The sequence below is a fragment of the Pelobates fuscus genome, chromosome 2, assembly GCF_036172605.1.
Source record: "Pelobates fuscus isolate aPelFus1 chromosome 2, aPelFus1.pri, whole genome shotgun sequence".
Taxonomy (NCBI): Eukaryota; Metazoa; Chordata; class Amphibia; order Anura; family Pelobatidae; genus Pelobates; species Pelobates fuscus.
In genome coordinates, this window is record NC_086318.1 from 303831738 (window position 1) to 304280211 (window position 448474).

At 44.3% G+C, this 448474-nt stretch overlaps 1 protein-coding gene across 1 annotated transcript; it reads left to right on the plus strand.

Annotated features, from left to right (window-relative positions):
* Positions 1 to 115682: 115682 nt before the first annotated feature.
* Positions 115683 to 411482, plus strand: ROS1 (ROS proto-oncogene 1, receptor tyrosine kinase). Its single transcript, XM_063441784.1, has 41 exons — positions 115683 to 115800; positions 118880 to 118940; positions 125384 to 125532; positions 131824 to 131959; positions 141515 to 141722; positions 145282 to 145358; positions 151439 to 151555; positions 160406 to 160590; positions 162390 to 162487; positions 162732 to 163255; positions 167571 to 167780; positions 168777 to 168887; positions 170473 to 170654; positions 176184 to 176375; positions 181205 to 181305; positions 182363 to 182580; positions 184014 to 184177; positions 201958 to 202123; positions 229577 to 229833; positions 230977 to 231040; positions 235524 to 235726; positions 236907 to 237118; positions 237565 to 237851; positions 267588 to 267767; positions 271516 to 271727; positions 275362 to 275506; positions 288581 to 288813; positions 289209 to 289382; positions 291344 to 291515; positions 293539 to 293656; positions 314313 to 314500; positions 325174 to 325257; positions 325625 to 325760; positions 329865 to 330027; positions 332027 to 332091; positions 333430 to 333562; positions 346981 to 347078; positions 362693 to 362896; positions 379769 to 379903; positions 388055 to 388218; positions 411210 to 411482. Exons 1-41 carry the CDS (start codon positions 115702 to 115704, stop codon positions 411317 to 411319), a joined length of 6735 nt encoding a protein of 2244 aa, XP_063297854.1. The 5' UTR covers positions 115683 to 115701; the 3' UTR covers positions 411320 to 411482.
* The last annotated feature ends 36992 nt before the right edge of the window (positions 411483 to 448474 follow it).

The following is a 448474-nucleotide window of genomic DNA, read 5'->3' on the forward strand; positions in this document are numbered from 1 at the left end:
GAGGGATGTGACCTAGCTTTCTGTAAAAGCCTGCAAAAATCTCAAGGCGCTGCCACCTTACAGTGCTGTCTACTCCCTTATCTGCAGTGTCACCTCATATTAAAACTAACTGAGAAAAATACAGCCACCAACTTTAGTGCATTTGCATTGGCCACATTAATATCATGTATTTCGTTCATGCTCAAGTGTTTGTAGTTTTTGCAGAAAACAAAACTGTTTTGCAGAATTAATGCCTGCCTCCTTAGTCACCCCTCCCTAGTCCAGAAAAAATACTTCCTTATCGGTGTACGTACACAGCACCCAATGAACTGACCTGCTATAGGCCAAGGAGCCTGCTTTAGAAGAAGAGTGTGATGTAATTCCAGTAAAATACAAGTTTAGCAGGCTAAGATTGCCACAAGGCATATGTATGTATATGTGTTTGTAGTATCAGTTGGTTAATTACACGTAGCTAAGATACTGTCATCACTGTACTGACCAGGTGCAGGAATGTAAGAACTGGAATTACGCGTCCCTCTCCTTTGTATCAGATGAGCCACGTGGTTAGACCGGATGGATGAGTTTAGACTCTATTCATTAAATAGGTTAAGGGTATGTGTGGGTGTAGTTAATTGTGGGAGGAGCTACAGTGCTATATAAGGAATGTACTCTATGTATTCAGTACTCAGACTTTGCTGTATTTTGGTGACGCTAGTCCCTCTGAGTCCCGATCGGTGATCCAATAAAGAATCTCTTCCTTCCTGAAGAAACCTGTGTCCATCTCTCTGTGCTTGGCTTCCGTCAGTTTCTCCGGTATCATTTGGTGCATTGGCCGGGAAGCTCATCGTTCAACGGTAGCTGAGAGGCAGAGGCGTGAGACGGTCTATCTTTGCCCACGTTCTCTACGGCTGCACCCCTGAACTTCTGCGTGGACCTCCCTTCGTCTCGGCGCCACTGGTCTGTTGTCCAGGAGATCATCGGCCTCTACGTGAGAAGTGCTGGGGTGTCCCCGTCGATGAGTGTGAACTCAGGTTCAGGAACGAGGAGGTAAGATAACTGCTGTTTTAGACGGCAGGACCCGCTAGGGGTATACCGATTGTGCGGTAGGCCCAAAGGGGTTTTTGAATCTGTATCTGCCCCCTCTGTCGGAGGGAAGGAGCGAAGGCGCACCGCTCGATCGAACGCTCTTTAGTCAGACCGTTTGATTTGGTTAGTCAGGCGGGGTCCTGGTGTAAATAGCCCTAGCCGGACACCGGTGTCTTGTCTAGACTAGCGTTCTAGGGTGTATATTACGTTCGCTAGGTCGGAGGGACCGGGAGACTAAGCGGCGCCTGTGTAAATTCGGTTCGCTAGTTCTCATCCTATCTGGGCTAAGTGGGAAGGCGTGTAAATTTGGAACCCACTAGACTTTTGATAGTACGACTAAGAGGCGCCTGTGTAAATTCGGTTCTCTAGCTCGTTGTATAGTGCGACTAAGAGGCGTCTGTGTAAATTCGGTTCTCTAGCTCGCTATATATATGTGGTGATTGGGCAGTGTGGCTAACCAAAACGGGTGTATATAGTTTTAGGTAGTCCATTCAAGGTACTGGCCAATAGTTTAGTTGGGAATTGTAAATGTGTTAACGATTGTTTTAGTAAAGTGTATATCTTGTTAGATAGCGCGAGCTCAGCCGTCTAGCGAGAGTGTTAATAGTGTGTTGCTGTATTATAGTGCACGGTACCATAACCCTGTATATTTACTGACATTATATAATAAGTACTAATCATTGTCGTCCATTGCATGTTTAACACCATAACCACTAATAATTGTATTGTGACCTTAACTTGTGCTTTGACCTATGCTAACCGTACTGTAACCGCTATTTGTAAAAGACGATGTTACTGGGGTGTGTTATAGACGGGTAATTCGTATATAGAGAATTATAGCGTGGGTGACTGTGTAGTTACGCCAAAGGGCATAATATTGATTATATAGTGACTGGTGTAGCAGCTGTGTGTGTATGGGAATTCCCTGAGTGTTTATTGTTATTGTGTACGTTTCACTTGGTAACCATACCACGTGGTGCTGTTGCCAGAGGAAACGGGTGTGACTGTTGAATAGTACGCGTGTATAGTAATCGTTGTCGACGACGTTCCACTGTTAAATATGGGTGCGTCGCAGTCAACGATTCCGGATCCCTTAGGATGTATGGTTAAGAATTTTAAAAAGGGATTCAAAGTTTGTGATTTTGGGGTTAAGATGTCCCCTGTACGTTTGGTCACTTTGTGCACTAGGGAGTGGCCTACTTTGGTTGCGGCATGGCCGCCACGTGGCAGTTTGGATCCAACTCTGGTACAGCGCTTACACGTGGCTGTATCAGGTAGGCCTGAACTTTACGGCCAGTTTCCTTATATTGATTGTTGGAGACAGGCCGTAAATGACTCGCCAAAATGGCTCCGGACATGCCACGAGGAGCAGTGTCGCCTCATGGTAGCTAGGACTTGTTCGTCCACTAGGACTGGTGTTAGGCCCATTTTGGACACGCCCCCTGAGTCCGAGATCCCTTTGCCGCCCCCTTACTTTCCGGTAAGAGGAAGTGACGCAAATACAGGAAGTCCTGTAACCCTTCCCTCATTACCCTCATCCACTTCCGCTTCCTCCTCCAGTACAGGATCCACCCCCCCTCATACTAAATCTCCCCTTCCGGAACCAGAACCCACCCCCATTAGAAACGAATATCCTGATTTGGCGCCACTTCAGACTTCCGGTCAAGCTTCATCTAGCTCGGCCCGAAGTGTTCTATTCACTACCTTTTCCCAAAACCAACCTCCCACATCCCCATACCCTATATCTCCCCGACCGGAACCCATGACTGACGCTTCCCTACGTAGCCCCATCCAAACCCGACAGTTGACTGGTGCCCAACAATTAAAGCACTATCAGATGCCTCTTCGCTTAAATCCCGGGTCAGCTTATATCGATGCCGCAGGTCAAATGGCACACGCTGACCCTGTCTTCGTATATGTCCCTTTCACCACTACCGACCTTTTAAACTGGAAGACCCATAATTCCTCGTATACTGAGAAACCACAAGCCATGACTGATCTGTTCACCTCAATAGTACAGACACATAATCCGACATGGGCTGATTGCCAGCAGTTATTAATGACTTTATTTAACAATGAGGAAAGGACAAGAATAAATCAAGCAGCCATTAAAGCATTAGAGGATAGAGCCCGTGCTTTGAACCAAGCTAATCCAGCAGCATGGGCCGCAACACATTATCCCAACACTGATCCCGATTGGAACGTAAATGGTGCTGATATGGTTCAACTCAGAGCCTATAGAGACGCTATAATTGCTGGCATGAAAGCCGGAGGAAAGAAAGCCATTAACATGTCGAAGACAGTTGAGGTGATCCAGAAAAGCGATGAAGCGCCCAGTGTCTTTTATGACCGATTATTGGAGGCGTACCGCTTGTACACCCCCTTTAATCCGGAAGACGCAGACAATTCCCGAATGGTTAACTCCGCCTTTGTCAGCCAAGCTTACGGAGATATTAAGCGCAAGCTACAAAAGTTAGAAGGGTTTGCAGGTATGTCAATCTCCCAACTAATGGAGGTAGCTAATAAGGTCTATATGAATAGGGAAACAGAAAGCAAGAAAGAGGAGGAGCGCAAGATGCGTAAAAAGGCTGATATGCTAGCGGTAGCGATCGCAGGCGTAGATAAACGGGGCCCAGATAGAGGCAATAATAGATGGAGTAGGGAGCCTTTGAGTAGGGATCAGTGTGCGTATTGCAAGGAAGAAGGGCATTGGAGGAACGAATGTCCGCAAAGAGAGCAGTACGAGAGAGACCAACCCAGGGCAGGCTACGGAAACTTTAGAGGCAGAGCGAGAGGTAGAGGAGGTCCCGGAGGGAGTAATGGTTATAGAGGGAGTAATGGGAACAGAGGAAGTGTTAGGGAAGACAGGTATATTCCAGCAGCGCAAAGGTCTCGCGATAGAGAAGGTAGGGACTTTGTAGGATTGGCTGACACGGTCATGGAGGACTATTGATACCGACCGGGCTCCATCCCCCTTGGTCGAGCGGAGCCTATGGTCGATGTATCAATAGGGGGGAAAAGGAGTGCGTTCATGATCGACACTGGTGCTGAACATTCAGTGGTGACTAATCTAGTTGCTCCTCCATCTGGAAGGACTATTACTGTGATAGGAGCAACTGGAAGAAGTGCTGAAAAACCGGTTCTTAAAAGTCGACTCTGTACATTGGGAGGCCACGTAGTAAAACACCAATTCCTTTATATGCCTGAATGTCCAGTCCAATTGCTGGGACGTGATATGCTATCCAAATTACAAGCGCAGATTACGTTCCTACCAGATGGAACAACATCTTTAAAGTTTAATGGACCTTCAGGTATTATGACTTTATCCGTACCAAAGGAAGAAGAGTGGCGACTTTATACAGTGTTGACTAGCCAAAACCCTAGGAGTGATGAGACATTGTTTAACATACCAGGAGTTTGGGCAGAGAACAACCCACCAGGACTGGCCCGCAATATTCCACCAATAAAAATTGAACTGAAACATGGGGTTTATCCAGTGAGCCTAAGACAATATCACATTCCGCAGAAGGCTAAGAAGAACATCCAATCCTATCTGGATAAGTTCATACGGTATGGTATCCTAAAATTCTGTACTTCCCCCTGGAACACCCCATTGCTGCCTGTTCAAAAGCCCGGCACAGATGAGTATCGACCTGTGCAGGACTTAAGAGCAGTCAATGATGCGGTTGTTAGCATACATCCAGTTGTACCCAATCCATATAACCTGCTTGCTTTAATTCCGGGCGGGGCTACTTACTTCACAGTTTTAGACCTCAAAGATGCCTTCTTTTGCCTCCGAATTGCCGCAGAAAGTCAATGTATTTTCGCTTTCCAATGGGAGAACGCTGTAACGGGCTCAAAACGCCAAATGACTTGGACAAGACTGCCCCAAGGGTTTAAAAAATTCACCTACCCTATTTGGTTCAGCCCTAAGTCAAGATCTATTGGATTTCGAGTCCATCCCAGGAGAGTGTGTATTGTTACAATATGTAGATGACTTGTTGATAGCAGCAGTTACAAAAGAAATCTGTCAGCAAGCAACGCACGATCTACTACACATTCTCTGGAAGGCAGGATACAAGGTGTCTAGAAAGAAGGCTCAGTTGTGTTTGCCAACTGTCAAGTATCTAGGATTCCATATCTCTGAAGGTCAAAGAATTATGGGGCCAGAGAGAAAAGAAGCTGTCTGCCAAATACCAATACCCAAGAATAGAAGACAAGTGCGAGAATTCTTGGGGGCAGCAGGCTTCTGTAGGATATGGATTCCCAGTTATGCGATACTAGCAAAACCTCTGTACGCAGCTATCAAAGGTACAGAGCACGACCCCTTCTTATGGACCCAAGAACAGCAAACGGCATTTGAAGATGTGAAGAAGGCTTTGATGAGTGCCCCAGCATTAGGTCTACCTGATCACACACGACCATTCTACTTATATGTACACGAGCAAAGAAGAATGGCTGTGGGAGTATTGACACAGTACTTGGGATCATGGCAAAGACCTGTTGCCTACATGTCTAAGCAACTGGATGCAGTGGCCAGCGGACTTCCACCTTGTCTAAGAGCCGTAGCTGCAGCCGCCCTGCTAGTAGCTGAAGCCGATAAACTCACTCTGGGTCAAGAACTTTATGTACGAGTCCCACATGCAGTACAGACGTTGTTGGATTACAAAGGAAATCATTGGTTTAGTAATAGCCGTATGACCAAGTATCAAGCAATGTTGTGTGAAAACCCAAGAGTGCATTTAGAGACTGTAAACACCTTAAATCCAGCTACCCTTTTGCCACAACCTACTGAAAGTCAACATGATTGTTTGGAAGTAATGGATGAAGTATTCTCAAGTAGACCAGATCTTCGTGATTTTCCCATCCAGAACCCCGATGTTCAATATTACACCGACGGCAGTAGTTATGTGAAAGAAGGGATCCGCTATGCAGGATATGCAGTGACAACAATAGACAAGGTGATAGAAGCTCGGCCACTGGCGAAAGGAACATCAGCACAAAAGGCAGAATTAATAGCACTAACACGAGCGTTACAATTGGCTGAAGGTTTAAGAGTAAATATCTATACGGACTCTAAGTATGCGTTTTTAACCACTCATGCCCACGGAGCTTTGTATAAAGAAAGAGGACTACTGAATTCAGAAGGCAAAGAAATCAAGTACGCAGCTGAAATCCTACAACTATTGGAAGCAGTGTGGGAGCCGAAAGAAGTCGGTATCATACATTGTCGAGCGCATCTGAGAGGAGATGGTGATGTAACCAAGGGAAATCGGATGGCAGATAGTGCAGCTAAGCGTGCTGCTGAATCAGGAAGACAGGAGTATGTGGGGCATATAGCTGCTCTTATACCAACTCCACTGTCCCAATGGACTCCAGTTTATACAGCTCAAGAAGAGGAGTGGTTAAAGACTGAACCGGGAAAGTATCTGGAGAACAAGTGGTATCAGCTAGAAGATGGAAGAATAGTTATACCAGCATCGCTAGCGGTAGAAATTGTCCAAAATTATCACAACGGGACACATTCTGGGAGAGACAGTACTGAAGAATCTCTTAGAAAACATTTCTACATACCAAGATTGTCCAACTTGACTCAGGCCATTGTACGCAGATGTGTAACGTGTGCTAAGAATAATGCAAGACAAGGACCAGTAAAGCCACCAGGAGTTCAGTTTATGGGGGGACTCCCCATGTCCGATCTACAAATAGACTTTACAGTGATGCCTAAATCGGGTGGACATCGTTACCTGCTGGTAATTGTGTGCACCTATTCAGGCTGGGTAGAAGCATGTCCTACTCGTACAGAGAAAGCAGGAGAAGTTGTGAGATTCCTGCTACGAGAAATAATACCCCGATATGGACTACCCTGTTCTATAGGATCGGACAATGGTCCAGCTTTTGTTCACCAGTGCCTACAACAACTGACTCATATGCTTGGTATAAAGTGGAGGCTTCATACTGCATATAGACCCCAGAGTTCTGGTAAGGTAGAGAGAATGAATAGAACTATAAAGAACCAGTTGGCTAAAATGTGTCAGGAAACCCAACTTAAGTGGAACGTTCTCTTACCCATAGCTTTATTGCGAATCCGCAGTACCCCTACCAGAAGGATGGGCCTCTCTCCTTTTGAAATCATGTATGGGCGACCACCTCCCGTACTTGGTAACTTAAGGGGGGACTTGAGTCAGTTGGGAGAAGGAATTACCCGGCAGCAGGTTGTAGAGTTGGGTAAGACTATGGAGGAGGTACAGAAATGGGTACAAGATAGATTACCTGTGAATATTTATCCCCCTGTTCATAGTTATCATCCAGGAGATCAAGTGTGGATTAAAGAGTGGAATAATGTACCGTTAGGGCCCAAGTGGAGAGGTCCTTATGTTGTTCTTTTGTCTACCCCTACAGCAATAAAAGTAGCAGAAGTGACTCCGTGGATACATCACTCCAGGGTTAAACCAGCAGCAGTCGATTCTTGGCAAGTTACAGCAGATCCAGAGAATCCCTGCAAGATCCGGTTAAAACGTACTACTCAGTCGGAGTAACGAGGAATTATTGTGGATTACAAATTTTATTGTTACAGGTGTGAGTGAGAAGGCCATAATAAAGCCTGTCCGCTTACCATCACATAGTGTATAAGCCAGGAAAGTCTCGAAGGGACACCTGTGAAGATGAGCAGAACTCCATTCCCTGCAGCCCCTCACATCCTGGAAGCTGAGGCGCCATCGCACGGACGAAGACTGAGGATGACGGCGAAAGATGTGCTTTTGATAGTGTTTATTTATATGTGTTTTTATATTCAGGAAGGTAGAGGTACCGACACTCCTAGCTGTGAGGTATGCATTAAGACTACGAGAACAGGTAACCATATATCCCAAACCCTAATTTGGCATTCACAATACGAGTGTAAAGGAGATGTATCGAGATGTAGATACTTAAATATAGACTATAGTGTGTGCCATTTAGGAGTAGGAGAACCTAAGTGCTTCAGTCCGGAGTATCAACCTCGTACAATTTGGTTGACTCTCAGGAATGGAGATCCTCAGGGGACCCTAATTAATAAAACGGTGTTAGAATCCGTACATTCTTCGGGTGTTCTGCTATTTGATGCGTGTAAAGCGATATCGAGTGGTAGAAAGCCGTGGAATGTATGTGGGGATCTTAGATGGGAGAGGACGTATGGGTCTAACGATAAATATATTTGTCCCAGTAGCAAAAATAAATATGTAAGTCCTAGATGCCCAAATAGAGATTATAACTTTTGCCCATATTGGTCTTGTGTGGGGTGGGCAACTTGGGGACAGACAGTAGACAAAGACATGATAGTGACTAAGTTGCCTACCAATCCATACTGTAAGTCTATGGAATGCAACCCAGTCCATATACTCATTAATAACCCCGACAAGTTCTTAGATAAGTATGGAAATTTATTTGGGTTTCAAATATACGGGACGGGTTTAGACCCTGGGACAATATTATTTATAGGGATAGAGACTGATACGGTATCCTCCCAGACTCATCAAGTATACCATTCCTTTTACGAAGAGATGAGTATAGATAATAAGATCCCCCATAATGCTAAAAACCTGTTCATCGATTTAGCTGAAAGTATTGCCGGTAGTCTTAATGTTACCAACTGCTATGTGTGTGGAGGTACTAACATGGGAGACCAATGGCCTTGGGAAGCAAAGGAGGTAATGTCCGGTTCTGAGGCAGTTGACCAATTAATATCTACACAAGCCGATTATCATATGAGTGTTAGAGGTAAATCTGAGTGGAGATTAAAGACCTCCATCATAGGTTATGTTTGCATAGCAAGGAAAGGAATAATGTATAATACTTCTGTAGGAGAATTAACTTGTCTAGGGCAAAAAGCTTATGATGATGATACAAAGAATACAACTTGGTGGTCGGCTTCAAATGTCTCAGAACCATCTAACCCGTTTGCTAGATATGCCAATTTAAAGGATGTGTGGTTTGATCTATCCATCACATCTATTTGGAGAGCCCCAGCAAATTTGTACTGGATCTGTGGTAAGAAAGCCTATTCGGAGCTGCCACAGGACTGGGAAGGGGCATGTGTGTTGGGTATGCTCAAACCATCCTTCTTCTTGTTACCGATTGAAACAGGTGAGACTTTAGGTGTTAAAGTGTATGATGTGAATCATAGGAAGAAAAGGGGACCCATAGAGATAGGCGCCTGGGAAGATGATGAATGGCCTCCCCAGCGTATTATAGATTACTATGGGCCAGCCACGTGGGCTGAGGATGGTACCTTTGGTTATAGAACCCCTATTTATATGCTCAACCGTATTATAAGATTACAGGCGGTGGTTGAGATTATCACAAATGAGACATCACAAGCGCTCAATCTTCTAGCGAAGCATAACACCAGGATGAGGACAGCAGTCTACCAAAATAGATTAGCCTTGGATTACCTTTTGGCAGTAGAGGGAGGTGTATGTGGGAAGTTTAACCTAAGTAATTGCTGTCTTCAAATAGATGACGAAGGGCAAGCAATAGCTGAGCTTACTAGCCATATTTGTAAACTAGCGCATGTGCCTACTCAGGTATGGAAAGGGTACAATCCAAGTAGTTGGTTTGGTAGCTGGTATGAGTGGTTTGGAGGGCTTAAGGCAGTGGTAGGTGGAGTCCTACTGATTTTACTGTTGTGTCTACTCCTACCGTGTCTTATACCCTTAGTAGTTAGGTCTGTGCAAAGCCTGATAGGAAGTATAGCAGAGAGGAAGGCTGCTGCACAGATAATGGCGATATATAAGTATAAGGCTCTAGATCAGGGAGAACCAATGCAAGAAGATGAATGTTGAAGATTCACATCATAAGATAAGTCTGGTCTGGTTCATGGTAACCTGAGGTATATGCAAACCAAGGTTAAGTGATGCCTCAAGTAATTGTGAAATATCAGAGGCATCAAAGGGGGGAATGTGATGTAATTCCAGTAAAATACAAGTTTAGCAGGCTAAGATTGCCACAAGGCATATGTATGTATATGTGTTTGTAGTATCAGTTGGTTAATTACACGTAGCTAAGATACTGTCATCACTGTACTGACCAGGTGCAGGAATGTAAGAACTGGAATTACGCGTCCCTCTCCTTTGTATCAGATGAGCCACGTGGTTAGACCGGATGGATGAGTTTAGACTCTATTCATTAAATAGGTTAAGGGTATGTGTGGGTGTAGTTAATTGTGGGAGGAGCTACAGTGCTATATAAGGAATGTACTCTATGTATTCAGTACTCAGACTTTGCTGTATTTTGGTGACGCTAGTCCCTCTGAGTCCCGATCGGTGATCCAATAAAGAATCTCTTCCTTCCTGAAGAAACCTGTGTCCATCTCTCTGTGCTTGGCTTCCGTCAGTTTCTCCGGTATCAAGAGTACAAACAGACACATAGTAAGGATAGGCACTCTGGCATCCAGAAGCTGGTAGGGAGATGAAGATCATATTTTGCTGGGCTGGCTTTGTGCCCCCACAACGGTAATTTGTGGTCTGCACCTCCGACTGGTGCAGATCTCTCTAAGTAACTCCTTTATGCTTTGATGAGAGTGAGTCAGAGTGCTCAACTAGGTCTCACAGTCCTAGGGAAACTCTAAATCAGGAGTGCTGACAGTGGTCTGCACCTACTAGAGGTATAGATCACCAGTTCCCCCAACTAAATCACCAATCTGGGGTGTTTTAGATGGCTAATGAAATGTTTGGTGATGCTGTAGTGTAAATACAAACACACAAAGAGCCCTCAGACAGCCTCCACACATATCACACCACATTTATTATGATTACATCTTATGACAAGGACTTATATCAGGGCACAGAAATGTAACTCCTGTATGTCTCCTCTTGCATATTAGAGAACTGGGGTTCTCGCTTGCCTCCTGTGATATTTAATTCTTGAGGTACCTTTATGTACCAACCATTCTTGTTGATGCTGATACATTTTTGAAAAAAAAACAAAAATTAAAACCCATTCCAATAAAAAGATATTGACAACAGAAATGTAACTCTGTTTAACCCTGTGACTCTCCATGTGCACTGCACTCTAAAAGCAAGGCCTACATGTGTGCGATTTTGAGGCCTAGTGGAAGAAAAAGCCTGGTGTTTGCTTGGAACATCAAAAAGAAGATGGTTACAACATCTGGATATGATGTGAAGGTAAATGTGATAGTGGAGAAAGTGCCCCCACTGTGCTCAAAAGGGAAAGTGGAACTGTCTTTTTCAAAAAAGTGTCAAATAACCCATTTACCTGAAATGCTAAAAAAATACAGTTGATTAACCGGTCTGTCTTTTGTGTAAAGAGAAAGAAGATAGACAGTCATGTAGCATAATGTGATAATATGTCAATCAGAAAATAAACTCACAATATACAGAGCTCTTGCAAAGAGACCAGGGTTGGGTAATGCTCACCCGCGGATATAAGTATATCTCTATTTCTCAGAACGTTGTGAGGTTCACAATATGTAATAATAAACAAATAAATGGTTAATATGAATAAGTAATAGAAGCAGTATATGAAGATATTTAGATATAAAAGAGCACTTTCATATTTAAATGAGCAAGACATCATAGGTTACCTGTAAAGATTACTGCCTCATCCACCAGACCCACGTCTTTTCAATTAAGGCTTGGAAGCAAGCATAATGAAAATATACAAGACAATACTGGAAAAGATGTGTGGCTTCTTGTGTGTATAAACTTAAAATGCAACCTTCTAATTTCCTGGGGAAAATTGTATAAGTGTTATCTTCTAAAAGTTGTCCAAAAGTACTTAAAAGGACATTGTAGTCATCCAAACCAGTTTATCTCAATGAAGTGGTCTGGTTGCAGTGTCCCTGTCCTTTGAACCCTGCAATGTAAAACATTGCAGTTTTTTAGGGTTAAATTCACCTTAGAGGCTCTTCCGCTGCAGTGTCTAAGTGAAACTGGGTCACGTGACGTGGAAGCCCCCGTAGAAATACATTGACTCAATGCTTTCCTATTGGGACTTTTGCGTGCTATGCTCGTCATGTATTTGTATTACATCCCCAATGCTCTTCTGTGAGGACCATTGGATTGGATGATCAGCGGGAGACGGCTTGTATTCCTAACACTATAGTGCTCTTTTAAAGCTGGGCAGTCAATGTGGAGCAAGCAGGCACATTTTTTGACTCATCCCCTTTTACATTTTTGCACCACTTTTTAGAACAGAATATACTGATACATTTCCACCACTGAGTTGAAGCATAAAATCTCTTAATCTTGACAATATGTTGCTATATTTAAAATTGTCCTATCTTTCTTTACAGAGCTCTTAGACAAATGGTCTGTAACCACATTCATTTTAGACCAAAACAGAACAGCTTCATAGAACTTATTAGACATACATTTGAAAAGGGATCTCAATTAAATAAAGAAGGCATGAGTTTCCATATATTGTTACTACCTGTCTGAATGATAATTGTGTGCTGCCATGCTAATCTGTGTGGGTAGCACATAATTGTCCAATATAGGTCCACAATCTGGAGACCTTACGTCCATCCAATATACCATTACCTCCTCTATATGAAAACTCTACTTTATCCAATGTTCATTCTACTACCTTTCATTTGAATAAGAAAAAAAATAAAGAATGGTTGAGTAGATTACCCTTTTTAGAGAAAAATAACAAACAAAAAAATCAGAAAATCAGAAACGGGACATTTAAGGTAAACTTTGCTGGCAGATTCCCATCTACCTACATGCTATGTCTTGCTTGATCTACCCCAATCCTTGCTGCACTTGTTGTTACTCCATGTCTGAAAGAATGGGATGAATGAGTTTCTCTGTCTAAACCCAAACTCATTCTCCTACAACAATGTGTCAATGGATCACCTAACGTATGAAACAGCATACCACTGTGATTGTGAGACTTGATTGACATGGCTGGTCCCCCCTGCTGTGACACAAGTGACATTCAATGGATGAGTGACACTCCCTCTCCAGCCTACTCTCCTCCCTGAGTCACATTCATGCTAAAAGGTTTGATAAAATCAAATTGGAAGTTCAATTTGTTTGATGCCACACCTGTATCCGGGAACCTACTACCCAACTCCTGTACTCAAACTGTACTAAAACCCAGGGGACCTGTATAACCATGTCTTATAGGAACACTATGGTCACCAAAACAACTTCAGCTTAATTAAGCAGTTTTGGTATATAGATCATGACCTTGAAGTCTCACTGCTCTTTTTTTTGTTGATGCAGTCCTTGCCACACCTCTCCTGGCTTTTGACTAATCAGCCTGTGTGAAAATAAACTGGTTTCATTTTCAATCAAATGTTAACTTACTGTAAAAGTTTTTATCTCCTGCTGTGTAAATTGAACTTTAAGGTCTTTCAAGCTATTAACAGAGCAAGAGATAGGAAATTCTAAATTAAACATAATGTGCAACAAAGGAAGTTAAAAAAATTAGTTTAAACATTAGATCACTCTTTACAGGAAGTGTTTGGGAAGGCTGTGTAAGTCACATGCAGGGATTTGGCTGCATAAACAAAGTGATCTAACGCCTAAATGGCAGAGGATTGAGCAGTGAGACTACAGGAGTATGATCTATACACCAAAACTGCTTGAGGCTAAAGTTGTTTTGGTGACTTTAGTGACCCTTTAAGGTCTTCCTTTATTACACACTAATGTGAAAATTCTCAGACTTACCGATTCAGCTATATGGTATGAAATACTCTACCTGTTGGCATAACTTTTGTCGTTGAAACTAAGAGTCCTAAAGAGATTAAAATAGTTATGTTCTTCCTCTGGCTGTCTAAGCTCAGTGATGTGACACTGCAGTTTGTTGCCATTTGTTCTGAATCTCTCTCATTAGTAACTTGCCAGGTAAAATGATGCTTCTGAATGCCTTGCATACTCATTGCTGTACTTTTGAGAGTAAATGTTTTGTAGTCTCCCATCTAGAACAGGAAAACATCTTGGTGCTCTTCAATGCTTCCTAATGTGATTTACAGCTTTCAATAGCAAACATGCTCATTTTAAAGATGTGCAAAGTCATCCCACTTCCTTAGAATATTGGGGTACACAGGCATTCTACACACCGGAGATGCTGTAACTCCTTACATTCGAAATAACATGAGTTACAGCACACAACATTTTAAACCTGAACGTATATTAATGTATAATACAACTGTAAGCACACCATCACAGAAGACCTAACTGCTGCTGAGAAATCGAATAAAACAGGTCTGTCTTTTATAGTTTAAGTTTCCATGCAGTAATAGTAGGTGGAGGGTTTATTCACTCACAGTAGGAAGTCAGTTTCATTTCACCAGTTAGCTTAATAGAATAAGGGTAAATGTTATATGTTCTTTGTTATTATACTTTGATGTTTCACACTGAGTCCTACAAAATAAAGCAAGACGAGCAATGCTTGGTTTCTAGAGAAACTGGTGGTTAATTGCCTCAACAATAAAATTACAATATCAATCACTACATAACTAATCCGAACAACATATATGCTAACGAATGAATTGAAAAGACCTTTAAAAAGGACTGTCAATATACATATTTATTAAATAACAGACTCCACATAGGCACAATTAGCCCCCCACTCCCAGACAAAAATATTTTGGGTGCTAGTGACAAACACACATATTCTGCGGTGTCATTTGTTCTAGTGGAATGTTGTCTGAATGTTTTTGCAGGCTGGGTACACCATGTTTCTGTACATATTTAAACATTCCAAGTTGGGTGGGTGGTATGGTGATGATCCTATTTTTACATCCTCTATCAGCTATGACTTCAGTACTACAACCCCAAAAGCTTTGTATTGTATTATTTATTAATATACATATATATTTTTGGAGCTTGTACAAATGCTCCTATTTTATCTGTTTAGATCTATGCCCTGAGAATTAACTACGTATTTTTTTTCTTCACATTTTCCAAATATGTGTTTGGACAATAAACCACGTTGTGTATTTATATTTATTTAAATCTAAAATAATAAAATAGTAAATTAACCGGAAAGATCCAGGTAAATCACCAACGGACATAATTGACAATGCAACAACTCAGACTTTGGTTAAATCATATACTGTACATTGTATTCTATTTTTTGCCCGGTGTGTCACTTTCCCTGATGGAAATCATGAAATGTTAGAGTTTCAGGATACTACAGATTACATACCAGTGAATGCACCAAGCAGTGAAATTATTGAATATTGTTGGATAATCTTTTGAAATGATTTCATATTTTTGGATAAACTTTTAAAAATATTTCTTTTCAAAATATTAAAATAAAAAATAACATGTCATATATAAAATATATATCCACATATTATAAAGTACCAACATATTAATATAATAATTTATATATTTTTTTCAATATTAGGTAATTTAAAAATGTTATCCAAAAATATTAAATAATATATTAAATCAATGCACAGTCTAGGCCAAAATCCCAAAATCAGTTTAGTGCACAAAAGAAAAACTACATAGGAATGTGATTTCTTATCCTCAGATGATTATGAAAACTACTATAAGGTCATTGACTCTGAAAGTCTTTACAGGAATTACTTAGTATTATAGAAATCTGCCAAAATTGTGGTTCTAATAGCTCATGTTTTGGTCACTATTTATTAATGTAGAATGACAATACATTTTTAAGATGATATACCATTGATTTCATATTTATGATGCGAGCTGGAAGCATGTCAGCTTACCTTGATGTATAAGATCAAATGTTACACTTTGCTGTCATTAAATGCAGCCCCTTAAGATCTTATGTCAGCACTGATTGCCCTATAGACCTGCAGTCATTAAAGAAGAGCCATAGCTTTCTATGGAATTACACCAGTGAATAATATGTTGAAAATCACCTACAGGTAATTTGTGTATTTTTTTTTTTTTTGTACATGCTTCTTTCTTTATAAATGTATATTAAATAATTTGACATCACAATCCGCTTCAGGCCAGGCACTGTCAGAACACATATAATGTTAAAGAAGGAGCTACATTTCTGTTCAGCCCCGTCTCACTATACTTTCTATGAAAGAAAATAGCTAATATCATAAACTGACAGAGAGCCAAGATAGATAAGCTAAGCTCCAGCAAAGAGAGGCTGTTTATTTCTATATTTAATTAAATTTCTTATACTTTACAAGCATATGGCTGTTAAATACAAGGGATAAGTAAACATAATATTAACCCCTTAAGGACACATGACATGTGTGACATGTCATGATTCCCTTTTATTCCAGAAGTTTGGCCCTTAAGGGGTTAATGGGAAGCTGTACTGCTTACCTGACCCTCTGCCGCAATCTTATTAACCCCTTAAGGACCAAACTTCTGGAATAAAAGGGAATCATGACATGTCACACACGTCATGTGTCCTTAAGGGGTTAAAGAGGTGGGTGTTGCCAGTGGCACAGTGAGGGTGGGTGCAAATTTACAGAAAAAAAAAATATTTGCATTTTTTTTCTCCTAAGAATTTATCGTAAGTGCTGCCAGTCGTTCACTAGATATGAATATATAAATTGTCCCTAGATTGTATTATTATGTAATAGTGCAGTGTAAGGGCTCATGATAGTGTAGTATTGGAGTTAATGTTTAGTGATCGTGTTGTGTAATGTAGTGGTTAATGTTTAGTGTAGTGTGTTAGGTTAGTGTAGAGGTTAAGAGGAGGACTTTACAGCAAGAGCAGTGTTGGGACATGCATGACTCAATGTTGCCTGAGCTTTGTGGGACTTACAATCCAAGAGAGCAACTATTTCAGCTGCTGTCATTTAAATGTATGTCCAGGTCAGCTCAAGATTAGGACCCCCAATCTGTAAATCCATAAATCTTTACCTATTCAGTGCACGAATGACATCACCATCTATGCACTATTGCTTTCTAAAACATGACATTTGTAATCATTTGATCATTGTGGGCTGATCATGTAAAACATACATATATGTATATGCAGGTGAATTGTTTTTGTAGGCATTAGTGTTAGATAGACATTAGTGCTAATATAGGTATAGGAGAGGCATTATATGTGTGCAGAGTCTAACTGTGCATAGGTGCATTAAAGGGAAACTCTAGTCACCAGAACAACTACAGCTTACTGCAGGCATTTTGCTGCAATCACTATATTTAAGGAGGTAAGGGGGGCAGTGGGGCTATATAGTGTTTTAACACTAAAGGGTCCGGAATACATGTTTGTATTCCTGACTCTATAGTGTTTCTTTAAGAAATGTTTATACATGTTCCTTTTCAATGTGCAAATGGAATATAAATGGATTAATGGATTTAGATAACTTATTTTATGCCTGCAATATCCAAATGTCCTCCATGTTACTGGATTATCCATAAAGTGACATACGTGGCCGCCTATGGTCCAGTCTCAGACAGGGACTCAGAGCTCTGGCTCTGAGAAAAAACTCCTTGAGCTGGCTGGGTGACCAAACATATTCCTGTGCCCCTTCACCTGCTGGAGGAGCGTTATGGTCTGCACCAACACTCCTACACCAGAGCATCAGGAAAGGCTCTCCACTGGACCACTATGGAAAGATAAGCAGGATCAGGGCATACACACACTCACACACTACTCACACAACACACACAGAGACACACTTAATCCCCCCACATAGAACTCTCAGTCTCCTCCACATATCACTCAGCAACTTGACACACATACGACACACATACGACTCTCAGCCATTTCACACACAGAAAAAAAGTTTAGAGCTCTAGGAGGGGGCTCTAGCACCCTGCCTATTGCTCTGGGCAGCCTTAATCTGGATCAGACATGGTTTTAGGAGTATTTTTTAAAGGTAGAGGGTAGGCATGATCTTTTTGTAATGAAGGATCTGCAGCTAATCTCTTGGTGCCAGATACCTCAGGACATGTTCAGAGGTCTTGTGCAGTCCATACATCAACACACTGAGCTGTTTTGGAAGCATCTATACAATATAAGGCACGTAGTTTTAATGTTGTGACCAGTGTATGTGTGGCTATGTGTAAACGTGTGTTACTGTTTGTGGCTATATTTAAATGTGTATTTTTGTGTGTGGCTGTATGCATCTGTGTATGTGTACAATGTACAATGATTAGCCACAACATTAAAACCACCTGCCTTTTGTGTAAGTCCATCTCGTGCTGCTAAAACAGCTCTGATACATTAAGGACTCCGCAAGACCTGTGTATATGTGTGTATGGATGTGTGTACGTGCATTAGTGTGTAGGTCAACAATGCCTTTCAATCTACTGTAACCAAACAATTATTTCCCATTGATTTACTTGTCGTGATACAAAGTTGGTCATTTATTTGTTAACTTGTATTGAGTGTAATCTAATGATTAGAAAAACTAAGGTCAAGAACATACACATCTAAATATTGTAAAATAGAAACTAGTATAGCCATACTTCTACAGTTGTTAAGCATTTTTGTAAGATGCTTCAAAGGGGTGGTGATATATTTTAAATATATTTTATATTTTGTCCAAGAGAGAGACGTTCTGGATCTTTATTTTGAAAACCAGATCTCCCCTTGGACTCAATGTGGAGTGGTATATTTCCTATTTTTATTAGTATAACACATTGCAGCTCTTGTCAAACATAGCAATGATGTGTATGTTTCCATTTATCGCCAAAAAAAGTTCAACAACGTCCCAATACTTGTTTTTTTCATACAATATGCAATATGTTTTTATTATACATTATGTATAGTGTGTTTTGCTGTGTTGTGTTTTTTTGGTATGATTTTGGAATACTGTCCTTTTAGCTAATTCTAAGTGTTGCCCTGATTATGTGTTGTGGCTATTTGCAATTTTATAGCACTGCCCTATTATGTTTTAGTCATAATGTTTGTCTCCTTTTATTTGATCCTTTTTGGAGATCAATTTTAGAGTCTGACTACTATGGGTTCATCCAAGTTTACATTTTCAGTGATAACGCCCCATTGATGGAAGAGTGATCTCTATTTATTCATGGTGCTTGGGTTAAGTAGTTTGATCTTGACTAAGTATAAAATACAAAATAAATTAATATTTAGCTGCAATATAAAGCACGCTCAGTTTGGGGATCACACCTTTCTTCTCAAAAGTATCAAAGAATGGAGTCTTGTCCTATGTACAGCCCTGTTATTTATCAGGTTACCAGAGAAGCTAAAACAAACAAAGGGATCTTTTGTAGCTGTTCTTTGTAACAAAACTTTTCCATTACCCTTATTATTTTATTTTCTATTCCCCTTATTATTATTTAACCACATTACACTTTTCTAATTCCTTGTTATATTTTCTTAAATCTTACCATGGTTTTATAAATGGGGCAAAAGGATACTTGAATTTGTGCCATTTGTATGCACGGCAGTACCATACTGGCTTTTGCCTCTGCTGAATGACACTACACATTACTACTTGTGCTATTGTGTAGCTAATTTTATATGACTGTATTGCTAATTTGTTGTGTGAGTGGCTAGTCACTGTTGACTGTGACAGGCCTTGAAGTTCCATCTGTAAGAAGGAGCCCATCAGGGATGGAAAGTGCAAGCATTACAGCAGGGTTACTTTACATGCAAATAAAAAAGCTCACTTACTGCACCCTGCACAAAGTTCAGCACTGTCTCCACTTCTTCAGTCCTGCTGATTATACACTTTATCTATTATATCCTCTCCCTCTCTCCCCTGGTGCTCAGTTGATGAGTCAGAGCACAGCTATGGAGATTCCCAACCTGTGCTCTGACTCAACTCAGAGAGAAGGTGTTTCTATGTGTGTCAGTGGATGTATATGTGTGTTAGTGTTTGTGTGTGTCAGTGTATGTGTACCAGTATTTATGTGTTTCAGTGTATATATCTGTGCATGTGTGTCAGTGTTTGTCTGTGTCAGTATTTGTGTATGTCAGTGTATCTGTTTATGTCAGTGTTTTTGTGTATCAGTGTATGCATCTGTGTTTGTGAATCTGTGTATGTGTAATGACATGAAGGGGCGCTGCCCTGGAACAGCACTGTCACTTTAAATGTGGGAACCCATCCAGCAGAGAAATAAATGTCAAGACACAAATAAATAGGATAAATCAAGATATATATATATATATATATATTTACAGGAAACCAAAGGAAAACGCAAAACAATATATATATACACACACACAGACAAGGCCACAAAATATATACAGTAAATCAAAATTAGCACTAATCTTGCAGGCAACAAATACTGTAACAGTCCTTGGGTATAAGGGTAGGATTGTGCAGCTACCACGAGTATCAGGTAGGGCACAGGTCCAGAGTCACAAGACTAATATAGTGACATCATGATCCAAAGGAGAATCAATGAACAAGTCTGCAGGGACAGGATCACTGGTAGTAAAGCCGGGACCACGGAACCAGAACACAGGATCGGAGGACACAACAACGAAGGACCAGGAGGACACAACAACGAAGGACCAGGAGGACACAATAACGCAGGATCAGGAGGACACAGGACGAAGACCAGGAGACGCAGGACACAGGACCAAGTCACAGTATGCAGGAGCCAGGGGCCAGGAACACAGGAAACCAGGGAAACAGGAAACAAAAGACATTGATCTGGCAAGGGGTGAGGGGAGAACCCAAACTAAATAGGTGCTAAACAAGGACCAGGTGAAGTGCTTAATGAAAAGAAATCAGGAACAGTGCCAAACAGAAACAGTGGTGAGTATGAGTACTGCACGAGGACAAATCAACTAAGGAGTGTCGTGACAGTATGTGAATCTGTAATCTGTGGATGTATGTTAGTATGTGTCAATGTAACTGTGTATATGTTTCAATCTGTGTGTTTATTTCTTTGGGTGTATCTGTGTGTCTATGTGACTGTAGGCATCTGTGTGTGTCAGTGTATGTGCGTTTCTGTGTATGGCAATCCACACACCAACATTACAGACAAACATGCTCCTGCATTCATACACTAACACTACATAAAGCAAGCTAAAAAAACAGCACTACACACACCACCTTGCGTTTAAATGCCAACTCTATGTCAGGATTCGATGATGTGTCAGAATTCCTGCAATGTCTCAAAAACAAACCACTATTCTTGTGGTTTTACTAAAATGTCTAATTTTATTCCAATTTCAAAAATTCCTACTTCTCTCGAACTATCCAAATTGTTTCTCTACTAATATAGTACGACTTTTGGTTTACCTGACTAAATTATCTCATATCCAGGATCACAGTTCACATCTAAGTTCTGGAAAGAATTATGTAAGAGTCTAGGATTTCTAAATAAATTCTTCTCTCCATATCACCCTCAGAAAAATGGGCAAACTGAGAGAGTGAATCAATGTCTGGAACAGTATCTTGGATGTTTCTGTACCCATCTTCAAGATGATTGGTCATCATGGTTACCTTTGGCTGAGTTCTCTTATAATAATTCTTTAGATTCAAGCACATAGATGACACCCTTTTACTCCAATTATGGGTTTCATCCAACTTATTTTCCTACAGAAATCATTTGTAGTTCCAATCCTTCAGGTAATTTTCAAATAGAAGAAATTATGAATTTGTTCAAAACACTAAAAAGCAATCTGGAATCTTCCTCTTCAAGCCAAAAGATATTTTCTGACAAAAAGTCAAGTCCTCCTCCTGAATATAAGGTTGGAGATAAAGTTTGGCTCTCCACAAAAAATATCAAAACTAACAGACCTTCTAAAAAACTTAGTCCTTTACTCATTGGGCTTTTTACTATAGAGAAAATTATTGATGAAGTTGTTGTCAAATTAATTTTGCCTTCCATGGGGGAAACTCCATCCTGTTTTCGACGAGTCTCTTCTAAAACCCTACGTTCCAGATCCTTTTCCAAGAGATAAACAACAGCTTCCAGACCCTGTTCTGATTGATGGAGGAATTGAATATGAAGTCCATAGAGTCTTGGATTCTGATCTTCATCATGGAAAAGTCCAATACTTAATCCATAGGAAAGGAAATGGCTGTGAAGATGACTCATGGGAAGACAAGGAAAAGATTCATGCCTCTCGACTAATTGCATCATTTCATAAAAAATATCCTGATAAACCACATTAATAGCCCTCAGAGCGTGCTCCTTAAGAAGGGAGTGATGTCAGGTTTTCCCTATGTTGTTTCGGAATTCCTCCATATTGGTTTGAGACCAATCGCCATTTCCCGTGTGACTTCCGGGTTTCGGCAATCCGTCTCCGCCCATGCGTCTGATGTCACGCGCTTCCCTTCAAAAGGAAGCCGCGACCGCATCTAAATTGCTTAATCAACGTTTGTTCATCTTTGATGTGCTCTCGCTACTTGTTACATTGTTGTCGCTTCCCGACGGAGCTCTGCTAACTGATTTCCTGTGTACCGAACCGCTCTGGCTTTGATCGTGGCTACGCTCTACTCTCAACTCCTTGACAAGGAACAGACTTCACTTCAGATTCGAGCCTCTCTCCACTTACTTCCACTCTTTTCTGGAAAGGACTACAATGCTCATCATCCAAGAATGGCAAGATAAATCTCCAGTTATTGGGATTACTAATTGGTTCTTACCTAAAGTTATTTTGGAAGGAAAGGAATACTAAAGTCTGCCCTCTGGGATTCCACTTTATTAAAAATCTAATTTGCTAAATTGCTCATTTATGTTAATTATTATTATTATTGAAGTCTGAAAGACTATAACCACTTCTCATACCAGGATATAAATATCATTGCCAATATTTACTGGTTCAAGTTAAAAGATTGTGCTACTTTCCAACAACAGGAATCATCTGTTCTGTCAACTCTATATTGAAGTCTAACGGACTATACTGCATATTTCTAATTAAGCATTCCTTATTTTCATTAATTACTATATTCTTGTGAGGCAATTCTAATTCTCATTATTTATGCATTATTATTTCAAATCTTAATTGATGCAGAAATCTGCCAAAGTTAAATTACTTTATTTGAATAAATTATATTTTCTTAAAGTGACAGTATCAAATCTCTTCATTCACATGTGGTTGAGTTCCAAATAACTTTTCCCTGAGAGTATTACACGCTACACACAAACAGATGCCCTGTATCCAAACATCAGCATTATATACACATGCATAAACATTCACGCAAATATACTCCATCCAAAAGCATGCATACTTTCACAGATACTGCATACATACGTGTTCAAAATAGAAGAGGATAATCAGAATTTCTATCCAGGCACAATTAATTTTATATTATTCTTGTTACCACCTACCTTCCCCATAATCTGCCAGTTGCCCCTTTTTTGTGAATACCAGTTAAAGTGAATTAATTGACTCTATCTTTAAACAGATGGTGTTGCCCTAACACCTGCTGTCCAGTTTACTTCTAGTACATTGTCATTGTCTACTCTGCAGTCATTGTCAATGTGAGAAGAGACATCAAGGTGAATTGTTAGTGTAGGACTCACCTAAGAGGTTTTGCCTTGATATGGCAGGGGAGCTTACACTTAAACAACCATTGGAGTAATGCTAAAAAAACCTCCAGTTATTTAACCCCTTAAGGACCAAACTTCTGGAATAAAAGGGAATCATGATATGTCACACATGTCATGTGTCCTTAAGGGGTTAATGTGATACCGGAGAAACTGACGGAAGCCAAGCACAGAGAGATGGACACAGGTTTCTTCAGGAAGGAAGAGATTCTTTATTGGATCACCGATCGGGACTCAGAGGGACTAGCGTCACCAAAATACAGCAAAGTCTGAGTACTGAATACATAGAGTACATTCCTTATATAGCACTGTAGCTCCTCCCACAATTAACTACACCCACACATACCCTTAACCTATTTAATGAATAGAGTCTAAACTCATCCATCCGGTCTAACCACGTGGCTCATCTGATACAAAGGAGAGGGACGCGTAATTCCAGTTCTTACATTCCTGCACCTGGTCAGTACAGTGATGACAGTATCTTAGCTACGTGTTATTAACTAACTGATACTACAAACACATATACATACATATGCCTTGTGGCAATCTTAGCCTGCTAAACTTGTATTTTACTGGAATTACATCACATTCCCCCCTTTGATGCCTCTGATATTTCACAATTACTTGAGGCATCACTTAACCTTGGTTTGCATATACCTCAGGTTACCATGAACCAGACCAGACTTATCTTATGATGTGAATCTTCAACATTCATCTTCTTGCATTGGTTCTCCCTGATCTAGAGCCTTATACTTATATATCGCCATTATCTGTGCAGCAGCCTTCCTCTCTGCTATACTTCCTATCAGGCTTTGCACAGACCTAACTACTAAGGGTATAAGACACGGTAGGAGTAGACACAACAGTAAAATCAGTAGGACTCCACCTACCACTGCCTTAAGCCCTCCAAACCACTCATACCAGCTACCAAACCAACTACTTGGATTGTACCCTTTCCATACCTGAGTAGGCACATGCGCTAGTTTAACCATATGGCTAGTAAGCTCAGCTATTGCTTGCCCTTCGTCATCTATTTGAAGACAGCAATTACTTAGGTTAAACTTCCCACATACACCTCCCTCTACTGCCAAAAGGTAATCCAAGGCTAATCTATTTTGGTAGACTGCTGTCCTCATCCTGGTGTTATGCTTCGCTAGAAGATTGAGCGCTTGTGATGTCTCATTTGTGATAATCTCAACCACCGCCTGTAATCTTATAATACGGTTGAGCATATAAATAGGGGTTCTATAACCAAAGGTACCATCCTCAGCCCACGTGGCTGGCCCATAGTAATCTATAATACGCTGGGGAGGCCATTCATCATCTTCCCAGGCGCCTATCTCTATGGGTCCCCTTTTCTTCCTATGATTCACATCATACACTTTAACACCTAAAGTCTCACCTGTTTCAATCGGTAACAAGAAGAAGGATGGTTTGAGCATACCCAACACACATGCCCCTTCCCAGTCCTGTGGCAGCTCCGAATAGGCTTTCTTACCACAGATCCAGTACAAATTTGCTGGGGCTCTCCAAGTAGATGTGATGGATAGATCAAACCACACATCCTTTAAATTGGCATGTCTAGCAAACGGGTTAGATGGTTCTGAGACATTTGAAGCCGACCACCAAGTTGTATTCTTTGTATCATCATCATAAGCTTTTTGCCCTAGACAAGTTAATTCTCCTACAGAAGTATTATACATTATTCCTTTCCTTGCTATGCAAACATAACCTATGATGGAGGTCTTTAATCTCCACTCAGATTTACCTCTAACACTCATATGATAATCGGCTTGTGTAGATATTAATTGGTCAACTGCCTCAGAACCGGACATTACCTCCTTTGCTTCCCAAGGCCATTGGTCTCCCATGTTAGTACCTCCACACACATAGCAGTTGGTAACATTAAGACTACCGGCAATACTTTCAGCTAAATCGATGAACAGGTTTTTAGCATTATGGGGGATCTTATTATCTATACTCATCTCTTCGTAAAAGGAATGGTATACTTGATGAGTCTGGGAGGATACCGTATCAGTCTCTATTCCTATAAACAATAATGTCCCAGGATCTAAACCCGTCCCGTATATTTGAAACCCAAATAAATTTCCATACTTATCTAGGAACTTGTCGGGGTTATTAATAAGTATATGGACTGGGTTGCATTCCATAGACTTACAATAAGGGCTAGTCGGCAACTTAGTCACTATCATGTCTTTGTCTACTGTCTGTCCCCAAGTTGCCCACCCCACACAAGACCAATATGGACAAAAGTTATAGTCTTTATTTGGGCATCTAGGACTCACATATTTATTTTTGCTACTGGGACAAATATATTTATCGTTAGACCCATACGTCCTCTCCCATCTAAGATCCCCACATACATTCCACGGCTTTCTACCACTCGATATCGCTTTACACGCATCAAATAGCAGAACACCCGAAGAATGTACGGATTCTAACACCGTTTTATTAATTAGGGTCCCCTGAGGATCTCCATTCCTGAGAGTCAACCAAATTGTACGAGGTTGATACTCTGGACTGAAGCACTTAGGTTCTCCTACTCCTAAATGGCACACACTATAGTCTATATTTAGGTATCTACATCTTGATACCTCTCCTTTACATTCGTATTGTGAATGCCAAATTAGGGTTTGGGAAATATGGTTACCTGTTCTCGTAGTCTTAATGCATACCTCACAGCTAGGAGTGTCGGTACCTCTACCTTCCTGAATATAAAAACACATATAAATAAACACAATCAAAAGCACATCTTTCGCCGTCATCCTCAGTCTTCGTCCGTGCGATGGAACCTCAGCTTCCAGGATGTGAGGGCTGCAGGGAATGGAGTTCTGCTCATCTTCACAGGTGTCCCTTCGAGACTTTCCTGGCTTATACACTATGTGATGGTAAGCGGACAGGCTTTATTATGGCCTTCTCACTCACACCTGTAACAATAAAATTTGTAATCCACAATAATTCCTCGTTACTCCGACTGAGTAGTGCGTTTCAACCGGATCTTGCAGGGATTCTCTGGATCTACTGTAACTTGCCAAGAATCGACTGCTGCTGGTTTAACCCTGGAGTGATGTATCCACGGAGTTACTTCGGCTACTTTTATCGCTGTAGGGGTAGACAAAAGAACAACATAAGGACCTCTCCACTTGGGCCCTAACGGTACATTATTCCACTCTTTAATCCACACTTGATCTCCTGGATGATAACTATGAACAGGGGGATAAATATTCACAGGTAATCTATCTTGTACCCATTTCTGTACCTCCTCCATAGTCTTACCCAACTCTACAACCTGCTGCCGGGTAATTCCTTCTCCCAACTGACTCAAGTCCCCCCTTAAGTTACCAAGTACGGGAGGTGGTCGCCCATACATGATTTCAAAAGGAGAGAGGCCCATCCTTCTGGTAGGGGTACTGCGGATTCGCAATAAAGCTATGGGTAAGAGAACGTTCCACTTAAGTTGGGTTTCCTGACACATTTTAGCCAACTGGTTCTTTATAGTTCTATTCATTCTCTCTACCTTACCAGAACTCTGGGGTCTATATGCAGTATGAAGCCTCCACTTTATACCAAGCATATGAGTCAGTTGTTGTAGGCACTGATGAACAAAAGCTGGACCATTGTCCGATCCTATAGAACAGGGTAGTCCATATCGGGGTATTATTTCTCGTAGCAGGAATCTTACAACTTCTCCTGCTTTCTCTGTACGAGTAGGACATGCTTCTACCCAGCCTGAATAGGTGCACACAATTACCAGCAGGTAACGATGTCCACCCGATTTAGGCATCACTGTAAAGTCTATTTGTAGATCGGACATGGGGAGTCCCCCCATAAACTGGACTCCTGGTGGCTTTACTGGTCCTTGTCTTGCATTATTCTTAGCACACGTTACACATCTGCGTACAATGGCCTGAGTCAAGTTGGACAATCTTGGTATGTAGAAATGTTTTCTAAGAGATTCTTCAGTACTGTCTCTCCCAGAATGTGTCCCGTTGTGATAATTTTGGACAATTTCTACCGCTAGCGATGCTGGTATAACTATTCTTCCATCTTCTAGCTGATACCACTTGTTCTCCAGATACTTTCCCGGTTCAGTCTTTAACCACTCCTCTTCTTGAGCTGTATAAACTGGAGTCCATTGGGACAGTGGAGTTGGTATAAGAGCAGCTATATGCCCCACATACTCCTGTCTTCCTGATTCAGCAGCACGCTTAGCTGCACTATCTGCCATCCGATTTCCTTTGGTTACATCACCATCTCCTCTCAGATGCGCTCGACAATGTATGATACCGACTTCTTTCGGCTCCCACACTGCTTCCAATAGTTGTAGGATTTCGGCTGCGTACTTGATTTCTTTGCCTTCTGAATTCAGTAGTCCTCTTTCTTTATACAAAGCTCCGTGGGCATGAGTGGTTAAAAACGCATACTTAGAGTCCGTATAGATATTTACTCTTAAACCTTCAGCCAATTGTAACGCTCGTGTTAGTGCTATTAATTCTGCCTTTTGTGCTGATGTTCCTTTCGCCAGTGGCCGAGCTTCTATCACCTTGTCTATGGTTGTTACTGCATATCCTGCATAGCGGATCCCTTCTTTCACATAACTACTGCCGTCGGTGTAATATTGAACATCGGGGTTCTGGATGGGAAAATCACGAAGATCTGGTCTACTTGAGAATACTTCATCCATTACTTCCAAACAATCATGTTGACTTTCAGTAGGTTGTGGCAAAAGGGTAGCTGGATTTAAGGTGTTTACAGTCTCTAAATGCACTCTTGGGTTTTCACACAACATTGCTTGATACTTGGTCATACGGCTGTTACTAAACCAATGATTTCCTTTGTAATCCAACAACGTCTGTACTGCATGTGGGACTCGTACATAAAGTTCTTGACCCAGAGTGAGTTTATCGGCTTCAGCTACTAGCAGGGCGGCTGCAGCTACGGCTCTTAGACAAGGTGGAAGTCCGCTGGCCACTGCATCCAGTTGCTTAGACATGTAGGCAACAGGTCTTTGCCATGATCCCAAGTACTGTGTCAATACTCCCACAGCCATTCTTCTTTGCTCGTGTACATATAAGTAGAATGGTCGTGTGTGATCAGGTAGACCTAATGCTGGGGCACTCATCAAAGCCTTCTTCACATCTTCAAATGCCGTTTGCTGTTCTTGGGTCCATAAGAAGGGGTCGTGCTCTGTACCTTTGATAGCTGCGTACAGAGGTTTTGCTAGTATCGCATAGCTGGGAATCCATATCCTACAGAAGCCTGCTGCCCCCAAGAATTCTCGCACTTGTCTTCTATTCTTGGGTATTGGTATTTGGCAGACAGCTTCTTTTCTCTCTGGCCCCATAATTCTTTGACCTTCAGAGATATGGAATCCTAGATACTTGACAGTTGGCAAACACAACTGAGCCTTCTTTCTAGACACCTTGTATCCTGCCTTCCAGAGAATGTGTAGTAGATCGTGCGTTGCTTGCTGACAGATTTCTTTTGTAACTGCTGCTATCAACAAGTCATCTACATATTGTAACAATACACACTCTCCTGGGATGGACTCGAAATCCAATAGATCTTGACTTAGGGCTGAACCAAATAGGGTAGGTGAATTTTTAAACCCTTGGGGCAGTCTTGTCCAAGTCATTTGGCGTTTTGAGCCCGTTACAGCGTTCTCCCACTGGAAAGCGAAAATACATTGGCTTTCTGCGGCAATTCGGAGGCAAAAGAAGGCATCTTTGAGATCTAAGACTGTGAAGTAAGTAGCCCCGCCCGGAATTAAAGCAAGCAGGTTATATGGATTGGGTACAACTGGATGTATGCCAACAACCGCATCATTGACTGCTCTTAAGTCCTGTACAGGTCGATACTCATCTGTACCGGGCTTTTGAACAGGCAGCAATGGGGTGTTCCAGGGGGAAGTACAGAATTTTAGGATACCATACCGTATGAACTTATCCAGATAGGATTGGATGTTCTTCTTAGCCTTCTGCGGAATGTGATATTGTCTTAGGCTCACTGGATAAACCCCATGTTTCAGTTCAATTTTTATTGGTGGAATATTGCGGGCCAGTCCTGGTGGGTTGTTCTCTGCCCAAACTCCTGGTATGTTAAACAATGTCTCATCACTCCTAGGGTTTTGGCTAGTCAACACTGTATAAAGTCGCCACTCTTCTTCCTTTGGTACGGATAAAGTCATAATACCTGAAGGTCCATTAAACTTTAAAGATGTTGTTCCATCTGGTAGGAACGTAATCTGCGCTTGTAATTTGGATAGCATATCACGTCCCAGCAATTGGACTGGACATTCAGGCATATAAAGGAATTGGTGTTTTACTACGTGGCCTCCCAATGTACAGAGTCGACTTTTAAGAACCGGTCTTTCAGCACTTCTTCCAGTTGCTCCTATCACAGTAATAGTCCTTCCAGATGGAGGAGCAACTAGATTAGTCACCACTGAATGTTCAGCACCAGTGTCGATCATGAACGCACTCCTCTTTCCCCCTATTGATACATCGACCATAGGCTCCGCTCGACCAAGGGGGATGGAGCCCGGTCGGTATCAATAGTCCTCCATGACCGTGTCAGCCAATCCTACGAAGTCCCTACCTTCTCTATCGCGGGACCTTTGCGCTGCTGGAATATACCTATCTTCCCTAACACTTCCTCTGTTCCCATTACTCCCTCTATACCCATTACTCCCTCCGGGGCCTCCTCTACCTCTCGCTCTGCCTCTAAAGTTTCCGTAGCCTGCCCTGGGTTGGTCTCTCTCGTACTGCTCTCTTTGCGGACATTCGTTCCTCCAATGCCCTTCTTCCTTGCAATACGCACACTGATCCCTACTCAAAGGCTCCCTACTCCATCTATTATTGCCTCTATCTGGGCCCCGTTTATCTACGCCTGCGATCGCTACCGCTAGCATATCAGCCTTTTTACGCATCTTGCGCTCCTCCTCTTTCTTGCTTTCTGTTTCCCTATTCATATAGACCTTATTAGCTACCTCCATTAGTTGGGAGATTGACATACCTGCAAACCCTTCTAACTTTTGTAGCTTGCGCTTAATATCTCCGTATGCTTGGCTGACAAAGGCGGAGTTAACCATTCGGGAATTGTCTGCGTCTTCCGGATTAAAGGGGGTATACAAGCGGTATGCCTCCAATAATCGGTCATAAAAGACACTGGGCGCTTCATCGCTTTTCTGGATCACCTCAACTGTCTTCGACATGTTAATGGCTTTCTTTCCTCCGGCTTTCATGCCAGCAATTATAGCGTCTCTATAGGCTCTGAGTTGAACCATATCAGCACCATTTACGTTCCAATCGGGATCGGTGTTGGGATAGTGTGTCGCGGCCCATGCTGCTGGATTGGCTTGGTTCAAAGCACGGGCTCTATCCTCTAATGCTTTAATGGCTGCTTGATTTATTCTTGTCCTTTCCTCATTGTTAAATAAAGTCATTAGTAACTGCTGGCAATCAGCCCATGTCGGATTATGCGTCTGTACTATTGAGGTGAACAGATCAGTCATAGCTTGTGGTTTCTCAGTATACGAGGAATTATGGGTCTTCCAGTTTAAAAGATCGGTTGTGGTAAATGGGACATATACGAAGACTGGGTCAGCGTGTGCCATTTGACCTGCGGCATCGATATAAGCTGACCCGGGATTTAAGCGAAGAGGCATCTGATAGTGCTTTAATTGTTGGGCACCAGTCAACTGTCGGGTTTGGATGGGGCTACGTAGAGAGGCGTCAGTCATGGGTTCCGGTCGGGGAGAGATAGGGTATGGGGATGTGGGAGGTTGGTTTTGGGAAAAGGTAGTGAATAGAACACTTCGGGCCGAGCTAGATGAAGCTTGACCGGAAGTCTGAAGTGGCGCCAAATCAGGATATTCATTTTTAATGGAGGTTGGTCTATCTGGTTCCGGAAGGGGGGATTTAGTACGAGGGGGGGTGGATCCTGCACTGGAGGAGGAAGCGGAAGTGGATGAGGGTAATGAGGGAAGGGTTACAGGACTTCCTGTATTTGCGTCACTTCCTCTTACCGGAAAGTAAGGGGGCGGCAAAGGGATCTCGGACTCAGGGGGCGTGTCCAAAATGGGCCTAACACCAGCCCTAGTGGACGAACAAGTCCTAGCTACCATGAGGCGACACTGTTCCTCGTGGCATGTCCGGAGCCATTTTGGCGAGTCATTTACGGCCTGTCTCCAACAATCAATATAAGGAAACTGGCCGTAAAGTTCAGGCCTACCTGATACAGCCACGTGTAAGCGCTGTACCAGAGTTGGATCCAAACTGCCACGTGGCGGCCATGCCGCAACCAAAGTAGGCCACTCCCTAGTGCACAAAGTGACCAAACGTACAGGAGACATCTTTACCCCAAAATCACAAACTTTGAATCCCTTTTTAAAATTCTTAACCATACATCCTAAGGGATCCGGAATCGTTGACTGCGACGCACCCATACTTAACAGTGGAACGTTGTCGACAACGATTACTATACACGCGTACTATTCAACAGTCACACCCGTTTCCTCTGGCAACAGCACCACGTGGTACGGTTACCAAGTGAAACGTACACAATAACAATAAACACTCAGGGAATTCCCGTACACACACAGCTGTTACACCAGTCACTATATAATCAATATTATGCCCTTTGGCGTAACTATACAGTCACCCACGCTATAATTCTCTATATACGAATTACCCGTCTATAACACACCCCAGTAACATCGTCTTTTACAAATAGCGGTTACAGTACGGTTAGCATAGGTCAAAGCACAAGTTAAGGTCACAATACAATTATTAGTGGTTATGGTGTTAAAACATGCAATGGACGACAATGATTAGTACTTATTATACAATGTCAGTAAATATACAGGGTTATGGTACCGTGCACTATAATACAGCAACACACTATTAACACTCTCGCTAGACGGCTGAGCTCGCGCTATCTAACAAGATATACACTTTACTAAAACAATCGTTAACACATTTACAATTCCCAACTAAACTATTGGCCAGTACCTTGAATGGACTACCTAAAACTATATACACCCGTTTTGGTTAGCCACACTGCCCAATCACCACATATACATAGCGAGCTAGAGATCCGAATTTACACAGGCGCCTCTTAGTCGCACTATACAACGAGCTAGAGATCCGAATTTACACAGGCGCCTCTTAGTCGTACTATCAAAAGTCTAGTGGGTTCCAAATTTACACGCCTTCCCACTTAGCCCAGATAGGATGAGAACTAGCGAACCGAATTTACACAGGCGCCGCTTAGTCTCCCGGTCCCTCCGACCTAGCGAACGTAATATACACCCTAGAACGCTAGTCTAGACAAGACACCGGTGTCCGGCTAGGGCTATCTTACACCAGGACCCCGCCTGACTAACCAAATCAAACGGTCTGACTAAAGAGCGTTCGATCGAGCGGTGCGCCTTCGCTCCTTCCCTCCGACAGAGGGGGCAGATACAGATTCAAAAACCCCTTTGGGCCTACCGCACAATCGGTATACCCCTAGCGGGTCCTGCCGTCTAAAACAGCAGTTATCTTACCTCCTCGTTCCTGAACCTGAGTTCACACTCATCGACGGGGACACCCCAGCACTTCTCACGTAGAGGCCGATGATCTCCTGGACAACAGACCAGTGGCGCCGAGACGAAGGGAGGTCCACGCAGAAGTTCAGGGGTGCAGCCGTAGAGAACGTGGGCAAAGATAGACCGTCTCACGCCTCTGCCTCTCAGCTACCGTTGAACGATGAGCTTCCCGGCCAATGCACCAAATGATACCGGAGAAACTGACGGAAGCCAAGCACAGAGAGATGGACACAGGTTTCTTCAGGAAGGAAGAGATTCTTTATTGGATCACCGATCGGGACTCAGAGGGACTAGCGTCACCAAAATACAGCAAAGTCTGAGTACTGAATACATAGAGTACATTCCTTATATAGCACTGTAGCTCCTCCCACAATTAACTACACCCACACATACCCTTAACCTATTTAATGAATAGAGTCTAAACTCATCCATCCGGTCTAACCACGTGGCTCATCTGATACAAAGGAGAGGGACGCGTAATTCCAGTTCTTACATTCCTGCACCTGGTCAGTACAGTGATGACAGTATCTTAGCTACGTGTTATTAACTAACTGATACTACAAACACATATACATACATATGCCTTGTGGCAATCTTAGCCTGCTAAACTTGTATTTTACTGGAATTACATCACAAATGTACATAGGGATATGGGATCGTGCACATGTAACTTTTTTACTTTGCTTTTTCTTGTATGTATTGGGGCTGATGTGTACTATATTCATTGCTATCACCCAAGAGTAGTGGGAGTTTGAGCACAGGGCTTAATTTTGCATGTTAGTGTGAGAATTCTGCCTGAAATTGTCCATGTTACTTGCCCCTTTTACAGTCTGGAGGCTTTGAATACATAATTATTTTATGTTACTTGCATCTGCCAGACAACCACTGAAAACATTGTTAGCTGAAGATCAATGCTATCCTGAATATTCTAAAATAGGTGTCCCTCACTAATTTCTGAGTATTTGTGCATGGACTGCCACTAACTTACAGCTTATTACATATCAGAGCTTGTTGTGATCTGAAGAATTTTGAGAATTTGTGACTGGGAGTGAAGGCCCTGTGAGTTTGACGCATGCACATACTGCAAACCTGTTAACCAGCATTCCAAATCAATCTATCTGATAACAGTGGGGTGTTTTTAGACCATGTTATTGTAAAAGCTATAATTCACTGGAATTTTTTTTAAATGAATTTCTTTATGTGTTGCACAAATATAGCACTTGTGAAAAACTTACAAAACAACATGTTTAGTATATAAAGTGAAGAATTTGCTGGACATTATATGAGACATTCACAGATCAGTAACGACATTAAAGCAACTCACCTAATATCGGGTACAATCCCCCCTGTGCTGCCAAAACAGCTCTGATGTGTTGAGGCATGGGCTGTAAAAGACCTCTGAACGTGTCCTGTTGTATCTGGCACCAAACACATTAGGAGCAGATCCTTTAAGTTCTTCAAGTTGCAAGGTGCACATCCCACATATGCTCAATAGGATTGAGATCTTGGGAATTTGGAGGCCAATGCAACACCTTGAACTCTCAGTCATGTTCCTTTAACCATTCCTGAACAATTTATGCAGTGTGGCAGGGTGGATTATCCTGCTCAAAGTGGCCCCTGTCATCATGGAACACCATTGCCATGAAGAGGAGTATGTGGTCTGCAACCATCTCTAGGTAGGTGGTACATGTCAAAGTAAAATCCACATAAATGCCAGGACCCAAGGTTTCCCAGCAGAACACAGGGGTCATCATGAGCACTCTGACTGGTCTGCGGCTTCAAAGTCCAATATGCAGCAAATTGTGATGCACTGTGTGTTCTGACACCTTTCTATCATGGCCAGCATTATTATTTTTTGCAATTTGAGCTACAGTAACTCTCCTGTGTGATTGAATGAGTCGGGCTAGTTTTTGCTCCCCACATGAATCAATGAGCCTTGAGCACCCATGACCCTGACGCCGGTTCACCAGTTTAAAAGAAAAAATCTCAAGCGCTCACTGTGATAAGTTAAGCAAGCTTGATAAAGACCTGGGTACAGGTTGAAATGTTGCGGTGTCCAATAAACCTGCTGAACTTATCACAGTAAGTACCTCCGATTTTTTCTTTTATACTTGCTCTTATGGGATAAGCTGACCCATGGTCAGTTAGCACCCTGTGATTTTTTATGATTGAGTGCAACCCCCTTTTCTCTTTTGGTGCCAGTTCACCAGTTGTCCTTCTTTGCACTACTTTTAGTAGGTACTGACCACCACTGCATACCATGAACACACCACAAGACTTGCCGTTTTGGAGGTGCTCTGATTCAGTTGTCTAGCCAGCACTATTTGGTCCTTGTCAAAGTCACTCAGGCCTTTTCGCTTTCCCATTTTTCCTGCATCAAACACAGGAAATCAAGAACGACTGATCATAAGCTGCCTGATATATCCTACCCCTTGACAGGCGTCATTGTAATGATATAAGCAATGTTCATCACTTCAACTATAAGTGGTTTTAATGCTGTGACTGTTCAGTGTATATACACAGCCATACACACGCACATAAATATACATGAATAAACACAAATACACAGGCATATACACACTGCCACACAAAGATGCACAATGACCACCTCATAATTAATGACAAACACACTGTCAAACACATGTAAAGTGTGACGCATACACACATAAATCAAGCTCTATTTTAGTCACCCTCATGGGCGTAGGAACCAGGGGGGATGGGGGGGACGCATCCCCCCCAGCAAATCATGCGGGGGGGACAGGTAATGGGGAAATCCCCCCCAGCTCCGCCAGCCCCCCTTTTGCTGCAGCTGCCCGAGCGCTCTGCAGAGAGCCTCAGGCGGCTGCAGCTCTGCCCGGGCTGGTGCGTCCATGAGGGCACACCGCCCGGGCGCAGCCAGAGGAGAGGGACTGACAGGAGGGAAGCGCTCAGCGCTCCCTCCTGTCACTCCCTCAATGTAGCGTGGCCGAGCCCTGTATAGTCCGCCGGTACAGGGAGAATCTGTCTCCTGTACCCGGCCGGACTAACAGGAAGTGAACACTGAGTGTGCACTTCCTGTTAGTCCGCCGGATACAGGAAACAAAAGCTCCCTGTACCCGTGGACAGTACACAGCTCGGCCACGCTACAACACAGGTAGGGGAGGGGGGAAGAAAGAAACAGGGAGGGGGGGGGATAAAGAAACAGGGAGGGGGGGATAAAGAAACAGGGAGGGAGGGGGGATAAAGAAACAGGGAGGGAGGGGGGATAAAGAAACAGGGAGGGGGATAAAGAAACAGGGAGGGGGATAAAGAAACAGGGAGGGAGGGGGGATAAAGAAACAGGGAGGGAGGGAGGGGGGATAAAGAAACAGGGAGGGAGGGAGGGGGGATAAAGAAACGGAGGGAGGGAGGGCGGATAAAGAAACAGGGAGGGAGGGAGGGGGGATAAAGAAACAGGGAGGGAGGGGGGGATAAAGAAACAGGGAGGGAGGGGGGGATAAAGAAACAGGGAGGGAGGGGGGATAAAGAAACAGGGAGGGGGGATAAAGAAACAGGGAGGGGATAAAGAAACAGGGAGGGAGGGGGGATAAAGAAACAGGGAGGGGGATAAAGAAACAGGGAGGGGGATAAAGAAACAGGGAGGGAGGGAGGGGGGATAAAGAAACAGGGAGGGAGGGAGGGGGATAAAGAAACAGGGAGGGAGGGAGGGAGGGGGGATAAAGAAACAGGGAGGGAGGGAGGGGGGATAAAGAAACAGGGAGGGAGGGGGGGATAAAGAAACAGGGAGGGAGGGAGGGGGGATAAAGAAACAGGGAGGGGGGATAAAGAAACAGGGAGGGAGGGGGGATAAAGAAACAGGGAGGGAGGGGGGATAAAGTAACAGGGAGGGAGGGGGGATAAAGTAACAGGGAGGGAGGGGGGATAAAGAAACAGGGAGGGAGGGGGGATAAAGAGACGGAGGGGGGAGAAAGAAACAGGCGGGGGGGAGAAAGAAACAGGGAGGGAGGGGGGGAGAAAGAAACAGGGAGGGAGGGGGGAGAAAGAAACAGGGAGGGAGGGGGGGAGAAAGAAACAGGGAGGGAGGGGGGAGAAAGAAAGAGGGAGGGGGGGAGAAAGAAAGAGGGAGGGAGGGGGGAGAAAGAGGGAGGGAGGGGGGGAGAAAGAAAGAAACAGGGGGGGAGAAAGTGAGTGACAGGGGGGGACGGAGGGAGAGAGGGGGAGAAAGAGTGACAAGGGAGGGGGAGAGAGAGAGTGACAAGGGAGGGGGAGAGAGAGAGTGACAAGGGAGGGGGAGAGAGAGAGTGACAAGGGAGGGAGAGAGATTGACATTCATCACACACACACACAATCACACAATCATGCCACCCTTACACACACAGAAACACACAATTCACCCTTACACACACTCAATGCACCCGTGCACACACACACAAACACACAATCATGCAATCCTTACACACACAGAAACACACAATGCATTCCTTACACACACTCAATGCACCCCGTACACACACTCAATGCACCCCTTACAGACGCACACACTGCATCCCGTACATACACAGAATCACACCTTGCAGCCCTTACACATACAAACACAGATTCACACAATGCATTCTTTACACACATATCAGGACATCCCCTACACACTCCACCCCCTGTGAACAAACTCATTGGTGGAACGTGAAGGTGGACCCTGGAACCCAGACCTTGAGCTGTGTAAAGGGCCCCCAAAAAATGGAGCTGATTCCCGTTCTCACAGAACATTGATTTTTGGGACCACAGTTACAAACAGCCTCCAGAGAGCCTGTTCTACACCAGACCAGTGGAGCCAGACTGCAGCTAGAGCCCATCATCATCCTCATCTGGTTGTAAGTAGGAAATCTAGCATATTATTTGTGGCACTAATCTCTAATTTACCTCACATTAAAGAAACACTATAGTCCCCAGAAGCACTGCAGCTTAATGTAGTGGTTCTGGTGTCTATAGCCTGTCCCTGCAGGCCTTTTAATGTAAACACGGCGGCACTCCAGCACTGGCGTTAGTTAACATGGCAGAAAAATAACTGAAAAGGGTTAGGGGGGCTACTAGTAAGGATAGGGGAGAGGGGTAGGTAGAAAAATAATTGGAAGGGTTTAGGGGGGCTACTAATATGGATGGGAGGAGGGGGGAGGTAGAAAAATTATTGGAAGGGGTTAGGGGAGTACTAATATGAATGGAAGAGGTAGGGTGGGTTATAATATGCATGGAAGGGGTTAGGGGGTACTAATATGCATGGAAGTGGTTAGGGGGGTACTAATATGCATGGAAGGGGTAGGGGGCTAAAATGCGTGGGAGGGGTAGGTGGGGTTCTTTTGTGCATGGAAGGGGTATGGGTGGTTCTAATATTCATGGGAAGGGTAGGGGTGGTTCTAATCAGGAGGATCCCGGCGCTGTATACGGGTAAGTAAAACCCCTTCCTTGTAGTGACCCTTTAATGTTATTATTTAATCATTTATATAGCGACTGCAAATTCCGTAGCGCTGTACAATGGGATAAACAACTCCTAGTTTACGGAATAAGAATATACCCGGCGAGTAAAAATGCTATCCCCCCCAGATTTTTTTGGGTTCCTACGCCCATGGTCACCCTCCTCATTGCCTACCTTGGTGCTGGTTGAAAGAGGCTTCCCTGGGGTCCAGTGAGACTGCAGGCACTGCTTGTCTGTTTTTACCCTCCTGCACGGCTTCCTTCATACTCTGGGAGGAAGTGAGCTGATATGACTTCCTCCCAGTGCTGCTATGCTGGAGAATAACAGGGGCTGTCAACACAGCTCCTAAAGTGGCCTGCTCCACCTCAAATTCGGAATCCAGTCTGGCTAGGGTATATACTATATGGATATACAGACTACTTAGCACTAGTAACAGCTCTGTAATGGAGTACCAGCCCCTGATGTTGGAACTGCGCACTGTGCATATATTACTGCCTTTATATTGCAACAATGGCTGATCCCTGATAAACAGGGATAATAATATTAATATTAGCAGCAAATTTCAATTTAGTCATAGTTTTTTGACATTTTAGTTTTTTTTTTTGTCAATCTTTATTTTATTGAGGCATATATGAAGGGTACAGAAGAGAGAAAGGGAAATGCAAGGGTATTCCGCACAAGAGAAGGGTTATTACAGCTGTAACAGTGATATTTACATTTCCGAAATAAAACGTGCCTCATTTTTTATTTTTATAGGTCTTTTAACCCCTTAACGACGAGTGACGGACGAGGTCCGTCACTCAGGGGAATGCGTTAATGACGAGTGACGGACCTCGTCCGTCACGCGTTAAAATTAACGCCGCGATCGCGCAGTGCCGGCGATCGCGGGGTTAATGCTGTTGCTGGGTCCCTCCGAGTCAGGGGCAGACCAGCAGCAGCAAATCCGGATATCCCAGCCCATGTGATCGCTGTGACAGCCAGTCACAGCGGTCACAATGCTGCTGGGATATCTGATCCGCCTCCCTCCACCTCGTGTGGGTTTGTGAAGTGGAGAGAGACGGATCGGTGCTACATTGTGTCCCTGATTTATTGCAAAGTTATACTTAAGTATAAAATTCATTTTTCTGGAGTTAAAAAAAAAATTAACCCTTTCCCTGCTGCTTGATCACTGTTTTTTTTTTTTACTTTCAAGGGTTAATTGTTAGTGTTTTTGTAACCCTAAGGGGTTAAATTTTATTATTTGATTTTATTAATTTGTGATTTAGTTATTTTGGTATGTGGAATTTAGTGGGAATTAGGGAATAAAAAAAAAATAAAAATTTTTTTTTGTTAGAGTTTTGTTAGCTGTGTTAGCTGTATTAACAATGTTTAGAAAGTATAGCGCGGAGGAGGCTTATGCCCTGTTAGCGGCAGACTCAGAGGCGACTGACACTGCCTCAGAGAGTGAAGCAGGGAGTGGCGCAGGGGATGCAGGGGACATGGACTATGTGCCAGATACTGCAGGACCATCAGGAGAAATCGACGATTCCCCTAATGCTGACCATGGCGCAGATGACTGGGTACCCCCTAATAATTTTTCCCCAGACATCCCAGTGTTTACAGGCAATCCTGGCATACAGGCGGACCTGTCTGCCTATAGTGCGCTGGATGTTATGCAGCTGTTCTTGGGGGATGAGATTTTTGGGGAGATAGTCACCCAGACTAATCTCTATGCGGAGCAATATCTGGAACGCAATCCAGACTCTCTTATCTCTAGGAAAGAGAGATGGTACCCAACCAGTGTGCCAGAATTTAAACAATTCTGGGCACTGACCATGTTAATGGGGCTAATTAAAAAGCCCACAATTAGGATGTATTGGGCTAAACATCCTATTTGCAATACTCCTATTTTTGCCGAGACAATGACAAGGGAAAGATATGAAGACATACTAAGATTTATGCACTTTAGTGATAACAACAAGTGCCTCCCAAAAGGTGATCCGCAGTATGATCTTCTTTACAAACTACGCCCTTTAATTGCCCACTTTAACAGTAAATTTGCCGCTATATATACCCCCAATAAAAACATTTCCATTGACGAGTTCCTAATGAAGTTTAAGGGAAGACTGGGGTTTAGACAATATATCCCATCCAAAAGATCCCGATATGGGATCAAATTTTATAAACTATGTGAAAGTGGCAGTGGCTACGTATACACCTTCCGTGTATACGAAGGAAGGGATAGCCACCTTGATCCCCCAGGTTGCCCAGATACAGTAGGGACAAGTGGAAAAATTGTCTGGGACTTAATAATGCCACTACTTAATAAAGGTTATCATCTATACATCGATAACTTTTATAATAGCATCCCACTGTTACAAATGTTGTATTGCTTCGAGACCGTGGCCTGTGGCACTATTCGGAAGAGTCGCACAGGTTTCCCAAAGGCTCTAGCGAACAAAAAAATGAAAAGGGGGGAAACAGCAGCTCTCTGCCAGAATGAACTGCTGGCACTCAAGTACAGGGATAAAAAGGATGTTTTCATCTTAACCACCATCCATGGTGAAAACACTCGGAGGGTCGCAGTTCGTGGCAGAGACGAATATAAACGGGTGCCAGTCTGCATACGGCAATATAATCGGCATATGGGGGGCGTTGACCTGTCCGATCAACTGATGCAGCCATATTTGATCATGAGAAAGACCAGGGCATGGTATAAAAAAGTGGGCATATACCTTTTGCAGATGGCAATCCACAATGCCTTTGTTATTTTTAAAAAGGCAAATGCTGGGCTGAAAAGCACTTTTCTTTCTTTCCAGTTTGAGCTAATTTCTAAGCTGCTAGAATGCCACACAAGGAGACCATCAGTGGAGCCTAGCAGAAGAATGGAGGCAGGTCACTTCTGCTTTAAGATTCCACCAACCCCTAAAAAACAAAACCCCCAGAAAAGGTGCAGGGTGTGTTACAAGAGGGGCGTAAGAGTTGAGACCAGCTATTACTGCTCTGATTGCCCCTCTCAGCCCGGCCTATGTATTGGCCATTGTTTTAAAAATTTTCACACCCAGGCCGAATAAGTAGACCAGTTTTGGGGTGTGATTTTTAGTCATCTGTCTGATTGGTTACCGAATCTTGGCTTTGTCTACCGTTTATCCTGTCTTCTCTGATCCTTGACCTCGGCTTGTCCTATCGTTGTTCCGTTTCTCTTTACTCCTTTGACCTCGGCTTGTACCTTGACAATTCTCTGCTTGTATAGCCCGGCCATTCTAAGGACCGGTATTACAAGTTTCTCTCTCTGTGTTCTCTCTCTTTGTGGTCTGTCTGTGTTTTGGTTTCGGAATCCATGACAGCTTTGCCCGGGACGCAGATGACTGTGTACTACCCCCGGATAAGTTTACCCCAACTATTCTGTATATGGGGGTATCATTGCACTAAGATGACATAGCTGAGCAACATATTAGGTGTTATACTGCCGTAGCACACATAAGGATAGCAAAATATACAGTAACATCTCCAAGTGTGTGTCAAAAAGGCAGAAAAAATGCTAATTGCAACTAGACTTGGTACAAACTAACAAAAAAATGATCCTACACTAAGGTTTAGAATATACCTTTTGAAATACCCTGGGGTGTCTACTTTAAGAAATGGTAGGCCTTTGTGGGGTAGTTTGAATTTAATACCTGCTAAGATGCTTGGAAATTGCACATAGGCCCAGCGTCAAAATTCAAAGTTTGGTAAAAACTCATATGACATGGTCTCCAATGTGCCCCTTCAACATCCACATAACCATGAAAAAGGTACACATGTGGGTATCGTTGCACTAAGATGACATAGCTGAGCAACATATTGGGTGTTATACTGCCATAGCACACATAAGGATAGCAAAATATACAGTAACATCTCCAAGTGTGTGTCAAAAAGGCAGACAAAAATGCTAATTGCAACGAGACTTGGTACAAACTAACAAAAAAATGATCCTACACTAAGGTTTAGAATATACCTTTTGAAATACCCTGGGGTGTCTACTTTAAGAAATGGTAGGCCTTTGTGGGGTAGTTTGAATTTAAAACCTGCTAAGATGCTTGGAAATTGCACATAGGCCCAGCGTCAAAATTCAAAGTTCGGTAAAAACTGATATGGCTTGGTCTCCTATATGGCACTGTAGCTTCACAAAATAGTGCCAAAGACATACAATAGGGGTGTCATTTTACTCAGAAGACTTAGCTGAACATAATTTGGGGGGTATGAACTTAGTGGCACATGTGAAATATACAAAATGCCCAGCACAAATGCAATCCATATGTAAAAAACGCACAAAATAATTTTATACCACATACTTTGGCATCTATTGGTGAAAAAATGGGGGCATGTTAAGGCACAATATGCACCTTATGAGATACCCTGGAGTGTCTACTTTTACAAATGGTAGGCCTTTGTGGGGTTTTTTTGAACAGTCAAACTGTTATAATACCCCAAATGGAAGCATAGGCTCATTAAATCCGTCTCTCAAAATTCTACTGAGTACTGAAAAGGACAGGTCTCCTATATGGCACTGTAGCTTCACGAACTAGTGCCAAAGACATACAATGGGGGTGTCATTTTACTCAGAAGACTTAGCTGAACATAATTTGGGGGGGTTGAACTTAGTGGCACATGTGAAATATACAAAATGCCCAGCACAAATGGAATCCATATGTAAAAAACGCACAAAATTATTTTTTACCACATACTTTGGCATCTATTGGTGAAAAAATGGGGGCATGTTAAGGCACAATATGCACCTTATGAGATACCCTGGAGTGTCTACTTTTACAAATGGTAGGCCTTTGTGGGTTTTTTTTGAACAGTCAAACTGTTATAATACCCCAAATGGAAGCATAGGCTCATTAAATCCGTCTCTCAAAATTCTACTGTGAGTACTGAAAAGGACAGGTCTCCTATATGGCACTGTAGCTTCACAAACTAGTGCCAAAGACATACAATGGGGGTGTCATTTTACTCAGAAGACTTAGCTGAACATAATTTGGGGGGTTTGAACTTAGTGGCACATGTGAAATATACAAAATGCCCAGCAAAAATGCAATCCGTATGTAAAAAATGCACAAAATTATTTTTTACCACATATTTTGGCATGTAATGGTAAAAAAATGGGGGCATGTTAAGGCACAATATGCACCTTATGAGATACCCTGGAGTGTCTACTTTTTTTTTTTTTCCATTTAGATGAGTAGTTTTTTTTTTTTTTTTAATTCTTTATTTTTGCAGTGCTTTAAATTCACAGACATGCTTGTTTTTCACGACAGCAGATACATGCCAGTGTAATAATACAAATTATACATTGTCGCGGTAATTGTTGACAGCACTTTTTTTTTTTTTGTAAGCGTAATAAACAAGAAGGTGACGTTAGTTAAGTAGTGTTACAAATCACGAGTAATAGCATGCATAACATTGTAGACATAGATGTGTTAAACAGGCTATAGAAGGTTTAACAGCTAACTCTGCTTCATGACTGTAGGTAATTTCGTCGATACATCTAGGCTGCTGATTTTGAGCGTCAAACACACATAGAGATTGCTTAGACTGAAATAACAAGCTGTACTCGCTTTGGACATGTTAAGTAAAGAGCATTAGGTTACATGGTAGGCAAGCAGGTTGTATGTAAGCATACATTGACTATTGTAGAAGTAAATTGTGCTAACAAATTATATCTCAAGAACCTCTGAGTAACAACAAATACATTAAAACAGAGTAATGCTATGACGGTTATTGCTGTGTGGTGTACAGGTTTGAGTGACAAAATTGAGTATCTAGGTGCACGATGATAGTGAAAAAAACATTTAAGCTGGGGTAAGTTATACCGCTTCAAGAGTGTTGGCACCCTGTTTGATGCCTGCGCTGCTCTGGTGGAAATGAGCCGCCGAGACCTCACCGACAGGGGGGAGTCCCATATCTATCCGATACCTGCTCTGCTATTTCTGGGTAGCAGAGGGCGAGCGTCCATCAGAGCAGGTATCAAGTCCTTCCATGGTGTATGCTGGGGTCCTTTAGGCTGCTGTTGTGCCTCTGGAGGTCGGTATTCGCCTTATAAGGGAGCTTGGTGTCGTCCAGCCGGTTTCGCAGCCTCTTGGGTCGGCTTGGTGCAGGCTGGATAGGGGGTGAATGTGAGGTCCGTCGTCCCGCAGGAATACCTTGCGTGATGGCTGGCTTGGTTGTAGCTGGCGGTAGCGGTTTTTGCACAGCTTTCCGTCCCTCCAGTGCCGCCGTCTTTGTCCGCTTGCGTAGGCAGCCTGCATAGCTCGCCGTTGGCTTGGTTTGCCGCGGGTGCAGGTGAAGGTTGTTCCACCTCTCTGTGTGGTCGGGTCGGAGGACTGGAGCCGCATTGTGGTCTGGAAGCGCAGGGAGGGAGCAGGCCACATCCTGGCCCCCCATGCACATGGCGTCCGCCATCTTGGGTGCAGTGCTCGGGCCCCCCGGCCTCGCTTGCGATATCTCGGTCCAGGCCACAGGGTGAGGACCGGGATCACCCCCCCGGTCCATAGGGGGGGGGAACGGAGCCGGGACCGTCCGGGTTTGCGTTTCTGGTCGGGGTCTGTGAAGCAGGATAGTGGGGCAGCGGCCGTCCGCCCCACTCACCGCCGGAGAAGGCCTCAGTCAGGGCCGCGAGAGTCTCTCCGCCAGGGGACTGAAGCTCGATGAGCCAGCCTCTCCCTGGATCCAACAGTCCACTTGCTATAATCATCCTCGCTGTCTGTCTGCTTTTGGGTAATAAAAGGCTTTGTTTTAGCAGTTTATTCCTTGAGTTGGAGCAGGAGCTGCTCTTGCCTGCGACCGTCCAGCTCGACGGCCCGGCCCCGCCCCCCTGGAGTGTCTACTTTTACAAATGGTAGGCCTTTGGGGTTTTTTTTCGAACAGACAGACTGTTATAATACCCCAAATGGAAGCATAGGCTCATTAAATCCGTCTCTCAAAATTCTACTGTGAATACTGAAAAGGACAGGTCTCCTATATGGCACTGTAGCTTCACGAAATAGTGCCAAAGACATACAATGGGGGTACCGTTGTACTCAGCAGAAGTAACTGAACACATAATAAAACTTTGTACAGGAATAGCACACACCAACTTTACAAAATACACATGAGAAGTTCTTTGTTATAAGTTTGTGTGCGAAAAACCCCCAAAAACACAATTTTACTCCAATATTTAGCAGAGGTTGGCGGTAAAATGGCTACGTAGAAAGTGTCAAAACAACCTTAGGTAAATAGCCTGTGGTGTCTACTTTATATAAATATATACTTTTGTGTGGCAATTTTGTTTTCTTTTATGGCTATTAGGCTTACAAGACAAACATACCAAATTCTAAAATCGCTCCACATAAAAAGTTTATTTTACTCCTTGTGCTTTGTGACCTGTAACTACCAAAAAAAACTTAAAATCCCAGACACATTATATATTCTGTAATTCAGAACAACTAAATGAATTTATTTTTAATTACTTTCCTTAACCTGCACTAATTATGTACACATTATTATTGCAAAAACTGTAAAAAAAACACACAAAAATTCATTTTTTTGCATATTTCTGTAATTTTTTAATAATAAATAAGCATTTATATATATATGTGTTACATCAAATTAAAGCCCTTTCTGTCCTTTAAAAAACGGTATATAATATGTGTCGGTGCAATGAATTAGTAAAAAGCAAATTGCAGTTGAACGCAAATAGCAAAAAATGCAAAAAATGCCGTTGTCATTAAGTGAAAGACAAGCTTCTGAAGCTCTGTCCTTAAGGGGTTAACATAAGCGTATATCAAGCAGATTGTGTTAAAATGATTACGTGAATACAAGCTTGGTTAAGAAAATAAGATTAAAATAATAATAAAGGCATGTTGTGCGACATGTATGTCTCAACGTAAGATATTGTTAGCTCGCACAAGATAGGTAATTACAGGAAATTCAAGCATATTTATAGGTTCAACAAGCTTACTTAGATAATTATGCTCCAGAGTACTAGTGAGTATACAATTGAGTAAAACCAATGCTCAACAAGTGTAGTTTCTAGGAGATTTAGCTTATCATAAGAGGTATGGTACAAGTCTAGATATAGTAAAACAGTGTAAGATTAGGCATTGCGCATTGTTTTAGATAAACAGGTTTAAGATTCTATGATTATTACGAGATTGCCACTTGGGGCTGTGAGAAATGAGTCCCAAAAGTTAGGTCTGGAGAACAGTATGCCACGTCCACATAGGGAGACCTGTATATGTCGGGGAGTCCCCAGAGTATTGCAGTCCTGCAGAGCCATCTGTACTCACGCCGGGAGACAGTCCAGGGTCTTTAGCCTATTCAGCCGATGCCCAGCCTGTCATGTGGTCGTTGGTCGCCCTGCGTTAAGTTGGTGTTCAGCTGATATGTACCGTTGGCAGGGTTGTGAGGTGGTATAGCTCCTGGGTGCCTCGAGGCGCTTCCGAGCGCAGGTCTGTTATCTTGTGGGATTGCGCTCGTCTGAGTCCCGGTGGCTTTGCTTTTGCTTCTGTGGGTGGTCTGACTCGCGGAGTCCGGCGCCGCCCGGTGGTCTTCTGGCTGGCTTTGTTTTGCGGCCCTCTCCCTGGCTTAGGTGGGAGCGAGTGCCGGTGTCCAAGGGACTTGACTCCGGTTCCTGCTTCATGAGGTGTTGGCGTTTCCCCCCCGGCGCCCCTCTGGAGGCCCGAGGAGGGAACCAGCTTATGCGTCGTCTGGTCGTCGGGCGGATCCAAGCTGCTGCCTCACTCCTCGCCCGCCTAAAGGCCTGTCCCCGGGTGTGAAACTGCGTGCAAAGGTAAGCCATGAGTCTACCGCAGAACACTGTAATATTTCCTGGGGGCTTGTGTAGTGTGCGCTTTGTCGTCGCCATCTTGTTCGGGCCTTTTAGGTCCTGTTTGGTCGTCGCTTGGGTTTCTCAGGGGATGTTGTCCCCAGATTGGACCGGGATAACCCCCGCCGGTCCGAAGGGGGGGGTAGCAGGGCATTGCTTATCTCTCGCTTGTGCGCGGGCCCCGAGCCGGGGGATCGGCCGCCTCCCCCATGCTTTAGTCCCCGCTCTGTGTTAGGCCGCATGGCCGGTTCAGGCTTTCCCGTGGCGGTTCGGTACCGGAGTGGTACCATTCTGCTCCGCTTGGGGTCCCGGATCGATATCCAGATAGCTTGTGTAGTTGGCTTTGGTAGATTAGGCAATTTGGATGTTTGTGTGCCCACTGGTGCAAGAGCCCTCAGAGGACACGTCCGGCCATCTTGGCAGTCAGGCCCCGCCCCGACATTTTAGTTTTAGCGGTATTTTAGTCATCTGAATTGTTTTAGTCGACTAAATCTCCAGTAGATTTTAGTCGACACAACTAAAATAGAATGGGTTTAATTAAAGCCTTTATATGTTTTTTTTTACCCTTCCCCAGACCCTCTGTGTCTCTTTGTGCCCCAGCACCTCAGGGTGTCTCTGTCTGTCTTTTTTGCCCCTTCCACAGCCCCTTTATGTCTCTTTGTGTCCCCCCAGCTCCTTTTGGTGTCTCCCCACCCACATTCTTGTCTGTCTCTCTTGCCCCTTCCCTAGCCCCTCTGTAGTTCTTTGACCTCCCAGCCCCTCATGTGTCTTATTCTTCCATTTCCCTCATTTGTCTTATTATCCCAGCCATGTGTCTCATTTCCCCAGCATCTCGTGTGTCTCAAACCTCCAGTCCCCCATGTTTTTTAAATCTCCCACCCCCCATGTGTCTCGATCCCCCAGCCCCCAAATGTTTCAAACCCCTGACCCACCTTGTGTCTCATTCCTTCAGCCCCCTATTTGTCTCATTTCCTCTCCACCATACCCTATGCGTCTTGGTGGCACATTTCAAATTAGTCATAGTCTTTTGAATAAAAAGCCATTTTAGTTTTAGTCATATTTTAGTCATCTGACTTAAGTTCTAGTCTAGTTTTAGTCAAGTAAATCTCAAACATTTTAGTTGATAAAATTAACACTGATTCTCATTTGCCCACTCATAAAACAATAAACTTGGGGAATGCTTGCTTAGCCAATTGTGAAGCTTTCTTCACTACCACTTTAACTCCAGTTTTGACCACCAGAAAAATCTGTTTATCACCGTACAAAATGGGTAGATTATGATAAATTATGGATCTAATTACACTAAACTGATTATCAAAAGGTGTGCTGTAAATAATTTTTTGTCTCCCAGACTATGACTATTAACTTTTTTCCAGCTCATTGGATGATTTTGCGCCCTATCTAAACATTCACTCATTCTTTTATTTTCAGCAATTTTAAAAACCTGTTCTATAACCCAATCAAGGTGACCTCTACCCCGAATCTATTTCTCATATAATCAGCAAGAATCAAAAATGGTCTCGCTAAAGAACAGTTCCAATTCAACCTGAGGATATGTCCCACAGGGATAGCTTTAATCATATGAAGTGGATCATTAACTGAGGCACGCAAAACAGCATTTCCATCAGTGAGTTTCTGATTGATGTCTCCAAACATCCCATATTATCATTTGTTATGGTTACTTCCAGAGAAAGGATTTTTTACTTACTGTACTCCACTGTAAATTTGAATCATTATAATAAACAAAACCAAAAATATCCCCCAACCTAGAAGAAGTACTGCCCTCCCACCCCAAGACATCATATATAAAATGGTAAAAAAAAAAATATCACCTCTATAGGGGTTCACTATTCAAAAAAATTGCACTACTTCCAATGACCAACATACAGTTAGGTTCTCATCTATTTGTACACTGACATAAGTTTTGTTATTTCAGCTGTTTGCTAAAATAAATTTGTTACAGTTAAACAAAGAATATGGACTAAAAGTGCAGTCTGCTTTAATTTGAGGGTATTCACATCCAAACTGCAGAAAGGGTTTAGGCCATGGGTCGTCAACCTGGTCCCTACCGCCCACTAGTGGGCGTTTTAGGATTTCAGGTGGGCGGTAGGGATTTCCAGGTTTTGACGACCGGGCGGACGGGCGGGCGGGTGCGAGCCGGCGGTACCGCTGCGACTGGGTACCGCCGTGACAATTTGCGGCCCCGGCCCGCGCGGCAAACCGCCGGGGCCGCATATGGAGGGGTCCATCGGGTGGCCCATGCTGTCAGGGCCACCCGATGGATGTGGATTGTGAGGGGGCCCGGTCAGCGCTGGGCGCTTTAACACCGCGACCGGGCCCCCTGTGATGACATCGCAGAGCTGGGAGGAAGTGACTGCACGTCACTCCTCCCAGCTAACCCTGAGAGCCGCGCGGGAGGAAGACCAGGGAGTCAGAGTGGGAACTCTGACTCCCATCCACCTGAGCCACCACTAGACCCCAGGGAAAGTCACCCTCCTGAATCTAAAAGGTAGGAAACAGGAGGGTGACTTAAATATAATGTGTGTGTGTGTGTGTGTGTCTTTGTATGTATGTCTTGTGTGTGACTGTCTGTTGGTATGTGTGTCTTGTGTGTGTGTGTGTGTATGTATGTGTGACTGTCTGTTGGTATGTGTGTCTTGTGTGTGTGTATGTATGTGTGACTGTCTGTTGGTATGTGTGTCTTGTGTGTGTGTATGTATGTGTGACTGTATGTTGGTATGTGTGTCTTGTGTGTGTCTGTATGTATGTGTCTTGTGTGTATGTGTGTGTGTGTATGTATGTGTCGTGTTTGTGTTTGTATGTATGTGTCGTGTGTGTGTGTATGTATGTGTCGTGTGTGTGTGTGTGTGTATATATGTGTCGTGTGTGTGTGTGTATGTATGTGTCGTGTGTGTGTGTGTGTGTATGTATGTGTCGTGTGTGTGTGTGTGTGTATGTGTCGTGTGTGTGTGTGTATGTATGTGTCGTGTGTGTGTGTATGTATGTGTCATGTGTGTGTGTGTATGTATGTGTCGTGTGTGTGTGTGTATGTATGTGTCGTGTGTGTGTGTGTATGTATGTGTCGTGTGTGTGTGTGAGTATGTGTCGTGTGTGTGTGTGTATGTATGTGTCGTGTGTGTGTGTGTCGTGTGTGTGTATGTCGTGTGTGTGTATGTGTGTCGTGTGTATGTGTGTCGTGTGTATGTGTGTCTTGTGTATGTGTGTCTTGTGTATGTGTGTCTTGTATGTGTGTCTTGTATGTGTGTCTGTCTGTTATAGTGGACTATATAGTAAGTGGGCTACCTAGCTCAGCCTTCCTACTGGGCATTGCTACAAGGAAGGTTAAAAAATAGAAAAAAGGGAAAAAAAAAGGTGTGGAGGGGAATTGAGGAGGGAGAGGAGAGGAGCTGACGCACAAATGAGAAATCATATTATGCGCAAACAGAGAAGTCGTCTGAATATCACTGAAAGAGACCTTCGTTTGTTCCTTACGAAAATCGAACCAGATATCAAATATTTAATCTCGCAGCATCAACCTCAAGGATCTCATTAATCACTAGTAAAGGTAATTTCAATTTACTTTATTGTTTTCTCATTAAACTTTATAAAGTTAAAAACCTTATAAACCTGCATTAAGTAGAAATAAAAAGATAAATGTACGTACATTTATTTTTTGTAAAACACCCTCCTTTCTAAAAAAAATCTGCATTTGCCAAAAAGATGCATTAGTGGGCGGTAGGTAAAAAAAGGTTGACTACCACTGGTTTAGGCAAAGAAGTGGAATATTCTGCAATCACCTGATCTCAACCCGATCAAGCATGCATTTTACTTGCTGAAGAAATAACTTCAGAAAGATACAAGAACAAACAACGACTGAAGGCAGCTACAGTAAAGGCCTAGCATCGTAAAGGAGGAAACCCAGTGTTTGGTGATGTCCATTAGTTACAGACTTTAAGCAGTCATTACCTGCAAAGGATGTCCAATTACATATAAGCCCCTAAAAAAGGGTACTGTGTCTGAAAATGATTGCAATTCCTAAACTTCTAATACTATAATTTTGTTCAACCTCTTAAATTAAAAGTTTACAGTTCGATTAAACTGAAAGTTTACAGTTCGATTGCATCTCGGTTGTTTCATTTCAAATCCATTCTGGTGCCCAAATGACACATGTCAGTGTCCAAATATTTCCAGACCTTTCTGTATATAGGTTGACATACAATGGGACACATTTAGCACCCACTCCTGCATCTCTGTAGTCCTTTTTGAAAAGCTCACTGACCCAACTCTATTGAAGCCCATGGAACAGTGAAACAGGGGAGTGGGCCTTGACAAGGCCAGGAAGTGGGCAGGTGAAAAATTATGGGATGGGTTTAGGGCAGGGCTAAGAAGGGGAGGAGATAGGTAGTTTAAATAAGCGGCCATCTTAAGAGAGGGGCCACTTAATCTGAATTTCACTGACCTGTTACTTGTGGCGGGTCAGCGAGGTTCTTTTCTTCTTTCTCCCTCTGCCGGTCATGGCGTCGCTGGAGGAGATCCTGGCCGGAGTCCGGGCGGCGGTTCGAGACAGGGGACTGGCGTGGCTCCATGAACAGCTCGTTGCAGCTGCCACCCATGCGGAGGGACCGGAGAGGAGGTCGGCGCGGAGGACCAGGCTGCCACAGAGGTTGAGCCCGGGTGAGGCTCCTGCTGCCCGGCGGCGGAGGAGCCCTTCTGCGGTCGGCGGGTCGGCTGCCAGACCGGGTACTGCGGCGGAGGATGGAGTGCGGCAGGTGCCGTCAGGCAGACCTGCCGGGCAGGCGACGACGGTCGCAAAGCGGAGGCCGCGAGGTCTGAAGGTGCCCCGCGTAATGGCGGCCGGCGGGACAGCAGGAAGGGGAGGAGCTGCCACACCAGCAGAGCATGCGGCCGCGGATGGCATCAACCACGCGGCCAGTGGGCAACAAGAAAAGCGTCCCGGTGAGTCAACCTCCAGGGGTGCCACTGAGGGACTGGGGGGGAACACTAGCGAGGCCCCCACCGCGCAGGCGGTCCCCCAGGCAGTAGAGGGGGACCAGGTCACCAAGGGACCCGATGAGGCTGCCGGGAGGAGGGCCAGGGCAGAGCGCAGTGGAATGCTAGGAGAGGGCAGCAGGGTGGGTCAGACAGCTCAGAGGGTATCTGGAGCTAGGAATGCAACAGGCTGCCTGGCCCCAGAGGTTGTGGCAGGGTCAGACAGGGCGGCCGGAGGGAGGCCAGGCGCTGCGGCTATCAGAGAGCCACTGGGATCGGCGCGGTCCAGGGAAGCAAGGGGTGGCAGTGTGGAGCGGGGGGGCCCATCTGGCTGCTCCCAGGTGCGGCCAATCGGCAAGGAAGCGGCCTTGGGGGAACATGGTGGTGAGCGGCGCCAGGTACAGCAGTGACAGGAGCTGGTCGGGAGGACATGAGAGCAGGGACAGGAGCCATTCACGGCTGGGTCGCAGCGAGTCAAGGTTCAGTGGCAGGGAGAGGAGGAGGAGGTCCGGTTCAGAGGAGGGGAGGAGGAGGAGCAGGAGGCGCAGCGCATCGGGATCATCCGAAAGGAGCTTCAGGGAACGGCGTCAGGGAGCGCACAGCAAGGGAAGTCGGATGGCTCAGAGGAGCGGAACCCGGGCAGCCGGAGAAGAGTGTAGGGAGGAAGGGCGGGTAGGGAGCTACTCGAGCAGACTACCCAGGTTGTCTTCTCCTTACAGGTCCCGGAGTAACACACCGGCGCTCCCGAGGCTGGACTAGGCGGGCAGGAGTCGGCGGCTATTGGAAGCTCCAGTGCCTGGCAAGGCGGATGGAGGGACAGCAACCCCGCGGCCTGCGGCGGCCAGGGGCATCAGCGGTGAGTCTTCCTCTACACCACACCCTGGGACATTCATACATTGTTTAAAATCATTCATTGATTCATGGTCAGGAACCTTACTTAGGTTCGATAGGGTCTGGTCATCTAGGGACGACGACGGGCCAGGGGTAGAGAGGGTGGCCTATGGAGTGACAGGTGTTAGTGGGGAGGAGGCAAGGAGCGTAGCTAAGCCCGATGGGTCGTCAGCAGGGGACGGTGTACTTGACGTAGCATGCGGGGACATTACGGAAACCGCGCGTCAAAATGTACATGTGTCGTTCGCGGGGCCGTTGGGTTGCCATTTGAAAGGGGAGGTTAAGGAAAAGATTGCAAAGGGGGAATTTGTGGAAATATTTTCCCTTCTTCCCATAGAGGAATTTTTGGATTTAAAGGAGGAAGATAAGAAGGATGCCAAAAAAGAGGAGGAGGAGAAAAGGTGGAGGTATCGGAAGATACCGAAGACCTTTGGCAATTGGCTGCGGGCCTTTTGTATATTAGCTAGTGTTATTGGTGAGAAGCGCCCGGAGTGCTGCTCACAGTTGTTTTGCTACCTCGACGGCATAGGGGATGCGTACCGCACGTATGGGGGGTTGGCGTGGTGGAAGTATGATGAGCAGTTCCGTCAGCGGCTGGCGGCCAATCCATCCATGCGCTGGGACCAAATGGACCTGCCTTTGTGGATGCGGCTAATGATGGCACAGAAGAATGCGCCCTTTCCAGGGACTGCCGGCACCGCTACAGGCGGGGCGGTGGTGGCAGGACAAAGAAAAGGAAGCTGTTGGGCTTACAACGAGGGACAGTGTAAGTGGGGAACCGCATGTAGATTCCGGCATGAATGCTCAGGGTGTGGCGGGAACCACGGGGTCAACAGGTGTTTCAAGAAAGGTAAGCCTAACGCGGGGGGGGGGGGACAACAGGGGCAATTGCCCCCTCAGCTCCCGCTGGGGGCGTCACCGGTGAGGGTAGGCGCGATGTTGCCATGGCTAAGGCAATACGCTGATCAAGCAGTCGCTGAATTCCTTTGGGCGGGCTTTACGGGGGGTTTTAAAATCCCCTTCAAAGCTACGGGGCCGGGTACGCATTGTGATAACCTTAGATCGGTCAGGGAACACCCGGGGATAGTGCGGGAAAAATTGGCCAAGGAGGTCCAATTGGGGAGGATTGCGGGGCCGTTTCCAGTCCCGCCCTTGGCGAACTTGCAGTTGTCACCGTTGGGGGTGGTCCCTAAGAAGGAGGCGGGCAAGTTCCGCTTGATTCATCATTTATCGCACCTGAAAGGGTCTTCGGTGAATGATGACATCGATGCCGACCTGTGCTCGGTCTCCTACACATCATTCGACAAAGCCGTCGAGCTGGTTAGGAGATCGGGGCGCGGGGCGTTGATGGCCAAGGTGGACGTGGAGGCGGCTTTTCGGCTGCTGCCCATACACCCGGAATGTCACCACCTGCTGGGGTGTCACTTTGAGGGCAAAATTTTCGTGGACCTGTGTCTGCCTATGGGTTGTTCCATCTCTTGTGCCTACTTCGAGAGGTTTAGTACCTTCTTGGAATGGGTGGTGCGCATGGAGTCGGCAGGGGGTGCCATAGTGCATTACTTTTTTACGATTTTCTGTGTGTCGGCCCACGGGACTCTGAGCGGTGCGCTCAGGTACTGAGGGTGTTCCAGCGGGTGGCACATGCCTTCGGGGTGCCGCTGGCGGAGGATAAGACTGTGGGCCCCACCACGTGCCTTAGCTTCTTGGGACTTGAGATCGATTCGGAACGCGGGGAGAGCAGGCTGCCTAGTGACAAGCTGCGGCATCTGCGGCAGTTGGTAGAATCGGTCAAAGGGGCAAGGAAAGTGACTTTGCGGGGGCTCCAGTCTCTCGTGGGGAGCCTTAACTTTGCGTGCAGGGTGATCCACATGGGGAGGGTTTTTTGTCGGAGGCTGGCCCAAGCGACCAGTGGTGTGCGGCGGCCATCTCACTACATTCGACTGTCTGCCGAGATGAAGGAAGATTTGGGGGTTTGGGAGCAGTTCTTGGTCAACTTTAACGGGAAAGTGTTCTTTTGGGAACCGACGGTGTCGTCGGCCGCGATGGAGTTGTTTACAGACACGTCCGGCAGCATTGGTTTTGGAGCTTACTTGGTGGGTATATGGTGCGCAGAGGCGTGGCCGGAGCCATGGAAGGCGAGTTCTCTGATGAGGAATTTAGCATTTTTGGAGTTGTTTCCCATCGTTGTCGCGGTGGTATTATGGGGTTCGGAGCTCGCTAACAAGAAGGTGGTATTTCACTCCGATAACATGGTGGTGGTACAGGCGATCAATAGTTTGACCGCATCGTCACCTCCGGTAGTACGCTTGCTGCGACAGTTAGTGCTTTGTTGTATGTCGTTCAACATAATGTTCAGGGCTAGGCCATCCCGGGGCTCCAGAATGTAGTGGCTGACGCGCTGTCTCGTTTTCAGTGGGAACGCTTCCGGGAGGCAGCGCCGGACGCGCAGACCCAGGGGCAGGAGTGCCCGGGTGTGATGTGGCAACTCGGGACGGCTTGCTTGGGGAATGCATAAGGAAGTCACTGGCGCCGAGCACATGGTCCTCTTACGTGAAGGTGTGGAAGCTGTGGGACGAGACGGTGGCGCAGGTTGGTAGCAGTCTTTCGGAGGGGCAGCGCTTGGATGTGCTATTGTGGTTGCTTTGCCGTTTGTTTGCAGCTCAGGCGTCACCTGCCATGGTTGATAGACACTTGTCCGCCTTGGCTTTCCTGTTTAAGTTTAATGGTTGGGTGGATATCACGAAGCACTTCCTGGTCCGGCAAGCGGTAAAAGGTTTTAAGAGAGGGAAGAAATCGGTGGATACAAGAAGGCCGGTATCCTTTGATTTATTGCGGAGGCTGGTGGGTGAGCTTTCGGGAATTTGCAACTCCCCGTTCAAGGTAACGTTGTTTACGGTGGCATTTGTGTGGGCTTTTTTCGGAGCATTTTGGATCGGGGAGTTGGTTAGCGCAAACAAGATGGGTGTCAGGGGATTACAGCGAGCAGACGTAGAGGTCCGCGGGGACAGGGTGCAGATCAGGTTGCGCCTCTCGAAGACGGACATTTTTGGTAAAGGTTGTTCAGTCGTATTGTTTGGGTTGCCAGGATCAGGGGTGTGCCCGGTGGAGAGAGGGGCGGAGTACCTGGCATTGCGCCCGGGGGGTGACGGTTGCTTCTTGCTGCACGAGGACGGCTCGGCACTGTCGCGTTTCCAGTTCGCAAGGGTGTTCCGAATGGGGGTAAAGAAGCTCGGCTTGGAGCCAGGGCAATTCGGGACACACTCCTTTCGGATTTGGGTAGCGACAGAGGCCGCGCGGTTGGGTCTGGTGGATGAGAGGATCAAACGGATTGGGAAGTGGGAATCCTTGCGTTTCCGATCATACGTTAGACCGGATAGGTTGGTGTAATAGGGCCAGTGGGTATGTGGTAGAGTCCGGGAAGCCCGGTTATTTTGGCATTAACGTATCTTTCTTTGCAGGATGGAAGGTGTGGATCTGGGGGCACTCGTATGTCTATTGGGCTCAGAAGAGGTCTGCTGTTCGGAGAAGTGGAGCACAGCTGGGCTTTCTTCAGGGAGAAGTAGCGATTTCATGGTTTGGCTTTCGGGGGTTTAGCTGGCAAAGCCTTAGCAGCGTTTTGTTTCGCAAGGTGGCCGAAGGGTCCACGCCAGACGTAGTTTTAGTGCACGGGGGAGGGAATGACTTGGGCCTGATTCCACAACGGGAACTGGTCAGGCGGATGAAGAGAGATGTTGATCGGCTGCTGGATCTGGTCCCTGGCGTGGTGGTGGTCTGGTCAGAAATGGTCCCCCGTTTCACGTGGCTTCACGCCAGGGATCCAGCTGCAGTGGCTCGATGTAGGGGCAAGGTTAACAGGGCAATGGCAAGCTTTATTCGGCGAGTGGGGGGCATTGTGGTACGGCATTGGGAACTGGAAGATATGTTACCGGGCTATTTTAGGAGAGACGGGGTACACTTGTCCGATGTAGGTTGTGACTTACTCAATCTGGGTTTTCAGGAAGTGATTAGCCTGGCCCTGTTTCAGGGTGGTGGGGGGCGCACATGTCCTTAAGGGATCAAGTCATGTGCTCTGGTGGAACAGGGCGTGTTAAAGGCAGGATTTAGCTGGAATTGGGAATGGACAGGCCAAGGCCTAGGCTGGAGTAGGCCAGATGGATTAGAGTGTTGGTAGGTTCAAGCTCTTCGGTGGCTACGAACCTAGGGGGTAGGGGTGTCTGGGTACACCCCTACAGTTAACAGTATGGTTTTGGGGCCTCTCTGGTAGGCCGTGTGTTACTAGTTAAATGTTAAGTGAATGTCAATTATTGTTCAAAAATAGGGTGATTGTCAGGGGTATTGTGCGGGGGGATAGTAAAATAATGTTAGTTGGACAATGACCCTAAATGTTAATTTATTTATATATTTAATAATTAATAAAGCTGTGGACGTTATAATCCAACAGACAAATTCGGTGTCAGTGTTTTATTTAAGGTAAAACTAAAGTAGCACCTGCCGAATAACGACGGTGCATATGTCAAAGAAATAGATGAAGAAATATTATTAGCAGTGCCATCTAGTGGTAAGTGGAGACATTTTCTGAAACAGATGCATAGACAATTTATGTAAGTGATACAGATGCCGCACATTTTGAAACATGCTTCCGTATATAAATCAGTCCTTTATGTGTGTGATTTTTGTGGTACGGTTTGAAAAAACACAACTATGTTCACTAATTTATCAACAAAATTTTTTTAATTCCTTGTGCACTCAATGGGAAAATGGCTTCATGACCAGACAGCGAATGCAAACAAACAAACAAACAAACAAACAAATAGCATGCATTGTACAAAAAACTAACATTTTATTCCAGATATACCTGGCCAACACATATGGCTATGAAGCATAACTAGGGACTGACCATGAGATGCTAATCCAGCAATCATTAATATCCAAATAACATTCATGGGAAAGGTGTCTAAAATAAGCAATATCTACTAGTAACAGCTACAATGAGGGAAAAAAGTATATGATTCCCTGCTAGTTTTGAATGTTTGCCCACTGATCAGTCTATAATTTTAATGGTAGGTGTATTTTAACAGTGAGAAAAAAACGCATGACAAAAAAAAGTTATAAAATGATTTTCATGTTAATGAGTGAAATAAGTATTTGACCCCTTTGACTTAGTACTTGGTGGCAAAACCCTTGTTGGCAATCACAGAGGTCAGACGTTTCTTGTAGTTGGCCACCAGGTTTGCACTCATCTCAGGAGGGATTTTGTCCTACTACTCTTTGCAGATCCTCTCCAAATCATTAAGGTTTCGAGGCTGACGTTTGGCAACTTGAACCTTCAGCTCCCTCCACAGATTATCTATGGCACTAAGGTCTGGAGACTAGCTAGGCCAGGGATAGGCAACCTTCGGCTCTCCAGATGTTGTTGACTACATCCCCCAAAATGCTCTTACACACATAATGCTGGCAAAGCATCATGGGAGGTGTAGTCCAAAACATCTGGAGAGCCGAAGGTTCCCCACCCCTGAGCTAGGCCATTCCAGCACCTTAAGAGAAGAGAGCAAACCGACCTCCCATGAGAAGCAGCATGCACCCTTCAGAGCCTCCTTCCATTTTAGACGGGCAGCACGTGCGGTGTGTGGAGGAGTAGTGGAGACATGCTGTCTGAATAGTGAAGCTCCGCTGAGCTGTGACAGGGAGAAAAGCTGCAGTCTGTGTGTTTTTGTTTTGAACTCTGCAGAGTGGGTGAGTGATTTAAATTTAACATGTGAATGTCTTTTTTATTTTATTTTAACAGCAATAAATCCCCCATACAGGGCCGGACTGGGAAAAAAATGCAGCCCGGGAATTTTTTGTTCACAGCGGCCCACTGAAAAGGGGGCGGGGCCAGATAGGGTGTGTTTTGTCATCCCCAATGACAAGCACACCCCATCTCAAAGTGAGCATGTTGGTTCAATGCTCTTCCAGGGCATGAGAAAAAGGCCCTGTATTTGTTCTGCACAGTGCAAGCAAATTTAATAACATGCTTGCATTGTTTGCTTGAAACTTGTCTCAGGGGTTTCCATAATTGGGATACTCACTGTATCCCATTTATGGAGACGCTATGTGTTTGCTTACATGGAATCTAGTGTGTGCATAGGGGATCCAGAGTGTGTGTGTAGGTGGTGCAGCGTCTGTGTGTAGGGGATCTAGTGTGTGTTTGAAGGACTCAGGAGTGTGTATAGGAGATCTAGTGAGTGTGTGTGTGCGTGTATAGAGGATTCAGAGTGTATATAGAGATTTAGTGTGTGTATATCTGTAGATATCCAGAGTTGGGTAGGAATCTATTGTTTGGCTGGAATTTAATGTGTTTAGGGGTGCAGTATGTGTGTGAGGGGTTCTGTAGTATATATACATATATGTTTGGTGTGTAGTATTGTGTGTGTGTGTGAGTGGTGCAGCGTGTTTGGGGGCTGCTGTGTGTGTGAGGTGTGCAGTGTGTGTGTGTGTGCTAGGATGCTGTGTGAGGGTGATGTGTGTGTGTGTGTTAGGGTGCTGTGCGAGGGTGATGTGTGTGTGTCTGTTTTAGGGTGCTGTGTGAAGGTTCTGTGTGTGTGAGTGAGGGTGCTGTGTGTTGGAGCGCTGTGTTAGGGTGGTGTGTGTGTGTGTTAGGGTGCTGAGTGTGTTAGGGCGCTGAGTGTGTTAGGGCGCTGAGTGTGTTAGGGCGCTGAGTGTGTTAGGGCGCTGAGTGTGTTAGGGCGCTGAGTGTGTTAGGGCGCTGAGTGTGTTAGCGTGATTTGTGAGGGCGCTGTGTGTGTGTTAGGGTGCTGTATGAGGGTGATGTGTGTTAGGGTGCTGTATGAGGGTGATGTGTGTTAGGGTGCTGTATGAGGGTGAAGTGTGTTAGGGTGCTGTATGAGGGTGAAGTGTGTTAGGGTGATGTGATGTGTGTTAGGATCCTGTATGAGGGTGATGTGTGTTAGGGTGATGTATGAGAGTGATGTGTGTTAGGATGCTGTATGAGGGTGATGTGTGTTAGGATGCTGTATGAGGGTGGTGTGTGTTAGGATGCTGTATGAGGGTGGTGTGTGTTAGGGTGATGTATGAGGGTGATGTGTGTTAGGATGCTGTATGAGGGTGGTGTGTGTTAGGATGCTGTATGAGGGTGGTGTGTGTTAGGATGCTGTATGATGGTGATGTGTGTTAGGGTGATGTATGATGGTGATGTGTGTTAGGATGCTGTATGATGGTGATGTGTGTTAGGGTGATGTATGAGGGTGATGTGTGTTAGGGCGCTGAGTGTGTTAGGGCGCTGAGTGTGTTAGGGCGCTGAGTGTGTTAGCGTGCTGCAGGCCCGGACTGGCCATCGGGCACACCGGGCAAATGCCCGGTGGGCTGCGGTGGCCATGGGCCGAGGCCGGCAGGGGAAGTCCCAGGATCTCCCCTGCCGGTCTATGCAGGGCCGGCACTATCTGAGCGCCGGCCCCGCTGTTTACAATGAAGGGCCGGTGAGGAGATCAAAGATCTCCCTCACCGGCCCACTTGGAAAGACATGCGGCTGGGGAGGGAGGGAGAGGACCCGGCGGAGCTCTATCTTGCAGCTCCGCCGGGTTCCTCTCGCGAGATCCGGCGTGTTGCCATGGCAACGACCGGATCTCGCGAGAGTGAACTCTAGCCTCGCAGGCTAGAGTTCACTCACCCACTGGACCGCCAGGGAAGATACCAGCGTGCCGGTCCCCCCCCCTCACTCACCACCGTGCCGGTCCCCCCCCCTACCTCCCAGGCTACAGGTAAGAAGGGGGGGGCATAATGCTACATTTTATTTTACCCCCCCAACACTCAATCCCTTCTAACATTCACACACAGCACTATCACTCCCATCACACACAGCACTATCACTCTCACTCCCATCACACACAGCACTCTCACTCCCATCACACACAGCACTCTCACTCCCATCACTCTCACTCCCATCACACACAGCACTATCACTCCCATCACTCTCACTCCCATCACACACAGCACTATCACTCCCATCACTCTCACTCCCATCACACACAGCACTATCACTCTCACTCCCATCACACACAGCACTCTCACTCCCATCACACACAGCACTCTCACTCCCATCACTCTCACTCCCATCACACACAGCACTCTCACTCCCATCACTCTCACTCCCATCACACACAGCACTCACTCCCATCATTCTCACTCCCATCACACACAGCACTCTCACACACATCATCCACAGCACTATCACACTCAGCACTCTCACACTCAGGACTCACACCCACATCACACTCAGCACTATCACAAAACACATCACACTCAGCACTATCACAAAACACATCATACACAGCACTATCACACACATCACACTCAGCACTCACGCACATCACACTCAGCACTCTCACACACATCACACTCAGGACTCACACACACACATCACACTCAGCACTATCACAAAACACATCACACTCAGCACTATCACAAAACACATCATACACAGCACTCTCACACACATCACACTCAGCACTCACGCACATCATCCACAGCACTATCACACTCAGCACTCTCACACACAGCACTCTCACACACAGCACTCTCACACACAGCACTCTCACACACAGCACTCATCACACACAGCACTCATCACACACAGCACTCATCACAAAACACATCACACACATCACACATCACACTCAGCACTATCACAAAACACATCACACACAGCACTCTCACACATCATCCACAGCACTATCACACTCGGCACTCTCACACGCATTACCCTCAGCACTCACACACATCATCCACAGCACTATCACACTCAGGACTCACACACATCACACTCAGCACTATCACAAAACACATCATACACAGCACTATCACAAAACACATCATACACAGCACTCTCACAGAGCACCCTCACACACATCATACACAGCATCCATCATACACACATACTGCACCCCTCACATACACACAGAACCTCCCCAACACACTGCACCACACACATACACAATACTTCCAAACACACACACACACACATATATATATATATATATATATATATATATATATACACGCACACACACACTACATTCCTGACATACACACTCTGGATCCCCTATACACACACTAGATTCCTTGTAAGCAAACGCATACTACACCCCTAAACACACACTCTCTACAAACACTACATCACATATATACACACACCCACACACACACACTATAGCCTGTATGCACACACTTGCTACATCCCCTATACACACATTCTCTACAGCCCCTAGCCACATATGCATTACATTACACCACAAACACAACACGACTAAAACCGACCTTATTACACAATACCACACCACAATCAGCTCACTCTATACACACACACACACACACAATCCCACAAGCAGGCTCCAAACACAGCACAATACTCTTTCCTGGCATTTTTGTCTCCTGGTATCCTTTTATAGAGACACCAGAGACAAGTTGCAAGGAAACACAGTGCAAGCATGTTATTAAATTTGCTTGCACTGTGCAGAACAAATACAGGGCCTTTTTTCTCATGCTAGAGATCTTTAGCAGAGCTCTGCGCATGGTGTGCCCTGGCCTGCACTTTGAGAAGGGGGCGTGTTTGTCGTTAGTGACGACAAAACACACCCTCTCTGCCCCGCCCCTTCTTAGTGGGCCGCTCTGATAAAAAAATGCCCAGGCCGAATTTTTATCCCAGTCCGGCCCTGGCGTGCTGTGTGTGTTAGCGTGATTTGTGAGGGCGCTGTGTGTGTGTTAGGGTGCTGTATGAGGGTGATGTGTGTTAGGGTGCTGTATGAGGGTGATGTGTGTTAGGGTGCTGTATGAGGGTGAAGTGTGTTAGGGTGATGTATGAGGGTGATGTGTGTTAGGATGCTGTATGAGCGTGATGTGTGTTAGGGTGATGTATGAGGGTGATGTGTGCTAGGATGATGTATGAGGGTGATGTGTGTTAGGGTGATGTATGAGGGTGATGTGTGTTAGGGTGATGTATGAGGGTGATGTGTGTTAGGATGCTGTATGAGGGTGGTGTGTGTTAGGATGCTGTATGAGGGTGGTGTGTGTTAGGATGCTGTATGAGGGTGGTGTGTGTTAGGGTGATGTATGATGGTGATGTGTGTTAGGGTGATGTATGAGGGTGATGTATGAGGGTGATGTGTGTTAGGATGCTGTATGAGGGTGGTGTGTGTTAGGATGCTGTATGAGGGTGGTAATAAATAATAAACATATATTTTAACCCCTCCAGTAGTAAGGGGAGGCAGGTAAATGCCAATATTAATGTGTTTTTTTTAATAATACTTTTTTTTTTTTTAAATGGACGTTATACCCCCCCCCCTCTTAATTTCTTACCTATAGCCTGGAGGGGAGGGGGGGCTGCTGACATCCATCCCTGGTGGTCCTCGTGGTAAGTGAACTCTAGCCCTTTGGGGCTAGAGTTCACTCTCGCGAGACCGGGCCGGTTGCCATGGCAACGGACCGGATCTCGCGAGAGAAACCCGGCGGAGCTGCAAGTTAGAGCTCCGCCGGGTCCTCCTCCAGGCAGGCTGGCTCCCTCCCTCTCTCCCCCGCCGGCGGCCGCGTTTGATTGCATGTGGGCCGGTGAGGGAGATCTTTGATCTCCCCACCGGCCCTTAATGCAACACAGCGGGGCCGGCGCTCGGATAGCGCCGGCCCTGCATAGACCGGCTGGATCTCCCCGGCCCGTGGCCATCGCGGCCCACCGGGCATTTGCCCGGTTTGCCCGATGGCCAGTCCGGGCCTGCCCCCATATATTTTTTTTGCCACTGTTTAAAGAACAAACCCCTTATTCCAAGTCTTTTGTAGTAATGCATTTTTTTCTTTCTTTTTTAATTATTATTAATTTTATTATTATGTAATTATAATACAATTGAATTTATAATTATTATATAATTAATTTTATTATAATTTTTTTATAATTACTACTTTTTTTTTTTTAAGGGTAAATTGACTGTCCTCAAAAGTCACAATAGGTTCTCCCCTGATTGCCCCCATAAGCACCCCCCTGCCGTGCACATATTTAGTCAGGACATCTAGACATGCTATATCTGTTGATTTTCACTGTTGCTATGTCTGTTGATTTTCACTGACGCTACGTCTGTTGATTTTTATTGATGCTACGCCTGTTGATTTTCACTGACGCTATGTCTGTTGGTTGATTTTCACTGACGCTACGTCTGTTGATTTTTATTGACGCTACGCCTGTTGATTTTCATTGACGCTACGTCTGTTTATTTTCACTGACGCTACGTCTGTTGATTTTTACTGATTAGGGGGGTGCCCGAGTTTAGTCTCTCCTAGGGCAGCACAAAACCAAGATACACCACTGGGTCATTGTCATGCTGGAATACCCATCCACGACCCATTTTCAATGCCCTGGCTGAAGGAAGGAGGTTCTCACCCAAGATTTGATGGTACATGACCCCGTCCATAGTGCAGTGCAGTTGTCCTGTCCCCTTAGCAGAAAATACCCCCAAAGCATAATGTTTATACCTCCATGTTTGACGGTGGGGATGGTGCTCCTGGGGTCAAAGACAGCATTCCTCCTCCTCCAAACACGGCGAGTTGAGTTGATGCCAAAGAGCTCAATTTTGGTCTCATCTGACCACAACACCTTCACCCATTTCTCCTCTGAGTCATTCAGATGTTTATTGGCAAATTTCAGACGGGCATGTACATGTACTTTCTTGAGCAGGGGGACCTTGCGGGCGCTGCAGGATTTCATTACTTCACAGTGTAGTGTGTTACCAATTGTTTTCTTGGTGACTATGGTCCCAGCTGCCTTGAAATCATTAACAAGATCCTCCCGTGTAGTTCTTGGCGGATTCCTCACCATTCTCATGATCACTGAAACTCCACAAGGTGAGATCTTGCATTGAGCACGAGACCCAGGGAGACTGACAGTTATTTTGTGTTTCTTCCACTTGCAAATATTCGCACCAATATTCACCTTCTCACCAAGCTGCTCGACGATGGTCTTGTAGCCCATTCCAGCCTTGTGTAGGTCCACAATCTTGTCCCTGACATCCTTGGACAGCTCTTTGGTCTTGGCCATGGTGGAGAGTTTGGAATCTGATTGATTGCTTCTGTGGACAGGTGTCTTTTATACAGGTAATGAGCTGAGATTAGGAGCACTCCCTTTAAGAAAGTGCTCCTAATGTCAGCTCGTTACCTATATAAAAGTCACCTGAGAGACAGAAATCTTGCTGATTGATAGGGGATCAAATTATTTCACTCATTGACCTGCAAATAAAGTGATAACATTTTTGAAATGCGTTTTTCTGGATTTTTTTTGTTTTGCTATTCTGTCTCTCACTGATAAAATACACCTAGCATTAAAATTATATACTGATCGTTTCTTTGTCAGTGAGCAAAAGTTCAAAATCAGCAGGGGATCAAATACATTTTTCCCTCTCTGTATGTGCATAATGGATTTGTTAATACAATAGTGCAAGAATGATAACCACTACAGCATGCTCTCCACTGTAATAAAGGCAGAAAGCAATGTCCGTTGACCACATGTAAGACGTCAAACTGTTCAAAAACATTTTGACCACTTGCAATGGGTGAAGGGGGGGCACCGGGGCATTGTACAGGAGCAAGCTGTGTGAGGTTGTGTTGCTTTGAATATGCTTAAATATATTGGGAATGCAGAATTTTTTTCCTGTAGACAAAAGAAAGGGATGGTCCAGGCACTAAAGGTTAGGTAAGAAGCATAATTATTGGAGAAACACACCAGCATTCCGACCCCTAACAAAGCTTGACAAAGACCTCAGTTGGGGTCGAAACGTTGCTGTGTTTCTCCAATAAATTTACTTGTTATCTAACCTTGAGTGCCTGGAACATCTCATTCCTTTGCCTATAGCTTAACTGAGGATATGCCCAGATCAGGTCCAGTTGAGCCAGTTAAAGGAGAGTGCGGCTTTACTATTCTGTTTTCAACTAATATGACGTTGTATTCCCTTAACTGTTTTTTTCTTGCTTAGTGATGATATTTTATTGTGTCTTATTAACATAAATAACTATGTCAGCAAACTTATATTTTTTATTGCGGAACAGTTCATTGGAGACTAGCTACTTTTAGTGCCTTTTTTACAATTATAGACAAAGGCTAGCTTGCCTCTCTTTGACTAGCATTAACGTGAATGCTGTTTGACTTTAACCATGATGATAGATACTATTGAATGATTCCCTTTGACATTGTAATGCATTGTATTATACCACATGAAAGCATTTGTCTTTGTAAGGCTCATGTCAGGTTCAACTGTTCTTTTTGAAAAGTCAAACAATAGAATGTTGATGTGGAATAAGTGCTGACAGATTTAGTTTGTTTTTAGAAGGTTAAACGACATGAAATGTGTGTCGCTAGTTTTCTAACATATGACATTGCTCCATGACACTCAGATAGCTTTGAAAATAATTCTATTAACAATTTATTATCAGATAATTTATTTGTCAGCCACATATTTTTGTGTGAATTTTTAAAATTGTTTAATAATTGCATCACAGAATACAACGCTCTTTCTATGTGGGGGGTTTGGGTACTTCCTTGCCCACCCATGGCTTACTATCCTCAAACTGCAACCCCATGGGATGTGATAGGAGTATTAATGTTTTCATAAAGTACTGATTTTGGTTAGTGTAACCCTTTCCGAAAAAAATATAAAATAGCGTAAACGCTAAAACTCACCCTCTAAAAAGCACCATGACCACTTCAAATCACTGATTGTGCACACAGCAAAGAGCATTCTGTTACATTACCTGTGACTCCATATTGAGTTATCCTCCATTGCAGGTACCCTGACACCGTGCATAATTTTAGTGACGTGTCTGCCACATGACACCGCTCTAACAAGTCATTCTGTACTCACTGGACCACATTCATGTTCTAGGTCCCCAGGAATAACCTATCCTGACTTACCTGTGACTATTACACCCTTCAGTTATATTGCATTCTGATTATGTAAGTATGACCTGGCTTTCCTCATTTATTTTGTCTTCTGGTTCCCTGACATGGCGTAGTTTTTCCGTTCTATGATTTTTATACTTCTTTGTCCTTTTCTTTTTTGCTAACCCACCTGACCCCAAATATGCTAGTTTGCCTTATTCCAGATGTGGCACACCACAACTAAATCGGGAGCAGCGGGAGAAGACCCTGAAGTCTGGACTGTCCTGCCCGGAACGGAACTGTTGGGAGGCCTGCTCTATGGTAGCTATGGTGCTGGGAAGGAAGTGTTTTGTCTTCATGTCTTGCCTCACTTCCTCTTTCTCTCTCTTGCTTTGCAGCCATTTAACCTTTGAGATGAGAATCAAAGTTTTGTTTTTTATTTTATTAAATCACTCTCATACCACCCAACATTTCAAATGGACAAAGAGGGACACTTTAATTTTGGGGGTTGGAGGACACGGGGGGCTGTGAGGGGGCCTGGGGCTGTTTTCAACAGTTTTAGGTGATATACTAATAACAATTTATGCCACTAAAATGTAATTAAGAACAAGAACAACATATCTTACGTACACAGACTGATTTCTTAACTCTGTTCTTGTAGTTTAAAGGACACATTGCTGTGAGTTTTGCTGCTGTGGAGCTTTATAATACAGTCATACACACCAACAAAAGAAAAAAAGGGACATTAGAATCGAAAAAAAGAGGGACAGATGTATTTGGACCCAAAATAGGGACTGTCCATCCTAAATAGGGACACGTGGGATATATGCTGTTTAAACAAACCACTGACTGGCCATTCTTAATATTCAGCAACCCTTTGTTGTTTTAGGCTTCAAGTCAACAAAATGAGATTCAAGAAACATTTGCTTCAGTTTGCATTACCAAACCATACGGCACTAGCGCTAAACAATGCCTATTGTTCAGCAATGTGATTCACAGGGGAGTATGAGAGAGGTAAAAATTGATTATGGAGCATTTAAACAGGCAATGAATCAAACAGAAAATTGACATTGGACAGGAGGAGGCTGCGAGGAAAATCTGAACTGTGGGAACCTGGAGATGAGCAAATGAGTGCAGGGACGAAAACATGAATTATTGATTAAATCTACTCTCATTTCCCAAGTTCACATACATTTATAATAAACAGGTATAGCTATTTGCATTCAAATTTCATTTCAAATTAAAGTGATTGCAGATGGGCAGATAACATTCCATAATTGCTATTATGTTTAATATATGTATCTTTTGGGCATATACTAAAGGAAGAGACATTTGTTGAAATATTCATTAATCAATGCTTGATTAACAATTGTGTTGCTAGCAGGCTGGGAGATATACCCATAGCATTCTTGAAAATGAGAGAAATCTCAATGTATCTTTCCTGGTAAAATATTTTATATATAAAATATTTTATAAATAAATAAATATATTGGGTTTATTCACTAAACAAATAATGTTAAGTTTTAAAGGGACACTATAGTCACCATAACAACTACAGCTTAATATTGTTCTGGTGAGTATAGTCAGTCCTTGAAGGCATTTTCATGTAAACACTGCCTTTTCAGAGTTGTCTAGGGACACATATGGGTCAGTCACTCAGACAACCCCTAGAGGTGCTTCCTGGGATAGTGCTGTGCACTGCATGGGAAAACATTTTATTGGCTGAGATCATCAATTCTGATGATGTCAACCAAAGAGGCAGGTTGGGGGCAAAATCAGCTCCAGCAGACCTGTACAGCACTGAAATAAAGGTGAATTTTAACCATTTTTAAGGGGGGCTAAACTGCATTTCTAACACTATAGGGTCAGGAATACACATTTGTATTCCTGACCCTACAGTGTTCCTTTAACAATTAATAAGAGAAATGAAAATCCTAGGCCAAGCTAAAGAAGCTGGAAAATCCAATCCCTTTTATATGTTTGCAGCTTTGTCTGTAGGCGATGAATTATGCCCTGCAGTGACAAAACACTCTAATAATAAAGTCATACCACTTGCTAATGCAAAAATTATAAAACAATGGGTACAACAGCAACAGGAGGGGCTAGAGGAGGCCTTTGATCCTGCGGTTGGAGGTGAGCAGTATGGACCAACAATGTCTGAAAGGCCTGGGCGAATTGATCCACACGGTGGTCATTGTCAACATTGACAACATGTGTGTCAGGGTTCTCACCTGTGAGACAGACGGCCAGACGTGGTCGCTCCTGGAATTCCCAACAGGGGACTTGAACCGGGGAACTTAGCAATCCTAGTCCTGCTTTCTGCCTCTGAGCCACAGCAGCTTTACACAGAGACTACTGATTCCGGTCTTGTTCATCCTGGCATGGCTACTACACCGGGGGCTGCACCTTGACTTGTCTGTGTCTCACCTGACTCTGATCGATCATCAGCAGGGTATTTAAACCCAGCCTTGCCCTGTGCTCAGTGTCAAGTCTTTGATCTAGTGTTCCTGTGTCGTACCAGTGTTCCAGTTTATCTGCTTCGTATATTTGACCTCGGCTTCTGACTACGTTTATTCTGACCTCTGGCATCCTTTGACCTCGGCTATCCCTCGACTATCCTGCTGGTTCTGTCCTTGCCTGTCCTGCGTATTTGGTACTGCATCCTGCACAGCCCCCGTGCACAGACCCACAGGCCAGGTGAATTCTTACCTGACCACCTCGGCCTGTGGCTATCTGCAAGGGTGAGCAACATATCTGCGCTACAGACTCCCAACTCAGGTAAGACCCTGACAATGTGTTAACTTAACTCTGCAGGGTCCATGACCCTGTCGTAATGTCAGGACGAACCAGTGGCCCAACACGCAGAATTAAGTCAAACACGTAACAAATAACAGACAGTAACAACGTATAACCGGGCCTTAGATTGGCTGGATTTAACGTAAAGAATAACCAGACACGACCCAAGGTCAGGAATACAGAAAGGAACAAATACGATAAGAACAAAGCCAAAGGGTCAGGGATACCAGAAAAGCCAAGATCAAAAACCAATTAACAGAATCAGGAACGCGCTCTCGGATAACTAACAGGATGGAAACCACGACAGGGCACTGAAGAACTGAAGGTTTGGGTTTAAATAACCCAGTAAACCCTGCTTATGGCTGATTTGGGTCCCATGACCCCAGAACGTGCGTGCATGGCGAAAATGTGACGCTGCATGCACGTTCACGTCACTAGTGACGTCATTTTGGGTGGCGTTATTATATAGTGCCGCCTTGCAGCGGCCGGCATCCTTCCTAACACTAGACCCGGCTGTTGTATTAAGAGCTGCACAAAGAGAGAGGCGCTGGAGGTAAGGTGAGTAAACTCTCCCTCCTTTAGTGTGACCGCATCAATCAGATGCGGTCATATCGCTGTGCCGATCGGGCACTGTGATGGTGTGACCGCACTGATTAGATGCAGTCACATTGCGGTAGATGTGTCTGACCTCACTGATCAAGTGAGATGCCGATCGGGCACCGTGACACAGTTCCTAAGAAATCCAACACGTGGGATGTAATAGAAGAACGTATACCGGGCCTCAGAATGGCCAGACTTTACGTTAGACAGATAAAGAATAGTCGGGGACAAGCCAAGTATTAGGGAGCCAGAAATCACAGTAGCGAGGTACAAAAGCTGAGTCAGGAATATAGAAAGGATAATTGTCAGATAGCTGAGATCAATACACAAGAATACATAAAATACAGAGCACTATTGCGAACCATAGTTAGAACCACAACAGGGAAATGTGCTATGGGTGAACCGGCCTTTTATAGCCTGGTTCTTTAAATTTGAAGCCACAAACCCCAAACCGTTCGAATGTGTGCGTTTTGGCAGGCAGTGACTTAATTTGTGCGTGCCACATCATAAAAGGGGGCAGAGCCACAGCGGCCGGCTTTGGAACTGCTGGAGGGAAGCCTGGCACTGTGGAGAGGTTCCGTCTCCTTCTGCAACAGTCCCCAACTTGGGTAAGCATGACACCACCGCAGGGGGTACAAGATCACCACTGCCTTCTGTATCTCCAGAAAGGAGAAGGACTGGTACACTCAGAGCCTCCCTGTCTGCGGCTTGAAGATGCCGACCTCCATTAGGGCCTGGGAATGGAAGGAGGGTCCTGCTCGCACCCATTATGCCTTTACCCATGTGGACACCCTCCTGCTGTCCGTGCACTTCCCAAGCACCGGAATCGGCTGAATGCTGCCTAGCTATCTCCTACAGCTCCATAATTGCTATTAAGAGTCACCCTATTAGTTGTAGACCCTGTTTCACTCATGCCGAGTTTATATGACCTTTTTGTTTTAATTTCATGCATTTTAAGTTTATCACACTATTATATTATATTATATTATATTGTGAAACACAGGGCCTCATTAAAGGGACGATGTGGGATACCCTAGTTGAGTCTACATATATACCTAGTTGTGTGGCACTACCAAGCAAGCCTAAGGGCTGTACTGACTAGACTGGCCTTACTTACTAGACTTACTAGACTGTACTTAACTAGCCTTAGCTAATAATACACTTGTTTTTACATGAGACTAGTCTAGTGCCTAGCTTGATAATTATACTGTATTTATGCTTTTAAGCGTGCACCACTCTTGATTCCCCCCCCCCCCAAAAAAAGTCTACCTATATACCTACATTGCTATGCTTAAAGGACCACCATCTAGCCCCCCTGGGCCCCTCATGCCTCCATAAATATAGTACAAATATTACTGTATTCAAGCTTGAAGCTGTAACTTTGCATGCTGTAAGACTCAGAAAAAAGTGTGCTGACATCATCAGAAGTGGTAGCTTGATCCAATCACAGTTCTTCCCCATAGGATTGACTGAGACTGACAAGGAGGCAGATCAGGGGCAGAGCCAGCATGATTCACACAGCCCTGGCCAATCAGCATCTCCTCATAGAGATGAATTGAATCAATGAATCTCTGAGGAAAGTTCAGTGTCTGCATGCAGAGGGAGGAGACACTGAATGTTGGGATGCATTTTAGGCAGCCATGACCCAGGAAGGATCTCTAACAGCCATCTAAGGAGTGGCCAGTGAAGTTATCACTAGGCTGTAATGTAAACACTGCATCCTCTCTGAAAAGACTGTAGCCCATGGAACAGCGCAGTCAGGGGAGTGGGCCTTGACAGAGCCAGGAGTAGGCAGGGGAGTAACCAGTTAAAGGGGTGTGGTTATTGGTAAATGGGGGTTGGACTATAGGAGTATATTAAGCGGCCATTTTATGACTAAGGGACATTTTAACTAAACTGACACTTACCTGGTAATTGTTTTTGGCAGGTCTGTGTTGGTTTTTTCTTTTGTCTTGCAGATCATGGCATCAATGGAAGAAATCCTGGAGGGAGTGAGAGCTGCTGTGCGGGATAGAGGATTGGCCTGGCTTCACGAGCAACTGGGGGCTCAGGGTCCCCCCCCTACAACCCCTGCGGCGGCTGCACGGCGTTCCATGAGGAGGGCGAGACCGCCCCAGCGGCTGAGCCCGGGCATGGAGCCCGAAGTCGGCAGACGGAGGAGCCCGTCAGCGGAGTCTGTTGGGGCCCTGGATGAGGTAGCGGGCCCCAGCGGAGTGGATGTACCGCGGCCGGCACCGTCGGTCCGACGCGGTGCTGGCCGGGCGCGGGCAGCAGCTAGGCCGAGGCCTACCACGCGGTGTGCGCCCCGCCGGGAGGCGGCAGGCGGGACGGTTGCGGCTGGAGCCAGGACCCAGAGCAGATCGGATGGTGGAAGCAGTGAGCGGTTGCGGCCCGGTGAGTCAGGGAATGGCGCTGGGGCTGGGCAGCGGGCGGGGGGCAGAGCGGAGGCCTCTAGTGATCAGGCGGTCCCCCTGATGGCAGGGGGAGCCCCTGGGCAAGGGGACACATCGGGGGCGGCCTCTAGTGGGGCCAGGTTCAGCACAAGGGACGCAGACGGCGGGTCCGCTCAGCCAGGTACATTGGGGCCGGCAGGGCCCGCGGCTTTAGCAGACAGGAAACGCCAGGATAGACAGGCGGAATCCCCAGTTCGCAAGGCGGCCCAAAAGGGGCCAGGTTCAGCAAGTCGGGATAGCTCCCAGGACTCAGCTCAGGGCATGGAGGCAGGACGGGCTGGGAGAGAGCGGGAGGGCCGCAGGGGCGGCTCCCGGGGACCGAGGGGTCTCTCGCGGAGCCCTAGGCCGCATCGCAGCAGGGAGCAGCACGGCGTCAGTGCCAGGCATGACAGGAGGCAGGCTGACGGGTGGAGGGGTAGAGAGAGGAGCAGGTCTGCAAGCAGGTGTAGCAGAAGGAGATCGGCCTCAAGGGACCGGAGGTGGAGGCAGCGGCGCAGTGCGTCTGGGTCATCAGGCAGGAGCTCGCCAGGTCAGCGGCGCAGTGCTTACGGCCGGGAGGGCCAGGCAGGGAGACGGGATATGGTGCGGAACTACAGGCAGGAACATAAGGAGGTTGGGCGGGTATGTGATCATGTGGACACACTACCCAGGTGTCGTTCTCCTTGCAGGTCTCGCAGCAATACACCCGCGGTCCTGAGGCAGGGCCAGGCTGACAGGAGTCGGCGCCAATTGGATGCTCCGGAGCCAAGCATGGCGGACGGACGGGAAACGAACCCACAGCCTTCTGCGGCTTCGGGCTCAGGCGGTGAGTCTACTGTTACACCACACGCAGGAACACTATTGAATTGCTTAAAATCTTTCTTAGATTCATGGGCGGGTGGGGAAATGGCTTCACCTCAGTTTGGGAGAGTGTGGACGTGTGAGAAAGGCCAGGGGTTACAAGGTAGGGCCGTGGGCCCAACGCTGGATAGCGAAGTGGGGTTATCTGTGTCTGAAACTAGTAAGGAGTCGGGGGACAAGGGAGGTATTGGGGGCGAAATTACCGACGCTGCGCGGCAAAACGTGCACGTGTCTTTTTCGGGCCCATTAGGTTGTCATCTGAAAATGGACATCAAGGAGAAAATTTGGAAGGGTGAGTTTGTGGAGGTTTTTTCCTTACTCCCGCTGGAGGAGTTCTTAGACATGAAGGAGGAGGACAAGAAGGACGCAAAGAAGGAGGAGGAGGAGAAAAAGCGTAGGTATCGGAAGATTCCTAAAACGTTTGGGAACTGGCTGCGGGCCTTCTGTATCCTGGCCAGCGTGATAGGGGAAAAGTCGCCGGATAAATGCTCCCAATTGTTTTGCTACCTAGATGGGATTGGGGAAGCGTACCGGACCTATGGCGGGGTCGCCTGGTGGCGGTACGATGAGCAGTTTCGCCAGAGGTTAGCGGCGAATCCCAGCATGCGGTGGGATCAAATGGACCTTCCCCTCTGGATGCGGCTCATGATGGCGCAAAAGGCTGCGCCCTTTCAAGGGACGGCCGGTGCGCCCCCTGGGGGACCTGCATCGGCCGGGCAAAAGAAAGGCTTCTGTTGGCTCTTTAACGAGGGCCAATGTAAGTGGGGTGCGTCGTGCCGGTTTAAGCACGAGTGCTCAGGTTGTGGGGGTGCACACGGAGCCAGCCGGTGTTTTAAGCGAGGTAAGTCTGCACCAGGAGCGGGAGCCGTTGGAGCGTCGGCCCCCTCCGCTGCCGCGGGGGGCAACCCCGGTGAAAGTAGGCGAGATGCTGCCGTGGCTAAAACAGTACGGTAACCGTCAGGACCCTGAATTCTTATGGCACGGCTTTACGGAGGGTTTTTCAATACCGTTTCAGATTAGGGATGTGGGGAGGTTATGCAGTAACCTCAAGTCGGTGGGTGAACACCCGGGAGTTGTGAGGGACAAGTTGCTGAAGGAGGTGCAACTGGGTAGGATGGCTGGGCCGTTCGAGGCTCCGCCGCTGCCTGACTTGAGGGTATCCCCGCTGGGGGTAGTCCCCAAGAAGGAGGCGGGTAAGTTTAGGTTGATTCATCATTTATCATTCCCAAAAGGGGCGTCAGTAAATGATGATATCGATGAGGCCCTGTGCTCCGTATCGTATGCATCATTCGACCATGCTGTCGAGTTGGTTCGGAGAACAGGGCGAGGGGCTTTGATGGCGAAGGTGGATGTGGAGGCAGCATTCAGGCTCCTTCCTATCCACCCAGATTGTCACCATTTGTTAGGGTGCCTCTTTGAGGGTAAGTTTTTCGTGGACCTGTGCCTACCCATGGGTTGCTCCATTTCATGTGCGTATTTTGAAAAGTTTAGCACGTTCCTGGAGTGGGTAGTGCGCAGGGAATCGGGCGGGGGTACGGTGGTCCATTACTTGGACGACTTTCTGTGTGTGGGCCCGGCTGGGTCCGACAGATGTGCCCAAATACTGCGGGTGTTCCAGAGGTTAGCCCAACAGTTTGGGATTCCTCTGGCCGAGGACAAGACAGTGGGCCCGACCGAGTGTCTGAGTTTTTTGGGGCTGGAAATCGACTCGGTTGTGGGGGAATGTAGGCTGCCGGAGGAGAAGTTGAGGGTGCTCCGCCAGCAGGTGCACGCGATAAAGGGCGCTAGGAAAGTTACGCTGCGGGGACTGCAGTCCTTGCTCGGCAGCCTTAATTTCGCTTGTAAGGTGATCCCTATGGGAAGAGTTTTTTGTAGATTACTGGCTAGGGCTACCTGTGGGGTCCGTCTGCCGAGTCATTACATCAGGGTGTCGGTGGGTATGAGAGAGGACTTGGACATATGGGACCGCTTCCTCACTGAGTTTAACGGACGGGTGTTTTTCAGGGATGTGATGAAGGCATCTGGCGAAGCCGGGCTGTTTACGGACGCCTCGGGGAGCGTTGGCTTTGGGGCTTACCTTGGGGGCAAGTGGTGTGCCGAGGTTTGGCCTGAGGCTTGGTCCGAGAGCCCCTTGATTCGGAACCTCGCCTTTTTGGAGCTTTTTCCAGTTGTGGTAGCGGTGTCACTATGGGGCGAGGAGCTCAGGGACAAGAAAGTTATCTTCCACTCTGATAATATGGCAGTGGTACAGGTAATTAACAGTCTATCGGCTTCGTCCCTGCCAGTGGTTAGGTTGTTGCGGCAGCTAGTGCTCTTGTGTATGTCTTGGAACAGTGTCTTCCGGGCACGGCACGTGCCGGGCCTGCTGAATGTGGTCGCTGACGCTCTGTCTCGTTCACAGTGGGTGCGGTTCCGGGAAGCAGCGCCGGACGCACAAGCGACAGGGCAGGCATGCCCGGAGGAGATGTGGCGGCTCGGGACGTTGTGCTTGGGCGATACATAAGGAGCTCACTGGCGCCGGGGACTTGGACCGCTTATACTAAGGTTTGGTGTGAATGGGAGGAAATGTTGTCCCAGGCGGGAGCAGGCGATTCTGCAGCTGGTAGGTTGGACACGCTGTTGTGGCTTCTTTGCAGGTTGGTGGCAGGTGGGTCATCCCCTTCTAGGGTGGAGCGCTACATGTCTGCGTTAGCCTTCCTGTTCAAGTTTAACGGGTGGGAAGACCTGACCAAACATTTCTTGGTAAAGCAAACTTTGAAGGGTTTCAAGAAGGGCAGGAGGTCTGTGGATACGAGGAGGCCTGTGTCCTTTGCCACCCTTCAAGGGTTGGTGGGGTTGTTGAACGAAGTGTGTAGTTCGGCATTTGAAGTAACTGTGTTCTCTGTGGCTTTCGTGTGGGCTTTCTTTGGGGCTTTTCGTATTGGCGAATTGGTGAGCGCCAATAGGTCGGGGGCATCGGGCCTCCAGTATGAGGATGTGGCTATAGAACAGGACAAGGTCGTGATTTGGCTCCGGCGCTCGAAGACGGATGTCTTCGGAAAAGGTAAGAATGTTGTCCTGTCCTCACTACCAGGGTCCCCGGTGTGCCCGGTTGCGTGTGGGGACGAGTTTTTACGGGTTCGCCCGCAGGTTGGTGGTTGCTTCCTGATTCACGAGGATGGGAAGGCGCTGTCGCGCTTTCAGTTCTTGCGAGTCTTCCGCATGGGGTTGACGAGATGGGGCTTGCAGCCCGGACAATTTGGTACGCACTCCTTCCGTATCGGGGCTGCGACTGAGGCGGCGCGGCTCGGGCTGGGGGAGGAGCGGATCAAGCAGATTGGGAGATGGGAATCCATCAGGTTCCGTGCATATGTAAGGCCGGAAAGGTTGGTGTGAATGGAATGTTGTGGATGTGGGAAAAGGGTGCTCTGCCGGTTAACTGAATTTGTTTCCTTTCAGGCTTGGTCGCTTGGCTGGTGGGTCACTCGTTTGTCTACTGGGCGGAGAAGAGGGCCGCAGTTCGGAGACAAGGCACACAACTGGGTTTTCTTCTGGACACAGTGGACCTTCGGTGGTTTGGTTTTAGGGGTTTCAGCTGGCAGAGTATAAGTGGTGAAATTTTTGGGATGTTGTCCAAGGGGTTTGCCCCGGATATACTGTTGATTCACGGTGGGGGCAATGACTTAGGTTTGGTCCCCCAGAAGGTGTTGGTCAGGAGAATGAAGAGGGACCTGGATAGGGTGAGGGCTCTGGTCCCAGGAGTTACAATAGTTTGGTCTGAAATGGTGCCGCGGTTGAACTGGAGGCATGCCAGGGACCCGGCGGCTGTGGCACGTTGCCGTGGTAAAGTAAATAAGGCCATGTCTGTCTTTATTAGGAGACTAGGGGGGGTCCCAGTGAGGCACTTTGAATTGGAGGGCGGGTTGCCCGGTTATTTTAGGCGGGATGGTGTGCACCTGTCTGATGTGGGGTGTGATCTACTAAACTTAGGATTCCAGGAGGGTATTTCCAAAGCCCTATTTATGTGTGGTGGGGGTCGCTCGAGACATTAAGGGGTCAAGTCTCTTGCTATGGCGGGATAGGGCTTGGGTAATTGGAAGGTAGGAGGAGTATAAATTGGTTAGGCTGGATTAAACTGGAGTGTGAAATGGTTTGTGGGTTCGAGCTCATCGGTGGCTCCGAACCAGGTGGTGTAGGGGGGTCTCGGTACACCCCTACAGTTTAAAAAGTTATGGATATGGGGCCTCTTTGGTAGGCCATATGTTATGTGTTATTGGTTATTTATAATGTTATTTATTGTTATTGGCGGGGTCATTGCCGGGGGTAATTTATGTACGGTGGGGGGTGGAGGTATATTTACTTTTGTGGCAATGACCCCAATTTGTTACCTTGTTTATAATAATAAATAAAGCTGTGGACTTTTTTATTCCAACAGAAATACGGTGTCTGTAAGTTATTGGGGGGTTTGGGGTAAACAGCGCACCTGCCGAATAATCGACTGTGCGCATGTCATGTAGCCCATGGAACAGCGCAGTCAGGGGAGTGGGCCTTGACAGAGCCAGGAGTAGGCAGGGGAGTAACCAGTTAAAGGGGTGTGGTTATTGGTAAATGGGGGTTGGACTATAGGAGTATATTAAGCGGCCATTTTATGACTAAGGGACATTTTAACTAAACTGACACTTACCTGGTAATTGTCCCTCCCACCCTCCCTGTTGTTTTGGAGTTCCCGTTTGGTCACAGCGGCGGGATAGGGCTTGGGTAATTGGAAGGTAGGAGGAGTATAAATTGGTTAGGCTGGATTAAACTGGAGTGTGAAATGGTTTGTGGGTTCGAGCTCATCGGTGGCTCCGAACCAGGTGGTGTAGGGGGGTCTCGGTACACCCCTACAGTTTAAAAAGTTATGGATATGGGGCCTCTTTGGTAGGCCATATGTTATGTGTTATTGGTTATTTATAATGTTATTTATTGTTATTGGCGGGGTCATTGCCGGGGGTAATTTATGTACGGTGGGGGGTGGAGGTATATTTACTTTTGTGGCAATGACCCCAATTTGTTACCTTGTTTATAATAATAAATAAAGCTGTGGACTTTTTTATTCCAACAGAAATACGGTGTCTGTAAGTTATTGGGGGGTTTGGGGTAAACAGCGCACCTGCCGAATAATCGACTGTGCGCATGTCAAGTGTTACAGCAAAAAGCCTGAAGGTAATGATTCTACTCACCAGAACAAATTCAATAAGCTGTAGTTGTTATGGTGACTATAGTGTCCCTTTAATGTTATTATGTGTCTTGCTTCTACTGTTGTGGCATAGCGAGAATGCCTGTTACTTGTATGCACGTCAAAAACAAAGAATTCAAATAATAAAAAAAACCTATCAAAATGTATTATTCAAAGGTATTAAATATGAAATAGTTAATTCTTTCTTTTTTCAATGCCCCTTTTCAATAACCCATCTAGAATTTTAAACCGTTTGTAAAGTCATTTTTTTTTCTTGTTCTTTTCTTTTTGCTTTTTATTGTCTGATGATTGTTATTTTTGCTTTCCACTCTGATCTTTTGAAGTCAAGAAGCTTACCTAGGGAAGCCGAAATGAAATCAGTGTTTGAGAAACGGTTTTCTACCAAATTACACAACATATGTATCATATTGAATCGATTTTCTGTCCTGCGCCAAATAACTCACACAGATAAGCCAGTGTTGGAAGCTCATGTACATTAGTTATTATTAATGACATGAAACTTGAACCAAGTACAACTGGGAAGGTCACTGTAAATCAGTTTAATCTAGCTGCCACAAATCAGTGAACATCATCATTAGGTGCTCACCCTTGTGTTTAACCCAGTCTGTGCTACAAACCTTATGTAATACAGATAAAGGAACAACACACACATAAAAAAAACACAGTGTTACATTTTATAAGGCTATATTACATACCTAAAATAACCTATTTCAACAAATAAAGGGATTAAATAGTGCTAAATAAACTAATGTGTATTTGAATAATTATTAAATTATATAGTATTAAAATACACTTTTGCTTATTTAGCACTAGCACTAGTTAAAATATCTCCCACGTTGGAATTAGTGTAGCACCCACCGATATTGGGGTACCGTGAAGTAGTGATGGGCTTAACACAATATGGCCACATGGTGGAACTGAATCCCCATATTGTTTGCTGAGATAATTGATTTAACCCCTTAAGGACCAAACCTCTGGAATAAAAGGGAATCATGACATGTTACACATGTCATGTGTCCTTAAGGGGTTAAAGTAGCCTTATAAAATTATACAATTTTAAACTGTGTTTTTATGTGTGCTCTGTTCCCTAATCTGTATTATGTATACATTTTGGTTAATACGGCAGCACCATTCCTGCGAAATACATGTTCTGGATGTGTCCCTAATTCCCTCTTTGTCTTTACTATATAAGTTTGGAATCCAGATCAGATTCTTTTTGGGTTGAGCACCTCACCCAACACCCAGTTTCGGAGGCCTCTTTGGAAGTGACTACAGGAAAGTATACGTTTGAGGAGGTTTTTTTTATTTATTTTTTGTCAATCTTTCTTTTATTGAGGCATTTGTTGAATGGGGTACAGAATAAAGAAGGGGGAAAATACATTATCCATACAGGTTGGGATCATAGAACACAAAGCAACATCCCCTGTTAGAGGCAACCTCATTTTATAGTAATAGTAATAAAGAACTGCACAGGCAATTGGGGGATGCTCAGATGGCAATGCACTTGCATACCTTGCAACTGATTGAGCATACTGTATATTAACATCTCTGGGTCTGTCTTAGTGCTTACAAGCCTGGATTTTTCAGCTCGCAGCATAACAGGGTAACTGCTTAAAGTAGAGTAACGTGAAGCTGCCACGATATCACAGTAGTCAAACATTTTTACACAGGCAAAACTTAACTGTAGGTTGCTATAGGGGAAGATTATCCGGACTGCTCATATCCTAATGCTGGCATGGGGAGGGGGGGAGGGGGGGGGGGGCAATCTTAATGCATCATGTGCAGAGCGTGTCATAAGCAACCCCCCATGGCTGTTCGATATTTTAAACAAAGCTGTGATATATTGCTTACGGTGATGATCACGTGTACCGTGTCACAGATTAGGTATGCTGTACAGTCAATTTCTCAGGTTCTATTTTAGTGCTTGTGAGCTTTGCATTTTAGGCTAACTGCAAAAGATGCTAACTACTCGGATCAGAGTGTCGAGATGCCGTCATGGTTTCACGTTAGTCAAACATGTTTACCCAGGCTAAGCTCGACTGTAGTGTGCCGTAGGGGGTGATTACTCTGGCTGCTCTTATCCCAAAGCAAGTATGTGGGGAGGCAGTCATAGCGCATTATGTGCTGAGCGTGTCATAATTAACCCTATATGGCTAACCGGTAGTGATGTCGCGAACATAAAATTTTCGGTTCGCGAACGCGAACTTCCGCCATAGACTTCAATGGGCAGGCAAATTTTAAAACCCACAGAGACTCTTTCTGGCCACAATAGTGATGGGAAAGTTGTTTCAAGGGGACTAACACCTGGACTGTGGCATGTCGGAGGGGGATCCATGGCAAAACTCCCATGGAAAATTACATAGTTGATACAGAATCTGGTTTTAATCCATAAAGGGCATAAATCACCTAACATTCCTAAATTGTTTGGAATAACGTGCTTTAAAACATCAGGTATGATGTTGTATCGATCAGGTAGTGTAAGGGTTACGCTTGCTTCACAGTGACAGACCAAACTCCCCGATTAACGCACCGGAAACAACCGCAAACAGTCCATTTGCACAACCGCAAACTCCCCATTTGCACAAGGTTGGATACCAAGCTAGCCATGTCCTGTTCCTTGTCCTCACTGATGTCATTGAAGGTCTCTCTTCCTCCACCCAGGAAGCGGGAGATGGAAAAAGATGCTTGGTCGGTCCTCCTACTTAAAATTTGGGGCACTGCGTGTGCAATCTAATGTGCCACCAGATAGGAGTGGTGTGTTAGGTAGTACTATTCCTTTCAGTTTATTCCCTGTTAGGTCCCCTATCAGGGGACGTGTATATAAGGCATCGATTTTAGGAAGCGGGAGATGGAAAAAGATGCTTGGTCGGTCCTCCTTCTTCAAATTTGGGGCACTGCGCGTGCAATCTAATGTGCCACCAGATAGGAGTGATGTGTTAAGTAGTACTATTCTTATCAGTTTAATCCCTGTTACGTCCCCTATCAGGGGACGTGTATATAAGGCATCGATTTTAGGAAGCGGGAGATGGAAAAAGATGCTTGGTCGGTCCTCCTACTTCAAATTTGGGGCACTGCGCGTGCAATCTAATGTGCCACCAGATAGGAGTAGTGTGTTAAGTAGTACTATTCTTATCAGTTTAATCCCTGTTACGTCCCCTATCAGGGGACGTGCATATAAGGCATCGATTTTTTTTTTATTTTTTTTATTACATTTTTTTTTAATTGTTTAATTTTTTCTTTTTATATATATATATATTTTTTTAGTTTGTTTTTGTTACATTTAATATGTCAGTGTAGTCTCGCTTATTTGCGCTGTTGAAGAGTATATCAGAGTCGTGTGGGTGGCCCCTTTTTTTCCTTTTTTTTTTTTTTTTTTAGTTTATTTTTTTATTTTTTTATTTTTATTTATTTTTTTTCATTCATTTTTTTTAATATTATATAAGTCTTGCTGGGCGGGTATGTTGTGTTGATCTGGCTCTCCTCAGTGAGCTAGGAGGGGAGAACAGGAGCCGGTTTCTGTGCTACTCTCTTATCCCTTGCGCTCCCTGTGTCCATCCCTCCCTCATCCCCTCACTCTAAAAGGGGTGTATGTGTTGTAAGGTGTGTGCATTGCAGTTTCGTACTTTACCCAGCCTTGCAGCTGATACGTCCATGCATTAGGTCACCATAGGGCGCCCACACTGACAGTCATTGTCCTTTATCTTTTTTTCGCCTTTTTTCAGTCCTGTGACACTTTGGTTCTGTCTCCTTCTTGGGCCTTCTTTGGCGCAACTGCGATATACTCTCTCAGGATTTTCTGGCCTTCCTCTGGGGAACCGATGGCGGTAGTCTTCCCTTCTTTCATTACCAAGAGTTTGGTGGGATATCCCCATCGGTATGGCAGATGGTTCTCTCTGAGTCGGATGGTTACCTCTCTGAAGTCCCGTCTCCTCTTGAGTGTGTACGAGGAAATGTCCGCATAGATGGCTATACCTTTGTAAGCCGGTGGCTTCTCCCTCCGCTTTCTGCAGGCAGTGAGGATCGCCTCCTTAGCATGGTAATAATGCATCCTGAGCAGGATATCTCTCGGAGTGGATGGAGGTAGAAATGTGGGTTTGGCTGTCCTGTGGATTCTGTCTAGCAGGAATAAATCTTGCGGCAGGTCAGGGGCTAATTCTCGTAGTAGGCCCGTGATGTGGGCAGAGAGATCCTCCGTTTTCACCGTTTCTGCTACTGCCCTTATCCGCAGGTTGTTGCGGCGCGCCCGATCTTCCATGTCGGCTATCTTTACCTCTACCGTGTCTGCTAACGAGTTGTGGGCCTCCGCCAGGACAGTGAGTTGATCCTCGGCGTGCGACGTGCGCTGGCCTATTTCTTTTTGCCGGTCTTTAATAGCAGTGTCCAGCTTACCCACTATCCTGTCTGACATCTCCTAGAGCAGTTATTTCAAGGAGTTGTGTGTCAGTGGGCTTTCCTGGTCGCCTGTGTCTGCTTCTGATTCTCCTTCGGCGCCATCTTGGAAATGTTCTGCCTGGCTTGGGGCCTTCCCCTGCGCCGTCCGTGTGGCGAAGAAATTTGCTTTCTCCCCCTTCTCACCTGCCCGTTTGCTTTTGGGCTGAGACATTGTAGTTAAAGGGTGATTTTTGCGGTGTTTCGTAGCGTGATGGGCTTTGTATTCCGCCTTTAATAGCCGCCGCGGCCGGAGCTCTGCTTACATGCGGCTGCTCCGGTCTGCGTCCAGGACCGAGATCGGATTTTAGGAAGCGGGAGATGGAAAAAGATGCTTGGTCGGTCCTCCTACTTCAAATTTGGGGCACTGCGCGTGCAATATAATGTGCCACCAGATAGGAGTGGTGTGTTAAGTAGTCCCCCTCATCAGGCCTTTTTTAGTCGAATGTATCGCCCACTGTCAGTCCCTTCGGGATCCATCCCTCATTCATCTTAATAAAGGTGAGGTAATCTAGACTTTTTTGACCTAGGCGACTTCTCTTCTCAGTGACAATACCTCCTGCTGCACTGAAGGTCCTTTCTGACAGGACACTTGAAGCGGGGCAGGCCAGAAGTTCTATCGCAAATTGGGATAGCTCAGGCCACAGGTCAAGCCTGCACACCCAGTAGTCAAGGGGTTCATCGCTCCTCAGAGTGTCGATATCTGCAGTTAAGGCGAGGTAGTCGGTCGAGTCGTTCTCTGAGGGTGGATCCCAAAGGGCTGTGGCGATGCGTAGGACTTAAAAAGCTCTGCATGTCCTCCATCAACAACACGTCTGTAAAGCATCCTGTCCTTGGATGGATGGAGTAGGAGGAGTAGAGGAGGTGGCAGCAGGCCTGCCTGCAAGTCGTGGTGGTGTCACCAACTCCTCTGCAGAGCCACGCATTCCATGCTTGGCAGCCGTCAGCAGGTTTACCCAATGCGCAGTGTAGGTGATATACCTGCCCTGACCATGCTTTGCATACCAGGTATCAGTGGTCAGATGGACCCTTGCCCCAACACTGTGTGCCAGACATGCCATTACTTCCTTTTGCACAATCGAGTACAGGTTGGGGATTGCCTTTTGTGCAAAGAAATTTCGGCCGGGTACCTTCCACTGCGGTGTCCCAATAGCTACAAATTTTTTGAACGCCTCAGACTCCACCAGCTTGTATGGTAAAAGCTGGCGGGCTAAGAGTTCAGTCAAGCCAGCTGTTAGACGCCGGGCAAGGGGGTGACTTTGTGACATTGGCTTCTTACGCTCAAACATGTCCTTGACAGACACCTGACTGTGGGCAGATGAGCAGGAACTGCTCAAGGCGAGAGACGGAGGGGCGGATGGTTGAGAGGGGGCAAGGAGGACAGCAGTGGTTAACGTGGCTGAAGATGCTGGACCAGGAAGAGGATGGCGGCTTTGAGTTTGTGTGCTGCTTGTACTCATGTGTTGATCCCATAGGCGTTTGTGATGTGCGATCATGTGCCTTCGCAAAGCAGTTGTACCTAGGTGGGTGTTGGACTTCCCACGACTCAGTTTCTTTTGGCACAGGTCGCATATGGCATCGCTGTTGTCAGAGGCAGACACACAAAAAAAATGCCACACTGCTGAGCTCTGCAATGACGGCATTCTGGTGGTGGCAACAGCATGCGTTGATTGGCGTGCTGTCTGGCTGACCCCGGGTGCCGATGCATGCTGTCTGACTGTGCCACTAGCTCCTTGCGACGACCTCCCCCTGCTTCCAACTCGTCTCCTCCTCTGTCTCCCCATCTGAACTTTCCCCCTGTTCTTCTTCTCTTCTAGCGGGCACCCACGTGACATCCACGGTCGCATCGTCATCATCAACCGCTTCACTTGTATCTGACAACTCAGCAAAGGAAGCAGCAGCGGGTACAACATCATCATCATCACACCGTACGTGTGTAATGCTGCCTGACTGAGACATATCCCTGTTATCTACATCCTCTGGCAATAATGGTTGCGCATCACTCATTTCTTCCAACTGATGTGTAAATAACTCCTCTGACAGATCAAGTGAAGCGGCTGTGGTGCTAGTGTTGGTGGTGGCGGCAGGCGGGCAGGTGGTAACTTGAGAGGTGCCCGAAGCTAAGCTGGAGGAGGATGGTGCGTCAAGGTTCCGAGCGAAAGCTTAAGAAGATTGGGTGTCCTGTGTTAGCCAGTCAACTATGTCCTCAGAACTTTTCAAGTTCAGGGTACGTGGCCTCTGAACACTGGGCATTATTCTAGGGCCAAAGGGAATCACAGCACCACCACCACGACGGCCCCTGCGGGGTGGCCTGCCTCTGCCTGTTATTTTCTTTTCGATTAGTGGTACTTTGCGTGCAAGCTACGGTGACAACAGATATGAGTAGCACTGGTGTGACACTGTGCCCTGGCAGGCCCTGAAATGCACACTCGTGAAGGAAACTGACTGCTATTATATTACAGTCCAAAAAGTTTTTTTTTTGTTAAATGCAAGCTATTGTGACACCAGATATGAGTGGTGGCACTGGGCAAGTGGGCACAGTATATGCTGTGAGCCTGACACACACGCTTGCAGACAACTAACTGCTATTCAATCTATTACAGTCAAAATTGTATTTTTTTAAAAAAAAGAAAATTTACACTACTGTTACACCAGATATGAGTTGCACTGGTGTGACACTGTGCCCTGGCAGGCCCTGAAACGCACACTCGTGAAGGAAACTGACTGCTATTATATTACAGTCCAAAAATTATTTTTTTTTGTTAAATGCAAGCTATTGTGACACCAGATATGAGTGGTGGCACTGGGCAAGTGGGCACAGTATATGCTGTGAGCCTGACACACACGCTGGCAGACAACTAACTGCTATTCAATCTATTACAGTCAAAATTGTATTTTTAAAAAAAAGAAAATTTACACTACTGTTACACCAGATATGAGTTGCACTGGTGTGACACTGTGCCCTGGCAGGCCCTGAAACGCACACTCGTGAAGGAAACTGACTGCTATTATATTACAGTCCAAAAATTATTTTTTTTTAAATGCAAGCTATTGTGACATCAGTGAGTGAGTGGTGGCACTGGGCTAGTCTGCACAGTATATGCTGTGATCCTGACACACAGGCTGGCAGGCAGGCAACTGCAATTACATTACACAAAAAAAAAAAAAAGCAGACTGATGTTCAAAATTGTATTTTTTAAAAAAAAAGAAAATTTACACTACTGTTACACCAGATATGAGTTGCACTGGTGTGACACTGTGCCCTGGCAGGCCCTGAAACGCACACTCGTGAAGGAAACTGACTGCTATTATATTACAGTCCAAAAATTATTTTTTTTTGTTAAATGCAAGCTATTGTGACACCAGATATGAGTGGTGGCACTGGGCAAGTGGGCACAGTATATGCTGTGAGCCTGACACACACGCTGGCAGACAACTAACTGCTATTCAATCTATTACAGTCAAAATTGTATTTTTAAAAAAAAGAAAATTTACACTACTGTTACACCAGATATGAGTTGCACTGGTGTGACACTGTGCCCTGGCAGGCCCTGAAACGCACACTCGTGAAGGAAACTGACTGCTATTATATTACAGTCCAAAAATTATTTTTTTTTAAATGCAAGCTATTGTGACATCAGTGAGTGAGTGGTGGCACTGGGCTAGTCTGCACAGTATATGCTGTGATCCTGACACACAGGCTGGCAGGCAGGCAACTGCAATTACATTACACAAAAAAAAAAAAAAGCAGACTGATGTTCTAGCCCTAAAAAGGGCTTTTTGGGGTGCTGTCCTTACAGCAGAGATCAGATGAGTCCTTCAGGACTGTAGTGGACACTGAATACACTAGCCTAGCTATCAATTTCCCTATCAAATCAGCAGCAGCTACACTGTCCCTACTCTCACTAAGAATGCAGCTTCACAATGAATGTAAAATGGATGCTGTCCAGGAGGAGGGAGGGTCTGCTGCTGATTGGCTGGAATGTGTCTGCTGACTGTGAGGTACAGGCAGGGTCAAAGTTTGCTCAATGATGACGAATAGGGGGCGGACCGAACAGCGGATGTGTTCGCCATCCGTGGCGAACGCGAACAAGCGATGTTCGCCAGGAACTATTCGCCAGCGAACAGTTCGGGACATCAATACTAACCGGTATTGTAGACAATGTAGGTCTATAGTACTTATATGTCAAGAAACCTATTGGGGTCGGGGAGGGGGGGTGGGCTACTGGGGTTGGGGTTAGTGGAGTGGGGGATGGGATAGGGAGGGGTGGGGGTGGGTAGCCCAGGTGGGCCCCCTTTGGTCCCCGCGGCAATGCCATCACCTCTCAGATTCTGCTTTCTTCCAAGGGTACCATTTGAGGGTGCATTTGTCCGAGCGTTCTTGCAGGGAGGCGGTCATGATTTCCATGTCGTAGATGTTTTCCACTTTTTCCACCCATTGTCTAAATGTGGGAACCGTTGTGCATTTCCAGTGCTGGGGTATGAGGGCTTTGGCTGCGTGTAGCGAAAGCCACTTCGCCACTGTGTTTTGGAGGGGGCTGCTTGCCCGCCTCTTACCCTGTGACTACGGTCCCTGGGCGATTTGGCCCTTTATGCACGGTATTTGGGCATACTGTGGGTTATTGGGCTGCCCCAGGATTATGGGCCCTCTCATCAGCCCATACGAAACTTAAACCCCATGGCGTTTGAACTGTGCTTGTGGCATCTGAGCGCTGTTTGGATATGTTGAGCGCTCAGATCCAAGCCATCTGGGGATGGGTTGAATGTGGGGGTTCTGTTTAGTATAACAGGAGTTATGTATTTTTATGTCTTTTGGTGGTTGCTGGTAACATGTGCTTAATGGAGGCTGTGTTTGGGAGTTATGAATGTTGTGTAAAAACTGTATTTTCCCTACCTATGATAATTGTATTTTCCTGTGTGTACAGATAATTAGTTTACAGGTAGAGGGGAGGGCTATGTGTGGGATGTAACTATTGTGTGATTGGTTAATGTACGTTACTGTGTGTGTCCCTCCCCTTCATGGGAGCACCTAATAAAAAGGGCTGCAAGCTAGCAGCCAGAGAGTTCTATTTTTACCCTCCACTTGAGTCCTGTCTCTTATTGGGGGAATCTGCTACAAGGGATTGCTATGCTAGGCATATTCCCTTGCTATAATCACTGAGCTCTTGTAAGAGCTTGTTCCTGCTTCGTTCTGAAGGGAGATAGCTGCATCCTGCGGTGCTTATGGTGTCTGGTGGAGTGCTTGGAGTCCTCTGGAAGCGCTAGGAGCATCTTTCAACGGAGGTACCCAGTCGGGGTGCCAGTGGATCCGTTACATTGGTGGCAAGCGGTGGGATGGCATCCTAGTGCGAGGAGAAGCAGCTCAGAGACACCGGTAACGTGTGGAGTTGTGCAGCGTCCCTATCTTCAGCAACATAATGGAACCAGCAGTGGCTACAGCAAGCATGGCGTATAGCTACAATTTATCCAGGAGCTTTTACAATAAAAAGAAGAGAATGCCTTATAGTTACACAATAAAATTCTAATTTCTAAAAATGAGGAAATTCTTAAAATGCAAATGTGTGTACTCAGGCAGACAAAGTTATACTCAGTATAAAATCACAGCATTATGTTTCATAGCAGCAAATAGTCCAAGTATAAATATAAAAGTCCCAAATTGGATGAATAATATATACCAGTCTTTTAGAGTGTGTATCATAAACCACCTTTGATCTGCTGGATGAAATAGCAAGATCAACTGGGGTATTTATGAATTTATATACTTTCAATACAAGAAAGATCGAGTGCAAAAGTAGAAAATTAGTGATAATTCAAAAAAATAGATCCAAAATGTCAGTAAATAAACCAAAACATAAAAATGGAAATGGAAATAAAATAAGGGCTAATTAGTATTGCTGACTAACAGCCAAAATGCTTAGTCTCTCACCGAAAAAAATCTGGGCTGACAGCCTGAGAGTGATAATTGTGGCTGTAGCAATCAAAGATAAAAAATATATTGTGTTAAAGTCGTGACAGGATCTGTGTATAATCCGTGTAATGCCAATAAAAGATAAAAACTTGTAGGTGAAAAATAGAGTGTTATTTTATTTGATTAAAAAAGGTAAATCATCTAAATATAGGTGAATAAAATATTATAGAACTGCTCCAAAAAAGAAGAAAGCAAAATTGGCTAAATAACCTGACCGATGATACTGGATGGCTGTGGATGATATTCGTCTTCTACCAAGTGGGTGTTGCAGCAACCGGTGAGGACGGCGTCCGCAGTCTTGGTTAGTCCACCTCCGACCTCACATCGATAGGTGAGCCATCTCGGGGATGTCAGGCAGAAACAGTAGATAGCCAACAGATGCTTTCTCCAAACAGGCCTTAATTCGCAAAACTTTCCAATGTGGATTGTAGCCTACAATCCACATTGGAAAGTTTTGAGAATTAAGGCCTGTTTGGAGAAAGCATCTGTTGGCTATCTACTGTTTCTGCCTGACATCCCCGAGATGGCTCACCTATCGATGTGAGGTCGGAGGTGGACTAACCAAGACTGCGGACGCCGTCCTCACCGGTTGCTGCAACACCCACTTGGTAGAAGACGAATATCATCCACAGCCATCCAGTATCATCGGTCAGGTTATTTAGCCAATTTTGCTTTCTTCTTTTTTGGAGCAGTTCTATAATATTTTATTCACCTATATTTAGATGATTTACCTTTTTTAATCAAATAAAATAACACTCTATTTTTCACCTACAAGTTTTTATCTTTTATTGGCATTACACGGATTATACACAGATCCTGTCACGACTTTAACACAATATATTTTTTATCTTTGATTGCTACAGCCACAATTATCACTCTCAGGCTGTCAGCCCAGATTTTTTTCGGTGAGAGACTAAGCATTTTGGCTGTTAGTCAGCAATACTAATTAGCCCTTATTTTATTTCCATTTCCATTTTTATGTTTTGGTTTATTTACTGACATTTTGGATCTATTTTTTTGAATTATCACTAATTTTCTACTTTTGCACTCGATCTTTCTTGTATTGAAAGTATATAAATTCATAAATACCCCAGTTGATCTTGCTATTTCATCCAGCAGATCAAAGGTGGTTTATGATACACACTCTAAAAGACTGGTATATATTATTCATCCAATTTGGGACTTTTATATTTATACTTGGACTATTTGCTGCTATGAAACATAATGCTGTGATTTTATACTGAGTATAACTTTGTCTGCCTGAGTACACACATTTGCATTTTAAGAATTTCCTCATTTTTAGAAATTAGAATTTTATTGTGTAACTATAAGGCATTCTCTTCTTTTTATTGTAAAAGCTCCTGGATAAATTGTATCTTTTCTACGTTAATCCTTGGGATTTGGTGAAACCCCACTCACTCCAGTTTTCGAGCTTCCACGTATTACTCTGTCTTGTTCCCTCTTATTTTCTGATAGCCATTACTTTTGTCTTTCAGTTTTGTTTATTTATGGCGTATAGCTACTCCGTTCTAGAGTTTGGCACGATGGTAGGGTTGCACCTGAAGTTTTACGGACCCAATCCAGAGGAGAAATACGTGCGGTTCGTGTGGGACATGGTGACCCGGAACCTACAACACAGGGCGTTGAGGGAAGGCCAGTGGGCACGTAGGGAGAAACTCCAGCCACAGGTAGAGTGGGACGAGGAAGAAACCGAGGTGGCCGGTGGAGATGGGACCGAGGTCTCTCTACCGGCCCTACAGGGATGCTGGGCACCCGGCCCAGATCCCCAGCGGCAGTATGTTTTACAGGGAGGGGAGACAGTCGGTCTCACTCCCCAGCGGCAGAATGTGTTATTGGAGGAAGAGACAACCGGTCTCCCGCCCCAACAGCAACCAGAGGTACCCGAGGTAGAGGACCTCATAGACTGGTCCTGGGAGGACCCCCTGCAGGCAGGTGGAGATGGGACCGAGATCTCTCCACCGGCCCTACAGGGATGCTGGGCAACCGGACCAGATCCCCAACTAGAGCTGGAGTTACAGAAAGTGGAGAGCATCGACCTCCCCCCCCAGCAGCAGCCGGAGTACCAGGGGGAGGTAAGTGATATTTCTCCTCCCCAGTCAACTCCTTTGTTCCCTGACCCCCCAGCAGAAGAGCTGGCAACTGGGCAGAGCGCCGCTGGCCTCTGTCCTCCCTTGTTTCCTTCCCCCGAGCCTGACTTTCTACAGGCTGCCCCAGCGGAAGAGCTGGCAACTGGGCAGAGCGCCGCTGGCCTCTGTCCTTCCTTTTTTCCTTACCCTGAGACTACCCCAGCTCTGACCCCGGAGCAGAGCACATCGGGCATCTGGCCCCCCAAGTACTCACAGCCATTTGCCCAGCAAGGCCGAGGGTGCCACACTTTCACCCCACAACTTGGGACCTACAGGCCAGTATGACTTATTGTGGGGGGGCTATTCTGTGAATTCTTTATTGTGGGGGGGCTACACTGCTAAATTTGTTTTGTGGGTGGGCTACTCTGCTAATTTTGTTTTATGGGTGGGCTGCCCGACTAATCTAGATACTGACCGGCAGAAGGTCAGGTACCTGGTTAGTCTACCCCCGAATGGGAAGATATGTAGCGAAAGCCACTTCGCCACTGTGTTTTGGAGGGGGCTGCTTGCCCGCCTCTTACCCTGTGACTACGGTCCCTGGGCGATTTGGCCCTTTATGCATGGTATTTGGGCATACTGTGGGTTATTGGGCTGCCCCAGGATTATGGGCCCTCTCATCAGCCCATACGAAACTTAAACCCCATGGCGTTTGAACTGTGTTTGTGGCATCTGAGTGCTGTTTGGATATGTTGAGCGCTCAGATCCAAGCCATCTGGGGATGGGTTGAATGTGGGGGTTCTGTTTAGTATAACAGGAGTTATGTATTTTTATGTCTTTTGGTGGTTGCTGGTAACATGTGCTTAATGGAGGCTGTGTTTGTCCCTGGATATAATTAAATCAGCTTCTCCATTGTCTCCAGGATAGAGGATTCTGTGGAACTAGTTTGAGCTGGAAAAACCATGCTTCCAGAAGGTCAAATGCAGATTTGTACTAACTTTTGAACCCCTGGTCCAATTCGTATGATTTTTGAGTATGTTGTTCCCCCGAATGGATTGATTGTGAATATGTATTTTGTCTTTGACCTGGGAGATAATTGGATTACTTCTCCAATTATCTCCAGGGCAGTAGGGAGGAAACCAGGATGCATTGTGGGGATGTTTTTTCTGCCAGCCAGGGGGAACAAAAGATACTTTTACTAACTTTTGAACCCCTGGTCCAATTCGTATGATTTTTGAGTATGTTGTTCCCCCGAATGGATTGATTGTGAATATGTATTTTTATGCGAATGTGATGTATATTTTGGGAGTTATGAATGTTGTGTAAAAACTGTATTTTCCCTACCTATGATAATTGTATTTTCCTGTGTGTACAGATAATTAGTTTACAGGTAGAGGGGAGGGCTATGTGTGGGATGTAACTATTGTGGGATTGGTTAATGTACGTTACTGTGTGTGTCCCTCCCCTTCATGGGAGCACCTAATAAAAAGGTCTGCAAGCTAGCAGCCAGAGAGTTCTATTTTTACCCTCAACTTGAGTCCTGTCTCTTATTGGGGGAATCTGCTACAAGGGATTGCTATGCTAGGCATATTCCCTTGCTATAATCACTGAGCTCTTGTAAGAGCTTGTTCCTGCTTCGTTCTGAAGGGAGATAGCTGCAGCCTGCGGTGCTTATGGTGTCTGGTGGAGTGCTTGGAGTCCTCTGGAAGCGCTAGGAGCATCTTTCAACTGAGGTACCCAGTCGGGGTGCCAGTGGATCCGTTACACTGCGGTAAGCAGGTGTATAGTGAGGGAGTTGTTGTATGTGCGTGTGGGCGTGGGCGTGTGGTGTAAAAGCATCGTCAGGGGCTGGAGAGGGAGTCCTGATCCTGTAATCTCCCTGATCTTTGTATTGATCATCTGCCAGTATGGCGTTATGTGTTGGCATGACCACCAGATGTGTATGTTAGTACCGGGTTCAGCGCCACATCTAAAGCATTCGCCTGTGGTAGCAACTTGCATGTGTCTGAGGGCGTCTGGTGTCTGGTACCAATGTGTCAGGAGTTTATAACTAGTTTCTTGGAACTTTGAGCTAATGGAACATTTGTGTGTGAGGAGGAATATTCTATCCCAGTCTTGGTCTGTCAATTGGGTTCCGGTCTCTCTTTCCCATTTACTTGTGAAGCCTAGCGGGCCACTGTCCACCGACATCAGGAGAGTAACGTACATGCGGGAGATGCCATGTTCTATATGCCTCCTATTTGTACACAGTTGTTCAAAGTCTGTGAGCTGCCGGTGCAGGTGGGCTCTTCCTGGTAATTGTGCGTGGTACGACTTTACCTGGTGGTAGTGGAAGGTGTCTAGCTGTGTGGGTGGCTGGTCCTTCAGTAGATCCGCCAGCTGCCTGAGATCGCTCCCCCTGCTCCATTGTTGTAGGTAGATCCAGTCTGTTGTGTGGAAGCATTTGAGTGCCGCCGGGGGGAGGCCCCATGCCAGGTCTGGATTGTAGGTGATAGGAGTTCGGAGGTTCGGGGAGGTTGTCAGTCGACGGGCATAGCGCAGGTTGCACCAGACCTTCAGTGTAGCGTCTATTATGGGGTTGCCCGTTTGCAGTTCCGTGAAGGTGGTTCTTCCTAGCCAAAGTCTGGATGGGATGTGCCCTGGGATTGCTTCGTCTCCATCTTCACCCATCGTTTGGGGTTAGGGTGGGTGTGCCAGTCCACTATTCTGTGTAGGTGCGTGGCCTGGTAGTAGGCGAGTAGGGACGGCAGTCCTACTCCACCTGCAGTCTTGGGGCATTCCAGGGTCGTCCTGCGGATGCGGGTTGGTCGCTGGTTCCACACAAACTTTCGAATGGCTGTCGCTGCCATGCCTGTGGGATCCTCGTGGGCAGTCTCACGAACAGATAAAGCAGTCTTGGTAAGATGTTCATCTTAACCGCACTGATACGGCCGAACAAGGTGATGTATTGCTCCAACCACCGTGCCAGGTCTTGTTGTATGGTCGAGAGGATGGGGAGGAAGTTCAGCTGGTATAGCTGGGAGAGGTCTTTCGGCAACCAGGTGCTCAGGTAGCGGAGTTTCGTTGTGCACCAGGAGAAGGTGAATTGGGAGCTGAGGTGATTGGTGAGTTCGTAATTTTGTGTTATTGACATGGCTTCGGACTTATAGAGTAGGAAGTAGTTATCCACTACTATTAGAGCGCTACACCGGATATCCCTTCCACATGGCTTCGGACTTGTCTAGATTTAATTTCAGGTTGGATACTCGTCCGTAGGTCTCGAATGCCCGTAGTAGGTTAGGAACAGAGATCATTGGTTGTTCCAGGAAGAATAGCATGTCGTCCGCGTACGCCGTTACCCGGTGCTCCTCACCGCCCACACGGACCCCCGTGATGCCACCGTCCCGTCTGACCGCCTCCAGGAATGGTTCCAGGGTGAGGGCAAACAGGAGGGGGGACAGGGGGCAGCCCTGTCGGGTCCCATTGCATATGGGGAAGGCGTTCGTCAGGGCTCCATTGATTCGGATCCTCGCTGCCGGCGTGGTCGTTTGAGGAGGTTTTGGATAGTTAGGTCACTTTAATTGTCATTTTCATCGAGCAGATATATAATTTGCATTGTGAGTATATACAACAAAGCACTATCACTTTGTTTTGTTTTGATACTGCATTTTTTTTTAAATTGTGTTTATCATATTAATTTTGCCTTGTATATATTCACAATATACTTACAACAGATTATTAAAATATACTATATCTTATTTATCACTGGCACTATTAATTTGTCTCCCACTTTGAAATTTGTGAGTTGAAACTCTGGTTAGTGTTAGTGTTTGAGATAGAGTTAGTGTTAGTACTGGGGATCGTTAGTTAAAGGGAATCTATAGTCCTGAAAATAGAAATAATTATTTCAGGACTATAGGATCCATACTATCTACCACCCTTTGGCATTAGAAAATTAAAGTTAACAAATGATTACTCATTGTCAGGTCTCCCAGCTAACTTACCTGGGGCTTGTTTTACCTGTCATGGCACAATTAGACCTTCTGGCCAATGACAATTCTTTCCCTTCCACAGCCATCCCAACTCCTGAAAGCTTTCCATACCAAACACCCATATCATCTAGCACCAATATGCCTCTGATAGTGACATTGTAGAGGGGGTAATAATGTGAGGTCACCCGGGGCTTCGTCGCCCTGCCTCCCTCAATGTCTGCCACAGAGTCAATGTGGTATGGCTGGTCCACTTGCAGCCCTGGATGGACTAACGGTATCTTCCCTCACAGTTGAAGAGGTGCTGTAGCTTTCTCCTCCTTGCATTAGCCTGTGTTTCACTTAGTGTATCAGGCAGCATTGCCTAGGGGTGGGGGCAGGACCGGTACAAAGATTTTTAGCTACACAGGCAAAGTAGCATTTTGCTGCTCCCCCCCCCCCCAAAAAAAAAAAAACACAGGGGTTGAGACCACCTCATTCCTGGTGGAAATGGGCTGTAGATAGGGACACAGGGGCTCCAGAAGGGGGTCAAAGGCTGTGGTGGGGTATAGGGTATGTACAAGGTGGGACAAGGCCTATGGGGGGGCAGGGGCTGTCAAGGGACACACACACATGGGTTGTAGAGGGGGGAGGACACAGGGACTGTAGATAGGGGGACACAGGGGCTGTAGAGGGTTGGGACACAGGGGCTGTAGAGGGGGGGATACAGGTGCTGTATCACTAAGTTCAAACGGTTTGCTACTGATACTTGTTGAAATGAGATTGGACTTATAAATCAGTATCTTTTTGGGTTGTCTGAACCTTTAAAAGACCACTTCACCCATTTCAGAATTCCTGATACCCTTAATCTGCTATTACTGTGGACATCTTCATCATACCTTAAGAACTTGTCCTGAGAAGACAAAAAACACCAGGGGTAAGTGGATTGACCATACCAATATGTTTTCTTGCAGTGGAATAAGAATACCTACAAATGTCAACCTTTGTTAGCCAGCGAATGCTTTATAGACACCAATCTTGCTGATTCTGTATCCATCCCTATACACAATAAAACAAATCCTTTGCAAATACAACTCGTAAATGGGTCCTTTTGAATCAGTCCTTCTTACCAAACACACCAAAACTATTTAGGAAATCACTAGATACATGGCCAGATTAAGAGCCCAGAGGGCCTGGAGCTGACAATTATGATGGGCCTAATTACGGAATCTTATCGACCAAAAACACTAAAACATACCTCCCAAGCGTCATGTATCTGATGGAGATGGCGTTGGAGGGAAACTCAAAGGATGCAGCTATATGAAAACACATACTCTATGCTATGACCAGACCTGCCAAAAGGGGTGAACATGCCCAAAAAGGGGGCATGTCTGTCCAAAGAATTGGAAGGCCAGCCTGACATGAATGCTTTCCAACTAAGGGCATACTATGCAGGCAGCACCCAGAGCTTGACATAAATGCATCAAATGATGCGCCTACCCCACGCTTTCTAAGGACTGTCCCCTAGCTCTCACATGTCCACTTGTCTCCTTATCATCTTACTAGCAGGCAGACGTTCCTGGTATATAGTCTGGGACAGAGTAAAGGTGTATATAGTGAGTGTAGAAGAAAGAGGACATGTCACAGTGTTAGAGAAACTAAAGTCTGCATTACCTAATTACCTAATTTTATTGTCAGCCAGTCCACACAAGTTTTGTTGCCATACATCCCTCTTAAACAAATTTAAAGGGACACTATAGTCAACACAACAACTACAGATTATTGTATTTGTTCTGGTAAGTAGAATCATTCCCTTTAGGCTTTTTGCAGTAAACAATGTATTTTCAGAGAAAATAACTCCACTGGCCACTCCTTAGATGGCAGCTAGAGGTGCTTCCTGGGGCAGTACTGCCTAGTGTGCAGCACTGCCATTCAGTGTCTCCACCCTCTGCATGCAGACACTGAACTTTCCTCATAGAGATGCATTGATTCAATTTATCTTTATGAGGAGATGCTGATTGGCCAGGGCTATGTTTGACTTGTGCTGGCTCTGCCCCTGATTTGCCTAGTTGACAGTCTCAGCCAATCCTACAGGGAAGCATTGCAATTTGCTCAGACCACCACTTCTGATGATTCTGATGAGTCAGTTCAGAGGCAGAGCCAGCAGCTGTAGACTACAGAATACAAGTAAGATTTTACTATATTTAGGGAGGCAAGAAGGGGCCAGGGGGGCTAGATGGTGTTTTTTATATTATAGGGTCAGGAATACATGATTGTGTTCCTGACCCTATGGTGTTCCTTTAAGCAAGAGTATGTGAAGAGTAGTTAGGGTTTCCACCTTTCTTGGAAAAAAAAATACCAGCCTTAATCATTTGTATAATTAATTAGTTATGCGTGACATCACATGATGTAAATCACAAGGAGTGACATAAGAAAGAAATTCTGTAAAATCACCAACAAACTACTCACAGTTTGATTCTGCTGTATAGAGGAATTGCTCCCAGTGTCTCCCTGTCTCCCAGTCTCGCAAGTCACCCAGTGTCTCAGTGTCCCTATGTATTACAGTGTCAGTGTCCCCATGTAGCCCAGTCCCCTAGTCTCCCAGTGTCTGTGTCCCCATTTCTCCCATTGTCCCCATGTCTCAGTGTGGCACTAGGATACTAGGGGACACAGTCAGACATGGGGACAGAGACATGGGGACACAGACATGGGGACACTGAAACATTTGGGGAAATTAAGACACTAGGGACACTGAGAGACATGGGAACACAGACAGTGGGAGACTAGGGGACACTGGGAGACTAGGGGATACTGAGACACTATGGACACTGGCTGGGAGACAGGCACTTGGGGACACTAGGAGACATGGGGACACTTGTGGACATAGACATGGGAGACATGGGGACACAGACACTGGGAGACTTGTGGACACTGGGAGACTTGGGGACACAGACACTGGGAGACTTGTGGACACTGGGAGACTTGTGGACACTGGGAGACTTGTGGACACTGGGAGACTTGTGGACACTGGGAGACTTGTGGACACTGGGAGACATGGGGACACTGAGGACACTGGCTGGGAGACATGGGGACACTGGGAGACATAGGGACTCTGAGTCAATATGGACACAGAGATATGGGGACACAGACACTGGGAGACTAGGGGAAACGTAGAGCCATGGGGACACTGGCTGGGGGACATGGGGACACTGTGTCCCTAGAATCTCTGTGTCCCAATGTCTCAGCTTCTCCCAATGTCCCTATGTCTCACACTGTCCCCATGTGTCTCAGCGTCCCCATGTCTCACAGTGCCCCCTAGTGTCTCAGTGTCACCATGTTTTCCAGTGTCCTCAAGTATCTCAGTGTCCCCAGGTCTCCCAGTGTCCCCTAGTGTATGTGTCCCCATGTGTCCTCTAGTGTCTCAGTGTCCCCATGTCTCCCTGCAGCCTTTCACCCTATCCCTCACTTACCTGAGCTGTAGAGCTGCTGTCTGGACTCTCTGTGCTGTGTAGCTGCTCCCCCACGGATCAGTGAGTAGTAGAGAGAGGCAGTAACTTCCTATCCCTGCCTCTCTCCACACACAGTGACCCCTACTGGCCGGTGCTGGTATTGCAGAGTAATGTCCGTTTATACTAAGAAAATGACCTGCATTTGTATTGCCGGTATTACTGCAATACCGGCTGTGCCAGGCAGTCTCAAATAGCGGCTGTGCAATTAAAATACCAGCCAGGTGGCAAACCTAAGAGTAGTGTGTTAAAAAAAAAAAAAAAAAAAAAAAAAAATTTTTTTTTAAATGGGCCTATTCCATGGGCCTGGAGCTGCAGCTCCATCAGCCCCTATGTTAATCCGGCCCTGACTAGATAGGAAATCATTCAGCGACTTTGTCATTTCATCTGGTTCCCTCTCCCTTTTTCACTGTCAACCATGTGTCCCATTCCCTCCTTCCCCCAGCTCATTCATGTGTATCATTTCCTCCCCCCAGCCCCTCCGTGTGTCTCATTCACTCCTCCCCCCAACCCTTTAATGTGTCTCTCCACCCTCCTCTCCTGTACCTGTTCACCCGGATCGCGGTACCCCTCTGACAGGAAGTGCTCTCTGAGTGAGCACTTCCGGTCAGATTTGGTCTGCTCGGTCATACTACGAACAGTGGCAGAAGAGGAGCAGCACCACAACCGGCAACCCCGGGTAAGCACCGACTCTGAAATGATTGTGGCCCACGTTCGCAGGTGTCGGAGGTGCGGCCTGGCCCCCTGGAGTGACAGGTAGTTATGTCACTGTCTCTACCTGATCTAATAACTGTGTCTGAAAAACCTAAATATGAAATACAAGACATAATGTACTCTTAGAGATGAAGATGGACTCTTGAATACTTAATTCATTGGAAAGGATATGACCCAGAAGAGAGATCCTGGGAACCTGCAAAAAATGTTCATGCACTCCGTCTCCATCACCAACATCCAGATCATCCAGCAGGATGTACGGTCAGGTCTCCCAGCTCCCTTACCTGAGGCTCCATCACTGTGCCTCCCTCCTCGTCTGCAGCAGCACAACAAAAAAAGTTCACCAAACCAGGATTTTAAGTGAGAAAATTGTATTTAAATTTACATTTTAATACATTGCATGCATATGAATTGTATATGGATTTTAAAAAGTTAAATATTTTAGACTAAAGATGCTTAGCATTGTACTTATTTTATTATTTTCTCAAATATATTTAATAGTTATATGGACGTGGTTTATGATGAACTGAATGATAATACAATAAATACTTTGAACTGAATTATGTATTTGGGAATAGTGATGATTAGTTACCAGGCTCCTGGCACCCATGTAGGGATTTGCCTGAGGACAACTCCTCTACCCAGGTGTTCGGTGATTCTTAAAGGACCACTATAGTGCCAGGAAAACAAACTTGTTTTCCTAGCACTATAGTGTTATTAGGTCCCCCCCCCACCCTCAGGGTCCAACTCCCGCCGGGCTCTAGGGGTAGGAAGGGGTTAAACGCTTACTTTTCTCCAGCGCCGGGCTCCCTCGGTGCTGGGGACTCTCCTCCTTCTTCCGACATCATTTGCTGAATGCGCATCCGCGGCGAGAGCCTCGTGCGCATTCAGTCAGTCCATAGGAAAGCATTTCTCAATGCTTTCCTATGGACGGCAGTGTCTTCTCACTGTGAAAACCACAGTGAGAAGAGCGGAAGCGCCTCTAGCGGCTGTCAATGAGACAGCCACTAGAGGCTGGATTAACCCTAATGTAAACATAGCAGTTTCTCTGAAACTGCTATGTTTACAGCAGGCAGGGTTAACCCTAGATGGACCTGACACCCAGACCACTTCATTAAGCTCAAGTGGTCTGGGTGCCTATAGTGGTCCTTTAAGCTAGATTATTCAGCCCCGCCTCTTTATATGATGTGAAACATGCACATCAACGTCATTGTGCAAATGATACAAATTTACATAATTTCCATTTCCCTCTAATGTTTTGGGGCATGGTTTTAAAGCATAAGTACTCACCTATAAATAGAGCACTTTATGCCTTAGTCATTGCCCTGTTGTGGTTCCTCTTTGGTTCCTAGCGCTTCCTCTGTGTAATATTTGGTTTCTGACTAGGCTTGTTTACTGACTATTCTGTCTTCTGTTACTCCTCAACTCTGCTATTTGTCTGACGTTCTTCTGGCTCTCTTGACATTTGATCAGTCACATTAAGCACGACCACGCTAAGGTTTGCTGATACATTCTATATTTATTCAAAAAGGGTTACACATTGCATGTTGGGGTTTATTACTGTGACAGGAATTTAACTGGCACTTAATGGCTGGTATAAAGCATACATGGCGAGACTTGACATATTAATCGGTTCTTAACGTGAAGGTATATACATGAGACAGGTTGCAAAGAAGGTGGCTAGTATACATGAATAAAACAACACCTGTAACTTTTATACCAAGAATCGAGGGTACATAACACAAAATATTGACTTGTGAATAACTTGACACATTTGGAGCAACTGGGAATTGTCACAAAAAGGCATAGTATAAAACATGTGGACGTGTGGAGTGACTGAAATTAACATTTAACATTATATGAAAGAGTGAATGACATGCCAATAAAAGAAACCTGGCATGTTGATGAAGTAGTGAGGTGTCCATACTTCATACCCCATAGCAATCGAGATTGCTACTTACAGTTATTGCCAATAGATGTAATAAATCGAACAGTGAGAAGCTTAAGTGTAAATGTTACTGTGAACATGTTTTTTTTGTTGTTGTTCGTTATGAACAAGGTCCCCATAACCCCTTGCTTTTGAAAAATCAGTAATCGTATGTCCAACTAAAAGCAAATTGAGCCCTTGCAGTACTATAAAGTGCCATGTACCGCTAAGGTGACATGGAACCATTTAACAAAAAACTATATACTATTGTTTGTGACAGTTTATAAAAGTCCTTGAGAGATTTTGCTGGGGAACAAGAGGAGGGATTGCAAATACTGCAGACAGCAGGTTGGTAGCCTTTTCTTTGCATTTTTTTTCATATATGTTTTCTTAGTTAAAATAAATAAAATGAACAGTGTTATTTCAACATGTACATTTGTGGTTTTAGGGATATGTACATTATTGTATCATTAATGTGTCCTTCTATACAGAGAAATTACTTTGTCTTACTATTAATTCATTAGTGTGCCTTACCCTTTTAGATTTGACTTGGTGACTTGTTGCCAATTGACAGTAAGGTGCTTTCTTCCATTGAGCACAGTTTTTTTTTCTTTTTTCTTTTCTTTTTTTTTAAAGAGGGAAGGATACAGAAGGCAAAAAAAAAAAAAAAAAAGGGGGGGGGAGGGGGTGTCATACCAGTTGTAACTCATGCAACATTGAGTTATACTAATCTTGTGTTGACATTCTAGTACTGTAGTCAGTGTTTCCACTGAACAGAATTGTATTCACATTCAGTGTTACAGCAGTCTAAGACATTTTGGCTTGTAACATGCACGGTGTCAGACCTATTCCAAAGTCTTCTCTTCCCCTTTCTTTTAACCTTGTATAGGCCTGTTTGGTCTTACATGTATCACCCGGGTGGGTGGGGAGTGGGGGGAAGGGGAGCAAACTATATATACATATGGGCATTGTGTACAGTAGTTGAGGCTTATATGTAGTGTTACTGTGTCTCAGGGAATCCACGACCTCCCAGCTTTGCTCGAGCGTGACTCACATTAGTCTTGTTTCTAGTTCCCCATCTCTCTCTCGCTCGTTCCCCCCCCCCTCGTCCTCATCTTCAGTCTCCTGTTCTCTCACTGTGTGCCTGTATCATTCCCATATGCGTCCAGCCTCTACTGTTGCCCCTGTCCTACCAAACTATTTAGCTGTCATGAGTTCGTATTCCCAATTTGTCTGGATTTGTTGCCTTAGACTGTGCTTTGTAGGGGCAGACGTGGATTTCCATGCTCTGGCTATCAGGGTGCACGCCGCTATCAGTGTGTGGAATAGCAGTCTAGCATGGACTTTTGCCATATGTACAGGAGGCATATCTCGGGTGTTAGCTCCATTGGCATGGGTAGGAGGTGGGTGATGATGTCTCTCACCATAGCCAGTAGGGCCGGGTGAGTTTACATGTCCACCATATGTGGTAAAACGAACCCGTTTCAGTGTGGCACCGCCAGCATTGTGTGGTTGTACCAGGGAATATGTGTGCCAGTCTCGTTGGTACTAGGTACCATATATATTGTAGTTTTCGTATTTGTTCAAGGTGGCATATGCAAGCCGAGTTACCTTTGTGTATCATATATGCTCTGTTCCACTGGTTGTCAGTAAAGGTACGGCCTAGTTCCTCATGCCACTTTTGGATGTATTTTTCAGTGTGGGTTAACGTGTTTTCTAATAGTATTGCATCGATCATTGAGAAGATTTTTTTGTGCGGTGTTCCTTGGAGGCACCACAAGTCAAATTTGGATAGGGTGGGCACCCTAAGGAGGTTTGTGGTTGGTTGCAGTAATGACTTGAGTTGGAGATAGGAAAAAAATGCTCTGCCTGGGAGATTTAACTGAGTCTGCAGGTCTGGGAATGTTTTCAGTACAGTCTCTGCGTAAAGGTGGTGTACATGTGTACAGCCGGATTGCGTCCATGTTTTATGGTCAAAGGTCTGGTTTCTTAAGTATATGCTATATAGTGGCGTGGCTAATGACGTGGTCTAAGGGCCACTGAGGTGTTCTCGGTATTTGTCCCATGTGTTTAGCAGCAGTGTGGTTGTTGCTAAGATGTGTGGCATTGTTGGCCTCTGTGTCTTAGGTATCCAGAAGAGATAGTATAATGAGCACAGTTCTTTTGTTATATATATATATATATATATATATATATATATATGAATCCACTAGAGAAAATATATTCTTGATAAATCATAAATGCAGATATGTAAAGTAATAAAAAAGCAATGGAATAAGTACATGTTTTTTAATTTTTCTTGCTTTGTAGAAATCATACTATTATAGTGCCATCTTGTGGTAAGAAGAGGTAATAGATTATTGTCAGTGATAGTTCTTGAAAACTGGATGTTTATTGAAGTTCAGTGCCTATTTAGATGTTTATAAAAGTGAATTTTGTCTTTTATCAGTTTTTTGGAACTGGTAACATAAATATAATTTAATATATACACAATTTAAAATATATATATATTTTTAAACCACCTGACTTGGGCAAAAATAATGGGGTTTAGTTACAGTATATGATCAATACATTGAATAAGCCTGTCACAAAGACAATGTCACCCATTTGGTGTTTTTAATAAAAGCTTTTACATTTTGTGAGCTTTGAAGTTGGTGTTTAGTGAGTTAGTACGCTGGACCCTAGGTTATAATAATTAGCCCCAGCAACTCCATTATCACGTATGCATGTTCAGGTGAGTGCAGCCCTCTTTTTTAATATGTATATATATTTGGAAGTCCAGGTCAACTCCCTGGTTTTGCAACCCTCACTGTCACAGGAATCTCATTCCAGTACACTATTTAACCTGCAGAGAGTCCCAGGAGGAAGGATTTCCCAAGTATCTGAGTTCATCTTATAAAAGCAGGCATTAGATTGATAGAATAGGACACTTTGACGCTGTGACCAGCATATGCCATGAAAGAGGCAAGTTGAATTGTTAGTGTAGGACTCCCCTAAGAGGTTTTTTTTTTTTTTAGACAATCTTTATTTATTAGGTTTTTCCATTTTTATCCAATACGTCAAATAAAGGAAGGGTTTACAAAGGGAGTAGAGGGAGGGAAGTCAAACTGTTCCGTGTACAGAAGCGGTAGGAAACTTTACAGTCACATAACATTGCGTATTTTCATGTGTACATATCTCGTCTAAAATCAACAAATAAAATCCTGCTTAGAACACGGGGGATGTCTGATAGGCCCTAGTGGCCTCCTAACTCAGCTTCGTTTACATAAATTCCAACTGAAGTCAGTGTTTATTGTTCCCCTAGGTTGTCTAATCGCGCCTGTCAGTGCTGGGACTCTCACCTTTCTGAATCTCGTATGTAGGATGTACTGATCGGGCGCAACTGCGCAGCTAGATTGTGTGTAACCCGTCTTCGTCTGTCCCTCTAAGGGGGGGGGGGGGGGGTCAGGTCGGGTGGGTGAGTCCGAGCATTCAATGCCCCCTGTCCGAACTTGTCCATGTCGATGTGATGCCCAGTGGTGAGGGTAGAAACCTCGACCCCGATTACTCGAGCGTGGCCGTGTAAGTCCATCGTCTCGTCTCATTATATTATGTCCATGACCGTAGCTCAGTCTATGGGCCTTGAGGCGGAGGGACTGTCGTATGGACGGGGTGAGTATAGGGCCGAGGAGGAGGGCTAGGGGGGGGGGGTGGGAGAGTCGGCAACAGCGGGGAGGTAACCGGCGATGGGTCCGCCCGCGCCAGCCCGACACAAAGCCCAACAATTCGTGTCTTCACAAACTCTATTCGTCTATTCGGTCCCCCGGCCCCGGGTACCCGCCGGTACACGAGCCGTGTACGCAATCCAGGGGGCCCAGAGTCTGGCGCACTTTTCCGCCGTCCCCCTGAGGTCAGCTGTGAGGCTCTCCATACTGTATATCTCTTCTACCGCTTCCATCCAGTTAGCTATGGTTGGGGCTATTGTGGTTTTCCAGCGAGTGGGGATTAGGCTCTTGGCTGCGGTTAGGAAGTGTCGCGTAAGAGATCTCTTGTATGCTCCCAGGGGCATCGCGGAGTGGTGTAGTAGCATCGGCAGGGGTTGCAATGGTATGTCCGAATCCAGTATCTCCCGGAGTTTCTCGTGGACTTGTCGCCAGAATGCCTCAATGGGAGGGCAGGACCACCAGATGTGTAGGTCCGTACCTTCGTCCGTCCCGCACCTCCAGCATGTAGCCGATGGTAGCAACCCCATCTGGTACAGCCTATGGGGGGTCCGATACCAGTTCGTCATGAGCTTGTAGTTGGTCTCTTGGAGTTTCGCACTGGACGTACCTTGATGTGAGAGGACGTGTATCTTCTCCCAATCCGCCTCCGAGAGGACTGTGCCCGTGCTTTGTTCCCATTTGGATTGGTATCGCGCAGGGGGGAGTCTGGCAGCCTGTATTATCATAGAGTACAGCGTGGAAATTCCTCGTGGTAGGTGTCGTTCCTCCGTACAGAGGGTCTCAAAGCCCGTCTTTTTCCTGAGTAGTAGTTGCTTACCCGGGAGGGAGCTGTGGTAGTGCCGGATCTGTATGTAACGAAACCGGGTGAGCCCCGTTGGGGGGGCTGAGGTGGTTAGCGTCTCTAGCGGTTTTAGGCGAGTTCCCGCGCACCATTCGCCCAGATATGGAGTGTTCAGGTCGGTCAAGTCGGCGATGTCCCTGGGGGCCAGTCCGCCTCCAATCTCCGGATTATGGATCACTGGGGTCAACGGGCTTGGGTTAGTGGTGAGGTCGAGTTTGTACCGTAAAGACACCCAGGTCTGTAGGGTAGCTCCAATGAGTGGGTGTGAGCGAATCTCAGTTGCCTGCGCGGGCCTCGGCAGCCAGGTTGCCCAGGGTAGACGTTCCCCGGAGGCAGCTCGCTCCAACCCTACCCATTGCTTATCCGTGTCTGGTACGTGCCAGTCTATCATCCTGAGGAGATGCGCCGCCTGGTAGTAGGCTTGAATCGAGGGTAGTGCTACCCCCCCTGGCGCTTTGGCCTGATCAAGTGCGTGTATCTAAGTCTGGCGACTCCTGAAGCCCACACGAAGCGACTGATTGCCGTGGATACCTCGGTGAAGAAGGTTTTGGGGATATAGATGGGGATCGTCTGAAATAGGTACAGGAGGCGCGGCAGGAGGTTCATCTTGACCGCGTTTATTCTCCCGAACCAGGATATACAAGACCCTCCCCACCTTTTCATGTCCGTGGTCAGTGTCCGCAGGAGGGGGAGGAAGTTTTCAGCGTATAGCTTTGTCATGTCCCTTGTCAGCCAGATGCCAAGGTATTTAATGCGTTGCGTGCACCATCGGAAAGGGAAGTTAGCTTTCAGTTGGGTTGTTAGGTCGGGGGGGAGCACCAGGGGTAGTGCCTCGGATTTCTCTGTGTTCAGGCGCAGGTTGGAGAGCGCTCCATACGTATGAAAGGCCCGCAGCAGATTGGGGAGCGTTATTATCGGGTTACCAATAAAGAAAAGCAGGTCATCTGCATAGGCGGCTACTTTGTGTTCCGTGTTAGCTACTTTAATTCCCGTAATGCCCCCATCCCGTCTGACCGCCGCTAGAAAGGGCTCCAGCGTGAGGGCAAACAGGAGGGGGGACAGGGGGCACCCTTGTCGCGTGCCATTGTTGATGGAGAAGGCAGGGGATAGCGCTCCGTTTATCCTCAGGCGGGCCTTCGGGGTCGTATACAGGGCCGCTATCCAGGAGCGAATGTTTGGGCCGAAACCCATATTCCGGAGGGTTTCTTCCATGAACTGCCAGTCGACTCTATCAAAAGCCTTCTCAGCGTCAGTGGAGAGTAGGAGGCCCCCCCGGGAAGAGGACGTAGCGGAATGAATTATGTTGAGGGCTCGGGTCGTATTGTCCTTCGCCTCCCGTCCCGGAATGAAACCCGTTTGGTCCGGGTGAACCAGGTCCGGTGCTACCCCCCCCACGCGGCGGGCCAGAATCTTTGTGAAGAGCTTGAGGTCCGCGTTGAGGAGGGAGATAGGCCTATAACTGGCGCAGGACGTGGGGTCCTTACCCTCTTTCGGGATCACCGCTACTGTTGCCATCAAGGTGTCCTCCGGGAACCTCCCACCCTCCAGCACCGAGTTAAGGCTCGTCAGCAGTTCAGGCAGGAGCTGTTCCTCAAATGTCCGCAGGTATGCCACCGGGAAGCCGTCCGGGCCCGGGGCTTTGTTCGTCTTTGCTGCCTTAAGGGCGCCTTTGAGCTCTTCCAGGGTTATTGGGGCGTCTAGGTCCTCGGTTTGTGTCTGCGTAAGCCTCCGGGTGAGGTGTTGTTCCAAGTATTCCTGGATGTCGGCCCGTCTCCGTTGGACCGTCTCCGCATCGTTCCCTTTCGGTAAGTTGTACAGTTTTGAGTAGAATTCCCTGAATTCGTTCATGATGGCTTCTGGCTTCCGCTCGGGGGGTGAATTAGTCTTTTGCAGGACTGTAATGCTGGACTGTCTCCTTTTTTTGCGAAGCATGCGGGCCAGTAGGCGTCCGCATTTGTTCGAGTTTTCGTAAAAGAATCTCCGGGACCTGCGGAGTGTGTGCGTCAAGTTTCGTGACAGAAGGGCACGAAGGTTCCTCCTCGCCTCCAGCAAGGGGCGGAGATTATCCGCCGTCGGATCGGCTCTGTGTGTTTTTTCAAGCTGCGCTGCGAGTTCGTGTAGGTCCTTCAGTGCAAGGTTTTGTTCTCGTTTGCGTCTCGTGCAGGTCTTTATAAAGTGGCCGCGTAGGACACATTTGTGGGCTTCCCATCTCACTTGAGGGGAGGTATCTGAAGCTGGGTTCTCCAGGAAGTAGCGCCGAATGACCTCCTTCGTATCCGTACATACTACTGGGTCCCCGAGCACCTGTTCATTCAACCTCCATTGTCTGTTTCTGGGTTTAAACAGGGGAGAGCGTAGCGAGGCTAGAACTGGGGCATGGTCCGACCATATCGTCGTCTGGATGTCGCAAGACATAAGGAGGTGTAAGTATTCCTGGGAGATCAGGATATAATCCAGGCGGCTAAGGCCAAGGTGGACCTGTGAGTAGAACGAGAAGTCCTTATCTTCAGGGTGGAGAACTCTCCAGGCGTCGGCCAGTCCCGCGTCTCGTAAAGCCTTCCCGACCGTCCGGATACAGAGCCCGGAGTGTGAGCTGCAGCCTCTAGAGGTGTCGAGTCTGGGGTCTAACGGAACATTTATGTCACCGGCAACGATGAGCAGGCCCTCTCGGAACTGTTCTAGTAGTTGGAGGGTCTTTGAGAGGAATCGGTGTTGTCCCGTATTCGGGGCGTAGAGTGAGGCCAACGTGTATTTCTTATCGGCAATCGTACCCTTAAGAAATAAGTAGCGCCCGTTAGGATCGATTTTCGATTCCGTGCAACAGAACGGAATGTGTTGGGCGAAAAGGATTGCCACTCCTGCCCTTTTTGCCGACTGGTGGTTTGCGAAATACCCAGTTGGGAACCTCGAGTCCCCCAGGGAGGGGGGGGCAGTACCCTTAAAGTGGGTCTCCTGGAGGAATGCTATAGAGGCCCGAGCCGTCCACAGGGACCGAAGCAGGTGGGACCTCCTTTCCGGGGTGTTCAGACCTCTCACATTGTTGGTCCAGAGCCGCAGGGGGGCCGGGTCAAAACCACCACCCGAACGCCCCGCCATAGCCGACTGGGGAGGGGGTGAGTTCTGTGGGCCGGGGGGGGGGGGAGGGGGGCAGGTAGTCAGTGGGGAGGGCGGGGGTGTAGGGGAAACTCGTCAAGGGGGGGGGGAAGGGGGAGTCCGTAGGGTCGGGAGGTAGGTCAGGAAGTAGCGGATATCCCGCTATCAGAATTAATTGGACTTGACTGTGTGGGAGGCGTCCGACAGGTCTGAGTCCCCAATCCCTTTAAATAACTCAGTCACCCGCGGTCCTCCCGTCCGTTACCCTCAGTCTGTCCGCGGGGTCGTACGCGTGATCCGTACAGGTAGAGTCAGAGCACTCTGTGTAAGGCGCGGTGAGACAACTAGTATGTGTAAGACACAACGTCCGGCCCTCGGCCGTTCTAATATGAGCAAAACAAGCATAAGTAAAACTAAAACTATCTCTAAAACTAAGGTCTAGGTATGCATCTGGTTTCAACTGGTCTTTAACATGGTAGGGGGTCTAACTCTCGTCTAACTGACCAATACTCAAAGCCCAACTCCCCGGGCATCGAGGCCCAACGTGCTTAGCGGAACCCAGTGGAACACATTATACACCCCCCTCCCCCCCCCACCCCAGCCACCCCCCCGAAAGCAGCCAAGCCAGGAAGTTTAGTCTGTTCTCTCGAGTCCAATCAGGCCCATGCCCTCCAAAGACCCGTCCCCCACCCAAATCCCGGGAAGGTCTAACGTTTAATCTGTTCGCTTACCCTGATAATTCACGGGGGGGGGGTACAGTTCCTTGAGGGCGTCCCAAAGTTCGTTTAAATGCATTTCTGCACGGGGGGGGGGGGAGCGGTAGCAGAGTCACCTGTGGCCAGCGTCCGAGGTTTATTCCCACCTCCCAACCTACAAACTATTGCCCGCTATGGTCAACCATGATGCCCACCCCAGGTACCTCATTAGTAGGCCGTGTCTATGCTCCGGTAGGGTGTCACTCTTCAGATCCTGCCGGGCCACCGAGCATCCGGGCTGGGGATTCTCTTATTCTCCGTGCGTCCGGCGGTGGGCTGCCCGTTTCCCGTCTCCGGTTGGGAGCCAGCGGTGTTTCCAGCAGCCAGTTACGGGTGCGCACGTGGGGTAGTCGCAGCGCTCGCAGTGTGGGGGCCACATCATCAGGCCATCGGATGTGCAGCCAGGTGTTGCCCTGTCGTATCTGCAGGCTGAAAGGGAAGCCCCAGCGGTAGGGCACATTCTTCTCTCGCAGCATGGCCGTTATGGGTCGTAGTGCTCTCCTCGCGTCTAAGGTCAGGCTAGAGAGGTCCTGGAACAGTGCCACGTTTGCTCCCTGGAACATTATATTATCGGAGCCCCTAGTAGCCGCCATTAGTGCGTCTTTCAGGCTATAGGCGTGGAGGCAGCATAGCACATCTCTGGGTTTCCCATCTTGCCTTGGGGGGCCCAGGGCTCTGTGAATCCGGTCAAATTGGATTGTCTCAGGGCAATTGCGGCCTAATATCTGCCTGAATAGGGCCTGTACTTTTTCTGGCAGTGGGGTTGAGTCCGGCTCCGGTAGGCCGCGGATGCGTATGTTTTGGCGGCGGCTCCGGTTTTCTAAATCCTCTACCTGTCGCCTCAGTGTTAATAGAAGGTTCCCTTGTCTAGTGGTGGCTATCTCGGCCGACCTGTGTTGGGATCGGTTGGCCTCAGCTTCCGTCTCCAGTGCCTCCACCCGTACCTCCACTGCTGTCAGCTCGGAGCGCATGGCGGTTATCTCCTCACGCATGGCTGCTCGGAATTCTTTCAGCATTGCAGTGGAGTCCGTCTTCGTGAGCATGCTGGACGAGATCCGGGTAAGTTCTTGCCGAATCATAGTTAATGCGTCCATCTGGTCTCCATCTTCGGAGGGGACTCCCGCGTTTTCCACCTCGGGGGAGGCCGACGCCATCTTAGCGGTCGGCCCGGCGGAGCGAGAATCAGACGGCGTGGAGACGAAGTCGTCCAGGGTACCTCTACTGCTCCTCGGGGAACCGGTGTTGGGGGTCCCCAGAAGCAGGTGTGGCTTAGTTCTCACCATTTAGGGCTCGTTTGCAGGCTTAGATAGCTGTGAATATAGGCCGAGGGCACGGAGCTCACCGTCTACACGTCTGCTCCCATGCACGGTCCGGCCACGCCCCCTATATCTGTGCCTCCTCTAAGAGGTTTTGCGTTGACATGGCAGATGAGCTTACACTCAAGTGGCCACAGGAGTGGTACTAAAAACCTCAAGTTATTTAAATTTGCATAGTGATTTGGGATGGTGCACAAGTAATTATTTTCTTTGTTTTATATTGTATGTATTGATGCTGATAGTCGTTGCTGCCGCCCAGGAGTAGTGGGAGTTTGAGTGCAGGACTGAATTTTGCGTATTGGTGGTCAGGGGAAGACCCAGAACCAAATCTCAGGAGGGGCACTGGTGGTGGGCTGTAATAGGGTGATACAGGCTGTGGGGGGATAAGGGGCTGTAGCAGGGTGATAGGGGCTGTAGCGGGGGGATAGGGGTCTATAGTGTAGCAGACAGGGGACTTTAGTGTAGGGATTTAGGGGCTGTAGTGGGGCTATAATTAGCCTATTAGAGGGGTTTGGAATCAGGATAGGGGTTGACGTAGAGGCTTAGGGGCTATAGTGGAGCATAGAGGGCTATATTGTAGGGGACAGGGGACTGTAGTGCAGGCGTTAAGGGGCTGTAGTGGGAGGTTTGGGGCTGTAATTAGTGAGGTAGGGGGCTGTAGTATCAGGATAGGGTTTGAAATAGAGGCTTATGGGGCTGTAGTAGAGCGTAGGGGTTATAATGGAGAGATGGGGCTCTAATTAGATGAAATGCCATTCACAGACACATACACTGGCATACACACACTGGCACACACAGATACAAAAATATACCTACACAGACACACACACAGATACACATCACATACCGACACATACGCACAATGGTATACACATACACACACTGTCACACAAACACAGATTTACAATACACACACTGACACACTTACCTATACATGTAGACACACACACACTTACACTCACACTCTCTCACACACACACACACTGGCACACAGATACACAAATCTACACACACGCACACTTCAGACCATGAATCTCGCAAGACCCGTCAGAATATAATGTCAATGCTAGACATATTAAACAGATATTGACTAAAACAGTCATTGTAATGTGCACTTTTATACATATACAGGTGATACTCGAAAAATTTGAATATTGTGTAAAAGTTCATTTATTTCAGTAATGCAACGTAAAAGGGCTAACTAATATATGAGATAGATGCATTACATGCAAAGCAAGTGATGTTCAAGCCGTGATTTGTCATAAGTGCGATGATTATGGCTTACAGCTCATGAAAATCCCAAATCCACAATCTCAGTAAATTAGAATATTACATGCAATCAATAAAACAAGGAGTGTACATAGAACAATATCGGACCTCTGAAAAGTATAAGCATGCATATGGACTCAGTACTTGGTTTGGGCCCCTTTTGCAGCAATTACTGCCTCAATGCGGCGTGGTATGGAAGCTATCAGCCTGTGGCACTGCTGAGGTGTTATGGAAGACCAGGAAGCTTCAATAGCGGCCTTCAGCTCTAATGCATTGTTCGATCTCATGTCTCTCATCTTTCTCTTGGCAATGCCCCATAGATTCTCTATGGGATTCAGGTCAGGCGAGTTTGCTGGCCACAGTAATCCCACTGTCATTGAACCAGGCTTTGGTGCTTTTGGCAGTGTGGGCAGGTGCCAAGTCCTGCTAGAAAATGAAGTCAGCATCCCCATAAAGCTCGTCTGCGGAAGGAAGCATGAAGTGCTCCAGAATCTCCTGGTAGACGGCTGCATTGACCCAGGACTTAATGAAGCACAGTGGACCAACACCAGATGATGACATGGCTCCCCAAATCAACACAGACTGTGGAAACTTCACACTGGATTTCAAGCATCTTGCAGTGTGTGCCTCTCCATTCTTCCTCCAGACTCTGGGTCCTTGGTTTCCAAATGAGATGCAAACGTTGCTCTCATCAGAAAAGAGGACTTTGGACCACTGAACAACCAGGTCTGTTTTTCTTCTGACGTGGTTTGTTGTTCAGGAATGGCTTGACAAGAGGAATACGACATCTGAAGCCCATGTCCAGGATCCGTCTGTGTGTGGTGGCTCTTGATGCACTGACTCTGGCCTCAGTCCACTCCTTGTGAAAGTCCCCAACACATTTGAATGGCCTTTTCCTGACAATCCTCTCCAGGCTGTGGTCATCCCTGCTGCTTGTGCACATTTTTCTTCCACACTTTCCCCTTCCACATAACTTTCTATTATTGTGCTTTGATACAGCACTTTGGGAACATCCAATTTCCTTTGCAATTAACTTTTGAGACTTTCCCTCCTTATGGAGGGTGTCAATTATGGTTTTCTGCACAACTGTCAGGTCAGCAGTCTTCCCCATGATTGTGATTCCTTCTGAACCAGACTGAGACAATTTAAAGACTCAGAAACCCTTTGCATGTGTTATGGCTTACTTAGCTGATTATAGTGGGACACTGTGAGCCTAGAATATTGCACCTTTTCACAATATTCTAATTTACTGAGATTGTGGATTTGGGGTTTTCATGAGCTGTAAACCATAATCATCGCACTTATGACAAATCACGGCTTGAACTATCTTGCTTTGCATGTAATGCGTCTATCTCATATATTAGTTTCCCCTTTCACGTTGCATTACTGAAATAAATGAACTTTTTCACGATATTCTAATTTTTCGAGAATCACCTGTATTAACTTTAGGTTGACAGGAATTTTTTTGGAGTAGACCCAACTCTATAACATGATAAAAGTTTGCAACTCAATGTTATAACTACATTCACCTGCTTGGGCCTGACAAAGTCGCTATATTCAAATGTTGCAAATTTATCTAAAAGTTGATAAAACTTTTGAAAAAGCTATTTTTTTTTATACTGTTTATAGGTGGATGTACACTATAGAAATAACTGAATGCAAAGCCATTAGTGGCAAAAAGCATTAGTGATTTTACCTTCATTTTATTTGTGTTTTTTCATTGTACATTTTAGTAGTACCATGGTTAGAGCATTATTTTGAGTATCAAATTCTATCTGATCGTGCTGATCTTGTGACCAGATTATTAGGATATTTATCTCGTGGTGGGAATAATTGCACCAGAAACTGTCCTACTTGGAGTACAGTATAATGCTTAGTATCCTGAAAGTAATCAATCACAAGTGATTGGTACAACACCATTGGAGTTCCTGATCAATATGTCTCCACATACCAACACCACTGATAGACACCATTGAAATTCACTTGCAATCCCGGGTGGGGGGGAGTTTGTTCACACTGCCGACATTGACTATCTTCAAGCTATTAGCACTCATAAATGTATGTGTTATATTAGGAATTGAATGCTTTTTCAACAGAACTAATATTGCAGATTTAGGCTATATACCTATTCTCTCTTTTTTGGGTACTCTGCCACTACTAGCAAATATGACACATTATGCTTAACCGCAACTGTTATTTTGTATCTCTATACATTTGTATATAATGGCTCCAACCACTGAACACACTGACCAATGAATAGATTAATGCTATATTGCTACTGGTTGCAATTTTATTCTGGTAAATGATTGATAGCGTAGGTTATATGTTGCAATGGCGCCTATTGCTATGTCTGACTATGTAATAAGTTAAGTTCTAATGAACACAGCTACTTACCCCGGTGTTATAATGAGGTTCATGCTTTGAAACTCTCTATACTCCAAAATGATCCATAATATTTAAATACTGTTTTTAATACCAGAACTATCAGTATTGTAACTTGTATTTTAAGACAAGTGATATTATTGTTCAAGGCATTCTTACAATAGTTGGTTTTATAACTGTGCAAAGATTAATACATTATTACATTACCAGAGCAGGAAATAAATGGCACCTGCTGGTTTTATGAGTAACTAGAAAAGGTGCTTACGTAATATTGAAACAGACAACCTATGGAACCTGAGCAATAAAAGGAGTGACTGTGTTCAAGAAGATTATAAGATTACAGAAACAAATCAGACGTGACACAAACTATTTTCCTGTCTTCCTGGACTTTTCAATTATACGCTGAGATTTGTATATTTCCTTTTATATAGGACGACTAAGAAAATGGACCCTTCTTTATAACAATTCAGCATGCAAGTTTTACAGTTTACTTCTACTGTTTTTTGATGGATGTACAAAATACACAGTGATGACCATGCAAAGATTCGATGCAATCCTTAAACGAGTGTATACACATCAGCAGTGCTGGGGTCTTTAAATGTATAATTTACATATTAAGGCTCATCATAAATATGTAAGAGAACATAAATGGATTTTTCTGGATTTGGATTTTTGAATTCTACAAATGATTTACAACTTGAAAACCAATAACTGGCGAGCAGTAGAACTCTAATTATGTATTATATTACTCTCTGCTTTACCCGAAATATAACATTTTTTTGGATTGCATTCTTGTCACTAGGAATTTGTCTAGGATTATGTGCCACCACTCAGGTAAGTTCCTCATATTCTCATGGTTTTGTTCTCTATAATATTAATTGAAAGGAATATAAAATGGAATTGCAAATTTTGGGGCAAAATGAAATGAAAAATCTTTCCTCTGAAAAGGCCTGTTAGTCTGTAAAGTATAGGTTACTAAGTCTTTCTTATCAAGTAACATCTTTAGAACAAATAATTGTTTTCTTTTTGCTGAAGCTCCGACCATGCGATCTGATGCCGTGCCAACCATGATTGATTTGAAAGTGTATCTATATACGTATGTGTATGTGTGTTTTAGCACTTACCAAATGCTAAATGGTATTGTAGTAACGATTAATGCACTAGCCGGCTTTAGTTACAAAATGTTGTTCGCTATATAAGTAACACAATTTTTGAGGTTAATTGTCTACATTTTTGTCATATTGCCTGTTTTATGATTTATTTATGCATATATTCCCAAACTATTAAGCTTGTAGCCTCCTTCAGGCTAAAGGTATGCTGAAATCCATGAATTGTGCCCTCTGTTCTACAGGATTTATACATAATTTGTGACACAATGTACAATAGTATATATTTATATTCACAGAAATACAAATTCATTAAAATCAATTGCTAATTATGTGACACAATATTCCATCTTCAGTTCTGATTGTAGTGTATGGCTCCAAATGGTTATATAGCTTCATAGTTACCTAGCTAAAAAGAGACATGCGTCCATCAAATTCACCCTCTCTCATATATGTTTTTGCTTTTGATCTAAAAGAAGACAAATAACCCAGTCTGCCCCAAATGGCAGTCAGATATCTCCTTGGATTAAAAAGCTATTACTCCCCCTAATTAAACTTTTCATCCCTTTATATTATGTTTTTATGTTCTTGGTTCTAAATCATAATCCTTCTAGAAGTATCGAATCTTTTGCACAAAATACATTCAGCAGAACATCTTTAATAGACTCTTCCCAATAGATGCATCTATGCTATACAGTGCCCATTCTATGTTCAAACCCAGTGGTTATGGGGTTAAGTAACTGGTTTCAAGTAAATAGTGGATTGTAGAGATTGTACAAAAAATGCATTCATAGTTTGTCTTCTAATATAACAACTCTTTTCCATTTTCCTTTGGAAAATTTCTACTTCCTTGACGTTTGCTTAGTTTTTACAATTTATGCTTCCCTGTATATTATCCAGGAATGGTACATGTAAGCAAGCAGGTTCAGGTATTGAAATATTAATTTAAGCGTGTGCCTTTTTCTACATGGAATGGTCCTTACATATAGTATAGTGATTTAAGACAACAAAGATTATAACAAATCCAAAAATCACTATGCATGATTTACTAGGGGGAAACCTTTTCTACTTAGTACATGCTTGATGACAGATTTATCAAGGCACAAACAGGTGCTATTCTGGGCAAAGAGTTAAACAATGTGCAATCACCATGGAAACCAGAGAATTTCTCTCACCATATAGCAAGTTGCACCCAAAATAGCACCTGTTTCACCTGCTTGATAAATCAGAAATGTCAATGCCAACCTTACCACAAAATAATCTCTTAACTCACTGCCATTAATATACACATCCAAATAAATAGTGGAGTCTATCATTACATTTCATTATGTCAAATGAAAATTATAGTTAAGTAAAGAATAGATTTGTTAAACGCTTGATATGCGGATAATACGTTTGATTCTCACTAACTGTAGAGTTTCAGTTTACTTGATGAAGATGTTCTACTGTATCTTTGCTATATAAATAACTGTACCAGCAGCCTTGAATTGCTGATGAATTACTTGATTCATTGGGAACTGGCTATTTGAATGTTTTGCTATTTTTTTTTAAATTAAAGACAAAGATCCACCTGAGATTAACTTCTTTTCACTCTCACTAAAACAAACACTCTGACTCAATCTGTGATTAAACATTCTATAAAATGATTACATTTCTTTTGCTTTGGATTGTACTATCTCACATTACAATAGCTGTCCTTGTAAGGCTTGTGCCAAGTTGTCTACACTCAGACAACAGAACATTGATTAGAAGAAATGCCCTGGTTATTGCTAAAGAGCTTTACTATTTTCTTTGTATATTTGTTGAGTATATAACAATACGAAATACATATTCAGTGTAGTTTTCCAACATATGCCTCTCCTCAATGATGTATTAATAGTTTTAAAAACAGTCTCCTTGGCAATTTTTGTCAAGCTACAAACATTGATATTGACTCATTTTGTTGTAGTAAAATTTTTTTTCTTTTGCTAAAAAAATGTGGAGCTCATCATGCCAGGGACATATTTAATAATCATTATGTGAGGAGTACCATGGTGCCAATCCTCGGTAATGGGGCAAAGCAGTTTGCAGATTTTTACCTAAATCTCGACAGACACCAAGGGTCCTATAATGTTGGCTGATTGCTCTCTGCTAATAAATTACATGCTGTGCGTGGTCATATGAACTTTAGAGCTTCCTGTATATGTTTATCTGTCTGCAATTCTATTTCACTAAAATGACCAATAAACAAACAGCAGCAGTCAAACGTCCACAGTTTTGTTGGATCAACCTTTCTAGTTATGTGGATATAGTATGTTTTAAATTGCTTACCCACGTCTGTGTAAGCCAAACCTTTTTCCTGTGTAATTTTGTTTAATCATTTACTAAAATTGTTCTTCCTTCCTATGATTAGAAAATGAAGAACATACCCACTACTTCAAACAGTCTAATAAAACTATTTATTTTTTTAATATGAATAGTTGTAATTGAGAAATCAACAAAATAATGATCAGTAATAACAAAAAATAGCTTAGTCATAAAAATGTAGCAGAATTAGTAACAAGTACAAAAGTAAAGTAATGAAAAAGATCATGGGAAGAGCAAGGAGACATAGAAAACAAAAAGGGGGAAGAGATAAAAAAATAGAGGGAATGATATAAAAAAAATGACATGAATTTACCTTGTTTTGCTGATGCCCAAGGCACAAAACTACTTGTGGATGTCTTTAAAGAAGCTACTTAAAGTCAACACACCATAGTGTCCCTTTAAATATTTGAAACTGTGAAGCAAAAATGTAAAATATTGTGCAAATGTTTTATTCATTACAGATAACATCCACTGACTTCCATTGTATACCCCGAGATAATGCTTCTTACAGTGACACACAAGGTATGTGCCTCCAGATTTCTTCTATTTGCTGAGATGAGCTTAATTAATACTAATCATATTGATAGCTCCTGTATGCATGTAATTCCACCCTCTACTTTGATTTCTAAGTTATCTATCACTGTTGACGGCGTCCTATCACGACAAGTCCCTTGCCTCGGACAGGGCCAGTGAAGGATTTGCGCCCCCATATGTTCTGCCCACCATGTGACATCACAATGCCCCACCCATATGATATGCCACCATGTGACATCAAAATGCCCCACCCGTATGATCTGCCATATGGGCCAATGCCAGTTCTGCACACAGTGTCTTTTATCTGAAAAGGCAGTGTGTTTACATTAAAAAGCCTGCAGGCTGGAGACACCAGAACCACTACATTAAGCTCATAGACGTGCGCACGGGGTGTACCAGGGATTACAGCAGCATGGATCCCCACCTCCACTGGACCACCAGGGAAGGCAGCATCAGCAAAAGGTAAGAAGGGAGGGGGGATATTTATTAACTAATCTGCCCCCAACTCCACAACCACAAATCACCTAAACATACAGCACCCACACACAGACAGCACCCACACACACAGCACCCTCACACACACAACACCCCCCCCCCCCCCCCACACACACACACACACACACACACAGCACCCTCACACACAGCACACCCACACACAGACAGCACACAGACAGCAGCCACACACACACAGCACCCTCACACACAGCACACCCACACACATACAGCACACATACAGCACCCACACACATACAGCACCCTCACACACGGCACACTAACAGCACCCTCACAAACACAAGACACCCACAAACGGCGCCCTAACAAACACACACAGCACAATACCAGTACCCTCACACAGAGCACACACACAGCACCCTCACACAAAGTACACTAACAGCACCCTCACAAACACACACACATAAACACCCTCACCCACATAGCACACTACCAGCACCCTCACACACACAGCACACTAACAGCACCCTCACAAGCACACGACACACACAGCACCCTCACACAGCACACTAACAGAACCCTAACAAACACACACACAGCACACTACCAGTACCCTCGCACACACACAGCACCCTCACACACAGTACACTAACAGCACCCTCACAAACACACACACATAAACACCCCCACCCACATAGCACACTACCAGCACCCTCACACACACATAACACTAACAGCACCCTGACACAGCACACACACACACAGCAGTGTGTGTGTGTGTGTGTGTGTGTGTATATATATGTATATATATATACATACATATACACGCAGCGTGTTTGTGCTTTAGGGTGCACACCCTAATCATAGGCGTGCGCACGGGGTGTGCCGGGTGTGCCTGGGCACACCCTAATCCCCGCGGCACGCCTATGGATTAAGTCCTGCAGGAACGGAGTTCCTGCGCTTTTTATGAGCAGGAACACCGTTCCTGCAGGCACTCAGCGCGCCCAAATGCCCCCCTTCCTCCCCCTGTCATGGGGGGGCAAGAGGTGATGGACCCCAAACCCCCCCCGGTCGGGCGCCTGTCTTTATCTCAGCCGCGGCGAGGGAGCTGTGTGCTGTCTGCTCCCTCTCACCGCGCGCCGTTTGCTGATGCCGGAGCCGGAATCATGGCGTGTCCACGCCAGCACTCCAGGTACGGAGACTGGGTGGACATTTTTTTTATTAAAAAATAATAATTTGTGTGTCTGTGAATGTGTGTGTATATGTGTCAGTGTATGTGTCTGTATGTGTGTGTCTGAATGTGTGTGTATATGTGTGTCTGTGAATGTATGTATGGGTGTCTGTGAATGTATGAGTGTGTGTCAGTGTATGTGTCTGTGAATGTGTGTGTGTGTGTATATGAATGTGTGTGTGTATGTGTATCTGTGAATGTATGAGTGTGAGTCAGTGTATGTGAATGTGTGTGTGTGTGTGTATGTTTGTCTGTGAATGTATGAGTGAGTGTGTCTGAGTATGCGTGTCAGTGTGTGTGTGTGCATATATATATATATACACACACACACACACATTGGAGTGTATATTATTTTTTTTTGGGGGGGGGGGGGGAAATCTTGGGAGAGTTCTCACACTTTATTCCCCAGGACTTTATTCTCCCCTGTCGGCTCACACAGAACCGGCGCTATCTGAGTGCCGGCTCTGCTCTACGCCTCCATGGGCCGGCGGGGAGATCAAAGATCTACCTCACCGGCCCACAGCAGCATGGAGGGAGGCAGGAGAGGACCCGGGGAACTCCAGACAGCAGCTCCACCAGGTTCCTCTCGCGATATCTTAGCGTTGCCGTGGCAATGCTCAGATCTCGCAAGAGTTAACTCTAGCCCCGTAGGCTAGAGTTAACTCTCCACTGGACCACCAGGGATGGCACATGGCAGCAAGGATCCCCCCTCCCTACATAAGGTACGAAGGGAGGGGGGATATTTACTAATCTGCCCCCACCTCCACAATCCCTCCAAACATACAGAACACACACACATACAGCACCCACACACACACAGCACCCACACACACACAGTACACTAACCACACTCTCACAAACACACAACACCCTCACACACAGCACACTAACAGCACCCTCACAAATACACAACACCCACACACATCACACAAACAGCACCATCACACACACATCACACAAACAGCACCCTCACACACACAGCACACTAACAGGACCCTAACAAACACACACACCCTCACACCCAAACAGCACCCTCACAAACACACACACACAAACACCCTCACCCACATAGCACACTACCAGCGCCCTCACACATACACACACAGCAGCACCCTTACACACAGCACACTAACAGCACACACACAGCAGTGTGTGTGTGTATATATATATATATATATATATATATATATATATACACACACATACACATGCGGCGTGTGTTTGTGCTTTAGGGTGCACACCCTAATGCAATAGGCTGCGCACACCTATGACCCTAATGCTATAGGCTGCGCACGCCTATGATTAAGCTGTAGTGGTTCTGGTAACTATAGTGGCCCTTTAATGTGAGGTAAATTAGAGATTAGTGCCACTAATAATATATGGGAATGCCTACTTACCACAAGATCAGGACAAGATGATGATGATGGGCTCAGGCTGCAGTCTGGCTCCACTGATCTGTTGTAGAAGAGGCTCTCTGGAGACTGTTTGTAACAGTGCTCACAAAAATCAACAAACAGGAAGCAGCTCCATTTTTGGGGCCCCTTACACAGCTCAAGGGCCTGGGCCTCCAGGGCCTGACCGTGAGTATATAAGTCCATCTACATGGCCCACCCATGAGTTCACTTACAGGGAGTGAAGTGTATGTGTGTAGGGGATGTGTTATTGTAAAATATTTAATGTGTGTGTGTTCTTATAGAATGTATAGGGATACCAATTTGTGTAAGGGATGTAGTGTGTGTATAGGGGATGCAGTGTGTGTTTGTGTGTAAGGAATGCATTGTGTGTTTCTAAATGTGTAAGGGATGTATTGTGTGAATCTGTGTTTCTTTGTGTAAGGAATGCAAGGTGTGTTTCTGTGTATGTAATGTAATGCAGTGTGTGTGTCTGTAAGGGGTGCATTGAGTGTGTGTAAGAGATAATTACCTGAGCACACAAACATATAATTACATTTTCTCTCAGGTACAAAAACATACAATATACCAAAAACTCCAAAATACATGAAAACTCCACAAAAGTCACATCTCCTGATAGCCCCGATCTGGGACGCCAGCATATCCAAAAATCACCCAGATCGGTTCAGGGGTTCAGGAATTTTATGGAAGTCACATTTTTGACCGACCGTGCACATGGTCCTATGCCCAAAACAGTTCCATGAAATCAGGGCTAACGGTCGATCTAATTCGGTAGTTTTTAATACTGAATGGGAGGCAAGTAAAACACAAAGTTTCTAAGAGGTTCCTGGACTGGGGATGAGCACAGCACAAGGAAGGAAAAATAGGGGTTTTGTCACACCTGGTGGTCCGGTAGGCTGTCTCTCCAGTCTGCCCAGCTCTGCCGGGTGTGAGCTGGAGACTGTGCAGTGTCTCGCGATATTCAGAAGTCAGAGCGTTGCTGTGGTAACCTGTGTAAACGCTCTGATTGGCCAGAGATCGCGAGACACTGCACAGTTTGCAGCTCACGCACGGCGGAGCTGCAGACTGTGCTGGCTCTCTGCCTCTCAGGGCAGACTGGAGGGGTCACACACCCGGCAGCATACAGGGCAAGCCACCGGCCCACTAATGGTGTTGGATCCTCGGTCAGGGACCAAGGACCTAACACAGTCTGCCTGCCCTACGGCGAGTTAGGCAGGCGCCTAACTCACCTAATTAGAGAGCCGCTGGCCCACCACTGTCAGAAGGCCGCCTGGAGCCATGGCTCCACCGTGGGCTATGGACGGCCCAGCCCTGCCCTGCCCTTTTAATGTAGACTCAGAAGTTACTTAAAATTTCTAAAATAATATTAATTTCAATTGCCCTTTTTTGGATTATTGTTTGGTACAGTGTTTATAAGTCTCTGCAAGAAAACAGTAAAGAGATTTTTTGTTGTAACCTCCTTTTGTTCTGTCAGTGATATATTAAATGTAATTGCCAGTTTTATATGGGTCTGAGATCCCAATTCCTAAGGACCCCTCTGACTCATACATTAGCCGATACATGCTCATCCAACCAAGAACATCATGCTTGCTATCCTATACAAATTGTAAACACAACACCTTGTCTTGGCTCCTTGTTTTTCTGTCCTGACATTTACAGTAGTATTTGAACACGTGTCTTCAATGGATTAAAAGGTTATTCTGTTTCAATACAAATATGTATTTACAGTCGTTTTATCGTGTTCCTGCAATCAGTCTTGCATAACAATATCTTGATCTAGCAGACTAGGTAAAGTATTCGTTTTAATAAACACTAAAAAAGCAACTATATAGTTATTAATTGCACTAAAAAATTTAAACCGTAAAAAAATTTATGGAATTTGTAATGCGGATATTACAACAAACAAACAAAGAATAGTTCACAGAGACTGTCCCTTTAAAATAATGTAACTGTAATTTCAGGAGTAAAGTAATGTCACTAACTCATGCTTTTTATAGACTTATAAGAACATGAATTGGGTGTATGGTTGGAGAGTGGTTAGAAGTGCTTCAATTGACATTCACATTGAAAGCTTTTTTGAATTTGTTCTGGCGAGTAGAATTACCTTCAGACTTTTTAGCTGTAAACAGTGTATTTTCAGAGAAAACGCAGTGTTTACATTACAGCCTTGTGATAACTTCACTGGCCACTCCTCAGAGGGCTGTTAGAGATCCTTCCTGGGTCATGGCTGCCTAAAATGCATCCCAACATTCAGTGTCTCCTCCCTCTGCATGCATAAACTGAACTTTCCTCATAGAGATTAATTGATTCAATTCATCTCTATGAGGAGATGCTGATTGGCCAGGGCTGTGTTTGAATCATGCTGGCTCTGCCCCTGATCTGCCTCATTGTCAGTCTCAGCCAATCCTATGGGGAAGCATTGTGATTGGATCAGGCTACCACTTCTGCTGATGTCAGCAGGCAGTGGGCAGGTCTAAAGGAAACAGGGACAGGGCCAGCAGCTCCAGACTTGAATACAAGTAAAATTTTACTATATTTAGGGAGGCATGAGTGGACGGAGATGGATAGATGGTGGTTTTAACCCTATCGGATCAGGAATACATGTTTGTGTTCCTGACACTATAGTGCTCCTTTAATAAAATAAAATGAGAAAAGCTCATAGTGAAAATATAGGAAGGCAGTGCTCAGTTTAGTTAAAATGGGTACTAAAGAATAGCTGTTCTAATGTTGGAAAATAAAAAAATATAGCAAAACAATAAACTTTTAAAACTAATTAAACTAATAGTTAAACTATTCTAAAAACAAACAAACAAAATCAGCTGCTTATCCTTGAAAGAAAATCTCAAAGGAGAAGAAAAAACAAAACAAAACATAACTGTAGTTGTAATTGTAGAAACAATGGCTACTTAAAAAGGAAACTTCTCTATGGATCTGTCCGCAACGATTTGCCTTTTTAAATTGACTTTTTTGTTAAATATTTGTCTGGAAAAGTTATTTAAGGTCAGTGTTAATTGGCTACCTCAAAATAGCCAATAATTATGATATTCTCTATTGTTCAGTTTGGGGGTATTTAGCAATTTAAGTTAACATAAGAAAGAGCAAACACGTTTTGAAACATGAAGATTTTAGAATTTGAATATATTAAAATGTTTTGGAACATTTTATAATTGTTGTGCCCATTTTCTATACTTAAAATATACATATTGAAAGTTTTCTACAAACAGCATATTTTTTAAATGTACCAAGTTTGGCATGACCATCAATAGGACAGAAAGCACACCACAAGACAAAATGCTGACTTTCTATGCTTTTCTTTTGGTCATTTTATTTTACAGATGGATTGGTTGAGCCCACACCACCCTACGCATCCTTTATTCGGTCACACAATGTTACATTGGGATGGAAAGCAGCCAATATCTCAGATGCAGCATATATCATTCAGTGGAAATATGTGCACATTGCAAGCGACTGGCATTATACCCAGGTAAGAGGTACTGAAACTCATAATGAGTTCGCTGACAAATTACAAATACATCATGAGTTGTCATTGACGTTTTCTAGAATGGTTGGATTGTTTCCAGGGTCAGAGTGGTCTCGGTTGTGCTTAGGAAAGCAGGGCTGCTACTGTAAACAATGTATTGTAGGAAGTTGCCTTGGGCTTAATAAATTTAAAATGTCTGTACTAGCCATTGAAGACCCACTGAAGAGCACAGGGACCAATATATAGGTCATGACACAGAGGATAAAAAACATTGCTCTAGAAGTAGTAGTAATCTAACAGATGTTGATGATGATATTAAAATCAGTAGTTTTTTTTTACAATTGGAATGTTAACTTAAACAAATCAGGAAAAATGAAAGTGATTAACCCCTTAAGGACCAAACTTCTGGAATAAAAGGGAATCATGACATGTCACACACGTCATGTGTCCTTAAGGGGTTAAAGGAACACAAATATGTATTCCTAAGGCCATAGTGCCCTAGACACCATTTAGGTATTATGCCGCGCTGCTCTCTCCATGACTGGCCCCACCTCCTTGACTGAGATATTTAATCTTGATGACAGGGGCGGACTGAGAACCCTCAGGGCCCCCGGGCAAAATAAATCAAGGGCCCCCTTACAGGCCCCACCCATACTCTGCAGCAAGCGCCACCCATGTCCCGCCTCCATGCACCGCCTCCAGCCACACCCTACACAATCTTTAGACACAAGGAACAAAAGTGCAATAATCCCTTCGAGGCCCCAGTAGAGACTACAATTGAGGGCTAATGGGCCATGGAGGGGGGTCTTTCGAGCAGAGGCTATCTCAGTGTCCTTTAGAGAGTGTATTAGAAAGAATCCCCTCCAGGCCCTATTAGAGACTACAATGGGGTCTAATAGGCTTGGAAGGGGGTCTTTCTAACAGAGGCAATCTCAGTGTCCCTGCTGGAAACAGTCGCCTCCAGGCCCCAGTAGAGACTACAATTGAGGGCTAATGGGCCATGGAGGGGGGGAGCATTCTAGTGAGAGTGTGTTCGAAAGAATTTCCTCCAGGACCCATTAGAGACTACAATGGAGTCTAATGGGGCCTGGAGGGGGGTCTCTCCAACACTCTGGTTCCTATTCACAATATAGCAACACAACATAGCTCGCTGATACCTAGGCCAAGTTGGCTCCTCTTACCTTAATTACTGTTGCTGGCTGGCAGTCTGTGGGCTTGCTGGAAGGCTGTGGGCTTACTGGCTGCGGCTGGCAGGCTGTGGCTTGCTGTGGCTTGCTGGCTGCGGTTGGCAGGCTGTGGGCTTGCTGGCTGTAAGCCTAACTGGTGGCCTGTGGGCTGGCTGGCTACTGGCCAGCCTGTGGGCTGGCTGGCCGGCCTGTGGGCTGGCTGGCCGGCCTGTGGGCTGGCTGGCTTGCTGGCTATTGGGGCACTTGTAGATTATTTAAAGAAATAATCCATGCACAATAACCACTACTGCTCTGTGTAGTCGTTATGGTGCCAGGAGGGCCGGGCCCCCCTTTCAGAGTAAGTAGTCAAACCGTTTAAGAACAGTTTGACAACTTACCTGGGGTCTGCTGGGATATGAGGCTGTAGTAGGGTATAGGAGCAGTGGTGCAATGTGTAAGGGGTGCAGTGTGTGTGAGGGGGTGTAGTGTTTGAATGTGTAGGGTGTGTGGGGCAATGTGTGTATGAGGGGGCTGTGTATGTGTGTGGCAATGTTAGTATGGGGGGCTGTGTGTGTATGGGTGGGCAGTGTATGTGTGTGTGTGTGTGAGGCAATGTGTGTAAATGTGTATGGTGTGTGTGGGTGTATGGGGGGCAGTATGTGAATGTGTATGGTGTGTGGGGGCAGTGTGTTTATGGGGCTAGAGTTCACTCTCACCACTGCGACCACCAGGAATCCCTGGTGGTCACAGTGTTGAGAGTGAACTCTAGCCCGTAGCTCCAGGGCTAGAGTTTACTCTCGCAAGAGCCATAACGTTGCCGTGGTAACCGCGGCAACGATCTGTGCTCGCGCAAGAAGGAGCCAGAGGAGCTGCAGGCTGAGCTCCCGGGTCCTCTCTTCCTCCCTCCCCTGCCGGCTGCCCGCACGATGCCTGCGGACAGGGGAGGGGGCAATTGCCCTCCTCTTACCCCCCCTCCCCCTGTTCTTACCCCCCTCCCCCTCTTCTTACCCCCTTCTTACTCCCCCTCCCCCTCTTCTTACTTCCCCCTCCCCCTTTGCTTACTCCCCCCTCTTCTTACTCCCCTCCCCCCTCTTCTTACCCCCCTCCCCCTCTTCTTACCCCCCACCCCCTCTTCTTACTCCCCCTTCCTCTTTTTACGCCCCCTCCCCCTCTTCTTACTCCCCCCCTCTTCTTACCCCCTTCTTACTCCCCCCTCTTCTTACCCCCCTCTTCTTACTCCCCCCTCTTCTTACCCCCTCCCCCTCTTCTTACCCCCCTCCCCCCTCCACTCAGACCACTTCATTGAGATAAAGTAGATTGGGTGCCAATACTGTTTCTTTAAAATATTTTATTTAATGTAATTAATCAGATGCAGTATCAGGGCAGTATCCAGAAAGCAGATCAGGAATCAGTAAGTGATCGCTACTTGTCCAAAACTACGAGAACAGAAAACAGGAAGTCAATCAAATAGAATATCAAGTAAAATACTCAATGTTTGAGCACTTGAGTGAAACAGCAGACAGTGTTTATAGAACATTGCAACTCTAATCAGAGGCGGCTCTCTAATTAGGCGGTTTAGGCGGCCGCCTAAGGCCTCGCGCTGGCGGGGGCCTCGCGGCCGCCTAAACCGCCTGTTGGCAGAGTGTGTCAGGTCCTCGGTCACTGACCGAGGACCTGACACCAGGAGGGGGCCCGGCGGCTTGCCCGGTATGCCGCCGGGTGCGAGGCCCCTCCTGGCTGCCCGGCCACCATCGCAGACACTGGTCTGCAGCTCCGCAGTGTGCAAAGCTGCAGACCGTGTGACTCGCGAGAATTGGCCAATCAGAGCGTTGCCGCGGGTTACCACGGCAACGCTCTGAAATCTCGCGAGACTACACGGTCTGCAGCTCTGCGGAGCTGCAGACCGGGAGCAGTGGCCACCGGACCACCAGGGAGCCCACTGGACCACCAGGGAAAGGTAGGCTCTCCCTCCCCATCACCCCCCACCACCCTCACCATCACCCCCACCAATCTCACCATCACTACCCTCAGCCTCACCATCACCTCCCACCACCATCACCCCCCACCACCCTCACCATCACCCACCACCGCCCTCACCATCACCCCCCACCCCCTCAGCCTCATCCCCCCACCACCCTCACCATCACCCCCCCACCCTCACCCCCCACCGTCCTCAGCCTCACCCCCCACCGTCCTCAGCCTCACCCCCCCACCCTCACCATCACCCCCCACCACCCTCACCATCACCCCCACCACCCTCACCATCACCCCCCACCCCTCTCAGCCTCACCCCCCACAACCCTCAGCCTCACCCCCCACCATCACCATCACCCCCCCACCACCCTCAGCCTCACCCCCCCACCCTCACTATCACTATCACCCCCCACCCCCCTCAGCCTCACCATCACCCCCCCACCACCACCATCACCCCACCACCCTCAGCCTCACCCCCCACCACCCTCACCATCACCCCCCACCACCCTCAGCCTCACCCCCCACCATCACGCCTCACCCCCCACCCTCACCATCACCATCACCCCCCTCAGCCTCACCATCACCCCCCCACCACCCCCAGCCTCACCATCACCCCCACCACCCTCAGCCTCACCCCCCACCACCCTCACCATCACCCCCCCACCACCCTCAGCCTCACCATCACCCCCCCACCACCCTCACCATCACCCTCAGCCTCACCATCACACTCCACCACCCTCAGCCTCACCCCCCACCACCCTTACCCTCACCCCCCACCACCCTCAGCATCACCCCCACCACCCTCAGCATCACCCCCACCACCCTCAGCATCACCCCCCCACCACCTTCAGCATCACCCTCAGCATCACCCCCTCACCACCCTCCGCATAACCCTCCGTCACCACCCTCAGCCTCACCCCACTCACCATCACCCCCTCCTTCTCACATCACCCCCTCTCACTCTCACATTACCCCCTCTCACTCTCACATTACCCCCTCTCACATTACCCCCTCTCACATTAGCCCCTCTCACTCTCACATTACCCCCTCTCACTCTCACATTACCCCCTCACTCTCAAATTACCCCCCTCACTCTCACATTACCCCCTTCACATATTACCCTGACTCTCACATTACCCTGACTCTCACATTACCCTGACTCTCACATTACCCTCACTCCCACATTACCCCCTCTCACATTACCCCCTCTCACTCTCACATTACTCACTTTCACTCTCACATTAACCTCACTCTCACATTACCCTCACTCTCACATTAACCCCCTCTCACTCTCACATTATCCCTCTCACATTACCCCCTCTCACTCTCACATTACCCCCTCTCACATTACCCCCCTCTCCCTCTCACATTACCATCACCCCTCCCTCTCACATTACCATCACCCCCTCCCTCTCACATTACCATCACCCCTCCCTCTCACATTACCATCACCCCTCCCTCTCACATTACCATCACCCCCTCCCTCTCACATTACCATCACCCCCTCCCTCTCACATTACCATCACCCCCTCCCTCTCACATTACCATCACCCCACTCCCTCTCACATTACCATCACCCCACTCCCTCTCACATTACCATCACCCCTCCCTCTCACATTACCATCACCCCCTCCCTCTCACATTACCATCACCCCCTCCCTCTCACATTACCATCACCCCCTCTCTCTCACATTACCATCACCCCCCTCCCTCTCACATTACCATCACCCCCCGCTCCCTCTCACATTACCATCGCACCCCCTCTCCCTCTCACCATCGCTCTCCCTCTCCCTCCCTCTCACCATTACCCTCCCCTCTCCCTCTCACCATTACCCTCCCCTCTCCCTCTCACCATTACCCTCCCTTCTCCCTCTCACCATCACCCCCCTCTCACCATCACCCCCCCTATACACACAACACACTTCAAGCAGCTACCCCATACACATAGGGTCTCAGACAAAAACGCAAACATGCTCACAGAGACATACATTCATACACACAAGTATACTCTCTGTCAGACACACTCTCAGGCACATACACATGTAGACAGTGCATCAATGTGTATATGCGACGGTTTTTTGTTAGTGGGGCCTCATGTTTGCATTTCGCCTAAGGCCTCATAAAGTCTAGAGCCGCCTCTGACTCTAATATATAGCAAAGATCTTGTCAGTGCAAGAGCACTGTAATTCAAGCATGAGCAAAGTCAGTATTACAAGGTGGCCATACACATTGCATAGAAGGCTTCACTCAATTATCTCTTAAAACAGTATAAATTACTTTATATTCTATTTTTAAAGCATCTGTGGGAATTCATTATGTCATTATTAACTTTATTTTTTGCAAAAGTAGGATCTTAAAGGGGAACTATAGGCACCCAAACAACTTTAGCTTAATGAAGCAGGTTTAATGTATAAATCATGACCTTACAGTCTCTCTCCTCTGCGGTTTAGACGTTAAATCACAGATTTAGTCCCTATTTTCCTGGAACTGTTTTGGGCTAGCGCCTCGTGTCTGGCTGGTCAAAACTTTACCTCGATGGCATTCCCGTTCCTCCGAACCGATCTAAAGTAATTTTTGGATATGTTATATCCTCAGATCGGGGCTATCAGGGGATGTATGTTTTGTGGGGTCCGTGAGTATAGTGGGTACACTTTTGGGGTACTGTAATTTTGTATGGATTTCCTGTACCTGAGAGATAATTAGGAATTATATATTTTTTTCCTCACGCAATTATCTCAGGCACAGAGGATCTTGGGATTGAAACCCCTGTTTTAATGTATTGGAGACCCCATGTAGGGGTCAGTGCATAAAAGCCGTGTGTGGCCTCAATAAAATCAATTGACTCCCAGAACTGTGTGTCATCCAGTTACCGGGAAATGGGCTATATCTACTAAACAAGGTAGTAGATATTCAGTCTCAGAATTGCAGCTTTGCTACATTGTGCTTTTTGAGTTGACCTTGATCTAGTAACAGGAATTAGAATTTCAGATACTCAACACTAAAATTGAGCCATCTTCACACACTTTACTGTTACTCTTGATATTAGACATATTTCACCATTATTTTGTTTGATAATATTGGAAAAATAATCAACAAATGGTTTGGAATGTGACGGATTATTTACTTATATTAACTCATTATACTGTTAATACAGATAGTTACAGAAACGTCTTACACAGTGAGTAATCTGCAACCGTACACGGAGTATTGGTTCAGAGTTATCTGGATTATTTGCCAGCTCCATTTCCCTTCTTCATCCAGTCTTGCCTACAGGACGCTTGCTTTTGGAGGTAGGAATACATTTTCAACTTGCATTTAACATGTAGCGTGTGAGTAACATAGAACAATGTATGAATAAATTAAAGCACATCTGCAACCGTACATGGTAATTGTATACAAGGAACATCTATTTTCATTTTGATAAATCGTACATATGCAAAATGTCAATAGATCTATCTACCTAATCTATCTATCTATCTAGCCATCTATCTATTTAGCCATCTATCTATCTATCTTGCATCTATCTATCTAGCCATCTATCTATCTAGCCATCTATCTATCTAGCCATCTATCTATCTAGCCATCTATCTATCTAGCCATCTATCTATTTAGCCATCTATCTATCTTGCCATCTATCTATCTAGCCATCTATTTATCATGGTGTGATATCTCTCATCTTGCTATATATCAGACAGAAACAGGAGCAAAGATACATTAGTTTTACTCTAACCAGATTCTATATGTGAACAGACAGCAATAAGGGACTTGAGAAGCAGGATACAGCTAAAAAAAATATCTATCTAAATGAGAAACAAAGAACAAATTAGCGGTTTCACTTTAAATTCTAATATTTCCTTACACAGTGACTATACAATTTTTTGTAGATAATATATTTTTACATACACGGTCTGCGCATGTTAAACTAAAAAAAACAAAAAACAAACATCCTCCTCTCCTTCCTAGGCTGTTGCTATGCTCTTGACTCTGATTCCATTAACATCAGAACAGAGTGAATTGTGTCACTGCACTCCTATAGCGTAATATCACATGAACAATATAGAGCATATTCTGTAGTTGCTGTTATGTAAAGCAAAAGGTTGTTCTGTAGGACGATTCTCCTGCTCTTCCCTGGCTAAGAATTGGTTGAAAGGCGAAGGAAGGAAATATATATTTTTATAGTTAAGGTGAAACCAATACATTTGCTAGCAATTCTGCAAGCAAAACAGGTAGATGGAATTGAATGTACTTTCATCCTATACAAATGTATTACAACTTTTTTTTTTTAATTATTTCTATATTTCCATTTTTAATTATTTGTTTGTACCATGATAAGTATGCATTATTTCCAAGCTGTACTACAGTACACAGCTTGGAAATAATATTATATAATTCAGTGAGTCTTTATTTAATGTTATAAAAATTCTACATTACTGTTTACAAAGTCATTATATACCATTTTGCCCCCCCCCCCCAAAAATGACAAGCCAATTCTGTGAATTAATTACATCACTGGGAGGGTAATTTTTCTATGCTTTATTTTAACGCTTTAGTTTAATCCGCAGCAGGTCACAGCAATGCAGAAGACAGTATTTCCTTGGAAAGACAGTTACGTTATTATTCTATAAAAATAATAATCTGCATTAGATATTCATACTGGAGTAGAGTCAGTTATATAAAATCCATGGTTAACTTGGATAGAAATATTAAAATTAAATCAACATACTAAACAATATTATACAGATTTACTTTCCAGATATGAAGGAAAACAAATATACAATGACCTGTTCACAATATATGTCGTAGTTCCATCTGCCCTACTATAGTGAATAAAATAGATTAAAACCTCTTATAGCATCATGTGTCACATAAGAGATTATCTTGAAGCACCAAGTTCTTCACAATAATAATAACATTTATTAAAAAAAGCAACAACATATATAAAAACATAGATAGTAAGCCCCATAATTCCACATGTAATGGAGAATTCACAAAGACCCCCTACGGTGAAATCAGCCATTACTGATGACGACTGTGGAGATTGATACTTCTACACAGTGGTAGCTCCCCCCAGTGTCTAGAAGTGTCAGGCAGAGGAAATATACACTAGCATGTAAGCTCATTGAGAAGGGCCCTTAATCCCTCTGTTCCTGTGCGTCAAACGTATCTGGTTACAATTACATGTTTGTTAGTCCACCCATTGTAAAGCACTACGGAACTTGTTGGCGTTATATAAATATAATAGTAATGTGACAAAACGCCTTTTGTCACTGGATTGTTAGGTGACAAGCTGCCCTTTTCCCCTGGCTGTTGGAGAAGCCTGATTGCCAGCCTCCTTCCGCATGACTATGGCCCTGGGAGATTTGGCCCTTTAAAAAACATTATTCAGCCATATCGGAGTGTATTTCACTACTTCTGGCCCTTTACATATACTATGGGGAAGGATTGGTACTTTTTATATGGCACTTCGGATGCAGCCGAAGTCCCGAAGTAGTCGAAGTGGCCGCCATTCGACAAACGAACACGTGGCGGTGGCCATTTTAACTTAGTCGAACGCGGTCAGCGGTGTGTGCCAGTAAATCCCTGGAACTAAAATTGGCTACACAAGTGCACGAACGCCGCTGACCCTTACCTTCTCCTCCACTTCGACGCTTCGGCTAAAGTCGAAGTGCGTTCAACAATTCGAATCCCATGTTACACTGTGCTATTTGCACGAACGGGGCCCGTTTGTGCATTCGAATGGGACTTAGTAGTTTTTCTAAGGGAACTGCCTTTACATAGAAACATAGAATGTGACGACAGATAAGAACCATCCGGCCCATCTAGTCTGCCCAATTTTCTAAATACTTTCATTAGTCCCTGGCCTTATCTTATAGTTAGGATAGCCTTATGTCTATCCCACGCATGCTTAAACTCCTTTACTTTAACATTGTAAATTGACCGTCCGCACAGCCCAAATCTATGGAACTGTTTTGGGCAGGGAAATGTGCTTGTGGTCGGTCATGAAGGACTTCCGGCTAACTTTTTATGTACTGGAGGGATTTGTATGAGGAGGGATTTGGTTATGTGTATATTTAAAGTATGCTGATTCTGAATATGTATGTTTTATGTGAATATGATACATATTTTTAAAGTTACAGTGTATGTATAAAAAGTGTATTTTTCCTGCCTGTGATAAATTACATTAACCCATTGTTTTCAGTAATTATATCACAGGCAGAGGGGAGGGATTGTATGATTGTGCTGGGTGTGTTTTACGGTTTTCCTGTAAATTATTGGTTGTACTGTGTCCCACCCTGTGGAATGTCCCCTTGCATGGGGACTTGCATAAAAGCCAGTGTATGGTCATTAAGTTTCGGCTCATGTTTGGGGGATTGGAGAACTACACTCTGGGGATTGCTATAATCACTATACTCCCCAGGGTATAATCACTAAGCTCTGCTAAGAGCTTGGTCCTGTTCCTGCTCTCTGGAATTCTGAGAGGTTGACCTACTGGAAGCTGGACCCTGGTCTTGGGTCCAGAGTGGGTGGAGACGGTGAGACCCCAAACAAGCTGCGGCGGTTCATGGGAGTCTACAGTGGTTATGGTGTCTGGCGGAGTGCTTGAAGTCCTCTGAAAGCACTAGGAGCATCCATCAACGGAAGGTACCCGGTCGGGGTGCCAGCGGTTCCGTTACAAAAAATAATTATTGTGGCGAAACCAGCTTCGCCACTGTGAACTGGAGAGGCCTGGTTGCTAGCCTCCTGCCCAGCGATTATGGCCCTGGGAGATTGGGCCCTTTAAGAACAGTGTTCGCCCATTTAATGACTATGGGAGAAGGATTGGCACTTACTAGAGGGCACTTCGGATGCAGCCGAAGTTGCCGAAGCGCCGAAGTTACCGAAGGTGTCGAAGTCGTCGAAGTGACCGGCATCGGACAAAGGACCACGTGGCGGCGGCCATTTTAACTCGAACACCGCCGACCCGTACCATCGACAGCACTTCGACACTTCGACTAAAGTCGAAGTACCGAACACACTTCGAACGGGACTTAGTCGTTTTTATACCAGGAAGGGACCGACCGCACAGCCCAAATCCATGGAACTATTTTGGGCAAGAAAAGGTGCTTGCGGTCGGTCATAAAAGGACTTCCGTGTAACTTCTTATTTACTGAAGGGATTGGTATGATTTTTGAGAGTGTTTATGTTTAAAGTATGCTGAGTCTGAATATGTGGTTTTTATGTGGATGCGATGTAGGGTTTCAAAGTTATGAAAGTTGTGTAAAAGTATATTTTAAACTGTATGCATAATGGGATTATGTGTCACACTAAGGGGAGGGGATGTGTGGGATGTAACATCTATGTCATTGGTTCTTTTATGCCTCCCCCTGGGTGTGGCCTGTATGTGTGAGTTGGAAATAAAAGCCAGGCTGGATGAGCCAGTCCAGAGTTCCTGTTTAACCCTCAAAATGAAGTGTCGTCTCGTTCTTGGGGGGAATTGAATTGTAAGCTGACTGCCAGGAGTGTAAGCGGATTGTATGCTTTTCTTGTTCAGCTGTTCCAGTTCGGAGTGTTATCTTGTATCCAGTTCGGGAGTTTGGTGTTCTGCAGTAGCTGTGCCTGTCTCTCAAAAAGGGGATTATCGCCTAAACGGCTTTTATTCCCTTTTATGCTGAAACGGTCCGTTACAATTGGTGGCAAGCGGCGGGATCGTTCCTACAACCAGAGGGACAGCTACAGACAACACCATTCCTGGATTACAAAGTGAGGGCAACGCCAGTACCCGTACAGCGCCCCTATCTACGAAGGATTTTGGGAAAATGGGCAACACGCACACCTGGGCAACACACACACCTGAGGAAGAGAGTGAATTAGAATGGAGAGATAATGCCCGGATAAGATTATGGTATGATGCCCGGGAAGAAGTCCAGTATCAACGGCAGCAGTGCTTTCCTGGTGTCGCATACCTGTTGGAGGAACAAATGGCCTGGCGGATGCCGCTTCTGGGGGACCAACCCGGAGGGGAGCGGGTAAGACAACTTGAGTACCTCGTGGAAAGGGAACTGAGCCTGGACGTCTCATACCGGGCACTGTGGTGGTGCACTGTCCAGCCAGAGACGTGGAGGGCAGAGGGCATCCAGCCGGAGGGGGATCACTACACTAGCCCTGGCCTGTTGTGGAAGGCCCTAACAGAAGACGTCGACTTCGGTAGTCCAGCAGAGTCAAGGTACTGGGCTATCGTGCATTACCGGAGTGAGATGTTACAGGGCCCGAGATCTATTGGACTGGGACAAGACCTCCGCCGTTTCGCTGCCATGGAACAAGGGCTGGAGATGGACTATGTAGAACTATTAAATTCCGGCCCAGATCCCCAACGGCAGTGTGTGTCCCAGGGAGCTGATGGTGTCGTCCATCCTCCCCAGCGGCAGTGTGTACCCCAGGGAGCTGATGGTGTCGTCCATCCTCCCCAGCGGCAGTGTGTACCCCAGGGAGCTGATGGTGTCGTCCATCCTCCCCAGCGGCAGTGTGTGCCCCAGGGAGCAGAAGGTGCCGTCCTTCCTCCCCAGCGGCAGTGTGTATCCCAGGGAGCTGATGGTGTCGTCCATCCTCCCCAGCGGCAGGCTGAGTTACAGGGGGCAGAGGTTGTTGTTCCTGCCCCCCAGCAGCAAAGTGATATGCCAGGAAGGCAGTGTGAAGTGAAGGGAGAGGAGAGCAGCGTCCTCCCTCCCCAGTGGCAGTGGGTGTCCCAGGGAGCAGAAGGTGCCGTCCTTCCTCCCCAGCGGCAGTGTGTACCCCAGGGAGCTGATGGTGTCGTCCATCCTCCCCAGCGGCAGGCTGAGGTACAGGGGGCAGAGGTAGTTGTTCCTGCCCCCCAGCAGCAAAGTGAGATGCCAAGAAGGCAGTGTGAAGTGAAGGGAGCGGAGAGCAGCGTCCTCCCTCCCCAGCGGCAGTGTGTGTCCCAGGGAGCAGAAGGTATCGTCCTTCCTCCCCAGCGGCAGTGTGTACCCCAGGGAGCAGAAGGTATCGCCCTTCCTCCCCAGCGACAGTGTGTAACCCGGGGAGCAGAGACAGTCGGTCTCGCACCCCAGCAGCAGGACAAGAGAATGAAAGGGGAGACAGCTGGTCTCCCTTTCCAGCAGCAGAGAGAGTGGCAGGGAGAGGAGCCTGCTAACCCCTCTCCCCAGCGGCAGTTTACCATCCAGAGAGAGGAGCTTGTGACACCCTCTCTCCAGCGGCAGCCTAACCCACCAAGGGGAGATGTTAAGCCCCACATCTGTGCAGATGGGACCGTAGTCTCTGCACTTACAGCACCAGGGGTAGGGACGGTCGGTCCTGTCCCCCAGCCACAGAGCCATATATCCAAAGGGGAGACAATCGGTCTCCAGCAACCAGGCTCCAACCGGACTAACCCCGTGGTAGTACTGGCAACAGGACAGAGTACCGCTGGTCTCTGACCCCTCAGCAACCCACCAAGGCAGCCTATCAGCTCCCCACACAGCCGTGGTGAGGCACCTGAACCTGGACAAGATTCTCCCTCACCCAGGTGTAGTAACCGTTTATTGTGGGTGGGCTGCTCTGTTGGTTCTGTTGTATGGGTGGGTTGCTGGACTAACCAGGGCACTGACCGGCAGAAGGTCAGGTACCCTGTTAGTCTAATGGGTAAAGGGGAGAAGTGTGGCGAAACCAGCTTCGCCACTGTGAACTGGAGAGGCCTGGTTGCTAGCCTCCTGCCCAGCGATTATGGCCCTGGGAGATTGGGCCCTTTAAGAACAGTGTTCGCCCATTTAATGACTATTGGAGAAGGATTGGCACTTACTAGAGGGCACTTCGGATGCAGCCGAAGTTGCCGAAGTTACCGAAGGTGTCGAAGCCGTCGAAGTGACCGGCATTGGACAAAGGACCACGTGGCGGCGGCCACTTTAACTCGAACACCGCCGACCCGTACCATCGACTGCACTTCGACACTTCGACTAAAGTCGAAGTACCGAACACACTTCGAACGGGACTTAGTCGTTTTTATACCAGGAAGGGACCGACCGCACAGCCCAAATCCATGGAACTATTTTGGGCAAGAAAAGGTGCTTGCGGTCGGTCATAAAAGGACTTCCGTGTAACTTTTTATTTACTGAAGGGATTGGTATGATTTTTGAGAGTGTTTATGTTTAAAGTATGCTGAGTCTGAATATGTGGTTTTTATGTGGATGCGATGTAGGGTTTCAAAGTTATGAAAGTTGTGTAAAAGTATATTTTAAACTGTATGCATAATGGGATTATGTGTCACACTAAGGGGAGGGGATGTGTGGGATGTAACATCTATGTCATTGGTTCTTTTATGCCTCCCCCTGGGTGTGGCCTGTATGTGTGAGTTGGAAATAAAAGCCAGGCTGGATGAGCCAGTCCAGAGTTCCTGTTTAACCCTCAAAATGAAGTGTCGTCTCGTTCTTGGGGGGAATTGGATTGTAAGCTGACTGCCAGGAGTGTAAGCGGATTGTATGCTTTTCTTGTTCAGCTGTTCCAGTTCGGAGTGTTATCTTGTATCCAGTTCGGGAGTTTGGTGTTCTGCAGTAGCTGTGCCTGTCTCTCAAAAAGGGGATTATCGCCTAAACGGACTTTATTCCCTTTTATGCTGAAACGGTCCGTTACAATTATATCTCTCACTGAATTGGAATGTCAGTGAAATTCCAATACAGTTGAAATTCTCATTTTTCAGGGAGAGCGTGTGTGTGTGGAGGGCAAGGGGGGACCAGAGGGGGGACAGTGTCGCTTTAATTTAATCTCGCCACTAACAGGTCATCTCAAAGTTCATGCTTTGTTAGCCTTTATCACGTATAGTGGCTTAAAATGCACATTTCTTATTAAAAGCCTTATCTCTGCTTTGGCATGAAAGTCATATTTTCAGTAAATATGTATTAAGGTCAGAATAGGCAAAATACAAAAACTCTCAGCTATGCTTCCAGTTCTTACTTTAAATATAAAGTTCACATTCACTCTCTCTGCTTATGTTCCCAGCATCAAAGCTCTATCTTTACTAACAGTTTAAATGCATGCCAAACAATGCTAAACAACAGTCTTCTATCTCTAAAGGTTACAGGCTACTTTTAGCAAGTTTCTGGCCAAATATGTAATGATTTTCAAGATAAATTTCAAACTCCTAGGTCTTTTATCACCATAGCAGTAACTGTAAAATAACAAAAATTATGAAAAATGTACTTAAGAAATCTGAAGAAAATGTAAAAACAAAACAACAAAAAAATAAACTATGCTAAACAGTGTTCTATCACTAAAATTTACAGGCTACAGGCTACAGGCTAAGACAGTTATGGTATTCCTTTATATATGTGTTTGGCACTGCACCCAATTGAACACTGTACATCTGATTTGGGAACACATAATCACATTTTTTATGTACCTTATCAGGGGGGCAGCTAGTCTCTCTGGATATAGTTTGAAAATGTAACTATTAATTTGGTATTTTTTATTTTTTTCCCTTTAAAGGATAAATATAATTCTGCCCCGATATAGAATACTTGTGTAGCGGATTGGTACCGGGCTGTCCTACAACATGTATGGGGATAATTGTATTTGGTCATATTGCTAGTTTAATGTGTGTGAACATGCATAGAAATCATTGTATCCGGGTATATTGGCAGTTGAATGTGTGTAAAGTACTGTATTCCTCTGGTTGTTCGGTAGAATCATTCGAATGAAACAAGGGAATGAAACTACCGAACAACCAGACCACCCTGTGTAAAGTGTGCCTTCAATTACCGTTTGCAACAATGTTACAAACGGGTAATTACCTATTCGTGCAGTGTGGTCTTTGTCCTCTGGGTGGCCGCCATTCGGGATACGAACACGTGGCGGCGGCCATCTTAAACTACCGAACAGCGGTGTTTTGCCGTCGAGTGTCTGGAACTAAAATCGGACACTTGACTAGGCAAACACCGCTGAGACCTCCATACGTCCAGAAATTTGTATAGAAACTACCGAATGACCCGCCGTTCGGTAGAAAGAAACTCACGAACTAGGGGATTCATGCGAATTCCCCTTAGTCTCTATAACCCAGGCAATTCGTCTGTTTCATTCCCTTTTCTGTGACCGACCGCAGGGCCAAAATGCATGGAACTGTTTTCGGATACTTTACCCATGCGGTCGGTCAAATCTTTGGAACCCCATATCTCACGAACCGTTTATCCGAATGGGCTGATTTTAAAATATGTTGTTCCTCCAGACTAGGGCTATCTGGAGATATTGGATTTGTGGATGTACCCCAAGTATTTAGGGTACATCCAAAACTTGGGTAAAACTATGTACATGATAAGGGGATTATGATGCTAGAGGAGGGGAGGAGATGTGTGGGAGGTTACTGTTCACAGATTGGATAATGTCTTAAGTGATAGAACCTCCTCCCTTGCATGGGAGAGGGCTTTATAAGGAACTGTGGAATAAAGCTTGTCAGTTCTACTCCTGAAACTGTGTGTCGTCCAGTTATTGGGATTGCGATGGGGATATTGCTGTATTACTCTAACTGCTAGAAACCTTGCCTGTGGACTTATCATCACCTTGTTCCTGAGCCTCACTGGGATCTCTAGTGGAGAATAGCTGTGAAAGATCGGCTCTCCGCTACAACTTGTATGTATGCAGTACATTTATGTAATGTTTGTCATTATGTGTCTTGTTTTTATGATTGTTATAGTACGATGATGTGATCTTGAATTTCGCATGTAAATTTGTATTTGTTAAAATCAAATAAAGAAATATAATAAAAAAAAGAAAAAGAAAATGTAACTATTATAGAAGTAATACATCACCAATAAAATCCATATATTATAATTATATTATTATTATTATCGTTATTACAATTATAGAGCCTTCAGGACCTCCAATCATTGAAGATCCTATTAATACTAATCCAGACTCAATTGAAGTGAGCTGGTTTCCTCCAATGTTTCCAAGTGGACCTATTATAGGTTACAATCTGAAGCTTTCTGCTGACAAGGAAAATCCAAGATACTATTCAGTCACTGGAAAACAGAATTTTCAATTTTATGCCACCAAACCAGGGACCACGTACAGGTAAGAGATAGGTAGGCCACATTACTTTGTGACATCATTATGTATCTTACACAAACATTCATGCACATAAAATGAAAGATAAATATCACCAGGGTATTATCAAGAATTTTATTTAACAATGTTGAGAATCTAGTTAATATTTACATTTGCTTGTAATTTTGGCTCTCATACAAGGCGTCAGACATTGCCAGCTATTCAGTGTGCTCTGATTTGATCACATTTGTGTAATCACAGTGCTATTTTGATGATTGTGATGAGATTATAACATCTGTGGGAATTATCTTATCGCTGCTTGTTTGTTCCACCTTAGTCTCTGCTCTTAGTGGCCTCAATGTTTAACTGTGATATATTTCAAAGCATACCAATACTGATGACAAACTCTTGGAGACCCCTTAACTACACAAATGAACTTGTATATGGAGTGCAAAGTAGTGATCTGTTTTATTTGTAAATACAATATATATATATATATATATATATATTTATTGCATTACATTTTTATCATTATTACATTAAGAAAATATAAAAATCAGCCAATGTAAAAAATGTATATACTTTATAAATATTGTTACACTACACTTTATTAAAGGAGTACACTGAAGACCATAATCTCTACAGTGCAACTAAACTTCCCGTGACCATTATTTTTACATATTATTCAGACAATGGGGGATATTTATCAATTTGCTCTATTCTAAAAATGTATGCAAAAATGTAAAGAGGGGAGGAATCACAGTCTGTTTGCTCGTTCCACAGGTTTCCATAGCATTTGCCCCACTTAATAGTTTAGACCAGGGTTCCGCGTGAACAAAATTGGGGTTCCGTTGCGCAGGGAGAGGGAACGCAGCGGGGAGTGAGCAGCTGCAGGCTGCTGACTGAGAAGTGGCACACCACCCTCAGCCAGCAGCCTGCAGCACTGAAGGAAGAACAAAAGTAAGTGAATGTGCCAGTTTGTGTATCTGTGTGCCAATGTGTGTGTATCTGTTAGTGTGTGTATGTGTGTATGTGCAGTGTGTGTGTATATGTGCCTGTGTGTGTATCTGTGTGCCAACATGTGCATGTGTGTGTGTGTGTGTGTATTTGTGTGTCAGTTACATACACACACACACACACACACATTCACACTGACACACAGATACACACACTGGCACATACAAACACAGATACACACACCCTGACACACAGACACACACCGGCACATACAAACACAGATACACACTGGCACATACACACAGATATACACAACTTGACACACAGATACATACACTGGCAGATACTTACACTGGCAGATGCACACACTGACACACAGATACACACACCTTGACACACAGATTCATGCCGGCACATACACACAGATATAAACAACTTGACAAACACATACACACAGATACAGACAGGCACACAGATACACACTGTGTGTCAAGGTGTGTGTATCTGTGTGTCAAGGTGTGTGTATCTGTGTGTCAGTGTGTGTATCTGTTTACCAGTGTGTGTATCTGTGTGTGTATGCTAGTGTTTATCTGTGTGTCAAGTTTTGTATGTCTGTGTATATGTGCCGGTGTTTATCTGTGTTTGTATGTGCTGGTTTGTGTCTATGTGTTAAGGTGTGTGTATCTGTGTTTGTATGTGTGTATGTGTATGTGATTGTGTGTATATGACTATGTACGTGTCAGTGTGTTTCTGTTTGTTAATGTGTAAGTGTCACGATACTGGGGAACCCAACACGCTAACACACACACAGACACACAGACAGAAAGTGTGCAGTACCGGTCCTTAGAGTGGCCGGGCTAAGCACACACAGAATAGTCAGGAGACAAGCCGAGTAAGGGGAACCAGAAAACAGAATAACGAGAAACAAGCCGAGGTCAAAGGGTAGGAGAAAGTCACAAAGTCAGTATAACAAGCCAGAGAGTACGTAACCAGAAAGCACACGTTCAGAATCAATACTATAAAGCAAAGACCACAACAGGGCACAGATAGACAGGAAAGGTAAGTATTTAAATCCTAGCCTGAATCCTGATTGGCTAACCACCAATCAGTATTAACAAACACACGTGGGGGATATCTATACCCCCCACTGTGTTTGTTGCACTGTAGCTTTAACGCCGGGTCACGTGAGTGACCCCGGCGCTTAGATAATAGTGCCGGCTCCCAGCGTGCAGCGTTAGACATGCTGCCGCTGGGAGGAGGAGAGGAGGACGCGAGCGGCGTGTCAAGAGGAGAGGACGCCGCTCGCTTATCGGTAAGGGGAGAGGGGACCGCGGGCGGCGACGGACCGAGGGTGAGTGCTGCGAGAGGATTGCAGCCACCCCTCACCGCTGCCCGCGGAGCCCTGACAGTAAGTATGTATGTGGCAGTACATGTACAGACATCCCAGCGATCAAACACCAACACAACACACACTCCTGCAAACACAAACATGGCATAAAAAGACATCCCTGAACTCTAACTCCAAAATGATATACAAACACTCAAACACCAATACCACATATAAATGTACATCTGCATTTAAAATCCAACACTACATCCAAATACACCTCTGCACGCAAATGCAAACATTACATACAAACACATCCCTGTATTAAAATGGTAAAATTATATACAAACACTAATGCTACACACAGAAGCACACCTGCTCCTAAGTACTACAATATGTTTACTATCTGTAGAAATGAGTGTGTATATATAATGATAAAAAAAAATGCCAAAAAGAAGACATTATGCTCTGCTAGTTGAAAGGGAGGGGGGAGAAACAGGGGGATGGAGGGGTTCCACGATGTTGATACCCTTTGTCAAAGGATTCCACAGGAGAAATGAATTGGGACCCCTGGTTTAGACCATTTAAAAAAAAAACAAAAAACATAACACATTGAAAAATCTCCCCCAGTGTTTTTACTTAATAGTCTTTATTTAGCAGATTTCTGATGAACTTCAAGCAAACGGGTCACATACGGGGCCTCTGCATTTTTGTGCAGAGATTCCTCAAGGTGACATGTCTGCCTAATTGGGGCATCTAGGGAAGCAAGGACGAGATATCTTTACCTGAATGTCTCTATCCCTATTGGTGCTACCTTCTTGGGCACAGTCTTCAGCTCCGGCCAGCTTCTTCTGTTAGGAGTCATGTCTCTGCTGTCTACCTGAAAGGAACGTTCCAAAAGGTCATGTAGTGTTGCAAAGATAATCTTTGCAAGGTTTTTATTTAGTATCATCTGAAAAGGTACCTCTTCCCATTAACTTTGATAGGATCATCTATAAAAAATATGGGACAACAGAAACTGCCTCTGCCAGATTTTGCTCAACATTTTGCGTCTTCACATAATGGTGTGATTCCAATTTGTCTTGCTCATATCTTCTGCTTACTTTTGGATTTCAATGGAATTTAAATATTTTCCTAGTTTTCATGAAGATGTTATGATTATGAAAAAAAAAAAAAAGTATCAATACTACTTTATTGGAAGGAATTTCTAAACGCGGATAATCTATTTGTAATTAGTTAACGGCATTATGCAAAGTTGTATTTTATCACACTGTAAAGGGCTCTCTTCTGTTTTCTAAAAAGATTTTCCATCAGCGCAGTAAATGAAAGAGGTGAAGGACCTGCTGCAGAAGCCAATATTACCACGCTGAATTCAACAGGTAGAGTATACTGCACACATCTTTAACCCCTTGAGCACCAAACGTCTGGAATAAAAGGGAGTCATGACATGTCACACATGTCATGTGTCCTTAAGGGGTTAAAGGGGACATCCATCTTTGCTGGGTCAAAATTCTTATGTATCACCGCATTTTGAGGCATTAACAACACTTACATATATTTGTTGTTTTTCCAGTCCCTTTAGTAAGCTGCTTCGTTTTTGTCCTTGAGGAACAAAAGTATTTGGAACATTTCTAAACAACACAATAAAACAATAAATGTATTGTATTAACCCCTTATTGACACAGCTTCAGTTTGCTTGTTTTGCACCGAAGGACACATAAGCAATGTTGGCATTTTTGATTTGGATATATTCAACTGCAATTTGAACCTTTCTCAATGATTGCATGATACCATTTTAAATGTATTAGATATACATATGTAAAATCTCATTTATAATAAAAGAAATTAAAGATAAAAATAAAAATAAAAACAAAAAGATACAAAAACCTTTCCCCCCCCCAGTTTTGGTAATTATAATATGCACATAATTAGTGCATCATAAAAAAGTAAGTAAAAATAAAACAATATATTTGTTCTGATTTGCGGAGTACATCATTGGTAGTTATAGGTCACAAAATAAAAAGGAGTAAAATACGATTTCAATGAAGAATGATTTTAGAATGTGTCATGCTAATGTTTACATTAAAGGAACACCATATCATTGGGAATACAAATGAGTATTCCTAACACTACAGTGTCCTCTAGTCGTTTAGTTTACCTTCCCTCGAGTGAATAAAAAGGTAGTTTCCTCACATTTTCTCTCACTGCTCTCTCTATGTTTGGTTCCACCTCCATGGCAACGACATCAAGTGACATAGGAAGACTTTTTAGCCTATCATAGCGTCCATCGTTTTTTTAAATTGGTATGGCTAGAACAAAGGGTATAAACTATGCCTTAGTCATACCTCCAATAAAGCCCAGTTGTGGGTAGACAGGAATCCTAATTTAGTGTTAAAATGCTCAAAATGGTTTAACACTGAATGGAGGGACAGTGTCAGGGGACTCCAGGCACTATAAACATGCCAGTGAGATTAATTGTGTTATTGCATGCTGTATTCCTTTAAAGAGTGTCATGCAACAACGTCATCCCAGACTGATAAGTCATTAAGGACTACTAGGTATTTAATGTTAAAGAGTAGTCTCAAAGATTAAGTCTGATTGTAGATATATCCATCTTTAACATGTCGCAACTGCACTTGGGCCAGTTTGACAGCATATGTGTAACTTTGAATATGAGAGGAAAATCTTTTAAAATGTGAGGTAGACCCAGCCCCTCCAAACTTATAGTAGAACATTTAGAAATCATTGTCTTCTATATGAAATTGTATCTAACCTTTTGCATTCCTTTTGATGCTAACATGCAAATTGCATTTGGTAAAGTCTGTGAATCGTATAACAACTAAGTGTCCTTTGGACACAATGGATTGTTTCAATCTACAAAATTGGTTACCATATTTCAAGATGAATTGGCAGGGTGAAGTGCGGACGGAGTATCGTTAATATCATATGGCAGGGGTTCTGTTGAAACTTTGATTCCTATGTATTTCAAGGTAGTCTTTTCAATCTGATTTGCTTTTGAAACTTAAACTTTCAAAAGTTCAAACAAATGAGGGAGTGAATGAAGAGGGGAACGCAAACAGACCAGAACACTGTCTGCATTTGCCACCACCAATGTAAATGGACAGATACACCTCAATCTTCTATATCCCACTTTGTGTTAAATCTAAATGATACAGTAGGATAATGTGGTGGACCAAAGTGAGCTTAGTACAATCTGGATATAACGTCCAGACTCTACTAATCAAATGAGTGGAGCGCTAAAAGGTATAAACTTACCCTAAAATAGGGTTAAATCTCAGATGTATATCAGTACATATAAAGGAAACAAAAAATAGAACCCAATATAGTGTAAATCCACAGGTGATAATGTATTTTAATGATAATTCAAGTAGTCAAACTCACATTGATCAGAGCCTCAAAGGGACAGGCTCAAATCACTTGCACAGTAGTGTCGTATGGAGACACTGCACCCTTTTGCCTGGAATGGATTTCCTCAAAGGAGAGAGAAAGGGAGACTTCCTAGTGTATTAAGTTTCAACAAAAATAAAAAACACAGTGGTTCTGGTTGTGCTCACCTTTTCCTGAGCCAATGAGAACCTGGCTCTGGATGATAGACCTGGGTACCTCTAGAGGGGAGCACTTGGTACCCTGACTGGGTACCTCCGCCAATTCACACTTCATGGTAATAATGAAGCACACTGCACTGGGACACACCGCACTGGGACACCATAAGCACTTCCAGCCCCTAGCTGCCGAAGCTTGGCTGGGGTCTCGCCGTCTCCGCTCACCCTGGTCCCAAGTCCTGGAACCAGCTCCCAGTGGGTAGACATCTCCTCCAGAGAGTATAGCAGGCATAGCAAGTATATCTGTTCCCCCCCACACATGAGCCAAGAATTAATGCTGGGAGTAGACTGTTTAATGCAGGCACAAACTCCCAATGTATACACACATTTTAACCCCTAACAGCCTCATTTACATACAATAGGGTACATAGAGCACTATAGTACAAGGAAGGGTGGGGTCAGACTATAGCAGGGGCTGATGGGAGATTGAGAAGGGACAAAGCAGCTAGTTTAAAGGATCACTATAGTGTCAGGAAAACAAAGCAGTTTTCCTGACACTATAGTACCCTGAGGGTGCCCCCGCCCTCAGGGTCCCCCTCCCGTAACCCCTTCAGCAGCTTACCTTTATCCAGCGCCAGGCTCCATCAGCTCTGGTGACCTCTCCTCCCCCGCCGACGTCAGCTCCTCCGTTCCAAAGTCAGCGGAGCCGAATGCGCATGCGCGGCAAGTGCCGCGCGAGCATTCAAAGTGTACATAGAAAAGCATTTCTCAATGCTTTCCTATGGACGCTCTGCGCGATGGAGGCGAAATGTGCCTCCAGCATCGCAGATGCGCCTCTAGTAGCTGTCCGAAAGACAGCCACTAGAGGCTGGATTAACCCCAAATGTAAACATGGCAGTTTCTCTGAAACTGCTTTGTTTGCATCTGAAGGGTTAAAACCTGAGGGACCTGGCACCCAGACCACTTCATTGAGCTGAAGTGGTCTGGGTGACTATAGTATCCCTTTAACCCCTTGAGCACCAAACTTCTGGAATAAAAGGGAATCATGACACGTCACACATGTCATGTGTCCTTAAGGGGTTAAACTGGTCTGGCAGTGTCCCTGGGTCAACGCCCTGCTGGGGAAACAATAGGACAGGAAAGAGGGGGAGGGGGAGAGGCACATACAAGCAATACATTCAACATACTCCTCCTCTGTGCCTGAGAGATAATTGAGTCAGGAACAGTACAAACTCTATCTCCAGGTACAGAAAAACACATAATTTCACAACACTCCAAATGTACCCCAGAAATCCATGGAAATGCCTTACAACCCCGGATAGTCCTGATCTGAGTGTCCATCATATCCAAAAATTGCTCAGATCAGTTCAGTGGTTAGGATTTTCCACGGAAGTCAAATTTTAACATGTCTTTTTCATGGCCCATAGTCTTTGGGTAGCAGGCTAGCCAGCAGGCCCCTCCAGGAACACGTGGCAGAGGCATCTTAGCCAAAGATAATATAGCGCAATTACCTAATCAATGATACAACTACCAAACTCAGAAATGGAAATTTGCGGCCTTCGTAAGGCATATAGGGCCAATTCAAACTTAAATATTGGTAGGGGAATTCTAGGTCTTACAAAATATGGAAAAAATTAGGCCATTCTACTCACCACACTATCTCATCATGTATAAAAACAATGTACACCAGAACTACTACAGTACTAAATGCTAGCAATCAGTGTTCTTTGGGGTGCAGATGGGAGGGAATAATGTCTCAGGTATCATCATAGGATGTTAAGATTAGGCAGAAAGAGGCTAAGCAAGTTATAAGAGCTTCCAAATCACACACAGAAGAGAAAATAGCACAGTCAGTAAAAAAGGGGGACAAAACTTTTTTTAGATACATAAATGAGAAAAGAAAAGTAAAACAAGGATTAGATTAAAAACAAAAGAAGGAAGGTATGTAGAAGAGGATAAAGGTCTAGCTGACTGCATCAATGAATATTTTTGTTCAGTATTTACAGATGAAAATTAAGGAAAGGGACCTCAGTTAAGAAAAAGGATAAATGAGTAATTTATTACACGTGAGTTTACAGAGGAAGAGGTTCTATTTCAACTGTCAAAAGTAAAGACAAATAAGTCAATGGGACCTGATGGAATACACCCAAATCTATTAAAAGAGCTTAGTGGTGTACTAGCAAAACCATTAACAGATTTATTTAACCAATCATTGATAACATGAGTAGTCCCAGAAGATTGGAAGTTGGCGAATGTTGTGCCCATTCACAAGAAAGGTAATAGGGAGGAGTTGGGCAACTATAGGCCAGTAAGCCTTACTTCAGTAGTGGGGAAAGTGATGGAAACCATGTTAAAGGATAGGATTGTTGAACATCTAAAAACACATGGATTTCAAGATCAGAGACAACATGGGATTACTTCAGGGAGATCATGCCAAACTAATCTTATTGATTTTTTTGATTGGGTAACTAAAATTATGGATCAGGGTGGTGCAGTAGACATTGCTTACCTAGATTTCAGTAAGGCTTTTGACACTGTTGCACATAGAAGGCTTATCAATAAACTGCAATCTTTAAGTTTGGATTCCAATATTGTTGAATGGGTAAGGCAGTGGCTGAGTGACAGGCAACAGAGGGTTGTAGTCAATGGAGTATATTCGAAGCTTGGGCTTGTCACCAGTGGGGTACCTCAGGGATCTGTACTTGGACCCATTCTCTTTAATATTTTTATTAGTGGTATTGCAGAAGGTCTTGATGGTAAGGTATGTCTTTTTGCTGTTAATACTAAGATATGTAACAGGGTTGATGTTCCAGGAGGGATAAGCCAAATGGCTAATGATTTAGGTAAACTAGAAAAATGGTCAGAGTTGTGGCAACTGACATTTAATGTGGATAAGTGCAAGATAATGCATCTTGGACGTAAAAACCCAAGGGCAGAGTACAGAATATTTGATAGACTCCTAACCTCAACATCTGAGGAAAGGGATTTAGGGGTGATTATTTCTGATGACTTAAAGGTAGGCAGACAATGTAATAGAGCAGCAGGAAATGCTAGCAGAATTCTTAGTTGTATAGGGAGAGGTATTAGCAGTAGAAAGAGGGAAGTGCTCATGCCATTGTACAGAACACTGGTGAGACCTCACTTGGAGTATTGTACGCAGTACTGGAGACCATATCTTCAGAAGGATATTGATACCTTAGAGAGAGTTCAGAGAAGGGCTACTAAACTGGTTCATGGATTGCAGGATAAAACTTACCAGGGAAGGTTAAAGGATCTTAACATGTATAGCTTGGAGGAAAGACGAGACAGGGGCGTTATGATAGAAACATTTAAATACATAAAGGGAATCAACACAGTAAAGGAGGAGACTATATTTAAAAGAAGAAAATCTACCACAACAAGAGGACATAGTCTTAAATTAGAGGGACAAAGGTTTAAAAATAATATCAGGAAGTACTTTACTGAGAGGGTAGTGGATGCATGGAATAGCCTTCCAGCTGAAGTGGTAGAGGTTAACACAGTAAAGGAGTTTAAGCATGCGTGGGATAGGCATAAGGCAATCCTAACTATAGGATAAGGCCAGGGACTAATGAAAGTATTTAGAAAAATGGGCAGACTAGATGGGCCTAATGGTTCTTATCTATGTTTCTATGTTTCTATGTTATATTGCAATAGCAAGTATTGTGATTGACCGGCAGGTATAAGTAAGTGGAACTTTATGACACTTTTTTCTCATGTCATTTTTGGACTGTTACATTTAAAGGAAGTGAAACATCTGCACCGCCAGCCCCTTGTCTCTGGCTTTGTAAATGTTACCAACATGCTTCCTCTTGAGTGCTTAATCAAAATTATTTTGGCTAGACTAAACTCTGTTTTTCTAATCACTCTTTCAATAGTTCAACATAAACATCAGTGGCTGTTTCTATCAAGAAATAATACTTTGAAAAAGAGAGAGAACTTGAAAGATACTTTCTATGAATCTAAATGTCTAACTGTGCAAAGCAGAATTAGTGGTGAGTATAAGTAATGGTGGCTTTAGTGATTACTTTTTAACTGTTATATATGTTTTTGCCATCGTATTTTTTTTTTTTGTAAATATGATTTTTATTATTTTCAAATAATTTTTCAACATATGGTAAGTTACATGTCGAGACTCGCAGGTCTCCATTAAAACTTTCAATAGGTAGTATCATCGGTTGCATAAATTCACAGTATTTCAAGGGCACATGCGCCTCTGTGTAGTAGGGACTCGCAGGACCCTTGTGAAATACATATAAACTGTTGCCTTTTGATTTTTATAACATTTGGTTCACTTTAGAACTTTAGAATGTGTAGGCTCTGAATTCTCAACCCTGATTTGTCCCAGTTTCTTAAATCGGTTAACGCATTTACCCTCATTAGTAGATGTATCTCATGTCCTATGTATTATGTCTGTGTGTGTGTGTGTGTGTGTGTGTCTGTGTTGTTTGGCCCTCATCTTAAATGTAGCGTGTGGCGGGTCCTGAGACTGCCGGTGTCCGAGCTTCCTCCGTTCCGAGGCCCTGTCTTTTGGTGTTCGTTTCTTACGTGTTTCGTTTCTCTTCCTAGGTATGAGTTGTGTCTCCTGTTCTCTGCTATGGTAGAGGTCTGAGTTACCTGTTGGATGTGTGTCCTATCCCCTCCCTACCTTGTCTGTCCGGGGTTGTGTGTCCCATCTGTCTTGAGGACGTCCCAGGTTTAACCCTTTCTTTGGTAGTATGTGTGGGGTCAGTATGTGTGTGGATTCTCACCCTTCTATCTAGGTGGGGGTCGGGGTCCCGGTCCCAGCATTTTGGAGTAGTGGTGGGGTATCCCTGTGTTGGGGATTCTTTCCCTCCTGCGGTCTGTGCTCGTAAGGCCGTTGCATATTAAGAGTCTGGTAGAGATATAATCATCTCTTGGAAACCTGATGTGGTAGAATTTAGTATCCAGTGTGTCCATGTATTGAGGTATTTTTGGAAGGTGTCATTTGCTGTGTTATGGAGTTCCTCAAGGGATCTGAGTTCCTCCATTCGTGTGAGCCATATCTTGAGGGGAGGAGTGACTGGTTGCTTCCAGAATTGGGGTATCAGTGCCTTGGCTACATTTAGAATGCGGATAGTGAGCGATCTTTTGTATGCGTTCTTAGTGATCTGAGTGTGGTGTAGCAGCATTGCTGCCGGGGTGAAAGGTGGTGGGTCGTCTGTGTATTGGCAAATGATTTGGTGTATGGTTTTCCAGTATGAGGTAATCTTGTTGCATTCCCACCATATATGTAGGAGAGTGCCCTGTTCCTTTTCGCATCTCCAGCATAGTGGGGAATGTGTCGGGATTCGTGTGTGTAGTGTTGCGGGAGTGTAGTACCAGTGGGTCAATAGCTTGTACGCCGTTTCCTGTGTTTTACTAAAGCTTGAACAGTGGTGTGTGAGGTAGCAAATTTTTTCCCATTCATCTTTATCTATTGTGTGGCCTAGTGTTGCCTCCCATTTCCCCATAAATCGTGGTTGTTCTACTGGCGTAAGTGTTAGTAGTAGGGTGTATAGGACGGATATTCCATGTGTCAGTGGGTGGGGGTCCATGCAGAGATTCTCGAAAGTGGTGGTTGCCCTTGTAAGTATGGGACCCTGAGGGAGGGAGGTTATGTAGCTCCTTATTTGCCTGTATTTGAGGTGTGTTAAGAAGGTGTGTTCCGATTGTCCCCGTAAGTCGTCTATGGTCTTGGGGCCTCTAGGTGTGAGTACGTGTGTGAGTCTGGGTAGAGGATCTTGGATTAGGTCCTTGAATGCTCTCGGGTCCGTTCCGGGGGGGAAGTCGGGGTTATAAGTGAGAGGTAGTAGGGGGGTGGGATAGGTGGTGAGACCGTGCTTCCCTTTGGCATGGTTCCATTCCCATAGAGTCGCTTTTGTGTATGGGGAGTGTGTTGCGTGCCCTGTCGATATGTCAGGTGGCAGCCACGGCAGCACTGCGACCGGGATTCCCGCCTCATGTTCCTCCACCTGTTTCCATAGTTTTTGTGTGCCTGTTTTGGTCCATTCTACTATCCGTAGTAAGTGGCATGCCCTGTAGTACAGAGTGAAGTCCGGCAATGCCAGCCCACCTCTGTCCTTTGGCTGCGTTAGGAGGGCATGGTTGACTCTGGGTTTTTTCCCATTCCACACATATTGAATTATGGCTGTGCGTAGCGTGGCAAAATATGTGCGTGGGATCTGTATTGGGATTGCTTGAAACAGGTAGAGCAGGCGCGGTAGGAAGTTCATCTTTACCACCTGAATGCGGCCTAACCATGATATATGGGGGTGTGCCCATTCTTGCATCTCTGTGCTCATTTTCGTTAGTAAGTCAGTAAAGTTTACTTTAAATAGGTCCCCTGCCTTCCTTGTCAACCAGACTCCTAAGTATTTTAGCTTCTGAGTCGCCCATTGGATCGAGTGGTGTTGGCGCAGGGCTTCCGCCCGTCGTTCAGGGATGCTTACGTTTAGTATGAATGATTTGTTCAGATTGATTTTTAGATTAGAAAGTCGCCCGTATTCCTGCAATGTTTTAAGTATGTTTGGGAGTGAAATTTCGGGATTAGTCACGTAGAATAGTAGGTCGTCGGCATATGCCGCCTACCTTGTGGTGGATCGGTCCCGTCCTCATCCCCGTTATGTCCGGATTGTTTCTAATGGCCACCAGTAGTGGCTCCAGGGCTAGGACGAAGAGGATCGGTGACAGGGGGCATCCCTGGTGCGTACCGTTTAGTATATCGAATGGTTCCGAAGGGGCTCCATTTACAATCACCTGCGCGGATGGTTGCGCATACAGAGCTTCTATCCAGCCCCTGATGCCCGGGCCCAGGCCTATGTGGGCGAGGGTCCGGAATAAGTATTTCCAACCCACTCTGTCGAAGGCCTTCTCCGCGTCCGTGGATAGCAGGAGAAGGCCACCGGCAGTGCGCGCGCCTCTATGCATCAATGTAAGGGTACGCATGGTGTTTTCTCGCGCCTCCCTCCCGTGTACAAACCCCACCTGGTCCGGGTGTATCAGAGTGGGTATATACGATTGTAGTCTATTCGCTAGTATTTTAGTCAAGAGTTTGAGGTCGCTGTTTATTAGGGAAATAGGGCGGTAGCTTCCGCAGTGTTCCCTATCCTTTCCTTCCTTTGGGATAATAGTGATGTGCGCTGCCAGGGATTGCTTGGGGAGTGGGTGATCCTCTTTTATGGCGTTAAACGTCAATATGAGTGGGGCATATAGTATGTCTGCGTGCGCCTTATAATAGCATAGCGGTAAGCCATCTGGGCCCGGGCTTTTGCCCGTTTTCGTCTGTTTCACTGCTGTGGTCAGTTCATCTAATGTTATCTCCCTGTCTAGTAGGTCAGCCGTGTCCCTGTCTATCTTAGGTGTCGAGTTGAGCGTCAGGTATGCATCGATGGAGTTCGTCAGTCTCGTGTCTGCCTGGTGTGTGTGTGGCCCGTGTAGTGCGTATAGATTAGCGTAGTATGCCCTGATTGTTTCCTGTATCTTGCAGGGCAGTCTGTGTAATGTGTTCTTATCATCTCGTATGCGGTCAATGTACGTCTGTTGTCTGCGTTTGGCTAACATCCGTGCCAGTAGCCTACCACTTTTGTTGCCATGTAGTGCGAAAAAGGCGGTATGTCGCAGCGCGTCTCTGTGATATTTTGTCTGGAGCATCTTGGTCAGGTCCCTGCGTAGTGTGAGTAGTTGACTTTGCGATTCGGGCGTCTGGTTGACTTTGTTCAGGTTATCGATCTCCCTAATTTTTGTCAGAGTGTCTGCCATGGCTGCCTCCCTTTGTCTCTTTAGTTTAGCGCTTTTTTGAATAAAGTGGCCCCGAATCACACTCTTGTGTGCTTCCCACATAATCGTCGGGGATGTTTGGGATGGGGTGTTTGTGGCAAAATATTCACGGAGAGCCGTGTCGATTTCCGCTTTTACCTCCGGTACGGAGAGTAAGTGTTCGTTGAGTCGCCACTTAGAGACTTTGGGTCTGTAGAGTGGGGATTTTATCGTGAGTGTCACGGGGGCATGGTCTGACCAGGTGGCCGTGCCGTGTTCTACTCGTAGGGCGAGTGGGAGATGGTATTGGGTCATAAAAAAATAATCTATTCTGGTATAGGAATTGTGTGGGTGGGAGTAGAACGTATAGTCCCTCTCGTCTGGGTGGTGGGCTCTCCAACTGTCTACTAGTGTGTATTTGGATATGAGGCGTTTGAGCGTGTTCAGGTGTTGTATGGGTATGTGGGATGTGCCTGTGGACGTGTCCCATTTAGGGTCTAGGGCAATGTTGAAGTCCCCTCCTACGATCAGTGTACCCTCCGCAAACCCCTGTATCTTGCGGAGTATTCCTGCCAGGAATTTGTGATGTCTCTGGTTGGGGGCATATATGTTGGCGAAGGTATATGTCTGACCCGCTATCGTTCCCTTGAGGAGAACATATCTCCCCTCCCTGTCCGTCTGTAGGCCCCGTTCTTGAAACGGGATTCCTCTGTGTATCAAAATTGCTGTTCCCCTGGCCTTCCCCCCGTGATAGTCGCTATAGTAGCCTGTGGGATAATGGTGATTATGTAGCTTCGGTCTTGCACCCTCTTTGAAGTGCGTCTCTTGGATAAATACTATGGATGCCCTAGCGGCGTGAAAATCTTTCAGGGCTGTTGACCTCTTTTCAGGTTTGTTCAGGCCTCTTGCATTTACGGTTATAAGTGTGAGGTTAGCCGGGGTCAACGACATTTTGCGCTATATCTATCCGGTCCTCGGACCTGGCAGTCCCAGGCCGAAAGTTAAATTGAGTGTGTGTAGTGTTTGAGGTGTTTGTGAGTGTACAGTGTGGGGTATCCGCCGTCTGTTCGGCGTTAGGGTATTAGCGTCTCGGTGGTCGTGAGGGCTCTTGGCCGCCCCTAGGTGTTAAACTTCGACCCCTTGTGAGTGACGCCTGTCCCTCGTGGGTGTGGCTGGAAGGCCTAGGCCTCAACGTGTGTATGGAAGTGTCCTGGTTGCTCGCTCCGCGAGTCTCCCTCTGGTGTGACCTAGTGTCTCTCACCTAGTCCCTAGGTGTCCCCTTTGTGGCTCTGTACGATCGTGTATGCTTCTCGTGTCCTCGCCAGTGTACAAGTGTGACATTAGCAACGTATACCATATAACACGATAATTAACATAAAGGAAAACAGTAACAGTGAAAATAACAACATGCATTGTCAATTATTAGCCTTATGCCCTCTTAGGTTGTCATCTGCATTCTAATTCCTCCGTTCACCTATAGAGGCATCTATGTGTTGCTTGTCGACCCGTCCCCCACCCACTGGGATTCCCAATTCCCTCCCATCCCTACCCATCGGCTCCCCGTTCTATCTGTTGAGATTCAGTCATATAAAAGTACCTCCCGGCTCCTGTGTAGCCGTCTTATATTTGAGCCCTTGGGTGGCTATTTCCCTCTCACCCCCCCCCTCCAACCACAATGAAGCAGCCCCTCAACTCGTATCCTATTTAGAGATCGTACCCTGCTTGGAGCCCAATTCTATCTGTGTGCATGTGCCAGGGGTCTGAGCGAGGCGGGCCCCCGCCCCTCCAGCCTGCTCCTGTCCAGGTCATCACAAGGCCTTCATGGGGGGGGACGGTTGCCCATCCCGGTCTTCCCTCCCTTCTCGCCTCCCCTAGAGCTGGCCCCTGATTATCTTCGAGCCCTTGTTATCTGTCCCTCCCACCCTCCTCCCCTTGCCCCCACGTTGTGGCATTCATAGGGTAGTTAGCAGTTTGTAAGCAGGGTTACACATGAGCATTGAAAGTCTCTCAGGCCTGTCGGCCAGTAAAGTGTGATACTTGCGATTAGAGGTGTGAGTCATGGTGCCCATTGCAAAATGTCCTTGCGTCATAGTCCTTGGGTCTGTAACTTGCGAGAGTAGGCCACTTGTCTGCATGTAAAAGATGCACTCCCGTGCGACGGGTTACCCCCAGTTTGTGTAGGTCATGCTGAAGTTCTTCTCGGTCTGTGTGAGTCCGGTGGCGGGGAGGGATGGAGTTCAGCAAGGTGGAGTGTGTTCCCAGTAGGGGGGGTCGAGTCGATTTAAGTCCTGATAATGGCTGGCTTTACCCCTTTTCAGAGGCCATGTGGGCCGGTCGCTTGTTGTCGAGTGATCCTTGGGGGTTGGTTACTTGCCGTTCGTGGTTTCGGGCCCTGGGCGGGTGTATAGAGGACTAAGGGATCTGGCCATTGTAGAGGGGCTGGTGTGATCTGGAGTTCTCTCCCCAGTTCCTCTATATCGGCATAGTCCTTTATCATGTATGGGCCTCTATGCGTGTGAACCTGTAATCCGGTCGGGAAGCACCAGCGGTACTTGATCCTATTGGCCTGTAGTTGTCTAGTAAATGGACGTAAAGCTCTACGATAGGCAAGGGTGGTAGGAGAGAGATCCGGGTATAGTTGGACCTCTGTGTTGCCCAATAGTATTCTGTCGGACTCCCTGGCTTTGCGCAAAATTTCCTCTTGTAAGTGATAGTCTGTGAGGCAGCATATGGCATCTCTTGGCAGGCTCCCGGGAGGGCCTTTAGGTCTCAGTGCCCGATGTGCTCTCACCATGTGGATAGGTTCCTGCTGGGCGCGGCCCAGTATATTGTTAAAGAGCCCCATGAGGGTTGCCTGTATTGGAGCAGCTTCATCGGCATCTTCAGGGATCCCCCTGACTCTAATATTCTGTCTTCTACCTCGGTTGTCGAGGTCCTCCAAATGATGTGCCATCTGCTGGAGTCGCTGGGTGGAGAGTTGTATGGCGTCCGTGTTGGCAGACTGCGCCGCCTGCATATGGTCGCAGTCCGCTTCAATCTGGGAGACTCTTTGGCTTAGGCCGCAAAACTCCTCCCGCATGGCCTGTAGTTCCGCAGTGATGGATGCCCGGAGGCTATTGTTTGCTTCCGTCAGGTCTGCCTTGGTAGGTAAATTGCGGAGGATGGAGAGCCATTCCGGGTTCGGCTCTGAGGGGTAAGGCAGTGGTTTCTCTACTTGTGTGTCATCCCCACTCCATATCGGTGTCGGGAGGGCCTCTCCCGTGGCTAACGAGTCAGTGGAGGCCTGTGTTTCTCCGTCGGCTTGATTTGTCAGGAATCGCCGCATGGAGGGGTTCGATGTTCCCCTCGGGGTGTCTGCGGGCTTCGAGGCTTGCGTTGCCTTCTGTGATTTGCCCATTTTCGGGGCAATTGGGTGCTACTGGCGAGGATTTGCTATGAGCCTTGTGGGGAGCTCCGGGTTCACGCCGCCATCTTCCTCGGCTTCCAGGCCACGCCCCCCGCCATCGTATTTTTTAAATAGATCACTCATATAACTATTTATATTTTCATATGAGTACCAAAAGCACACGTGGTATAAATAATGTGACTCAAAAATTTGGAGAAATTGTGGCAGATGAGGAGGGAAAATGGAGAAATGAATAACAGAACATGATTGTGATGCCTATGGTTTGTTCAGTGTCTCTTCAGGGGGTTAACATTATAGTTTACAGAGATAGTTCACCAGTTTTACTAGTCTTTTTTTATTTACCAAAAAAACCTCTGCATTGAGCAAGACAAAGTTATTTGGTAAACTTTTTTTACTGTGATTTTCACAGGAAATTAGAAATGTAGGCTAAAATGCTTAAACAAAACACTATATCAATAGGAATACAAACCTGTTTTACTTATCTCTTACCAGTGCTAAGGCTCTCTGAGTGCTGCCTAGGTCTCCTCCTCCTCAACGTCACAGCGATGTGCAAAGCTCACCATGCACGCATTAAAGATTTCCCATTGAAAAAGCTTTAAAATCAATGCTTTCCTATTGAGAATCTGAAGATGCTAGCCGCCCTCATGCAAAGCGTGAGGACATCCAATGTGTGTAATGTAACAAAACTCCATCAGGGACCAAGAAGCGCCTCGAGTGAATGTCTGGAAAGCAGTTCCAATTTTTTTTTCCTGTTAGTCTAATTTGACATTGTGGCAGCCACCAAGGATTCCCTTTTCCTCAGTAATTATAGCCTAGAGAGCATAGTAGGGTATTATAGTTGTGAAGAAAATTTACCCCAAGCACTGGCAGAGACTTAGTGTCCCTTGAAGTAGACCTGTCTTATTGAAAAACAACATGCTTTTATACCTGGGTCCTCAACAGCAGGTCCCCAGGAGAATAATACATATTGCAACATACTTGGTGCCTAGGTGTCCTTACCTCACCAGATATTTTAATTAGCAGCCAGACACATTGGTGCAGGTTAACAATTTCACACATAAAACAGGGTTCCCGTGACCACATCCTCAAATCAATGCTGTTCTGGAAAGCTCTCTTCTGAGAGCTCACTCTGTCCAAAAAGTGCTTGGATCTGAGGGGGCTTACCCGAGTTAGCTGGAAGTAAAGTTTTGACTGGGCCACGGCCGTCCTCCAATCTGGTGCAGAGTTCCATAGCACTGAGTGGAAAACCCTGGTCACCTAAAATAATGCAGCTCCCTAAAGTCCTTTTTTACAGTAGGATGCCTCAAAAAAGCGCTCTAATAGGTGACTCTGGGACCGAGAGCACCCTCCACAAAACTTTACAAGACAGCAGCTACTCTGCGACCTGATCAGGAGTTACAGAGAAGTGTGAGTTTGCCAACTACAGTGACTCTAGGGCCGCTGAGAAGGGCGTGCACTGGGAGGCACAGACTGAAGGGGGAAATAAACATAGCTCTTTTAGAGGGAGGTGGTTTAATAAAGTTTTAGTTTTTGAAGAAACTTTGTTGTTTTTAAGTTTTAGTTCTTTCATTATAAGTATTTTAGAGGATCTACAAATAGCCCATATAAAATAAACCATGGTGCTTTAAACCTATGTTTGCAGTATAGATACTTTCATAATTTCTACTGTACTTTTCCTTAGGTATCTCTGTGAACATTTACACCGGCGAAGTGTATTTCTCAGAGCAGAATCATATCTGGGTAAAAGGAGCCAATAACATGACAGATATGTCTGATTTAAGGATTTTGTACACTGGACTGGGGAGCATCACTTCAATATCAGTGGATTGGCTGTACAATAAGATGTATTTTGTCATGAGCAATCAGGTAGGATTTTCATAAACACTGTTTGAGACGGATCAACCTGTCCCTGGATTTTAATCTCTTTGTTTCATTCTCTATGGGTTCGGGACATTGCATTCTACTTCATTTTATTCTTATTTTATTTCCCTACCGAACAAACTACCGAATGACTAGACCATCCATATGTGGAGTATGCCACTCATTAACCTCTGTCACATCATTAACACATCTAAAACCGCAAGCGTTCTAAGCGGTTGGCTGGGTGGTCGCCATTCGGTATACAAACACTGAGCGGTGTTAGATCGTCGAATGCATGGAACCCAAATCGGAAACTCAACGGCGGAAACACCGCTAGAACGTCCCTTCCATTGACATTCGGCTTAACGTTCAGTAGTTTGATTATATTGAGTATTCCCGAAAGAGACTGACCGCACAGCCTGATTTCATGGAACTCTTTTGGGCAGGAGTCTTTTGTGCGGTCGGTCAAAATAAGACCTCTATGGAAATCCTGAACCCCTGAACCGATCTGGGGGATTTTTTTGATATGTTGGTCACCCAGAATAGGGACTATCAGGGGATGTAACTTTTATGGGGTTTCCATTGGTTTTGGGGCTATGACTAAAATGTGTGTTCTCTGTGCCTGGAGATAATTGAGTTAATACAGTTCCTGACTCAATTATCTCCCAGTCACAGGAAAGGGATTATCTTATTTTGCATGGGAATGTCCTGGACCTGAGAGCCAATGTAATTGTGTGTTTGTTTTTACTGTAGTCTACTCTCAGGTCCAGAGGGGAGTGCCCTTGCATGGGGATTGACATAAAAGGCCATGTGTGTCCCCATTAAAACCAGTTGTCCCACAGCATAGAGCCTTGTCTCATGTTTGTGGGAGAATGCTATAACAGCTGTCTTTCTTCTGCTTGGAGTGCTAAATCACTAGCTCTTGTAAGAGCTGTTCCTGCTCTGCATTACAGCATCCCTCCCACTAGGGGAAAAGGAACATCTCTGGCGTCGGAACCCTTCTTCCCATCGGGGTGGCCGCCACTTCGTTCTCATACAAGTACGTTTTTTAAGTAAAGATGGTTGGGTGATTCTGTGCTGAAATCTATTGCTAACCCGGTGAAATGCAGTATGAAAACATTATAGAATAGAGGACTTTAATGCTGTTTAATTCTGTCAACAGTGTGTTTTTCTCAATCCCCACGATTTACTGCTTGATGTAAAAATTACATACTAGTATAAACACTTGCAAGCCAGAAAAAGGATCTGTTTTATTTGTGAGCATATTTCATGGGCTGATGTACGAGCATAAATAAGCACACTCCAGGCATAAAGTGCGGAGTTTGTACAATATTGGAAAAAATGGCACAAGTGGAAAGTTACAGCTGGAAAGAGTAACATATCTTCGTTATTTGAAGTCTTAAAATCACCCTTTAAAATAAAAATACCTGCTAGGGTCTGTGAGACAAGAGATAGTGGAATGCCTCTCTCGCCTCAAGTGAAACCAACCAGTTGTTACCATGAAAACTATAGAGAAAATGGGAGATATCCATGACCCTATTATGAACCATGGGATAATGGCTTAACTTCCTGTGTGACTGTGAAATGAAGCATACACCTAACTAGGTAGGGGCCAAGAAATGGCCCCTACACCTTCCGCCACCCTGTTCCATAGAGTGCAATGCAAAAATTGGTTAAGATCAAAGAGAATGACCCCCAGGATTTTCTCTGCCTCTGTTACTTTTATACTATTTTTTTTTCAACAAAACCCTCTATAGTAAATGTTTGAATTCACAATTAATATTTACATTATCTTTCTCTTTTAGGTACATACCTGTAATCTAAAAAACTGCACAAGTGTCCACACAATCCCACTGCAGCCTGGTTTGTCTCTCAGAAAGATTGTGACTGATCCCTTCAATGGGTATGAGCTAAGCATTTAAAAAGCCGTAGATACAATATAGAATTTCTAGCTTGCTTATCAGTTTGCCCATCAATTACAATAAATGTATATTTCTAAATACATTAGAACAGATGATTACTTCCTTAATTTCTTAGACACATTTGCTTAGACAAAGATCTAAGAAAGGACTGAAAAGTCGCATATGTTTCTATGTTTATTGTCTAAATGTATGATTTGTCTTAATTATACTTTTTGTTTTTCTTAGATATATTTTCCTTCTTGTGGAGGAAGGAATTCAAAGGATCATCCTGCCTCAGACTTTAACAGAGGACATGTTGCCAAACCACATAATAAAAAGCAGTAATATTCTGGACTTTATTGTCAATGTTCATTCCAAAATACTATTTTACGCTGTTGGTAATAATGGGGGAAACACTTCGATTATATCTGTCTTCTTGGATGGATCCACTGCTCAGTACTTACGCCATATAGAGGACAATTCCATATCAGAAATAAGAAGCTTTGTATATGATAATGACAGTTTATTGTTCACAAATGGATATAACGTATATCAGGAAGAGTTCTTAAACAACAAATATTGGTACAACGAATTCTTAGTGGCTTGTAATTTGTTCGATTTACCCTTTCCAGGATACAATAACTTTATCTTGTATGGAGAATCAACTCAGCCCTTTCCTTTGCCAAGTCAACCTCAGGATGTAATGGTCTTATTAGGTACAGAATCTGCTGCAATCGTTTGGAAGCCACCAAAATCCTCTATTGAATCTAGTAAGTTGTCTCATTGTTTTACAGCAACAAAATGTTATCTCTTATAACAGGTAATACGGAAAATAATGTCATACAATTAGTAACGTAAAATAGGGATCACCACACACACAAAATATGCTATTATGAAATAATTCAAAGCTGCTTAGAATCATCCCATATAAAATAAGGGGATGTAGCACCACCATTAAATAATGGATGTAGTAGAGCTTTACAATATAATTTTTTTTTCTATGCAAATGGTGAGTGCTTACTTTGATGTTTTGGTAAAAAGAACACTTTTTGTTTTGTTTTGCATGTTTTTAGGGGGTAAACGAAATATTGGCTTGCTTCTCAACAGATCTAGCATCTGAAGTCACTGTGAGCATTCCCCTTTTTTCTCTGCACAGACATTCTCTGGCTGTCCAATCACAGACCTTTCAATGAGTTGCCTCTTGAGTTTAGTTCCACAGAGTTAAACTACAAGGAAATAACAGAACCAGTTATTTGATTGACAGCTGTGGAGGTGTAACAAGAGCCATTTATACAAGTACTGATTACTACTGAAAGTGCTTTATGTGTTTCAAATGTTCCTTTAAGCAAAGGTGATTAACAACAAGTGATTTTGGCAACGTAGGAAAAAAACTTGGAGGACATTTAGCAGCAATGCAAGTAAATGATGTAGCTGGCATATGATTTTCTCCAATACAAAAATGACGTTCACTCACCTATATTAGGGCACTTTGACATTGGAGTGTGCTTAACACTACTATATGATGTGATCAAGTCCCTATATTGTCTACTTGAGATAAGGGATTTGAAAAGGTATGTTTTGTGTTTGCACTTATCGCTATTTGATAATTATGTATAAACAACGTCTTTTAAATAGCACATCTAATAAATAATGCATGTTCTAGTTAGTGTTTTCTATACTCTTACTATAGTCAAAGGCAGGGCCGGTGCAAGTATTTTTGGCGTCCTAGGCGAAAACAAATTTGCTTCACCCAATCATGCAAACTAACACACACGCTGACTCAAGTAGACACACACTGACCATGCAAACTGACACACACGCACTAACCCATGTAGACTGACACACACAGACTCATATACACACACTGACCCATGCAGACACACACATACAGACACTCTGACCCCTGCAGACACACACACTGTCCCATACAGACAGACACACTGACATACATAAACATACTGACTGAAGCAGACTAACCCCAATTTTCTGACATACCTAGCCTTTATTGCTGTTCATTCCCTGCACCTGGCTGCCATTTCTCTGCACATTATGCTCCTGCCCACTTCTCCCCACGTACAAGGGAAGGGGGAGGGAGTGAGGAATTGACGCGCCCGAGCCCTGCCGCAATAACTGCAGCATCCCTGATTAATTGAGTGACTTATTCCTAACCTACCTATAATAAAATATGAAACACATATCATTTTCAGTGTGTGTAGCTTTTAGAATACCACAGTTAGTTTATTGTTCTATTACATCCCTGCATGGAGGAGTGCACAGCACCATTTATAATAATACAGTGAGGGGGAAAAGTATTTGATCCCCTGCTGATTTTGAATTTTTGCCCACTGACAAACAAATAATCAGTCTATAATTTTAATGGTAGGTGTATGTTAACAGTGAGAGACAGAATAAAAATAAATCCAGAAAAACGCATGTCAAAAAAGTTATAAAGGTACCCATGAATTAATTATGTAATTACAGTGGATTTAAAAGTAAATCATTTTTAGCAACACAGGTGAAGATGCATGTGAAGAGTGTACTTTTGTTTTCCCATTACTGTATATTATTTATTTATTTATAAAATATTTTACCAGTTAAGATACATTTAAGAGATTTATTTCTCTCTTTTTCAAGTATGTCCTGGGTCCACAAAACATTGCATCATTACAATAAGTACAATAGGTTCAATAAAATAGAAAAACAATATTAATACACAATATACAAAATTTAACATGGAACAGGTAGGAAATATAAAATAAACCATGCCAGGTGCATTCTGTTTTGATATTTAGAGAGGGATCTCTTAAAGGACTTTAGGCTTGGGGAAGATTTGAAAGTGTACGGGAGGTTGTTCCATAATTGCGGTGCTCTGTAGGAAAAGGAGGATCGGGCTGCTTTCTTTTTGTATTGAGGTAGACTAAATAAAGCGCTGGTACTGGATCGGAGGTTTTAGGAGGCGGGAACAGCCTGGGAGAGAATTCTGCTCACGTAGGGTGGGAGCTTCCCAGAAAAGTTCTTAAACACAAGGCTGGAAAGATGAAGGGTGCGTCTGGATTCCAGCGACAGCCAGTTTAGCTCTTTTAGCATGTCACAATGGTGGGTCCTGTAATTACATTGTAGCACAAAGCGGCAGAACGAGTTATACAATGTATTACGTTTATTAAGGTGGGTTTACAGTGCAGGTGCAAATACTACATCCCCATAATCAATGATTGGCATCAGCATTTTCTGTACAATCCTTTCCTTTACTGTAGGCAGGATTTATTTCTGTACATGGCATCTAGTTTTGGATAAAGTTTAGATGAAAGTTTTTCTATGTGGAGGCCAAAAGATAGATTGGGGTCTAACAACAAACCCAAATATTTGAAAGAGTGGACTGCGGTCAGTGTGCTATTTGATTTTTGTTTTGATGGATAGGTGGGAATTGTGAAATTTGTGTAATTTAGGTACTGTTCCAAAGATCATTGTGACAGTTTTGTTAGTGTTTAGGAAGAGTTTGTTTTTTTGTGATCCATTTTTCTACCTCTGTAAACTGAATTGGATTTGCTTGCAAAGGTTACTGTGTCGTCTGCGTACATGTGCACATTTTGAGGATTTGCAGACATTAGGCAGATCATTTATAAATAATGTGAATAGTAAGGGACCGAGAATGGAACCTTGGGGAACACCACACGTGACTGGGAGAGGGAGTCGCTATCAGAAATTGACACCTTTGTGAGCGATCTGATACATATGATTGAAACCAGGTTAGCGGACAATCACCAATACCTGAGTTTTTTAGTTTGTGCAGTAGAATGTTGTGGTCTACTGTGTAAAAGGCCTTTGCAAAATCAAGGAAAATAGCTCCAGTTAGGTCTCCTTGTTCCATGCCAGTTTGGATGTCATTGCAAACTTTTAAGAGGGCAGTTGTAGTGGAGTGATTCGGGCGAATACCCAATTGATTAGGGGTCCGATAGATTGTTGGTAATACTTACATAGTTGCGTATGGACACATTTTTCCAAGATTTTTGAGAATTCTGGGAGCAATGATATTGGGCGATTAGTTAGAAACCAAAGTAGTGTCACCACTTTCATTGATAGGCACTACTTTTGCAGTCTTTCAAAGTTTGGGTATGTATCTAGACACCAAGGATCCATTAATTAGGGTTGTGACAGGTTTAGCAATTGCCGGCGCACTGAGCTTCAACAGCATTGCTGGGATTTGATTAGGTCCAGACTGGTTTTTCATTTTTAGATTAGTAAGGTGTTTCTTAATGCCAGTAATATAAATGTGTGTGTGATGTTTGTGTGTGTGTATATAAGTCTATGTATATGGACGTGTGTTTGTGTATGAGTCTGTGTGTGTATATGTGTCCATATGTGTCCATGTGTTTGTGTTGGAGTCTGTGGGTACATGTATCAATGTGTGTATTTATGTCTTTGTGTATATGAATGAAAGTGTGCATATGAATGCAAGTATGTGTGAATATCAATGTCCATGTATATGAATGTGTATGTGTATGTGTATATGATTATGAGCATATGTGTAATTTCCATTTCTAAAAGGGGATCCAGGGATGCAGTGTGTGATAGGAAAAAAAATGCTACAGTTTGAGGTGGGGTACCAAAATACATTTTTGCCCTAGGCTTTACTTACTCAAAGTAGCGAAAACAAAATTGGAAACAAGTCCTGCGTAGGTAAAGTTCTACTAGTCACGAGTGTTATTTTACAGCTTAGAACTCTTTTCCATGTATAATGTGTATTGATTCTCCAGTATATATCGCAAGTCAAGCTGTGTGCACACACAGTTTACCAATGGCTTAATATAATATATTAGAAGACATTGCTTTTTTCAAGGTGTCACGGGAGAACTGCCGGTGTAGATCTGTCTCCCATTGGACCATATATGGAAGCTCAGGATTCTAAACTTTTAAGGTAGAAATGTCTTAAAACAATATATTATTTACAGGTGGAAAAATAATAGTATTATGAATTGTTGATTTCCAAGCAGTTATTTTATATGCTAGTTTTTATGCCACCTGCTATATGAAGCCTAATGAAGTTTCCAAAACAGATGAGATATAATTGCTTTCCTCATTCCTAAGGTCCTGCTGCATGGCAAGACTGGATATATACCATCATCGTAACAGCACAGGATCCTGATATGCCACATTTTTTTGCCAATATCAGTTCCACTACCGTAACGATCAAAGATCTGAATGTATCCACAAAATATCAAGTAACAGTACAAGCATCATCTCCAGCTGGGCAAAGCCCATGGACACCACCTTTAGTAGGAACCACTCTGCAGCCTGGTGAGTTTTATTTTTTTCTTGCTATGCTCAATAGTAGGGGGAGGGAATTTTTAGGGCTAGAATATAACCTTTTAACCCAGGTTGGAAACTAAATCAATAACTTTGTAAACATAAGCTTTCTTAGATAGTTTACCATTATGATACAAAAGTTCATAAAACTACTACATTTATTTTGTAAAATTAAGACAGAATGAGGGTGATTGTCCTCTGTCCCTCTTATTTTCCATTTTTAATATTCATGCCCTAGGTCTACACTTTATTAAATTATTAGTGTTTCAGTAAGTTTAAGGACAATTGCAGATTTATAATAATAGCTACTTAAAGGGACATTCATCACTTTTGAGACAAGTGGCTCATTCAAAAGCTTTAGCTTTAAAGGAGACAGTTGCCTCACTCTGCAGGCTGAAAAAAGGCAGGTAAATATGATTTGTTTTCAGGTTTACCAGCTTCTCCTCCCTTATGTTTTCCATGTCCACTCCAGGGGGGAGCACTGATCTAACCAATCAGTATCCAATCCCTGGGAATGCTGGAAAAGTGCATTGGGCATGCCTGACAGCTTTATCCATGTGCAGTTGAAGGATATTAAACTCCACTTGCTGAGAGGCGTGCCCAAACTGCTATTTGACCACGTTTATAGTAAGTTTCTAAACGTTTATTTCATACTTTTGTTTTTATTGCTTTATTTTGGTTTTTATATTTGTTTAAAACTGTTTGCTTGCTGATTTAGACAACTAATTGTCAAGGGATGCACATCTATTTAACAATCCCTATTGGTCTCTGGCTCACCACAGTTTGTAACTCAAATTGCTATCAATTATTCAAATTGTCAATACATGCCAATGCAAGTTTAAGTAATTATGTTCTTGAACTTAGCTAGTGGTTTCAAAGTCAATTTGCCTTGGGGGGCACTGGCCAAGTCATCTCTCCTGGAAGCCACAGATCCATTTCCAAATGCATAACATGCTCCAATCATTTTCCATATGATTTCCCTTTCAGCTGATGAGGAACCTTACTTTCTAGCGACAGGCCCAGGTGGAATATGGAGGCAATCTTTGGACAAATTTGGGCCAGGAGAACTTATTTCTGACAAACTCACATCCATATCAGGTAATGTGTGCCAAGCCTAATAAATCCACATTAATATTTATATTTTAGAACATACTGAATGAGTACATGCATACTCAAACATTATTTCCTCAGTGCTAAACACACGCATGAGCACCATGGGAGTCAGGATTGTGTGCATTTCATGCCCAGACTTGATAGCCTGATAGAATAAAATAAGTTTGTAAGTGAATAGGTATATATCACTTTTGTATCAGTGGTGACTAACCTTGGCAAAAAATGTGTGATACAATTCTCAAGAAGGTCGACCAGCTTCATAACGATGAAACCAGTGACACTGCTCTATATGTCTTTTTAACTCTTTCTGTCCTCTCCTGATCTCTCAACACCCCTCTTGAATTGTGTCTCTGACTGCTATATTCAACAGGATGACTATTCATTTCCTTAAACTTAACCTGTCCAAAACAGAACTTCTGGTGTTTCCTCCTTCAAGTGTTGTTACTCCTGTGCCTGTCTCTCTCCAAGTCAACGGCAATACCATCAGCTCTACCTCGCAGGCTCACTGCCTAGGTGTTCTCTTTGACACCGACCTCTCCTTCACCCCTCATATCCAGTTGATTGCCAAATTGTGCCGCTTCCATATAAAAAACATAGCACTTTAGCTGCCCCTATTTAATGCCGGATGCAGCTAAAGTGCTGGTCCATGTCACTGTCCTCTCTCGCTTTGACTACTGCAATCAGTTTCTCAGTGGTGTTACATATCTCCAGCTTGCCCTGTTACAGTGTATAATGAATGCGGCGGCGAGGCTCATCTTCCTGTCTTCCCGCACCTCCTCCTCTGTCAGTCACTATATTGGCTTCTCGTAAGATATAGTGCTCAATTTAAGATTCTGGTACTTGCTTACAAATCTCTACATAATGCTGATTCAAATTACTTATCCTCCATAATACACAAGTATATCCCGTCTAGGCCCCTACGCTCTGCCGAAGACCTATATCTCTGCTCTGTCTGTACTCCCACCTCTGATGCTCACCTTCAAGACTTCTCTAGAGCTGCACCGTTACTGTGGAACTCCCTTCCCTTCTTTGTTAGACTCTTACCCAGTCTCCATTACTTCAAACAGTCCTTGAAAACTCACTTATTTAGGAAAGCATATTATTAAAACTGTCTTTCCCTTCCCCACACCCTCATTCCTCTTATGCAACTGTCAAAAATTAAATTAAAAAAACACCTACTAAGCCATCAGTGAATACTTTTCTAGCAACCTACCTTTCTACCCTTACACTTACCTTTTGTTTCACTATACCCCACTCATTCTAGCATGTAAGCTCATTGAGCAGGGCCCTCCATCCTTCTGTTCCTGTGCATCCAACTTGTCTGGTTACAAGTACGTGTCTGTTAGTCCACCTATTGTACAGTGCTGCGGAATATGTTGGTGCTATATAAATAATAATAATTATAATACTTTCAACTTGTGGCAGGATTTGGATCCTGGAATACTTTACTCTATATTATCTCCTTCCTGCATTCCAAATTGAAAATATCCCTAGAATAACTTCGGAATCAACCCTGCGTTTTATTACTTTAAAACAAAGTTTAATACTAATCTTACATTTTTAATTGTAGATCTAGATTGGTACAATAACACACTCTTCTGGAGCACTAAAGCAGGCCAGGTGTACATGTGGGAAATGCCGTACACAGTTGATAATTCTCCTATTCAAGTAACAGAGATAAGAAGAAGTGGACCTATATCTTTTGATTGGCTTGGCCACTGCATCTACTGGTCTGATAAAGTAAACGCTACGGTAAGGTTAAAACTGGATATGCCCTAGTTTTAACTGGTCTATATGTCACTGTTTCTATTTTAATTTCACTACATGTAACACGCATGTAACCTCCCACATGACCTGCTTTCGGTGAGAAAGTCCCTATTTTAAGGTCTGTGCTTGATGCCAGATTGACACGCCCAATGCGTGGGTGGCATGCCCACCTTACAGACGGGCCCAACAATTATGGGTATTGTCAGTAAAGAAGTTGCATAAGACTGAACTTTCACTTGACTGGTTAATTACAGTCTTTACTGACAACTCTACATATTGTTATTATCTTTATGTTTCTACCTATATGTTAGCAAGTATTACACGCAAGGCAATATTTTATGCTTCTGACTAAAGTGAAAGTGATATTATATGAAGACTGAATAACTTCCTTTTTAACTGTATGACCAAAGATACACATTTTAATTTCCAATGTGAGTTCCCTAAGTAAGAGAATATGTTACCTACTGCCATCAGTATAATATGACATCAGCTTTATGCATTTATGCAAATCAAACTGTATTTTGTGTAAGAAAAATACTGTTTCAAATGAACATCCTGTTAATTACAGAGCAAGGTGTGTATCTCTCCACCTTTCAAGCTACTTCCTCCTTTGCTCTGGGGTTTTATGGATTTATTGTAGCAAGTGCCTTTAGATATAGTCTAGTAACACCTTATCAGGTACACATAAACTGCTCTTTTTAAAGGGGAACTGTCACTTCTCTGGTATTTACACAGTTGAATAAAACATTGAAAGTTGTTTATAGCTTGTGATAACCTTATTTTCATGTGATGCTCTGTTTCTTTTAAAGATATATTAATTACAGATTTGGCAAATTACATTGATGTCACGGTTAGTCCAGGCAATGGCAGGACAGCACTGGAATAAGAAAAAGAAACAGAAAAATAGTTTCATTTCTCCTCTTCTCTGTATTCTTTTTCTATGCTGACTGCCAGGTGCAAAGGACAGAGCTTATAACAATGATTGACAGAAAGCTAAGATGGAGACACCCAGTTGCAATACATAAAAGTGGATAGAAGAGTCATTGATATCTACATTTAATATTATTTACATGTACATATTTGTTCATTATAGGAAAAAGTAATTATTATATAAAAAATACTGGGAAGTGACAGTTTCCCTTTAAAAGTATAATATGTTTAAACAACATGACTTTCAGCATCTATGTGCTAGCTTTGGCAATACAGAAAATGAGCAATGCAACTTTAGCCACATTTTAACACTCTTGTAGTGAAGCACAGCAAGGTTAGTTTATTTAACAGTCTATTTATTAAGTTTAATATCCCTTTAATATCCCTTATTACCATATAAGGTAAAGGTAAAGTTTATAAGAGTTAGGGTCAGACCAGTGGTGTTTCTTGAGACTAAACTCGGGCACCCCCCTAATCTGTTAAAAATCAACAGACGTAGCGTCAATGAAAATCAACAGACGTAGCGTCAGTGAAAATCAACAGACGTAGCGTCAGTATAAATCAACAGGCGTAGCATCAGTGAAAATCAACAGGCGTACCGTCAGTGAAAATCAACCAACAGGCGTAGCGTCAGTGAAAATCAGCCAACAGGCATAGCATCAGTGAAAATCAACAGATATAGTGAGAGTGAAAATTCAACAGACATAGCAACAGTGAAAATCAACAGACATAGCATGTCTGGATGTCCTGACTAAATTTGTGCAGGACAGGGGGGTGCTTATCGGTACAATCAGGCGAGAACCTATTGTGACTTTTGAGGACAGTCAATTTACCTTTAAAAAAAAAAAGTAGTAATAATAATAATAAAAAAAATATATATAATAATTATAAATTACATTTTATTATAATTATATAATAATACAATTAATAATAATAGGGGAAAAAATTGCATTACTACAAAAGACTTATAAAATACAAGTTTTTGGAATAAGGGTTTGTTCTTTAACCCCTTAAGGACACATGACATGTGTGACATGTCATGATTCCCTTTTATTCCAGAAGTTTGGTCCTTAATAAGGGGTTAAACAGTGCCAAAAAAATATATGGGGGGATTTAGTGCTGTTAAAATAAAAAAAGACATTCATATGTTAAATTTAAATCACTCACCCACACTGCAGAGTAAAAAAAAAAACACAGACTGCAGCTTTTCCCGGTTTCTCCCTGTCACAGCTCAGCGGAGCTTCACTATTCAGACAGCATGTCTGCACTCCTCCTCCACAGACCGCACGTGCTGCCCGGCTAAAATGGAAGGAGGCTCTGAAGGGTGCATGCTGGTTCTCGTGGGAGGTCGCTTGCTCTCTGCTCTCCATGGCAACAGACATTAATCAGGAAGCAGGGACAGAGCAGAGCAGAGAGAGAGTGGCAAGTGCGAGGGGGCGTCGGATTGATCGTTTTTTTTTTCTTCTTACAGCTTTTATCTAAAGCTGAAATATGTATCTCTCACTAGGCAAACAAGGCCCCATTGACAAGTGCCGCCCAAGGCAAATGCCTTGTTTGCTTCGGGATCGATACACCCCTGGGTTAGACAATGGGTAGCTCACGTATGACTAAGTCATGCAATAGTAAATTTACGAATCTTAGTTCTGATTCCCCTTTTGGCTATACATATATATATATATATAATTGAGCGTATATGAAAATGTGCTGGTTACTCAATTTCTCTAAATTATTATTATTACCGAAGGAAAAAAAAACGTACCCGCATATTTCCCATATCCCTATGCATATGTAAATAAATGGAGGTTATTTAGTAACTCCAGTGGTTATCAGATGTAAGCCCATCTGCCACGTCAAGGCAAACCTCTTAGGTGGTCCTACACTAACAATTCTCCTTGCTTCCTTCAGCTTCAGGCAAAGAAATCTCTAATGAGACAGATATGGGTGTTTTTCTAAACCCCTACATACTTATTAATCTTATTAATCCTTAATAGGAAACATATGGGGTGGGGGAAGCATTGTAACATAGCTGTGTAATAAAAAAAGTGAATACAAAAAAATAAGTCCTGTGCCCAACCTCCATTTTTTTAAAAATACATAGGGATTTGGGAAGAGCCCAGGTAACTTTTTTCCTTTTTACCGTATGTATTGGGGCTGATGTGTACTATATCGTTGCTGCCACTTACCTGGGTTCCACTATTACCATTAACTTGATGCCAATAGCTTCCCAGTGGAACTTCTGATTTGCTCCACTGAGCTTAACACTGCCGTGCAAGGCCACTGGCATCAGCTGAGTGCTTGCAGCCAATGAGCATGGCCCTGCATTGCCAGGCTTAGCTCAGTGGCAGGAGCATAGTAGTATGAGACAGTTTGATTAATTGCAGTTTGAGGGTGCCGGTGTTCTATCAGATAAGTATACTTATCAGAGTTCTATACGGACGTCACTTCCGGTGCACTTCTAGCTGTTCTTGGGGTATACAGTGCATTCTATAGAATTCTGACTGAGGAGCCAAGCGCATGCGCGCCACCTCCAATGACGCACGATTAGCTCGGCTACAAACCTGAAGGGTGTACCACGGATGTACGTGGCACATCCTTCAGATATCGAATTCTGATTGGTGTACTGCACATGCGCAGCAGCACATCCATCAGATATAGAATGGTTAATGGGGGTTATATACTGGGGATGGGGGGTTAATGTGGGTTATACACTGTGGCAGCAGCAGCCACTTTAAAACTGTATTTTCTTTAAAATGTATGTGCCACTTTAAGAACCAAGGGTATACGTGTGTAAAATGTGTTACAGGTCTATGGCGTTCGCATGCGGGCGGCATAAAAACCCGTCGGCATTCATGTAATCGTTCCACGAACAGTGAATTCCATCTCTGTTCGTGAAACGAACAAACTGCCGAATGGAGACCACCCTCAGGAGGTCGTGTGGCTCTCATTAAGGATTGCAACATTGTTGCAATCGGTAAATTAAGAGGATTCAGGGTGGCCGTCGTTCGGCTACCGACCACGCGGCGGTCGGCCATCTTGGATCCTTTGTTAGCCCAGCGGTATTTGGTCATCGAGCGCCTGGAACTAAAATCGGCTACTCGGCGGCACGAATACCGCTGGACTTCCAAGCCGTTCGGGAGCCCCGGTCCTTCGGTAATGTGTTTCTATGGAGTCATTCGATAGTTTGAAGGGAACTTAGAAAATATGTGTATTTCGTGCGGCGTTCGGTTATTTAAGCTGGGATCTGAGCGGCACTTTCACGAAATGTGCGCTCAGACCCCAGCTATCTACCGAACGTCCATTCGTTTAAATCTGACGAATAATATCCAAGTTATGTATTTTTATGTGAAATATTGGTTCTGCTGCATGAGGGGATAATCCACTTAACTGTATATTCTAGTGGGAGTGTCCCTCTAGTGCAGCAGTGTATTATGGGAGAAATATCCAGATTGTTCAGTTTCCCATGTAGTCCCCTATTGTATAACCCCTGAATTGTCTGTAGGGAAACCCCTTGCATGGGAAATCCCATAAATACTGGAAGTGTGTGATTAAAACCTCAGGTGACCTCCAAGCTATGTGTTGTCTAGTTCTTGGAGGGAAGGGATTGTAACTACGCTACCTGTCCTGTACCTGTTTGGATTGCCTTTCCTGTCTACCAGCGGAGATACCTTGGATAATACCTCTACTCCGCTACATACACTAGGGATGGGGGGATTTATGGAGGTGGGTGACACACAGGGGATAGGGCGTTAATGGGGGTTATACACTGGGGTGGGGGGTTTATTGGGGTTATACACTAGGGATGGGGGGTTAATGGCCTGACACACGGGCATGGGGGGAGTTAATGATGGTGAATCCCCTGACTGTCACTCCACAACCCCTCATCATCTGTTTGTCACCCCATTAAACCCCCCATCCCCAGTGTGTCACCACTTAACATCTGTCATCCCATTAACCCCCAAATCCCCAGTGTATAACCCACATTAACCTCCCCATCCCCTGTGTGTCACCCCATCCCATAACCCTGCATCTCCCCTATTTCCACTGTGTTAGTACACAGTGAAACCTGTTGTATAGAGATCTGATGGATGTACCGCGTGCATACGCAGTACACGGTTCAGATTTCTAAATCTGACAGATGCACGCAGCACCTCCATCAGAATTCTATACACTGAGATCAGCTAGCACGCATGGAAGTGACGTCCGTATAGAATTCTGATAAGTATACTAATCTTATAGAACACCGGGTCATTGCTGACATGTTAACCACTAAATCAAAATGCAGTGATTATGGTGCCTGCAGTGGAAGACACAAAATCTGTGCTTTTTACTGTGAGCTCTAAACTAGGAAGCTAGATTGCAAGCTAAGAGGCAAGATTTTCATCTACCTTATGTACAAGTTTCTCTTGGTCTGTCAGATTGTGTTTATAACACTCATGTATACCTGCAGTATGAAATGCTTCCTAAATGGCATTGGAAATTAATAATAACAGCTCCTGGATAAGCTTTGCTTTGGGGAGAAGACTTTTAATGGCTATAAAAGAAGTAATCAATGTACCGTAAATCTGTACTATGTTTTTCCCACAGATTTTCAGGAAGCATATCAACACAGCAGACATTGAACAAGTTATACCTGGGAACTATCTAGTGAATGATATGGCAGTGGATTCAATCAATGCTTTTCTGTACTGGAGCACAAGCTATACCCTGGAAAGCAGTAAGCTGAATGGACAGAAGCATTACATGATCCAAAATCTAACACTCTTTACCAGCACACAGGTAAGTGGTTGGTCTGAAAGCAAGAAGTTCATATTTCTAAATAAGTGTGCATTATCTTTGTTACATCCATATGTCCTGATTATACCTCAAACGTTATTTTTTTTTTTTTTTAATGATTAGAGCTAAATTGAAGGATACCATAGGTATGTTCTTAATATCCACATGCTTAGGATCATTCAATGTTTTGGTTGGACATACAGTGAGGTCAGGAAATATTTGAAAACTGACACAATTTTCAAAATTGTGGATCTGTACGCCACCACGATGGATTTGAAATGAATCAACAAAGCAGCAATTGAAATGCAGACTTTCAGCTTTAATTTAAGAGGTTGAACAAAAATATTGTATTAAATGTTTAGGAATTGCAACCATTTTCATACACAGTCCCCTTATTTCAGGGGCTCAAATTTAATTGGACAAATTACCAAAATCGTAAGTAAAATGTTAATTTGTAATACTTTGTTGAGAATCCTTTGCAGGCAATGACTGTTTGAAATCTGGAAAGCATGGACATCACCAAATGCTGGGTTTCTTCCTGTGACGCTTTGCCAGGCCTTTACTGCAGCTGTCTTCTATTGTTGTTTGTTCAATGGTGTTTCTGCCTTATGTTTTGTCTTCAGCAAGTGAACTGCATGCTCGATTGGGTTGAGATCAAATGATTAAATCGGCCATTGCAGAATATTCAATTTCTTTGCTACAAAACTCCTGGGTTGCTTTCACAGTATGCTTTGGTTCATTGTCCATTTGAAAAGTGAAGCGCCATCCAGTCAACTTCGCTGAACTTGGCTGAACCTGAGAAGACAATATATCCCTACCCACTTCAGAATGAATCCAGCTTCTTCTGTCTTCTGTCACATAATCACTAAACACTAGTGACCCAGTGACATTGGAAGCCATGCATGCCTATGCCATCATACTGCTTCCACAGTGTTTTACAGTTGATGTGGTATGCTTCAGATTAAAAGCTGTTCCAAGCCTTCTCCATACTTTTTTCTACCCATCAAATTGGTATAGGTTGTTCCTGAGACGTAACTAGAAACCACAGGGCGCGGTGCGAAAATTGCCCTGGTTTTCCCCCATATATCTTCCTCCCTCCACCCCCCACCCTTTAGTTTGTATAATATAACAAATACAGATACATACACAGGCACACATGCTAGTATTCAGACACACAGAATGACACACATTCAGATACACAGAATGACACTTCTACAGATACAAAAACTGACACACTTACAGATACACAGACACACACTGAAACACATGCGGATACACAGACACACAAACAGAGGGATACACATTTAGACAAATGCAGATACACATACACAGAATGACACGCATACAGATACAAACAGTGACACACATACAGATACATAGGGGCACACACTGACACACATGCAGATTGATACACATACAGACATGTGCAGAAAAACAGATACACATACAGACACACATATGCAGATACACATACAGACACATATGGAGACAAACAGATACACATACAGATACACATACAGACACACAGGCGGATACACAGACACAGAATGATACGCATATAGATAGCCAGTGACACACATACAGAGACAAATATAAATACAGACAAATAGGCAGACAAACAGATACACATACAAACAGATACACATACAGACACAGAACACACAGACACACATGTGGATACACAGACACACATACAGACACATAAACATATAGACATGACAAACATTCAGATACACAGAATGACACGCATACAGATATAAACTGTGACACACATACAGATACATAGGGGCACACACTGACACACATGCAAACATATACCCATACAGACATACAGATATCCATACAGACAAACAGATACACATACAGACTCACATGCAGACATACAGACACACAAGCAGACAAAGAGATACACATACAAAGAGATATACATACAGACAAAGATACACATAAAGACACACACATATACAGACATTCTCACACATACAGACACACATACCAACACACGGATACAGACATTCACACACACGCAGACACACACACATACAGACACACAGATATACAGACATTCACACACAGACACACACATACAGATGCAGACATTCACACACACAAACTGTTCAAAATGTTAGTAACCCTCTTGTTTCCTACCTTTAGGTGCAGGAGGGTGACTTCCCTGGGGTCCATTGGCTGCCTAATGCTGATGCGAGTCAGAGCTCCAACTCTGACTCCCTCCTCTCCTTTCCATGCTCTCCTCCCGCGTGGCTCTGTGTATGCTGGGAGGACGTGACGGCTTCCTCCCAGCTGGCGATCTGACGTCATCAACGGGGCCCAGTCTCGCTCTTAAAGTGCCCAGCGCAGACCGGGCGCCAGGAAATCCATTGCCATCGGGTGGCCCCAAGAGCATGGGCCACCTAATGGGTCCCTTCATTGCGGCGCCGGTGGTTGCTCTATGGTTTCACAGCAACAGCTTCCACACCTGGAATCAACTCCACCTTTTGCCTGTTTAACTAATGAAATAATGAAGGAATAGCTCACACCTGTCCTTAAAACAGCTTTTGAGCCATTTGCCAGTACCTTTGGTCCCTTGAAAAAGAGGGAGTTCCATATTAAAGAGCGGTAATTCCTAAACCCTTCCTCCAATTTGGATGTGAATAACCTAAAATTAAAACTCAAATCAAAGCTGAGAAACTGTACTTTAAGACCATATTAATTATTTAACTGTAACTTGAATTTATTTTGGTAAGCAGCCGAAATAACAAAACGTGTCAGGGTCCAAATATTTCTGGGCCTAACTGTATGTCAAGAATATTTTTAGATTTAAATGTTGATGCTTCATGTGTGATTTATTAAAATTCACTTCCAGAAACTGTCCATCAAACATATATTTTTAATGCAGCTAAATAAAATTAGAATTGAATTGAAGCTGGTGTTAAAAAATGTCCCATGTATGCTTGGAGCAACATCAAGTACATCAACCACACATGGTGAAACTTATCTACAGTTGCAAGAAAAAGTATGTGAACCCTTTGGAATGATATGGATTTCTGCACAAATTGGTCATAAAATGTGATCTGATCATCATCTAAGTCACAACAATAGACAATCACAGTCTGCTTAAACTAATAACACACAAAGAATGAAATGTTGCCATGTTTTTATGGAAAAAGTATGTGAACCCCTAGACTAATGACATCTCCAAGAGCTAATTGGAGTGAGATGTCAGCCAACTGGAGTCCAATCAATGAGATGAGATTGGAGGTGTTGGTTACAGCTGCCCTGCCCTATAAAAAACACACACCAGTTCTGGGTTTGCTTTTCACAAGAAGCATTGCCTGATGTGAATGATGCCTCGCACAAAAGAGCTCTCAGAAGACCTACGATTAAGAATTGTTGACTTGCATGAAAGCTGGAAAGGGTTATAAAAGTATCTCCAAAATGCTGTTCATCAGTCCACGGTAAGACAAATTGTCTATAAATGTAGAAAGTTCAGCACTGCTGCTACTCTCCCTAGGAGTGGCCGTCCTGTAAAGATGACTGCAAGAGCACAGCGCAGACTGCTCAATGAGGGGAAGAAGAATCCTAGAGTGTCAGCTAAAGACTTACAAAAGTCACTGGCAAATGCTAACATCCCTGTTAGCGAATCTACAATACGTAAAACACTAAACAAGAATGGATTTCATGGGAGGATACCACAGAGGAAGCCACTGCTGTCCAAACAAAACATTGCTGCACGTTTACAGTTTGCACAAGAGCACCTGGATGTTTCACAGCAGTACTGGCAAAATATTCTGTGGACAGATGAAACCAAAGTTGAGTTGTTTGGAAGAAACACACAACACTATGTGTGGCGAAAAAGAGGCACAGCACACCAACATCAAAACCTCATCCCAACTGTGAAGTATGGTGGTGGGGGCATTATGGTTTGGGGCTGCTTTGCTGCGTCAGGGCCTGGACGGATTGCTATCATCGAAGGAAAAATGAATTCCCAAGTTTATCAAGACATTTTGCAGGAGAACTTAAGGCCATCTGTCTACCAGCTGAAGCTCAACAGAAGATGGGTGTTGCAACAGGACAATGACCCAAAGCATAGAAGTAAATCAACAACAGAATGGCTTAAACAGAAGAAAATACGCCTTCTGAAGTGGCCCAGTCAGAGTCCTGATCTCAACCCGATTGAGATGCTGTGGCATGACCTCAAGAAAGCAATTCACACCAGACATCCCAAGAATATTGCTGAACTGAAACAGTTCTGTAAAGAGGAATGGTCAAGAATTACTCCTGACCGTTGTGCACGTCTGATCTGCAACTACTGGAAACATTTGGTTGAAGTTATTGCTGCCAAAGGAGGTTCAACCAGTTCTTAAATCCAAGGGTTCACATACTTTTTTCCAGCTGCACTGTGAATGTTTACATGGTGTGTTCAATAAAAACATGGCAACATTTCATTCTTTGTGTGTTATTAGTTTAAGCAGACTGTGATTGTCTATTGTTGTGACTTAGATGATGATCAGATCACATTTTATGACCAATTTGTGCAGAAATCCATATCATTCCAAAGGGCTCACGTTTTCTTGCAACTGTATATGCTTACAGTTTTATTTAGCCTCAAATGCAAACATATAATTTATATACATTTCTAAAAGTATAGTTTGCAAATACAATTTGATGATAATGAACATGTTATTAAATGAATGCACAAACTCTAATCACACTTGTACCTGCTATTGCATCAATACAACTGTGAACAAACATATGCATAGATTTTTAGTCATGTTTTGCTCCATTTGAAAATAAATAATTGCATAATAAATACTATATCTTTTTTATAATAGATTGTTGGCCTTACGTTGGACATTACACGTAGACATCTATACTGGCTTGTAAAGGATGGACTCAACATAAATTTGTATAGAGCCGTACTACGGGAAGATGGGTAAGTAGTTACCTAGCTAGGAAATGTCTAACATTTCTAGGTAAAGATAACACTCTGAGCATTATAACCACTGCAGCACACTATTGTGGTTATGGTTCCAAGAATGCCCTGGCTCTCCCCCATTCTAAGGAGTCAACCCATTTTTGGATGATTTGACTTTTTAACTGGAGTCCTCCTGCAGGCGCTGCTGGCCACCTCCACTACTAATGCCGAAGAGCTGAACGTTTGTAAGCAGGAACATCTGTTAGCTCCTCTGAGCTAAGCTCCACAGAGCAGAGAGCGGTCAGCTGACACTCTCAGCCAATTCCTACTTAGAATGTTCCAGCTCTCTAGATTTAGTAGGGGGTGGAAAGCGGTGACTGACAGAGCTCAGGTAAGAAGCAGGGACGTATTAGCCGCGAGGCAAACAAGGCATTTGCCTTGGGTCAGCACTTTCCAGGGGGTGGCAAAAAAAGCCGCCCCCAAATACCCAGGGCAAATGTCTTGTTAGCCTTGTGGCTAACTAACAATCCGGTCAGTCGGGCGGCGCTGGCGAGGGAGTACTTTCCCCATACCGCTCTGCTCAGCTCACTCGCGCGCCGCAGAGTGATGCCGGGAGCCGGAATATGACGTCCTGCCTAGGGCAGCACAAAACCAGGATACACCACTGGTAAGAAGTCAGACCACTTGCAAACCGTTTGACTACTTAAAATGGGTGGGGGCATGAGGGCACTCTTGTCATATTATGCTATTATCCCTACACTGCTGTCACCACAACCACTGCAGCAAGATGTAGTGGGTATGTTGCTTGGAGTGTTCATTTAATGCTTCCAGTATTGCTCTTATAATTTAATGCCAATGCATGTTTAACATGCACCTTAACTAAACCTAATTTGAGAGGTGTGTAACTTCCTTCTTTATTTCACTGTCAATCTATCTTACATATAGATAAAATATATATGATTGAATTATCAATATACCTTTGTCTCTGTGATTCATCTTTAATATATTCATAGCACTGATGCCCATGTGAAATAAATATTACTAGTTACAATCTATTTTTTTTTTTTATATATAGTTCTCCTGATCCTCCAGAAATAACAACATTAACTTTTTGGAGTTCTTCAGAAATTTCCCAGCATGCATTAATGTATTACAGTGATAGATTATTCTGGATAAATGGTCAAAACTATTTAACAGTTCAAGAAGTCAGCCAAAGCACATGTACTCCTTTCTCACAGCCTGCAGAATGCACAGCCTTTACTCTGGTTCTGAATTACTGCAAACCGTTACCAGGTAAAGTAACAAACAGATAAATAAATGGAAATCGTATCCTGAATTAGTAACTGCAATAAAAACAAAAAACCAATAACAATTTTAAATTACAAGAGAAATGGACATTACAAGGGGAATGATGACATATTTCAGATGTAAGTTTATGCCAAATATGGCTGCTCTCAATCTAATTTCATTTTTTTTTATTATGTATTTAATGATATTGACAACAGAAATATTTAAATTTCAGAATGTTTGCAAACAATACATAAAATCGCTTAAACTTTCTTCAATTATTATGGCTCAAAAACGTGTGCAAGGTTTATGTGATTTTTATTTTTGCATTATGCAAAAAATGACCCATTTGGCAAATTAAGGTTTTTTTTTTTTTAGTTTTTTTTTTTATTTTCCTAGTTGAATTCATATAATACATTTGGGAAGGGAGTTTAAAGGGACACTATACTCACTAAAATAAATTATACTTACTTTATTATAAATTCTGTTTAACCCCTTAAGGACCAAACTTCTGGAATAAAATGGAATCACGACGTGTCAGACATGTCATGTGTCCTTAAGGGGTTAATTTAGAAATTCTTACCTCCTGCTCTGTTTATTGCATGCTAGACCCTACAGACCCTCCTGTATGTAATTGAAAATCAAACAATTTTTATTTCATGCAGGCTGTGTCAGTCATAGCCAGGGGAGGTGTGGCTAGGGCTGCGTAAACAGAAACAAAAGTGATTTAACTCTTAAATGGCAGTGAATTGTTCAGTGAAACTTCAGAAGCATGATCTATACACAAAAACTGCGTTATCGAGCTAAAGTTGTTTTAGTGACTATAGTGTCCATTTAATATGTCCTCAAAAAGTACAAAATAAATCACATCACACCTACTGTTTCTTGTAAGAATATAAAATACAGCTTCATGTATAACTCTCTGCAAAACGTGTTAACTAATGCTAGTATATTTAACAATACACAAACAGGTTTGATCCCTGCAAGCGAAAATTATTATCCACATCTGGATCTGGACAACATTTGCCTTACTGCCTGTTCTGAATTGGTTGAATTTGCTCACTAAACTGTGATCTTTCTGTAAATAATGCTAATAGTTTCCATGGAGATGAAAACTTCACCAGTAATTTAGGGAGAACAGAAAAAAAGTAAAATGTATTCACAATTTACATATTTACCGGTTGTCTGGTAGCAACATATATTTAAACCAACTCTGTAACTCTGCCTTTAAATATTTAGATAACTATTCTTGCCTTTATCCTACTTTTGAAACATTCTCACTCCATGAAAAATGTGCTTCAAAGTAGTCCGCTCAATGCAATCTGCCAGAAATGTATAACTTCTAGAGATTTATACCTGAATGGGTGTAAGTGATTTTTCTAATAACTATTATATAACATTGAAAAAAATGATTGCCTTTTTTTTTTTTTAAATAATAGGAAACTTTTTGTATGCTCCAGAAGTCCTACCAGACCCAATTCCTAGTTCTTCATTTGAAATTCAAGGAGATCATAAAATGTTTCACATCATTTGGAAAGAGTCATTAAATGTAGACTATGGCATTGTCTTCTACTGTGTGGAATCCAATATACTGCAAACCATGGTCAGTTCAATTCTGTTTATTTGTAGTTTATATTTGGCCAGGTAAATTAGAAGTCATACAAAGTATTCAGTAAGCTCTTTCAGATCTACTAAGAGGTCTACTAGTTTCCAGAAAAACTTTGGTGTTGTATACCAAACTTAGCTGTTGATGAACAACAGGCCCACAATTTATTAATATTATTGAAATGGCCAAACAGCTATGCATAGGAGAGCTTCAGCTTGGCACCCCCATCGTAGAGCACAGAATTTTCTGTTTGTTACCGTACCTGCAATGAAACAGTTGAGCAGTTGAGTAATTAGCAAATATATGAATGTACAACTGTCTTACTGTTAGAGGGTAGCTGAAATGGAAAGTTTTCTGTGATTTGGATGTTATCTGACCTTAAACAAGACAGTCTCCATCTCGAGGGTTTGGTGGCTATGTCTATATGGCTGTGGACTGAAGCATTTAACAATCAACTGACTGTAATTGGATGATTACACCTAACTGTAATAGAATGACGTAGTTACTATATCAAGGCGTTAAATGCCATTACATGCGAATGAAAGAAAGAAACCTTGATAATGGGGATAGGCGAAATAATTAACAAAGGTATTAGTTACAGCATATTTACACATTGTGGGTAGTCCACATCAATAGAGACCTGATTAAATAGCATGGGTATCAGTTGATAAGTCAAGGCTAAGATGAAATCTATGTGTCACATTATAGAACATATTTTAAGTGAATGGCAAATGCATGCATAGATGATGGGGGAGGGGTCTTTGGTGAATGAAGACCCGGATGGGAACTTCTTTAGCCCTGGTTTTTTTCCGTTTTATGTCTGAAGGGGGAAAACTGGTACACTTGCCTTGTGCTGCTATATATCATAAACTTATCAGGGACAAAAGCTCAAGTTAAAAATATTGCTTGTAGGGGTTAAACAGAGCACCATAATTGCATTAAATGGACACTATAGTCTCTAGAACAACTACAGCTTATTTTATTTGTTCTGGTGAGTAGAATTGTTCCCTTCAGGCATTTATTTGCAGTAAACATGGTCTTTTTAGAGAGGGAGAGAGAAGCAGTGTTTACATTACAGCCTAGAGATACCTCCATTAGCCACTCCTCATCCCATTGTACAGCGCTACGGAATCTGATAGCGCTATATAAATAATACAATAATAATATGGCTACTAGAGGTGCTTCTTGGGGCAGAGCTGCACACTGTGCAGCACTGCCATTCGGTGTCTCCATCCTCTGCATAGAGACACTGACCTTTCCCCATAGAGATGTACTGATTCAAGATGCTGATTGGCCAGGGTTGTATTTGACTTGTGCTGGCTCTGCCCCTGATCTGCCTCCTTGACAGTCTCAGCCAATCTATTGGGAAAGCATTAGGCATGAGCATGGAGAAAATTTTCGGTTCGGTTCGGCATTACGAAATTCGGAATTTTCACAAATTCGGGAATTCGGCACTTCAACACTTTGGAACTTCGGCACTTCAGCACTTCGGAACTTCGGCACTTCGACACTTCGTAAATTCGGCAACTTCGGAACTTCAGCACTTCGGAACTTCGGAACTTCGACAACTTCGACACTTTGGAACTTCAGGATTTCGGAACTTCGGCATTTTGGAATTTCGGAACTTCGGCACTTCTTGACTTCTATTGCAGCCGCTTAGAAGATAACTCCCTAATTCCCATGGTATTAGGGAGTTATCTACCAAAAGGCTGAAAGACCTAAATTGGTCTTTCAGCCAAATTTACTAATACTAAGTAAAAATGACTTAGTATTAGTAAATTTTGCCCCTACTCGCTATACTGTGAGTAGGGGCATGTCTAGTAAACAGTGAGCAGCCTGTGGCTGCTCACTGTTTTAAAAAAAAAAAACATTGCCTCCACCACCCCGCCCCTGAGCAGCAAGTGGGGGCCCTAAAGTAAAATGATGGGGGGGACCTATTGTCCTCCCCCCTGGCCCCCACCCCTGAGCAGCGGGTGGAGGCCCTAAATACTAATAAGGGGGGGACCTAATGTCCTCCCCCTGGCCCCCACCCCTGAGCGGCGGGTGGGGGCCCTAAATTGGAATAAGGAGGTGACCTAATGTCCTCCCCCTGGCTCCCACCCCTGAGCGGTGGGTGGGGGCCCTAAATACTAATAAGGGGGAACATAATATCCTCGCCCCTGGCCCCCACCACTGTGCGGCGGGTGGGGGTCCTAAATACTAAAAAGGGGGGATCTAAGGTCCTCCCCACTGACCCCCACCACTGAGCGGTGGGTGGGGGCCCTAAATACTAATAAGGGGGGGACCGAATGTCCTCCCCCTTTCCCCCACCCCTGAGTGGTGGGTGCGGGCCCTAAATACCAATGGGGGGACCTATTGTACTCCCCCCGGCCCCCACCCCTGAGGGGAGGGTGGGGGCCCTAAAAAAAACCCTAGTCACCCCCCCCTCCCAAAAAAATAATCCCCCTACCTACCCCCCTCACCCTAAAAATAATGAGGGGGGACCTTTAACTAAACCTTACCTTACCTTTCGATGTTTTCTTTCTTCTAAAATCTTCATTTTTCAGCCCCCAAAAAGGCCAAATTTAGGGCCCCCCTATTCTGATTTAGGGCCCCCACCCACCGCTCAGGCGGGGGCCGGGGGGACCTTTTTTTTTTTTTTTTAACAGTGAGCAGCCACAGTTTGTATACTTTTTATTTAAAATTGTATACAATGTAACATTCTTCTTCTTTCACTGGGTAAGTATATTAGTACGTAGGCAATACTGTGCTTCGGAACTTCGGCACTTTGACACTTCGGATCTTTGGCAACTTCGGAACTTTGGCACTTCGACACTTCGGAAATTCGGTAATTTCGGAACTTCGGGACCTCGGCAACTCGGCACTTCGGCAATTCAGACATTCGGAAGTACCCGAAGGTCCGAATTGCCCGAAATTCATCCGAATTCATATTCGGACGGAAACGAATTACACATGTCTAGAAAGCATTCTGATTGGCTCAGATAATCACTTCTGATGTCAGCCAAGCAGACAGAACAGGGCAGAGCCAGCAGTTGCAGGCGTGAATAGAAGTAAGATTTTACTATATTTAGGGGGAAAAGAGGAGGGGGGACAGGGAAGCTAGATGGTGTTTTTAACACTATAGAGTCTAGAATACATGTTTGTGTTGCTGACCCAATTATGTTCCTTTAATAAAGGCTGCAGGGATCCCTATTTTTACACAGTGTGTATTTTGAATATTGCCAATTAAGATCAGGCATCAAGTGCTACTAGCAGACTCTCAAAATCATTAGGTGCGTGGGATAACCCCATCGGTATATGATTCCATGACTTCTGAGACTTTTTTGACAGGTAATTAGTGTTGTCGCGAACCCGAAATTTTCGGTTCGCGAACGGCGAACGCGAACTTCCGCAAATGTTCGCGAACCGGCATTGACTTCAATGGGCAGGCGAATTTTAAAACCAACAGGGACTCTTTCTGGCCACAAAAGTGATGGAAAAGTTGTTTCAAGGGGACTAACACCTGGACTGTGGCATGCCGGAGGGGGATCCATGGCAAAACTCCCATGGAAAATTACACAGTTGATGCAGAGTCTGCTTTTAATCCATAAAGGGCAGAAATCACCTAACATTGACACCTGTCCTCAAAGCCCAGCCCTGATACACACTGACACAGAGCAGAATAGAGACTGTTCCCCCTACATAGGGTCACTTGGCAGATATGGATTGACACCTGTCCTCAAAACCCCTGATACACACTGACACAGAGCAGAATAGGGACTGTTCCCCCTACATAGGGTCACTTGGCAGATATGGATTGACACCTATCCTAATGATCCCTGATACACACTGACACAGAGCAGAATAGAGACTGTTCCCCCTACATATGGTCACTTGGCAGATATGGATTGACACCTGTCCTCAAAACCCCTAAAACACACTGACACAGAGCAGAATAGGGACTGTTCCCCCTACATAGGGTCACTTGGCAGATATGGATTGACACCTGTCCTCAAAACCCCTGATACACACTGACACAGAGCAGAATAGGGAATGTTCCTCCTACATAGGGTCACTTGGCAGATATGGATTGACACCTGTCCTCAAAACCCCTGATACACACTGACACAGAGCAGAATAGAGACTGTTCCCTGTCCACAGAGACCATGATACACACTGACACAGAGCAGAATAGAGACTGTTCCCCGTCCACAGAGACCATGATACACACTGACACAGAGCAGAATAGAGACTGTTCCCCCTACATAGGGTCACTTGGCAGGTATGGATTGACACCTGTCCTCAAAGCCCCTGATACACACTGACACAGAGCAGAATAGAGACTGTTCCCTGTCCACAGAGACCATGATACACACTGACACAGAGCAGAATAGAGACTGTTCCCCGTCCACAGAGACCATGATACACACTGACACAGAGCAGAATAGAGACTGTTCCCCATCCACAGAGACCATGATACACACTGACACAGAGCAGAATAGGGACTGTTCCCCCTACATAGGGTCACTTGGCAGGTATGGATTGACACCTGTCCTCAAAGCCCCTGATACACACTGACACAGAGCAGAATAGAGACTGTTCCCTGTCCACAGAGTCCATGATACACACTGACACAGAGCAGAATAGAGACTGTTCCCCGTCCACAGAGACCATGATACACACTGACACAGAGCAGAATAGAGACTGTTCCCCGTCCACAGAGACCATGATACACACTGACACAGAGCAGAATAGAGACTGTTCCCCGTCCACAGAGACCATGATACACACTGACACAGAGCAGAATAGAGACTGTTCCCCGTCCACAGAGACCATGATACACACTGACACAGAGCAGAATAGGGACTGTTACCCCTACATAGGGTCACTTGGCAGGTATGGATTGACACCTGTCCTCAAAGCCCATGATACACACTGGGGGGAGCTACTGTCCTCCCCAACCCCTGCGCGGTGGGTGGGGGCCATAAATCACAATGGGGGGACCTACTGTCCTCCCCCCCTCGGCCCCCACCCCTGCGCGGTGGGTGGGGGCCATAAATCACAATGGGGGGCCTACTTTCCTCCCCCCCTGCCCCCATCCCTGCGCGGTGGGTGGGGGCATAAATCACAATGGGACGGACCTACTGATAGGAGTGGAGTATTGTTCATATCAGTTTAATACCTTCCGCGTCTCCTATCAGTGGACGTGTATATGGCAGCCATTTTAGGAACCGCACACCTGGGACCCGAGCAAGGTCACCTCGTTCAAGCTGCTCTGGTTCCTTGATGAGCCAGCTGCCCGTGAGTTAACATGTCCCGTGGAGAAGCACTCTGTCCTGTAAAGCCTCACCACAAAAAAATTAAATAAATAACAGCACTCGGAGTGGTGAGTTTAGTAAATGTTCATATCAGTTTAATACCTTCCGCGTCTCTTATCAGTGGACATGTATATGGTAGCCATTTTAGGAACCGCACACCTGGGACCCGAGCAAGGTCACCTCTTTCAACAGGCGACATGATTTGGCCCTGTAAAACTATCCTGGATATTATGTACAATTTCTATGGATATGGCAGTGATTTCTGTAACAGGGAGATGGAAGAAGATGCTTGGTCGGTCCTCTTACTTGAAATTTGGGGCACTGCGCGGGCAAGCTAATGTGCCACCAGATAGGAGTGGTGAGTTTAGTATTGTTCATATCAGTTTAATACCTTCCGCGTCTCCTATCAGTGGACGTGTAAATGGCAGAGATTTTTAATTGTTGAATCACCTCCCCTTTTTAGGCCAAGGTGGGAAGATGCTTAGACCACTGGTATATTGGTGCCATCTTGGAGGATTTTTTTTTGGTTTGGTTTTTGAAGCCACAGTGCTGCACCAGTGGGCCTAAAAATTAGGCATGTACACATGCCTGAAAAATTTGTTATTGTTGCAGCCGCTGCTGTAGCAGCGGCCAGAAAAATTGATGTTTGTTTCACAGGCAGAAAGTGCCCTAAAACATGGCGGCTTGAACCCTAGTTGATGGCGGATAAGTCACGCAAGTCAAACGTCATTCAGAGCTAAAATACAGCAGCGTGTGGACCATTTTTAGCCCAAGGCAGCTCATCTCATCAGGCCTTTTTTAATCGAATGTATCGCCCAGTGTCAGTCCCTTTCGGGATCCATCCCTCATTCATCTTAAAAAAGGTGAGGTAATCTAGACTTTTTTGACCTAGGCGACTTCTCTTCTCAGTGACAATACCTCCTGCTGCACTGAAGGTCCTTTCTGACAGGACACTTGAAGCGGGGCAGGCCAGAAGTTCTATCGCAAATTGTGATAGCTCAGGCCACAGGTCAAGCCTGCACACCCAGTAGTCAAGGGGTTCATCGCTCCTCAGAGTGTCGATATCTGCAGTTAAGGCGAGGTAGTCTGCTACCTGTCGGTCGAGTCGCTCTCTGAGGGTGGATCCCGAAGGGCTGTGGCGATGCATAGGACTTAAAAAGGTCCGCATGTCCTCCATCAACAACACGTCTTTAAAGCGTCCTGTCCTTGCCGTCGTGGTCGTGGGAGGAGGAGGAGGATGACTTCCACCTCTCCCCCTGTTAGATTCCCGTTGTGCTGTGACATCACCCTTATACGCTGTGTAAAGCATACTTTTTAATTTATTTTGCAAATGCTGCATCCTTTCCGACTTGTTGTAATTTGGTAACATTTCCGCCACTTTCTGATTATACCGGGGGTCTAGTAGCGTGGACACCCAGTACAGGTCGTTCTCCTTCAGCCTTTTTATACGAGGGTCCCTCAACAGGCAGGACAGCATGAAAGACCCCATTTGCACAAGGTTGGATGCCGAGCTACTCATTTCCCGTTCCTCCTCCTCACTGATGTCATTGAAGGTATGTTCTTCCCCCCAGCCACGTACAACACCACGGGTACCAGATAGGTGACAACGAGCACCCTGGGATGCCTGTTGTGTTTGGTCTTGCTCCTCCTCCTCCTCCTCAAAGCTACAATCCTCCTCTGACTCCTCTTCCTCACAATCTTCTTCCAGCGTTGCCGCAGGTCCAGCAAGCGATGCTGATAAGGCTGTTTCTGGTGGTGATGGTGACCACAACTCTTCCTCTTCCTCTTCACGCTCATCTACAGCCTGATCCAGCACTCTTTGCAGGGCACGCTCCAGGAAGAAAACAAATGGTATGATGTCGCTGATGGTGCCTTCGTTGCGACTGAGTAGGTTTGTCACCTCCTCAAAAGGACGCATGAGCCTACAGGCATTGCTCATGAGCGTCCAGTAACGTGGCAAAAAAATTCCCAGCTCCCCAGAGGCTGTCCTAGCACCCCGGTCATACAAATATTCATTAACAGCTTTTTCTTGTTGGAGCAGGCGGTCGAACATTAGGAGTGTTGAATTCCAACGTGTAGGGCTGTCGCAAATCAAGCGCCTCACTGGCATGTTGTTTCACCGCTGGATATCGGCAAAGTGAGCCATGGCCATGTAGGAACGCCTGAAATGGCCACACACCTTCCTGGCCTGCTTCAGGACGTCCTGTAAGCCTGTGTACTTATGCACAAAGCGTTGTACGATCAGATTACACACATGTGCCATGCACGGCACATGTGTCAACTTGCCCAACTTCAATGCCGCTATCAAATTTTTTCCGTTGTCACACACCACTTTGCCGATATCCAGTTGCTGCGGAGTCAGCCACTTTTCCACCTGTGCGTTCAGGGCGGACAGGAGTGCTTGTCCGGTGTGACTCTCTGCTCTTAAGCAAGTCAAACCCAAGACGGCGTGACACTGCCGTATCCGGGATGTGGAATAGTACCTGGGGAGCTGGGGGGGTGCCGTTGATGTGGAGCAAGACGCAGCAGCACAAGAGGACTCAGCCGAGGAGGTTATGGAAGAGGATGGAGTAGGAGGAGTAGAGGAGGTGGCAGCAGGACTGCCTGCAATTCGTGGCGGTGTCACCAACTCCTCTGCAATGCCACGCATTCCTTGCTTGTCAGTCGTCAGCAGGTTTACCCAATGCGCAGTGTAGGTGATATACCTGCCCTGACCATGCTTTGCAGACCAGGTATCAGTGGTCAGATGGACCCTTGCCCCAACACTGTGTGCCAGACATGCCATGACTTCCTTTTGCACAATCGAGTACAAGTTGGGGATTGCCTTTTGTGAAAAGAAATTCCGGCCGGGTACCTTCCACTGCGGTGTCCCAATAGCTACAAATTTTTTGAACGACTCAGACTCAACCAGATTGTATGGTAAAAGCTGGCGGGCTAATAGTTCGGACAAGCCAGCTGTCAGACGCTGGGCAAGGGGTTGACTTGGTGACATTGGCTTCTTACGCTCAAATATGTCCTTGACAGACACATGACTGTGGGCAGATGAGCGGGAACTGCTCAAGGCGGGAGACGGAGTGGCGGATGGTTGAGAGGGGGCAAGAAGGACAGCAGTGGTTGACGTGGCTGAAGATGCTGGACCAGGAGGAGGATGGCGGCTTAGAGTAGGTGTGCTGCTTGTACTCATGTGTTGATCCCATAGGCGTTTGTGATGTGAGATCATGTGCCTACGCAAAGCAGTTGTACCTAGGTGGGTGTTGGACCTCCCACGACTCAGTTTCCTTTGGCACAGGTTGCAAATGGCATCGCTGTTGTCAGAGGCAGACACACAAAAAAAATGCCACACTGCTGAGCTCTGCAATGACGGCATTCAGGTGGTGGACACAGCATGCGTTGATTGGCGTGCTGTCGGGCTGACCCCGGGTGCCGATGCATGCTGTCTGACTGTGCCACTAGCTCCTTGCGACGACCCCCCCCCTGCTTCCTCCTCTCTGTCTCCCCATCTGAACTTTCGCCCTGTTCTTCTTCTTGCCGAGTGGGCACCCACGTGACATCCATGGACGCATCGTCATCATCAACCGCTTCGCTTGTATCTGACAACTCAGAAAAGGAAGCAGCAGCGGGTACAACATCATCATCATCTTCACACCGTACCTCCATGTGTTTAATGCTGCCTGCCTGAGACATATCCCTGTTATCTACATCCTCTAGCAATAATGGTTGCGCATCACTAATTTCTTCAAACGGGTGTGTGAATAACTCCTCTGACATACCAAGTAAAGCGGCTGTGGTGCTAGTTTTGGTGGTGGCAGCAGGCGGGTGAGTGTATCTTGAGAGGTGCCTGAAGCTAAGCTGGAGGAGGATGGTGCGTCAAGGTTCCGAGCGGAGGCTGTACAAGATTGGGTGTCCTGTGTTAGCCAGTCAACTATGTCCTCAGAACTTTTCAAGTTCAGGGTACGTGGCTTCTGAAAACTGGGCATTATTCTAGGGCAAAAGGGAATCACAGCACCACGACCACGACGGCCCCTGCGGGGTGGCCTGCCTCTGCCTGTCATTTTTTTTGGGATTAGTGGTACTATGCGTGCAAGCTACTGTGAGACCAGATATGATTGGCAATGTGAACTGTAACAGTTCTGCAGAGCACACACTGTAGGCCTGACACACCCGCTTGAAGACAAGTAACTGCTATTCAATCTATAACAGTGAAAAACGAATTTTGGTTTTAAAAGCACGCTATAGAGACACCAGATATGATTGGCAACTGTCAAAGTACGCTGGCAGGGTTGTGCAGGGCACACGCTGAAGGAAGGCCTGACCAAGCCGCTTGAAGGACACTGACTGGCTGCTATTAGCTTACACTGGAAACCTTTTTTCTTTGTAAAAGCACGCTAAAGAGACACCAGATATGATTGGCAACTGTCAAAGCACGCTGGCAGTGTTGTGCAGGGCACACGCTGAAGGAAGGCCTGACAGAGCCGCTTGAAGGACACTGACTGGCTGCTATTAGCTTACACTGGAAATCTTTTTTCTTTGTAAAAGCACGCTATAGAGACACCAGATAGGATTGGCAATGTGCACTTGAACAGTTCTGCAGAGCACACACTGTAGGCCTGACACACCCGCTTGAAGACAAGTAACTGCTATTCAATCTATAACAGTGAAAAACAAATTTTGGTTTTAAAAGCACACTATAGAGACACCAGATATGATTGGCAATGTGCACTGGAACAGTTCTGGAGAGCACACGCTGAAGGAAGGACTGACAGAGCCGCTTGAAGGACACTGACTGGCTGCTATTAGCTTACACTAGAAACCTTTTTTCTTTGTAAAAGCACGCTATAGAGACACCAGATATGATTGGCAATGTGCACTTGAACAGTTCTGCAGAGCACACACTGTAGGCCTGACACACCCGCTTGAAGACAAGTAACTGCTTGTCAGGGTTTCTTTGCTGTTTTAAACAGCAACCCTTTTCTGTTTCAGTGATTGAGTTTCAGTTGCAATTACTATCAGCTCCTTCTGCTTGTTGCCACGGTTACTCACCTGTGAGTAGTAATCAACCCTGCTGCTAATCAGTTCTGCCTATTTAAGCAGCTAAGCCCAGAACCTCCTTGCCCTTGCGTGGTTTCCTGTTTCCCAGAAGTCTCCTTGTTCCTGTGTTTCCTGTTTGCTCCTGGTTCCTGACTCCGGCCTTGTTCCTGACTCCGCTGCTCTCCGTGCTCCTGATCCTGGCTTGTCTGACTACCCGCTCTGGTGACTGACCCCTGCTTGATTCCTGGACTTTGCTTTTGTTTATTATTTGTTATTTATTAATAAAGGTGTGTTTGCATCTACTTCTGTCTCTGTCTGGTTCCTGGTCCCTGACATTACGCAAGGGCCATGAATACAGATGGTACAGGCAAGACACCTATACCTAACCTGCTTACCCAGTGGGACCAGCAGAACCACCATTTGGACCAGTATGCCCATCTGGATCCAGTACCCGGCCAGCCTGCGATTGCGGCCGCCTCTGCCTCACTTCCTGTTCTAGCACCGGTTGTAGCCTCCAAACCTGTAGCGGCTAGAGAAATGACTGGGTCTGTCCCGCTCCCTCAGTATTTTGGGGGCAACCCAGCTCAGTGCAGATAATTTATAAATCAAGTTAAAGGATACCTTAAAATCCTGCCCCAGGCATTTCCTACAGACAGTGACAAAGTTCACTTCATGATTTCTTTGCTGTCTGGAAAGGCCCTAGCTTGGGCAAAACCTCTCTGGGAGGCAGAGAGGCCTATTATTTACAATTACCCTGAATTTGTTGCGTCCTTTAAAAGGGTTTTTGATATTCCAGCTCGCTCCACCCCTACTGCCGAACTACTCATGCCTAATGCTCAGGGCACTAAAACTATTGTCGAGTATGCCAGTGAATTCCGTACCATGGCAGCAGAGGGTGACTGGAACAACGAGACTCTCGTGGCTGCCTTTGCACAGGGTCTCTCCGATGTGTTTAAAAATGAGATTGCAGCCAGAGAGTTACCTAAAGATCTCGAGGAACTGATCTCATTTGTCACCCTCATTGACATCAGACTCCGAGAGAGATCCTCATCCAGGGAGCGCCTGCGGAGGCCTCCTGTATATTTGGCACCGAGCTTTTCTTGCCCACCCAAACCTCCCTCACCTCCTATGCCTCCTGGGCCTGAGTCCTCTGTCTGTGTGGAGCCAAGGCGGTTAGGCTTCTCACGCCTCTCGGTCGAGGAGAGAGCCTTTAGGAGGAGGGAGGGCCTGTGCCTATACTGCGGACACCACGGTCACATGTTAAAGTTTTGCCCGATCCGTCCGGCAAAGGGTCCGCACCCAAGATACTGTCAGGGGCAGATCTTGGGTGGTCTTTCTGCAGACCCAGAGATATGTGTGGGCAAACCCTTGGTGCCTATTATCCTCTCCTGGCCTGATTCATCCATTGAGACCCGGGCATTTCTTGATTCTGGGGCCGCAGGCTTGTTTATAGATTGTGCATTTGCAGCAAAGCACTCTATACCCTTACAGTCTCGCAACTTCCCACTAGCCTTCGAAGCCATCGATGGCAGACCAATACAGCCAACCCACGTGACCCAAGAAACCGTGCCCATATCTCTGGCTGTAGGGGCTCTACATCATGAGACGATCCAATTCCAGGTCATTTCCTCTCCATATTACCAGGTTGTTTTGGGATACCCTTGGTTACAGAAGCATAACCCCACAATTGATTGGCGCAAAGCTGAGATATTATCATGGTCCCAGCAATGCACATTGTCCTGTCTCCAGAAACCGCTGAGTACCAAGAATTCCAAGATGTATTTGACAAGGGTCAAGCCAGCGTTCTGCCACCACACCGTCCGTATGACTGTGGTATCGAACTCCAACCGGGTACCAATCCTCCCCGGGGCCGGATTTACCCACTGTCTGTAGCAGAGAATCGAGCCATGGAGGAGTATGTTACCGATGCACTGTCTAAGGGTTTTATTCGGAAGTCATCTTCTCCTGCCGGGGCCGGCTTTTTCTTTGTAAAGAAAAAAGATGGCGAGTTGAGACCCTGTATCGACTATAGGGGTCTCAATCGCATTACTATTAAGAATGCCTACCCCATTCCATTAATCACGGAGTTATTTGACCGCCTCAAGGGAGCAACGGTCTTCACCAAACTTGATCTGAGAGGGGCATATAATCTCGTCCGGATAAAAGAGGACCACGAATGGAAAACCGCATTTAACACCAGGAGCGGCCATTACGAATACCTAGTAATGCCCTTTGGTCTTTGCAATGCTCCGGCGGTTTTCCAAGAATTTATAAATGACGTCCTGCGAGATATGCTGCAGCAATGCATGGTGGTTTATCTTGATGATATTCTGATCCATTCCACATCTCTCGAGAACCATCACGCAGACGTTTCTCGTGTTCTACAGAGACTTAGAGAGAATAATCTGTTCTGCAAATTGGAGAAATGTGAGTTTCACTGCAAACAGGTCACATTCTTGGGATATGTTATCTCAGATGCTGGATTCTCTATGGATCCGGAGAAACTTTCGGCTGTACTAAAATGGCCTCGACCTACGGGTCTTCGCTCTATACAACGTTTTCTGGGCTTCGCCAATTATTATCGGAAGTTCATACGCAACTTTTCTTCCTTGGTTAAACCTCTCACGGACATGACCAGGAGAGATGCTGATCCACAGCATTGGTCACAGGAAGCCATTACTGCCTTTGAGTCTCTCAAAGTCGCCTTTGCTGCTGCTCCTATACTGGCACACCCTAACTCTGCCTTACCATTCATTCTTGAGGTCGATGCGTCTGAGACAGGAGTGGGCGCCCTCCTGTCTCAACGTCCTAACCCAGAGAGCTCCAGGCATCCGTGCGGGTATTTCTCGAGGAAATTGAACCCGGCGGAATGCAATTACCAGATTGGTGATAGAGAACTTCTAGCCATAATTTTAGCTCTCAAAGAATGGAGGCACCTTCTTGAGGGTACTTCAGTGCCAATCCTCATACTCACAGACCACAAGAATCTAACATATCTTTCGGAAGGTAAGCGACTTTCCCCCCGGCAAGCTAGATGGGCTCTCTTCCTATCAAGATTCAATTATGTGGTTTCTTACTTGCCCGGTACAAAAAACATTCGGGCTGATGCCTTGTCTCGACAGTTCTCCCCTCCATCTAGAGAGGAGATAACCCCTACTCCTGTGATTCCTCCGGACCATATACTGGCAACCATCCGTACTAACCTCACCTCACCCCTAGGCGAGGAGATTCTGGCTGCACAAAGTAATGCTCCTCCAGAGAAACCTAATGGCCGTTGTTTTGTACCTATTAACCTCCGTACGAAACTATTGAGTACATACAACGACCCCAAAGCAGCTGGACATCCAGGCAAAAACCAGTTAATCTGGTCCGTATCCCGGCAATTTTGGTGGCCTAGTCTCCGTTCGGATGTCACCGCTTTTGTAGCTGCCTGTCCTGTGTGCGCTCAAAATAAAACCCCACGACGCCCTCCAGTGGGTCTCCTGCAAACCATACCTAATGGTGAACGACCCTGGACCCACTTGTCCATGGATTTTATCGTAGATCTTCCGGTCTCCCGTGGCAATACAGTCGTTCTCATGGTTGTTGACCGATTCTCGAAGATGTCGCATTGCATTCCCTTGAAAAAACTACCAACTTCCCAGGAACTTGCAACAATTTTTGGTCGGGAGATCTTTCGTTTGCATGGGTTACCCAAAGTGATAGTCTCAGATAGGGGTAGCCAGTTAGTGTCCAGATTTTGGAGAGCTTTTTGTACGCAAATGGGAATTCAGCTTTCCTTCTCCTCGGCCTACCACCCGCAATCCAATGGTGCAGCGGAACGAGCTAACCAAACACTGGAACAGTTTCTGCGTTGCTACATTTCTGACCACCAGAACAACTGGTCTGATCTGCTACCCTGGGCGGAGTTTGCCCACAATAGTGCGATTAATGCCTCCTCCCGGCTATCCCCATTCCTGGCAAACTATGGGTTTCAACCGTCCATGTTGCCTGATACGTTCTTGCCACAGGAGATACTGGCATTGGAGGAACATCTCAGGGAACTCCGTTCCACTTGGGTGCAGGTCCAGAGTTCTTTGCAACGCGCAATGCAGAACTACAAACTCCAGGCCGACCGCAGACGCCTTCCTGCACCTACCTATCAGGTCGGAGAGAGGGTCTGGCTGTCTTCCCGCAACCTACGCCTCCGTGTTCCCTCACAAAAACTGGCACCCCGATACGTTGGGCCATTTCGTATACTTCGAAGGGTTAACCCTGTAGCTTACGCACTTGACCTTCCTGCTAACATGCGCATCTCAAATGTTTTCCATGTTTCCCTCTTGAAACCGTTGGTTTGTAATCGCTACACCACCTCAGTGCCACGTCCACGTCCTGTTCTGATTGACAATCATGAGGAATATGAAATACGCAGCATCATTGACTCACGGGTCTTCAGAGGACAGATCCAATACTTGGTGCACTGGAAAGGATACGGTCCAGAGGAACGCTCCTAGGTTCCTGCCTCTGATGTCCATGCACCATCCCTCCTTCGTTCATATCACGCCCGCTTCCCCATGAAGCCCGGACCCACCAACAGAGATGGGGGGAGTCGTTGAGGGGGAGGTACTGTCAGGGTTTCTTTGCTGTTTTAAACAGCAACCCTTTTCTGTTTCAGTGATTGAGTTTCAGTTGCAATTACTATCAGCTCCTTCTGCTTGTTGCCACGGTTACTCACCTGTGAGTAGTAATCAACCCTGCTGCTAATCAGTTCTGCCTATTTAAGCAGCTAAGCCCAGAACCTCCTTGCCCTTGCGTGGTTTCCTGTTTCCCAGAAGTCTCCTTGTTCCTGTGTTTCCTGTTTGCTCCTGGTTCCTGACTCCGGCCTTGTTCCTGACTCCGCTGCTCTCCGTGCTCCTGATCCTGGCTTGTCTGACTACCCGCTCTGGTGACTGACCCCTGCTTGATTCCTGGACTTTGCTTTTGTTTATTATTTGTTATTTATTAATAAAGGTGTGTTTGCATCTACTTCTGTCTCTGTCTGGTTCCTGGTCCCTGACACTGCTATTCAATCTATAACAGTGAAAAACACATTTTGGTTTTAAAAGCACGCTATAGAGACACCAGATATGATTGGCAACTGTCAAAGTACGCTGGCAGGGTTGTGCAGGGCACACGCTGAAGGAAGGCCTGACAGAGCCGCTTGAAGGACACTGACTGGCTGCTATTAGCTCACACTGGAAACCTTTTTTCTTTGTAAAAGCACGCTAAAGAGACACCAGATATGATTGGCAACTCTCAAAGCACGCTGGCACAGGTCTGCAGAGCACACGCTGAAGGAGGCCTGACACCCAGACGCTTGCAGACAACTAACTGCTCTTCTATTACAGTGAAAAAAAATAATTTATTTTAAATCTAAAGCTTAAGCTATTGTAAAAACAGATATGAGTGGTGGCACTGGGCAAGAGGGCACAGTATCCACTGTGAACCTCACACAGAAGCTGTCAGGCAGGCAACTGCTCTTCTATTACAGTGGAAACAAAATTTTGGTTTTAAAAGCCCGCTATAGAGACACCAGATTTGAGTGGCAACTGTCAAAGTACGCTGGCAGGGTTGTGCAGGTCACACGCTGAAGGAAGGCCTGACAGAGCCGCTTGAAGGACACTGACTGGCTGCTATTAGCTTACACTGGAAACCTTTTTTCTTTGTAAAAGCACGCTAAAGAGACACCAGATATGATTGGCAACTGTCAAAGCACGCTGGCAGTGTTGTGCAGGGCACACGCTGAAGGAAGGCCTGACAGAGCCGCTTGAAGGACACTGACTGGCTGCTATTAGCTTACACTGGAAACCTTTTTTCTTTGTAAAAGCACGCTATAGAGACACCAGATATGAGTGGCAACTGTCAAAGCACGCTGGCACAGGTCTGCAGAGCACACGCTGAAGTAGGCCTGACACCCAGACGCTTGCAGACAACTAACTGCTCTTCTATTACAGTGAAAAAAAATGATTTATTTTAAATCTAAAGCTTAAGCTATTGTAAAAACAGATATGAGTGGTGGCACTGGGCAAGTGGGCACAGTATCCAATGTGAACCTCACACAGAAGCTGGCATGCAGGCAACTGCTCTTCTATTACAGTGAAAAAAAATTATTTATTTTAAATCTAAAGCTTAACCTATTGTAAAAACAGATATGAGTGGTGGCACTGACTGTGCAAATGGGCAAGGCATCCAACCTGACACAGAAGCTGGCAGGCAGGCAACTGCTCTTCTATTACAGTGAAAAAAAAATATTTATTTTAAATCTAAAGCTTAACCTATTGTAAAAACAGATATGAGTGGTGGCACTGGGCAAGTGGGCACAGTATCCAATGTGAACCTCACACAGAAGCTGGCAGGCAGGCACCTGCAATTACATTACAGAGGAAAAAAAAAAAAAAAGCAGCCTGATGTTCTAGCCCTAAAAAGGACTTTTTGGGGTGCTGTCCTTACAGCAGAGATCAGATGAGTCCTTCAGGATTGCTGTGGACACTGAATACCCTAGCCTAGCTATCAATTTCCCTATCTAATGAGCAGCAGCTAAACTTTCCCTCCTCTCACTAAGCATGCAGCTTCAGAATGAATCGAAAATGGATGCTGGGAGGGAGGTTGGAGGGTGTGGAAGGGAGGGAGTGCTGCTGATTGGCTGGAATGTGTCTTCTGACCGAGAGGCACAGGGCCAAAGTTTGCCCAATGATGACGAATAGGGGGCGGATCGAACTGCGCATGTGTCCGCCCGCCGCGGCGAACGCGAACACGCTAAGTTCGCCAGGAACTGTTCGCCGGCGGACAGTTCGGTACATCACTACAGGTAATTATTCCCTTTGTGATGCAAATGTGCTAACAGACAGGTCTGAGAATAATGTTATTTCAATGTAGGGAAAGATCCCATTTTGTAAGAATTTTTCATTAATGAGTATTTTAGATGATAGCAGTGGATTCTACTCATCACATTCCTTGGGACAGATTGTTGCAGACCTTTAGGTTTGGGCAGCCTATGTGCCCTATATTGGATCCAGTTCTTTTTTTCAGTATCTGAATCTAGTTTTCTGAATAGGCCTACAGCTTATACAGGCAACTCCGCCAGGGTTATGCCATCCAGGTATCCCTGAGATGCACATTATTCCTATAGTAAAGGTAAAAACTTAACTGACTCATTTATTGGGTTTGGCTGCTTAAATTTCAGCTGGCATAAAATCAACCCAATTTTTATTTATTTTTTTAAAGCAAAATGGCCAAAAAAAGTAGATATTTGTAGGATGTTTTTGATCGATAGAGTTAAATCGAGGCCTGTATGGATAGCATAATGTGTAGATATTTTTCTATCCCTTGATTTCCTATAAATAACATGAAGCTCTAACTGTTGCTTAAATGTAAATTGTAAAATGAATAAGCACTAATAAAAACTAAACCAATGTTCTTTTCTTCGTGTTTCAGTTTGGAATGGGCAATACGCAATGCCTTACCCCTGAAAATTTCACTGATCCTTTCTACACTGTTCATGGACTTGAGCCATATACGGAGTTTGATTTCTCTGTAACTCCCTTTACATACTGGAGGAGAGCAACCACTACGAAATTAACTCTTCGTGCACCAGAAGGAGGTATCATATCAAACATGGTCTATGAGCCTCTTATATTGTCCTTTATTTTCCTTTAAATATTTAGAAAAAGTTTGTTCACTAGACTGCAAATTATTGGGAACCAGGGCCAGACTGGGGATCCAAAGCAGCCCTGGAAAGAAAATCTATGCCAGCCCCATAAGTCATTGCTCCATGTATTGTCACATCTAATATGTAAGGCTATGTCTTGCCACTACAGATGATTGAGTAATATATACACACATAATATATATATATATATATATATATAAAACAAAAAGTAGTGATGGTAGCACTCACGGTCTTCAGTTAAAAATCTTCTTTATTTGACTAGAATTAAAACATAGGGTCTAGGATCAACGTTTCAGTCCTCTCTCAGGACTTTCATCAGGATCAAACAAGTTTGATCCTGATGAAAGTCCTGAGAGAGGGCTGAAACGTTGATACTAGACCTTATGTTTTAATTCTTGTCAAATAAAGAAGATTTTTAACTGAAGACCGTGAGTGCTACCATCACTACTTTTTGTTGGATATTGAAAGTCCCAGGTTTGAGCACCCGGCAAGTACCCTTTACAACTACAGCCTGAGTGCAAGGATTTTTTACTATTTTATATATATATTGCACTCAGGCTCCACAGTAACCAAACCGGGTGCAACACCAGGGCTTAGATATCCAAATAGAAAAAATGGTTGGTGGCACTCACGGATTCCATAAAATCTAACTTTTATTCCAATAGTTTAAGATAGATCAACGTTTCAGTCCATCTTGTGGACTTTCATCAGGATCACCTGATGATCCTGATGAAAGTCCACAAGATGGACTGAAACGTTGATCTGTCTTAAACTATTGGAATAAAAGTTAGATTTTATGGAATCCGTGAGTGCCACCAACCATTTTTTCTATTTATATATATATATATATATATATATACACACAGTGGTACCTCGGATTGCAAACGCCTCGGTTAACATAATTTTCAGTTTAGAAATTAAAATTCATTGAAAATAATGCCACGGTTTACGAAGTTTCCCCAGGATACATTGCGCCTGGGAGGTTTATAGCGCTGCACCCTTGCATACTGGAATCTGTGGGTAGCATGTGGCGTCGAGTGTGGAGGTGTTGGAGCGGTTTGTCCTTCGAGTTTTGGAGACATTCTGGAAGTTTTTTGCAGCGGTTTTGGGACTTTTTGGAACTCTTTTTGGTACATTTCTCAAGTGGTGGAAAGGTAGGGAGCTGAGCTTCGTCGTTTGCATGCCTTTTACTGTGTGTTCTGCATTGTGGGTTGGTTTCCATGCCAGCTCATTTTGACTTTTTTCTGACCTCAATCCTATTGGAAACCACGTTTCAGTTTACAAATTTTTCGCAATACAAATATACCTTTATTGGTATATATATATATATATATATATTTAAATATTGGTCTTTTCAGAGTAAAACATATAATTATACAGTAAGCATACTCACATGCAGACGCAGACAGTCTCACTGACACACACAAGCTCATTGACACAAACACAAGCTCATAGATGCACACAAATAGGCTCACTGACAGACAATCTCACTGACACACACAGACAAGCTTATTGGTATACACACAAAGTAGTACAGACAAACTCTGACACGCACAAGCTTACTACAAACAAGCGCACTGTCACACAAACACACATATGCTCAGTGACACAAACATGCTCACTACAGAAAAGCTTACACACACATGCTCACCACATAAAAGCTCACTGACACACACATGCTCATCACAGACAAGTTTACTGACACACATGCTCCCTACAGAAAAGCTTGCTGACACACACACATGCTTCCAATTAACAAGCTCCCAGACACACACACATGCTTCCAACAGACAAGCTCCATGACACACACATGCTTCCAACAGACAACCTCACTGACACACACATACAAGTTCACTCACTAGCAGGCACACACACACACACACAAGCTTACTCACTAGCAGACACACACATATGCAAGCTCACTCACTAGCAGGCAAACACACACACGCTCGCTCACTAGCAAGGACACACACACATGCTCACTCACTAGCAGGCACATACACAAGCTCACTCACTAGCAGGCACACACACACACACATGCTCACTCACTAGCAGGCACACACACATAAACAAGCTCACTCACTAGCAGCCACAAACACACACAAGATCACTCACTAGCAGGCACATACACACACACAAATGCTCACTCACTTGCAGGCACACACCAACACACCCACAAGCTCACTAACTAGCAAGCACACACATACACTCAAGATCACTCACTAGCACACACACACACACACACACACACACACATAAGCTCACTCACTAGCAGGCACACACACACACACACACACACACACACGCTCACTCACTAGCATGTGCACACACACACACAAGCTCACTCACTAGCAGACACACACACATAGACAAGCTCACTCACTAGCAAGGACACACACACATGCTCACTCACTACCAGGCACATACACAAGCTCACTTACTAGCAGGCACACACACACACACACACACACACATGCCCACTCACTAGCAGGCACACACACATACACAAGCTCACTCACTAGCAGGCACAAACACACACAATATCACTCTTTAGCAGGCACACACACAAACGCTCACTCACTTGCAGGCACACACCAACACACCCACAAGCTCACTCACTAGCATGCACACACATACACTCAAGCTCACTCACTAGCAGACACACACACACACAAGCTCACTCACTAGCAGGCACACACACACACACACACACAAGCTCACTCACTAGCAGGTGCACACACACGAGCTCACTCACTAGCAGACACACACACACACACACACACACACAAGCTCACTCACTAGCATACACACACAAGCTCACTCACTAGCAGACACACACACATAGACAAGCTCACTCACTAGCAGGCAGACACACACACACAGACAAGCTCACTCACTAGCAGGCGCACACACACAGACAAGCTCACTCACTAGCAGGAGCACACAAACAAGCTCATTCACTAGCAGGCACACACACACACAAGCTCACTCACTAGCATGTGCACACACACACAAGCTCACTCACTAGCAGGCGCACTAACACACACAAGCTCACTCACTAGCAGGCACACTTACACACACAAGCTCACTCACTAGCAGGTGCACTTACACACACAAGCTCACTCATTCACTAGCAGGCACACACACACACACACACACACAAGCTCACTCACTAGCAGGCACACACACACACACACAAGCTCACTCACTAGCAGACACACACAAGCTCACTCACTAGCAGACACACACATAGACAAGCTCACTCACTAGCAGGCAGACACACACACACACACACAGACAAGCTCACTCACTAGCAGGCGCACACACACATACAAGCTTACTCACCAGCAGGCACACACACACATGCTCATTCACTAGCAGGTGCACCCACACAAGCTCACTCACTAGCATGTGCACACACACACAAGCTCACTCACTAGAAGACGCACTTACCCACAAGCTCACTCACTAGCAGGCACACTAACACACACAAGCTCACTCACTAGCAGGTGCACTTACACACACAAGCTCACTCACTAGCAGGCGCACTTACACACACAAGCTCACTCATTCACTAGCAGGCACACACACACACACACAAGCTCACATACTAGCAGGCACACACACACACACACACACACACAAGCTCACTCACTAGCAGGCACACACAAGCTCAATAACAAACAGGCACACACAAGCTCACTGTGACGAAGAGAACCTTGCCACTGGTTCTTGGAGGGGCCTGCTTGCCAGCCTCTTGCCCCAGGACTATGGCCCCTGCAATAGACTTGGCTAAAATAAAAAACTGTGGACCCTGCAATAGACCTAGCTAAAAAAAGACTGTTCATGCAATTGGGATTATATGGTTCAGTTACCGAACAACCGCACGAACCAGAGACCACCCAGGAGCTTGTTAACACCTATTAACAACTTGGAACGTTTCTCACCGCAGTGTTCTAATTGTTTGTCTGGGTGGCCACAATTCCTATGGATAACCATGAGGTGGCGGCCAACTTGTTAGCATGAACGCAGGCAGCGGTGTTTGGGCATGAATCTCATGAAACTCCCGAACACCGCTGGACTTCCATCATCGCCTGTGTTTGGTTCTATACAACTTAGAAGGGCACTGTTCGGTGAAATCATTCGTCTGAATGAGGTGAACAAGCTCCAGGGTAAGCCTAATGACTGTTCTGTTCGGTAGTTTGTTAATTTTCAAACTACCGAACTATACCGACCGCAAGCCCTGATTCTCTGGAACTGTTTTGGGCATGGACCATGCGTGTGCGTGTCAGTCAAACAAATGACTTCCAGGAAATTCCTGAACCCCTTAACTGATCTGGGTGATTTTTGGATATGTTGGTCACCCAGATCAGGGCTATCAGGGGGTGTTTGTGGGGTTTTATGTGTTTTCAGTGTACTTTTGGGGTGTTTGGGAAAAAGTGTTTTTTTTCTGTACTTGGAGATAATTGGATTAGATTAGTACAGTTCCTGATCCAATTAGCTCCCAGGCCCAGAGCAGGGATTATCCAATTATGTATGGGAGTGTCTTGCATTGTAACACTGTATTCATTGGCCAGTGACTTTGTAAATGAGTCTACCATCAGGTCCATGTGGGAGTACCCCTTGAATGGGGATTGGCATATAAGGCAAGTGTGGCCCCATTAAAATCAGTTCCTGCCTACCCTGAACATAGAGTCTCATCTCACATGTGGGGGGAACAACTGTATCTGCTCTGGGGATTGCTATATCACAATACCTCCCTGGGTTCTAATCACTAGCTCTTATAAGAGCTGTTCCTTCTATACTCACTGGAAGCTGGATCCTGGTCTTGGGTCCAGGGTGGGTGGAGGACTGTGAGACCCAAGCCAAGCTGTAACGCTGGAAGTGGGGACTGCGGTGCTGATGGTGTCTGGTGGAGTGCTTGGAAGTACTCGGACGTACTAGGAAGCAGTGATTGGCAGAGGCACCCAGGCAGGGTGCCAGGCGCTCCGTCACACTCACTCACTAGCAGACACACACAAGCTCACTCACTAGCAGGCATACACACACACGCACAGACAAGCTCACTCACTATCAGGCATACACACACACAGACTCACTCACTAGCAGACACACAAACATACAAGCTCACTCACTAGCAGGCACCCACACACACACACTCACTAGCAGGTACACACACACAAGCTCACTCACTAGCAGGCACAAACACACAGAAAATCACTGTCATGGCTGAAGCTTACCTGTCACTGGTAGGTGAAGTTGCCGTTTTGTGGCCTCTTTCTTCCAGCGAGGTCAGCAACGTGCATGGGGGCGAGGCTTTAGTGCGGGAGGTGGAGCTATGTTCAGGAGGCAGGGTTTGCATGCGGGCGTGGCATGCAACCAAAATCGATGTCAATTTTGAAGGGAGACTGACAGGTCTCCTTTCAGCCGCCAGCAGCCTAATTACGGCCGCACCAGCCCCCAGCTCCTCCCTCTTTACTCCCCTCGGACTGACAGAGTCTGGCACAGTCCCAAGGGAAAATATTTCAATTACCTTAGTCTGATGATTAGGGCTGTCTACCCGGCCCTAGGTGCCGCGGCCCACTGGGAAATTTTCCGGTATATTGGTGGGCAGTCTGGCCCTGTTGGGAACTTAAGATGGCAAGTTGGTAACAATTTCTGAGTCAGTTTTTTAAATTATTTTATCACTATTCACTATTTGGTAAATACATTTCTGAGTTAATAAAAGTTTTTTTTTTAATGACTCTTGTCTTTGTTTAACCCCTTAAGGACCGCTGACGGTTCAGGACCGTCAGCGGTAAAACGTGCGTTTGGATAACGGTTTTGGGCTACTTACCTGATCGCCGTCGGTCCCACGGCGGCGATCAGCTCTCCTCCCGGTCCAGGGGGGTTGCCTGTCTGCCCGGGCAGCCCCCCCTCGGCAGATCAGGACCCCACGGCCATGTGATCACTCGATCACATGACCGCAATAGGGGTCTGTGTATCTGCCTGCAGGGGGACTGTCTGTGCTGACAGGCAGTCTCCCTGCATCTGTAAAATCAAAAATAAAGTGTAAAAAAAAATCTGTGTAAAAAAATAATGTGTATATATATATGCTATATATACATGTATTATATCTATATATACCTATATATAATATATGTATATATATCATATATATATAATGTCACACTAAGTGTATTTTTATATTTATATATACGTATATAATTATAAAAATACACTTATATTTAAATTACACACGAATATATACAATATATATAATAACTATATATATGGTATATATATATTATTATAAAATACAAATAATATGTTAATAAAAATAAATAACAAAAAATAAAAATAATTTTTAATAATTAAAAAAAAATTATATATATATATATTCAGTTTTATTCTAACAGTATTTTGATATTGATATATATATATTTATATCAAAATACACTTAGAATGTAATGATATATATATCTATGTATAAATAAATAAATAAAAATAATACGAAATATACATATGTCCACATACATAATTACATAAATAATTTCATAAATATACACGTAGACGTCAAATATATAAATATGTATATATATTAAAATTCTACGTGCATATTTATGTAATATTTTTACCTAATTAAGTAATTTTAATGATTGCAATTTGAGGGACCTGCCTGCCAACCCAGGCCAAAAGTCCAGATAATTTAATTTGCTAGCACTGTGTTTAACCCTGTAACTTTCTATGACACCCTAAATCCTGTACATGGGGGTACTGTTTTACTCGGGAGACTTCGCTGAACACAAATATTAGTGTTTCAAAACAGTAAAACATATCCATGCGATGATATTGTCAGTGAAAGTGAAGTTTTTTGCATTTTTCACACACAAACAGCTCTTTCACTGAGGATATTATTGCTGTGATATATTTTACTGTTCTGATACACTAATATTTGTGTTCAGCGAAGTCTCCTGAGTATAACAGTACCCCACATGTAGAGGTTTTATAGTGTTTGTGAAAGTTACAGGGTCAAATATAAGGCTTGATTTTACTTTTTTTTTTTTTATTGAAATTTGTCAGATTGGTTAGGTTGCCTTTGAGAGCGTATGGTAGCCAAGGAATGAGAATTAGCCCCATGATGGCATACCATTTGCAAAAGAAGACAACCCAAGGTATTGCAAATGGGGTATGTTCAGCTTTTTTTAGTAGCCACTTAGTCACAAACACCGGCCAAAGTTAGCGTTTTTTGCATTTTTAACACACAAACAAATATAAATGCTAACTTTGGCCAGTGTTTGTGACTAGGTGGCTACTAAAAAAGACTGGACATACCCCATTTTGAATACCCTGGGTTGTCTACTTTAAAAAATATGTACATGTTAGGTGTGTTTCGGGGATTTATGACAGATAACGGTGTAACAATGTCACTATTGATACATTTAAAATATATATATATATTGAAACAGCAATTTCCTACTTGTATTTATAGGCCTATAACTTGCAAAAAAAAGCAATAAAGCATGTAAACACTGGGTGTTTTTAAACTCGGGACAAAATTTTGAATCTATTTAGCAGTTTTTTTCATTAGCTTTTGTAGATAAGTAAAAGATTTTTCAAGTAAAAGTCCAAAAACATGTTTTTTTTTTTTTTTTTCACCATATTTTATTATTTTTTTTAAATACAATATATGACATAATATAAATACTGGTATGTAAAGAAAGCCCTTCTTGTCGTGAAAAAAACAATATATAACTTGTATGGGAACCGTAAATGAGAGAGCGGAAAATTACAGCTAAACACAAACACCACAAAAGTGTTAAAACTGCTCTGGTCCTTAACGTACAAACATCGCAAAAACAGGCCGGTCCTGAAGGGGTTAAAATATATTGTTTTGTGATGTTACTAGGAATATTGCTTGTTCCATTTAACAAAAGAAAGATCAGGAATTTGTTCATTACCTCTATTGTCATAAAAACAGAGGCACACTCCGAAAATCGCTACTCTTGAAGTTGACAGCTTTGTGCAAATTTCAAACAACTGGCCTTGATATGATTACATAACATATTTACAACAACAATATTGATTACTACCTTGGTTTTTAAACAAAAACAATGACCTGACGCATTTCAAAACACCAAAATGTTTGACTGTAGTACTTCAGCCGTACAGTTGAACAAGTGACTAAAACCTGAAAGCATGTTTATGAAGCAATAGGATTGATGGTTTTCTCAGAAAAAGTGTTTAACTCTTCCAGTGATTTGTGATTATGAATTCCAAATATCCTTCTGTGTGAATTACATGAAATGTGGGCTGCATGAAGCTGGGGCCAATTCAGAATTCCCAGTTTTCGGCCTCCTAACTAACCTGCTTTTGGCGGGACAGTTACTATTTTAGGGTCCTATCCCACCGTCTCATTGTTATCTAGAGTCCTGTATCTGGGGACACTGTGTCAAGGCAGCACAGAGCCAAATTAATAGTGTGGCGGGCACTATGACTGTGCAACGAACAGTGCAGCAGTGATAATTACTTGGTCTTCTGTGTTGGAGGCGAGTCAGAGGGGGGAAACTGATACACCATTTCAGTGGGCAGACCTGCCCTACTTCTGGGCCATCCAATCAGAATGGACGTCACCAGTGATGCATGTTGTTTCGCTGGTGTCTCCCCCTGTTTGGAGGTATGGTATTCTTAACACTTAGAATGTGTTTAATAGTGCACTCAACATTACCATGTACCACCAGTCTTTTTTTCACATCTCTTCCAACCAGCCTTTATATTTCTTCCTTTTTTTTTTTTTCATGTTTTACTCCATTATTTTCTCTCATCTGTATCTCCTTCTGAAGGATTTCATGGCGCCGACCATAGCTGGGGAAATGATCATTTGAACATCTCTGGAATAGCTACAGAGCTACTTCCACTTGGTCCAATTTGTGGTATAGACCCTAATTATGGTGGTGAGCAGCGATCTAGTTCCTCGATAAAGTGTCCACTCAGGAATATAATTCTGCTTAACCTAACTTGTCTTCTGGTTTGATTGCTCTGCAGCTGCAGGCAAGTTAGGTTTAGCAGAAGATGGTCAGATAAAAGTAGCATCCGACCCAAAATAGCTTTTCAATCAGAACAAACAGTGAAATGTTCTCACAAAAATCTGTATACGTCATTAAGAGAACCATTAACTTTCATTACATGTAATAAACATTTAAAAAAAAAAAAAAAGAATTAGAAATGTGGTGACAGTTGTTCTTTAAGGAGTGGAGGACACAGTATGCTAAAAAGTGTGAGGTTGTACTGTGGAGTGTATATATAGAGGTGAGACATGGGAGGTGAGTTTTTTTGACTCTGCAAAGCAGTCACTAGCTATTCCATGGTATTAATTGTACCATGGTATTAAGTGCTGCATCCATAGCACACTCCAATATTTTTTTAACTGGTGGAATTTCAGTATAATGTCTGTTGAAATGTTTTGAAGCAAATTTTCATGTCTATATATACCGTATTTTTCCATATATAAGAAGCCCCCATGTATAAGATGACCCCTTATTTTTTAGGCCCAAAATTAAGAAATACACATTTTAAACATCAAATAGAACACATTTGTTATTTTAGAGGAGACTTCTAAGGAGAACAACACACTTCTGATTATCATGCCTCCCCTGTGCTAAGGTACTCTGCAAAGTTAATATCTCCATAGTGCATGCTGGGAGACTACAGCTCCCTCAATACAGCAGGTGGGACATCCCTGATCCCAATTTCATCCCACATAAATATAAATCAGAAAGCAAGACCTACCTGAGGTGGAGCATACCTTAATATGGCTGCTCCTTTTATGGTGTGGCTTGTCTCTGGAGCTCAGTTGGTGGCAAGTGCTGACGTCTGCTGCAGCTCCCACATATATAGGGACCTCTACCACCTTGCCATAGAATTCAGAAGTGGGTCGGTGGGAGGGAAGCCAGATATGTGTGTGGGCCGTGGGACACCGAAACGCTGCAGGCGCCATCTTGGCTTAGGCCCAAGCACAAATGGGTTTTTTTAACCCCTGCAGTGACATTCATGTATAAGACGACCCCCAATTTTTGATTTAAATATTAATTGACTTTGTTCAGTATTTCAAGTTTTATAACTGTAGACATTGTGTTAATTATTCTATTTTATTAAAAAAAATGTTTAAAAAAACAATCTTCAACTCATTGTATGCATGTAGCATCATTTTTATGTGCGCAGTATGTTTGGTAAATACATAATAACTATACACTGACCAGCCACAACATTAAAACCACCTGCCTAACATTATGCCATTAGCTCTGAGGCGTTGAGGCATGGAATCCACAAGACCTCTGAACATGTCCTGTTTTATCTGGCACCGCGGTATAAGTAGCAGATCCTGCATGTTGCTAGGTGGGGCTTCCCTGGATCTGATTTGTTGTTCCAGCATATCCCACATATGCTCAATGGGATTGAGATCTGGGGGATATTGAGACCAATTCAGACATTGAACTCTCTGTCATGTTCCTCAAACCATTCATGAAAATCTATTTACCCTGTTGAAAGAGGCCACTGCCATCAGAGAACACCATTGCCATGTATGTGGGCTTCAACAATATCTAAGTAGGTGGTATTGTCAAAGTAACTTTACATGAATACCTGGACCGAAGATTTCAAAGCAGAACATTGCCCAGAGCTTAACACTGCAGATGCCAGTCAGCCTTCTTCTATTAGTGCATCCAGGTGAACAATGCACATGCACCCAGCCATCCATCAGATCTAAAAGAAACTTGATTCATCAGACCAGCCAACCTTCTTCCATTGCTGTGGAATGTGATGTATGGTTTTAGAGTTAGGAAAGTTGTGTAAAAGTATATTTTACTCTGTATGCATAATGGGATTATGTGTCACACTAAGGGGAGGGGATGTGTGGGAGGTAACATCTATGTCATTGGTTCTTTTATGCCTCCCCCTGGGTGTGGCCTGTATGTGTGAGTTGGAAATAAAAGCCAGGCTGGATGAGCCAGTCCTCTGTGTTCCTGTTTAACCCTCAAAATGAAGTGTCGTCTCGTTCTTGGGGGGAATTGGATTGTAAGCTGACTGCCAGGAGTGTAAGCGGATTGTATGCTTTTCTTGTTCAGCTGTTCCAGTTCGGAGTGTTATCTTGTATCCAGTTCGGGAGTTTGGTGTTCTGCAGTAGCTGTGCCTGTCTCTCAAAAAGGGGATTATCGCCTAAACGGATTTTATCCTCTTATAAGTGAAACGGTCCGTTACAATTGGTGGCAAGCGGTGGGATCGTTCCTACAGCCAGAAGGACAGCTACAGGAAACACCATTTCCGTGGATTACAAATTGAGGGCAACGCTAGTACCCGTACAGCGACCCTATCTACAAAAAATCAACTTCAGCAGAGCAAGCATGGCATATGACTACACTCAGGAGGAGTTTGACAGAGAGGTCAATGAGGTGCTGTCTGGCTATGGACCCAACCCCCCGGAGAGAGCCGTGAAGCTCGCCAGGAAACTAGTAGGAGAGTACCTGCAATCCCTAGTAGATTTGGCCAAAAAGGAATCCCATGGAGCTGAAGGTGTCGTCCTTCCTCCCCAGCGGCAGAGTAAGTCCCAGGGAGCTGAAGGCGCAGCCCTTCCTCCCCAGTGGCAGTGTGTACCCCAGGGAGCTGATGGTGTCGTCCGTCCTCCCCAGCGGCAGTGTGTAACCCAGGGAGCAGAAGGTGCCGTCCTTCCTCCCCAGCGGCAGTGTGTACCCCAGGGAGCAGAAGGTACCGTCCTTCCTCCCCAGCGGCAGTGTGTGTCCCAGGGAGCAGAAGGTACAGTCCTTCCTCCCCAGCGGCAGTGTGTACCCCAGGGAGCTGATGGTGTCGTCCGTCCTCCCCAGCGGCAGTGTGTGTCCCAGGGAGCAGAAGGTGCAGTCCTTCCTCCCCAGCGGCAGTGTGTACCCCAGGGAGCAGAAGGGGTAGTCCTTCCTCCCCAGCGGCAGTGTGTACCCCAGGGAGCAGAAGGTGTAGTCCTTCCTCCCCAGCAGCAGTGTGTACCCCAGGGAGCAGAAGGTGTAGTCCTTCCTCCCCAGTGGCAGTGTGTACCCCAGGGAGCTGATGGTGTCGTCCGTCCTCCCCAGCGGCAGTGTGTGTCCCAGGGAGCAGAAGGTGCAGTCCTTCCTCCCCAGCGGCAGTGTGTAACCCAGGGAGCTGATGGTGTCGTCCGTCCTCCCCAGCGGCAGTGTGTGTCCCAGGGAGCAGAAGGTGCAGTCCTTCCTCCCCAGTGGCAGTGTGTACCCCAGGGAGCAGAAGGTGTAGTCCTTCCTCCCCAGTGGCAGTGTGTACCCCAGGGAGCTGATGGTGTCGTCCGTCCTCCCCAGCGGCAGTGTGTGTCCCAGGGAGCAGAAGGTGCCGTCCTTCCTCCCAAGCGGCAGTGTGTACCCCAGGGAGCTGATGGTGCCGTCCTTCCTCCCCAGCGGCAGTGTGTACCCCAGGGAGCTGATGGTGTCGTCCATCCTCCCCAGCGGCAGTGTGTCCTGCAGGGAGCAGAGACAGTCAGTCTCGCACCCCAGCAGCAGGACAAGAGAATGAAAGGGGAGACAGCTGGTCTCCCTTTCCACCAGCAGAGAGAGTGGCAGGGAGAGGAGCCTGCTAACCCCTCTCCCCAGCGGCAGTTCACCGTCCAGAGAGAGGAGCTTGTTACACCCTCTCTCCAACGGCAGCCTAACCCACCAAGGGGAGATGTTAAGCCCCACAACTGTGCAGATGGGACCGTAGTCGCTGCACTTACAGCACAAGGGGTAGGGACGGTCGGTCCTGTCCCCCAGCCACAGAGCGGTGTATCCAAAGGGGAGACAGTCGGTCTCTCCCTCCGGCAGCCGAGCTATGCACCTAAAGGGGAGACAGTCAGTCTCCAGCAACCAGGCTCCAACCAGACTACTCCCGTGGTAGTGCGGGCACCAGGACAGAGTACCGCTGGTGTCTGCCCCCTCAGCAACCCACCAAGGCAGCCTACCAGTCCCCCACACAGCCGTGGTAAGGCACCTGGACATGGACCAGATTCTCCCTTACCCAGGTGTAGTAACCGTTTATTGTGGGTGGGCTGTACTGCTGTTTCTGTTTTGTGGGTGGGCTGCTGGACTAACCAGGGCACTGACCGGCAGGAGGTCAGATACCCTGTTAGTCTATTTGGAAAAGGGGAGAAGTGTGGCGAAACCGACCTCGCCACGTGTCCTTGGAGGGGGCTGCTTGCCTGCCTCTTACCTTTGGACTATGGACCAGACTTTATGTGAATGTGTTAACCCAGATAGCTATACCCTGGAGCCTATTCATATAATGAAAGACTATGGGAAAGACTTTAGCTCCATGGCAATTGTACTGTGTGAATAGGATCTGCGCGCTATTCGGTAGTTTTGTTCGCTCAGATCCCAGCTATCTGGGGATATGTGAAATGTCTGTGTGTTATGGATAAAAAGTAACTTTCTGTATTTTAAAGTGTTTTATGTCTTTCTGTAACCATGTGGTTAATGGAGTCTGTCTCTGTGCTGGAGATAATTAGATTACTTCTCCAGCACAGAGAAGGCTCTGTAAAAAACAGTCTGAGCTGGAAAGCTAGGGGTTTTAAAAGATACTTTACTAACTTTTGAACCCCTGGTCTGATCCATGCCATTTTTTAATATGTTGTTCCCCTGAATGGATTGATTGTGGATATGTAATTTTATGTGAATGTGATGTATGGTTTTAGAGTTAGGAAAGTTGTGTAAAAGTATATTTTAAACTGTATGCATAATGGGATTATGTGTCACACTAAGGGGAGGGGATGTGTGGGAGGTAACATCTATGTCATTGGTTCTTTTATGCCTCCCCCTGGGTGTGGCCTGTATGTGTGAGTTGGAAATAAAAGCCAGGCTGGATGAGCCAGTCCTCTGTGTTCCTGTTTAACCCTCAAAATGAAGTGTCGTCTCGTTCTTGGGGGGAATTGGATTGTAAGCTGACTGCCAGGAGTGTAAGCGGATTGTATGCTTTTCTTGTTCAGCTGTTCCAGTTCGGAGTGTTATCTTGTATCCAGTTCGGGAGTTTGGTGTTCTGCAGTAGCTGTGCCTGTCTCTCAAAAAGGGGATTATCGCCTAAACGGATTTTATCCTCTTGTAAGTGAAACGGTCCGTTACAAGGGGTTAAAGGAGATATGTGAACATCCTCTTGTTAACTGGGTGACTTTTCCTGCCAATCAGAATATATTCGTGAGAGGAGGGGATGCGATTGCTAAGTCTGTGTATCGAAAGTGATGTATCAATGTCATATCTGACATGCCACAATTTTTCTCTCAATGCTGAGGTTTGGTTTTCTGGAAATGACGTATTGAGATAGCACAAGGCACATAACATCCGATCTTTAATTCATCCTGTGAAGTCCATATTCATTCAGCTATATTTAGTGTGAGAATTCGTCATTGCCTAATGATCTAATAAGTCTTTGCGCTCAACATTGGGTGTAAAATTAATTCAATAAAAAAGCATAAAAAGAGGGAGAACGAAACCAATGTAAGAGTGAACACTGGTTGAGATATTACAAATCAAATCTAATATGAAATATTCCTAACCCAATAAGATATTTATTTTAAAAGTATGTAAAACATTTTTGTAAATCCAATTCATTGATAAATTATACATTTATTTAGCAAAGATTTCATAGATTAAAATATATTATTAGTCAAAAAAATAAATAAAATATCCAAGTATATTACACAATAATGAATCAATAAACTGTAAAAAAAAATGTCTTGGACTTCATACGAGGTGGAATCAAAACCCTACAGCTCCTCTTCTACAGTCCAAAATATCTCTAATTTAACCAAATTATCGGGTCTAATCTCCATGATCTAGAACTCCAGGGACATTCTGAGGAACAGTACCTACTGACCATTGGCAGTCCCATTCCTTTGGTGACCTACACGAGTTTGAGATGTGGGAGAGGCGGCCGCTCTCCTACGACTTACATCGGATTGACTCAGCAACTACATCCCCGTCACCCCCCTACACTGGTGGGGATATCCTGATCTGCCTCACGTGGAGGGAAGCACGGGTGGTGTGTTGCGGAGCAGCCTTTACCAAACCTTAATTCTCTTCCCACTCAACAGCACAAACCTACATAAGCCTTGTGCAGCACTATCTATCTTCCACCAAAACAGCTGTCACGGGTGAGACTAGCAACACTTTCCTGGACCACGGTCCACAAAGGGTCATAACCTTCCACGCGTTTCACATTCTGAGGAGGCCTGCGTTAAGCATGCTTCAGTTCCTTCTCCGGTTTCTGGGCTCAGCTGGAGCCATGAGAAAGGTGTTCTTGATCGCAGTGTAGTCCGGGGCTGGTGGGCCGATGTGCTGGGACCTAAGGGACTTGTTCCAAACTATCTGGTCGGCGTTGGCTGAGTTCCTACCCCACTGTTAACTACTGGAAGATTTTGGGTGAGTCATTGACTTGTGATGTTGGGCTGTTCATGGTTACACAGACTATTTTTTTCGCTATAGTGGTCAGTGTTGGTATTTGTGGCGTGGACCACATTTATCAGAACACTCTACGGGTGGCAAGGGCAATTTGCGCAATAAGTTTGTTTTCAGTTCTTGTGGTGTTAATTTAGGGCAGGTCCACCAACAGTGGTAGAATATCCCCTCCTCTCCACAAAGTTTCCAGCATAGACTGGTGGATATGCGGTGCATGGTTGCTAAGTGTTAGGGGGTGAGGTACAATCTAAAGAGCATCTTGTATGATTGCTCTTTATCTGTCATGCAGATCGAGATGGATGCCATTGCCTCCCATATATCCGACCCGTCAGGGGCTTCCTCTGCTGTTCCCAATTCTGCCTCCCAGTCCGTGATGTATGGTAGTGTCGTCAGGGAAGGGTGCATTGCGATTGTGATATACAAGTCAGATATTTAGCCCTTTCGGGCTGATGCGACTACACAGCCCTTTTCAAATTCTGTAAGTGGGTCTAGGCCTCCTTGTTGGATAGCGGGCGTGTTCGTGAAGCTGCGCAGTTGTATGTAACGGAAGTAGTCAAAAGTTGATAGGGATTTCAGTGAATTCAATAACCTTGTTATTGAGGTACAGGTTGCCCAGTTGTATGATCTCTTGTGATTCTAATTGAGCACAATTTTTCATGACAAAGACCTTTTGGGGTCAAAATGTTGCTGTTGTAGTCCCTAATAAAGTGCCTGTTATTTTTCTCATCGTATTTTTGGTGAGGAGTGTTCTAGCTTCTGTTAGTCGGGTTAAGACAGGGCTCGACAAATACCAGGCACCAGTTCGCCATGGTGACTAGGATTTTAGACCTGCCGTCTGGGATTTGTTAGCCCACTCAGACCCTGAGGTGGTCGGCTGTCTATGAATGGAGGCTGGCTCATAAAGAGCATGGGCGTGTGGTCGGTCGGCCAGCTGATGGAGAGCGTGCGGTGTTCGCTAGGGTATTGAGATGGATGGGCAGGCGCATGAGGGAGTTGTAACCTCCCTCCCTGTTCTGCTTTCACGCACGTCCTCCAGTGATGCCAGGAGCCGGAATACGACGTCATTCTGGCCCCGGCATCACTAACAGTGCTCTTTGGAGCACAACAGGGAGATTACTGAAGCCCCACTGGACCCCAGGGAAAGCCGAACAACTCCAGCTCCAGGTAGGGACGCTGGGTGGTCACCTTAATGTGTGTTGTTATTGCAGTGTGTGTGTGTCAGTAAGTGAGTGAGTGTGTGTGTGTGTATGTGTGTGTGTCAGTGAGTGTGTGTGTCAGGAGTGAATGTGAGTATGTGTGTGTCAGTGAGTGTGTGTATCAGGAGTGAGTGTGATTATGAGTGAGTGTGTGTGTGTCAGTGAGCGAGTGTGTGTGTTGGTTAGTGAGTGAGTGTGTGTTTATGTGACCGGTCTCCCTCCAATCACATGGGTAAGGGTTTTTACTCATCTTTTCCCCCCCTCACTGTGCTGGTCTTGCCGCAGCTGGCCCTGCCTCCATGATTGCGATCATCAATCTTGATGATCAATCTTGATGATCTCAGCCAATCCAATGCTTTCCCATTGGGAGGCTATTGCTCATGTGTGGCAAAACGCCATGCTGCACCAATCAGCATCTTCTCATAGAGATGCATTGAATGAATGCATCTCTATGGGGACATTCAGCGCCTCCATGCAGAGCATGGAGACGCTAAACGTAGATGCTGCATACTGACCCAGGATGCACTCTAGAGGCCATCTGAGTGACTTTCACTAGAAGCGTTACTAGGCACCAATGTAAATACTACCATTTTCACTGAAAAGGCAGGGTTTACGTTGAAAAGTGTGGAGGGACAGGTCATAGACATGAGAACAACCACATTAAGCTGTAGTGGTTCTGGTGACTATAGTGTCCCTTTAAGAATTGTATTTTTGACATTGGAAAACCTGGCTCCTAACTTTTTTACTGGCTCCTAGATTCAAAGCAAATTTGTCAAACCCTGGGTTAAGGTGTCTGGTCATGGGTCTTGTGTAGTGCTTCGATGCAACGTATTTCCACCATGGTGTCCATGATTTGCTGTGTTCTACGTTTTTTTTAACTACTGTGGCTAGGCTGATTACGGGCTGCCTTACGGGCTGCCCATAATTTCATCGGGGATGAGACTGTTTGAGTGTTATTTTGAAATACTCTTTTAGGTCTTTGGTGATCATGAAACAACCTCTGTGTTATGTATCAGTAGTGGGTTCAATTTTCAGGTCCACTGGCGCGATAAGCTGTGGATGGTTAAGGTCAGCGCGATGTCGGTGTGGTCTAACCATGCTATAGAGCTGATTTCCTTTTAATGTGACCTGTGATATGACATTGGGGGGGAGATTAAGAATTGGTCAATCCGTGAATATGACGTCTGTGGGTGTCAGTAGAATGTGAAGTTTTTTGTGGATGGATGCTGGGCCCTCCATATGTCTATGAGATTGTGTGACGCGAGGAAATGTGTGAAGAGGGTGAGGTTTTGTGATGGGCATGGTTGTCCTTGTGTTGTGGAAGTTCTGTCTAGTGTTAGGGATTGGACCGCGTTGCAATATCCACCCAGCACCAGTCTAGTGTTGCTCAGAGTTGTGAGGAGAATGCTTGCCAGAATGTGGGGTCTAGTGTGGGGGGTGCGTAAAGGTGGCAGAATGCATATGCATTGGTACCTATCTTTCCTGTTATTGTCACATATCTCCCTTGTGGGTCTGCAGTCGTGGTGATGTCATTGAGAGGGCTGGATAATTTGAGTAAGATTGTTACCCCTTTATTAACTAAATAAAGATATTAACCATGGGATAGGTCAGAAAATCTTCTGCTAGCTAAAAACATAAGCTAGGGGAGACCTATGACCATATCCCCTAGTTAAAAAAGAGGTCACCTAGTTTTACTAGTTAAGCAGCATATCTAATTATTAACCTCCAATTAGCTGATGTCTAGGAGGTGCTAGTTTTTAGTAGAGATTCAGATTATCTCCCCTTTCTTTATCACCTTTCATTTGTTTCTGCCTAATAGCAGGGTATCATTTTCAAGTGGAACGGTTATCTGCTCCCTATGGCTGATTCTCTTATACCGAGTATATATACAATTGTTCCTATTTAGGACCCTTTAATTAGTAATGGTAGCTCTATGCCTTAAGGATTACTAAAGGTTTTACATATCTTTTTGGCTTTTATGCTACTAATCTAATTTAAGTTGTACTTATTCCTACACATCTACTTCCATTTGGAGTGGATGTCTTGGATATTGTTCTTTTTCTTTTTTTGCTACCCCTTTAGTTTTTGTATCTGGTGAGTTGGCAAGATAGCTTCAGTTGTAGTATCGGTTTGTGAGGTGGAAGAGTTTGCGGGTGGTGAAATGTGTTTCTTGGATTAGGAGGACATCCGTGTGGGTTTTGTGTGCCTGAGTAAGGTGTGTCATTTAATAGGAGCGTTAAGTCCGTTTATATTGATTGGAACACGTTTAATCTGGATGGGCATTGTGACTAGTGTTGTGAAGGTCTAGGGGATGGAGGAGGATGGGGATGGGAGGGAAGATGTCAGGATTACTGTAGATGCCCAACATGCAGAACATAAGTAGAAAATAGGAAAATACCTGAGACGTATTACTGGGCCTTAGAATGACTGAATTTGATGCATAAAGGTAAAAAAACACAAGACAGGGTAAAAAAAAAAGACTTAGGAATAACGCAAATGATGAACAAGCCACGGTCCAAGGAATGGAGATATCAGAATAGTCAGGAGCCAAGCCAAAGTTTAAGGAATACAGAGATCGGATAGTCAGAAGGAAAGCCAAGGTTAAATACACAGGAATCAATACAAGGAAAGCGCTCTCGGATAGGCATGTGCATGGGAAACATTTTCGGTTCGGTTCGGCATTCCGAAATTCAGGACTTCAGTAATTCGGCACTTCGGAACTTCGGCACTTCGGAACTTCAGCACTTCGGCACTTCGGAACTTCAGCACTTCGGAACTTTGGAACTTCGGAATTTTGGAACTTCTCTTGCAGCCGCTTGGCAGATAACTCCCTAATTCCCACGGTATTAGAGAGTTATCTACCAAAAGGCTGAAAGACCTAAATTGGTCTTTCAGACAAATTTACTAATACTAAGTAAAGATCACTTATTATTAGTAAATTATGCCCCTACTCACTATACTGCGAGTAGGGGCATGTCTAGTAAACAGTGAGCAGCCACAGGCTGTAAAAAAAAGGGTCCCCCCTCCCGAGCCCCCCACCCGCTACGCTACCCCCTATTGCCCCCCCGGCCCCCACCCCTGAGCGGCGGGTGGGGGCCCTAAAGTAAAATAATGGGGGGGGGCCTATTGTCCTCCCCGCGGCCCCCACCCCTGAGCGGTGGGTGGGGGCCCTAAAGTAAAATAATGGGGGGGACCTAATGTCCTCCCCCTTGGCCCCCACCCCTGAGCAGTGGGTGGGGGCCCTAAATTAGAATGAGGGGGGGGACCTTATGTCCTCCCCCTGGCCCCCACCCCTGAGCGGTGGGTGGGGGCCCTAAAGTAAAATAATGGGGGGACCTAATGTCCTCCCCCTTGGCCCCCACCCCTGAGCAGTGGGTGGGGGCCCTAAATTAGAATGAGGGGGGGACCTTATGTCCTCCCCCTGGCCCCCACCCCTGAACGGTGGGTGGGGCCCCTAAATACTAATTGGGGGGGGCAAATGTCCTCCCCCTTGGCCCCCACCCCTGAGCAGTGGGTGGAGGCCCTAAATTAGAATGAGGGGGGGACCTTAGGTCCTCCCCCTGGCCCCCACCCCTGAGTGGTGGGTGGGAGCCCTAAATTAGAATGAGGGGGGGGACCTAATTTGACTCATAGCACTCCGATTGGTGGATTAAGTAACTAGTCAGAGTGTTATGAGTCAAATTACACAGCGTGGGAAAATTCCAAAGAACTAACCAATCAGAGTGCTGTGACCTGTCAGTCTCTTCATTTACCTGTTAGAGCACTATGAATGGATGGCTTAAACCCACCAATCAGAGTGCTCTGAGCCTAATTACAGGGCGGGGCAAGGCTTTATAAGCCTTCCCCCACCCTGCAGAGCTCAGTCTGCACTGCGCCCTCCATGGGTGAAGATGGATTTTTTTTTTGCACTCGTTTTTTTATTTTTTTATTTCAAGTGCGTCGGTTATTATTGCTTTTTATTTGCCCTTTTTTTGGAGCTGAAAAAATAAGTTTTTTAGAAGAAAGAAAACATCAAATGGTAGGTTTTATTTTTTTTTTATTTTTTTTTTACAGTTACTTCGCTAATGGTCCCCCCTCATTATTTTTAGCGTGAGGACGGTAGGTAGGGGTTCATTTTTTGGGGGAGGGGGGTGACTAGTCACCTGGGGAGGAGGGGTAATTTTTTATTTAGGGCCCCCACCCACTGCTCAGGGGTGGGGGCCAGGGGGAGGACATTAAGCCCCCCTCGTTCTAATTGAGTGCCCCCACCCACCGCTCAGGGGTGGGGGCCAGGGGGGGATGACATTAGGCCCCCCTCATTCTAATTTAGGGCCCCCACCCGCCGCTCAGGGGTGGGGGCCAGGGGGGAGGACATTAGGTTCCCACCCTAATTGGTATTTAGTGCCCCCACCAACCGCTCAGGGGTGGGGGCCAGGGGGAAGGTAATAGGTCCCCCCTTCACGTTAGAAGCCCCCACTCGCATGGCACGGGTGGGGGCTTGGGAGGGGGGGACGTGGTTTTTTTTGTTTGTTTTTTTACAGTGAGCAGCCACAGGCTGCTCACTGTTTACTAGACATGCTCCTACTCGCGGTATAGCGAGTAGGGGCACAATTTACTAATACTAAGTAATCTTTACTTAGTATTAGTAAATTTGGCTGAAAGACCAATTCAGGTCTTTCAGCCTTTTAGTAGGTAGCTCCCTAATACCGTGGGAATTAGGGAGCTGTCTACTTATTCATTCCTGTCATTACATGATTGGCTAAGTAACTTACATTTTATATGAATGTGTATTACTTGATTGTTGTAAGTGTTGCAAATGCTTACAGCTGAATCCTGGCTATGTTTGTATACTTTTTATTTAAAATTGTATACAGTGTAACCTTCTTCTTCCACTGGGTAAGTATATTAGTACTTAGGCAATACTGTGCTTCGGAACTTTGGCACTTCGGAACTTCGGCAACTTCGGCACTTCAGCACTTCGGAACTTCGGCACTTCGGAAATTCGGTAATTTCGGAACTTTGGGACCTCGGCAATTCGGCACTTCGACATTCTTAAGTACCCGAATGTCCGAATTGCCCGAAATTCGTCCGAATTCATATTCGGACTGAAATGAATTGCACATGTCTACTCTCGGATGACTAATATGGAAACCACGACAGGGCACAGAGAAATGGACAAAACAGGCTTAAATAGTCTAAGGTGCTCCCCGATTGGTTGCAGGAAAGCATGTGATAATGGGTGTGTGAGTGTGATTCACCTTTAAGACATCAATGATCTGTCCCATTAAGGGTTAAAGATAAACCTTTAAAACATTCAAAGTTGCAGTGGCTGGCGTCTCTAATGTTTACAGACTAGGCCACTGTGAGAGGAGCAGGAGGAGCCACTACCAGGATCTGGTGAGTAATTGGCGGCACTCCCATTGCCTAGTGGGAATGCCGCCAGACCGAGGAGTGCCCTCAGTTCACTCTCCGGCATGAGCAGACTCAGTGGGCATCTGCTGGCTAGGTAAGTATTCAGCGGCATTCCCCTTAAAGTGAGGGAATGCCGCCGCAGCGATGCGCGCCCGTTGGGACCCATACTGCCCTCTGACAGGAGCGGACCCGGCGGGCGGCGTGACAGAAGAGTGGGGATTAGCAGGATGGAGATGGAAGGGCTGGGCCAGAGGCCCCGGTGGGTCACTTAAAGAACAAGTAGAGAGGTGGAGGGTATTCTACTGGGCTTATCTGGCCTTTTCTGTCTGGCCAGTAGGGAGCTTTGTCCCACCAGGGCATATCCCATCAGAGCCCAGAGCGCATCACCCCCACTGGGGGAGAGGTTGGGGAAAACAGGATCCGTGCGCCCCAAGGCACTCGGCATTATGTTGGGGTGGTCCGATTGGTAAGCATTAGAACTGGAGTCTCCACTGTAGAGGGTGGCATGTGCTGGTTGGAAATATATGTGAATATATGCTATATCATACACTTACATGCTATGTTGTCATACACTTACATATGATATGCACATACATGTGGTTGCAAATCTATACAATATCATATCCCTACATATTATACATCCACAAACGGTTGTGAATATATGCTATATCATACACTTACATGCTATGTTGTCATACACTTACATATTATATGCACATACATATGATTGCGAGTGGAGTACGGGCTATATTTAATTGCACTTGTTATGTGGTTTGGCGGGTGAAGGGGGGGACTGAGGGTTAGGTTATATCGCACCCCAGGGGCCAGGGTGTGTACATGGGGATAGCAGAAGTCATGATGCAGATTATGATACATATATTGAGCATGCATACAGTAAGGGTCCTCTTTACTTCCCTCCCCATCCCACTGCCTTCCACCCCTACGTCTCTTTTGCCATTGAAGGTCCCTAGGCAATTGTGTTTGGGCCATTTTAACTATTCGTGTCTCATTTAGCTATTTCCCTCCGGTGGCTAACACATGTAGGGTCTGTTTATTTAAGCTTAAAGGAATGCATTATGTAGCCTCTCGCAAAGGAGCGAAGTCAAGAGTCAAGCCGAAGCTCCAAAGCCAGGAATTCCAAGCCTAAGGTCAGGAGTCGAAAAGGAAAAAAAAATCAGGAGCCAGAATCAGGAACCAGAATTAGGAACTGGAACCAGGACGCTAGGAAAGTCAAGCAAGCACCAGAACAACTAAGCACTGACCAAGTGAAGTGCTTGGGTATTTATTGAGACAGCTGATAACATGACCGGACCTCCCCACAGATGGACCTCCCCTGTGACTATAAATGAGGGGATGTGACAGGACACCATCTTGGCTTTTCCACAGTCCCTCCCTTCTGTCTCTCCAAGCATCCCTCCCCTCAGCTCTCTAATCCTCTCTGCAATGGTGCTCCAAGCGAACCCCAGCGCCCGCTCCCGTAGTAAGGAACCGCAGAAGCAGTGGACGCCTAATTTAATTTAACAATATTTTTTGGCTTCAAGATTAGTTTTTTTTTTTTTTTACAAATGTGTTTTACAAATATGTTTTACGGGAAAAAGGTTTGCACCGAGCTATGCCAACCTTTTTATGGCATATCGGGAACACCTATATATATATAATAAGCATAAAATAAGGATTAAATATAAACTAAAAAATGTGATAACTTGCCATTAAGAATGTTGAAGAGATATATTGAAGTTTGGGATAGTCTGCAGCTGCAGAACCTCTCAACTTGAATATAGTCACCAAAATGACACTCCAGTGGTGTCTGGGGCTTAACCCCTTATAATTCACTGAAAGAAATAATAAAATATCCTCATTCTAAACAGAACAAAAAATACTGCTTAAAAATGTTGATATAGTCTGGATATTGAAGAAAGCTATACACAATGCAAATCTATCTCAAGAACCAAAAAATAGTGGATGAGTCAAGTTTGCTTTACTCTGACTGAAAATTAACTCAATAGGAATCCCTATAATAGAGGCTTTATTAGAAGTTGGCCAAGCTAAGGGGCATCCTGAGGGTTAATTAAATCCAATTAGCAAGGTAGAAGGAGATTATCAGTTTCCTATAGTGAATGTTCACTCCAGTATGTGAACATAGTTAGAGGCTAGGCCTTTAGGCAAATACCAAGTGGGACCTCGGTTTACGAATTTAATGTGTTTTCTGGGACATTTCTTATTAAGAAACATTTGTAAACCGAAACACGGTTTCCCATAGGAATGCATTGAAAACCAATTAATCCGTTCTGGAGGTCAGAAATAAGTAAAATCAGCTGGCATGGAAACCAACCCACAATGCAGAACACACAGTAAAAGGCATGCAAACGACGAAGCTCAGCTCCCCACCATTCCACCGCTTGAGAAATGCACCAAAAAGTCCCAAAACAACTGCAAACAATTTCCAGAATGGCTCCAAAACTCGATGCAAAAGCCGCTCCAACACCTCCACACTCGAAGCCACGTGCTTCCCACAGGCTCCAGCATACAAAGGGCGGTGCTTTAAAACTCCCAGGTGCAATTGTGTATTGCGAAACAAATTTGTAAACCGAGGCATTATTTTCATTTGTAAAACGAAAATTATGTTAACCAAAGCGTTTGTAAACCGAGGTCCCACTGTAGTTATATCTTGGTATGATAATGTCTCAAAGCAGCACTTATAAACTAGCTGAAGGAAAAAGCAGCATAGAAATAAGATAAAGCCTCTCTCCCTCTTAAGCTTGCTAGACAGTCAGAGGTTAGAAAAAGAAAGGAAAAGGTTGTGTGCTATAAAAATTATTCCATGCTAAGTTTGCATGGTATAATACACCAAAGTGACCCTGTGAGGTAAAGAAAATAGCCCGACACGCGTTTCGGTGCACTGCCTGTGCACCTTCGTCAGGGGTAAGAGATTCCGCTTCAGAGTGACCGGCAACCAATCAAATGGTGCCGTATAATTGTAATTAAGCGTTTTCAGGTTTCTTTAATTCGTTGTAGAACAGCCCCTGTTCACCAACCAGTAATAGTAGTTTTAGTACTGACCTTGACTGTCATATGTGAATTAGATTAACAGTTATTCTATCAGGTAGCTGTTTAACACTTTATTGCAAGGGGCATGCAATGAGTCCTACAATGGAGTCATATCAATTTGTTTTTACTATGAGTATGATTTTTAGTTTGCAGTCTTTCTGATGAATAGAGTACTGCTTAGACAGGAAATAGAAGATTTAGTATCATCTAAATTTGTCAGTATTTCTTTTAAAACTTGATTAATTTTATTCTCTCATATGAACCACTTCCTATACTGTTCATAGTTTTTTATGTTTGTATCTATGCTCACCTAGATCGAAAGATCTAAGGATAAGCCTTATTAATAATTCTCTCCTTTTGAATTATACTTAGAGGTAAACATGTAACGAAAATGACTATCGAAAGGGCTTCACAAATAAAGTGCCATAAAGGATGAAATTGCAATGTGTGATTTGTAATTTATTGAGAAGAAAAAACTGATGAGAAGTTGGCGTTAAGAATATTTTATTCTGTTTAAAATGTCTCTTTAATCCAAACTTCTATCAAAATAACCACTAGGTGGAGATGTGAGATAAGGAAATTCTGATTTAGGTGGAGATGTGAGATCACGAAATACTGCAATAATTTCAATGAGAAAGAACCTTCACAGAGAATTGACAAAGTACGTAGCATATTTAACATCAGAGACTCAATGAATCATCAACTAAATGACCTATAATAATAACAAGCTATTAGATAAACTGATTTGCAAGAGAAATGAAAGACTAATCACACAATCTTAAAGGAACACTGCAATGTCAAGAATACAAACATAGTGTTAAACTAACTATTTAGGTGTCTGGCCTGGCTGGTTTAAAACTCACCTTTTTTTCCATGCCCATCAATTTTGACGATCTCAGTCAATCCAATAGTTTCCTATATGAAAGCATTGGGAGGCTGTTGTACATGTGCGTCAAAATGCCAAGCTGCCTCAATCAGCATCTCCTCATAGAGATGCATTGAATCAGTGCATCTCTGTAGAAAATGTTCAGTGTCTCCATGCAGAGACAATGTGTGGTAAGTAATTTATTGACAAGAAAAAGTAAATTAGAAATCAGGGGTTAAGAATGTTTTATTCAATTTAAAATGTCCCTTTAATGAGAAGTTATGTAAAAAAAAAAAAAAAAATGTCTAGCATCATACCATAACATAAGTGCTGGACAATAGTGTTGGGATTTTTTTTAATCTATGTCCTAAATGTGAGCTAATTGCTGTGACAGCATGCAGATTTAGAACATATGGCTAGTCTTCTACTGATGCATAAAAACTGATTCTTCAGATTTTGTTACATAGCAACGTAGGCTGAAACCACCAAGTACAACCTTATATGTGATGCTCTCCAGCCTTTAAAAATTAAGTGTGTGGTTTTGTGAAGCTAATGCAAAGTCTGGGATATGAGTTAGGAAAGCATTTTTTGGGGGTGACTTGTCCTTTATATTGGGCCATCTGCCAAAATGTAATGGTAGCTGTGTTATGGTATGTGCTGATGGTTAGGAGATTGCCTGGTTTCTGGAGGCATTGAGTAGCAGAAAATGCAGTTTTCACTAGATATCTCCCAATACCTGACCAAAGATTATTGGGGTTACTCACATATCCATGAGCTATTCTTAGTAAATGAGAACATGGGCACATTGGTACCATACATTGAAACTGTTGTGGTCATTTCTGTTTTATATATTTAAATAATTAGGGAGATGTGATTAAGAAAAGAGCAGGTGAGGGTGTCTTCCATTTCATGTGAGTCAATATCGGATTAAAGGTGGGGAAAAAAAAAATTTGGGATCATTATAGGTAGGGTCTGGAACAGGTAGAGAACCCTAGGCAAGGCATTTAACATCCTGTCTGTCAAGCCATGATTTGTGCCGCATTTACCCTGTTTCATAAACAAGATTTGATGGTGTACAAGAAGGAGAGCAGGTTTGGGGAATATAGTTAGAAATAACTGTGATGGGTGACTTTGGCTGATTGCTTAAGGGAAACATTCAAAACCCCAATTTATCCATATTTCCTTTAATTTAAGATTGGGCAGTTCATTCACATAATTTATTGGATTATCTACATATTCTCATATGTTTCTCAAAGATTAATTGAGTAGCATAATGAGACTCTTCAAACAGTTCAAGACATCAGCTAATGGAAACCTTTTGTTGTGTTATACTCTTATTGTTAAATTACACTAACTTGTAAAGAAAACAACAACAACAGAAAAGATAAAGTATTTATGACATGTTTATGTTTCTTTATTTTCTGACTAGTACCTTCACCACCTTTGAATCCAAGAATATATCTGTTGCATAATACATTTGATAAGGAGAATGTTGGTCTGGAAATGAGATGGGATAATCCGAAGATGCCCAATGGTGCTTTGACAAACTTTACTATTTCCTACAGACTAACAAATGAAATTCTTTTTCGTAATTCAACTGATGCGTGGACCACACTTAATGTAACAGCATTGTCTAGGTCCCTACACCTTTTAAATTTGAGTCCCGGGCTTCTTATAGAGTTTAAGGTAAGATATTCTGCCCGTTCATGCTATCTGTTTAATACATTACATGATGGCACAAGAAAACATCTGAAGGAAATGCTACCTTAGAGAACTCATTAAGCTTAAAACTGGTCCAGAAAGTTGGAGTGCGCTAGCAACTGCACTGTAGTCAGGATCTTCTCTAAGTACTCTGAAAAAATATACAGTATATAGTGCAGACTATCTGTATATACAGGGTACGCAAAATTAAAAGTATATCTGGGGATCAACTCACATGGACCAGAGCCCTATCACCCCTGGCTCTGGGTTTGAATTGCTCCAGTGGAGAGGGATAAACCCACAGTATAGCAAAACAGGATACTCTTCTGAATCAGATGTAATATCTAGGCAGTATAAACAAATAGAGAGGCAGGAGCCCAGATTGAATAGTATCAAACACAGTATTTATTTAAACAAAAGGTTAAAAACTCTTACTTGAAGTAGTGGTTTGCCAGCAATAAACCCACAACTAGATAAGCAGGAAATTACACACAAAAAAAACGATACAGCTTAGACACTTCCGGGTTCCAGTCACGTGACCGCTGGGACCGCCTCTCTCTGATGTCCCACGTGATGCATTTCACCCGCCTCCCAGGCTTCTTCTGACGACGTCGTCAGAAGAAGCCCGGGAGGCGGGTGAAACGCGTCACGTATCTGCCATTGGACATTTCACAACTTCTTCAGCTTTCATTTGTTTAACATATTTTTTTCTTTTAGATTTGGTTAATTTAGGGTTATGTGACCTATGTTACTAGTTGCTGAGGCAATTTTGATTAAATTTTTTAAACTGGCAACCGGAAGCATGAACTTGGAAATACTCTCACAGAATAATGCATTAAAGTGTGAATTGCTGGCAATTCAAAGTGAATTCAAAGTAAATGTCAAGTTGCAGGAAAATTATTCAAGTCAGTTTTGTTTCCACTCAAGTTATTTTGGGCTAAAACTACAACTCACACTTTAGTGAAAGTCTTGGACCTGTTCACATAAGAATATATGAGTTCACTGTAGTTCTGAATGTTTTTGGAAACGTTTTTTTATTATTCTGGTTTCTTGAGTATAGTAACTTACAACAAAAATGGTGAAACTATATATGTGTCCTACATAGTATAACCATGTCTTTTTCTACAGGTCCAAGCCTACACATCTAAAGGACCTGGCCCATTCTCTGATATTAAAAAAGGAAACACATCAGGTACTGGTGGTAATGCTTTTAAATAGCTAACATTGGTTAAAAAGCTAACTAAAGAGCTTGTCAGACAATGATAGTAGACCTATAATATTTAGACGTGTGTAAAAATTAGTTTTGAGTGATTTGTTTGAATAAAATTCCTGGCAATCAAGTCGCGCCGTCAGAGACGGTTATTACAATAACCAAAATGACCCAACGTGTGGGCTGGTGGTGGCACCAGATGTCCTTTTAACCAACAGTCAGGCAACAATACGTAAAGGGAGATTAAAAACAGAGCGGCACTCTAGCTGTGCGATGAATAGAGCCTCGGGGGGTGCACGCTGCTCAGGCTGTCTCGAGTGAATTACGGTCGGGGTCCCGGGTCGTAGCCCATAAAGGAGCCCTGGCTGGGGGACTCTCAGGGTTGCCCGTGGGTGGGGGAGGTGGGATTCCATAGACAGAGAAAGGGCTATGATGCTCTCTGTCCCATGTTGCAGTAGCAGTTGCAGGACAGGTTAAGTGGTGCAACTTATGACTCACACCACTCAGAAAAATTTCAGCAACACAGCTCTGTTATTTTATGTTAAATATGTTAATTTCTAAGGTTACTCGTTTTTCTTTATTGATCTTATTTTACTTATAAAATGTAAAACTCTTACTATTGTATGACGTAATACATGCTTTAACGCAATGACTTTCCTTTCTGTATCACAAAGATGATGTATTTACTGTGACTTGGCTTTTGCACAAGCCTTATGCTGTTGACATGCTGCACTTTCTGTCATTGCAAAAATAAAGAATAAAAAAAAAAATCCTGGCAATTATCAAATTAATTAAAGGAACACTATAGGGTCAGGAACACAAATGTGTATTCCTGACCCTGTAGTGCTAAAACCACCATTTAGGTGGCTTGCCCCCTTAAGAGGTAAGAAAACTTACCTTATTACCCCCGATCTGCCTTCTTTGCTTAAATCATCAAGGAGGCGGGGCAGGCCAAACACTGGCTGACAAATCAACATCTCATAGAGGCGCATTGAATCAATGCATCTCTATGGGGAAAGTTCAGCGTCTCCATGCTCTATGTCAGTGTTGAACACTGTGCAGCACTGACCCAGGAAGCACCCCTAGTGGCCGTCTCAGGAGTGGCCACTAGAGGTGTTCCTAGGCTATAATGTAAACACTGCCTTTTCTCTGAAAAAAATGCAGTAGTGTAATGTAAAAATGTTGCAGTGTTTACATCAAAAAGCCTGCAGGGACATACTATACTCACCAAAACAACTGAATTACGCTGTAGCTGTTCTGATGTAGTTGTTAATTCTAAAAAAATTCAGTTTGTTCATAAATAAACAAATCACCTGAATAAAAGGATTTTGAATCGATTTGTTTATAAAGTAACCAAACTTTTAGCATCAATTTGTCGACAATTACCAGGAATTTTATTCTGGTGAAATTGCTTAAAACTAATTTTTGCATGTCTAATAATAACTGATACATTAATATTTTCACAATTTTCCTTAATTTATATACTTAAAATAGTGAAAGCTTATGTATTTTAAGGTTTTATTGAGAGATAAAAATAAATTACAGCCTAGTAAACAGACATATTGCATGTATTACAAAAGAGAAGAATGAGAATAGACATTCGGCAATGTGGCATACGTAAGGTTGAAGCAATTACTTATATGCTATATTTCTTTAAGCACTAAACTTTAGAACATGGTTTGCCATAGCTCACAAGGCATTTCTCAAGTTTGCGCAATAGTCAGTCTGAGCCTGTTTATAGTGTCTAATCCAATCCCTGATGGTTTATGCAGTTGTATTTTACATTGCAAATGTGTTGAAATTCTTGGCTTTCGCTGTTGGTATTCACAGTTGCTTCCAGTGGTGGAACTACCAGGGATGGAACAATTGCTATTGGTCCTGGAATTACTTAGCTAGGCGGTGATCCCCCCCGTTGCAATACCATTAGATTGTTTGATTTTAAGCATGCCCACACCAGTGCTACTCCAGTGCTCAGTGCATGAGTCAGAGCACTGCCATTGTGATTCTGTGGCAACATTTTGACTAATTGAGAGACCACTGGATCAGATCACACCACACAGCACCCCAAACACACAGTGCGCCCTCTACACACAGTGCACCCTTCACGCACAGTGCACCCCTCACACACACTGCACCCTTAAAACATATACTGCACCCCTCACACACACACTGCACCCTCACTCACACCCTGCACTCTTCACACACCCTGCACCCCTCACACACAGTGCACACTTCACACACACAGTGCACCCCTCACACACACACCCCTTACACACAGTGCACCCTCCCACACATGCACCCCTTACACGCACTGCACCCTTCACATACTGTGCACACCCTGCACCCTTCACACACACACAGTGAACCCTTCACCTGCAGTGTATCCCTTACAGACAGTGCACCCCTACACACATTACATTCTAGACACACACACACTACATCACTTATACACACACCCTAAATCCCATACATAACTATGGATCCTCTACACACACAAACACACACACACACACACACACACACACTAGAATCCCTATACACACTCTGAATCCTCTACACACACACACACACACACTAAATCTCCTAAGCACACTCTGGGTTCTCCACACATACACTAGATCCCCTACGCACACAATAGATCCCCATTAGTCACACACTGCACCACCTACACACACTATATTAATGGCATACACACTCTGGATCCCTTATGAACACACTAGATCTCCTGTAAGCAAACACACACTACTTTCCCTAAACACACACTTTACAACCCCTATACACACTACATCATCTATACACACTTACACTACAGCCCCTATGCACACACTCGCTACATCACCTATACTCACACCCTCTACAGCCCTTAGCAATACATATTACACCACAAATACAACACAACTGAAACCGACATTTAAACAAAACACCACACCACACCACAATCAACTCACTCTACACACACTCAATCCCACAAGCAGGCTCTAAACACATGTGCAATACGATTTACTTACACTTTTGTCCTTTGGTATCCCACTTATGGAGACTCCGGAGACATGTCACAAGCAAACACAGCGCATGTTAATAAATTTGCTTGGGCTGCATAGAACATATACAGTGCCTTTTTTTTCTGCAAGAGCTCTTCAGCAGGACTCTGCACATTGAACCAACGTGCTCACTTTGAGAGGGGGCGTGTTTGTCATTGGCCCGCCCCCTTCTCAGTGGGCCGCTGTGATTAAAAAATGTCCGGGACTAATTTTTTACCCAGTCCGGCCCTGTCTGAGGTGAAGCCACGTGTCCCCCACTAGACCACCAGGGATGTGGTCAATATTTCAGGACATTAGGGATGACACCACTGGACCACCATATATCTTACTCCCCCCTTCTATGTAATAAGGTAAGTAGGAGGGGGTACATTTTTTTTTTTAAATAATAGTATTATACTCACACAAACACACAACCACACAACCCCCACAGCCAGACACTTCAACACATAAGCATACTCAGCCAACCCCACATTCAATTAAGCTCAGCCAACACTGGACTCAATAACATAACCAAACTTCACACAATCACATACAGCCAGCCCCACAATCGCACTCAGCCAGCCTATTACACACACACTTACACTCAGCCAACTCACACATACATATCACACTTGGTCAACCATCAGAATCACACTCTGCCACAACACACATCCTTCCTAGATGTATTGCTAGAAGAAACGAGGGGGCGAGGGGGACCTTTTTTTTTTTTTGCACTGGGGCAGCTTGGTTCCTAGTTACAACCTGCTTCCTTCCCCATTTTCCCATTTCATCCTCCTTTTTATTGTTTTATTTTCTTTCCTTAATTTATTTCTATGTCTGTTTTGTTCACTTTCTTTTCTCCTATTACTTTACAGATTTGCCCCGTGTTTTCATGAAGTCAAACGTTACTTCTTAACAGTGTAATATTGTCATCAATCCTGCATTTCTCCCTCAAACACACAGGTCAACTACTGCTCCATTCTTCCATTTTAGTAACCTCTTCCAAGTCCAACCCCTATTTTCATTGCTGCTTACTTTGGGCTTCAGCATCTCCTCTATTTTAGTTTCTCCATACCTCCTACAACTTACTCCATTCCACATTATAATATGTAAGGAGGGTGTTCTGCCCCTCCATCGGTGTACTACAAACAAAGAATAAACTTAAACTCAAATTAATAATTTTCCACCAATTTAATAGCTCTGAAAATATCTGCATTTTTATATTTAAAATCACGAGGCAGCTTTAGTGATCTATAATGGTTAGATTTTTTAAAAGTTTTTATTGCTGCATATATTTGTTCTTGACATTTGTACATTTGTATTTTAAAAGCCATCCAGGATTCAATTGAAGATATTGTGCGCTTCCTGGTAAAACACTTTCTAACCAAATAACATTCATCATAAATTGTAACTCACTTACATGACAACTTATTTTCCATTTCTAGATGTTCGACCTGTGCCCTCCATATTCAGTTTATCTTCTACAGAAGTAGCTCTGGTTGACCTAGATAGAGAAGAAGTATCATGGGTTTTCTCAGTTGAGGAGAGAATGAAGGCCATTTCCTACACAGCCTATGATGGGAAGCTGTATTACACATTAAGTGACTTGCTATTCATCAGAGATACTTCAAACCTTTCCACTTTTTTGGTACTTGTCTGAATGATGTTTTGTTTGTTGTGAATTATAAAGTGTGAATTATAAAGTGTGAATAGCTCTGTTTAATTCCTAGGTCTTTTACCCCTGATTGCCAGCTCTGCATGATAACGAATAATTAAAAGGACATGCATCACTCGACAATTAATATTTTTTTAACCAGCACACAAACACTTTATACAAATATACAATTCAAAATAAATCAAGAAAAACTGTGAAAAACATGTAATAGCATTTAGAAACTTACTATAAACTTGGTCAGATTGCATTGTTGGGCACACCTCTCACCTAGGGGAGTTTCTTTAACCTGCCCACACAATCTTACCCACCCAGCTCAGTATTAGACCAGCCCACTAATGACAGAAACAAGGCATCATTGTGCAGCTTAGGAGAGAAAAACATGACACTGGAGTTTCCCCTTAAGTGGGAGTGGAAAGCAAAATAAAGTAGGAGCAGGTAAATATGAAAAAACAATATATATATATATATATATATATATATATATATATATATATATTTACCTGCTTTTTTTCAGCTTGCCGACTGAGGCAACTATTCCATTCAAAGTTTGTCTCAAAGTGATGCATGTCTCTTTAAGGAGCAGAACGTGCCGTAACATAGCATCAGAGTCAATCTCATATAGCAAAAGGCTAACACTGGCAAACATTAACACATGTACTGTATACAATTGATATTTTAGCACTTTGTACTGATATGCCACTTAACAGACAATGTTAAATATTGCATTCATTAATAGCTACCTCTGCTATTTTACTACATTAGAATTATGTTGTTTAATGGGCTTTTTTTTTTCCAAAAAATAAAAAGCACCAAAACAATTCTAGTAAACTTTATTAAGGGCTTCTAGCATTTTATCATTGTTTCAGATGTCAACATTTCTTTCATCTGTTACAATAGCGTAATGCAAAATAACAGAAAAGGACAATGGAAAGGGGCTTCCATTAAATTATAAAAGCATCGAAATGACCTTTAATTAGTCTTATTTTTTTTTTTATAGACCGTCAATGCTTGTAATTTTATAGATGCTAAAGACACTTGCTCATATAATACTATGTAGAGGTGTTCTTTATCAATTGTTTCCTCTTCTGTGTGACATAGATGGCCAGTGGTTTACGTGCTCTGTTTCTACCTAACTTTGTTTTTAACTCTTCAGTTATTACAAGATGAGCGTCTTTCTGACTGTCAAAGCATGACTTTGGATTGGATTGCAAGACACCTGTATGTTAGCATACATTCACAGCAGAATGGGCAACAAGTGTATGCCATTGATCTGGAGCAAAAGAAAAAAGGCTTAAAACAAATAACCAATGTACAGCTTTCTGTGAATACAAGCCTTGAAGCCTTGGCAGCTTATGCATTACAGAGGTACCTCTATAATCACAGCATTTATTGTAGGCTAGTAACCAGAAACAAGAGGGTTGTGTGTTAGTGCTATGGATTATAAAGGTTTAGACTCATATTTACATATCAGTACTGGGCGGTACACTTTTATTGGTGCATGTCATGGTACCTAGAAATCTCAATTTATCGTGGTCATCCAAGAAATAGCATGTTCTAAGTAACCAGGGTGTACATTCTGGCTAACCATCACTTGTGCTTGTTTTGGGGAATAATTAGACTATTTCCCAAACTCATGAAACTGGTAAAGTACAAGTGGAGTCTGTTACCGTAACAACTGATCTAAGTATTTACAATACAGCAATATAATTATACGTGCTATATATTTAAGCTGTAAATACATATATACACCAGAGAAGGAATTTGAAATTGAAATTTTGCTTATAAATCATTGATACTTATTTTCTTTTAAGTCGTCTATACTGGATAGAGCGCTGGGATATGGACAGAAGAAGAATTTCCTATTACAATATTGAAAATGGCACAATCGAACATGTGTTGGGTTACAAGAATAAAATAAGAACTTCTGAAGCAAGTACCTGCAATTGCCATGTGGAGCCCTCAGGCAGGTCAATGGCTCTTGATTTAACTGATACCGATAATCCATACATATACTTTCTAAGCAATGCCACAGATATCTGGATCTCAGATTTAGAAGGCTGTCACTGTGTAAAAGTATTCTCCATACCACTGCTCTCAGGTGAGTGTTTTGTTAATGTTGTGGTCACGTTAAAATATCGTCCATTTCTGATTTCCTTTAACCCCTTAAGGACCAAACTTCTGGAATGAAAGGGAATCATGACATGTCACACATGTCATGTGTCCTTAAGGGGCTAAACCAGTGGTAGTCAACCTTTTTTACCTACCGCCCACTAATGCATCTTTTTGGTTGAAAAAATTTCCTTACCGCCCACCAGTTTTCGCGCAAATGTGGAATATTTTTTAGAAAGGAGGGTGTTTTAAAAAAAAAAAAAAAATGTACGTACATTTATCTTTTTATTTCTACTTAATGCAGGTTTATAAGGTTTTAACTTTATAAAGTTTAATGAGAAAACAATAAAGTAAATTTAAATTACCTTTACTAGTGATTAATGAGATCCTTGAGGTTGATGCTGCGAGACTAAATATTTGATATCTGGTTCGATTTTCGTAAGGAACAAACAAAGGTCTCTTTCAGTGATATTCAGACGACTTCTCTGTTTGCGCATAATATGATTTCTCATTTGTGCGTCAGCTCATCTCCTCTCCCTCCTCAATTCCCCTCCCCACCTTTTTTTCCCTTTTTTCTATTTTTTAACCTTCCTTGTAGCAATGCCCAGTAGGAAGGCTGAGCTAGGTAGCCCACTATAACAGACAGGCACACATACAGACACACACACAAACACACACACATACAGGCACACATACAGACACACACACAAGACACACATGCATACACACAAAGACACACATACACGCACACACACACACGACACATACATACACACACAAGACACACATACATACACACACACAAGACACACATACACACAAGACACACATACAAGACACATACACATACATGCACACACACAAGACATACATAGACACCCACACATGCAGACACACAAGACACACATATATACAGACACACACACATACAAAGACACACACACATATTTAAGTCCTCCTGTTTCCTACCTTTAACCCCTTAAGGACCAAATTTCTGGAATAAAAGGGAATCATGACGTGTCACACACGTCGTGTGTCCTTAAGGGGTTAAGGTGCAGGAGGGTGACTTATTTTTATTATTTCACTTTTGATAGGCTGTGTATTGCGTCATCGAAAGATAGCACTCCTCTGGTCATTTTTATTTTCAATGACTGTGTTTTTGTATGGCTTTTAAGGCTTCTGGTTATTGTCTGTCCCAAAGTGCAGGCGGGCTTTTACTGCAGATGGAGGCACAGAGGTTATCTATGACAAATAAATGTTCTAAGATGTAATTTCTACCAAAGCAGACATATCCAAGAGGTTTATATCAGAATGGCGTTGACAATATGGCTGGAATAATTCACATTTTTAGGTTGTGAAAACTTCTAGACGAGGCATGCGTTTGTGATTATTTCAAATGGAAATTCATTGGAATTTCTTAATTTAAAACAGAAACAGACATACACACATACAGACACACATACAACACACACACAGACATACAAGACACACACACAGACATACAAGACACACACACACAAGACACACATACAGACACACACATACAGACACACAAGACACACATATATACACACACAAAGACACAGACAGGCACACAGACAGGCACACATACACACACACACAAGACACATACATACAAACAGACAGGCACACATACAGACATGCACACACACATGCAGACACACATACAATGACACATACATACAAAGACAAGACACACATACATACAGACAGACAGACACATACACACACACAAGACATACATACAAAGACACATACAGACAGACACACACACAAGACATACAAAGACACACACACACAAGACATACCTACAAAGACACACACACACACATTATATTTAAGTCACCCTCCTGTTTCCTACCTTTAAGGTGCAGGAGGGTGACTTTCCCTGGGGTCCAGTGGTGGCTCAGGTGGATGGGAGTCAGAGTTCCCACTCTGACTCCCTGGTCTTCCTCCCGCGCGGCTCTCAGTTTTAGCTGGGAGGTGTGACCGGGGAATCACTTCCTCCCAGCTCTGTGATGTCATCACAGGGGGCCCGGTTGCGCTGTTAAAGCGCCCAGCGCTGACCGGGCCCCCTTACAATCCGCATCCATCGGGTGGCCCTGACAGCATGGGCCACCCGATGGACCCCTCCATATGCGGCCCCGGCGGTTTGCCGCGCGGGCTGGGGCCGCAAATGGTCACGGCGGTACCCAGTCGCAGGGGTACCGCCGGCTGGCGCCCGCCCGGTCGTCAAAACCTGGAAATCCCTACTGCCCACCTGGAATCCTAAAACGCCCACTAGTGGGCGGTAGGGACCAGGTTGACGACCCATGGGCTAAACTAATGTAATATCCCCTAGGATTTGGCCACATTTTTTACTTTAAACCCAATCAGATCCTTTGTAGCTGTTTGTCATCTGCTTATGAATTTTATCACATGACAGGAGGCTTCCTATTTTGCATTTCTCTCTTTACTAAACTTCACAGCAGTAAAGAAAGTGAAACATTTAACCAATGAAAAATGCAATAGGGAGTAGGAAGTTCCCAACAATTAGGCTCCTCCCCCTCTTTCTTTACTGCTCCATCGCAGACAGGTCAGAGCTTTTGGCTCCCCTTTTATATGTCTATATATATATATATTGAATTCATTGATTTTAATGCATATTACTATTATTTGTTGGGGATTATTATTTTAAGCTTGTAGTCACCTCTACTGTTTGAAAAACGTTCATACATTTATTTGCTTATTCTGGTAAAAAATTGTTACTAAGAGTTTATTTTTTATTCTGTTCATGGTGTTATTTTACCCTGTAAGACTATTATTTGTATTTCTATATTTTGTAGTTTGGGGGGACTTCCCCTTGGCAACCACCCTGCTCGTTTCCCTTTATTTTACCTCTTCATGAGGTAATCTCATTCTCTGCTCGGCTCCCGCCCAGCCCCCTTTTTCTTCCCACCCGCGGGAAGAACCGGCCGCATAGCCTCCTTCCCGCCCGCGGGAGGACTCTGCCGCATAGCCTCCTTCCCGCCCGCGGGAGGACTCGACCGCACAACGGTTTTTCCTCCTCCGTCGGTCACCTTATCCCCTATCCCGGTCTTTCAGCCGCTTAGTCGGCTCTGTCATTGCGCGGCTCCCACCCCCGCCGGCATTCTCGCGGCGGCCATTTGCAATCTCGCGCCTCGCGAGATTACGGCCGCCATTTTGAGTATCCACTCAGTTCGGCGAGTCTGCGACCAGAGACAGTCCGGTTAACCTCTAGAGGTCAGTCTTTTTTGCAAAAAATAAATTGCTGTATCTAGGCACTTAAGGGATCATAACCCTGTGCCTGTTAAGGGTGCTGCCCTATTTTGTGCTGCTTGTGGAGGTCGCCTTGTGGCCACCTCTGTGATCCTGGGTGAGGCCCAGAAATACTAAAGCCCAATAGTGTGGTGTCATTTATATTCTCAATATTATTACTGTATTTGCTATTACTGTTTTGGTACGATTACCCTTTGCCTGACTAGGCAGCTTAGATCCTGCTGGGATCTTAATCACACCTTATAATCAGACTCTGCTGGAGTCCACAGTACCATCACCACCACACACCCTGCTGGGGTTTTTACTCTATACTTGGAGTACATATATATATATATATTACACACTACGGTACCCTGTTAGGGCCGACATAGTGTTATTCATATATAAAAAAAAAAAATATATACAGCTGAACTGACCTCTAATTAATTTTTCTAATTAATTTTTCTAATTAAATATTTCTAATATTCCCTGTGCCAGAAAATGTATTAATCTCAATATGGAAGCTGCTCAAAATACAGCAGACCTCCAAACAATGATTAATGAGGCGGTAGCAGCCTCCATGGACCCCGACACGATTCGGATTCCGAGGATTCGGAACCACATACGAGCCAAGAACCCTCCACCGGCAAACGCCACTGGAAGGGGGAAAAGGGCCGACAGAACCCGGCCAAGGGTAAGACCCCTGCAAAAAAGCTTAAGCCCGTAAAGGACACTACCCCGCCCCCGCCACCTGATTACTCCTCGGATGAGGAGGATGCAAACAAAAAATCCTTGGCAATTATAGATGAATGGCAGGCGGAGGGATCAGACTCCTACGAGGACCCATGGGGCTCCGAGTCCGAATCCCAACATAAACTCGTAACACACAAGTTACTGGGAGACTCCCAACTTCAGGACACCATGGATGACCCGCAGGAAGACGAAGACGCCATTTTTGACCCATCAGGTCAGAAGCTGTTTGATCCGAGGAACCTAAGACATCCTCGTTCAGGGGACTGGACACCCCCAGATCATCTTGCAAAGTTCATGCACCTTTGGCTGAGGAAATCCATGGACAAGACGGTCCGCAACCGACTTCGGTCCGAATGTCCAAGACCTTCTCTACCCGACCACGTGGCAGAGACACCAGAATTTGACCAGGTGATGACCACCTTCATGTCCAGAGGGGGCCGGGACCCACGCAAAGGCGTGGAGAAGGGCTTCAGAGCAGTCCAGGACAAACTGCTAGACGCAGTAGGACCGCTTTCCAGGATCATGTACCTGGCGGACGATGCCCTCACAAAGGCAGACCAGTTTGACGCGACCATGGTTCGCGAATGGGCTCATGATGTTCGGGAGTGGGCACAAAGATGTTTTTGCTTTGTGGGTAACACGAATACAGCCCTCTCCTCCGAGCGGCGCAAGGCAGCACTACTCCGTATCGACGGAAAGTTGGTGGAATTGGGCACCAAGGAGTTAGGTCCTCTGGCACAGGGCAAACTGTTTGGCGATCCTTTCCTCAAGGACTTGAACAAACACGTAAATATCTTTACTTCCCTGAACAAGGCTCAGTCCTCCATGAGGAGAGTATTTAGACAAACCCCCAACAGGGGTGTTTTTGGACGGGCTGGCCGCCAAAGGGGCCGTGCTGCCAGCCGATTCTGGCCTTCAGGCCCCCGTAACTCAAGACCTCACTCTTTCTACCCGGTGGTGGGATACAGACAACAATCCTCATATACCCGAGGAGCGGACAGAGGCCGTGGACCACGTACACGAGGCAGAGCACGTTTCTCCACAGGTAAGCAATCACCTAACTCATTACCTTACTCTCCGTCCAGCAGGTCGCATATCTTTGTTCTTTCAGGAATGGCAGACCATCTCCACAGACGCGTGGATCCTACAAACGGTTCAAGGGTACATCATCGACTTCACGTCGCACCCACGACAAACAGTCACACCGCACCCGATCAAATGCTCGACAGAAGATACCAAACTCATACACAACGAGTTACTGGAACTTCGATCGAAAGGCGCAATAGAACCGGCCTCCGGACCTCGCGTTTTTTTCAGCAACATATTCCTAGTAAAGAAGAAATCAGGGGAGTTTCGACCCGTCATAAACTTGAAAAGACTCAACGAGTACGTCACGTACAGACACTTCAAGATGGAAGGCATACATCTCCTGAGAGACCTACTACAGGACAAAGATTGGTTCACGAGGCTGGACCTAAAAGACGCATACCTCTCAGTACCCGTCCATCTTTCCTGTCGAGAATTCCTACGATTCCACTGGCAAGATCGCCCCTGGCAATTCACATGCCTCCCATTCGGCCTCAGCTCGGCTCCATGGTGCTTCACCAAATTACTGAAGCCGGTAGTCGCTCATCTTCGCGCACAAGGAATTCGTTGCATTATATACCTGGACGACCTCCTACTGTTCTGTTCCGACAAGTCCAGACTGACGCAACACACGAACTATACCACAAACCTACTATTATCCCTGGGTTTTGTTGTGAACTTTCGCAAGTCAGCCATGTCACCATCCCAAACGGTACAATTTCTAGGATTCGAGATAGACTCCACCACGAGCACCCTACGGCTACCTGCCTCAAAGATCTCGACCATTCGCAAAGAACTGCGCAAGACCATCCGCGCCCACACCATTCCACTCTGCACCCTCGCTCGAATAGTGGGACTACTCTCAGCCTCCATACAGGCGATCTTTCCGGGACCACTCCACTACAGGGCAATGCAACGCCTCAAAGCATCCTTCCTCAGACACAACCCATCCTACGACCAACCAATCCCGGTCACGGAGGAGGTCAGGGACGAGCTCAGATGGTGGCTGGACAGCATGGAAGCAACGGTCGGGCCATCTTCGGGAGCACGCCCGACTTAGTCCTGGAATCGGATGCCAGCCTCTGGGGATGGGGCGCCACAAGCGCAGGCACATCAACAGGTGGGACCTGGACCTCCCAGGACCTCAACCTACACATAAACTGCCTAGAACTCCTGGCAGGATCATTTGCCATCCGCAGTTTAGCAAAAGAAAAGACGGACTGCTGCATCCTTCTAAGGATGGACAACATCTCGGCAGTCCGCTACATCAACCGCCTGGGCGGAGCCCGATCCCGGATCCTCTCGGAAATAACGAAGGAGATCTTCGATTTCTGCCTACCCCGCAACATCTCCCTCAAAGCGGAATACCTTCCGGGGGAAACGAACCTCACAGCGGACTGGTTTTCACGCCACTGGAGGGATGCCAGCGACTGGAAACTGGATCCACAGATCTTCCAGAGTCTAGCGGCACACCGGGGTCCATTTCACCTAGATCTGTTTGCGTCTCGCAACAACAGACAAACTCAAACATACTTCAGTTGGCTCCCAGACCCGGAGAGCAAAGCAACGGATGCATTCCTACAACCATGGCCGATCACGGGAGCATATGCCTTTCCCCCCTTCGCCATGATAGCACGGACCATTCACTACCTGAGACAGCAGCGGGTATCCCTGCTACTCATCACACCTCTATGGACAGGACAACCTTGGTTCCCGGACCTCCTAGCCCTATCTTACAAGGACCCTCTCCTACTACCCTCACACCAATATACTCTCACAGATCCGAAAGGGAGCCCTCATCCGCTCGTCCTGGCCAACCGACTCACCCTAGTGGCTTGGACTCTTTCCGGGGTGCCTGGCAAGTCGGCGAACTACCGCAGGCTGCTAAGGACTTCCTATGGGACTCATGGGCTCCAGGAACTAGAAGATCCTATCTACACGCGTGGAATTCCTGGTCCAATTGGTGCTTGGAACGGAATATCGATCCATTTACAGCCTCTATTCCTACCATCCTAATCTTTCTAACACACCTATTCTCCTCAGGACGATCATATAGGTCTATTAACGTAGTCCGCTCAGCCATTTCAGCGGCCCATGTTCCCACACTGGGAATCCCAGTGGGAAAAGACCCACTGATATGCAGACTTTTAAGAGGCATTCGACTACGACGACCCCCGGAACCAAAATATTCACGACTCTGGGATGTCGAGGTAGTCCTCCGCTTCCTGAGGGAATGGCCGACCAACGACAATCTCTCCCTCCGGCAACTCTCTGCGAAACTAACAGTTCTACTTTGTCTACTTTCATTCCGTAGGGTATCGGACGTCCGAGCGTTCGACATAGACGCGTTCTCGGTCTCCCCGGAGGGAGTCACATTCCAGATATCGCCTCTCACGAAGTCTGACTCTGCGACGGTTTTTTACCCTTTCTTCAATTCCGATCCACAACTCTGCGTCGTGGCCACACTACGGCGATACGTGGAGGTTACGCTTCCGATACGGACTCCACCCTCGGGGCAACTCCTCGTGTCATACGTTCGACCACACGTCCCCATCACTACTACTACCCTAGCCAGATGGGTTCGGTGGATTCTTTCTTTAGCAGGCATAGACGCTTCCTTCGGTGCTCATTCTGTACGTGGAGCGGCGGCTTCCTCAGCTTTCACAGCGGGTGCCTCTCTAGCAGATATCTTTCGTTTCGCGGACTGGTCTAGAGAATCCACTTTTCGCACTTTCTATTTCCGCCCGAACTCCGACGCGGCCTTATCACTATTACAGCAATAAAAATGCAAAATAGGAAGCCTCCTGTCATGTGATAAAATTGAAGATTATGCTAGCGTCAGTGTACTTATAATCTTAATTTTAATAATGACAGGAGGCGAGTATTTTCCCACCCTTTCCCACCCTAGGGAAGATGGGAACATTTGAATTCTGATACCACATGTCTCTTTTCTCACTTATATCACTACATCTGTTGTAGCGGGGTTTGTTCATCTGCTAACACATTTAGACAGGGGTCTCTATCCCACTTATTATCTTTTAAAAATGTATACATTACACCATGGTTTTGGGGTGAGTTGAGCCCTTGGATATTCCAAGATACACACCTAAGTGGCATCAAATACCATAGTACCCCCAGATATTGGGTCCCGATACTGTAGTCCCTCTACAGTAACAAACATATAACATATTGTTTTTTGTTTATACCTTTTAAAGATATTTTCAATATTACACAAAAAGTTTAACAAATCTTAATGTTCAACTAATACTTGCTACTTTTTTATGCAGGTAGTGAGGTCTAGATGGTAGCTGGGGGGGGCTTAGTATATCAGGAAACTTCAAAATAAATAGATTATATATCTCTTCCCCGTTTCCTTCCCCTCTCCTTCTCCTCATAGTCAAGTCAATTAAGATGTATCCATATTGAATTAACGCAAAATTGGTCTAGTGCAGGGGTAGGCAACCTTTTAGCAGCACTGTGCCGATATAGGATTGTGATGTCCCGTAGCGTGCCGGTCCTATTTTTTTAAATTGAGATGTTCAAGTTGCCGTATTCTGCTTGTGTTATTTATACTGCAGTTGCTTGGTATTGTTTTATTTGCTCTCTGTAGTGGTTTTGATGCCAGGAGTTGCTGTGGCGCCCTCCCAGAGTAAGTAATCAAACTGTTTAAAAAAAGTTTGATAACTTAACCAGGGTCTGCTGGGATAGGGGCTGTAGTGTGTATGTGTGTGAGGGGTGCAGTGTGTGTGAGGGTCGCAGTATGTGTATGAAGGGGTAGTGTGTGTGTGAAAGGGGTGCAGTGTATGTATGGGGTAGCAATTTGTATATTGGCTGTAGTGTGTATGTGTGTGAGGGGTGCAGTGTGTGTGAGGGTCGCAGTATGTGTATGAAGGGGTAGTGTGTGTGTAAAGGGTGCAGTGTGTGTATTGGGAGCAGTGTGTTTGTGTGTGAGTGGCGCAGTCTGTGTATGGGGCAGTGTGTGTATGGGGGCAGTGTGTGTATTGGGGCTATGTGTTTAAGGGGGGCGGTGTGTGTATTGGGGCTATGTGTTTAAGGGGGCAGTGTGTCTATTGGGGCTATGTGTGTTTATGGGGGGCAGTGTGTTTATAGGGGGGCTGTATATTTGTGTATGGTGCAGTGTGTATGGGGTTATAGTTTGTCTAAGGGGATGGGGGCAGATTAAAGATATATATATTTTAAATTATTAAATAATAATTAAATAAATATAGCTAATGTCTCCCCTCCCTTCTTACCTTTGTTGAGGGAGGGGGAGACATTGCTTTATTTCCAGTCCCTGGTGGTTCTAGTGGGGGAGTGAACTCTAAAATGCAGCTCAAACGAGAGTTCACTCTCGCGAGAACGGAGCGTTGCCATGGTAACGCTCCGTGCTCGCGAGAGGAGAACCCGGCGGAGCTGCAGGTAAGAGCTCCCCGGGTTCTCTCTCTCTCCCTCCCCTGCCGGCCATCCAGCAATGTGCCTGTGGGCCGGGGAGGGAGATCACTGACCTCCCCTCTGGTCCATGATGGCAAACAGCAGGGTTGTTGCTTGTATAGCACCAGCCCTGCATGGGCCAGCAGAGGAGAGCCTCAAACTCACTATTTTCTCGGGGGGAGCAATTGCCCCGTTGCCCCCCCCCCCCGATCCGCCAATGCTTGTGGGGTTGTGTGCATGTATGTGTATTGTTAGCGGATTACGTTTGTGCAGATTGTGTGTTGTGTTTGTGTGTGGGCTGTTTGTATTATTTGTATGATGGGAGGGTTATTCTACATTGCTGTGTATATCTAACAGTGTGGGTGGCTTCCCTGGGTTCCAGTGGGGACCAGGCTGGCCAGGTACAGGTCAAAGACAGGAGCTGCAACATCAGCTGCAGGTCGCTCTACTACAGTGTGGATTCCCATTCACAAGTGCTGGAATGAAGTGATCTGAGATTACTTCCTCTACGTGCTACAATGCATAAATTGAAGATTGTCCTTCACCACCTTTTCGTATTAGCAGATATCTGAAGTTTCACTGGGACTCCTGATAGGCCAGACCCTGTTTGGCTCTAGCAGCCTAGTGCCGTACGTTGCCTACCCCTGGTCTAGTGGGTAGTATTAATTATTCAAAAACCTATATATTAATTTGGACATATTGAAGTGTTAAATCATAAATTATATTAGAAAATATTATCTCATTGATATAGAGAAATTTTATCCTTTTGTCCTTAAGGTTCTCTTATTATCATAAAGTGTCTAGTTTTAGTGCTTTGTCAAAGTGGAGTGTGCTGCCTTATACTTTGTATTGTAATATTCCAACATTAAATCAACAAATATTACTTTTCATCTTTTGTGATATATTCCCTTCTGTGACAAGACCAATCTCGTCACTGTGCATTGGCCCCATGTTGAAATGCTTGATTTTCCCCTGCAAAGACATGAAAGCCGGATCATTTGGTGCTTGCCCTGTTTGAGCGGTGATACCCCAGATAGCTATGCCATGGAGCCCATTCGTATAATGAAAGATTATGGGAAAGACTTTGGCTCCATGGCAATTGAACTGTATGTGTGTGGTCTGAGCGCCATTCAGTAATAATGTGTGCTCAGACCTAAGCTATCTGGGGATATGTTGCATGTTTGTATTTTATGTAATAAATTTAACCTTGTGTATTTTATTGTATTTTACTGTCTTTTTACTGCCATGTGCTTAATGGAGTTTTGCCTCTGTCCTTCGAGATAATTGCATTACTTCCCAATTATCTCCAGGATAGAAGACTCTGTGGAACTGGTTTTGGGCAGAAAAGTCATGCTTCATTTGGTCACAAAGGACTATCTATCTTTTGAACCACTGGACCAATTTGTATGATTTGACGTATGTTTGTATTTGGAGTATGCTGATTTTGAAAATGTGATGCATACTTTTAAAGTTATGAATAATGTGGAAAAACTGTATTTCTCTGCTTGTGATAATTACATTACCCATTGTGTAAGGTAATTGTATCACAGGCAGTGGAGAGGATTTTGTGTGGGAGTGTCTGAGTGTATTGTACGTGTTTATTGGTTGTTTTCCAAAACCCTGTGGGTGGTACTAATGTGTATATAAGAACAATAAACCTACATCTCTGTCTGTTCCTGCTTGACCCTCAAAATAGAGCCTTGTCTCGTTCTTGGGGTGGATTTATTGTATGCTGTTCCAGTTTGACTTCTAGGAGTGTAACCTATTCGGATGGTTTTTCCTATTCGGCTGTTTACAGCATTCGTATGGTTCCGGTTTGCCTGTTTACGGCATTCATATGCTTCTCCGGTTCGGTGGATTGGTGTCTACAGTAGCTGTGCCTGTGTCTCTGGAAGGGAAGATCTACTAAATGGCTGTTAACCCTTTTTTATGCCTGGGGTTGCCATTACACCTTCTTTTTAATTAAAATTGTGTAACACTCTTAGAATAGAACATTAAATATCAGTGAGGTGTATGGGGCCAGCCTAATTCCTGGCTCATCACCGTTCTTACAACCACCTCTCAAGAGCCCAGGAGACAACCAGTGTTAAAAGTACCATTAGAGTTAACCCCTTAACGACGAGTGACGGACGAGGTCCGTCACTCAGGGGATTGCCTTAACGACGAGTGACGGACCTTGTCCGTCACCCGTTAAAATTAACCCCAGATCGCCGCAATCGCGGCGATCGTGGGGTTAATGGTGCTCCGGTCTGCCTCTGCATTAGAGGCAGACCGGGAGCACCGGATCCGGCTGTCCCAGTACATGTGCCCGCTCTGACAGCATGCCAGAGCGGGCACATGTGCTCTCTATACTCACCTCCGCCTCCCTGCACTTCCGGGTTCAGTGTGAAGTGCAGGGAGACGGATCAGTGTTGATCCTGCCCCCTGGTGACAAAACAATAAAGTTTAATTAAAATCCCACCCCCCTTTACCCATTTTAATATAACATTAACCCCTTCCCTGCCAATTGATCACTGACTACAGTGATCAATTGGCAGGGATTACATTTTACTATGATCTGATTTTTTTTTTTAACCCCTGAGGGTTAATTATTTTTTTTAACCCTCAGGGATTAAATTTATTTTATTAATTAATGTAAATATTTTAAAGTTATAAATTTAGCTAGCTGGGGAGGGTGGAAGTTAGTGGGGAATTGGGGGATTTAGTATTAGGCTAACTAGGGGTTAACGTTAAAAAAAAGTTTAAAAATAAGCTTTAAAAAGTTAAAAAATTAAGTTAAAAAAAAGTTTTAATAACGTTTAAGTAAAAAATGTAAAAAAATAAACCCTTTACCCAGTCCAAATAAAAATTAACCCCTTCCCTGCCAGTCGATTACTGCCTACAGTGATCAAAATACAGATCACAGTATTATACTGTGATCTAATTTTTTTTTAACCCCTGACGATTAACTTTTATTTATTTTGTAACCCTCAGGGGTTAAATTTATTTAATTAACTAATTTAAATATTGTATAATTAAATATTTTGCTAGCTGGGGTGGGTGGGAGTTATGGGAAAATGGGGAATTTACTGTTAGTGCTGTTTACTGCTAGTTAGGGGTTAACGTAAAAAAAAAGCTTAGAAAAATGTTAAATCTGTAAAAAAAAGTTTTACGAAAGTTTAGGAAACTTTAAAAAAATTAATAAGCAAAACAAAAGTTTAAAAAATAGTTTTAAAAAGTAAAAAATGTTTTAAAAAGTAAAAAAATACATTTAATAACGCTCATTACCACTACACCTGGTACAAGCTAGCGGAAAAATGATCCCACGCTAAGGTTCAAAATATGCCTTTTAAAATACCCTGGGATGTCTTCTTTAAGAAATGGTATGGATTTATGGGGTATTTGGTTTATATAGCCTGGTAAAATACTCTAAAATGGGACATGGGCACAGCGTAAAAATGTAAAGTTTGAAAAAAAATGGAATGGCTGTGTCCCAAATGTGCCCCTCCGATGTCCACATATACCTGGCAAAGGTACATACGGGGGTATTTTTGTACTCAGCAGACATAGCTGAGCAACATATGAAGTATTATACAGTGGTAGTACACATAAGGTTTGCAAAATATACTGTGCAAACTCACTTTGTGTGTCAAAAAGGCAGAAAAAACGCTTATTACCACTACACCTGGTACAAGCTAGCGGAAAAATGATCCCACGCTAAGGTTCAAAATATGCCTTTTGAAATACCCTGGGATGTCTTCTTTAAGAAATGGTATGGCTTTATGGGGTATTTGGATTATATAGCCTGGTAAAATACTCTAAAATGGGACATGGGCACAGCGTAAAAATTGAAAGTTGGAAAAAAAAAATGGAATGGCTGTGTCCCAAATGTGCCCCTCCGATGTCCACATATACCTGGCAAAGGTACATACGGGGGTATTTTTGTACTCAGCAGACATAGCTGAGCAACATATGAAGTATTTTACAGTGGTAGTACACATATGGTTTGCAAAATATACTGTGCAAACTCACTTTGTGTGTCAAAAAGGCAGAAAAAAAATGCTTATTACCACTACACCTGGTACACGCTAGCGGGAAAAATGATCCCACGCTAAGGTTCAAAATATGCCTTTTGAAATACCCTGGGGTGTCTACTTTAAGAAATGGTAGGCCTTTGTGGGGTAGTTTGAATTTAAAACCTGCGAAGATGCTTGGAAATTGCACTTAGGCCCGGCGTCAAAATTCAAAGTTCGATAAAAACTGATATGGCTTGGTCTCCTATATGGCACTGTAGCTTCACGAAATAGTGCCATAGACATACAATGGGGGTGTCCTTTTACTCAGAAGACTTAGCTGAGCATAATTTGGGGGGTTTGAACTTAGTGGCACACAGGGGCGGACTGACCGGTTGGGCACTTCGGACATGGTCCGAGGGCCCGGCCGGGAGGGGGGCCCGGCCGGGAGGGGGGCCCGCCATCAGGGGGCCCGGCCGCCCCTTTAAATGCTGCAGCCGCCTGAGCGCTCTCTTAAGAGCCTCAGGTGGCTGCAGCTTCTAACCTCCCCTCCCTGGAGCTCTGCGGTCCGCGGCGCCCGGCCGGAGTGATAGGAAAGTGCTCAGTGTGCACCTTCCTGTCAGTCCGGCTGGGTACAGGAAACAGAAACTCCTGTTCCGCGCGGAACAGGAGTTTCTGTTTCCTGTACCCGGCCGGACTGACAGGAAGGTGCACACACAGTGTGCACCTTCCTATCACTCCGGCCGGGCGCGCGGACCGCACAGCAGCTCGGCCACGCTACAGGTGGGGGGGGGGGCAAAAAAGAGGAGGAGAGGGGAGGGGAGGGGGGCAAAAAGAGAAAGGGAGGGGAGGGGGGCAAAAAGAGAAAGGGAGGGGAGGGGGGGCAAAAAGAGAAAAGGAGGGGAGGGGGGCAAAAAGAGAAAGGGAGGGGAGGGGTGGGGTGGGCAAAAAGAGAAAGGGAGGGGGGGCAAAAAGAGAAAGGGAGGGGAGGGGGGGCAAAAAGAGAAAAGGAGGGGAGGGGGGGCAAAAAGAGAAAGGGATGGGAGGGGTGGGCAAAAAGAGAAAGGGATGGGAGGGGTGGGCAAAAAGAGAAAGGGAGGGGAGGGGGGGCATAAAGAGAAGGGGAGGGGGGCAAAAAGAGAAAAGGAGGGGAGGGGGGGGGGGGCAAAAAGAGAAAGGGAGGGGAGGGAGCAAGAAGGGGGGGAGAAGAGTAAGAAGGGGGAGGGAAGAGTAAGATGGGGGAGGAAAGAGTAAGAAGAGGGGAGGGGGGTAAGAAGAGGGGAGGGGGTAAGAAGAGGGGGGAGGGGGTAAGAAGAGGGGGGGCAGGAGTAAGAAGGGGGTAAGAAGAGGGGGAGGGGGGTAAGAAGAGGGGGGGCGGGAGTAAGAAGGGGGTAAGAAGAGGGGTAGGGGAGTAAGAAGAGGGGGAGGGGGTAAGAAGAGGGGGGAGTAAGAAGAGGGAGGAGTAAGAAGAGGGGGAGGGGGGTTAAGAAGAGGGGTAGGGGGGAGTAAGAGGAGGGCAATTGCCCCCTCCCCTGTCCGCAGGCACCGTGCGGGCAGCCGGCAGCCGGCAGGGGAGGGAGGAAGAGAGGACCCGGGAGCTCAGCCTGCAGCTCCTCTGGGTCCTTCTTGCGCGAGCACAGATCGTTTCCGCGGTTTCCACGGCAACGTTACGGCTCTGGCGAAAGTAAACTGTAGCCCTGGAGCTACGGGCTAGAGTTCACTCTCAACACTGTGACCACCAGGGATTCCTGGTGGTTGCAGTGGTGAGAGTGAACTCTAGCCCCATAAACACACTACCCCCACACACCATACACATTTACACACATTGCCTCACACACACACACATACACTGCCCACCCATACACATACAGCCCTCCATACTAACATTGCCACACACATACACAGCCCCCTCATACACACATTGCCCCACACACCCTACACATTCACACACTACACCCCCTCACACACACTACACCCCCTCACACACACTGAACCGTTCACACACACTGCACCCCTTACACATTGCACCACTGCTCCTATACCCTACAACAGCCTCATATCCCAGCAGACCCCAGGTAAGTTGTCAATCTGTTCTTAAACGGTTTGACTACTTACTCTGGGAGGGGGCCCCGGCCCTCCTTGCACCATAACGACTACACAGAGCAGTAGTGGTTATTGTGCATGGATTATTTCTTTAAATAATCTCCAAGTGCCCCTGTAGCCAGCAAGCCAGCCAGCCCACAGGCCAGCCAGCCCACAGGCTGGCCGCTGGCCAGTAGCCAGCCAGCCAGCCCACAGGCCACCAGTTAGGCTTACAGCCAGCAAGCCCACAGCCTGCCAACCGCAGCCAGCAAGCCACAGCCAGCAAGCCAACAGCCTGCTAGCCGCAGCCAGCAAGCCCACAGCCTGCCGGCAGTAGCCAGCAAGCCCACAGCCTGCCAGCAAGCCCACAGCCTGCCAGCCGCAGCCAGTAAGCCCACAGCCTTCCAGCAAGCTCACAGACTGCCAGCCAACAACAGTAATTAATGTAAGAGGAGCCAACTTGGCCTAGGTATCAGCGAGCTATGTTGTGTTGCTATATTGTGAATAGGAACCAGAGTGTTGGAGAGACCCCCCTCCAGGCCCCATTAGACTCCATTGTAGTCTCTAATGGGACCTGGAGGAAATTCTTTCTAACACACTCTCTAAAGGACACTGAGATAGCCTCTGCTAGAATACTCCCCCCCTCCATGGCCCATTAGCCCTCAATTGTAGTCTCTACTGGGGCCTGGAGGCGACTGTTTCAAGCAGGGACACTGAGATGGCCTCTGTTAGAAAGACCCCCTTTCAAGCCTATTAGACTCCATTGTAGTCTCTAATAGGGCCTGGAGGGGATTCTTTCTAACACACTCTCTAAAGGACACTGAGATAGCCTCTGCTAGAAAGACCCCCCTCCATGGCCCATTAGCCCTCAATTGTAGTCTCTACTGGGGCCTTGAAGGGATTATTGCACTTTTGTTCCTTGTGTCTAAAGATTGTGTAGGGTGTGGCTGGAGGCGGTGCATGGAGACGGGACATGGGTGGCGCTTGCTGCGGAGTATGGGTGGGGCCTGTAAGGGGGCCCTTGATTTATTTTGCCCGGGGGCCCTGAGGGATCTCAGTCCGCCCCTGGTGGCACATATGAAATATACAAAATGCCCAGCAAAAATCCAATCCGTATGTAAAAAATGCACAAAATTATTTTTTACAACATACTTTGGCATGTAATGGTAAAAAAAATGGGGGCATGTTAAGGCACAATATGCACCTTATGAGATACCCTGGGGTGTCTACTTTTACAAATGGTAGGCCTTTGTGGGGGTTTTTTGAACAGTCAAACTGTTATAATAACCCAAATGGAAGCATAGGCTCATTAAATCCGTCTCTCAAAATTCTACTGTGAATACTGAAAAGGACAGGTCTCCTATATGGCACTGTAGCTTCACGAAATAGTGCCAAAGACATACAATGGGGGTACCGTTGTACTCAGCAGAAGTAACTGAACACATAATAAAACTTTGTACAGGAATAGCACACACCAACTTTACAAAATACACATGAGAAGTTCTTTGTTATACGTTTGTGTGCGAAAACCCCCAAAAAACAAATTTTTACTCCAATATTTAGCAGAGGTTGGCGGTAAAATGGCTACGTAGAAAGTGTCAAAACAACCTTAGGTAAATAGCCTGTGGTGTCTACTTTATATAAATATATACTTTTGTGTGGCAATTTTGTTTTCTTTTATGGCTATAAAGCTTACAAGACAAACATACCAAATTCTAAAATCGCTCCATATTAAAAGTTTATTTTACTCCTTGTGCTTTGTGACCTGTAACTACCAAAAAAAACTGAAAATCCCAGACACATTATATATTCTGTAAATCAGAACAACTAAATGAATTTATTTTTAATTACTTTCCTTAACCTGCACTAATTAGGCACACATTATTATTGCAAAAACTGTAAAATAATCAAAATGTTTCTTTTTTTTTGCATTTTTCTGTATTTTTTTATAATAAATAAGCATGTATATATATATATATGTTACATCAAATGAAAGCCCTTTCTGTCCTTTAAAAAACGGTATATAATATGCGTCGGTGCAATAAATTAGTCAAATGCAAATTGCAGTTGAACGCAAACAGCAAAAAATGCAAAAAATGCCGTTGTCACAAAGTGAAAGACAAGCTTCCGAAGCTCTGTCCTTAAGGGGTTAAGGAGAAAAAAAAATGACATTTTATTTTCTTGCTATTATAAATCTTTTAAAGTAGAGTTAGAAGAGTAGGTTGGTTCCCTACAATAAAATCCCGTTAGTTAAGACCCAGGAACGCAATATAATGTAACATATTTACCAATATTTAATTGTGATTGAGCCCAAAATGGGGTAAAAAATCCCCTTTATAACAATTAAAGGAATTAACTCTTATAGGGGGGAGAAAGATAAAAAAAGTCATTAGTTAACAAAAGTAAAAATTAGAGTTTCCATTTTAAGATTATTTATTTTGCCGATGATGGATCTTTGAATACATAAGACTGATCTTGGTAGAATACTGCTAGTGCTACAGGAAAGTTCCATTTATATCTGATATAATTTGATCTGAGAATTGCTGGGATTTTATTGAATTTCCTTCTCGCCCGTCGAGTTGTTGGTGATAAATCTGGGAATAATTTGATGTCCTTAAACTGACTGAGGATCTGTAAGATAATAAATTATTTTCTTCTTGCAGTTTCTGGTTAACTGAGTTAGAATACTGGTTAAAGGGACACTCCAGGCACCCAGACCACTTCTGCCCATTGGAGTGGTCTGGGTGCCAACTCCCACTACTCTTATCCCTGCAAGTTAATTATTGCAGTTTTTTTTATAAACTGCAATAATTACCTTGCAGGGTTAACTCCACCTCTAGTGGCTGTCTACTAGACAGCCACTAGAGGGAACTTCCTGCACAGATTATCTGTGCTAGAGCATCGCTGGACGTCCTCACGCTGTGTGAGGACCTCCAGCGTCGCTCAAATCCCCATAGGAAAGCATTGAAATTTGTTTTCAATGCTTTCCTATGGGGAGACCTAATGCGCATGCGCAGCATTGCCGCGCATGCACATTAGGTCTCCTCGGCTGGTGGGCGGGATCAGTCTCGCCAACTGGCCGACGGAGTAAGAAGAGGAGCGGCGTGGAGGAGGAGACAGTGACGAGGGACATCGTCACTGCCTCAGGTAAGTGACTGAAGGGGTTTTCACCCCTTCAGTAACTGAGGATTGGGGGGTGGGAGGGAGAGGGAACCTCCAGTTCCAGGAAAACAGATTGTTTTCCTGGCACTGAAGATTCCCTTTAACTGAGTAAGCTCCAGCTTGAACATTGAGATACTTGTGTCAAGGTTTTACTTTATTTTGATGTATATTGTGAAGGAATTCCCAGCACCGTTCGGCTATTTACACTCCCTGCTATCTACTTCCCTTTTCTATTCGTTTTATTTTATGCCCGTTGGTTAAATCATTCGTTTTACCGAACGGAGACCACCCTGGGACTAATTAGAACGTGGAACACTGTTTAGCAATACGAAAACCGCAGACTAATTGAATGCTCCTCGGTGGCCGCCATTTCGTGCATACAAACACACGTGGTGAGAACAATGGAAGGCGGCCATCCTGTCTCCTGAACGCGGCCAGCGGGACCTGGTCGTCGAGTGCCTGGCACTGTTTTCGGCAACGCACTCGCTATGGAAGTCCCCTACATTCTATTCCCGGCACTGTAGATGAACAGCGTTTGGGAGTTTGAAACAGATGAACGACAGGAGCATTCTACACGAACCATCTCTATTTCACCTATTGCGGTTTTCATATGAATCCACACGAATGGAGACCGGCTCTTACTACAAATCCTCTGGAACTATTTCTCGGATTCACCCTCGTGGCAGACCGGTCAACTTTCCACATGGTGCCGTTCGAAAACTACCGAATGGATTTGGCTGAAATTTTAATATGTTTCTCCCACAGAGATCAGCTACCCATGTATATGTTGTGGGGTTTTTATGTATTTTGGGGGTATTTCAAAAAATTTTGAAAATTTAAACTTTTTCTGGCCAGCAGATAATTGAGGTTAGTATGTTTCCAAAACTCAATTATCTCGCTGGCTCAGAGGAGGAATTATGTGTTGTATAAATTGAATGCCTGTTTTGCAATTTAACCAGTCTTGTCCCAGCATTAAGCTTTGGCTCATGTGTGGGTTATTATGTGACACCAGCGATATTGGAACCTTTGGATTACTGGCGATATTATTTCAGGGAATAAGGGAATATCAAACGGTAATAACTACTCTGACTGTCACATATATTTTATTAGGGACTCTTCTAGTACCTCTTGAGTTATAGTTAATGGGGTTAACTGTATATCTTGATATTGCGTGGTTTCCATAGTTCTCCTCGCTGTTCGTTGGAGATGGGTTTCCTATTGGTCTCATTAGTTTTTGGGGAGTAAAAAGAGTTAATACCTTTTTTTCCAGGATTATAATTTTTTTTTTTATTATTCTTTATTTTGGTTGTGCAGGTTTTTACAGGGTACAAACAGATGCCACAACAGCGCATTTCAAGAGTGGCAGTAGTTAGGCAGTGGCATAGAAATTTGCACATTTTTCTATCATGCTTGACTAAACAGTTATCTAGTCAAAATATGATTAACTAGAATGAAATAAAATAATCGATGCTTCGCGTTGAGTACATCGGTATATGTGGTAGGCATACTGATGCGGAAAAAGAGCTTAAACTTCGCCAACGGAACTGTACAGTTGCTGTATCACATAAGATAAAATCATGAAATGGTCAGAGAAGACATATATAGAGCTGTTAGCGGCCCTGAGTAACACGCTGTACATCTGAGATGCTTAAGTGTACCGCTGGATACGGGGGCAGGAAAGTTCAAACAGGCAAGATTTCACATGGCTTATGCAGCCACAGATCATATTACTTATAGCAAAATCTCACAGGGTCTGGTAAAGCAAGGTGGTAAAAGTTGTAACATGCTAGGCTTAGTACGGAGCCTGTGTGATAAATCTAGGCTCTAGTCCACTTCCTTTGCTGAATTAAACTATACATACATATTTGGCTTAAGAGTTCCAGGCCCCTAGATTTCAGAGACTCGTCTGTAACTGGTTTCACAAGTCAACTAACAGACTACTGAACCACAGTACTTCCCTGCCAGTCTGTATGGTAGGTTGGTCAGCCGATGCCCACGGCTGGTAGGCCGCCGCTCCAAGGCGCCGCGAGTGCAGAGGTTTGGCAGGTGGGTCCGGGACGTTGGCAGGGTGGGTAGCTTGATGGGGTTCTGTCTCTTGGAGAGACTCTCTGCCCATGTCGGTCCCCTGTAAGTAACTGTGCTGAATGCTGGTTATCCTCTCTGCTATCGGCGTAAGTCTTGGTTGGAGGCTTTGAGTGCCGCTGAGCGGTGAGTGGATCGGGTGTGCGTGACAGCCCCGTTTTCCTGTAAGTGTTGTCGCTTGGTCATGCCTTGTTGTGGGGGTAGTCATCCCCAGCGAGGACCGGGATATCCCCCGCCGGTCCAGAGGGGGGTAGCAGGGCATAGTTAAATTCTTGCATGTAAGCTTGTCCCATGCCGGGTGATCGGCCACCTCCCCCAGGTTTCAGGTTCCGCTTCAGTATAGGCCGCGTGGCCGGGTCGTGTGCTCGTGTATCGTGTTGGTGCATGATTGGTACCGTTTTATTTTCTCTCTTTCTTTCTTTTTCTAATCTTTTTTTACTTCCCCCTTTCTTTTCTCTTCCTTTTCTCTCTTTTCTTTTTAATCCTTTTTTGTTCATTTTCTCTTCCCTCTTCTTTCTTTCTCTTCCTCTTCCTCTCTCTTTCCTTTTCTTTAGTTTATCTTCCCCTTGATTTCAGCTTCCCCTTTCTGGTCCCTTCACCATTTCCATTTATTTCCATTTCTTTTCTTATCTTTTCTTTCTTGTCTTTTACTTTTTCCTTATAACCCTCTTCCTTTTTCCCCTTTCCTTATTCACTCCTTATTCTTATGTTCTGTCTTCTTGTATCACTTGTTCTTTTGGACCCCTTCTCTTCTCCCACCACTTCTCCTTGCCTTGTCCAAACACAAAAATAAATAAATAAATAAAATGGAAAAAAAAAGAAAAATATAATGGTAGAGGGAAAATTTGAAAAAAATAAGCACATCTCAGTTGTAGCTCAAATAGTCATCATGCAGGAGAGAATCCTTATCAAGGTGCAACCTTATGTAGAAAAATATAAGTTAGAGCTTCATGTACTTCACCATGTGGCTATGTGGTACTCGAATAATTGATTCTCAGAGGAAGTCAGGGTAGTGAGCTAATACAGCAGAACTTTAACGTATCGATCTCGGTCCGTTTTCTAAGCCGCTTATGTAATTACATGATAACTCTGGCAGCACTGCTATAATGCACGAGGGGAGAGTTTCCCTTAGCAGGGGTGCCGCCATTAGGACGACCCACCTGCGAAGCTCTATTAACTTTGGGAATCTGCCTGTAATGATATTGATGTTACAAAGTTTTGGAGTCCAGTAGCCAGATCAGCAATGTTTTCTGCCAGAGGTAGCCACTCGCTACCCAGGTGGTTGAGCCCCTGAGCCTTGAGTGGCCTTCTGGTCTTAAGCAGAGATGGGAGACTGGAACAGAGAGATGATAATCGTAGTGAGGCAAGCCGAGGTCAGTGGGAAGGAGAAGCAGCAAAGTCAAAACGGTCCAAAATCAGCAACAGGTAGGATAAACAGGAACAAGCTTGATTAGAGAGTACAGGAACCACAATAATCTGGCAAAGGTACAGAGACAGGAAGTGGCTTTTATAGGCCAAGAACCAGACACATGACCAGACACAGCTGAAGAGACTTGTCACTGATACCAATGCTTGTAGAGTCAAGGTCACCAGATCTCAGGTACATTTGCAGGCTGGTGTACTGGTAAGGAAGAGGTTTAGCAGCATGTAAACCAGGGTTCGAAACCCAGCAGAGTCAGTTCCTCACATTACTCCCACCTCTACAGGCGCAGCCTCTGGATGCCCTATTTCCTGGTTTAGCAGGGTACTGTGCATGGAAAGACTGAAGAAGATCAGGAGCATGAATATTGTCCACTGGTTCCCACGATCTATCCTCTTCACCATAGCCTTTCCAATGAACCAAATATTGAAGTTTGTTGCAGAATATCCTGGAGTCAAGAATTTTTTCCACCTCGTATTCATCTTCACCATCCACGAGGACTGGTGGTGGGGCAGGCAAGGCTCGACCAGGGAAAGTATTTTCATGAAAAGGTTTAAGCAGTGCAACGTGAAACACTGGATGTATTTTCATGGAATCTGGAAGTTGCAGACGGAAGGTGACAGCATTGATCTGAGCGATGATCTCAAAAGGTCCCATGAACTTTTGACCCAATTTATGAGAAGGAATCCTAAGTTTAAGATTCTTTGTTCACAGCCAAACCTTGTCACCAACATGATAAACTGGGGCCTCCTTTCTATGCCTATCAGCAGCTCTTTTGTAACATTCCTGAGCCTCCGAAAGAGTCTTCTTCAACAGTTCTTGGGAATCTCGTAAGGCGGTTAGCCGGTCAGTGACTGCAGGAATGGAAGTAGTAATTGGGAGACTCACTAGAAAGGTTGGATGGTAACCATAATTAGCAAAAAATGGGCTCAGAGAAGTGGAGCAGTGTTGGGCATTGTTCTAGGCAAATTCCGCCGTGGGTAGAAAATCCAGCCAGTCATCCTGCAGGTAACTAATATAGCACCGCAAATATTGTTCTAAAGTCTGGTTGGTTCGCTCAGTCTGTCCATTACTTTGTGGATGAAAAGCTGACGACAGATTTACATTAATACCTAGAATAGAACAAAAATATTTCCAAAAATGAGATGTAAACTGCACTCCCCTGTCAGAAATTACTTCATCAGGCACTCCATGCAAGCGAAATATTTCCCGAATAACTAGGTCAGCAGTCTGTTTAGCTGAAGGGAGACCACGAGCTGGTATGAAATGACTCATCTTAGTTAACCGGTCCACAACAACAAGAATGTTCCTTAGAGGGAGGTAGTTCCACAATAAAATCCATGGATATAGATCCCCAGGGACGATGAGGAATAGGAAGAGGCTGAAGCATGCCAACAGGGGATGAGCGAGGAGTCTTATGTCTGGCACATACATCACAAGAGGACACATACTTCTTAACATCCTCATAATATTTAGGCCACCAAAAGGATCGGGTAAGTAGTTCTTGTGTCTTTCGGATTCCTGGATGACCTGCTGGTTTTGAGTCATGGTAGAGACGTAAAACGTCCAGTCGCACTGATTCTTGAACAAACAGACGTTGTTGAAAAATCCAAAACCCATTAAGCATGGTCATATGAAGATCACGAGGAGGATCACGAAAAACTGGATCATCAGCGTAGCCCTTTTTAATGCGAGACATTAGATCAGAAGGAAAGGTAACTCCTAAAAATCTACTCTCAGGCAAGATGGTGGCTTTGGTTACTGTAGTATGGAGGGGGTCAGCTATCCTAGACAAGGCATCTGCCTTGCCATTTCTGGAACCAGGGCGGTATGAAATCAAAAAATTAAACCTTGAGAAAAATAGGGACCAGCGTGCTTGGCTGGCTGACAGTCTCTTAGCTGATTGAATACATTCCAGATTTTTGTGATCTGTGAGGACAGTAATTGGATGGGTGGCTCCCTCCAAGAGATGTCTCCATTCGGCAAAGGCAGCTTTTATAGCCAAAAGTTCTTTATTCCCTATGTCATAATTTCGTTCTGCTGGTAACATCTGGCGGGAATAGAAGGCACATGGATGTAACAACATCTTAGGTCCAGTCCTTTGAGACAGTATAGCCCCAACAGCTGAATCAGAAGCATCTACCTCTACAGTAAATGGCAATTCTGGCTGAGGATGTACCAGGATAGGGGCAGATGTAAACAGAGTCTTTAATTTGGAAAACGCAGTGTCAGCCTTATTGGACCACTGAAAAGGAGTCCCTTTACGTGTAAGTTCAGTGATCGGTGTAATAACGGCAGAGAAATTCTTAATGAAACGCCTGTAAAAATTGGCAAACCGCCCAAATCTCTGAATATCTTTTTCATTCTTGGGGATGGGCCAGTCCAGCACAGCTTTAATTTTACTTGCGTCCATACTTAAACCTTTAGGAGTTATTACATATCCCAGGAATTGAATTTCTGTTTGTTCAAACTCACATTTTTCCAGTTTAATGTATAGGTGGTGGGTACGAAGGCGCTCAAGAACAATGCAGACCTGTTTTCTGTGATTTTCAAGATTATCAGAAAATATCAGGATATCATCCAAATATGCCACAACAAACTGATCCAGGAGATCCCGTAGTACATCATTGATTAGATGCTGAAAAGTTGCAGGGGCATTACACAGCCCAAATGGCATTACTAGATATTCGTAATGTCCGTACCTGGTTCTGGAAGCTGTTTTCCATTCATGATTTGGTCTTATGCGAACCAGATTATATGCCCCCCGTAGATCAAGCTTTGTAAATATTTTAGCTGAGCGAAGTCTCTCCAGAAGTTGAGGAATGAGAGGCAAGGAATAGCGGTTTTTAACAGTGATTTTATTAATGTCCCTGTAATCGACACATGGCCGTAGACTGCCATCTTTATTTTCTACAAAGAATATAGGAGCTCCTGCTGGAGAAGTAGATGGTCGAATAAAGCCTTTGGCAAGATTTTCTTGTATGTATTCACGAAGTGCTTTCAATTCAGGCTCAGAAAGGGAGTATATACGGCCAAATGGGATAGCAGCTCCAGGTAGCAGCTCTATGGGGCAATCATAAGGCCTGTGAGGTGGAAGCTGATCAGCATTCTTCTTATCACAGACATCTGCAAAATCCCGATATTGTAGAGGAAGCTTAGTTAAGTTTGTATCAACCATTTCATTAATTGTTGTGGCAACAGGTGTTGCCTTAGAGGGTTGACAATTCATTAAGCAGTGTTCTGAAGGAAAGGACAAAGTTCTAGTCTTCCAATCAATCTGTGGGTTATGCAGAGCAAGCCAGGGTATACCCAAAATCACTGGAAACTGTGTTGAAGAAATTAGGTGGAAAGATATAGACTCATGGTGATTCACTTCCAGAATCAATTTTAAGGGCACAGTCTCATGTGTAACCGGGCCTGACGTAAGTGGAGAACTGTCTACTGTTTCCATTAACACAGGTGAAGATTTAGGGATAGACTGAATTTTATTTCCTGCTGCAAATTTAATATCCATAAAGTTTCCGCCTGCTCCAGAATCTATCATAGCTGTAGTTGAAATTTTATTATCACCATATTGCAAAGTGATAGGCACCACCAAATGAGGATGTTGAGTCATCATACCCTCTTCACCCTGAGCCAGAGAAAACAAGGGTTGTGTGACAGAATCCAGTTGGTCTGAAATCTGGGATTGGTGTTGAATCTGTGAACCCTCAGCAGTCATAGCTATTGTTCTTTTAGACTTGCTAGGGCAATTGATGGCATAATGCCCTGCACTACCACAATACAGGCATAAATTGTGAGTGCGTCGCCACGGTTTTTCTTCATTGGATAATGACCCTCTTATTAGATCTACCTGCATAGCCTCAGGTTCAGAGTCTGTAGGTGTTTGTGGGGTCGGAGTAGAAATTCTTGAATAGAAAGTAGGAGTAGCACTTGGTTTAAAAGAGCCCTGTCTTTCCAATCTTCTTTCTGAAAGTCTCCGATCAATACGGATAGCCAACCGCACAAATGCATCAAACTCAACAGGAAGATCAACACGAGCTAGCTCATCGTTTATAGCTTCTGAGAGACCCCTTCTGAAGTGGAACCTCTGGGCTGATTGGTTCCAAGTAGTATCAGCAACCCACTGTCTGAATTCAGCTGCATATTCAGCCACAGAGCGCCTCCCTTGATGTAAATGAAGGAGAGTGGCTTCTGCTGTAGCACAGCGATTGGGGTCATCAAAAACTAGGCACATGGCCTCAAGAAAGTATTTTAAATTTCCCAAGACTGGACTGTCCTGTTCCAGAAAAGGGGAGCCCCAAGCCAGGGCTTCATCTTTGAATAGGGAGAAAATAAATCCCACCTTCTCTCTTTCAGATGGAAAACGCTTAGGTAACATCATGAAATGCAAACGGCATTGATTTAGGAAACCCCTAAATTTTTTGCGGTCTCCTCCAAATTTTTCTGGTAGAGGCAAGCGGGCATCTTGTGCAGGTGTAACAGTAGTAGCAGCAGCAGCCGCAACATCATGTGCCCTGTAGCTGGTAAGCTCACTATGCATTGCTCGAACTTCATTTTGCAGTTCAGCTACCTGATCTTGCAGCACTTGAATGGTCTGTGCCTGGGTCTGCATAGTTCTTGCATTAAAAGCAACCTGCTGGGCCAATGCAGAATCTGATCCGACGGTCTCCATGAATGGGCCAGATTATTCTGTAATGATATTGATGTTACAAAGTTTTGGAGTCCAGTAGCCAGATCAGCAATGTTTTCTGCCAGAGGTAGCCACTCGTTACCCAGGTGGTTGAGCCCCTGAGCCTTGAGTGGCCTTCTGGTCTTAAGCAGAGATGGGAGACTGGAACAGAGAGATGATAATCGTAGTGAGGCAAGCCGAGGTCAGTGGGAAGGAGAAGCAGCAAAGTCAAAACGGTCCAAAATCAGCAACAGGTAGGATAAACAGGAACAAGCTTGATTAGAGAGTACAGGAACCACAATAATCTGGCAAAGGTACAGAGACAGGAAGTGGCTTTTATAGGCCAAGAACCAGACACATGACCAGACACAGCTGAAGAGACTTGTCACTGATACCAATGCTTGTAGAGTCAAGGTTACCAGATCTCAGGTACATTTGCAAAAGGCAGGCTGGTGTACTGGTAAGGAAGAGGTTTAGCAGCATGTAAACCAGGGTTCAAAACCCAGCAGAGTTAGTTCCTCACACTGCCCCTTACTGTGTCTCCTTGCTTGTCCGCCGGTTCAATTTGGTATGCAGTGGAACCCGTCGAGTTATGGTTCAGCCTTCACCCTCAGTGATTCTGTGACTCACAGCATGTTCACACTGGTTTCAGTCGGCCTTCAGCGTTCGCTTCAGCAAGAACCCACGCCTCACCCTAGACTGCCTCCGCACCTTTCTTTCGGCGGCAAACATGCGTGCTGCTTCATGCTACGTCACTGCCCACCCTTAATAGTTGACTATCTTGCTATCCATCCATTCATCCATCCATGCTAATACATTGTGACATTTGTGGCATATTTTTTATGATATTTGAATAAAGGTCCAGAAGAGTCTTAATTTTATGTCATATCACATATACTATGGATTGATCAGGGAAAAGACACACTACGTTCTCTGCTTCCCTCAACGATTAAAACATACCCAAAAAAACAGAACAAAAAAACACAATATAAAATTAAATCGTCTGTATGACACCAAATATTAAACGTCCAAAGATAAAAATTTGTAGCTGCCAGACATAAAATGTTATTCCGCAAACCTATGTGATAGAATGTCCAGAAGTAGACAGCGGTGGTTTAGGAAATTAGGAGTATTCTGTATAGTGGTGTTTGATACAAAGTTTACACTCCTAATTTCCTAAACCACCGCTGTGGAGTTGGAAATCATACACATTTATCTCAATACACAGCTTCCCCACAAACACTTATTTAGGGCTATTGCACAGCGCTGACATTTATCTACTTTTGATCAAAACATACCACCTTTGGGAAAAGAGGGTATACAGAATTTAATCTAACCTCGCACTATTCTGCTATGTCTCCGGTGATCGGTAACCCCAAATTTTTATGTAACTGCGGTAAAACAGAAGATGATTTCAATTGGTGGATATCTAATAAATTAGTGACAAGAGGAGACTTTGAATAATTGGAATAACCACTCACCACTGAGAACCCTATTGTAACCAAGAAAATCCCTAGATCAGCAGTGACAAATCTAACATATATCAACATCTACTTTGAATCTCTACTAATAGAATTAACTGATACCACCTGACCCAATTCAAATGCCTATACAAATATAATTATTTTGACACAGGATTGATATTAACAATACAGGGCTTCTTAATAAACAACCTGCCAAGACAGAAAACAAAATTCCAAAGATTATGGGAATATGATACAGGAAAAGAATTGGATAACAACATATGATCGAAAATATTTACTAACTGTTGCAAATTGTCTATCTGCACCACAATCTAGAAAAACTGAACAAATACCTTTATAGGCGGTACCTTGATCCAGTTCATCTCTTTCACATTTTTTAAATAAATACCCATTGTGTCTGATAAAGTGTGGAGCACACGGTAAGTTTTACCATACGTGGTGGATGTGCTCAAAGAATCAACTCTATGGGAAAGGCTTTACAAGATACAGAGTGACATGCTGGAGATAAACATGTCCCCTGATCCGGTCTTGGCATTATTAAATCGTATCCACTCAACCATACGCTACCACCCTTCCACATTATCCCTCTGCCACAAATTTTGTACCGCTTGTAGACTCAGTATTGCAAAGAAATTGAAGGAAGACATCCCTATAATTGCCATGGTTATGAAAAAGTTGAAGGAGATGGAAAAAATGTCAGCTAACCTCTGAGGAAACACAAATAAATTTGGCGTCCGTGGATGGAATAAAAAACAAATATTTGGCTTGAACGATATCAATTTCCATACCTCTTCAATTTAATATTTTTTCTTCCTTTATACAAATACTGTTTACCACCCATTGATTGCTCATTATTTAATTATAATATTTGTGATTAGTTTACTGAAGTACAATTACTCAACTAAAAGAAAGGAGACTACACACGACCATACGAAACATGCTGTTTTTATTATAGTTAAAGCATGTATGCCTTTATAATACCATCTTTATTGTTTATGCGCATATATTGCTGTAAGCTTATGCTGTTGTTCAATAATTGTCTGTAACATCGATATTATATAACTTATTGTATAATATCTCTTATCAATAAAATATATATTTTAAAAAATAGTTGGTTTGTCATTTGTGGTATACATTTTATGATATTTGAATAAAGATCCAGGAGAACCTTAATGTGTTCAATGTTTTGTCATTTCTGTAGGGATTTAGTGCTTGTGCTTTATTTTATTGTCCATTGATTTTAACTTGTTTTTCTTTCTTTCTTTCTTTGTTTTCTTTATAGAAACTGCTCTTGTTACAAGTTTGGCTGTTGATGACTACTCAATATATTGGAGCAATACAGACAAAGAAAATACTACTGTTTTTCAAACAAGTAAACACGCTCAACTTCCAAGTGTATTGCAGACGAGCCAAGATCCCATCCAAGTTATGGCCTTCAGTGCTTCATTACAGCCTTTTCCAGGTAAACATCACCAACAAATATGTTTATTTTATACATTTGTATTGTATGTACATTGATTTTCTTAATGCAAATGTTATTGTATTTTGTTATTGCATTATATTAATATTTTCATCTGTAGTTTATTCAATATATATCTGCAGATTGATTTTTTTCAAATTCATTGTACCTGTTAACAACATTAACTTTGTATTACATCATTATTAGCAGAATTATTGCAAATAAAGAAAATTTTGTCAACTATGTTTAATCAACATAACACTGGATGTAAATTCACTTTGCAAACCCAGCTGCTCTTCCAAAAAAAAAAAAATATATATATTTTTACAGAATTCAAAACTTCTCTCCTTTTATAGCAATGTTTAGCTTATTTAGCTGTGCTGTCCAGCATAAATAAGAATATGTGCCGGTGATAACCGACGTTTAGCACTGCAACTATTTTATACCACGTTTCCAGTGCTGTGCACTCAGCCAGATGGTTGCCATGGAGCAGAGGTCAGTGATGGATACTGGATGGTTGAGCAGAATAATGTTGATACATCTAACCTGGAGCTGTATGAACATCTAACTTTGCTGAATGAAGAATGTTGAGTAATGCATAGCACTGTCAATGTACTCTGCAAGTAGAAGTCAAGCTTTTCCAATTAACTAGGTGTCTGAAGATATTTATGCCATTATTTTATATTCATCTACTTAGGAAGAGAACCAGTGGGTTTAGTTTATGAGAGCTAATGGAAGCTGGACTTGAGTATATTTTGGTAAAAACATGAGAATGGTCTACTTGGTACATACGTGGGCATTTTTGTGAAAAATCTATAAACAATCATGTTTATTTGTGCAGTATTGCATAACTGCTGTGCCTTGCAATTTGTTATCTAAAAATATAGGGCTACGTATGTAAAAACAAACCGTCCAAATATTTTATTAAAAAACTACAAACTCTATATTCCTGCTATGGTTTCCATTACGGGATTAAACACACCTTTAGTGTCTGTCTTTCTGACAGCCATGAGAGGAAATTCCTGTGAGATCTGAGTCAAACTCACTTCTCAATCAAATGCTGTTCGCCGCTTATTACTGACTTCCTCTCAGTGGTCCAATCATGCATTTGATTGGACCGTTAGACATGCTCAGAGTGCCGGTAAGGGCAGGGAGAGAGGGAGTGGGTGGACAGAAGGATGGAGGTAAAATTAGAGTTTAAAGAACAAAACAAAACAAAAAACTTTAAACAGGGACGTAAATTAAAGTAGGGAGGGAGGGGGCATACATGCTTCCCCTTGCAGGCACTGTGCTGTGTGTGCTAATGTAAGGTTTGCACAAAATTGATATAAGACAGCCTGGGCTTCTAAAGTCACATGTGTTGCAGGTGCAACTAGCCCCTGCCACAAAAGTGCAAATATCTCAGAATAAGCAGAATTTCAAGCTGAAACTCTGCACGTATAGTCTTCTACCACCATGACTACTTCTAAAAGTAGAAGAGGTTGGAGTAATGACAGGTATCCTTGGAGACCATAAGCTATTCTAAAGACGTGGGTATTTAGAAAGAGAGAGGCATGCTGTTCCATAAGATTGGAATCTCCTGGGAGAAGTCCTGTAAGCGCCATTTAGCAGTATGGGTATGAGCAACAGATAGTAGAAGGTGAGTACCTTTGAGCTAATTCAGAAATGAAGTGGGTATAGAGTTGTTGAAAGCTTTGTAGGCAAGAGTTAACATGTTGAAGAGAATCCTATAGGGTACAGGAAGCCAATGTAAAACTTGATAGGGTGATCTGTCAGAGAAGCAACAGGAGAGAAAAATAAGCCTGGCGAAAACATTCATTAAAGGGAGGACATACAATCAGAGATGTAAGACAGGCAACAGGAGACTTGCTCTAGGATAGCAGGAGAGAGATGGGGGAGATGTATATCTGAGTGTCATCGACATCCTCAGATTATTATTATTATTATTGCCATTTATAGAGCGCCAACAGATTCCGTAGCACTTTACAATATTATGAGAGGTGGGATTTAACTATAAATAGGACAATTACAAATAAACTTACAGGAACAATAGGTTGAAGAGGACCCTGCTCAATCAAGCTTACATTCTATAGGAGGTGGGTTGTAAAACACATTAGGACAGGAATTTGCAATCATATAAGGTGGGCTGCCCTTTAGGAGAGGGCAAGAGACAGGTATGTGAGGTAGGGGTTAGTCTTGGAGGCCATAAGCTTTCCTAAAGAGATGGGTTTTAAGGCACTTCTTAAAAGATGCAAGACTAGGGGAGAGTCTGATGGCGGTAGGCAGGCTATTCCATAGGAAGGGAGCCGCCCGCGAGAAGTCCTGCAAGCGCGAGTTGGCCGTACGGGTGCGGACAACGGACAGGAGGTGGTCACGGGCAGAGCGGAGAGACCGAGAAGGGACATACCTATGGATCTTTATAGGTGTGAGTTAGTACCTTGAATTGACTCCTATAGCATACAGGAAGCCAATGTAAGGACTGGCAGAGGGGTGAGGTGTGAGAGAAACGACTAGAGAGGAAAATCAGTCTAGCAGTAGCGTTCATTACGTACTGTAGGGGTGCAGTATGGCTTTTGGGAAGACCAATCAGGAGAGGGTTACAATAATCCATGCGGGAAATTACTAGAGCAAGGACAAGCTCCTTGGTAGTATCTGGTGCAAGAAAGGGGCGGATGCGGGCTACAGGATTTGGCAACATGCTGGATGTGACGCTCAAAGGTGAGACCAGAGTCAAGTATGACGCCAAGACAGCGTGCTTGCAAGAATGGACTGATGTTGATACCACAAACTTGAAGGGAGAGTGAAAGAGGAGGATCAGTATTAGGAGGAGGAAAGACAAGGAGCTCAGTTTTTGAGAGATTGAGTTTCAGAAAGCAGGAGGACATCCAGTCAGAGATGGAAGAAAGGCAAGCAGTGACACGTTGCAGGACGGCAGGGGAGAGGTCCGGGGAGGAGAGATATAGCTGGGTGTCAGCAGCGTAGAGGTGGTAGTGGAATCCAAAAGAGGTAATAAGTTTGCCAAGAGAGGCAGTATAAAGAGAAAATAGAAGGGGACCAAGGACAGAGCCTTGGGGGACTCCAACCGAGACAGGACGAGGGGAGGAGGTATCATTAGAAAAAGAGACACTGAATGAGCGTTGGGAGAGATAAGAGGAAAACCACGAGAGGACAGAGTCACAGAGACCAAGCGATTGAAGAGTTTGAAGAAGGAGAGCATGATCAATATTCATCCTCTTTGCCATGACCTGTATGCCAACGACATACAGGTCATGGCAAAAGGGCAGGCATAGCCATTGTTAATTCAGATATGGAACGGCTCACATCATGTGCCGTTGCACAAACTTCAGGATTGACTTTGGTATGGAGTTGGTACCTGACAGTAGTTTAGTGTCACTGTCAGCATTCCACAACCCTCTCTAAACTAGTGGGTGGGGAGGGAGTGGGGGGAGGGGAGGCAATTACTCCTTTCCATTTTTTTACTAATAATGAACATTTTATAAGCTTAACTTATAAATTATTGTAGTCAAGTGTCATGAGTTCATTTTTTTTTTCTTATAACCATTGAAAGAAATAGGCATATTAAAACACTCTGAGCAAATGCTTCTATGCATTAAAAAACCTTTGACATTAGTTGACATTTGTGAGGAGGAAAGGCATTTACGCAATAACTGAAAAATAAGATCAAGCTGTTCTGTTTTTTTTTTTTTTATCAATGAAAACATCTCTGATACGTGTATCTTCTTTTTTTTAGACAAAACATGCCTGCTCTTGGCTCATTTGACCACCCGACCTGTAATATTGAGTACATCAAACACCAGCCTTACACTGCAACTGCCTACGGCTGTGACTAATGCATCCTGCGCCTTTATAATCAGCCCCACTCCAACCTATCGGGTTAAATATAGAAAACTTATTGACAATACAACTGCAAACTATCCTTCACGTAACATCTCAAGTACATTAGTAAGAATTATTTTCTGTTTACTCATCTCTGATGATTCACTTGAAGGAATGTTATTTTTTTTTGCATTTTGTTTTATTTTAGTCATTTAAAAATTGCTTGATCTTGTATGTATACTTACATTTGTAAATTCACTGTCATGCACTGTATCTGTGAAAATGAATTCCACTTCATTCAGTAAATTCACCTGTTTCTATGTGTTTTGTAAATGATACTGCAAATGGGGCACAGGGCTTCCCAACCTATATTGAAAGTGACGGTATAATAATATCATTTGTCTTGTATGACAAAGAGAATATTTTAAAATATATTTGTAAAAATGATGGAACTTACCTTTTGTTGATTTTATTCATACAGTGTAATCATTTTTTTTTTTTTTTTTTTTTAGAAAAAGCAGGTAATGTTAGCTGCTTGAGAAAATGCAGACACTAATTTAAATAACTAAAATTAATATGCTTAGTAGCGACAACTGGCCATTTTAAAATGATCAAAACTCTGTCTCATCACCCTCAGACTACTGGAAATAGATATAGAATTATTCTAAAAGCTGCAAATGTGCCTTTATTACAGCCACCTATGGGTGACCTGGCAATGATTTACTGTCATATTAGCAACTTTTAACCCCTTAAGGACACAGCTTAAAAAATTGGACTTATCCATAAGGACACAAGCCATTTTTGCATTTTTTGCTGTTTGTGTTCAAACGCAATTTGCATCTCTGTCATTTATTGCACCAGCACATATTATATACTGTTTTTTTAGAGGGCAGAAAGGGCTTTAATTTGATGTCACATATACATAGATAAAATTCTCATTATTATAAAAAAAAAAAGCCAAAAAATGTGGGGAAAAAAACCCAAATTTTTTTTTCACAGTTTTGGCAATAATAGCATGTGCATAATATGTCCAGCTTAGAAAAAGTAATTCAAAATAAAATCATTTATGTGTCTTGATTTATAGAGTACTTATTCAATGTGAAACCATTTTAGAAGTTGGTATGTTTGTCTTGTAGGTTTAGTAGCCATCACAGAAAACAAAACTGCCACACAAAAGTTATATTTATATAAAGTAACCTAAGGTTATTTTGACACTTTTAATGTAGCCATTTCATCTCCAATCCCTGCTAAATATTGGAGTAAAATTGTGTTTTTTTTCTCTATATTGACATATACTCGTATAACAAGGTTTTTGTGATGTGTTTTTCGCAAAGCTGGTGTGTGCTATTCCTGCACATAACCCCATATTGTGTTCAGCTACATCTGCTGAGTATAACAATACCCCCATTGTACACCTTTGGCACTATTCTGTAAAGCTACAGTGACATATAAGAGACAGGGCTATTTCAGTTTCTTTAGATAGAATTTTCATAGATGGATATGATAGGCCTATGTCTCATTTTGGGGTATTATAGCAGTTTGACTGTTCAAATAACCTCAAAAAGAGCTTCCATTTGATAAAGCAGACACCCCAGGGTATCTTATGTGGCGTATTTAGTGCCTTAACTTCTCACCAGTTTTTCACCAATTTTTTCACCAATTACAAATATATAATCCATAATAAGTGTATTTTTATATTAATAGTTATATATATATATATATATATATATATATATATATATATATATATATATATAGCAAAATAGAGGATGTAGGATGCACACTCAGGACTTTGTGAAAAAATCTGTAATTTTATTTAATCCAGGTACAAACCAAAAACCGACGTTTCGACCTCTGCAGGTCTTTTTCAAGGTCACCTTGAAAAAGACCTGCAGAGGTCGAAACGTCGGTTTTTGGTTTGTACCTGAATTAAATAAAATTACAGATTTTTTCACAAAGTCCTGAGTGTGCATCCTACATCCTCTATTTTGCTATATTTGGAACGCAACGTGGATTGCACCCAGGCAGGTATCCTATTTGATTATTAAGGAGAGTGCCAAGCTATTCTTATATTTCTTATATTTTATATATATATATATATATATATATATATATATATATATATATATATATATATATATATATATATATATAACTATCAATATAAAAATACACTTATTATGGATTATATATGATATATATATATATATATATATATATATATATATAATTTGTTTGCTCTGGTTGCCTGTATAATGTTTTTATTCCCTTATTTCACCATTAGGGGTCTGCCTGACAGCCCAGGCTGTCCCCCGGCTGGCAGCTCCATAGGCAGCTATGTCTGCCATGTGATCGCTCTTTCAAAGCGTTTACATGGCCCGCGGACGCCTAAATTGCTGAGGGGGGGACTGCCTGGGGGGTTATGCAGATTGTGGCAGAGATGTTTACACATCAGGCACTGGGACTAAAACTGGCTTTAAAGCCCATTATAATTTGGATGGCATAGAACACCCTAACGGCGTTAACGGGTTAAATAAAGCCATTGATATCCAAGGGAGGGCTGTCAATATTTGGACTGAGGAGCAAATAAAAATGAATGGACTTTATTTGCATTTCAAATAAACAGCTCTCTGTGTGGATGGCTCTCTTGAGGTGGAGCATTTAGTTTGTATAGATATGGCAGGTGGAGGCTACTTGCAAGGTGTGCCATCATATGTCCCTGCAACCTCAACTAAAATGTGTAATGCATGTCATGTCTCATCTTGGCACTGTGGCAACTGGCAAAAAAAACTCCAGTGACAATATACATACTCATTGCAGTCTGGCAGCCAGGTCAGCCACAGATACTGCAGTTCACTACTCATCCAGTTCAGGCACAGAGAGCATTGCAAGACCAGTACTGTGTGGGTTTGTGTGTGGGCCTGTGCTTTCCAAGACCCTGCACTATTCCTGTTTGCTGCAACCACAAACTTCTTGCCTGCTGTCCCATGTTAGTAGCCCCCAGGGACAATTGCCCCTCTTGACAGTTCTTGCATGTTCATATACAGTATATATATATATATATATATATATATATATATATATATATATATATATATAATTTTTATAAATATCTTAAGTTTGAATCACAGCTGGAGCTTATACAGTAAATACTAATTCTGTAAAAAATTTGGAAAAATGTATTCCAAATTTGCAACAAGCCTCCCAACCATCCCGAATTTTGGGACAGTCCCGCTATTCGGGTCCTATCCCTCATTGGGCTGGCCTGGCTGATTGGCCATCTGTCTGGTGTGCATGCACGCCAGGCTGGCTCACCAGTAATTGTTGGTAGACATCCCCATTTGGATGGAGCCGGTGTCACAATTGCATCACTGGCCGCCCTCTGATTTTAGGGATGCCGTAGTTGGAAGGCATACAAACTGCTCCTCCAAAACTCAGATTGGTCAGTAATGCTTCCTGTTAGATAAGACTTAGCTAAACTGACATTAAAAATGTAATTTTAAAAGAATTTAGTCCTGAAGGTGATTTACAATAAAAACACATTTTAAGAATTCTTAGATTTGTGGACTAGACCAGCTATCCCATCTGCACAAATCTTCTCAAGCCCAATACAAGGATCTAGGAACAAGAAAAAAATATGCTTTGATTAATTACTCGCTATCCCTTCTTTATTTTCAGTGACTGAAAGAATATATATATCATGAGATTTCTTAACCTGAATATTCCGTATGTCTAAACATTCTTTTATGTGTAATTTCAGGAATTTCAGGATCAGATAGCACTTATCCCAGGATTACAGCCTTATTCCAACTATGAAATTGAAGTCACAGTTGAGAATTACTACTCATTGCTATTTTCTGAGCAGCCCTTAGGAACCATGGTCACTGCTAAAACTGATTACGGAGGTATGTGAGCATATGGATGGACAATTAATAATATGATATATGATTTACTGAAACCTAACCCGCATGTGTAAATTCCATGTGATAATAACCGAGCGTGATTGTTCTATGTATAAACTCCCAAATACAGAGTTAAAAAAGAGGGCTCACAACAAGAAAAAATAAAAACTCACATCTTTATCTGATTAACCCCTTAAGGACCAAACTTCTGGGGCTATTGGGTATGTTAGGTCCCCTCCATTTAATATAAATTTAAAAGCCCCCACGTATCGTCTTTAGATGAGGGAAAACAGGTTACTAAAAATAGAGCCTCTCACTCATTTATTTTAATTAGAGACTACACCCATTGGCCTTGCGGGGGTGGGGGTGGGGGTGGGGTATTCCTACCCACTTTATTATTAAAATTTTGCCCCACTGGCGGGACATTGTGTTAATCCTGCTTTATGTATGATAATAGCCTTACCATGGGGGCACAGATGTTAACTATCCAGCCCCCATTCTGTATTTTACTTCCCCCACCAGAGGCCAACGCCCCCCACCCCTTACTCCCTCATACTGACTTCCATTTATTTCTTTTTTTTCAAGACTAACATGGCTAGTAATTAAAAAAGGCTGATAAATGTTCTCTGATGCACACTTGTTGGTGGTTATATTTTGACAATCCAACCTATTTATCGGATTTAGCTGACAGAATATTTTTGGCAATAAATCCAGTCGAAATTGGAAAAAAAAATAACAGTTGGAAACGGTCTATAAATCTGAGCGTCTTGTGCCCCATTGAAATAAGTCAAGCCCATAGTTATAGGAGGATAGTTTGAGACTGAAAAACTTAAAATACAAAAAAAAAAAAAAGAAAGGCTTGGATGAAACTAGATTGTCCAAATAATGGGACTTTAAACACCAGTGAAGAAAAGTGTTGTAGTTTTCAAAAGATATAGGTGAATAGATAAAAAAAAAATGGAACTGGGGACAGATAGAGGAAGGACAAACAATAAGGTGGCGATTGATAAAGGATGGAGAAGAAAAATGCTGACATCACATCACTGACATCACATCACTCTGCCCAATATCTAATAGCTGTACTTTTATTATTTGTACCCATTGCCCTTAGCATGCCCTTAGCATGGCACTGAGTATTAAAAAGATAATAAAACAGATAAAAACATGTAAGAGGACAGTGCTTGGCTGTGGGGAGGAGTCATGTCAGCATCTCAACCCATCATTATTATTAATTTTATTATTTTATTATTTATATAGCGCCATCAGATTCCGTAGCGCTGTACAATGGGTGGACTAACAGACATGTAATTGTAACTAGACAACTGGACGTACAGGAACAGAGAGGGTGGAGGGCCCTGCTCAATGAGCTTACATTCCAGTGGGATATAGTGACACAAAGGGTAAAAGTAGGGGTATGAAGTAGGTTGTTTGAAAAATATTCACTGAGGGCTTAGTAGGTCATTTTTGACAGTTGCAGGAGAGGAGTCATAGGGGGGAGGAGGGAAGGATAAAAGCCTGCTAGCAGTTTAATTGATATGCTTTCTTGAAGAAGTGAGTTTTCAATGATTTTTTGAATGAGTGGAGACTGGGTGAAAGTCTTACGGAGAAGGGAAGGGTGTTCCACAGAAGAGGCGCTGCCCTGGAGAAATCTTGGAGGCGAGTATCAGAGGTGGGAGTAAGGACATAGGATATACGTAGGGCTTTGGCAGAGCGCAGGGTCCTCGATGGGACATACTTGTGTATTAAGGAGGATAGGTAGGTTGGAGCAGCATTATGTAGCAAGCACAAGAACTTTAAATTGAGACATTTTGATCTCTCATTGGCTGAACTGAGTATGCATTTAGAATATGTACTATATCTATGATGAACATATAGTAAATAAATCTATGATATATTGAAAATAATACAACAATAAAAAATCAATAGTCACTGTGTTGATGCAGAGCACACAAAAGATAAAAATAGCATAAAAATAAAACAGTGGTACAACATTTTAGATCTGTAGTGTGTGTCCTCTCAGATAAACAATTATGAACTCAGAATATGTCTAATAAAAACTTTGTCTTGTGAAAAGAGATCCAGCATTTTTTTTTTGCTAGATGAAGTGTTTTATGAATGAATAATGTGTCCTCTCCAAAAAAAGCTACAGATTATGAGTTTTCATTTCCATGTCTAAGTTTATTGTCTGTCTGAACTGAAACAAACATGAATAAATGCTGCCAAAAATCCAAAGTGATAAATAAAAACAAACTATTTGCAGCCCCAAGCCCAACCATATATTCTTAAAGGGACTCTGCAAACACTATAATCACTTCAGCTAATTGGAGAGTTTGTAATCTATTGAACCTGTTGGAGACCTGTGATGATTAAACTCTGTCTTTGTCTTATTTTTTTTTTAATAATTCACCCAAAGCTCTTAAATGGACACTATAGTCACCAAACAACTTTAGGTTAATTAAGTAGCTTGGTTGTATAGATCAGGTCTTTGAAGTCTCACTGCTCAGTTCTCTGCCATTTAGGAGTTAAATCACTTTTGTTTCTGTTTATGGAGCCCTAGCCACACCTCCCCTGTCTGTGACTAACACAGCTAGCATGAGAAAAAATTGTTTCATTTTCAATTAGATGTAACATAAGGCTTCATTAAGGTGAAGTTATTTTGGTGACTATAGTGTCCCTTTAAGTCATTTTGGGGAAGCATATCCATACTTTCATCCATTTACTTTACATGTTAGTAATATATGGAATTTCTAAAGTATAGAAGCCAATTTAAACAGATAACTAATAGCAATAAAAAAACTTTAATTTCACATGTTTAAAGGGGTGAAATAAGCACCATAACTGATACCGGAGAAACTGACGGAAGCCAAGCACAGAGAGATGGACACAGGTTTCTTCAGGAAGGAAGAGATTCTTTATTGGATCACCGATCGGGACTCAGAGGGACTAATGTCACCAAAATACAGCAAGTTCTGAGCCCCGGACAATAGTGCAGGCTCCTTATATAGACATATAACTCCTCCCATATTAAGCTCCACCCGCACATTCTCTTGACCAATCAATACAAATAAGAATTAACTTCCTGCTTGACCGCATGGCCTGTCCAGCACAATGGAGGAGGGGAATACTATATCCTGTATTCTTGCACATGCTCCGTACACTACTGATCGTATCTTGCCTCGTGCAACCAACTGATCGATACGTCAGCATATGCACGTACACATGCCACGTGGTAATCTCGGCCTACTAAATTTATTTTTACCGAGATTCCACCACATTCCCCCCTTTGATACCTCTTGATATTTCACAATTACTTGAGGCATCACTTAACCTTGGTTTGCATACACCGCAAGTTACCTTGAACCAGACCAGACTTATCTATGATGTGAATCTTCAACACTCATCTTCCTGCATTGGTTCTCCCTGATCTAGAGCCTTATATTTATAAATTGCCATTATCTGTGCAGCAGCCTTCCTCTCTGCTATATTTTCTATCAGGCTTTGCACAGACCTAACTACTAAGGGTATAAGACATGGCAGGAGTAGACACAACATTAAAATCAGTAGGACTCCACCTACCACTGCCTTAAGCCCTCCAAACCACTCATACCAGCTACCAAACCAACTACTTGGATTGTACCCTTTCCATACCTGAGTAGGCACATGCGCTAGTTTAACCATATGGCTAGTAAGCTCAGCTATTGCTTGCCCTTCGTCATCTATTTGAAGACAGCAATTGCTCAGGTTAAACTTCCCACATACACCTCCCTCTACTGCCAAAAGGTAATCCAAGGCTAATCTATTTTGGTATACTGCTGTCCTCATCCTGGTATTATGCTTCGCTAGAAGATTGAGCGCTTGTGATGTCTCGTTAGTAATGATCTCAACCACTGCCTGTAATCTTATAATACGGTTGAGCATGTAAATTGGGGTTCTATAACCAAAGGTACCATCCTCTGCCCACGTGGCTGGCCCATAGTAATCTATAATACGCTGGGGAGGCCACTCATTATCTTCCCAGGTACCTATCTCTATGGGTCCCCTTTTCTTCCTATGATTCACATCATACACTTAAACACCTAAAGTCTCACCTGTTTCAATAGGTAACAAGAAGAAGGATGGTTTGAGCATACCCAACACACATGCCCCTTCCCAGTCCTGTGGCAACTCCGAATAGGCTTTCTTACCACAGATCCAGTACAAATTTGCTGGGGCTCTCCAGTTAGATGTGATGGATAGATCAAACCACACATCCTTTAAATTGGCGTATCTAGCAAACGGGTTAGATGGTTCTGAGACATTTGAAGCCGACCACCAAGTTGTATTCTTTGTATCATCATCATAAGCTTTTTGCCCTAGACAAGTTAATTCTCCTACGGAAGTATTATACATCATTCCTTTCCTCGCTATGCAAACATAACCTATGATGGAGGTCTTTAATCTCCACTCATATTTACCTCTAACACTCATATGATAATCGGCTTGTGAAGATATTAATTGGTCAACTGCCTCAGAACCAGACATTACCTCCTTTGCTTTCCAAGGCCATTGGTCTCCCATGTTAGTACCTCCACACACATAGCAGTTGGTAACATTAAGACTACCGGCAATACTTTCAGCTAAATCAATGAACAGGTTTTTAGCATTATTGGGGATCTTATTATCTATGCTCATCTCTTCATAAAAGGAATGGTATACTTGATGAGTTTGAGAGGATACCGTATCAGTCTCTATCCCTATAAACAATACTGTCCCAGGATCTAAACCCGTCCCATATATTTGAAACCCAAATAAATTACCATATTTATCTAAGAACTTGTCGGGGTTATTTATAAGTATATGGACTGGATTGCATTCCATAGACTTACAATATGGACTGGTAGGCAACTTAGTCACAATCATGTCCTTGTCTACTGTCTGTCCCCAAGTTGCCCACCCCACACAAGACCAATATGGGCAAAAGTTATAATCTCTATTTGGGCATCTAGGGCTCACATACTTATTTTTACTACTGGGACAAATATATTTATCGTTAGACCCATACGTTCTCTCCCATCTAAGATCCTCACATACATTCCACGGCTTTCTACCACTTGATATCGCCTTACACGCATCAAATAGCAGAACACCTGAAGAATATACGGATTCTAACACCGTTTTGTTAATTAGGGTCCCCTGAGGATCTCCATTCCTGAGAGTCAACCAAATTGTACGGGGTTGATACTCTGGACTGAAGCACCTAGGTTCTCCTACTCCTAAATGGCACACACTATATTCTATATTTAATTATCTACATCTTGATACATCTCCTTTACACTCGTATTGCGAATGCCAAATTAGGGTCTGGGAAATATGGTTACCTGTTCTTGTAGTCTTAATGCATACCTCACAGCTAGGAGTGTCGGTACCTCTACCTTCCTGAATATAAAAATACACATATAAAAACATTATTAAGAACACATCTTTCGTCGTCATCCTCAGTCTTCGTCCGTGCGAAGGCACCTCAGCTTCCAGGATGTAAGGGCTGCAGGGAATGGAGTTCTGCTCGTCTTCACAGGGGTCCCTTCGAGACTTTTCCTGACTTATACACTTGTTGGTGAGCGGACAGGCTTTATTATGGCCTTCTCACTCACTTACCAAATCTCTGAAACAATAAAATTTGTAATCCACAAGGTTCCTCGTCACTCCAACTGAGTCGTGCGCTTTAACCGGATCTTGCAGGGATTCTCTGGATCTGCTGTAGCTTGCCAAGAATCGACTGCTGCTGGTTTAACCCTGGAGTGATGTATCCACGGAGTCACTTCGGCTACTTTTATCGCTGTAGGGGTAGACAAAAGAACAACATAAGGACCTCTCCACTTGGGCCCTAACGGTACATTATTCCACTCTTTAATCCACACTTGGTCTCCTGGGTGGTAACTATGAACTGGGGGATAAATATTCACAGGTAATCTATCTTGTACCCATTTCTGTACCTCCTCCATAGTCTTACCCAACTCTACAACCTGCTGCCGGGTAATTCCTTCTCCCAACTGACTCAAATCCCCCCTTAAGTTACCAAGTACGGGAGGTGGTCGCCCATACATGATTTGAAAAGGAGAGAGGCCCATCCTTCTGGTAGGTGTACTGCGGATTCGCAATAGAGCTATGGGCAAGAGAACGTTCCACTTAAGTTGGGTTTCCTGACACATTTTAGCCAACTGATTCTTAATAGTTCTATTCATTCTCTCTACCTTACCAGAACTCTGGGGTCTATATGCCATATGAAGCCTCCACTTTATACCAAGCATATGAGTCAGTTGTTGTAGGCACTGATGAACAAAAGCTGGACCATTGTCCGATCCTATAGAGCAGGGTAGTCCATATCGGGGTATTATTTCTCGTAGCAGGAATCTCACAACTTCTCCTGCTTTCTCCGTACGAGTAGGACATGCTTCTACCCAGCCTGAATAGGTACACACAACTACCAGTAGGTAGCGATGTCCACCAGATTTAGGCATTACTGTATAGTCAATTTGTAAATCGGACATGGGGAGTCCCCCCATAAACTGGACTCCTGGTGGCTTTACTGGTCCTTGCCTTGCATTATTTTTAGCACACGTTACACATCTTCGTACAATGGCTTGAGTCAAGTTGGACAATCTTGGTATACAGAAATGTTTTCTGAGAGATTCTTCGGTACTGTCTCTCCCAGAATGTGTCCCGTTGTGATAGTTTTGGACAATTTCTACCGCTAGTGATGCTGGAATTACTATTCTTCCATCTTCTAACTGATACCATCTGTTCTCCAAATACTTTCCAGATTCAGTCTTTAACCACTCCTCTTCTTGAGCTGTATAAACTGGAGTCCATTGAGACAGTGGAGTTGTTATAAGAGCAGCTATATGCTCCACATACTCCTGTCTTCCCGATTCAGCGGCACGCTTAGCTGCACTATCTGCCATCCGATTTCCTTTGGTTACATCACCATCTCCTCTCAGATGCGCTCGACAATGTATAATACCGACTTCTTTCGGCTCCCACACTGCTTCCAATAGTTGTAGGATTTCAGCTGCGTACTTGATTTCTTTGCCTTCTGAATTCAATAGTCCTCTTTCTTTATACAAAGCTCCGTGGACATGAGTGGTTAAAAACGCATACTTGGAGTCCGTGTAGATGTTCACTCTTAAACCTTCAGCCAATTGTAACGCTCGTGTCAGTGCTATCAATTCTGCCTTTTGTGCTGATGTTCCTTTTGCCAGTGGTCGAGCTTCTATCACCTTGTCTATCGTTGTTACTGCATATCCTGCATAGCGGATCCCTTCTTTCACATAACTACTGCCGTCGGTGTAATATTGAACATCGGGGTTCTGGATGGGAAAATCACGAAGATCTGGTCTACTTGAAAATACTTCATCCATCACTTCCAAACAATCATGTTGACTTTCAGTAGGTTGTGGCAAAAGGGTAGCTGGATTTAAGGTATTTACAGTTTCTAAATGCACTCTTGGGTTTTCACACAACATTGCTTGATACTTGGTCATACGGCTATTACTAAACCAATGATTTCCTTTGTAATCCAACAACGTCTGTACTGCATGTGGGACTCGTACATAAAGTTCTTGACCCAGAGTGAGTTTATCGGCTTCAGCTACTAGCAGGGCGGCTGCAGCTACGGCTCTTAGACAAGGTGGAAGTCCGCTGGCAACTGCATCCAGTTGCTTAGACATGTAGGCAACAGGTCTTTGCCATGATCCCGAGTACTGTGTCAATACTCCCACAGCCATTCTTCTTTGCTCATGTACATACAGGTAGAATGGTCGTGTGTGATCAGGTAGACCTAATGCTGGGGCACTCATCAAAGCCTTCTTCACATCTACAAATGCCGTTTGCTGTTCTTGAGTCCATAAGAAGGGGTTGTGCTCTGTACCCTTGATAGCTGCATACAGAGGTTTTGCCAGTATCGCGTAGCTGGGAATCCATATCCTACAGAAGCCTGCTGCCCCCAAGAATTCTCGCACTTGTCTTCTTTTCTTGGGTATCGGTATTTGACATACAGCTTCTTTTCTCTCAGGCCCCATAATTCTTTGACCTTCAGAGATATGGAATCCCAGATATTTGACAGTTGGCAAACACAACTGAGCCTTCTTTCTAGACACCTTGTATCCTGCCTTCCAGAGAATGTGTAGTAGATCGTGCGTTGCTTGCTGACATATTTCCTTTGTAACTTCTGCTATCAACAAGTCATCTACATATTGTAACAATACACACTCTCCTGGGATGGACTCGAAATCCAGTAGATCTTGACTTAGAGCTGAACCGAATAGGGTAGGTGAATTTTTAAACCCTTGGGGCAGTCTTGTCCAGGTCATTTGGCGTTTTGAGCCCGTCACAGCGTTTTCCCATTGGAAAGCGAAGATACATTGGCTTTCTGCGGCAATTCGGAGGCAAAAGAAGGCATCTTTGAGGTCTAAAACTGTAAAATAAGTAGCCCCGCCCGGAATTAAAGCAAGCAGGTTATATGGATTGGGCACAACTGGATGTATACTAACAACCGCATCATTGACTGCTCTCAAGTCCTGCACAGGTCGATACTCATCTGTACCGGGCTTTTGAACAGGCAGCAATGGGGTGTTCCAGGGGGAAGTACAGAATTTTAGGATACCATACCGTATGAACTTATCCAGATAAGATTGGATGTTCTTCTTAGCCTTCTGCGGAATATGATATTGTCTTAGGCTCACTGGATAAACCCCAAGTTTTAGTTCAATTTTAATAGGTGGAATATTGCGGGCCAGTCCTGGTGGGTTGTTCTCTGCCCAAACTCCTGGTATGTTGAATAAGGATTCATCACTCCTAGGGTTTTGGCTAGTCAACACTGTATACAGTTGCCACTCTTCTTCCTTTGGTACAGATAATGTCATAATACCTGAAGGTCCATTAAACTTTAAGGATGTTGTTCCATTTGGTAGGAACGTAATCTGCGCTTGTAATTTGGATAGCATATCACGTCCCAGCAATTATACTGGACATTCAGGCATGTAAAGGAATTGATGTTTTACTACGTGGCCTCCCAATGTACAGAGTCGACTTTTAAGAACCGGTTTTGCAGCACTTCTCCCAGTTGCTCCTATTACAGTAATAGTTCTTCCAGATGGAGGAGCAACTAGGTTAGTCACCACCAAATGTTCAGCACCAGTGTCGATCATGAACGCACTCCTTTTTCCCCCTATTGATACATCGACCATAGGCTCCGCTCGACCAAGGGGGATGGAGCCCGGTCGGTATCAATAGTCCTCCATGACCGTGTCAGACAATCCTACAAAGTCCCTACCTTCTCTATCGCGGGACCTTTGCGCTGCGGGATAGTACCTATCTTCCCTTACACTTCCTCTGTTCCCATTACTTCCTCTAATACCATTGCTCCCTCCGGGGCCTCCTCTACCTCTCGCTCTGCCTCTAAAGTTTCTATAACCTGCCCTGGGTCTGTCTCTCTCATACTGTTCCCTTCGTGGACACTCACTTCTCCAATGCCCTTCTTCCCTACAGTATGCGCACTGATTTCTACTCAGGGGTTCCTCATTCCATCTACTATCGCCTCTATCTGGGCCCCGTCTATCTACGCCTGCGATTGCTACCGCTAGCATATCTGCCTTTCTACGCATCTTGCGCTCTTCCTCTTTCTTACTTTCTGTTTCCCTGTTCATGTATACTTTATTCGCTACCTCCATTAGTTGGGTAATAGACATTCCTGCAAACCCTTCTAACTTCTGTAGCTTGCGCTTAATATCTCCGTAAGCTTGGCTGACAAAGGCGGAGTTTACCATTCGGGAATTATCAGCGTCTTCCGGATTAAAGGGGGTATACAAGCGGTATGCCTCCAATAATCGGTCATAAAAGACACTGGGCGCTTCATCACTTTTCTGAATCACCTCAACTGTCTTCGACATATTAATAGCTTTCTTCCCTCCGGCTTTCATGCCAGCAATTATAGCGTCTCTATAGGCTTTTAGTTGAACCATATCTGCGCCATTAACATTCCAGTCGGGATCGGTGTTAGGATAATGTGTTGCGGCCCATGCTGCTGGATTGGCTTGATTTAAAGTACGGGCTTCATCCTCTAGCGCTTTAATGGCCGCTTGGTTAATCCTTGTCCTTTCCTCATTATTGAACAATGTCATTAATAACTGCTGGCAATCAGCCCATGTCAGATTATGTGTCTGAACTATCGAGGTGAACAGATCGGTCATAGCTTGTGGTTTCTCAGTGTACGAGGAGTTGTGGGTCTTCCAATTCAAGAGATCGGTAGTCGTGAACGGGACATATACGAAGACTGGGTCAGCATATGCCATTTGCCCTGCGGCATCGAGATAGGCTGACCCAGGATTCAGACGAAGGGGCATCTGGTAATGTTTGAGTTGTTGGGTACCGGTCAGTTGTCTGGTTAGTATAGGGCTACTTGAAGAGGCGTCGGTTAGAGGTTCCAGTTGGGGGGTAATAAGGCATGAGGATGTGGGAGCTTGATTTTGGGAAAAGTTGGTAAATAGAATACTCCCAGCCGAGCTAGAAGAAGCTTGACCGGAAGTTTGAAGTGGCGCCAAATCAGGATATTCAGATCTAACGGGGGTTGGTTCTGGTTCCGGAAGGGGAGATTTAATACGAGGGGGGGTGGATTCTGTACTGGAGGAGGAAGCGGAAGTGGATGGGGGCAATGAGGGAAGGGGTATAGAACTTCCTGCACTCGCGTCACCTCTTCCTATAGGGAAGTAATGGGGCGGCAAAGGGATCTCGGACTCAGGGGGCGTGTCCAAAATGGGCCTAACCATAGTCCTAGTGGACAAACAAGTCCTGGCCACCATGAGGCGACATTGCTCCTCGTGGCATATCTGAATCCATCTTGGCGAGTCGTTTACGGCCTGTCTCCAACAATCAATATATGGAAACTGTCCAGAAAGTTCAGGCCTACCTGCTACAGCCACGTGTACACGCTGTACCAGAGTTGGATCTAAACTGCCACGTGGCGGCCATGCCGCAACCAAAGTAGGCCACTCCCTAGTGCACAAAGTAACCAAACGTACAGGAGACATTTTAACCCCAAAATCACATGTTTTAAATCCCTTTTTAAAATTCTTTACCATACAACCTAAGGGATCCAAAATCGTTGACTCCGACGCGCCCATACTTATCAATGGAACATCGTTGACAACGAATACTATGCACGCGTTCTATTCAACAGTCACACCCGTTTCCTCTGGCAACAGCACCACGTGGTACAGTTACCAAGTGAAACGTACACAATAACACAATAAACACTCAGGGAATTCCCGTACACACACAGCTGTTACACCAGTCACTAAATAATCAATATTATGCCCTTTGGCGAAACTATACAGTCACCCACGCTATAATTCTCTATATATGAATTACCCGTCTATAACACACCCCAGTAACATCGTCTTTTACAAATAGCGGTTACAGTACGGTTAGCATAGGTCAAAGCACAATTTAAGGTCACAATACAATTATTAGTGGTTATGGTGTTAAACATGCAATAGACGAAAATGATTAGTACTTATATACAGTGTCAGTAAATATACAGGGTTATGGTACCGTGCACTATGATACAGCAACACACTATTAACACTCTCGCTAGACGGCTGAGCTCGCGCTATCTAACAAGATATACACTTTACTAACAATCTTTAACACATATACAATCCCAACTAAACTATTGGCCAGTACCTTGAATGGACTACCTAAAACTATCTACATCCGTTTTGGTTAGCCACACTGCCCAAGCACCACATATAGCGAACTAGAGGGCGGAATTTACAACAGCACCCTTTTAGTCTATTTACTCTATCAAAAATCTAGTGGGTTCCAAATTTACACGCCTTCCCACTTAGCCAAGATAGGTTGAGATCTAGCGAACCGAATTTACACAGACGCCGCTTAGTCTCCCGGTCCCTCCGACCTAGCGAACAAAATATACACCCTAGAACGCTAGTCTAGACAAGACACCGGTGTCCGGCTAGGGCTATTTACACAGAACCCCGCCTGACTCCAAACCAAATCAAACGGTCTTACTAAAGAGCGTTCGATTGAGCGGTGCGCCTTCGCTCCTTCCCTCCGACAGAGGGGGCAGATTCCATACACAGATTTAAACCCCTTTTGGGCCTACCGCACAATCGGTATACCCCTAGTGGGTCTGCCGTCTAAAACAGCAGTTGTCTTACCTCCTCGTTCCTGAACCTTAGTTCACACTCATCGACGGGGACACCCCAGCACTTCTTACGTAGAGGCCGATGATCTCCTGGACAACAGACCAGTGGCGCCGAGACGAAGGGAGGTCCACGCAAAAGTTCAGGGGTGCAGCCGTAGAGAACGTGGGCAAAGATAGACCGTCTCACGCCTCTGCCTCTCAGCTACCGTTGAACGATGAGCTTCCCGGCCAATGCACCAAATGATACCGGAGAAACTGACGGAAGCCAAGCACAGAGAGATGGACACAGGTTTCTTCAGGAAGGAAGAGATTCTTTATTGGATCACCGATCGGGACTCAGAGGGACTAATGTCACCAAAATACAGCAAGTTCTGAGCCCCGGACAATAGTGCAGGCTCCTTATATAGACATATAACTCCTCCCATATTAAGCTCCACCCGCACATTCTCTTGACCAATCAATACAAATAAGAATTAACTTCCTGCTTGACCGCATGGCCTGTCCAGCACAATGGAGGAGGGGAATACTATATCCTGTATTCTTGCACATGCTCCGTACACTACTGATCGTATCTTGCCTCGTGCAACCAACTGATCGATACGTCAGCATATGCACGTACACATGCCACGTGGTAATCTCGGCCTACTAAATTTATTTTTACCGAGATTCCACCACATAACCACTACAACCCACTGTTGTTGATATGATGCCAGAAGTTCTCTGGTGACATTTTACTGTTTCTAAATTGTTTGCCACAAATTGTTACCACTTTGGTGAACTGTCGTGGTTATGGTACCCTTTAAGCTATGAATACATCAATAATGTAATATCTTTATAGAATGTTATGTTCTTACACAGTTTCTTTTTGATTTGATCAGTTCCAGAAGCAGTGGATACTGTGGTGATAACAGTTTTGTCTGATAGTTTACTTAATATAACATGGACATACCCTCATGAGCCAAATGGTCCACTAGCATCTATACGATACCAGATCACATCAAACCTTTTGTTTCCAAATCCTATTGCTCCTTGGAGGGAAGATGAATTCCCAGATGAACAACTTGCATGGTCTTTCACTGGTCTGCGTGGTGGAACAAATTATCAGTTCAAGGTAATTCTGTTATGACATTTGTATGACCATGCCATTTTGTTGATAGTTCTGGCTGCTGTGGAATAGCACTTAATATTAATGGAAGTTGGAACTATTATAGCCTTTTATACAAGAAATGTGCTGACATTTTCAAATATTATGATAAGTTGATCATTTGAAAATGTTATCTGCCTGTGCATTTCTATTTCAACAGTGCATGCTCCAGTTTCTATCAGCGTAACATCATCTATGTTGTAAGCTCATTTGAGCAGGGTCCTCAACAACTTATTGTTCCTGTAACGGTTTATAATTGTCTTATTTGTTAAATTTCCCCCTTTATAATATTATACAGCAATGTGGTAAACGTTGGTGCTATATAAATGCAGATGGTAATAATATTATTATTGCTGTTTTAGGTTCTTGCATTTCACCCATATGAAAACTGGTTCAGTGAAAGTGCTCCTGTTTATGCCACAACATTTGCAGTTCCAGGCGTACCTAAAAATATTGTCCCCGGAAACACCAGCTTAGTTTTGCAATGGAGATCTCCAGAGGAAGCCATAACTAACTACTATTTTGAAATAAAAGAGGTATATCTATTTATGTGTCTTAAAGATAGGAATTCTACTTTATTAAAGGAACAATATAGTCACCTAACTTACTTTAGCTAAATAAAGCAGTTTTAGTATATAGATCATTCCCCTGCAATTTCACTGCTCAATTCACTGTCATTTAGGAGTTAAATCACTTTGTTTCTGTTTATGCAGCCCTAGCCACACCTCCCCTGGCTATGATTGACAGAGCCTGCATGAAAAAAAACTGGTTTCACTTTCAAACAGATGTAATTTACCTTAAATAATTGTATCTCAATCTCTAAATTGAACTTTAATCAAATACAGGAGGCTCTTGCAGGGTCTGGCAAACTATTAGCATAGCAGGGGATAAGAAAATCTTAATGAAACAGAACTTGCAATAAAGAAAGCCTAAATAGGGCTCTCTTTACAGGAAGTGTTTATGGAAGGCTGTGCAAGTCACATGCAGGGAGGTGTGACTAGGGTTCATAAACAAAGGGATTAAACTCCTAAATGGCAGAGGATTGAGCAGTGCGGCTGCAGGGGCATGTTCTATACACCAAAACTGCTTCATTAAGCTAAAGTTGTTCAGGTGACTATAGTGTCCCTTTAAGTTCGGATTGCATTGGTTATATGTATATATACTCATTTTATTTTTAACATGGTGCTAATGTCCCAGTGTTTTGTGAAATATACAATTCCAAATATTAAAATTACCCATATACCCAGTAGAGGAACTAATTAACAGAGAGCCCTGGTGTAAGATTATTATTTGGGACCCCGGCCCTACCACTCCAGACACCTAACCTCTATTTCTCAAAAAATATTCCCACTTTTCACTGCCAAATAACCAACCCTAAATACCCATGCCAGTCACAGTCACCCTCTCCTTCCCCAATTTAGACTGCCACGTGTTCATGATGAATAACCCTCTCCCTGTTCATATTAGATTGTGCTATATTTACCTGCCTATGAACCCTCACTATTACCAAATTAGATTAGCACTTCTTGATTTAGTTTGGTGCATTCCACTGCCAATTAACCTCCTCCCAAATAAATGGGCACATTCCTCTTCCAATTAACTACTTCTTTCCCACAGATAGATCCTCTCATTCTTTTTGCTATCCACATATTGCAGAAGGGCCCTATTCTAGCTCCTAAAGTGCTGGGCTCCATTCTATGCAGTTCAGACACACTCCAAGCAGTACACAGACATACACATAATGCAGTACACATACACTTTATGTAGTTCATGGACACACCACATGTTTATAATTTTGCAAACAAATTAAATTAGCTTAATAATTAAAGTACCAAGGTAGCAAACAGCCCTTTCTTTCCTCACATTGTACCTGCTCCTCTAGTTCTGCCCCTACATCTACCACCGTAGCATTGCCTTCTCAGATTTGCTTAAAAGATTGCTTATAGATGACACCAACCCACACTCTCATCCCTTTGTTTTTCAAAACTTCATATGCTATATTTTTTATATCTGCTACTATAGTTGGTTTCTGATAATATGCTATATTAGAATTACATAATTGTATTATGTTCCTAAACCTTGGAACATCTTAAAAAATAATATAGACAAAATAAATCTCAATATAATGAAGCCTTGATTAACTTTTTAACTGAACGCACAATGGATTTTATAAAAATTTAGAAAAGAGTAGGTCTTAGAAGACTTAACCATGCAGACTTTTTATATAATTAGTATCACATATCATATATATTGATTGGTTGCTTCTTTATAACTAGCTAAAAGGAAGAGATTGGGTTCCTAAACCTTGGAACATCTTAAAAAATATTATAGACAAAATAAATCTCAATATAATGAAGCCTTGATTCACTTTTAAACTGAACGCACAATGGATTTTATAAAAATTTAGAAAAGAGTAGGTCTTAGAAGACTTGACCATGCAGACTTGTATTAAGTATCACATATCATATATATTGATTGGCTGCTTCTTTATAACTAGCTGAAAGGAAGAGATTGGGTTCTACCACTGAGCACATCTTGCACAGATGAAGCTTTCCATACCTGCACGTTGACTGGAATGGTACCCAACACGTATTACCATGTACGCGCTGTTGTTGCTTTTTGGACTGAAGCTACAGGTTTTTCAGACCCAGCAGAATTCAAGACATCAGGTTAGTAGGAACAATTCAGTGAAAAGTATGTTCTATATATATATATATATGTATATATATATATATATATATATATATATATATATATATATATATATATATATATATATTGTTCCTGTAAGTTTCTTGTAATTGTCCTATTTATAGTTAAATCCCCGCTTTTATAATATTGTAAAGCGCTAAGGAATCTGTTGGCGCCATATAAATGGCAATAATAATAATAATATATAAAACTAAATATAACCGTAAAAAGTGTACTTTTTTACTGGAAAAATAATACAATTGTGAGGTTCTGAATACACCTTAAAAACACCGAGACTGAAAGACAAATCCTTTCACTACTTCTTTATTCATAAAAATATTATCATGTCTTCTGAGCAATGGTTGCATAGTTAGCATATAAACATGTCATAACACAGCAATTTTGTGAATATATTACTTTGCAGACAAATGTAAAAAGTGTATGTAAAAAAAATAATGTAAAGTGTTCAATATCTGGCAATATTTCACACAGGGTCTGAAATGTAAGTCCAAAGCAAACAAGCTATTTTTCTTGTATATAGTAGAAGTGACAAAGTAGATAAATAAAAATGGTCAAATACCTTGCCTATAAGTACTTGGAAGGACAATGAAGGCATTCAGTACAGCTTACTAAAATAGCAACATAATGTAAAAATAATGTCTGCATTTGAAGAATGTGCCTATACTCCAACCTCTGATGCTCGCCTTTAAGACTTCTCTAGGGCTGCACCGGTCCTGTGAAACTCCCTTCCCTTTTTCATTAGACACTCACCCACTCCTTCAAAAAATCATTAAAAAAACACTTATTCACAAAAGCATATCAATTAAACTGTTAATGGCTCCAAGAAATCCCACACTAAGTCTTCATTGAATATTATTTTACAAATCTGCTTCCCTAATACTTCCCTTACCTTTTGTGCAACTTTACCCCATTCCCTCTAGCATGTAAGCTCATTTAGTAGGGCCCACAGCCCCTCTGTTTCTGTGAGTCAAACTTGTCTGGTTACAATTACATGTTTGTTAGTCCACCCATTGTAAAGCGCTATGTAATTTGATGGCGCTATATAAATATAATAATAAGAAGAAAAAGCTAACTAAACTGCTATTGCAATCTGTATCAATCTCTGGAATCCTAATATATAATGTTATCGGTGACCCTTCTTGACTGCTTACCTTGACTGTAGGAATGAAATGGCCAATTGAAAATTGCTTTAGTTTGAAATTTACATTGCCAGCAACTTTGCAGACATTATATCACTTACGGCCTCACCCTAAAAGGCCTCTCCAACTTTACAAGCTATTCAGTCTTTATCCCTCCAGCTGATCAGGTGTGAGTTTTGGTGGGTTATAGTCGTTATGCTTTGGCCAGGTTGTTAAAGGACCACTATAGTGCCAGGAAAACATACTCGTTTTCCTGGCACTATAGGGTCTCTAGGTCCCCCCCACCCTCTGGGCCCCCCTCCTGCCGGGCTCTAGTGGGTGGAAGGGGTTAAATCTTACCTGTTTTTCCCCGCCGGGCTCCCTCGGCGCAGGGAACTCTCCTCCTCCTTTTCGCCGTCATCAGCTGAATACGCATGCACAGCAAGAGCCGCGTGCGCATTCAGCCAGTCCATAGGAAAGCATTCTCAATGCTTTCCTATGGACGCTGTCGTCTTCTCACTGTGAAAATCACAGTTAGAAGCGCGGAAGCGCCACTAGAGGCTGGATTAACCCATTTGTAAACATAGCAGTTTCTCTGAAATTGCTATGTTTACAGTTGAAAGGGTTAAACCTAGATGGACCTGGCACCCAGACCACTTCATTAAGCTAAAGTGGTCTGTGTGCCTATAGTGGTCCTTTAAGACTGAAGAAAGATTGAGCTTGCAGATTGGAAAAAAGTTAGATGGAATATAGGCCCACGTGGTTAGCAGTTTTTTTTTTTAAATCTACTGTGAAACAATGAGTTGGATCTACCACCACTGTAAAATACATGTATTTTAATAGAATATATTTTCCATTGCAGCTGGTGTTCCTAGTAAACCGGATGCTCCACAGAGTCTGGCTACTGATAAAAATACAATACGATGGTTTACCTCTGAAGATAATGGCAGTAATCTGACCTACAATATTTTAGAATACACGTAAGTACCGTATGTCTTTTTGCCACTGCTTGACTGCTTGACTGAGAAAAAATATCAATATATCAAAGTGAGATAAGACTTTTCCTTTTGCTAAACGTTTCAAAAATATCATTATTTAGTGAATAAACCCCACTGAACATGTGTTGGATTGTATCTATACATCAAATATAGAGTTAAGTTATAATAATGCAACTTACTTATAAAGCAGTTTTCTTCAAAAATGGACTGGAAGCACATGTAAGTAGCAGCAATTTGACAAGTATCACATTTTAACAGTAGTTAAAGGGACACTATAGACTCTAGAACCACTTCAGCTAATGTAGTGTTTCGGACATATAGCCTGTCCCTGCAGGGTAAGTAGGGCAGTAGGTCTGAGAATAGGCGTTAATTACACTGCTCGGTAATCTCACCTCTGTGGTTGTCACTCAGACATCCACTTTTTGTATTCGGCACAGCAGAGATTGCAGGACTGATGTTCAGTGTCCCCACGGTCTGCATGGAGACTCTGAACACTCCCTGTAGAGATGCAGGACTCAATGCAACTCTATGAGGAAATGCTTTTTAATGAAGTGCAGCAATTTGCTGTGCATGTGCACTAGCCTTCCAATGGTCCTATGAGGAAGCATTATCAAGATTGATAATGTCACCAGGGGAGGCAGGGTAGTTGTGGGGAGACTGGAGACTGGTCAGTAAAACTACCCGTTTAATCAATTCTGAGGACGGGGAGGGGGGCCTGACTCTAAATACGTAGGCTAATAGTATATCATTAGGAATACCGTACATGTTTGTATTCCTAACACTATACTGTTTCTTTAACTGGAACTACGAGTTGCAACTACTGAAAGTAGCTAAATAACAGCTAACAGCTCCCATTATTCCTCTACTCGCTTTAAATTGTCCAGAGAAGTTGCTTCCTGCCCTGTGCTGGGGAGAGAGTTCCACAGAAATGGAGCAAGGTGGCAAAATCCTCGCTCTCCACTTTCTTTCTTGATCTCTGGGTACATTGAATTTATTCGCATTTGCTGATATTGATACCGGAGAAACTGACGGAAGCCAAGCACAGAGATGGGCACAGGTTTCTTCAGGAAGGAAGAGATTCTTTATTGGATCACCGATCGGGACTCAGAGGGACTAATGTCACCAAAATACAGCAAGTTCTGAGCCCCGGGCAATAGTGCAGGCTCCTTATATAGGCACATAACTCCTCCCATATTAAGCTCCACCCGCATATTCTCTTGACCAATCAATACAAATAAGAATTAACTTCCTGCTTGACCGCATGGCCTGTCCAGCACAATGGAGGAGGGGAATACTATATCCTGTATTCTTGCACATGCTCCGTACACTACTGATCGTATCTTGCCTCGTGCAACCAACTGATCGATACGTCAGCATATGCACGTACACATGCCACGTGGTAATCTCGGCCTACTAAATTTATTTTTACTGAGATTCCACCACATTCCCCCCTTTGATGCCTCTTGATATTTCACAATTACTTGAGGCATCACTTAACCTTGGTTTGCATACACCGCAAGTTACCTTGAACCAGACCAGACTTATCTTATGATGTAAATCTTCAACACTCATCTTCCTGCATTGGTTCTCCCTGATCTAGAGCCTTATATTTATAAATTGCCATTATCTGTGCAGCAGCCTTCCTCTCTGCTATATTTTCTATCAGGCTTTGCACAGACCTAACTACTAAGGGTATAAGACACGGCAGGAGTAGACACAACATTAAAATTAGTAGGACTCCACCTACCACTGCCTTAAGCCCTCCAAGCCACTCATACCAGCTACCAAACCAACTACTTGGATTATACCCTTTCCATACCTGAGTAGGCACATGCGCTAGTTTAACCATATGGCTAGTAAGCTCAGCTATTGCTTGCCCTTCGTCATCTATTTGAAGACAGCAATTGCTCAGGTTAAACTTCCCACATACACCTCCCTCTACTGCCAAAAGGTAATCCAAGGCTAATCTATTTTGGTATACTGCTGTCCTCATCCTGGTATTATGCTTCGCTAGAAGATTGAGCGCTTGTGATGTCTCGTTAGTAATGATCTCAACCACTGCCTGTAATCTTATAATACGGTAGAGCATATAAATTGGGGTTCTATAACCAAAGGTACCGTCCTCTGCCCACGTGGCTGGCCCATAGTAATCTATAATGCGCTGGGGAGGCCATTCATTATCTTCCCAGGCGCCTATCTCTATGGGTCCCCTTTTCTTCCTATGATTCACATCATACACTTTAACACCTAAAGTCTCACCTGTTTCAATAGGTAACAAGAAGAAGGATGGTTTGAGCATACCCAACACACATGCCCCTTCCCAGTCCTGTGGCAACTCCGAATAGGCTTTCTTACCACAGATCCAGTACAAATTTGCTGGGGCTCTCCAGGTAGATGTGATGGATAGATCAAACCACACATCCTTTAAATTAGCGTATCTTGCAAACGGGTTAGATGGTTCTGAGACATTTGAAGCCGACCACCAAGTTGTATTCTTCGTATCATCATCATAAGCTTTTTGCCCTAGACAAGTTAATTCTCCTACAGAAGTATTATACATCATTCCTTTCCTCGCTATGCAAACATAACCTATGATGGAGGTCTTTAATCTCCACTCATATTTACCTCTAACACTCATATGATAATCGGCTTGTGTAGATATTAATTGGTCAACTGCCTCAGAACCGGACATTACCTCCTTTGCTTCCCAAGGCCATTGGTCTCCCATGTTAGTACCTCCACACACATAGCAGTTGGTAACATTAAGACTACCGGCAATACTTTCAGCTAAATCAATAAACAGTTTTTTAGCATTATGGGGGATCTTATTATCTATGCTCATCTCTTCATAGAAGGAATGGTATACTTGATGAGTCTGGGAGGATACCGTATCAGTCTCTATCCCTATAAACAATACTGTCCCAGGATCTAAACCCGTCCCATATATTTGAAACCCAAATAAATTACCATATTTATCTAAGAACTTGTCGGGGTTATTTATAAGTATATGGACTGGATTGCATTCCATAGACTTACAATATGGACTAGTAGGCAACTTAGTCACAATCATGTCCTTGTCTACTGTCTGTCCCCAAGTTGCCCATCCCACACAAGACCAATATGGGCAAAAGTTATAATCTCTATTTGGGCATCTAGGGCTCACATACTTATTTTTACTACTGGGACAAATATATTTATCGTTAGACCCATACGTCCTCTCCCATCTAAGATCCCCACATACATTCCACGGCTTTCTACCACTTGATATCGCCTTACACGCATCAAATAGCAGAACACCCGAAGAATGTACGGATTCTAATACCGTCTTATTAATTAGGGTCCCCTGAGGATCTCCATTCCTGAGAGTCAACCAAATTGTACGAGGTTGATACTCTGGACTGAAGCACTTAGGTTCTCCTACTCCTAAATGGCACACACTATATTCTATATTTAAGTATCTACATCTTGATACATCTCCTTTACACTCGTATTGCGAATGCCAAATTAGGGTCTGGGAAATATGGTTACCTGTTCTTGTAGTCTTAATGCATACCTCACAGCTAGGAGTGTCGGTACCTCTACCTTCTTGAATATAAAAATACACATATAAAAACATTATCAGAAACACATCTTTCGTCGTCATCCTCAGTCTTCGTCCGTGCGAAGGCACCTCAGCTTCCAGGATGTAAGGGCTGCAGGGAATGGAGTTCTGCTCGTCTTCACAGGGGTCCCTTCGGGACTTTTCCTGGCTTATACACTCGTTGGTGAGCGGACAGGCTTTATTATGGCCTTCTCACTCACTTACCAAATCTCTGAAACAATAAAATTTGTAATCCACAAGGTTCCTCGTCACTCCGACTGAGTCGTGCGCTTTAACCGGATCTTGTAGCTTGCCAAGAATCGACTGCTGCTGGTTTAACCCTGGAGTGATGTATCCACGGAGTCACTTCGGCTACTTTTATCGCTGTAGGGGTAGACAAAAGAACAACATAAGGACCTCTCCACTTGGGCCCAAACGGTACATTATTCCACTCTTTAATCCACACTTGGTCTCCTGGGTGGTAACTATGAACTGGGGGATAAATATTCACAGGTAATCTATCTTGTACCCATTTCTGTACCTCCTCCATAGTCTTACCCAACTCTACAACCTGCTGCGGTAATTCCTTCTCCCAACTGACTCAAATCCCCCCTTAAGTTACCAAGTACGGGAGGTGGTCGCCCATACATGATTTCAAAAGGAGAGAGGCCCATCCTTCTGGTAGGTGTACTGCGGATTCGCAATAGAGCTATGGGCAAGAGAACGTTCCACTTAAGTTGGGTTTCCTGACACATTTTAGCCAACTGATTCTTAATAGTGCTATTCATTCTCTCTACCTTACCAGAACGCTGGGGTCTATATGCCGTATGAAGCCTCCACTTTATACCAAGCATATGAGTCAGTTGTTGTAGGCACTGATGAACAAAAGCTGGACCATTGTCCGATCCTATAGAGCAGGGTAGTCCATATCGGGGTATTATTTCTCGTAGCAGGAATTTCACAACTTCCCTTGCTTTCTCTGTACGAGTAGGACATGCTTCTACCCAGCCTGAATAGGTACACACAACTACCAGCAGGTAGCGATGTCCACCAGATTTAGGCATCCCTGTATAGTCAATTTGTAAATCGGACATGGGGAGTCCCCCCATAAACTAGACTCCTGGTGGCTTTACTGGTCCTTGCCTTGCATTATTCTTAGCACACGTTACACATCTTCGTACAATGGCCTGAGTCAAGTTGGACAATCTTGGTATGTAGAAATGTTTTCTGAGAGATTCTTCTGTGCTGTCTCTCCCAGAATGTGTCCCGTTATGATAGTTTTGGACAATTTCTACCGCTAGTGATGCTGGAATGACTATTCTTCCATCTTCTAACTGATACCATTTGTTCTCCAAATACTTTCCAGGTTCAGTCTTTAACCACTCCTCTTCTTGAGCTGTATAAACTGGAGTCCATTGAGACAGTGGAGTTGGTATAAGAGCAGCTATATGCCCCACATACTCTTGTCTTCCCGATTCAGCGGCACGCTTAGCTGCACTATCTGCCATCCGATTTCCTTTGGTTACATCACCATCTCCTCTCAGATGCGCTCGACAATGTATAATACCGACTTCTTTCGGCTCCCACACTGCTTCCAATAGTTGTAGGATTTCAGCTGCGTACTTGATTTCTTTGCCTTCTGAATTCAATAGTCCTCTTTCTTTGTACAAAGCTCCGTGGGCATGAGTGGTTAAAAATGCATACTTGGAGTCCGTGTAGATGTTCACTCTTAAACCTTCAGCCAATTGTAACGCTCGTGTCAGTGCTATCAATTCTGCCTTTTGTGCTGATGTTCCTTGTGCCAGTGGCCGAGCTTCTATCACCTTGTCTATCGTTGTTACTGCATATCTGTTAGGGTACCTGTGGTCTCTACCTCCGAAAGAGGTAGAGACTTGGCGGTTCCTTCATCCGGACGGTCTGATGGCTTCCTTCCTCGCGGTCTATCCGGTCGTGCAAAGCCGGCCGCGAGGGAGTGACTGCCTTTTACAGCTTCACGTCCGGAAGTCGTCAGGAGACTACCGGAACGACCTGTCAGTCAAATGCTGCAGGACCAATCAGGACGCCTCAGAGGCGTGGTTACTTTTCGGTACAGGGTATTTAACGGAGCTTCTCTCGTCAGCTCATTGCCCTGTCGTGGTTCTAGCTTGTTCTAGTCACTCAGTGCTTGTGTTCTGCTTATTCCCTTTGGTTTTGACCCGGCTTGCTTATTTTACTCTGCTTACCTCTGTATCCTTGACTCGGCTTGTCTCTCGCTCTCCTGCCTTCTGTTACCCTCGACCTCGGCTTGTCTTTGACTATTCTCTCAGTACTACTTACGTTAGTCCGGCCATTCTAAGGTCCGGTATACGTATCTGGCTACTGTTTGTACGCTGCGTGTTGGATCCCTGTCCCGATCCTGACATTACGACAGGGCCAATGGATCCTGCAAGTACAAACAGTCAGCTTGCTTCCCCTGATCCTAGGTTTGAAGCCATGGATCACAGAATGGATCAGATGGCACTTGCGCTACAGGCATTATTATCTCGTGCCAATAACCCACCAGAGGAGATACGTAATACCCCTATTTCTCCTGTCAGTTCTGATTTAGAGGTAGCCACAGTGGGTGCTTCTTCTCGCATTACCCCCCCCAGTACGCTATGGTGGGGCGCCTGAGAAGTGTCGTGGTTTTTTAAACCAAATTAGTATCCATTTTGAATTGCAACCTCGCTCTTATCCTACAGATAGGGCAAAGGTAGGATTTATTATCACCCTACTTATTGAGAAGGCTCTGAGATGGGCCAATCCACTATGGGAGAACGATAACCCATTAGTATATAACTATAACGCATTTGTAGCTGCTTTTAGAAGAACATTTGACCCTCCAGGTAGAAAGGTTAATGCAGCCAGATTACTGTTGCGCCTGAGACAGGAGAACCGAACACTTGTGGATTATGCACTAGAGTTCAGGTCTCTGGCGTCAGAAGTCAAGTGGAACGAGCCGGCGTATATGGATGTATTTTTGAATGGTCTATCTGATGTAATCCTTGATGAGGTTGCTACTAGGGAACTCCCTGAGAATTTAGAAGATTTAATTTAGTTCATATCTCGTATAGATGAACGTTTAAGAGAGAGACAGAACACTCGAGAGAGGAATCGGAGACCTTCTTTTAGGTTAGCTCCCTCTTTTCCAAGTCCTGACTCCACGGTATCTTTGCTTCCTGAACCTATGCAGATAGGGTATACCCGCCTCTCTGAGGAGGAAAGACAGTACAGAAGAAGAGAGGGTTTGTGTATGTATTGTGGAGCCAAAGGTCATTTACTCTCGAACTGTTCTAACCGTCTGGGAAACGCTCGCACCTAAGTCTTTCTAGAGGACAGGCCTTGGGTGTTTCGATTTTGTCCTCTACTCCTAATTATAAAGATCACAGGCTTCTGCTACCAGTTTCCTTGACTTGGGAGAGGGAAGTAGTAAGGGCTATGGCTTTGATAGATTCCGGTGCTGCAGAGAATTTTATCGACCAGGCCTTTGCGAGTAAAAACAACATCCCAACCCAGCTAAGGGAGACACCCTTGGCCGTTGAGGCCATAGATGGTAGACCACTACTAGACCCTGTTATCTTTCGTGAGACCATACCCATTGATTTAAATGTTGGTATCCTACACGTTGAGAATTTATCTCTTATGCTCATTTCGTCCCCTTCCGTTCCCATAGTTCTAGGGTACTCATGGTTGAAGAAACATAACCCTATTATTGATTGGGAGTTAGGGGAGATACTCTCGTGGGGCCAGGGCTGCCAGGAGAGGTGTTTAAGCAAGGTTTCTCCCTTAGCTAATATTAACATACCGGAGAATCCTACTCGGTCCACAGAAAGACAAATACCAGAACTTTACCTAGACTTAAAGGCAGTATTTGACAAGAAGAATGCCGATTCTTTGCCGCCACACAGGTCATTTGATTGTAAGATTAAGCTTTTACCAGGGACGATGCCTCCGAGGGGCCATGTATATCCTTTGTCTGTTCAGGAAAACTTGGTTCTGGAGGAGTATATTCGGGAGAATTTAGAAAAAGGATTCATTAGGAGGTCTTCTTCTCCGGCCGGGGCTGGGTTCTTTTTTATTAAGAAAAAGGATGGTACGCTGAGACCTTGTATCGATTACCGAGGCTTGAATAAAATAACTGTCAGAAATGCCTATCCTATCCCACTGATTACTGAATTATTTGATCGTCTTAAGGGCTCCAAGATCTTCACCAAGTTAGATCTTAGAGGGGCATACAATTTGGTGAGAATCCAGCATGGTCACGAGTGGATGACGGCATTCAATACCCGGTATGGCCACTACGAATACACGGTTATGCCATTTGGACTTTGCAATGCTCCTGCAGTATTTCAAGATTTGATTAATGAGGTACTTAGGGAGTTTCAACATGATTGTGTTATTGTTTACCTGGACGACATACTAATACACTCTAAGGAGATTGAGACTCACCATAAACAGGTCAGAAAGGTATTACACAAACTTCTGCAACATGGTCTATACTGCAAATTGGAGAAATGCAGTTTTGATCAGTCTCAGACAGACTTTCTTGGGTACGTGATTTCTGGGGAAGGTTTTAAAATGGACCCTGGAAAACTCCAATCTATTTTAGACTGGCCTTTGCCCAAAGGACTCAAGGCTATAAAGAGGTTTATTGGTTTTTCCAACTACTATAGGCGCTTCATTAAGGGATACTCCTCTATCATTTCGCCTATTACCAATATGACCAAACAAGGGGCTGATACTAAGGTCTGGTCTAAGGAGGCTCTTGTTGCTTTCAAGACTCTCAAGGAACTTTTTGCCTCGGCTCCCATTCTAGTTCATCCTGATACGACTCTGCCTTTCTTGCTCGAGGTCGATGCCTCTGAGACAGGAGTTGGGGCTGTTCTATCTCAAAGGTTAGGGATGGATAAACCGTTACACCCTTGTGGTTTCTTCTCTAAGAAATTATCTGGGTCTGAGAGCAGATATGACATCGGGGAGAGGGAACTGTTAGCAGTCATTAAGGCTTTAAAGGAGTGGAGACATTTACTCGAAGGGACATTACACCCTGTTACTATATTAACGGATCATAAGAACTTGTCATATTGGGGAGGCTAAGCGCTTATCCGCCAGACAGGCTCGCTGGTCCTTGTTCCTCACTCACTTTAATTATGTACTTACTTATAGACCCGGTTCTAAGAACTCTAAAGCCGATGCTTTGTCTCGTCAATATGAACCATCCACTATAACTGAACCAGTCCTGTCCTCCATAGTTCCCAAGGGAAATATCATCGCAAACACGAATCTTAGGATTCACTCTCCATTGCTTTCCGAGATCATGAAATCTCAGCATTTGGCACCCAAACAGACTCCTGGGGATCGACACTTCGTTCCTGCCACTCTCCAACTGGAGGTGCTACGCTGTCTCCATAACAGCAAAGTGGCGGGGCATCCGGGCATCCGCAAAACATATGCTCTGGTCTCTAAAGATTTTTGGTGGCCTGACTTACGTAAGGATATTAAAGAATTCATAGGGGCTTGTGAGGTTTGTACCAAGACTAAGCAACCTCATTCGCTTCCATGCGGATTTCTGCATCCTTTAGAGGTCCCTGAAAAGCCATGGACCTGTTTGGCCATGGACTTCATTGTTGATTTGCCTATCTCTAAAAAGCAGACGGTTATCCTCACTGTGGTGGACAGATTTACTAAGATGGCTCACTTCATTCCCTTACCTAAACTCCCATCTTCGCCTGAATTGGCGGAGATATTCGCTAGGGAGATTTTCCGTTTGCATGGGGTACCTTCCCAAATTGTCTCTGACAGAGGCTCTCAATTTGTTTCCCGTTTTTGGAAATCTTTCTGCTCCCAACTAGGCATCAAATTGAATTTCTCCTCTGCCTATCATCCTCAGTCCAATGGAGCTGCTGAACGTACTAACCAAAAAGTTGAACAATATTTACGTTGTTTCGTTTCTGAACACCAGGACGATTGGGTCGGTTTGATTCCTTGGGCGGAGTTTGCACATAACAATCTCATTTGTGATTCTACGCAGTCTAGCCCTTTTTTCTTGAATTACGGCTTCCATCCTTCCATCCTTCCTTCGGAGTCTTCTTCTCAAGGGGTACCGTCGGTGGATATTCATGTTGCCAATTTAAGGAAGTTGTGGGATCAGACTCGACAAATCCTTCTGCACAATTCCATGCTGGTTAAAAAACATGCTGACAAACGTAGAAGGGCAGCACCGGTGTTTGTTCCAGGCGATAGAGTTTGGTTAAGTACTAGAAACATTCGGTTAAAGGTGCCGTCCATGAAGTTTGCTCCTCGATATATTGGACCTTACAGGGTACTGTCTCAAATTAACCCAGTTGCATATCGTTTAGCGTTGCCTAATGCCTTGCGCATTCCGAATTCATTTCATGTTTCCTTGCTAAAACCACTAATATGTAACAGGTTCTCCTCCGCAATCGCCCCTCCTCGCTCTGTGCAAGTGGAGGGTCAGGAGGAGTATGAGGTCAATTCCATCGTTGACTCTCGAGTCTCCCGAGGGAGACTGCAGTATCTGGTCGATTGGAAGGGTTATGGTCCTGAGGAGAGAAGTTGGGTACCTCAGGAGGAGGTGCATGCTCCCCGTCTCCGCAGGGCGTTCCATTCTCGCTTCCCTTCTCGCCCTGGTGTCTTCCGCCCGGTGGGCGTATCTGAGAGGGGGGGTACTGTCAGGGTACCTGTGGTCTCTACCTCCGAAAGAGGTAGAGACTTGGCGGTTCCTTCATCCGGACGGTCTGATGGCTTCCTTCCTCGCGGTCTATCCGGTCGTGCAAAGCCGGCCGCGAGGGAGTGACTGCCTTTTACAGCTTCACGTCCGGAAGTCGTCAGGAGACGACTACCGGAACGACCTGTCAGTCAAATGCTGCAGGACCAATCAGGACGCCTCAGAGGCGTGGTTACTTTTCGGAACAGGGTATTAAACGGAGCTTCTCTCGTCAGCTCATTGCCCTGTCGTGGTTCTAGCTTGTTCTAGTCACTCAGTGCTTGTGTTCTGCTTATTCCCTTTGGTTTTGACCCGGCTTGCTTATTCTACTCTGCTTACCTCTGTATCCTTGACTCGGCTTGTCTCTCGCTCTCCTGCCTTCTGTTACCCTCGACCTCGGCTTGTCTTTGACTATTCTCTCAGTACTACTTACGTTAGTCCGGCCATTCTAAGGTCCGGTATACGTATCTGGCTACTGTTTGTACGCTGCGTGTTGGATCCCTGTCCCGATCCTGACAATATCCTGCATAGCGGATCCCTTCTTTCACATAACTACTGCCGTCGGTGTAATATTGAACATCGGGGTTCTGGATGGGAAAATCACGAAGATCTGGTCTACTTGAAAATACTTCATCCATTACTTCCAAACAATCATGTTGACTTTCAGTAGGTTGTGGCAAAAGGGTAGCTGGATTTAAGGTGTTTACAGTCTCTAAATGCACTCTTGGGTTTTCACACAACATTGCTTGATACTTGGTCATACGGCTGTTACTAAACCAATGATTTCCTTTGTAATCCAACAACGTCTGTACTGCATGTGGGACTCGTACATAAAGTTCTTGACCCAGAGTGAGTTTATCGGCTTCAGCTACTAGCAGGGCGGCTGCAGCCACGGCTCTTAGACAAGGTGGAAGTCCGCTGGCCACTGCATCCAGTTGCTTAGACATGTAGGCAACAGGTCTTTGCCATGATCCCAAGTACTGTGTCAATACTCCCACAGCCATTCTTCTTTGCTCATGTACATACAGGTAGAATGGTCGTGTGTGATCAGGTAGACCTAATGCTGGGGCACTCATCAAAGCCTTCTTCACATCTTCAAATGCAGTTTGCTGTTCTTGAGTCCATAAGAAGGGGTCGTGCTCTGTACCTTTGATAGCTGCATACAGAGGTTTTGCCAGTATCGCGTAGCTGGGAATCCATATCCTACAGAAGCCTGCTGCCCCCAAGAATTCTCGCACTTGTCTTCTATTCTTGGGTATCGGTATTTGGCACACAGCTTCTTTTCTCTCTGGCCCCATAATTCTTTGACCTTCAGAGATATGGAATCCCAGATATTTGACAGTTGGCAAACACAACTGAGCCTTCTTTCTAGACACCTTGTATCCTGCCTTCCAGAGAATGTGTAGTAGATCGTGCGTTGCTTGCTGACATATTTCCTTTGTAACTGCTGCTATCAACAAGTCATCTACATATTGTAACAATACACACTCTCCTGGGATGGACTCGAAATCCAGTAGATCTTGACTTAGAGCTGAACCAAATAGGGTAGGTGAATTTTTAAACCCTTGGGGCAGTCTTGTCCAGGTCATTTGGCGTTTTGAGCCCGTCACAGCGTTTTCCCATTGGAAAGCGAAGATACATTGACTTTCTGCGGCAATTCGGAGGCAAAAGAAGGCATCTTTGAGGTCTAGGACTGTAAAGTAAGTAGCCCCGCCCGGAATTAAAGCAAGCAGGTTATATGGATTGGGTACAACTGGATGTATACTAACAACCGCATCATTGACTGCTCTCAAGTCCTGCACAGGTCGATACTCATCTGTACCGGGCTTTTGAACAGGCAGCAATGGGGTGTTCCAGGGGGAAGTACAGAATTTTAGGATACCATACCGTATGAACTTATCCAGATAAGATTGGATGTTCTTCTTAGCCTTCTGCGGGATGTGATATTGTCTTAGGCTCACTGGATAAACCCCAAGTTTTAGTTCGATTTTAATAGGTGGAATATTGCGGGCCAGTCCTGGTGGGTTGTTCTCTGCCCAAACTCCTGGTATGTTGAATAAGGATTCATCACTCCTAGGGTTTTGGATAGTCAACGCTGTATAAAGTCGCCACTCTTCTTCCTTTGGTACGGATAATGTCATAATACCTGAAGGTCCATTAAACTTTAAGGATGTTGTTCCATTTGTTAGGAACGTAATCTGCGCTTGTAACTTAGATAGCATATCACGTCCCAGCAATTGGACTGGACATTCAGGCATGTAAAAGAATTGATGTTTTACTACGTGGCCTCCCAATGTACAGAGTCGACTTTTAAGAACCGGTTTTGCAGCACTTCTTCCAGTTGCTCCTATTACAGTAATAGTTCTTCCAGATGGAGGAGCAACTAGATTAGTCACCACTGAATGTTCAGCACCAGTGTCGATCATGAACGCACTCCTTTTTCCCCCTATTGATACATCGACCATAGGCTCCGCTCGACCAAGGGGGATGGAGCCCGGTCGGTATCAATAGTCCTCCATGACCGTGTCAGCCAATCCTACAAAGTCCCTACCTTCTCTATCGCGGGACCTTTGCGCTGCTGGATAGTACCTATCTTCCCTTACACTTCCTCTGTTCCCATTACTCCCTCTATTACCATTGCTCCCTCCGGGGCCTCCTCTACCTCTCGCTCTTCCTCTAAAGTTTCCGTAACCTGCCCTGGGTAGGTCTCTCTCGTACTGCTCTCTTTGCGGACACTCGTTTCTCCAATGCCCTTCTTCCTTGCAATACGCGCACTGATTCCTACTCAAAGGCTCCCTATTCCATCTACTATCGCCTCTATCTAGGCCCCATCTATCTACGCCTGCGATCGCTACCGCTAGCATATCAGCCTTTTTACGCATCTTGCGCTCTTCCTCTTTCTTTGTCTCTGTTTCCCTGTTCATATATACTTTATTTGCTACCTCCATTAGTTGGGTGATAGACATTCCTGCAAACCCTTCTAACTTTTGTAGCTTGCGCTTAATATCTCCGTAAGCTTGGCTGACAAAGGCGGAGTTTACCATTCGGGAATTATCTGCGTCTTCCGGATTAAAGGGGGTATACAAGCGGTATGCCTCCAATAATCGGTCATAAAAGACACTGGGCGCTTCATCACTTTTCTGAATCACCTCAACTGTCTTCGACATATTAATAGCTTTCTTCCCTCCGGCTTTCATGCCAGCAATTATAGCGTCTCTATAGGCTTTGAGTTGGACCATATCTGCGCCATTAACATTCCAGTCGGGATCGGTGTTAGGATAATGTGTTGCGGCCCATGCTGCCGGATTGGCTTGATTTAAAGCACGGGCTCTATCCTCTAGCGCTTTAATGGCCGCTTGGTTAATCCTTGTCCTTTCCTCATTATTAAACAATGTCATTAATAACTGCTGGCAATCAGCCCATGTCGGATTATGTGTCTGAACTATCGAGGTGAACAGATCGGTCATAGCTTGTGGTTTCTCAGTGTACGAGGAATTGTGGGTCTTCCAATTCAAGAGATCGGTAGTCGTGAACGGGACATATACGAAGACTGGGTCAGCATGTGCCATTTGACCTGCGGCATCGAGATAGGCTGACCCAGGATTCAGACGAAGAGGCATCTGATAATGTCTAAGTTGTTGGGTACCGGTCAGTTGTCGGGTTAGTATAGGGCTACGTGGAGGGGCGTCAGTTATGGGTTCCAGTCGGGGGGAAATAAGGCATGAGGATGTGGGAGCTTGATTTTGGGAAAAGCTAGTAAATAGAATACTCCCAGCCGAGCTAGAAGAAGCTTGACCGGAAGTTTGAAGTGGCGCCAAATCAGGATATTCAGATCTAACGGGGGTTGGTTCTGGTTCCGGAAGGGGAGGTTTAATACGAGGGGGGGGTGGATTCTGTACTGGAGGAGGAAGCGGAAGTGGATGAGGGCAATGAGGGGAGGGGTATAGAACTTCCTGCACTCGCGTCACCTCTTCCTGTAGGGAAGTAAGGGGGCGGCAAAGGGATCTCGGACTCAGGGGGCGTGTCCAAAATGGGCCTAACCACAGTCCTAGTGGACAAACAAGTCCTGGCCACCATGAGGCGACATTGCTCCTCATGGCATATCTGAATCCATTTTGGCGAGTCGTTTACGGCCTGTCTCCAACAATCAATATATGGAAACTGTCCGTAAAGTTCAGGCCTACCTGACACAGCCACGTGTACACGCTCTATCAGGGTTGGATCCAAACTACCACGTGGCGGCCATGCCGCAACCAAAATAGGCCACTCCCTAGTGCACAAAGTGACCAAACGTACAGGAGACATTTTAACCCCAAAATCACATGTTTTAAATCCCTTTTTAAAATGCTTTACCATACAACCTAAGGGATCCAAAATCGTTGACTCCGACGCGCCCATACTTATCAATGGAACGTCATTGACAACGAATACTATGCACGCGTTCTATTCAACAGTCACACCCGTTTCCTCTGGCAAGAGCACCACGTGGTACGGTTACCAAGTGAAACGTACACAATAACACAATAAACACTCAGGGAATTCCCGTACACACACAGCTGTTACACCAGTCACTAAATAATCAATATTATGCCCTTTGGCGAAACTATACAGTCACCCACGCTATAATTCTCTATATATGAATTACCCGTCTATAACACACCCCAGTAACATCATCTTTTACAAATAGCGGTTACAGTACGGTTAGCATAGGTCAAAGCACAATTTAAGGTCACAATACAATTATTAGTGGTTATGGTGTTAAACATGCAATGGACGACAATGATTAGTACTTATATACAGTGTCAGTAAATATACAGGGTTATGGTACCGTGCACTATGATACAGCAACACACTATTAACACTCTCGCTAGACGGCTGAGCTCGCGCTATCTAACAAGATATACACTTTACTAACAATCTTTAACACATTTACAATCCCAACTAAACTATTGGCCAGTACCTTGAATGGACTACCTAAAACTATGTACACCCGTTTTGGTTAGCCACACTGCCCAAGCACCACATATAGCGAACTAGAGGGCGGAATTTACAACAGAACCCTCTTAGTCTATTTACTCTATCAAAAATCTAGTGGGTTCCAAATTTACACGCCTTCCCACTTAGCCAAGATAGGTTGAGATCTAGCGAACCGAATTTACACAGGCGCCGCTTAGTCTCCCGGTCACTCCGACCTAGCGAACGTAATATACACCCTAGAACGCTAGTCTAGACAAGACACCGGTGTCCGGCTAGGGCTATTTACACAGGACCCCGCCTGACTCCAAACCAAATCAAACGGTCTTACTAAAGAGCGTTCGATTGAGCGGTGCGCCTTCGCTCCTTCCCTCCGACAGAGGGGGCAGATTCCATACACCGATTTAAACCCCTTTTGGGCCTACCGCACAATCGGTATACCCCTAGTGGGTCTGCCATCTAAAACAGCAGTTGTCTTACCTCCTTGTTCCTGAACCTGAGTTCACACTCATCGACGGGGACACCCCAGCACTTCTTACGTAGAGGCCGATGATCTCCTGGACAACAGACCAGTGGCGCCGAGACGAAGGGAGGTCCACGCAGAAGTTCAGGGGTGCAGCCGTAGAGAACGTGGGCAAAGATAGACCGTCTCACGCCTCTGCCTCTCAGCTACCGTTGAACGATGAGCTTCCCGGCCAATGCTGGCTGACGGAAGCCAAGCACAGAGAGATGGACACAGGTTTCTTCAGGAAGGAAGAGATTCTTTATTGGATCACCGATCGGGACTCAGAGGGACTAATGTCACCAAAATACAGCAAGTTCTGAGCCCCGGACAATAGTGCAGGCTCCTTATATAGGCACATAACTCCTCCCATATTAAGCTCCACCCGCAAATTCTCTTGACCAATCAATACAAATAAGAATTAACTTCCTGCTTGACCGCATGGCCTGTCCAGCACAATGGAGGAGGGGAATACTATATCCTGTATTCTTTCACATGCTCCGTACACTACTGATCGTATCTTGCCTCGTGCAACCAACTGATCGATACGTCAGCATATGCACGTACACATGCCACGTGGTAATCTCGGCCTACTAAATTTATTTTTACCGAGATTCCACCACAATATGAGAAGTTGAGCTGGCACATCCCATTAATTTGGGAGAGTCCTTGACTGTTAAATGCTTTGTAGGACAAAAGGTATCCTTTAAATGTATGCTTCATTTTACTGGCAACCAGTCCAGAGATCAGAGACAGTGTTATCGCCTGTTATTGTAATTTTCTGTACTGTATTGTTAAATTAATATAAGTGTTCACTTATGTTAGGGAACTTTTCTTACTTTAAAAATGATGATGACAATATAGAATATTTCTGAATATATAGCATAAGTTCCCATTCTAGCATGGCACGTAGCATATGATATATGTAAAGGTTTGGCCTGCAGTTATGGGAGAGGCATGGTACCTATTTAAACCCCCCTAATCACCTTCCTCCGTCCCGTACGTTTTTTTTCTTAGCAACTCGCATGTCGCTGTTCTGGTTGCCATCCGCTTCCCATGGGGTTCTGGCCTGCCGTTCCCCCGCCGTCCTTTCCTGAGCTCTGCTCCGGTCAGCTGTCTGTCTGTGAGTTTACTTACCTCTGTTCAGGAGTTTCCTTTTCCCTTGTGTCCTGGTTTCACTTGTTTTTCCGGGGTCCTCGTTGCTATCCGCCGTTCGCCTGGTTTCCCCGAACGGCCCGCCGTTTCGCTTGGTTTTTTTTCTGCACGAAAGCCCTATGGCTGGATAGGGCTTTCGTGCGTTTTGTCTGCCAGTATAATAGGCGGGCCCGGGAGCAGGTGACTGGGGAGAGGAGAATCCTGTCTGTTCCCGACCTTTCCTACCAGCTCCACCGGGGGCTTCACTCAAACCCCGGCCTGTCATACAGGGTCCCCGGAACGCACCCCTTCAACACCACCCTCTCGTGCCGGCTATCCCAGAGGCCTCACTCGGAGCCCTATTAGCTGCTTCTTCAGAGCCCAGTCCGGCCTGGTACTACACCTTTCAGCCTGTGCCCCCTCCTTTTCACTGCCTCTATAGTCCAGCCTCCAACTATACTATAGCCTGTACCCCCTATTTCACACATGCTCCTCTATGGTAATACCCGCACTCCACATTCATACCTGTTCTTCTGTTGTACTTCATGACCCCACACATTATGAACTTTTCCACTATAGGATTACTTTTCCCCCTACACTCCAACCTGTTCTAATATTGTACTATCTGCCCTCCACATTGAGTCCTCCTCTGCTCCCCCACTTTCAAACCTTTGCCTCTATAGCAAATCTGCTCCCCCACTTTCCAACCTTCTCCTTTTTTGTATTATCTGCTAAGCTATAACCTACGTATTTAGCGAATACCGCTCTGGTTTTTGGCAACCGACACCGTATGGTAGGATTTCACATTTCACTGTTTAGTGAATTCCCCGTAGTCCCATGCAGACTGATTGCTGATGTTTTTATATGTAGTCTGCATTTTCAAGTCATACGCTTTTACATTTGAATGGGTGCGTTTAATTACAGTTTTTGTATCAGGTTTTTGTTTTTTGTTTCTCTCGGTCCCGTTGCAGAGTCCAGCCAGCGTTCTTTTCAAGTCTTAATTTTTCATGCACGGCTGGGCCTCGTTTGCCCGCCATACTCCTCGTGCTACATTGTTTTCCTGCACCACCTCCCTCCCCCACTTTCCTTCCGTGTTCCTCCGGTACGTCCTATCTCTCTTTCGCTCCCCCTTTTAGTTAGCTGTGGCTGGCTGTCAGGGTCCTAGGTGTCCACTAGTTGTAATTCCCCCTGGCTTCTTCGCCTTAGGTTAGTGGTCCCGCGAGGCCAACACCCATCCTCATACTCGGAGGTACGATGCCCCTCGGGCCAAATCATAGTTAGTCGCCTCGCATCGTGGCATAGAGAGGGCCTCACCTGTCACTCCCATTCTATCTTATGTTTAACTGTCACTGAGAGGCCAACACCCCGCCACAACGTTCAGTGGCCACGTTATCCCCTCGCGCCAACTCATAGTTAGAGCCTCTCACGCCGCTTGGCATCTAGCAGGGCCTCACCTGTCACCAAACCTAGTTCAATTGCTTCGCCTTTTGGCTTTAGCTAGTATGCCAGCACATATACACATTCCCACACACACACACATTGGGTTGCTTATGCGCTGCCTATTTGTCTCTTTTTTTCTAGCAGGTCTCCGCTGCTAGGCGTTGGCATGGTATTGTCCGCCCGGGCTCTCTGGCTTGGTCTGGTACCCATCACGCGGTGGTGCTTTGGCTAATCCTACCTTGCTACTCCTACCCTGCTTCACTGCAGTTCTCGCGAGTTCCCTTCCCCCCTCCTCCCAGCAGCCTTTCAGACAGTTGAACTCTCAGCCCGCACTCCATGGGTAACGCTGTTGCCTCGGGGGCCCCCAAGTTTGCTCTTCTCCGTTTCGCCTGCTGGTTGTCTTCGCTGCCGTCGTCTATGGGGCGGTGTCAGATGGCAGGTTGGGGTAACTGGCGTCTGCCACTTTAGCTGGTTCCGATCCGGACTTCCTGCACCTTTCGGGGGCCCAACCACGGGCGGCCAACCTGGTTAGCTCGTGGTCGTCATCTTTCATGTCGGGATCTATTTCCAATGCTTGCGGTTTGTGTGTTCGGGCCTTCTTCCCCTTTGAGGCTCCTTCTTCGCGCATACCGATACTGTTTCTGTAGCTATGTTGCCTGCATTTTGGTTTTTGCTTCTTTTGCCACCTCTAACTTGCATCAACGCTTCCTATCCGTTTCACAACTCCACATGTTGTACAGGTTTTACCATTCATACGCAGTTTCATGTCCTCATACCAGACTATTAGCATACTCAAGGCGTTTCAGGTTCCAGGAAATTTCAAATTTATAGATTTCACATCTACATCTAAGTATCTCATTCACTAGCAGTCTTATTACATGCCTGTTATACGAACCAGGCATCAACCTTCAATGTAGGGCAATAACTGCTTGATCCAAGGAATATCTGACTGCCTTTTTGGGGTCAAGAAGGAATTTTTTTCCAGCTTGTTGCAAATTGGCAACGCTTCAAACTGGGTTTTTCGCCTTCTTTTGGATCAACCGTTTTAAACACATATGTGAGGAAGGCTGTACTTGATGGGCACTAGTCACTTTAACTTTGAAATCTAGTTGTTGAGCCGCTATTCCTGCTTTCACAGTTTCTTGGGTCTCACATACTTTCCCACAGCCACCACGTCCTTCTTGCAGCATTATCTTAGGAAGTCTCACCTATTGATTACCTTCTCTACCCCACATTTAGTCTAACCTAGGTGGACCAACACGTTTAAAATACCTTATTTCCCCTGGCACAATTAAGAGTGCCGGTTAAAGTGCTGGGCAACTATTTCCTCGCTTGGCATTTACCATACAGCTAGGCAATTAGGTTTTGTTGATTGTTTTCGTCTCTGACAGGTACACAATTTTTGCCCTCTTTTATTACAGGCCTCCCATGACGTTGGTTCGTCGGCACACCTCAACCGACTTATTTCCCTTTTACTTCCTATACGGCCTTATTTGCCCCTCACACAAATGTAAAGGCTTGGCCTGCAGTTGTGGGAGGGGCATGGTACCTATTTAAACCCCCCTACTCACCTTCCTCCGTCCCGTATGTTTTTTTTTCTTAGCGACTCGCATGTCCCCACCCTCCACTGCCTCTATCTATACTTTCATTACACCTCATGGGTGGGCCCTCTTTTATTACAGGCCTCTCACGACGTCGGTTCCGGCACACCTCAACCGACTTATTTCCCTTTTACTTCCTATACGGCCTTATTTGCCCCTCACACACAAATATATATATATATATGAAATGCAGTTTAGGTGTAGGCTATATTTGCCAGGGGTCAGTTTCAGACTCTGCTTTTAAACAAAATATACACAATAGAGCAAAATAGCTTACTCCCAGCAGCAAAAGGTACATAAAAACACCTTACGTGCTATGTGCCTTAGAGCAGGGGATGATCAGAGGCTCTGATGAAGTACCTCTAAGGCACGAAGGCATCGTGTCTGTCCTGCCTACACTGCTGTGTCCCAGTCTAATGTCCAATCAATAAAGGTACTGTTGTTATACATTATTTAGGAAGTCAGCTATTTGATTTTTTGGGGGTATATTTTTCAGTGTATAACATATACTTAAATGAACTACACAAGCTCAATTACAATAACCTATGAAGAAGATCTCTGAAATTTGTTTAATCTGTTATTTTATTGCACTGTTATTTCATACAATCTAAAATTATATTAATATAAATTTAATATTTATTTATATTAACTGTAAAATTCAGAAGGATGGAAGATGATGGAAGAGATGCTGCAAGGCCTTGGCATGTGGCATACAATGGGACATGCCCTGATATTTGTGTATGGAAATCTACAACAATGGAAGGAACGTTTCGATTCAGAGCTGCAGCTGCCAACATGTTAGGACTCAGCAACTACAGTGATGTCAGTGAAAGTATAATTTTAACTAAAGGTAAATGAATATATAGGCCTTACATCTTCTTAATGTTAGAGTCCATTTTATAAGAAGTGATAAACTACAGGTTTTAGAGAAAGCTACACCGATCAGCCACAACAATAAAACCACCAGCCTAATGTCGTGTAGGTCATCATCATACTGCCAAATCAGCTCTGAATTTGTCATGTGGTATCTGGTAACAAGATACTAGCATCGGATCATTTAAGTCCTGCAAGTTGCAAGTTGGGGCCTCCATGGATCGGATTTGTAGTTCCAGCACATCCCACAGATGCTCAGTCGGATTGAGATCTGGGAAATTTGGAGGCCCAGGCAACACCTTGAACAGTCATGTTCCTCAAACCATTACTGAACAATGTATGCAGTGTGCCACTGCCATCAAGAAACACCATTGTTCTGTAGGGGTGTACATGGTCTGCAACTATTTCTAGGCAGGTGGTACATGTTAAATTAATATTCACATGAATGCCAGGAACCAAAGTTTCTCAGCAGAACATTGCCAGGTCAACACCGGCCTACCGCCTTCCCATCGGGAATCCTGCTGCCATCTATTCCCCAGGTAAACAACAAGCATGTCCCCAGCTTTCCACCTGATCTAAAAGAAGCTGTGATTGTTCAGACCAGGCAACTTTCTTCCAATGCCCCGTGGTCCAGTTCTGACACTTACATCCCCATTGAAGGCACTTTCGGTGATGGACAAAGGTCATCCATGGCACTCTGACTGGTGTGCACTGTGTCTTCTGACACCTTCCAATCATGGCTAGCATTACATTTTCAGCTATTTGAGCTACAGTAGCCATTTCTCCATTTGCATCAATGTTCACTGATTGTCTTTCCTTGCACCATTTTTGGTAGTTACTAACAGCTGCCTACTGTGCACACCGAAAGCCATTTTGGAGATGCTCTGACCCAGTTGTCTAGCCATCGCCCATTTTACCTGCTTCCAATACATGAAATTCAAGAACTGCCTAATATATCCCATCCCTTGACAGATACAATTGTAACTATTCAATCAATGTTATTCACTTGTCAGTGGTTTTAATATTTTGACTGTTCAGTGTATGCTTTAACCGTTATTTTTCTCACTATCAAATGCAAAGATGCAGCATTAATATTATTCTGAGCGAATACATTCTGTAATGCTCGCCAATAGGATTGTAGAACAATGGATACAAATAAACTCATAGTTAGATAAGTATGTTATTAAAAGACCACTATAGTCACCCAGACCACTTAAGCTCAATTAAGTGGTCTGGGTGCCATGTCCCCCAGCTTTTAACCCTGCAGCTGTAAACATGGCAGTTTCAGAGAAACTGCTATGTTTACATTGCAGGGTTAATCCAGCCTCTAGTGGCTGTCTTCCTGACAGCTGCTAGAGGCGCTTCTGCGGCGATAAATGCAAAAATTGCATTGAGTACGCAGAACATCCATAGGAAAGCATTGAGAAATGCTTTCCTATGGGCGTTTTTAATGCGAGTGCGGCTCTGGCCGCGCCTGCGCATTCGTCTCCACTTGGGAGCTGACGTTGGAGGGGGGGGCGAGGTCACCAGCGCCAAGGGAGTCCAGCGCTGGATAAGGTAAGTGGCTGAAGGGGTTTTAACTCCCTTCAGCTTAGTGGGAGGGAGGCCCTGAGGGTAGGGGGACCCTAAGGATTATATAGTGTCAGGAAAACGAGCTTGTTTTCCTGACACTATAGTGACCCTTTAAGTGCATTTTGACAACAAGACTATTTAAATAGGACTTCCTGTCATTTCTTCTTGGCATTTCTTCACGGGTAGAAAGAGGTTCTTGGGGTAGGGGCGGCATAAAAATCACATATTAAAGGAACACTATAGTCACCTAAATTACTTTAGCTAAATAAAGCAGTTTTAGTGTATAGATCATTCCCCTGCAATTTCACTGCTCAATTCTCTGTCATTTAGGAGTTAAATCACTTTGTTTCTGTTTATGCAGCCCTAGCCACATCTCCCCTGGCTATAATTGACAGAGCCTGCATGAAAAAAAAACTGGCTTCACTTTCAAACAGATGTAATTTACCTTAAATAATTGTATCTCAATCTCTAAATTGAACTTTAATCACATACAGGAGGCTCTTGCAGGGTCTAGCAAGCTATTAACATAGCAGGGGATAAGAAAATCTTAATTAAACAGAACTTGCAATAAAGAAAGCCTAAATAGGGCTCTCTTTACAGGAAGTGTTTATGGAAGGCTGAGCAAGTCACATGCAGGGAGGAGTGACTAGGGTTCATAAACAAAGGGATTTAACTCCTAAATGGCAGAGGATTGCCACCAAAACTGCTTCATTAAGGTAAAGTTGTTCAGGTGACTATAGTGTCCCTTTAACTGAAGGAGGGAACAGACTTAAAATAAAATAAGAACCAAGAAGAGGAACATTTCCATATGTTGTAATAGATCTGGCGTCTATGTCTTTAGGATTCTATGACTTCAGGAGGCCAACTTATTTTTGGTGGGGTGGAGGAAACACTTTGTCATTGGACTCAGGTAGCACATGATATTGAGCCAGTCCTAAATTGGAATTTTATACCAAGTACACAGGGCCGGCGCGTCCATAAGGCGGCACAGGCGGCCGCCTTAGGGCGCACCGGCGCTGGGGGCGCAAAATTCCAGTGACCGGCAGGAGGGAAGTGCTCCCTGCTGCCTGGTCACCTCCTGGATCCCCGGAGCGGAGCGGCGTGCGGCACAAGTTGATTAGGAGGCGGCGAGGGAGCTCTCTGATCTCTCTGACCGGCTCCCTCGCGCGCCTTTTGCTGATGCCGCGGGAGCCGGAATATGACGTCATATTCCGGCTCCCGCGGCATCAGTAAACAGCCTGCGAGGGAGCCGGTCAGAGAGATCAGAGAGCTCCCTCGCCGCCTCCTAATCAACTTCAGCCGCACGCCTCCCAGCAGCCCCACTGGACCACCAATGAAAGACCCACGCCAGCACTCCAGGTAGGGAGGCTGGGTGGGAAATTTAAATTTAATTTAGATAATTAATTACTGTGTGTGTATGTTTGTGTGAGTGAGTGTGTGTGTGTGTGTGTGTCTGTCAGTGTGTGTGTGTCTGTCAGTCAGTGTGTGTGTGTCTGTCAGTCAGTGTGTGTGTGTCTGTCAGTGTGTGTGTGCATGTGAGTATGTGTGTGTTCGAGTATGTGTCTGTGAGTTTGTGTGTGTGTGTGAGTATGTATTTTTCTGTAAGCCTGTCTGTATGTATGTATCTGTATGATGGTATGCCTCTGTATGTATGTATGTGTCTGTATGTCTTGTACGTATGTTTCTGTATGTCTCTGTATGCATGTATGTAACTGGATGTATGTTTGTCTCTGAATGTCTGTATATATGTATCTGTATGTATGTATGTAACTGTATGCCTTTATGTCTCTGTATGTACGTATGTGTGTGTCTCTGTATGCCTGTATGTCTTTGTATGCATGTTTCTGTATGTATGTATGTGTCTGTATGACGGTATGCCTCTGTATGTGTCTGTATGACGGTATGCCTCTGTATGTATGTATGTGTCTGCATGCCTGTATGTCTCTGTATGTATGTTTCTTTATGCCTGTATGTCTGTATGTATGTGCCTGAATGTCTTTCTATGTATGTTTCTGTATGCCTGTCTGTATGTATGTGTCTGTATGACGGTATGCCTCTGTATGCATGTATGTCTTTAAATGCCTGCATGTCTCTGTATGCATGTATATCTCTGCTTGTATGTCTCTGACTGTATGTGTCTGTATGTCTCTGTATGATTATTTCTGTCTTTGTATGACAGTGTACCTGTATGACTTTGACTGTGTGACTGAAAAATGATGCCTGTGTGCCTGTGGCTTGGGAGGAAAGACACACAGGTGAAGATGCATTTTTTTTTTAATGAGGGTTGGGGCGCCAAAATGCATCTTCGCCTGTGTAACTAAAAATCCTAGCACCGGCCCTGCAAGTACAGTCAAGATCTAAGAAGATACGTAGCTGTGGATAGCAGGCAGATATATGATAGACAAGTACTAATTGATAAAACAATAGATTACCTGTGACAGCAAAAAAGGGGTACTCTATACACAAGGGAGGGAAGTAAACAACAATAGTGTGATATTGTAACTTTGAAGTGAATGAAGAAAGTAAAATATTTTATTATTCAGTTCAAGGTTATAATATCATTCCATTGGTCTTTCTTCTCTCCCTTGTGTATTATTATATATTCATTACTGAATATCACAGAATTCACTCATTAAACACATGTATCCATAAGTGGGGATTATAATGCTGCATGCTATCGAGTCTGGAGCTGGTTAGTAGTGGAAAGTGAACATTCTGGACTGTGTCCCCTCGACTTTTTATATATCTGACATTAAGCGCATCCTCTTGTATAAGTTGCTGTGGATACCCATTGCTGTGAAGATGGACACATGAGGAGATAGAATATATTTTGAATGGTTAATCAAGGTCTTCACACTGAAGAATTTGGATAGTACACCATTATTTTCCATGTGACTGGCACCCAGAGTACACCCATTTTCCTTCTGATACCATTTTAGGAAACCGTACTTGTCTATTTATCCATCCTTGTACTTGTATCCCCACACACAGAGTCATTCGCTATGCTGGAAACAATGTGGTCAGTGGTGTATTTTGGATCTGTGCTGCCCTAGGCATGACAGAACTCAGGCACCCCGTAATTTATATTTGCCCAACCTCTTCCTGTCAATACCATACCTCTTCCTGTTAAAGACTAACACACACACTCTGACTGACAGGCACACACTCTCAGATACACTGACATACACACACAATGATGCGCGCACACACACACACACACACTCACTGACATACACACACACTCACTCACTGACACACACCCATTCACAGAAACACACACTGACAGACATACACAATCACTCAGACACACACACACACACACACATATTCACATTTACTGACAGACACACACTGACACACACACACAATCACTCAGACACACAGGCTCCCTCAAGGACACACACTGACAGACATACACACACTGACAGGCAGACAGACACACACACACACACTGACAAACACACACAATCACTCAGACACATCAAATATTCACTGACAGACACACACAGTCACCCAGACACAAAGGCTCTCTCACAGACACACATTGACAGACACACACACACACTCACTCACTCACAGACACAAACACTCACTCACAGACACACACAATCACTCAGACATACACTGACAGACATCCACTCACTCACAGACATACACACACAGACATGCTGACAGACATACACACACACTGACAGCCAGACACACACACACTGATAGCCAGCCAGCCAGTCATACACACACACACACATTTCTCCCCCAACACTTACAGATTATTTTAAAATTGAAATTCACTCAGCCCCCCTACATTTGGGAGAGCTGGGTGGATTTTTTACCCGGGGTCCAGTGGGGCTGCTGGCCGGGCTGTTGTGAAAGGCAGGTGTGCAGGCAGTCGGGCAGCTCTAACTGCTCAGCTCATATTCTGGCTCATGGCTTCACTCTGCGGTGTGCCTGCCACCAGGCTAACAAGGTATTTGCCTGGACATTTGGGGGCGGTGTTTTTTGCCACACCCTGGAAAGTGCCGCCCAAGGCAAATGCCTTGTGTGCCTTATGGCAAATACAGCACTGGGTCACAGAGTAGCTATTTTAGGTTCAAGAGGGTGACTTGCATGACGTGTCTGATCATGTTGTACACATATTTGGAAGGCTGAAAGTGACAAGGTGTTAATAGGCAAGTTTGCATAATGGGTTATGTTTATGGTGTTTTGAATATATTTTTTATCATTATGTAGGACAATACATGGTTGTATTCTGTTTCCCTACCAAAAAAAAAGCAAAACACCTCAAATATGTTTCCTATGCAGTGTCCCATTACATTTCCTTTGCAGTTCCGTCCCTCTGCTGCTTTTCACTGATAAATAATAATTATAATCATACGAAAAAAAATCAAATAGTACTTGCACTCGATCACACCTTAGGTGCAGGTATCTGGGTCACCTCTAAAGACCCACAATGAAATAGTAGAAAATACCAAAATGATCCCGCACTCAATTTTATAACAAAACAGAAAAAGGTTAGTTTATTGGCGCAACATATATATAGGTATAGGTATAGGAAAGAGTGCTAATTTATCCTATGTAAAGATAAATATATATCCCAGTTAACATAACTAGTCCACCAAATGGCAATTTGAAGGAAAACAACATCTCAAACGCGCAGCCCCGTATCTGCCTACCTCCATCCTGCTGCTACATGCTGCTTCATCCTGCTACTACATAAGGAACTCCTACAGACAAAGTGAAAGAGACCTACAGTGGATGAATCCATCCTTTTCCTACTTTCAGGAGAATTTATACTTTATGATTGTCCACCAGAGGCCTCCTTGTATACTTTTGGGTGAGATCTAACCTAGACTTGCAGAATGCTTTTATGATTTTTTTGAATACAAATATTCAATTGCATACTGATTTTTTATTTTTTATTTTTTTTCTGTATTGGATCTACTACCAAAATACACTCAGGATTGGGAGAGATTATTGACACTTTAAGTATACTTCAGGAACTCTGTTGCACAGATTACTGACATCTGTGTGCCCTCTATATATCCTAGTTATTTGCTTTGTGCATAAGAACTGTTGGCAGGCAGTATTGTATATGTATATTTGTTTGTACTTTGGTGTATAGTTATAATATTTATGGTGATTTGGCACTAAGCACTTTAAGTAATGTTTTGCACTTGGTGGACTAGTTATGTTAACTGGGATATATATTTATCTTTACATAGGATAAAGTAGCACTCTTTCCTTTGCCTCTATGTTGTGCCAATAAACTAACCTTTTTTTATAAAATTGAGGGCGGTATCATTTTGTATTCTCCAATTATAATCATGTTATTTTTTATTTCCTATTAGGCAGGTGCTTCACAAAAAAGCAATCTTATGAAAACTGTTCAAGTCCACAAGTGGCAGCTGGGAGGGGGTACTAAAGAACAGATATTTGCTGTACGTCCCTCTATTAGTTAAGTAGGATGATGGAATCACGTTGAATACCTGGCTATGCTTTTATCGAGATCCTAAAGAGAAGCAGCTGCACTGTTCGTAGATTGAGAGGAGAAGATATAAGAGAGAGGCAGGAATAGGACATGACTCATGCCCCCACCTCTCTGTCAGTTTAGGGGTCATCAAATATCTCTTTGGGCTCAAGCCCCAGATATTTCTGGAGCCAGGCAACACCCCTGATAATATTATTATTATTATTATGCCATTTCCAACTAATGTGTTGTGTAGATAATTAGAGGTAACAATTCATTAACATTGTTAAATATTGCTTGCGTAGGCAAACTTGAAAATGTTAATTAGGTTGGATCCATCTAAAAAAAAATCTAATAAATCCTAAATCAGTATATTCACAACATTCAGATATGAAAAAGATGCTCAGAAAACAAGACATTTTTTATAGTCACAACTGTATGAACAAGAATAACAAATCAAACAAAACACTCAGATTAGAAGCATGGTTAACCATGGATCATACACTTACCTCCAACCTACATTGCAAATAAACAGAGACAGAGCAGGCTGTATGGAGATTTTGAAGATAATCCGCTTAATGATGATACATCAGCTTAACTTCCTTTATCTGTATGAAACACTCTTTATGACCAAGCTAATGCCTTTCGTAATTTGCCAGTGCCGTTCATGTATAAACTCTTTCTAGTTACCAGGCAGGCTTCAGATATCCCAGTAGGAATTGTCAGAGAGGTTATAATAATCATATAAAAGTATTTACCAGAAAAGTATATTTAGCTTCCGTAGCTCTCAAGATAGTTCTGTATTCTATATGGTATTATTACTAATCTTGTGCGTGGCAGAATTGCTTTGTTCTTTTAAACAAACTTCGATGAATTAGAAATTTTGTTTGGGATGTCCGACGCTCAACAAGGTGACAGTTCAGTTAGTTCGGCGGCGCGAGGATTAATCATGTTGCTGATGACCAGCTCTCGCTAGCCGGCTGCCACAATTAAATTCAATAAAAATAAATTTATTAAAAACCTACAAGGGTCAATATAATCCTCGTATTAGTATAAGGGAGTTATAAACTCTCCCTTATGCACCAGCGTGCAGGGCATATCTACTAAACAGCAGCTGCTCCTGCAACTAAAACTAGCAACTTACTTATATTCAGCCAACCAATTAAAGCACTATGGCTGAGATGGAATTATGTGAGAAAGCCCTTAAAGGGACACTAGAGTCAACATATAAAAGCAAGAAAGACAGGTCCCCCAGCCTTCTTTCTTGCTTTTATATGAACTTGCCATAAAAAAAAAAAAAATCAGAGTAAGTTTTAATAATAAAACTTACCTCCGTTCCAGCGCCGAGCTGCCCACTAGGCCACGCCCCCTTTTTAAATCAAAATGACGAAATTGCAGGGCCCAATAGGCCGCTTCTCCTTGAGAAGCGTCATCGCGATGTGGTGCGCATGCGCGGCTTCGCGCTGCACAAGTCGCATTCTTCATAGAGCGGCATCGAATGCCGCCCTATGAAGAAACTCAGCGCTCAACTGTGCATGTGTGCGGAATGCGCGTTCGCGAGCTGCGCTGTCTGACAGCTCAGCTCACTTTCTATACCCGCCCCCCTCCTCAGCCAATCTGTGTGTTTGCATGTTTGCATAGAAACCCTATATATAGAGATCTCTCTCTCTATATAGTGTTTCTATGCAAACACACAAGTAGTAAAAAATTAAAGACACCCATCCTCATCATCCATATCCATCCATCCCCATCATCCATCCATCCACATCATCCATATCCATCCCCATCATCCATATCCATCCATTCCAATAATCCATATCCATCCCTATCATCCATCCCCATCACCCATATCCATCCCCATCATCCATCCATCCCCATCATCCATATCCATCCCCATCATCCATATCCATGCCCATCATCCATATGCATCCCCATCATCCATATCCATCCATTCCCATCATCTATATCCATCACCATCATCCATATCCATCCATTCCCATCATCTATATCCATCCCCATCATCCATATCCATCCCCATCATCCATATCCATCCATCCCCATCATCCATCCCCACCATCCATATCCATCCCCGTCATCTATATCCATCCATTCCCATCATCCATATCCATGCCCATCATCCATATCTATCCCCATCATCCATATCTATCCAGTCACCCACCCACACTCAGTCACCCACTCACCCTCAGTCACCTACCCACACTCAGTCACCCACCCACACTCACTAAATAAGTTTACTTACAGTTTGAATCCTCCCCTCCTCCTCGGTCTCCGGTCTTCAGCTTGTACACTCAAGCCACTCCCACGCAGACGAGATGCTCGTGCACAGTGGTGCCAGAGCTGCCCTGAGCTCTGCTGACGGCAGATCTGAGTGGATTGAGGCGTTTTATGCCTTAATCAACTCGGAAGTCCCTCTGGTTCACTCTGAGTGACTGCAACTGGAGGTGTTCCTAGCTTTAAATGTAAACACTGTATTTTCTCAGAAAATACAGTGTTTACATGAGAGAGGCTGCAGGGAGCTATAGTTCTCACCTGAACAACCTCATTAAGCTGAAGTTGTTCAGGTGACTATAGTGTCCCGTTAAAAGGGATTTCCCCACCTTGCAAACTCGTTCTGCATAGAGCCCTCACTGAGTGAAGATGGATTATTTCTACATGCATTTAGATTTTTTTTTAATCTGCTTTTTTTTTACGAATCGGGTCTTTTCTATTTTTAATAGTTGCGTCGGATTTTTATATGTGCTTTTGTTAGGCTGAAGAAAAGAAGATTTAAAAAAAAAGCCTCTAAAGATAAGTATAGCATTTTAGGATGTCCACCCTTATTGATTAATAAAAAGCCACCACCCACCACCTGGTTGGCTGACAGTTGGCTAATAATGAAGCTGGAATCGCGAAACAACCAAAACAACTTAGCCATTCGTTGGTTTGGTTGCTTCAGGATTAGGTCAATGAGATGTTTGGCTCTAAACAAACCTCCATGTCTAATTATTACCCAACTTGACGATATTCATTTTATGGATCTCAGAAGAATGAAATGCTGATTTGGTCATGCTGGGAAAGAAACCTTGAAGTCTGATGTACTGCAGCCGACGCTTTATTCGCTGACCTACCTCACAGTAAACTTTATGAAATATTGCATTAATAAATATATGTTTTATGAATTTTTAAATATATTTTCTATTAAGTCAAATGTGAAAACTGATATTAAAAATATTAAAAGTTATATAATCACCAAGCTGCACTTGCAAATATATAGGCAATCCAAATCTGGAAAATAAAAAGTACTTTTCCTATCAGTGGTCATGAAGTAGTTAATAAAAGGGCCTATAGAGTACAGACTTATCTATGTATATCTTGCCACCCACACCAACCTAATTAACAACACAATCAGACATATGAACACACAGACATACCTTAGTATGCAGATAGACACACAAAGACACAAAGGCACAAAGGCACATACAAACGCACATCTTTACTAATAATTGCCTCTATCTGTATTGCAAATAATGCATATAATGTTTTGGTATAAAAAAAAAAAAATACAAAACTATTAAAATTTAAAACAAAAATGTTTCTTTTCCAATTTTCAGAATCAAGCTCCACTAATGATGTTGTCATAATTCTGGCAATTAGTTTACCCTTACTGTCTGTGATTCTTCTGATTGCTGCTTTTGGTATGTAGCAAATTTTGTCTTCTCAGATATTTATCAAGCTTTGACTTATTGTGCTATAGCATATTTATTATTATATGTAACATATTTTTTAACCCTCTAACACTCTCTAGACCTTTTGTTTCACTTTGTCCAGGTACTGCTCCAGCCTTGGTGTAATGGATGTCAAATTGGTACATTTGAATTTTTCCAGATTAACATGCTTTGACAAAATTTACTGACAGATTTAAAAACAAATACACATAACCAGATTTTGGTTTCTTTTTGCCTTTTGTACTTTGTCTGCCAATTACAAGCAGCTTACATTTTATTGAAAATAATTTTTGCAGCCTTTTAAGTTATGCCTTTTATTTTCTTAATTTTTATTTAGTTGTGTACAAGAGGACGAAACACAAGCATAAACAGACAAAAGAAAAGCCAGTGTTCAGCTATGAGGACAAAGAACTTTCTGCGTTGCGTGGTGTTTCTAAAACTGTTGGTTTGGCAAATGCTTGTTATGCTGTCAGGTAAGTCGTGGAAACAAAGCTCTTTCTTTAACAATTGGCAAACAGTGTAATAGTGAAAATATATATGAAGTTTACATAATACATCATTTTGGGTATGGTCATATTTTAATTTATGTGAATAGGCTCCCTCCTTCGTTCCCATAACACCTACACATTGCCAACATATTGGTGTCTGAACAGATTGACACTTGTCATTCTGTTCCCATAACCTTCTGACATTGCATGAGATGCTCGATTAAAGGAATAAGAATATACTAGCCTTAACAGAAACCTGTCTCTCCCCCTCTGACACTGCTACCGGTGCATCTTTGTCCTTCGGTGGTCTTCAACTTACCCACAACCCAAGAAACCCTAAATTTAAAGGTGGTGGTGTAGGGTTTCTCCTCTCCCCTCACTGCTCCTTTAAACCTCTACCCACCCCCCTTCCCTCTCTTTCCCATCATTTGAAATACATTCAATTCGCCTTTTCAAACCCTTCTCTGCTAACATTGCTGGTATTAATCGTCCCCCTGGTTCCCCTCTTCTCTTCCTTGACCACTTTGCTGCCTGGCTTCCCTATTTCCTCTCTTCTAACATTCCATCCCTAATTCTCGGGGACTTCAATATTCCTATTAACCCACCTTTGACCTCTGCAGCCTCTAAACTACTTTCAATTACTTCCTCCCACAGTTGGCTAATTCTCCCACCCATGACCTAATCTTCTGTTATGCATGTACAGTATCTAATATCTGCAACACTCCATTTCCTCTCTCTGATCACCACCTCTTATTGTTTGCTCTTGTGTACCTCCTCACCCAACAACCTCAGCCTAACCCCCCTCAACTCAGGAGGGACTTTAATTCTCTTGATCTCCAGCAGTTGTCAGCTGATATTGTTTCACGACTGCTGTCCATCCCTTCCCTCTCCTGTCCTTCACTGGCCATCTCCGCATATAACACTACCCTCACCTCTGCCTTGAACGCTGCAGCACCGCTCCAAACAAGCACCTCAAGGAGGACCAGCCCCCAACCGTGGCATACTAAATCAACACGCTACCTGTAAAGATGCTCCCGTTGTGCTGAAAGCTCCTGGAGGAAGTCTCGCACCCAGTCAGACTTTCTCCATTATAGATTCATACTGTGTTCATACAGCGCAGCCCTTGCCCTTGCCAAACAGTCCTACTTTTCCTCTCTCATTAGTTCATGCTCCCGCAATCCCAGGCGTCTCTTTGACACCTTTAATTCTCTTCTTCGCCCTGCTGGGGCCACCCCCGGAACTAACCTTACTGCTGATAACTTTGCATGTTACTTTACTGACAAGATTGAACAGCTAAGGAAAGAATTCTCCCCTCCTTGCCATTCTGTTTCTCAACCACACATAGATCATACCTTTCCTACCCTTCAGACTTTCTCCCGGTTACTGACCAAGAGGTGGCTGCTCTTCTCTTTTCCTCTCGCCCCACCACTTGCCCACTTGATCCTGTCCCATCTCACCTTATTAAATCTCTCTTCACTTGTCTCGTGCCTTCCTTAACGCACATCTTATACTTCTCTCTCTCATCTGGCATTGTCCCTGCTGACCTTAAACATGCCACTGTAGTACCTATACTACAGTGCTAAAAAAAAAACATCCCTCGACCCGTCCACCCCCTCTAACTATCGTCCCATATCCCTGCTCCCTTTTTCCTCAAAGCTTCTGGAAAGACTTGTCTTTACCCGTGTGTCTCATTTCCTCAATTCCAACTCTCTCCTTGACCCTCTTCAATCTAGCTTCTGCCCTCTCCACTCTACTGAGACTGCTCTTATCAAAGTTACTAACGACCTAATCGCAGCTAAATCCAAAGGCCACTACTCCATACTAATTCTTCTTGACCTCTCTGCGGCCTTTGACACCTTTGATCATGCTCTCCTTCTTAAAACTCTTCAATCACTTGGTCTCTTTGACTCTATCTTCTCGTGGTTCTCTCTTATCTCTCCCAATGCTCATTCAGTGTCTCCTTTTCTAATGATACCTCCTCCCCTCATCCTGTCTCGGTTGGAGTCCCTCAAGGCTGTGTCCTTGGTCCCCTTCTATTTTCTCTTTATACTGCCTCTCTTGGCAAACGTATTACCTCTTTTGGATTCCACTACCACCTGTATGCTGATGACACCCAGTTATATCTCTCCTCCCCGGACCTCTCCCCTGCCGTCCTGCAACGTGTCACTGCTTGCCTTTCTTCCATTTCTGACTGGATGTCCTCCTGCTTTCTGAAACGCAATCTCTCTAAAACTGAGCTCCTTGTCTTTCCTCCTCCTAATACTGATCCTCCTCTTTTACTCTCCCTTCAAGTTTGTGGTACCCACATCAGTCCATCCTTGCAAGCGCGCTGTCTTGGCGTCATACTTGAGTCTGGCCTCACCTTTGAGCCTCACATACAGCATGTTGCCAAATCCTGTAGATTCCATCTTAAAAAACATAGCCCGCATCCGTCCCTTTCTTACACAAGATGCTACCAAGGAGCTTGTCCATGCTCTAGTAATTTCCCGCATGGATTATTGTAACCCTCTCCTTATTGGACTTCCCAAAAGCCGTACTGCACCGCTACAGTCCATAATGAATGCTGCTGCCAGACTGATTTTCCTCTCTAGTCGTTTCTCTCACACCTCACCCCTCTGCCAGTCCTTACATTGGCTTCCTCAATGCTATAGGAGTCAATGCAAGGTACTAATTCACACCTATAAAGCACTGATCAACTCTAGCCCCTCTTATATCTCCTAACAGATCCATAGGTATGTCCCTACTCGGTCTCTCCGCTCTGCCCGTGACCACCTCCTGTCCGTTGTCCGCACCCATACGGCCAACTCACTCTTGCAGGACTTCTCATGGGTGGCTCCCTTCCTATGGAATAGCCTGCCTACCGCCATCAGACTCTCCCCTAGTCTTGCACCTTTTAAGAAGTGCCTTAAAACTCCTTAGGAAAGCTTATGGCCTCCAAGACTAACCTCTACCTCACATACCTGTCTCTTGCTCTCTCCTAAAGGGCAGCCCACCTTATTTGACTGCAAATTCCTGTCCTAATGTGTTTTACAACCCACCTCCTATAGAATGTAAGCTTGATTGAGCAGGGTCCAGATGCCCATATAGCGATAAAACACCGGTCAAGTAAGGAGGGTGTTCTATCAAATTTCCCTACCCGTGAAAATCCCCTACCCTCGTCACTTCCGGTGAGGGGAATCAGCTGAATCCTGTGTTGCACATGCGTGCTAGCACTCCTGCTACTCCTCCACAGCAATGTCCTGGAAGGTAAGTAAAACTAGTTTTACACTTTCATTATAGTTAGTGCATTCACTAAGCTTAGTACATTCGACATTTAGGGTTAATGTTAGGGTTAAAATTAGGGTTAGGATTAGGGACTTGTTCATATTTAGTGATATTTCACAATAGGGTAATATCAGTAAATATTGATTTCTCACACTTTATTTTAACCCTTACCCCAAGAGTTAGGGTAAGAATAAAGTGTGAGAGAGGTTAGAATCACTTACCTAACCCTAATTTGAACCCTCACTTAACCCTAAATGTCCCGTGTGCCTAAGCTTAGTGAATGCACTAACTATAATGAAAGTGTAAAACTAGTTTTACTTACCTTCCATGACCTTGCTGTGGAGGAGTAGCAGGGGTGCTAGCACTCATGTGCAGCACAGGATCCAGCTGATTCCTCGAAGTGAGGAGGGTAGGGGATTTTCAAGAGGTAGGGGAATTTGATAGAACAAGGGCTGTTATAGCAGAAGGCATTGGTTATTACATTAGCAGGCTGCATTACATTTGCAACACAGATGTCTAGTTTTAGCCAAGTGACTCTATCAACTGTATGTGGGAATTATACATGTTTCACTTGAGACTATCAAAATGTGTTCAACCAAAAGTTCAGTTAATGATTTGTTTTATGTTTTAGTTTTAACACTCTATTTGGATCAACAGAAAAAGTAGGGTTGTATGAATGATTAAACTAGATGCAGCTGAGGATTTTTTTATTGGTTACTTTCTAAAGGTTTACACTTTTAGCTGGTTTGATACTTCATAATTTGTTTTATAGGTTTTAAATCCAAAATAAAATGTTTGCTTAGGAATTTAGGTTTATTTCCACAGAACTCTTCCTACACAAGTTGAAATGCAAACTTTGCCACAGTTTCCTCGGGAGAGACTTACACTCTGCGTTTTTCTGGGAAGTGGAGCATTTGGTGAAGTGTATGAGGGCAATGCTATAGACATTTTAGGGTCTGATACAGGCATAACAAAAGTTGCAGTGAAGGTAATACATATCCTTTCTACATTGTGTAATTTGAGACATTTATGCTCGTTTTGTAACATTATTTATGCTGATGTCAAATGCATAATTCAAATTCCTTGCAAACCACAATAAGCCATGTTCGATAAAATGTAGATCAGGGGTGCCCAAAAAAATTAAACAACTACAGCTCCCATTATGCTTTGTCACTCTGAAGGCATTCTAAAAGCGTGCAAAGCATCAAGGGAGTTGTAGTTTAGCATAATCTACATTATGGGCACCCCTGATGTAGATCATTGCAAGTCAACATTTTATTGAACTCCCAGAATGCAGTGTTGACTAAAACCTTGGGAATCAACTCAAATTATAGATATTTCCACGCATCAAGTCAACAGATCCCTAACTAAACATAGCTTACTCTAGCAACACAAGTTAGATTAATGTCCCAACATCTCTTATAAGACTCGGATACTAAGCATATGGGTTTATGCTCATTGCATTTGGGTGTGCACCCAGGGTGAAATTACTTGCTAATTTAAAGTTTATTTTTTTTTTAAATACTACATTTCAAAATGAGAAACAAACTATAAATTTTTGCTTCAGTAGCCGTATGTCTAAAGAGATAGTCATGATATTGGAAAGGTGCCAATGAAGTTCTAAACAGGAGACAAGGGGACAATTTGGCTCTGCAAAAGACACCTGACACACTCCGATGGCTAAACACATCATTAGATATCACTTAATTTTCATTTCCATTTGCTTAACAGTTAATTAAATATTTATTATCCAAAACTCTGTGCAAATAAGGTACTTGTAAAGTGAATAAAACATGAATTACATTTAGCAGCTACAACACTCATGTGAGTCTCTCCCTGTCTTCACATAAAAACTTGCTATATACAAAGTAGACTAAGTGATTATCACTAGCACCAGTGAAAATAATGGACCGCTTAGGAGAAATCACTTATCCTTATACAATAAGACAAAAAGAGAAATATGTGTAGTATATTTTAGTATACCAGTGTATATATAAATGTATATGCTACACACTCAGATAGGATAGAGTCAGATAGGTACAGGCTCAAATCACAAAGGCAGATGTGTTCTTAGGTGACACTGACCCTCTTTACTAGAAGTGGCTGCTTCTGTCTTTCTATTATTTCTTTGAGTGGATCTAGGCAAAGATAGAAGAGGGTCAGTGTCACCTAAGAGCACATCTGCCTTTGTGATTTAAGCCTGCCCTTATCTGACTCCATCCCATATGAGTGTATAGAATATATATATATATATATATATATATATATATATATATATATGCACAATGATATACTAAAAAAATACTACTCTATAATATTTCCCTTTTTGTGTAGTCTTTGCTGTACTACATACCCCTTATTGTATATGGGCAAGTGATTTCTCCTAAGCGCTCCACTGTTTGCACTGGTGGTAGTGATAACCACTCTCCACCCAGTGGGACTTCAGATATCTGCTTGTGCAAACTGAGTAGTGATTGCCAGTGATAAAGGGGCAATCTTAAATATACACATTGCGTCTCAGATCACTTGCTCCCGCTCCCAGCACTTGTGAGTGGCAATCCGCACTGGAGAAGAGCAGCTGCAGCAGCTATCACTGCTCTTGCCCTCGCCAGCCGGGTCTTCAGAGAAGCCACCCACATTGCTAGATACACAGAGCTAAATAAGAAGCCTAACCTCACACAAATAATACAAACATCCCCTCACACACAATCACCACAAACACAACAACACTGACAATTCACGTACACGCACACTACCCCACAAGCAGCCGCACATGCAATACTGCAAGCAACCCTACACATACACACACCAAACAAGCCCACATTCATATGTATCATACACAATACCACAAACTACTCATGAAGATATACTATATAACAGCCCACATATGCACAAACACAACGCTACAAAGCAACTGCAGCACCAATAAATAACACAAGCAGTATAGAGTAACAATGACAATCCATGTTTTATCTCTGTATGTACAGACCTTGAAGAGTGATGCAACAGACCAAGAAAAGTCTGAATTCCTGAAAGAAGCACACTTAATGAGGTATATGTGTCCAAAACACGGATCCCACTTATATATTCCCATTTGTAATGTTAAACACTCCTGCTTATTATTACATGCATATCATTGTCTTTACTATAATTGTTTTTGAATTACAATTAGACTGCAGTGCTAAGATTGCTTTTATTCTTTTTTTGCACGATATATTGAGCATGCATTTGGGTTAAGAGAGGCATAGTGTTAGGGGGTGCATACCCCTAAAGAGCAAACATATTTAATGCATGCGTCTTCTAATCCAAGCCCCCATTTGACTATAAACCTAATCTATTGCTAATCTAGGGCTTTCCATACCTTATCTTCTGTAATGGAAAAGGATTAAAAGAACACTATGGCGTTAGTAATGCAAATGTGTATACCTAATGTTATAGTGCCATTGTGGCTGCTAAGGTCCCTGGCCTAAACCTGCAGAGAGTAAAAAAAAGATGGTTTTACTGCAGTTTATTCCTCACAGGATCCGACTACACTGCTGGCCCTACCTCCTTGGCTGATGTCATCGAGACCTCAATGATCTTAGACAAGTCAATGCTTTCCAACAGAAAAAGCATTGGGAGCCTATTGGACATGCGCAGCAAAACTCCAGCAAATATCTGGTTGGATCAGTGTGGAAATAGCAAAGTTTTACTTTACAATTTTGGGAGAAGATCCTTTATTGGCTGTCTGAGTGTCAGTTACCAGAGACATTTAAATCCTGAAATGAAAACATTGCCATCCTGCAGAACCACAATGTTTTCAGCTGCAGGGTTACAATGTTGAGGATATGGCACCCAGACCACTTCATTGAGATAAAGTGGTCTGGGTGCTTATAGTGTCCCTCTAACGCAAGAGATAGTTTGCTGTAGCAATAATGTTTAACTGCAGTGTAATGACATTCATCATTATTAGAGGAACTATAATAACATTTAGTTGTTTAACGTCAACATTTTTATGTCACTACTTATTATGTCTAACTATCCTTATCTCTTACTCAAGTGTCAATCTGAGATTTATTATTTTTTCCGATGATAGAAAAAGACAATACACAGACAATCTGAAAATGTGTAGATCATATTTGTAGATATTAGCAATGCAATAAAAATAAAATGTGTAGTAAAATATCAAATGTAAGTGTTCTCAAGCACTATTGACATTTACAGTTTTGGCTAATTGCATGAGTAGAAGCACAATTTCTCCTTTCACATTTTCTTTCCAGTAACTTACATTATCCCATGAAAGGGAATTTCAAAGGCTCAGACCATGCAAATAAGATATTTTTGGGGATTTATTTTTTTAGTTATTTATCATAGTTTAGTTATCTTAGTTTTCTTGTAATAACATTCACAGCCAGTTTGATCACCCAAACATCCTGAAACTGCTCGGAGTTTGCCTTTTCAATGAGCCTCAGTACATTATCCTGGAGTTAATGGATGGCGGAGATCTGCTTTCATATTTACGAGGAGCTCGACCAGATCCACCTGTAAGTATGTGAATGTGTGTACATGTGTGTATACTGATAAAGGTTTTATCTGTAAACTGAGAAATACATTTTTTATTTTTTTTAAAGTAATAAAAGTGACATTTTACAAAATGTGGCAATGGGTTGGGAGTGCTAACTGTACACTGGGTTCTTGATCTTTGCTGTCAAACACTGGGTATTTAAGAGGTCTTTATAGGAGGTGCAGGGTTATTTAGTTTTATATATATATAAAAATCTCCAACCTCTGGCACTCAAACTGTAAAACGTAATCTCCAGTAACCGAACCCGGGTGCCTCCCAGCAATAGTATAATTGAAATGAAGACAGGAGCAGTGAAGCATTGTGCAAGTCTTACTACATGGAGGATAAAGGAAAAAAATCATGAAACAAAGGCAATAATCAGCTGTACATACTGCTACATTACAGAGACCAAGGCTGATAAATACACCGAAAAGGCAGAATAAAGTGCCTACAAAATGTGTGAGTGTGTGTGAAGTGTGTAAACGTGAAAAAAAATCTATAACTACCTAGCACTAAAAGTGTAATAAAGGTGAGTGAGTGTAAAGTGTGCAAATGTGAAGAAAATAGAGTAAAAACAGAGGATGAAAGATACTGTGAAAATGAGAGTGTGAGTGAATAAAAGCAAGTGAACAAATAGAGCCACAGCAAAAAAGGGACCCTACAGTGTAACATGTCAGTAATACATAATCCACCTAAATCTGAAAAGGCATCGCAGTGATCAAACTAAATGACTATGTAAAAATATATGTAGTAGATGTTAAATCCATGCTAAAAAGCATGAGACAATTAGAGAAAAGCCATCTATCTTACCGATACAGAATATATATCTACTCTTGAGAAAATAGGCTGAACCTACACAAATATGTCCGACATAAACACAAATAATTGTCATTTAACGTGTATCCAGAAATGAACTAAAGGGAATATACTCATTGAGGCCTTTTGGTTGGATAGTGTCCAATTGCTTAATCCAAAACGTTTCTCTTTGCAATAATAATCTCCAACGATCTCCACCTCTGGGTAAAACGGGTATCATGTCAATCGCAATAAATTTTAGTGTTGGTAACCTGTGATTCAGCTGCAGAAAATGCTTGCCCACGGGTTTGTCAATCTTCCCATCTCTGAAAGCTGTAGTGATAGCCGATATATGGCCTCTTATCCTGTCCCTGAGTGTCAAGTCAGTCTTGCCCACATAGAATAAACCACATGGGCAGGAAATTAAATATACCACATGGTCAGATAAACATGAAATGTAATGGGTGATCTTGTACCACTTGCCGGAGTGTGGGTGCACAAAGGACGATCCTGTTAGCATATGCCCACAAGTCACACATCCTGGACATCAAAAACATCCCTTCCTCTCTGATATGTTAGGGACCATTTTTTCACGTGGTAAATTCGTTCTCATTAACAAGTCTTTCAGGTTCTTATTTCTGACGTAAGACACCCTGGAGTATTAGAGAAAACTGAACTCAAAGTAGTATCCGTAGATAAAATCTCCCAATGTTTGTTGATGCTTTGGGTAATGTTATCACTGGCTGAGTGGTATCTCATAGGAATAGTAGTTCGAGCAATCTCAGTACTGCCTTTTCAATGAGCCTCAGTACATTATCCTGGAGTTAATGGATGGTGGAGATCTGCTTTCATATTTACGAGGAGCTCGACCAGATCCACCTGTAAGTATGTGAATGTGTGAACGTGTGTGTATACTGATAAAGTTTTTATCTGTAAAGTGAGACATACATTTTTTTTTATTTGAAAGTAATAAAAGTGACATTTTACAAAATTTGGAAATGGCCTGGGAGTGCTAACTGTACACTGGGTTCTTGATCTTTGCTGTCAAACACTGGGTATTTAAGAGGTCTTTATAGGAGGTGCAGGGTTATTTAGTTTATATATATATATATAAAAAAACAATTTGAATTCTGGCACTCTGCCCAATCAAATATATTAACAACCATAGATAAACTAGGGTGCTACCCAGCGCTCAATATATAACTATATAAGAAATGACGAGAGCACTCTCTGGATTTGCTAAAATAAATAAATGTGTGTATTCAACTTCGCATAAAAAAATAAATCAACGTTTCAACCACGATATGATCTTTAACAAGATCTTGATAAAGATCATATCGTGGTCGAAGCGTTGATTTATTTTTTCATGCAAATTTTAAAAATACAGGGTATAATATGATCCTGCTCACGTTTAGTAGAGCTTAAAACCAGCTCTAGTATGAATGGCATACAGTGGTACAATCCCCACTTATAGGATACGTGAAGAGGTGTGAATATCTCAGCAGTATGTAGACCATAAAAGGGTAAAAGAGACTGCAAATAGTGCTCACTTGAATTTATTTGGAGTAATACTCAACAGAAATGATAAAATCTGGATACCAGGCAGTAGTAGTAAAAGGTATAGAAAAATAAAAAATAAAAAAAAGATGACCCAATCAAATATTTAAAAGTAGCCAAAATACATTTATTGAAGAATACATTTATTAAAGAAGTAAAATCTACACTACATCAGGTTTGCTGCCCCGTAGTGATGTCGTGAACATAAAATTTTTGGTTCGCGAACGCGAACTTCCGCAAATGTTCGCGAACGGGCAAACCGGGCGAACCGCCATAGACTTCAATAGGCAGGCGAATTTTAAAACCCACAGGGACTCTTTCTGGCCACAATAAAGCACGTAAAATAAGGGGACAATGACCTACTAAATAACAATAAGGGGGGGGGACCTACCGTCCTCCCCCCCGGCCCCCACCCCTGAGCAGTGGGTGGGGGCCCTAAAAAACAATAAGGGGGCACCTACTGTCCTCCCCCCGGCCCCCACCCCTGAGCGGTAGGTGGGGGCCCTAAATAAAGAGAGGGGGGACCTACTGTCCTCCCCCCGGCCCCCACCCCTGAGCAGTGGGTGGGGGCGCTATATAATAATGGTGGGGGGGAACCTACCGTCCTCCCCCCGGCCCCCACCCCTGAGCGGTGGGTGGGGGCGCTAAAAAAAGAATAAGGGGGACCTACTGTCCCCCCAGCCCCCACCCCTGAGCAGTGGGTGGGGGCCCTAGATAAAGATAGGGGTGGGACCTACTGTCTCCCCCTGGCCCCCACCCCTGAGCAGTGGGTGGGGGCCCTAAATAAAGATAGGGGTGGGACCTACTGTCCCCCCAGCCCCCACCCCTGAGCAGTGGGTGGGGGCCCTAGATAAAGATAGGGGGGGGACCTACCATCCTCCACCCGGCCCCCACCCCTGAGCGTTGGGTGGGGGCCCTAAATAAAGATAGGGGTGGGACCTACTGTCTCCCCCTGGCCCCCACCCCTGAGCAGTGGGTGGGGGGCCTAGATAATAATGGTGGGGGGACCTACCATCCTCCCCCCGGCCCCCACCCCTGAGCAGTGGGTGGGGGCGCTATATAATAATGGTGGGGGGGAACCTACCGTCCTCCCCCCGGCCCCCACCCCTGAGCGGTGGGTGGGGGCGCTAAAAAAAGAATAAGGGGGACCTACTGTCCCCCCAGCCCCCACCCCTGAGCAGTGGGTGGGGGCCCTAGATAATAATGGTGGGGGGGACCTACCATCCTCCCCCCGGCCCCCACCCCTGAGCGGTGGGTGGGGGCCCTAAATAAAGATAGGGGTGGGACTTACTGTCTCCCCCTGGCCCCCACCCCTGAGCAGTGGGTGGGGGGCCTAGATAATAATGGTGGGGGGACCTACCATCCTCCCCCCGGCCCCCACCCCTGAGCGGTGGGTGGCGGCCCTAAAAAAACAATAAGGGGGGATCTACTGTCCCCCCTTGGCCCCCACCCCTGAGCAGTAGGTATGGGCCCTCGATAATAATGGTGGGGGGGACCTACCGTCCTCCCCCCTGGCCCCCAGCCCTGAGTGGTGGGTGGGGGCCCTAAAAAAACAATAAGGGGGGACCTACTGCCCCCCCCCCCCCCCCCGGCCCCTATAAATATTCCCCTGTATAACAATGTTTGGCATTTAGTGAATATTCCCCTATATAACAATGTTTGGCATTTAGTGAATATTCCCCTATATAACAATGTTTGGTATTTAGTGAATATTCCCCTATATAACAATGTTTGGCATTTAGTGAATATTCTCCTGTATAACAATGTTTGGTATTTAGTGATTATTCCCCTGTATAACAATGTTTGGTATTTAGTGAATATTCCCCTGTATAACAATGTTTGGTATTTAGTGAATATTCCCCTGTATAACAATGTTTGGCATTTAGTGAATATTCCCCTATATAACAATGTTTGGTATTTAGTGAATATTCCCCTGTATAACAATGTTTGGCATTTAGTGAATATTCCCCTATATAACAATGTTTGGTATTTAGTGATTATTCCCCTGTATAACAATGTTTGGTATTTAGTGAATATTCCCCTGTATAACAATGTTTGGTATTTAGTGAATATTCCCCTATATTACAATGTTTGGTATTTAGTGAATATTCCCCTGTATAACAATGTTTTGTATTTAGAATAATAAAATAAAAATAAAAAAGAATGGTGAGGGAGGTGGGAGGAGGGAGGGTCTGTTGCTGATTGGCTGGAATGTGTCTGCTGACTGTGAGGTACAGGGTCAAAGTTTACTCAATGATGACGAATAGGGGGCGGACCGAACATCGCATATGTTCGCCCACCGTGGCGAACGCGAACAAGCGATGTTCGCCAGGAACTATTCGCCAGCGAACCGTTCGGGACATCACTACTGCCCCGTACATTTCATTTTTATAATTTCTTTAGCGCTGTTCTCCCTACTTTGTGGTTATTTACTTGCATGCCCAGCTCTGCTGTTTTCTTGGATTTTTCTCTCTCTCTTTTTTTTTTCTTTTCAACTAGCTTATTGATTCTCCTCTGTTTATTTACTTTTTTTCTGGCTATTCTCAGCCAACCTGCACCTTACACTTTCAGGCACATCTTCTGTTATTTATGACACCCCACTCACCTATCCTCCCTTCCCTTCTCTTGCATCAGATGCTTTAAGTGTTAAAGTCTATCTGATTGATCTGGGGAAAACTCTCGAAAGCTTGTCTTTGAAATATTTTGTTAGTCCAATAAAAAAGGTATCAATGCATACTGCAATACTCTGGTATTTTGGCATTATATATATATATATATATATATATATATATATATATATATATATATATACACAGGCATGGTAAAATCTGTCTTATGTTATGTAAAACCCTCTTTGAATTATGTGGTTTTGCATAACAGGACATAATAACAATCATCTGTTCCTTAACCCCTTAACGCCGTTACGGCGTTCCATGCCGTCGCGCTTTAAATGGGCTTTAAAGCCGTTGCGGCGGCATGGAACGCCGTAACGGTTTAAGCCCCCAGGAGCCAGCAACTACTCACCTCCGCCGCGATCCTCTTCTCGGGGGCTGCCTGAGAGCCCAGGCAGCCCCCCTCCGGCAAATGAGGCCCCCGGGGGCCATGTGATCGCTCTCAAAGAGCGATCACATGGCCCCCTATAGCTGGCTATGGATCTGCCAGCAGGGGGACTGTTTGAAATATCAGACAGTCCCCCTGCTGGTAGGAGGTGTAAAAAAATAAAAATAAACATGTTTAAAAATAAATTAAATATATTTTAATATATATATAATATGTATATATATTATATATATAATATATATACATATTATATATATGTAACGTCATGCAAAGTGTATTTTAATATGAATATAAGTATATAAATTAATATTAAAATACACTTAGAATGACGTTACATATATATAATATGTATATATATTATATATATAATAGATGTACATATATATATTATATATAAATACGTATAATTAAAATAATAAATAAATAAAATAATAAAATAAATAAATAAAATATTGAAACTAAATTTAATATAAATTATATATGTATATGTAATTTCATTCTAACTGTATTTTGTTATTAATATATATATATATCGGTAACAAAATACACTTAGAATGACATTCTATATATATCTATCTATGTATAAAATACAAATAACCGCAAATATATATATATAGATAAATACATATAATTACATAAAAGATTACATTAGTATACACGTAGAATTTAAATACCTATAAATGCATATATATTAAAATTCTACGTGTATATTTAAATAATCTTTTAACGTAATTATGTGATTTGATTAATTAAAATTTGATTGACATGCCTGACAACACAGGGAGAAAGTGCAGAGAATTTAATTCGCAAGCACTATATTTGACCCTGTAACTCTCCAAGACACCATAAAACCTGTACATAGGGGGTACTGTTTTACTCGGGAGACTTCACTGAACTCAAATATTAGTGTTTCAAACTGGTAAATTGTATTACAACAATGATATTTTAAGTAAAAGTGACGTTTTTCGCATTTTTTACAAGCGAACGGCACTTTTATGGTCTATATTATTGTTGCAATATGTTTTACGGTTTTAAAACACTAATATTTGTGTTTAGTGAAGTCTCCCGAGAATAACAGTACCCCCCATGTACAGGTTTTATGGTGTTTTGGAAAGTTAGAGAGTCACATATAAGGCTTGCATTTCATTTTTTTCACATTGAAATTTGCCAGATTGGTTATGTTTCCTTTGAGAGCGTATGGTAGCCCAGGAATGAGAATTACCCCCATGATGGCATACCATTTGCAAAAGTAGACAACCCGAGGTATTGCAAGTGGGGTATGTCCAGTCTTTCTTAGTAGCCACTTAGTCACAAACACTGGCCAAATATTAGTTTTTTGCTTTTTTCACACAAAAACAAATATGAACGCTAATTTTGGCCAGTGTTTGTGACTAAGTGGCTACTAAAAAAGACTAAACATACCCCACTTTCAATACCTTGGCTTGTCTAATTTTTCAAATGGTATGCCATTATGGGGGTAATTCTCTTTCCTGGGCTACCACACCGTCTCAAAGGTAACATTACTAATCTGGAAAATTTCAATTTGAAAATGGAACGTTCTATATTTGACCCTGTAACTTTCCAAAACACCATAAAACCTGTTAATGGGGGGTACTGTTGTACTCGTGAGACATCGCTGATTACAAATATGTGCATTTTTTTGCAGTAAAACCTAACAGTATTATGACATTCACAGCTAAAATGGCAGACGGAAATACAAATTTAAAAAAAAATCTTATTTTCTCACCTTTTTTTTTATTTTATTCATAATAAATTATGTTCCATATATGAATAGTTAATGATAGATTAAAGCCATGTTTCTCCTGAACAAAATGATATATAATAAGTGTGGGTGCATATAATTTGAAAGAGGGGAACTACGGTTGAACAGACATATAGCGCAAATTCCAGTTTTTGTTTACATTTTGTTTTGATCAGAACGTGCACTATTGACTCCGTCCTGAAGGGGTTAACATGTCTCAAAATTATGTAAATACAACGTTAGAAGAACAACAACACGATGACATGTCCATGTACACCCTTACTGCTTCCATGGGAATTAGAGGATAAGTAGTCGACAGGTGCTGCTAATCAACTGTCCTTGATTAATTGATCATCAGCAAGTGTGGCCACTTCTACATAAGTCAGAGTTTTATCAGTTTACTGGTCTGGTGCATTTAGATTTGTGTTAACACAATGCCAGGGCGGAAGTACATCAGCAATGTTCTTAGAGAAGCAATTGTTGCTGCACTTCAAAGTGGGAAGTGTTATAAGGCCACTTCCAAACAATTTAAAATTCTTAATTCTACAGGGAGAAAGATTATTCAAAAGTTGAAAACATTCAAGACATTTACCAATCTTCCCAGGAGTGGGCATCCCATCAAATAAAACCCAGGGTCAGATCATGCAGTGCTCAGAGATATTGCAAAAAAAAACAAAACAGAAAGTTATATCCCAGACTCTACAGGCCACAGTTAGCATGCTAAATGTTAAAGATCATGACAGTGCAATTCGAAAAAAGACTGAATAAGTATGGTTTGTTTGGAAGGGTTGCCAGGAGAAAGTTTTTTTCTCTCTAAAAAGAACATGCAGCATGGCTTCTGAACAAATCACAAGAGTTTTGGAACAATTTACTTCGGACAGATGAGACCAAAGTGGAGATGTTTGGCCATAATGCACAGCACCGCATTTAGCGAAGACCAAATACAGCATATGAGCACAATCGCCTGTCAAGCATGGTGGTGGAGGTGTGGTGATTTGGTCTTGTTTTATAGCCACAGGACCTGGGAACCATGCAGTGATTGAGTCAACCACAAACTCCTCTGTATATGAAAGTATTCTGGAGTCATATGTGAGGCCATCTCTCTGGCAGCTAATGCTTTCGAAATTTGGTCATGATACAGGACAGTGATCCAAAGCACACCAGCAAATCTACAACAAAATGGCGGAAAATAAAAATAATCAAGTTCTTACAATTGCCCAGTCAAAGTCCAGAACTCAACCCAATTGAAATGCTGTGGCAGGACCTGAAGAGAGCTGTGCATGAACAAATGCCAGCAAAACTCAATGAACTGAAGCAACATTGTAAAGAAGAGTGGGTCAAAATTCCTTCACAACGATGTGAGAGACTGATAAAGTCATACAGGAAACGATTACTTCTTTATTTCAGCTAAAGGTTGTTCTACAAGCTACTGAATCATAAGGGATACTTAGTTTTTCACACATGGCTTCTCCATTTTGGCTTTATTTTTGATAAATAAATCATGGCAAGGTATAGTAGACCATTTGTTGTTCACCTGAGCATGTATTTTCCTAATTATAAGACCTGCTAAAGAACAGTTAATTGTCCTGATATGTAAAACCAAAGAATTTAAAGAGGGTGAGCTTTCATTTTCCCATGGCTTCATTTTCCCATGGCTTTATTAATCATATTAGTCTAGTAGACAAATGCCAAAATACTTGCAGTATTGGCTTTTATGAGCTTATTGACTCTCCTGTGTTTATTTGCTTGTTCTGGCTATTCTCAACCAATCTGCACCTTTCACTCTCAGGCATATTTTCTGTTATTTTTCACAGCCCACTTACCCACTCCCCTTCTCTAACAACATCAGTTGTTTTAAGTGTTAACATTACTTTGACCCTGAGGAAGTGAGGAAAACTCTTGAAAGATTGTCTTTTAAATATTATATTAGTCCAATAAAAAAAAAAGCTATTACATATGGCATGTGATTAACTAGTTCCTAAAAGACTATGATCCACTGAGCTCCTCCCTCACTGTCCAGTTGCCAGTCCTTTTTCCCCTTCACTAAGAGCTGAAGTGTCCAGACGCTATAAGCGGGTCTAACCTACAACTCTGGAACTCCGGCCCGGCCAATGTTTGGGGAATGTTTTGGGGGTATTTCTATGTTAGGAGCTCTATGTCCAGGAGATAATTAGTTTACCGGTTATCAACTCAATTATCCCCCAGACACAGAGACGCCTGGGTGGGTTTAAGTGTTCATGAGTAGAGACCCCATGCTGGGGGTCTGTGTGTGCTTTTGGATGAATAAACAAGCTCATGTACCCTTCATCAAGTATTGACTGTTGTTTGGATATGCAGGAGTTATACTCACTGCTTTACTACGGGACCTGGGAAAATCTACAACGGAGGTACAACTGTGGATACAGGCGCTCCGTTACACTGCAATACTCTGGAATTTTGGTATTATATATATATATATATATAGATATATAAAATAGTTTTTAGAGTCCCCACCTGTCACCAGTGGGTGTGAGCTGGAGTGGAAGGACACTAGGTCTCACCCCATTTTTAATTATTAGAGCACCTACAACAGTGACACTTGGTCCCCCCTTGTTTAATAATTAGAGTCCTCACTTGCTGTCCATGGGTGGGGTCTGGAATGAGGGACACTAGCTCAGGCCTCTTGTTTTTTTTTATAAGAGCGACAACCCATGGGACTATGTTCTGTGCACTATCCCCCTGTTTTATTTTATTTTTTTTAATTAATATTGTTTAATTAAATATCTCCCCCCACTATTTGAGCATGGGGGATGGACAGTAATCTTTTAATTGTGGGTGTGGGTAATATTAACAATTTACTAATGACTAAGCAAAAATAGCTGAGTAGTTGCTAGTTTGTTATGACAGCGAGAAGCTACTTGATGACATGCCCCCACTATGGCATGGCAAGCGTGGGCACAGTGTAGGGATAAAATATTTTTATACCTCCCCCATGCTACCTACATTTATACAAATGTTTTTATTCTTTCAACTACAAATGCACTACACTAGTCTAAAAATACATAATGCTTTTATTTTAACAATTGATGTTACACTGCATAATTGACATTTGTCCTTTTGCTTATTTGTAGTTTGTGAATTAGCTGCTCAAACATAAAGTAAGGCTAAATAATGACAGGTTAAACAAATATTATATAAACCTGTAATCATTTTCAGTAGCAATTAACTCTGCCAACTAACCTTTCCGTGCAACATATTTTAGCACACAGTTTTACCAAGTCTAACATAACAAATATTAATATATACATATAAAAATCACTTCTAAAATAGCAGACATCTCACAAATACATTTGAGCAATTGCACATTTGTAGCAGTTGATATAAGTAAGGCTTAATAATGACAGGTTTGACATTTATAAAGGCAACTAATCCATCCAATTAGCTGTTAGAGCAGCAGGTCTATGAGTTCATTCTAATAAATTTGATTTATTTGATCTGCGACAATTCTTTTCTGATTTCCAGTTTTCACGTTCACTTGTCTCATTCACCTGTCCCACGCAAGCAATCTCCTTTTACAGCTCAGTTGTACAACAGTAACTTTCTACAGCCCCGGATGAGGTAGCAATGCTTATCAGTTGTTTCCATATTTATTCCTCGCACACAAAACAATTGTTACCGTACAGGTAAATGCGGTCACCACGTCAGACGTTTATTACAAATTCATCTTTTGTTTTTGCAGAACAGCATTCTCCCTTGCCAATAAATATATTTTGCTTCCCTTTTAGCAACTGATTTCATGATGCCAACCACATGCCTTCATTCCTTTTATGCCATGTGGTGCCCCCATGCTACTCCCTGTGCTTACCTCTACGCTAACAAATTAGGCATTGATTTAATATTGTTGAACAAGTGTTCCAAATTATTTAATATGATTGGATAAACTTTTTATTTTATTTCTTTTCAACATTTTAAAATTTCAAAACACATATCATATAGGAACATCTCTCTCTCTCTCTCTCTTTCTGTCTCTTTCTGTCTCTCTCTCTCTCTCTCTCTCTATATATATATATATATATATATATAATTTTTTTTATCGTTTTCATATTAAATAATTTAAAAAGTATATCCAGATATATAAAATAATTTGGAAACTTTTCCAACAAACAATATAATATCAAGTTTGACAAAACAACAAGTGATAAACCGTGTCAGATAAAACAAAAATAAAAACACTAAATGTTGTTTTGTCACATTCCTGTAAGCTACACAAGGTCTGGGAATCCTTGTAGATTCAGTGCTGCCTATTCATTAATATTAAAAGCATATTTGATTTTCTAATATTAAATCAAGGCCATGCTAAGTTATTTTACTGACAAGATTGATCATGTAAGGAATGTATGGCAGTTAGCGTAAACCAAGGCCTCATTCCTGACCCTTCATTTTTATTGTTATGCAGCCTCTCTTGTCCTTATTACTTTCTCATATGTCAATTCTATGTATATGCTACTGCTACCCAGATTTACATCTCCTCCCTTGATCTTTCTTCTATTTCTCAAACTTAACTCCTAAACCGCCCCTCTGCTGTTGTTTGTTCTGTTGGTCAATGGAACACTCACTAATTGAGAAGCTTTTGTGCCTTGGTGTTGTTTTCAAATTTGGTGTAACGCACATCGAGTATGTCTCTAAATTTTGAAATTTACACCTCAAAAATATTTAATAAATCCACCCATTTCTAGAGGTGGATTCTAAGGCCCCTGTTTGTCTGCTTAGTATTTCCACCCTTGACTATTTCAACTCAGTGTCCCCAAAGGTCCAAGCAAATGCACTACAGCCTGCAGTAAATGCTTCTGCCAGGTTTATCTCCAATATCTACCACTTCTCTCACACCTTATGTTACTGCTAATCATTACCTTGATTTCCTATACCAAGGGTAGGAAAGCTTCAGCATTCCAGATGTTGGGGTTACGTCTTCCTTGATACTTTGCTAGCATTAGGGCTGTAAGAACATTATGGAAGATATAGTCCATACCATCTGTATTGCTGAAATTTGTCTACCTCTGTCCTACACCATTAAGGATCTAGTTTAAATCGCTGACACTAAACTACATTGCATTTCCTCTATAATTTATAGGTAAACCTCCATCACTCCAATCTACAAGTAGCCTTTCTTCCCCCTTTGCATTAATTCTCACTTATAGAAGTTCTCAAATCCATCATCATTCCTATGGCATGCCTTTAAGACGTTCTTTAAATCTTCAGCCTGCTAGTTCTTAAAAATTTAAAAAATTTTAAATGAATTTCTTTTGGAAAGCTTACTGACTATATATTGACATATTGGGTAATTTCTCTACTTTCCCCACTCCCCATACAAATTATGCTCCCACATTCCATTTCACTTTCCTACCTTACAACTCTACAGCTTTCCCAAATACTTATGTTGTCTTTCAGTTAGAAACAGGCATCCTACTAAGTAACCTTACCTCCACCTAGTGCTAAAACTACTGCGGGTGCAGCCAGTGCAGACACATCAGGGCCCTCACGCTGAGGTGGCCCGAGGGGTGGCCTTAAGTGCATGCATTTCTGAACAGGGGCCCGGTCGAGTTACGTGGCCCTTGAACAGCATGACCAGGCCCCTGTAATATTGGCAATGCTGGGAGGAAGTGAGGGCAGCCTGCTCCTGCCTTATATTTCCAACAGCTGCAGTCAGCAGCAGGTCCCTGGGGAAACCACCCTCCTGCACACAAAAAGTATGTAAACAGGAGGGTGGTTAAAAATATAAAAAATTACATGTATGTGTCAGACTAGGTGTTTGTCAGTGTGTGTATGTGTTTCTGTATGTATCTGAGTATGTAGGTATGTGTCAGTTTGTGTATCTGTGTGCTTGTGCGTCAGTGTGTGTGTGTATCTGTGTATGTGGCAGTGTATGTGTATATATGCATACATCCCAGCAATCAAATGCCAATATTACATGCAAACACACCCTTGAATTCAAAACGAACATTACACACAAACACAGCCCTGCAGTCAAATGACAAAATTCTATACAAAAACATCCCTTCATTCAAACACCAATACTACACTACTGCATTTCAATGGTTCTTCCAGATTGAAACTTGTATAACCAGTGCTATTGTAAGCTTTTATTTATCTTTACTTTAATTTGTTTGTAATTTCTGCATTAAAATGTAAGTAATAATATCAGTCATTTTATATTGTACTTGTGAATGTTTTTGTATTTCTTGTAGCTTCAAATACCTTTGCTGTCAGCATTGGATTTTCTAGACATCTCAATAAATATTTGCAAAGGCTGTGCTTATCTCGAGAAAATGCATTTCGTCCACAGGTAATTTTTGTTATTTTTAATTTTTTTTGCTATAGAAAGTGAATACCAATGACACCTATTTTCTCCCATACTTTACAGCAGCATTCTGTTATTTAAAGATGTGTAGGAGGGAAGGGAAGTATACTATTGATATTCAATGCAGCCGGCTACAAAAGCAACATGCAGTTCCCTATAAAGTAGCATATCCTTACATCCCTTACTCTATATTTAGACACATATTCGTTTACTGTTAACTTTACTTTAGGAAGCTGGACTCAAAAGCTCTATCAGGTTCCTTGGTAATATCCTTAAACAGAGTATTTGATCATTTTATAGACATATTATTGTAACACCGACTCTGAAATATTGCAAGATAAAGGATATTCTACACAATCAGCCAATTGCTGGTTCCCGGAGAAGCTGAAAATATGCAGCAATCACTTGAAATATACATATGAGCTTTTTCACTATATTTAATCTTTTAATAATTTTTTATGTATGATCTTCACAATATGATATAGAAACATAGAAACATAGAAACATAGAAACATAGAATGTGACGGCAGATAAGAACCATTCGGCCCATCTAGTCTGCCCAGTTTTCTAAATACTTTCATTAGTCCCTGGCCTTATCTTATAGTTAGGATAGCCTTATGCCTATCCCACGCATGCTTAAACTCCTTTACTGTGTTAACCTCTACCACTTCAGCTGGAAGGCTATTCCATGCATCCACTACCCTCTCAGTAAAGTAATACTTCCTGATATTATTTTTAAACCTTTGTCCCTCTAATTTAAGACTATGTCCTCTTGTTGTGGTAGTTTTTCTTCTTTTAAATATAGTCTCCTCCTTTACTGTGTTGATTCCCTTTATGTATTTAAATGTTTCTATCATATCCCCCCTGTCTCGTCTTTCCTCCATGCTATACATGTTAAGATCCTTTAACCTTTCCTGGTAAGTTTTATCCTGCAATCCATGAACCAGTTTAGTAGCCCTTCTTTGAACTCTCTCTAAGGTATCAATATCCTTCTGAAGATAGGGTCTCCAGTACTGTGTACAGTACTCCAAGTGAGGTCTCACCAGTGTTCTGTTCAATGGCATGAGCACTTCCCTCTTTCTACTGCTAATACCTCTCCCTATACAACCAAGCATTCTGCTAGCATTTCCTGCTGCTCTATTACATTGTCTGCCTACCTTTAAGTCATCAGAAATAATCACCCCTAAATCCCTTTCCTCAGATGTTGAGGTTAGGACTCTATCAAATATTCTGTACTGTGCCCTTGGGTTTTTACGTCCAAGATGCATTATCTTGCACTTATCCACATTAAATGTCAGTTGCCACAACTCTGACCATTTTTCTAGTCTACCTAAATCATTTTCCATTTGGCTTATCCCTCCTGGAACATCAACCCTGTTACATATCTTAGTATCATCCGCAAAAAGACACACCTTACCATCAAGACCTTCTGCAATATCACTAATAAAAATATTAAAGAGAATGGGTCCAAGTACAGATCCCTGAGGTACCCCACTGGTGACAAGCCCAAGCTTCGAATATACTCCATTGACTACAACCCTCTGTTGCCTGTCACTCAGCCACTGCCTTACCCATTCAACAATATTGGAATCCAAACTCAAAGATTGTAGTTTGTTGATAAGCCTTCTATGTGCAACAGTGTCAAAAGCCTTACTGAAATCGAGGTAAGCAATGTCTACTGCACCACCCTGATCTATAATTTTAGTTACCCAATCAAAAAAATCAATAAGATTAGTTTGGCATGATCTCCCTGAAGTAAACCCATGTTGTCTCTGATCTTGAAATCCATGTGTTTTTAGATGTTCAACAATCCTATCCTTTAACATGGTTTCCATCACTTTCCCCACTACTGAAGTTAGGCTTACTGGCCTATAGTTGCCCGACTCCTCCCTATTACCTTTCTTGTGAATGGGCACAACATTCGCTAACTTCCAATCTTCTGGGACTACTCCTGTTATCAATGATTGGTTAAATAAATCTGTTAATGGTTTTGCTAGTACACCACTAAGCTCTTTTAATAGCTTTGGGTGTATTCCATCAGGTCCCATTGACTTATTTGTCTTTACTTTTGATAGTTGAAATAGAACCTCTTCCTCTGTAAACTCACGTGTAATAAATGACTCATTTATCCTTTTTATTAACTGAGGTCCCTTTCCTTCATTTTCATCTGTAAAAAACATCCATATGGGGGGTAGCTGTACTCGGCATCAGCAGTAGAATACAAATGTTGGGTCTTCACAGTTCTGACTTACATTGAGAAGCTTCTGTGCTGGAGCTACAAGAGTGTGCACATGGTGGAGTCTTTCCAATGTTTTTTCAATTAACAATAACATGACTCATTGAGAAAGGGGAGGCACGCGGTAGATTAGAACACCTGCCACTTCTGTTAGCTCTGTGGAGCTGAACGGAGGGGAAGAAAACTTCCATGGAGGTTTGACTAACAGCAAGGGAGGTGTAAACTGTCATAAATATGTCAGCATTTAGACATACAAACCATGTGTGTAGAGTGTTCCTTTAATTACAAACATTACATGGACACTGTCACATATACAGTGACTTGCAAAAGTATTCACCCCCCCTTGACATTTTTCGTGTTTTGTTGCCTCACAACCTGGAATTAACATGGATTGTTTGAGGATTTGCATCATTTAATTTACAGAAAATGTCCACAACTTTGAAGATGTCTTTTTTTTTTTTTTATTGTGAAGCAATCAACAAATAGGACAAAATAACAGAAAAAGTCAATGTGCATAACTATTCACCCCCCTAAAGTCAATACTTTGTAGAGCCACCTTTTGCGGCAATCACAGCTCCAAGTCGCTTTGGATAAGTCTCTATGAGCTTGCCACATCTTACCACTGGGATTTTTGCCCATTCCTCCTTGCAAAACTGCTCCAGCTCCTTCAAGTTGCATGGTTTGCGCATGGTTTGAACAGCAATCTTTAAGTCTGACCACAGATTTTCTATTGGATTGAGGTCTGGGCTTTGACTAGGCCATTCCAATACATTTACATGTTCCCCTTAAACCACTCAAGTTTTGCTTTAGCAGTGTGTGTTGGGGTCATTGTCCTGCTGGAAGGTGAACCTCTGTCCTAGCCTCAAAGCACGCACAGAGTGGTACAGGTTTTGCTCAAGAATATCCCTGTATTTAGCACCATCCATCTTTTCCTCAACTCTGACCAGTTTCCCAGTCCCGGCTGCTGAAAAACATCTCCACAGCATGATGCTGCCATCACCACGTTTCACTGTGGGGATGGTGTTCTTTGGGTGATGTGATGTGTTGGGTTTGCACCAGACATGGAGTTTTCTTTGATGGCCGAAAAGTTAAATTTTAGTCTTATCAGACCAGAGCACCTCCTCCATACATTGTGGGAGTCTCCCACATGCCTTTTCACAAACTCAAAACGTGCCATTTTGTGTTTTGCTGAAAGTAATGGCTTTCTTCTTGCCACTCAGAGCGTAAGGCTTATTGTCGTCCTATGTACAGATACTCCAGTCTCTGTGCTGCCTCTCTGATTAATGCCCTCCTTGCCCGGCCCGTAAGTTTTGGTGGGCTGACGTCTCTTGGCAGGTTTGCTGTTGTGCCGTGTTCTTTCCATTTGGTTATGATAGATTTGATGGTGCTCCTGGGCATCATCAAAGATTTGGATATGTTTTTGTAACCTAACCCTGCCTTGTACTTCTCAATAACATTGTCCCTTACATTGTCCCTTACTTGTTTGGAGAGTTCCTTGGTCTTCATGGCAGTGTTTGGTTAGTGGTGCCTCTTGCTTAGGTGTTGCAGCCTCTGGGGCCTTTCAAAAAAAGGTGTGTATATGTAATGACAGATCATGTGACACTTAGATTGCACACAGGTGGACATCATTTCATTAATTATGTGACTTCTGAAGGTAATTGGTTGCACCAGAGCTTTTTATGGGCTTCATAACAAAGGGGGTGAATACATACGCACATGCAAATTTTCTGTTTTCTATTTATAAAAAATAGTTTTATGCATATATTTTTGTCATTTCACTTCGCCAACTTAGACTATTGTGTTCTGAACCATCACATAAATTTAAGATTAATAAAACATTGAACTTAAGGCTGAAATGTAACAAAATAGGTAAAAAGTTAAGGGGGGTGAATACTTTTGCAAGGCACTGTATTTCTGTGGTGTGTCAGTGTGATGTGTGTGCCTGCAGTATGAATGTAGTGTATGCGGGCTGTGATATTTTTATGGAGGTAAGTCTGTGTGTAAACGCATTTTTCAGTTCTACCCTTCTTTTTTTTTTCTCTGCATCCGTCCACTGTTTGCTTTTCTCCTCTTCACTCCTTTTAGCACCTCTCCACGATTTTCATTTTCTCCTGCCTCTCTCTTCCTTGCCAACCATTACTCAATTATTAATTTCTGTCTAACTGTGAACTGCCCTTTCATATGTGTGGATGTACTCCCCTGGAATGTGTGTTTCCTTTTTGTAATTTTCACCCTTTCTGTAATTTTTACCCTAAATCATGCCACGTACCTTTTAACCACACGGGGGCGGTTACCCGATACTCTATTTAGAACATTTAGTTAGAATTTTCACACCTCGCTAATGAGGTGTGAAAACCAAGGGAACAAGCGGCCCGTGCTTCCCCTAGGTGGCCGCCGGTTCGGATCACCGAATGCCCACCAGGGGGAGCATTCGTCTCCTGAAGCGGCCTGCACGCACTGTCTTTGATCCCCATGTAGGAGATCGTCCTACCCACTCCCCAACTGAGCTATGGTCACTTTTATCCCCCCCACCTGGCAGCTACGAGGCTATACTCGTGGCTGCCCAGGAGAACGCTCTCTCCGGCGGATATCCGGGGTATCCACCAGAGAGAGGGACGTGCCAGCAGGGAATCTCTGGAGCTGTGAGTCGGTCTCACAGCTGCAGGGTCCCGCTGGACGCATGGAAGTCCGTGCTGACCAATGAGAGAAGGTGCGCCCATTCAGACTGGGTTTGCGCCATTCTCTTGGTTGGTTAGCACGAGTAAGCACTGATTGATCGCTGCGGGGTGCTGGCGACCAATCAGAGCAGGAGCGCCCGTTCAAATGGGGTTTCGCGCCCTCTCTTCTGGTTGGGTCGCAAATTCCTCTATTCAGCGAACGCCGATTGGCGCAACTGAGTTTCGCGCCTTTTCTTCTGATTGGGAGGCAAAACTCCTTCCTACCCCAAACGCTGATTTGCGCGATTTGGCTTGCGCCCTTTCAGCCGATTGGTTTGAATTCGACAGACTAAACCAAGCAACTCCACGGAACTAATTTCGGGGATGTACAGAGCCTCAAGCCCCAGACTTTGAATGCAGATATCTTGGGTTCTGTACATCCGATGGCACCCCTTTTTGCAGGGATCCCAGATGGAGCCGAGGGCTATTTAGCAATTGACGTTTCAACCATATAATCCCGTCCTGGGGCGCCAAGCTCCAAAGTTCACCACCCTGTATGTAATGTGTTTTCATGTGTGTCCCTGTGTCCTGTTTCTATCTCCCAGAGCGAGAGATGGTTATCTGTAACCCAGCCCCCTCTTTCCTGGGATTGTGTTGTGTTGGATGGAGACCCCTGTGCACAGTGCCGGACTGGGAAGAAAAATCAACCCATGCATTTTAATTACAGCGGCCCACTAAAAAGGGGGCGGGTCAGAATGGGTGTGTTTTGTCATGACAAACACGCCCCATCAAAAAGTGAGCATGTTGGTTCAATGCTCTTCCAGGGCATGCCATGCGCAGAGCTCTGCTGAAGAGCTCTAGCATGAGAACAAAACCTTGTATTTGTTCTGCACAGCGCAGGCAAATTTAATAACATGCTTGCACTGTGTTTGCTTGAAATTTGTCTCTGGTGTCTCCATAGATTGGATACCAGGAGACAAAAATGCCAGGAAAGAGTATTGTGTAATGTGTGTGTGTGTGTGAGGGGTGTAGTGTGTGCTGTGTGTGAGTCATGGGTGCTGTGTTTGCGTGTGGGTTCTATGTGGGTAAGGGGGCTGTGTGTGTAAGGGGTGCAGTGTGTGTGTGATGTGTTTGCGTGAAGGTGCTATGTGCGTTTGAGGAAACTGTGTGTGAGGGTGCTGTGAGTGTCAGGGGTGCAGTGTGTGAGGGTGCTGTGAGTGTCAGGGGTGCTGTGCGTGTTAGGGTGATGTGTGTGTGTCTGTTAGGGTTGTAGTGTGTGTTCAAGAGAAGTGTAGTGTGTGTGTGAGGGTGCTGTGTGGGTAAGGGTGCTGTGTGTGTGAGGGGTGCAGTGAATGTGTGCTGTGTCTGAGTGCTGTATTTGAGTGAGGGTGCTATGTGCATGTGAGGGTGTAATGTGTGTGTGTGTGTGTGAGAGTGAGGGTGCTGTGAGTGTCAGGGGAGCAGTGTGTGTGCGTGTGTGTGAGTGAGGGTGCTGTGAGTGCCAGGGGAGCAGTGTGTGTGCGTGTGTGTGCGTGTGTGTGAGTGAGGGTGCTGTGAGTGCCAGGGGAGCAGTGTGTGTGTGAGGGGGGGTGCTGTGAGTGCCAGGGGAGCAGTGTGTGTGTGTGCGTGAGTGAGGGTGCTGTGAGTGCCAGGGGAGCAGTGTGTGTGCGTGTGTGAGTGAGGGTGCTGTGAGTGCCAGGGGAGCAGTGTGTGTTTGCGTGTGTGTGAGTGAGGGTGCTGTGAGTGCCATGGGAGCAGTGTGTGTGAGTGAGGGTGCTGTGAGTGCCAGGGGAGCAGTGTGTGTGTGTGTGTGTGAGTGAGGGTGCTGTGAGTGCCAGGGGTGCAGTGTGTGTGCGTGTGTGTGAGGGAGGGTGCTGTGAGTGCCAGGGGAGCAGTGTGTGTGTGTGCGTGAGTGAGTGTGCTGTGAGTGCCAGGGGAGCAGTGTGTGCGTCTGTGTGAGTGAGGGTGCTGTGAGTGTCATTTTTTCTAAATGACTGGACCTCTTAATCACATTCATTCAATCACAAACATTTAATCGCATTGTTACTGTTGCCCTATACCACTCTGGACATTGAGTGGATCACTTAAAAGCTGACATGCAGTTTGCTGGAACTAGCACTTAAAGCGGCACTGTCATGCCGAACTTACCTTTCCTCAATCTCTTCCTCTTCTCCCCCTCTCTCAGGATCTGTTATTCTTTTCTTCCTGTCTTCTTTAGTTTTCTTTAAAACCATAAGACAAAGTAGGGACTCTTTGTCTTATGGGATTCCTCCGCTTGACCAGCTCTGACCAGCGGAGGAGCAAAGTGTGCTTCATTTCCGCTGGTCAGAGCAATTTTCCCATGATCCCTAGCTTTCCTCCCAGTTCCCACAATACTTCCTGTCAGTATTGCCGAAAGTCCTGTCACTTAGACAGAACGCCGGCAAAACTGCCGAATTGCATCCTAACAGAATGAGCACCGTTTCTCCATTGGTGTTAGGATGCAATTCGGTACTTTGTTCGGATCGGAATTTCATTCAAATGAATGAAACTCCGATCCTATTCATTGCTGTGGCTGCATCTTGCAGCCGCTTAGTAGATAACTCCCTAATTCCCACGGTATCAGGGAGCTATCTACTAAAAGGCTGAAAGACCTAAATTGGTCTTTCAGCCAAATTTACTAACACCAAGTAAAAATGACTTGGTATTAGTAAATAATATGCCCCTACTCGCTATACCGCGAGTAGGGGCATGTCTAGTAAGCAGTGAGCAGCCTGTGGCTGCTCACTGTAGAAAAAAAATAAAAAAAATATTGCCCCCCACCCCTAAATGACGGGTGGGGGCCGTAAAGTAAAATAAGGGAGGGAGACCTATTGTCCCCCCCCCCGGCCCCCACCCCTGAGCGGTGGGTGGGGGCCATAAAGATAATGAGGGGGGGGGACCTACTGTCCTCCCCCCCGGCCCCCACCCCTGGGCGGCGGGTGGGGGCCATAATAGTAGTAGGGGGGGGACCTACTGTCCCCCCCCCCCGGCCCCCACCCCTGGCCGGCGGGTGGGGGCCATAATAGTAATAAAGGGGGGGGGGGACCTACTGTCCTCCCCCCCGGCCCCCACCCCTGGGCGGCGGGTGGGGGCCATAATAGTAATAAGGGGGGGGGGACCTACTGTCCTCCCCCCCGGCCCCCACCCCTGGGCGGCGGATGGGGGCCATAATAGTAGTAGGGGGGGGGACCTACTGTCCTCCCCCCCGGCCCCCACCCCTGGCCGGCGGGTGGGGGCCATCATAGTAATAAAGGGGGGGGGGGACCTACTGTCCTCCCCCCCGGCCCCCACCCCTGGGCGGCGGGTGGGGGCCATAATAGTAATAAGGGGGGGGGGGGACCTACTGTCCTCCACCCCCCGGCCCCCACCCCTGGGCGGCGGGTGGGGGCCATAATAGTAATAGGGGGGGACCTACTGTCCTCCCCCCCCGGCCCCCACCCCTGGGCGGCGGGTGGGGGCCATAATAGTAATAAGGGGGGGGACCTACTGTCCTCCAGCCCCCGGCCCCCACCCCTGGGCGGCGGGTGGGGGCCCTAATGGAAAAAAGGGGGGGGGGACCTACTGTCCTCCCCCCCGGCCCCCACCCCTGGGCGGCGGGTGGGGGCCATAATAGTAATAAGGGGGGGGGGATCTACTGTCCTCCCCCCCCCGGCCCCCACCCCTGGGCGGCGGGTGGGGGCCATAACGATAATGGGGGGGGGGACCTACTGTCCTCCCCCCGCCCCCACCCCTGGGCGGCGGGTGGGGGCACTAAGTAAATTCCCCCCCCCCCCCCATCAAGGTGACTAGGGGTGCCCAAGCCCCTAGTCACCCACCCCCCACCCAAATAAAAAATGCCCCTACCTACCCCCCTCACCCTAAAAAATAGTGAGGGGGGAATAAAATTGCTAACCTGTAAAGTAAAATTAAACTTACCATTCGACGTCTTCTTTTTTCTAAAATCTTCATTTTTCAGCCCCAAAAAAGGCCAAATAAAAAACCATCATAGCCGTCGAACTAAAAATAAAATAAAAAACCCGAGCGCAAAAAAAAAAACCCGACGAAAAGAAAAAACCCGAGCGCACAAAAAAATAATCCATCTTCACCCATGGAGGGCTCCGCGCAGACTGAGCTCCGCAGGGCGGGGCAAGGCTTATAAAGCCTTGCCCCGCCCTGCAATTAGCCTAAGAACACTCTGATTGGTGGGTTTAAGCCAATCAGAGTGCTCTTTGTCATTTTACAAGCGTGGGAAAGTTCTTTGGAATTTTCCCACGCTTGTAAAATGACACAGAGCACTGTGATTGGATGGCTTGAAAGCCATCCAATCACAGTGCTCTGTGTCATTTTACAAGCGTGGGAAAGTTCTTTGGAACTTTCCCACGCTTGTAAAATGACACAGAGCACTGTGATTGGATGGATTTAAAGCCATCCAATCACAGTGCTCTGTGTCATTTTACAAGCGTGGGAAAATTCCAAAGAACTTTCCCACGCTTGTAAAATGACACAGAGCACTGTGATTGGATGGCTTGAAATCCATCCAATCACAGTGCTCTGTGTCATTTTACAAGCGTGGGAAAATTCCAAAGAACTTTCCCACGCTTGTAAAATGACACAGAGCACTGTGATTGGATGGATTTAAAGCCATCCAATCACAGTGCTCTGTGTCATTTTACAAGCGTGGGAAAATTCCAAAGAACTTTCCCACGCTTGTAAAATGACACAGAGCACTGTGATTGGATGGCTTGAAATCCATCCAATCACAGTGCTCTGTGTCATTTTACAAGCGTGGGAAAATTCCAAAGAACTTTCCCACGCTTGTAAAATGACACAGAGCACTGTGATTGGATGGATTTCAAGCCATCCAATCACAGTGCTCTGTGACACTTTACAAGCGTGGGAAAATTCCAAAGAACTTTCCCACGCTTGTAAAATGACAAAGAGCACTCTGATTGGCTTAAACCCACCAATCAGAGTGTTCTTAGGCTAATTGCAGGGCGGGGCAAGGCTTTATAAGCCTTGCCCCGCCCTGCGGAGCTCAGTCTGCGCGGAGCCCTCCATGGGTGAAGATGGATTATTTTTGTGTGCGCTCGGGTTTTTTCTTTTTCGTCGGGTTTTTTTTTGCGCACGGGTTTTTTATTTTATTTTTAGTTCGACGGCTATGATGGTTTTTTATTTGGCCTTTTTTGGGGCTGAAAAATGAAGATTTTAGAAAAAAGAAGACGTCGAATGGTAAGTTTAATTTTACTTTACAGGTTAGCAATTTTATTCCCCCCTCACTATTTTTTAGGGTGAGGGGGGTAGGAAGGGGCATTTTTTATTTGGGTGGGGGGTGGGTGACTAGGGGCTTGGGCACCCCTAGTCACCTTGATGGGGGGGGGGGGGGGGATTTACTTAGTGCCCCCACCCGCCGCCCAGGGGTGGGGGCGGGGGGAGGACAGTAGGTCCCCCCCCATTATCGTTATGGCCCCCACCCGCCGCCCAGGGGTGGGGGCCGGGGGGGGGGAAGGACAGTAGACCCCCCCCCCCCCCTTATTACTATTATGGCCCCCACCCGCCGCCCAGGGGTGGGGGCCGGGGGGAGGACAGTAGGTCCCCCCCCCCTTTTTTCCATTAGGGCCCCCACCCGCCGCCCAGGGGTGGGGGCCGGGGGCTGGAGGACAGTAGGTCCCCCCCCTTATTACTATTATGGCCCCCACCCGCCGCCCAGGGGTGGGGGCCGGGGGCTGGAGGACAGTAGGTCCCCCCCCCTTATTACTATTATGGCCCCCACCCGCCGCCCAGGGGTGGGGGCCGGGGGGTGGAGGACAGTAGGTCCCCCCCCCCCCTATTACTATTATGGCCCCCACCCGCCGCCCAGGGGTGGGGGCCGGGGGGTGGAGGACAGTAGGTCCCCCCCCCTTATTACTATTATGGCCCCCACCCGCCGCCCAGGGGTGGGGGCCTGAGGGGAGGACAGTAGGTCCCCCCTCATTCCCATTATGGCCCCCACCCGCCGTCCAGGGGTGGGGGCCGGCGGGGGAGGACAGTAGGCCCCCCGTCCCCCCCTTATTACCCTTTTTTTTTTTTTTTTACAGTGAGCAGCCATATCGCGAGTAGGGGCATTGGGGAGATTTTAATCTCCCTTGTGCTATTATGGGGGTCATATTGACCCCCATAGAGTGAGGGGGGGACCTGGGGGGCTTATGAAGTGGTGGGGAGCTCTGCTCCCTGCCGCTTCTATAGTTACATATTACAAGGAGGGAGCTGCACGCCGGTAGCTCCCTCCTTGTAATAAACTGAACGAACAAACTAACACGGATACACAGTGTTAGTTTGTTCGTCTGATTTTTTCTATTCATTCATTCGTCTGTCTGATGAATGAATGAATAGGTGAAATTCCCGTTCGCATGTCCAGGTGTTTCACTGGGCATGTGCGGGAATCTCACAGTCTGTGTAGTGTGGGTAGATGACGTGTCCCATAGGGACTTCACCTACCCACACAAAGATGGCGGCGCCCTGAATAAAGATCGGGCAGAAAATAAAGAATAAAAAATAGGTAATGTGGGGGGCATAGGGGCATTTGGGGGTGACTAGGGGGTCGATTGGATGTAGTTGAGGCGGGAGGGGGGTTAAAAAAAAAAACGGAATTCGGCATGACAGTGCCGCTTTAAATGCCAGTTTATGAGGAGGATGTATTGGATGGGCAATAACTTTCCAAGTATTGGTAGCAAGTATGCTGGTACTGTGCTTTGTGAGTAGTTTTCTAAATAAATATACTTGTTCGCTAGCCATCATCCATCATGCATAAATACTGAAATCAGCACCTATAGCTTTATTTCAATGTCCCTCAAAAATGCCATGGATTTAATTTTAAAAATGTAGATTACTTTCATTGGGAAGACTCTATATGGCTACAAACTATTGTATTTACAATATAAAATTTGGAAGTAATGAGGAAAACATGTGCAAGTTATAACATTGGTGTGTGTGTGTGAGAGTGAGGGTGCTGCTGTGAGTGATTATATTCCCCCCTCCCTGCTTACCTAATGCCTGGGAGGAGGGATCCTGCTGCTGGCATCCATCCCTGGTGGTCCAGTGGTAAGTGAACTCTAGCCTGTGGGGCTAGAATTCACTCTCGCGAGACCCAGACCGTTGCCATGGCAATGGTCCGGATCTCGCGAGAGAAACCCAGCGGGCTCCGCCGGGTTCCTCTGCTGTCCGGCTGTCTCCCTCCCTCTCTCCCCCGCCGGCGGGCGTAATATCCTGCATGTGGGCCGGTGAGGGAGATCTTTGATCTCCCCACCGGCCCTTCATGGAACACAGCGGGGACGGCGCTCGGATAGTGCCGGCCCTGCATAGACCGGCAGGGTAGATCCTGGGACCTCGCCTGCTGGCCTCGGCCCATGGCCACCGCAGCCCACCGGGCATTTGCCCGGTGTGCCCGATGGCCAGTCCGGGCCTGCCAGTGCATAAAAAGCGGTGTGCCCAAATAAAGCTTGTCAAAGGTGGTACCCTGGAACTGTGTGTCGGCCAGTTATTGGGGGAAATGGGTCTGACCTATTATTAATAACTTGAATAGCCAGCCGGGTTACCCAGGTCCCGCTACAATTTCTATATCCTATCTCTTTCCTGTGGGAGAATTACCCAAACAAAGGGCCTGGGTGCCGAAATCCACCCACACCTAAACATGAAATAAAAAATAAATAAATAGAAAAACATTGATTATCTTTTCTCACAAATGTGTATACAAATATTTCCTAGTTTATTTCATTGTTTCATGTCATGCAAAATACATTAAACATGTACATGAATATAGACATAAACACCCAAGGCAAACATGCACAGTAATACAGAGATTTGCATATGTATGCACATATATGCACACAGTTATAGATACATACACTTACAGATGAAGACCTCTTCACCTTTCATGCCCAATTGCTAACCTTTGTCAGACATACTTGCCAACTTGTGGGGGTCCACTGATCTTTGAGACCATATCTTGCACCCTATATGGAGCCTTAAGCTCTCTTCCCCCACAATGAAAAAGACTGGAGTCAAAGCCAGACTCTGAAAAACATTTAGCCTGGTGATTTGAGGCAGAGCAACACAACAATTGGAACAGAGGCAGAGAGGGGACATGGCATGTCATCATAATTGACAAGCATGCCCCCTCAAACTTAATTTGATGTCCCTCTAGGGCAGGGCTGTCCAACCTGCGGCCCTCCAGATGTTGCTGAACTACAACTCCCATGATTCCCTGGCTATCTGTTTAATTGAAAGAATCATGGGAGTTGTAGTTCAGCAACATCTGGGGGGCCGCAGGTTGGACAGGCCTGCTCTAGGGTATACATGTGCAGAGCCTTGCTGAAGTACTCTTGCATATGGAAAATCTTGCTTGCTCTATATTTATTGGGGAATTGTCTCTAGTTTCCCCAAAGTGGCATTCTAGAGGATGAAAGTGGGACATTGCTTGTAAAGGGCATTTGGCATGTATGGTGCTCCCTGTGGTGATGTATCTGTTTGGAGGCTGCTAGTGGGATTGCATTATTGCATATAGCTGTTTGTGGTGTATGATTTGTATAAGTAGTATGTTTGTAGGGAACTATGTGTGTCTAGGGACTGTAGAACATGTGTGACTAGAGGATGTAGCGTATGTGTTTGTCTATGAGCTGTAGTGTTTGTCTGTCTAGGTGCTGTAGAGAGAATTTGTGTTTGGGCTGTAGTGTGTGTGTTTAGATGGTGTAATGTGTTGATGTTTAGGACATGTGTGTATAGTGGGTGTATAGTGGGTGTGATTAGTGTGTGTAGGGACTATAGAGTGGTGTCTGTGTGTGAATGGGACTGTACAATGAGGGGTTAAGTATGGACTTTAGGGTGTGAAGGCAATAAATATTTATTTAAAAAAGGAGGAATGTGCTGCTGCTTAGCCACACTACAGTAAGAGGGCCAGGAGAAAGAAACAGCGGCATGCTGTATTTAGTATTAGTCCAGACAGAGAACTATAAATGGCACATTTTAGACCTGGGGCTTTTTGGAGGCACATTCAGGGCTGTAGCTTGGGTCAGCTCCCCGCTGACATTACATAGTTACATAGCTGAAAAGAGACTTGTGTCCATCAAGTTCAGCCTTCCTCACATATGTTTTTGCTGTTGATCCAAAAGAAGGCAAAAAAACCTAGCCTGAAGCGCTTCCAATTTTACAACAAACTAGGAAAAAATTCCTTCTTGACCCCAACATATGTCTCCTTGGATCAAGCAGCTATTACCCCACTAATTATAAATTATATCCTTGTATGTTATGTTTTTGCAAGTATTTATCCAATTGCAGTTTAAACATCTGTATGGACTCTGATAAAACCACCTCTCCAGGCAGAGAATTCCACATCCTTATTGCTCTTACTTTAAAAAAAAAAACCCTTTTCTTTGCCTTAGATGAAATCTCCTTTCTTCCAACCTAAATGTGTGACCTTGTGTCCTATGTATAGCCCTATTTATGAGTAGATTTCCAGATAATAGTTCGTACTGGCTCCGAATATATTTGTAAAGTGGTATCATATCCCTTTTAGTGCCCAGTCCACCAATCTATTCAAATCCCTCTGCTGCAAAGCAATATCCTACTCACATTTTATTACTTTACAAAGTTGTGTGTCATCTGCAAACACTGAAACATGGCTTTCAATGCCTATTTCAAGATCATTTATAAATATGTTAAATAGAAGCGGTCCCAAAACCGAACCCTGAGGGACACCACTTACCACTTTTGTCTAGCCTGAAAATGTATCATTAATGACAACTCGTTGTACTCTATCCTTAAGCCAATGTTCTGCCCAAGAAAAAGAATAATCATCTAGATCAATTTCTTTTTGTTTAAAGACTAACCTTTTGTGATGAACCGTATCAAATGCCTTGGCAAAATCCAAGTAGATCACATCCACTGCAACACCCTGATCAATACTTCTACTTACTTCTTTGTAGAATGCAATTAGATTAGTTTGACATGACCCATGTTTCATAAAACCATGCTGATTATTGCTAGTAACAAAGTTCTTCCCAATGAATTCCTGAATATTATCCCTGACATTACCTCTAAATGTGTATAAAAAAACACAGAGTATAACCATTAGTTTTGGCAGTGGATAACAATAAAATCTTGCTTATCCTGCGTATTCTGTGACAGCTATCAAATATAATCTCAACATATCAAATTTGTCAAAGGTCTAGTTTGAAAACTGAAATTCACTCCTTGCAATATTTGTCCTTTAACTTCCATGTATAACTGAGATCCAAGACATATGAAACATTTTCACAAGCAGGACTAGTAAATTAATCTATTTCAGCTATTATTCCTTTGCTGTAGTAGTTGAGTAGAAATTATCATGATCAAAAATATATCTGATGAAAGCAAGATTTGTCCTTTAAAACACAATACAAAGTATTAATGGATGCACTTAAAGTTAAAGTGTTAAAATACTTTCTATACATAACAAAAGGACACAACAAAACATTCTAAAATGGCCTTGTATCAAACACATGCAACTTTGGAAAGCTAAAGTCATGGAGGGTTTAAAACATTTCCCATCAGAGACAGTAAATTCCAAGATGTTTTATTTTATTTCCTCAGTCCAAAGGAAAATACTTTCACTTAAAATAAACTGTCTGTTTTTTTCATACAAATGTTCTTAACAAAAACTATTTCCTTTAATTGACTTTCTCTTTTTTAAATAGAGATTTGGCAGCCCGCAATTGCCTAGTATCAGTAAAAGAATACAATAATCCTGCTAGGACTGTGAAGATCGGGGACTTTGGACTTGCAAGAGATATTTACAGTTATGATTACTACAGAAAAAAAGGAGAAGGGCTTCTACCTGTTCGATGGATGGCACCAGAAAGTTTAATTGATGGCATATTTACTAGTCGTGGTGACGTATGGTGAGTGGCACTGACTGCAATTACAGTATCACAGTGGAGCCCAACTATAGGGTCAAGGAACACTATAGGGTCAAGAACACAAACATGTATTCCTGACCCTATAGTGTTAAAACCACCATCTAGACCCTCTGCCCCACCTCCTTGCCTACCTAAATATAATAAAATCTTACTTTTATTCAAGTCTGCAGCTGCTGCCTCTGCCCCTGATCTGCCTTCTTACAGCTGACATCATCAGAAGTGATTCTGTCAAGGAGGCAGATCAGGGGCAGAGCCAGCACAAGTCAAACAGCTCTGGCCAATCAGCTTCTTCTCATAGATATGAATTCAATCAATGCATCTCTATGAGGAAAATTCAGTGTCTGCATACAGAGGGTAGAGACACTGAATGGCAGTACTGCACAGTGTGCATCACGGCCCCAGGAAGCACCATCTGAGGAGTGGCCAGTGGAGTTATCCCTAGGCTGTAATGTAAACACTGTATGTTCTCTGAAAATTCGGTGTTTACTGCAAAAAGCCTGAAGGGAATAATTCTACTCATCAGAACAAATACAATAAACTGTAGTTGTTCTGGTGACTATAGTGTCCCTTTAACCCCTTAAGGACACATGACATGTGTGACATGTCATGATTCCCTTTTATTCCAGAAGTTTGGTCCTTAAGGGGTTAAAGAGTCAAAAATGTGTTTGTGTTTTCATAAACATAATTATACTAACATAGTAATTTACATACAGTAACAGCTGGAAATTATACTATAGCAAGGTGACCAGATTTTGAAAAGAATAAACCAGGACACCAATTAGCGATACGTAAATCAGCAAAAAAATTCAATAAAAAACACCAGAGAAATACATACACATTAGAAGTCCTTAACATATTCCTGGCCAGAAGTGGCTGTTACAGCTCATCCCATTCCTGTTACTCAAATGAGTGTCTTTTCATTTTGTAGGAGCATAATCAGAGCACACACATACCCTAGACTAGGGCCATCTTAACAGCATAATAGGAAAGCTTATATTTATTGGTTCCTCCAACAAATACAATACATACACACAGACTGCTGAGTACAAACAGACAGACTGCTGAATACATACACACACAGACACACAGAGACTGTTGAATACACAAACATAGATGGCTGAATACACACAGCCTGCTAAAAACATACACACACACAGAGGCTGCTGAATACACACACAGACAAACTGCTAAATACACACAGACTTCTAAATACACACAGACTGCTGAATACACACATAGACTGTTGAATACACACACAGACTGTTGAATACACACACAGACTGTTGAATACACACACAGACTGTTGAATACACACACAGACTGTTGAATACACATAGACTGTTGAATACACATAGACTGTTGAATACACATAGACTGTTGAATACACATAGACTGTTAAATACATGCAACCAAACATAGAGTGGTAAACACCCAGAATACGTAATATATATATAAAAACAAGTTAAACAACCTGAAATCAGGTAAATAACCGTGGATATAATCTGTATAAAAATTCAAAAATCTAACATAGCGTAATAGAGTATTAGATGGAGTGTGTGATGAATGTGATAATGAGTACACTCACAAACAGACGTGAAATCAGGCTTCTCACCCTCTCATGGGTAAATTGATGTATGATGAATGTGAACTTGAAATAGCATCCGATGGAATATATGCAAATAAAGGAAATCAAATATAGTGAAGTTTGTTGTCAAAATACAAAATCACATTTATTGGTCGCACTTACACATAAGAATATTAAGAAGAGCGTGTCTCCATATAACATGGAACTCCTGTACAGCATGGTTAGAAATCCAGAAGGAAATTCAGGAGCAGGTATATGAAACTGCCAAATACAGGTAAACAATAAAATATAAAATAAAAAACATAAATCAAAAGTCCATAAGGGGAGAAAAAATTAAAAAAAAAAAAGGATTTTTGTCCCCTTATGGACTTTTGATTTATGTTTTTTATTTTATATTTTATTGTTTACCTGTATTTGGCAGTTTCATATACCTTCTTTGATCCCCAGGTGGTCCAGTAGTGGCGCGTGCAGTTTAGCCTGCAGCTCCTCTGGCTGCAGGCTGACAACACTCTGATCCCGCGAGTACAGTGCAGTGTCGGAGTTTTGCCATGGTGTTGCCTCACAGGTCCAGCTCCCTGCCTCCCTCTCCAGCTGCAGACTGAGAAAGATTCTTGGGACAAACGGGCAAAAACCGGGACGAACCCGGTAAAACCGGGACGTCTGGTCACCCTGTACTATAGGCACCAGAAAAACTTTAGCTGAATGAAGCAGTTTTAGTGTATAGGTCATGCCTGCTTAGTCTCACTGCAGTTTAATCACTTTTGTCATTTAGCAATGGGCAATAAAATTTTTCCAGGATTGGTATACACATATAAACATATTTCAGGATTGGTATACACATATAAATACACAGGGCTAAAATTTGCCACTAGTCCACTGGCCATTGGTAAGTGAAAATTCATCCTGGTAAGTAGAAATTCATCCACTGTCAACTGTGCCTTTGACCTTCCTAGCTTAAATTTGCAAGTCATTTTTGGACCTCATATTTTGAGTGTGTGTGTGTGTATATATATATATATTGTTTGTATATGTAGAGAGTGAGGATACATATTGGTGGACTAGATATTATGGGAAATTAATACCACCAAGGGGTTTTTGAAACTTCATAGTAAACATATTTTATATTACATGGTATTTTAGTTAAGTGTAAGTGTAAAAGGGACACTATAGTCTTATAGTATAATGTAGTAGTCCCGGTGCCTACAGCAAGTCCCTGCAGTCTTTTTAGTGTCTCTTTCAGCGAAAAGGAAGTGTATACATTGCTGGCTAGTAACACCTATTGTGACGAAAGCACCTTCGTCACTGGGTTTTGGAGAGGCCTGCTTGCCAGCCTCTTACCCTGTGACTATGGGCCCTGCAATATACCTTGCCCAATGCACTTTAAAAGGCTCCAGTTATATGTTGTATGTACTTTTGTACTCCATAAAGAGAGACCGACCGTTGGCCCTAATTCCCTGGAACTGTTTTGGGCATAAGGACCATGTGCACGATCGGTCAAAACTATGACTTCCAGAAAATTCCTGAACCCCTAAACCGATCTGGGTGAGTTTTTGGATATGTTGTTCACCCAGATCGGGGGATGTATGGGGTTTTATGTGTTTTTAAGGTACTTTTGGGGGTTTCATAAACATTTATGTTTATTCTGTGCTTGGAGATAATTTAATTTTGTAAGTACACTTCCTGGTTCAAATTTTTCTTAAGCACGGAGGAGGGATTATATTGTTTGTGCATGGGAGCGTCAGGCATTGTTACACAGTTTTTATTGGTCTGTGCATTCTGTAATCCTGTGCCCAATCAGGTCCAGGGGTGTTCCTATGTATGAGAATTGTGTGAAAAAAAGCCAGTCTGAACCATTAAAGCTCAGATGATCTTGCACCTTCATGAAGTTTCGGCTCATGTTTGGGGGATTGGAGAACTACACTCTGGGGATTGCTATAATGACTTTATTCCCCTGAGTATAATCACTAAGCTCTTGTAAGAGCTGTTCCTGCTACGCTCGCTGCACTTGGAGAGGCCTACCCACTGGAAGCTGGATCCTGGTCGTGGATCAGGGTGGGTAGAGGACAGCGAGACCCCAACCAAGGTGCCGTGGTTCGTGGGGGTTTACGGTGGTTATCGTGTTCCAGTGCAGTGCTGATGGAAATTGCAGGTACTTGGAAGCAGCGATTGACAGATTTACCCGGTCAGGGTGCAGGCAGTCCATCACACCTATAGTGCAGTCACTCAGAAGACTGCTAGAGATGCTTCCTGTGTCAGTACTGCATAGTGTGCAGCATAGTCTCCATGATCTGCATGAATATGCTGAACATTCTCCATAGAGATGCACTGATTCAATGCATCTCTATGAGGAGATGCTGATTGACCATTGTGACAATTTCCTGCGCATGCACAATAGCCTCTGAATGCTTTCCTATGGAAAGTAATTATAATCTCAGTCATGGATTTGGGACCAGGCAGGGCCAGCCGAGGCTAAGCCGGCACGACGTGGATAAAAAGGTGGCTAAGATCACCTTTTCAGAGCGAGGTGCTGGGAACCTAAACAGCCACACGGGCATGCTAATGTCAGGAATACGTGTCTGTATTCTTGACACTATGATATTGGGTAAAAATAAGGTGATCGCGCACAAATGGGTAAAATGACTCACAGCAGTAAATGGACAGAATATGAGAGTCAGCAACCAGCACATACACACCACATTGAGAGACATAACTGACTGTCTGGAACGAGAACAGTTCAGACAAGGATCTAGGTTGCTTATAATAAGAGTTTAGGAATCCCGTACAAGCGTAGCATGTCTTCAATCTCCAAACTTGCATTCCTGACACTATAGTGATCCTTTAAGGCAGTGTAGAGGTAAACGGTTAGTGCTGAGGTAGGCTCGGAGTAAATGTTTAGTAATAATGTAGTATAGGGGTTAATGTTTACTGATAGTATTGTGTAGTGCATGGGTCGTCAACCTGGTCCCTACCGCCCACTAGTGGGCGTTTTAGGATTCAGGTGGGCGGTAGGGATTTCCAGGTTTTGGCGACCTGACGACCGGGCGGGCGGGTGCGAGCAGGCGGTACCCCTGCGACTGGGTACCGCCGTGACAATTTGCGGCCCCGGCCCGCGCGGCAAACTGCCGGGGCCGCATATGGAGGGGTCCATCGGGTGGCCCATGCTGTCAGGGCCACCCGATGGATGTGGATTGTGAGGGGGCCCGGTCAGCGCTGGGCGCTTTAACAGCGTGACCGGGCCCCCTGTGATGACATCGCAGAGCTGGGAGGAAGTGACTGCACGTCACTCCTCCCAGCTAACACTGAGAGCCGCGCGGGAGGAAGACCAGGGAGTCAGAGTGGGAACTCTGACTCCCATCCACCTGAGCCACCACTGGACCCCAGGGAAAGTCACCCTCCTGAATCTAAAAGGTAGGAAACAGGAGGGTGACTTAAATATAATGTGTGTTTGTCTTTGTATGTATGTCTTGTGTGTGTGTGTCTTTGTATGTATGTCTTGTGTGTGTCTGTATATATGTGTGTCTTGTGTGTGTGTGTGTGTATGTATGTGTGACTGTCTGTTGGTATGTGTGTCTTGTGTGTGTCTGTATGTATGTGTCTTGTGTGTATGTGTGTCTGTCTGTGTTCCTGTATGTGTCGTGTGTATGTGTGTGTGTGTGTATGTATGTATGTATGTATGTGTGTGTGTGTCTGTGTCGTGTGTGTCTGTATGTGTCATGTGTGTGTGTGTGTATGTATGTGTCGTGTGTGTGTATCTATGTGTCTGTATTTGTGTATGTGTGTCTGTATGTGTGTCGTATGTGTCTGTATGTGTGTCTGTATGTGTGTCTTGTATGTGTGTCTTGTACGTGTATCTTGTACGTGTGTCTGTCTGTTATAGTGGACTATATAGTAAGTGGGCTACCTAGCTCAGCCTTCCTACTGGGCATTGCTACAAGGAAGGTTAAAAAATAGAAAAAAGGGAAAAAAAAAGGTGGGGAGGGGAATTGAGGAGGGAGAGGAGAGGAGAGGAGCTGACGCACAAATGAGAAATTACAGAGAAGTCGTCTGAATATCACTGAAAGAGACCTTAGTTTGTTCCTTACGAAAATCGAACCAGATATCAAATATTTAATCTCGCAGCATCAACCTCAAGGATCTCATTAATCACTAGTAAAGGTAATTTCAATTTACTTTATTGTTTTCTCATTAAACTTTATAAAGTTAAAAACCTTATAAACCTGCATTAAGTAGAAATAAAAAGATAAATGTACGTACATTTATTTTTTGTAAATCACCCTCCTTTCTAAAAAAATTCTGCATTTGCGCGAAAATTGGTGGGCGGTAAGGAAATTTTTTCAACCAAAAAGATGCATTAGTGGGCGGTAGGTAAAAAAAGGTTGACTACCACTGGTGTAGTGTATGGTTTAATGTTTAGTGCATCGTGTTAGGGTTTAATGTTTGGTTTTCCGTGTTTGGGTAGTGTAGGAAGAGATCCATGCAGTATTCCCTGTTGGGGGACATCGCCATCTCTGCAGTATGGCTTTTGAAAACATGATCTGTCTGTTGAAATAATATAATTTAATATACTTGCGCTAAAGTAAAATAAAAATAATTTCTTGCACTGAAGTCTGCTGGGAAAAGACGCCAAACATATTTTGGACTTCCCTATTAACTTTGGTAATAATATCAATGAACCAAATTTGACTAGTAAGTCTAGTGTTAAGAGAATATCACATTCTTATATAGCGTATACACGTAAATATGTTACATATTTTGCTTTGGCTGTGTGACATACACAATAGTGATGCATAATGCCATTTAAAAAAAATATATATTATTTTATTAATTTTTAAATAAAAGACATCGCAGCGTAAAAGGAAATTCATATTTTTTCAAATTTTGAAACAAAACGTATTGGATTTGTGAAATAGAACATAAACTTATGGTTATTATTATATTATCATTTTTGGATATTTTCTTGTGAGTGGTATAGTATAAATTGTAGCTGTCTGAAATTATGTTGTAGTTGTCACCATAGGCGTGCGCAGCCTATTGCATTAGGGTGTGCACCCTAAAGCACAAACACACGCCGCATGTATATGTGTATATATATATATATATCTATATATATATATATATATATACACACACACACACACATATACATACACTGCTGTGTGTGTGTGCTGTGTGAGGGTGGTGTGTGTAAGGGTGGTGCTGTGTGTGTGTATGTGTGAGGGTGCTGGTAGTGTGTGAGGGTGTTTGTGTGTGTGTGTTAGGGTCCTGTTAGTGTGCTGTGTGAGGGTGCTGTGTGTGTGAGGGTGCTGTTTGTGTGATGTGTGTGATGGTGCTGTGTGTGTGAGGGTGCTGTTTGTGTGATGTGTGTGGGTGTCGTGTATTTCTGAGGGTGCTGTCTGTGTGTGTGTGTTTGCGAGGGTGTTGTTAGTGTGCTGTGTGTGAGGGTGTTGTGTGTTTGTAAAGGTGCTGTGTGTGTTTGTGAGGGTGCGGTTAGTGTACTGTGTGTGTGAGGGTGCTGTATGTTTACTGTATGTGTGTGGGTGCTGTTTGGGTGCTGTGTGTGTGAGGGTGCTGTGTGTGTGCTGTTTGTGTGAGAGTGCTGTATGTCTGTAGGTGCTTTTTGTGTGTGGGTGCTGTATGTGTGTGTGTGTGCTGTATGTTTGGACAGATTGTGGAGGTGGGGGCAGATTAGTAAATATCCCCCCTCCCTTCTTACCTTATGTAGGGAGGGGGGATCCTTGCTGCCATGTGCCATCCCTGGTGGTCCAGTGGAGAGTGAACTCTAGCCTGCGGGGCTAGAGTTAACTCTCGTGAGATCTGAGCGTTGCCGCGGCAACGCTCAGATCTCGCGAGAGGAACCTGGCGGAGCTGCTGTCTAGAGCTCCCCGGGTCCTCTCCTGCCTCCCTTCATGCTGCTGTGGGCCGGTGAGGTAGATCTTTGATCTCCCCGCCGGCCCATGGAGGCTTAGAGCAGAGCCGACACTCAGCGCCGGTTCTGCGTGAGCCGACAGGGGAGAATAAAGTCCTGGGGAATAAAGTGTGGGAACCAAGATTCCCAACCCCCCAAAAAAATAATATACACTCCAGTGTGTGTATGTATATGTGTGTGTGTGTATATATATATATATATATATATATATACACACACACACACACTCATACATTCATAGACACACACATTCACAGACACACTCATACATTCACAGACACGCATATTCACATACACTGACACACATACACATTCACAGACACACTCACACACACACATTCATAGACACACACACACATTCAGACACACACATATTCACATACACACAGTCACAGACACACACACACACACACAGTCACAGACACACACACAGTCACAGACACACACACACACACAGTCACAGACACACACACACACACACACACACACACACAGTCACAGACACACACACACAGTCACAGACACACACATTCACACACACACACAAATTATAATTTTTTTAATTAAAAAAATGTCCACCCAGCCTCCCTACCTGGAGTGCTGGCGTGGACTTGTCCCTGGGGTCCAGTGGGTCGGGCGGCTCTCTCAATATCAGCCGCGGCGAGGGAGCTGTGTGCTGTCTGCTCCCAATCGCCGCGCGGGCTGTCCGCTGTAGCTGGGAGCCAGAATATGACGTCATATTCCGGCTCCCAGCATCAGCAAGCGGCGCGCGGCGAGAGGGAGCAGACAGCACACAGCTCCCTCGCCGCGGCTGAAATGGAGAGAGCCGCCCGACCGGGGGGGGGGGGGGTCCATCCCCTCTTGCCCCCCCCTCCCATCCATGACAGGGGGGATATGGGGGGAGGAAGGGGGGCATTGGGGGTGCTGAGTGCCTGCAGGAACGGCGTTCCTGCACAAAAAAAGTGCAGCAACTCCGTTCCTGCAGGACTCAATCCATAGGCGTGCCGCGGGGATTAGGGTGTGCCCAGGCACACCCGGCACACCCCGTGCGCACGCCTATGGTTGTCACAATAATATAATAAACTGGGCTGTAGCAGGTTCTGATCCTGTATTGCAGCTTTACAAATTACAAAATGAAGACAGCCAAGTAGTCAATAAGAAAATAAAACACCCAAGCTGTGCATAAAAAATCTTAAAAAGCAGATACCTTTATTTCTTCATGAAGACATCACCACAATGATGCCTACTCCTTTCATGCCTTACAGGCACTTCAGAGATAGGTGGTATACTCATGTTCCCAAGTCATCAGGGTGGTTGTTGTAGGACTACAGAGGGGTAAACAACATTAATGTAGATTTACTTAACCACCCACAAAAAAAAATTGTTTAATATGTTAGATAATATTAAATGAACATAAATATAGAAAACTTAAACCAGAGATAAAAGTCGCTCTTGTGCTTGGAATGTGTCTTTAATTGTTTTTGCAGTGCATTTTATGTTTTGTTTGTCAATATCCCAGTTGTTCCCACAGCTGGTTAGTAGTTCTTACACTTCAAATATTTATATAATAGTGCTTATGAAGAAATCATTTCAGAAGTTTCTATTGTCTGTTTCCATCATAATTTCTTAAAGTGCAACCATGTTGTCTTTTGTTACAATACAACCATGTAGGCTATTGTTAAAGAGCAACCTTGTCTTCTATTGTTTGGCTACAACCTTGTAGAGTATCTTCACTTTAGCCACTCTCATTTCAAGCTTTTCAAATGCTAGTGATGCACACAAAATCAAGGTCTTGCCCAAACCCAACCACCAGCTGTTGATTTATTACAGCAAAATTCAGTAATATAGTTTCTAATTATCTAAAGCATTGAGAAAGTTCTTATTAACCGTATTTTAGTGTATCAGTAAAAGCTAATTTCCAGACAAGTTACACACTTTTCCCATAATAGGAAAGGTAGAGGATTAGAAGTATCAAGTCAGTTAAATGCCTCTTAAAAATGTTGAATTCCTTCTTAGGAGAAATTAATGCACCATTTAACAAACATAAATGATCTGTCTTAGATCTGCTGTTTAGTGATACCCATCCCTGCAGAACTTGTGGTTCATTTTAGGAACACTAAATGTGCCCATACAAAAATATAACTATATTACTAGATGGCATCTAAGACCATAAGAGTATACATATCAAAATTATCTTCAATATGCCATAATCATTGATTTTATTACAAGACACGAAGGCTCGTATTTGCATATCCCTTTCTTTACTGTCCACAACAGCAGCAAAGAACATTAACAGAAATGAAAAAGCAAAGGTAGTGCATGCCTCACAAATAGGCCACGCCCCTTATGTCCAGTATAATACCCTGGTCCGCCTTCCCATTTCCCTCTTTCTTTGCTGCTCCACGTCAGATAAGTACCTTTTCTTATACTCTATGATATTATTAACTTACTTATCCTGTTTAATTTTAATTTTCTCATTACTATACTTTGATAATATAATTAATTTTCCTTACATCCTGTTTAATTTATTTTCTTTTGGCTGAACTATTAGTTTGTTGTTCTTACTCCAAGGCTCCCAGACCGTTTGGGGTGCCCTCATAATCACCTATGGGCAACCCCTTTACTCCATGTGAGAAATCTTTACCTCCTCTCTTATCTCCTCTCTCATCAGACTCTATACCTATTTTCCGGTCCCTGTTCAGCGCTTGGGTGCCATTTTCTCCCTGGGTACTTCTGTCTCCATGTTCCCTTGGTGATCCCTACATTTCCTCGCACGAACGCCGGGGTCTTCTATACACTTCCCCATTGGCCATTCGTTAGCTTACGGCTGTTAGTTCGGTTTGTTTGAAGAAACGTTTGTATTTCACGAACGGCCGCCTTCACTCACTGCCGCATAGTTTGTTCGGCAGTTTTTCCGTTCGGCATCTCTTCCTTGTTCTTTCACTTGCATTAGACGAATAGTTTATTCGATTATTTTATGAGAACGGCCGTTCGCCTCTTCATTCACCATACATACACGCTTTGTATCTATTTAGTGTGTTAATTCGGGAGTTTTTATTTCCTGCTCTTTTTCTGGTCAGCATAGTGACCCTATAGTTTCCCCTCCCCTTTGGGACCTGCTTTCTCATACCAACGGCCTGGGCCCTAGTGAGAGTCTCTGTCTTTTTTATGTCAGCATTTTAAAATACCTTTCCCCAATTTGATTTTATTCCAATACTCCGTTATTATTTTAGCCGCAGGTTGGGTGAATTACTCTCACTGACTTTATTCCTAGCATTGTTATTATTATGCCTAAATCTAATATGTCTGTCTCCCCCTCCCATATGGATGGGGACAACCCCACCCCAATAGGGGAGACCTTGGCCATTATTGCTAACCCGCTATCTTCGGGTGATAACCCCCATATGTCAGAGGGACCCCAATTCGCCACGCTTCAGCGCTCTATGACCGACGCCATTATGGCGGCTATGGGATCAATGTCATCGGCCCTCTCTCAGTCCATTGCCCACGCCCTTTTGGCACGGCCTATGGATGCAGATCCCGGTGATTTAGGCGCAACCCTCACGCGCCCTATGGGACAGCCTGCTGATCAGGCACCTAGAAAGGCTACGCACAAAGCCAAACATATTTCTCCCCCTGCCTCCAGAAACACTAAGACTGGCGCACCATTGGTCGCCCCTGAAAGCGTGACCCAAGCACACAAACGAGCATTTCCGCGCCAGGCAGAACGGGCGCGGCTTTGGAAAAGTGCGAGAGCACAAATTGAGAGTAGAAAGGTCACAACAGACAAGACCCAGTGGAGCGCTAATAAAATAAATTAACTCACCCTTATATTAAGGGATATAAATATGAGAGAATCTTATGTTAAAACAGTAACATTTTGCTGATCACAATCCTTCCAAAGAATAGTTAACAGCTTAATGGAACCATGGGACACCTTAACTGTCCCAGATATTGGGGCTCCAATGCTCCAATGGAATGGTGTCCAATAGATGCTTATATTTCAGTATTCATAGAAGCTCATTTTGTATTCCTATAGATGTGTGAGAATACAAAGTAGTAATGCAACACCCTACAAGCCAGGCTGGAACCCATGCAAGGGTTAGCCCTGCGTGCCTGCCAAGACAAACACTTCGACATATTTGGCCCCTTGGCCAAGCTGTTTGACCTGGCGGAAGACGTCAAAGCGGAACACCGCTTGGTTGACCCTGATGACCTTTGTGGCTGGGTCCAAAGAGCAATATGCATTGCCGGGAGTGTGAATACCTCCCTATCAATTGAACGGCGTAAAGCCATATTATTCAAAATTGATCCAAAATTAGCCAACTTGGCCCTCACGGAAGCCGGTAAAGATGCCCAGGGCCTTCTGTTTGGGGACTCATTTATTAAAGGTTTGGGGCATTACGTGGGCACGTTCACTGCCCTTGATAAGGCACATTAAAGATTTGGGGCGTTACGTGGGCACGTTCACTGCCCTTGATAAGGCACAAACCTCTATGAAGAAGGTATTTCAGGGGTGGGTCTCTACCAGGGCCGGCAGATCTAGAATTATTTCCAGTCCCGAGGCACGGGGCGAGGCTCCATTACCCAACACCCCACCTATCACGACACAAGAGGCCGATCTACATTCTTGCCGTCCCGCGGCCGGCAATGGCGCTCAAGAGGCTTCCGGGGATACACCAGCTCAAGACGACCTTACGGTGAGTCTTTACAAACCTCAAACTCTGTACCCACATCTATGTTCTTCTCATGTTTGTGTAGGGGGCAGCATGGTCGGACCTGATGTCCGACACTTGGGTGCTCAATACAATACGAGGGTTTCACATAGAGCTTGTGGGGGATCCGGTAAGTATCCCCTCCCCCAGACCACTTTGCCTCTCTCGTCACGATCGCATGTTGATCAACGAGGAACTGCTCGACCTCCTAGACAAGAGGGCGATAGAACAGGCACCCATGGGCAACGCTGGGGTCCTGAGCAATGTCTTTCTCGTGGAGAAAAAAGGTGGCCTTACGCGCCGGGTTATAAACCTGTGCCCCCTCAACACCTTGGTAAAGTATCGTCATTTCAAGATGGAGGGTATACATCTCCTGAGAGACCTACTCCTGCACGTAGATTGGTTGGCGAAATTAGATCTCAAGGATGCCTACCTTACAGTCCCAGTGGCAGAAACATCTCGGGACCTTTTACGCTTCCAATGGCGCAACAAGACCTGGCATTTTAACTGCCTCCCCTTTGGCCTCTCATCGGCCCCTTAGTGCTTCACCAAGCTCCTCCGCCCGGCGATGGCCTGGCTGCGCAGTCAAGGCATAAGACTTATCGTCTATCTAGACAACATCCTGCTCAGGCTCAACAGGTCCTCATATGACACATCAAACTGGCAGTAGATCTCCTCTCCCGTCTAGGATTCATCATCAACTGGGAGAAATCCCGTCTGACCCCTACAACACGGATAGAATTCCTAGGATTTCTGGTGGACTCAGTACAAGAATCCTTGAGCCTGCCCACGAGCAAGGTTCGTGCGATCCGCAAGGAGCTGCGCAGAGCACTTTTCCAACCACAACTCACATTACGACAATTAGCTCGCTTGATCGGCCTCCTAGCCTCCTCCATCCAGGCAGTATTTCCTGCCCCTCTACATTACAGAGCCCTACAGCGACTCAAGATCGCGCACCTACGGCAGGGCGCGTCCTACGCGGACCTGGTGACTCTGGACAGAGAGACAAAAGACGAAATCCGCTGGTGGATTCTCAATCTGTCTGCTTGGAATGGCAAGGCGATCTACGGCTCCCTCCTGGAGTTTATCATAGAATCGGATGCGAGCCTACAGGGATGGGGCGCTCACTGCGCAGGCGTCTCTACGGGAGGCCGCTGGTCGGAAACCGAAGCCGGTTACACATCAATGCCTTGGAACTCTTGGCGGGCTCCTTCGTGATCTGCAGCTTCGCGAAAGGTCAGGCACATGGATGTATTCGCCTCCGCATGGACTCAGCAGTGCGGTACATTAATCACATGGGCCGTACCCAATCGGCGCTCCTAGCCGGTCTAGCGAAAGACTTCTGGGAATTCTGTCTGGAACAGAACTTGATGGTTCAAGCGGAATACTTGCCGGGGCTGCACAATGTCCAGGCGGACTGGAGTTCACGCTATCTCTCAGACGCCAGCGACTGGAAGCTGGACGTGGAGGTGTTCTCCACTATATCATCTCTGTGGGGTCCTTTTGCTATAGATCTTTTCGCATCCTGACTCAACGCCCAGCTCCCACATTTCTTCAGCTGGAGACCAGACCCATCGGCAGAAGCCGTGGATGCCTTCCTGCATGCGTTTCCCCCATTCTTGATGATCCCCCGCACCCTCATCCAGACCCGCCGCCAGAGGGCCGAACTAGTCCTTATCACTCCTTTCTGGGGGACACAGTCATGGTTCCCACAACTATTGGAGATGGCGGTGGATCATCCCAGATTGCTGCCAACCTTCCAGGACCTTCTTCGGAACCTGTCAGGGGATTGTCACCCCCTCCTGGTGGATGCCTCTCTCAGTCTACTGGCCTGGCGCATTTCAGGGGACCCGAGGTGTTTCAGACTCTACTCAATGACTATTGGCGGATGCATGGGCTCCGGGCACTCGATGAGCATATGGGTCAGCCTGGAGAACTTGGGCTAGCTGGTGCATGGCTAGGAACGTTGATCCCGTTTCAGCCCCTGTGACCTTCATTCTGGATTTCCTGACATCCCTCTTCGAGGAAGGTAAGGCATACCGTACTATCAATTTATACAGATCGGCGATCTCCTCGACACACCAAGGCTTGGACGGAGACCCAGCCGGTCAACTCCCACTAGTGTGCAGACTCCTCAGGGGCTCCAGACTTTCCCGTCCACCCAGGCCACGCTACTCCTCCACTTGGGACGTTTCCAATTGTTTTGTCCTTCCTTCTCACCTGGCCTCCAAATCCGGATCTCTCCCTACGCCAATTATCGGCCAAATTAGTTTGCCTCCTTTGCCTAATATCTTGGAAGAGAGTATCGGACGTCCGGGCCTTGGACCTCGACGCTAGATCATACACCCCGGACGGGGTAACGTTTACTATCAATAGACGGACCAAAACATCTATTAGATCGGTATCGTACCCGGCTTTCCCGTCTACACCAGCACTGTGCCCGGTGGCATGCTTAAGAGAATACGAGGACCGCACTTGTATTTGCCGGGTGGCCACGACATCCCAGCTCTTCCTTTCACTCCGTCCACCCTTTAAACCGGTGGTAAGAACTACTCTCTCCCGTTGGTTGAAATGGCTACTCGGCACAGCAGGTATCGATACCTCCATCTTTGGGGCTCTTTCCGTAAGGAGCGCCTCGGCCTCCGCAGTTATCACATCCGGAGCATGCCTGGAGGACCTTATGAAGATGGCTGATTGGTCAAGAGAGTCGACATTCCGAGAATATTACTTTCGCCCGACTACTCACCTGTTTACGGCAGTGGTGGACCAGCTTTAAACTTGCAAATACGAGCCTCCGTGTCTTGTAATAAAATGACATGATTTTGCTATTGCATGACGAAAAGTCATTATTTTAATAGAGACACGGAGGCGAGTATTGTCCCACCCAATTTGCGTGAGTATGTGATGGTTTGATTCTGCAAATTTTCCTGCCCAGATCATCTGCATACGTCCGGATACGGGTAGGTGGTAAGTGGGGCAATTGTTTGCACTTATGTATGTTGTACTTTGTCTTATGGATGCAAGGGCATTGGCATAACACTCGGGTGTGATAACGTATATTCGGCCTCTTCTGGCCTTGATAATGGTTCAAAGATCCGATTTAACCTCTGGGTTCCTGTCGCTTATGTTTTCACAGCCTGACCCGGATCCGCACGATTCAGCCGGAGACAAGCTGCCACGCTCGGGTGAAACAGTCCTTCTTTTCGAGTGGAACCAGCTCATCATCGCCTAGTTATGGACTTGCTCCCATGGGACTCACAGTTATGTGGGTTACTAAAGCCCTACGTTTGTTGAGAGTTACCTACATGTTATGTTCTTCCGTTTGTTAATTTTTCGTGTAGCACCTTCAGAAAGAGGGAAATGGGAAGGTGGACCAAGGTATTATACTGGACATAAGGGGCGTGGCCTATGTGTGAGGCATGCACTACCTTTGCTTTTTCATTTCTGTTAATGTTCTTTGCTGCTGTATGCAAATACTCGCCTCCGTGTCTTTATTAAAATCATGACTTTTCGTCATACAATAGCAAAATCATGTAATTAAATGGCAACTTCATCTCAATTAATTTATTATAGTGTATGTTGGTCCTGGGTGCTGTCTTACCTTATAGGGTTCTTTTTTTTAATGGATTACCTCAAAAGTCTTCTTAACAGTGCCTATCCATTCGGCCCCACTTCCTTCTCCTCCATTTCTGGCTTCATGCTCTCAGCCCATCACTAACCACCGGTTGAGAGAAATGTTTTAGATGTGATGAATTTGTTTTGTTTCCTGGAGTGGCCTTTCAAATTCATGTTTAGATTGTGTGCCTAGCATATATCTAGATGGAGGGTTTCATATAGTATGTTCTCTACTGGAAGCAGTCTTTAATTTCCATAAGTGCTCCAATGTAGGTTAAAGACTGGGTCTGGCAGAAGTGATAGGTGTAACATGAAGGTCATATAAAAGGTGGTAATTGTCTTCACACTTGTTCAATGCCTAGTACATTGCTCTGTTCAACACTTTTGTGACCAGTATGGAGAACCCCTGTCAATGACCACATGCTACAAGAAAAGCATATACAAACGTTAGACCCTTCAGCCCAAAATTAATTAATATCTAAAATAACAGCAACTTGGCAATGGTACATTGTAATTGCAATTTTGTAATTTTTTTACTACCCCAACAGCCTTGTTAAACACTAAGAATTGCAAAAGACACATAATACAATAATCTTCATTTGTAGCTCAATCAATGTTGATTGCGTTAGATAGATCCACTGTCTATTTTCTCCAAAATCTGATTATTTTGCTTTTCGTGACTATTTTCAAGAACCAAATAGCAAGAGTATTGCTCATGTAAAATCCTGTTAGCCGAAAATTAAGTATCGGTCGAAAGAAGTGAATATTAATGATAACGTGGGAAATAATTGTATCCAAAAGATGACATGTGCAAATCATCTGGATTATTGGTATTTTAATAACTTGAAGTTAAGAAGGTAGATGTAAGAAATATGGACAATTCCCTCGCTTAATAACAGAACTGTGGAAAAAATGTTCTATCAAGAACATTTGGAGAATTTCTACTTTTTATAACTTTACTAGTCATCACATCAAGTGGTTCAATTAATTTGTTTCCTATTTATTTCATTCAGGTCATTTGGAATTATTCTCTGGGAGATATTTTCTTTGGGTCAACAGCCCTATCCAGGATATTCTAACTTGGAGGTGTTACACCATGTGCGTTCAGGGCAGAGGATGGAACCCCCAGAAAATTGTTTTGATGATATGTGAGTATTTCAAGAGTTTTCATCTAGAATGCAAGCATTATTAAAGCATTTTAATGAGAGTTTTTAAATGCATTTGTTAATGGATACACTCAAAATGTCAAAAAAAGCTTGTCACTCCATGCTGTTATCAGATATACAAGGACCATATGGAAATAAAAGTCACTTAAGGGGTCCAGGGAATGAATGGACCTATAAGATCCTATGTCCCCTGGATCCCTTAAATGACACTGAATGTTAGTCTCTGTACTTGCACACTGCAACAGGCGAAAGGGGACCAGCAGAGGAGGCAAAATGTGTACATGCATGTGAAGGATAAGCACAACAAAAGGTGAAACAGTCTACCCAGCACCTTATTACAGGTGCTTGCTATACACTGGATCCTAGGGAAGATGATTTAATGACATCCTCTGAATCTATTTTATTATTGCTTTATTGTACCAATTCTTTTTTTTTTTTTTTACATTTCTCTCTGGAGCATCTGAAGCTGCAAATGCTCAGAATAGGCAAAAACAACAAAGTATTAATTTGTGGATGTTCTCTTCACCTGAGAGACATCATGACAACACTTTGCATGTATTTTCTCTCAGTGCATGCTGTCATTAGCAATTACTTTGAAATCAACCTGTATTGCGTTTCACTGTTTTATACGTTCGACTGTGGAATGCATTGGGAGTTGTTTAATCCAGGTCTCTGAGCAGTAAAGTAACACCGGGAGGGAGACTCTGGTTACATCAACTGAAGTGCATTTAGTGAACTTTATATTTAGTCTTTATGGAATTTCAGTCAATGCTTTGACAAGCTGCCCATAGCTGATTCAGCCACATACAGCCATTTTGTAATTGGTTAAGCCATTTAGAATAAAACCAAAATATTTGAATGCACATTGCTTCCAGTAGTATTGATATTCAGATTTGTCATTTACTCAATCACGCCAAAAATTAAGAATGAATAATGAAGATTCTAAATTAGACAAATTAGACAAATTGTCGTACGTGCCATGTTATCCAAATACCATTCTTGCATGCAGCTACATAAGTAAATTAGTTGAGGTTAAAATTGTCTTTCCTATAATCTAAGCCATGTTTATAAAGTTTCATTATTTTTTTAGGTGTTAACGCTTTTTTTTTTTTGGTCTAAACTACTATTAGCATAGACAAAAAAAATAGTTAAATACTAAAAAATACTGCGAGTAAAAGCATGTATATGGCCTGCGAAGGCAAGGGACTAGGGGGGCAAGTAGTTTGTTGTATAATTTCTTTTATGTGCTTGACCTAGTACTCAGCACCCTCATGCACTTTCTGTCAGTAAACTAAATTGTCTGTTGCCATTACAGCAAGTTATTCATGGAAGTGCTGAATTCTTTAAATTCCTATTGCCCTAAACCAAGTATTGAATGTGAATTGAGGAGTAATGGCTACTTAATAGTTTTCTTTCAACTATGCTTTTGCCGACTGTCACTTAAAGCACAATCAATAGGTGACGGGGAGCTAGGGTTCAAAGTGCAAGCCCCCACACCAAAGAGTTTTCTAGGTGTCAGATAATCCCTCAAGCTACCGTGAAGAGCAGATAGAAGTCACAAACTGTCAGCTGATGTAACAAAACATTTCCATCAGGGAAATAAAGACACGTACTTTTGGATTACATCTTTATTTTCAAAGCCCCCTATCTTATTTTCTCATTGCCAAAGGACATTTTGACAAAAAGGCTCATTCTCACAGTATGTTATAGGCGTTTTCATACAACGTAGTTTAACCTCATGGCAGGCTTGGTAAAAGATTGAGATGTCATCTCTATTTTAAGGAATTGTGACGATGATGGAAGAGGTCTATAAAAGATCAGTCTTCTCCAGGAATTTCAGTTAATTGTACTTCTTAGCATTTCAATCAATCAGGCTGTAATTTACATTAAAAAAATATGTTTCACATTGTTACAGAGATCAGAGGGTTATGAAAAAAAACATATTCTATTTACTATTTTATAAGAACATGTAAATTAAAGTATATTATAAAGTCTATTTAAAATAGAAAAATAACACCGTGATAAATTAGGAGAAAATACTGTTCATTAATCAAACATTTTATAAGATTATCAAATATAAAACTCATAATATATAAGTGAGAGCTCTTTGAAACTGTGACGTTCTTCTATTGTAAGTTACTAATAGATTCTTTAAACTGAAAATGTAACTGTAACAAACAAAGTACATCAAGTATAATGCATATAAAGCTGTCAGTTAAGTCTATATCATAAAGTGGAATCTTAACAATATTTCCTCTGTTTTAGACAGTACAAGAAAGATAACCTCCCCTTCCCCTCCCCCCTTACTTTAGAAATATCAAAATCATTCATTGAAAGACACAATAGATCAATAATAAAAATTAACAAAGAATTAATGAGAGTTAGTACCAAAATGTAGTTAATGTCCCACTCCAACCTATCTGTATGGAGCTTGCCACATTTTAACCTGGGTAGGGTCCATATACTTTAAGTGAATGTGCTATCCAGATTGCTGTACTTACTACAAATATTGCCAATCAAAATACAGATGGTTTTCTTCAGCTCGGTGCCCGCAGCCTTTCCTAGGTTTATTTGGGGCGAATAGGCAACCGCCTATCAGCTATTCCACCCTTTGCAGGGCAAGAAATGGGAGGCATTCACCTGGCTAACTTGTATCATTACTACGTGGCAGTAATGTTGGCTTGCAACTACATGTGGTCTAGGATGGCTAGAGCTTGAATGGCTGTTTATTAAGGATCCCATCCACACTAACCCATGGTTATCAGCTCAACTAAACATCCAGCCATTACACCCACTATAACTATATGGAGGAAACATAAAATAGAAATGGGACTTTCATTGCTTGTCTCCCCATTGTTTCTAGTATCCCATAATCCTATGTTTTTCCCTGCAGAAATGTCATTAGCAATCTGACTACAAACAAAGCACATACATCAGTCTTTCAGGTGTGGTACAGGATGTCAGTATCTTGCCACTAAAACACGTCCTTCAGTCTAGACCACAGACCCTTTTGGTTGGTTTTCAATACCACCAAATGTGTAATTTCCTCAAATCTATCCTCTACAAATTGCCAGCCACCTGGACACGAACCAAGTTTGAAAATATTAGCACATCCAAAAAACAATCTATAGACGCCTAACTGCGTTCTATTCCATGGTTAGGGGTGCTGCAGATGGGGTTCCCTCTGCCTCTTTTGTAACTGCTTTGATGACTGACACAAGGTGTCACTTTGTTCTCGTCCTGTATTCCTGTCACCGACTTGTGAAACCGATATGATGCAATTTGATTATACAGTGCCATTTCTGAAAATATAATAAAAATGGAAACATGGAAAATAAAAAATATCTGTCTCTATAAAAACATTTTTGTATTTTAAACCAAATGTTTAATTCTTAAGTTACATGAAACAACATACATATAATGAAAATATGAGGCCTTGAAATCCATTACAGATACAAATAGCTGGAGTTAATTTTAATATAAAAGCTATAAAGAATTGATAGAAATCAGCAACAAGCAACATAAAACTGAGCCTCATTAAATCTCCAAAAGAATGCAACCACCAACAAACAAATGTTTCAAATATTTCTCCACCATTACAAGCTGTCAGGATTATTTACTAAAGTGAGAAATGTAAGGCCAGAGTAGCTAAACAGAATTTTTAAAGTTCAGCTATTTTAACCTTAAAATTGAAATTCACTTTGAATTCACTATAGGTTCTCACTTTACCGAATAACCCTGTGTGCACTGAGAGAGCTCAGAAACGTCATTGTATTTTCTGGACTACATTTATATATATATTTTTTAACTTTCTGATTTTATTTGTTTCCATATTTTGGAGATGTGTACATGTTTTAGGTTGAATAAAATAACAGAATCATTTTGTGAAACCTGGAAATGGACCTTATTTCCATTTTCTGTCAATTGTCTCAGAAAGCTTGGTATTCAGCCAGTGAGTTTTCTCTCTGTTAATGATATGTCCAATAGAGGGCACTCTGTTATCACTGACTCTATATTCTGTCATTCCACTAGGCAGTGTCTAAAATTGTTATGTTTTTCAATTTTAGTATGCTTGTTAATGAAGATATTTTACAAACTACTATCTTGCGAATCACTGTTGCATTTTTCCCCCCTCTGTAGGAGTAGTTATATGTACATTTGAAGGTACAAATAAATAAGATATAATTCATCCAAAAACATTTAAAAGCATTTGCTTCTCTGTGGGCTGTTGCCTTTGTGAATCTTACATAACAGGTTATAATCACTTAAAGAAATCTAAACGTACTATCCTGAATTACATAATCCATTTGAAATTTGAAAGGTTATTAACATCCTAGCTCAGCAGTAAAAAAACAACTGAATTGCGATCATATAAAGAATACTCTCACAAAATAGGTTAAAATGGGAAAGAAACGTTGAATTAAAACCTATGAGCAAAAAAAACAAAAACAGCTTGATAATGACTAAAATCAAACATTGGATCTTTTACTACTTTTAATATTAACACTTTTCAGCAATGTACTTTGTGCATTGCGTTGGGTAGAGTTTACCAGAACATTTAGGATGCCATGAACAAAGAACGATAATGATGGATGTATGGATGCATCTAAATGCCACACTATATAGGATTCATTGATATGTGAAGGAAAAAGATGGAAATCATAAGTTAGAATGAAACCCACAATGCAATGTAATTATTTACTTTTTTTTTTAATTCGTAGAATATCAGTGAACATATTTCTGATATATTGATGTGTTATCATAAGTTACAATGAAACCCACCATGCAATGTAATGGTTTTATTTTTTTTCTTATTTTTATTTTATGTATAATATCAGTGAACATATTTCTAATATATTGATGTATAATATAACTATGTATTTCTGTATATATATATATATGTTTGTTTATTTTGCATAGTAGATATAATATAATATATTCTCTAATGCTGATCCTAGATAGATTACAATGCACTCTATTGTGGTTTTGCATTATCTTTATATGTCGTATTTTGTCATTTATGAAAAATGTACATGGAAGTAGATTATTTTTCCTGCTATGTTTGTGCGTCTTCTGTTCTGTCAGGAAGAGGTGCAAGAAATTAAGAGGTATTCATGAGAACACGAGAAAGCTATACATGGTTAAGAATTAAAAGGTTTTCACCTATGTTTCAATGGGATGTAGCAAAAATCTTGAATGTAGGGTTTGCATCAAGTGTGGCTTGGGAACGATGGCCAGAGAGAACAATGAATATGGCATCCTTTATTTTTACATGTCCTCCAATCTGCTCATTCATTCTGTTTTGTCATTTGCCCTTTATATTTGTTACACTTCCTTCCTTGCTTTAGATATACAGTATTTTATGTTCTCTCTCTTTTTTCTCCTTGCCTTTATGTCAGCCTCACTCTTCCTCCATTTGTTCCTCGCTTCCTTTATGTCTGCTCCATCATCTTTTTCTTCATTCACCCTATATTGGAAACCCCTTCTTGTATACCTGGACACATAGCTGATCCTTGTTGTCTAATTTTTGTTCCAATTTACAATCCCCTTGCTTTTCAATGTATTCCTCTCTACTTTATGTCAGCTTCTCGTTGTGTTAGTACCTTTTTATGAGTGTTCCCTTAGTTTATATAAAATACAGAAATTTGCACATTTAATCAATTTTGGTAATTTTCATAGCACCACATTTAAGAAATGCGTGTTCAAGTTTTTTTTCCAAAATGCCTGCAGTTTCCTCTAGATTTTTCCTTTCTTTGTCTTTTGATTTGTGACTGTTCTTCCCTTTTGCGTGTGCTGCCCATTTTCCTTTCTCCTCTTGTTTCTTTGTCCTTATTTGGTTCTATTTTTACAGTCTAATGACCTGCAACAATACTGAGTTAATAGTTTGATAACAAGTATATCATATCTTAAAACAAAGTAATATGCGTGCAAATTATCCATGATTTATGTAAGTGTACAAATTGATTTTTTTTTTCTCCCAAAATATCTCAACTGGAAAAATTTTCCAACTCATTATTTTATTTTTCCAATTGAGCTATTTTCACCTCAAATTTGGAATTCCATTTTCACGTCACCATATTTCACAGCTTAGTAACCCATGCTGACTATTTCTTTTGAATAGTTCCATCTCTATTTAAATGCACCTGTTCATGGTTGTTTTCCTCCTATTTTAATAATAGTTCCATTTGAGCTTCTTTTTTTGGATGACATATTTCTCAGTTCCTACCGTGCTGTAGCCATCATATAAACATAGACTGCTTCAGTTTTTTTTGTCTTTGATCTCCACGTTTACTGCTGCGCAGACTTTTCATGATATATATGCTTGTACATTCATACTAGCGCTGATTTCTACTGCAAGACTATTTTTTCCCATTAACAGATCAGCTATCCGTCTTATATTTCACATGCATACCAAAACCTTCCAACTTTACTGTGACCTTGTCACTAAACATAGTGTTAGATGCCTTACTAACATTTAGGAATACCAGACTCCCTGACAGCTTCCTACAGTTATTTTTCTACCATCTCTTCATTAAAAGTAGCAGAGCATGATTGACATGAAGCCCAATGTTCGTCTTCTGTGACCCTATATTCTAAATGTTAGTTAATGATCAGTTATGTATCTTTTTCTCCACGATTTTCTGACTAGTCCGTAACTAAAACATTTTCACTCTTTAAATTCCTTTTTATCATTGGTATTTTAATTTCACAATGTTCAACGATCAAAGACATAAATCGCTAATAAGTATTTCAAGGCACCATCTGAGCAATCCGTTTTTGCTAATTATTTTTATTTGTACCATTTTTATTTTTATTTGTACCAATTGAAGCACTTCCTAAAAGGACATTTTGTCTCGGCTGCTTTTAAGAAGGTATTTTACTTCTAGGTCTATCTAATAAAAGAACAATAGGAGTCTTTTAGGGGCTGTTAATACATCCCATCTATTGGTAGGCAAAAAACCTCCCTGTTTTTCAGCTACATAGCAGATAAGACATCTTAAAACAACTTTCCTAAGTTGCAGCAACTTTGAAATATTCTTTTTTTATGTTGTGTCCTTTGTTCCAATATTTAAAATATGTAGCACAGTTAATACAATTATTCTAATATTTTCATTATATATTTGATGTATTTAATGTACTCAGTAAAGTTGCGCCAAGCTAGTTTTACCTCATTGTTACCAAGCAATGCATAGATATTAATCAATGTTATCAATTGTGGCTCAGTAAGGTGATCTCTCACACTTCCTGTCTTTGAAGAACGAGAAGCTGAAAGTTGCCTATTATTTGCAGTTTTCAAAACAGGAAAGCACTAAAAGGTATTAACTACAACTGTAATGAGGCAGAACAACCCTAACTTCCGTATAAAACACCTTCTGCTGTAAAGAGTTTAATTAAAATGATACAAACAAACTTAAGAGTATATTGTTGTACCAAAAATGCACAAGTCAGTGTTCTCTGACTACTCCTCACAGAGAATGCCTGAGAAACCATTCTTTACAGATTTCTAGAAAAGTGTAAGTCTTTGGAGGTGTCAGCATAAGCCATCCAATCTGTAGGCCAATAAATCTGAATAATTAGAACAGAAATGTACTACTAGTAAGGGGAACCATTACTTCCTATGATGTTTAATGTTATGTTACTAGTCCCCTTATTTCCAAATTTGTTTGTGAGGTCTGAAAAATAAACTCATATGTAGAAATCCACACAACTTTACTTCTGTTCTGAAACAAAGTGCCTAATCATGGCTCCCTGTCTTCATTCTTATAAGAAAACAACTTTTCACATGGCAGTCTACATAGAGAGAGGAGGAGGAACGTACACAATTTGTTTTATTTCTCCTCACTTTTTAGATTTTTTCTCTCACTTTGCCAAGGTTAAAATGAAATGTGATGGTAAGTGGTAAATCTTTAACATTCATTTTAAAGAAAATGGAGAATCACAAAAGGTTAACACAAATTATAGGTGTTCTTTAATACTTTATTCAATGGTTTTATTCCAGAGAAATTATAATTCCATTTTAGAGGACAGTAGTAAAATGCTTGAAATTGTAGTCAGTTTATAAGCTATTATAGGTAATTAAAAGACAGGTCAGCATAGGACAACTAATTTAGCACTCTACATTTTTCCTTATAGGTGGGACCTGATTTTAAAGTGTTGGGCCCAGGACGCTTCAAAACGACCAACTTTCTTTTATCTTCAAAGACAGCTAGAAGATTTGAAACACTGTTCTTTAAGATGGTCTCGGGTTAGGTATAGAAGAGCAAATCTGGAAGGTATTTTGAATCCAGCTTTTGAAGGTAACTATGCCTCATTTTACCTATAATGTCAGATGACTCAATAATTAATTAATTTTATTTTCTATTTCCAGAATAGCATTTTATAGGCTGTAATATTGTGTCCTTTTTTAAAATTAGAATATGTTTTCTGCTAATGGATGAGTGTTACTTCTTGTCAAGGCCACACCTCTTCCTGTTAAAGACTAGCACACACTTTGACTGATGGAGACACACTCTGAGATACACTGATATATACACACTCTCACTGATTTGACACAATCTGGCAGACACACACATTCATTGACTCACTCACAGACACACACTGACACACACAATCACTGACAGACACGAACACACTCACTGACCTACACGCACAATGACGCAGACACCCACCCACTCACACACACACTTAGACACACAGTGACAGACACACACAATCACTCAGACACACACATTCACTGACAGACACAAACAGTCACACAGACACACAGGCTGCCTCACAGACACACACTGACAGACATACACACAATAAATCAGACACACAGGCTCCCTCACAGACACACACTGACAAACAAACACTTACTCACAGGCACACACACACACTGGCAGACATACACACTCACAGACACACACTGACAGATATACACACACAGACTCACTGACAGACAGACACACACACACACACACACACACACATTGCCCTCCCCCCCAACACTCACAGATTATATATTTATTTTAATTGAAAGCCAGCCAGCCTCCCTACCTTTGGGATAACTAGGTGGATTATTAACCTGGATTTCAGTGGGACTGCTTGCCGGGCTGTTTCGCCAGGAAGGTGCGCAGGCAGGCGGTCAGTTGAGCTCCAGGCAGGGGGCGAGGATTTATGAGCTCTCCCTGCTCAGCTCCTTCATGCGCCACAGAGTGATGTCGGGAGCTGAGCAGGGAGAGCTCATAAATCAGCGCTCCCTCGCCACCCGCCTGGAGCTTAGTTAGCCACCTGCCCCATGGCTAACAAGGCATTTGCCTGGGAATTTGGGGGCGGCATTTTTTGCCGCCGCTGGAAAGTGCCACCCAAGGCAAATGCCTTGTTTGCCTCGCAACAAATACAGCGCTGCCCGCCACCCAGCAATCCCACAAGGACCCCCCTCTTCACTTCTCACCCAGCAGACGCTGCCACTCCCTCACCTTGCAGCCCCATGTCCCCATACACTGCAGCCCCTGTCTCCCCCTTTCACCCAGCAGTCCCATGTCCCTTCTCACACCCTGCCCTTTCTCTCACCCAGCAGCCTCTCTCATACCCTTTATCCCGTCTCCACCTATCACCCAGCAGCCCATGCCCCCCACCCGCAGCCACTGTCCCCACCTATCACCCAGCAGCCACTGCCCCCCCTCACCCAGCAACCCTTACCCCACCTCTCACCCAGAAGCCACTGCCCCCTGTCACCCAGAAGCCCCTGTCCCCCTCTCACACAGCAGCCCCATGTACCCTCTCACACCTTGCAGCCCCTTTCTCCCTCACACTCAGAAGCTCCATGACACCATCTCTCACAATGCAGCCCCATGAACCCTTCCCACACCCTGCAGCGCAATGTCCCTTCTCAATACTCTGCAGCCCCATGTCCCCTTCTCACACGCTGCAGCCCCATGTCCCCTGTCACAACATGCAGTCCCATGTACATTCTCACACTCTGCAGCCCTATTCCCCCCTTCCACATTCTAGATCTCTTATTCTGCCCTCACACAACATCTCCTATTGTCTCCCCCTCACGCACATCGCCTATCAGCCCAACGCAACACGTGGACTGCCCTGAGGGGTATTAAACAAATGTGCCCACTTTGGCGAGGCATGAATGTCATTGGTGATGACACAACATGCACACTCTTGGGCCACACCCCTCCAAGGGCTGCTCTGCCTTTAAATGCCCCGGCTGAATTTTTGTCCCAGTCTGGCCCTGCCTGTGACTAAACCCTAGAAAATCGAATGGGACATTTAAGATCATACATGGGGTGGAATTATTATGAAAGACTGTTCCCTCCCTAGTTCCTATGCCAATGGTTCACAATATCATAGCAGTCGTAGTCATGTGGTAGAGGTTGCTGAATTTACAGCTGCCATACACAGCAGCAAGTTATTACACTACTATTACCAATCTGCCATGTTCATTTATCATCACCTCAATATAAAGACAAGTGAAAAAATATACAAGGCAATCAATGTAAAAATATTGGTTAAAATCAGATGAAAAGTGTCCTGACACTAAATACCACATTTAAGTTAAACAAATATCTTTAGCTTCTAGCCCCTATTTCAGATGTACTCATCAAAAAGCCCCAACCTATGGGGAAGATGACTGCCCTGGGCTTGTTGCCTGCTGGACTATCTCCTGCAACCAAGGATTCAAAACCCACTGTAGTAAGCTTGTTTGAATCGGGCCTTCTTTAGCTCTCATCTTTGTTAATACTTGTCAATTATGCCAATTCTATGCTTGCAGAGTGCTTCAGAATTGTTTGGCAGTATGCAAATAATAATAGTAACATATATGGGCAATAGTGATTAAAGGTTTGACAGATGCAAAACCATCATTAGGATGCCCTCAGAATGCCACGTGTGTATTTATATTACACCTGCTACTTGGTTCCACTCTTCTCTGCAGTAATGGAAAAAAAGGTAACATTTATTATCGACCTGCACATATGGGACATATTAAAGAAGGGTAAAAACATAATGATAAAAGTGGTAGCAATAACTTTAATGCATCTCTTATTTAACCTGTTTCAATATGCTCTTTATTATTAAAGGGGAACATACATTAAATAGCATGTAATTCATAATAGGAATTATTGTACTGATTAGCAATCCTTTGTTAAGCCTGGTTGCTTTGTTTGCTGATCATTCTAAAGACAGCAAACAGAACATCTGTGTGAAGACCTTAGAGCAACTTGATATTCACTGCTTAGATGTGGGTTGGTGTCTTAAGGAATGTCATCTAGTGAGACAGGAAGGAATAAAATCACCACATTTATTGTAAGCTAAAGGGCTATGGCCATTACAACTATGCAAAGCAGAATATATCATCAACATGTTACAATATAGCCCGACAATAGCAAACAATTTTCAAATAGCTAGTCAGATGGTAAATTAGGACATCCTATGTCTTAAATTAGAGGGACAAAGGTTTAAAAATAATATCAAGAAGTATTACTTTACTGAGAGGGTAGTGGATGCATGGAATAGCCTTCCAGCTGAAGTGGTAGAGGTTAACACAGTAAAGGAGTTTAACACAGTAAAGGAGTTTAAGCATGCGTGTGATAGGCACAAGGCTATCCTAACTATAAGATAAGGCCAGGGACTAATGAAAGTATTTAGAAAATTGGGCAGACTAGATGGGCCGAATGGTTTTTATCTGCCGTCACATTCTATGTTTCTATGTTTTTATGGTATATATTGATAGGAGAGAAATGTTGCATCTCCTAATGTGGTACGAGGAATGGGAGGTTGCACTAATGTTATGTTAGTCATCCATTCATTATCATATGGTGCATGTGGTTGTAATTATTTATTTCAATTATTTAGGATTTTGCATGTTTTAGAGCAGGCATAGGTAACCGTCGGCACTTCAGATGTTTTGGACTACACCAACCATGATGCTTTGCCAGCATTGCATGTGTAAGAGCATTATGGGGGATGTAGTCCAAAACATCTAGAGTGCCGAAGGTTGCCTATCCCTGTTTTAGAATATAACAAATCCAGTGAACCATATAAATTGTGCCTCTGAATATCTCAGAATTTTTACAAGCAATTTTCACAATGCACCAAAAAAACTCTTATTTTCTTTAGCAGTTGTTTACATTTTCAAGTGATAGCTGCCAGTAATTTGCACCCTAAAAGCACATCATTAGTGATGTCCCGGACGGCGAACATATGCGATGTTCGGTCAGCCCCCTATTTGTCAGCATTGAATAAACTTTGACCCCTGTACCTCACAGTCAGCAGACACATTCCAGCCAATCAGCAGCAGACCCTCCCTCCCAGACCCTCCCACCTCCTAGACAGCATACAATTTAGATTAATTCTGAAGCTGCATTCATTTTTTTTTTTTTGTATATATTTTTTTTTTTGTGTGCTTGTGTTTAGTGATGTCGCGAACATGAAATTTTCGGTTTGCAAACGCGAACTTCCGCAAATGTTCGCGAACCGGCGAACCGTGCGAACCGCCATAGACCTCAATAGGCAGGCAAATTTTAAAACCCACAGGGACTCTTTCTGGCCACAATAGTGGTTGAAGGGGGGGGGGGGGAGGAGACCTACTCTCCTTCCCCCCCCCGGCCACCACCCCTGGGCGGCGGGTGGGGGCCATAAAGATAATGAGGGGGGGACCTACTGTCCTCCCCCTCTCCGGCCAATAATGAGGGGGACCTACTATCCTCCCCCCCACGGCCCCCACCCCTGGGCAGTGGGTGGGGGCCATAATGGTAATGAGGGTGGGGACCTACTGTCCTCCCCCCCGGCCCCCACCCCTGGGCGGCGGGTGGGGGCCATAAAGATAATGTGGGGGGGACCTACTGTCCTCCCCCTCTCCGGCCCCCACCCATGTGTGGCGGGTGGGGGCCCTAAAAATAACAATAAGGGGGAGACCTACTGTCCCCCCTGGCCCCACCCCTGTGCGGCGGGTGGGGGCCCTAAAAATAACAATAAGGGGGGACCTACTGTCCCCCCCGGCCCCCACCCCTGTGCAGCGGGTGGGGGCCCTAAAAATAACAATAAGGGGGGTACCTACTGTCCCCCACCCCTGAACGGCGGGTGAGGGGCCCTAAAATTAACAATAGGGGGGGACCTACTGTCCCCCCCGGCCCCCACCCCTGAGCGGCGGGTGGGGGCCATAAAGATAATGTGGGGGGGACCTACTGTCCTCCCCCTCTCCGGCCCCCACTACTGTGTGGCGGGTGGGGGCCCTAAAAATAACAAGGGGGAGACCTACTGTCCCCCCCGGCCCCACCCCTGTGCGGCGGGTGGTGTCCCCCCCGGCCCCCACAGCTGTGCAGCGGGTGGGGGCCCTAAAAATAATAAGGGGGTACCTACTGTCCCCCCCTGGCCCCCACCCCTGAACGGCGGGTGAGGGGCCCTCAAATTAACAATAGGGGGGGACCTACTGTCCCCCCTGGCCCCCACCCCTGAGCGGCGGGTGGGGGCCCTAAAATTTATAATAGGGGGGGGACCTACTGTCCACCCCCCCCGGCCCCCACCCCTGAGTGGCGGGTGGGGGCCCTAAAATTAACAATAAGAGGGGGACCTATTGTCCCCCCGGCCCCCACCCCTGAGCGGTGGGTGGGGGCCCTAAATACAAAGGGGGGACCTACTGTCACTGTTTAATAGACATGCCCCTACTCGCGGTATTGCGAGTAGGGGCACAATTTACTAATATTAAGTAATTTTTACTTAGTATTAGTAAATTTGGCCACAAAAAAAAAAATAGGGGGCGGACCGAACATCGCATATGTTCGCCATCCGTGGTGAACGCGGACATGCTATGTTAGCCGGGAACTATTCGCCAGCGAACCGTTCGGGACATCACTATTTGTGTTTATTATACATACATTATCCTCCATAGCCAGTAACCTGTGTTTATTATACATTATCCCCCATAGCCAGTAACCTGTGTTTATTATACATTATCCCCCCATAGCCAGTAACTTGTGTTTATTATACATTATCCTCCCATAGCCAGTAACCAGTGTTTATTATACATTATCCTCCCCATAGCCAGTAACCTGTGTTTATTATACATTATCCTCCCATAGCCAGTAACCTGTGTTTATTATACATTATCCTCCCATAGCCAGTAACCTGTGTTTATTATACATTATCCCCCCATAGCCAGTAACCTGTGTTTATTATACATTATCCTCCCATAGCCAGTAACCTGTGTTTATTATACAATATCCCCCATAGCCAGTAACCTGTGCTTATTATACATTATCCTCCCATATCCAGTAACCTGTGTTTATTATACATTATCCCCCATAGTCATTTATCGTTGGACCTAGGCAGCATGATGTCTTAGGCCGGCCCAGGGAGTGAGTGAGTGAATAATATAATATATATGTTCAGAAACATATTAGTAATATATGTAAATCGGGTTCATGCAAAGAGGGAGAAAAGGTATTAAAGAAAAACACACTTATTGCATCAAATTTACAAAGCCAAACTTTTAAAAGCTTTCCTCATTTCTTTCTCGGGATGAGGAATATATCGGTTGTAGACTGAGGATTTCCATCTGCCCAATCTTTTAATAATATGCACTGGAGTGTCAGTGTTGAAGGAGACCGAAGCTGCCCCTATTCTAAATGAAAGACACGAGACATGGATACAACCCAATCTTAGGAGTAGTGTTCTGATGTAGAAGATGAATTTAGCCGTAGTCAGAGGGATTCAGTGAGAGTAGTGGTGAAATGTGTGTGGCATGACTGAGTGTGGGTAAGTAAGAGTCAAGTATTTTAACTGGGCACTAGTTTTAGGTGGGATAAAGTGGTATAGCGGATGCATGAGTAGGTTGGTTCGTTTTAGAGGTTTGTAGAGAAAGTATATAGTGATCATGATTTTTAGCGATATCCAATATTTTTAAGGTGGTCCCAGTGCCACCACTCATATCTGGTGTCACAATAGCCTGCATTTAAAAACAAACAAACTTTTTTGACTGTAATATAATAGCAGTCGGTTTCCTTCACACGTGTGCTTCAGGGCCTGCCAGGGCACAGTGTCACACCAGTGCAACTCATATCTGGTGTAACAGTAGTGTACATTTAAAAAAAAATAAAAAAATACAGGGGGCTTGTTGTCACCTTTCGGGGACCCTAGGTGTTGTACGTGGCTGTGTGGAGGAAGAGACCTTCAATGACATCAGTGAGGACAAGGAACGGGACATGGCTAGCTTGGTATCCAACCTTGTGCAAATGGGGAGTTTGCGGTTGTGCAAATGGACTGTTTGCGGTTGTTTGTGGTGCGTTAAACGGGGAGTTTGGTCTGTCACTGTGAAGCGGGCGTAATCCTCACACTACTTAATCGATACAACATCATACCTGATGTTTTAAAGCATGTTATTCCAAACAATTTAGGAATGTTAGGTGATTTATGCCCTTTATGGATTAAAACCAGACTCTGCATCAACTATGTAATTTTCCATGGGAGTTTTGCCATGGATCCCCCTCCGGCATGCCACAGTCCAGGTGTTAGTCCCCTTGAAACAACATTTCCATCACTATTGTGGCCAGAAAGAGTCCCTGTGGGTTTTAAAATTTGCCTGTCTATTGAAGTCTATGGCGGTTGCCCAGTTCGCCCGCTCGCGAACATTTGCGGAAGTTCGCGTTCGCGAACGGAACATGTTATGTTCGCGATATCACTACACATCATTTATAAAGTTAATGCACTACAATATTACAGGGGAAAAATCCTTGTACCATACCTGTAATATTGTAGTGCATTCATTATTCAACTTCGGGTGGAGGTTTGAAATACCGGTAGAGCGTAGTGTTTAGGAATATTTTTTATATATATATATATATATATATATATATATATATATATCCATCCATAGATAAATAGGAGCACTCAAAAGGACTTCTTTATCATGTATTTATTGTGACAAAAAGTTTACATCAAAGTGTAGAACATCAAATCGACGTTTCGACCCCTCAGGGTCAAAACGTTGATTTGATGTTCTACACTTTGATGTAAACTTTTTGTCACAATAAATACATGATAAAGAAGTCATTTTGAGTGCTCCTATTTATCTATGGTTATATATATATATATATATATATATATATTTTTTTTTTTTTATTCATTTATCTTCTCCTTCCAATTTATCACATAGTTCTCCTCTTTCTAGTGGAAATTTAGTATTCTATCTCAGATTTTTTCCAACTTCACCATAATTTATAAAGGGCAGTAAGTAATCTTTTAAGCTTCTCTTAGAAAGCAGCATTTTTTTTTTACTTGAAATCTTTAAATAGTATGCCTTTTTTCTAATAGACGGAAGCACATTTCACGAGTGAGTTCTAAATGAGGACCATTCCATGATAACTTAAGTGAATTGTAGCATAGACACATACTGAATAAAAATACCACTGTGACTTCATGTAGCTCCATTTAGGATAACATCAACACTAAATGCTTGTACAAGAAACAGATCTAAAAATAGACAAGCTGCCCGGCAAATGTCTGGGACTGAAATGCCAAGATTTAATTGGAAGCCCTTATTATAATGTTGTTACATTAAGAACACGTTGAAAACAGTGTATGTTTCTGAGATAAACTTTCCAAAGGAGTTAGACATTAAAAGTTCTGTATTAAGTATCTCGTTATAGACAGGTTTATCTCTTGGCAAATGTTGGCTGATGTAATAAGGTGAGAATGATCTATGGGCCACATTATTGAACTAGTGAAACTCCAGAAGATTGATTTTGAGTCCACAAGACATACACCAGACATGCACCTGTCATGACCAACATGACTTGCTGTCACTTTGAAGAACATAAAAAATAATCTATGCATTGTGCTAGCAAATGCATAGATGAAAATGTATTTCTCCACACATTTGTTTTGACATTTATGGTCTCTGCAGAAATGCAAATGACAACCCGTAAGGAGATCAGGAGTATGCAGCTTCTCCAACTCTAAGTAAAGCGATATTGCTGTATACCACTGTAAAGGATCCTGCTATCCGTGCAGCGCTGATCCTTATAGCGTCTCCCGAAATCCAAGCTGAAAAGAGTGAAGTAGTGATTATAGCTCCCAATTCCCCAAACATGAGTCGAGACTTCATAAAGGGGTAAAACGAATGTGTTTATTGATGGCTAAAATCAGCCCTTTTATGATGGTCTCCCAGCAAGGGAACTCCCACATGGGACCTTGTGGAAGACTAACAAAATATGCAGAACCAATCAGTATACAGTACAATTCTTATACACACCCACAGGAAGAGTGTAACCCCTCCTCTCTATCCTGGAGATAATTAACTTAAGTGGTTGCAGAGAACCTAATTATCTCCGGGCAGAGAGAAACATGTGCTTTTTACCTTTTAACAAAACTGTATTAAAATCAATAACTCATGTTTCACTGAACGAAGTCCCCATGTTCCACACACCCCCAGATAGCTTGGATCTGAGCGCATATTATAGGCGAATAGCGCTCAGATCCCACGAACACAGTTCTCAATAACGTTGAGTAAAGTTTAAGTTCACCAGCTGTAATGGAAGTTAAACTGCACAAACCCACATACGAGTGTAACAGGGGAAATGTAAAATCTAAACAAGTAAGGCGAATGATGTGATCCAGAGACAGAGGGCTCTGTCCCAAGTGCCTTAAGACCCCATATGACTTAACATGGCCAGCATCCAAGGGTAAGAGGCTAGCAATCCGTCTCCTCCAAGAGATAGGGGGGCAGGGCAGTTTGTCACATGCAGACCTAGTGACAAAAGCCATTTTGTCACACATCTCCCCTTTTCCAAACGGACTAACAGGGTATCTGACCTCCTGCCGGTAAGTGCCCTTGTTAGTCCAGCAGTCCACACACAAAACAGAAACAGCAGTACAGCCCCCCCACAATAACTGGTTTCTACACCTGAGTGAGGGAAAAACTTGTCCATGTCCAGGTGCCTCACCACGGCTGTGTGTGGGACTGGTAGGCTGCCGGGGGTGGGTGGCTGAGTGGGCAGAGACCAGCGGTACTCTGCCCTGGTACCAGCACTACTACGGGAGTAGTCTGGTTGAAGCCTGGTTGCAGGAGACCGACTGTCTCCCCTTTAGCTGCACAGCTCTGCTGCTGGAGACCGACTGTCTCCCCTTTAACTGCACAGCTCTGCTGCTGGAGACCGACTGTCTCCCCTTTGGCTGCACTGCTCTGCTGCTGGAGACCGACTGTCTCCCCCTTTTCTGCACAGCTCTGCTGCTGAAGACCGACTGTCTCCCCTTTAGCTGCACAGCTCTGCTGATGGGGACCGACTGTCTTCCCTTTAGCTGTACAGCTCTGCTGCTGGAGACCGACTGTCTCCCCTTTGGCTGCACAGCTCTGCTGCTGGAGACCGACTGTCTCCCCTTTAGCTGCACAGCTCTGCTGCTGGAGACCGACTGTCTCCCCTTTAGATGTACAGCTCTGCTGCTGGAGACCGACTGTCTCCCCTTTGGCTGCACAGCTCTGCTGCTGGAGACCGACAGTCTCTACTCCTAATACAGTGTCCTGCTGCTGGGGAAAGGAGACTGGGCTCTCTATTCCCTGCTGGACACACTGCCGCTGGGGAATGGAGACTAGGCTCTCAAATCCCTGCAGGACCAGTGAAGAGACCTCGGTCCCATCTCCACCTGCCGACTGTGGATCCTCCCCGGACAAGTCTATGAGGTCCCCTACCTCTGCAGCTGGTAGCGGAGCAGGGTGTACCTCAGCCGGGTCTTGCCAGTGGTGCAGGTTAGGCTGTGAGTGGATCAAGCTGAGCAGATGTTGGTAGTCCTGCTCCAGCTCCCACTCCCTTCTGACCAGGAATGTTAGATCTGCTCTCACCCCCCTTTCGGGAGGCCAATCATGTAGGTCTCTCCTGTAGTCCATAAGGTCCCAGAATCTGGACTCTCCCGTGCTCCCAAAATCCTTTTCGTCAAAGGACTCCCATAATAGACCAGGGCCATTGTAATCCTCACCCTCGGGTCTGTGATATTCCTCCGTCCAGGGAGCCTGCCGCACTGTGTCCCACCATAGTGCCTGGTATGCGTCCTCTAACCAGGTCTCCTGCCATACCAGGGTCTCGAGCTCCGACACCCACTCCTTCAGGGGCTGCTCCCCCAGCAGAGGCTTTCGCAGCGCCAATCGCATTCGCAACCTCTGCTCCTCGCTGGGGAGACTCTCGCTCCGTTGTCGCTGCATGTCCTCCTTGGCCTCGTGCCATACGCCTTTCCGGGATGCATCCCTGTAATCCGGGTGCTCCTCCTAATGGAACGCTGTCCAGGAACTAGCTGATTTCATGCTGCTGTAGCCAGGGGCACTGTACGAATACTAGCGTTGCCCTAATTATAAATCCATGGTACCCGTGTCGCTAGGATGCTATTCACTACTTGATTCGGTTCTGTATATCCATTCCGGAGAAAATCACGCCGCTTGCCACCAGCATAAAGGATCCTGCTATCCGTGCAGCGCTGATCCTTGTAGCGTCTCCCGAAATCCAAGCTGAAAAGAGTGAAGTAGTGATTATAGCTCCCAATTCCCCAAACATGAGTCGAGACTTCATGAAGGGGTAAAACGAATGTGTTTATTGATGGCCAAAATCAGCCCTTTTATGATGGTCTCCCAGCAAGGGAACTCCCACATGGGACCTTGTGGAAGACTGTAACAAAATATGCAGAACCAATCAGTATACAGTACAATTCTTATACACACCCACAGGAAGAGTGTAACCCCTCCTCTGCATCCTGGAGATAATTAACTTACCCCTCCTCTCTATCCTGGAGATAATTAACTTAAGTGGTTGCAGAGAACCTAATTATCTCCGGGCAGAGAGAAACATGTGCTTTTTACCTTTTAACAAAACTGTATTAAAATCAATAACTCATGTTTCACTGAACGAAGTCCCCATGTTCCACACACCCCCAGATAGCTTGGATCTGAGCGCATATTATAGGTGAATAGCGCTCAGATCCCACGAACACAGTTCTCAATAACGTTGAGTAAAGTTTAAGTTCACCAGCTGTAATGGAAGTTAAACTGCACAAACCCACATACGAGTGTAACAGGGGAAATGTACAATCCAAGCAAGTAAGGCGAATGATGTGATCCAGAGACAGAGGGCTCTGTCCCAAGTGCCTTAAGACCCCATGACATAACGGGCCAGCATCCCAGGGTAAGAGGCTAGCAATCCGTCTCCTCCAAGAGATAGGGGGGCAGGGCAGTTTGTCACATGCAGACCCAGTGACAAAAGCCATTTTGTCACAACCACAAATCATGATGTGTATGGGCTTGAAATTGTTATTTATGGTTATTTAGGACTGCTCATGCAGCCATCCATCGATTCAAGGGCATTGTGTTTGGTAGAGGAAAGACTATTCTGTAAATATTATATCATAGGTGCTATCAGCCTACTGACTACTTTATTCATGTTATTATCACCAGAGGTACAGACATAAAGGATATAAACAAAAACCTTTCCTAAGGGCCGGGGTGTTGTTTTGTTAGCAAAAAGACCAGGTGCTTCATCCTAAATGTACATATTATAGACATTTGCACATATATTGATTCAATCCTGTCCAAAACCCCACCCTATGTCTAACCCCATACCATAACATGATCTTTAAATCACATTGTGACACCATATGCTTCAATTAATATTCATAAAATCCATACCTGCCATGTTAAAAGCAAAGGTGTTTTAAACCTAAATTCACTGCAATACCCCCGCATTGTGCAGCATAATTAACTCCTAATGAAATGCACAAAAGTGGCACTGTCACTACTTATGCAATTGGAGATGTTATTTCTCTCTCAATATTGCATTGGACTAAAATCGTATTGGTAATATAAAAGCGCTAAAATGAATATTTAGTATAAGTGCAGGGTGGGGAAGAAAAAATGTGTAAACACTCCCTCACCACCCAAATATATATCAATCTTAAATACTTTGATAATTGTTAGCTGCTACACACCTGTGTGAGCCCAAACCACACACCAAAAGAATGAACAATACACTTATGCAGGTGGAGCGCAAAATCCAATCCAGATTCCCAGAAGGATCTTGGGATTATTTCAATTCAGACATAAATGGGAATAAAATCATATAATAGTGAAGCACAGTAACACTTTAAAACATTTATTTTACACACTAGACACAAAACACTCCTATCCACATATAAGGGTTGGAGTCCAAGAAAAAAGAAAATGAAACAACAGTAGTAAAAATAGCCTCTTACAAGGTTTAAGAAAGTGAGTATATGCAGACCCTGCTGCTACTCACAAACGCTTTTGTGGTGCCCCTGCTCGGGATTAGTTGATGTATCAGCTCGTTTCCGTGGATGGTGTGTGGAAACGAGCTGATACATCAACTAATCCCGAGCAGGGGCACCACAAAAGCGTTTGTGAGTAGCAGCAGGGTCTGCATATACTCACTTTCTTAAACCTTGTAAGAGGCTATTTTTACTACTGTTTCATTTTCTTTTTATTTTTTCTTGGACTCCAACCCTTATATGTGGATCAGAGTGTTTTGTGTCTAGTGTGTAAAATAAATGTTTTAAAGTGTTACTGTGCTTCACTATTATATGATTTTATTCCCATTTATGTCTGAATTGAAATAATCCCAAGATCCTTTTGGGAATCTGGATTGGATTTTGCGCTCCACCTGCATAAGTATATTGCATTGGACTAGGCCGCTTAAAAGTGAAGATAACATTTCCCCCTAAAGTGGCAGAAGAAGACGCGCCTCCAACCTTGGCACACTAAGTCGACCCGCCACCTGCAGAGATGTTCCCGCACCTTGTCAGACTTCCTCCATTATAAATTCAAATTCTCTCCTTTTCCCACCTCAAGCCACCCCCCAAACAAACTTTTCGTCCGATAGCCTTGAATGCTACTTTACAGGCAAGATTGAAAAGCTAAGAAAAGTAGTCTCCCCCCTTTGCTTCTCCCTCTCACAACCACACCTGGACCATACCTTTTCTACCCTACAGGCCTTCTCCACAGCCACCACCTGTCCGCTTAATCCAGTACCGTCCCACCTTATCAGATCTTGCTTCCCTTGTCTTGTACCATCCTTAACACACATCCTAAACTGATCTCTTTCATCTGGTGTTGTCCCTGCTCCTCTTAAGCATGTTACTGTTGTACCCATCCTAAAAAAGCCATCCCTAGAACTGTCTTCCCCTTCCAACTATCGCCCCCTATCCCTGCTTCCTTTTTCCTCAAAGCTTCTTGATAGACTTGTTAGTCTCCCCAGAAGCCGAACTGCCATGCTACAATAGGTAATGAATGCTGCCACCAGGCTGATCTTTCTCACCAGTCGCTCTTCCCATACCTCACCCCTATATCGATCCTGTATCCTATAGATGTCAATTTAGAATACTAACTGTGGCAAAAATGCTTCTGCTACGAGCTCCTGGAGGAGCCTGCTGGCTAGCCCCCTGCCCAAGGTCTATGGGCCATGTAACAGACTTTTAAAAGACTTGGTTCGTGTGGCTTTCCTATTAGTTCGGGAACCGAACAAACGCACGAATTGAGGACCACCTCTAGGCTCGTTAACCCCTATTGACCTCTCCTGACACCTCCACATTCTAAGTGTTCAGCGAGGTGGCCGCCGTTCATATGCACGAACACGTGGGAACTGAGTTGGCAGCCATTTTGTTGCACAAACGCAGGCAGCAGTGTTTGGTTATAGAGTGCATGGAACTAAAATCGGACACTCTAACTTGCGAATACCGCTGAACTTTGACGAATGTCTGCTTTGTTTCTACTCATGTCAGGAGAGTGCCATTCAGTAGGATTGTTCACATGAACTAGGCGAACAATCGCTACCTAGGAGCCAGAGGATTGGTTAGGTATTTAATTTGGTTATGGACTCCTGAAAGTGAAAGGTTTACCTCGATGGAAATTTCAAAACACCGAACCGATCTGAGTGCTTTTTGGATATGATAGGCACTCAGATCAGGGCTATCCAGGGATGTGACTCTTGAGGGGGATCCTTGTATTTTGTGAGTACTTTTGGGGTAAAAATTGTTATACTTTTCTGTACCTGGAGATAATTGAGTTTGTATAGTTCCTGACTCAATTATCTCTCAGGCACAGGGGAGGAGTTTACTGTGTGTATAAATTGAGTGTGCTTGGCTGCATTAAGCAGATCTACTCCCAGCATTAAGTCTTGACTAATGTGTGGGGGGAATACTATAACAGCTACAATTACTACACAGCTATACTCTCTGCAGGAGAGCTTTGATTACTGGAAGCTTGCTTCAGGACCCTGTGCCAGGGTGGGAAGCAATGGCAAGTCCCCAGCCAAGCTGCGAAGCGTGATTGGCTGAAGTACCCAATCGGGGTACCAGGCGGTCCACCACACTAACCCTTACCTATAAAGCTCTAACCAACTCTAGCCCCTCTTAATTTCTTCACTGATTCATAGATATGCCCCTTCTCGGTCTCTCCGCTCTTCCGGTGGCCTTCTCCTGTCCACTGCTCGCCTTACTGCTAACTTGCGCTTGCAAGACTTCTATTGGTCGGCTCCCTTCCTTTCGGACAGCCTGCCTACCCCCATCAGACTCTCCCAAAGTCTTCAATTATTTAAGAAGTCCCTCAAAACACATCTGTTCAGAAATGCTTATAAACTTCCAGAGTAACTTATCTGTACCTATCCATATCCGTCTCTTGCTCTCCTATAGAGCCACACTCCACTCTCACCTCCAGTTCTGCTACTTTTCCACCTTGTTTGGTGGCGGTCACCCTTGCTGCCCTGTTGTGTATTTGTAGTCCACCTCCTCTAGATTGTAAGCTCATTTGAGCAGGGCCCTCATCTACCTATTGTTCCTGTGTCACTGTGTAATTGTCTAATTTCTTGTAAATTTCCCCCCCTTTCATAATATTGTAAAGCGCTGCAGAATTAGTTGGTGCTATATAAATAACAATAATCTACAGGCCCAAATAGAAACATACCTTCAGTCAAAGCATTAGCTAGAGAATCGGAGGAAGAGAGTCTGGCTTTGAATGAGACACTTCAAAAATTGGTCTGGTGACCCAAATAATATCCCACAAAAACATGTACATTCCATTGCCTTTTACAGCAAACTATGACGTTAGAATTAAGGAACAAGGAACCATTATTGTTGTTCCCTTAATTGAATGCTCCTGTCTTACTTGCTGTGCTAAGGACACACTCACTCTAGTCTTATGCTCAGGGGCGGACTGACCGGTCGGGCACGCCAGGAGGGGGGCCCGCCACCAGGGGGCCCGGACTGCACAGGTAATCCAATGCGTGCCCGGGCCCCCGGTCCTTCAAAGTGCAGTGCATATAATTGCCTTCCGCAGGACCTATTCAGAGCATTTGCCCGACGGTCTGATTAAGCACTTGTGGCTTTCCGGCTACATGCATGTTGCCCCGCCCCTTCCCGGTTTGGCTCCGCCCCCTTCCTGGAGTGATTGCAGAGCAGACCGCATGGGAGGCAGTCAGGCAGACAGGCAAGCTGGGACAGAGGAGCTCGGGCCCCATGCAACCCTACACACACTGCTACACATGGGATCTCAGAAAGGTAAGAGATCTCCTTATTGTGCATGGAGAGATAGGTCACTGCCCCCTACATTTTCACACTGCCCCCTCCCCCACTGTCACACTGCCCCCTCCCCCACTGTCACACTGCCCATCCACCACTGTCACTGCCCCTACACTGTCACACTGCCCCCTCCCCCACTGTCACTGCCCCGACACTGTCACACTGCCCCCTCCCCCACTGTCACTGCCCCTACACTGTCACACTGCCCCCTCCCCCACTGTCACTGCCCCTACATTGTCACACTGCCCCTTCCCCCACTGTCACTGCCCCTACACTGTCACACTGCCCCCTCCCCCACTGTCACTGCCCCTACATTGTCACACTGCCCCCTCCCCCACTGTCACTGCCCCTACACTGTCACACTGCCCCCTCCCCCACTGTCATTGCCCCTACATTGTCACACTGCCCCCTCCCCCACTGTCACTGCCCCTACACTGTCACACTGCCCCCTCCCCCACTGTCACTGCCCCTACACTGTCACACTGCCCCCTCCCCCACTGTCACTGCCCCTACATTGTCACACTGCCCCTTCCCCCACTGTCACTGCCCCTACACTGTCACACTGCCCCCTCCCCCACTGTCACTGCCCCTACATTGTCACACTGCCCCCTCCCCCACTGTCACTGCCCCTACACTGTCACACTGCCCCCTCCCCTACTGTCATTGCCCCTACATTGTCACACTGCCCCCTCCCCCACTGTCACACTGCCCATCCACATCTGTCACTGCCCCTACACTGTTACACTGCCCCTCCCCCACTGTCACACAGCCCATCCACCACTGTCACTGCCCCTACACTGTCACACTGCCCCCTCCCCCACTGTCACACTGCCCATCCACATCTGTCACTGCCCCTACACTGTTACACTGCCCCTCCCCCACTGTCACACAGCCCATCCACCACTGTCACTGCCCCTACACTGTCACACTGCCCCCTCCCCCACTGCCACTGCCCCTACATTGTCACACTGCCCCATCCCCCACTGTCACTGCCCCTACACTGTCACACTGCCCCCTCCCCACTGTCACTGCCCCTACACTGTCACACTGCCCCCTCCCCCACTGTCACTGCCCCTACATTGTCACACATGGCCCCGTGCAACCCTACACACTGCTACACATGGGATCTCAGAAAGGTAAGAGATCTCCTTATTGTGCATGGAGAGATAGGTCACTGCCCCCTACATTTTCACACTGCCCCCTCCCCCACTGTCACACTGCCCCCTCCCCCACTGTCACACTGCCCATCCACCACTGTCACTGCCCCTACACTGTCACACTGCCCCCTCCCCCACTGTCATTGCCCCTACATTGTCACACTGCCCCCTCCCCCACTGTCACTGCCCCTACACTGTCACACTGCCCCCTCCCCCACTGTCACTGCCCCTACATTGTCACACTGCCCCTTCCCCCACTGTCACTGCCCCTACACTGTCACACTGCCCCCTCCCCCACTGTCACTGCCCCTACATTGTCACACTGCCCCCTCCCCCACTGTCACTGCCCCTACACTGTCACACTGCCCCCTCCCCCACTGTCATTGCCCCTACATTGTCACACTGCCCCCTCCCCCACTGTCACTGCCCCTACACTGTCACACTGCCCCCTCCCCCACTGTCACTGCCCCTACACTGTCACACTGCCCCCTCCCCCACTGTCACTGCCCCTACATTGTCACACTGCCCCTTCCCCCACTGTCACTGCCCCTACACTGTCACACTGCCCCCTCCCCCACTGTCACTGCCCCTACATTGTCACACTGCCCCCTCCCCCACTGTCACTGCCCCTACACTGTCACACTGCCCCCTCCCCTACTGTCATTGCCCCTACATTGTCACACTGCCCCCTCCCCCACTGTCACACTGCCCATCCACATCTGTCACTGCCCCTACACTGTTACACTGCCCCTCCCCCACTGTCACACAGCCCATCCACCACTGTCACTGCCCCTACACTGTCACACTGCCCCCTCCCCCACTGTCACACTGCCCATCCACATCTGTCACTGCCCCTACACTGTTACACTGCCCCTCCCCCACTGTCACACAGCCCATCCACCACTGTCACTGCCCCTACACTGTCACACTGCCCCCTCCCCCACTGCCACTGCCCCTACATTGTCACACTGCCCCATCCCCCACTGTCACTGCCCCTACACTGTCACACTGCCCCCTCCCCACTGTCACTGCCCCTACACTGTCACACTGCCCCCTCCCCCACTGTCACTGCCCCTACATTGTCACACATGGCCCCGTGCAACCCTACACACTGCTACACATGGGATCTCAGAAAGGTAAGAGATCTCCTTATTGTGCATGGAGAGATAGGTCACTGCCCCCTACATTTTCACACTGCCCCCTCCCCCACTGTCACACTGCCCCCTCCCCCACTGTCACACTGCCCCCTCCCCCACTGTCACTGCCCCTACACTGTCACACTGCCCCCTCCCCCACTGTCATTGCCCCTACATTGTCACACTGCCCCCTCCCCCACTGTCACTGCCCCTACACTGTCACACTGCCCCCTCCCCCACTGTCATTGCCCCTACATTGTCACACTGCCCCCTCCCCCACTGTCACTGCCCCTACACTGTCACACTGCCCCCTCCCCCACTGTCACTGCCCCTACACTGTCACACTGCCCCCTCCCCCACTGTCATTGCCCCTACATTGTCACACTGCCCCCTCCCCCACTGTCATTGCCCCTACATTGTCACACTGCCCCCTCCCCCACTGTCACTGCCCCTACACTGTCACACTGCCCCCTCCCCCACTGTCACTGCCGCTACACTGTCACACTGCCCCCTCCCCCACTGTCACTGCCCCTACACTGTCACACTGCCCCCTCCCCACTGTCATTGCCCCTACATTGTCACACTGCCCCCTCCCCCACTGTCACTGCCCCTACACTGTCACACTGCCCCCTCCCCCACTGTCACTGCCCCTACACTGTCACACTGCCCCCTCCCCACTGTCACTGCCCCTACACTGTCACACTGCCCCCTCCCCCACTGTCACTGCCCCTACACTGTCACACTGCCCCCTCCCCCACTGTCACACTGCCCATCCACATCTGTCACTGCCCCTACACTGTTACACTGCCCCTCCCCCACTGTCACACAGCCCATCCACCACTGTCACTGCCCCTACACTGTCACACTGCCCCCTCCCCCACTGTCACTGCCCCTACATTGTCACACTGCCCCATCCCCCACTGTCACTGCCCCTACACTGTCACACTGCCCCCTCCCCACTGTCACTGCCCCTACACTGTCACACTGCCCCCTCCCCCACTGTCACTGCCCCTACATTGTCACACTGCCCCTTCCCCCACTGTCACTGCCCCTACATTGTCACACTGCCCCCTCCCCCACTGTCACTGCCCCTACATTGTCACACTGCCCCCTCCCCCACTGTCACTGCCCCTACACTGTCACACTGCCCCCTCCCCACTGTCACTGCCCCTACACTGTCACACTGCCCCCTCCCCCACTGTCACTGCCCCTACATTGTCACACTGCCCCTTCCCCCACTGTCACTGCCCCTACACTGTCACACTGCCCCCTCCACCACTGTCACTGCCCCTACATTGTCACACTGCCCCCTCCCCCACTGTCACTGCCCATACACTGTCACACTGCCCCCTCCCCCACTGTCACTGCCCCTACACTGTCACACTGCCCCCTCCCCCACTGTCACTGCCCCTACACTGTCACACTGCCCCCTCCTCCACTGTCACTGCCCCTACATTGTCACACTGCCCCTTCCCCCACTGTCACTGCCCCTACACTGTCACACTGCCCCCTCCCCCACTGTCACTGCCACTACACTTTCACACTGCCCCTCCCCCACATTGTCACTCCCCCACACACACAGTGGCACCTTCCTTTGGGGTCAGAAAAAGAATAGGGGGAGCCTGGGGTATAAGGAAGAGCCTGGGGCAGAGAAGGAGCAGGGAGAGCCTGGGGCAGAGAAGGAGCAGGGAGAGCCTGGGACAGAGAAGGAGCAGGGAGAGCCTGGGACAGAGAAGGAGCAGGGAGAGCCTGGGGCAGAGAAGGAGCAGGGAGAGCCTGGGGCAGAGAAGGAGCAGGGAGAGCCTGGGGCAGAGAAGGAGCAGGGAGAGCCTGGGACAGAGAAGGAGCAGGGAGAGCCTGGGACAGAGAAGGAGCAGGGAGAGCCTGGGACAGAGAAGGAGCAGGGAGAGCCTGGGGCAGAGAAGGAGCAGGGAGAGCCTGGGACAGAGAAGGAGCAGGGAGAGCCTGGGGCAGAGACGGAGCAGGGAGAGCCTGCGGCAGAGAAGGAGAGCCTACGGCAGAGAAAAATGTATACATTTGAAATAACAGCAACTATATTAATTACAAACATTTCACTAATCTAAGGGGTACAATTTATGGAAATTGACTGCCATGGGGTTCCCAAGTGAAAAAAGGTTGGGAATCACTGAGATAGATCACTGGCTGCAGGAGGGGGAAAATGGAGTCTGCTGGGCCCCACTATGCTGGCCCAACAAGCTGTGCCACTGGACCACCAGGGAATCCACTGTCCCCCTCCCTGGCTACAGGTAAGAGGCAGGGAGGGGGAAGTACATTTAAACATTTTTTTTATAAAAATCCAACCACTAAAAAATACCCCCCAGCAGCATCTGTCACACATCCACCACACACATACATCATCAAACAGACAAAATGCATCCACTACACAACCACACACATCATCCACTACACATATACACATCATCCACTACACAACCACACACATCATCCACTACACAGCCACATACATCATCACACAAACTGCATCCACTACACAACCACACACATCATCCACTACACAAATAAACAACCACACACGTCATCCACTACACAAATACACATCATCCACTACACAACCACATATATCATTCACCACATAAACACACAAACTGCATCTACTACACAACCACACACTCAGTGCCCCCACTCCCTGGCTACAAGTAAGAGGCAGGGAGGGAGAAAGATTTTTGTTAAAAACAAATTGTAAAATTTCAACAGCTAAAAAATACACACACACACTGCATCCACTACACAAACACACACGCAGCATTCACTACACAAACACATGCATCATTCACTACACAAACACACACACCATCCACTACACAAACACACACACACACCATCCACTACACAAACACACACACAGTACTCACTACACAAATATACATAATTCACTACACACTACATCCATTACACAAACACACACTCTGCATTCACTATACACACGATTCATCCACTCTACACACACTCTCTATCCGCTACACAAACATTCAATCTGAGTCCACTATAAACACTGTATCTACTTTACTCATGCACTTTGCATCCACTACACACATTCTACAGCCATACACACACAATCAAATTCAGTACACACACACACACACACACTTCATCCTTGTGGGTGGACTCAAGATGGGTCATGTGGGCTGACTTGGGGGTGGGCCATATGGGCAGGCCCCTGGAGGCCAAGGATTCTGCTCACTGCCTTACAAAGCCCTAAAAACTGGTCTCGGCCACACATTTGTTGGCCATCTTTAGAGGCCAGCCCACAGGCCAGCCAATAAGCCAGTCAGCCAGCCCACTGGCCAGCCAGCCCACAGGCCACCAGCCAGCCAGGCCAGTAGCCAGCCAGCCCACAGGCCAGTAGCCAGCCAGCCAGTCAGCCAACCCACAGGCCAGCCAACCCACAGGCCAGACAGCCCACAGGCCAGCCAGCCCACAGGCCAGCCAGGCCAGCAGCCAGCCACATGCCAGCAGCCAGCCACAGGCTAATAGCCAGTCCACAGGCCTACAGCAAGCCACAGGCTTACATACAGCAAGCCCACAGCCTGCCAGCCATAGCCAGCAAGCCACAGCCAGCCAGAAAGCCCACAGAATGCCAGCCAGCAACAGTAATTAAGGTAAGAGGAGCCAACTTGGCCTAGGTATCAGCGAGCTATGTTGTGTTGCTATATTGTAAAAAAGGAACCAGAGTGTTGGAGAGACCCCCTCCAGGCCCCATTAGACTCCATTGTAGTCTCTAATGGGGCCTGGAGGAGATTCTTTCTAACACACTCTCTAAAGGACACTGAGATAGCCTCTGCTAGAAAGACCCCCTCCATGGCCCATTAGCCCTCAATTGTAGTCTCTACTGGGGTCTTGAGGGGATTATTGTTATTTATTTTGCAGTTTATTTTTTGCATTTGTTAATTATATTGCACTTGTTTAGAACTTATTGCACTTTTGTTCCTTGTGTCTAAAGATTGTGTAGGGTGTGGCTGGAGGCGGGAGAAGGGCAGGGCTTGCTGCGGAGCATGGGTGGGGCCTGTAAGGGGGCCCTTGATTTATTTTGCCCGGGGGCCCTGAGGGTTTTCAGTCCGCCCCTGCTTATGCTGTCATATTTAACTAGCATAAAAAGTTAACTAGCATAAAATAGAATATGTTTAAAGAGTTTCAATAGTTTATGAAGCAGAGATTACCAGTTATAAGTAAGAAAGTATTTGTTAGGATGGTAAAATGTGACATTGTAATGAAAGCAGGCCAGTAATGTATGCTGCAAATATGTTTTTCTGCTGTTATCTTTTTATTCCTTAAAGAATAATGTTATTATTATTATTTTTTTTGCTGTGTGGAGATTTACTTTGAATTATTTTAATTTCTCAGATGCGTTCCCTTGACCTTCCAATATAGTAATTGAATGAAATGTGTATGTATTTTCAGACTCCGATGACAATGTGGTAGGCATAGATGCAGAAGGCATTGATTCGTTGACCCTCACTGAAACAAGGAATGCAGAAGGCCTCAATTATTTGATGGTTGCAACAGTGTAGAAACCATAACAAAACAAAGACATACTTCCTACAATGAGAACAATTATCCTGAACAATCACAAACCTGAAGATAAAGCAAATCCTTGAACATGTAGTTTGGTTAATTTTTTGTGACAGTTGTCTGGATATAAGCAGAAAGAGTGTGTCTTAAAGATACTGGAAATCGAATAAATAAATGTCCAAACCTGTAAAAACTGACGTTCTAACGTGTGTTGGTGTTCTTTTAATATAGTCCAAATTTTCAAACTCAAGCTTAAAATAAACAAATATAATTTTAGGTTAATTCAAAAAGGCTGCTTGAAGGTGACCCATACTTTTTCCAACAAAGCTTGACTTGAAAAAAAGATTTAGCTAGACATTGGAGAAATACAACCACTCCAACAGGGATTGAAATAAAACCTCAAATTTTCAGAGAGAGGAAGAAAAATTATACTTTAATATAGTTAAAAAAGACTATATAAATATAAAAAATATGGGATCCATGGATTTTATACTATGAAAGTTTCAGGCCAGACCAGTGATCTATTGAATTAACCTACCCTGTGAATGATTCACCCCCCAGATTGTCCCCCCCCACCCCTTTCTGAGCCTTGATATTTATTGGCATTATCTGTGCTCTAGATAGACCCAGTATCCGTCCAAATTTTCTGTTTGGTTTGTTGTAAGATTACATTTGTCAATATATACTGATTGAATTCTATATGATTGTATAACTAATTGTAGACTATTCTGATTATACACACTTGACTGTAAGATGTGAATTTGACTTTAGGTCTATCTATACAATTTTAAATAATGCCATTTGCATCCTGCCTAGATAAACTCTTTCATGACAATTGGCTGTTATGCATTTCTCTTTGGAAGTCAAACTCAGCAACCAATTAGTCCCATAATCCTTGCTCTCTGACAGGCTCAAACTTAGCTGTAAAGGGATAAACACTGAGCTCCAAAGGGCTATTGAACTACCAAAGGTCTACCAAGATGCAAATAGTAAAACGACTCATACTAAAAGTAATCAGAGATAAACAGACACCATCATTAACAGGAATTGTGTTATATATGGGATTTTTTTAATACTTACAATATTGTACTGTTTTCTGTATGTTTTCTCTTAAGAACTGATTTATTTTTGTCCCTGACGATAAGTATTTTAAAAAAATTGTACACCTTTGTTGTTGTTTTTTTTGATTAGTAAAACATCTCCTATATGGAAGGGTTGGCTAGCTTCATGAATGGAAGGGTTTGGTTAATAATATAAGGATCTGAAGTACTTCCAACCAGAGTGAAACATTAGGAACATCTAACCTTATCTCCCTGATGAACAGTTAACTGATCATTTTTAGAAGATCGTTAAAAGATCTTTCTTAGTAAATAGTCAGCTTGAAACATAGAAACACAGAAACATAAAATGTGACGGCAGATAAGAACCTTACAGCCCATCTAGTCTGCCCAATTTGCTAAATACTTTAATTAGTCCCTGGCCTTATCTTACATCTAGGATAGTCTTATGCTGATCCCACGCAAGGCTATTCAATGCGTCCACTACCCTCTCTGTAAAGTAATACTTCTTGAAATTATTTTTAAACTCTTGCCCCTCTAATTTAAGACTATGTCCTCTTGTTGTGGTAGTTTTTATTCTTTTAAACAGTCTACATCTTTACTGTGTTGATTCCCTTTATGTATTTAAATGTTTCTTTCATATCCCCCTCTCTCGTCTTTCCTCCAAGCTATACATGTTAAGATCCTTTAACCTTTCCTCGTAAGTTTTATCCTGTAATCCATGAACCAGTTTAGTAGCCCTTCTCTGAGCTCTCTCCTAAGTATCAATATCCTTCTGGAGATATGGTCTCCAGTACTGTGTACAATACTACAAGTGAGATCTCACCAGTGTTCTGTACAATGGCATGAGCACTTCTCCCTTTCTACTGCTAATACCTCTCCATATAAAAACCAAGCAGTCTGCAAGCATTTCTTGCTGCTCTATTACATTTTCTGCCTACTTTTAAATCATCTGAAATAATTACTCCTAAATCCCTTTCCTCAGATGTTGAGGTTAGTAGGGTATCAAATATTCTATGGCTTATCCCTCCTAGAGCATCAACCCTGTTACAAATTTTAGTAGCATCAGAAAAAAGACATACCTTACCATCAAGACCTTCTGCAATATCACTAATAAAAATATTAAAGAGAATGGATCCAAGTACAGATCCCTGAGGTACCCCACTGGTAACTAGACCTTGCTTCAAATATACTCCGTTGACTACATCACTCTGTTGCCTGTCATTCAGCCATTGCCTAACCCATTCAACACTATAGGAGTACAAACTTAAAGGACCACTATAGGCACCCAGACCACTTTAGCTTAATGAAGTGGTTTGGGTGCCTGGTCCAGCTAGGGTTAACCCTTTTTTCTATAAACATAGCAGTTTCTGAGAAACTGCTATGTTTATATTTGGGTTAATCCAGCCTCTAGTGGCTGTCTCATTGACAGTCGCTAGAGGCGCTTGCGTGCTTCTCACTGTGAAAATCGCAATGAGAAGACGCCAGCATCCATAGGAAAGCATTGTAAATGCTTTCCTATGAGACTGGCTGAATGCGCGCGCGGCTCTCGCCACGCATGTGCATTCAGCTGAAGAGGAGGAGAGGAGGAGGAGAGCTCCCAGCGCTGGAGAAAGAGGTAGTTTAACCCCTTCCTCTGCATCCAGCACAGCGGGAGGGGGACCCTGAGGGTGGGGGCACCCTCAGAGTACTATAGTGCCAGGAAAAAGAGTATGTTTTCCTGGCACTATAGTGGTCCTTTAAAGATTGCAGTTTATTGATAAGCCTTCTATGTGGAACAGTGTCAAAAGCCTTACTGAGATCTAGATAAGCAACGTCTACTGCAGCACCCATATCTATTATTTTAGTAACCCAATCAAAATAATCAATAAGATTAGTTTGGCATGATCTCAGTGAAGTAAACTCTGATCTTGAAATCATGTGATTTTTAAATATTCAACAATCCTATCCTTTAACATCCTTTATTTCAATAACATTATGGCAGCTCTACAACATATCGACTGGCAAAAACTCCTTAGTGAAAAAAACACTCAGGATAAATGGAAACTATTCAAACAAATATTAGAAAGGTACATTTCTCAGTATGTACCATTGGGCAATACATATAAAAGAAACAAATTGAAATCAATGTGGCTTAGTAGAGAAGTAAAACAAGAGATTAAATATAAGAAAATGGCATTTGAAGCATTTAAATCAGACAAATCAAATGCATCCTATATAAGATATAAGTAAGCCAATAATGCTTGCAAAAAAAGCAATTAAATTGGCTAAACTATAAAATGAGAAATTGATAGCCAAAGAATGCAAAAACAACCCCCATAAAAAAAAAATACAAAAAAAAAATTGTAGTGTAGGTACAAAAAAAAAGTGTAGGTACACTGGAAACAGAGATAAGTCTGTTAGTTAATGAAGACCATTTTTCTTCAGTATGTATTTATGAGGATCCTATGGCAAGATATATGCAAATGATTGCTGCAAAAAACTCAAAGATAACTTGTGATTGGATGACTTGAGACAAGGTGCTACAGCAGTTAAAGAAAATTAATGTAATTAAAGCTCCGGGGCCTATGAGTACTTAAAGGACCACTATAGTGCCAGGAAAACATACTCGTTTTCCTGGCACTATAGTGCCCTGAGGGTGCCCCCAACCTCAGGGTCCCCCTCCCGCTGGGCTCTAGGGGGAGGAAGGGGTTAAACTTACCTCTTTCTCCAGCGCCGGGCGGGGAGCTCTCCTCTCCGCCTCCTCGGCTGAATGTGCATGCTCAGCAAGAGCCGCGTGCGCATTCAGCCAGTCTCATAGGAAAGCATTTACAATGCTTTCCTATGGACTCTGGTGTCTTCTCACTGTGATTTTCACAGTGAGAAGCACGCAAGTGCCTCTAGCGGCTGTCAATGAGACAGCCACTAGAGGCTGGATTAACCCCAATATAAACATAGCAGTTTCTCTGAAACTGCTATGTTTATAGACAAAAGGGTTAATCCTAGCTGGACCAGGCACCCAGACCACTTCATTAAGCTGAAGTGGTCTGGGTGCCTATAGTGGTCCTTTAAGGAGCCAGGTGGGGAAATAAGTGAACCTCTGTATTTAATCTTTCAAGATTATTTTGTTTCAGGTATTGTACCGGAGGATTGGAGGAAGGCAGATGTCATTCATATATTTAAAAAAGGGTTCAAAATCCTTGCCTGGAAATTATACTTAACTTCTGTGACTTGGAAAATATTTGAAGGGCTATTAATGGATAATATTCAGGAATTAATTGGGAAGAACTTTATCAGCAATAATCAGCATGGCTTTATGAAACATAGGTCATGTCAAACTAACCTAATTACATTCTACAAAGAAGTAGAAGTATAGATCAGGGTGTTGCAGTGGATGTGATCTACTTGGATTTTGCCAAGGCTTTGATACGGTTCCCTACAATAGGTTAGTCTTCAAACTAAAAGAAATTGGTCTCGATGAATATTCTTGTTCTTGGGTAGAACATTGGCTTAAGGATAGAGTACAATGAGTTGTCATTAATGGTAAATTTTCAAGCTGGCCAAAAGTGGTAAGAGGTGTCCCTCAGGGTTCTGTTTTGGGACCGCTTCTATTTAACATATTTATAAATGATCTTGCAATAGGTATTGAAAACCATGTTTCAGTGTTTGCAGATGACACAAAATTTTGAAAAGTTATACAATGTGAGCAGGATATTGCTTTGCTGCAGAGGGATTTAGATAGATTGGGGGACTGGGGACTAAAATGGCACATGAAATTTAATGTAGAGAAATGCAAAGTTATGCACTTCAGGGTCAAGAATTCACAGGCGACTTACACCCTCAATGGTAGTGAATTAGGGATAACCACATACGAGAAGGATTTGGGAATTGTTATAGACAACAAATTAGGCAACAATAGGCTGCAGTTGCTAACAGTGGCATATCCAGGATTCATACTTAGGGGGGGCACATGGGGGGCACATAAGGGGCCAGAGACAAAATAAGGGGTTCACATACATACACACACAGAGGGCTCGTCAAATTCCAGGCGCCAGGTCGCCATGACGACTAGACATTTCACCCTGGCACCTTGCATTTGTCAGCCCTTTGCTAAGCCGCGCAGGAAACATTAGAGCCGGCCGCCGCAGGGAGCATGGAGATGGTGCGTGAGGGAGCAGTAACCTTCCTGAAGTTCCTCTCTGCTCCCTTGTGCACTGTTTAGTAACATGACGTCACTCCGCCCCCAGCATCACTTCAGAGAGCGCGCAGAGGAGCAGAGAGAAACTGCAGGAAGACTGGGAGTAGACACACTGGACGCCAGGGAAAGATCCACTCAGCTCTCCCAAAAGCTGGGTGGATTTAAATTGAAACAAAAATATTAAATTGTGATTGTGTGGGAAAATATGTGTGTGTGTGTGTGTGCTGGAAGGGCCTGTAAAGTGTGTGTGTGTGTGTGCATTATATGTGTATTGGGGTTGCACTGTGTGATTATTAAGGAGTTGTTGTTATATATATTTAAAGGACCACTATAGTGCCAGGAAAACAAACTCATTTTCCTGGCACTATAGGGTCTTAAGGTCCCCCCCACCCTCAGGGTTCCACTCCCGCTGGGCTGAAGGGGTTAGAAACACTTACCTTTCTCCAGCGCCGGGCTCCCTCGGCGCTGGGAACTCTCCTCCTTCTTCCCATGTCAGCGCCAAATGCGCATGCAGGGCAAGACCCGCGTGCACATTCAAACCGCCCATAGGAAAGCATTTCTCAATGCTTTCCTATGGATGTCAGCGTCACTAGAGGCTGGATTAATCCTAGTGTAAACATAGCAGTTTCTCTGAAACTGCTATGTTTACAGCTGCAGGGTTAACACTAGAGTGGCCTGGCACCCAGACCACTTCATTGAGAAGAAGTGGTGAAGTTGTCTGGGTGCCTATAGTGGTCCTTTAATTAATATATATATATATATATATGAGATATGGTGTGTAATGGGGTAAAGCATGTATGTATGTATGCATGTGTTTGTGGGGGTAAAGGTATGTAGGTGAAGAGATGATGTGTGAGGTGTGCACTGTGTGTGTATGCAAAGGTGTACTCTGTGTTGTTGGGAGTGTACTGTATGTGGGGGTTTTCACTGTATGTGAGGGTGTACTGTGTTCAGGGGGTGTAGAGAGTGGGAAAGTGAACAGCTTTACAATTTTTACTTTAATAGTGGTTTACAAAAAAAAAAAAAGAACACTGCATTCCCCTTTCCCTCATCTTACCTTACAGGGAGGGGTGTCACAATCAGATCCATGGTGGTTGAAAAGGCTGCCTATCCATCGGGTACAGAAGGGGTCACGAGATGAGAGTTCTGTCTCTTGGAGGTCAAGCACTTACAGAGACTGACCCATACACATAAACAGACAGACCCATACACAGACATACCCATACACAGACATAGACACACACACTCTGCCCCCCACACACAGACTGTTCCCTTACACAGACAAACCCATACATACACAGACTGACGCCCCACACCCATACACAGACTGACCCATACACTCACAGACTGACCCCCCCCTACACACAGACTGACCCCCCCTACACACAGACTGACCCCCCCTACACACAGACTGACCCATACATACACAGACTGACCCATACATACACAGACTTACCCCCCCCCCCCACACATACACTAACTGACTGACCCATAGACTCACAGGATGACCCCCTACACACAGACTGACCCCCCCTACACACAGACTGACCCATACATACACAGACTGACCCATACATACACAGACTGACCCATACATACACAGACTGACCCATACACACACAGACTGATCCATACACACACAGACTGATCATCCATACACACACAGACTGATCATCCATACACACACAGACTGATCATCCATACACACACAGACTGATCATCCATACACACACAGACTGATCATCCATACACACACAGACTGATCATCCATACACACACAGACTGATCCATACATACACAGACTGACCCATACATACAGACTGACCCATACATACAGACTGACCCATACATACACAGACTGATCCATACATACACAGACTGACCCATACATACACAGACTGACCCATTTTTTTTCACTGTATGTGAGGGTGTACTGTGTTCAGGGGGTGTAGAGAGTGGGAAAGTGAACAGCTTTACAATTTTTACTTTAATAGTTGTTTACAAAAAAAAAAAGAACACTGCATTCCCCTTTCCCTCATCTTACCTTACAGGGAGGGGTGTCACAATCAGATCCATGGTGGTTGAAAAGGCTGCCTATCCATCGGGTACAGAAGGGGTCACGAGATGAGAGTTCTGTCTCTTGGAGGTCAAGCACTTACAGAGACTGACCCATACACATAAACAGACAGACCCATACACAGACATACCCATACACAGACACAGACACACACACTCTGCCCCCCACACACAGACTGTTCCCTTACACAGACAAACCCATACATACACAGACTGACCCCCCCTACACACAGACTGACCCCCCCTACACACAGACTGACCCATACATACACAGACTGATCCATACATACACAGACTGATCCATACATACACAGACTGATCCATACATACACAGACTGATCCATACACACACAGACTGATCATCCATACACACACAGACTGATCCATACACACACAGACTGATCATCCATACACACACAGACTGATCATCCATACACACACAGACTGATCCATACACACACAGACTGATCCATACACACACAGACTGATCATCCATACACACACAGACTGATCATCCATACACACACAGACCCATACATACAGACTGATCCATACATACACAGACTGATCCATACATACACAGACTGATCCATACATACACAGACTGACCCATACATACACAGACTGACCCATACATACACAGACTGACCCATACATACACAGACTGACCCATACATACACAGACTGACCCATACATACACAGACTGACCCATACATACACAGACTGACCCATACATACACAGACTGACCCATACATACACAGACTGACCCATACATACACAGACTGACCCATACATACACACACAGACTGATCGTCCATACACACACAGACTGATCGTCCATACACACACAGACTGATCCATACACACATAGACTGATCCATACACACACAGACTGACCCACTCCCCACCCCACAGTCTGAGTAACACTTACCAGCAGCTGCCTGGATGCCTCTGTGCAGAGCTGATCTTCCTCTCCGTCTCTCCCCTGCGCTGCTCTCTGTGATCCTGGAGGAAGTCCTCCCAGCACACAGCGCCCCCTCTGGCCGCAGGCAGGAAAAGTCTACCAGTTACAGTGCTGCTGCAGCGTGAGAAGGGAGACGCAGAGCTCCCGACTTTAATTTGAATTGGGGGGGGCACAGGGGGGGGGGAGGGCACTGCATAATGTAGGGGGGGGCCATGGCCCCCTCTGCCCCCCCCCCCCAGTGACGCCACTGTGGCCAGTGGGGGAGGGTGGCAAAGATGCATTAGGGACATGGTGAGGGTGGCAGAGACACATTTAGAATAATAAGGAGCATATGTTAAACCATGTAATTTTGTATAGGTAAAATGTTACACTGGGAAGGCTATTATTAGAATGGAGTATAGATCTGTGTAAGCTGCCAGACTTTACAGTTTAATATTTATAAATATACAATTTCTCACAAAAAACAAAAAAAAATTATTCAATAAGTGTCTTTCCAATTATATTTGTGCATATAGTTAAATATAATTGTTCTAAAAGCTATGTGGACTAAAAGATAACCAACTCCATTGTTTATTCTTGATTTTTTTAAACAGTAAAACATCTCACTAGATTTTCTGGGGCAATATTTGCCCTGTAAACTAAAGAAGTAAAGTTTAGAGGGGCTCCATAGCAAACTAACTAAAAGTTGACCTCTCCAAGCCAAACAGCGGCACCACCTGCGACAGACCTAGGCTTCTGTTTTCAAGCATTCCAACAAGTGGTTGTAGGGGGCAGAGCGATCCTGCACTGGAGAGGAGACTTTGGGGTTAAACCCATTTGTGAACTCTTTAACCTCTAAAGGAAAGCCAGAGTCATAGACCTCCTGGCACCAAACAAAACTTAATTTAGAAATCTGTTATGGTGCCCAGAGTGTCCTTAACAAATCTGCAAAATAAAATTGCTGATTAAAGGGGAGCTCTCTTTTTTTTTTTTAAATCTTTTATTTTGCAAATTATTGCTGAGATACAACATGGCATGAGAGCCATACAGGAACGGGTATGATACAATGGCAAAGACATTAAGATCTCATAGCGTAAATCCACTCATTTTAAGTGTTTGTGGCTAGGGTTCCCTCCCTTGCTAATGCCCGATTAAGTGGTCTATATCTAGAAGGTTGCTGGTATGGGTCTGCAAGTGCAGACTTCAGGTGGGTAAAGTGGTTGTCTCACGCCCACCCCCTCTGAGTACAAATGGAGTAATTCCTGCAACAGTACAGGATGGGCGAGCCGTCTGTAGAGTCTTCTCTGCCGGTATGCCTAGGGACTGGAGAAAAACTAGTGCTTCAGAAAGGTGTGACATGAGATGTGTCTTGTCTGCCTTATCAGCCAGGATTTGGCGTTGGCCCCATTTGTAGGGGATGGAGTGCTCCTGCAGACAGTAGCTCGGTAACTTGCTTGAGGGATCTTTGCCATACCAGGGTATGTCTGGAAAAATACCAGCTGTGCCCCCTCAAATGACACAGTGGGAGAGCCTCTCGCGGCCCCCATGATTACCCCATGGTCGGAGTCCTGAGTTAATTTCAGGAGAACATCCCTGGGTACATCTTGGGCTATGTTGGAAGCCTTGGTAATTAGGAAACAGAAGTCTACCACTAGTTGTTTTGCCTGCTTGGGCATTAGCAGTGTGGCAATAAACCTCCGACAGTAGTGGGGGAGTTCGGTTCCTGCAATCGTTTGATACTCCCCAGAATCTCAAATTTTGTTCTGTGGCCCTGTCCTCCACGGTGGCTATCTGCGCCTGTTGGTCTGTGCATTGCTTCTGTAGCGCTCCTATAGTAGCATCAGTGGCTAATTGTGCTAGCTTGGTGCCCTCCATGCCTTCCTCCACTTTGTCAGCTAGTTTAGATACTGCCTCGCGGATCGGTGCCATATCCGCTTTGAACATTGTAACGGACCGTTTCAGCATGAAAGGGGAAAAATCAGTTTAGGCGATAATCCCCTTTTTGAGAGACAGGCACAGCTACTGCAGAACACCAAACTCCCGAACTGGATACAAGATAACACTCCGAACTGGAACAGCTGAACAAGAAAAGCATACAATCTGCTTACACTCCTGGCAGTCAGCTTACAATCCAATTCCCCCCAAGAACGAGACGACACTTCATTTTGAGGGTTAAACAGGAACTCTGGACTGGCTCATCCAGCCTGGCTTTTATTTCCAACTCACACATACAGGCCACACCCAGGGGGAGGCATAAAAGAACCAATGACATAGATGTTACCTCCCACACATCCCCTCCCCTTAGTGTGACACATAATCCCATTATGCATACAGTGTAAAATATACTTTTACACAACTTTCATAACTTTAAAACCATACATCACATTCACATAAAAATACATATCCACAATCAATCCATTCAGGGGAACAACATATTAACAAAAGGCATGAATCCGACCAGGGGTTCAAAAGTTACTAAAAGTATCTTTTGTTCCTTTCTGGCTGGCAGAAAAACATCCCCACAATGCACCCTGGTTTCCTCCCTTCTGCCCTGGAGTTAATTGGAGAAGTAATCCAATTACCCAGGACTAAAGGCAGACTCCATTAACCACATGGTTGCAAAACAACATAAAACACTTTAAAGTACATAAAGTCACATTTACACATAACACACAGACATTTCACCCATCCCCAGATAGCTGGGATCTGCACGCACAAAACTACCGAATAGCGCGCAGATCCTACTCACACAGTACAATTGCCATGGAGCTAAAGTCTTTCCCATAGTCTTTCATTATATGAATAGGCTCCATAGTATAGCTATCTGGGGTATCACATTCCCATAAAGTCTAGTCCATAGTCCAAAGGCAAGAGGCAGGCAAGCAGCCCCCTCCAAGGACACGTGGCGAGGTCGGTTTCGCCACAAACATGATCTTGATTTCGGTCATTAAGTGCCCTGATATCTGCTTTAGAAGATGGATTAGAGTCCTCCAACTTTGAAGTTGTCTGTGGTGCTGAGCATGGTCGAGATGGAGGGAAGATGTCATCGTCAGACGACATTGAGGTGTAGGCCTCGGCAGGTGCCATCTTGGCTGATTAAGGCCGCGGGGTCGTGCGTAGGAAGACCCCTATATCTTGGGATCCTGAGATTCACTCATTGCTTCTTGTTCTTTTTCCCCATATCGCTGGGCATCTGGCTGGTGCACTCTGAGCGATATAGCGGTGCCGATGACAATTATTAGTCTAGAATATTGGGGTAAGCTCGCAAAGATGTCCATAATTACTTATTCACTTTTTTTTTTTTTCAGAAAAGCGAAATAGCATTGAATGTTAAAATCCAAGTCACTGTATTTAAATCTATCCTGAAATTTGGCACCTCCATCTTGGCTCCCTCCCTGTATATCATTGCTATAAATTGAAAAAAAAAAGTTTAACACTAGTTATAAGTGATTTCTAATGGTGCAATTTCCAGAACAGTAACAGTTATCATTTAAGAAAATGATTTGTGGTTAAAATGTTATGCAAGAGCTCTCTTAGTGGGCATCATATTAAATACACAGTGTATGTATTTAATATATACTATTTTGACATGAAATCAGCTGAAAAAGTCTTGTGAATTAGATGGGCTGTCAGAGAAAATTGTAAAATGACTGATTCATAATAAATGTGTAATTTTACTCTATGGAAGTCCCACAGCAGGCAGACATTATGAACTATGATTATCTTTGGTTTATATTTGGATAGTTACAGATATTTGTCTTTGAATACTTATGGCAGTGTTCCTATTCCGAAAAAAAAACCCATTTAAAACAATTAGGGTATAACTAACTGATCATTCTGAAATAAAAAATAAAATGAAAATATAAAAAACAAATAGAATAATTTTCTGTGTAAGATTTTACATGTTTACGTACAAACTGTATTGATAGATATCCATTAAAGGATAAAATCCCAGGCCATTTACTGTGCCCATTTACCTTATAAGGTTACAGTGATGTCATCATGCATCTTACATCATAAACAGCTGAGGGCAGGTAACAAAGGCCTGCACCTTCTGAAGCCAGTCAGTGTTTAGCTAGGACTACATCGTAAACAGGTACTCATCAAATCTTATATCTATTATCAGAACAAACTGAAAATTTCAGGATAATATGGACAATGCTAATATTTCAATGTCTTTGATTTCCTAGCATGAAGTCTGTCAAGCAATATTACTGCCGCATGGACCTAAACAGGATCTGGAGGAGGATGGTAAAGTATAAAAGGATGGAGTGATGATAAAGTAGTTAAATAATAGATCAATTTAATACAGATCCAGGGACAGATTTGCAGCCGATCGCCTTATTATGGGGTCAGGAAGGAATTTTTTGCTTGGACATATTTAATATTACTAATGGTATGTCCAAGTTTTTTCGCCTTCCTCTGGATCACTTATTCACTAAACTTTGAATTGTAGCAAATTAAAATCTGACCGGGTTGTTCGCTAAACATCACATTTTATCTGGAAGTATTTTGTGTTCTTGAAACCCCTCACAGTATAATGTTTATAAAAGGTAAAATTGTTTAAAATATATGTAAGCTTAATACAAATGTATTAAAGATAAATTCACTAAATAAAATTAGAAAACTTTATTAGTTATATAGTTACTTTTTAATTACTATGGTTTAAAGTAATACAAAGACAAAGGACCTCTTACAAATATAAATAATTAAAAATACATTTAAAACAATAATAATTGTAACGGACCGTTTCAGCATAAAAGGGGAAAAATCCGTTTAGGCGATAATCCCCTTTAGATAGACCAGCAGCTACTATAAGCACCAAGTTCCCGAACTCCCAAACTGCACGGATTCACCAACTCTCGAACAGCAGACACACGAACCCTGGAAGCAGCCGAACAGGAAAAGCAATACGAACAGCTTACACACTCCTGGCAGTCGGCATACAGTCCCCTTTCCCCCCCCAAGAAAGAGACACACTCCAGCTTCAGGGTTAAACAGCAACAACACTGATTTATTCACACACAGGCTTATATGAGATTCTCCCATGCAAGGGAGGGGTTTACAGTACACCAATCCAGTTTAAGGTACAACCCACACATCTCCTCCCTCCAACATATCTGTTAACACAATTAACAGGGACATATTTTTACCCAAGTTTTGGATGTACCCTAAATACTTGGGGTACATCCACAAATCCAATATCTCCAGATAGCCCTAGTCTGGAGGGACAACATATGTTAAAATCAGCCCATTCGGATAAACGGTTCGGGAGTTATGGGACTTTAAAGTATTGACCGACCGCATGGGTAAAGTGTCCGAAAACAGTTCCATGCATTTTGGCCCTGCGGTCGGTCATAAACAAGGGAATGAAAACAGACGAATTGCCTGTGTTATAGAGACTAAGGGGGATTCGTATGAATCCCCTAGTTCGTACGTTTCTTTCTACCGAACGGCGGGCCGTTCGGTAGTTTCCCCACGAAATCCTGGAAGTCTGGAGGTCTCAGCGGTGTTTGCCTAGTCGAGTGTCCGATTTCAGTTCCAGACACTCGACGGCAAAACACCGCTGTTCGGTAGTTAAAGATGGCCGCCGCCACGTGGTTGTTTCCCGAATGGCGGCCACCCAGAGGACACAGAATACATTACATGGATTGCCAATTACCTGTTTGCAACATTGTTGCAAACGGTAATTGGAGGCACACTTATTCCTGGGTGGTCTGGTTGTTCGGTAGTTTCACTCAATATAATGAATGGAGTGATTCTACCGAACAATCAGATGAATGCTGCATATATCTCACCCAGGTTAAACTTAACACATAATACATATACAATATTACAGGCAGTACACTAGAATATGCTTCACGGCCTTAAAGGGACAGTAGTCCCAAAAGTCCCAATCTGTTCCTAGATGCTTTTAAAGGGCCGGTAGCAGCAATATACATTATTACATGCCCAAATAGTTTTTACAGTACAATATGTCCAGGGCCATAGTCGCAGGGCAGGAGGCTAGCAACCAGGCTTCTCCAGTCCACAGTGGCGAAGTTGGTTTCGCCACAATTCTCCCCTTTACCAATTAGACTAACAATTTACCTGACCTCCTGCCGGTCAGTGCCCTGGTTAGTCCAGCAACCCACCCACAAAACAGAAGTAGTAGAGCAGCCCACCCATAATAAACAGTTACTACCTCTGGGTGAGGGAGAATCTTGTCTGGGTTCAGGTGCCTCACCACGGCTGTGAGGGGGACTGGTAGGCTGCCTTGGTGGGTTGCTGAGGGGGCAGAGACCAGCAGTACTCTGTCCTGTTGCCAGCACTACCACGGGAGTAGTCTGGTGGGAGCCTGGTTGCTGGAGACCGACTGTCTCCCCTTTAGATATATCGCTCTGTGGCTGGGGGACAGGACCGACCGTCCCTACCCCTGGTGCTGTAAGTGCAGAGACTACGGTCCCATCTGCACAGATGTGGGGCTTAACATCTCCCCTTGGTGGGTTAGGCTGCCGCTGGAGAGAGGGTGTAACAAGCTCCTCTCTCTGGACGGTAAACTGCCGCTGGGGAGGGGGGTTAGCAGGCTCCTCTCCCTGCCACTCTCTCTGCTGGTGGAAAGGGGGACCAGCTGTCTCCCCTTTCATTCTCTTGTCCGGCTGCTGGGGTGCGAGACTGACTGTCTCTGCTCCCTGCAGGACACACTGCCGCTGGGGAGGATGGACGACACCATCCGCTCCCTGGGGTACACACTGCCGCTGGGGAGGAAGGACGACACCTTCTGCTCCCTGGGACACACACTGCCGCTGGGGAGGAAGGACTGCACCTTCTGCTCCCTGGGACAGACACTGCCGCTGGGGAGAATGGACGACACCATCAGCTCCCTGGGGTACACACTGCCGCTGGGGAGGGAGGACGCTGCTCTCCTCTCCCTTCACTTCACACTGCCTTCTTGGCATATCACTTTGCTGCTGGGGGGCAGGAACAACAACCTCTGCCCCCTGTAACTCAGCCTGCCGCTGGGGAGGAAGGACTGCACCTTCGGCTCCCTGGGACACACACGGCCGCTGGGGAGGATGGACGACACCATCAGCTCCCTGGGGTACACACTGCCGCTGGGGAGGGAGGACGCTGCTCTCCTCTCCCTTCACTTCACACTGCCTTCTTGGCATATCACTTTGCTGCTGGGGGGCAGGAACAACTACCTCTGCCCCTGTAACTCAGCCTGCCGCTGGGGAGGAAGGACTGCACCTTCGGCTCCCTGGGACACACACGGCCGCTGGGGAGGATGGACGACACCATCAGCTCCCTGGGGTACACCTTTGAGTCCCCGAAACGCACTCTGCCGCCGGATAGGGCGACCGATACCCTTGGCTGGATCTGCCATGAACCGCAGGTACTCATCTACCGGTCTACTCACAAGCTGCACGTATTTCTCCGGGGGGTTGGGTCCGAGGAAAATCAGTCGTGATCTCAGCTCTTTGTCAAACTCCTCCTGCGTGTAGCTGGGTGCCATGCTTGCTCTGCTGCAGTTGGTTCCTTGTAGATAGGGTCGCTGTACGGGTACTAGCGTTGCCCTCAATTAGTAATCCAGGAATGGTGTAGTCTGTAGCTGTCCCTCTGGTTGTAGGAACGATCCCGTTGCTTGCCACCAATTGTAACGGACCGTTTCAGCATAAAAGGGGAAAAATCTGTTTAGGCGATAATCCCCTTTAGATAGACCAGCAGCTACTATAAGCACCAAGTTCCCGAACTCCCAAACTGCACGGATTCACCAACTCTCGAACAGCAGACACACAAACCCTGGAAGCAGCCGAACAGGAAAAGCAATACGAACAGCTTACACACTCCTGGCAGTCGGCATACAGTCCCCTTTCCCCCCCAAGAAAGAGACACACTCCAGCTTCAGGGTTAAACAGCAACAACACTGATTTATTCACACACAGGCTTATATGAGATTCTCCCATGCAAGGGAGGGGTTTACAGTACACCAATCCAGTTTAAGGTACAACCCACACATCTCCTCCCTCCAACATATCTGTTAACACAATTAACAGGGACATATTTTTACCCAAGTTTTGGATGTACCCTAAATACTTGGGGTACATCCACAAATCCAATATCTCCAGATAGCCCTAGTCTGGAGGGACAACATATGTTAAAATCAGCCCATTCGGATAAACGGTTCGGGAGTTATGGGACTTTAAAGTATTGACCGACCGCATGGGTAAAGTGTCCGAAAACAGTTCCATGCATTTTGGCCCTGCGGTCGGTCACAAACAAGGGAATGAAAACAGACGAATTGCCTGTGTTATAGAGACTAAGGGGGATTCGTATGAATCCCCTAGTTCGTACGTTTCTTTCTACCGAACGGCGGGCCGTTCGGTAGTTTCCCCACGAAATCCTGGAAGTCTGGAGGTCTCAGCGGTGTTTGCCTAGTCGAGTGTCCGATTTCAGTTCCAGACACTCGACGGCAAAACACCGCTGTTCGGTAGTTAAAGATGGCCGCCGCCACGTGGTTGTTTCCCGAATGGCGGCCACCCAGAGGACACAGAATACATTACATGGATTGCCAATTACCTGTTTGCAACATTGTTGCAAACGGTAATTGGAGGCACACTTATTCCTGGGTGGTCTGGTTGTTCGGTAGTTTCACTCAATATAATGAATGGAGTGATTCTACCGAACAATCAGATGAATGCTGCATATATATCACCCAGGTTAAACTTAACACATAATACATATACAATATTACAGGCAGTACACTAGAATGTGCTTCACGGCCTTAAAGGGACAGTAGTCCCAAAAGTCCCAATCTGTTCCTAGATGCTTTTAAAGGGCCGGTAGCAGCAATATACATTATTACATGCCCAAATATAGTTTTTACAGTACAATATGTCCAGGGCCATAGTCGCAGGGCAGGAGGCTAGCAACCAGGCTTCTCCAGTCCACAGTGGCGAAGTTGGTTTCGCCACAATAATAATTTGCAATTTTTGTAGCGCTTTTCTCCCTGTGAGACTCAAAGCACTTTACAAATATATAAAGCAGACATAAAAGCTAAGCGTTTCTGACAGTCAGAAGAGCTGACTGAATGCCTATCAAAAGAGTCGCAGGCCAATGTTAAAATATGTTTGCCATTTAATTGGAAGCCAATGCAGGGAGTGGAGAACAGGTGTTATGTGACATGATCGACTTTGGTTGGTCAGTAGTCTGGCTGCTACTTTTTGTACTGTCTGTTGGTGATGGAGTTCTTTTTCTGGGAGGCCCAAGTAGAGTACATTACAGGAATCTTGACAAGAGGACACAAATACATGGATTAATGGTGGTGCACAAGGCATTAAGAACTCCTTCTGTCACTTACCTGATTCCAGCACCGATGTCCCTCTGCTTCTCCCCCACCAAAGTAAGCCGACATTGGGGCCTACTGCACATGAGCGGAAATCTCTGTGCTTGCATTGGGACTTCCCCCATACTAAAGTGTTGCATAATACGTTCCTATGAGGTCTTGGGTGGCACTGGATGTCCTCATGCATAGTGTTAGGATATCCAGTGTCAGTTAGGCAACCAATAGTCGCCTAACGACTGGAAGTTCCTCTAGTGGTTGTCGAGAGTTTGCATAGAAAGTTCAATCCTTAACTTCCATATGCGCCTAATGTTTCTCCACTGCAGTGGCAGATGGTGTGTAGAATTCTGTTGGAGTGGCAGGTGGACTGCAATTCTCCGCTGTTGCAGTAGATGAAGTGCGGATCTCCATCGTCTTGGCCGATGGAACATACTGATGCAGCAGTGGAGTGCCGCTCTTTGCCATCATGGCAGATGGAGAAGGGTCAGGCCCCTGTTGTTCTGCAGCTTGGGTAAGTGTGTGAGTAGAGGAGCAGGATCCTGTTGGTGCATGTTACCGTGAAGTAGTCTGCCAGATATTTGATTTAATCCTCATCGGATTTGCTCTTGAGGCAGCATCGAGGCAGTCACCATTTGGGCCAAAAAGTCCTGAAATATTGCCAGTGAGGCTGTGTACATCAACAAAGGTCTTTGTCAGGACCTGTGCTGTCGGTGAAGACTTTTCCGCCATCTTGGGAAGCTTAGGCGTCCACAGGTTAGTGGCAACAGCTGTCTGCTATGGAATGAGTAGCAGTGTAGCAGTGTAAGTCAGTCCACCAGGAACCAAAATAACTCCCACCAATACAAAGAGGGGGAGAGAAGTCAAGGTGGCACGCACAGCAAGCTTGAGAGCGTGGAACTCTTCTGCCTTTTCCCAGCACAGCAGCCTGTAGGCCTCGACAAGTCTCAACAGGCTCCCAAGTTAGGTATCAGTGGGTTAATCACAGCTACCCCACTTCAGTTTGCGTGGAATCGCCCATATTTTATTGCAGTGGCTAAAAATATCCCTCAAAATATCGGACAAAATTAGATCCAGGGCCCTACGAAGACAAAATATTAAAGGAGCACTATAGTGCCAGGAAAACAAACTTGTTTTCCTGGCACAATAGGGTCATTAGGTTCCCCCCACCTGCTGGGCTGAAGGGGTTAAACTGTTTAAGAACAGTTTGACAACTTACCTGGGGTCTGCTGGGATATGAGGCTGTAGTAGGGCATAGGAGCAGTGGTGTGTGATTGGTGCAGTATGTGTGTGTGTGTGTGTGGGGGGGGGGGGTGTAGTGAGTGAATGTGTAGGGTGTGTGGGGCAATGTGAGTGTGGCTGTGTGTGCGTGTGTTGGCAGTGTATGTGTGTGTGGGGCAATGTGTGTATGTGTATGGTGTGTGTGGGGGCAGTGTATGTGTGTGTTGGGCAATGTGTGTATGGGGAGGGCAGTGTGTGTATGGGGAGGGCAGTGTGTGTGGGGGCAATGTGAGTATGGGGAGGGCAGTGTGTGTGGGGGCAATGTGTGTATGGTGTGTGGGGGGGCAGTATATGTATGGGGACCTGTGTGTATGTGTATGGGGGGCAATGTGTGTGTGTGGGGGTGCGCAGTGTATATATGGGTGACCAGTGTATGTGTATATATGGGTGGGCAGTGTATGCAGTGTGTATATATGGGTGGGCAGTGTATGCAGTGTGTGTATATATGGGTGGGCAGTGTTTGTGTGTATATATGGGTGGGCAGTGTTTGTGTGTATATATATATATATATATATATATATATATATATATATATATATATATATATATATAGGTAGGCAGTGTGTGTATATATATATATATATATATATATGGGTGGGCAGTGTGTACATATGCGTGGGCAGTGTGTATATGCGTGGGCAGTGTGTGTATATGCGTGGGCAGTGTGTGTATATGCGTGGGCAGTGTGTGTATATTTGTGGGCAGTGTGTGTATATGGTGGGCAGTGTATGTATATGGGTGGGCAGTGTGTGTATATGGGTGGGCAGTGTGTGTATATGGGTGGGCAGTGTGTGTATATGGGTGGGCAGTGTGTGTATATGGGTGGGCAGTGTGTGTATATGGGTGGGCAGTGTGTGTATATGGGTGGGCAGTGTGTGTATATGAGTGGGCAGTGTGTGTATATGAGTGGGCAGTGTGTTTATATGGGTGGGCAGTGTGTTTATATGGGTGGGCAGTGTGTATATGGGTAGGAAGTGTGTGTGTGTGTATGGGTGGGCAGTTTATATATGGGGCAGTGTGTGTATATGGGTGGGCAGTGTGTATATGGGTGGGCAGTAGGTGTGTATATATGGGTGGGCAGTGTTTGTATATGGGTGGGCAGTGTATGTATATGGGTAGGAAGTGTATGTATATGGGTGGGCAGTGTATGTATATAGGTGGGCAGTGTATGTATATATGGGTGGGCAGTATGTGTATATGGGTGGGCAGTATGTGTATATGGGTGGGCAGTATGTGTATATGGGTGGGCAGTATGTGTATATGGGTAGGAGGTGTGTGTGTGTATATGGGTGGGCAGTTTATATATGGGGCAGTGTGTGTATATGGGTGGGCAGTGTGTGTATATGGGTGGGCAGTGTATGTATATGGGTGGGCAGTGTTTGTGTGTGTATATATATATATATATATATTATATATATGTATATGGATGGGCAGTGTATGTATATGGATGGGCAGTGTATGTATATGGGTGGGCAGTGTACATATATGGGTAGGCAGTATATATATATATATATATGGGTGGACAGTGTGTATATCTGGGTAGGAAGTGTGTGTATATGGGTGGGCAGTATGTGTATATGGGGGGCAGTGTGTGTATATGGGTGGGCAGTGTATATGTATGGGGGTCAGTGTATATGTGGGGGTCAGTGTATATATGGGTGGGCAGTGTATGTATATCGGTGGGCAGTGTATGAATATGGGTGGGCAGTGTATGAATATGGGTGGGCAGTGTATGAATATGGGTGGGCAGTGTATGAATATGGGTGGGCAGTGTATGAATATGGGTGGGCAGTGTATGAATATGGGTGGGCAGTGTATGAATATGGGTGGGCAGTGTATGAATATGGGTGGGCAGTGTATGTATATGGGTGGGCAGTATGTGTATATGGGTGGGCAGTGTATGTATATGGGTGGGCAGTGTATGTATATGGGGGGCAGTGTAGTGTAGGTGGCGGTGGGCAGTGAATATATATGGCGGGGCAGTGTGTATATGGCGGGGCAGTGTGTATATATGGGTGGGCAGTGTGTATATATGAGTGGGCAGTGTGTGTATATGGGGGGCAGTGTATGTATATAGGTGGCGGTGGGCAGTGTATGTATATATGGAGGGCAGTGTATATATGGGGGGCAGTATGTATATGGTTGGGCAGTGTATATATGGGGGGGCAGTATGTATATATGGGGGGGGCAGTGTATGTATATGGTTGGGCAGTGTATATATGGGTGGGCAGTATGTGTATATGGGTGGGCAGTATGTGTATATGGGTGGGCAGTATGTGTATATGGGTGGGCAGTATGTGTATATGGGTGGGCAGTATGTGTATATGGGTGGGCAGTGTGTATATATGGGTGGGCAGTGTGTGTATATGGGTAGGAGGTGTGTGTGTATATGGGTGGGCAGTTTATATATGGGGCAGTGTGTGTATATGGGTGGGCAGTGTTTGTGTGTGTATATATATATATATATATTATATATATATGTATATGGGTGGGCAGTGTACATATATGGGTAGGCAGTATATATATATATATATATATATATATATATATATATATATATATATGTAACGGAATGCCGTATAATAATGCACGATATCCGTTGGTATCCTCAGGAAATCCACAGTCAGAGTAGAAAGCAAGGCAATATCCCCAATCCTCCCAATAACCGGACGAAACACAGTTTGGGAGTCAACTAACTCGGTTTATTCACAAGCAGCATATTTAAGCAGTTCCCCATGCAAGGGGTTTCCACACAGATAATTGGTTCGGAACTCCCGAACGCTCTGGAAGTCCAGCGGTGTTCGGATCATTGAGTAGCCGTTTTCAGTTCCAGGCTCTCGACGACCGAACACCGCTGCAGAGACAAAGGATCCAAGATGGCCGACCGTCGCATGGTCGGTAGTCGAACGACGGCCACCTAGGAGAGCCCTTAATTACCGATTGCAACAATGTTGCAATCGGTTAATTGGTGCCACACGACTTGTGAATGTGTGGTCGACCTGGGGAGTCCGTATTCGTATGGCGAACGGCCAGGATAGCCGTGTTTCGTCGTACGAATGCTTGTATGCTGGCAGCGTACGGCTGTCAGCATGCGAACGGCCATAGCACAACACATATACATTTAACGGAACACATTATACATTCAGCCTACGGACAACCTATACTGCATATAGCTCAGAAGTGGCTAGGTTTGCCACAATATATATGGGTGGACAGTGTGTATATCTGGGTAGGTAGTGTGTGTATATGGGTAGGTAGTGTGTGTATATGGGTGGGCAGTATGTGTATATGGGTGGGCAGTATGTGTATATGGGGGGTAGTGTGTGTATATGGGTGGGCAGTGTATGTATATGGGTGGGCAGTGTATATGTATATGGGGTCAGTGTATGTATATGGGTGGGCAGTGTATGTATATGGGTGGGCAGTGTATGTATATGGGTGGGCAGTATGTGTATATGGGGGCAGTGTATGTATATAGGTGGCGGTGGGCAGTGTATGTATATGGGTGGGCAGTGTATATATGGGGGGGCAGTGTGTATATATGGGGGCAGTGTGTATATATGGGGCAGTGTGTATATATAGGGGGGCAGTATATATATGGGGGGGCAGTGTATATATATGGGGGGCAGTGTGTATATATGGGGAGGCAGTGTATGTATATGGGTGGGCAGTGTATGTATATGGGTGGGCAGTGTATATATGGTGGGGCAGTGTGTTTATGGCGGGGCAGTGTATATATGGGTGGGCAGTGTATATATCGGGGGGCAGTGTATATATGGGGGGGCAGTGTATATATGGGGGGGCAGTGTATATATGGGGGGGCAGTGTATATATGGGGGGGCAGTGTATATATGGGGGGCAGTGTATGTATATGGTTGGGCAGTATGTATTTATGGGGGGCAGTGTATGTATATGGTTGGGCAGTGTATATATGGGTGGGCAGTATGTGTATATGGGTGGGCAGTGTGTGTATATGGGTAGGAGGTGTGTGTGTATATGGGTGGGCAGTTTATATATGGGGCAGTGTGTGTATATGGGTGGGCAGTGTGTATATGGGTGGGCAGTAGGTGTGTATATGGGTGGGCAGTAGGTGTGTATATATGGGTGGGCAGTGTTTGTGTGTATATATGTATATATATATATTATATATATATATATATATATATATATATATATATATATATATATGTATATGGGTGGGCAGTGTACATATATGGGGGGCAGTGTATATATGGGGGTAGCAGTGTATATATGGGGCAGTGTATATATTGGGGGCAGTGTATATATGGGGCAGTGTATATATGGGGGTGGCAGTGTATATATGGGGGTGGCAGTGTATATATGAGGGGCAGTGTATATATGAGGGGCAGTGTATATATGAGGGGCAGTGTATATATGGGGGGCAGTGTGTATATGGGGGGCAGTGTGTATATGGGGGGCAGTGTGTATATGGGGGGCAGTGTGTATATGGGGGGCAGTGTATATATGGGGGCAGTGTGTATATGGGTGGGCAGTGTATATATATATATATATATGGGGGGGCAGTGTGTATATATGGGGGGGCAGTGTATATATATATGGGGGGCAGTGTATATATATGGGGGGCAGTGTGTATATATGGGTGGGCAGTGTGTATATATGGGTGGGCAGTGTGTATATATGGGTGGGCAGTGTGTATATATGGGTGGGCAGTGTGTATATGGGTGGGCAGTGTGTATATATGGGGGGCAGTGTGTATATATGGGGGGCAGTGTGTATATGGGGGGGCAGTGTATGTATATGGGTGGGCAGTGTATGTATATGGGTGGGCAGTGTATGTATATGGGGGGGCAGTGTGTATATATGGGGGGGCAGTGTGTATATATGGGGGGGCAGTGTATGTATATGGGTGGGCAGTGTATGTATATGGGTGGGCAGTGTATATATGGGGGGCAGTGTATATATGGGGGTGGCAGTGTATATATTGGGGCAGTGTATATATGGGGGGGCAGTGTATATATATATATATATATATATATATATATATATATATATATATATATATATATAGTAACGGACCGTTTCAGCATAAAAGGGGAAAAATCAGTTTAGGCGATAATCCCCTTTTCCATAGACCGGCAGCTACTATAAGCACCAACTTCCCGAACTCCCAAACTGCACGAATTCACCAACTCTCGAACAGCAGACACACGAACCCTGGAAGCAGCCGAACAGGAAAAGCAATACGAACAGCTTACACTCCTGGCAGTCGGCATACAGTCCCCTTTCCCCCCAAGAAAGAGACACACTCCAGCTTCAGGGTTAAACAGCAACTCATTTACTCAGGGCTACCTTCCCAGTATTTATGCAGGTCTCCCACCTGGTGGACACTCCCCTAGGGGACCAAATGGAAGACTGTAACAAAGGACAGACATAAACCAATTACAGACACACAGCAGTAAACATTCCCACAATGCATCCTGGTTTCCTCCCTTCTGCCCTGGAGATAATTGTAGAGGTAATCCAATTATCTCCCAGGACAAAGACAAGACTCCATTACACATGTGGGGATCTAAATACAGTATTATGCTTTAAAATATATAAAGTCACTTTTATTCCACCTGTAACGGAATGCAATGTAATAGCATACGATATCCGTTGGTACATCCAGGAAATCCACAGTCAGAATAGAAAGCAAGGCAATGTCCCCAATCCTCCCAATAACCGGACGAAACACAGTTTGGGAGTCAACTAACTCGGTTTATTCACAAGCAGCATATTTATACAGTTCCCCATGCAAGGGGTTTCCAGACAGTAATTCCAGGGGATTTCTCCCAACATGCACTGTGACTTTCCCAACAGGCATTGCTGCACGAGAAGGATACTCCCACTAAAATGGACGATTAAGTGGATTATCCCCTCGTGCAGCAAAACCGACAATTGACATTAAAATAAATAATTCACACAATATTCGGTACTTTGGAATAACTGAACGTTCGGTTGATAGCTGGGGTCGGAGCGCACACTTTGTGAGAATACCGCTCTGATCCCAGCTGAATTGACCGAACGCCGCACATAATACAGTTAAACATTAAAGTGGGTTTAAAAGTACCGAATAAGTACGGGACACATAATGTACCGAACGCGGAACTCCCGAACGCTCTGGAAGTCCAGCGGTGTTCGGATCATTGAGTAGCCGTTTTCAGTTCCAGGCTCTCGACGACCGAACACCGCTGCAGAGACAAAGGATCCAAGATGGCCGACCGCCGCATGGTCGGTAGTCGAACGACGGCCACCTAGGAGAGCCCTTAATTACCGATTGCAACAATGTTGCAACCGGTTAATTGGTGCCACACGACCTGTGAATGTGTGGTCTACCTGGGGAGTCCACATTCGTACGGCGAACGGCCAGGATAGCCGTGTTTCGTCGTATGAATGCTTTGTATGCTGGCAGCATACGGCTGCCAGCATGCGAACGGCCATAGGACAATACATATACATTTAACGTTACACATTATATCTTCAGCCTACGGACAACCTGTACTGAATGTAGTTCAGAAGTGGCTAGGTTTGCCACAATGCTCCCCCAGAACCAAGCCGGCATACACAGTCTGATCCCAACGGATCGGCTTGGGGATGTCCGGGAGAGTACTCACAGATCACTTCTCGAGTTCAGTCTGTCTGGATAACCCGTCAGCGTTACCGTTTTGTTTTCCTGGCCGGTAATGGATAGTAAAGTCAAAGGGCTGCAGCGCCAAGCTCCAGCGCAGCAGCCTGGCATTGTCTCCAGACACACGGTTTAGCCACACTAACGGGTTGTGATCTGTGAGTAAGGAAAAAGGTTGTCCGTACAAATATGGCTGTAACTTTTTAAGGGCCCACACCACGGCCAGGCATTCTTTCTCGATGGCGGCGTAGCTCACTTCACGAGGCAGCAACTTGCGGCTTAAATAAGCTACGGGGTGTTCTCCGCCATCGGCTCCCATTTGGCTCAGTACTGCCCCCAATCCAAACATTGAAGCGTCTGTGTGAACAAGAAATCTTTTAGTTGGATCAGGAGCAGTTAACACAGGAGCATTAGTGAGAGCTGTCTTGAGTCGTTGGAATGCCTGTTCACACTCTGGGGCCCAGACAACCAGTCGGGGAAGGTTCTTTTTCGTCAGGTCTGTTAGGGGTTTGGCCAGGGTGCTATAGTCGGGAACAAACTTTCTGTAATATCCGGCTGTCCCTAAGAACGCTAGCACCTGGGTCTTAGTCCTGGGGGTAGGCCACTTGGCTACGGCCTCAATCTTGGCTGGCTCGGGCCTCTGCTGCCCACACCCTACACGGTGGCCCAGATACTGCACCTCGGCCATACCTATGTGGCACTTGCTAGGTTTTAGCGTTAACCCAGCCTCCCCAATGCGATCTAGGATCGCCCCTATGTGGTGTAGGTGGTCTTCCCAGGTCTGGCTAAAGATGGCTATATCATCTAGATAGGCACAGGCATACTCCTGAAAACCGTCCAGTAGCCGATCTACCATCCGCTGAAAGGTAGCCGGAGCGTTTTTCATCCCGAAAGGCATGACCTTGAACTGGTACAGGCCAAACGGAGTGACAAACGCCGACTTGGGGATGGCGTCATCGGCTAGAGGGATCTGCCAGTACCCCTTACACAAATCAATGGTAGTGAGATACTGGCCCCGTGCCATCTTATCCAACAGCTCGTCTATCCGGGGCATCGGGTATGTAACGGACCGTTTCAGCATAAAAGGGGAAAAATGCGTTTAGGCGATAATCCCCTTTTCCATAGACAGGCACAGCTACTGCAGAACATCAGGACTCACGAGCTGGATACGAAATAACACTCCGAACTGGAACAGCTGAACAAGAAAAGCATACAATCGGCTTACACTCTTGGCAGTCAGCTTACAATCCAATCCCCCCCAAGAACGAGACGACACTTCATTTTGAGGGTTAAGCAGGAACTGTGGACTGGGACACCCAGTCTGGCTTTTATTACAACCAAGTACATACAGGACACTCCCAGGGGGAGGATGAATTTAACCAATCACATGGATGTACCTCCCACACATTTCCTCCCCTTAGATTAGCACTTAACATAATTATACCGTACACCCTTTTCCCCAATTCCTGGATGTACCCCAAATACATATGCTACACCTCCAAAACAGGTATCCCCTGATAGCCCTTATTCAGGGGGACAACATATCCAAGAATCAGGTCATTCGGATGAATGGTTCGGGAGATATGAAGTTCCAAAGATTTGACCGACCGCATGGGTAAAGTATCCGAAAACAGTTCCATGCATTTTGGCCCTGCGGTCGGTCACAAACAAGGGAATGAAAACAGGCGAATTGCCTGTGTTATAGAGCCTGGAGAGGGTTTGAATGAATTCCCTTGTTTGTGGGGTTCTTTCTACCGAACGGCGGGTCATTCGGTAGTTTCCATACGAATTTCTGGAAGTATGGAGGTCTCAGCGGTGTTTGCCTAGTCAAGTGTCCGATTTTAGTTCCAGACACTCGACGGCAAAACACCGCTGTTCGGTAGTTAAAGATGGCCGCCGCCACGTGGTTGTTTCCTGAATGGCGGCCACCCAGAGGACACAGAACACATTACATGATTGCCAATTACCCGTTTGCAACATTGTTGCAAACGGTAATTGGAGGCACACTTAATCTTGGGTGGTCTGGTTGTTCGGTAGTTTCCTCAATACAATGAATGGAGTGATTCTACCGAACAATCAGATGAAGGCTGCATATATATATATAACCCAGGTTAACTGCATACATAAATACATATACAATATATAGGCAGTACAATAGGATATGCTTCACAGTCTTAAAGGGACAGTAGTCCCAAAATGTCCATTGCTGATTTTAAAGGGCCAGTAGCAGCAATATAAATTAGTACATGCCCAAATATAGTCTTTAAAGTGCAATATGTCCAGGGGCCATAGTCAGCGGGCAGGAGGCTAGCAGCCAGGCCATTCCAGTTCACAGTGGCGAAGCTGGTTTCGCCACAGGGTAGGCATCAGACACCGTTTTGTCATTTAGCCTCCGGTAGTCAACACAGAATCGGGTGGTGCCATCCTTTTTAGGTACCAGGACTACCGGCGATGCCCAGGGGCTATCGGAGGGTTCGATAACCCCTAGCTGCAACATTTCGTCTAGTTCGGCTTTCATATGGGTACGGACGGATTCCGGAACCCTATATGGAGCCTGGCGCATAGGTAGTTGTCCCGGGGTCTCCACTCGGTGGGTGGCTAGCGGAGTGTATCCAGGTAAATTGGAGAAGGTAGTCCCCTTTGCTACAATCAGCGCCTGTACCTGGGCACGCTCCTGGGGGCTTAGCCGCTCCCCCAGCTGAACTCCCCGGGAGGGCTCTATCTGTTCCTCGGGTTCTAGTAGGTCGGGTAAGGGTAAGTTTTCCTGATCCTCTAAGGAGGAGGCACAGATTGCCGTCACATCCTCGATCCTCTCATGGTAGGGCTTGAGCATGTTCACGTGGAGCATGCGTCTCTTCCCTACCCCTGAGCAGGGGCCGATCACATAGGTAGTGTCGCATCGCTGCTCCACTACCTGATATGGGCCTTGCCAGATGGCCTGCAGCTTATCTGTGCGGACGGGCTTTAAGATCAAAACCTTCTGTCCCACCTGAAAGCTGCGGTCCCTGGCTCCTCTATCGTACCAGCGTCGCTGGCGTTGCTGGGCCGCCTGGAGGTTGGTGTGTACAGCCTGAGTTAGCGCCTCCAGACGGTCCCTGAACTCCAGGACGTATGATATGATAGGGGTTTCGTTAGTGGTACTCTCTCCCTCCCAGTGTTCCCTAATCAAGTTCAAGGGTCCTCGCACCCTCCTCCCAAATAGTAGTTCAAACGGGGAGAATCCTGTCGACTCCTGGGGAACCTCTCTATAGGCAAAGAGTAGGTGAGGCAGAAACCTCTCCCAGTCTTTGTGGGTTTCCCCGAACGTCCGAAGCATCTGCTTCAGCGTCCCGTTGAACCTCTCACATAGCCCATTGGACTGGGGGTGGTAGGCGGAATTAACTATTGGCTTAATGCCACACACCTTCCACATATGTTGGGTAACTTCGGCCGTAAATTGGGTACCTCGGTCCGAGATTATCTCTTGGGGAAAACCTACTCGGGAAAATACCTTCATTAATGCTTCCGCTACGGTCTCAGCGTGGATATTAGAGAGGGCCACAGCTTCGGGGTACCTGGTGGCGTAGTCCACTATAGTTAAGATATATCTTTTGCCAGAGGGACTGGGTTTTGGCAGGGGCCCTACGATATCCACCGCTACTCGGCTGAAGGGTTCTGCTATGATGGGTAGGGGGCATAGCCTGGCTTTGTGGCGATCCCCTCGTTTACCTACACGCTGGCAGACGTCGCAGGAGGTGCAATACTGGCGCACATCCTGAGAGATCCCGGGCCAGAAGAAGGCATGTGTCAAACGGTATCGGGTACGGGTCATCCCTAGGTGTCCTGACAAGGGGATGTCATGAGCAATTCTCAGCAGCTCCTGTCTATACTTCTGGAGTACCACTAGCTGTTTATTAGTTAAGGTGACAGATCCCCCCACATCTTTTGCCGTGACACGGTACAGCAACTCTTTCTCCCAGATGAACCGCTCCCCCTCTAACCCTGCTTGGTCTGTTTGTGCCCGGTCCCTATATACTTGGAGAGTGGGATCGGTCTGGACTTCGGTCGCAAAGGTAGTCGGGGTATCCCAGGACATGGGGGTCAGTTGGGGAACATGGTCTCTTACCTGAGCCTCAGAGTGTATCGGTGTAGCCGTGGTGCGAGCCTGTTGCCGGGTGGTTACGGGAAGGGCCTCCTGGTACGGAGCCTGGGGAATAAAAGCGGAAGTCATTTGGCCCAAGTCATTCCCCAGTACAACATCGGCAGGTAAATTCTGCATCAGCCCCACTTCTACGGTCCCCTCTCCCACACCCCAAACCAAATGAACTTTGGCAGTAGGTAGCCGGTATACTGCTCCCCCGGCCACCCGTACTGCCACGGAGCCGCCAGTGTGGGTTGCGCCTGGTACCAAATGGGGTGCAACCAAAGTTAAAGTGGCTCCCGAATCCCGGAGCCCTTGTACCTCCTTCCCCTCCAGGGTTACTAACTGCCGATGATGTTGTCGGTTGTCGGTGGCTCGGACTGACATTACTTCGTGCAGCACCCCTAGAGGCTCCTCAATTTGAGCGCTCAGCAATTCTTGGGTGGCGGGTGCTACCTGGTAATGGTGCGCAGCAGCCCTGGGTGCCAAATTTTGTCGCACCTGATTCCAAGCTTGTCGGCTCCGGTTTTGCGTGCACTCTCGAGAAATGTGCCCCCACTGTTTGCAGGTGTGACACTGAATGTTAGCCCGGCCGTTGTATCGGGAGGGGGTTGGTGGAGTATTCAGTGCCGGCCTGTGCAGGGGTGCGGTGGGGCCGGTAGGGATAAAATTATTGGGTGGCCCTGTAATCCGAGGGAGAGTCTTATTTTGGGTACCGTGATGCCTCCTGGCATCAAAATGCTGATCCGCCAATTTAGCGGCTTCGGGTAGGGTGAGCGGTTTACGGTCTCTCACCCATTCTTGTGCTTCTGGGGACAAACCATTAAAAAACTGTTCCAGCAGCATTAACTGCCTCAACTCCTCCATGTTAGTAGCGTTGCTGGCCTGTATCCAGCCTAGTGATGCTTGGTCCAGCTTGTGCGCCCATTCTGCATGAGAACCTTTCTCAGGCTTGCGCAAGCCCCGGAATTTCCGCCGGTACGCCTCTGGGGTAATAGCATACCTCTCCAAGATCGCCCTCTTTACTTTAGGGTAATCCTTGCTGTCCTCTCGGGGTACAGCACGGTAGGCTTCAGCCGCCCTACCCGATAATTTGCCTGCCAGCAGCGGCACCCATGTTGCGGGTTCCAACTCGTGCAAATCGCACAGCCGCTCAAAGTCCTGCAAATACCCATCAATTTCGTCCTTTTCTTCACAAAACGCTTTAAATGCGTGATGTGGGACTTTGGGCTTTACCTGTCCGTAGGTGGAGGCAGTAACAGACTCTGGCCTAGGCGGTGTCGCTGGTGTGCTGGTTGCCATCAGATAATCCTGTACATCCGATACTGTAGCGAAAGCCACTTCGCCACTGTGGTTTGGAGGGGGCTGCTTGCCCGCCTCTTACCCTGTGACTACGGTCCCTGGGCGATTTGGCCCTTTATGCACGGTATTTGGGCATACTGTGGGTTATTGGGCTGCCCCAGGATTATGGGCCCTCTCATCAGCCCATACGAAACTTAAACCCCATGGCGTTTGAACTGTGTTTGTGGCATCTAAACGCTGTTTGGATATGTTGAGCGCTCAGATCCAAGCCATCTGGGGATGGGTTGAATGTGGGGGTTCTGTTTAGTATAACAGGAGTTATGTATTTTTATGTCTTTTGGTGGTTGCTGGTAACATGTGCTTAATGGAGGCTGTGTTTGTCCCTGGATATAATTAAATCAGCTTCTCCATTGTTTCCAGGATAGAGGATTCTGGGGAACTAGTTTGAGCTTCTAAAAACCATGCTTCCAGAAGGTCAAATGCACATTTGTACTAACTTTTGAACCCCTGGTCCAATTCGTATGATTTTTGAGTATGTTGTTCCCCTGAATGGATTGATTGTGAATATGTATTTTTATGCGAATGTGATGTATATTTTGGGAGTTATGAATGTTGTGTAAAAACTGTATTTTCCCTACCTAGGATAATTGTATTTTCCTGTGTGTACAGATAATTAGTTTAATAAGCTAGCAGCCAGAGAGTTCTATTTTTACCCTCAACTTGAGTCCTGTCTCTTATTGGGGGAATCTGCTACAAGGGATTGCTATGCTAGGCATATTCCCTTGCTATAATCACTGAGCTCTTGTAAGAGCTTGTTCCTGCTTCGTTCTGAAGGGAGATAGCTGCAGCCTGCGGTGCTTATGGTGTCTGGTGGAGTGCTTGGAGTCCTCTGGAAGCGCTAGGAGCATCTTTCAACGGAGGTACCCAGTCGGGGTGCCAGTGGATCCGTTACAGATACCATCACGGTCAATATTTCCAGCGGTACTGGTTGCGGTAGGAACGCCAACCTGGTTCGTAGCTCTTTTTGGAATGGGGTCTCTTCCATGGCTGGTGGGGGTGTAGCGCTGCGGGCTCTGTCTCCCTCCATCAGTTCAGCGATCAGCACAGCCTTAGATTTGTTGCTGGCTATCTTACCCCTGGCTTCCAGTAGCTCTTTTAAAGTCTGTCGTTTTAGTATGGTATAATCAATCTCCATACGAATTGCCCTTGCTTTCCTTGTTCGGTAGTTCCAGTTTACACGAACGCTGCTTTTTCGGCTGTAAGGTTCGGATCCCGTCGCTTGCCACCAATTGTAACGGAATGCAATGTAATAGCATACGATATCCGTTGGTACATCCAGGAAATCCACAGTCAGAATAGAAAGCAAGGCAATGTCCCCAATCCTCCCAATAACCGGACGAAACACAGTTTGGGAGTCAACTAACTCGGTTTATTCACAAGCAGCATATTTATACAGTTCCCCATGCAAGGGGTTTCCAGACAGTAATTCCAGGGGATTTCTCCCAACATGCACTGTGACTTTCCCAACAGGCATTGCTGCACGAGAAGGATACTCCCACTAAAATGGACGATTAAGTGGATTATCCCCTCGTGCAGCAAAACCGACAATTGACATTAAAATACATAATTCACACAATATTCGGTACTTTGGAATAACTGAACGTTCGGTTGATAGCTGGGGTCGGAGCGCACACTTTGTGAGAATACCGCTCTGATCCCAGCTGAATTGACCGAACGCCGCACATAATACAGTTAAACATTAAAGTGGGTTTAAAAGTACCGAATAAGTACGGGACATATAATGTACCGAACGCGGAACTCCCGAACGCTCTGGAAGTCCAGCGGTGTTCGGATCATTGAGTAGCCGTTTTCAGTTCCAGGCTCTCGACGACCGAACACCGCTGCAGAGACAAAGGATCCAAGATGGCCGACCGCCGCATGGTCGGTAGTCGAACGACGGCCACCTAGGAGAGCCCTTAATTACCGATTGCAACAATGTTGCAACCGGTTAATTGGTGCCACACGACCTGTGAATGTGTGGTCTACCTGGGGAGTCCACATTCGTACGGCGAACGGCCAGGATAGCCGTGTTTCGTCGTATGAATGCTTTGTATGCTGGCAGCATACGGCTGCCAGCATGCGAACGGCCATAGGACAATACATATACATTTAACGTTACACATTATATCTTCAGCCTACGGACAACCTGTACTGAATGTAGTTCAGAAGTGGCTAGGTTTGCCACACCACCCAACACAGACATGTTACATATCCCCAGATAGCTCAGGTCTGGGTGCACATTGTTAGGTGAATGGCACCCAGACTACACGAATACAGTTTAATCGCCATGGAGCCAAAGTCTTTAATCACACAAATAGGCTCCATGGTATAGCTATCTGGGTTACTACAATTCCCATAGAAATAACGAATTCCAGTGTTCGGTTAACCTTGTACGATTAGGACCCAGGCGACAGACGGCTCAGCGGTGTTCGTGCAATTAAGTGTCCGTTTATAGTTCCATAGAATCCTCGCCGAACACCGCTGGTCCTTTGCACGATTAAAATGGCCGCTACCTCGTGGTCGGCAAACGAACAAAGGCCACCCAGCGTTCATCAATTAAGCTGCGGTTAACCGCAGCTTCTGGGCGGTTAATTGACGGCACACTCCATCTCCTAGGTGGTCCCTCATACGGTAGTTTGTTCGGTAGCTGGAATCTACCGAACACCCCGGCTGAAAGGCACGAATATGCCTTTCTGCAGGTAAAATAAAGCTTTTTAAAGTCTGGTCCATAGTCCAAAGGAAGCAGGCGAGCAACCAGGCTTCTCCAGCTCATAGTGGCGAGGTTGGTTTCGCCACATATATATATATATATATATATATATATGGGGGGGCAGTGTGTATATATGGGGGAGCAGTGTATATATATGTGTGGGCAGTGTGTATATATGGGTGGGCAGTGTGTATATATGGGTGGGCAGTGTGTATATATGGGTGGGCAGTGTATATATGGGTGGGCAGTGTATATATGGGTGGGCAGTGTGTATATATGGGTGGGCAGTGTGTATATATGGGTGGGCAGTGTGTATATATGGGTGGGCAGTGTGTATATATGGGTGGGCAGTGTGTATATATGGGTGGGCAGTGTGTATATATGGGTGGGCAGTGTGTATATATGGGTGGGCAGTGTGTATATATGGGGGGGCAGTGTGTGTATATGGGGGGCAGTGTGTGTATATGGGGGGCAGTGTGTGTATATGGGGGGCAGTGTGTGTATATGGGGGGCAGTGTGTGTATATGGGGGGACAGTGTGTATATATGGGGGGGCAGTGTGTATATATGGGGGGGCAGTGTGTGTATATGGGTGGGCAGTGTATGTATATGGGTGGGCAGTGTATGTATATGGGTGGGCAGTGTATGTATTGGGGGGGCAGTGTGTATATATGGGGGGGCAGTGTGTATATATGGGGGGGCAGTGTGTATATATGGGGGGCAGTGTGTATATATGGGGGGCAGTGTGTATATATGGGGGGCAGTGTGTATATATGGGGGGCAGTGTGTATCTGGGGGGGCAGTGTATGTATATGGGTGGGCAGTGTATGTATATGGGTGGGCAGTGTATGTATATGGGTGGGCAGTGTATGTATATGGGTGGGCAGTGTATATGGGTGGGCAGTGTATATATGGGGGGCAGTGTATATATTGGGGTGGCAGTGTATATATTGGGGTGGCAGTGTATATATTGGGGTGGCAGTGTATATATTGGGGTGGCAGTGTATATATTGGGGTGGCAGTGTATATATGGGGCAGTGTATATATTGGGGGCAGTGTATATATGGGGCAGTGTATATTGGGTGGCAGTGTATATATGGGGGTGGCAGTGTATATATGGGGGTGGCAGTGTATATATGGGGTGGCAGTGTATATATGGGGTGGCAGTGTATATATGGGGGTGGCAGTGTATATATGGGGGTGGCAGTGTATATATGGGGGTGGCAGTGTATATATGGGGGGCAGTGTATATATGGGGGGCAGTGTGTATATGGGGGGCAGTGTGTATATGGGTGGGCAGTGTACATATATATATATATATATATATATATATATATATATATATATATGGGGGGGCAGTGTGTATATATGGGGGGGCAGTGTATATATATATGGGGGCAGTGTATATATATGGGTGGGCAGTGTATATATATGGGGGGGCAGTGTATATATATATGGGTGGGCAGTGTATATATATGGGTGGGCAGTGTATATATATGGGGGGGCAGTGTGTATATATGGGGGGGCAGTGTGTATATATGGGGGGGCAGTGTGTATATATGGGGGGGCAGTGTGTATATATGGGGGGCAGTGTGTATATATGGGGAGGCAGTGTATGTATATGGGTGGGCAGTGTATGTATATGGGTGGGCAGTGTATATATATATATATATATATATACATATATATATATATATATATATGGGTGGGCAGTGTATATATGGGGGGGCAGTGTGTATATATGGGGGGCAGTGTGTATATATGGGGGGCAGTGTGTATATATGGGGGGCAGTGTGTATATATGGGTGGGCAGAGTGTATATATGGGGGGGCAGTGTATATATATATATATATATATATATATGGGTGGGCAGTGTGTATATATGGGGGGCAGTGTGTATATATGGGGGGGCAGAGTGTATATATGGGGGGCAGAGTGTATATATGGGGGGCAGAGTGTATATATGGGGGGCAGAGTGTATATATGGGGGGCAGAGTGTATATATGGGGGGCAGAGTGTATATATGGGGGGCAGTGTATATATGGGGGGGCAGTGTATATATATGGGGGGCAGTGTGTATATATGGGGGGCAGTGTGTATATATGGGGGGCCAGTGAATATATGGGGGGCCAGTGTGTATATGGGGGGCCAGTGTGTATATGGGGGGCCAGTGTGTATATGGGGGGCAGTGTATGTATATGGGGAGGCAGTGTATGTATATGGGTGGGCAGTGTATGTATATGGGTGGGCAGTGTATATATATATACATATATATATGGGTGGGCAGTGTATATATGGGGGGGCAGTGTGTATATATGGGGGGCAGTGTGTATATATGGGTGGGCAGAGTGTATATATGGGGGGCAGTATATATGGGGGGCAGTGAATATATGGGGGGCAGTGTATATATGGGGGGGCAGTGTATATATATATATATATATATATGGGTGGGCAGTGTGTATATATGGGTGGGCAGTGTGTATATATGGGGGGGCAGAGTGTATATATGGGGGGGCAGAGTGTATATATGGGGGGGCAGAGTGTATATATGGGGGGGCAGAGTGTATATATGGGGGGCAGTGTATATATGGGGGGCAGTGTATATATATGGGGGGCAGTGTATATATGGGGGGCAGTGTATATATATGGGGGGAAGTGTATATATATGGGGGGAAGTGTATATATATGGGGGGAAGTGTATATATATGGGGGCAGTGTATATATATGGGGGGCAGTGTATATATATGGGGGGCAGTGTATATATATGGGGGGCAGTGTATATATATGGGGGGCAGTGTATATATATGGGGGGCAGTGTATATATATGGGGGGCAGTGTATATATATGGGGGGCAGTGTATATATATGGGGGGCAGTGTATATATATGGGGGGCAGTGTATATATATGGGGGGCAGTGTATATATGGGGGGCAGTGTATATATGGGGGGCAGTGTATATATGGGGGGCAGTGTATATATGGGGGCAGTGTATATATATATATATATATATATATATATATATTGTAACGGACCGTTTCACTTACAAGAGGATAAAACCCAGTTTAGGCAATAATCCCCTTTCCAGATGCACAGGCAGCTACTGCAAACACCATTCTCCCGACTGGAACCACACGAACACTGGAACAGCTGAACAAGAAAAGCAGACATCGGCTTACACTCTTGGCAGTCAGCATACAATCCCATTCCCCCAAAGACCGAGACGACACATCGCTTTGAGGGTTAAGCAAGAACTCTGGACTGGGACACCCAGTCTGGCTTTTATTACAAACAAGTACATACAGGACACTCCCAGGGGGAGGATGAATTTAACCAATCACATGGATGTACCTCCCACACATTTCCTCCCCTTAGATTAGCACTTAACATAATTATACCGTACACCCTTTTCCCCAATTCCTGGATGTACCCCAAATACACATGCTACACCTCCAAAACAGGTAT

Excerpts from the sequence above, each read along its gene's own strand:
- ROS1 (XM_063441784.1), top strand. The coding sequence starts at position 115,702 with ATGTATTATATTACTCTCTGCTTTACCCGAAATATAACATTTTTTTGG. Across the intron at positions 293,657-314,312 it reads TACAATATTTTAGAATACAC|AAGGATGGAAGATGATGGAA; the intron begins GTAAGTACCGTA and ends TGTAAAATTCAG. Across the intron at positions 314,501-325,173 it reads AAGTATAATTTTAACTAAAG|AATCAAGCTCCACTAATGAT; the intron begins GTAAATGAATAT and ends TCCAATTTTCAG.